Source organism: Petromyzon marinus, chromosome 49, assembly GCF_048934315.1.
Source record: "Petromyzon marinus isolate PM22_M1 ecotype Great Lakes invasive population chromosome 49, UKy_Petmar_22M1.pri1.0, whole genome shotgun sequence".
Lineage (NCBI taxonomy): Eukaryota > Metazoa > Chordata > Hyperoartia > Petromyzontiformes > Petromyzontidae > Petromyzon > Petromyzon marinus.
In genome coordinates this window covers 10,022,669-10,571,351 of record NC_133715.1, presented here as the reverse complement: position 1 = coordinate 10,571,351, position 548,683 = coordinate 10,022,669, and the positions used below count along the sequence as shown (strand labels likewise).

At 49.0% G+C, this 548,683-nt stretch overlaps 9 protein-coding genes and 2 long non-coding RNA genes across 32 annotated transcripts; 9 read left to right on the top strand and 2 right to left on the bottom strand.

The window, feature by feature from the left end:
* Positions 1-7,451: 7,451 nt before the first annotated feature.
* On the top strand, positions 7,452-32,270 carry SON (SON DNA and RNA binding protein). 5 transcript variants are annotated; one of them, XM_076074684.1, is made up of 12 exons: positions 7,452-7,613; positions 8,066-8,175; positions 10,105-13,794; positions 14,927-15,297; positions 16,198-16,362; positions 18,482-18,673; positions 19,313-19,426; positions 19,733-19,849; positions 26,856-27,003; positions 27,483-27,551; positions 27,930-28,045; positions 29,308-32,270. In XM_076074684.1, the coding sequence occupies exons 1-12, from the start codon at positions 7,540-7,542 to the stop codon at positions 29,434-29,436; spliced, it is 5,295 nt and encodes a 1,764-aa protein (XP_075930799.1). In that variant the 5' UTR covers positions 7,452-7,539; the 3' UTR covers positions 29,437-32,270. The 5 variants fall into 5 exon arrangements, with proteins under 5 accessions (XP_075930799.1, XP_032828727.2, XP_032828726.2 ...); XM_032972836.2 differs by having other exon boundaries at positions 8,066-8,187; XM_032972835.2 differs by lacking the exons at positions 27,483-27,551; positions 27,930-28,045; positions 29,308-32,270 and adding an exon at positions 24,847-25,016 and having other exon boundaries at positions 8,066-8,187; positions 26,856-27,000.
* Positions 32,271-33,998: 1,728 nt separating this feature from the next.
* DONSON (DNA replication fork stabilization factor DONSON) lies at positions 33,999-43,715 on the bottom strand. 2 transcript variants are annotated; one of them, XM_032972822.2, is made up of 10 exons: positions 42,409-43,715; positions 42,075-42,143; positions 41,491-41,679; positions 39,982-40,160; positions 38,843-39,021; positions 38,150-38,222; positions 37,642-37,749; positions 36,920-37,118; positions 36,247-36,468; positions 33,999-35,546 (listed from the first exon to the last, which is right to left on the bottom strand). In XM_032972822.2, the coding sequence occupies exons 1-10, from the start codon at positions 42,871-42,873 to the stop codon at positions 35,409-35,411; spliced, it is 1,821 nt and encodes a 606-aa protein (XP_032828713.1). In that variant the 5' UTR covers positions 42,874-43,715; the 3' UTR covers positions 33,999-35,408. The 2 variants fall into 2 exon arrangements, with proteins under 2 accessions (XP_032828713.1, XP_032828715.1); XM_032972824.2 differs by having other exon boundaries at positions 41,491-41,676; positions 42,409-43,713.
* Positions 43,716-43,780: 65 nt separating this feature from the next.
* Positions 43,781-66,134, top strand: CDC5L (cell division cycle 5 like). The gene is made up of 16 exons (XM_032972821.2): positions 43,781-43,970; positions 45,192-45,295; positions 45,838-45,999; positions 46,580-46,707; positions 47,840-47,939; positions 49,146-49,364; positions 49,764-49,908; positions 50,357-50,545; positions 51,240-51,388; positions 51,851-52,049; positions 53,570-53,734; positions 55,069-55,149; positions 56,514-56,753; positions 57,529-57,726; positions 60,576-60,788; positions 63,565-66,134. Exons 1-16 carry the CDS (start codon positions 43,926-43,928, stop codon positions 63,688-63,690), a joined length of 2,463 nt encoding a protein of 820 aa, XP_032828712.1. The 5' UTR covers positions 43,781-43,925; the 3' UTR covers positions 63,691-66,134.
* Positions 66,135-78,600: 12,466 nt separating this feature from the next.
* Positions 78,601-89,557, top strand: LOC142931107 (uncharacterized). The gene is made up of 2 exons (XR_012947122.1): positions 78,601-78,959; positions 89,244-89,557. It is a non-coding gene; the product is annotated as an uncharacterized LOC142931107 (long non-coding RNA).
* A 66,369-nt stretch (positions 89,558-155,926) lies between these two features.
* On the bottom strand, positions 155,927-249,686 carry LOC116952998 (uncharacterized). Of its 6 annotated transcripts, none has more exons than XR_012947150.1 (6): positions 249,343-249,686; positions 245,011-245,104; positions 188,932-189,050; positions 187,391-187,500; positions 163,501-163,631; positions 155,927-156,684 (listed from the first exon to the last, which is right to left on the bottom strand). It is a non-coding gene; the product is annotated as an uncharacterized LOC116952998 (long non-coding RNA). The 6 variants fall into 6 exon arrangements; XR_012947151.1 differs by lacking the exons at positions 155,927-156,684; positions 163,501-163,631 and adding exons at positions 178,335-184,109; positions 248,555-248,689; XR_012947153.1 differs by lacking the exons at positions 155,927-156,684; positions 163,501-163,631 and adding an exon at positions 170,322-170,568 and having other exon boundaries at positions 249,343-249,682.
* Positions 217,021-372,199, top strand: LOC116952997 (runt-related transcription factor 1-like). Of its 4 annotated transcripts, none has more exons than XM_032972790.2 (8): positions 217,021-217,796; positions 230,829-230,926; positions 295,186-295,544; positions 324,895-325,051; positions 334,921-335,025; positions 351,155-351,328; positions 363,116-363,238; positions 363,976-372,199. In XM_032972790.2, the coding sequence occupies exons 1-8, from the start codon at positions 217,687-217,689 to the stop codon at positions 364,692-364,694; spliced, it is 1,845 nt and encodes a 614-aa protein (XP_032828681.1). In that variant the 5' UTR covers positions 217,021-217,686; the 3' UTR covers positions 364,695-372,199. The 4 variants fall into 4 exon arrangements, with proteins under 4 accessions (XP_032828681.1, XP_032828682.1, XP_075930798.1 ...); XM_032972791.2 differs by having other exon boundaries at positions 217,023-217,796; positions 351,155-351,211; XM_076074683.1 differs by lacking the exon at positions 363,116-363,238 and having other exon boundaries at positions 217,023-217,796.
* Positions 372,200-384,057: 11,858 nt separating this feature from the next.
* On the top strand, positions 384,058-410,588 carry PEX7 (peroxisomal biogenesis factor 7). 4 transcript variants are annotated; one of them, XM_032972594.2, is made up of 11 exons: positions 384,058-384,179; positions 388,780-388,946; positions 391,239-391,296; positions 392,928-393,078; positions 395,442-395,519; positions 395,804-395,912; positions 396,773-396,882; positions 397,724-397,837; positions 399,503-399,558; positions 405,269-405,368; positions 410,093-410,586. In XM_032972594.2, exons 2-11 carry the CDS (start codon positions 388,826-388,828, stop codon positions 410,162-410,164), a joined length of 969 nt encoding a protein of 322 aa, XP_032828485.1. In that variant the 5' UTR covers positions 384,058-384,179; positions 388,780-388,825; the 3' UTR covers positions 410,165-410,586. The 4 variants fall into 4 exon arrangements, with proteins under 4 accessions (XP_032828485.1, XP_032828486.1, XP_075930797.1 ...); XM_032972595.2 differs by having other exon boundaries at positions 384,085-384,166; positions 410,093-410,587; XM_076074682.1 differs by lacking the exon at positions 384,058-384,179 and adding an exon at positions 384,221-384,457 and having other exon boundaries at positions 410,093-410,587.
* Positions 410,589-416,249: 5,661 nt separating this feature from the next.
* SLC35D3 (solute carrier family 35 member D3) lies at positions 416,250-435,789 on the top strand. Its single transcript, XM_032972752.2, has 3 exons — positions 416,250-419,242; positions 427,345-427,819; positions 432,052-435,789. Exons 2-3 carry the CDS (start codon positions 427,375-427,377, stop codon positions 432,900-432,902), a joined length of 1,296 nt encoding a protein of 431 aa, XP_032828643.2. The 5' UTR covers positions 416,250-419,242; positions 427,345-427,374; the 3' UTR covers positions 432,903-435,789.
* A 10,267-nt stretch (positions 435,790-446,056) lies between these two features.
* On the top strand, positions 446,057-478,094 carry LOC116953035 (glycerol kinase-like). Of its 4 annotated transcripts, XM_032972861.2 has the most exons (21): positions 446,057-446,297; positions 453,237-453,310; positions 454,623-454,729; positions 456,250-456,327; positions 457,160-457,239; positions 457,360-457,497; positions 458,620-458,729; positions 461,464-461,530; positions 462,269-462,286; positions 462,429-462,464; positions 463,551-463,618; positions 464,656-464,698; positions 465,150-465,230; positions 466,243-466,321; positions 466,954-467,050; positions 467,908-467,992; positions 468,350-468,470; positions 469,183-469,326; positions 470,043-470,129; positions 471,835-471,921; positions 474,643-478,094. In XM_032972861.2, the coding sequence occupies exons 1-21, from the start codon at positions 446,220-446,222 to the stop codon at positions 474,654-474,656; spliced, it is 1,692 nt and encodes a 563-aa protein (XP_032828752.1). In that variant the 5' UTR covers positions 446,057-446,219; the 3' UTR covers positions 474,657-478,094. The 4 variants fall into 4 exon arrangements, with proteins under 4 accessions (XP_032828752.1, XP_032828754.1, XP_032828755.1 ...); XM_032972863.2 differs by lacking the exon at positions 471,835-471,921; XM_032972862.2 differs by lacking the exon at positions 462,269-462,286 and having other exon boundaries at positions 446,058-446,297.
* A 3,668-nt stretch (positions 478,095-481,762) lies between these two features.
* On the top strand, positions 481,763-486,046 carry SOD2 (superoxide dismutase 2). Its single transcript, XM_032972717.2, has 6 exons — positions 481,763-481,931; positions 483,022-483,248; positions 483,540-483,656; positions 483,939-484,024; positions 484,176-484,269; positions 484,805-486,046. Exons 1-6 carry the CDS (start codon positions 481,903-481,905, stop codon positions 484,948-484,950), a joined length of 699 nt encoding a protein of 232 aa, XP_032828608.1. The 5' UTR covers positions 481,763-481,902; the 3' UTR covers positions 484,951-486,046.
* A 6,069-nt stretch (positions 486,047-492,115) lies between these two features.
* On the top strand, positions 492,116-547,711 carry LOC116952963 (uncharacterized). Of its 3 annotated transcripts, XM_032972725.2 has the most exons (15): positions 492,116-492,849; positions 498,980-501,888; positions 503,684-503,935; positions 505,794-505,940; positions 517,968-518,009; positions 520,258-520,342; positions 529,468-529,545; positions 530,920-530,986; positions 534,152-534,382; positions 534,961-535,148; positions 536,578-536,739; positions 539,846-539,955; positions 541,743-541,941; positions 542,240-542,363; positions 543,605-547,587. In XM_032972725.2, exons 2-15 carry the CDS (start codon positions 501,884-501,886, stop codon positions 545,224-545,226), a joined length of 3,312 nt encoding a protein of 1,103 aa, XP_032828616.2. In that variant the 5' UTR covers positions 492,116-492,849; positions 498,980-501,883; the 3' UTR covers positions 545,227-547,587. The 3 variants fall into 3 exon arrangements, with proteins under 3 accessions (XP_032828616.2, XP_075930820.1, XP_075930821.1); XM_076074705.1 differs by lacking the exon at positions 498,980-501,888; XM_076074706.1 differs by lacking the exons at positions 492,116-492,849; positions 498,980-501,888; positions 503,684-503,935; positions 505,794-505,940 and adding an exon at positions 515,744-517,466 and having other exon boundaries at positions 543,605-547,711.
* The last annotated feature ends 972 nt before the right edge of the window (positions 547,712-548,683 follow it).

The following is a 548,683-nucleotide window of genomic DNA, read 5'->3' as shown; positions in this document are numbered from 1 at the left end:
AAGAGGGGGGAGGAGCCAGGGAGGAGAGATAGAGAGGGTGGGGGATGAAGTGTGGGGGAGTGGCGATCTGCCTAATGTGGGGGAGTGGCGAACTGCCTTTTGTGATGCAAAACCGCTACAGATTGCACCGCTAGTACGACACAATGCCAGGGCAGGGCAGTGAGCGGGCCTGGGGGGTAGAAGGCTGAATAAACTGGAGATGCGGATATGAATGCAAAATGTAAAACAATTAAGGTTTTTTTATTTAAAGCTTTCGTGACTGCAGTAATTCATATTCTTAGTTCTTTCGGTAAAGGCACGTTGAAGGGAAACAATAAAATAATAATAAAATATATATAACATATATTTTATTTTGATTTAAAGCTTTCGTGACTGCAGTATTTCATATTCTTAGTTTTTTCGGTAAAGTCACGTTGAAGAGAAACAACTAAATAATAAAATATATATAAAACAATAAAAAAAATCTCACGACGTTTCGACCATAACTCAAACGGTCATCTTCAGGTGTGTTGGTTTGCATAAATTTATTTTTAAACGGCGCATTTATTTATTTATAAAAAAAAACGTTAGCGCCACGCGCAGCGATTTAGCAGTTTACCCAGGACTGGTCCATCTATATTCTGAAAAGAGGAGGGGGGAGACGAAATTTTTTATAATGTATGCTGTCTGAAAGCCACTGTAAGCGTGAACAATCAATTAAGAACTGAAATGGTTTATCAAATCTTTCCAATGATTGCTAAGATAGAATCCATCTTCTCGGTTGAAATTGTCTCTGTACTTGTATATGTGGATAGCCTCATGAACGAATCTCTCATGGAAGCCAGATGGCTTACAAAGAACATCTGTCTTGGAAAAGTCAATGGCATGTGAGCCTACTGAATTAGAATAATGATCTGCTACGGCCGAGGTCTTGGTCCTACCGTGTTTAAGGTCTGCTTTGTGTTCACGAATGCGGTCCGAGACATGGCGTTTGGTTTCTCCAATGTAACTACTACCACAGAGGCAACTTAGTTTGTAGACACCAGGGTATTGTATGTCCGGAATCACATCTTTTACAGACGGAACCAGATCACGGATTTTATGTAATGTGTTGAAACGGACCTGGATCTTGTGTTTATTCAAGATTTTGGAGATCTTTTTTGTGATCCCAGCAATGTAGGGTAAAGTGATGGTTTTGAAAGGCTCCTCAAGAGGGTTCTTCTTCATGGTTTGAGTGATAGCTTTGCGGATTGTATAGTCGGAGTAACCATTAGCCCTAAGAGCTTGGTGTACGTGCTTGAGTTCACTGCTTATGTGTTCCTGGTCGGATATGCATTGGGCTCTATGATACAGAGTCTTGATGAGAGAATTCTTCTGTGATGGATGGTGGTGGGAATCCGGTTTCAGATAAGCATCCGTATGGGTAGCTTTCCTGTAGACAGAGTGGCTCATTGAACCATCAGGTCTCTTTTTAATTAGGACATCCAAAAAAGGTATCTTGCCATCTATTTCGACTTCCATGGTAAATCTGGCCACATGGCCGGCCTGCTCTAGACCAATTCTTCGACCACATCAATTCCATACACCCAGCCATCAGATTTACCATGGAAAGCGAAATAGATGGCAAGATACCTTTTTTGGATGTCCTAATTAAAAAGAGACCTGATGGTTCAATGAGCCACTCTGTCTACAGGAAAGCTACCCATACGGATGCTTATCTGAAACCGGATTCCCACCACCATCCATCACAGAAGAATTCTCTCATCAAGACTCTGTATCATAGAGCCCAATGCATATCCGACCAGGAACACATAAGCAGTGAACTCAAGCACGTACACCAAGCTCTTAGGGCTAATGGTTACTCCGACTATACAATCCGCAAAGCTATCACTCAAACCATGAAGAAGAACCCTCTTGAGGAGCCTTTCAAAACCATCACTTTACCCTACATTGCTGGGATCACAAAAAAGATCTCCAAAATCTTGAATAAACACAAGATCCAGGTCCGTTTCAACACATTACATAAAATCCGTGATCTGGTTCCGTCTGTAAAAGATGTGATTCCGGACATACAATACCCTGGTGTCTACAAACTAAGTTGCCTCTGTGGTAGTAGTTACATTGAAGAAACCAAACGCCATGTCTCGGACCGCATTCGTGAACACAAAGCAGACCTTAAACACGGTAGGACCAACACCTCGGCCGTAGCAGATCATTGTTCTAATTCAGTAGGCTCACATGCCATTGACTTTTCCAAGACAGAGGTTCTTTGTAAGCCATCTGGCTTCCATGAGAGATTCGTTCATGAGGCTATCCACATATACAAGCACAGAGACAATTTCAACTGAGAAGATGGATTCTATCTTAGCAATCATTGGAAAGATTTGATAAACCATTTCAGTTCTTAATTGATTGTTCACGCTTACAGTGGCTTTCAGACAGCATACATTATAAAAAATTTCGTCTCCCCCCTCCTCTTTTCAGAATATAGATGGACCAGTCCTGGGTAAACTGCCAAATCGCTGCGCATGGCGCTAACGTTTTTTTTATTATAAATAAATAAGTGCGCCGTTTAAAAATAAATTTATGCAAACCAACACACCTGAAGATGACCGTTTGAGTTATGGTCGAAACGTCGTGAGATTTTTTATTGTTTTATATATATTTTATTATTTAGTTGTTTCTCTTCACGTGACTTTACCGAAAAAACTAAGAATATATATTTTATTATTTTATTGTTTCCCTTCTATGTGACTATACCGAAAGAACCAAGAATATAATTAAGGTTTTACCTGGTTAATTACATCCTTCCAATGATTGCTCAATTTGTATCCATCTTCTCCGTTGAAGTTATGTCTGTGTTTATATATCTGGATGGCTTCATGAACAAACCTTTGATATCAGCCTGACGGTTTGCAGAGCACCTTGTTCTCGGAAGGAAGATAACAATGCCACAGTGGCGCCCCTTAAAAAAAAACAGTATATAAGTTCAAATTTCACAATTCCCAAGCTTCGGAAAGGCAGTTAAACAACAGCAATAACAGTCCCCGACCACACCAAGACAACACATAGTCCCTCAATAAAATTGTACATTAAAATGTAACTATTGTGATGCCACAGCAGCGAATCCGCTCTGTCGACGCCGCGTCTGCGATGCCACCACAACAAGGTAGCCTGGCCGACGCTGCTTTTCCCTCACCACCCCCACTTGAGCACACACACACACACCCCCACGTAGGACCTCGTGGAGAGGTCACCTGGCCTCCAGGTTTGCGCGTGAATTCCGTCGCCAGTTAATGCGTCCTAATTCTGCCCACTACGCCCGAATCTCGCCGACGTTCCTCTGTCGCTGTACTCGGGTTTAGCATGCGAACCCGGCCGACGTTGCTCCGTTGTTGTGCCGACTTTGCGCGCGAATCCGGTCGCCAGTATTCATCATTGCGCAGAGCAGCCGGGGATCGATTAGAGCATTTCTTTAACCCCCCAGTGTACCACAATACTCGTCCTAAAACCCATCCCGAATAACCACCCCGCAGCCTTTAAATCCTCTCCATTACGCACCTGCGGCTACAACACACGCGTGAGTGATGTCACTGCCCTTTAACCCCTGACCCCCCGTTCTACGCGTACGATTGGTGCGCGGTGCCGTGAGAGCAGCGACGTCGGATTTTGGTGGCTGCGTGTACGTGAGTGTGCACAATTCCGTACGGGGAGCCTCCTACTAACGTTTGTAGGAGTGAACACGGGGAGACGAGGAATTACTTCTAGGTGGACGAGCGTCAGCCCCGAGCTAGGCCTCACAGGGACGACACGGAGGGGGTGGGGTCGCGGACTCAAGGAGCCACGGCACGAGAGGGGGAGTCAGGGAGCAGTAGCCCTCACCCGGACCAGCAGGTGGGGAGCAGCGACTCTCAAGGGACGGAGGGGTCGGGAGGCAGCAGCTCCCCCGGGATCAACCCTCCACCGAGGGAAGAGCCGGAGGCCAGCAGCCTTCACACTATCGATATATGGGTAAGGATCAAAGTTACAAATCACATTTTTAAATGTATCCAGCACTAATACATTGGAGCATAGAACTACAGTACAACAGTTGTTTTTGCTGAACTACCCTTTGCCAAGGGATTCATTTCTCACTGAATGTTTTTGGTAATAGCATGTGGCTACCAATAGCCACAGCCATAGCGAGATGTATACTGGATGTGGTGTACCGGGTGCGGCAATATCTAAAGATATTGCCAGGTCGCTGACCCGGACAAACCCGGCCTGCATAACGCCCTGCCTTTATAGACAGCGTAGCCTCACAGCAGCTACTAACTTCTTATGGGGAAAGGTGGTAAGCTAATCAAAACAATAACCCAGGTTCAAAATTCTACTTAGCTTTTGACATCTGTATGTTGAACTTCTTTCGCACCGTACGTAGCCAACCGTGCTAATCGGAGGTGCGGAGAAGTTAGCAGCTACTAACTTCTTATGGGGAAAGGTGGTAAGCTAATCAAAACAATAACCCAGGTTCAAAATTCTACTTAGCTTTCGAGATCTGTATGTTGAACTTCTTTCGCACCGTACGTAGCCAACCGTGCTAATCGGAGGTGCGGAGAAAGAACAAACTAAACACAAAAAAGCAGTTCTAAAGAAATTAGTTTTCAAACGAGATTTAAAAGTGCATAGCTCCAGTGGCTTTCTAAAATCGGAAGGAAGAGCGTTCCAGACGGCCGCAAAAGTGCATCTGAAAGCGCGTAACGATGATGCGGTGACCACCGCCTTTGTTCAGTGGCTGAGATAAAAGCCGCTGCTGCTGTGAGCATGAGGGGAGTTCGCGTGATGATGGTTCATGATGCTCTGTGACAAGGTCAACGAGGCATTGTGGTTCAGTTGTGGCAAGTACGTTGTGTGTAACGAGTGCGATCTTGCAATGTTCGGCAACCGGAAGGCAATGAAGTTCAGCGAGCAAATTAATGGACACGGTCGGCTCTTGCAGTACCCGTCACGACACGTGTCAGAGTATTTAGTACACGATGCAGCTTGCTGTTTTTTTTTTTTACCAGACGTTCCGTAGAGTATTGAGTTGTAATGATCACACAGATTAGGATGCTCACGATGTCAGTGCAGAGAGCACGCGGCGACTTCAATGCGTCGAGAGCTTGGCTGTGATGTCAGAGCTCACGAGGTGTGAGCTCGAGAAAAGAGTCAGCTACGTCACAGAGCAGGCTGTGACGTCACGATAGGGAATCTATTATTCAACGTTGAAAGTTGATTTGAAGCTTTCGTGACTACAGGAATTACTCTTTGGTTCTTTCGGTAAAGTCACGTAGAAAGAAAATAAATTAAATAATAGAATACGACGTTTCGATTGCAACACAAGCAACCGTCATCAGGTAGAACTAAATTTGAGAGAGAGAAAAAACACAGACACGAAGACACACAGACAGACACACAAGCAGAGAGAGACAACACATAGGCATTGGGTCTCTGTGTGTCTATGTTGTGTCTCTCTCCGTGTCTCTGTGCTGTTTCTCTCTGCTTGTGTGTCTGTCTGTGTGTCTATGTTGTGTGTCTATGTTGTGTGTCTGTCTGTGTGTCTATGTTGTGTGTCTCTCTCTGTGTGTCTGTGTTGTCTCTCTCTGTGTGTCTCTGTCTGTCTATGTTGTGTGTCTCTCTCTGTATGTCTCTGTTGTGTGTCTGTCTGTGTGTCTATGTTGTGTCTCTCTCTGTGTCGCTGTGTTGTTTCTCTTTGCTTGTGTGTCTGTCTGTGTGTCTATGTTGTGTCTCTCTCTGTGTGTCTATGTTGTGTGTCTGTCTGTGTGTCTATGTTGTGTCTCTCTCTCTCTGTGTGTCTATGTTGTGTGTCTATGTTGTGTCTCTCTCTTTGTGTCTATGTTGTCTGTCTGTGTGTCTATGTTGTGTCTCTCTCTCTGTGTCTATGTTGTGTGTCTGTCTGTGTGTCTATGTTGTGTGTCTCTGTGTCTCTGTGTTGTCTCTCTCTGTGTGTCTGTGTGTCTATGTTGTGTGTCTCTCTCTGTGTGTCTCTGTTGTGTGTCTGTCTGTGTGTCTATGTTGTGTGTCTCTGTGTCTGTTGTGTGTCTCTCTGTGTGTCTATGTTGTGTGTCTCTCTCTGTTTGTCTCTGTGTGTCTATGTTGTGTGTCTCTCTCTGTGTCTATGTTGTGTGTCTGTCTGTGTCTATGTTGTGTGTCTCTCTCTGTGTGTCTGTGTTGTCTTTCTCTGTGGGTCTCTGTGTGTCTATGTTGTGTGTCTCTCTCTGTGTCTCTGTGTTGTCTCTCTCTGCTTGTGTGTCTATGTTGTGTGTCTCTCTCTGTGTCTGTGTTGTCTATCTCTCTCTGTGGGTCTCTGTGTGTCTATGTTGTGTCTCTCTCTGTGTCTCTGTGTTGTCTCTCTCTGCTTGTGTCTGTATGTGTCTCTGTGTTGTCTCTCTCTCCTTGTGTGTCTGCCTGTGTGTCTGTGTTGTGTCTCTCTCTCTGTGTGTCTATGTTGTGTGTCTCTCTCTGTGTCTGTGTTGTTTCTCTCTGCTTGTGTGTCTGTGTGTCTCTCTCTGTGTGTCTGTTGTGTGTCTCTGTGTCTCTGTGTTGTCTCTCTCTGCTTGTGTGTGTCCGTGTTGTGTCTCTCTCTGTGTCTGTGTTGTTTCTCTCTGCTTGTGTGTCTGTGTGTGTCTCTCTCTGTGTGTCTGTTGTGTGTCTCTGTGTTGTCTCTCTGCTTGTGTGTGTGTCTGTGTTGTGTCTCTCTCTGTGTGTCTGTGTTGTCTCTGCTTGTGTGTCTGTGTGTGTCTCTCTCTGTGTGTCTGTTGTGTGTCTCTGTGTTGTCTCTCTGCTTGTGTGTGTGTCTGTGTTGTGTCTCTCTCTGTGTGTCTGTTGTGTGTCTCTGTGTTGTCTCTCTGCTTGTGTGTGTCTGTGTTGTGTCTCTCTCTGTGTGTCTGTGTTGTCTCTGCTTGTGTGTCTGTCTGTGTTGTGTCTCTCTCTGTGTGTCTGTGTTGTCTCTGCTTGTGTGTCTGTTGTGTGTCTCTGTGTCTCTGTGTTGTCTCTCTCTGCTTGTGTGTGTCTGTGTGTTGTCTCTCTCTCTGTGTCTGTGTTGTCTCTGCTTGTGTGTCTGTCTGTGTGTGTCTCCGTGTCTGTGCTTTCTCTCTCTCTCAAATTTAGTTCTACCTGATGACGGTTGCTTGTGTTGCAATCGAAACGTCGTACTCTATTATTTAATTTATTCAACGTTGATTTGTGTTTGTGCAATATTCTCGATTTATCATGCTACGCAGCACTTGCTTTTGCTGAGTTTTTCTGCTGTCGTTTTGGGTGAATCGGGTCACTCCTGCAAACGAGGCTCTAATCCTGGTCTCTTGCGGGGTTTTTTTTCACCCGAGTAAACACCAATACACTTTGTTTGATTTGTTAACTTCGGAGACCACAAAGAGACGCGAACAAAAACTCGCGGACTTCCAAAGCCGCTCAACAAAACATCCGGTTCCTCTTGAATCCTTTGGGGACCCGGTCCTGGGAACCGGATCCAAGCAGCACCGCGGTCGACTCGTGGAGTTGATTGATCGGCGCGCAGCGATGGATGTGGACGGAATCTTCCGCTCGTTCGCCGCGCAGAAGATGAAGGACATTCGGGAAGAGAAGTCCCAAAGGTGCTCCGCGCTGTTTGCCCGCACGAATCTCCCGCGCTAACCGCGAAAGTTGTATCGTTGTCGAAGCCGACTTCGGTTAGGCCGCTGCTAAGCGTCCGTCTCGCCTAGGCTACCCTGCCGGAAGAGGCGAGCCATGACCGGCGGAGCCTGCAGGGTGACCATGGGGGTGGCGGAGTCGGTCTATAATGTTTTGCTGCAGTAGACTTTCAGCATCAGGCATGATCATTCCACTGCTGGATGGAAGCCTCCCCAAGCCGTTGTGCCATCTCGCACGATCCTGCGATCTAACAAACCACATAGCACCCTCACCCGAGCGTATTTCTTTGCTCCGTCTCCTCGTTGAATGTGTTGACTAAATTATGTCATCCTGCTTATGGTTGCAGACTTTACAAATGTAATATATTTCATGGCTTGAAATGTAATTTTGATAGGTAATTGTGTTCTCTTTGCAGTTCTCATTTGGCTGCTGATGAAGGTGCGCAGGACGTTGCCGTGTCACGTGTGGACGACAACGCGGTTGCTCAGTGTTGCGTGAATCGCCCGTCTCCGACGACTGTGACAGGCGAGTTGAGCGGTGTGTTACACATCCATGTCACCCCCTCCTCAATCGGCAGCGTCATGTACATGTAGAGCCAGTTTGCTCCATCTCACGTTTCATATATCACGTTTACACGTTGGGGCGCCACGGTGGGGAGATGTTAACTTCCTCACTTGGTATAAAGGAGGTCGTGCTTTCGAGCCCAACCCTGACCTCCTGTGTATTTGGAATTTGTATGGTCTCTCTTGCCGTGGTCGCGTTGATTCTATTCCGGTTTTCCCCTCCACATTTAGAAACATGCCTTGAGAGTATTTGGCTGCTTTAAATTTCCACGGAATAAACTACTGAGCTGAGCTATCATTTGTGGCTGGGTCGCTTCTGATAAAGAGCTATATATCTCAGTGGGCCTTACCTGGTAAAATAAAAATAAGTTAATAGATTAAGTTTAGTTTACACATTTCCACAACCTAATAATTCGCATCAGCCATTGTCTATCCACTGATGAAGTTCTCCCAACACGATAAACATTCCTCCACTAATCTGCATTCGGTATCCCTTATAGCCATGTGTTCTACCAAAGACCAATTACATACGATGTGTAACAGTAAATAGTTTTCGGATTTAATTTGGCTCCTTGATCCATATTTTCTTTCTTTCTCTTAGTGTAGTTCCAATAATGTATCTCACCTTGCCTCTTTTCACATGTTTTTCTTGTTATATGCTGCCTGCGCATGAGTCGATTGAGCATTTCAACAATGCACACGCATGTTACATTTACAGTGAAGTAAACGTTATATAACACTGTTGATGATTCATGTTGATCAAATTCTAGTTCCTCTTTCAGGTGTGTACCGGTTCTGATTTATCCACTACAGGTGTATTTAACCAATAGTATGACCTACATGCAGTCCAATGCATTGCTTTGTATGATATTGCATTGAGTAAAGGACACATACTCGTTCATTTATCTATCTGTTGTGCACCCTCTAAAATTTTTGATTTAAAGCTTTCGTGACTGCAGTAATTCATATTCTTAGCTTTTTCGGTAAAGTCACGTTGAAGGGAAACAATAAAATAATAAAATATATAAAACAATAAAAATTCTCACGACGTTTCGACCATAACACAAACGGTCGTCATCAGGTGTGTCAGTTCGCATTAATTTATTTATTTTTAAACGGTGTTTGTATTTATTTATAATAAATGTCAGCGCCATGCGCAGCGATTTGGCAGTTTATTTAGAAGGACGAGTCCATCTATGTTCTGAAAAGAGGAGGGGGGAGACGAAAAATTAATGTATGCTGTCTGAAAGCCACTATAAGTGTGAACAAGACAGAGGTTCTTTGTAAGCCATCTGGCTACCATTTGAGATTCGTTCATGAGGCTATCCACATATACAAGCACAGAGACAACTTCAACCGAGAAGATGGATTCTGGCTTAGCAATCATTGGAAAGATTTGATAAACCATTTCAGGTCTTAATTGATTGTTCACGCTTATAGCGGCTTTCAGACAGCATACATTAATTTTTCGTCTCCCCCCTCCTCTTTTCAGAACATAGATGGACTAGTCCTTCTAAATAAACTGCCAAATCGCTGTGCGTGGCGCTGACGTTTTTTAATAAAAAAGTACACCGTTTTAAAATAAATAAATTAATGCGAACCGACACACCTGATGACGACCGTTTGTGTTATGGTCGAAACGTCGTGAGAATTTTTATTGTTTTATTAATATTTTATTATTTTTTGTTTCCCTTCAACGTGACTTTACCGAAAGAGCTAAGAATATACCCTCTAAAAGTTTATGAAAAACGTTGAATTTTCTTATTTTCTGAGACATTTGTAAATTACATGAAGCAACGGTTTAAGGTGCATGGCACTAATTCACAGAGCATCATTGCATGCTTTGGAGATGAGTTGGAAAAGATTTGTCTTTTTTTATTGTGTGTTTCAGGCAAAGAAGAAAGTGACATGTCCCAGAGAGAAGGTGATGGACAGCAGTTGTCATCAGACAATGAAGGCAACAATACACCAAAAAAACATAAAAAGAGCAAGTCCAAAAAGCACAAACAGAAACATCGTCATAAAAGTAAAAAAAATAGAAAGAAGTCGAATGGAAAGTCATCCTCAGAGGATGAAGAGAAATTGGATAAAAGGCGTAGTCAATCTCGATCGTCTTCCAAAATAAGTTTGGGTGAAGAAGTTGCATCTCATGCGAAGGAGAGAGGGGTTCTGCCCAGCTTATCAGTAGATGAGCCCATTGTGATTGTAACAGAGGAGTCTAAAATTAACAACATTCCATTGAAGAGTGTAACAATAGTGAATGATATTACAAAGGAAGATTCGTCTAGTTCTGTTCAAAATACTTCTGCAGAACTGGAGCCTTCCACAAGCAAGGCTGATAATGAGTGCAGTAAAATAGTATCTCTGGATGTTTCTTTGCAGTTACAATCAGACACAGAACCTGACAAATCACTGCAAAGCAGAAGCGTTTTTTCTCCGATCAGTGTGAAGCAAGCACAGTGCTTTGATAAGCATGCCGAGTCAGCATTATTCGGTGCAGGTGCAACTCAGGATATCCTTTCAACATTACCAGAGACAAAAATAGCAAAAGACAGTGTTCATTTAGAGAAAAGTAATTCTGTTGAACATACCTCAAATAGTAAAAGTGTGACAGCAAAATCTTCAGATGTAAAAACGAAAGAAGCAATTGCTGAACAAACAAAAATTGGGTTTCTTAAGACCGTTTTAACTGATGAACTTGAAACGCCCAAAGTGAAGGAAGCAATTGGTGCAAAGGAGAAGTTCTTAGGATCTCACATCTGTCCAGAACGTGAACGAATTCCAAATACAGACGTGACTGCTGAGACAAATACGGATGCTTCTGAACTTCAAGAAAACGAAATTGTTTCAGAAGAGCAAGTGAAAGATGTACTTTCTACATTGAAGATGGATGTGGAAAAAAAACGGTCTCGTTCTCCTGAGCACCGAAAAAGTTCTCCACGGCAAGCTGAGAGAGATGTAAGTTCATCACCAAGCACGTCAAACCATAAACAAAAATCTTGCTCTCCCTCTCACAGTGACAGGAGAAGGACCCGTTCTCGTTCACGTAGCAATAGGAAACTATTACGTGCGGAGTGTGGGGTTAAAAGGAAACACCATTCACGAGCAAACGATGAGAGAGAGGCTTCTCCAAATAGAATGGAAGTAAAAAAAACAAGAAGCACTGTGTGTGTTTCAGGCAAAGAAGAAAGTGATATGTCCCAGAGAGAAGGTGATGGACAGCAGTTGTCATCAGACAATGAAGGCAACAATGAACCCAGAAAACATAAAGATACCAAGTCCAAAAAGCACAAACAGAAACATCGTCACAAAAGTAAAAAAAATAGAAAGAAGTCGAAAGGAAAGTCATCTTCAGAGGATGAAGAGAAATTGGATAAAAGGCATAGTCAATCTCGATCGTCTTCCAAAAAAAGGTTGGGTGAAGAAGTTGCATCTCATGTGAAGGAGAGAGGAGTTCTGCCCAGCTTAACAGTAGATGAGCCCATTGTGATGGTAGCAGAGGAGTCTAAAATTAACAACATTCCTTTGAGTAGTGTAGCAATAGTGAATGATATTACAAAGGAAGATTCGTCTAGTTCTGTTCAAAATACTTCTGCAGAACTGGAGCCTTCCACAAACAAGGCTGATAATGAGTGCAGTAAAATAGTATCTCTGGATGTTTCTTTGCAGTTACAATCAGACACAGAACCTGACAAATCACTGCAAAGCAGAAGCGTTTTTTCTCCGATCAGCGTGAAGCAAGCACAGTGCTTTGATGAGCATGCCGAGTCAGCATTATGCGGTGCAGGTGCAACTCAGGATATCCTTGCAACATTGCCAGAGGCAAAAATAGCAAAAGACAGTGTTCATTTAGAGAAAAGTAATTCTGTTGAACATTCCTCAAATAGTAAAAGTGTGACATCTACATCTCCAGATGTCAAAACAAAAGAAGCAATTGCTGAACACACAAAAAATGCGTTTCTTAAGACCGTTTTAACTGATGAACTTGAAACGCCCAAAGTGAAGGAAGCAATTGGCGCAAAGGAGAAGCTCTTAGGATCTGACATCTGTCCAGAACGTGAACGAATTCCAAATACAGACGTGACTGCTGAGACAAATACGGATGCTTCTGAACTTAAAGAAAACGAAATTGTTTCAGAAGAGCAAGTGAAAGATGTACTTTCTACATTGAAGATGGATGTGGAAAAAAAACGGTCTCGTTCTCCTGAGCACCAAAAAAGTTATCCACGGCAAGCTGAGAGAGATGTAAGTTCATCACCAAGCACGTCAAACCAAAAACAAAAATCTTGCTCTCCCTCTCACAGTGACAGGAGAAGGACCCGTTCTCGTTCACGTAGCAATAGGAAACTATTACGTGCGGAGTGTGGGGTTAAAAGGAAACCCCATTCACGAGCAAATAATGAGAAAAAGGTTTCTCCAAATAGAATGACAAAATCTCGTGAAGATGCTAGAAAGCAGTCTCGTTCGAATTCACGCGATGAAAGTAGGAGGAGATCCCGCTCACATTCCCATGATGACAGAAATAATAAGTCTCGCTCACAATCTCGTAATCGGAAGAGGAAATCACGCTCACATTCAGATGATAGAAGTAAAAGATCTCGCTCGCGGTCTCGTGGTGATAGGAAGAGAAAGTCTCGCTCACGGTCTCACGATGATAGAAAGAAGAGGAGATCTTGCTCACTTTCCCGTGACAGGAGGCGGAGGAGGTCCCGCTCACAATCCCGTGATGATAAAAGAAAGAGGAGATATCGTTCACGATCTTGTGATGATAGACTAAAGAGGTCTCGTTCACGGTCCCGTGATAATAGGAGGAAGAAATCTCGCTCACGTTCTTTTGGTGATAGAAAAAAGAGGTCTCGGTCACGTTCCCGGGATGATCGAAGGAAGAGGTCTCGTTCACGTTCTCAAGACAACAGACGGAAGAGGTCTTTGTCTGATGGAAGAAGATCTCGTTCCCATGACAAGAGAAGGAGATCACGGTCTCATTCATCTGATGACCAAAGGAAGACATCATCCTCCTATGTTCGTAATGAGACTTGTCGCTCGCGTCATGAAGAAAGAAGGAAAAAATCTTCCTCCCGCGAAGACCGGAGGATTAAGTCATCTTCACGTGATAACAGACAGAAAAAATCTTGCTCCAGAACTCGTGATGGTAGAGGAAAAAAGGTAGCCTCTCCTCATGACAACAGAAGCAAAAGGTCCTCATCCCATTCTCATGACGAAAGCAAGAAGCGATCACGATCGCGCTCTCGTGAGAGGAAAAAGAGGTCTCGTTCCCGCTCTCGCGATGCCCAGTCGAAGCCATCGTCACCGCCACGCTCGCGAGACGGGGAAAAGAAGGCTTCGCGTGCAGATTTCAAGAAGTCGAGATCCCGCTCTGCCGATAGAAAGAAACCTGCCGGGAATGTATCCGAAGACAGATCCAAGTTGAGCCCTTTCTCACACAAAGACAAAAACAAGTGCCGCTCCAGGTCGCCAAATGTCGCTGGTCGAGGCGGCTCCCGCGAGAGGCGGCGGAGGTCCCGTTCAACTTCCCGGAAACGAAGAAATAACAAATCTCCACTGAAGCTGACCGAGTTAGGTAAGGTGCAGGTTTGTGGTGTGCGTTACATTAGTCTCCTGTAGCACATCGCCTTATACCATAATTGCACTGGGACGTTTATTTTAACATTTCCCAATTCATGTTGAAATTGTTAAAGCATTAACTCTGTCTATCTTTTCATCTGTTTGAGGCAAGGAGTTATGATAACTCCAGAAAGGTGGCCTTATGTAATAAGGGGTTATTATTAAGTTGTGTTGCTTTTAGAGAACAATTCTCAAGATGACTGGGAAAATGTATCACAAGGTTGGACAAAATTCATTAAAATAGCTCATCGTTAATTACATTTACTTCCTCAACCATGGTGTGACGTCATGCGGCATGGCTGATGACGTCGCATGCTGATGAGGCATGGGGAGCAAGGTAGAGAAACGGGACTAGGCAGGTGAGATTCCACTCAAGAACCTCCGGGAATGAATCTCCCTCAAAAATAATGATCTACCCTAAATCGAATCCGCAAGTATCACGGCAGATCCACTCACTACCTCCGCAAGTGGAAATTCAAAGAAGGCCCATCATGCAATTATGGGAACACAGACCAGGCCATTGACCTGCTAGGAGCGAAACGCCAAAAATGTGATCTAAACAGTCCACAGTAAATAATTGTACATATGTTGTACGTAGCCAACCAGTGCTAATCAGAGGTGCAGGGGAAGGACAACAAACGAAACACAAAAAGCAGTTATAAAGAAATGGGTTTTCAATCTAGATTTAATTTAGAATTAAAAGTGCATAGCTCCAGTGGCATCCTGATATTTGAAGGAAGAGCATTCCAGATGGCCGCAGAAGCGCACCTGAAAGTGCACGATGCAGTAACCGTCTTTGTTTGATGGTTAGCCAAAAGCTGCTGCAAGGATGACCGGAGTTTGCTTGGTGATTTATGCTCCTTGACGAGTTAAGCAGGGTATTGTGATTCATTTGTGGCAAGCACTTTGTGTGTAATGAGTCGCACTCATTACACACAAAGCCAATTTCTGGCTTACTAATCTGGACATAGACTTACAAGTTGCTATTTAGTCACCCAGTATAGTCACATATGTGTCTACTCCAGTCTACTACCAGTTATGCCGAAAAACATTGAGAAATTAACCCCTGTTTGTCCCCCACCATGTAGACAAGGCTCAGCTGCTGGAGATCGCCAAGGCGAATGCGTCGGTGGTGAACCCCAAGGTGAGCGTGAACGTGATGAACTCCATTGGCCCGGCTGCCGCACTCTTCCCGCTCATCCTGCAGCGGCAGCAGGCGGCCGCGGCGGCGGTGGCGGCAACGACCGCGGCGAGCGCCGTCGCCGGGACAACAGCTTCCGTTGCGCAGTTTCCAGTCACCACGACAACCTCGGTAACGGTGCCAGGGGCAGCTGGAATGACGACGACGCCGGCAGTGACAGCGCGGCAGCCGGACGTTGCCGGGGTGGACAAAATCAAGGCGGATGTGGCGGCTTCCACCAAGGGCTTCAAGATGACCGCCATCAACAATTTCACACAGGTGCTTGAGCGTGTAGTTAACACGCTGGACTTGCGATCCGGAGGTCACCGGATCCATCTCCCGACGCAGTGCTTCAAACAATGGGAACATTCAATCCGTTTCAAAGACATTGCGTATATTAACAGAGCATGTTGGTTTGCATGTTTACCACAAGCACGTGTGGTTAATGCGAACTTGATTCCTTACAAAAGGTTTCTATTTGGTGTTTGAACATCTTAACACCTGTTTTATTGCCAGAAAGGGTAAAACCTCTTCTTATTGTTTCATAATTGGAAAATTTCCGATATTCCTCCCACCTCTGTCCACTCAGCAGGATAAATAGGAACACCACAGATAATTGAAGGGCAGGTTGCGTTCAGTGGGGTAAAGTGTAGTTCAGTTTTCCTAACTCATTTTCAGAAGGGGGCCACTTTTGCCCATAAGACAAAAGTGTGAGGGCCGCCAAACATTTCAAACCGTTGGGTTTAATAGCACGATGATGGGGGGGTTGTTTTACATTTGTGGCCACCAGTGGCCCGCGGGCCTTGCAGTGAAGAACACTGCTGTAAGCTACTCCCACCCCTTCAAAGACCTTTGGCCACATGGGCCAAATACCTGCTGTAGGGGTGCTCTAGTAGAGCCCCTCTTACCAGCAGTGGCATAAGCAAGTAATTGCCGGGCTGCACCTTTAACTGTTTTTCAGTTGCGTCGACTATTCTATTGTTCAAGTTACAAAATAAAATGTGTATAAATGATTGAAAATATCGCTTTATCTTAGAGCCCAGACTCATTTTGCAACCAAATTTGATGGCCAGCATTGGCACCACGCAGTTTAAGAGTTCCACGTTTCTCTTTGCGTGTCTGGTTTGTGAACATGTTCCTCTGCAAGAACGTTTTGTTTATGCTCCTTGGTCCCGTCAGTTCTGCAAGCAGATAACTGAGAGCAAGGATGACGATGGGCCTGTGAACAAACCCGTGCGTTCGCATGACGAGAATGCAGGAGTAGAGGAGGCATTGAAGAAGGCTCCGTTCATACACCATCCCTTTAAACTGAACGAGCCCAAGCCCATCGCTTTCAGCTTAAATGTGAGTGGCGCTCAGCTGACCGAGCCTGCAAATGATGTTTTTTTAATTGTTTCATTGATTTATGTCATTGATGGTTATTGGTTTGCCGTTAATTACGGCTTTGGTAGTTGCAACCATTTCTCACAGTTTCTGAAAACTATGGAAAACTCACCAGATAGAAAGGCGCTTGCAAGCTGAAAATAATGATAATAACAACTCTACACAGAAAACATTTACCATTGTTTCTGAGCGTTTTGCAGAACGAACGTGTGAATCCTGGTTTTTATTGTTAATTTGGGTGGTCAGATCAAAAATATATATTTTTTTTAATCTCATCATGGTTTATTATGATCCTGAGTTGCCAGTGGTGCACAGGCACCAATAACAAAAAATCAACACATTAGGCTATAACACTGCCCTCAACAGGAAAAATTATATAACACGCAACGGTTTCACACAATGGCCCTTCTTCCTAGCAGAGAGATGGTTCGAGGTTTGCTGTTAAGAACTTGTTTGGCAATGTAATGGGTCATTTTAATGTATGCCTGGCACATGCATGGCATTGCAGACTTGCTGCGGTGCTGCCCAGGACTTTCAGAGACTGCTTAATGAAAGGTCTCACTTACACGACACAATTTGTCCACCATGTTGAGTAATGCCCGCAGGCAGAGGCAACGTGCGTGCGTGTGTGTGTGCGTGCGTGTGTGCAGTTCCTAACTGCACGCGTGTACAGAAAAAATAGAGGGAGGGAGTAAATAAATAAGTGCACGTTCAGTCACGTACAACTGTTAAAAAGGACAGCTGGCCGAAATTCATGCTTCATTAATGTCAGTGTATTGTAGTGTAGCATGGCTATGTTTCATGGTGATGAACAGCTGTACCAGAGTGAAATTTGACCCCACAATGAGAACAAAGTGCACGTTATCCTGCCTCGGCGATTACTCGTCATTTTGCCGCTGCAGCTGTCCTTTTACTAGAAAGCTGCTTTCAGTTTATTTTTTTAATGCAACATGTGGTCCTGGTGGCTCGGGAGACTAAGAATGGCAGTCCTGGACGAAAACTAACACCACTCAGATTCAACACATTATTTAACAACGCTGCCTTAAAGAGGTACTCATCTCTATTCTATGAAGGAGGGCCATTGCCCTGAAATGTTACCTGTTCTATAATTGTTCCTCTTTAAAGCAGCGTTTTTGACGGATGTGTTCACTTTTTTTTAATGTTTTCAGCTTACGTACTACACCAGTATCACAATTGTTTAACCACAGGTTCTTGGATCCAAAGGCGCATTCACATCTTAGCTTAACTTCAGTAGCACAATCGGACTTCATTTTATGGTAACAAATTTAGAAATGCATTTAAAAATGTTTTATCCCGACTAAGGCAGTGGTTCTCAACCTGTGGGATGGGCTCCTCCCCCCCAACCCCGATAGGCACGGATTCCTGTGAGAGGGGGCACAGGCTGCAACATGGATCCCGTGCAGAAGACATTTTGAATGTGCACGGAGAATGTTGGCACCACATTGTTACGACAAAACAGTTATCGCACGAGAAAATAATACACAGCATGAAGTTACACGAAACACACTAAAGCACAACGTGAAACAAATGCCTTTCTAACACTGTGTTAACTTGTGGTGTGGACTGGTGACCTCGTTGTGTACTGCATCCTTATTAATCTTGGCAGAGGGGAGGGTGTATGCGGGGACCAGTGGACTTGGGGTTGGGGGGGGGGGCATTCCATTGGGGTACCACGGTGGCGAGATGTTAACTACCTCGCCTGGTATACAGGAGCTCGTGGATTCGATCCCAACTCTGACACCTATTTATTTCGAGTTTGCGTGTTCTCCCCTTGGTTATGTGTTTTTTTCTCCGGCTCCTCCAGTTTTTTTATCCGCATTTAGAAACATGTTTTTAGAGTATTTGTCTTCTATACATTTCCATATGATAAGCCACTTCGTTGAGCTATCAATTGTGGCCAGGTCGCTTCTGAAAAAGAGCTGTACAGCTCTGGGCCTTACCTGGTAAAATAAAACTAAAAGTAGTTTTTTTATTTCAAAAAAGGTTGAGAACGAATGTACTAAGAGCACGGTCTAACCTATCGCACGTGGATATCCTATGCCGTCTCATTCCACGGCAGAACCTAATGGTGAAGCCGCTGCAGCTGAAGCCGCCACAGGCGACACTCTCCAAGGAGTTCCCCGTGTCGTCCGGCAACCAGCACCGGCAAAAGGAGCAAGAGAGCGTGTACGGGCAGTGGGTGCCCGTGGAGAAGTCCGGCACCGAAGAGATGGACGACAAAAACCAGGTCTTCCCGAAGCCCGTGGTGGGGGTAAGCCAGTCCGGTTCGGGGAAACCCGCAGTGTGTTCATCCTCCCCTGTGCCATGTGGCCGAGTCCGATGAAGGTGGTAAAGGTGCAGCCTTGTAACTGCTATACATGCTCACCCGTCATTCTTGGCAGTCGGTCCTCTTCGAGAGGAAGCTTTAGAGAGGCCATTTAGTGGGATTTATTGGTGTCTCGTGAGATTGTAATTTCCACCTAATCTGACAACACGATTGGAGCGATAGTGGCAGTGGTTATTGTACCCCGCTGTGAACCCGGCAATCTGAGTTCGATTTATGACCACGGATTACAACTCCTCTGGCTAGCGTGATGAAGTATGGTCAAACAACCCCCATGACTCGTACAACGTGGGGAGGCCCTCATGCAGCAGTGGATTGACAAAAGGGCTGTAAATTAACTATACAAAGTTTATGCAACATCCACCTTTTGCAGACTGCTGCTGGTTAATTATTGTCATCTCAATTGCACTTACATTTCCCAGTCTATTTAAGACCATCACTCTGAACCTCAATATTTTCTGGAGAAGGCCTAGTCGGTCAAAAGGCGTCCAGACATTACTTGGATGTGGGTCGTGACAATGTGACCGGTTTGTGCGTGCGTGCATGCTCTCAACACTCGTCCCGCAGAACATAGTGGACCTGGGTGCTGTCATCACGAAACGTGCCGTCGCCGTGCAGAGGCTGGCACAGAACCCCACTGACATGGAGGCAATGCTGCTCATAGCCCGCTCACAGAGACAGGTGAGCACATTTACAGCGCTCCATCGCCACGCGCGCACTGTACAATGCCAACGCAATACAGATCGAGTGTATAAAACGGTGACATGCGACCGTTCAACATGCATATATTTTTATTATTTTATTGTTTCCCTTCTACGTGACTTTACCGAAAGAACCAAGAATATGAATCCCTGCAGTCACGAAAACTTTAAATAGAAAAAATACATATGTGCATTGAGAAATAAAATCGAACAAAAATGTAAAGGTGTTTTTATATATATGTGTGTGGATGTAAACCCACCGTTGCATGTTTTGCTGTCTTTGCAGATTGAGTCTTGGGCTCAGGCCAGCACAGAGCCTGGCACCTTCACGGGGTCCACGGGGGTTCAGATTCTGTCTCCCCAGGAGCTCGCCAACACGGGGCAACAGGCCTGGCTCAAGAAGGTATTGGACCCAGGCGAGAGTCGCTCCGTTTTGCTGCTTTCACTGTAACGCGTTTCCTGCCCTTGCACAGGTGGAGAGCCAGGGTCAGGTACAAGGCGTGGGTGCCCCTTGGGCTTAATGGTCGGAGCAGAGTAAATGGAAGGTAATGATCTAGAAGCAGTGGGCGGAGATGAGTAGTAAGTGTCGTTTTTTAGGGCATTAGTGTTCCACCCGCTCCCATTAAACCGTCTTTTTCCGCAAATGGTCTAATAACAATACTCCTGGCATGTTTATGGCACCTTTAACGAAATTAAACGCTCTCATAGGCTGGTTTATTTTAGTCTAGGGGACCCCCCTATTGCAGCTGTCCCTGTGTGAACAGAGCACCGCCCTGCAATTGGGCATTAGTCTGCCAGTAGCAGGTGACGTTGATATTAGTCATTCCACTGATGTAGTTTGTGTGCGAAATTGTTTTAATTATAAAGCACACTGTTTCCTACTGATTGAAACATTACCTTCTGATCAGCTTCATTGCCACTTGACTGGTTATTGTATATTACAGTACATGAGTGATCGAATACGTTTATGAAAATTTCATTGAATTCACAACACCATATTATGCCCCGAAAATCATAATGCTTGAATTTGAATTTTTTTTTTTGCCATGTGGTGTTTGGCTTGCAGCTTTTGCAGTTGGCCTTGATTCCAAAACGTGCGGCCTATTAAATAATTTGTCAGCCAGAGCAGAAATTGGTGCCAAAATGCCACTGTACCTGAAAATTCTTCAGTAGTTACAATTAATTTATTTGTCCGATAAAAGTGAATAATTTTGTAGGGCGGCAGCCATGGTGCAGTGGTTAGCACGCTGCGCCCTGATCCCATTGACAGGTGCTCTATTCCTGGCCACTCCTAGCACCAGTGCCTGGCTCCACCAACCTGCACTGACCAGCGTGGTTCGGTACGGTCTAACAAACCCCCGTAAATAGACGTCATGCCTTTGTCCAGCAGTTGATTGTAAAAAAAGGCTTTAATATTATTATTATACGCTTTGTACACATCAGTATACATATAAACGCAGTTTGTGCTTATATGGATATTTAGGAATACATAGCAAAACAGATTTCCATTGAATATAACAGTTGTAAATTTATATTGCAAACTGTACGCGTGGATCATAAACCTGTAAGTCTGCGGACTTAGAGGGTTCTTTTCCTGTTAATATGCGCTCACTATTTCAATGGTTTGCACGGCAAAATAACGGCGATGGTTATCGACGTTTTAAATAAACACAGCATGATTTCGCCCTCCTCAGTTGATTCTGGCGAGTGTAATGTCTGGTCTAGCCCATTGACTAAGAGCACATGTTCAAGTTGATTTTGTTTAACCAGGTGAGAACTCCAGAGACCGGGATACATGCAGTCTCATCTTAATGTAGTTTTAAGGAGCGGTACATTTGTTAGGTGTCAAGATCTGAGGAAGTCTCCAAAGTGAAATATCAGTTGCTTTCATGGGAAAGTTTGGGCACTTATCAGAGAACACAATAATGTGTGATTGTGTTCAGAGGGGTAGAACTATCTATAGACAGCTTATACAGTATGTATATACGTACATCTATATATAAAACTATCCCGCAGTAGTATGAAAGTAAGATTTTCGATAAGTGAGCAATGAGCGAATATGACGAATGGTACTAATGAATTAATGTTTGGATAATGATCTCGTAACATAGACCCATGTAAATTGCTTAATTAGTTTTAACATTTAGATTGTATCATTCTATTTGTTATTTTTAGAAGGCTTCTTTAAAAAAACACATAAAAACAAGTGCTACTTTGAAACGTTTAAATAACAAGAAAATTCACAGAGATGTTATGCTATAATGAGCACGATTAAATCAAGTGTATTTGTTTAACCAGGTGGGAACTCAAGAGACATTGGGTTGAAACAATTAAAACTAAATACAGTACAGTTATGGATACGAGCACTTGCAAGCACTGCAAGTACACATTTGTTTATACTTCTCAAGGATGTTTGGGGCAAATTCTTTTGGGCAGGAGTTGCTCGTGAACAGCATGACAATTGGATGGATTGGGTGCAGTTTTCACATCAATGTAGATATTAAATTCTTGTGGGAGGACCTTTATCACTGAGGTGTCTGTTAGAGTTGTTAACGGCACCGCCTGTTGTATAACAGGATAATTTTGAAATATAAACCTGTATCTCAATTTACATGGGCCTATGACGCTGAGTTAATTATAAATGACTCGGCCATCCCGTGATCTGTGACGCAGACGTATAGGTGTATGGATGTGTGAGCAAGGGGTGAATTAATCCAAAGATAATATTAATAAACAACGAGCCATACCGGATGAATTTGAACATGTTATATTAGCCAGACGCAGACTGTCGGTGTTTTTGAGTGGCTCACTTTAATGGCAATGACTAGCTCTGCACAGCAGTAGGGCTTGCGCAAAGTCCAGCATGGCTGATTTATAATTGGTTTTTGGGTGAGGTCGTGTGGTCGTAATGTCGGAGCTGTGCACCCTACACCACCCAACTCAGCCAGATAAATCAAGTTGTCACCAGGACACAAATCTGCCAATTGATGGTTTTCTTTCAGCAAACCGTTTACGTTGAAAAGCAAGCACAATTTGACAGCACGGCCGTTTTTGTACTCGCGAGAGTTGAGTTTTAATTCATCGCCTGCTCTGTATGGATTTACGTGAACCAAAGATGACAGACAACCAGGAAGGCCTGTCAAACACCCACACAAACCTCTACTGTGGATCCAGGGACTTATGAGAACTCATTACGATTGCCGTAAGGAAAACCCAATCTATATTATGAAATGGTAAATGTAAAAATGTGTATTATGCTCTAGCGTTTGCCTTACATTGATTTAAATATGATTATTCACTATATGTATATTTCAATCACCAGAACATTTAAGAAGTAGACACGCAAGTACAGTAATGCCGTTCTACCTACAGGTCACATAGATGATATTAGTTCCGTCTTGATTAATTCCGCGCTATTCTGCTAAAATAAAGCAAGAGTTCTCATAAGGGCGATTTACATGACACACAAAAAGTTGATCATTGTGTAGTTGCTTTGTAAAACAGGAATGGAATGCACCGGATTGGGCAGTGCTCTACAGCCTGGTTAATCTACTCCAGTCCAGTGAATTCCACCTGTGATTTTACACTGCAGCCCAGTGCAGCTATGGGGATCTAGGTGTTGTGTAACTTGCCCTGATGTCTCCTGGTCAATTCTTGCAGTCAACCTTTCCCAGCAATGTTCATTCATGCTGGCAGTCGCCCACTACTCGACCCACTGTCATTTGGAGCTCCGGTGATGGGAACATTCAGCCAAGTAGGCAAAACGAAGTACCTTCATAGTCATCGTAGTCCATGGTCCAGATTATAATTCGGTACTGCAGGTTATGGAAAATTTGTATGGATACGAGTTTCTGTATATGGCTAATCAAATTTTGGTTACGAGATATCTTCAATCATCAGGTAGTATTATGCATTTCTGCATGTTTTGTCAAATCACAAGTACATTTGGTATTCGCACCATTCTTAAAGCACAGGGTTATCACAATGGCACTGTTTCACAGACGGAGTCTCGCAGTAGTTTTACGGTATGGGCAACGTTACAAATTTTGGCAAATTTGGACCACTTACGACAGCACACCTGGCCAGCTCTTTTTAACATAACGTCATGGAATTTTGTAATGTCCACTGCGAAATAGACGGGGCACGTATTTACGGTTAATGCACCTGTGGTATTAACCATGGCGGCTGTGGGCCTTGAACCACGAACCTCTGCAACAAGCGGCAGATGCTGTATCACCACTTCCGACCTGGGTTCTCTCCACCTCCCACAATGATTTGCTGCCTCTTCTTAGATACCAGTGTGCCAAGCGTCGAATACATCTTCCCGTCTTGTTCTGAGTCTTCCTGTTTTCTCTCTTCCGTGTGTCCATGTTCATTGCATAAGTGGGATATTGGCTATCCAAGAACAAAGACGGCCATTGTATCGCGCTTTCAGATGCGATTCTGCGGCTGCCTGGAACGCTCTTCCTTCCGATGTTCGGAAGCCACTGGAGCTATGCACTATTAAATCTAGATTGAAAACTAATTTCTTTACAACTTATTTTTGTCTTTAGTTCATTGTCCTTCCCCCACACCTCCGATTAGCACGGTTGGCTCCGTACAGTGCGAAATAACTTCTATATACATACATTCATAGGTGATAATTTACCAATATACTTTACCTACGTTTATTGCAGAATTCATATTTAATGGTGATTTAGAGATGTTTCGTACAACTCAAGTTTTCCATCATCTGAGGTGGTACCTTAAAAGGACAATATTTGCATCTGGGCCCATGGACTACGAGTAATTTGCAGCGGGTATTACATTCTACACATCATGGTCAAGCCGTACATTCTTGACGTAGAATCTAGTCGCGTGATTGGTTTTGTGGAGTGGAAATAGAAGCCCAAAATATCTTGCCGTGGAGTTTTTGTCCGTGGGTCCTGCTGGCTGTGTGAAGCTGCTGGGTTTGGATGAGTTCAAGTGTGGCAGAGCGGGCCAGGGAGCCGCACCACTCGGCAGCGTGTTGATGAGAGAACGAGGCAGGGGTGGCGTTTAACGAGCCTCGTTAACTCCACCCTACACTTGTTTGGACTCATCAGGAGTCCATTGTCATTAAAAAAAAACAGCCAATGGGTATGTTCGAAGACGTTACAGGAAAGATGCCGCACCGCGGTTCTTGTTTCAGCGTAAGTGTGGCGATCTGGATCAGCGTAACACTGTGTATTGTTAATGCAGTATTCATCCACAGTTGAAGAGTGACACGATAACTGTTAATTGCTAATTTAATTGCGGGCTGCTGCCGCCCCGACCTCGTTCTCTTGGGAGTCAAACAGCGAGAGCGGTGCTGCTCCGTGGGCCGCGGGTGTCGTGGGCCTCCTTGGCTGTCCGTGATCTTTGCCGTTGATGCGCAAACAGACGCACCGTAGTGAGACAGACAGCCTGCCTCACACGCACCAGCCAGTCGGAGGAGCCCAGAGGGAAGGAGCCCGGCCCAGCGGGAGGTGGCGGTTTGTATCGAGACTCCTGATTGGCCACCTTTGCCTATATGTCATTGGCGGAGGCAGAGGAGCAGCCAATCGGCACAGGTGTTTTTTACGTAGGGTGTTATAATTCCTTCCTGAGCGTTTGACATGTCCACAATTTGAGAATTTGTCGCATTCATTGTTAATTTTAATCGCCTTCACAACACTTAACTGAAGTGCCACAGTTGTGCTTTAATATCCCATGATTGCTACTTGTATATAAACAGTTGCAAGGCACCTATTGAAAGTTCTGCCAGTGCTGTGAACTTAAGAGGATAAAACACTGCAGCATTTTGGAGTGGAGTTGTATTATCGAGGACCACATGATTTATTTGGGGGTGAAAATATTAAACCATATAAAAGTAATAATCGGGGTGCCTTGTCATGCCATTTAAAGTCATCCTTGCACCACTGCCACAATTACAAATGTTTATTTAGCAGAGTACATTTAAATAGACCTTTTTTTTCCCAACACCTTCTTTCCTCTCAATTTGGTTAAAAAGGTGCATCCAACCTCTAACCCCTTCATCCTCCATTCTCAACGACTGTGCACAGATATGTATGTGTACGTGTATTTATTGCATTCAAGTTGCCTGCAATGTGCAATTTACACTAAAATTACTCGTCAGTTGCATGCACATGTGCTAAATGTGGCTGTTAATGTGAAAACGTGACTAGTCACAGGAAGCTAACCTGCTACATTGAGAGAATTCACTCGCTTGGCTGCACACCTTTACAAGCAGATTATCACTAAATTTTGATTTAAAGCTTTCGTGACTGCAGTAATTCATATTCTTAGCTCTTTCGGTAAAGTCACGTTGAAGGGAAACAATAAAATAATAAAATATGTATAAAACAATAAAAATTCTTACGACGTTTCGACCATAACACAAACGGTCGTCATCAGGTGTTTTATATATATTTTATTATTTTATTGTCTCCCTTCAACGTGACTTTACCAAAAGAGCTAAGAATACAGATTATCACTGTTTTTAATCGCCGTAGAATCCAATTTGTGGGTCACATCGATTTGGGAAACATTCCCGAGCGTATAGCGCTTGATACACATCGCAGTTCCATCAAAACTTTTTTGTTAATGTGGCACACAAACACACTTGGGCATTAACCTTATATCCTCACTAAAACACACCTAATGGAAATGGCACAGCAAAATTAAGAAAGTGATCTCGTGCCCTATTAGTATTTCTCTGTAATACCTGGACCGCTCGGACGTCGGGAATTATAGCACCCTGCACACCAGTGGGGTCTTGTGGCATTCATCATTCAATCCCGAGCATGTGTGTGTCACGGGGGAAGTGTCGATGCCGTTCGCGCTGTGACGATACCTCCAAAACGTTAGTCGCGTATCGCGCAACGCACAACGCCCCACACGTGCTTCCCTTTTAAGCGAGCGGTGTCGGTGGCCGATTTGATTCGACAGCTGCACCCAGAGCGGCTGCGTCCAGACGCAGCGCGGCAATCCACCGCCTCCCCCGGCGCACGACTCGCGAGCGGCACATTGCGGCCCCCGGCGAGGGGGCATGGCCACGGGAGGACACGACGCGGCGCTCGTAGTAACCGAAGAGTGGCCGCTACCAATTTGCGGGTGGCCGGTCGACGGCGAAACAAATGTAAGCGTGGGCCGCGCTCGCATACGAGGGCGGCGCTGTTGACGCGTCGCCGCAGAGCGGCGGCGTTTTAAAACGTCGAGCGATTGCGTCTCCGAGGGCAACATAGTCCCAGGCCCGTGGCCGTAGTGCGCTCACGAGCAGGCCCGGTCGTTATTGATCCCTGGACGGATTGACCCCTGCTCCCACCTTGCCCCGTTTCCCAGCCGCGCCTTCACGGACCCTGGCGTTTGACACGTCGTCGTGCGCGCGCTCCACCTCCCCGACCTTGCAGGATCAGTTCCTGAGGGCGGCGCCGGTGAACGGTGGCATCGGAGCTCAGCTGATGAGGAAGATGGGCTGGAGCGAGGGCAAGGGCCTGGGCAAGAACAGCAGCGGCCCCGTGGAGCCCATCATTATGGACTTCAAGACTGACCGCCGAGGCAAGGACAATAGCGCGTCCGGTGCCAAAGAGGAGGGCCCTTGGAGGTTGGGAAAGGGGAGGGGGTTATCAAGCAGGCAGGCAGAGCAAGTGGTGACGTATACCTGTGACCCAGTGTCTTGGAGGCAACGGTTGGTGGATCACCTAGACTCGTGAAACTCCAAAATGAGTGTTGAGCTGCAGGTCCCGTCGGGAGATAGCAGTATAGGTCGAGTGAGTTCATGAAGCCATCGGTGTAGACTTTTGAATCTGCTGTTGGCAGAGCAGCTTGGGCTAGATGCCTCTGTAAGAAGAGCTTCTTAGCACTTTGGGTTTTTGCAGCTTAAATCGCCCGCTACATGCACAACACTTTATAAAAATAATAATTGGACAAACAATACATATGCGGAGGTAGAGCGGTGTAAAATGAGAGTAAATGAATCACGAAAAGTCACTGTGCAATCAGTGGTTGGGTTGGTGATTTAGTTGTTTGTGTTTCAGGCTTGCTGGCGGATGGAGAGAAAGCTCAGAAGAAGTCTGGGCCCCTGACCATCATGAAAGACTTGTCTGGTCTGCACCTACCATTACACTTCACACAAAGACACAAGAAGCAAAGAGAATGAATACCACGTGCAGACTGCGAGATTGAACAAGCAAATGTTTTTTTTCTGCAAAAATGCCTAATTAGGGCTGTGAGTTTTTAGACAGTACTAATAATAACTGAAAATTACTTATTTGAATATTGTTTCATTACATTTGGATTTTCAAGCGTGTCACGTATGCATGATTGTGAGGATGTGGCTACCACCAGGCACGGGTGCTGCATCCTGTTGAGATAATCATGTTTTTTTACCCTAATATCAATTGTCTATACATAATGTTATTGTCTTTAATATTATATTATTATCAATGTCAATCCATCGTCGTCACTGCTGCGTGTGTGTGTAGGCAAGCACCCAGTGTCGGCCCTCATGGAGATCTGCACGAAGCGCAAGTGGATGGCACCTGACTTTATCGTCGTAAACGACAGTGGTCCCGACCACCGCAAAAACTTCCTTTTCAAGGTGCGCCTTGCATCTTGGTTCGGTGTTGATTTTCAAGGGCCTTCTATCTTTCTCTTTCGTATGGCTGATGCAGATGCAGAGCAACAACTCCAATTTCACATTTAGGTGGTCAAGCCAGATACGGAGTGCATCGCCGTGATGTATTTGTGGATCGGGCATTGCGTCGTTGTTCGGTCTGTTCTGGATGACCACAGTCGCGCACTGGAGAGTTTATTTTCAATTTTTGCATCAGGCATCTGCATCTGAGGGGGTTGTATAACTGAGCCACACTGGGGCCATGCTGAACCAGACTGGCGCAGCTCACGGAGAGCTAAGTCGTTTTTCCACTGCAGAGGCTGAGCCGTGCCGCATGTATGACGACAGTTATTCGCCCTGGCCCTTGCCCAAGCCAGGCCTGTGTGTTTCATGGTTTGATTCTGGCTCCGGTAGAAATCCACCCATACCATGCGTGACCCACGCTGGCACGGTCTCGGATTTACCGGTGGCAAAGGGTGATCGGGTTGTAATTTTATGTTTGTGAGTTTAAATTCAAGTCGTGGGTTGACTCTGCTCATGATCTCAAAGTGCTAGATTAAACGGGCACCACTGTGTGGGATGTGAATAGCTGGTTGTGCTCTGGCTCAACTGGCTACTCCCCAATAGAGATGTAGAATGTTTTACCACCGGCTCAGGGCCACTGGCAGAAATGAGTGCTGTCAGATGCTCAGTTAAAACTATAAAATTAAATAGTTTTTACTTTACCAGGTAAGGCTCAGAAGCGACCTGGTTGCAAATGATAGCTCAGCGAAGTGGCTTATGTGGAAATTTATAGCAGTCAAATGCTCCAGTTGACCACAGCGACACTTGGACTTTGTGACTGCTCAAAGGTAAAAGATTAGAAATGCCGCACTATGAAGGCATGAGAATCAGAGGCCAGGCGATCCACTGCCCCGCCATCGGTGGCTGCTCTCTTAGCCGCGAGGCTCCCTCACTAAGGAACTCCCTCACCAAGCAACTCCGCTCGGTCTTCTCTCTGCAGCCATTTCTCTCCTCAAATCCTCCCTCTTCGGCCGTGCTTTCGGGCTCGCTCAATTGCTTCCTTTTGTATGTATGTTGAACTTCTTTCGCACCCTACGTAGCCAAACCGCCACATACGTCTTGATCCCTCCAATCCTTCACACGTTATGCAATTCTGCGCCCTGAGACGCTTTGTTACGTTGCGTGCACGTTTGTTGGTTCTTGTTGCGTCAACAATAGTGCGTTCGTGCGGGTATCCCCGACAGGTGATCGTGAACGGCTGCGAGTACCAGCCCACCACGGCGAGCCCCAACAAAAAGCACGCCAAAGCGATGGCGGCCACCGTGGTGCTGCAATCCATGGGGCTCGTCCCGCGAAACAAGCCTGGGAGCTAGACGCTTCACGGCCACGCACACCACGACGCGCACACCACCACCCGCACACCGCCACCCGCACACCACCAGCACACCGCCACCTGCACACCACCACCCGCACACCACCACCCGCACACCACCACCCGCACAACACCACCCGCACACCGCCACCAGCACACCACCACCCGCACACCACCACCCGCACAACACCACCCGCACACCACCACCAGCACACCGCCACCCGCACACCACCACCCGCACACCGCCACCCGCACACCGCCACCCGCACACCGCCACCCGCACACCGCCACCCGCACACCACCACCCGCACACCGCCACCCGCACACCGCCACCCGCACCCCACCCGCACACCGCCACCCGCACTCGCACGGGGAGGGCGGCCCGCGACGCCTCCTGCATTCACGCCGTCGATGCCATTTTACTTCAGCCCTCGTTTCGGTTTTGTTATTCTAGCGCAGGGGTCGGCTATTTCAAGAGCCGCAGTGCACGTGAATGCGAGGCGGTGGTGGTCCTTAATGACGTCACGAAGCAGTCCTTGAAGAGCCGTCGCATGCGGAGCCGCAGGTTGCCGACCCCCGTTCTAGCAGCAGGGAATGATGACGGTGAAAACTGTGAACGTGAACCTCGTTTTTTGGGGGGTGGGGAAAGAAAAACAACGCCATGGTGTTAATATTGTTGTGTTCAGTGTTTTTGTATTTACTAAAATCATTACCACATTGTGGGTGATTCATCGAAGCCTTCGTAAAGGGGAGCGTGGCAGTCGGCTCAAGTCTGCCGATTTTTTTTAGTGGGTTTGAGGTAATGGGTAACCACGTTGTGGGAAGTTTACAATGCAATGGTTAGTCTACGGAGAAAATGGCTTCCACCTTAAAAATGTGGAATTTTCACCACTGGCTCAGTTCCAGCAATGGACCCGAGCACCACACGGCACTCTTGTTGAGTAAGTAGATTGCTTGGACTCGGTTTGTTAATTCGCAGAGCGACAATGTTTCGTCAAGTTGTAACACGCGTTGTTTCACTCCGTGGTATGCATTGGATGCCCAGTATTCGTGCCTGCACTTGCTCACACTCAGCCTTGCGTCTCCCTGCCTTGATACTGGCAGCAAATGAGCCAGGGGGGAGGGGGAGGTTGTACTTCACTTGATCTGTACTGCAAGTAATAACGGTGGCTGCCTGTAGCACAGGAAACAAGACGTTGTAATCGCGTGTCTTTCGGTGGGTCCACACCGAAGCGATGAGTTGAGCAACTTGTTTGCATGCAAGTGCATTGTTTTATACACAGATGTCTGAAACCACTTGCAAACAGTTGTGCAACGGCTTGCTCGCAGCAAAGACGGGACTCGTGAAATCGGTTTGCTCAGCGACTTGGTAGCGGCGTGTTTCATAACTTGCACAATTGCAAACCACCACTGTCTGTCACAATCCTGACCTGTGCGGGCGGCGAAGCGATACTGGAAAGGACATTGCCGGGCACTTTAGCCACCACGCGCCCAAGATGTATAAATCTAGATTAGATGTAGAGTTGTTTGGCAACTACTCTGCTCGGATGTGGACACGAATTCAAGAGCGGATTTGGTTGTGTAACTGATCGATCGCTCGGGTGTGAACCCGCTTTGATGTTGACGTCATGTTTATGATTACGCTTTTTGAGAGTGAGCGGATCGCAGAAGCGGCGTAATCGCTTGAACCACTCGTCGCTCACCGGTTCTGACTGTAGCCCCATGTGGCTGTCGAGTCGCGTGTGACCGCGTAGTCTCATTCTCGATTTTGCGGGATCCAGAATGGGACTACACAGTCACATGAAGAACCCACGTAATAAGTCCAGAAACAAGCCACAAATAATGGCGTATGACTCCTGAACACGTAAGAATGTGTGTAGAACTGTGTTCGCACCGTACGTAGCCAACCGTGCTAATTGGAGGAACTCGTGAATGGGGCTGTCAGCAACTCCGACAGACAACCATCTTTGGTCTTTCGGTAAAGCCACGAAGGAAAAATATTTTTGTTTACTACAAAAAAGTCTCGCCGAGTTTCATGACTTTTTGTAGGGGGGGGGGGATTTGGGGAATTGCCCCGTAAATTAAAATCGAGTCGTTTGTGGGAAATATTTAAAATGTGGATCGTGGCGCCGGCACGCAATGGCCGATTCGTGCAAATCACGTCACGTGATCTCTTTTTGTGACGTCCACTGTTAAGGAGACGGCGCGCTTGTTGTGCTGAACACGCTGGCAGTATGAATGAGGGCCGCCGGCTGGACTCGAACCGTGAAACCTCTGCAACAAGGCCAGACCGTGTCACCACATTCGATTCGCTTGAGTGCATGCTCCTCGTGCCTTAGCACGACGGCGTGGGTAACTATTGTCGCGATTACATCGATTTTTGTTTTGTTTTAAAGATCCAGCTTTGGAGACGTAAGATGTGCCAGGCTAACCACAGACTGTAAAAGGATCAGATTGTAAAAAAAAATCAACATTTCCTTTTGATAATTTACGTTCACTGTGGCTGGTGTCTAACAGATGCTCAATGCAAGGACATCATGTGACCATTTACCATTATTGCGTTGGATGTTCAGTGTTTGGTTCCTTCTGATGGCCCGTCAGGTCTGAACCCAAATAAAATGTTATTTTTAAATATCCCTGAACAACATTTTTAAACGGGCACAATTTATCGTGACGGGTTATAGAGGAAACCTTTTCATGTTTATAAGCTTATTAGACTGATCAGTTTGTGACGTAAGTAAAAAATATAACTTATGCTTCAGAAAGTGTATTTATTTGTATTGCTTTTTACTGATGGAACACAACTGTAAATATTAAAAACAATCAAACTTATAACTCTGTTATACAAACATGCACTCATTGTATTAAATATACAGTACTATCTGTACTACCCGGCTTCGCCCGGAACTTGGATTCACCACACCTGGCCGCCTTTGTCTCCCCAGTGGCGATGTTCACACACCACAGCAGTTACTCGTTTGAGGCTGAGTCGACCTAGGGGAGGCCCAGGGCCGGTTAAAATAATCGTCACCGGTGGTGGCCATGAGCGGGAATCGAACTCGGGTGGCCGGGTTCGTAGCGCAGCGTAGCGCTAACCACTACACTACAATGCGTTACCCCTCCACATGTGCGGGTCACGTGACAGATATAACGTCACAGCTCACTTGCCGTGCAAAAAATATATGCATTATTGACTGGTGTATAGTCTGGAAAGTAGCCACATGGCAAATTTTTAAGTTTGTTGCATGTCGGGAAGTACGCTAAACATTTTGAACAGACACATTCACAACTTTGCCTTTTATATATATGGAGATGTAGGGTACATGAGAGTATATTCTATCCTTGCATATGGCAATCTGTTCAGGAGCTAAATGCCAACGTTGAGGTCTGCCAGCAGTGAAAGGGCTTCAGGAGAGAGTTTGTGTAGTTTTGCTGCTCCTCCTCCTCCGCTGGAAGAGCGCAGACTCCAGTGGGTTTACGGCTTGGTCCACAGTTTGGGTTGCGTGGCCACAGCCGCACTGCTGTGGCTTGTCTTCAATCTTCCATTCATGAAGGAGTTGTGTGCATCGGCCTGTTGATGTTGTGATGCGGTTGATGGTTCCGCCAGTGTCTTCGAGGAATGCCAGACCAGGCGGTGCGCGATGTTTGGGTCTCGAATGAGGTGTTTATCCTGGACGCGTCCGCCTTGCTGTTCCACTCTGTTCGTGAGCGTTCTTCCGGATCTGGGTGAGATCCTAGAATGGTGGCAGCAGCAGCACGATCCCAGAAGGGGGGGGGGGGAACTTGAGATGGCGGCGAGGTTCATTGTTGGAGGTGTTGATTGATGGGTAGTTGAGATGATAAGCACTTATGTTGATCTTCTTTCTCACAGTAGTAGCCAACCGTGCTAATTGGAAGCGCGGAAGGCCATAAAACTACATACAAAAAGCAGTTCTAAATCCATAATATAGGTTTTTGGGGTTATATCGTGTAAATGTGTTGTTAAGCCCGGCACAGCTAATTAGTAACCGTAGCTCAGTCAGCCACCCCGCAAGGCCTAGCGCTGGGTAACAAGAGACGTGCGCTGCTGGCCGCAGCTCAATCCCTCCACTCGCCACGGTCGATGCGCCCCAGTTGGCGAGGATAAGTGTGTACGCCCGTGCACCCTTCAAATGGCCCATTGGCGGCTGTACAAGGGCACGTGGCATGCATGGCGTGGGCCTGACCATTCAATTTTTTTTCAACATTTTACCAGGTAAGGCCCACTGAGCTATATCACTCTTTGTCAGAAGCCACCCGGCCACATATTAAAGCTCAACCAAGTGGTGCATCACGTGGGTATATATTACAGCTAAATACTCTGAAGCTTGTTTCGCACCGTACGTCACCAACCTTGCTCATCGGAGGTGCTAAAGTGGATTGTCTCAAGTGTCCCTCTGGATAATTCTCAGCATTAATACTCTCCATGATTCTTTACATACTTTTCAACTTTTGTTCAATGTTCTTTGTCAGAATTCTCCTTTTCAATCCATTTAATGTGGAAAAAAAAAACATATTTTGACAAATCTTACAAACATTTCTCAGTAAAAAAGTATAATCAAAGTTTAATACTTCCAATAGTTTAAAACTTTAAAATAGGTTTGGCCGACAAATATTACACTGTAAAAAAACGCACATATTTCACTTGGATAACAGCAAGAACATGTTTGTACAAGATGATGTTATATAACTGGCGCTGTTTACGAGGCATGTAATTTCACATCCATTGAACGATGAAAACGTTCTTACACTCACGATACGCATCGCGCATGAAATCGTGCGTTTAAGAATCAATAAAATTTGTATACTTTTTATGTCATTGGTTTATGAGAGATCCTATAAGGACCATAATGGCAAAAGAATTGATACCAAATTGTAATAAGTCATCAAATCATGAAGGGGGAGAATGGCACGTGGTTACTGCGCAGTTGCCACGTTTCCATGACCGCTGGGAAAAGAGCCAGACTGGTTCACAGACCGGGAAAGTGGGATCGACCCATATGTAGCCAGCACATCGCATGTTTCCTAACTGGGCTGGACAGTTCCAACTCATAACAGGGTTGCACAATTTGATCCGGGCCACCCTTGGAAACAATAGTGATGGGGTAATAGGATGAGTGTCCAATGGCGTACCTGAGTTAAAAATGGCAGAAAATGACATAATGGTTTTCAGCTTGGGATAGTAAAACCTAACCAAGCTTACAGTAATTTAAGTGAAAACAAAATTTTAATCTGTCCTCTCTTGCTTCGGGCAGGAGGGGGACGAGTGCATGAAGCCACTCGGCTCTTGAGTCACCGGGAACAAGACCCATGCTGTGCTGGAATGGCCCAGAAGCGTCACTATGGCGACAAGCCAATTTTACAGTGGTCGTGGAAATGCGGCATGTGTGTACCGCAATGTATAATGTGTTAGCCCTGCAGGTCGTTTTAAACTCTGTGCATTTCTCTCAAAGCAATGCTCGAGTGTTAGAACTTCTATACTATTATGTGTTGTCTGTGCGAGACGGTTACCTGTTAACTCAGTTTACCAATAACTCCTGGGTCTTTCCTGTAAACTGCCAGCGAGCCTTCGACACTTCACGTGGCCTCAAATTGCATGTAGCCAGCACAAGAGATGTGGTGACATCATCGTCACTCGTGGCTAAAGGCAGCTGTTGTCATTTTATTGTGCTCGTGAGGTGATCAATTACACCAATCTACTAACGTCAGCGGCTGTGCCGTAACATCTTTTCATTGAGCCTTTGCCACAGCACGTAGCCTTAAACTGCGCTTAACCTGGCAAAGCACCGACGCGATGTCACTGCCACCCAGTGCTACGTGGCAGCAAATGTCGGTGCAATCTGCTACCTGTAGTCGGGCTATTCAGCCTGTACAACAGCCTGCATTGCAGCCATGAGGAAGGGAACCATCCCACATGGTATATATATATCTGTAACGCCTTTGCCAGCGGGGCGCTCAGAGCTTCCAAGTGTAGGTGTGATGTTCTGCACTGAATTCCCGGACAGCTCGCTTGCCCAGGCAGGGCGGAATCTGCAGCTGGGAGCAGGTGGCGGGCAGCAGATTGAAGCCCGACAAGTCGCACTCTGCTCCAGCCTGCAAGGCAAGGCGCACCGGGTTAGAATGCATCCGTAAAGTAGGATATCTATTATTAAAAAAAACTCAATTATGGATCTGTAAAGTAGTCCACCACAGCCAACAATACATCCACCATGCATAGGGAGCTTGCTAACGGACCCCAAAGCTCTCCTCCTGTGCCTTTTATCTTCCACTGCCCCTCATTCTGGCAACTTCCGCGGGCCGTTGAACTTTCAAACTTTTCCCACACATTCCCTTCGATCCCACAAGACAATCCTATGCTCTCTGGCCGATCGGACCATCGAAGTAATTTGCCGCTTCGCGCACCCAATCATAGGCAACCCCGCTAAGTGGCCAACCAATTGGAAACTCCCACGACTAATTAAAATGGCTTCGTGTGTACGCTGGCTGTGAGTGACTTGTCATTTAATTATTCATTAGGAGCGCCTTTCGGTGTCCTCTGCACATCTATATGCTGTATACGCAGTGTCGGACAAGGCCATGGTGTAAGGGTTCGCACACTGGACAAACAATCCAACGGTCGTCGCTTTGAACTCCCGGCGCGGCAGCCAAAACGACGGTGCACGTTTCCAGCACGTGTCGCGGCACATCGGACATCACGCCGATCAACGTGCGGCACAACCCAACCACACATCGGAGAGCTACACGGACGGGGATTTGCGATCGCTCTGGCGGTCGGGCCGGGTGGGGCGGTCACCTGGCTGGGAGCCGACGACGGCGACGGCTGCGCAAGGGCGGAGTTAAAGGCGGCGCTGGGCTCGTGCGTCGATATGGTGGCGCAGAAGTCACCGCCCTGAGCGGCCCCCAGCAGCGTGGACACCTCGTGCAGGCAGTGCGGGAGGATGGGCCCCGCCAGCTCCAGGCTGTAGCGCTCGCGCAGGCCCGTGCCGTGCTGCGTGCGCACCACACCGCTCCGGCTCTGTGGGCGGAACGGCGGCGTGAATCGCTTTGACGCACTCGCCCAAACCAACGCGGACACTCCTGTTGTGGCTAGATGGCCGCAGCTATCTGTGTGTGCAGTAAAACGGTTGAATTTGTAGTGTGTGTGTGTGTGTGTTCCAATGGAAAAGACAGGGCTATAGGTAACCGAAATGGAGGGTTGGTAGGGAACCTATGGGAGAGAATGTGGGGGATGGAGCACGTGGGTGGGACCACAGATGCGGAATTGGCGTTATTAAGAGAAGGACATTGAGGGAGAACTGTGAAATGACGCTCACACAAAGCCACAAGCTGTTCCTCATTATGAAATGAAAATGTGTAGTCAAGAAAGGAGGGGTCACCCAGATAAAACAAAAACACAGATGATGTGAAACGAATGTAAATTAGGCTCTGTGTGTTTTTAGTGTATAGTCGTGTTTGGATGTACCAACCCTGAGCGTGTGCAGTGCTGCCCCGCGGAATGGCAGAGGTGCAAGCAGCGTTGGGGGCAGCCCGGTCTGGACACCCGAGCCGTTCACGACCGCCCGGCTGCCCAGCAGGAAGTTGAAGAGGCCAAAAGCATCGGGGCCGCGTGCGAGCACAAGAGACTCGGCCTTGTGGTCCAGGCGGGCGATGCCCTCACTGCGCTGCCTGTGACGCCTCTTGTAAAGGGTTCTCAGAGAGCAGTGGAACTGAGGACGAGCTGCTTGGTGGTGACACACGACACAGCTGTGTTCAGAGATCGGGCCCAATGGCATAAACCATAGTGTTGTTTAATGATATCATACCGTAAACTATCGCAGCATTGCCTCAACCTCGATCACGAGCTCCCATTCCACCGCCCTCTCAATTCCTCTACTTGTAAAATTGTGGCACCAATTAATTGTCCAAAGTGCAGCACTGCATTTGTTTGCTTACACCACTGCTAGAGGAAGACTACCTTACAAGCTCTCGAGCCCTTCCAGAGGGTATTTTTGGCCTCTTAACTTCCACACTGACCAGATATTTTGGAAGGAGTCAAAGTATTTGCCCTTTATCCCACTGCGTATGACCTGTCGATTGACTGAGGTGTACCCATTTATACTGAGACTGAATCAGCGATCTCTGGATTTCAAAGTCCAGTGTGCTAACCATTACACCACCGCGGCATGCGATGCCTACAGCTCAAGGATACAGCTTTATTTGTGCCGGGTCGAGCTTGGGGAATTTTTCGTTGATGCCGATCTCCTTCAGCCACTCGGCACCTCCCATCAGCTGCTCGTCCTCTTCGCTCTGCTCCTCCCTGCACACGTGACGGTCACACATCATGAGCATCAACATCACTTGGCCCTCTTATATGTCCTGCAAAGGGTGTTCATTGGAACCAATATATTCAATTCTCAGAGCTGGAACATAGCCAAATCAAGTGACATTTTTTAAATCATTGGTGACCAGGCTGAGACCATCAACTTACTATGCTCCAGAACCCCATTTAATGACAGATAGGCAAGACCCAGATTTGACAACCAGGATCTCAGCAATGCTGGCTCGGTGCTCCGACACAGAAATAACTCCCTGTGCTGCCAGTTTTCGGTCATTTTTTATTTACATTTCAAAAAGGAAACCAGAATGACATGTTCGCTCATGTTGGTCCACACATGCAAATGCAATTCACCAGCTACCAAAAATTAGTTCAAGCTCACTTGCAAGTTTCCTCGCCATCATCTCCCCGTCTCTCTGGCATCTCCTCCACCAGTGGCATGCAGAACTCAATCCCTGCACCCACCGCAAGGCAGGGAACGCAGATACATGGATGAACATTCAAGGAAGCATTGTCATAATCATCGCAACTTTGTGGAAAGCCGATATTGCCCTTTCAGTTAACATATTTATTCACTAAATTGCCATCTACAGTTTTTTGTTCTATTTAAAGTGATGTTTACTTTATGGAATATGACCCTAAACCAGGGCTAGAGATAGTCAACCGGGTAGTGTATAAATAAGCAGTTACGTATTTTGTTCAACTGCACATAGAGAACAATGTGCCTGGACAGAAATAAAACATCTGAAATGCTCCCGTTTTCAACTTTTTGGCTGGCAGCTAAAGCATGACATGACAATGATCAAGATGTCATCATGACCAAAGCCATCAATGTCCCCACACCTCGCCACCGCTTTCTACACAGCAGCAACTCGACCTCCGCGATGTGGCCCAACAGTATCCCACCATCTGATCTCAGGTCTCCTGATTGGTTACCGGACTCTCATCACCGACCTACAAGTGTAAATTCTGCCAGTAGGGGGGTGACGATTACTACGTGTTTGGACGAAGACCCCGGCACGCAACGGCCTACGACCCTTTTGGAATGAGGACGCCGATGGAACGGTGACCGCACCTTCTCTCTTCATGGCCTCGCGGAGGCCCCGGGTGGTGGGGGCCATGGCGGCGGTGACCACGTCGCTCCCCGCCAGCCCGGCGGCGCGGAACAGCACCGAGAATTGTGCGGCGCAAACGTAGAAGAACGGGCAGAGGCCGGAGCGCAGCTGCGTGTACAGGGAGCTGAGGCTGCGGGACCTGCAACAACACAAACAACAACAATGACGCTGCGGTGCAAGCCACCACAACTTATCTTTACAATCTCTCATGTGTTTTTGAGTTGCACCGCGGGTTGTCCAGCACGTCGAGCAATACACGGCACAACCCGAAATCCGGAGCGATACGACGCAACATTGAAGACCATCAAGGGTAGTACAGATCCCATTTGTTTCGATGTAGATGCAGACCCAATGGCTCAATGGGCCACAGAAAAAATGTAAAAGTACACTTCGTACAAACCATTGATGTATGCAGGCCGCATGCCCTGCAGATAGTGGGGGTTATTTGACTATACTTCACCATGCTGGTCAGTGTGCAGGTTTGACTGGTTCAGATATCACTTACCACTCAAATATGTCCGTGATAGAAATTATTTTGTACTATGGTGGGGACACTATGGGACTCATATTTTATTGAGCGCTGAAAGAGGATAGCCCTGACCTGCTCCACGATACAATCTGTGAATTGTGCGTTTGAGCCAAGGAACAATCCATTTGAGTTCCAAAGAAAAAGATGCTCCGTGTAGCCTGAACAGACTGTAGGGCCAAGTGCTGTCAACGAGCACCAATGAAGGCCAGCACGGTAGTACCGTGGCCAGCCACCTTTGTCTCCCCAGTGACGATGTTTACATACCGCACCAGGTACTCAATTGAGGCGGAGTAAACCTAGGGGAGGCCTAAGACCGGTTCAGATAATCGAAACTGGTGTTGGCTGTGAGCGGTAATCAAACTTAGGTGGCTGAATTCGTAGTGCTGCGCGCTAATCACTACACTACCGCTCCCCACACACACACTTCAGCATGTCTGTCCGCACCATGACTAATCCATCAGGGCTACGGACACTGATATCGGCACAAGGATGCGGCTGGACACACATGGAGGGGGGGCAGTGCGGAGTTGGGAGATCAAAAGAGGACAAAGTAACTGAGGGCGCACGCACCACTCGGACAGCAGCACGGACTGCAATCCCGTATCGCTGGCCCAAGGCGCGCTCTTCCCGGCCATGTAACGATCGCCGCCCATCCTGGGGAACGTGGGCAGCCAAGGGAAGGACGGCCACACCCAGTGCGTGGTGCTGCGCAGGAAAGCGCTGCGTAGTGCGCTGTTCCTTGCTGGATCCTGCGTTGTGGTAGACAAGAGAGATGAGGCATTTCAACTCCCCCGCGTAACTTCAGGTTGATGTCCGAGGTTTTGTTTTACGTGCTGCAAGTTTTTACACAATTTAATTCTTGATTTCAGTTCCTGAAGAAGCGGCCAGCATGGCGAACTATACTGTGGAATTGTGAAGAGCTACAGAGTAGTAAGGCATCTCAACACCTAAGGAGTTCCTACATCCATCTGCGCAACATCTTCCATGACCGCCATTTCATGACCCCCACTGCCAATGAGACACTAATCCATGCCTTCACCACATCTCAGCTCATATAATGAAACTCCGCTCTCTATAGCCTCGTAAACCACTCATCACCCCACTGCATTTGATCCAAAATTCCACTTCCAGACCTCTCCCCAACACCTGTAAACGTGAACACGTACCCAATATTCTGATCACTCCACTGCTTTCCAATCCAATCCAGGATCACATTCAAAGATTGCAGTCTCAAGAACCTCCATTAACTTGCCTCTGCCTACCTCATCAATTTCTCTTGTTGTTAATGCGGTCTCTCATATACTTGATATTACGTCTCAAGGCACATAAGCATATGCGTTTCATAACATTAGCATAACACGTAAGTAATAAATTCGTACAAATATGGTTTAATGCAATTTATCAGGAGCACCAGCACTACCTGTGCATTTTACTGGGCATGTCCTCTGAAAGAGAAAATTATTTGGTTTGAGGCACTTTTTCCTCAAACTTACCCTTTGGGATATCTAGAGCATCACAGATGGATGGACACATCCCAATTATATAGACAGGAGTTTGAAATGTCTGGTTACATTTTGGCAACATATTCCTTTTATTGTTAACTTTGTTAAAACCAAAAAGCGTGAGTTATCTTCAACACAACATACCATTAGCATTTAAAAAAACCTGAGACTCTCTCAAACCTCGATACAATGCCACTTTCCAACACTCAGGCAGACACGTGGAGGTTTAGAGGGATGAAACTTGAGATAAAATATGAATTATACCAAGTGCGTGTGCAGATTTATCGGCCCTCCTCAAACGTCTCAAACTGTAATAATGGATGGTTATTTAAAATGTTTCCACTCTTTGTCAATCCACTGCTGGACAGATGCCTCCACAAGTCGTGTCGGTCATGGGGTTGTTTGAGCATACTTCACCTAGCCGGGCGGGTGGAGCACTCGGGACTGGTTCAGATATCACTCGCCGTGGCTGAATATTGAACTCAGGTCACCGGGTTCATAGCACCACGCTAACCACCGCAGCGCCACCCTGATCGATGATACCTTTACATACAAGCTGTGCGCAATTACCAGTCACCTGTATGTGTTGTGGGAGTTGGGCGGCCGGGCTGGGCTGGTGAAAAGCCAAGCCTTGGGCCTCCTCAACGGCCTTGAAGTGCTCCACCCAGGAGAAAGGCAGGCTCGAGGTGAACAGAATCCTCGTCTTGACGCTCCAGTCCGGTGGCAAACGCTCTCCCGACTCGCACCCACGGGTCTGCTCTGCCTGCTCGAACAAAGGACACGTCGTCAACTTACAATTAACGAAGGAAAAAAAGAGCCATGTATATGGATGGATTCTGTAACGTTTAACACACGACAACGTTGCGCCAAGCCTAATTACAGCACGCCATCAGGAAGCGTGGTCCTTGGCTGCCAGGGAGAATACTTTTACCACTTTTTTTACATCCCAAGGTTTGGGAAATCGTTCAATCAATTTGGCAATTAAATTCCTGCATTTCGGACAGACGGACGGCGTTAATTCATCAACTTTTTCAACCTTATTTGGAGAGAATAAAGATTGGCGTTTGCGTAATCTATAGTTATGTATGTTAACGCAGACCCATTGCCCAACTACGTCGGTTTTGAAAAGACCATTTCTACTTCATTAATGATTTTCTGTACCTCGTCCTGTTCAACTTGTGATGTTGCATCCCCTTGCTCCAGCGGGGATCCATCTCCAGGCTTAGCCTTCTGAAATAAAACAGCACAAGGATTGATTCAGAAATATGCTCTCATTTGTACACGGAAGCAGTCATACAAAGACACAAAATACGTATCACCTTCACAGAAAACCTAAAACGGTATTTACTTACTGAATACTCCCATATACATGTTATTCTAGAAAGCGCAGTCATAAAACAGCAGGACGATCGTCAGAACATCTACAACAACAACGATAAGATATTATTGTGCCCAACACATCACCCACTTCTCCGCAAACAATGCCACGTCAAACCTGCTGCTGTTGCTGTCCAGCGCCGAGCCCTTTCAGAACGTCCAAGAGCCTTTCTCCTCCAGCCGGCCTCGACGACGCGGGGGTTCCACGCGGTGCTGCACACTGCACGTCCCCACCACGAGTCGCCCCCGTGTCGTCGTCCCCCCTACTCGGTTCCTTACAAAGGTCCTCACAAAGATCCTCGTCCCCAGTGACCCCACCGCCAGCACCGGCCAGGCTAGCCCGCTTGTTTGCCGGCTCCAAGCCCCGGCCGAGCGCGTTGTTGTTGAGGCTGGCGAAGGGATTCCGTCTCTTCGCGGACGGAGCGGCCGGGCTGCGCGACGAAGCGGGGACCGACGAGGAGGCGTCTGGAGAGCCACTGGACGAGAGACTTTGTCTGAAGCCCGCTCCACTCAGTCTCCGCTTTAACTTCAGGGTGCCGGGGGGTCTCTTAAAGCTGGGGGAGTAGGCGACGTTTTCTTCCATAACTCTGCGCGAAGCGGCGATCAAATGAATCGATGAGACTAAGGTTGATTATCAAATCTTTATTTAGACTGTGGGAATCCGATGAGCTATGAAGCGCTTTTTTTTCTACAGATGCCCCGTATAGGCGGGTCAGTAATCAGACGAAGGTCAAGTCCATGACACATGCAGGGGGATTCGCGTGGCGTGGGACCACAGCAGATTAGTTCTGTTTGACGAGAATTGCAATTAGGGAACGAATGTTTACGTTGTGGTGCCAGTGGGCAGCACGAGACTAGCAGCACAGAAAACACAGTCGGAAGGAGACAGCGAATAGGAAAGGGCAGTACAAACGAGACGGTTACACAAGAAAAGCACAGGACAAAGTAGCGTCGTTTTATAGACCCAGTTACAAACGAGGCAGCCAATGCCAAGGGGTGACCGTACAGATGTCACCAACAGTACAAACGAGACCGACAATTAAAACGAGGCAGTACACGCGATACCAACAATGCAGACAATGAGGCAGTACAGACAGGCGGGAGCTATGGACAAGGCGACAGTACAGACGGGACAATATTTAATAGACGGTGCAGGTGAGGCAACAAGAGACAGTTCAGAGTGGGCAGTACAGATACGACAGACGGCGCCGAGGAGACGGTAGAGAGGAGGGTGCCCCGGGTCGAGGCCAGGCGAGCGGAGGCACAAGATGAGCACCCAAACGTTGAACCCCGAGGGCCGCTTTCCCGCGTAATTTCCGTGACCTCTGACTCCGTGACGTAGCGACGAGGTCATTTAAATTTGTAACAAAACGACTCTAAATGTTATTTTTTTTAATTACTCGTTTTAGTAGTACGATTTTAATGGCGATCGACTTCGCGTTGTAATGTGTTTACTAATTTTTTTTAACACTATTTGTTTAACTTTATTTTTTTTCCCCCCACGCCCCCTGCCGAGTGTTCCAGTGCGTGTGGCGGTCGTGTGGTCGCCTAGTCGAGTTGCATATCGCGATTATTCACCCATTTACTCATAAACTTATAGATTCCCGACGGGTGCAGAGTTAAACAACAGCAGCCATGCCTCGCATTATGATTAAAGGTGGCGTTTGGAGAAACACCGAGGTAAAACTTTTATGTTTTTATTCGCCTTCTTTACCCCGCGGCCTAGCAAGCAGCAACTAGTCCCAACGCGCAGCCAGTAGCATTAACACGTTTACAAATAAAACAGTTTTAAATTATAGTTTAAACTCATTCTCGTTATATCATTCACACTTATTAACAGTCGTCATGTGGCCGCCACTATGGATGGTCTTAATGTTGAATATGGATAAGGCCTTCATCTAGCAGTGGATTGATCGGGGCTAATAATGATGATGGATAGGATGCGTTGTGTGTATTGTGCTCGGAATAGGAATGTGGAATTTCTGCCACTGGATCAGGGCTGTCAACAGAGATAAGCGTGGCCCCACGTTTAACTTGTGTCTCCTGCTGTATAATTATGTAGTTAATTGCACACTTACAATGCTACGTACAGCATATATGAAAAGCACTGAATAAAATTTTACTAAATTTATGTAATAATCTGTTCTGACAATGTCAGTTCGTGGATCGGAGATCGCCATGCATATAACGAGTTGTTTTAGGCAATGGTGTTACGTGGTGGGCAGTAGAGCACAATAACATTGTTGTACTGTGCTGTTCTACGCTTCCATGCCTATGCTCTCCACGTCGACCAACCCGCAATAACCAGTGTGGTGAAGTGCGGTCACATAAGCCTCACGGCGCAAACGGCGTGGATAGGCCCTCATCCAACATTGGTTTGATGAAAGGGCTTTACATGTGTGCAGATATTATTGACATTGCAGCTCCTTTGGTGAAGATGCAGTGCTTAAACACAGCTGTGAGTTAATATCCAGCCCGATTGTCATGAATTGTATCATCAAGACAGAATCAGAATCTTTATTTAGACTGGGGGAATCCGACGTATGGTTATCAATTGTTCTCTCTCGCAAGAACATGACAGCCAGACTACCGTTGAAGTACCCACACGAGCCTAGGTAATTTCTTTAGTTCACATTGGGTATCAACGTTTTTGAGAACTGAGGATGTAATTATGGGGCACACATTCTATAAAGTTGTGTGGGAGCCAGAAAGGTAACGTTTTTGCCCTTTACTCGTGCTGTTATGACTTGGAACAATGCGCATAGTTTTCCTCTGTGATTATTGTTGACAGATTATGGCTTTCCGTATCGAAACTACATACTGCTGCTGATTTTCTTAACTTATGTTAACATAAACACTGCTGTCCATGATCAACAAAATTGCTGTGTTATTCCGTTGCAGGATGAAATCCTCAAAGCGGCTGTTATGAAATATGGGAAAAACCAATGGTCACGAATTGCATCCCTGCTGCATCGAAAATCAGCCAAGCAGTGCAAGGCACGATGGTGAGCTGCCTTCTTTCATTCCGTTTGTGGACTGAGAAGGCTTTTTTTTACTTTCAGTGGTTGCAGTCCAGGGATAATCCTTGTTTATCCCTTCCTTCTGTTACCTTTACACCTCGTTTTCTGCATGTTTAACATTACTGAACTTGTGTTGAGCTGTTAAAATTAGGCTTGTGATAAAAAAAAAAATTCGCACCCTTTTGCCAGTCTACTCCCCAAGGCCTCTCCACACCAGGTTTTTTCCTACTCACATTTAAATAACTTTAATCATTTGAACCACAAATCGATTATGTATGTGTCACTGGTGAACATATATTGATTGCAGGGTTTTAATGAACCAATTGCATACAACAAATATGATTCAAAATGTATTCGTTGATACACACAATGAATTGATGCATATATCGTGAGCATACACATTTGAGTTGAATCCATTAATCGATACATCCCAACAATAATACACATCATAATCTGACTTGAGCACGTAGACCGGTTTGACCTTTCTCACATGCTGATCTTTGTGTGTCTCTTTGCTCCTCGTGCAGGTTCGAGTGGCTGGACCCCAGCATCAAGAAGACAGAGTGGTCGAGAGAGGAGGAAGAGAAGCTCCTGCATTTGGCAAAGCTCATGCCGACACAGTGGCGAACCATCGCACCCATCGTGGGCCGGACTGCTGCACAGTGCTTGGAGCACTACGAGTACCTCCTGTAAGCATTGCAGTATGAGCCAGCCCTCGAAGGCACTGCCCCAACCTCTGTGTGACCATAACAATCACCTTGTCTGCATGATTGTGTATGCGTGTGTACTTGCGGCCTAGTGGTAGTGGCACCGCTGCGTCGCCACTGTAGCACAGTGTGGATCACAAATCGTGCATCTACCAGTCATCAGTTAACCCTTCACACTTGAGTCTTTCCCGTGACTTATCAGTGAGCCTTCGACAGAGCATTTGGACCCGAAGTGCACCTAGCCTGGCATAAGTGTTTAGTGATGTCACTTCGTGGCAAATCTCGGCTTTTGTTAGTGTAGTGATAAGGTATATAAACTCGGAAACCTGAGATTTTCACCTTAGCAATCATCAGTGACGAGTAATATAAGAACTGGTCCTGGGCCTCCTCTAGGTCGACTCAGCCTTGAATGAGTACCTAGCGAAGTCTAAATATCACCACTGGCCACACCACCCTCTCCTGCGCCATGCCGGACTTAATAGGTGCTCACTAACAGCACTACTCAATTTGTAGGCTCATGGAAAAATCTCTGTCTTTGTGCATGTGTGTGTGAACTGCACAGGGACAAGGCAGCACAGAAAGACAATGAGGAGGAGCAAGGAGATGACCCTCGTAAGCTGAAGCCTGGAGAGATTGACCCAAATCCAGAGACCAAACCTGCACGACCTGACCCAGTGGACATGGATGAAGGTGAGGACCACAACTCATTGTCCACCCATAGCTTAATGCAAAACTATATGCCTCACTGACATGTGGTGAAGTCTTAATATACGACCTTTCATGACAGGTCCGGTAAAGTCATGGATGTTGAAAAGAATGATAGTTATATAGGTGTGGGACTTGAGTTTAGTGAGTTTAGTTGACTGCCAAAATTGTTCAGGTACTTTGATGGGTGTAAGGCTTATTCGTTCATTTATTTCGGAATCCGCTTGTCCTGGTGAGAGTCACGGCGGCAGCATTTTGAGTAGGGCTGTCCAGGCCTCCCTTTTCCTGGCGACAGACTCTAGCGCTTCCTGGGGAATTCCCAGGCGTTCCCAGGCCAGCTGAGCGACATAGTCCCGCCAGAGTGTCCTGGCCCGGCCCTGGGGTCTTCTCCTAGTTCATTAAAACCTATTAATTTCATTATCTTATTCAATTTTGTGGACATGGAAGTTTTTATGAAAGAGACTCCTGGTCTCAATGGGCCATTCCCTGTTCTTCAATAAAAGTAATCTTCTATATTTTTTAACAATAATGAAAGTAATTGTTTGCAAAAGCTATTTTATGCAAAAGCAGTAATAAACTAAATGTGGAGCTTTCGTGACTGCATATCTAACTTTTTGGTTCTTTCGGTAAAGTCACGTAAAAATGAAGTAATTATTTAATTTATTTTCTTTCTACGGGACTTTACTGAAAGAACCAAAAAGTAAAAGCAGTAATGTTTTTTTTCTTAGAATTACAGGAGCTCTATGCTTAGCTTTTACAATTTTAAAATGAAGTGTTCATTGAGTTATTCGAGCAGTTATTCAAATATATAAGAAGTCCACTTGGGCAGGACACGATGCTAGAAGGGATGATTGTCAAAGTCGAGACTAATAACAAGAGTCACACCCAAGAGGGCATCTATTGTCAAGATGGAGAAATTAAATCGGCTCTTGTGCAGGTGCTTGGTGGATTGTTACATCACAGGACCGTGAGAAATGGCGATGCCTTGGGGGAGGCTCATGACAATGATGACCTTAAATTAACCAGCCTTGACAAAAAGTACTGTTGGTAGCCTGCTACATTTTGTGCAATAAAAGTTGAAGAATTTGCTAATGCTGTTTTTCTTGTGCATCACCAGATGAGCTGGAGATGCTGTCAGAGGCGCGTGCCCGTCTTGCCAACACTCAGGGCAAGAAGGCAAAGCGTAAGGCCCGAGAGAAACAGCTTGAGGAGGCCAGGTTTGTGCGAGACGGGTCTTACATGGCAGTAGTTGGCACAGTAGGGGGCACAGGTGGTGCATCTGTTAGTCATCTTAGTCAGTCAACCCATGGCACCTGGGTCTCTCCCGTAACCTCCAGCCAGCGGGCGTTCGACACGTCATGTGACCTTAAAGTGCACATAGCCTGGCACAAGCGCCGTGGTGACGTCACAGCCACTAGTGTCAAATGGCGGTTTTTGTTGTTACATGGCATGATCTGAGGCACACACCCTAGAGGTGGCTTAACTTTCCTTACACTTAACATGCAGCACTTTAATTGAGCATATAGCAGAGGTTAATGAACTAGCCCTAGTCACTATCAAAAGTCACTCAGTTAAAATTTGTTTGGTGGTCCAGTAGTATAATGTTACACATTTTTATTGTGGTGACAACTGTCTTCATAGGATAGCCACTCTGAATTTGACATCATTGAGTAGTACTATAAACAATAAAATGGATAAAATTACAAAACTTGGCATGCTCATGTACCCTTGGTGGGGCTATGATTAATGGGCCGGTGATGGGCTAGTGCTAGAGGCTGATTAGCTGGTTGCTTCGTGTTGGTTAAGTTGTGCTACGCCACCTTACAGTTTTCCTCTCCCCCCCCATGCTTGACGTTTACTGCATTACCACTTGTGTGTTATTAAATTTGGGTCATATGCAAACATCCATAGAATATTACTAATGGATGTATATTTAGAAGGCACAGTTCAATTCAAACGATTTGTATGGATATTCTTTGTTCTTTCCCTTCTACGTGACTTTACCGAAAGAACCAATAATATGAATCCCTGCAGTCACGAAAGCTTTAAATCAAGATTTGTATGGATGTTTAATTTCTTTCGCACCATACATAGCCAACCGTGCAAAGTGGATGTGCGATTTTATGAGTTGCCAAGATTGGCAGTCGCGATTTGATTCAAATTTTTTTTTACTTTTAGTTTTGTCTTTATCTTTACAGTTTTGTTCGCTCGGTGAGCCTAACGTTATCCAGCATATAACTTGTTTAAATTTAAACTAATGGCTTATTTACACACACGGTTTGATGCATGTATTGTGAATGTAGTCATCGATTTGTATTCATAAAGTGCATCGTTATATAAACCTAGTCTTTTGCACATTGCCTGTGAAGTTTCTTACTTATGCGATGAGTTTTGCTTTGCCCCGCCCTGCGCGTGGCCCACAGGCGCCTCGCCGCGCTGCAGAAGAGGCGGGAGCTGCGTGCTGCCGGGATCGATATTCAGAAGAAGCGCAAGAAGAAGCGCGGGGTTGACTACAATGCTGAGATTCCATTCGAGAAGAAGCCGGCGCCAGGTTTCTTCGACACGTCCGAGGAAAACTACCAGATGCTCGAGCCAGACTTCAAGCGTTTGCGGCAGCAGCACCTTGACGGAGAGCTGCGCAAGTGGGTTGCTGCATATACATGTAAACGTTTAAGCCCAAGTGTTCTATGAGTCTACCGATAAGACAATGAGGTTGTGCAAGTAAAATAATAATAAATGGTAAGGGTGCAACCCTATAATAGGTTGCTCATGCTACTGCTGGCAAAAGGGCCTCAACTAGATGGAGCTCTAGATGGCCCTTCTTAAGCGTGTTTTGAAAGTGATGATTTAGAAATTGTGATTAAATATTGTATAATTTTGTTTATTACATAAGGCTGGCTTGAATTGAATATTCTAGGTTAAAGGTTTTTGTGCATTAAATGCTTTTGGACATGAGGGGGCAGCCTTGACCACCAATAAACAATATGTTACATTACGCTCGTATACTCGTACCGAATTCCGATGCACATCCCTTTAACCAGTGATAAGGAGGAGCGCGAGAGACGCAAAGACAAGCAGCGTCTGAAAAAGAAGAAGGAGTCTGACCTACCGTCGGCGATCCTGCAGACCTGCCGCGTGTCTGACTTCACCAAGAAGCGCAGCAAGCTCGTCCTTCCAGCCCCCCAGGTGCGTGGCCACAGAGCTTGTGTGCAGTGGCGAGATGTTAGCTACCCCACCTGGTATACGGGAGGTCGTGGATCCGACCCCGACGCCTGTATATTTGGAATTTGCATGTCTTTCTCCCTGTGGTCGTGTGTATTTTTCTCCTGGTCCTCCCGGTTTTTCCCTCCGCATTTAGAATCGTGCGTTTACAGTATTTGGCTGCTATAAATGTCCACATGATAAGCCACTAAGTTAAACTATTATTTGTAGCCAGGCCACTTCTGAAAATGAGCTATATAGCTCAGTGGGCCTTACCTGGAAAAATAAAAAAAAATAGTTTTAGTTTATTTGGTCAGTCTTTCCCCACCATGTCTTCTTTAACCATTGCTTTGTTGCCTATGCAATTGTCACTGTCTGATATCATAACATTATTGTCTTTTGATCTGGCTATTGCTATTGCAATGCTGTTCAGATCTCAGACTCGGAGCTGGAAGAGGTGGTGAAGATCGGACAGGCGAGTGAGCTCGCGCGCCAGGCTGCCGAGGAGTCCGGCACCAACAACGCAGCGTCCAGCGCTCTTTTGTCCGACTACAGCGTCACGCCGAGCCCTGGCGGCCTACGCACGCCCCGCACGCCCGCCGCACAAGACCGCATCCTGCAGGTGCCCAATCGCACCTAAAACAATAACAAACACAGCGCCACCTGCATACATACTCCCCAAGTGGTAATTTATTAATGTGATTTATTTTTCTACGTGGTTTTGAAAATAATAACTTTAATCTACTGGTATGTCTGATTATTTGTAAGCACCACTGTCACCACATTCGTGGGGTCACAAAAACATGAAAACACTTCTATTATAATACACGTGAAAACACTTCCATCCAGTTGGCTTTTTGTTTCATCATCATAATCAACTGTCCCTAACGTCAGCTCATTTGTGATGATGGGTTCAAACGAATTTCCACATGGCTGTCTTCATTTCGCCAGTGTTGCTGCTTCACTCTCTCTCAGTCCTTTAGCTTCTAGATCATTTCCCGTTGCATCCATCCACACCTGGTTTTCTATCTTCCCTGTCCCCTGTCTACTTCCACTTTCGTTTTTGTTAAACTAATGTTAAATATAACTTTACTTTCCATTACTTTTTATAGAGTAATGTTTTTGTGCTTTGTTCTATGCTGTGCTATCTCAATGTGTAATAATATTATAGTTACCCTGTACAGAACAATGTTTGCCACGTGGAAGCATCTATGGCAATTATCCTCTTAAAATAAACCATCCTCACGCTATGTTAAACATAAATGCTTCCATGAACTTTTTTTTCGAATTCCCCTTCCCCCATTTATTGTGCGCAGGAGGCACAAAACATCATGGCGCTATCGAATGTAGAGACCCCGCTCAAGGGCGGCCTGAACACACCCCTGCACGAGAGCGACTTCAGCAGCGTCACCCCGCAGCGGCAGATCGTCCAGACACCAAACACTGTGCTTGGAACGCCCTTCAGGTGCTCCATCTCCACCCGGGGTTCAGAAACCTAGTTTCCCTTGACAGTCCTGTATGCAATTGCTTAATTGTTAAAGCCAAATAACAACATCACTGACTACTGCCAGGCTGATGTCCCCTTTGCAGGCTGATTGTGTGTTCACCTCGTGCTGTAAAACGACAACTTCCCTTGGCTAGACTGCTGCAGATTATCTCAAGTTGCATTGCATGAGAGGAGCGGTATACATATTACTTGATAATTTCATAGCAAGTGTCTCATCAGTATAGTGAAGTATTTCTGTATTAAGTGGGACCCAAGGGAGGTTATTTGTGTAGAGCTTTCTAGGCATGGCTGTTATAATTTGGTTAATATTGATAATTTGACAAAATACATTCGAATCTCTGGTGTCATATTGGTCAAGTAATGTTTTCTTCCCTTTGACAGTATTTTATATGTTGAGGTTGAGTACTTTGTTATGTTCAGGACTCCATCTCAAAGCGGAGAGGGGCTGACTCCCAGGGGTGGGTTGACCCCCAAGATGGTGACAGCGGGGCCGGTGGGGGCGACGGGGCCAGTGGGCACCGGCCTAACCCCGGGTCGCACTCCTGTGAGGGACAAACTAAGCATCAACCCTGAGACAGCTGGCCTGGAAGTCGACGACCCGCGCTATGCCAAGCAGATGGTATGCTGTGCACGCTAGGGTTGCCGCCATGTAATTTTTGATTACATCAGGGGTTGGCAACCTACGGCTTCAAAGCCGCATTTGGTGGGTCTTTAAGAACTGCTTCATGACGTGTTATGTATTAAGGACCATCGTCTCATATTTACATGCATTGTGGCTCTTGAAATATAGATATTTTTTACCAGATTACAAAAAATGGCTCTTATTATTTTAGTTACCGATCCCTGGACTACACGATGTGGTACGATGTCGCACCTTTGATGTCCCGCACCTCTGATTAGCACGGTTGGCTACGTACGGTGCGAAAAAAGTTCGACATGCAAATATACAATATAAAGTTTCACAATATGACAATTTAGCTTCAGTGTCCCATATATTTGTAATTGTATTTCGAATTTTGAAAGCACTGTTTTTGGGCTTTGTTGTATTTAAATGTTCTTCAACTGTAGTTCACTCAAAATACACCTATAAATTTAATTATTACAATCTATAAAGCGTATAATGCACAATCGGCCAGTTACACAATAAAATATTAAATAATTTTCGATTTAAAGCTTTCGTGACTGCAAGGATTCATCTTCTTTGGTTCTTTCGGTAAAGTCACGTAGAATGAGAATAAAATAATATATTAATAAAATAAAATAACAATAAAATTCACCTGATGATGTGTTGTGGCTGAAACGTCGTGAGAATTTTATTGTGTTATTTTATTTTATCAATTTATTATTTTATTCTCATTCTACGTGACTTTACCGAAAGAACCAAAGAAGATATTAAATTATTTTAACTGCGAAAATAATTGAGGCATGTAATTGCCATGCCGTGAACTACTCCGGAATTTTTTTTCCAAACGCTTATTTTAACGAATACTAGCTATTTATTTACAACTTTAAATGTTGCATTTATTTGTTTCAAGAATAAATGTTTCAAGAATATTTATTTACAACTTTAAATGTTGCATTTATTTGTTTCAAGAATAAATGTTTCAAGAATAATAAAATGACCAATGATAATGATATTTTGCAAACTCAACGGGAGGATTACCTTGGATCTTATATCATGTGGCGTGTTGAAAAATAATAGATCGCAACACAAGCAATCGTTATCAGGTGGGACAACCACAGCGGTTGTCCCACCTGATGACGATTGCTTGTGTTGCCATCGAAACGTCGTCATCTATTTTTATTTTTCTACCTACGTGACTTTACCGAAATAACTAAAGAGTATGGATTCCTGCAGTCACAAAAGCTTCAAATCAAGAATGTGATGTGTTGTCGTATCATCATATCGCAACAGCCATACTAAATTATTCTGACCTGTCGCTACTGCACATCTGTGAAAAAAGCTTTATAGCTCGTAGGATTCCTCCAATAAAATAAAATATTGTGATTCTGAAACACCTATGCCGTCAGCTGCCACTCCCCCAAGCTCTGCAACACTTTTGCCATCCCTACCGTGTAGCACAGCTGCGTCTGGGGGCCCTCGCGAGAGCACGCTTTGTACCCCCGCGCCGAATGCAGGAGCGAGAGATGCAGCTGCAGCTGCGTAAGGGCCTGCAGAGCCTGCCCACGCCGCGCAATGATTTTGAGATCGTGCTGCCCGAGAACGTGGACGGTGACCAGGAGCCCGATGAGGCGCCCGAGAGCTTCGTGGAGGATGCCTCGGATGTGGACTCGCGCAAGCAGGTGCGGACGACCAGTTTGAATTCAGTCAGCATTTTTTATATTTTAGTCAACGGTCTTAGTCTAGACGACGCCGACGATAACTTATGGAATTGTAGTCGAGTGTTTGTGTATCTCAGTCATTCTCTTAGTCTCGTCTTCTAAAGCAGTATACATTTTAGTCCACTCTTCGTGATTAAATGTTGGTGTGAGGGGTGCGACATTCCCCCCTTCATTATTATTATTCAGTCAGTCAATCGATCAGTGAAACTGTAAATCTTTGTATACATGTATATATTCAATTACCATTTGGTCATCTTAAGTGGACTTTTGTTTCTAATAGCATTACCAAATTTTCTTAATTCAGACTAGTTTTGTCTTGTCATAGTCAGGCTTTGATCTTTGGGTAGTCATCGCCATTGTCACGCTTGATGTTATTTGTGCACGTATGGTCATCATTGAAGGAAAAAAAAATGCGTTGTTGCTGAATATTCTCATCACCAGTTTAATAAAAACATATTTTGACACTGGGAGACAGGCCAGCGTGTTCCTGTCACGAGTCCGTTGAAAGGTTCTGTTTAGTGCTGTTATGTCGACCCATTGAAGGCAAGTAGTACTTGTTACTGCCTTGAAGGATGATGCAAAAGAAGAAGGTTTTTGTCGACATACCTAGAGGCCATTGAACAATGCACCTCCCTCGCAGTTTGATAAATCGCCATCACGTGAGGTTTGCAATTTAATTCGAGAATCCGCATGCAACAAATTGAATGAGTAAAAAATAGTGCAAACATACATTCATGATTCGATTGTGAGGATTAAGAATGGATATTGATTAAGCAACGCATCGTTGCATGGTTCAGTTTGCTGGATTTTTTACATGCACTTGACACCTTGTTAATGGGAGCAAAAGAAAAACCGACTTTGAGAATTGCTCTCTTACCATCACTGTGGTGAAATATCAAAAGACACTGCAATGACCACTGTGATGCCAACAGTGTACCTGAAATTCACCTTAAATTGTTAATATTCTCAACACCAAAGCTAAAACGCATTCAGAAAGTCTGGAATATGCAGCCTAGATATGTAGCTCCAAGGTAAGAGTTGTGTTATAGTTGCTTCTTTTGTAAGGAGCAATATTTCAATGTGATTTGTTTTTTGAGTAATGTGATAAAGACCAGTGTTTTTTCTCAGGTTAAAACATTTCAGGTGCACAGTTTCTTTTAAAGGTTATCGCTGTCAGTATGTACATGTTTTCTTCTCTGAACTTGCTCGATGTCTCACCCGTGTGCATGAGTCTACTGGCGGTGTGATCACGCCTCGGTTGACGGTGGAGTTGTTGCTTGCTGTCGTGTGTGCAGGCGGTACGGCATGCCGAGCGGGAGCGGGAGCTGAAGCGGCGGCACCAGGCAGTGCAGCGCGACCTGCCACGTCCCACCGAGGTCAGAATGTTGGTTATGTTCAGTCAATTATAGTTTAAGCAGAAACAATAATATAAATGGAGAAAAAAAGTGGTCATGTGCAGACATTATGATCAGGCATGGTCAAACCACTTTTGAATGATCTTTCTTTGCTTTCGCTTCATGCTCTTGAGATGACATGATCCATCTCTTTCTGCCGACAAGCTGATCTGATCATTCCTTCTCTGTGGTGGTCAATCTCTCGGGCATGTTCTCTGCTTTTGCTGCCATTTCATTACCAGCCTTGTCCAGTGGCCATTATCCTTTTATTTTAGTGTGTTGCCCAAGCCCACTTTCCTTAATATTCAAAATGATTTTGATTTAATCTTTCGTGACTGCAGGGATTCATATTCTTGGTTCTTTCGGTAAAGTCACATAGAAGGGAAACAATAAAATAAAAAAATATATATATAAAACAATAAAATTCTCACAATGTTTTGACTGCAACACAAGCAATCATCATCAGGTGTGAAAGTGGCGTTTTTTTAATGTTAGCACCACGGAGAGCGATTTGGCAGTTGTTCAGATGGACAAGTCCATCTATGTTCGGGAAAGAGGAGGGGGGAGACGCAAATAATGGATGCGGTCTGAAAGCCACCGTAAGCGTGAACAATCAATTAAAACCTGAAATGGTTTATCAAATCCTTCCAATGATTGCTAAGCCAGTATCCATCTTCTTGGTTGAAATTGTCTCTGTGTGGTTTCTTGCTGTGGTTTTCAGACCTGATGATGATTGCTTGTGTTGCAGTCGAAACGTCGTGAGAATTTTATTGTTTTATATATATTTGTTATTTTTATTTTATTGTTTCCCTTCTACGTGACCTTACCGAAAGAACCAGGAATATTGAAAATAATGTTTTTGAATTTTCTTTTTTTCCATGATGCACTTGTTTCACTTTTTATCATTTAGTGTAATTCCCGGGATGCATTGCTGCATGTAGCATAGCAAACATTCAACTTTGGTTAAATGTTATTTGTCATTGCCCATGCTTCTTATCAATATGTCATAGCGGTAATAATAACTGGTTGAAAACTTATTCAGGCACATTGGTAGGTTAAACCTAAGATTCAAATACCAAATGTAATGATGCTTTGAGTCAATAGCTTGACAGGTGTTAAAGGAGTTAGCATGTTTTTTTAACCCAAATGATTGTTATAGGTGTCTTGGGAGGTAGAAGAGGCCTCATTGAATGTTGTTTTGTCTTAGGCCCCAAATTTCACTCCCTTGCATGCTTTCTGAGTTTTTTCCTTGATAAGACTTTTTATTTCTCTCAATGCACTATCATCTGGTTACAAATAAATTCCATGTATGCGTGTTTTTTTTGTGTGTTTGTGCGACGGAGCAGATCAACGAGACGATCCTGCGGCCTGTGGGCGTGGACCCGCCGCTGACCGAGCTGCAGCTGGCGGAGGAGATGGTGAAGCAAGAAATGATCCTCATGATGCACTACGATGGACTCTACCACCCTCCTACCGACGATGGCGGCGTAGCACGCAAGGGCAAGGGTGGCGCCAGCAACGCGGCGCACGTCAGCTTCCTGGAGCAGAATCAGTACGAGCCCATCGATGAAGCGGACCTGCATAAGGTAGCTGTCACTGATAATCTCAGCTTAAAATGTTATTACATGGCGTTGACCAGAATAGCTCGCCGGTCAGAAGAACTTAGTACCGCTGAGATCCTAGGTATGGATATGGGCAGCTGGGGTCATGAAATCTGGTTCTTAAGTGTAGCGAGTCGATGATTTCAGCCCAGTCCCCCATGACTGCACAGAAAAAAAAGCACATTTTGTATTTTGCATTTGATTTGGATACATTCCACTTCCGAGAATTAATAAATATCTCACAATCTCTTTTGACAAAGTGATAAAAAAAGCACCTTGAAGGATTGTTCACTAGTCCGTGCAATATCTCTTTCACGGGCCATTTCTGACACGGTGCAAACTGGATTCTTATTCTCATGTCATGATGCAATACCACAATTGTATAATTCAGGAAAAAAGATCCGGAGTTATTCATAGTTATGTTGTGTCACTTACATCTGTCTGGGTGAAGCTGCAGTTAGAACGCAGGTTCAGATTATGGTCAGAGGCCAGCTCCATAGTCGATCAAATTTATTTCACTTTGTGAGAGGTCCCTGGTTGTCCTGTGGAGAAAATGGCCACTTACCAAACATCTTTAAATGTAACATATGATGTAATTTGCCCCACAGTACTTACTAGTTTTATTAGGTGGTCTGCCGGAAAAACTAGTTGAAGGACCCTGCACGAGCGGATCATGATCATTGTCATCTTCATCATCACATGCATTGAAATGAACACCCAGCGCAGGGAGTCCTTTTCACTCGCTCACCTCTCTGCACAGGCACGTGAGCTGCTGGCACAGGAAATGGAGGTGGTGAAGCAGGGCATGGGTCACGGGGACCTTTCTCTGGAGGCCTACAACCAGGTGTGGGAGGAGTGCTACAGCCAGGTGCTCTACCTGCCATCCCAGGGCCGCTACACACGTGCCAACCTCGCCAGCAAGAAGGACCGCATCGAGTCCCTGGAAAAGAAGTTGGAGGTAAGAGCAGCACGGCTAAAACGCCACAGTTCTCACAGCCCCCCCCCCCCCTTTCTTTCTGGTGTCCCCACAGCACAACAGCCGTGCGTCGCTGCTCACCTAAACTTAGAGATGGAACGATTAGTCAATCAAATTTAGCAATTGACGAAATATAATCGACTGCTTTTTTTTAGTCGAACACTCGCTGTTAAAAATGGAGGCTACCTCATCCTGGCTCCTGAAGGCAGGAAGCCGCCCCCTACAAGCCACGCCTAGTTTGACGCAGCTGCTGGAAAAAACTGAGCATGTTTGTAATTTGCACGCAATGTGTTTTTCAATTTGATGTTTATTCAAGGCTGCCACAAAATGTTAACATCGCCACTGGGGGGCAGTGCAGTCACTGATATGTTTATTTTCCATCAGAAGTCGCTTTTATGGAACTTGAACTCGTGAATTTATGCCCAGAGGCCAACAATGAGTTCAGCTTTTAAATGTTTTGTGTTTTAAGTTGAAAGTAATAATGCAGATAATTTATGTTATTGAAATGTAGATAACAATGAAAAGCAGCATACTGATGTTGATAAAGAGAAGTAAGTTAGTTAATGCAAACTAACAGCTATGATTGTCAGATGCATGGACACTGACAAAGGAATATAACAAAATCTGAAAAATTCCCGAAGAATCAAGTTCGAAATTATGCTGAGAGACAGAAAGTGAAACACGTGGATCACAGAACACATGAACCTTATGACGGTACCCCGGGGTACCACAGTACCCCAGCTCTCGCATAATGTCCGTGATGCAGTCATTTTTAGTCTGTTGATGGTCGGCGATGCGGCAATCGACTCATCTCGACGAGCTGTCCACGATACACCACTACGGTGCGTACGAGCGTTCAGGGTTTCAGCGCAGTCGTGCTCGCGTTTGGACATCGTGGAGTAGAACCGATTTCGGATTGATTGGTACCCCAGTCGTGGAGTTAAGTACACGCCTGGAAAAAAATAGTGTCCCAGAAATAAAATATTTAATTGCCTCGGCCATTTTGTATTATTTGGTACCCCGGGGTACCACCATAAGGATACAAAATGTATATCAGTGACTATCTGCTGTGAAGAAAAGGCAGTGCTGGATATATGACCAGGGAAGATGGCCGATAGAAAAGACTACATGATGAAGTTGATGAAAATTAATTACATTTGTTTCTGTGATATCGTGCAATTAATATTAATGTTTTTGATAATTTGTTTTTAATGTGCTTAAAATGTAAAGAAGTAATAATCTTGGTTAAATGCTTTTAATGTTTTCGTTATTCAAATTAATAAACTAATGCTGCCAAGGTGAGTGTGGGAAAGTCACAAAATGTTTTGAATTCTACTTTTTTCAAAAGGATAATGGTAAAGTGTAAGGCCGTGGTTGGAATTTTCCAATTCTTGGTTATCCATTGCTTGTGAGATTTATCGTTTAGAATGCATATGTTTTCTCAGAGTGTGCATTTTATGTCTTTTAAAATTAGCAGTTTGGCCATGGACTGAACGTCTGCTCAGGAAATTGTGGCCGTATGTTTATTAAATGTTTGGGTTTTATCAAGAAATTATATTTGCTATGTCCAGCACTCCCACAGATGAACTTGACATATTTCAGATATTTTTCATCTTAGAAATTTCTACAAGCAACGTTCAAAGAGAACTATCCCTTAGTTCACAGGGTAAAACGCGCAAAGAATTTTGATTGTGGTCGGGAAGATGCTTCTTTGTACAATCAAAACCTTCCGAGGGGAAATATTTTACCCTATTTTGTCATGGGCATTTCGGAAAACTATTCCATTGTGTAACCAGAATATGATTGGAATGTTCATGTTTATTTATCCTGATGCCTTTGCATATTTCAGTAATGATATGACCATACTAATTCCAATTGTATTTTCCACAGTGGATTATACTTACACAGTGTTGTATAAATTTGTCGACTCTCGTAACAGCATGGAAATGCACCAGTTGTGTTTTTTTGGGGCATGTTCATGTAGATTTCAGCACACTGTGCCAATAAGTTACAACTAACATTTAGTATGAAGTCCTATCTGAACTTCAGTCATAATCAGAATATATATATTTATACTGGAGGAATTCGATTAACTATAGCACTCTTTTTCTTCATTTTACTTGACCTCAAACGAGTACCTCTTGTGATGTGTAAATTTCAGCATTGGGGAGACAAAAGGCACCCAGTCATTCTACATCACCTGCTTGTGTGATGTGCGGACCCTAATATGTGTGCATATTCATCTAAGGGCGGTGCATATTTTCAGTGTAATTGTGTTTAATGGCAACGGTGCCATATGCCGGAGTTGGTCATCACGCATAAACAAATTAACGATTGTGGGTCGAAGTACATGCTTAAGATCGCTATTGTGACAATTGTGACATGTGGTTACGCATAGCACAACCCCAGTATCCATAGCCTCACTCGCTTCAGCACCCCATTTGACAGTGGCTTCGTCTGTATCTCAAACATGCTGCGTTTCAAAATTGCTGACTTGATCAGATGTTGTAAAGCACCGACTATAGCATGGTAGTGTGCCAGCTGGCATACTTGTTATATCGGTTGACTAAAAAATTGGAAAGGTTTAGAGTTCAAATCTCGGTTGGCAGTCAACGCTGCTTTTCATACCTGTGGTGCGAGAGGGTGATGTCAACAGCAACATGTTAGATGGACTGGCTCGTGTCTTATTTGTTTAGCTTAAGATCATCAATGGAGGATTAGTGCTGCCATTACATTAATTTGAGCAGTAAGTAAGGATGCACTTGAAGTGTTGATTGTGCAGAGATAGTAAGGCGTGTTTTTTTTTTCTCTCTATTGCGTGCACACTGTAGATAAACCGCGCACAGATGACGGCAGAGGCAAAGAAAGCTGCAAAGTTGGAAAAGAAGCTGAAGATCCTGACGGGTGGCTACCAGTCGCGCACGATGGCGCTCACAAAGCAGCTGGGAGAGCTGTGGGACCAGGTGGAGCAGGCGCACCTGGAGCTGCACACCTTCCAGGAGCTGAAGAAGCATGAGGACATTGCCATTCCCCGGCGCCTCGAGGTGATGGTCGCAGGCTATACCGAGCAAGCAAACGGCGCTGCCTCATTCACGTACAGATACTGTCGCTTGCGCCTGCCACCTGGCGAAACAGATGGGCTTTCCGGCCATCTCGGTTTCTCAGAATTGTCCTCCTTTTGAGGTAGCTATACTGGGAACCTGTAATTTTTCATGTGACGTAACAATGCTGTTTTTTGTCAGACAAATACATTTACCCTCAAGTGCCCCCTCTTCTGGTGTTGTTTTTCTTATCTTTATCTTTTTCCCAAATTTGCTGCCTTCTTTGTTAAGTTATGTTCCATTCGTGTTTTCTAAACCGCAGTTTGGTAAATAACTTGCCTTGTTGATGTGAATAGCCTTACTGAGCATTTATCTCCTTGCCTGAATCTTGTTTTGATTTGTGTTTTTTTAAGTTGCTGCATTCTTATTGTAGTTACATTTTTATAGATGGCTTTGATCAAAACAAATGTATGGCTTTGGTTTGTAAGAGGTCCAATTTCTGCATCCATGTTTTAAATAATCTACAAAATCCCGTTAACAATGTTATATTATATTAATTTAACATTTTTTTAAATTTGATGTTACGTATGTAGTTGACGTTAGAGCAATGCTATTTTATAAATCCAGCTATCTCACGTGGTTGGTTGGTTGGTCTCTATAGTGTAAATATTTGGTTCTCTGATCTCTGGGAGCAATGTAAATATGTGTATTTTATATATGTAATGCAAATCAACAAACGAGTGTGCCCGAAGGGAAATTTGTTTTAATCGGCATATTGTCTGCTACCAAATATGGATCGGGATAATGGACACAGACAATACAAATGGCACATGCTGAAAGTAGACAAATTTTCATGGAGCGATGCATGTTCGGGCTTACACTAAGGGACAGAAAGAGGAACACATGGATCAGAGAACAAGCCTAAATTATTAGAGACACAATGTTGACAAATTATGAGAAGTGGGATTGGGCAGGATATACTCCAAGAGGGTTCACGTGAGTAATAGATTGACAAGACTAAGTGATAGAATTGCAGCCAAAGGAGGGAAGTTGTCCCAGACGACAACCACCACAGAGATGGAGCAATGAAACCAGCCCCTGTGCAGGAGCAACATGCATTGTAGCATCGCAGGATAGTACGGGGATGGCAACAACGTGGCGAGGAGCCTTTTACCCAGCAATGGGAAGGTTGATGATGACAATAAGATTATTACATAGTCCAAATGAATTGATACCATTGTCGTATTGCCATCTCTGTGGAACCATATTTTACACTAGTTTAGGTACTGTGGAAATTACGAATTCATGTTTGTGATTCAATATTACCACGTGGTTGTTCTTAAAAAAAAAGAAGAGTGCTGAACATGTGACCATATGGTCACACACGGGGGGTGAAAGGGGTTAAATATGTTAACTAACTGATATAGTTGCCTGCACTATTAGTTTCTGAAACACTGCCAATAAATGACTCGATCTGCGATATGAAATTTGATGAAGATGGTAGATAGATTAATGAAGTACTTATTCCAGATATTTACTTTTGCAACTTGACAGCTATTGAGTCGTGTCTCAGATTGCAAGCTCTTACCTGCGGACAGTGTTTGTAAACTGGAAAGGCAGGATTTTGGTTAGCCAAAGGTTGCTTCGATCAGGTGGCTGAACCTTTTATTTTTTTATTTTTAGACAAGAACATGCAACCTTACACACTTAATCCAGTGAAATGCATTGCTGTACAATGCAAGCTTGAAAGAATAATGTTTCTTTATATATTCAGCTGGTAAAGCACACCAGTCTGACATGTGCGTAAAACACTTGCGTGTGTATTACGTAAAGTCAAGCACGCGCCGCACTTCTTTCACCAAGTCTCCTGGTTAGTGTAGTGACTGACTGACTGTTTTCCACAGCAGTGATGTCAGTCATTGATTTATGTGGAAGGTTACGTGACATCACGTTTATTGACAGGTCCGTTAAGAAAACATGTTCAACCCGCATTAGTGCAGCACTTCGGGTCACTTGATGTGGTATTGTTCCAGCAACACAGGGGCAGCAATTCACACTTCACTTACGAACAAAGAGAAACACGCGACTTGGCTCTCGTTAAATCTGTATTGCTTTCAAGTTAACTGAAGCAACAAACCTAAAAATAAACGGTATTATGTAAATACTGTAGTCTTACTGCAAAAACATTACAAAGGCGAATGACATTTGTTGGACTGAATGCCATATTGTGGTTGCTGGGAATATCCGCTTATTACGTAATTAGGACTATATTTGTTAGTGGGCACGTGCGCATATTTAGCGTGATGTAATGGAACATGTAGCATGATTGTGTGTTGGCTGCAGTAGCTTGCGTATATTTTGTGTATTTTCATTCACTGCGTATTTGTAACTGGCCAGGTGGCGCTGGGGTTAGAGTTGGCGATACATGATTGGAAGGTTGTGAGTTTAGCCTTGCAACCCCTCAGGGTTGATAAAACTGCCATCACTCTGGGAAATCAGCAGTGGCCCTACAGATTGTTATTCCGTTGGCTATAGGAATGTGGAATTACCACCAACTGGCTCAAATCTACAAAGAAGTTCTAAGCACCGCCTTATTTTAGAGTTGGTAAGCAGCTTGATTCGGTTTATTTTTTTTTACTTAAACTGGTCATTTGTGCACAGATTAGCATAGTTTATTAACAGGAGGCATGTTAACTTGAAAAAACCGTTTACACGAAGCAGGTTGTTTGCTTGTATAAACTCAGTTTATGTTGTTTGGGGTGGTTGTGTGGTGGTGCAGGCGCTGCGTGAAGATGTCGGCAGACAGGTGGAGCGAGAGAAGGAGCTGCAGAATCGTTTTGCAGAGCTCATGCTGGAGAAAGAGACATTGGTGTCCAAAGAGACTACAAACGAAAATGATGATTAATCTCACAACCCTCTGCCCCCAATCCCACACACTGTGTTACTTTCCCACTCCCCGTGCATCCGTGTTTAACAACAGCTCGGCTATTTTCCTGCCTTTAAAACACAACCACAAAAAAACCCCTCTGGTAACATTAAAACAACATTAACGCTTCCGTAATTATATTCATACAATCTAAACATGTTCAAATATTGAATTAAGTTTCCCTGTGAAGCTTTGCATGTTGTGTAAACAAGTCCTGTATAGACTGTGCATTTTTTATAGTTTATAATTTTTGCAGAGCAGTTTTTTTCCCCCTTCTTCCTGTAGCTTATATGTAAGAGTTTTGACGTGGACTTCATAGTTTGTGTGGTTATGAGCAGAGCCAATAGAAATTGTTGGGGAAAATAAAAGTTTGTTATTGTTAATTTTGACTTTTTTTTACTATAAAGTAGCAAATTGGCATTTAGCAATGAAGAGTGGCATGACATTCATATGACTGTACAATAAAATAGCCTCGCTTGTGCCAATATGGATATATTCACAGATTTCCACTGGTCCAATTTATACATGCATTGGAGGCAGTTTTTATTTGGCTTGTGGTCATGTAAGAATTTCTATGAAGGTGAACACATTTCTCGTAACATGTATACCAGTAATCATTGCAACGGTAGTGCGAGAAGCGATTGCAGTCACAGATGTTAGGTCCACATTTGTCAAAGTACACCGGTCCACACTAAGTGTGTGTGTGTCCATGGGTTAACAAGTATTTGAAAAGTATCTTTATCGGGTGTTATCCAGTGTTGGAGATTCAACGTGGCTATGGTGGGGGACAGTTTATAGCAAAAGCACAACCCTCCCCCCCCCCCCCCAAAATTGTATCTTAATTGTGGCCCGTCTAACATCGGTTTTAAATAAAATGGCAACAGTAGGCTTATATTTTTGTAAGTATTGGAAAATCCATTAAAAACGATGTTTAAAACTCACTTCAATGTGTATTCAGAATAAATACTGAAATATGATTTCAGCAAAGATAACCTTTAACTTTGGGAGAGTAGCTAAGGATGTTTTTAATGTCATGGTACAGTATGTTATTTTCAATTATGGTGAATTATTTAGTTTTTTTATTTTAAACAACTTCGTTGACGTAGCTTCAGAAATGTACATTTTGATAGTTGTATTGCTTTGTTTAAATAGAACAGCATGCCTACCAGTGTGCATCTATCCCAACTGAGCGTTTAGGGAGTATGCCAGTGATGCATCAAAGAAGGCGGCACAGTGCATACTGCCGCATCACCCAAGCAACATATCCCTGATCCACTCGCAAAATTTCATCAGGATTTATAGAAGTAGCAATGGCTATCTGTCAAACGTTATGAGAACAGCACACATTAAATTTGCTTGTGGAAGCATTTTCTTAAAACCGCTAAGCTGTATTTTGGATCCAGAAACCGGAGATGTTTTAATTACGAGCGTCAAATATGGCCAAATCATCGTGAATGCACCCACCGTCGTCAGATCTCGAGAGCTAAGAGCTCGTATTGAGCTTGGACGGATGGCCGTGTGTAACGCGCCTGGGCTGCTGCGGGGCGAAACGGTGTCTAGCAGAGGGCAGTGCAGCAATATCGGGTGTACTGTACTCCAATGTCTATGCTCACCTCGACCAGGGTCGTAGAGGATGGCAAAATAGCGCCTGCACCGCGTGGGGAAGCCCTCAGCCTGCACTGGATTGGCAATCAGGCTGTACATACAGAGGTTATATTTGGGCCAGTTAGTATATTTTTTACAATGGGGTTCATGGGGATGTAATGCTTTTTGTTAGTGAAATAATTACATTTGTTGATTGGATTTGAATAATCGTGCTCCCACCTTAACCACGCTGCTGACTGCTGCGTTTGCATTGCGTCGGCTGGTAATGTGCATGCATCTCACTGATTGTGCTCCTGTGCGAAAAAGAAGCATGAATCTTCATGCAAATTCTAAAAAAAAATTCCAAGAAAGTTCTGCGGCGTTTATAAAAGCTGTTCATGCAATCATGTTCACCCTGCGAATTAAAGACGCGCGCTCCGTCTCCCATACGGACATTCACACACTGCTCGATAATCTGCATTTTCACGCATCCCGTTACACGCGACGCTTTGTACAAACGTGGCATGTGACGTGGTCTCGCCGCTGAATTTTACGCATTGCTTTCTACCGTGCATAACAAAGTGTAACTTTTAATATGAAATCGGGATAAAGTACAGTATATGACATTGCCCTTGTGACGCTCTGTGTGTGGTCAGCGCGCTTGGCAATTTGTTTTGGCGCTGCTTTCACTGAACGTGTGATTTGTGTTTGCCGGTGCCGTTATTAAATTGCTATTAAAATCAAGCTTGGCGCATTTGTGGACACTCGTACGTAATGTAATGTTCTTGGCGGTGCTCGCTACAAGTCCAATAAAGTTGTAAGGCCGTTATTTGACGTAACGTGCCTTGTCCGGTGTTGGTATTTACGAGCCCGTACGCGCGTGTTGCTAAATGTTCGTGCAACGCGTATCAATATTTAATTCGAAGAATCCATTTTAAAGTGCGTTGTTACATCATTAAACGGATGGTTTTCTGTATTAAGACAACATTTAATTGGTAATGAATTGACAAATTGGGTGGTGTTCTGCATCTATACCGAATATGTTTTTTTTAAGGATCGTGTATAATGTGTACTACGTGTACTTAAGTGCACATGATAAGTCCACTGCAATTATTTGCCAAATAATGCCACGTCTTTCCAATATTCCATACAACAAATCCGCCTTAGTACATTTATAAGAATAACAGGTATTGTAGGCTGCTGCGATGCTGCCTTGTGAGCAGAGGTCACTGCAGAAAAATCCATTGCTGCACGGTCCTATGCGCCATCGTCAATGCCCTCCGCCTTCAACCAGCACTGACCAGCGTGGTGAAGTAGAGTCGACTAACTCGCATCACACGTGCATGGCGTGCGGAGGCACCCATGGATTGACGTGACGATGGATATGGGCGACCACCGCACAATGCAACAGTGGTGTGGTACGCGTGTGCAGGGCTAAGCTAATATCAGCAAAGGGCAGTGCAGACAAATCCATTGGTTTACCGTCTACAATGCTACAACATCTATGCTTTCCAACCCGCACGAGAATGACCTCCGAGGCGCGGGGAAGCCCTCATCCAGCAGTGGATTGAAGTTCATGCGGTACATGTGCACGTGAATAGGGTTATTAAACCATATCGGTGCTTGAATTTTAATTTAAAGCTTTCGTCACTGCAGGGATTCATATTCTTGGTTCTTTCGGTAAAGTCACTTTACCGAAAGAACCAAGAATACATATCGGTGCTCTTGGTCAGTTCATTCTGAATGCGCTGTCACCTAAAATGATGAAGTTATAAAATTAGGTATTGCATGTATCCTATTAACGATCGATCATTGAAAAGCATAAACGTAGTGCATGTATTAACGATCGATCATTGAAAAGCACAGTGTCTTTATGAGTCGCTCATCGTCATATTCATCATCATAAGCATCATCATCAATCAGGACCGGTCTGCCTGTAGTCAGCAGCATTCCCCCCAGCTCAGCAACACAGCACAGCAATATCCTGCCTGTAATTGTGGCGTGTAACCATGAAGTCTGTATCAAGTCTTAGGTACGCTTTCGTTTGGCGCCAGATGGATACAAAACACACAATGGACAAGTCGTGCCCTGTGCTTGTAGCAGCTCGGCAATTACCCCGCATTCGTCTAAATTAAAGCTAAGGGGGTTCATATTTCGCGTTCACTGGGGTATTAAGTTAGGGATGAGCTCGCCTGCATGCCTGCCTGACTGTCTCCGTCTGTCTGTCTGGACGGGAGGAGTGCTGTACCCCGTTTAGCCCTGCCCTGTCTACCCTCCCCTACTCCCACACAACACCTAATCGATAATCGATTATTAATTGTGGGGGCCCCGTGGCCGGATCGGGCTTTTGTGGTCTTCGGGTAAAAAAAAAAACCTCCCAAAAACCCACCCAGCTCAGACAGGTCTCCATTGCGTCTGCGTGCATTGCATGCCGGCGCGGTCACGTCAGCCTGCCCGAAGTGTCACGGCTTTCCATTAGGGCCACCCATTAGCCGGCAGCTTGTGACAAATATTGATGAACGGCACCGGCTATAAATAGCTTTTTGTAATTCGCAGCCCCCCTTTGTCGAAGCACTGCTGGATGATGAAGGTCTGCGCCCGTTGCACCTCGTCGCCCGTGGAGTGGGTGGGGGGGGGTATGGTCGTTTGACCATACTTCACCACGCTCTTGCGTGAGATATATCAATGAACGGCCCCGGGAATAATTCGCAATTTAACTTTTGGAGTAATTTTCTCATCCACTGTTGGAGGAAGAAGGCTGCCTACCCACGGACTGTTCTGTGGTGTAGAGTGGTGGCGTAGTGGTTAGCGGCACTGCACTCAGATCCCATTCCCGAGAGCGGCTAACGGCAGTGTCGAAAGAAATCTGAATATGTCGTGGTCCCTTGCCCCCCTTCACCAACCCGTATTGACCAGCGTGGTGAAGTATGGTGAAAACAACAACAAACCAGAGACTGACAGTAGTATGCTCCTTCATCCAGCAGTGGTTTAGGGTGTGCTGTACAGAGTGGTCCAGATGTCTTGTGACTCCAACTTCTCTAAAACGTTATATTTTTCAAGTAAGATTTTATTTAAAACAGAAATTAATAAGCAAGTGCCAAAAATGTTCATATGATTGCGGGTCACAAGACATCTTGACCACCCTGCATTGTATTTTATTGTTTAGTCGTAATAGCAACTTACACGTACGTGAGCGTATAGATATCGAGACAATCAACTTAATTACATTAACAATCGAATTAATTGATCGTCATTGGAGTATTAATTAATGCGCCCGTGCCTGGAGCGTGGCGCGTGATGGTCGCGAGATGAGACGCTGTAATTGATCACGGGTCCAAGTGCCAATTACAATCAACACTCAAAGCTTCGCGACACGAGATGCAATGAGACGATGAATGGGCAGCGACCTCGGATGTGGCGCCTTGGAAGGATAACGATGCCAACAATTATGTCACGTTGGTTATGAATTAACACATATAGGGCGGCATTTATGCATTTGAGCATTCAGCTCAGTGCCGCATTATCCTAGTAGCACAAGTAGCTACATATGTAGGAGCTACATAAGTAGTAGCTACGGGCCCCGCACTTTCAAGGGCCCAGCGCTAAATACTTTCAAGCTATCAATTCCGATTCAGTGATTCTGCACTTGCTCTATTACTATAGTACTATACCGCCTTTAACTTTTATGAACGACTGGCTGTTTAAGGTTAGCGATTTGTCGTATTATCTGGCTGTAAAACAAATGAATAAATACAGTTACTTTACTATGCAATGAAATAAATTTTTTTTTTATATTTCTGTGTTTTTATTTTATTTTAGGGCCCTTTATAAAATATGCTGCAGGGCCCGCACTAGCTTAGTCCGGCACTGATTCAACTTCTAAACTAAGTGCTGAAATTAACCGTTTCGAAGCTTTCACCGTCGTACATAGAACACGACGATTACATTCTGAACTTAAACAAAACATGAATTATTTTAATTGAGGCGACCTTTCAGGCTGTGGCGACCTTGCAGGTGTGAAATAAGTGTCCCGCGTGACGTTGCTGTAATTATGTTGACGCGTTCCGTCTGAACCGATTCACGTTGACAATAGGTCCCGGACACACGAAAAAAATTCATTGGTGTCCAATTAACACAGTCACAATGATTACTTAAGTGACTTGACTTCAGCTGAAATTATTCAATTGAGGACAGCGGCGGGCAGGCCCTGGTGATGTTGAAACCCTGAACTTGATCATTAAAAAAAAACAATTTCACAACATTCCTAAAGGTTACCCTTCTCGATGGGTGCGTGGCTACCAACCATGGCACGCGCACGGATTGGACCCGTTGCTGGTCACCGACAGAGACAATGGAGCAAAACCCTCGTGACGCGATGTAGGCACGTCCAGGGTGGTCCAGATGTTTTGTGACCCCCCCCCCCCAATTAATGGACCCTTAAAAATATATATTTACATGTTAATTTCTGTTTTAAATAAGCCTTGCTTTAAAAATAATATTACGTTTTAGAGAATTAAATGGGGTCACAAGACATCTGGACCACAATGTATGCTGAATTTCTTTCGCACCGTACGTAGCCAACCGTGCTAATCGGAGGACGTGCCGCACAGAGATGGAGCGATGACATCGGCTCGCGTGCAGACGCGAGATGGATCGTGGAATCGCGAGCGAGCGACGCCGTGAAGGATGGCGAACAACGACACGGGGAGGCCTTCATCCAGCAGCGGGTAGAGCGTGGTCGATGGTCGAGGGGAGAAAATGGCTCATGGTGTCAGAAACGGGTAAGTTCATTTTATCTATTTTTGTATGATAGTGATGCTGTAAATACTTTGCAGAACTGTGAGAGGTGGTCATGGCTCGGGGAGGCATTCATCCAGCAGTTGATTGAACACGACTTATAATGGTGACATTGACGAGTAGTTATGTATTTGCGTAAAACATAATAAATAATCCATTCGCTGAAAATCGGGCGAATCCGTTTTAAATGAGTGATCGTTAAAAGCCATATTTTTTTCCTTGCGCTTGTTTATAAACATCTATATATATCAGCGAGGCCTCCACTCTGCAGTAGTGCTCTCTGATTAAAGTCTAAACCAGAGTGACCCTGGTCCATTGTTCTTGATTGAGTCATTAAGCCGCACACTGGTAGCCCACACGGCCACTGACATGCTGATTATCCACCGCACGCCATCAATCAGCGTGTCGTCTGTCACCCCTTGAGATTCGCGTGTGGCCAGGCTAACCTCACTGGGGTATTCAGACGTGTATATATATATTTCATTATTACCACGCTGTGCAAGAGATTGTGTGCGACACACAGACCCCAAGCCATGACTTCCATAAACCACCAAGCCACTGAGCCATGACCACCACGGAAGCCAAACCACTATCCCAAACCATAGCCCTCTGCCCATGACCACTAATGCCCACCGCCAGTGCAAAACCCCCTACAGCTGCGATAGCATTTCCGCTTCGCCTTGTCCGTTATATATTTTGTTGAAATAGCAAATGGATTGAACTTGGACCTGCGTTGCGTCGGATAGCGCGTGACCTTGCACTGACCAAGTGACCCGTGTCATGTGGGCAGAACTTGGTTTGGGAAACACAATGGGCCCTTGAAACGTTTATACATTGTACGCAATAGCGATGCTACTTCTACAGAGTTTCCAATTGCTGATTGATTTATACGTAAAACTGATATTTCAGTGCCTGAATTCCTCGATGTAATTGTTATTCTTAGGCGTTGTCAATTATTGTGACTTGCTTTTGGTGAGTTTATAGCATAGATTACGTTGTGGGGTTTATCAAGAAGAAAAAGCCGTGGTGTAACGGTTAGTACACCAGACTTGCAATCCAGAGATCGCTGGTTCCATCTCCTAGCCGCAGCAGCAGCAGCAGAAACAATGGTGCAGGTTTCTTAAATGCTCCTGCAGGCTCTGTCCATCCAGCAGCCAAGTCAGTAACTTGCTGACCCGCCCATACTGGACAAAGAGCTTCACATGTCTCTGTAGAAATGGCCACACCATAAGCGAGTCCGTATCGACAGGTCGCGTGTGGCGAGGTGGAGTGTGTCGGTATTCCAAACCTCTTGCAATACATTTGGCAATTGTGAAATAGAGAACAAATACCATCTCGAGCCGTCTCTAGTGGAGGTCCTTCTACCAACAGAGGCATGAGCAAGCATTTGCAGGGCTGCACCTCTGCCAATTATGAAGAGTGTTTTGCATACCCAATGAAGTGTCAGGACTGCACCGCATTTGGGAGATGGGATATCTGTCATGGTGGGATTGCAAAGATAAGATTGTATTTGGCAAGTCAAGTTCTTTTTAAATTGTATTTGGGAAGGTGAATTGAGTGGCACATTTCAGCTTGCACGGAGTAGCTTAATGCCACCTGATTAATATTTACAAATATTTTATGAGGTAAAATTAGGTTTACTCAAGGACATGACGATGAATGAAAGTACTCGACGCGTTGTTTTTACGATATATATTTTGCGAGTGTCACAATTTCTAGGATATCCGCTCAGTGCAGGCGCTGGATTGATTGTTACATCGCAGGAGCGTGAGATCTGGTGATGGCTTAAGGAAGCCCTTCAGGCAGTTGTTGGTTGATCATGGGTGATGATGAATATCATAATGATGATGACGAAATGTAACTTTTGGGGAGATGCAACCAAGCAAAAAAACCCCTCGAGTGTTCATTCTCGTGGACCACGGCACATGTATATCTCTTCCTGACGATCTCCTGTCCTCCTCGTCTTTGTGTGCCTGATGTCGATGTAGAGCGACCAAGTCCATCCATAGGGGGGTAGGGGGGGTGCAGGGCCCGGAGCACCTCACACCGCGTGGGCCCCCCTGACACCTTCAAGCTAACACCGCGCGGGGCCCCGGGTGCCGTGGCCCTGATTCGCCGCCACCTCTCTGGACGGCTCTGCAAGCAAACAACTCCGACTTGACGCCGGCGTGCGCCAGATAATTGCGTCAGGAGGAGCGCGGATGAAGTCGCCCACCACGCTCGTGCCAGCTCGGCGGCCTTCCTCCCTTCCTTGCCAACCACAGCCAGTCACCCCGCCATGCCAACCGCACCAGCCAGCCCGGCTAGCCCGGCGTTGCTCCGCCGCCGCCGCTGCCGCCGCCGCCGTAGTCGAGCGAGCAAGATGGATTGCCCAGTGACGGGCGCACCGGACACGTGGAGACAACGCCTATTACGAGCGGGCGCGCATGATGGATGGGGTGCGTTAGGCAAGCCGTCAGCCCTTTGGATGCACGCCCCCCACTGATGGCTTTCCAGCCCACGCTGCAGCCAGCCCCGAGGCACGAGGAAGGTTGGGGGGGGGGGGGCGCTAGCAGGACCCCGCAGATTTATAAAGCCTGGCAGCAGCATCGATCGGGTACATAAAGGCCCGGTGGCTCACCCGATCCGCTGTCCCAAAACCGAGAGGGGCAGCCCCAACTCAATCTCGGCTGCATTACGGTGACTTGAAATTTAGTAATTATTATGATTAAAAATATTTTTTTTACCCCCCACCCCCCCCCCCCCGGACGTAGGATAAAACCTAATCAAAGATGACACTGATTTGCCGCAAAAATACGCGTCGCTCCTGTGACACGCGACATTACGGAGAATTCGCTCTTGGCAGTGAATTCTTAGGTTCGGAGATGAATGCTCCGAAAAAATTGCCAATTTCTAACAAAGGAAGTGAGCGGCAATAAGTAATACCACGCGTGCAACATTAATGAGAACTGCGCGGAGTTTAACATAAACATACACGGTGTGCGGCATCGATTTGATGTTTCTCGGTCTCCCCCACCCTCATCTTCTGCAGAATCGCAGTGATGGACACGGACGCGTACGATTCTTATCTGTAAAATTGGCATAGCTGCGGAGACTTGAGCGAAAGTGCGCGACTCTGTTTTAAAAAAAAAATACTTTTCAGCTTGCCCCGTGGGTGAGACACGATCAGCAGCAGACAGCGGTGCGCTGCTGCTGCTGCTGATCGTGTCTCGTTGTGGAATCGGCCAATGTCCAACTTCGGTTTCATGCCTCTTGTCCATTTTTTGTTGTTAAAACTCTCCATTACACTCGGGCATCAAGGCACCGGCACACTGGGTAGACGAGGCTCTCCTCAAGAGATTGATCAAAATAAACGCGGAACGCAAAGCAAACCGGAGTACCCTGGGAGAGGCTGTGGCATGATCTTTGTGTAATCCCTCTAGGCCTGTTTTTTTGTCAAAAATCAAACATGTGGAAGCAATATGTCGATAATGAAACCTATATCATGCGTCCTTATGTAATATGTTCTAGATAGTTCTTCTTTAATGTACAGCATTGACAAAAGTTATACGCACACGTTAATTACGTAACCGTTATGCAATACGTTGGTAAAAATGTAAGCGTGCGTGTTAAATGGATACGGTAATATATTGGTGGCAAGGCAAGCAAACATTCAAGGTGTCAAACATAGCAACACAAACATCGTGCCGGAGGGGAGCCGGATTCTCCGAGTAGCACAAGTCGCTACATTTGTAGTAGCTACATTTGTAGCAGCTACATTTGTAGCAGCTACATTTGTAGCCGCTACATTTGTAGCAGCTACATTTGTAGCCGCTACATGTGTAGCCGCTACATTTGTAGTCGCTACATTTGTAGTCGCTACATGTGTAGTCGCTACATTTGTAGTAGCTACATTTGTAGTCGCTACATGTGTAGTCGCTACATTTGTAGTAGCTACATTTGTAGTAGCTACATTTGTCGTCGCTACATTTGCTACGGACCCCGCACTTTCAAGGGCCCCGCGCTAAATGCTTTCAATCTATCAATTCCGGTTCAATGATTCTGCACTTGCTCTATTACTATAGTACTATACTGCCGTCAACGTTTACGAACGACTGGGTGTTTAAGGTTATCGATTTTCGTATTATCTGGCCGTATAGCAAATGAAAAATACATTACTTTACTACGCAAGTAAAAAACGTGTCTTAATATTTTTTTAAAAAATTTAAGGCCCCATTATAACATCACGCTACAGGCCCCCGCACTAGCTGAATGGGCACTGGTGGGGAAGTTGCTCTGTTGCCAGTGACAATGGGGATGAGTGGACCGCGCCGCGCCTATTCGCGCGTGGAAGCGCCTTGGCTCAGTGCAGCCCCGGTGGGCACGGCCCCCTGCGGCCTCGCCCCTGCTAATGGGGCAGCTGCCCTCCCAGGCGGCACGCCGCTCTGCCATGACGCAACCACGAACTTGCACGCTTTGCTTGTCACGTGGTGGCTCTGTCATGACGCAACCACGAACTTGCACGCTCTGCTTGTCACGTGGTGGCTCTGTCATGACGCAACCACGAACCTGCACGCTCTGCTTGTCACGTGGTGGCTCTGTCATGACGCAACCACGAACCTGCACGCTCTGCTTGTCACGTGGTGGCTCTGTCATGACGCAACCACGAACCTGCACGCTCTGCTTGTCACGTGGTGGCTCTGTCATGACGCAACAACGAACCTGCACGCTCTGCTTGTCACGTGGTGGCTCTGCCATGACGCAACAACGAAAAAGCACCCTCTGCTTGTCACGTGGTGGTTCTGCCATGACGCAACCACGAACTTGCACGCTCTGCTTGTCACGTGGTGGCTGTCATGACGCAACAACGAACCTGCACGCTCTGCTTGTCACGTGGTGGCTCTGTCATGACGCAACCACGAACCTGCACGCTCTGCTTGTCACGTGGTGGCTCTGCCATGACGCAACCACGAACCTGTACGCTTTGCTTGTCACGTGGTGGCTCTGTCATGGCACAACCACGAACCTGCACCCTCTGCTTGTCACGTGGTGGCTCTGCCATGACGCAACCACGAACTTGCACGCTCTGCTTGTCACGTGGTGGCTCTGTCATGACGCAACCACGAACCTGCACGCTCTGCTTGTCACGTGGTGGCTCTGCCATGACGCAACCACGAACCTGCACGCTCTGCTTGTCACGTGGTGGCTCTGCCATGACGCAACCACGAACCTGCACGCTCTGCTTGTCACGTGGTGGCTCTGCCATGACGCAACCACGAACTTGCACGCTCTGCTTGTCACGTGATGGCTCTGCCATGACGCAACCACGAACCTGCACGCTTTGCTTGTCACGTGGTGGCTCTGTCATGACGCAACCACGAACCTGCACGCTTTGCTTGTCACGTGGTGGCTCTGTCATGACGCAACCACGAACCTGCACGCTCTGCTTGTCACGTGGTGGCTCTGCCATGGCGCAACCACGAACCTGCACGCTTTGCTTGTCACGTGGTGGCTCTGTCATGACGCAACCACGAACCTGCACGCTCTGCTTGTCACGTGGTGGCTCTGCCATGGCGCAACCACGAACCTGCACGCTTTGCTTGTCACGTGGTGGCTCTGCCATGACGCAACCACGAACTTGCACGCTCTGCTTGTCACGTGGTGGCTCTGCCATGACGCAACCCCGAACTTGCACGCTCTGCTTGTCACGTGGTGGCTCTGCCATGACGCAACCACGAACCTGCACGCTCTGCTTGTCACGTGGTGGCTCTGCCATGACGCAACCACGAACTTGCACGCTCTGCTTGTCACGTGGTGGCTCTGTGGTCGAAGGAGCGGCTCGCGATCGGAAGGTTGCGAGTTCAGATCCTGCGTGGGGGGGCATCATCAATCAGGGGTCGATAAAATTAGTACCACTTTGTGGTGGAGTCAACCCTGGTGGTCCTATGGAGAGGAGACTCGCGCCCACCACGATAGGAATGTACGAACTGGAGCAACTGACTCTGCAGGGCTGTAAACGGGGGATGAGCGCTCCCACAATGCTCATTTGAGCAGGAAACCCGTTCACGAGGACTTCTTCAGTGGCGCAGTCGCAACCTTGAGTGCAAAGGTGGGAGAATTGCCCCCATACATTCACCAATGGGTAAGGGCGTAACACCAACGTTAAAGCTCGGGCTGACGTCCTTACAAACGTTGGGAGGAGCGGTTGCGCACCGGTTCACGCACTGCGCTACGAAGCCAGCGACTCGGGTTAAATTTCAGGCCACGGCAACAACACAAGCGGCGAGTGATATCTTCACGGACGCTAGGACCCCCGCCTCGCCAACCTTTGCTGACCAGCGTGGCGAAGTATGGTCAAGAAAACCCCCATGACTGACACGGCGTGGGGAGGCCTTCATCTAGCAGTGGATTAGCAAAGGGCCGTACATTTTCAACTTTTTCAAAGACGCACATTTTATTTTAGCAAATTATATTTTGCGTGTTCGCGTGCAAATCCAGTCAGTCGTCGTGTCTGTTGTAAATGTGATTTGAATCCCAGCGCAGAAAGTCGTCGGCAAAACGAAGGCCGTTCCACGCGTACGACGGATGCGTGCAACTTTACATTGAACATTGTGGACATCAAAAGATGTCGTAAGCCCTCCTCCACCCAACACAGGAAATTAGTGAAAGTGTCACGCGAGTTAAACGTGCCAAATGTATTTCTTCTTCAGCCACACATGTGTGTTGGAGAGTAACCTGACAACATTTTAAATGGTTAACGACATTTAGTCCGGAGAGCACATCCAGCATAATCATGTGGACTCCTTTTAACTGAAACCCGTAAGGAAGCTGCCACCGTGGAGTGATGGTTAACGCACTGGACTTGCCACTCGACTTGCCACTCGACTTGCCACTTAACTTGCCACTGAACTTGTCCCTGGACTTGCCACTCGACTTGCCACTCGACTTGCCACTCGACTTGTCCCTGGACTTGCCAATCGACTTGCCACTGAACTTGCCACTGGATTTGTCCCTGGACTTGTCCCTGGACTTGTCACTCAACTTGCCACTGGGCTTGCCACTGAACTTGCCACTCGACTTGTCCCTGGATTTGTCACTGAACTTGCCACTTGACTTGCCACTCGACTTGCCACCGAGAGGTCGCTGGTTCGATTCCATCTCCCAGCGCGGTCTTGAGCAACGGGGTGCGTATTTCATTCGGTACATTAATCACTGGACTTCCACGGGAATCGTTGAACGGTTCCTGACTTTCGGAACCTGGGAATTGATTCTGAAAATGGTTACCGGTTTACTGGGAACTGTTTAACAGCTCAATGAGTCATTGATTGTGAACCCCATAAACTGTTGATACAAACGCATTTGTAATGTTAGCTCTGCTGCATAACTGCCCGCGTTGCACTGTTTATTCAATCGTACGTTCATGATGAATCACTCTCCACGATGTGTTTGGGTATTCCCCCCCCCCACCACGTGCATCTCGGACTGTTCGCGTGCTATCGTGTCTGAGTGTCGATCACATCACCACGTGTTTTACACCAGTGTACTTCACCCAAGAGGTGCCATTAATTTGTGACGTGCCGGTCTAACTGCGCCGATTGTATTGCGGCAGTCGCTATACTACTCGAGTAATGTATTTCATAAATTGAGAATTAATAACAACAATGTCAACTTGCTTCAAGCCATAGCCCTACCTCCGGAATGCAATACAATAAGTGGACGCTGACGACTGAAAATGCTTTAATTCATTCCACAAAAGCATTTTTTTATTATCATCGACCGTGTTCAATCCACTGCTGGATGAAGGCCTCTACAAATCGCCGCCACCTCACAACCCCGCGATGTCATAGTTCCACCCAGCGCCTGCGACATGGAGCGCTTTCATTGCTCCGTGTGCACTGCGATCGTTCTCGAGGATGCTCCATTCCTTTGCGGCCACTTTACTCTCGTTCTGCTTGCCCAGTCGGTCGTCATCCCGTCTAGCGAAGTGTTCTGATTCACATCTCGAACGAACCTCTCCGTGTGTTCTCCTAATCCTGTGCTTCCCAACCTGTGGTCCGCATAACGGGAAATGGTCCGCGGAACTTTTGCAGATTCTGCTGTGATTTAGAGTCGTTATAATTTTGAACAAACAAACATTTTTGTTTTGTTTATCAGTGGCATGCTGGCCGGCGGGCATTTGTTGAGTGGTGCCCGGGTCCAGGGAGGTTGGGGAGCACTGCCCTCCTCATCCGCGTGCTCCTCCTCTGCCTGTCTCGCAGCGGTATTCCAATCGTGCGTCTCTCCACGCTTCTTTGCACACTTTTCACTTTTGGTTCTGTATCTATCTTCTCTCTTTCTCTCATCTCTCTCGTCAGAGTTCCGGCACCAACCGTAGCGGGTAGTGGGCACGGGTTATAGAACTCGGTGAGATCTTAGGACGCCGATTTGAAAACAAAATTGCGTTTGTGCCCACAGCTGCGTGTGTGCGTGTCCCCGTACACACACACACAGACACACACACACACACGTGTGTGTGTGTGTGTATGTGTGTGTGTCTGTGTGTGTGTGTCTCTGTCGGTCGACCCGTGGCACCTGGGTCTGCCCCGTGACCTCCTGCCAGCGGGCGTTCGACACTTCACGTGGCCTCGGGGTGCACATGGCCTGGCACAAGCGTCGTGGTGACGTCACCGCCACTTAGTGGCGAATGGCGGTTGTTGTTGTTGTTGTGTCTCTGTGTGTGTCTGTATGTGTGTCTCTGTGTGTGTGTGTCTGTGTGTGTCTGTGTGTAAGAGAGATGCCGCCCCCCCCCCCCCCCTTCAAATTGCTGAATGGGACATTTACCAAGTTGACAAAGCCTCATCCTCCGCCGGCGCTGAATCAGCACAAATCGCCCGATACGGGCTGCACATGTAAGTCCGCGTAAAACATCACTACCGCGCTCATCTGTAATGGGGAGGGGGGGGGCGTTCGCCACGGAGAGAAGTCGGGGGGGGGGGGGTGCGTGGGGGGGGGGCATCTGTCGCCGCGTATGTAAATCGGAGAGAGCCTTCGGTGGAACGCCATCGATCCGCGGGGGGCTTAATTCAATTAGCCCCGGTGACCCGGGCAGCCTGGCCTAATAGGCAAGCCGCTTGGCTCCCCTTTGCTCTCGCAACCCTCGCAACCAAATATTGATCCGGCGAAAGATGATATTAGCCCGCCACGCTAATGAAACGGATGGCTCCAGGCCCCAGTAGTCCGGCTCCTTGCCCCCGTGTGTCCGCCTGCCCGCTTGCTTGACTCCCCGGCTGGAGGCGGCGCCGCGGTGCCGTAAATGTTAACTACCTCGCCTGGTATGCAGGAGGTCCTGACCTTGGCGCCTGTCTATTTGGAGTTTGCATGTCGCTCTCCTCGTGGTCGTGTGGATTTTTATCCGGATCCTCCGGGTTTTCCTTCCACATTTAGAAAGAAGCGTGCAGAGTATTTGGCTGCTAGACAATCTGACGTGATAAGCCACTGCCTTGAGCGACCATTTGGTACCAGGACGCTTCTGAAAAAGAGCTACATAGCTCAATGGGCCTTATCTGGAAAAAAATAGTAAAATAAGTCTTCATTGCCCATTAACTCACCAGTCTACCTGCGCGACTTCCCACCTGTGCCCACCTGTCACCCATCTGTCACCCACCTGCCCAGCAATTTGAACCTCCAGATAAGAGCGCTTTTTGAAACTGGAAAACACTTCTGAGATTCTGCTGTGGCACCGACAATGGGAGGTTGGTCGCGAAAGGAGAAGTGAATGAAAACAAAACAAAGCCTTCCTGGGACGTTTCAGTGTGTTTATAGTGAAAACTTGGCCCTGCCATGGGACCGTGGAATTGCCACCACTAGCTTAGGGCCACCGGCATAGTGTTGTGCTAAGCTTGTTTGAGTGGGGAGTATTTTTTTGACAGTCGAATGTGTCGCAATGTAAGAACGTCGACTTGTATGATTTTCTGTCAGTGAATGTAATTTGCTAATGGAAACATTTGTCAGTATTTTAGAAGAAATCAAATGATTTACATGTGAATATTTTATTCCTGATGCGGCTTGTGTGCCGCTTAAAAAAGGGCAGTTCGCTGAAACTTCAAACTCATCCTCTGAGATAAATTATTAAATGAAATCCTGCCGTATTTCCAATGAATCGCACTGATCCCCGATACAAAAACAATAGAAAAAAAAAACATCTCACCAAAACTGTGCATTTTGCATTGGCCCTGATGGCCAGCGCGAATTGGAAACGATTCTGTGTAACGGTCCATAGCTCTCTGATGTGTGCTCGTGTTGTAACGCACATCAGAGAGACGGTGCGCGATTTGGTGCGAGGGCACGAACGTGAAGTAGCGAGTATTCTGTATCGTTGGGAGCGATGGTGTAGCAGTTAGCACGTTGGACTACAAAGCCGGCGACTCGAGTTCGAGACCCACTCACGGCCACCAACACCAGTGACGATTATCTGAACCGGTCCTGCCCTTGCTCCCCTAGGTCGACTCGGCCTCAAATGAGTACCGAGTGTGGTGTGTAAACGTTACCACTGGGGAGACAAAGGCGGAGTGGTGCTGTCCACCCACTCCCTCTCGTACGCCGTGCCACGCTTCATCTGTGCTACTCGCTAACAGCACTTGCCCTCAGTCTGCATGTTAAAGGCTATATGAGGGATCTTTGTATTTTTGTCTGTATAGATACTCAGATACTGATATTGCACACTCTTAACATTTAAACACTCAGAGAGCCTGGTGACACAATGGTGACACAATGGTGACACAATGGTCATGTTAATTGGTGGTTCCGAGCCAGTTGCGGAAATTCCACGTTCCTGTGGCGGGGGGTGATTACAATATTAAATACTTTTCAACAGTAGTAGTAGGCTCGCTCGCTTCAGGCAGACATCCTCGTGCTTATGGAGGGTATGACTGGGGCGCCACGCTGGCTAAGAGATGTTAACTACCTCGCCTCGTATGCAGGAGGCCGTGGGTTCGATCCCGACGCCTGTATATTTGGAGTTTGCGTGTCTCTCTCCCCGTGGTCGCATGGATGTTTCTCCGGGTCCTACGATTTTTCCCTCCACATTTAGAATCAACATCACGCGTTCGTAATAATTTGGCTTTGGCTGATATAAATTTCTACATGATAAGCCACTTCGTTGAGCTATCATTTGCGGCCAGGTCACTTCTGAACAACCGTCCATCTCGCTCAGTGGTAAAATAAAAAGAGGTTATAGTTGTGTGGCTGTCTCACACGCGCATTGTGATTTTGTGAAAGATGTCACGGGGGGGGGGGGGGGCGGGGGCTGATACGCGAGTGCTCTGTGTGATTGTTAAACAAACCCCGAATGACCCCCGACTAAATGCTTTTAAAAAGTCGAGTCGCGAGTCAAGGGTTAGAACTGATCTGGGCGTCCTCGTGAAAGCAGAGTGATGTGTTGGCCTCCATGTGAAATGTCGCACGCGGCGCGCGCGCGCACACACACAGCACTTGCCCCGCCCTTTGCGGGATGAGGGCCTTGCCCCGCTCCCCTGCCTGACACCCCGCGGGGTAGAGAGGGTTATTTATGCGACCCTACTTCACCTTGCTCGTCAGCACAGGTTAGTGAAAGCAGGAAGAACATACGCTGGAGCATAGTACCGTACAACAATATATAGCTGCGCCGCCCTCTGCTGATTAACCTAGCGCTGCCACACTTGCCCTATGTACGGGGGTCGCTCATCCAAGCACTATCCAGGCTCAACGCCTGCTTAGCTTACACGTTCTCAGGATGATTTGGTGCATCGGTGAATGCGCTCTGTCATCCCGTAGTAATGTGTACTTTATAATCACACGCTGATGTTTCTTTTGATTACTCTGGAATTGACATTATTTTGTTCATGTTTTATTGTTCATGTGTTTATTTTGTAATAAAATAAGAAACTAAACACCGTAAAGTACTGTGCAGGTGAATCTGCTGTAGGTCTACACAGCACACAACTATAATTTATATAAATGAATGGCTACTTATCCCATGAACCTCGCTCATTGATTCCTGCTCAGTTATTGAGGACTTGTTCTACCAGACACTGACGTTTTATTTCATGCACACTGCCTTCAATCACCGCCACCACACTGCAGCCCATAACCACATACTCACCAACTCCCTCACCCACTCACCCACTCCCTCACCCACTCACCCACTCCCTCAACCACTCACCCACCCACTTACCTACTCACTCACCACACTGCAGGTCCATACTAACCACTCCCTCACCCACTCACTCACCACACTGCAAGTCACAACAACACACTCACCCACTCACCCACCCGCTCACCCACCCGCTCACCCACCCGCTCAACCACTCGCTCACCCATCCGCTCACCCACCCACTCACCCACCCACTCACCCATTCACTCACCCACCCACTGACCACGCTGTACGCAGGTCAAAAACTGTCTCCGACTTCTTCCCCCTTCGCTTGCTCCACTTTGGAACTCCCTCCCATCGTTTATTTTCCCAAGTTCTACGACCTTGCTCAATGCAATAAACTCGCGTCTATCTAGTGCCCAACTCGCGTCTATCTAGTGCCTAACTCGTGTCTATTTAGTGCCTAACTCGTGTCTAACTCATGTCTAACTAGTGCCTAATTAGTGTCTAACTAGTGCCTAACTAGTGCTTAACTCGTGTCTAACTCGTGTCTAACTAGTGCCTAACTCGTGTCTAACTCGCGTCTATCTAGTGCCTAACTCGTGTCTAACTAGTGCCTAATTAGTGTCTAACTAGTGCCTAACTCGTGTCTAACTCGTGTCTAACTAGTGCCTAACTCGTGCCTAACTCGTGCCTAACTCGTGTCTAACTCGTCTCTAACTCGTGCCTAAATTGTGTGTACACACTCATTATTGATTGTGTGTACACTCATCATTGATTGTGTGTACACACTCATTATTGATTGTGTACACACACTCATCATTGATTGTGTACACACTCAGTATTGATTGTGTGTACACACTCATTATTGATTGTGTGTATACACTCAGTATTGATTGTGTGTACACTCATCATTGATTGTGTGTACACTCATCATTGATTGTGTGTACACACTCATTATTGATTGTGTACAAACACTCATCATTGATTGTGTACACACTCAGTATTGATTGTGTGTACACTCATCATTGATCGTGTGTACACACTCATTATTGATTGTGTACACACACTCATCATTGATTGTGTACACACTCAGTATTGATTGTGTGTATACACTCATCATTGATTGTGTACACAGTATTGATTGTGTGTACACACTCATTATTGTGTATACACACTCATCATTGATTTTGTGAAGAAAAAAAAAGATCCAATGCAGGACCCTCTTTAAAAATAGTCTTACGACTTAGCGTGGCTTTCTTTGATAAAAAAGTACATTTCAGAGTGCTGTTTGTTTCTGGCCGCTTATGTGTTTTTTCTGGGGGGGCCCGGGATGGGCGGGGGGGAGTTTTTGGCCCTGTTCCCAGCAACTGTGATAAAAAAAAAACATTCCGTGACAAAGGTGGGTATTATAAATCTTGACTGAACTAATCCATACTTGGGGTGACTGAGAAGCGGAAGCACCCCTACTAAAAATGGGACGATCCGTTGCTAATCGCGGCCACGTGCGGTTCCCCGCTTTGCTGCAGGGCGTGCAGGTGCGGGGCGTCCAGCGTGGGGCATTCCAAGTGGGGATTTTTCTTCCACCGGCCCGCCACCCTCTTGATTTGGAAAATAAATAATCCCAGAGTGTCTCTCGATAAAATGTATTCGTCAGTTTAAAGTGCCGCCGATGCGAAGTGGTGGGGAGGCAGCCTCCTGCACTGACAGCACTGAGCCGGTGGTGGAAATTCCACGTTCCTATGGTGGGGACAAGTCTAGCCATAATCCCACATGAGTTATGATGGTTTGTCATCCTATAAATAGGGATTAAGTTGCAACCTTTCAATTATCCGTGGAATGTTGAGGTTATATTATATTTGTACATAAATAATTATATATAATATTAAAACATGTTATTTGTCCAGGAAAGTCTCACCGTGTATCAATATATTTTTCAGGAGAGTATTGTACTGGAATTTTTTTGGCAACAATTTTTTAAAAATGTGTTAATAATAAACTATTACGCCTGGTTATTAAAAGTGCCAGATGGGTCAGTTTGGAAAACGAGACTAATTTGTCCAAATGTCTTCTTACCTCGCATTGAGCTTGTGCTCCAGTTTCATTGGCCATGTCATATTTCATGCGTAATACTAAAACATTACAGAAAGGAGGCATTTAATTTAAAGATTAAACGACTAAGTGCACTTACTGTGCCAGTGAGCGTGTGTGCAAGTGGATGTGTGGGGCATTAACCCCACAGCTGACATCGGTGACAAGGGGTTTTGAAACTTGTTCTGGGCTTCCCCTAGGTCGAATCGGCCTTGAATGACACTTCAGCGCTAGAGAGACAAAGGTGGCCCCACGCCACTCGTGGGCGGTCACGTGACCCAGCCGGAACGCGCTCGAGATTTGTTGCAGAGGTTAACGTTTCGAATCCAATGGCTACTCTGACTGTGGTGGTTAGGAGATGTTAACTACCTCGCCTGGTATACAGGAGGTAGTGGTGTTCTAGCCCGATCCTGACGCCTGTTTATTTGGAGTTTGCGTGTTCTCCACGTGGTCGCGTGGATTTTTCTCCTGGTCCTCCGGTTTGGAGTATTTGCCTACTATAAATGTCCACATGATGGTAAGCCACTTCGTTGAGCTATCATTTTTTTGCAAGGCCGCTTCTGAAAAAGAGCTACATAACTCAATGGGCCTTACCTGGTAACATTAAAACAAGTTTAATTTTAGTTTATTACTGCGGTCTGTGTATGAACCGTAAGTCTGCTTTCACAGTGGTTGTTAAATAAGTCATTTGCAAGAGCAGGCCATTGTGTGCCAATGCCAAGGTCTATATGTCCCATGTTAGAAACTTTGCCACAAATGACTCAATTGTGATTGTACAGAGCGATCATCGTCCCGCCCCCCTCCCTGCCCTCAGTTTCGACAAAAAGTCTCAGAGGTAGTTCTGGGGTATCCACTTCAATGGCCCATCCTATAACACTGCTCGGTTGAGAGTTCAGAATTGATTCTTAACGACTCGGAAAGCACAATTAGGGTAACATTTGGTGGGGGGGGGGGGAAGACGCAAATATTTGTACAGGTCAAATGAAAATGGTAACATTCTCTTTTTACTGCCGCTGCTGTGCCAGCCCTTTCCCGTTCAGCTCGGGCCCAGGGCACAGTGTGTGAGATGCGTCTCGGGGTACGAGGATACAATCGGTGTCTCTCAATCACTCGCACAACCCAGCTGAGGAATGGAATCCCGCTTGTGAAGGAGACACCGTGGCATTCGTTCTGGTGTCTGGCCAGAGCGCTCGCCACTCGCACAGTTCGCACACTCAAAGCTTTAATTCTCCTTACAATCCCCTCATTTCCCCCAGGGCATTTTATTCTCTACAAAGTAATACTTTACCTGCGTAATCCATTTCCTTTGGGATGGAGCTTCCCATTTGCAAGGGTGGTCGAGAGTGCCAAGTGGCACAGTATCGAGCAGTGATCTGTGATTTACAAAGATACAGAACAGCGGTCTTCACTCATCTTCAGAGGGGGCCACTTTCGCCGATGAGACATCATCAGCGTGAGGACCGCCACACCATCTGAAACCATTGGGGGTTTGACAGCAGCACGAGGTGGTTCACATTTGTGTTTTATCAGGGGGCCGCACGCCAGGGGCCACACCAAAGGCCACCAGGGGCCGCCAGTGACCCGCGGGGCCTTGCAATGAAGAGCGCCGATAGCCTGTAACAGACTGTTGGGGCAAGTGCTGCGAGCGAGCACTTATGAAGGCCGGCACGGCGCATGAGGAGGTGGGTGGCCAGCACCACCCCCGGCCGCCTTTGTCGCTCCAATGCACACAGCACCAGGTACTCGTTTAAGGCCGAGTCTACCTACGGGAGGCCCAGTTCATATATTTGCCACTGCACGGAGTGGCATGCAATGGTAAATGTGACGCCGACTTCACAGTGGAGGTTAAGACGCCGTGAAGGACAGGAAAAATAAAAGCAAAGACTGGTGATGGATGTTCATTGCCGAGAGGAAAAGAAGATCCTAAACATTCATGTTTAATGTCTTCATTTTATAAATATATAACCTGAATAGAGTCCACATCTCGATAAGTAAAATATATTAATTCAAGGAAGTCATATTGCCGTCTCGTACTGTGTCATGTAGGCTATGTAACCATACTTCCCCGTTCTCATCAGGGCTGGCGAGTGAAGCGGAGAAGACTGGTTTAGATTTCACTCGCCACTGATGCTCGCCGCGACCAGGAGTTTAATCCAACCACCGTGCCACCACTCCCGAGACATTACGTGTGTGCTTGTGGGGGCTTTTTTCTCTGTTTAGTGGGGAACGGTGGCGCAGTTTCACAAATATTCGAACCGGTCCTGGGTTGGGCCTCTCGGTTGGGATAGCCTCAACAGAGTACGTGATGGGCTGTCTAAACATCAGCACTGGGAGACAAAGGCGGCCGGGCGTGGTGCTGGCCACACACACACTCGTGTGCCGTGCCGGCCTTCATAGGTGCTCACTAACAGCACTTGCCCTGACAGTCTGTTGAGGTGCTCACTAACAACACTTGCCCTGATAGTCTGTTGAGGTGCTCACTAACAGCACTTGCCCTGACAGTCTGTTGAGATGCTCACTAACAACACTTGCCCCAGTAGTCTGTTGAGGTGCTCACTAACAACACTTGCCCTGACAGTCTGTTGAGGTGCTCACTAACAACACTTGCCCTGACAGTCTGTTGAGGTGCTCACTAACAGCACTTGCCCTGATAGTCTGTTGAGGTGCTCACTAACAACACTTGCCCTGACAGTCTGTTGAGGTGCTCACTAACAGCACTTGCCCTGATAGTCTGTTGAGGTGCTCACTAACAACACTTGCCCGACAGTCTGTTGAGGTGCTCACTAACAGCACTTGCCCCAGTAGTCTGTTGAGGTGCTCACTAACAACACTTGCCCTGACAGTCTGTTGAGGTGCTCACTAACAACACTTGCCCTGACAGTCTGTTGAGGTGCTCACTAACAACACTTGCCCTGACAGTCTGTTGAGGTGCTCACTAACAACACTTGCCCGACAGTCTGTTGAGGTGCTCACTAACAACACTTGCCCTGACAGTCTGTTGAGGTGCTCACTAACAGCACTTGCCCTGAGAGTCTGTTGAGGTGCTCACTAACAGCACTTGCCCTGACAGTCTGTTGAGGTGCTCACTAAGAACACTTGCCCTGACAGTCTGTTGAGGTGCTCACTAACAACACTTGCCCTGACAGTCTGTTGAGGTGCTCACTAACAGCACTTGCCCTGAGAGTCTGTTGAGGTGCTCACTAACAGCACTTGCCCTGACAGTCTGTTGAGGTGCTCACTAAGAACACTTGCCCTGACAGTCTGTTGAGGTGCTCACTAAGAACACTTGCCCTGACAGTCTGTTGAGGTGCTCACTAAGAACACTTGCCCTGACAGTCTGTTGAGGTGCTCACTAACAGCACTTGCCCGACAGTCTGTTGAGGTGCTCACTAACAACACTTGCCCTGACAGTCTGTTGAGGCTACACGGCGGGGCGGGCGGGCGGGGGAATCTTAGGATCCTCTTGTCTTTAAACTATGCGCTTAGCTGTTTACATTTCTGCCCCACAGACACACACATATATACACGCCGAGTAGATTGCGTAGTTCGACAATCATCTCTTGTCCCGGTTAAACAGGGGTGGGGAGGGGGGGGGCATTGATGGCTCCAGTGGCGTAGCGGTGGCGATTTAAACGAAAGCGTCTCGAGTCCCCGGTGAGCGCTCGCGACAGCTGCCGCCAGGGAGCGGCTCAGGGCGCCCGCGAGGTTCCTCGCTGGCTCGACGCCTCTGTCGCTGGCTCCCAGCAGCAGGGGGAGCCGCTCAGCTCCCCCTTCACAGCTCTCTACCCCCACCCACCGTGTCGCCTTAACAGACTACTGGGGCAAGGGCTTTTAGCGGTGCACGAGGGGGTGGGTGGTCAGCACCACGTCCGGCCGCCTTTGTCTCCCCAGTTGCAATGTTCTTACACACCGCACCAAGTACTCGTTTGAGGCTGAGTCGACCTAGGGGGGAGGCCCAGGACTGGTTCAGATAATCGCCACTTGTGTTGGTGGCTGTGAGCGGGCATCGAAGGCGGGTCACCTGGTTCTTAGCGCAGCGCGCACACCGCTACACTACCGCCCCCCCAGCCACCACCACCAATCACCACCACCACCTCCACAACCTCGCTCCTCCACACAGCCCCTTTGGCGCTAAGAGGCGGTGGGGAGGGCAGGGTATTTCTGGCTCGGAGTGTTTGTGCAAGTGCTGCTTTCCGATGGCCCGGCCAAGAGGTAAATGAGGCATAACATCCGCTAGCTAACACGGCGTTATTATACGAGCACGCGTTTTAAAATCCCCGGGCCAAAATTAACCTACTTAGGAAAGTGGCTCTGTGCGCGAGCGACCAGGCAGGCCGACTGATGCGGAACGCGGAGTAGAAGTGGCCACGGCTTCTTGCTACTGGCCGCACGCCCCTCCAGCGCCTGCCTCGACCAGGAGGACAAAAGCGAAAATTTCGTGCGGGACCACCGGAGGCATGGACGGAGCGGCTGGGAGGGGTTGGGCCATCAATCGCGTGGCGGCACTGCTGGCACGTGTTCAGCACGTGTTGTTTCCGTCGGCTGTTTGCAGCTGCGTTGCAATGCCTTCCTCTATTGCGAAACACAATTGCACGGTTGGATTTTTTTTTCGTGTTTGAATTAAATCCCCGCCTTCGCTATAACCCGCGTGCTGACCAGCGCGGTGAAGTATGGTCAAACCCCTTGGCGTGAGGGGGGGGGGTGGGGGCAGTCGGCTCTGATCACAGCAGCGCATTTTTAATTTTCTGTCACGGGATGATGATTAGTACAGGCTCAGAGATCCCACCCTCCCGCTCCACAAACGTCGAGTGGCCAGCAACAATTTGCACCGTCGAAGGTGCTCCCGATCTGAGTTAATGCAGCGCGTATTTATTCACTCGTTCAGAAAGGTGGGAACAGAAAGAGACGATGAGAGGGAAATTCAATTTTGCTCTTTTTTATTTTTGTTGTTATCACGGTTTCTGAGCCACAGGTCCAGGGAGGAGGTTGGCAAGCAGCGGCGCGACTCCTGGCGGCGCGATAGACAACAGCGTGGAGTTACTGCACGAAAGCTTCGAACCAAGAAGCGTGGAGTGTCGCAGGCGGTGGCAAGTTGCCCGCATTGAGCGAGGCGGCGGTGAGGACGTTGCAAATCGAGACGGTGGGAAGCTGGAAGCTCTTCCAGCGCGGGACAGCGTCAGGACACGGGAAGCGTTGCCATCTCGCCGTGTGGTGGCTGGGTGGCAGTCGTCATCATGGCTGGATGAATCGATTCGTTAAATAAAATAATTGATTCATACGATGATACATGTTCATTGTTATTATCTTTCTTTCCATTATTTTAAACATGCTCACGTACGGATCGTAGGGCTACGTTGGTTCAGGGCTAACTAAATTTGGAAACTTTAAGAAATAATGAAGTACATTTTTGGAACGCTTTGCAAATTGGCAGAGGGCTTTGTGATGTGTTTGCTCAGCTGGGCGAACGCTCAGGGCTGAGTGCGTGCGCGTGTGCACAGTGCAACCACAGCGGTGATGGTAGTGCTAGTGAACGTGATAATGATTGCGGTAATGGTGATGATAATGATGGTGATAATTGTAGTGGTGGTGACGAGTGGTAGTGAAGTGGTGAGCACGCTGCGCTTGGAACCTGGCGATCCGAGTTCCATTCCCGCTTCCTGTCAACCACCAGTGACAATTATCTGAATTAGTCCTGAGCCTCCCCTAGGTAGACTCGACCACAAATGAGAACATAGTGCGAAGTGTAAACATTGCCACTCGGGAATGGTGTAATATATTACTGTAATTGTCACTTGCTGTTCATTTGGAAGTGCGTTTTATCATGACAAACTAAGTAACCATTTTAAAATCGATTGCCAAAAGATGAAACTGACAATAATTGCAACACCCCTTTGCCAATCTACGACGCGTAAAAGAGCTCTCCAGGGTGTTTGTCCTGCGGGTGGTTCAGATAGTACTCAACATTGATGTTAGCCATGGCCTGGAATGGAATTCTAGGTTTGCCAAGTCCAAAAAGCAAATTACTGCAACTCAAGCAATTAAAATTTCTGACGTGTATATCAAACAGTAGCTGAAGTTGCGCACTACAAGCTAGGAATGTCAAGGATAGCCATATTTACGTTGCTATATTTGCCTAATTTCTACAGGACCTGCTATTCCCCCCTCCCTCCCTCTTCGTGGCCTCTAGGGGTTTATCGTAGCCAGGCCCCATTATTCAACAGCATCGCGAATGATTTTGTGACTTCACCCGTGTAAAATACGATGCACGCTGTAGCGTGAGGCCACCTGAAGAATTGGTGACAATCTTTGATTCCCGTGTAGCTGTGCAACAATCAATTAAATATGCGAGAAGCCCTTCATAGTCTGGTGAGACAATATTTCCTCCTGCAAAGGGGGAGACCCGGAGGTGACTGGATGCAAGTGCAACGACATAGTTGGTGAGAGATGACAGTCACTTGGGGTGGCCTTCATCGAGCAGTGGATTCCCCATGGCTGATGATAATAACAATGGGGTCCTGTATTTTATTAGGAGTGCTCTTGCCAATAACTTCTGATAATCCAGCAGTATTTGTTTAACACGCCTGGCTATTCATGAGACCCAGACGGTCGAAACCGGTCCAGAGTTTGCTTGCTTAAACAAATGCCGCTTGATGACATCGGTCTGGGAAGCGCAGAGAGCTGATGTAATCAACACGAATATAGATTTACTTTATTTGCATGTTGAAGCGACAAAATGGAGAACCGCTTCATATTTTTTTTCGCCAAAGTAAAAGCAGTGAGGCTCATGAGCCAATGCAAGGTAGGGATTGGCAAGCTGTGAACAGCCGGGCTAAATTGGGCAGCTATGCCCTGCATACTGTTATGACTGCTTTTATTGCCTCGCCTTGCATTCCGCGCCTGATAGCTGTGGCGGGGGTCCGGTGTCTGAGGGCCCATTGTGTGAGGTCCTTGCCATTGTGTGAGGTCCTTGCCATGTGCTCCGTTGGACTCGGTGGCACCGTGCAAGATATGATGTACGCGTCTATCACCAAATGCTGCATTTGAGGTCTGACAGCCAGCGAGAGACATTTGCGTTGCTGCTTCTGGGTATTGGAATGCTTGAGATGTTTGGCGCTTTGAGAGATTCCTCAATTGGGATTACGCACAGCAGCAGTTATCGCCCACCGACCGAGAGACTCATGCCCCAGGTCACTCTGTTGAGTTCTCTCATGGTTAAACAAACTTAACTTGATAAGAAGATGCTTTGGCATTTAAGTGCCCAAGAAATGTAAATGCTTTCGCCTTACCTATGACCAAATCACTCTGAATGTGCCCTATCTCGTTACATCTCGAGAGCTTAGCAGAGTTCGAGTCTGGTTGGTGCTTAGATGAGAGAGTGCTTTGGAACTCCACGTGCTTAGGCTGTGAGGTGGCAGGAGATATCAGCACGGCAATGGATTATTGAATCTATCTGTGTGGAGCTTTTTGTGTTAACTCCCTCGTATATATGGATACTCTCATTTTGTGCCACGTTCCAAACAAAGATAATTTAATTGAAAGTTATGCTCGGTAAGGCTATGATCGACATTAATGTGATTCTACGATGTGTGATTGAGAACGAGGGCGGCATTCATCATGAAACAAAGAGGAATGCTACCAGTGGTGTGAGGGTCAGCGCGGTTCGATTCGATCTCCCGGCGCGGCAGTAGAGACAACGTTGCGAGTTCCTTAAACCCCTCCCCTGGTCCACGCAGCGGTATAAATGGGTTACACCACAGATCGTCGGTCGGCAGGCCGCGTGTGGGGGAATTGTGTGTCGGTACTCCCGCCCCTTCAGAGACGTCTGGGCAGCGTGGAAGAGAAGGCCAAGCTACTCTCCATGGAAGGGGCTGTTCAGAGCTCCCCTCTAAGTGGAGGCTCCTCCGCCAGCAGTGGGCTGATCAAGCACTTGCAGGGCTGCGCATTTGTCTTTACGGGGCTTGATGGAGGTGGTCGGTATGTGTTGGTGTGAAGCAGCGTGGCTTTCGAACAAAACGGGTTTCCAGATGCTCGATTGTTTTTATGCCTTAGTAACAGCAGCAGCGGGACAGAGTGAGATGTCTGCTCGTTACTCGTGGCAGATGAATGTAATCAATTGCCTTTGGTGAAAGAAGCAGTGGAGTTCAATTGAGTCCGTGATGTACTGGGTGTGAGCCTGAACACGCGAATGCTCTAAGCGGCCACTAGATGGTGCATAGACTACAATTATCAGTGCGAGATTTGTGTGACCGCGTGTTGTGGAGCTCTACCACGTGTTGTGGAGCTCTACCGCGTGTTGTGGAGCTCTACCGCGTGTTGTGGAGCTCCACCGTGTGTCGTGGAGCACTACCGTGTGTTGTGGAGCACTACCGCGTGTTGTGGAGCTCTTACCGCGTGTTGCGGAGCTCTACCGCGTGTTGTGGAGCTCTACCGCGTGTTGTGGAGCTCTACCGCGTGTTGTGGAGCTCTACCGCTTGTTGTGGAGCTCTACCGCGTGTTGTGGAGCTCTACCGCGTGTTGTAGAGCTCTACCGCGTGTTGTGGAGCTCTACCGGAGGTTGCGGAGCTCTACCGGGGGTTGTGGAGCTCTACCGCGTGTTGTGGAGCTCTACCGGGGGTTGTGGAGCTCTACCGCGTGTTGTGGAGCTCTACCGCGTGTTGTGGAGCTCTACCGCGTGTTGTGGAGCTCTACCGCGTGTTGTGGAGCTCTACCGTGTGTTGTGGAGCACTACCGCGTGTTGTGGAGCTCTACCGCGTGTTGTGGAGCACTGCCGCGTGTTGTGGAGCTCTACCGCGTGTTGTGGAGCTCTACCGCGTGTTGTGGAGCTCTACCGGGGGTTGTGGAGCTCTACCGCGTGTTGTGGAGCTCTACCGCGTGTTGTGGAGCTCTACCGCGTGTTGTGGAGCTCTACCGGGGGTTGTGGAGCTCTACCGGGGGTTGTGGAGCTCTACCGCGTGTTGTGGAGCTCTACCGCGTGTTGTGGAGCTCTACCGCGTGTTGCGGAGCTCTACCGCGTGTTGTGGAGCTCTACCGCGTGTTGTGGAGCTCTACCGCGTGTTGTGGAGCTCTACCGCTTGTTGTGGAGCTCTACCGCGTGTTGTGGAGCTCTACCGCGTGTTGTGGAGCTCTACCGCGTGTTGTGGAGCTCTACCGGAGGTTGCGGAGCTCTACCGGGGGTTGTGGAGCTCTACCGCGTGTTGTGGAGCTCTACCGGGGGTTGTGGAGCTCTACCGCGTGTTGTGGAGCTCTACCGCGTGTTGTGGAGCTCTACCGCGTGTTGTGGAGCTCTACCGCGTGTTGTGGAGCTCTACCGCGTGTTGTGGAGCTCTACCGTGTGTTGTGGAGCACTACCGCGTGTTGTGGAGCTCTACCGCGTGTTGTGGAGCACTGCCGCGTGTTGTGGAGCTCTACCGCGTGTTGTGGAGCTCTACCGCGTGTTGTGGAGCTCTACCGGGGGTTGTGGAGCTCTACCGCGTGTTGTGGAGCTCTACCGCGTATTGTGGAGCTCTACCGCGTGTTGTGGAGCTCTACCGGGGGTTGTGGAGCTCTACCGGGGGTTGTGGAGCTCTACCGCGTGCTGTGGAGCTCTACCGCGTGTTGTGGAGCTCTACTGGGGGTTGTGGAGCTCTACCGCGTGTTCTGGAGCTCTACCGCGTGTTGTGGAGCTCTACCGCGTGTTGTGGAGCTCTACTGGGGGTTGTGGAGCTCTACCGCGTGTTCTGGAGCTCTACCGCGTGTTGTGGAGCTCTACCGCGTGTTGTGGAGCTCTACCGGGGGTTGTGGAGCTCTACCGGGGGTTGTGGTGCACTACCGTGTGTTGTGGAGCTCTACCGCGTGTTGTGGAGCTCTACCGCGTGTTGTGGAGCTCTACCGCGTGTTGTGGAGCTCTACCGCGTGTTGTGGAGCTCTACCGCGTGTTGTGGAGCTCTACCGCGTGTTGTGGAGCTCTGCCGCGTGTTGTGGAGCTCTACCGGGGGTTGTGGAGCTCTACCGCGTGTTGTGGAGCTCTGCCGCGTGTTGTGGAGCTCTACCGCGGGTTGTGGAGCACTACCGAGGGTTGTGGAGCTCTACCGCGTGTTGTGGAGCTCTACCGCGTGTTGTGGAGCTCTACCGCGTGTTGTGGAGTACTACCGCGTGTTGTGGAGCACTACCGGGGGTTGTGGAGCTCTACCGCGTGTTGTGGAGCTCTACCGCGTGTTTTGGGGCTTGTACCGAGTGCTCGTTCGCTGCGACGCCCGACGTTTCGCGCCGCGTGCTGAATTTAATTTGTCAATAATCTCCCAGCCGGTACGTGGCGTGAAACGTCGGACAAGTGTATGTGGTAGCAACCCGAAAACACATCGAAGCATCGAATTAGAGAACACGTGTCACAGTGTACCATGTTATAAACCACAATGATATATTTTTAGTTTGGGGTTTTATACAAACCTTAATTACAAATTATATTTTTTATTAATACTTCGTTTACCAAATACGAATAATGCCCGATCTTTGTATACACCTTGAACTTCTTTTGCACCATACGTAGGCAACCGTGCTTATCGAAGGTGCGATCATCACGGTTGTAGACATTAGATGAGACTCAAGAGACTTCCTGCTACAATTGGGATGTTTGGCCAATTCGCAGTAAACGAGAGGTGGGCTTCGTGTGGGAGTGAAACCGCAGGACCCAGAGAAATCCCACCGCGTGTTTGGGACTAAATAAACAGACATTACGCCTACTTTCCGTATGTCTCTACTCACGACCAAAAAAACCAAGCATTTTTCTTTTAAAATACACATCCCATTAGCCAATCGGCCTTCTGGGAATGATTAAAAAAATGTCAGCAGCATTGGTGTCAAACACATTCCGAGCAAACGGATCGGTTCTGAATTAAAATTAATGTTGTCCATTTCACCGAGGTGATGGTTTTAGTTGGGGGTTTAAGGTGACACGAAAATACGCAGCGGTTGGGGCTACCAGGAGAAGAGGTTACACCCGAGGCATGCGACCCAGGACCCGTTTTATATCTTGCCGCCACAGATGGTAGGTTGCCATGGCTGGGAATGAAACTTGCCTAGACGAGTTCGAAATAGCGTGGCGTGTGCTATCCAATGTGCCACCGCTGCCCCCCTCAATTTAAACTTTTTAATCAACGTTTATTCGTATACACAAATGCACGTTACAACACTTGTACCTTTCATGTTCTGAGAGAAGCCAGAGTTATTCCACATCTAGATAACATTTATTTCAGAACATCTGTTACTGTGCTGAAACGGTATTTTAAAAAAACACAGAAAACCCCCTCCAGACTCGAGAGAAAAAGAAAATACAAAAGTATAGTTTTAAACTTTGCCAAGCTTAAAAAATTAATGACTTCATTTATGGAAATATTGCTTCACCAATCTCAGTGCAATCTTCTCAAGGGAGACATTTGTAATGCTCTGTGCTGTCTTCAGCTATTACTCGGCACATTCGTCAAAAAGTAACACACCTACACCAGGTGACGGTCTCCAGCGTTGGCCCTGCTTCATAACGGAGAGCAATGAAGGATGCCCCCTTCCCAAAACGTCTCCGTCTCTATTTTATACCCGTCATCTGCTTGCCCACTTACGCTCTCGGCTCTCAAGGGCAGAGCCGTTGCCCGAAATTCTGGCTCATCGTTTTCTTTTTTTCTTTCCGGTTGACGTGAGGGGTCAGCCCACTCCACTGTAAAATCAGGATCCTGAGTTCGATTCCTGTCCACGGCTAACATCAGTGGCAATTGATATCTGAACGGTTCCTGCCACCTCCCTCCCGCTGCCTTTACCAGCCTGCGTTAACCAGTGCGGTAGCGGTGAAGTATGGCCGAAAACCCCGATATGGCTGACACAGCATGCTGGACAGGGTGATCTTCATTCAGCAGTGGATTGACAAAGGGCTGTACATTATTATTTTCTCATTGATAATACCGTCTTGAAAACTCATCCTTCGAATGGCCTTTACCCCGGCTAGTTCCGGTTTTCCATACACGGCGTTGGCGCATTGCTGGGACCTACGGATGAAATGCGCCACTTTACAAATGTTAATACTTATTATTGTGTGTACTGTGACTCTTCAGCATTAATTATTTTTTTATGTTTGGCAATGCCCAGGGATCGGCAGCCTGCGGCTCCGGAGCCGCGTGCTGTGGCTCTGCCAGGACTGCTGCTTCGTGACAGTCATTTATTAAGGAGCACCGTCGTCTCGTATTCACCAGAAAGCATTCCCGAATTCGAAATAAAAAATCTCCTTGTTATGTTGGTTCCTGTCCCGTGGCAATGGCTGTTTTTTTTTAAATATACACAATTATATATATAAATGTTATGGACGATGGTATTGGTAAATCCCACAATTTTCAAACGGCGCTGCTCTACGTTACACTCAGCTGTACTTTATTATGAATGGATGTTTTTTTTCCCTTTTGAAACACATGTTTGGGCCACTCACTTCCTCCCCTAACAGCCGAGAGGGCTCGGTTTAGGGCCACTGCAACTGCACGGGCAATTGACCGCGATAACCGTGGCCAGAGTTAAATTAAACGCTACGTGGGATTGCAATTATCGTCCTCATTATATATAGCAGTGAACATGGGAAAATAAACACGGATGGGCGGTGGAGGCGGGGAGGTTAGGATTGGCGATTGAGATAGTTGACTATGGTTCCACCGCCTCGCCCCCCCTCCGGCATCCAGACAACGTTCGCAGTACAGACAGAAGCTCGATTGCAGGGTAAGTAACACGGGATAATCCCTGTTATCCGTGGTGGAGTTGGGGACCGATGTCGCTGGTCCTGTTACCCGCATGATTTTTTTTACTCTACTTTCCCCATGGGGGAAAAATTGGTGATGATAGGAACAGTCGTGCCACGGATAAGAGAGATTACTCACGACCCCTACATCCCGCGCAGATAATAGGAGTCCGTTGGGTGAGAGGGGCTCTGCGGTATAACCTTGTGTTGTGCCCTTGCACAACCGTCTCGTTAATATACTGCTGGATGAGGGCCTCCCCCCAGACCAGTCTGGTTATGGGGGATTATTTGATCACACTTCCCCCCACGCTGTCTGACGAGGTTTGGTGAAGTCGAGGGTCATAGACGTTGGAGTAGAGTACAACACAATTATTTTGCTTGCTCTGGCCTCCACATTAAACTAAAATTAACTCTTTTTAATTACCAGGTAAGGCCCACTGAGCTCTGTAGCTCTTTTTCATAAGCGACTCGGCTATCACAAACGATAGCTCAGTGAAGTGGCTTATGTGGAAATTAATCGCAGCCAAATACTGTAAACGCGTGTTGATTATAATGTGAAGCGAACAAACGAAGGACCCAGAGAAAAATCCACACGACCATGGAGGCGTTAGGGTCTGGAGCAAACCCACGACCTCGTGCATACCAGGCGAGGTAGTTCACATCTCCTCGCCGCTGTGGCGCCCATCACGTAAAGCAGCGGTCCCCAACCCCCGGGCCGCGGACCGGTAGCGGTCCGTGGCCTGTTAGGAACCGGGCGCACAACAGCAGCAGGAGGTGAGAGCGGTGAGTCCGCACGTGGCCCGCCTCCATTAATTTATTCTTTACCACTTCCGTCCGCGCCTCTTTCCCGCACAGCGCACTTGTCTCAGTCACGTGGTGTTGGTAAGTCCACAAGCTCTTAACCCCTAGTAGCCACAATGAGTAAGCCCACAAGCTCTAACCCCTAGTAGCCACAGTGAGTAAGCCCAAACCCTAGTAGCCACAATGAGTAAAAAACAAACGTCGCTGGAGAGCTTTTTTGAAAAGGGGGAAAGACCCAATGATGACCCCCCCCCTGGTCCGTGAAAAAAATTGTCTTCCACGAAACCGGTCCCTGGTGCCAAAAAGGTTGGGGCCGCTGACGTAAAGTATCCGAAAGTCCACCGGCCTGCTGGCCTCGCAGACTTGAATGAAACGTGCAAACCCTGAACAAGTTTCACCCTTATGGGGCTCGTTCAGCAGTGCTGTATCCCGTAGAGCATGGTGTACTCACTCTCGCCCCTGCACGGGCACGGTTTGAGTGTAAGGCTGCCGGTAGGGTCGGTGGGGCCTGCATCGCCGGTGGGGCCTGCATCGCCGGTGGGGCCTGCATCGCCGGTGGGGCCTGCATCGCCGCACAGCAACCTCGCATTCGCTCCTTGATCGGTGACTGGTCACCCACGTACAGGTCAAGATGAAACCTGCTGAGCTTCTGAGGAGGAGGAGGAGGCGGTCATAGCGGTGGAACGGTCAGCGCGCTGGACTTTTGCAGTCCAGCGGCCACCGGTTCGATTCGATCTCCCGGCCACGGCGTTTGAAACAAGGACGCGGGTTTCTTAAATCCGTCCCCGTCCACCGCCCACGCCGCCTCTGCCCGCTCAGCGGCATGAATGGGTCACACCGCAGTCATTCGATCGGCAGGTCGTGTGTGGTGGTGGGGGAAGCGTTGGGAATTCCGCCTCTTCCAAGACGTACGGACCCAAGCGTACAAGAGTGGGGGGGGGGGGGGGGGAGAATCTCCCCCTCAGGGGCTTTCTTCTCGCACAAACTCCTTGACAGTGCCCACGGGCAAGAAGTTGCAGGGGCTGCGCCTTCACCTTTGTGGCTGTCGAGCGTGTGCGAGGTGTGAGCGCAGTCTGCCAGGGTGAAGGGGCAGCAGTGAACCTCGTCGGGAGTGAACTACAGGCGGCCACCTCTTCAGGGACCTTGTTAATGACGGCCCTTCACGTACCACGTCGATTCATGGTCCCTCGGAGTATTGGCAAAGTGGATTATTGAAATTGGATTATTTAAATTGGGTTATTTAAATTGGTTTACGAGGACTCATTTTCAGGGCATAAACTATCGCATCATTTACATGAAAATAAAAAAAGAGTCACGTGTTCTTACCGTGAATGCGGCGGCGGCGACAACACGGGGAGGAGGCGATTCAACTCTTGACGAGGCCCTTGGACGATAACGGACCTCTGGCAAAACGTTTCGACGACGATTACTGCAGTAACAACAACAACAGTTCCAATAACATCAACAACAGCAGCAGCGGTCGCAATTTACAAATCTATTGTGTGTGAACGCAATCGCCTCTCGCGATGCTTTACTTTAAAAAAAACCTCGTGTTGGGTAGAAGGTCTCCACGGTGGCTAGGAGATGTTTAACTACCTCGCCTGGTGCGCAGGAGGACGAGCCCCCTGACGTATCCGAGTCCTCCGGTTTGGCCTCCACATTAAGAATGAGCATCACGCCGCTATCAAATGTCAACTTGATGATGATGATGATGATCCACTGCGTTGAGCTATCATTTGTGAGGGCCAGGTCGCTTTACGAAAAAGAGCTATTTCGCTCAGTGGGCCTTTAACCTGGTAAAGTAAAACTTCGTTAAGTTGAATAGTTTTAGTTGAGAGGCTCAGGCGTGAGAGGTTCAGGCGAGGGAAACGCGAGAGAAGGGAGAGAGATGACGCACGAGAGGCACTGATGTCACATCACGGGTCGCCTCAGGCCTTGGTTTGACCCGGGCGGTCCAGAAATGTGCATCTGTGACCAGGTGGTAGAAATTGATGTGCACCAAGATCTGGTGGTCATGTGTTTAAACTTTACTGCAGGATACCGCACGGTTTTGATCGTAGTCCTCTTGCTGACTGAGAAACATGTTGGGGGATTTGGTTTGCAGTGGAAAAGGTGCCAACCAGATCCCACCCACGCACTCCCGCACGCACTCACCCACCCACGCACTCACCCACCCACGCACTCACCCACCCACGCACTCACCCACCCACGCACTCACCCACCCACGCACTCACCCACCCACGCACTCACCCACCCACGCACTCACCCACCCACGCACTCACCCACCCACGCACTCACCCACCCACGCACTCACCCACCCACGCACCCACCCACCCACGCACTCACCCACCCACGCACTAACCCACCCACGCACGTACCCACCAAACTCACTCACCAAACAATGTATTCATTTACTCATTCATTTGCCAAGTCACTCAGCAACTCGCCCAGTCGCCACTCATCTACTCGTCCAACCACTCGGGCTGCCACGAGTGCAGGAGTCGGCATCAGCATCATGCGGGTGGCAGGAATGTGTTCGTAGCGAGACCTGACACCGGTGTCACTGCACAGCTTGTGGCCGGCTTCGGTTCGGGGGCGAAGCAACCGTGGCCCAATACCAACAACAATGGCGGGCAGCCGGGACAGCAGGGACAGCAGGGGCAGCAGGGACAGCAGGAACAGCCGGGACAGCAGGGGCAGCAGGGGCAGCAGGGGCAGCTGAGACAGCAGGGACAGCAGGGGCAGCAGGGGCAGCTGAGACAGCAGGGACAGCAGGAACAGCAGGGACAGAAGGGACAGCAGGGGCAGCAGGGACAGCAGGGGCAGTAGGGATAGCAGGGGCAGCAGGGACAGCCGGGAGAGCAGGGACAGCAGGGGCAGCAGGGACAGCAGGGACAGCAGGAACAGCAGGGACAGCAGGGGCAGCAGGGACAGAAGGGACAGAAGGGACAGCAGGAACAGCAGGGACAGCAGGGACGGCCGGGACAGCAGGGACAGCAGGGACAGCAGGAACAGCCGGGACAGCAGGGACAGCCGGGACAGCAGGGACAGCAGGAACAGCAGGGGCAGCAGGGGCAGCAGTGACAGCAGGGGCAGCAGGGGCAGCAGGGGCAGCAGGAACAGCAGGAACAGCAGGGGCAGCAGGGACAGAAGGGACAGCAGGAACAGCAGGGACAGCAGGGACAGCAGGGACAGCCGGGACAGCAGGGACAGCAGGGACAGCAGGAACAGCAGGGGCAGCAGGGACAGCAGGGGCAGCAGGGGCAGCACGACCGAGCTCAGGGGCAGCCTCCACGGTGAAGGCTGGGATCCATTCACCAACGAGTGGGCTTGGCGGAAGCTGAGATGTCGTAGCCAGCAGGTGTGAAACACACACACACGTGTACAGACGTGTGTGTGTGTGTGTACACGTGCGTGTGCGTACGTACACACATATGTGTGTACGCACACACACGCGAACACACGATCCGTGCACACATGTTCAGGAGCGTTTAAGTCAAACCGTATGGTGATTTTTTCTTGTAGAAAGTTAAATGCAATTTTAAAGGATGCTTACAGCGTTGTGACTCGCGCCGCTGCTGGAAGCCAATGGCTAACGATATCGATTCAATGTCTGTGCTGTGGGCAATTGTCCCAAGTGCTGGGTCGTGTTTGTCGGACACCTGACGACCAAATACCGGGCAAGAGGAATAGCTCCGATTGTTAAAATCAAAACGTATCCGTATGTATGTGGTATGTGTGAACTTATTTCGCATCGGACGTAGCTGACCGTGCTAATTGGGTCCTGTAGCCACGAGCCTTTGGCTGAGTCACTTTACGCAGCGTCTTGAACCTTTGGCTGAGTCACTTTACGCAGCGTCTCGATGCGTGTCTCTGCCAAGCTGGTGACTAACTCGGTTAACTTCAACGACCTCGTTTAAGAGGTCCGTTGTTTTTCCACGCACGTGCGAATTGTGGCCACTTGAGGTGCGGTTTAAGAAAGCGGGTAACACAATTTGTAGTGTTGCACACTTATTCTTGGTTCTTTCGGTAAAGTCACGTAGAAGGGAAACACATCAAAGGTGGCACGCCGCGAAAGACGGCGTCAAGTAGCAGTGAGCGGGGGGCTTGAGTGGGACACGCCGCTCGAAGAGTTCATGGCTGGTGGGTCAAGCCCACGGGCACGGCAACCAAAATAACAAGAAGAGGCATTTTTTATTTGTCTTATTCTGTAAAAGTGAATATTACAGGAGTCACAATGCACTGTGGTGAATGACGTCACGAAGCAGCAGTCCTGACAGAGCCACAGCCTGCGGCTCCGGAACCGCAGGCTGCCGATCCCTGCCCACGGTGAATTGGACTCCCATGGTGAACTGGACTCCCATGGTGAACTGGACTCCCATGGTGAACTGGACTCCCATGGTGAACTGGACTCCCATGGTGAACTGGACTCCCACGGTGAACTGGACTCCCATGGTGAACTGGACTCCCATGGTGAACTGGACTCCCACGGTAAACTGGACTCCCATGGTGAACTGGACTCCCATGGTGAACTGGACTCCCATGGTGAACTGGACTCCCATGGTGAACTGGACTCCCACGGTAAACTGGACTCCCATGGTGAACTGGACTCCCACGGTAAACTGGACTCCCATGGTGAACTGGACTCCCATGGTGAACTGGACTCCCACGGTAAACTGGACTCCCATGGTGAACTGGACTCCCATGGTGAACTGCACTCCCATGGTGAACTGGACTCCCATGGTGAACTGGACTCCCACGGTAAACTGGACTCCCATGGTGAACTGGACTCACGTGGTGAACTGGACTCCCACGGTAAACTGGACTCCCATGGTGAACTGGACTCCCATGGTGAACTGGACTCCCATGGTGAACTGGACTCCCATGGTGAACTGGACTCCCACGGTAAACTGGACTCCCATGGTGAACTGGACTCCCATGGTGAACTGGACTCCCATGGTGAACTGGACTCCCACGGTAAACTGGATTCCTATGGTGAACTGGACTCCCATGGTGAACTGGACTCCCATGGTGAACTGGACTCCCATGGTAAACTGGACTCCCATGGTGAAGTGGACTCCCACGGTAAACTGGACTCCCATGTTGAAGTGGACTCCCATGGTGAACTGGACTCCCATGGTGAAGTGGACTCCCATGGTGAACTGGACTCCCATGGTGAACTGGACTCCCACGGTAAACTGGACTCCCATGGTGAACTGGACTCCCATGGTGAACTGGACTCCCATGGTGAACTGGACTCCCATGGTGAAGTGGACTCCCATGGTGAACTGGACTTCTATGGTGAACTGGACTCCCATGGTGAAGTGGACTCCCATGGTGAAGTGGACTCCCATGGTGAACTGGACTCCCATGGTGAAGTGGACTCCCATGGTGAACTGGACTCCCATGGTGAACTGGACTCCCATGGTGAAGTGGACTCCCATGGTGAACTGGACTCCCATGGTGAACTGGACTCCCACGGTAAACTGGATTCCTATGGTGAACTGGACTCCCATGGTGAACTGGACTCCCATGGTGAACTGGACTCCCATGGTGAAGTGGACTCCCATGGTGAACTGCACTCCCATGGTGAACTGGATTCCCATGGTGAACTGGACTCTCATGGTAAACTGGACTCTCATGGTGAACTGGACTCTCATGGTGAACTGGACTCCCATGGTGAACTGGACTCTCATGGTGAACTGGACTCCCACGGTGAACTGGACTCCCATGGTGAACTGGACTCCCATGGTGAACTGGACTCCCATGGTCAGGGGTTGTGCAGTTGCAGGATAGATTGGCTCTCATCAGTAGTGGATTGACACAAAGACAAACACCCCCGCCCCCCCCCTCCCTTATAGCCTGTAACAGACTGTTGGTGCAAGTGCTGTTAGCGAGCAGCACCAATGAAGGCCGGCACGGCACACGAGGGGGTGGGTGACCAGAAACCACGCCCAAGCCGTCTTTGTCTCCCCAGTGGTGATGTTTTCACACCAGACCAGGTACTCATTTGAGGCCGAGTTGACTTAGGGGAGGCTCATGAACCAGTTCAGAATAATCGTCACGTGGTGTTGGCCCTGAGCGGGAATCGAACCCGGGTCTCCGGGTTCGTAGCGCAGCGTAGCGCTAACCGCTGCGCCACCGCTCATCGTGATTGACACACGGGCTGTATTGACACGCACACGTGAGTCGCGTCGGCGTCTTTCGTTGTCGCTCTTGTTGTTGTCGTTGTTTGTAAGCACGCGCACATTTGTGAACCCATTCTCTCGATTCTTTTGCTCGGTAACTTTATTTTCAAATTGTTGGCAGCATTCGCTTGAAACGTGTTCGCGTGCTGCTGGTCACACGCAGTCCGATTTGTTGAGAATTCGAGTTTCTGGATGGAGGATTCGAATGTTCCACTCGATCGTTTGGTAATGGAAAGAAGATGATCTGTGCTGGGCCATGAGCGTGATGGGACGTGATTCATTCCAAACCTGGATGACAGAAGTGAAGATACACGCAAGACGCAGTCTCGCTCTTAGCCAAGCCGCTTTCACAGTTCTGCGGTGAGCCAAAGCATACTCAACCACAACAGAGACAAAGATCCTCCGCATAGCCTTTAACAGACTGCTAGGACAAGTGGTGCTCGCGAGCACCTATGAAGGCCGGCACGGCACACGAGGGATGCGGTGTGGGCCATCATCACTCCCGGCCGCCTTTGTCTCCTCAATGCTAATGTTTACACACCACACCAGTTACGCTACTCGTTTATTAAGGCTGAGTGGGCCGAGGGGAGGCCCAGAATCGGTTCACATTTTCGTTCCTGCCGTTGTTGGCTCTGAGACGTATTCGAATTCGGGTCTTCGGCTCCGTAGCGGAGGGCGCTAACCACCACTACGCCACCGCTCGCCACACCAACCACGCACACACGTGCACCGGCACTCACACTTGCGGTTGTCAGTGAATTGAAACTGCCACACTGTGTGTGCTCCCGGGCGTCCATCCCTAAGGTGTACAACCGATTCCTGTGCACCGCGCATTTAAAACCAAACTGTCCAGAATGCGTCCGAGCTCGCCACACCTGAGATGCTAAGCGGCGTTGTGCCTGCGCCGTCATCGGATGGGCCACCACCACCACCACCACAACCACCACCACAACCACCACCACCACCACCACCACACAAGAGGTTGCCCCAGGCCCTCAGGGCTCCTCGAAGGGGCATGCGGGGGCACTGCGGCAGAGTCCACAGTTGGACTCAACTGCTCTGCCTTCACGAATCTACACTCACCAGTGTGGTGAAGTATGGTCGAATGACCCAAATGGGCCAAGGAAGCTCTCAACCAGCAGTGGATCGACAGGCTGGTTGCACGTGTACCACAGTGCATCACAGCACGACAGGAATTAATGCCCTTCTGGAATTTCCACATTCAGTAGATCGCGTCCTTGGGATTGTCTCCATTTAGGATTTTTACGGACAACTTAGAATCTTTTTTCATATTTTAGGACGATTAACGTAATAATAAAGTATTAAAGCTTTCGTGACTGCATAAAATTACTCATTGTTTTTTTTTCGGTAAAGTCACGTATGTAGAAATACAATAAAATTATATTAAAACAAAAACAATCACGACGTTTCGATCACAACGCAAGCGATCTTCATCAGGTGTCAAGAACAAAAAGATGAGAGACGAGAATTCAACAAACCTGAAAAAAACATTATGTGAAGCACATCCAGTCAGGCCAACAACACAGTTAGACACTTCCTGGCGGACCACGAATTTCAGAAGAGTGTTAAATTTCGTGTTCGTGGTCCGCCAGGAAGTGTCTAACTGTGTTGTTGGCTTGACTGGATGTGCTTCACATAATGTTTTTTCAGGTTTGTTGAAATCTCGTCTCTCATCTTTTTGTTGTATTTACCTCCGTGATTTGTTCTTGACACCTGATGAAGATCGCTTGCGTTGTGATCGAAACGTCGTGATTGATTTACTTTAATATAATTTTATTGTATTTCTACATACGTGACTTTACCGAAAAAAACAATGAGTGATTAACGTAGTGCACTCGTGCAACGAGTCTTCGTGATGACAAAAGCGACGTCACCCGACGCCACGGGACACCACCCTCGGTGCGGAAAGCACAGAGGTGGCATCACGTGATGTAATTTCCTGTCACTTCATACTTTTGGATAAACGCAAATCAACATTTTTTTTCCTAGATCGGCTTAAATAGCACACATAGGCCCAATTATTTTCTTTCCCAATTGATTACAAAATCGGGAGGTACATTCCTCCCCTCCTGATACTCTTTGTACCGGTATGAGTGAGTGAGAACCACTACAGTTTGACTATCGGCAGACCACGTGTGGTGGGGTGAAGTGTGGAGACCCCGAGAGTCGTGGTTCTCAGAGATTCGTGGTTCTCAGAGACTAGTGGTTCTCAGAGAGTAGTGGTTCTCACAGAGTCGTGGTTCTCAGAGAGTTGTGGTTCTCAGAGAGTCATGGTTCTCAGAGAGTCGTGGTTCTCAGAGAGTCGTGGTTCTCAGAGACTAGTGGTTCTCAGAGAGTTGTGGTTCTCAGAGACTAGTGGTTCTCAGAGAGTTGTGGTTCTCAGAGAGTCATGGTTCTCAGAGAGTCGTGGTTCTCAGAGAGTCGTGGTTCTCAGAGAGTCGTGGTTCTCAGAGAGTTGTGGTTCTCAGAGAGTCGTGGTTCTCAGAGAGTCGTGGTTCTCAGAGAGTCGTGGTTCTCATAGAGTAGTGGTTCTCAGAGACTAGTGGTTCTCAGAGAGTAGTGGTTCTCAGAGAGTCGTGGTTCTCAGAGAGTCGTGGTTCTCAGAGAGTCCTGGTTCTCAGAGAGTCGTGGTTCTCAGAGAGTAGTGGTTCTCAGAGAGTCGTGGTTCTCAGAGAGTCGTGGTTCTCAGAGAGTAGTGGTTCTCAGAGAGTGGTGGTTCTCAGAGACTAGTGGTTCTCAGAGAGTAGTGGTTCTCAGAGAGTCGTGGTTCTCAGAGAGTAGTGGTTCTCAGAGACTAGTGGTTCTCAGAGAGTCGTGGTTCTCAGAGAGTCGTGGTTCTCAGAGACTAGTGGTTCTCAGAGACTAGTGGTTCTCAGAGAGTCGTGGTTCTCAGAGAGTCGTGGTTCTCAGAGAGTCGTGTTTCTCAGAGAGTCGTGGTTCTCAGAGACTAGTGGTTCTCAGAGAGTAGTGGTTCTCAGAGACTAGTGGTTCTCAGAGAGTAGTGGTTCTCAGAGAGTCGTGGTTCTCAGAGAGTCGTGGTTCTCAGAAAGTCGTGGTTCTCAGAGAGTCGTGGTTCTCAGAGAGTCGTGGTTCTCAGAGAGTAGTGGTTCTCAGAGAGTCGTGGTTCTCAGAGACTAGTGGTTCTCAGAGAGTCGTGGTTCTCAGAGAGTCGTGCTTCTCAGAGAGTAGTGGTTATCAGAGAGTCGTGGTTCTGAGAGAATAGTGGTTCTCAGAGAGTCCTGGTTCTCAGAGACTAGTGGTTCTCAGAGAGTAATGGTTCTCAGAGACTAGTGGTTCTCAGAGAGTAGTGGTTCTCAGAGAGTCCTGGTTCTGAGAGCTTGATCCCGACAATAGTGACAACGTTCCTACCGTTTGTTTTGGACATTAATTAACATTTAAGCGATGATATTTATTTAAAAAATGAAGTTATGTAAACTACACTCATTTAAACTACCCTAACCCTAAGATGTAAATGCCCCCCCCCCCCCCCCTAAAAAAATCCTTATAGCTGCGTTAAAAATATAAATGAATGATGTTCCGGTCTTATGAATAACTTTGTATGACTGTGATTTAAAAAGAGAATTGAACCACCAGGCGTGGGCGCCCGAGACTAGCGGCGTCCTCTCTCGTCTCTCGTGGGGGCCCCTTCCGCTAGCGGTGGCGCGAGCGGTAGATGAGCAGGGCTGCGCCTTTACCGCGGCGTGCTTTCTGGGGAGACGGAACAACCCTGGCACAACTGCACGGAGCCAGCCAGCGAGCCTGAGTCACCCCGCGATGGGAGAGCGCGCACACGAGTCGCGTCCTGGAGCACCGCGAGCCCTTGGCTGAGTCACTTTACGCAGAGGCTCGATGGATGTCTCTGCCGACGTGGTGACTCAACTCGGTCAACGTCTACAACGTCGTTTAAAGAGGACCGGTGTTGTTATTTTGCTCGCACGTGTTAATCGTGGCCATTTGATGTGCACTTGAAGAAGAAAGCGGGTGAACAAAACCACGTGCGTACTCGTAAACAGCCGAAACGGCACGCTGCGTATTTCACACCCAAACAGCACGTGCGTGTTTAAATTGCCTGCGATGTGAAATCGGCACGTTCTCACTCTCCTCGCTTGTTTTGCTTTCGAAAGCTTGTCTGGGGCAGATCGCAGCCGAACATTCGGCGGTGATGTAAGGGGGGGGGGGGAGGACTTTATCGCGAGAAGATAAAGCGGCTCCCCCCCCTCTTGAAAACAAGACAGCCTCTGTAATCTTCGACGACACGTTGCCCTTATCAGCACTTGACAGCAGCGGCAGAGACATCGGCTACCGCGCATTGGCACGTGGACCGACAGGGCTCTGAGGAAGAAAGTCCGTGCCTGGACCGCCGATTCTCCTCCTCCTCTGTTGCTGTGGAGCAGGCAGTCTGTGTTGGGCTTTCATGTTTGCTCTGGGAAGAGCTTTATAGCTCATCGGATACCTCGAGTTTTACATAATCTGATGAAGATAGCTTTCTGACTCGCACCTTCGATTAGCACGGTTGGCTACGTACAGTGCGAAAGAAGTTCAACATCCTATATACACACATCTATGAAAAATAGCTTTATAGCTCATCAGGTTCCCCCAGTATAAATAAAGATTCTGATTCTGTCTTGACATGTTGAGAACCACTGGTGTCAAAGGGTTCGCACCCTGGACTTGCAATCCAGAGGTCGCAAAGTTTAGTCGATTGGGCCGAGTTTCTTGTGTGTCGGGGTTAAAGTGTGGGTACTTTCGCCTCCTCCACGATGTGTGGCCACAGTGGAAGAGTAGGCCAAATACACCACCCACTCGAGGGGCTCTATCCCTGCAGGAGGTCCCACCAAGTGGCGTGAGCAGCGGTGTCAATTGCAGGGCTGCGCCTTTATAAGAGATTGGGTGCGCGCGAATGCCTTGCTTACAAGAAGCAGTCTTGTGACACGCGTCTCGTTTGGCGGCGGAGTTGGCAAATCGGGTGCCAAAGCATAGGAGGAGGAGGCGGCGAGGTCTTTTGCAAACCTCATGGCGAGCTGTTGAGAATTCTGCCGCGATTTAAAAGCGAGGCCTGATTGATTGATGCGCGCCGTCATGCGCGTCCGTCGTTCTCACTCTCACCACGGCAGCGATGGAGGAGCGTGAGTGAATCTCAACTCTGATTTTGCATGAAAGCAAACAAAGGACGCTGATGTTTTGTTCCATCTCCATCCCTCCGTTGTGGCCCACGGGGTTTGACCGCTCCTTCCTGCCCTATGAACCCGGCCAACCGAGGTCGATTTGTTTACATTTCCTATACTTTGCACTCCCATTGTGTGTTTGTATTGTTTTGTTGTTGTAAAGTTCAGACTCGCACCTACTGGACATCTGTGGAAAAGAGCTTTATAGCTCATCGGATTCCACCAGTATGATGCGATATTCTGATTCCGATTCACGTCCAGCGTGGTGAAGTATGCCCACGATGGCGCGAGTTAGCGCGCCTTCATAGCCCATTATTAAATTATCTTATTTAAACACCGCCAGCAGCGTAGCGAGCGTGGGGCAGGGGGGGCAGGGGGGGGCAGGGGGGGCAGGGGGGGCAGGGGGGTGCCTTTCCCCCTCCCCCCCTGGTGGCCAAAGCCACGAGTTGGGACCCCCTTGGCAACCACGATGAGATCTGTCATCGACAACGGTGTCAAAGGACATCAACACTTATTTAAAACGCGGTTTAAATTTACGTATTTTATTTTAATGTCACTATAACGGTAACGTAACATCGCAAAGAGATACCACGGAGCTGGAGCGGCTGCATTCTGCGACGACGGAGCGCGCCTACAGCGATGAATGTCCGAGACCGTGAGCGCAGCGATGTGGCGAGGCAAGAGGAGCCGCGGTGTAGAACAGCAGCCTGGGTACGAGCGTGCGAGACGAATCAAACATTGAGGCCCCACCTGACCGAGTGCCGCACCGCCTGAGCTGATAACGTCGTTACCACGCCCAACGGACGCCGCCTAATCGATGCCTCCACCAGCAACTTAGCTCACCAACTTAGCTCACCAACTTAGCTCACCAACTCTGCAGTAAGCCACATGGCCGACCTTGCCCGTCCCTTCAACCCCGGCCATCTGAGTCCATGCGCCATGGGGTGGGTTGGGGGGGGGGCACATCTCTCAAAACCTCCTGAACACAATCTGGTGGGGCGAGAATACAACAAACGCCTGTTTGTTTGCCCTCCTTTCCGGTATGAGCAGACTGCAGCACAACACATGGCCAGAGAGAGAGAGACGTGGGTCACAACACATGACCAGAGAGAGAGAGAGACGTGGGTCACAACACATGACCAGAGAGAGAGAGACGTGGGTCGCAGCACAACACATGGCCAGAGAGAGAGAGAGAGACGTGGGTCGCAGCACAACACATGGCCAGAGAGAGAGACGTGGGTCACAACACATGACCAGAGAGAGAGAGAGAGACGTGGGTCACAGCACAACACATGGCCAGAGAGAGAGACGTGGGTCACAGCACAACACATGGTCAGAGAGAGAGAGACGTGGGTCACAGCACAACACATGGCCAGAGAGAGAGAGACGTAGGTCACAGCACAACACCAGAGAGAGAGACGTGGGTCACAGCACAACACCAGAGAGAGAGAGAGACGTGGGTCACAACACAACACATGGCCAGAGACAGAGAGAGACGTGGGTCACAGCACAACACCAGAGAGAGAGAGAGAGACGTGGGTCACAGCACAACACATGGCCAGAGAGAGAGACGTGGGTCACAGCACAACACAACACCAGAGAGAGAGAGACGTGGGTCACAGCACAACACCAGAGAGAGGCGAGGGCCACAACACAACACCAGAGAGAGAGACGTGGGTCACAGCACAACACATGGCCAGAGAGAGTGACGTGGGTCACAACACAACACCAGAGAGAGAGACGTGGGTCACAGCACAACACCAGAGATAGAGACGTGGGTCACAGCACAACACATGGCCAGAGAGAGAGAGAGGTAGGTCACAGCACAACACCAGAGAGAGAGAGACGTGGGTCACAGCACAACACCAGAGAGAGAGAGAGGCGAGGGTCACAACACAACACCAGAGAGAGAGACGTGGGTCACAGCACAACACATGGCCAGAGAGAGTGACGTGGGTCACAACACAACACCAGAGAGAGAGACGTGGGTCACAGCACAACACCAGAGAGAGAGACGTGGGTCACAGCACAACACCAGAGAGAGACGTGGGTCACAGCACAACACCAGAGAGAGAGACGTGGGTCACAACACAACACATGGCCAGAGAGAGAGACGTGGGTCACAACACAACACATGGCCAGAGAGAGAGACGTGGGTCACAGCACAACACATGGCCAGAGAGAGAGAGAGAGAGACGTGGGTCACAACACAACACCAGAGAGAGAGACGTGGGTCACAGCACAACACCAGAGAGAGAGACGTGGGTCACAGCACAACACATGGCCAGAGAGAGAGAGACGTAGGTCACAGCACAACACCAGAGAGAGAGACGTGGGTCACAACACAACACCAGAGAGAGACGTGGGTCACAACACAACACATGGCCAGAGAGAGAGACGTGGGTCACAACACAACACCAGAGAGAGAGACGTGGGTCACAGCACAACACCAGAGAGAGAGACGTGGGTCACAGCACAACACATGGCCAGAGAGAGAGAGAGATGTGGGTCACAGCACAACACAACACCAGAGAGAGACGTGGGTCACAGCACAACACATGGCCAGAGAGAGACGTGGGTCACAGCACAACACATGGCCAGAGAGAGACGTGGGTCACAGCACAACACATGGCCAGAGAGAGAGAGGTAGGTCACAGCACAACACCAGAGAGAGAGACGTGGGTCACAGCACAACACATGGCCAGAGAGAGAGAGAGAGACGTGGGTCACAACACAACACCAGAGAGAGAGACGTGGGTCACAGCACAACACCAGAGAGAGACGTGGGTCACAGCACAACACATGGCCAGAGAGAGAGAGGTAGGTCACAGCACAACACCAGAGAGAGAGAGACGTGGGTCACAGCAAAACACCAGAGAGAGAGACGTGGGTCACAGCACAACACATGGCCAGAGAGAGAGAGACGTGGGTCACAGCACAACACATGGCCAGAGAGAGAGAGATGTAGGTCACAGCACAACACAACACCAGAGAGAGAGATGTGGGTCACAACACAACACCAGAGAGAGAGAGACGTGGGTCACAGCACAACACCAGAGAGAGAGACGTGGGTCACAGCACAACACATGGCCAGAGAGAGAGAGAGACGTGGGTCACAACACAACACCAGAGAGAGAGACGTGGGTCACAGCACAACACCAGAGAGAGACGTGGGTCACAGCACAACACATGGCCAGAGAGAGAGAGAGAGGTAGGTCACAGCACAACACCAGAGAGAGAGAGACGTGGGTCACAGCAAAACACCAGAGAGAGAGACGTGGGTCACAGCACAACACATGGCCAGAGAGAGAGAGACGTGGGTCACAGCACAACACATGGCCAGAGAGAGAGAGATGTAGGTCACAGCACAACACAACACCAGAGAGAGAGATGTGGGTCACAACACAACACCAGAGAGAGAGACGTGGGTCACAGCACAACACCAGAGAGAGAGACGTGGGTCACAGCACAACACATGGCCAGAGAGAGAGAGACGTGGGTCACAACACAACACCAGAGAGAGAGACGTGGGTCACAGCACAACACCAGAGAGAGAGACGTGGGTCGCAGCACAACACATGGCCAGAGAGAGAGAGAGAGGTAGGTCACAGCACAACACCAGAGAGAGAGAGAGAGATGTGGGTCACAGCACAACACATGGCCAGAGAGAGAGAGAGATGTGGGTCACAGCACAACACAACACCAGAGAGAGAGACGTGGGTCACAGCACAACACATGGCCAGAGAGAGACGTGGGTCACAGCACAACACATGGCCAGAGAGAGACGTGGGTCACAGCACAACACATGGCCAGAGAGAGAGAGGTAGGTCACAGCACAACACCAGAGAGAGAGACGTGGGTCACAGCACAACACATGGCCAGAGAGAGAGAGAGAGACGTGGGTCACAACACAACACCAGAGAGAGAGACGTGGGTCACAGCACAACACCAGAGAGAGACGTGGGTCACAGCACAACACATGGCCAGAGAGAGAGAGGTAGGTCACAGCACAACACCAGAGAGAGAGAGACGTGGGTCACAGCAAAACACCAGAGAGAGAGACGTGGGTCACAGCACAACACATGGCCAGAGAGAGAGAGACGTGGGTCACAGCACAACACATGGCCAGAGAGAGAGAGATGTAGGTCACAGCACAACACAACACCAGAGAGAGAGATGTGGGTCACAACACAACACCAGAGAGAGAGAGACGTGGGTCACAGCACAACACCAGAGAGAGAGACGTGGGTCACAGCACAACACATGGCCAGAGAGAGAGAGAGACGTGGGTCATAACACAACACCAGAGAGAGAGACGTGGGTCACAGCACAACACCAGAGAGAGACGTGGGTCACAGCACAACACATGGCCAGAGAGAGAGAGAGAGGTAGGTCACAGCACAACACCAGAGAGAGAGAGACGTGGGTCACAGCAAAACACCAGAGAGAGAGACGTGGGTCACAGCACAACACATGGCCAGAGAGAGAGAGACGTGGGTCACAGCACAACACATGGCCAGAGAGAGAGAGATGTAGGTCACAGCACAACACAACACCAGAGAGAGAGATGTGGGTCACAACACAACACCAGAGAGAGAGACGTGGGTCACAGCACAACACCAGAGAGAGAGACGTGGGTCACAGCACAACACATGGCCAGAGAGAGAGAGACGTGGGTCACAACACAACACCAGAGAGAGAGACGTGGGTCACAGCACAACACCAGAGAGAGAGACGTGGGTCGCAGCACAACACATGGCCAGAGAGAGAGAGAGAGGTAGGTCACAGCACAACACCAGAGAGAGAGAGAGATGTGGGTCACAGCACAACACATGGCCAGAGAGAGAGAGAGAGGCGAGGGTCGCGCGGGCCATTGGCACGGGGAGCCGAGAAGCCCTCCGCGTAGAAACTTCCCGAGGCTCGCTGAGACGGCGGGGGGGAGGGCCAGGACAGGAGCTGCTGCGCTTCTCCCAGCTGCCGATTGTCTTTGATGTCCCCGTTTGATCTCGGCCGGAAGTCGACCTAATGCCACGATCACTACTCCTGGGTGAGGAGTGGCGCGTGTTTGGGAAGACAAAGGCGGTCGGGCGTGGTGCCAACCACCCACCCTCTCCTGTACCGTTACCTGCCTTCATAGGTGCTAACAGCACCTGTCCCAACAGTCTGTTAAGGCTATACGGGTTTTTAAAAAATATCTGTAGTTTGTATATGCGGGGAACGGCAGCGTAGCGGTTAGTGCGCTGCACTACGAACCCGGCGGCCCGAGTTCTATTCTGGCTCCCGGCCAACACCGGTTACGATTAACTGAACTGGTGTTGGGCCTCCCCTAGGTCGACTCGGCCTCAAACGAGTACCTGGTGCGGTGTGTAGTAAACATCGCCACTGGGGAGACAAAAGCGGCCGGGCGTGGTGCTGACCACCCATCACCTCGTGTGCCATTACCGGCCGTCATAGGTGCTGCTCGCTAGCAGCAGGCTACACGGGGGATCTTTGCCTTTGCAGTAGTGTGTGTGTGTGCGCGTTCGTATCGCCCGGCCTATAGCCGCTCCGTTGCCACTCGAGCTGTTAATCAGCCACAGTCCGCGACACGGAGATGAAACGCGCCAGACTTCCGTCCGTACGTTTCAATCTCGTCAGCGCGGGGATTCTTCTCCAGTGCTGTGTGACCTGAACCAAGGTTGCGAGGGTCTTCTCCTCCCTCTCGCACCCTTTTTGCAAGGCTGCGTTAAACGCTCCGGTGTGGGAGGGTGGGGGGGGGCGAGAGAGAGAGAGAGCGAAATGAGTGCTTGGCTGTGTGGCTGAGGACACTCGCTGTGTGGCTCGCAACACCCCGCTGTTCATTGAAACTCCGGGAAAGAGAGAACACGTTTCACGGGCAGCTTCTGGTTCAGGCCCTCCACGTCACTGTCGGCTCTGCAGTCACACTCGGTGTGAATGAAGTCCCTATATTATCTTCAGCCATGATCAATCCACCGCTAGATGAAGATCCGCCCCCGGCTGGGATGAAGACCTCTCCTTTCACCGTGTATGTTAGGCGGGTTGCTTGACCATCCTTCACCACACCGATCCTTGCGGGTTTATTTAAGAATCGTCATCATTATCATCAACATCATCGGTGACCAGGTGAAGGCTTCGCCAGGCCGTGGCCCACATCTCACGAGGTTGTGATGCAGCAATTCACGCAGAACCTGCACACGAGCTGATTCCATCGCTCCGTACCCACAGCGGACGTGCCCCCAGGACTCGTTCCATTCCTTGGCTGCCGTTCCATCACCAGTCTTGGACATCGGACGATCTCCCTTATCTGGCGATGTAATCAACGTTGTGTACAAACCTCGTGTTAAGTCTACTTCTCTTATATTTGTTTTTTGTCGTATATGGTGTTTGGGAAGTCACGATGCCGTGGTCATGCATTATTGTACTTGAGTTGTTTCGCGTCCTTCATTATCTGTATTTAAACTCGTGGTTTGACCACACCATTGAAGAGTTATAGAACGATCAAATTTGGCACACATTTCACACATCGTGCTTACTACTGGACAACGAAAACAACTCTATTTAGTTTCTTATTTTCTTTTTCAATTATGGGCCATGGAATTTTGAGGTCATCAGTCGGTTCAGCCAGTGATTGCAGACCGCATAGACGATGTTCGAAAATGCAACATGGTGCGGATCAACTCAAATTGAAAAGCTAAATTGTGCTCAAGACTCTTTTATTTTATTTAACCCATATCATTTGAATCGATATGTCGCAGAGTAATTCACAAGCTATCAAAATCCTTTTCCTCAACTCACCATCCCCAATTTACTATTCTGCCAACCTATACATCTATAACTAACATCCACGGTATAATTATTGCAGAATATATAATTGATGGAAATGCTCAACAAAAATCTATAGCCCTGATGGTATAAAGGGCTCTTCTTGTGTCTTCACACAGCTAACACTTCTCCAACAATTATAACTTAATTGCATCATCAATTATGAATTCTGCAGTGTATCGGGTGGTGCTGGGGATGAGGGTGTCGGATTCTCGAGAGCGCGCACACTCTTCCGTACGCGACCTTCACAGTGCGTGCGGTGGTCTCGAATGTTTCATTTATTAATTATAATTAACTCACAATTGTTATTCGTGTTAGTCGTCGCAAATAAGCAACAACAACAAAAAAACACATACGTGGTCCCAATAAATGTAAGCATCGGCCACTTTATTGCACATGCGGCAACATTCACGAGGCTTGGAATTTAGCCCCACAAATGTACGTATGTGTGTTGAACTTCTTTTGCACCGTACGTAGCCAACCGTGCTAATCGGCTGTGCGGGGCAGGACAACAAACTAAGCACGGAAATCAGTTCTAAAGAATTTTTTTTTTAAATCTAGATTATTTGAAAGTGCATAGCTGCAGTGGCTTCCTACAACCGGAAGGAAGAGCGTTCCAGACGTCCGTGGAAGCGCACCTGAAAGCGCGCGATGCGGTGACCACCGCCTTCCAGAGGGACATACGCGGGTTCGATACACAGTTAAAACCGTGAATAAAACGAGGAGGACGTGGCCAGGACACGGCTCGAAGGGTTTGGTGGCCGATGGTCGAGGAGAAGGCGTCCTAAAGCACGCTCATCGGGGAGATGGCACGATGAATCGGCTCGCTTTGCTGGGTAGATTATTACGTTGCAGGATCACGAGAGGCGACAACGGTTTTGGAGAGGCCTTCATCCAGCAGTGGATTTATCATCTATCATTATGATTATTTCATCAACCCGCATTGACCACTCTAGTGAAGTATGCTCATACAACCCACGTAGCCAAAACGCTGTGGGGAGATCTTCATCCAGCAGTGGATTGAGAAAGCTGTTTTGTTGTGAGCACGATCCATACGTTTGCTTCGTCTGATGCCTATGAACCAGTAAAGCAGTAGAGTCTAAGCTAAAGGCGCAGCCCTGCAAATTGCTTGCTGACACCACTGCCGTTGGAAGGGCCTAAAGCAGAGGGGACTCTGGAGGCCGTCTCGAGGGTATTTGGCCTACTCTTCCATGGTGGGAGTATCCAAACTTTACTCAATCACACGCCACCTACCGATCGACGAGCTGTGGTGGTACCCATTAATAATACCCTGGCTGGACACAGGCGATAGGTGGAGGGGAATTTAAGAAACTTGGCACATTGTTTCAGCTGCCGCGCCTGGAGATCGATCCCAACCGGTGGCTACCGCTGGGACTGCCAGCCCAACGTGATGTGTGTCACACCACGTGGCAGTCTCCCTAATAGGGCAGCATGTGTTCATGGCGGTAAATAGTTTTGCATTGATGGGCTGCTGTTATACATTTCCACGTGATAAGTCGCTTCGTTGAGCTATCATTTGTGGCCAGATCGCCTCTGTGAAAGAAGCTAAGAGCTCCGTGAGCTTTACCAGGTAAGATAATGAAGACACAGTTTAGTTTTTATTTTATTGATTTGTCTTGCTTTTTCCTATACTTTGCACTCCCATCGTGTGTTTGTTGTTGCAACTTTCTGACCTGCCCCGACTGCACATCTGTGAAAAGAGCTTTATAGCTCATCGGATTACTCCAGTGTGAATAAATATTCTGATTCTGTTTTCCATGTATTGTTAAGAAATCTTCGCCGAGCGGGACAAAACAAAACTGTTTATAGCGAAGACGTTCCGTTGAACCCGGTCAGCGTGACTCGAGGCAATATGTGTTCCTCCTCCGATCATCGACTATGATTTATGTTAAACATGCTGTTGGGCATAACAGCTTGAAGCTCGGAACATTGCAAACATATTATGCAACCGCTAAAATGGTAACATCACGTGCCATTTTGTGTATATTCGTTTTAATGTGCTTATTTAAATTCCAAATGTAGATTTTTTCAGACCAGCATTTAAGAATATTAAGTAAACGGGGCTTAGGTCGGGTACCACTTAACAGGATGGTGGCCCATAGGCAAGATTGTTAACGGAGAATGTCAACCCAAAGGACGGAAGGCATCCAAGAGGAGGAGATGGAGCGACGGGATCTGTGCGCAGGGTGCGAGGTGGTGGATTACGGCCTCGTCGCAGGATTGTGAAATATGACCACGGTTTTGGGAGGCCTCCATCCAACAGTGGATTGATCATGACCGCTGCTACTGATGATGATGATGAGATCAGTTCACGTACAGTCGGAGTGAGGTGATTGGTAGCAGCACTGGACTGTCAGGGATGGTGACGGCATGGGGAAGGCGTTCATCCAGCAGTGGATAGACAACGGCTGATGGAAATTATGTTAATATACAATACAGCAATACAATTATTTAATTATTCCACGCTTCATTTCATAAGCGATTGAAATTACTTCTTCAATAAAATGAATGTTGGACAGCACTATACAGTACATTTAAAAAAACAATATCAAACAACGTATACGTGCATTTTATTCTTTAAATTTTAAAGTTATTCGGCACTGATTACGTTGCTCACAAAGTGATTCATCACGTGATGGAGATAACAAGGCCATGACTGAGATGTGACACGATGACCCACACCTTGCAACCACATTTTCAGTGTCCACACACACTCGGGCACGTGTGTGTGTCTGCGTGCACGTGTGTGTGCGCGCGCGCGTGTGCGCGTGTCTGTGTGTGCGCGTGTCTGTGTGTCGTCATTCTGACGAATGGGCTCCACTTTCGTGGGGGGTGTCAAAAACAAATCGTTTCTTTGTAATTTAAACAATTTAATTTGAATTTCTGGAATAAAAAAATCTCTCACGGGCGTGCTGGTTTAAAGTCTATTTTCCTTTTTTTACGCGTATTCCACGAATGTTTAAACGGCCAAAATATAAAAAAAGAAATTGTGTGTTCCATAAACACCGGATTGCGTAGTGCAATAAAGCTAAGAGCAGGACGTATTATGGCTCGTATTTATAAAAAAAAAAAAACAGAATATCCACCTCTCTTGCATTTGGCTAATGTCCTCCAGCCTCTGCAATAGTTGTAAAAGAGATGATCAAAATGCGATGACCATCCATCACTCTCCCCTTTGATTTGATTTCAACCGAGGGCCGCGGGTTATTTAATTGAAATAATGGCCAATGCAAACCACACAATGCGGTTCCTTAATGCAACACTGCAGACGTGACTACATTGAAAAATATGTAACGCCGACCCCTTTTAACTAGGGGTGGGGGGGGGGGGGTGGGTGGGGGAACCCCCATTTAATTTTACTAACTTGTCTGCGTTTAAAAGCCTTTTGGACCCAACGTGTTTGGAAATGTCAGTTTGCTCGGATGCATTTGTGTCATGCTGTCATTTCGTTTTCTGATTGCGCCGATGCAAGGTGAAGAACAGGCGGAGTGCCTCTCATTCGTTTTAGGTGCGTGAGTGGCTCGATTAGATCTTCTTCTCCATTTCGTGAGGCGCCCGAAAACATGGGCACGTAACAAAACACACAGTATGAAAAGAAAATATATACCAGGGTACTGTTTAAATAACGGCGTAGCAAGCTTCTGCACATCCACCACCCCTCACCGCCACTGTTCACCCAGTGTATAAACGTGCACAACACTCAGAGTCGATTGTCAGGATCGTGTCTGGTGGGGGTAAAGTGTGGGTACACGTACACCCCTTCCAAAACGTCTGTCCAGCGTGGAAGAGTAGGCCAAAACACCCCGCTCGAGGAGCTCTCCAGAGCTCACTATCGTGGAGTGCCTTATACCAGCAGTGGCTTGTGCAAGAAATTGCAGGGCTGCGCCTTTGCCTGTTTTTAATAGAAATGCTTTACAGCTCAGACAGTTTGTCTTACGCTTGAACATCTGTAAGCATTTACTAATGTTTGCCAATCAATAACTCAATTTGACTCGCAGGATATCACTTAAGCCCCTTTTGACTTATTGTTTGTAGGCCATAAATGCTCTGTAAATGCCCTGCTCTATTACATTATTCACCACGCAACACGAATAAACATTTCTCAATGTAATGTTTCGGGTCATTAAAAAGTAAACAAACACAACAACATCCTATGGACGTCCCACTAGAACCGATGCATGCTCAATGTACGTGTAAAGTGTTTGTAAGTGTATGTAAGTGTATATAAGTGTATGTAAGTGTATGTGCGTGTATGTGAAATCCTCGCTATGGCTTTGGACACGTTTCTCTTTTCCAATAGCCACAAATAACAGGTCAAGGCGCAGCCCTGTAATTGCTTGCTCACGCCACTGCTGGCAGAAGGAACTCCACTCGAGAGCTCTAGAGGGTATTTGGTCTACTCTTCCACGTTGGCCGGACTTGTCGATAGAGGTGGGTGGCTGTATTCACACTCGACCCCTCAACCACCAGGGGCCTAAGGCTTTTCGGAGGGAAGATCCTCACTATGAATGACAGATTGCAACAATACAACGGAGTCATGAAACATATTTATATATTGCACCGATGTTCAATTGACACGTTTATTCGACTCAAGGTAAGTTCTGATGCCTGATCGAGCTACCGTGGTGAAGGCATTCGTGACGTCATCGTCATTCGGAGACAGAAAAATGACGTCACACGCTCGCGCGACCCTCGCCTCGACTCGAGATTGTTCACACGACGTGGTCACGTGGCTCTACTCATTGCTTCTTTCGGTAAAGTCACGTAGGTAGAAAACATAAATATCACGACGTTTCGATCTCAACACCACAAGCGGTCGTCCTCAGGCGCCTGAGGGCGACCGCTTGTGGTGTTGAGATCGAAACGTCGTGATTTATTACGAGACTTTACCGAAAGAACCGAGTATGGATTCTCCTAAGTTACGAAAGCGTCATATCATAGACTACGTGGCTGCTGTAAAGTTCCACACGATAAGCCACTTTGTTGAGACATCATTCGTGGCCAGGTCGCTTCTGAAAAACAATATCACAGCTCACTGAGTTTTACGGGTTAAGATTAAAAAAGAGTTGTCTAGTTTTATTTGTACACTTTTCTAAGTTATTTGCTTTCCGTGCTTTGCACTCCCGTCGTGTTTGTGTCGTGTTGTTTGTTGCTGAAACGTTCTGACCCCATGACCCTACCGGATACATCTGTGCAAAAAGAGCTTTATAGCTCATCGGATTCTTCCAGTATATATATGAATATTCTGTTTCTGACTTGAGCATGTGGAGTGGAGGGCCGCCTACAGGGAGGGCCCTGTGGGTTAAGCCATTCACACCGCTCGGTCGACACGACCGGTGCAGTTTGGGAAACTTGACCCCGTTTCTGTTATTTTTCTTGACCCCGCCGTTTCAACCTTCGTGCCGGAAGATGGGTTCGAACCCGGCCGCTCCTGGGTTGCAAGTCCAGTCTGTGAACCATGCCAGCCCCCGGCAGCCCTGTTGGCTACGAGAGAGGGTCTGCAATCCGCACGGAGTGCCGAAGGTTGGTGATTTCGAGGGTGGCGCGGGAGAATTATGCTGAGCTGTGTTGCTTCTAGGATCCCAGGGGCTTCCTGAACAGGACGCGGCCGCGTTGTAGCCCAACTCGTATGGGCAGTAGCATCATCACCATCCACAACGTTGCTTGTACCGCGAGCTACTTGCATGATGTCCGACGTTTTACTCCACGTGTCGGACGGAATATTCAGGAATTAAATTTAATTTGCTCCACGGGGAGGGGGGTGAGTAATGTTTCAATCAATGACCGTTCTTTACAACCAATCGAGAGTCCCGTTTTTATCCGGGCCTCTTAGGTCAAGCGCTAGCTGGGACACAGGTCAGCTCGCTGCTCGGAGCTGTCCTGCTCAAATGGACGTGGGGGCGGTCCCTCTCCGCTTGCCAGCCCTGTGCAAGAAGGGTGGGGGAGGGTCAACTCGGCATTCCTATGGCAGAGGTTATTCTCTCCGTAGGACAGCCACTGCGCTGATACTGAGTTGCACAGGTGTCTGTGAGTTGCAAGAAATGGGCTCGAGTCCCGTTAAGTTATTGTTGTGGATATGTTGGCAAAACGACACGCGGCATAGCCCCAAGGCGCCGCGCCGGAGAGCCGGAGCCACCGTTGTGCTCGCATGGCGGGGCACAACTTCATTGATCCGGGACAGATGCTGGGGCGAAGTGACCCCGAGTGGGAATTAAACTTGAGACCATCAGATTGTGTGTCGTCTGGGCAAACCGCAGTGCCGCCCGGCTAACTACTTGTTCTTGACGATTAAAGCTAAAACGAGAAACTGCAAAGTTTAAAACATAAATACGTTTCTATTTGAAGCAGCGGCTGGTGCTGGATGGGTTGTGTCGCAGGATCGTGAGAGGTTGGCGACTGTTTGGGTAGGTCATTCATCCAGCAGTGGATTGACCATGGCTGACGATGAAACTAAAACAATTAATTTTGAGCACAGCTAATAATAAAATATAGATTAAAAATCAGATGTACAAAGTGTCAAATGAATTGCACGCAAGTATTGCTTGACTGAATATTTGCTTAAATCAGTGCTCTTCACTAATTATCAGAGGGAGGGGGGGGGGCGCTTTCGCCGATGAGACATCATCAGTGTGAGGACCGCCACAACATTTGAAATCATTGTGGGTTTGACAGCAGCACGACGATGACGACGACGGGCGGCGTCCTCACTCGTTGAGAGGGCCGCGCGTCAGGGGCCGCACTAAAGGCCAACAGGGGCCGCCAGTGGTCCAAGGGCCTTGCAATGAAGAACGCCGCCATGAATTGTCAGGATCAATACGGCCATCATGGCCACCACACAACGCCAACACTCCATACCCTCTGCCTTAAGAGTCCCACTATCCCACCCGAGGCCTTTCCAACCTTCTTCACTGGGACTTGTGGTGACCACTCCCAACGATTTTGAATATAAATTGCAATTATACCAAGGTGCATCCATTCCAGTATGTCCCAAATAAATGAAAATAAGAAAGCGATGTGCATCGGCTGCAATTAATTTCTTGGCTGCGTTTATCATCGTCCAACACGTTTGCAATGAGCGTGGTCATACGCAGGAAGGATAACATGACATTCTTCAACCTTCTGATATTAGACGCAGAAACAAGGCCGAGGGATGGATTTTATTTATTACTATTACGCTGGGAATTAAAAACAGCCCCTGCCAGGGTTGTAGGAAGGATAGGTGAAAAATTAAACACTTTATTTCTTAAGAACTTCCGAAAGCAGTGGTTAATATTTAATTACAGCATTGATATTTTCGGCGGGTGTAATATATGGTTACATTAGCAGTAGTTCTTCCAGTGATGGTATTCCAGTTGAACTGGTGTTACCTTTGCTTGTATCGAGTCATTCTGCCACAGTCGTTCTCCAGCAGGTACATTAAAACGTTTTTGTTCTGGATAGTGCTCATCTATGTACTGCACGTTTTCCAGTTGGAGTTTGATTGCTAACATGCTGATGTAATCATATTTTTCAAGACATTGCGTCTATAATCAGAGCATGTTTGTTTCCATGTTTTGCCACAAGTACTGTGTGTGGTTAATGCAGTAACTTTATGCCTCGCAATAGCCATCTGTTTGGTGTTGGGACATCTTAACACCTCCTGTTGTATTGCTAGGAAGGGTAAAACCTATTTTATTTATCGTCTTGATACTGCCAAATGGTCCCGCAGACATGCTGCTGTAGTTGTGGAGGCAGCGTTAGTGGGGTCGCTGAGCGGTTGCATAGTGATCAGCACGCCGCACCTTGAACCTGGCAAACTTGAGTTCGAATCCCAACCACAGCCAACATAAGTGGCAAGTGAAATCTGAAGCAGTCCGAGCCACCCCCCCACTTCCACCAATTCCCTTTCATCAGCCCGCACTAACCAGTTGGGTGAAGTATGGTCAAACATCTCCTTGTGACTTGTGTGGAGAGATCCTAATCTCGCAGCGCATTGACAAACGAGCTGTACACGTACATGGGCTCATCATGACTGACTGACTGGCTGGCGTAGCTTCCAGTGGTGTTTCTGTTCAGTGCTCGAACGGGCGACTTATGCCGTTTGGCACGCATTGCGTCTCTCGTCCCGTTCACCACGATGTGGCCTGGCCAAGCCAACTCATCTCTGCGGCGCAGTGCTTTACAGTCAGAATGGTTTAGTTCACCTGCTCAAGTTCTCTAACGCACCACTTCCTCTTTGTCTCTCAGCGGACTTCCAGGTGGTGCATCTCCCCACGCTTCCTTGCGCACTTTTCAGTTGTTCCGTATTCGTTCTACAGACGTTTGTTTATATTACCGTGTTCTCTGGATTGTTAGACCCCCTACCAACCACCACCACCACCCGACCCGGTATTTTAAATCAAAAGTTGAGGTAGGTTTTGTAAACCTAGATTTGTAAAGTATGACTGTATTGACACCAAGCGCATGTTTGGCGCGCATCATATTTTCCGGAGCGTCTTATAATCCACAGAATATGGCATGGGACTAACGTACAGAGGTGACTGTCATTTATAAGCTAACAAAATTTACACTATTTCGCGATACGTTCCGCATTTCCCCATTGAGATGCAGTGTATTAAAATATTTCACACGGAAAATCCAATGAGATTGAAAATCTTCAATATGTAGCTGTTGTTGTTGTTTATAGCGATGAGTGAAATGAATCTCTCGGTCCCCGTCTCTCCGGTAGCCTGGGTGCCACGTGGCCTCTGGCCGTGATCTAATCGTGGCAGCCTTGCGCGCAGAAGTTCATCACTGAAACGATTTACTCCAAGGCTGTCGACCTATGAACAGGGATTATAGTTTTAGAATTTTGTTGAAGATAAAACCAAGTGCAAAGCCATTTTAGTTTACCCGGCTAGCGGGTTTTATACTTGCGTTATCCCCGCATCATGCGCATGTTCACTTATACAAAGATCCCCCATATAGCCTTAGCGGACTGTTGGGGCAAGTGCCCTGAGCGAGAAGCACCTATGCAGACCGGCGCGGCACACGAGGGGGTGAGTGGCCAGCACCGCGCCCGACCACACACACACACAACAACTCGCATAACGCTAACGGCAACAACATCAAATAGCCGTGTGACAACGTCAACATTTGAATTAATTTAATTCCCAAATTAAATAAATTCAAATGGAGGAAGAGAAGGTAGAGAAGAAGAGGTTCTAGATTTAAAGCTTTCGTGACTGCAAGGATCTATACTCTTTGGTTCTATTCGGTAAAGTCACGTAGGTAGAAATAAAACAACAAAAAATCACGACGTTTCGGCCACAACACCCGATGAAGGCCGCTTGTGTCGTGGCCGAAACGTCGTGATTTTTTGTTGTTTTATTTTTACCTACGTGACTTTACCGAATAGAACCAAAGAGTAGAAGAAGAGGTGTCCCGTCGTTGTTTTTCCTCCCCGACGAGGTTCGTGTTGCGGCACGGGGTGGTGGTGGTGGTGGTGGGGGGAGACAGCAGCGGTGATTGATGGAGGAGGCCGCGCTGGGGGCCTCTGCCCGCACCACCGCCACGGACGCACGCGGGGTGGGGGTGGAGGTCACGCAGTGGTTCAGCCGCACGCGGGCGACCTCTCCCCAAAAAATGTCATCGCAAACGTTTATCGATCCGTCGCACGGTCGCCCGCAAGAACGAGTTTACATCCTGCCGGCGACTGCTTATCTTTATTTGTTATTTTAAAAAAAAATCCCTTTCTAGAAAAAAAAGAGTGCACAGCGCATGTATGAAGTAGGTCGGCACTTTGTTGTTGTTGTTGTATTTGGTGATGCTGTTGCTACTGTGTTGGCAGTGGCGGCACGAGTACAATCAACAACAACAACTCAACAATATTCGTCAATAACGCGGTCGTCAATATTTCCCGCACCTCCCGATGTAGCGCCGGTGCGAATTAACTCCAACATGCATACATACAATAACACTGCTGCCTTACAAGGAAACGGATCATAGGGGACGTTTCGGGCAATGGCCCTTCTTCATACCACTCAGAAACATGTATAATTTAAGAAGAGGCATTGCCCCGAAATGTCGCCTAGCGATATGTTTTACTTTGAAGGTTTCTGCTGTCTCGACAAACGTGTTTAGTTTATTGTTCACTTTGCTTATGCATCACTGCCAATGCAGCAGCAGCAGTAGCACCAGATGCTTTGTTCAATTTACAAGGATCTGGTTGATGCCATGCATGTTTGCCGATGGTGGAGAAACCTTTCCTAAATATTTGATTACGACAAATTAATTAGCCTCTTGTCGCACATATATAGGTGGTTTACTTGTGATGTTTGCGAACAGAACATTGGAGACACATCTACATTGAGGAAACTGCGCAGGCAATTTATGTCGAATGTGCGGCGGCATTTTGAGTAACTCTACAGGTCTGCAATTTGTTTCCCGTAATCTGCAAGACATCGTGCTAGATTACAGTAACTCAAACGTAATTATAAACGTGCATAAATGTGTGCCATCGCTCTCATTGCAGGCGCGGAAGGGAACATTTTGCACAATTCTAAAGTTGGAAAGTTGCTCAGACAATTCCTGTAAAATGTGTCGAAACATCCTGTGTAACGCTACAGGTCTGGAAGGGGTTTTTTTTTTCTTTCTCTCACGCAATATTCAGTTCATTCCGCAAAAGCAGAGCGACCCCAAACAATAAAACAAACGATTAGACGTGATAGGTCTCAACTCATGCGCCTCCACCTCCGCCGTGTCATCTAGAAAAATAGAAGTGTGTTCGTCTTCTCACGGTTGGCGTGGTGGGTGGACGGGATAGGGAACCCATCAACCTTCAAATCCAGACAGGGGGAACTCCCAGGGAATGATCTCAGAGCCGGGAGGCAGAAAACGGTGGCATGGAACTCAGTGGCCTCACGGGTCGGGCGGTGGGGTCGCCACGTTCTCACGCGGCGCTCGCTCGGTTCGCACGCAACCACTGCGAGGTGAAGAGGATGTGGTCTCGCCCACGGGAAATCTCGACCTGCTTCTGGCCCAGGTGGCGCCACATCCTCATCTCGCGCCGCTCGCGCGATGCTTCGGCGCGCTTTCTCTCGCAGATGGAAAGCGCCGTGCAGCTCTTCGGATTTCTCCAGGATAAATCAAGATTCTGATTCTTCGTCTTCTTCCTACTCCTCCTCCTCCTCGTCCCACCGCGGGAAAGATACGGCCACATCGTTTAGACAGTGTTCTTGCCAATAATGTCTGCTGAAGCCGGCAGCATGTTTCAAAATCGTGACTCTGTTCACGAGACCCTGAAGGTCAACGCTGGTGTAGAGTTTGCGAGCTTAAACAAATGCTCACTGGGTAATATTGGTCTGAAAAGCTACACTAAAAAAGCCATCACATTAGCCTTAGTTCCGCACGTAACTTGGCCAAACTCCAACTCTTGAGAAGTAAAGAAAGAAGGTTTATAATAATATAATTACAGTCTTTATTTTATAAAGTGCCTTTCATTTCGAAATATCCTCAAATAACTGAACGTAAAGAGTAAAACTACAGTCGAGATACAATCCAATTGAACCACAGTAAATGCCAACGATTACAATAATGAAACTCCACTTGCACTGAAGATATATGCAGAAAAGCTACCATAAAAGCCAGGATTAACAAATTACACTCATTATAGGTAACATCGAATCAGACTACAGGAAAAGCCAATGAATAAAAAGCGACTTTCACGTTGTATTTATAAGTGCTAACACAATCGCTGATATAGGTAGGGAGAGTAGTGTGGCCTGGGCCGTGTGGACCAGCGGCCACTTGAAGAGGTTTCCGTGGTACCTCTGTGGCATCCACTTCTGTGGGCCGTTCTCTAACAACAGAGGGTGGCACTTCCTCCGCGGGGAATCGGGATGATTCTCCGTCTCGTGACACGACGCCATAACACAATCTCAATATAATTCGGGAAAGAGACGAAGGCAAATGTAAATGGAATACAAGTTTGTGGCTGGGGTGGTCGAGTGTTGAGCAATCATGCCATTCTTCTCGCATACTTTCACAAGTTGATTGGTTCCGCTTAAATTTGGACGGGTAATTTCCTAAGAAGGCCGGGTTTTGACTCGACACGAGCATGTTTGCACTTACAGGCGTTCAAATATGTTGTGTATAAATATATGAATGGAGAGCGATCGTGTTGTAGTTAGCGCACTGCTCTACGAACCCGGCGATCCGACTTCTATTCCCGCTCACGGCCAACAACAGTCACAAATATTTGAACCAGTCTTGGGCCTCCCTTTGGCCTACTCAGCCGTCGATGAGAACCTGGCGGGGTGGTTCCAGTCAGCACCGGGCAGGCAAAGGAGGCCGTGCGCGGTGCTCGCCACCAGCACCCTCGTGTGCCGTGTTGCCTTTAATGAGGAGCTCGCCACCAGCACCCTCGTGTGCCGTGTTGCCTTTAATGAGGAGCTCGCCACCAGCACCCTCGTGTGCCGTGTTGCCTTTAATGAGGAGCTCGCTAACAGCACTTGCCCCGACAAACCTGTTGAGGCTATTCGGGCAATCTTTTGTCTTTGAATATACAAATTAATACCAAACGCTGGAGCAGTTCATAGTGAAAATATTTCATTGACTCCAACTCTGACGGCTCTGGATTCGTACACCACAAACGCCGACGCACCACCCGTTTGTAAAAAGAAAAAAACAATTCAGACACGAGACACCATCAAAGCGTAATTCTGTGAGCTGCAACCATTGATCTTTAAGAATGTTCACCATCGTCTGTCTACCCACTCGCCTGTCTCGCACGAACCTATCCACTCAACTCGCCCACCCTCCTCCCCGGCCGCACCTGGCACACTCCAAATCTGACCGGTGGGCCCATTCCGTCCGTCGGTTGCAGCGGTGGGAGGAGCGCCCTTTGCCGACCGGGGATGGGGTTTTTTTTTGTGTCGCGTTCTCCGCAGACGCCGCTTCGTGGCGATGCGGAGCGCGACTGGCGAGCGGATCTAATGGATCGGGACGTTGCATCCCAAACTAAAAATTCGCATTTCGTAAGCCGTTGTTGGAGCCCCCTCGAAGAGCATCTGGAAAACACATGAGGGCGAGTTGTGGAAAATCCTGGGTCAGTGACTTGGAATAACTTTTTCTCTGTATCACGATATAGCGTTACAAGTAACGGGGGGTAGGGGGGGCAAATCGCACGTGTGGCCGAGAAAGTGTCCCTGCCAAATTGCGGCAGCGTTGCCGATCCTGGTGGCGGGTTGAGCGCGCGGGGGGACTTCTGTTGTCGGAGGAATTTTCATCTGGGGGCACTTTTTGGACCCACAGGAATGAAATATGGCCCCGGCAGATTGTACGAGATCGCTGCTTAAAGAATAACAACAACAATAATAACAACAACAAGAATAACAACAATACCAACTCCTTACGAAACCCACTCCAACATTTCTGTCTAAACGTTCTACTGTAATTGTGTTGCGCGTAGGAATGACAATTGCCGGATGATTAAGTCGCCCAACATAAAATATGCCCTGTATTTTTGGAATGGCACACAGCAAGTAGATTTGCAATCTGCTCGCCAAGAATTGCCCCCCCCCCGTGCCCCTCCCCCGCCCCCACCCCCTGCCCCAGCGTGGCAGTAAAGGCTCACTAAGTGTCACTGGATCCTTCCTCTCTCTCCAGCGCAAATCAATTGAATAGAGACTCGATTAAAACAAGACACTTAATTGTGAAAGACTTCATTCAATGTACACTAATGAAGCGCGTTCGCGATGTCGGTGGCCTATTAGCGTCATCGTGGGCAGCTTGTGTGAATCTAACACGCCGATGATGCTGTGGGCCAGTTCATTTTCTCAGAACGTTCCGCGATTGTTGCAGGAGCATTGAAGAAAAAAACCCCTCTTCATTTAAAGTAAAGGGACAGCAGTGAGTCTCGTCGTGCTTTGGCTGCGTGAGCTACAGTCGGCCACATCTTCCCACTCTTTCAAGGCGTCTGCCCGGCGTGGAAGAGTAGGCCAAATACTCCCCGGAGCTCTTGTCTTTAAGAGGGGCGCGCGGTGGCGGAGGGACGCGTCCGGGCGTCACGTGGCACTCGCCGATCTCGTGAACTCCTGGCGACTTCTCTTTAGGAGAGCGAGGGGGAGAGGAGAGAGAGGAGAGGAGAGAGAGATGGAGGGAGAGATGGAGAGAGGAGAGAGAGGAGAGGAGAGAGAGATGGAGGGAGAGATGGAGAGAGATGGAGAGAGGAGAGAGAGATGGAGGGAGAGATGGAGGGAGAGATGGAGAGAGATAGAGAGAGGAGAGAGAGATGGAGGGAGAGATGGAGAGAGATGGAGAGAGGAGAGAGAGATGGAGAGAGATGGAGAGAGAGAGAGAGGAGAGAGAGATTGAGAGAGATGGAGAGAGATGAGAGAGATGCGAGAGAGATGAGAGATGGAGAGAGATTGAGAGAGATGAGAGAGATGGAGTGAGGAGAGAGAGAGATGAGAGAGAGATGGAGAGAGGAGAGAGAGATGGAGAGTGAGAGAGATGGAGAGAGAGATGAGAGAGATGAGAGAGATGGAGAGATGAGAGAGAGAGATGGAGAGAGAGATGGCGAGAGATGAGAGAGATGAGAGAGATGGAGAGATGAGAGAGATGGAGAGAGATGAGAGAGATGGAGAGAGGAGAGAGAGAGATGAGAGAGAGATGAGAGAGAGAGATGGAGAGAGATGGAGAGAGAGAGATGGAGAGAGATGAGAGAGATGGAGATAGATGAGAGAGATATGGAGAGAGAAATGAGAGAGATGAGAGAGATGAGAGAGATGGAGAGATGAGAGAGATGAGAGGGATGAGAGGGATGAGAGAGATGAGAGAGAGATGGAGAGAGATGAGAGAGAGGAGAGAGGGTTTATGAGAGAGAGATGATAGAGATGAGAGAGATAAGAGAGATGAGAGAGAGATGAGAGAGATGAGAGAGATGAGAGAGATGGAGAGAGATGAGAGAGATGAGAGAGATGAGAGAGAGATGAGAGAGATGAGAGAGATGAGAGAGATGAAAGAGATGAGAGAGAGATGAGAGAGAGGAGAGAGGGTTGATGAGAGAGAGATGATAGAGATAAGAGATGAGAGAGAGATGAGAGAGAGATGAGAGAGGAGAGAGATGAGAGAGAGATGAGAGAGGAGAGAGATGAGAGAGAGATAGAGATGAGAGAGAGGAGAGAGAGATGAGAGAGATAAGAGAGATGGAGAGAGAGAGAGATGAGAGAGATGTGAGAGAGATGAGAGAGAGATGAGAGAGATGAGAGAGAGAGAGAGAGATGAGAGGAAACTCGTCGTGGAATGGCTCCTGCCGCCCACGCGCGTCCCAAATTACACCCCTCGGCTCCTCTGCCGGGCCACGCGGCGAATCGCGTTGGCACCCGGCAGCTGCTCAGTTCAAGTGAGAATTTCCGAGCAGATTAATGGCTCTTTTTTACATTTTATTTTTAATGCATGTGCGTGTGTGCGTAAAAAAACCCGATACTGAAAACAATACTTTCCCAAGGACTAAGCGGGTCGCATTATGCATTTGTATCGGAATAGATAGCCACCGGAATGTTGCTACAGCGGGTGTCACCGTTGGCACGCTGGACTTGCAGTCCGGAGGTCGCTGGTTCGATTCGATCTCCTGTCGCGGCAGCTGAAACGAGGGTGCGGGTTTCTGGCCTCTGCCCGCCCAGCAGTTGTGTCGATGAGTCGATCGGCAGGTCGCGCGTGGGAGGGGCAAACTGTGGCCATTGCCGCCTCTTCCGAGATGCCCGGCCAGGATGGAAGAGTAGGCCAAACTACCCTCCCTGGAGGGGGCTGTCCAGAGCTCCCCTCTCAGTGGCGTGAAGAAGAAATTGCTGGGCTGCACCTTTGCCTTTTTACGCTGTCAACAAAAGTCAAGCTCCCTACTTGGTTTGAAATTCCACATTCACATTGCAGAGGCCGGCCGGACAGGATCGCCACTGAGAAAATATCGACCTGAGAACCGAGAAGCGGAGTTGTCTCCCATTGAGGGGTTTGAGCTGTCTGCGTGGTCATGGTGAACCACTCTAAACGCAAGGTCACGCGACTGACTGACACTCATTGGAATCTCATCATCATTCGTCATCAGCCGTGATCGATCCACTGCTGGATAGGGCTGCCACCTTTTCTGGGGTTTACCCCGACAGTTCTGCTGGACGGGAATTAATTTGTAACGAGATCTGGTGGAATTCCGGTCTCAGATGCACACGCTATAGAAATAATGAAATATCAACTCAAAGTATAGATCAGGTGGAGAAAAACTCTAAGTATAATTTCAACCATCCATCTCGAAAACAAAAACTGGGTTCTCAAGTGGTAGTTAGTTGATGCGACTCAGCCTGGTGACAAATGACTGCAGGTTGAAGAATAAAACATATATATTTTTTTAATGTAATGCGATAAATTGTGTTGTCAGTGGTAGAGGGATAGGAACAAGTTCCTCACCCAAGTAACATGGATCAGAGGTCACTTGAAGAGGACTTTCAAAGGTAGCTCTGTGATATCCACTTCCGTGGGCTCTTGTCGAGCACGAAGGCTCGTGCTGCTCTGCGAGAGATCTGAACGGATTGTTCGACTCGTGACGACGTGATGGCGAGAGAGCAATTGGGAATAAATTGTAATTTTTTTTTTAAATGAGGGTTGGAAAGAAATATAAAAAGTAATGCAATGAAAAGAAACGAAAATGATAGAACGAAATACGAAAAGTGTGCAAATAAGCATGGCGAGATGCATGCCTTGAATTACATTGAGAGGCAGAAAGGGAAATGCATGGATTAGACAACAGACGCAGGTCAATGGCACAATTCGCATGGTCCAGAATAGTTGGTGGCATTGGGCAGGACACGAAGCTTGAAGGGACGATGGCCAGCGGTTACGAATAATTACGGAGTGGCAGCCAAGGATTAGAAGGCATCTAAGAGAACGTTCACTGAGGAGATGGAGCAATGTAATCCGCTCGTGTGCCGTTGCTCGGTGGATTATCACATTGCGGAATTGTGAGAGGTGGCAGCGGCTTGTGGAAGAAGCTTGACCATGGCTGCTGCTGCCCACGATGATGAATATCAAACAACCGGAACGCTTGTTTTGTTATGGTGTCAAGTTACGTTCGCTGGTACCGCTTGAAACTTTCCCGCTATGGTCGTGGCGCAAATGGGACTCGAGTTAAGTTTACGTTAATTATAAAGAGAGAGAGAGAAAGAGAGACGGGGAGAAAAAAGATGGTCGTGACAAATGAGCGAAGTGTGTCTCTCGCCACGTGCAACACCCCCCCCCCCCAGCGCACATAAGTCACCCCACAGTCACGCGTCTGGCATGCTGTTGTTGTTGTTCGCCAAGTCTCAGACTGCTTCGTCTGCCCGGCGAGACGATGGAGGAGGTGTTGGGACGCCCACGCCAGACTCCACGCCTCCGGTGTGCGGACTTTGGGGCCGCGGAACCTAACGTGGCCGCTGGGAACGAGGGGAGAATCCCACCTCCCCCTCCCCCCTTCGGTTGCAAATGTGTTTTGGGTTATGCCACGTGGTAGTTTAATAACAACATTTTTTTGTCATTAACCCTTCGCCACCCGACACAATTGTCACGTTCACAGAGATATTATTCCACAGCACGTTGGTCGCGGTACTGATTCTGAACTCTTCCACCTCGCCGGCGCCTTAAGACGTGTCCAGCCTCTTCACGGCTCGATTCGACATCAACGACCGACGACATTCCCCTCAACTGCCCTGAGCTTCGTCAGGTTGTGAACCCCTCGAGTGGTCGCTCGCGCCACCCCCGGCGGAAGGGTGTCCACCAGAGGGAGCCCTAGAGGGCCCCTTCTTGAAGATATTGTGGCCTAACCTTTCACACGCTGGTCAGACGTCTTGGAAGATGCTGGGAGCACCCAACACTTTACCTCGTCACACGGAGCCTGCTGATCTATAACAATTTCAATGAAACAACTGTTATTTCACCACAAATGATAGCTCAACAAAGTGGCGTATCACGTGGAAATTTATAGCAACCAAAAACACTGAATGCGTGTTTGTAAATGTGGAGGGAAAACCCAAAGGACCCGCAGAAAAAATCCACTCGACCACAAGGAGAACATGCAAACTCCAAATATACAGGCATCAGGGTTGGGATCGAACCCACGACCTCCTGTATACCAGGAGAGAGAGTTAACATTTTGCCACCGTGTACTGCTTGGTGAATAGAGGTGTGCGGAGATTTCTAAAACTGATCCATTGCTTCAACTGCCGCGCGCGGAGTTGGAAGCGGTGACCTCAGGACTGCAAGCCCTTTGTGCTGACCATTACACCACGCCACGATTCCAAATCTATTCAGTATTGACAGTATTATTTTTAGAAATGTATTTGCCAAATATAGTATGAAGTTTGTCAGCTTATTTATACAATCGTATATCTCTCAGACGATATAGGAAACACGTGAAAGTGAGATCGATTTCGTGTGAGAATATGAAGGCACAATTTGCGTAGTATTTTGAACATGTTACCGTATTCTCCGGATTATAAGAGGCACTTCTCCCCTGGGTTTAACAAAATGTGGTGCGTTTGAGTGCGCGTGCGTGTGACCTCGCCTGGCACAAGCGCGGCTGTTGGGCCCTGTGTAACCCTCGCCCGTGTGCCGTTCCGGCCTCCACAGGTGCTGCTCGCTTAACAGCGCTTGCCCCAACACTCTGGCTAAGGCTATACGGGGTGTCTTTGTCTGGATTTGCGCAACTTTTTTGACACCGGGCACGAGTTTGGACTGCCGCTTACTTTTCCGGAGCGCCTTCTCATCCGGAGAATACGGTGTATTATTCAACGTTAGATCTTAAGACAATAAAATAACGACAAACGACAAAAACACATCAATGTCCCGATCGAGATGTGTCTTCCCTGCTGCCACCTCGCCACCAGAGAAAGATGAGCCCCGTCATGCTTGACAAGGCATTGCGCCGTATGTGATGACTCCTTACGGGACAGCTGCAACATTTGGCTGCTAAGAAACACAGTCGCCGGAGCCTGAGACGGCGGCCTGTCATGCTCGCAAGTTTAATCGGCGTGGGTTTGTGGTCCGGGTCCCGGGAAAAAAAAGGGGCAATCGGGAATAATTTTTTTCTCCCACATTTTTTGGAAACGTGGAAAGGCAATTACTTGATTGTTTCAGCATGAATCAGCGGCCGGATTAATGCCTAAGGAGCAAAATATGCAGTGAGATGGGGAGGAGAGGGGCGATTATGGTTTTACATGCTTGCTAATTGAGAGCTCTCGACAGCGTAACGTTTTGGTACTAAAGTTTCAGATACAAACTTTAGTACGGTCACGTGTCCTCCATTGTGATTCAATAAAAAAAACGGCTGTAGATTATACAACGTGCACAAGTATAATTAATAATAATGATGATTACGATGATGATGTGCAGTCCTTTGTCGATATACTGCTGGATGAGGGCCTCCCCATGCCAAGTCGGTTGTTTGAACATAATTCATAATTCACCACTCTGGTCAGTACGGGTGAGTGCAGGTCGGGTTTGGGGGAGTGCGCCGCACAGGACATGTGCTTATAGACGATGTGAGTTTATTACACCAGTGGGAGGAATCAGGAGCACGCCAAGAAAATCCACACGCGCGATGGAGCAACGCTCTATCCCCGTACAGGTGGAAACAGATGTAGGCGTGCACGTTGGACTTCTTTCGCGCACCGTACGTTAGCCAACAGCGCTACTCGGGTGGCGATGAGTCCACCTGCTGTGCCACCTTCTCCTGACGAGCCAGGGCACGGGCACCTCGTCGAGACCCCCACAGGGGAGGGGAGCTTTTCACGGCAACATCAGCGCAGTGATCCACCAATCCTCGCTGCTGCCTCACGCGGCGCTGGCTCCGATGCCGCGGGCGTGCAGCGGAGCCACCACCGCCCGGCATGGCGCACGCGCGAACCGTTGTGCCACCGTTCCACTTGAGTGCAGCTGGCAGACGGACGGCTCTTCCCAGTGCGATTGCTTCTCTTAATAAGGAACAAGACATCCTGGACAAGGGGCCGTGTTCCTGCGTTAAGCGGAAGGGAAAGATGATTGCTCAATGGACAGCGATGGCAGCAGGGGAGAGGGGGCGATGATGACTTGATGAGGATCAGGATGAAGAGAAGGATGAGGACGAGGAGGAGTGCCTCCATGCACGTGCCACTCTTACTCGGTGAGCTGCGGCTTGCCACGTCAACGGACGACCGCCAAACAAACAAAATAAATACACCATCCTTGGTAGATTATGACGAATTTATAAAATTTTGCGATTTGGCTTTTGTGTTCGACCTCGTTGTGTAAGTCACAATTCTCTTCCGCTCATTGAAACTGCGCTCTTCCGGTAGCTGCGGCAAAGCGTCGCGGGGTCTGGGCGGTGGAGCTCTGCCGATCCCTTACGCCTCTCACGGGGAGCTTCTTCGGGAATATTCAGAATTCAGTTCCTCGGCGAGGCAACCAAGCACGTAGAGCGAAACGTCAGACACCATTCTGAACAACGCGCGAAAACAACCCATGAACCGACCTGTTCAATCCGACTGGATCCAGCAATGCCTGGATGAGCCTCATGGCTCTTTTCAGGAGGATCCTGCGTTGGGATGTGCCGCTGATCACTTGTCTTAGACCTGTTTTGCCACATTGCTCACTTCGCATTTGTTGCAGTAAAATTAAACTAATGCCGTTAATATTCTTCTTTGGTTCTTTCGGTAAAGTCACGTAGAATGAGAATAAAATAATAAAACAACACAATAAAATTCTCACGACGTTTCGGCCACAACGCAAGCGGCCGTCTGCAATTCTGTACCTTTCACCTGAAGACGGCCGCTTGCGTTGTGGCCGAAACGTCGTGAGAATTTTATTGTGTTATTTTATTATTTTATTATCATTCTACGTGGTGACTTTACCGAAAGAACCAAAGAAGATGAATCGTTGCAGTCACGAAAGCTTCAAATCGAAATAAGGGAAACAATTTATAGTCGCAGACAACTAATATATAAACGTGTGAATATTCTACACGCGGAGGGAAAAATCTACGCGACCACTACGGGCAGAGAGAGAGAGAGCGAGCACGCAAAGAGGAGTTCGTCACTGCTGCTGGACAGCAGTGACGAATGAAAGGAAGGTTTGAAAGTCAACGGAGGATGCCTTTGCCCAGCACATTAGAGGCTGAAAACAACAACAACAGCTAATATCCATATCTTTGTTTACGACTAGCGTTTTGCAAGGAGCTGAGCGTCGGAATTACGAGCGAGCCGGGAGAAGAGTCGGACAGAATCCCTCGCCGCTCAGCGCTGCGGTCGGCCGGGCTGAACGCTCGACCGACGCCGGCACATAGCGACTGACTCCGGACCGAGGGCGCCGTGGGAACTTCATCGCCCGCAGACAGAAGCAAGCCGTGATGGAGGCCCCCTAAGGCGTCCATCACGGTGGGGAAAGAGGGGGGGGGGGGTGTGCCGGATGAGAGCGGCAGGCCGAAGCGAGGGGCCGAGAAGTCGCGTAATGTTTTCCGGTAATGAAGATGACCGTGGTGGCGCGCGTGCCTAACGCGTGCGGCAGCGCATGTGTGCGTGTGTGTGCGCGTGTGTATATATACCCCCCCCCCCCCCAACCTCTGCATGGAAACATAGCAGACATTCCACGTTAAATGCTTTTATTGTGTGGGTCACTTCTCAAGAACGCGCGCGCGTGCGTGCGAATGTTGGTGTTTGTGAATGTTGGTGTTTGTGAATGTTGGTGTTTGTGAATGTTGGTGTTTGTGAATGTTGGTGTTTGTGAATGTTGGTGTTTGTGAATGTTGGTGTTTGTGAATGTTGGTGTTTGTGAATGTTGGTGTTTGTGAATGTTGGTGTTTGTGAATGTTGGTGTTTGTGAATGTTGGTGTTTGTGAATGTTGGTGTTTGTGAATGTTGGTGTTTGTGAATGTTGGTGTTTGTGAATGTTGGGGTTTGTGAATGTTGGTGTTTGGGAATGTTGGTGTTTGTGAATGTTGGTGTTTGTGAATGTTGGTGTTTGTGAATGTTGGTGTTGGTGAATGTTGGTGTTTGTGAATGTTGGTGTTTGTGAATGTTGGTGTTTGTGAATGTTGGGGTTTGTGAATGTTGGTGTTTGGGAATGTTGGTGTTTGTGAATGTTGGTGTTTGTGAATGTTGGGGTTTGTGAATGTTGGCGTTTGTGAATGTTGGCGTTTGTGAATGTTGGTGTTTGTGAATGTTGGTGTTTGTGAATGTTGGTGTTTGTGAATGTTGGTGTTTGTGAATGTTGGTGTTTGTGAATGTTGGTGTTTGTGAAGGTTGGTGTTTGTGAATGTTGGTGTTTGTGAATGTTGGTGTTTGTGAATGTTGGTGTTTGTGAATGTTGGTGTTTGTGAATGTTGTTGTTTGTGAATGTTGGTGTTTGTGAAGGTTGGTGTTTGTGAATGTTGGTGTTTGTGAATGTTGGTGTTTGTGAATGTTGGTGTTTGTGAATGTTGGTGTTTGTGAATGTTGGTGTTTGTGAATGTTGGTGTTTGTGAATGTTGGTGTTTGTGAATGTTGGTGTTTGTGAATGTTGGTGTTTGTGAATGTTGGTGTTTGTGAATGTTGGTGTTTGTGAATGTTGGTGTTTGTGAAAGTTGGTGTTTGTGAATGTTGGTGTTTGTGAATGTTGTTGTTTGTGAATGTTGGTGTTTGTGAATGTTGGTGCGTGCGAATGTTGGTGTTTGTGAATGTTGGTGTTTGTGAATGTTGGTGTTTGTGAATGTTGGTGTTTGTGAATGTTGGTGTTTGTGAATGTTGGCGTTTGTGAATGTTGGCGTTTGTGAATGTTGGCGTTTGTGAATGTTGGTGTTTGTGAATGTTGGTGTTTGTGAATGTTGGTGTTTGTGAATGTTGGTGTTTGTGAATGTTGGTGTTTGTGAATGTTGGTGTTTGTGAATGTTGGTGTTTGTGAATGTTGGTGTTTGTGAATGTTGGTGTTTGTGAATGTTGGTGTTTGTGAATGTTGGTGTTTGTGAATGTTGGGGTTTGTGAATGTTGGTGTTTGGGAATGTTGGTGTTTGTGAATGTTGGTGTTTGTGAATGTTGGTGTTTGTGAATGTTGGTGTTTGTGAATGTTGGTGTTTGTGAATGTTGGTGTTTGTGAATGTTGGTGTTTGTGAATGTTGGTGTTTGTGAATGTTGGTGTTTGTGAATGTTGGTGTTTGTGAATGTTGGTGTTTGTGAATGTTGGTGTTTGTGAATGTTGGGGTTTGTGAATGTTGGTGTTTGGGAATGTTGGTGTTTGTGAATGTTGGTGTTTGTGAATGTTGGGGTTTGTGAATGTTGGCGTTTGTGAATGTTGGCGTTTGTGAATGTTGGGGTTTGTGAATGTTGGTGTTTGTGAATGTTGGTGTTTGTGAATGTTGGTGTTTGTGAATGTTGGTGTTTGTGAATGTTGGTGTTTGTGAATGTTGGTGTTTGTGAATGTTGGTGTTTGTGAATGTTGGTGTTTGTGAATGTTGGTGTTTGTGAATGTTGGTGTTTGTGAATGTTGGTGTTTGTGAAAGTTGGTGTTTGTGAATGTTGGTGTTTGTGAATGTTGTTGTTTGTGAATGTTGGTGTTTGTGAATGTTGGTGCGTGCGAATGTTGGTGTTTGTGAATGTTGGTGTTTGTGAATGTTGGTGTTTGTGAATGTTGGTGTTTGTGAATGTTGGTGTTTGTGAATGTTGGTGTTTGTGAATGTTGGCGTTTGTGAATGTTGGTGTTTGTGAATGTTGGTGTTTGTGAATGTTGGTGTTTGTGAATGTTGGTGTTTGTGAATGTTGGTGTTTGTGAATGTTGGTATTTGTGAATGTTGGTGTTTGTGAATGTTGGTGTTTGTGAATGTTGGTGTTTGTGAATGTTGGTGTTTGTGAATGTTGGTGTTTGTGAATGTTGGTGTTTGTGAATGTTGGTGTTTGTGAATGGTGGTGCAGCGGTTGGCGCACTGTGCGAGGAAACCCGGCACACCGCCGCGCTCGATTCTCGCTCACGGCCCACATCAGTGGTGACGATCTGAATCGGTCCCCCGGCGCCTCCCGCGAGGTGAATATCGGCACCGCCGGGCGCCAGGCTCGCCTGTTAGGCCTTCTGTTAGGTTTGTAATGTTACAATATGTTGTGGAGTTATCCTCGATTTTATGTGAAGAGCTATTTGGCAAATTTAAAATATTTATATTCAAAAAAATATTGGGAATGCATTTAAAAAAAATGTCTCTGCTAAATTCCGTTAAAAGAAACGTCAAGATTGGCGATGATGGCTGTTATTTTTTACTTTGTTTCGAGCATCGTATCATGTCTAGAAAGACATTCATTCCCCCAGGCTCATATTAGCATTTGGAAATGATCAACCCTGCTCCATGAACCACTGACGAGGATTGAACCAGGTCCTCCAGGGAATAAACAGACCGTGGACTTACCACAAAGCGCTACTCATCTTGTTGACCCTATCTCAAGGTGATCGGCTGGGTCGACAAATGGGATTTTTAATTTACAGCCGTCCGAGTGGGAGGCAAAGTACTGGGTTAAACAAACCAACCACTAAGGTTTGTCACGTAAACACAACGTGCCAATTATCTAATACCAGCGAAACGTCACAGTACTAACATTGTAAATGTTGTGGATTTACTCTTCAACACAATGGTGGGCTGAAGTAGTGACGAATAGGCAGGTTTAGTTTAAGTGACAAACCTTACTGGTTGGCTGTGTCGGGTGGTGGTGGGTTACGACACATTCATTGATGCTTGCGCGATCTAACCCAAAAACCTTTGTGAATAATGTTGGTCACGAAATCCGACTACGCGTCAAGCAAACCAATCCCGTCGTACTTATGCGGTGATGAGGAGTGGTGGTGCAGCGGTTCGTATACAAGAGCCGTGGCGAGGTGATATAAGAACCAGCCCTGGGCCACCCCCTTTAACAAGCGCACTGACCAGCCTGGTGAAGTATGGTCAAACAACCCCCCATCGTTAAAACACGTGCAGAGGCCTCCATCCAGCAGTGGATGAAGGCCTCCGAATAACTGATTTAAGACAAAATGTCGGCTTTGACTCTCAACCAACCGACGGACTTAATCGAATCAAGCTTTCAAAATAATTGATATTATAATACTGCAATGCTCTTTTAACAGAGAAATAAACCGATCATGCGGTTGTTTGACCATCCGGTAGTGAACCTCCAACAATCTGAATATTATAATTATTATAAATGTATATTTACACATGTGCTCACATACATGCCTTTAAAGCGAAGGATAGCATCGCAACGGAATGCATGGAATCATTTACAAATGTGCTTTTGGGAATTCGGGTCGTTAGTTTTGGTTCCTGTCGATGCAAAACGGACGGCATCCCACACACGACACAGACACACACGCACGCATGGCACGCCGGGAATCCTGCTGAATCACTCACTCGTTCTGAGCAAAAGGGGGGGGGGGGGCACTTGCCCGAAATAATCCCGAGGCAAATTATCCCGAATCCAGCCAGCGACATTCCCTCCCTCGCGGCCTCGGCGAGGAGTACACGGCGAGAAGCGAGTGGTGGTGGCGGGGGGGGGGGTCTACACACCCACCGTGAGCTGGAGCCTGCCAGCCTCCTCCTAGTAGGGGCGCCCCGGGGTTAGGAGATGTTAACAACCTCGCCTGGTGCACAGGAGGCCGTGGGTTCGATCCCGACCCTGACGCCTGCTGTGTATTTGGAGTTTGCGTGTCTCTCTCCCCGTGGTCGCGTGGATTTTTTCTCCGGGTCCTCCGGGTTTTCCCTCCACATTTAGAATCAACATCACGCGTTTTAAGAGTCGTTGGCTAGAGTCGTCATTTGTGGACAGGTCGCTGCTGAGAAAGAGCTGAAAATCTCAGTGGGCCTTACCTGGTAAAAAATAAATAAATGTAGTTTATAGTTTCAACATCTGAACGTAGCGAACGTTAATTCACCTTCAGGCAGCACCTCTCGACATATGTCATCGTGGGCAGTCCCTCGGGGTTTGCGGATGACGTCCGATGAGGTTTGGTGGTGGAGGTGGCTGAGCAGTCCAATTCGGGATCCGCAGATGTGTAATGTAATGGGGGAGAATAACAAATAAATAATCGAAATGTGATGGGATTGCATTGCCAGTTATGCACAATCACAGCAATAACAATAATCTACAAACGCAATTCTGGCCATTCCACCAATTGGTGAAGGTCTTCCCTCACACGCTGTCGGCCATGGGGGGTGCTTTGACCATACTTCACCACGCCGAATAGGGGGTAGAGGCAGGACGGGTACTTCTGAAAACACACGAATTGAAATGGGGCCTCGACCAAGTTCACTGCCAATACGGGAGTCAATAAAAACGACTTGCGCTTGGTTGACCCCAAACAATTGTGAGAGGTCATTAAGCGCACGGACCGATGCCAGCCATGGGAATGTGTAAAGTTCAACTCCCGGGAAGGGAGCCGCTCTCCCTTCGCACGCGGGCAGCCGCCGCTGGCCTCCTCCACCCCGCCGGTGGCGATCGCGCGGATTTCTCCACCGCGTGCAAGAGCCGTGACTGGATCGGAGCCATGCGTGGTGGGGGTGGGGGGATGGTGGGGGGGGGTTCGTGGGTGGGTGGGGGGTTCGTGGGTGGGTGGGGTTCGTGGGTGGGTGGGGGGTTCGTGGGTGGGTGGGGTTCGTGGGTGGGTGGGGGGTTCGTGGGTGGGTGGGGGGATGGTTGGGGTTCGTGGGTGGGTGGGGTTCGTGTGTGGGTGGGTGGGGTTCGTGGGTGGGTGGGGTTCGTGGGTGGGGGGGGGGTTCGTGGGTGGGTGGGGTTCGTGGGTGGGGTTCGTGGGATGGTGGGGGGATGGTGGGGGGGTGGGGTTCGTGGGTGGGTGGGTGGGGGGATGGTGGGGGGGGGTGGCAGCGTGCGCGTGAGTCAGGGGTCACACTCACACGAGGGCGGCCGCGCGATTTCACGGCCGGCGCGGCCGTGCCCAGCCAGGCCACGCCGTCGTTTGTCGTGAGGCCCGGAAAATAAACCCAGAGCGCAGCCGGCTCCGTGTGCTCCTGTCAATGTCGCGCTAAGATGTTTAGGAATGTAAAGATAGCAAATTGATGTACAGCACGATCCATTTAAAGATATCTCACTGTTTTTCTTTATGACTCCGATACTACAGAAGAGAGAGCGTTGAAAAGTTTGATCAGTTGCATTGAGATTGAGCGGGAGATGCGCAGAAGCTTTGAACTAAAGTGTAGTTTTTCTCTGTAAAATTTCCCAATAATTGTTAGTGGGGTATCTATAAATTCATCGCCCCTGTAATTGGCAAACCGACTCGGAATATTGCCAATTGTGTAGATACCTCCACTTGCCATATTAATGTGGAGAGATGCTTTGATTTAGATTTTAACCAATTCTGCAGGATATCAGAGGATATTACTTCATAACAGTATGGGGCCAAACATTGCACTGTTGCAAAACAAATAATTTCATAATATTTTAGCGAGGCTTTCCTGAGGTAAAAAAAAAAATACCGTTTTATTCTTATTACAACAAACAGAGTTTGGCAATGACATCTTGTTAAATACATAAAATAATGTGGCATTAATGTTGGCAGCCCCAGTGTGGAGTAAGTATTGCTCTAAATCATACACGAGAGAGAGAGAGTGGCTTCAGACGGATCGCCAACGTTGTCACCTCTGAGATACACGAAACCTGGACACATCGTGAGTCGAAGACGGAGAATATATCACAAGACGGGACGAGGGGAGAACTAAATGTGGATGCATTGTCTTGAGGGAATTTGTATGTATGTATGTATGTGTGTATGTATGCTGAACTTCTTTCGCACCGTACGTAGCCAACCGTGCTAATCGGAGGTGCGGCGAAGGACAACAACACTAAACACACGACATCAGCTGCCTCGACGAGAATAAAATAACAGAAAGTGTTTCTGTGCAGGCCGTGGTGCACAACCACACACGACACGAACGCAATGCATTCATCAACGACAGCTGCCAGGAAGAATGAAACTTATTTTGAAGGTGACGTTTCGGGCAATAGTTATATCTTCATATCAGAGATCTCTTGATTCAAAGCTTTCGTGACTGCAGTAATTCATATTCTTAGCTCTTTCGGTAAAGTCACGTTAAAGGGAAACACTAAAATAATAAAATATATATAAAACAATTTAAAATATATATAAAACAATAAAAACACAATAAAAACAATAAAATTATTTTATTGTTTCCCTTTAACGTGACTTTACCGAAAGAGCTAAGAATATCAGAGATCTCCTTCGAACGGGAGTGGACAGGTCAAAGGTCAACGCGTGGACGTGGGGCTCCTCCAGCGACCCCGACGGGTCACGTGGCTGCCGTGAAACTCGGGCCATGGGACATCGACTGGTCCGGGCCCAGCACCGTAGGAGGTCCTCACCAGGGCTACAGACGAGGCCACATCACGAGCCGTGGTCTTATCCGCTGCTGACCAGGTCATGGCGCCGCAGTGGTGAGACATGGACTACCTCGCTTGGTGTACGTGTCCGTGTGTACGTGTGTGGGTTCAATGCCGACCCTGACGCCTGTACATGTGGTCACGTGGATTTTTCCAAGGGGTCCTCCGATTCTTTCCTCCACGTTCAGAGGCATGCGTTTAGAGTATTTGGCTGCTGCGATCAATGTCCGACGTGATAAGCCACTTCCCTAAGCCATCATTTGTGGCCGGGTCACTTATGAAAAAGAGCTATAGAGCTCAATGAGCCTCACCTGGTAGAATAACAGGTCCTTGCAGGGTGGGCTGGTAGAAGTTCGCAAATGAGATAATGTGACTTCCAAATGTTGGGTGCAATAAGACATATCAAGTCTCTGCGCTGTCTATTGCTGATTTTACACCCAACAGCACGAGATTTCACTTCGTTAAAGTATTGAAAGGGGACGGACGGACGGACACATTAATCTATTGCAGGCTGGTACACTCAGTTTACAACTTCGTTCCTACCAGTATAATAGTTTGTACTTTATAGTATATGCCCCATACCGGAAACGACTTTGGGCGCAGGACATGACTAAAGAATAAGAAAAACAGCAGAGAGATAGAGAGGTCAGAGGCTTGTATAATTGCACTGGCAGCGTGTGTGCGTGCGTGTGTACGTGCGCGTGTGTACGTGCGTGTGTGTGTGCGTGCGTGTGTGTGTACGTGCGTGTGTACGTGCGTGTGTGTATACGTGCGTGTGTACGTGCGTGCGTGTGTACGTTTGCGCGTCTCGCCGTTTGTGTGTCCCTGGCTCGCTGCGTCTCTCGTGTTCGGTCATGAGACTGGCGGCCGTGAAATCGGTGCTTTATCGAGGGCTGTGCGACGGAGCGCGCGATATCAGAGACTCTCACCCTGCTCACCCCCCCTCCCCACCCCTAGCCGCTCTGCGCGTTCCCACAGCGAGCACGCTCGCGGGCCTTCACGTGATCGCAGCGCCGCTCTTCGAACCGCCGGGCTGGCCAAGCGACGCGGCCGAACAGAGGCTGTCCCCTTTTCTCCGCACGCTCACGGCACAGACATTCGCCGGCGCGTTTGATATTTTTTTTTAGGAAACAAATAAATAAGGACGCAAATAACAAGAGCCAAAGCAAACCAGCCCAGTGTATCCGTTGCCGGAATATAACGACGTAATTGTAGAGGCGATGAAGGAGCGCAGTGTGTAAAGGGGGAACGTTTAACTTTTTTTCAAATATTACAGGCCGAAAGTTACACTATGTACATTGTGCGCGTGTGTGTATACGCGTGTGTGCGGAACGGTGGTGCAGTGGTTAGCGTACTGCACTACGAACTCGAGTTTGATTACTGCTCAAAGTCAACATCAATGGCTACGTACGGTACGAAAGAAGTTCTACATACATACACACAACATATACGTACATTTCGATTGAAAGCTTTCGCGACTGCAGTGATTCATATTCTTGGTTCTTTATTTGTATTATTTTATCATATCCCTTGTACGTGACTTTACCGAAAGAACCAAGAATATATACGTACATGTGAACCGTTCCTTTCCTAACCCCTTGATAAACTTAAATGAGCACCGGGTGCGGTGTATAAACTTGGGGAAACAAAGGTGGCTGGGTGGGTGCTGACCACACCACCTCCACTTGTTGACCGAGGGGAGGGTCCAGCACTTGCCTCAACAGTCTACGAGGCTATATGGGGAACTTTGCCTTTGTGTGAATGTGTGTGTAGCCGTGGGAACAGCTGCTCAGTCACATGCACTATCATCCAGGTCGCCTGGGTTTGATTCCAACCTGTGGCTAACAACAACACAGCGACAAGTGTGAATTACATTTGCCTTAGGCCTCCCCTAGGTCAGCTCAGCCTAAAATTTATGTGATTAATGTATGTCCATCTGTCATGTGTGGCCAGGTCGCCTCTGAAAATAATATTAATTAGTAGTTAGTTTAGTTATTTAATGTCATCTACGCATGCGGCTGTGGAGAGCGGGGACACCACAGCCAACGTCAGTACCGGTACCGAGCCACCCTTAGATTGACTCAGCCTTAAATGAGCACCGAGTGCTGTGTCTGAATATAAACGCTGGTGACACAAAAGCGACCAGGCATGGTGCTGGTCTTTTATCAGCCGTTGTGCGCCGTGGTAGCCTTAATCGGTGCTCGCAAAGAGCGTTTGCCACTCCAGGTGTATGGGGGATCGTACATGCGGTTCGTGCACTGCGCCACAAACGTGGTGACCCGAGTTCGATTCCCACTCTCGGCCAACACCGGTGACGATGATCTGAACCGGTCATGGGCCCTCCCCTCGGTCAACTCAGCCTTAAACGAGTACCTGGTGCGGTGTGTAAACATCGCCACTGGGTAGACAAAGGTGTGCGACTCGCTAACGGCACTTGCCCCAACAAATTGTGAAGGCTATACGGGAGATCTTTGTCTTTGTGGATTTTTAAACAATGGGTCCGGGGTTCCCCCTAGCACGAGTCCAGTTTCTGCAACGGCTTCTGTCAGCGGTCGCCCGCGCCTTCAGCCGAGGAACCAAACGCGAGTCGACTGAAACAGCACAGCGATGCGATTTGCCATTCCTCGTGAGTCTCCTCTCAGCCTCTGCCTTCACAGAGGCCGCTGTCCCGCAGACCACAGGCAACGATCAGAGTTCTCCGTTATATTTATGTCATAGGACAGGGCAGTCGGTAATTGTGTTCACGCCACTCGTCTTACTCCGACACGGTCGGTCCACTCTGCGAATGTCGTCCGTCTCCCCTCGCCTTCTCCCGCCATCGTTGCAATGGGTTGCCGCACAAGCCGGTTGAATAGTCGCTGTGGGAAAGCAATCACACCACCAACCGCTGGCTATTGTGTGGCTGTAGGAGTTCCCATGACATCGCTTGTGATACCAGACAGTGTTCTGCTATTGTGATAGAATTGGAATAATTGGCAAAAAAAATTGGTGGTATCGTTCGTTCTCAACGCTTTGCCGGATTAAAGGCGCCGAGATGCCAAATTCTGTCCTAGAACAATAGTTGTCAGATGGCGATGGTGACTCATTTTTTATATTTTAGATTTGCGAGCAATACGGTCAAGTCAATGCTTGTTCACACTATCCACGCGTGTTTGCTAGAACGCCGTTCTTCCGTTCGGGAACAATTTTCACTCAGGGCGGGACGCGCGCCGTTATAGCGCGCTCAACGACAAACTACTTTATTGGGCTGCATGGCTGAGCGGAACGGTGATACAGGACGTGGGATGATGCAGCAACACGGCCGCGTACCCTGATTGTAGTGCCATCTCACTGTGGGTGGGTACACCGTAGCTCGCCAAATTTTATCGATATATTGTTTACGCGGGAATTGTTGTCACTTGACGCGGCACTTTTCAGGAATGCATGTGCCGTGTTAAAGAGGACTTACTGTAATTAATTAAAAGTTACCGAATTATTCCACTGGCATTGATAATAACAAATAATAGGTTACAATTATGATTTATTACAAAAAAACATTCTTCAAGGTTTAAATCACTCCGGTGAAATAGATTGTATGAGCCAAATCTGTAAATCTCACAACACTTGACAATACAACAACAACAACCGCCATTCGCCACTAAGTGGCGGTGACGTCACCACGACGCTTGTGCCAGGCTATGTGCACCTTGAGGCCACGTGAAGTGTCGAACGCCCGCTGGCAGGAGGTCACGGGGCAGACCCAGGTGCCACGGGTCGACTGACTGAGATGACTGGCTGATGCACCACCTGTGCCCCCTACTGTGCCAACCTGCTGTGCTTTAGCCACCCGGCGCTCCGCTCGTTGTTCTGAGCGTCGCTCCTCCGCCCTCTGTTGTTGTTGGAGGGCGACTACCTCCAACTGCCCAGTAGCGTCCTTCACGAGCCTCCTCCACAGAGGCCGATCTTGACACCGCTGGTACCAGTCATCGGCCAGTCCACTCAGCTCCACGTCCTCCTGTACCACATCACTCCATCTCTTCTCTAGCCCGTGCCGCGCCCGTTTAGCCCCCTCAATCCGGCCGAACAAAAGCTGTTTCGGCATGCGGTGGCTGGGCATGCGGGCTACATGACCCAGCCATCGCAGCCTTCCCCGCCGGAGGAGCTCACCAATGGGACCTTGCCCAGATCTTTCAAGGATTTGTGAGCTCCTCACACAATCCAGTCTGGTTAAACCCAGGATGGATTGTAGGCAGGCCAGCCTAAATGTTTCTAACCGGCGAAGATGTTCCATTAGGGGGGTCCACGTTTCGCAAGCGTAGAGAAGGGAGGGAATGACCGTGGCCGAGAAGACCTGAAGCTTAGTGCGGAGCGACAGACCAGGTAGCTTCCACACAGCGTTACGCAACCGATGAAAAGATAATGCCGCTCGACTGATTCGGAGTGAGACCTCTGCTGTTAAACTGGAGCCAGTCATAAGCACACTGCCCAGGTATGGGAAACTCTCCACTCTCTCCACAACTGCTCCATCACCGATTGGGAGTTGTGGGGGTGGAGTGTCCGATGGTAGTTTTGGTGGGGCTGATGGTAAGGCCCCACCTCTTAGTGGCACGCTCCAGCCTCAGCAGCAGCGTCTCCAACTCCTCCTCTGAATGAGCAGCTATTACCAAATCATCAGCATACATAACGTGGTTGAGCAATAGGGAGCCATCCCTTGACCGCACCCGGGCATCGATCAGCCTCCCATTATATCTGTACCAAATGGAGATTCCCCCGGTACAGCTATTGAAGGCTTCACGAACTACGTGGTCAAAATAGATGTTAAATAATGTGGGAGCCAGAGGACATCCCTGTCGCACCCCAAGGTGTACAGGGAATGGCTCTGACTCCCCGGCCACGTAGTTTTACCCGGGCCCGCTCACCATCATGAAGGTCCTTAATGATCGTGAGCAGAGGGTCAGGTACTCCAAAAGCACGAAGAACAACCCAGAGCCCAGGCCTACTGATGGTATCATAGGCCTTGACCAGGTCAATAAAGCAGACAATAACACACATGTACACAAGCACGTGACACAAAACTAAGACGGGATCCCAACAGCGAGACACGCGAGACACTGCGGCATGTCGGGTAGTACGTGTCTTCTAACCCGACGAGGTGACTCGGAGGCGCAGCAAGTGGCTCGTAATCAGAAGGTTAAAGTTCAACTCCGAGTTGGGAGTCGAATCAGCCCATCACCCCCCCCCCACTCCCCGGGGGTCAAAGTCAACAGCGGCTGCCAAATGGACAGCCTCGTCCCCCGGCCGCGACCATGGGGAAGTTCCACCGGCCCAGGCCCTTCAACGGCAGATGAGCTTCGCCTCCAATGCTCATTCGAGCAGGAAATCACTTTGACGTTGTTGTGTTCCCTCGGCGAACAGCCAGTCGTTGGAGGCGCTGTGCGCACTTGCGGCTTCGGAATCTCGGGTCTGGGAGGGCTGTGTGTGCGGTGCGCGGTATAAAACCGCACAAAGCCGCTATTATCACGGCACGCATTGCCTCGCTCGCCGATAAAAGAAAAAAACCCAATCAGCGTACCACTCTCGCCTGCGTATATATATTCTCTGGTCTGCCAAACGAACCACATTAACACCCAGAGATAAACTGTAACTCGAGAAATGAACCACAAGCGTGTAAACACGACTGTCACTCACGTCATACTCCGCGACGAATGCGTGAACAAAACCCACCGTGGCCATTTACAACCGAGCCCCAATTAACCCCCCCGCTAATTGACGCACGGATCGTTGCCGCGAAGCGGGCATGACATCGAAATTCTCGTAGCAGCGCTGGCGTGAATGAACGGAAAAAAAAGCACACACCCGCACGTTATCGATTTGGCGACTGCGTCAATTGACCCGTCCCCTTGCCCGTAGGCAGCCGGCAGCGAACGGGGCGAGTTTCCTGAATCCGGAGTCAGGACCGAGCCCTGTGCGTGCGTACATATGGTGAACTTCTTTCGCACCGTACATAGCCAGCTGTGCTAATTGGAGCAGTGGGGGTTTGATGATGGGGGTGGTGGGGAGGGGGAGAGACTGGGATCTCCTGTACGACTGCGGGAGTTACGTCACCCGCTCACCATCGACAGTGAGTCACCCAACACTCGAGAAGAAAAAGCAATATAATAATTGGTTATTTCCAAGAGCATTGCTAATTATTGTCATAAGGAGGCCCTAGGGTCAGCTAAATGAAATAAATTAAGTGCCAAATTGATATTCGTTTTAAATCGGCATCAATTAAGGGAGAATTAACTTGTAATTAATTTGTTTTATGCAAGGGCCACCGACGCCAGATTCGTTTTAGGGCATTTGCCACCAGCGATCGCCACTGGTAAGAGCTGTCGCAGACTATCCTTAAAAAATGTTTTTACATTTAAGATGTGGATTTATTTCCTTATTTCAGCACTCCACTCATTTCAGCAGCACACTATGCCGTGTCTGCAGAAGTTGTCGTAGTTCAGAATAAATGCAATTCTGGTTAAAATTTCCATTCACAATTGCACTTAAAGTTGTCCTGGTGTATATCGTGGGTGGCCTTTTGAGTTACGGACCCCGGCAACCTGCGTTTGAATCCATGCCACGGCTAACACCGGTGGCGAGTGATATCTGTGCCAGTCATTAGCGCCCCCCTTATCAACCAGCACTTAACCGGCATGGTGAGGTATGGCCAAAAAAATCACGATGACCGAGATTCGCATGGGGAGACCTTCATCGATTGATGGACTGACAAAGGACTATAAATAATTATTATGATATACTTGTGTTGTAATATACAGCCTTTTAATGTAATCACCATGACCTTCAGCCTTATTCTGTGACGTCCGGCCTGGGGCATTTCATGGCCCACAGGGGACATTTCGGAGGTGTCGTGGAAAAACTTGTTGACCCATGACCCCTACCCCTCACCGCAAAAAAAGCAAATAGTTTATAAAGTGGGTTTTCGTGGAATGGAAGTGGATTAAGTGTATGGAGTGAGGGCATTAGTAACGTCATTGTGTGGCCATCTGTGGGCAGATGCTACAATGCAAACTTTTCAAACGTGGATTGTCACCTGTTGTAATGAAACCATCGTGGATTAAATAAATATATATTCACATATGTGGTTGCAATTCCAAAAGGTTTCGTTCTTCAGATATTTGCGAGAGATTGGGGTGGCTTGATGGGGGGGGGGGGGGGGGGGGCATCATCCGGCAGTGTATTTACAACGTCTGATGATCATGTGGATTACAAATTATTGTTTCGCACGGCATCCCTCGTTCGTTTATATTTTTCATGCATTATTTGTTTTTCACTCTAAGCGGCCGTCTTGCAGGAAGAGTTGGGTAAAGCGAGAGGTTGCGCTTGGCCGCTTTTAGTCGCGGCGAAGTTATATTTGGGGTTTATTGCCGTCGCGAATGTCGGTGACAATCGATGCGGGACGCCTCTACAGCGGAACCCCATTCACATGTGGCTCCCAGAGCCACGGAGCCGACACGTTCCCTCCATCCGTCCCTCCGTCCGTCCGGGGGACACAATGAACAAGGCGCTTGCGAGCATTCCCTGTCTCAGCCCGGCATAGCACGCCGTTGTTTCGTCGACCGCAGACGACCTTCCGCCCAGAGACATCTGGGAGTTTCTGTCCGGCACCTGTAGCCGGCTGACTCGCTGCGCAGAGTGCCGCGTCTGGCCGAACGTTATCGCTTGCAGCGCTCCCACGTGTGCGGACGTGTTTTTTCGGGTTGCACCGCACATTGTTGGGCACGTTGGCCGACGTTTTGCTCTGAGTTCCAGCAGCGTCATTTTTTAGGGAACTGAGCTGCAGAAGCTTGGGAAAAATGAAAAAAGCTCCCCCCACCCCCACCCCCCCCCCCCCCCCCCAGCACCTGGAGTGAAACATTGGGCAGTGTGTAGAGCAGCAGCAGCAGTAGCTGCTGGGGTTATCGCGGTTGTGCTGCTGAACAGCTCTCCTCTGAGATGACGAGTCGCCCCGCGTGTTGTTGTTGTTCGGCATGACGTCCGTCGTTTCACTCCACGTGGTAGACTGTAGTAGGCATGCGACTCATAGCCACAGCCGTAGCGAGAGGTACGCTCGATGCGAGATGCGGCGTGCTGGGCGCAGAAATATATTTCTGGTCACTGAGCAGGACAGATCCGGCTGAAATTAAGCTCCAGTTAGAGATTTTGATTGAGAAACATCTGTGTGTGTGTGTGTGGTGCGGATGTAGCGGCAGAGTGGTTAGCGTGCTTCGCTATGAACCTGGCAACCTGAGTTAAGCTTCCGGTCGTGGATAATATCAGTGGCGAGTGACATCAGGACAGGTCCTGGGCACCCCATTTAAGTTTGGTCAAACACGTGCCACGATTGACTGTGGGGAGGACTTCATTCAGCAGTGGATTGATAAAAAAAAATCTAAATTATATTTTATTATTATCATCATTTATATGGCAAGTCAAAATAAAAAGGAGCATGGGTAGGTGTTTGTCTCCGTTTTCAGTCTCAAGATCATCGCAAACAATCCATATTACTATGGCAGGAGCCAGTCTGTGTAAAACAGCCATATGTGTATATGGCTGACATTTAACTATAGGACCAGCAGATAACAAACATAAATTCCCACCTTTTAATATTTCAGTTTCCTTAACTTGCAACGACGTTGATTCTTCAAACGTGAATATATTCACAAATCTGGTCGCTGTAACTTTATGGATGTGCTATTCAATATTCATACACCCTCTCATTCACACACCCACACACACACACACACCCACACACACACCCACACACACCCACACACACACCCACACACACACCCACACACACCCACACACATACACCCTCTCATTCAACAACAACAACAACCGCCATTCGCCACTAAGTGGCGGTGACGTCACCACGACGCTTGTGCCAGGCTATGTGCACCCTGAGGCCACGTGAAGTGTCGAACGCCCGCTGGCAGGAGGTCACGGGGCAGACCCAGGTGCCACGGGTCGACTGACTGAGATGACTGGCTGATGCACCACCTGTGCCCCCTACTGTGCCAACCTGCTGTGCTTTAGCCACCCGGCGCTCCGCTCGCTGTTGTGAGCGTCGCTCCTCCGCCCTCCGTTGTTGTTGGAGGGCGACTGCCTCCAACTGCCCAGTAGCATCCTTCACGAGCCTCCTCCACAGAGGCCGATCTTGACACCGCTGGTACCAGTCATCGGCAAGTCCACTCAGCTCCACGTCCTCCTGTACCACATCACTCCATCTCTTCTCTAGCCCGTGCCGCGCCCGCTTAGCCCCCTCAATCCGGCCAAACAAAAGCTGTTTCGGCATGCGGTGGCTGGGCATGCGGGCTACATGACCCAGCCATCGCAGCCTTGCCTGCCGGAGGAGCTCACCGATGGGACCCTGCCCTCTCATTCACACACCCATACACACACACACGCACGTGAGCGAGTGGCAAGTGTGAGGAGCGGTAGTGTAGCATTTCGCACACTGCGATTCCCACTCGGGGCTTACAACAGTGGGGAATATTTGAGCATCCGCACTGGGGGAGACAAAGGCGGCCGGGCGTGGTTCTGGCCAACCCACCCCCTCGTGTGCCGTGCCGGCCTTCATCGGTGCGACTCGCTAACAGCACTTGCCCCAACAATCTGTTAAAGGCTATACGGGGGGGGGGGGGGGGCGGGGGTGGTGATCTTTGTAAAACATTGAATAGCACGTGTATGCATGTGTGCCAATAAATAAAGAAGTGAGTACAGAGAGAGAATGTCGATGAAAGAGGCAGGAATTAAACGCACGAGGTGCAAATGTTTTCTTAAAACGATCACAGGTTTTTTTTTTGCGCAAAATGACTTCTGCTAATGGCTGGTGTGTGAAACCGTGCGGTTCCCGACTCGCTGCAGGCACCCCGGCAGAAGTTTCCTCTTGATAACGGGCACGCGCACGCATGCGCACGCGCGCGCACGCGCACGCACGCGCACGCACGCCCGCTGATACACAGTAACTCGTGTGTGCAATGGGGTGCACATGCACAGATGAAAGCCCGGGTCATAGTGCCTCTCTCTCTCTCTCTGTTGCCAAATGAGCCACACAAAGTTATTCTGGAACTCATTTCCATAGACGCAAAGACAGTAACTGCGATGCAGTTGTGAGGTTACGTGCGTGTACATCAGCTTTGGCCACCACTCTGTGTGGACGAGGGCCTTCCCGGCAGGGGTCACACACTTTCTCGACACGGCGAGGGAGGCGAGGACTGAGATGGTTTGGGCATGGCTTGAGAGGAGACGAAGGAGATGCAATTAGAAAGGGCGGTGGCGATTAGAGACTCATTGATTCACACATGGACGCGCAGACTCGCACAGAGGCCCATAGACCTGCACTGAGAACCGAAGACTCGCATAGAGACCAAACAGACTCCTCGCACAGAGACCCAGAAACTCGCATGGAGACCCATAGATTAGACGGGCTACTGAGATGCCACCGATGCAGGGCAGAAGGAGACCGATGGTGAGGCGGGAGATTGCGGTGGAATGAAATATGAGGACAGTGGATTTGACCAGAGAAGAGGCACAAAATAGCAGCTGACGGAGACAAAAAAATCCGAGCAGTCAGCCCCATGGAATTATGGGGCCTGTGGCTTAGAAGGGGCCTGCTGGATGAGGACCTCCCCATGCCGTGCAGGTTGTGAGGGTTAATTGACTGCATTTAGCCACGATGGTCGGTGCGGGTTGGCGAAGCTGGGCATCATGGACATGGGAGATGAGAAGTCTAGTTAAACGATTGATTTTGCTGTACCACTCTTTGCTACCCTCCACGTAGCGTGACGGCCTCCGCACATGTTTACATGTTTACATGACTGTTTTAGATTGGTGGTCGTCCATGCAAGCTCTATCCAGGCCAAGACCCTGCTTAGCTTTCAGGATCTGATTAAATCAGATGCATTGTGGGTACGGGTCATACTCGATTTAATGATCAAGTAACTAAAACATTTAAGAATGTTAATATTAATTGTTATCCTAACATTAACATTTTCTGTCTAAGTCCGTGGCATTAACGGAGCCTTTGGTGTGAATACATAATTATCAATCTTGATTTTAAGCTTTCGTGACTGCAGGAATCCATACTCTTTGGTTCTTTCGGTAAAGTCACGTAGGTAGAAAATAAATGTAAAAAAATCACGTCGTGATTTATTTTATTTTATACCTACGTGATTTTACCGAAAGAACCAAAGCGTATACATAATTATCGGTGTCTTGTTCGCACTCTCCACTACGTGAACAATTGGTCATCTTGGCCGAGGAGTTCAGAGGTCAGAGTGCCGAGCTGGTACCCCTGAGATGTTGAGTTTGAATTTAGCAGTGAGTGGTGTTTAACAGCGGGACCCTCTGGTGTAGTGGGAGCCGGTGGTCTCAAGCCTGGTCACCAATCACTGCACACCCAAAAAAAAGGTCCATAATTCACAACTGATCTTCATCTGGCCTTATTTGTGTCGTGAAAATCCGATTCCACCCGACACAGCCAAACACGAAGTTGTCACGTGTTGTACACGAGTTTAATTTGCCATTTATTCGCGTTTCAGATCACAAATGCAGGCATATTCTGAGGTTACACTGGCAATAGCACGGCTAGATACGTACGGTTCAAAAGAAGTTCAACATACATACTGTGCAGAAGCGTGGCCTAAACTACTTTTCCGTATTTATGAACTTCTTTCGCATTGTACGTAGCCAATCGTGCCAATTGGAGGTGCGATTCTACGGTGCAAAAATATACATAAAGTGACTACTTTGGACACCTACTTCAGAGCAGATACTTATTTGAATGCAACCAATTGCCTGCAATGCAACGCCACGCTACAATTATGCGTGCGCAGTGGTCAAGCGCATTGCGCTGTGAACCCGTGAACCCGAGTTCGCTTGCCGCTCACATCTGACATGAGTGGAAAGTGAGATATATTTGTTCTGGTCCTGGATCTCCACCCTTACCAACCCACACTGACCGGCATGCTGATGTTTGGTCAAACGGCTCCCGCGTGACCGCCATCATCCAGCAGGGGATTGGCAAGGGGATGATTAATATTTATATATATATTTTATTATGGCTATGTTTTTGTGTACATGTGCCAAATGCTTTGGGTTGACATGGTCCCAGCAACATCATCATTGTCATCGTCCTTCTGGGGTCAGTAAAAAATAATAACATCTGGTGAAGGATGCGTGAACACCGCATTGCAGAAGTCGCCCGCGCTTGTCCTGTGGATGTCCTGGTTCATGCCGTAGGAATGTGGAATTCCTCCTTCTGGCTCAGGACACATGTGGATAACGACACACAAATGTTTATGGGAAGTGCGGGCACACTTTGACTCTTCTCTTAATAACTAAATCATCTCTTTGTTTACAAATGCCCCCAATCCCAGAGTGCACGTTGCTCTCGTTAAGGAAATATGGCACGGCGGATAGGTTTAATCCACACCGTGCACATGCATGTGATTTCAACACGGTTTGTTTTTTTACAAAAAACTATCAAACGTGGGCTGGACTTAAAGAGGTTTACACACGCGCACGTGTATGCGCGCGTGTGTGTGCCTGTGTGTGTGTGCCTGTGTGTGCCTGTGTGCGTGTGTGTGCCTGTGTGTGTGTCTGTGTGTGTGTGTGCGTGTGTGTGCCTGTGTGTGTGTGTCTGTGTGTGTGTGCGTGTGTGTGCCTGTGTGTGCGTGTGTGTGCCTGTGTGTGTGTGCCTGTGTGTATGCCTGTGTGTGTGCCTGTGTGTGTGTGCGTGTGTGTGTGTCTGTGTGTGTGCCTGTGTGTGTGCGTGCGCGTGTGTGTGCCTGTGTGTGTGCGTGTGTGTGCCTGTGTGTGTGCCTGTGTGCGTGGGTGTGTGTCTGTGTGTGTGCTTGCGTGCGTGTGTGTTTAGGTTGCTTCCTCTTATGATAATTAGTTACAGTGCACTCAGTGAATGCCTTTTGCTCTGTGGATGGGTAGGTAGCGAGTGGGCTCCTTTCCGTTGATGGGAGGGCCCACACACGGCATTCATTAGGCACTTGAAACAAATCATTAATTCCAGCTGCGTCGCCCAGCCAGCCGTACTCTGCAGCAGCAGCAGCAGCTGTGGGGGAGAGAGCAGCAATGCAGTAGCACCTGCCTACAGAGCTTTCTTGTCCCGGTTCGAGCCATAGGAACGTTGATTTTGGTGGGGTTTTAAAAACACTTTTTTTGCCACTGGCTGAGCACCAACGTAGATGAATGACACGAGCGGCATTTGTTCAAGCGAGTGTGAACGCCGGTCTGGTTTCGGCATTCCCGGGTCTCATCAGCAGTCAGGCTTCTTTAACGAATGCTGTCATTGGCAAGGGCGTTCCTTGTAAAGTATGGCCCTCTACTTAACGCGTAAAAATGTTGTGTACGTTCAATGTAACAGGCCGTCTGTTTATATAATATAGGTTGTGTTGGGTTATATCGCGATCGAACCCAAAACAAGATACATCGTGGATGATATTGGTCGCGAAAGCCTCCGTGTTTAAACAGGCAGTCTCTTTTATGTGCACAGTGGTACTTTGAACATTTTCAAGCTGCTACGATCAGTTACTGATATGAATTCTGGATCTGAGTACTGCTCGCATTAATTGAACAGAACATGTTTGGATAAAATTTGCACGTCATTGGTATGAACGAACACGCGGACAGAGGTCTGCAATCGATAAAGTTCACGGAGAGATTGTTTTAATGGCGTAATGTAAACACTCTAACAATTGCCAGAAAGGCATTCAGATGTCAATTGTTGTGAATCCACCTTAGAAATAAGCGGTGGCAACTTCCACGGGACCCACAGTGATGTAGACAGATGTAGAGATGGCGACATGCATGGTACCTACAGTGATGTAGAGAGAGGTAGAGATGGTGACATGCATGGTACTCACAGTGATGTAGATGTAGAGATGGTGACATGCATGGTACCCACAGTGATGTAGATGTAGAAATGGTGACATGCATGGTACCCACAGTGATGTAGATGTAGAGATGGTGACATGCATGGTACCCACAGTGATGTAGATGTAGAGATGGTGACATGCATGGTACCTACAGTGATGTAGATGTAGAGATGGCGACATGCATAGTACCTACAGTGATGTAGATGTAGAGATGGTGACATGCATGGTACCCACAGTGATGTAGATGTAGAGATGGCGACATGCATGGTACCTACAGTGATGTAGATGTAGAGATGGTGACATGCATGGCACCTACTGTGATGTAGAGATGGCGACATGCATGGTACCTACAGTGATGTAGATGTAGAGATGGTGACATGCATGGTACCCACAGTGATGTAGACAGATGTAGAGATGGTGACATGCATGGTACCTACAGTGATGTAGAGATGGTGACATGCATGGTACCCACAGTGATGTAGATGTAGAGATGGTGACATGCATGGTACCCACAGTGATGTAGAGATGGTGACATGTATGGTACCTACAGTGATGTAGATATGGCGACATGCATGGTACCTACAGTGATGTAGATGTAGAGATGGCAACATGCATGGTACCCACAGTGATGTAGATGTAGAGATGGTGACATGCATGGTACCCACAGTGATGTAGACAGATGTAGAGATGGCGACATGCATGGTACCCACAGTGATGTAGATGTAGAGATGGTGACATGCATGGTACCCACAGTGATGTAGATGTAGAGATGGCGACGTGCATGGTACCCACAGTGGTGTAGACAGATGTAGAGATGGTGACATGCATGGTACCCACAGTGATGTAGATGTAGAGATGGTGACATGCATGGTACCCACAGTGATGTAGACAGATGTAGAGATGGCGACATGCATGGTACCCACAGTGATGTAGATGTAGAGATGGTGACATGCATGGTACCCACAGTGATGTAGATGTAGAGATGGCGACGTGCATGGTACCCACAGTGGTGTAGACAGATGTAGAGATGGTGACATGCATGGTACCCACAGTGATGTAGATGTAGAGATGGTGACATGCATGGTACCTACAGTGATGTAGATGTAGAGATGGCGACGTGCATGGTACCCACAGTGATGTAGAAAGAGGTAGAGATGATGACATGCATGGTACCTACAGTGATGTAGACAGAGGTAGAGATGGTGACATGCATGGTGCTCACAGTGATGTAGAGATGGTGACATGCATGGTACCCACAGTGATGTAGAGATGGTGATATGCATGGTACCCACAGTGATGTAGATGTAGAGATGGCAACATGCATGGTACCCACAGTGATGTAGATGTAGAGATGGTGACATGCATGGTACCCACAGTGATGTAGACAGATGTAGAGATGGCGACATGCATGGTACCCACAGTGATGTAGATGTAGAGATGGTGACATGCATGGTACCCACAGTGATGTAGATGTAGAGATGGCGACGTGCATGGTACCCACAGTGGTGTAGACAGATGTAGAGATGGTGACATGCATGGTACCCACAGTGATGTAGATGTAGAGATGGCGACATGCATGGTACCTACAGTGATGTAGATGTAGAGATGGTGACATGCATGGCACCTACAGTGATGTAGATGTAGAGATGGTGACATGCATGGCACCTACAGTGATGTAGATGTAGAGATGGTGACATGTATGGTACGGATGTTTGAGGGTTCATCTCCAGCTCACTTTGGCACGACCCGTGGACGTTTAACCATTCGCCGTGCTGCCAAGTTTACGAGTTGCCAAATTCCATCCACAAATCCCAATTCAGTACTATCATTGTTGTTGTTTACACACCTCTTTGTTGTTGTTTACACACCTCTTTGTTGTTCTTGTTGTTTACAAACCTCTTTGTTGTTGTTGCCGTTGTTGTGTAAACCCCTCTTTGTTGTTGTTGTGTAAACCCCTCTTTGTTGTTGTTGTTTAAACCCCTCTTTGTTGTTGTTGTTGTTGCTGTTTAAACCCCTGTTTGTTGTTGTTGTTGTGTAAACCCCTCTTTGTTGTTGTTATTGTTGTGTAAACCCCTCTTTGTTGTTGTTGTGTAAACCCCTCTTTGTTGTTGTTGTGTAACCCCTATTTGTTGTTGTTGTTGTGTAAACCCCTATTTGTTGTTGTTGTTGTGTAAACTCCTCTTTGTTGTTGTTTAAACCCCTCTGTGTTGTTGTTGTTGTGGTTTAAACCCCTCTTTGTTGTTGTTGTTGTGTAAACCCCTATTGTTGTTGTTGTTGTGTAAACCCCTATTTGTTGTTGTGTAAACTCCTCTTTGTTGTTGTTTAAACCCCTCTGTGTTGTTGTTGTTTAAACCCCTCTTTGTTGTTGTTGTTGTTGTGTAAACCCCTCTTTGTTGTTGTTGTTTTGTAAAACCCTCTTTGTTGTTGTTGTTGTTGTTGTGTAAACCCCTCTGTGTTGTTGTTGTTTAAACCCCTATTTGTTGTTGTTGTTGTTGTGTAAACCCCTCTTTGATGGTGTTGTTGTTGTGTAAACCCCTCTTTGTTGTTGTTGTTGTGTAAACCCCTCTTTGTTGTTGTTGTGTAAACCCCTCTTTGTTGTTGTTGTTGTTGTTGTGTAAACCCTCTTTGTTGTTGTTGTTGTTGTGTAAACCCCTCTTTGTTGTTGTTGTTGTTGTGTAAACCCCTCTTTGTTGTTGTTGTTGTGTAAACCCCTCTTTGTTGTTGTTGTTGTTGTGTAAACCCCTCTTTGTTGTTGTTGTTGTTGTGTAAACCCCTCTTTGTTGTTGTTGTTGTGTAAACCCCTCTGTTGTTGTTGTTGTGTAAACCCCTCTTTGTTGTTGTTGTGTAAACCCCTCTTTGTTGTTGTTGTTTAAACCCCAATTTGTTGTTGTTGTTGTTGTGTAAACCCCTCTTTGTTGATGTTGTTGTTGTGTAAACCCCTCTTTGTTGTTGTTGTTGTTGTTGTGTAAACCCCTCTTTGTTGTTGTTGTGTAAACCCCTCTTTGTTGTTGTTGTGTAAACCCCTCTTTGTTGTTGTTGTTGTTGTGTAAACCCCTCTTTGTTGTTGTTGTTGTGTAAACCCCTCTTTGTTGTTGTGTAAACCCCTCTTTGTTGTTGTTGTTGTGTAAACCCCTCTTTGTTGTTGTTGTGTAAACCCCTCTTTGTTGTTGTTGTTGTGTAAAGCCCTCTTTGTTGTTGTTGTTGTTGTGTAAACCCCTCTTTGTTGTTGTTGTTGTGTAAACCCCTCTTTGTTGTTGTTGTGTAACCCCTATTTGTTGTTGTTGTGTAAACCCCTATTTGTTGTTGTTGTTTAAACCCCTCTTTGTTGTTGTTGTTGTGTAAACCCCTCTTTGTTGTTGTTGTTGTTGTGTAAACCCCTCTTTGTTGTTGTTGTTGTGTAAACCCCTCTTTGTTGTTGTTGTTGTTGTGTAAACCCCTCTTTGTTGTTGTTGTGTAAACTCCTCTTTGTTGTTGTTGTTGTTTAAACCCCAATTTGTTGTTGTTGTGTAAACCCCTATTTGTTGCTGTTGTTGTTGTGTAAACCACTCTTTGTTGTTGTTGTGTAAACCCCTCTTTGTTGTTGTTGTTGTTGTGTAAACCCCTCTTTGTTGTTGTTGTGTAAACCCCTCTTTGTTGTTGTTGTTGTGTAAACCCCTCTTTGTTGTTGTTGTTGTTGTGTAAACCCCTCTTTGTTGTTGTTGTGTAAACTCCTCTTTGTTGTTGTTGTTTAAACCCCTCTTTGTTGTTGTTGTGTAAACCCCTATTTGTTGTTGTTGTTGTGTAAACCACTCTTTGTTGTTGTTGTGTAAACCCCTCTTTGTTGTTGTTGTTGTGTAAACCCCTCTTTGTTGTTGTTGTTGTTGTGTAAACCCCTCTTTGTTGTTGTTGTTGTTGTGTAAACCCCTCTTTGTTGGTGTTGTTGTTGTGTAAACCCCTCTTTGTTGTTGTTGTTGTTGTGTAAACCCCTCTTTGTTGTTGTTGTTGTGTAAACCCCTCTTTGTTGTTGTTGTTGTGTAAACCCCTCTTTGTTGTTGTTGTTGTGTAAACCCCTCTTTGTTGTTGTTGTTGTTGTGTAAACCCCTCTTTGTTGTTGTTGTTGTGTAAACCCCTCTTTGTTGTTGTTGTTGTGTAAACCCCTCTTTGTTGTTGTGTAAACCCCTCTTTGTTGTTGTTGTTGTGTAAACCCCTCTTTGTTGTTGTGTAAACCCCTCTTTGTTGTTGTGTAAAGCCCTATTTGTTGTTGTTGTTGTGTAAACCCCTCTTTGTTGTTGTTGTGTAAACCCCTCTTTGTTGTTGTTGTTGTGTAAACCCCTCTTTGTTGTTGTTGTGTAAACCCCTCTTTGTTGTTGTTGTTGTGTAAACCCCTCTTTGTTGTTGTTGTGTAAACCCCTCTTTGTTGTTGTTGTGTAAACTCCTCTTTGTTGTTGTTGTTTAAACCCCTCTTTGTTGTTGTTGTGTAAACCCCTATTTGTTGTTGTTGTTGTGTAAACCACTCTTTGTTGTTGTTGTGTAAACCCCTCTTTGTTGTTGTTGTTGTGTAAACCCCTCTTTGTTGTTGTTGTTGTGTAAACCCCTCTTTGTTGTTGTTGTTGTGTAAACCCCTCTTTGTGGGTGTTGTTGTTGTGTAAACCCCTCTTTGTTGTTGTTGTTGTTGTGTAAACCCCTCTTTGTTGTTGTTGTTGTGTAAACCCCTCTTTGTTGTTGTTGTTGTGTAAACCCCTCTTTGTTGTTGTTGTTGTGTAAACCCCTCTTTGTTGTTGTTGTTGTTGTGTAAACCCCTCTTTGTTGTTGTTGTTGTTGTGTAAACCCCTCTTTGTTGTTGTTGTTGTGTAAACCCCTCTTTGTTGTTGTGTAAACCCCTCTTTGTTGTTGTTGTTGTGTAAACCCCTCTTTGTTGTTGTGTAAACCCCTCTTTGTTGTTGTGTAAAGCCCTATTTGTTGTTGTTGTTGTGTAAACCCCTCTTTGTTGTTGTTGTGTAAACCCCACTTTGTTGTTGTTGTTGTGTAAACCCCTCTTTGTTGTTGTTGTTGTTGTGTAAACCCCTCTTTGTTGTTGTGTAAACCCCTCTTTGTTGTTGTTGTTGTGTAAACCCCTCTTTGTTGTTGTGTAAACCCCTCTTTGTTGTTGTGTAAAGCCCTATTTGTTGTTGTTGTTGTGTAAACCCCTCTTTGTTGTTGTTGTTTACGAGATGATCAGCAGTGCCGTGAGCATCGTCGCCGTTCTCGGCGCCTGCCCGGAGGCCACGTGACCACGGCTTTGTGGCTCGCGACGTCTCTGGTCTCCGCCTCTCCGCCATCCGCGTTCCGTACTGGGCTCCTGTTGAACAGATAAATAAAATGCCTCTTGACGAACGTTAGCGGCGGCTATCGTCTGCAGGAGTGACGTCGGAACCCGTTAGGTGCAACGTGTAGGGATGGGGAAAACACGGATCCTTGCAGATGCGACCTTGACACGTGCGCACCGTGAGCTCAGGAATCGCTATTCATCGATGAATCCATGCATCGTCACGCAATTGTTGATCAATAAACTAAAACAGCTCATCAGGATTATCAACAACACTGCCTTACGAGGACAGTACTCCGCTAAGAAGAAGTCTCATTGCCCGAAACGTCGCCTATTTTATATTTCTTTCAAGGCTACAAGTTTACTTGACAAATGTTGTTCACTTTTTATGTTTCTTTTTGCTCGTACACCACTGCCACCGCAGCCTCACCTTGCAATGTGCTCAATACTCAATTTAAAACAAAATGTTGCCGAACAATCCGAGCACTTACGTGAACATCACGTCACATTTCTAGCGGTACGCTTGTGCGTCGGGTCTCAGAGATGGGGCCATACAACACAACGTGGCATACCCGTGGCACGTGTGTGCGTCGGGTCTCAGAGATGGGGCCATACAACACAACGTGGCATACCCGACTCTCGGAGGACTGTGGTTTAGGCGGTGTTGTGGAGGTCTGATACGTGGACATCTCGAGAAGACGACAGTCCCACCACGCAGCGCAAATACTCCTTGGCGCGTGGTGCGGTGACATTGGTCACGGCGCGTGTATGTGACGGTCGGGATAGGCGACGTCTGACTATACTTATCATGACAAATAAGGAACAAAAAATAATTGCACGTTTGATTAAAAGTTAATCTTCCAAGAAGCGAATCAATTGGGAGTTGGAGCTGCCATCACGGAGCTGTGAAAAAGCCTTGCTGTGCGGACGCGAAATGTTCCATACATACACATACATATACAGTGAGGGAAATAAGTATTTGATCCCCTGCTGATTTTGTACGTTTGCCCACTGACAAAGAAATGATCAGTCTATAATTTTAATGGCAGGTTTATTTGAACAGTGAGAGAGAATAACAACAATAAAAATCCAGAAAAACGCATGTCAAAAATGTTATGAATTGATTTGCATTTTAATGAGGGAAATAAGTATTTGACCCCTCTGCAAAACATGACTTAGTACTTGGTGGCAAAACCCTTGTTGGCAATCACAGAGGTCAGATGTTTCTTGTAGTTGGCCACCAGGTTTGCACACATCTCAGGAGGGATTTTGTCCCACTCTTCTTTGCAGATCTTCTCCAAGTCATTAAGGTTTCGAGGCTGACGTTTAGCAACTCGAACCTTCAGCTCCCTCCACAGATTTTCTATGGGATTAAGGTCTGGAGACTGGCTAGACCACTTCAGGACCTTAATGTGCTTCTTCTTGAGCCACTCCTTTGTTGCCTTGGCCATGTGTTTTGGGTCATTGTCATGCTGGAATACCCATCCACGACCCATTTTCAATGCCCTGGCTGAGGGAAGGAGGTTCTCACCCAAGATTTGACGGGACATGGCCCCGTCCATCGTCCCTTTGATGCGGTGAAGTTGTCCTGTCCCCTTAGCAGAAAAACACCCCCAAAGCATAATGTTTCCACCTCCATGTTTGACGGTGGGGATGGTGTTCTTGGGGTCATAGGCAGCATTCCTCCTCCTCCAAACACGGCGAGTTGAGTTGTGGCCAAAGAGCTCCATTTTGGTCTCATCTGACCACAACACTTTCACCCAGTTATCCTCTGAATCATTCAGATGTTCATTGGCAAACTTCAGACGGGCATGTATATGTGCTTTCTTGAGCAGGGGGACCTTGCAGGCACTGCAGGGTTTCAGTCCTTCACGGCGTAGTGTGTTACCAATTGTTTTCTTGGTGACTATGGTCCCAGCTGCCTTGAGATCATTGACAAGATCTTCCCGTGTAGTTCTGGGCTGATTCCTCACCATTCTCATGATCATTGCAACTCCACGAGGTGAGATCTTGCATGGAGCCCCAGGCCGAGGGAGATTGACAGTTATTTTGTGTTTCTTCCATTTGCGAATAATCGCACCAACTGTTGTCACCTTCTCACCAAGCTGCTTGGCAATGGTCTTGTAGCCCATTCCAGCCTTGTGTAGGTCTACAATCTTGTCCCTGACATCCTTGGAGAGCTCTTTGGTCTTGGCCATGGTGGAGAGTTTGGAATCTGATTGATTGATTGCTTCCATGGACAGGTGTCTTTTATACAGGTAACAAGCTGAGATTAGGAGCACTCCCTTTAAGAGTGTGCTCCTAATCTCAGCTCGTTACCTGTATAAAAGACACCTGGGAGCCAGAAATATTTCTGATTGAGAGGGGGTCAAATACTTATTTCCCTAATAGAAATGCAGATCAATTTATAGCATTTTGACATGCGTTTTTCTGGATTTTCTTGTTGTTATTCTGTCTCTCACTGTTCAAATAAACCTACCATTAAAATTATAGACTGATCATTTCTTTGTCAGTGGGCAAACGTACAAAATCAGCAGGGGATCAAATACTTTTTTCCCTCACTGTATACAATAACACCCATCAAACGCTAAGTAGGAACACATGCTCTGCACAGATATGGAAACATGCCATGCTGTTATTGGAACCAAGCAGAATGGGGCAGATAGAAGATAAACATATTTGTTACTTGTATCCTTACCCCCCCCCCCCCCCCCCCCCACTGAAACAAACAAGAGGAGGAGGAGGGAACAGACTTTGCAGTCTCCCTCCGATGCCCACCGACGTTCCGGCATCGATCGCGTCGCTGGGAGAATGGTCAAGTGGACGGGAATGATCAACTGGACGGGAATGGTCAACTGGACGGGATTGGTCAACTAGACGGGAATGGTCAACTGGACGGGATTGGTCAACTGGAGGGGATTGGTCAACTGGACGGGATTGGTCAAATGGACGGGAATGGTCAACTGGACGGGATTGGTCAACTGGAGTAGAATGATCAACTGGACGGGATTGGTCAACTGGAGTAGAATGATCAACTGGACGGGATTGGTCAACTGGACGGGATTGGCCAACTGGACGACGTGGAAGTGAGCGCCTCAAAGCGCTCCCCCGATCGCCCTTGCCGCGCTTACAACAAAACCGTGAATGCGCAGCGTGCGCCCAGTTTCCATGTCCACGCATGCGGTGTAGAAGGGAAGGCACCCCCCGATTCGCACGGTTGGCTACGCACGGTGCGAAAGAAGCTCCGCATGAAAATGTTGAGATTGTTTCGCACCGTACGTAGCGGGCCGTGCTCAGGGGAGGAGCGGAGGAAGGACAATAAAGTAAGCACAAAACAAAGTTATTAAGACATTATGATCAATCTAGATTCAAACAAATATCTCCTGAAGAGCGAGAGAGAGAAACAGAGACGGAGAGAGAGGGAGATGGAGAGAGGAAGCGTGGGAGAGGGGTGGGGGGTCTAACGATCGTAAACCGATAGAGAAGGAGTTTGACCGGTCTTCGTGGCTTATTTATTAATTTTTAAATTATGCATGTCTGCAAACGTGTATCTTTAAAAATTCAGTTCCCATCCTGAGCACTCTAAGCTCTCTGCCGCTTGTCAATAGCCGATCGCTGCTCCTCAAGCAGCGCAGATTTACGACGCTTGAGAAGCCATGGACGCGCACGAGCACGCCCGCAACGAGGACTCTTCACGCCGTGCCGTCTCCACTCGCTGCGTTCGGCGCAAAGGAGATGGAGAGTTGCTCGTTCTTTACCTCGGAGCAATCGCTGTGCTTAGGCTCCCGTTGCCAGCTGTGCCAGCTGTGACTGCTGTTCCAGCTGTGCCAGCTGTGTCTGCTGTACCAGCTGTGACTGCTGTTCCAGCTGTGCCAGCTGTACCAGCTGTGTCAGCTGTGACTGCTGTTCCAGCTGTGCCAGCTGTGCCAGCTGTACCAGCTGTGTCAGCTGTGACTGCTGTTCCAGCTGTGCCAGCTGTGTCTGCTGTACCAGCTGTGACTGCTGTTCCAGCTGTGCCAGCTGTACCAGCTGTGTCAGCTGTGACTGCTGTTCCAGCTGTGCCAGCTGTGTCTGCTGTACCAGCTGTGACTGCTGTTCCAGCTGTGCCAGCTGTACCAGCTGTGTCAGCTGTGACTGCTGTTCCAGTTGTGCCAGCTGTGCCAGCTGTACCAGCTGCGACTGCTGTTTCAGCTGTGCCAGCTGTGTCTGCGGTCAGCTGTACCAGCTGTGACTGCTGTTCCAGCTGTGTCTGCTGTGCCAGCTGTGTCTGCGGTCAGCTGTACCAGCTGTGACTGCTGTTCCAGCTGTGTCTGCTGTGCCAGCTGTGTCTGCTGTACCAGCTGTGTCAGCTGTTCCAGCTGTGACTGCTGTGCCAGCTGTGTCAGCTGTACCAGCTGTGACTGCTGTGCCAGCTGTGACTGCTGTGCCAGCTGTGTCAGCTGCACCAGCTGTGACTGCTGTTCCAGCTGTGCCAGCTGTGACTGCTGTACCAGCTGTGTCAGCTGTTCCAGCTGTGACTGTTGTGCCAGCTGTGACTGCTGTACCAGCTGTGTCTGCTGTTCCAGCTGTGACTGCTGTGCCAGCTGTGACTGCTGTTCCAGCTGTGACTGCTGTGCCAGCTGTGACTGCTGTACCAGCTGTGTCTGCTGTACCAGCTGTGTCAGCTGCACCAGCTGTGACTGCTGTGCCAGCTGTGACTGCTGTTCCAGCTGTGACTGCTGTGCCAGCTGTGTCAGCTGTACCAGCTGTGTCAGCTGTACCAGCTGTTCCAGCTGTGTCTGCTGTGTCTGCTGTGCCAGCTGTGACTGCTGTTCCAGCTGTGACTGCTGTGCCAGCTGTGACTGCTGTGTCTCCTGTGCCAGCTGTGTCTCCTGTGCCAGCTGTACCAGCTGTCTGCTGTGCCAGCTCTGTTTGCTGTGCCAGCTGTGCCAGCCATGTCTGCTGTGTCAGCTGTGCCAGTTGTCAACTGTGCCAGCCGTGTCTGCTGTGTCAGCTGTTCGTGCTAACCGCGCTCGTTGGCTTCAGGTTGCGGTGTCCAGACTGACGTCGAAGGTTAAAAGGGGGCAGCCCGGACATCGCCCTGCTCGGTGACACCGCCGGCGTACCGGAGGCATTGGCCCGAGGGCCGTTCCCGTGGGGTGTGTTTGGCCGACTCCTTCCACGCTCAAGCAGAACACCTCGGAAGAAGAGGCGGCAGCGCCCGCGCTTCAGGCCACGACACGCGTCCTGTCAATCGACGAACTGCGTGGGACGCCGCCCCACGATGAATGGCGACCTCTGGGTTGCAAGTCCAGCGTCTTTAACATCCACCGCAGTCGCGGACCGTGCGAATTGGCCGGTACATCAGCCTCGCCGCACCACGGCAGACGTTCGGCTGAGAACAACCACCACCACCGAGAGCTGAGTGCCGCAGCCCCACGCTCTCCGGAACCGGGAGACGCTTTGACTTGAAAACGACTTCGAAAATCACTTAAGTGTCAGCGTCCACAATCTTCCCGCAAGTCGGCGGGACTTTATGATGTTTCCCGGCTACGGTTCAAGGTTAAGCGCTCTCTCTCCTCCCCTGCCCCCCCCCACACTCGGGGGTGCGGGGGGGGGGTCCCCACAGACCCAGAGAGCCCAGCTGTGTGAGCTGTCTCCTCCACAGACCCCGCCTTCCCCGGGCCAGCCATTATCTCAGCGCAGGAGCCCCAATGGCTCACAGAGCGTCCCTCCCAGGCCGCCCCCCGTATATACCGGATGCATTGAACAGGCCCTGCAATGATAATAAATCATCGTCACTATCGGTTTGTAATTCGGCGGGGCGTGTGTGGTGTGTTAAAGTGGGGTGCGCTCCCACCTCTTGGTAAGACGTGTGGCCAGCGTGGAAGAGTAGGCCAAGTACCCGTGTGAAGGTGCTCTATAGAGCTCCCAATAGTGGGGGCCCTTCTGCCAGCAGTGGCATGAGCGAGAAATTTCAGGGCTGCACTTTCACCTTAAAAGAAACACATCAACCATAATGTATCCACTGCTGAATGAAGGCCTCCTCAAGCTGCCACTACCACATGGGTTAATGATCCACCCAGCGAGGTAAAAAATCCACCCAGCAAGCGCACATGAGCCGATCTCATCGCTCCGTCTCCGCAGCTAACGTACAAATCGTTATTGACAATTGTTGTATCTTCACGGATCACGTCCGTGAAGATACAACTTCCGACTGAAGTGTGATGAGTGATCGCGCGCGGTGGCTGCTTCTGTGTGCACGGCAGCATCAGGGTGCTCCCGAGTCATAGTTCTATGGCCCGGGGTCAGTCTCTCCGTACGTAGGTGTGGGTTCAGGGTTGAGTCACAGGGTGGTTACCTCTTTTACTGACCCAGGTGTGGGATGGTTGGTTGAGTTGACGCTGGGTGCTTGTGAAGGAAGTACAATTATTTGGTGATGCTGCTGCTGCGATGGCAGTGGTTGAAAGAAACAATGAACACAAACACTCAGCACATTTGTGTGGCCTGAATAGAAAACATAACATAGGTAATGACTCGTGCAATGATCCTTTCATGATTGTTATGATCATCATCATGCACCATCGCCATCCGCTATCATCATCATTATTATTTACATCATCATCGCCACTGCCATCACCACCAACATCGTAAAAGTGCAAATCACAACCCAAGCCTGAATGTAACCTCCAAACATCAAATGAACACGCTGTACAAATATAAACATGATGAATGCATGCTATTAATGAGATTTGAGGACATTTTTACAATTATTGAAACTGCCTGATGATGCTGGTGGTAACCACCAGTTAAACATCCTTGCTCAATTGTTAAATGTAGGGTGCTACGGTGACGAGATGTTAACTATCTCGCCTGGTCTCCAGGAGGTCGTGGGTTCGATCCCGACCCTGACGCCTGCTGCTGTATATTTGGAGTTTGCGTGTTCTCCCCGTGGTCGCGTGGATTTTTCTCCAGGTCCTCCAGTTTTTCCCTATAAGTTTAGAAACATGCGTTTAGAGTAACTCGCCACTAAAATGTCCACATAATAAGCCACTTCATTTAGCTATTATTTGTGATGGCCTGGTCGCTTTTGAAAAAAGAGTTTCATAGCTCAGTGGGCCGGCCTTACCTGGTAAAATAAAAAAAATATATACGTGAAATACATTGCGTGTTGATCACTCTCAAGCAGTAACACATTGGAACGTTTTGTAACCTCTAGACATTAATTGGCGGTTATATATTGGCTGTCGGGTGGATAAGGGTGTAACGACACAAATTATACGCGATCTGACCCAATAAATCAGTTATGAATATTAAGCGCTGAGTAGTGGATCCAGGATTGGTGGCTAGACTTTTTTAAATTATTTTGGCGATAGGTCTGTAAGCTTCTTTAAAGTTTTAATTTCATACTTTTTAAAAAGTGTTTGTTTCTTTTATTTTAAATTTGCAAACTTCACGTATCTAAAAAAAAATGCATTGGAATTGATTTCACAATGTTATTCCAACTTGTAAATCTGTTAAAACAATTTCAATGACGCATATGTGGAATGTCACAGATTACGAGCTACAGTCATGATTTTATAAACGTCTATTTTAAGTTCTAAATAAACCCCCCCCTAATATTTGAAACATAACATTTAAAAAAATTAAACAGATACATTTCAAATCAGTCAATCAATGAAACTAAAAACGAATTAAAGGCACCTTTCTGAAAACCAAAGCCGCTGTACATAACCGGTTATCCTTCCATTCAAACCTTAAAACCGTGCAACTTCAAAAGGTAACGAGGTTTGATCCGGAACGTCACATTTTGTAACATTAATCTGATGAGATGGGCACACCAACGGGATTATAACACAGACCTCTTCGTGTCGTCTCATAATTCGGGGTTGGGACACGTGTGTCTAACAGACGACAGCGGTGTGCAATGCCTCCGCAGTGCATTCCAGGGAAATTACTAACAATGCAGAGTCATTAACAGCGTCTGAAAATAAACCGCTATTTTCAATTTGTATTTACATTCGGCCCACAATTTACCCTCGCGATCAAGCACTCCGTTATCCTGGATCTTGCCTGGAAGTTTCCATTAAATCTTCGTCTGTCTCGTATTTTCTCTACGTATGGGAGTTCACCGAAATCCTTCAGAAATCCACGAGGATCTTGGCTGCGATTTCAAATGGATATTTGGAGGACATGTTCATCTGCCCGATACAATTAGCTGGCTGGGTGTGGAAAGTCAGCAGTGGTTGTTGTTTACATAAACATGCTCCTGTCATAGGAATGTGGAATGTCCACTACTGGCTTGAGGCTGCGAGCGAATTTGAGCAGCGCCCAGAATTTGATTTAGTGGCGACGACGTCACGTGGAGGAGCGGCGACCTTCACGACGTGACGTAAGACTCGTGTGTGTGTGACGTGGAGGCTCGTGTGTGTGTGACGTAAGACTCGTGTGTGTGTGTGTGTGACGTGGCGGCTCGTGTGTGTGAGACGTTGAGACTCGTGTGTGTGTAGGATCTCTGGAGTGACTCCTATCGATCGTCACCATCTCCACGTTCATGCCGCGTGCGACTGCTGAACGTGAAGCCGCGTTCACTGACCTTGTAGGGCGAGATCCCCCCGACCCCCCTCTGCCTGAAAATATTCGTCAACGTCGTGTGTATTTTTGATTTAAAGCTTTCGTGACTGCAGGGATTCATATTCTTGGTTCTTTCGGTAAAGTCACGTAGAAGGGAAACAATAAAATATATATTTTATTTATTATTTTATTGTTTCCCTTCTACGTGACTTTAAATAAAAAAGATATGTAGCGTGTATTTATTTAGTTTCCTAGCAATCCACAGATTCACTTTTGAGTAAACGACGATGGCCAAGCGGCGCGAAGACGACATCGACTTGTGGCCCTGGCTGCCAAGTGGGGACGAGGAGGATGAGCCCGGGACTCGCTGTCACGGCCAAGGGTGACCACCAGTGCCTCCAGGAGGTGCTTGACCCCGTATCAGTGCCCTAACCGATTACAGACCGACTCAGAACCTTATTGATCACCCCGTGCCTCTTATAAATCTCAACGTCCATCCTACAAAGTCCCATCACAAGGCAGAAACACACACAGACTAAACACATGTCTTGTGCCCCTATTGAGACGACCGTGCGCCACATGGACCTGCAAACTCACTTTCCCTGTACAAGACTACGGGGTAGAACCCGTGTGGGATTCACACGGGTTCTACCCCGTACGAGACTACGGGGTAGAACCCGTGTGGGATTCACACGGGTTCTACCCTGTACGAGACTACGGGGTAGAACCCGTGTGTGGGATTCACACGGGTTCTACCCCGTACGAGACTACGGGGTAGAACCCGTGTGGGATTCACACGGGTTCTACCCTGTACAAGACTACGGGGTAGAACCCGTGTGGGATTCCCACGGGTTCTACCCTGTACAAGACTACGGGGTAGAACCCGTGTGTGGGATTCCCACGGGTTCTACCCCGTACAAGACTACGGGGTAGAACCCGTGTGTGGGATTCACACGGGTTCTACCCTGTACGAGACTACGGGGTAGAACCCGTGTGGGATTCACACGGGTTCTACCCTGTACAAGACTACGGGGTAGAACCCGTGTGGGATTCCCACGGGTTCTACCCCGTACAAGACTACGGGGTAGAACCCGTGTGTGGGATTCACACGGGTTCTACCCCGTACAAGACTACGGGGTAGAACCCGTGTGTGGGATTCACACGGGTTCTACCCTGTACGAGACTACGGGGTAGAACCCGTGTGGGATTCACACGGGTTCTACCCTGTACAAGACTACGGGGTAGAACCCGTGTGGGATTCCCACGGGTTCTACCCCGTACAAGACTACGGGGTAGAACCCGTGTGTGGGATTCACACGGGTTCTACCCCGTACAAGACTACGGGGTAGAACCCGTGTGTGGGATTCACACGGGTTCTACCCTGTACGAGACTACGGGGTAGAACCCGTGTGGGATTCACACGGGTTCTACCCCGTACGAGACTACGGGCTAGAACCCGTGCGGGATTCACACGGGTTCTACCCTGTACAAGACTACGGGGTAGAACCCGTGCGGGATTCACACGGGTTCTACCCCGTACAAGACTACGGGGTAGAACCCGTGTGGGATTCACACAGCATGCCGTGTGAATCCCACCGGAGGTATTTGAAAACCTCCGACCTGGCCCTAAGTCCCAGGCACTCCCCTCGACCTCCCCACCCCACGCCACTCCCCCCGTGCCACAAGCGAGATGGCTCGGGCAGGAGGGGGGAGGGGCTCACGTCCAAGGCTGCCTGGGACGCGACTCGGAGCCACAGCAGCGCGGCCAGACACGAGCGTCAGGGACGCAGCAGCTGCACCTCGCCGACCTCCCCGTCACTTCGCCAGACAGATTGTGCGTTGATGTGTGCGCGTGTGTAATTAGTTTAACACGCAGGCTTTCGCGACCAATATTAGTCATAATAAGGGTGCTTGGGTTAGATCGCGTAAGTATAAATGCGACAAAACCCTCCACCACCCGACACAGCCAATTAGTAAGGGAATTGTCATCTAAACAAAGCGCCTACTAGTTACTACTTCAGCCCACCGGGGTGTTGGAGAGTAAATCCACAACATTTACAATCTGAGTAATTACATTACGGGTAGGTGCTCGCAAACAGCACTTGCCCCCCAAATATGTTAACGCTATACGGGGGATCTTTGTCTTTACATTACGGTGGCGCGGTGGTTAGCACGATGCAAGCCCCCACGACCAGAGTTAGATACCCATCGGTACTGGGCCTCACCTAGGTAGACTCGGCCTCAAATGAGCCACATGTCTAAAGGTCGCACCTTCCTTCATGTGGCGGCCTTCGTAGGTGCTCGCTAACAGCGCTTGCCCCTACAGTCTTGTTAAGATGTCACAGTATTGAGGATCTTTGCCTATACATGTCCAGTAATGAAATACAGTATATAAAATAAAAAGCTACAGGGCTCTCCATGCTGTGTTGGTTGTGGGGAAGGGGGCTTCTTTGGCCATACTTCACCACGCTGGTCAGTGCGGGTTGGTGAAGGGTGGATGGGGTCGGAGGGACGGGGGGAGCGGTGGCGCAGCGGTTAGCGCTACGTTGTGCTGCGGACCCGACGGCCCGAGTTCGATTCCCGCTCACGCCCAAGACCAGTGACGATTATCTGAACCGGTCCTGGGCCTCCCCTAGGTCGATTCAGCCTCAAATGAGTACCTGCTGCGGTGTGTAAACATTGCCGCTAGGGAGACAAAGGCGGCTGGGCGTGGTGCTGGCCACCCACCCCTCGTTTGCCGTTACCGGCCTTCATAGGTGCTCGCTAACAGCACTTGCCCCAACAGTCTGTTGAGACTATACGGGGGAGCTTTGTCTTTGGGGAAGAGGAGGGGGTGAGATACCCCTCGCCACTGACGTTAGCCGTGGCTGGGGTGAGAACTCGGTGGGGGTGGGGGTCGTCGTTAGCCACAGGGTGTTAACCGCGCTGTGTTTTTCGGAGTTTGATTAACTCTTCGATCAACCTGATCATTGTAGATAACACAAATACATTGCTCAGCATAATAATACATATATAACAGCACAAAGTGATTAGTTTATTATTATGATAAACAATACATGCATCACGTAACATGTTTTGAAACGTTGATTTTGGCCGAAGACTGAATTCATCGTCGTCAATCATCAGCAGCCATTGTCATTCCACTGCTGGATGAAGGCCTCCGCAAGCTGCCGCTATCACCACGTTCTCGCGACCTAACGATGTGCCCGGCAGCCCGGACGCCGGCTGATTCCATCGCTCCGTCTCGTCAGCGGCGTCCTCACGGGCGCGTTCCCTTCCTGGCCTGATGTTTCCTTGCGCACCAACGGCCTCCCCCCCCCCATCATCCCTTCATTCACGTAATTAACCATCTATAATTGTCTATAATTATCTATAATTGATTGTCTATAATTGATTGTCTATAATTAACCATCTATAATTGATTATCTATAATTGACCATCTATAATTGATTACCTATAATTGACCATCTATAATTGATTATCTATAATTGATTGTCTATAATTGCCTATCTGCAATTGATTATCTATAATTGTCTATAATTGACTATCTATAATTGATTATCTATAATTGATTGTCTATAATTAACTATCTACAATTGATTATCTATCATTGTCTATAATTGACTATAATTGACCATCTATAATTGACCAGCTATAATTGACCATCTATCATTGATTATCTATTATTATCTATAATTGACCATCTATAATTGACCATCTATAATTGACCATCTATAATTGCCCATCTATAATTGACCGTCTATAATTGACCGTCTATAATTGACCGTCTATAATTGACCGTCTATAATTGACCATCTATAATTGACCATCTATAATTGATTATCTATAATTGACCATCTATAATTGACCATCTATAATTGATTATCTATAATTGACCATCTATAATTGACCATCTATAATTGACCGTCTATAATTGACCGTCTATAATTGACCGTCTATAATTGACCACCTATAATTGACTATCTATAATTGACCATCTATAATTGACCATCTATAATTGACCATCTATAATTGACCATCTATAATTGACCATCTATAATTGACCATCTATAATTGACCACCTATAATTGACCATCTATAATTGACCATCTATAATTGACCGTCTATAATTGACCGTCTATAATTGACCGTCTATAATTGACCGTCTATAATTGACCGTCTATAATTGACCATCTATAATTGACCATCTATAATTGACCATCTATAATTGACCATGATCAAGCTACGGTCGATTTGAATTCCTCTGCTAGTCAAGTGGCTCGGCCGACAGACCACAGCGGCGGTAGCTGCTGCTGCTGCTGCCCGCGCAGCCTCACAGCGTGGAAGCAGGCGACTGTCGTCAGTCTGGAGGTGGCTTTAGAAGCCACAAACCCCACGCCGCCACTTGCCCCTGCTCCCTCAACTGTGCGAGATTTGTATTTACCCCCCCCCCCCCACACACAGCCCGCTCGGGGTCCACACTCGGCCGGGCAGCAGCGAGCCCACTGCCCCTTCCCTCCCCTTCTTTAAACCCAGGTAGACACGATGTGGACACTCGTGTAGGATGGACAACAGGGACGTTAAACGTGTTGTCGTCGTCGTTGTTGTTGTAGTTGTTGTTGTAGTTGTTGTTGTTGTAGTTGTGGGTAGAAATGTAAGGAACCGGAAAGAGAGGAAGAGCTCACAGAGAATGTCTTCACGACGACACCATCAGAGATTGGTGCCATGAGAGATGTGGCCACTACTGGCAACCAGAAGACAGCGGAACGTGAAAACAAATGACGACATGTCCAGTGGACACCTCCTAGGGGCGATCTGCCCACGGATCGTGATGACGGTGATGAGGACACTGTTTGGGCACGCGGTCCGCCGAGTTGCTGTGCCCCATCCTGTGCATCGCGCTTTGTTGCTCTGTACCGGGATCATCTTTAAATATAGAAAATGTATAATCTTGATTTGAAGCTTTCGTGAATGCAGGAATCCATACTCTTTGGTTCTTTCGGTAAAGTCACGAAGGTAGAAAAATAACATAAAACAAAAAATAATACATCACGACGTTTCGATCGGAAAAAAATATCCAGCAGAGGAACTGCTGAACCAGCGATACAGCGATCTCGCTGGTTCAGCAGAGGAACTGCTGGATTATTGTTTTCCGCCTGAGGGCGACCGCTTGTGTTGCGATCGAAATGTCGTGATATATTATTTTTAGTTTTATGTTATTTTTCTACCTACGTGACTTTACCGAAAAAAAATATATATACTTAAAAATATAATACGTAACAAAATATAACAAAAATGTACGTAAATAAACCCAGCAATCCCGCAACAATGACGGCAGTGAAGCCCTCCGCCAGGTGAACGCCACCTCCCCACACACGCTGAGGAGCAGGAGTGGTCACAACAGTGGTAACGATGAGGATCGTCTGATGCTGCAAGTGTCAAGTCTACACTATAGACTCCACATCATTATAAATGCGTATTTATAGAACTAGCACAGTTCTGGCGGTCACCTGAGTTCAATTCCTGACTGTAGCTCTCCTAGTGACGAGAAGAGTGAACCAGTTCTGCCCCTGAGAATGCGCGAGGAGTGAACAGCGCTCCGCAAATCTGCCGAACAGAAACTCAGACGGAAACAGGAGGATCTCTAAACACATCTGGCTCTCCGTCCGATGATGCTAGTTGTAATTACTTGCGAAACGTCGTGCTCGGATTGTACCTGTACTAGTGACGAATTGGCACGTTTTGTTTACGTGACAAACCTCGCTAATTGGCCGTGTCAGGTGGTGGCGGGTTTAAAGGTATTTCTATTTTACGCGATCTAAAGCCAAAAAGAAACCTGTATTATGGATAATATTCGTCTCCTACGTGCTTAACAGAAGATAAGCATAAATCGGAAAAAATAATCTTAACCAATGGCACTCATCGGGACCCATGACGATATAAAGTGAAGTCTTTAATTCCTATTATCCACTCGATCGCTCTGGCCTCTAAATTCGCCCCCCACCCCGCCCCGTGCCTATATAAAGCCACAACAGCAGATCGTTATTTCTCACCTGATGACGGCCGCTTGTGTTGCGACCGAAACGTCGTGTTCTTTTATTCATTTTTCTATCTACGTGACTTTACCGAAAGAACCAGAGAGTATTCGTGCACTCTTAAGAAAGGGGCTTTTTGACAAAAACGTTGCCTGTTATATTTATTTCTCCTTTTAAGGCCACACACGCACAGTGGTAGTATTGACAAATGTGTTGTTGTTATTGTTGTTGTTTGTGCTTGTGCAACACTGTTAAAGCAGCAGCAGCAGCAAATAAATTCGCTCGACAGAAGGGCGGATGATTAATGCATGCTTACGCACACCTGTGTAAACGGCACTCCACTTATTAAGATATAAGCATTCGATGCCGCGTTCAATAGTGCTCCGGGGCAGGATCGATAATGTAACAATGCGGGGATTGATGTACGGCTGCTGTTAATCCCTATAAAGCTGCCTTTACATGCACGCTAATTGATAATGAGTTTCCTAAGTGGGACATCTTAAGTCGTCTAACCGGGTCAATACTAATTGCCCAATCCTCTCGGTCACATACGCGCGCACACACTCGCTACACAAGGATAGGCACGCATGATTACACACACAAAGGTCCCATTATAAACACTTTTGGGGCTAACAACTGCCTTGTCAGGCTGTTGGCGAGCACCTATTACATCCGTTATGGCACATGAGGGGGGTCCGGTGGCCAGCAACACGCCCGGCCGCCTTTGTCTCCCCAGTGACGATGTTTACACAACACACCAGGTACTCGTTTGAGGCTGAGTCGACATAGGGGAGGCCCAGGACAGTTCAGATAGTTGTCACTGGTGTGGGCCGTGAGCGGGAATTGAACTGGGGTTGCCGGGTTTCACAGCGCAGCGTAGCGCTAACCACTGCGCCACCGCTCATATCACATCAGCGCCCACGTGTCACTCCGGTGACGACACACACACTCGAGAGAGAGAGTTATGGCAGCCGCATTCGCCACTAAGTGACGGTAACTTCACCACAGCGTTCGTGCCAGGTTCGGTGCGCATAAGTGCATTTATGCACATACTGTATACAACAATAATCGCTGCAATTCGGCAATAAGTGACGGTAACACCACCACGGCGCTTGTACCAGACTAGGTGCACTTTGAGGCCACGTGAGGTGTAAAAGGCACGCTGGCAGGAGGTTATGGGACAGACCCACAATATAATTGTTTTAGTTTATGCTGAGTCAACCCAAGGGAGACCCAGACCACGATATTAGGGGAACTGCATCGCCCACTCCTCACACGCGCGCACGCGCACACACGCACACACACGCACGTCTGAATTTCATCAACCCCATGACTAAGCTGTCTAGTCTGTGTGTGACCGACACATAATCACCATCCCCAGGCTTGCAGCTCTGTTAAAATGATGCCTCTCAATGGAATGGACTCTCCCGGATCATGAACTCGACGCTCACATCCCTGGCGTCTCAATAAGCCTCAAGTGTCATCTCAATCAGTGGACTCGTACATCATGCAAGCGTGTCCACACACGAAGGGCAGTAATGCCCCCCAACAAAGCTGACCATGTTGCCTTTATGAGTCCTTTAACTTAACATGCTATCGATTACGTTTTAAAATGCCATTATTTTATTTTACAAGGGCCGCTTAAACGGCGACTGATTGTGCTTTGATTGACTGAGAAGTGCCCATTGTAACTGACGCTCGCTGCTACACTCGTCCACACGCGTACCAAGCAAGTGTTGCGTGTGGCCAGGATGGGTAACCATGGTCAGATTAGTCTCCCATTGCCTGCTCGGCGTGGGAAGGCCCTCATCCAGCAGTAGATATTGACAATCGGGCTGTACACGTAACAATTTAGCGAAATTACCATTTTATACTGTTGCATATATTTTGCATAACATACAATAAAAAAAATAAACCTTTGAAAGATCAAATTTGTAAGTTAATCTGCAATCGTGTTAAAAATAAATTTGTCGAGTCAAATTCTATGTACTTAAAAAAATATATATTCCCCATAATTTTCCACCAAGCGTTGGATTTCGCAGAAATCTCACCGTTTGTGGCGCTGCCAGTCCTATCTGAAACAACACGCGACCGATCCGTCCCATGCAGGCGTACACGCCAGGCGTGCATGCGATCGATCCGTCACCACCAGGCTTACCACCGGCAGTATAAAATGCCACCTCGCTCGCAGCTCGAGATCGTCCAGGCGCGAGCGCTGCGTTACTCGCAGCCCCTTCTTGGTATTGCTGCCCGATTGCAAGAATCGCTAAAAAAAAAATGCGTTCAACACGGAGCAGGGCGCTGGGAGGGATTGCTGCCACATCAGAGGTCGCCGCTTTCCATTGGATATCTGTGAAAAAGAGCTTTACAGCTCATCAGATTCCTCCAGAATGAATATATTATGGTTCTGCATTCCATGAAGCCACGGTGCAAGTTCGTTAAATTACCCTCCCTGCCTTCGCTTCTCTCCACCCAGCAGTATCAGTGGCGTGTACCACGGTGAGTCTATCGGCAGGGTGCGCGTGGTGGGGTAAAATGTGGGTACTCCCACCTTTTACAGGACACATGGCCAGCGTAGAATTAGTGAGTATTTTTTTCCCTCTAGAGGGGCCGTCAGGTGGAAGTCCTTGTGTCAGCAGTGGCGTGAGCAGGAAATTGCAGGGTTGCAGATTTTATTATTTTACCAGGAGAGGCCCACTGAGCTCTGTAGCTTTTTTTCAGAATCGACCTGGCCACAAGTGATAGGTCAACAAAGTGGTTTATCGCGTGGAAATTTATAGCAGCCAGATACTCGAAACGCATGTTTGTAAATGTGGAGGGAAAAACCGGAGGACCCGGAGAAAAATCCACGCGACCTCGGGGAGAGAGACACGCAAACTCCAGATATAAAGGCGTCAGGGTCAGGATCGAACCCACGATCTCCTGTACACTAGGCAAAGTAGTTAACATCTCGCCACCACGACACCGCCAAGCTTCACGCTGTGAAGCACCGCGGTGAGTTTCATCATCAACTAATGCAACGAGCATCCGGCGAGGGCTTTAATCGAGGTCAGCCTGGCCGTTAGTTAAACCAGCGCTTCAGCCTCGCGGATCCCGTCGCAGGACTTCACGGCGCTAGATGCAAGTCAAGCCACCGGTGTTCATATCCCGCTCGGAGCTTGCTCGGCTAATCATCCCTCCCAGGGTCAACAAATTGAGGTGCGCGTCTCTGCGGGACGTCAACAGCGATCATCCGTCGGACGGTCCCATTCACCCGGCATAGGAATGTGGAATGTCGAGCGCACGCCCACGGTGCACCCACAGACGCAGAAAATCAGCAGGTTTTTTTTTGTCTTTATATATAAAAAAAATCCACATTCCTATGCCGGTGAACGTCCGCTCGGACTGCTGTTTACGTTGGGCTATTACGCCTTTTTACAAAAGTCTCCGTAATGCGCGCTAAAAAAATCGGGGCATTTATCTGGGCGTTGCGGTGAGCAGGCTCGAGCACAAAGCCACTTCCCGGAGCATAAACTTCAAGTCTAGACACGAGAATTCTCTCTGCGGGCAACGTGGGGCACGCAAGGCCCCCTCCGTCAGCGCTCTGTGGTTATCGAGCTCTGGGGCCGCGCTGATTGTAAACAGGAATAACCCCCCACTCCTCCACCACGCCAATCCTCCCCCCTTGTCCGGATCTCGCCCCCTCCTCCTCCTCTCACCCCCAACCTGCATCCTCTTGCAACACCAAACAAATTTGATTGATTTATTCTGCTCAAATGAGCACCGAGGCATTGTTGCACACCTCCTCTTCACGGACGTGAGGAGTGGAGCAGTGGTGGACAGGTCACATTCCTACGGTGGTGGCGAGTACCTCGATAGGACAACCGCTGTGAGGATTTCTCCACAAGGCGGTACTCAATTTAGCGACAACGGAGGGATGATGAGCTGAACAAACCGCCATCACCATCAGGATTTGAACTCACAACCCTCTGATTACGAGCCGCTCGCTCTGCCGTTGAGCCACTAAACTAAACAATAAACTAAATTACGTTTTATTTTACCAGGTAAGGCCCACTGATCTATTAGCTATCTTTCAGAAGCGACCTGGCCACAAATGATAGCTCAACGAAGTGGGCATTCACATGGGAATCTAGAGCAGCAGCCAAATACTCTAAACGCATGCCGATTCTAAATGCAGAGGGGAAAACTGGAGGACCCAGAGAAAAATCCACGCAGGGGGGGAGAGATCATGCAAACTCTAAATATACAGCAGGCATCAGGGTCGGAATCGACCCCACGACGTCCTGTATACCAGGCGAGGTAGTTAACATCTCACCACCGTGGCACCCTCTTTGCGGGCTGTACCCCCAACTGCAAGCGAGATCTCCCTAGAGTAAAAAAAAAACGCAGCCCAGCTCTGCCCTACAACACCTTTGTGTGCCAGTGCTTCAACCGATGCACTGCACTTCTGATTCGCACGCTTGTAGCGTCTAAATGCATTGCATCTCAAAACATTGGATGTCCCACTTTTGCATGTGTATATATGTATATGTAGAGTGCGGAGCGGTGGCGCAGTGGTTAACACACTCCGCTACGGACCCAGTTACCCAGGTTCGATTCCCACTCACGACCAACACCAACTGCCAATTGTTGGAACCGGTCCTGGGCATCCCCTTGGGCGACTCAGCCTTAAATGAGCACCTGGTGTGGTGTTTAAAATATTGCCACTGGGAAGACAAAGGCGGCCGGGCGTAGTCCTGACTACCCACCCCCTCGTGTGCCGTGCCAGCCTGCATAGGTGCTCGCTAACAGCACTTGGCCCAACACCTTGTTAAGGCTATACCGGGGATCTTTGTCTTTGTATATCGATATGCAGCGGTGGAAATGGTCACGTATGACAGTATTCCATATCACCAGGCACCGTGGTATATGAATAGTAGTGTATATGATAGTGTATTTTCATATACACTACTGCGTATATGAAAGTATTCTTCAGTAATGTTCATATACAATGAACTTTATCTGACACAGTGCATTTCATTACACATAGCATATGCACAATACTTTGCAGTATACATGTCTGTAGACTAATTTTAGTTATATTATTCCTGTATGCTAAAGGTGGAACAGATATTTGTTGGCTATTCGGAACTTGCGATGCAACGATCGGCACACGAGTCGATTCCGTCGCTCCATCTCCACTGCGAACGTCCCTGCCCATTGGTGACCACACCATCGCTACTCTCGCCCCCAGGGCATCCGCCTTTCCAGCGACTGTCCTGGACCCGTTCATTCTTAAACATATAACAAAGCATGTTTTAAAACCTTGGTCACTTGTTTAACATTGGGCGCCAGGGTGCAGGAGGTCGTGGGTTCGATCCCTACCCTGATGCCTGCTGTGTATTTGAAGTTTGCGTGTCTCCCTCCCCGTGGCCGCGCGAATTTTCTCCGGGTCCTCCGGTTTTCCCTTCGCATTTAGAATCAACGTCACGTGTTTAGAGTATTTGGCTGCTGTAAATTTCCACGTGATAAGCCACTTCGTTGAGCTATCATTTGTGGCCAGGTCGCTTCTGAAAAAGAGCTGTGAAGCTCAATGGGCCTTAGCTGGTATTTTTTATTTTTTATATATTTTTTGTCCACTAAAATGAAATGTGTGCTGGTATCTAAAAAAAACCCAATTTTTTTGTCATTTTACAAGTGGTGTCGTACTATACCGAGTCTCACAATAGACACCGACACAATCCCCCCCCCACCTAGGCCGAGGTGGACGCGGCTACACGTGGCGGGCAGCCGTAGACGTCACTGTGAGACGCGATGCCCTCTTGGCCGACGGCTCCGGTGCCACAGGGCAGGGGGTGCGCGTCACCGCCAGCCGCGCCTCCGACAGCTCCGCGAGACACCGCGCGCGGCCCCGCATCACGGCTAGGTGTGGGGCGGGGCCTGGCTGTGTGAGGGGGGGAGGGGGCGACGGGTGGGGGGTGGAAATGAAAAGTATCTCAAATGTCTTGCGTGGACTGCCGGGATTGAAATCGTGCGGCAGCGAGTGGGGGGCCCTTGCTTCCCCGCGCCCAGATTCTGTGATGCTGCGGCGATTTCTGACCGATGTGCTGGGCAGCGCGCTCGCCTGCCGCGGCGTTCCATTCGTCTTTTAGAATGAGAATCTTTGAGACTGGAGGGATCAGGTGAGGCGTGTCAAGTCTGCCCGGGTGGAGGCATCAGCGGAGAGGTTTGAGTCGCACTTGGGTGGCCGCGAGTTAAATTCCCGGTCGAGAAGGGCATCATCTTCTCTGGGGTCGGTTAAATGAGCTCCACTTTCTGAGGAAAATCTCGCCAGAAATGCGCTTTTGTCTTTGGAAGTTTGTAATAAGCAGCGGCATGAAAGATGCGTTGGGAATGTCCTGCTGGCTTTGAATATTTGTCTCTGCGTTTTGGGCAACACGTTTCCATCAAGCAGGCAGAGGTGTTGAATGGGATTCAGTCCAAAGAGTAACTTGACGCTCCAGGTTGGTTTGTGGGACCGCTTTCACGAGAGTTGTCGTGCCCTCTTGATACGGACGGACGGACGGAGTTAACGAATAAACGCTTTCAATCTTGGGTGCAAAGCGTAAAAACAAATATATATTGTACTCCAGTAGAGGCACTTTACAAGCGCCGAGTTACAGCCCAAGAATCCAGGTCCAGTGGATGTTGCATCCAGGTTGTGGTATGGCCCCCTTTACAATGGGATCAGACACAACGTAAATGTACTTTGTTGGCAGTGGTGTACAAACACAGGATGAAAATACTTTACATCCTTCACCATAAGCACTGCCTTAGAACTGGAAAAAAACCCAACCCTATAATAAGCTGACTTTTTGGGCAGCTGCCATTCTTGCTCCGAGAAGGGAGAAAGGGGAGAGAGATGCACGGTACAAGGTGGACTTGGACACCACATTATCGTTTGCTGCTTGGAAAATTTCTCATCCTTCAGCTGAATTCCTGCAAAATATCGGATCACAATCGTGTCCTGCCGTATCTCTCCCTACGCTTCAAGAGGGCCATTGCCCAGAACGTCAGTTCGTGATGAACTCGTTCAGTGTCCGAGATGCATTGAGAAAAGTATCAAAGAGACTCAGAATATGACGATCTTAAGAAAATTACGTGAACAAGTCCCCTTCCTTCCGATCACTTTCAAACCTCTTCTCCACTGCCCATTCTCTTCGCTCCCCCCACCCCCCTAACCCCGACGCAGCATCCTCGATCATGGTCACCCGCTCCTCGTCATTTGCACGCCCCTGCTATCTAAAAAATGTAATTGTTTATACCGACTTTTATATAGTATGTTAAGCACCTTCATCAAAGGCCGTCTGGAACGCTCTTCTTTCCGATATTCAGAAGCCACTGGAGCTATGAACTTTCAAAACTAGATTGAAAACAAATATTTGACTTGCTTTTTCTGTTTAGTTTGTCCCCCCACCCCCCACCACCTCCGATTATCACGGCTGGCTACGTACGGTGCGAAAGAAGTTCAACATGTACATACATACATACACAGTCTGCAAATATAAAACAAGCCGGGCAGGATCATCCCGCAACTTGGCGATGCGACGCACACACGTGGGACGCCAGCGGCAGGAGGGGAGTGTGCAGACAGAGAACCACGTGGTCAGACGCAGCGGTGCAGCGGTGCAGCGGTGCAGCGGTGCAGCGGTGCAGCGGTGCAGCGGTGCAGCGGTGCAGCGGTGCAGCGGTGCAGCGGTGCAGCGCCGAGACGACAACGGATTGAGAGCGAGCGAAGCAGCAACGCTGGCTCACGACAGAGAATCGTGTTGGAAATTTGCTCGTTTCCATTTTTGCTTCATCTTCTTCTTCTTCGTAAGGCTGCTGCTGATGTAGACGCGGAGCAACAACTACAATTTCACATTCAGGTGGTCAAGCCAGATAACCACAGCGTCAGGAGCAGCAGCAGCAGCAGCGGAGTGTATCGTCACCGCCGTGATGTCTCCATCGTAGTTGTGGATTGGGGCAGTGCGTCGTTATACGTTGTCTGTTCTGGATGACCACGTTCGCACACTGCTGCTGGAGAGTTTCTAACACTGCTGGGTGGACAGGTATCGCTTAATGAGCTGATGGAATGGACAGACGACATCGATACCTCGTTCAGATTAACCAGGTGTTAGACAGCGGTCACGTGGTAGTTAGCGCACTACGCTAAGAACCTGGCGAACCGAGTTCGATTCGTGCTGATGGCCGTCAGTGACGAATATCAAAATCGGTACTGGGCATCGCCAAGGGAAAACTCAGCCTTGAATGAGCACCCAGTGCAGTGTGTTAAATATCAGCACTGGGGAGACAACGGTGGCAGGCGGCGTGGTGCTGGCCACCCACCCCTTCGTGTGCTGTGCCAGCCTTTATAGGTGCTACTCGTGAAGAACACTTGCCCCAAACGTCTGTTAAAGGCCATACTGGGGATCTTTGCCTTTGTTGGCTTATGGCATAGGCAGTGACATTGTCCTCGCGGGAGTTCGTACGCCGCTTGTTGCAGGAGTTCGCGGTTCGAATTCAGCAGCCGTCCAGGTTATAACTGTGGGTGGATTCACCAAACAAACACGTGCCATGGACGTTAACGGTCAGGTGATGCAATTCGTTGTGTGCTAGCGTCAGGGTCCAACTTACCATAATTTGAAAAATGACTCTGCGAATTACTCAATTGGGATTATACACAGCAGCAGCATCAGCGATCACCACCCCCCCCCCCTCCTCCACGACTGCAAAACCTTGGTAGGACCCTGCCGTAAAGAGCGCAACAACAAGCCCTCGTCTTAGCTTGGCGAGAAGCCAAAGCGTGTTTGTGTTCAAGCGATGCCAGTCCTGAACCAGTGGTCAGAGGGCGTCCACCGCGGAGACGGTGCGATGTGATCGGCTCGTGTGCACGTGCTGGGTGCATTATGTCCATCGCGAGGCCCACGAGTGATGCCTGCGGCTTGGGGAGGCCTTCATCCAGCAGTGGGTAGATCATGGCTGATGACGGTGCCGACGATTAAAGGCAACAAAAAAAAATGTAAAGGTGCAGCCCTGAAACGTCTTGCTCACGTCACTGCTCGCAGAAGGACCCCAACTAGAGGGGGCTTCAGAGATCTCCTCCACACGGTGTTCGGCCTACTCCTCAACGCGGATCGGACCTCTGGGAAGGAGGTGGTTGTACCCGCACTTCACCCCACCACGCACGATCTACCCACCGATTACCTGCGGTGAAGCCCGACGACACTGCTGGGTGGACAGAGGCCGGTGGTCGTAGTGTGGTAACTGGGATGGGGTGGGGGGATTCCAGAAGCCGTCGCCCATCGTTTCGACTCCTGCACCGGGAGATGAAACCGAAACCCGGTGACCCTCTGGTTTGCAGGATGCACGGCGCGAATGAGACCAAGCAGAGCGTGGGGTCGGAAGGATTAGTCAAACAACTGGCCATTATAAAATGCTCGGCGGTTACGTGCAAGCGAATACAAGTTGCGATCGCAGTGTTAACATTCCCCCCCCCCCCCCCCCTGTCATTACCGCCGGTGTAAAGGGGTCACCGGTTCCCGGTGCGGTGGCCAGTTCTTGCACGTTGCGATAAAAAACATAAATACCTTTAAAATGCTGCAGCAAAGCTCCCATTTGTACAAACACCGACATCGCAAAAGTACCAAAAAAAAGTGCAGCTTTCATAATTACTTAATTGGAATACGATGGGCGGCTGTAATTAGCATACTTGGCTTCATTGAGATGCAGTGGAAACAAATCCTCGTCCCATTCCCTGGAGGGACGGAAAAACTAAAAGTCAGAAAAAATGTGAAATTAAAAGAAAACTACCACCGCAGCCAATGCATGGTATTCTCCTCCTCCTCGCGTAAGAGTCTAGGCAGAGGCGCAGCACTGCTGTTGCTGCTTAGCGTCACTGTTGGCCTAAGGGCCTCCACCTGGGAGCTCCTCTGCAACGTCGGTACGTATGTTGAACGTCTTTCGCACCCGTATGGCCGCGTGCGGAAGTTGGGTTTCTGTATTGACAGCCCTCCAGAGGTCAAGCCTCTTCATCCGTCCACCATGCCTGACCACCCAGTGGCTGCAGAGTGCGACTGCGGTGCAAGGATGGCCATTCACTGGCGGTGCGTGCATGCGCGGTTTTCCAATCACTCTCTCCCCATTTTCATCGGCAAGAGTGGAAAGGGCTCGGATGTTTTTTTTTCCTTCAAATTGTGGGGACTTCAGTCTGCTTAAGTTACCAACTTTTTATTGTGGTTAAGTCAACTTAATGTTAAATCATAGCTCCGCGCATGTCTTCGCAGTTGTGCCGTACGGCTCTCTGATGGTATTGTCGGGTCGTTACCATGTCTTGTTGTTGTTCGGCACGGTGTCCGACGTTTCGCTCCACGTGCTCCTTCGTTTGTCTCCCGTGGTGCACATTCAGTTCCCGAAGAAGCACGGGGAGCGAAACGTAAGACGTCATGCCGAACGACACGTGATGACAGAATCTCTGTGCTAACTGGGGGTAAATCCTCCTGAGTCACAGCAGGAGATGTATTGCATTGGAACGTTGTTTGAGCAGTCACTTCAATGAGTGTTAGTCACTCGCTGACAAGAAGTGGAGGACCCGGAGGGAAGCCACGTACCTTGGGGGGGGGGGGATACCAGTTAAAATATAAACACACACATATACACACACACATATACACACACACAACAACAACCGCCATTTGCCACTAAGTGGCGGTGACGTCACCACGACGCTTGTGCCAGGACATGTGCACCTTGAGGCCACGTGGAGTGTCGAACGCCCGCTGGCAGGAGGTCACGGGGCAGACCCAGGTGCCACGGTTTGACTGAGATGACTGGCTGATGCACCACCTGTGCCCCCTACTGTGCCAACCTACACACACACATATACATACATGCACACACACATATACATACACACATATACACACATACACATACGCACACATACACACAGGATTCAGCAACCCCCTTGCTGTACTGCCACGTTGCGGTTTTTGAGCCACGATTGCGTATGGGGGTGGTACCCCTTACCCCATGGGCTGCTGAGTCCACCCATGCGTCCGCTCTGGGTTCGGGGGGTCGACTGCCAACGCGCGTCATCACTTTCTCTCTGTTCACCGGTGACGATGATTTGAACCCGTCCTGGGCCTCCCTTAGCTCGGCTCAGCCTCAAATAAGTATTTTGTGCGGTTTGTAAACATTGCCACTGGGGAGATGCAGGCGGCCTTCATCGGCGCTCCTCGCCAACAGCGCTTGCTCTGACAGTCTGCTAAGGCATTACTGGGGATCTGTGTTTTTGTTCACCAGCTCTCAGGACAATCCCCACGCTGAGCTGGGTGCATTCCTCTATCTCAGCTGCCCCCCCCCCCCTACACGTCCACCTTTGTCTTCCTCTTGCCCTTCTGCGTGAGATTTTTTCCCGAGGAGGAGAAGGCGTGGGCAGGCAGTAGGCAAGGCCTTAATCTCCCACTGAATATTTTTGTCCAGGTGGTCGGCTACTGAGACTGGAGGAGGCGCCTGACGAGTTTTCCACGGCCAGAGTGAGAGGTGTACTCGACGTGGTGTGCCGGGTGTGGGAGGATCTTTCTGGACGGCACCGGATGAAGTTGAGCCACTGACGGCGGGACACCTCCGAGGCTTTCTGTGCACAGCTGTCAGCACGCACGCGCCTTCTTCCGCTCTCCGCCTCGCTACATCCATCAAGTCGTCACGTCATCCCTGAGCAACCCATTATTTTTAACACTTCATAGTCCCGTCGTTTCTATTGCCCAATTCTTTCCTCAACAGCTTCCTTAAACGCGCCATGTTCGTGAGCATGTTGAGTTTGTGTGTGTGTGTTGCATCACTGCCAATGCAGTATCAAGCGATAACATTTATTTTCATCGGATGAAGCGAGCGAAGGAACGACTGGGCCTGGTTGTTCAGCGCTAGGTCGAGTGGCTCGCCAATGAAACGTCGCAAGTTCAAATCCTGGTTTAGCGGGAGGGCGGTTGACTCGGCCCATCATCCTTCTGGGGGGTCGATAAAATATGTACCACTTTTCGTAAGGAGAAGAATGTTGAATTTCCACCACCGGCTCGCGGCTGTGAACGGGAGGTGAGCACCAATGCCTTAAGGCTCCATTTAAGCAAATAAATCACTTTGACGTTTCTGAATGAATGAAGGCCTTGCAGTAGAAGGTGGGAGGGGTGTGGGGGTTTGTCGGAAGTGCGTTACGTGAGTCACCGGCGTGTGATGGTGACTCTCTGCGGGGTGGGGCCGTGCGCCGCCACTGTAGACGCCGCCACATCAAACGGCGCCCGAGCGAGATCCATGCGTCTCTCTCCGCGCGTCTCTCTCTCCGCGTCTCTCTCTGTACGTCTCTCTCCACGCGTCTCTCTCTCCACGCGTCTCTCTCTCCACGCGTCTCTCTCCGCGCGTCTCTCTCTCCACGAGTCTCTCTCTGTACATCTCTCTCTCTCCACGCGTCTCTCTCTGTACGGCTCTCTCTCCACGCATCTCTCTCTCCGCGTGTCTCTCTCCGCGCGTCTCTCTCTCCACGCGTCTCTCTCTCCACGTGTCTCTCTCTGTACGTCTCTCTCTCCGCGTGTCTCTCTCTGTGCGTCTCTCTCTGTGCGTCTCTCTCTCAGCGCGTCTCTCTCTCAGCGCGTCTCTCTCTTTGCGTCTCTCTCTCCGCGCGTCTCTCTCCACGCGTCTCTCTCCACGCGTCTCGCGCTGCGCTGCAGGTGCCGCGGTTGGCACCGCCGCCGGCGTCCTCCCAGGGCAGCTTTCAGCGCCTTGAGACGTCGCGCACAGCCGGACGATTGACGAAGCCGTCAATAAACGCAAAAGCCTCCTCGCCGAAGAATGTAAAAAGAAAAACAAATAAAAACAAAAGCCCCCTTTTACTTTTGCCTTTGCAAAGCAGAAAGAAGGAAAAACGATTCGACGAAGGATAAAAAAAAAAGATCAATCAGACGGCGCCGCTTTAAAGAGTTTCCTGCGACCGAATCTGTTTGCGCTCGAGTGCAGCGTCACACGGTCGTCGCGATCTGCGTCTCGGGCCGGTGGGTTTTGTTTCCCGTCTCTCGTTGTTGCTTCTTGCTTGGCTTTGCAGCGCTCGACGGCGACCGGCGGAGCGGCCCTTGAGAGAGCCGGCGCAGTCCGAGGTGTCCGCCACTCATGCTGACCGCCCACGCTGGCTGGGAAACCCGACGCATTCTGCGGATTCAAGAGACGATTATTCACCCATCCCTCGTCGTCTTCTCTGGCTGCCTGTCGGGCCGGACGGATTTACGGAAGGAGTGAGCGCGCGACTGTCAAAAATACAAAAAAAATACGCGACGCAGCCCGTCATCACCCTGGGGTTGATATTATTACAAAAAAAACCATATAATTCGCATTGCTACGTGGGAAGTCGACGGAAATATTGGTTGTCCCGCATGGGAGCCTCGCCCCGGCCGTGGTAATGTGGAATGCACACCTGCGGCTCACAGCCCGCAGTTGGATTTAAGCATCGGCCAACACTCGAGCTCGAAAGCGGCTCGTCGCGCTGTGAACTATTCTCGATTGCCCATCGGTGATGAATAACCACCACCGAGTGCAGTGGGGGTGGGGGGCAGGGGAGTGGGGGGGGGCACAGGGGAGTGGGGGGGACACAGGGGAGTGGGGGGGGGGTCTTGGTGATGGGGGAATAACGCAACTTGCGAGCGAGGCACAAGTGGGACATCCGATACCTGCCGCTCATGCCAGCTAGCATCTGCGGACAGTTTGCGGTTGTAGTATTTTCAGCCGAAATGTCCGATTTATATATAAAATGTACAATTAGTCAAAATGCCAGGAAATATAAGTGGTTTTTTTTTAGCCGAGTCGAATTTGCAGGAATTTTTAAATAAATAAAAGTTAATAAGCTGCTGCCACAGTGGTGCACCGGTTGGCACACTCAGAATATTTTTTTTTATTTAGACTGTTTGAATCCGATGAGCAACAAAGCTCTATTTCACAGATGTCCAGTAGGGGTGGTTCACAGCGTTACAACAAAACAATACAAAAACTCGATCGGAGTGCAAAGGAAAGGAAAGGAAATCACAAATTAATTTGACCGGTCAAGTCCACTGAGCTATGAGCTCCTCTTTCAGAAGCAACCTGCCCACAAATGACAGCTCAACACCGCACCTGCAATCCAGAGATCACCGGTTCCATTCAATCTCCGGGACACGGAAGTTTAACCAACTGTGAAAGTTTCTTAATTTCCCCTCCGCCACACCACCACTCACTGCCTCTGTCCACCAAACAGTCTGCAGCAGATGGGTGCCAGCAGTGAGTCGCTCGCCAGGTCGCGTGTGGTGGGGTCAAGTGTGGGTACTCCAAATCTTTCCACAATCTCTGGCCAGAGTGGAAGGTCTCCTCTGGAGGGGTTCTCTCCAACTCCCTCTAGTGGCAGGCACTTGCTTCAGCAGTGGAGTGAGCAAGACGTTGCAGGGCTGCGCCTTTATCTTCAGGAATAAGTATATATTCATTAATATTTTCGACTTAAATTTTTTTTTTTAGTTTCAACACATTTTGTTGCCGTTTGCCTCAAATCCAAAATGTGTTAAATTGTTTTAATCGATTTTAATGTGCAGACAAACGTGACAACGCCGTTGACCAAACGTGGCATTCCAGTTCTCTCTGTCCATGATATGACTCAATAACCTTGCATCACATACTCCCAGCAGCCTCCATGCGTTCACATTGCTTATCCACTTAATTTTCTGTCCTTCCCCGCTTTTTGTCCCTAGAATTTTCCCCGTCAAAATATAACATTCCGTCTCTTGTTTTTGTCATTGTCCAAGAAATCTAACCCTGCCTTTCTAATAATTGTTATTGTGAACTCTCTCTCAACTGCTGCTAGCCGTAATTCATGTCACTCATCACCACTTATATCATACAGAAGTACAGAGACCTGCATGGATAACACCGCCATTCAAATTCTTGTTGTCATACATCATTTCTTAATTTTCAATGCATATGCCATTATCTGAAATAAATATTTTTTGATAGTGCTTTCCTTTCCGTTTAACTCTATATAATGACTGAATAGACCGCATACCATTCGACAATGACACACGTATGTATGTTGAACTTCTCTCGCACCGTACGTAGCCAATCGGAGGTTCGGGGGATAATACAAACGACACGCGCACTACCAAGATTATTGTGCAACCCTCTGTCGATCCACTGCTGGATGGAGGCCTACCTCACGCCGTGTGAGTGCAGAACAATATCTGAACTCGCTGGGTTTCCCCCTCCCCCACCCTCCTCTCTCCAACTTTACTAACTCGCCTTGCCCAACGTCAAGCATGGTCTACAATCGTCTCGGCACTTATCAGCACTCTGCCACCAACGCAAACGCGCATCCAGCCGTCGGCAACATCACTCGAGGGATGACTTCATCCAGCGGTGGACTGACCACTGGCTGTTGGTTATTTTTGTCGTAAATTATTATTACTTTACACATCGAGTTTATCGATACATTCTGGTGAACGGGGCCTCTAATCACAGTCACAAGATTAAATCCCGGCCAAGGTAAATTCCCAGCCGATCATCGGTTATCCGGGGGCTCAGTCAAATGAGCATTGCCTAATGAGGCCGGAACGCTCTGTGGGACGCCTCACGGAAAAGCTGTCACAGGAATGTGGAGTTCCTGACCGACATCCTCCTCTCAACTCTATTTGCCACGCTTAAACGTGCACGCCGCAAGGGTTGGCGGTTCACATAGCTGCCTCGTAACTCCCAAACCTGAGCCACAATGTTTCCATGAGGTGGTGGTACAGCAAGTGGACTTACGAACTGATCTGTGCAGGTCCTTGCGTGTATCATCTCTTTCAGTTTTGAGGGTTTTCTCCAGGCATTCAAAATGCCTCACCCATGCAGAAGCTTCATCGCCAAAATGTAATTGTACAAATTTCTTAACGTCTGACTGCTGTGTGTCTTTCTCCAATGACTGAAGACATTCAGTGACATTCTTGAATCTGTGGCTCCTGCCACGGTGTAATGGTTAGCAGAGATCCTGGCAGGGCAGCAGTTTAAACAATGGTGGCGAGTGTCTTAAACCCCCTCAACCACCACGCTCCTGTCCAGCCAGCAGGCGAAATGGGTACACCGCAGTTAGTCGCTCGGCAGATTGCACGCGGTGGGGTGAAGTGTGGGTACGTCCCGATCATCGAAGGCATCTGTCCACCGTGGAAGAGTAGACCAAAATAACCCTCCAGAGGGGCTCTCAAGGGCCCCCTCTCGCGGTGGCCCCTCCGCCAGCAGTGGCATGAACCAAGCAATTGCAGGGGGTGCCGCCTTTACCTGCGCGTACTTGAGATTTCCTCTTGTCAAAGCGTTTTGACCGGGAGGGCGGGCGAGCGAGCTGGAGGGATCGTATGTGAAGCGATCTTCGGCCAAACGCTTTGAACGAGCTTCCGAGGCATCGCTTCAAAACTCCCTTTTGATTTCGGGGCTGCGTTTAAAATATTACAGAGCAATAGCTCGAACCGGATGGCTGGGCGCGCGTTTATGTTCCTGCCAAGTGCTAAGTGGCCGGGCGATTGTTGTGTGGGCACGCTACCCCATCGCATTGGATCCCATCTGGAGAGCAGCCCCTCTGGACTAACACGCAAGCTCCAACTTTATTCGAGTGCCAATTCCAGAAAGAGTCGTCCAGATGAAACAAACACATTAATATTTGTGCTCCCTTCGCACACCGTTAACCCCTTTGGTGCCCCCCCCCCCCCCCGGCGCTCGTGACCGGTTGGAGCGAGTTGAACGCAGGTTGAGAGGTCGATGGGTCAATGTGTCACGCACGAGTGTTTACACTCCCGTCGTCGGTGACTGCGGCTGTCGACAAAGAACGGAGACGATGAACGGGGGGGGGGGGGAGGACTTCAAAAACAATACCGTGCGGAGGGGAGAAAAAAAGAATAAATAAAAATCTTTAGCGTCTTATACGTAATTTAAACAAATCCTATGTAAACCCCGTGAAAACCCCGTGAAAATCCCGGAGGATTTTGTACCGGTTTAAAACCATATTAGAGGGCTGCAGGCCACGTTTGAAGTCTCATGGGGGATTGTTTTGCGCGGGATTTTCGGGCATCGAAGTGCTGATACGAGCATCAGCGGCTCTTCTACGCCGGGTACCAGCGGAACCGACAGTGAAGTCGAGCGGGATGGGTGGTCTAGACGTCTCGCTTGAGGTTTTCATTTCTCCTGAAAAGCCCGGTCGGTGGGTGCTGCTCGTTATAGCTCTTGCATGATGCAGACGTACAGTACACCGATGGCGACGCATTACAGTTGACATTTGGTCTGTCGAGGAAATGTCTCGCGCGCTTTCTTTGTGGATAAGATGCGAGACCAGCTAAGCGGGCCGTGATGTGACTCCTCCGAGTAAAGCTCCAACAGGAATTGCTTTGTCTATGAATGCGGTTTAATCCCGACTGCGCTGTCCGTTGTCACGTCGCGAGATTTAGAATCCAGAGCAGTGCACGACCGTTTGGATGTTTGAGAACGGCCCACGGAAGAGGACACCACAGAGATACCTCTGAGATCACCTTCAAGTGCCCTGTGGTCCACACAATAGGGGGCACGTCTTTCCCTCCTGCTCGGCCTCAGGGGGCTGCAATTTGGACACATCAAGTGTAGGACCAACTTTAATATACACAGTCATGGGTTTTGAACAGCCATCGGTGACTGCGCTGAGACCATCAACTCACTACACTTCACATGCGGCTGCCTGGATTCGAACTCAGGATGTCACTGGTAGCTGTTCAGCGCTTTGACCTCTCTGATCGACCCCCCCCCTGCTGCACGTCTCCTCGTAGAAATGTAAAATGAATATAACTTGGTCAGTCCACTGCTGGATGACGGCCCACCCACCCACCCACGTCTTGTCGGCCGTTGGGGTTGTTTGACCGTGTTCCGCCACGTTGGTCAGAGTGAGTCGGCGAAGATATAACTGGACACTGACGTTAGCCGTGGCCGGAAATTGAACTTAGGTTGCCGGGTTCAAAGTTCAGCCCGCTAACCACTGTGCCACCGCTCTAACCCTGCATCTCACGGAAGTTGTCGTTTATCCAAATATGGCTCTGTACCGCCATGTGACCCTACAGGCTAAAACTTGATTGCAGTTATTACAATTTCATTTTATTCTTTGATGATTGCATTTGCTTCCAGTCAATTAAGAACACATTTAAGCAACACAATGGCGGTGCAGTGGTTATCACCACCGCGCTGTGAACCCAGTGACCTGAGTTCAATTCTTGGCTGTGGCTAACATGAGCGATGAGTGATATCGGTACCGGGCCCCCTTTTCACCAACCTGGACTGGCCAGCAAGGTGAAGTATGGTCATAACAACCCCTTTGACCGACAAGGCAGGCTGAGGCCTTATTTCAGCAGCACATCGTAAAAGTTGCATGTAAACTATTATTAATTATTAGAATTCTCCGCATGTATTGACTCTTTTCACACAAACATGAGCAATGTATCAAATGTAAAAATTGGCAGAAAAATAATATACGGTTGCTGCAAGCTGTACAATTGAGTTCGCTAATCAAACCATTAATTTTTGTTCAAGGATTATCTTTACTTGAGAATAGGTTTTTACCCTTTTTTATATTAACTTTACTTGTTTAGTGCACTAACCAGCCATGGCAGTAGTCCACTGCTGGATGTTGTGATTTCACATTCTCATCGCTCATTGATTCCAGATTGAGAGTCGATTGTCCCCCCCCCCCCCCCACATCCTTGCCACATGCACAGAGGGAGATAACTTTCTTCTCCAGACGCGTCCCCTCACACGCGGGGACCCACTGCGGCCGTTACCCACAACAATAATAATAACGTCCAATCTACCGAATGAAATACTTAGTTTGGAGTGCCCACGTACGCACTCCTTCACCACGTGACACTCCGCTCATCAGCGGCAGCGGCGGCTTCTGGCTCAGCCATCGAACAAAGACGCTGGTCACCGCATCATCGTCGTCGCCGTCGTGTGCCTTCAGGTGCGCGACGATGCGGCCGTCTGGAATGCTCTTCCTTCCGACATTCGGAAGCCACTGAAGCTACGCAATTTTAAATCGTCTAAATTAACAAACTCATTTCTTTAGAACTGCTTGCTGTGTTTAGTTTGCCCGTGCCCCCGCACCTCAGATGAGCACGGTTGGCTACGTACGGAGTGAAAGAAGATCAACACGCGCACGCACATTGCATGGGGTGGTGTAGGAGGTGGCGGGGAGAAGGATGGGGGGGGGGGAGGGGCTGCGGAGAGGGGGGTGGTTATGAAGTGTGCAGGCGGTGCAACTGCACCAGGCCCTGGGCGCTGGACTATGAAGGTGGGGGAGGTGGGGGGGAGGAATTTGACGTGAGGGTGGGGGGGGCATTTTATGAAAAATAGCTTCATAGCTCATCGGATTTCTCCAGGATAAATAAAAACGTTGATTCCGATTCAGGACCTACGCTTTTTTTTAACGTAAATTTCCAAACCGATGAATGGGACAGTGTGCCTCGTCTAGTGACGCTTAGTCATGTGGTGGAAGAGGTTTTGGATTAAAGTTTCCCAAAGCCGCCGACTCCGCGACGATCCACCTAGCAGCCGCACACGCACTCATTCCCCCGCTCTGTCTCCTCGATAGAGGAGTTCTATTCCATGGCTGCCACTCTGTTGTTATCACTGACCACCACCGGCCAACAGTGGACCGAGCGACGTGCGCTGGCCAACTTACTCTTCTTAACAGTTTTAAACGGTGTCATTGACTTGCGTGTGTTCCATAAAACCACACGTCCCTCCCTCCTCCTCCTCCTCATTATTTTCTCTACAAAGGACGACGTCTTCTTTGTTTTGTGCGGTACGTTGGGCCGCTTTCGCTCCGTCCGTGGCCAACCGTGCTAATCGGAGGTGTTTAAAAAGTTGTTGCAAACAAAGTTGTTCCAACTTCATGGGGGCTTCGACACAAAGGCCACGCGTGCGGGGTTTGCGTCAGAACTCCGGTGCGACTGCCGCTGGAAGGCCACACAGGAGCAAGCGTGTGAACTTTACTTGTGTCCCGCACAACCATGGACCTTGCGCAATCAACAATCTCGGCCCACGCTATAATCTCTCGTGGCTGCTAATTTCAGCCGTTGGCCCAGGTCTGCAAATGTTATTTCCATGCATAATTACCAGAGGCTGCATGATACTGCACCCTAAACGGTTGGAGATTTTCTTGAGCAATTGTGACCAAAATTAGGGCAATTTTAGTCGACTTGGCTTGCACGTGGTATGTTGAACTTCTTTCGCACCGTACGTAGCCAACCGTGCTACAGTAACCCACAGCCGCTAAGCCTCTTGAATAACCGAGGAAAAAAAATTTGGGATGAAAACATTAACCATTCTTGTCCTACTTTAAAGTACGTTTGTACCTCAGAATGTCTTTTAAGTGTTTCTGCAATTGATCAGTTCGCTTTGCAGACTTTAAGTTACAAAGGGTTTTTGTTGTTGTTGTTGTTGCATTGGATGTGTTTCCTCGTATTTTGTGATCATTGTGCCATGTTAATGTTGTGACCTTACCATCCCCAACATGACAGGCTACAGTTGGTTTTGGATTGTTTCATGTTTCTTTTGCTGTTGTTGTAACCACCCCATTGAAAGCGAACTTTTATTGCCCAAAGGGTTTTACCTGCGCCAAAGAAAAACGTAAACACCCCCCCCCCCCCAAACCTGACCAGCGTGGTGAAGTGCAGCCAGACAGCACCCACGGTCAACACGACGTGTGGAGAATCTTTCATCCATTGGGGACTGACAGAGCTGTAAATTACAAAACAAATCGTGAGTGCTTCTAAGTATTATAATGATTACAATAAAAAGGCCTCTCCATGCCACGTCAGTTCATGGGGCGGGGGGGGGGGGGCGTTTGACCATACTTCACCACGCTGGTCAGTGCGGGCTGGCGTGTGCGAGTGGGTGGTGCTGGTTCAGATCTGCTCGCCACTGACGCTAATTAGCCCCCGCCCGTCACCCCGGGGGAATCGAACTCAGGTCAGTGGGTCCACAGTTGCAGGGCCCAATTTTCATAATATGCATGCGTAAATTATATATATGTCATTTGTGTGTGTGTTTCGATTTAAAGCTTTCGTGACTGCAGGGATTCATATTCTTGGTTCTTTCGGCAAAGTCACGTGGAATGGAAATCCATCCACTGCCGGATGAATGGCTTCCCCGCACCAACTCAGTTGTGGTCTTGTTTGACCATACTTCACCACGCTTGACAGTGTGGCTTTGTAAAAGGAAGGGCCAGGCACAGGGAATCGAACTCGGGTCGCCGGTTTGATAGTGAGGTTTGTGTGTGTTACGTATTTTTTTTTCAATAAAACTGCGCAAATGTCCTTCACATATTTAAGAAGCAGCCTAATGAAAGTGGGACACGTGCCTCCCACATTTCTTTCCGCTGTTTACTAAACATGAAAGGGTGGAGGGGGGGGGCGGTAATAAAAGGCAGTGTCGCCATGCCCCCACGCACGTCAGGATTATCAAACGATAACAGCATACAGATGAAGACCGAAATAAAAAAACAAGTAAATCATTTTTTCCCCTCCGCGCAAAGGCACACAAAACGAAAGGGCCTTTCGCTTCCCTTCCCGCCGCGCGCTCTCCTTGCGTTACGCGAGGACCGCAGAAGGCCGGCCCCGTCGCTTCGCCTCAATTTTCCACAAGGCAGAGGTGACGGCCGGCGACGGCGAGACGTGCACAATCACGCGACGATCGTAAACTCGCGTGACGCTTCATTTCGAGAAAAAACACGAGCGCGATCATGGCAATATTTTCAGAAGCTCGATGCCAATTTGGAGGGTCTGCGAGGCACGCTGGGCCTGAGACGGCAGCCTCTCTCCTCGTGGTGACCTGACCTGTCACGCCCCTCCGTGTCACGTTAAACACACACAAACTCACGCCGCCATCTCGGCCAAACGAATGCGGAGTAGATCAGCAGAACAAGCACTCTATACCCAGCATACAAACACTTATACCGGAGGCTTATTTTTTAACGAAAATGTTCAGCCCTTTGTCAATCCATCCACTGCCGGATGAATGGCTTCCCCGCACCACCTTAGACGTGGTCTTGTTTGACCATACTTCACCACGCTTGACAATGTGGCTTTGTAAAAGGAAGGGCCAGGCACAGGGAATCCAACTCGTGTCGCCGGTTTGATAGTGAGGTTTGTTATCCTTAATGCGACCCCTCCCCCCTAATTGGTTGATGTTGACAATTTAAATAATAATTCCAGAATAAATTTTGATTTAAAGCTTTCGTGACTGCAGGGATTTTTTTATTATTTTATTGCTTCCCTTCTACGTGACTTTACCGAAAGAACCAAGAATATAAGTCCAGAATAGTTATAGGAAATACAAAAGACAAAGATACCCCGTATGGCCTCCACAGACTGTTGGGCCTAGTGCCGTTAGCGAGCACCTATTAGGGCCGAGACGGCACACGACGGGGTGGGAGGCCAACACCACATCTGGCCGCCTTAGCTTCCCCAAGTGCCGATGATCATACACCGCACCGGGTAGCAACTTTAGGGCTGAGTCGACCTAGCGATGGCCCAGAACCGGTTCACATATTCGTCACTGATGTTGGTGGCCATGAGCGTAAATCAAATTCGGGTCACCGAGTTTGTAGCGAGGCGTGCAAACCGCCGTCCGCAAAATACACGCGCACACGCGCACACACGCACGCACACACGCGCACGCGCACACGCGCGCACACACACGCACAAACACACACGCACGCACATGCACACACGCAGAGACCAGACTTATCAATGGGCGGCATTTAATGGTCTCGAATGACTGGTGTCACAAGAGACGAAGTGATGGAGGCCAGGCCTCACTCTTGGCGGGTGCGGAGCCAAACCCGGACCGCTCCGTGCGGTGCCGAGCGGATCAGCCGAGACCATCGCTCCTGCTTCTGGCAGCAAGAGACTCGCGGACAAATTATACGAAAATTGGAACCTTCCCCCACTCTTGTTCGTAACTCACGTAGAGGTGTTCACCGCCGTGCAAACAAAAACAAGAACTACGGTGAGCGATCAACTGTCTAACAGAAGATTTGCAACGCGAGTTTAACGTGCAAGGGATAATAATTGTTACAATACAGCTTCATGCGGGTTTGGTTTGTGCAATTTTGCGTATATGAGGCTAACCAATTTTTTTCAAAATTTGCTCTATGCGGTTTGAATTCAATATTATGTGGCTATAAGGTCAGACGTGGGACAATGTTGTGTGTACTTTGTGTACTACTCGGCAGGGAGCTGTCTCACAGACAAACACACTTGCGATACACACACAGAGACAAATACAGAGATGCATACACAGCGACACGTACAGGGATACACATAGATACAGCATTGTGTGTGTACTTTGTGTACTACTCGGCAGCCATCCGTCTCACAGACAAACACACTTGCGATACACACACAGAGACAAATACAGAGATACATACACAACGACACGTATTAGGGATACACATAGATACAGCATTGTGTGTGTACTTTGTGTACCACTCGGCAGGGAGCTGTCTCGTGCGGTGCATTGTGGGTTGGGTGACTGAGGTCGACGCTCCGTGATTTTACTTTGTGGGCCCTTCTTTTGGAAAGCATCTACTGCAAAGCAGGGGAATTATGCACACAGAGTGATCCGTTTGTGGATACCGCACTGATTTGTAATGACTACTCTTCACTTTGTGTTCTCAGCAGGGGATTGAATGTGGTCATAAAAGCAATGGCTTCATACCTTACAGAGGAGGAGACTGATAGTGGATTGAATGAGCTGAGGGGAGATTGGCGGGAGACAACACAGAAGCTCTGCAAGAGGAATGTATTTTGTCCATGGGGTATATCGATAAACACATTCTTTGTAGTACTGCATTGGCAGTGGGTGCACAAGCACAAATAACGAAAGGTCAACACATTTGTCAACAACACTGCGCTCAGTATTATTTTATCATTTTGGGGCAGCGTTATTGACACGTGTGTTGATTTTTGTGTTTACTTTACAGTCCTCTCCGTCGCGGGGCTGCTGATGCTGATGTGGAGCAACACCACCACGATTTGACATCTAGGTGGTTGAGCCGCACGATTGTGTCAGAAGTATAGCAGAGTGGCGGTGCATCGCCAAGGCGATGCCTCCCTCCTCCGTATTTGTGAAGGAGGCGTTGAGTCGGTGAACATTCCATAGTTCTGATCCAGGTGACCAGTCTCCATACATTGCCAGAGGTTTCTTAATTTTCCATGTCGTGCGTCAAGCATCCCCGTCTTTGCCACGGTGTGTGAGACCGACTGCGTAACCTTAGATTTGTTTTTAAACTTTCATCGGGAATGTTATCTTGAAATTCGGACGCGTTTCTCTCGTGGCCACAAGCACCTGGATTAATCGTGAGATTGACAACCGATTTCAAATAATGAGGCCACAGCGATTAATTGTCTGTGACGGTTATTACCCCTGGTCAATGTCGGAAAAGTCTCAGCACCATGAAGCCCTTCGGTAAGGGGTGAGTGCCAGTTACACATGGAAATAGTTTGATTGTTGTGCTATCATTACAAGACAGGAAACCTTTCCATGGTAATCCTGTGCATCGTAGCAACGACTTGCTATAAACTGAAACGAGGGACTTGATCTAAAATGTTTATTGTATGTGTGAGAATAATTGAAAAAAATATAATTTACAGCCCTCTGGATGATGAAGGCCTCCTCCGCACAACGTGTCAGCTGTGGGAGTCGTTTGGCTATACCTCACCACGCTGGCCAGCCACTGCGGGTTGGTGAAGGCGGGGAGGAGAAGCGTGAGAGCATGGGACGGCACAGCAAAGGGTTGCGTTCCCCACGACTGCGTATGATATGTACACGGTATAAAATACATGCACTGTTCTTAATCTAGTGGAAGTATAAACACGCACAACAATGAGTGGTAAAATAGGCAGTGTGGGTTAGCGATGGAGCTGACCCAAGACCGGTTCAGATATTCCTCATCACTGATGTTAGCCATGCCCCGGGAATTGAACTCGTTTCACCAGGCCTTTGGCGCAGTGTGCTAACCACTGCACCACCGCTCCCAAATTCCACATGTTTAAGACACTACATGCGGATAAAGAGACAGGCAGCGGTAGCCCCATCGTTGAAACACGCCGCTGGACTGGTGATGTTTGCGAGCACCTATTAAGGCCGACAGTGACACACCTGACCGCGTTTGTCTCCCCACTGTCGATGTTTACACACCTGTACCAAGTACTGCGCAAGTTTAAGGCTGAGCCAACCTAGGGGGAGCATGATGGCAGATTAGGCGACCACTTGCTGTTCATATTGAGCATCGTGGTCAGCGACCAAACCTGGCTCCCCAGGATGATATCGATAGATTATAGAGCCGTGTGCTAACCCACTGCTCCACATCGCTCCCATGAAAGTATGTACATCCATAACCATACAGTGAGGGAAAAAAGTATTTGATCCCCTGCTGATTGTGTACGTTTGCCCACTGACAAAGAAATGGTCAGTCTATAATTTTAATGGTAGGTTTATTTGAACAGTGAGAGACAGAATAACAACAACAAAATACAGAAAAACGCATGTCAAAAATGGTATAAATTGATTTGCATTTTAATGAGGGAAATAAGTATTTGACCCCCTCTCAATCAGAAAGATTTCTGGCTCCCAGGTGTCTTTTATACAGGTAACGAACTGAGATTAGGAGCACACTCTTAAAGGGAGAGCAATCAATCAATCAGATTCCAAACTCTCCACCATGGCCAAGACCAAAGAGCTCTCCAAGGATGTCAGGGACAAGATTGCAGACCTACACAAGGCTGGAATGGGCTACAAAACCATTGCCAAGCAGCTTGGTGAGAAGGTGACAACAGTTGGTTTTGATTATTTGCAAATGGAAGAAACACAAAAGAACTGTCAATCTCCCTCGACCTGGGGCTCCATGCAAGATCTCACCTCGTGGAGTTGCAATGATCATGAGAACGGTGAGGAATCAGCCCAGAACTACACGGGAGGATCTTGTAAATGATCTCAAGGCAGCTGGGACCATAGTCACCAAGAAAACAATTGGTAACACACTACGCCATGAAGGACTGAAATCCTGCAGTGCCCACAAGGTCCCCCTGCTCAAGAAAGCACATACATGCCCGTCTGAAGTTTACCAATGAACATCTGAATGATTCAGAGGACAACTGGGTGAAAGTGTTGTGGTCAGATGAGACCAAAATGGAGCTCTTTGGCATCAACTCAACTCGCCGTGTTTGGAGGAGGAGGAATGCTGCCTATGACCCCAAGAACACCATCCCCACCATCAAACATGGAGATGGAAACATTATGCTTTGGGGGTATTTTTCTGCTAAGGGGACAGGACAACTTCACCTCATCAAAGGGACGATGGACGGGGCCATGTACCGTCAAATCTTGGGTGAGAACCTCCTTCCCTCAGCCAGGGCATTGAAAATGGGTCGTGGATGCGTATTCCAGCATGACAATGACCCAAAACACACGGTCAAGGCAACAAAGGAGTGGCTCAAGAAGAAGCACATTAAGGTCCTGGAGTGGCCTAGCTAGTCTCCAGACCTTAATCCCATAGAAAATCTGTGGAGGGAGCTGAAGGTTCGAGTTGCCAAACGTCAGCCTCGAAACCTTAATGACTTGGAGAAGATCTGCAAAGAGGAGTGGGACAAAATCCCTCCTGAGATGTGTGGAAACCTGGTGGCCAACTAGAAGAAACGTCTGACCTCTGTGACTGCCAACAAGGGTTTTACCACCAAGTACTAAGTCATGTTTTGCAGAGGGGTCAAATACTTATTTCCCTCATTAAAATGCAAATCAATTTATAACATTTTTGACATGCGTTTTTCTGGATTTTGTTGTTGTTATTCTGTCTCTCACTGTTCAAATAAACCTACCATTAAAATCATAGACTGAGTTTTCTTTGTCAGTGGGAAAACGTACAAAATCAGCAGGGGATCAAATACTTGTTTCCCTCACTGTATCCATAACCAACCACGCAAACATTTAGCTTGCTTTCAATTATTTACCCAATTTCCATTATAACAGCAATTTATACAATTGGCCTACATCAAGTTGGATAGTTTTTTCTTCTTTTTACACTCATCTCATAATATTAATAATATATTATATAAATATTTGGAGAAATTATTATAATTCTTCAAAATAATATTGATATATTATTTTCTTTAAAATAAAATATGATAAAATGATAAATATAATAAATGATCATATAATTATTATTTTAAGGAATAAAACATTTCCTTTAAAGACCTGATTAATGGCATTGGGTTCCGAGAAAGATATAGAGCGATGAAGTAAAGCACGCCATGATGGAACTGGGGTCCTCGCATAAGCCCCAGGGAGCCGTGCCAGTCGGGTCTGTCCTTAATTTCCTCCTGAACCGCTGCCACGGCCGACGCGATTGCAAGACCCCGTCGCTCGCTCCCTCTCGCTCTCTCTCGCTCCCTCTCGCTCCCTCTCGCTCCCTCTCGCTCCCTCTCGCTCTCTCTCGCTCTCTCTCGCTCCCTCTCGCTCTCTCTCGCTCTCCTCCCACCCTGACTCTGCCGCTCGCTCCGCCAAAAAAAATCCAAAAGCCCCTCCGCGTCTCCTCGGTCGCGCCGGGCCCTTCGCCATGCCTTGCGGCGGCGAGGAGGAGCGGCTTAGCCGTGCTCGTGGCGACAGAGAGAGGGGGCCGGCCGCTGTCGGAGGGACCCCGCCGAGCGTTCTGCGGCGTGTAAAAGGAAAACCTCAAGCGAGGTGGGGGGGGGGGCGACGATGTGAAAGTGTGGTGATCCGCCACCCACATCGTTCAGTAAATATGATAAACTATTTAAACTATTTTATTATTATTTTATTTTACCCAAGTAAGGCCCACTGAGATATGCTATAGCTCTTCTTCAGAAGCAACCTGGCCACAACGGAGAGCCCAACGGTGTGGCTTATCATTGTGGAAATTTCTCGCGGGAGAACATACACACGGAACAGTGCAGCCCTCACATTGTTCGCTCACGCCACTACTGGCGAAATTTCTTCCACTAGAGGCAGCTCTAGAAAGCCTCTTTGGAGGGGAAATTTGGCCTACTCTTCCATGCTGACCAGATTTCCTGGAAAACAAAACTATACTATTTTTTACTTTACCAGGTAAGGCCCCTTGAGCTATAGAGCTCAGTGCGCCTTACCTGGTATAGAGGTCAACGAAGTGGCTTATCACGTGGAAATTCATCGCAGTCAAATACTCTAAAACGCGCGACGCTGATTCTAAATGTGGAGGGATAAACCGGAGGGCCCTGAAAAAAATCTACGCGACCATGGAAAGAGAGAGGGACACACAAACTCCAAAAGTAGAGTCGGGATCGAACCCACAACCTCCTGTATACCAGGCGAGGTAGTTAACATCTCACCACCATGGCACCCCAGTCGGGTGGGGGGGGCAGCAGTGAGGAGTTGGGGCCCTGCATCCATGACGATGCAGGGCCTGGAGAATGCGGCAAGCACAAGGGGAAGACCCCATTGCACACAGAGAGCATGGAAGAGACCAACTTGCTATACAGCCACCAGCCCCCAGTCCCCAGACACGTTCACTCACTGACTGTGTCAATTCAATAACCCCTTCTCTGAGTCATTCTATTGCAGGTGTGAGAATCCAACATCTGGTAAAATATATTTTTTTATAATTGGTCGCGATAGTGTAGTGTAAACATTATCCACGGTAACGAGCCCGTATCTTATCGTAGGGTTGGGTGAGACACTCCAGTTTCCTTCCACACCGGCGTGAAAAAAATGAATCCTCAGAATGTCAACTCGTCAAAGATCCCAAATCAAGATCCTCTTTAAAATTAGTCTTGAGCCAAAGTAGTGGTGGAAATTCAACATTGCTATGTCAAGAGGCCAACGTGGATATACATAGTACAAAACTAAACGTAGCCGATGACCAAATCACCCAGAATGCACCCGATCTTCCGTAAATTGAGCAGCGTTCAGCCTGGATAGCGCTTGGATGGGCGACCACCAAGCATCCGCCGGTTGTTATTGGAGACTGCGGGGCGACGTTACGAGCAACAGAGGAGGGCAGTGAGGCAAAATCCATCGTTGCACTGCGCTATGCTCCCACGTCTCAGCTCCCCACGTTGACCGACCCGCACCGACCGGCGTGGTTACTGGACGCCTCGTGACCCCCGCACGACCCCGGCACGACCCCTGCACGACCCCCGCACGGCCCCCACATGGCCTGTGGGGAGACCGTCTCATCCAGCAGCGGATTGGCCAAAGGGGCTGTGAGCGCATAGAAACAAAGGGCACGGTATTTATAAACCGTCTGTCCTGTGTGGTGAGGTGTCGTCCAAGGTGTGTCCCGTGCGGTGAGGTGTCCAAGGTGTGTTTATCCGACGGCCGACCGCAGCGTAAACAGACGTGCGGGGTGAATAACGGCAGGATGTGCGCGTGGCCGCGTGGCCGCGTGGCCGCGTGGCTTCGTGTCTTTGTTTTGCTCGGTGCCAATCTCGCTGGAAGCGTCCGTGCGCTGAACGCGATCGCAGCTCCAATGCCCAGGACCGGTGCTCATTTGGAAAACAACAAGACCATTATTTACGCTCGGCGGCCGTGCGTGCGTTTGCTCCTTTAGTCGACGGCGACTCCCAGAGTGAAAGCGAGTCTTCGAGAGACGGCGACCGGCTCCAACGGAACGAGGCCAATGAGCCTGCACGGACGTTGGACTTCTTCCACAACGCAGGGTGCAGGGCTGACAACGAGGTTCCCGTGCTATGAACCCTGTGACTTGATTTCTCGGCCACGGTTGACATCGCTAAAATGGTATTTTTGTGAACAACCCCGGTTTATAATGCTCTCGGTGAGTTTGTGGCTTGGGTTAACGTGTTGATGGAGATTCGCGACCGGGCATCATCGGTGTAGGTATGTAATGTACGTATGCATGTTGAACTCCTTTCGCACCGTGCGTATCCAACCGTGCTAATCGGAAGTGCGGGGAAGGACAACAAGCTGAACACAAACGTAGACACAAGGCAGATATGTCTGCCACTTTATGAGAGACACCAGTGCACGGAGGAAGACCAACCGTGTACATTGGCTGTGTATTTAGCCAATTGGTGGTTGGGTAATTGCACACCCCTCACATCAACCTTCAATAATAACTTAGGAGCGTTCGACAAAACTTTCCGACTGCCTTCGTCGGCGAGACCAAGCGAGTCACGAAATTAAATCCGCAGGCCAGGGCGTCCGTCGACCGCGGACAACACAGCAACAAAAAACACAGCAACAAAAACACAGCGACAAAAACACAGCGACAAAAACACAGTGACCAAAAACACAGCAACAAAAAACACAGCGACAAAAACACAGCGACAAAAACACAGCGACCAAAAACACAGCAACAAAAAACACAGCAACAAAAAACACAGCAACAAAAAACACAGCAACAAAAAACACAGCAACAAAAAACACAGCAACAAAAACACAGCACCAAAAACACAGCGACAAAAACACAGCGACAAAAACGCAGCGACCAAAAACACAGCGACAAAAACACATCTCTCGGAATCGCGCAACGTCGCCGCCCAGGGACCGCTCCGTCCGCAGTCAGAGCCACGCAGTCGCACGACGGGGGCATCCGACGGCGCGCCGAGGACCGCCGACGACCGGCCGCAGTCCGCGAACGCGCGTCGCCGCGCGTTCAATTGGAGTGCGTCGCTACAAACCGCCCAGCGGCTCGCGCAGACGCAGAGCGCGCGGGAGCGGCCCGTCGCAGGGGCTTGCACGTCGAGTTATTGCAACAGTTGCACGCAACCAATGTTGTGCACGCCGATTGGTCAGGTGTGGCCACGGCTTAAAATAGAACTGCGTCCCCCCCCACCCACCCCCCCGCAGCAAAGATTGCATGTCCGTACAAGCTGGGGGGGGGGTAGAGGGGGGGTGGAGGCACTTTAAACTGTGTGCGTGTGTGTGATAGTGTGTGTGTGTGATAGTGTGTGTGTGTGATAGTGTGTGTGTGTGATAGTGTGTGCGTGTGTGTGTGATAGTGTGTGCGTGTGTGTGATAGTGTGTGCGTGTGTGTGTGATAGTGTGTGCGTGTGTGTGTGATAGTGTGTGCGTGTGTGTGTGATAGTGTGTGCGTGTGTGTGTGATAGTGTGTGCGTGTGTGTGATAGTGTGTGTGTGTGATAGTGTGTGCGTGTGTGTGTGATAGTGTGTGTGTGTGTGATAGTGTGTGCGTGTGTGTGATAGTGTGTGCGTGTGTGTGTGATAGTGTGTGCGTGTGTGTGTGATAGTGTGTGTGTGTGATAGTGTGTGCGTGTGTGTGTGATAGTGTGTGCGTGTGTGTGTGATAGTGTGTGTGTGTGATAGTGTGTGCGTGTGTGTGTGATAGTGTGTGTGTGTGTGATAGTGTGTGTGATAGTGTGTGCGTGTGTGTGATAGTGTGCGTGTGTGTGTGATAGTGTGTGCGTGTGTGTGTGATAGTGTGTGCGTGTGTGTGTGATAGTGTGTGTGTGTGTGATAGTGTGTGTGTGTGTGATAGTGTGTGTGTGTGTGTGTGATAGTGTGTGTGTGTGATAGTGTGTGCGTGTGTGTGATAGTGTGTGCGTGTGTGTGTGATAGTGTGTGCGTGTGTGTGATAGTGTGTGCGTGTGTGTGATAGTGTGTGTGTGTGTGATAGTGTGTGCGTGTGTGTGTGATAGTGTGTGCGTGTGTGTGATAGTGTGTGTGTGTGTGATAGTGTGTGCGTGTGTGTGTGATAGTGTGTGCGTGTGTGTGTGATAGTGTGTGCGTGTGTGTGATAGTGTGTGTGATAGTGTGTGTGTGTGTGATAGTGTGTGCGTGTGTGTGTGATAGTGTGCGTCCCAGCGCACGTGAGAGCGATAGTCCCTGTGCACACTGCTCGCTTTGTTCGATAACTTCATGGGGGGGTCAGGCGAGGTGGGGGGGGGGAGGCGAGGTGGGGGGGTTGTCGAGGTCACCGCTGGTTACATGGTCGTGCTGCGTCACCCCCCCCCCGCTCTCCGATAAGACTGGCCGGCAGCGGGAGAACCTGACCAAATGGGCCAGCGGTATCACCGTCGCGACAATAAAACTTAACAAACAGTGCCTCGCGGCCTGCCGGCGAGAGTCGTCGAGAAATCGACGACGCGGCAACGCGTTGGAATTCCGCGTTGTTTGCACCATCGGCGTCATTATTGCTGCCCCTGTTTCTTTGGCTGCGAATATTTTCCGTTTGAAAATTAAGCCGCTCCATGATTAGTGAGTTGCGTGACGAGGTTTTCTCGATAAGTGTAATTTAAATGTTGGGTTACCCGATGAACCGTCAAGTTTGCATTGTGTTGTCCAGGCGCTGTGCGTTAGCAGGAAGTCAGCATTTCATCGTCCTAATGGTTCCCGCCACAGGAATGTGTAGTTTCCGTCACTGGGTTATGACCGCCAGCATGAGCGTAGGATGAGTGCTACGTCTTCACGTTAATGTGACCATGGGGAGTGATGAAATTGCATCAGTAGCGGCGTGTAATCAACTTGTGTGCAGGTGGCTTGTGGAGGCCTTCATCCAGCAGTAGATTGATCGTGATGATGATGGGGGCCTGGAGCTAGCAGTGCTGAGTGTAACCCCCTTATATGCGAAGGGTCTCCGCCTGCTACTCCGCGTTCCTCTCACAAGCCAAACACTCAAGAAAGACCCCTGGCCAAACATCCCAATGCAGGACCCGCCTGCAAAATAATCTTGAGAGTCAGTAGCACTATCCCGGGTAAATAATTGTCATCGATTTAAAGTGCATTCTGTCATGGCAGATTGGTTAGCATGCTAGGATTGCAATCCAAACGCTAATGCTGCTTTGATCTCTCAGCATGCCAGTTCAGGCAACGGTGCAAGTTTCTTAAAATTCCCCCGTACTTCTGTCAAGCCAGCTGTACAAATTGGACGCACCCCGATTTGTCAATCGGCAGGTCACGTGTGGAGTCGTTAAGGTATGAGAGGTTCCACGATGGTAAGATGTTAACTGGCTGCAATAAATTTCCACGTGGTAAGCCACTTCGTTGACCTATCATTTGTGGCCAGGTCGCTTCTGAAAAAAGAGATCTTGCAGCTCAGTGGGCCTTACCTGGTAAAGTATAAAATAGTTTCGTTTTATTTTCCAGGAAATCTGGTCAGCCGTGGAAGATGAGGCCAAATTTCCCCTCCAAAGAGGCTTTCTAGAGCTGCCTCTAGTGGAAGAAATTTCGCCAGCTGTGGTGTGAGCGAGCAATGTGAGGGCTGCACTGTTGTGTGTGCACGTTGAACTTCTTTCGCACCGTACGTCGCCAACCATGCTAATCGGAGGTGCGGTGGAAGGACAACAAACTAAACACAAAAAGGAGTTCTAAAGAGATGTGAGGGAGGCGGTGGAAAGGGATCGCTCCCTCACACACACCTTCACCTCTATCAATAAAAAAAGATTATCTCGGGCTATTTTCTTTGGCTTTATAAAACCGTAAAGCACAAACTGCTTGAGATAAGCGTGCTACTGAAATCGTAAAAAATAACACCCCCGAGTGGCTGGGCAATCGTAGGTGAACTGCCCTCTTACACACACTCGCGCGAGGGCCGGCTGGGCGATCAACAAATCCAACGAAAGCTGTAAAAAAAAAAAACACCCGCCCGTAATTTGTGACATCGCAATAAATTACACGCGGGTCCAAACGCGAGTGGCGATAGCGACCCGGCAAAGAAGGACTCACGAACACGCGCGCACACACAACGCACGGCTAATCGGTAAATACACCAAGGTGCTCGCTCGGCCTGCAACGCGGATTAATAATTGATGGGAGATATGATGAATAGAGCTGGGCGCAGCCGTGCTGATGGCAGTAGTGGTGGTGGTGCTGGTGGTGCTGCTGCTGCTGCTGCTGGCCCTGCTAATGTTTGCTGAAAAAGGCTTCTGTGTATTCCTGGGGAGTTCAATCAATGAAAGTCCAAATGGATACGCGATTGTGTTTGGCGAAAGTGAGCGCATGTAAATGTTGCGGAGGTGGGGGCGGGGGCATGCGGGGGGGGGGGGGCACGGAAAAGAGCACAACCGATAGTTTGTGCTGCTTGTACTCAATTGACAAGGAGCATGTCAAATGGCACCGGGTTAAACTCACCTCCGAAAGGAACAGGTAAAAAGGATATGTAAGCATGCACGTTGAAATTATTTATCAACGTACGTAGCCAACCGTGCTAATCGGAGGTGCGGGGGAAGGACAACAAACTAAACACGCAAAAAAAACAGCTCTAAAGAAAGGTGTTTCCCATCGAGATCATTTAAAAGTGCATAGCTCCAGTGAACACCGGAAGGAAGAGCGTTCCAGACGGCCGCAGAAGCGCATCTGAAAGCGCCGCGCGATGCGGTGACCACCGTCTTTGTTCGATGGCTGAGCCAAAAGTCGCTGCTGCTGCTGCGAGGATGACCAGAAATGTCTGCGAATCGAAAAAGTTTGGAGCGACGACAGCGTCGTGGTGTTGCGACGCGTCCAGCGGCACCGGGGGAGGAGACGGAGCGGTGACATCGGCTCGTGTGCCGGTGCCACTGGGTGGATTGTTACGTCGCCGGATCGCGAGAGATGACGGTGGCTTGCGGAGGACTTCATCCAGCAGTGGATTGATGTTGGCTAATGATGAATTTAAAAGTTATAATATTATTGACAGACTTTGTCAATCCGCTGCCGCACGATGGGCTTCCCATACCATGTCAGCGATGGGGGTTGTTTGACCGTACTTCACTACACTGGTCAGTGTGTGTTGGTAAGGTTGGGTAAGCACTGATACAGCTATGGCCAGGAATTGAACTCTGGTCAACGCCAGGTTCAGAGTGCACTGCATGAACCACTATACCAGAACTGTAGTCATTATACAAATATACATTGCTAATGATGTAGACTACACACTGCAGAATCATGAACCTCATCGTCACCATTATTCTTATTTCTACTTCTAGGAAAGCATCACCGAGTGAGAGGTGGCGGTGACCTTGTGGCGGTGACCTTGTGGAGGTCTTCATCCAGCAGTGGATTGACCATGGCCAATGATGACTATGACAATGATGACAATGACAATGATGACGATGACGACGATGACAATGACGACGACGATGACAATGATGACGATGACAATGAGAATGACGATGACAATGACGACGATGACAATGACGACGATGACAATGATGACGATGACAATGATGACGATGATGACGATGACAATGATAACGATGACAACGACAATGACGACGATGACAATGATGACGATGACAATGATGACGATGACAATGATGATGATGACGATGATAACAATGACTATGATGACAATGACAACGATGACAATATAGACGATGACAATGATGACGATAAAGTGAGGGAAAAAGTATTTGATCCCCTGCTGATTTTGTACGTTTGCCCACTGACAAAGAAATAATCAGTCTATAATTTTAATGGTAGGTTTATTTGAACAGTGAGAGAGAATAACAACGAAAAAATCCAGAAAAGCGCATGTCAAAAATGTTATAAATTGATTTGCATTTTAATGAAGAAAATAAGTATTTGACCCCCTCTCAATCAGAAAGATTTCTGGCTCCCAGGTGTCTTTTATACAGGTAACGAGCTGAGATTAGGAGCACACTCTTAAAGGGAGTGCTCCTAATCTCAGCTTGTTACCTGTATAAAAGACACCTGTCCACAGAAGCAATCAATCAATCAGATTCCAAACTATTCACCATGGTCAAGACCAAAGAGCACTCCAAGGATGTCAGGGACAAGATTGTAGACCTACACAAGGCTGTAATGGGCTACAAGACCATTGCCAAGCAGCTTGGTGAGAAGGTGACAACAGTTGGTGCGATTATTCGCAAATGGAAGAAACACAAAAGAACTGTCAATCTCCCTCGGCCTGGGGCTCCATGCAAGATCTCACCTCGTGGAGTTGCAATGATCATGAGAACGGTGAGGAATCAGCCCAGAACTACACGGGAAGATCTTGTCAAGGCAGCTGGGACCATAGTCACCAAGAAGACAATTGGTAACATGCTATACCGTGAAGGACTGAAATCCTGCAGCACCTGCAAGGTCCCCCTGCTCAAGAAAGCACATATACATGCCCGTCTGAAGTTTGCAATGAACATCTGAATGATTCAGAGGACAACTGAGCGAAAGTGTTGTGGTCAGATGAGACCAAAATGGAGCTCTTTGGCATCAACTCAACTCGCCGTGTTTGGAGGAGGTATGCTGCCTATGACCCCAAGAACACCATCCCCCACCGTCAAACATGGAGGTGGAAACATTATGCTTTGGGGGTGTTTTTCTGCTAAGGGGACAGGACAACTTCACCGCATCAAAGGGACGATGGACGGCGCCATGTACCGTCAAATATTGGGTGAGAACCTCCTTCCCTCAGCCAGGGCATTGAAAATGGGTCGTGGGTGGGTATTCCAGCATGACAATGACCCAAAACACAAGGCCAAGCCAACAAAGAAGTGGCTCAAGAAGAAGCACATTAAAGTCCTGGAGTGACCTAGCCAGTCTCCAGACCTTAATCCCATAGAAAATCTGTGGAGGGAGCTGAAGGTTCGAGTTGCCAAACGTCAGCCTCGAAACCTTAATGACTTGGAGAAGATCTGCAAAGAGGAGTGGGACAAAATCCCTCCTGAGATGTGTGCAAACCTGGTGGCCAACTACAAGAAACGTCTGACCTATGTGATTGCCAACAAGGGTTTTGCCACCAGGTACTAAGTCATGTTTTGCAGAGGGGTCAAATACTTATTTCCCTCGTTAAAATGCAAATCAATTTATAACATTTTTGACATGCGTTTTTCGGGATTTTGTTGTTGTTATTCTGTCTCTCACTGTTCAAATAAACCTACCATTAAAATTATAGACTGATCATTTCTTTGTCAGTGGGCAAACGTACAAAATCAGCAGGGGATCAAATACTTTTTTCCCTCACTGTATACTGCATGTGGATTAAATGCTGCAGAGACGTAAAGGGACATTTGCGCGCTGAAAATCACGAATCCGCAAGCAGTTTAGAGAGTCGTTCTTTGAACAACAGATTGCGTGTCACACGGTACCTTCGCTGGATCTTGCGTCAACTTTTTAAACACGCATCTCGGTGCACGGCCGGTCCAGTTCTTTCAATTGAACCGCTGCATTTTCCATGGGGTACGGTAATTTGCCCAGGGCCCAAAAACGTAAATTCATTTTATTACATTTTTAGTTTAAAATTTAGCACACACGTATAAAATAACGTGGGAAGCGGTGGCATCACACTACAAAACCCGGCGGCCTGAGTTTGATTCCCAGCCATGGCTTAACAGTGAGCGTTGAGTGCAATCCGAAGCAGTCCTGGACGCCCAAGCACAACGCGCGTCACCAGCCGGCGTTGAACCAGGGCGCTGAACGGCAGTCAAATAAACCTCCATGGCTATCGTGGCGTGGAGGGAGGCCTTCATCCAGCAGTCGATTCATAAAGTGCCGCAGTAAAGTATCGTGAAATAAACTTTTAATAAACGCGAATGGGCTTGGGCAGGGCCGATGGGCAAGGATGAGTAATGGAGTGGCAAACAAGGAATGGGACGCGCCAAATAGGGTGTCGTCCACTGGGGAGACGGAGCGATGAAATTAGCTCTTCTGTGTAGGCGATCGGTGAATTATTACACTGTCGGATTGTGAGTGGGAACATTACAGGCACAACAAGAAGCCGGGGGAGACAGCAAATTAAAAGCACAAAAGCCATTTGAGCGACTGGCCGCAACAGTGAGGAGTAGCGAATGCCAAGTTGTTGAGTAAAAACCGTGGCTGGAGCGAGATGGAAGGAAGACCACGATCGCTGACGTCTTTGAGAAAGGAGATGGCTCCCAAAGAGAGAGAGGAGGAGGAGGAGGGGGGGATTGTGAGAGATGGCGATGTCTTGGGGAGAGACTCCATCTAGCAGCAGATGCGACAGATGCCTGTAAATCATTATCACATAACATAATACCGCCTTATGTGCGTTCGTATGTAGTATGTATTCGGTATACGATTACACATACAACAATCATGTGACTTTTCTTACAGTAAAATGCGGCGGATGTAAACATAAAGCAAACCTCGTGCGCACGTGAAATCAATGACGTATAGGAATTTAAATGCGCTTTGATCAAAGTCCAGTATAAGCCAGATCACATTCACACTCCTTCACTTATTGCAACCAGAGTGGGATCGTCGGGCATATGGTTTGTGCCTTGCTGGAGCGGACGGGTTGGCCTTTACGAACATGGGAAGCACACGCCTCTGTCATGCCAGAAGAAGGAAAAAAAATTGGTAGCAACTTTAAAATATTTGTTGCAACTCTCCGGAGCGTGACAATTCAACCTCGAGCAAGCACGGCGCTACGTTTGCTCAGAAAATTAATTTATTTGATCGCGCGGATGATTCAGGCGCAGTACAACAGCCTTTCAAAGTTACGCTGAAATAATCCTGAGCCCCCCCACGTCCATTCGTCAAACACCCGAAATCTCGATTGCGGATTTCAAATTGTCGAATCGTCCGCCGAGCACGCTCACGTGCACGGCCGAGCGACGCGACCCGGCTGATCCTCGCTCAACTCGCGTCCTGAAAAATCTCCTCCCGGTTTTCTTTTTTCGGGGGGGGGGGGGGATCACGTATTTTGGGTCACGAGAGTGCGTTGTGGCAGGAGTATGGTGGTGGGGGAGGCTGTGAGAGGGGGGGGGGAGGTGAGTGGGTGTGGCCTCACAGCTCACAGTGCGGGTGGGAGTGGATTGCGGCCACGATGTCACGGAGGTCACGTGGCCACGAACCGTCCAATGGCTCGGAGGCGGTGGCTTTTTGGGGTTAGGTTGGCAGCGCGTGCAAACGCAAAACCGCCAGTGAACCACAAAGCGGGAGCAGCTAGCCACGGTCTCCTCCATCAGGATCCACTCTCAACCACACGCCCCTCTCTCCCTTGCCTGCGAGCAAGGCAATTTTAGATTATAGCGGTGGGCGAGACGGAGAGAGCGAGCGAGCGAGTGAGCGAGCAATAGACACAGGAGAGGGGGAGAGCGCGTCGAGACCGAGAAAAGCCAAACGAGACCCGCGCGAAGAGCCACCGTGGTGTCCCCAAACCACTAAACATTTCTTCAATTGGGACAAATCCACCTTGTGTTCCTGCCACACCAAGCCGCAACGCACGGGTTTAGCCAGGTCTGCTGCCAGCGCAGAAAAACAACACAAATCAGTGTCTTGACGACATCTCGTTCGCTGCCCTTTCGAGGTAACCGAGAACTTTTTCGAGACATCAGAAGTTTTTTTTGTTTTTTTGGGAACTCTTTTGAAGTCGTCGAGCTCCTTCAAAAGCCTCGAAAACCACCCGTCCGCTTTTTTGGTTGTTGCTATTTTGGATCAGTTTGGAAGGGCGGAGGTCGTTTGACTTTCCGTGGGTCGGTCTGGGCGGGTGGTGACCGTCACAGCTCATCGCGGGCGGTTCGGTCGATGCTTTGCGGTTGCTGGGGCGGCACGAGACCGGCGCTTGCACTGGGGACCGGGGCCACCCCGCTGGGCAACCACGAGATAAGCGGAGCGACCACAGACGCGGCCGTACGGTGAGTGCACGCAAACCACCGAGCGCGCGGCCAATGCGACGCTTCTCTGACCGCTTTTCACGTGGTGCTTGCGTGCGGCGGTTTTTGTTTTTGGACATATATAAAGCGTTGTCTTACGGCGATTTCGCCAAAGAAGGGCGAGCGAGCGAGCGTGCGTTGGGTGTACTACGTGCAGTTGTTTTGGCCGTTTCGTTCCAGCTTTAAAGGAAGCTACATTTTTAGAGGAGTTGTAGAGGCGGGTTGTAAAAAGTGCGCAGCAGTAACTAGTTAACGTGAAACCCAAAGGTGGAGAATGAGGGAGTTGCGTTGCGTTGTTTTGCATGAGTCGGATTTTTTTCGTTTATTTTTTTTGTCTAAATTTAAGGAAGCAACATTTTGAGAGGCTTTGAAATTAAAATTGTTTTTATATATATTTTTTTTACCAGGTAAGGCCCACTGAGCTGTATAGCTCTTTTTTTTTCAGAAGCGACCTGGCCACAAATGATAGCTTATCACGTGAAAATGTATAGCAGCCAAATGCTCTAATCGCGTTATGTTGATTCTAAGTGTAGAGGGAAAACCCGGAGGACCCGGAGAAAAATCCCCGCAACCAGGGCGAGAACATGCAAATTAAAAATATACAGCAGGCGTCAGGGTCGGGATAAAAAAACACGACCTAGTGCATACCAGACGAGGCAGTTAACATCTCGTCACCGCAGTGGCCCTTTGTAGAAGGGTGTTCGAATGATGGTAACAAGACTGCGATAAAAAATGGCACGAAATCCGACGGTTGAGAAGAGAGATCGTGCGTTATCTTGTTGGTGTGCGGGGGTTTGTTTTGTTACAATTTTAAGGAAGCGACACAGTACGGGCATTTCAGAACGTGACTGTTTACAAAAAAGTGTGAGATACTAGCGCATGAGACGTAAAATTCAAGAGTGGAGTAGAGTGAGCGACTGGGTGTGGTGTGGATGTGGATTTGCGCGGGCATTTTTTTTTCTCCTTTACAATTTTAAGGAAGCGACATTTTTAGCGACGTTATAAAAGCCTCCCTTTATATATTTATTTATTTATACGGTTACACAAGTGGGGCACGACTGAGACACGGATGAGACGTGCCGGGGGACTGAGAAAACTCGGTACAACGCAAATTAATTAAACGTACAAACGTTACCGACAAACGACGCTTTCACGAAAATTGCATTCAAGCGTAAATTCAGATGGAACAAATTAATGCAACGTTTGTACACGTGCATTTTCCAGTGGCCACGTGGGTTTATTTAGGAAGTTAGGCCAGGCTGCTACCAACCCTTCAGAGCTGGCCGTGGCATATTTTTTCATTTTCCCCGTTCTCCGATTGAAACCTTCTCAAGGGGCTTAATCGATGATCGCGTCGTGGGCTTTGCACGGCAGGGGAAGGCTGTGGGTATCCTGAGTTACATTCACACGGCAGGAGAAGGCGGTGGGTATCCTGAGTTACATTCACACGGCAGGAGAAGGCTGTGGGTATCCTGAGTTACATTCACACGGCAGGAGAAGGCTGTGAGTATCATGAGTTACATTCACACGGCAGGAGAAGGCTGTGAGTATCCTGAGTTACGTTCACACGGCAGGAGAAGGCTGTGAGTATCATGAGTTACATTCACACGGCAGGGGAAGGCTGTGAGTATCCTGAGTTACATTCACACGGCAGGAGAAGGCTGTGAGTATCCTGAGTTACATTCACATGGCAGAAGAAGGCTGTGAGTATCATGAGTTACATTCACACGGCAGGAGAAGGCGGTGGGTATCCTGAGTTACGTTCACACGGCAGGAGAAGGCTGTGGGTATCCTGAGTTACATTCACACGGCAGGAGAAGGCTGTGAGTATCCTGAGTTACATTCACACGGCAGGGGAAGGCTGTGAGTATCCTGAGTTACATTCACACGGCAGGGGAAGGCTGTGAGTATCATGAGTTACATTCACACGGCAGGGGAAGGCTGTGAGTATCCTGAGTTACATTCACACGGCAGGGGAAGGCTGTGAGTATCCTGAGTTACGTTCACACGGCAGGGGAAGGCTGTGGGTATCCTGAGTTACATTCACACGGCAGGGGAAGGCGGTGGGTATCCTGAGTTACATTCACACGGCAGGAGAAGGCTGTGGGTATCCTGAGTTACATTCACACGGCAGGAGAAGGCTGTGAGTATCATGAGTTACATTCACACGGCAGGAGAAGGCTGTGAGTATCCTGAGTTACGTTCACACGGCAGGAGAAGGCTGTGAGTATCATGAGTTACATTCACACGGCAGGGGAAGGCTGTGAGTATCCTGAGTTACATTCACACGGCAGGAGAAGGCTGTGAGTATCCTGAGTTACATTCACATGGCAGAAGAAGGCTGTGAGTATCATGAGTTACATTCACACGGCAGGAGAAGGCGGTGGGTATCCTGAGTTACGTTCACACGGCAGGAGAAGGCTGTGGGTATCCTGAGTTACATTCACACGGCAGGAGAAGGCTGTGAGTATCCTGAGTTACGTTCACACGGCAGGAGAAGGCTGTGAGTATCATGAGTTACATTCACACGGCAGGAGAAGGCTGTGAGTATCCTGAGTTACGTTCACACGGCAGGAGAAGGCTGTGAGTATCATGAGTTACATTCACACGGCAGGGGAAGGCTGTGAGTATCCTGAGTTACATTCACACGGCAGGAGAAGGCTGTGAGTATCCTGAGTTACATTCACATGGCAGAAGAAGGCTGTGAGTATCATGAGTTACATTCACACGGCAGGAGAAGGCGGTGGGTATCCTGAGTTACGTTCACACGGCAGGAGAAGGCTGTGGGTATCCTGAGTTACATTCACACGGCAGGAGAAGGCTGTGAGTATCCTGAGTTACATTCACACGGCAGGGGAAGGCTGTGAGTATCATGAGTTACATTCACACGGCAGGGGAAGGCTGTGAGTATCCTGAGTTACATTCACACGGCAGGGGAAGGCTGTGAGTATCCTGAGTTACGTTCACACGGCAGGGGAAGGCTGTGGGTATCCTGAGTTACATTCACACGGCAGGGGAAGGCGGTGGGTATCCTGAGTTACATTCACACGGCAGGAGAAGGCGGTGGGTATCCTGAGTTACGTTCACACGGCAGGAGAAGGCTGTGGGTATCCTGAGTTACATTCACACGGCAGGAGAAGGCTGTGAGTATCCTGAGTTACATTCACACGGCAGGGGAAGGCTGTGAGTATCATGAGTTACATTCACACGGCAGGAGAAGGCGGTGAGTATCCTGAGTTACATTCACACGGCAGGAGAAGGCTGTGAGTATCCTGAGTTACGTTCACATGGCAGGGGAAGGCGGTGGGTATCCTGAGTTACATTCACACGGCAGGAGAAGGCTGTGAGTATCCTGAGTTACGTTCACACGGCAGGAGAAGGCTGTGAGTATCCTGAGTTACGTTCACACGGCAGGGGAAGGCTGTGGGTATCCTGAGTTAAAATGCATGGGAGAAAGGGTGCGTTACGATCTGGGGAATATGGTAAACTGAGCAGATTTAATGTTGCTATTGCCGAATCCGCTGCCCTTTAAAAAAAAAGTATTGTTTATAATTACAGTGGATTGTTTTAGTTTATTATTTGCAAACACACGTTAGTTAAGAGCTGCGTGATTGTTTTCTTTGTGGTTCAGGTTGGCGGAGTCAAATAAAATGTAACTTGCACGCCTTGCATAATTCGGTAAATATGCCAAAATATGTCCCATCATAAAGACGTGAGCAAATTTCAATAAGTGCAAATTATAAACCGTCATGGTCTGCCATTATCAATTCACTGCCAAGCCATGCACCATCTCGCGCTTTATGCGACGTAACAATTAAATCTTAAATATTAAACATAATTTCCCCCCCCAATTCAATTATAAATTGTGCATGTTTTTGTCCGCGCTGTCACAATAGTTAACTTTAAGTGAGCGCCAAATCGCGCACGTACAGTATCCGCAAAATTCGTAAATTGCAGTCCACGTTGCAGATTTCATTTCTCGCGATTGACGAGCGTGAAGGTGTTCGTTTGAGAAGGATCGGCCCTTCGAGAGGGAACATTACGCCGAGCTAAACTGTGAAATTTACTCAACGCAATCGTGGAGAGATGCATGCCTGGGATTGCACCGAGAGCAAGAAAGAGGAGCCACATAGATGAGAGAGCGTGGGCAAGTTAAGAGACGTAACTCAAAGAAAAGTAATTTGGCTTGGGTGGGACTATGACGGCCGACGGTCGAGACTAAATAACGGAGCGGCAGCCAAGAGACGGAACGCACCCGAGAGGACCTTCCCCTGGGGAGACAGAGCGACGAATCCCGACTCTGACGCCCGTATATGTTTGGAGTTGGCACGTTCTCCCCGTGGTCACGTCGAGTTTCCTCTGGGTCCCCCGGTTTTTTCCCCTCCACGTTGAGAATCAATGTGCGTGTAAGAGTACTCGGCTTGCAATACATTTCCACACGGTGGGCCACTTCGTTGAGCTAGCATTTGTGATAGCCAGGTCACTTCTAGAAGAGGGCCATATAGCTCAGAGTGGGGCCTTACCTGGTAAAATAAAATAAAAAAGTTTCGCGATTAGTTTTTCGTTTATTGCACTGCGCTGTGAATCGGGTGACCTGAGCTGGAATTCCCGGCTCAGGCTAACATCAGTGGTGAGGGATATCTGGACCGGTTGTGACCCCCTTGCCCAACCTACCGCCTTCTCCAATACGCACTGACCATTGTGGTGAAGTATGGTCTAAAGAAGCCCCCATTGCCAACACGGTGTGGGGAGGCATTCATCCAGCAGTGGACTGACAAGGAATGTACGCGTTTAAGCCACTGAAAATGTTAACTGTAAATATACATTGTATATACATAGAAACAACAGTCAGATTCTGTGTATATTGCAAGGTAAAATACAATATTCTCTATCATCGATAGAATAACGTTTGAACGTTACACTGTGATATTAAAACACATTTAATGTACCAAAGTACCTCTTAGATTCATGCAAAAAACAATAAAACAATGATAACTATCTGCCATGTAGCCTTCGTAGGCTGTTGGGGTAAGTGCTGTTAGCGAGCACCTATGAAGGCTGGCATAACACACGAACATACAACCATGCTGGACCGCCTTTGTCTCCCCAGTGCTGATGCTTACACAATGCACTGGGTACTCATTCTGTGCGCATTACGAGCTTAAATTATTAATGTCATAAAAATATATATTCTGCTTCGGTCTCCAGCTTACTCAGGACTAGATGAGATATTTAAAACTGATGTTAGCCGTGGCATTATTAAATTCAGCTCGCTGGGTTTGTAGCGCAGTCCACTAACCACTGCACTGCTTATACGTACAAAGACAAAGATCCCCCGTATAGCCATAACAGACTGTTGGGGCAAGCGCTGCGAGAGAGCACCCACGAAGGCCGGCACACGAGAGGGTGGGTGGCCAGCACCACCCTGGCCGCCGTGGCGATATTGACACACCGCGCCAGGTCCTCATTTGAGGCTGAGTCGACCTAGTGGAGGCCAAGGACCGGTTCAGATAATCGTCAACGGTGTTGGTCGTGAGCGGGAATCGAACTCGGGTTGCCGGGTTCGGAGCGCAAGCGCACGAATCGCCGCCCTACGTACACACGTGCACACACAATGCACACGGCACCTACAATATATTCAAACATGCACGAATAATATAAATGCGTTGCATATCTTTATGGTAACATTAAAGCTGTTTCATAATGGTTTTTGAGATGTAAAAAAAAAAATCAATTTGGGACACATCTGGCTGATGTTTTTCCCTGTATTTCACATCTGCAAACTTAAACCACGCTTTCAAAATTAGATGGACTCAATGGGTGCGTGCAGTGAAGTCATCACCAGCCACAAACACCGTTGGCAAGCACATGGGAGACGCGCACACACAATGTGCACGCACGCTACGGCCACGGCACGAACCCCGGTAGCAAGCTTTGCTCGCTTTCTAGCGGCTTTACGGGCACACTCCGTAGGAGGCGAATTCGTCTGTCCGCTGTTGGTAACGACCGCACGTTACGGGTTTCAAGTATTTGGCCTCAGACATCAAGCGACTTTGAACTTCAAGGCTGTCGCTACTCTGCGAGTGTAAGCGGTGAAACCTCCGGGTCGTAGTTTTCTTGGGGTGGGGTGCAAATATGAACGTTGTGGCTTTCAGATTATTTTGTCTATTTATAGCAAACAGATTTGGTGATACTACTACTGCTGCCGCATTTGCGTGGTGCATATGTGCACGGTTGGCTACGTACGGTGCGAAAGAAGTTCGACATACGTACGGACCTACTTGTGCAAATAACACGCAAATAAACTCGGCGCAATGCTGTGGCCCTGAAAGTGAAGAACCAGAGACGTTTCGAGCAAATGTCCTTCTTCAGTACACCACAGAGATACCACCAAAGTAATTTTTTCATTCATTTTAGTTTTATTTATGATCACAGTTGAACCATTATTTTAGATTTGCAGCCATTCTAGATCATCGCTGTCTGTGTTTGCAAATTCGCATGTTTTGCGTAGATTATTTTTTTATATATACATTTTATGGAAATGTTAAACACTCCTGGGATACATGATGTATCATATAATTGTGTCCGTAAACAAAGTTAAATTACAATAATGATGAATATATCAATTAGACAGGCACGCGGAGAGGTGTTTTTTTACATCACATGAAATCCCATAATTATTTGTACAGAGATAATTTGTAAATGTTGGTAATCGCTGCAGAACAATAATGCTTACGCCAATGCATGTTTAGTTATGCAGGAAAAAAAAAAGCTCCCAAATGCGTCTCAAGACAATTTTCCAGGAGCGTCCTGCTGGGCACGTCGGCCCAGATGTGATCGTATTCGCTGCCAGTGGACGGTTTTGGCTGCGGCGTGGTGAGAAAAATAAATAAATAAACATCCTCGATTTCGGCTATCATCCTAAATGTAATTTCCCAAGCGCGGTAATCGACCATTGCTTTACATAACGGCGTCTAAAAAACAAAACGAGCCAGCGTCGAATGCAAATCGGCGATTAAAGACTTTCATGTTGCACAAAAGGCGCCAGAAAATCGTTCCAAAAAAACCTAAACGAAAGTAGCCAAATTTACAGTTATGTCATTGGCACAGGATTAAATGTCAAATATTTTCTGCTCCGGCATCTGCCGCTCGGTGTCGGATTCAGTCGCTGCCTTCGTGGTTCGGTCAACGGCCGCGGCAGCGCCGGTGATGGGCGTTGTGCTTACGCGATCGCATACGAGATCACCTCTCCCGGACGGAGTGAAGAAAAGTCAAAGTGATTTGCCACTCAAATGAGGCATCGGCGCTCGTCTCTTTGTTTACGGCCCTGCAGAGTCAGTGGCGGAGGGCATTCCGCACTTCCATGGTGGCGGCGAGTTTATCCATAGGGCAACCACCGTTGGCATCTCCAGAAAGCAGCACTTAAATTATTATTGACGGTGGAGGGATGATGGGCCGAGTAAACCGCCACCCCAACCAGGGTTTGAACTCGAAATCTTCTAGTTGTGAGCCGTTCGCTCTCCCGTTGAGCCACCAGGCCAGATAGAGCAAGAGAAGGGTGCATATAGTCAGTTCTTTGTTTTGACTAAAACTCAACTCTTTCCCAGCTTTCATAAATTTGGAAATGTACTTCTGCACAAAGAGTGTCATGCCATTACTAAAATTAAACACTCGGCTTCGCAGACTGTTATAAAATAAAAGATTTAATACATATAAATCTTGTTCCTCTAAAATAAATACTTCTTTATTTGCAAATTTCACTGTGAGTTGACAGTCGTACTTTGTGGCACTCAGCGTTCTAATTAAAACACGAAGTATAGCTTTTATTCAAGCAAATTTGAGTCTTTGCCCATTGGTGGGGGGGGGGGGGGTACCTTGCAAGGCAACGTTTCTAATCGTGGTCGTTTTAAACTAATACTTTAACATCTACAGTCGTGAGCGTGCCCCGAGCGTTGATATTTACGAGGCAGAAGTTCTCGCGACTCGGTTTCGGATGCACGTGTGCGGCTCAGATAGCGTCACTTCTGCCAGCGCCGGCTCGGAGGAAATGAGAGCTTCTCAAACTGGCCGTTTGGCGTTGCAGAAAAATATCTCTCTGCCTGCCACTCACTCGCCGCTTGTTTCGTAAGGTGCCTCTTGTTGTTGTGGCATGCACCGATCATTGCCCCTGCCCCTGCTGCTGCTGCTGCTGCTGCCACTGCTGCCACTGCTAATGCTGCTGCCACTGCTGCTGCCGGCACTGCTGCTACCGCTGCTGCCACTGCTGCTGCTGCTGCCACTGCTGCTGCTGCTGTCACTGCTGCTGCCACTGCTGCCGCTGCTGCCACGCCTGCTGCTGGCACTGCTGCTGCTGCCATTACCACTGCTGCTGCTGCCACTCCTGCTGTTGGCACTGCTGCTGTCACTGCTGCTGCCACTGCTGCAGCTCCTGCCACTCCTGCTGTTGGCCCTGCTGCTACCGCTGCTGCCGGCACTGCTGCAGCTGCTGTCACTGCTGCAGCTGCTGCCACTCCTGCAGCTGCTGCCACTCCTGCAGCTGCTGCCACTCCTGCTGCTGCTACTGCTGCTGCTGGCACTGCTGCTACCGCTGCTGCTGGCACTGCTGCTACCGCTGCTGTCGCTGCTGCTGCTGCCGCTGCTGATGCCATTACCACTGCTGCTGCTACCACTCCTGCTGCTGGCACTGCTGCTACCACTGTTACCACTGCCACCGCTGCCACTGCTCATGCGGCCACTGCTGCTGCCACCGCTACTCCTGCTGCTGACAAAGCTGCTGACCTGCACGGCCATAGCAAGTTTAAGTTTATTTTGTTTAACCCGGATGATGACAACAATTTACATTTGCAAGAGCGATACGGGTCACAACAATGAGAAAAGAAAAAAAATCGGAACAATGAGCACGGTTGGCTACGTATGGTGCAAAAGAAGTTCAACAAAAACACACAATGAGGAATTGAAAATATTGCCCAAAATATTAATTGGCCTGCAGCACAAATGGACCGGGGCAGATAACCTCCAGGTTGAACAGGGTGCACATTACAAAAGTAAGCCGGATAAACATTTAACATAATTAAACAAATACAGGGTACCAATATGTAAACAAGGATATATGCCAAAAGCAAATGAAGATACGAATCGACTGTTTTAGCATTGTGATTGCAGTCACCAGGTGCTGATAGGCACGAACGCACTTGGAAATCACACCCACTGGCATTCACACTAATCTCATACTGCCAAGGTGACCATAAGAAAGCTGCTATGGTTATGTTTGGTAAGCATTCAGGAACATTTGCGCAATTGAATTGACTCCTGTGGAACTGCCCGAGACTTTGTGACATATCCCAGAGTGAGTTTCACGTAGATGGGTGAGTGAGTAAATGAGTGGGTGAATGGTTGAGTGGGTGGGTGGCTGAGTGAATTAGTGGATGGGAGAGTGAGTGTGAGAGTGGGTGGGTGAGCGAGTGAGAGTCATTGAGTGAGTTAGTGGGGGAGCAGGCGATTGATTGGGTGGGTGGGTGAGTGAGTGAGAGGGTGCGTGAGCATGTGAGTAGGTGAGTGACCGAGTTGGAGAGTGGGTAGGTGAGTGATTGAGTGAGTGAACAAGTGAGTAGATCAGTGAGGGTAAGTGAGTGGGTGGGTGAATGAATGATTGAGTGAGTGGGTCAGCGCGTGACAGGGTAGGTGAGTCGATGGGCAGGACCTCACAAATCTCCGGGGGCTGTATATCGGTGTTTTTGTGGTGGTTGTGGTGGTGTGTGTGACGATGTGGTCAACGTCTGCTGCCAACCAGAGTTGACGATGATCGGTGTTGGTGATGGACAATGGCACGAATGTATGTATATATGTGAGTTGAACTTCTTTTGCACCGTACGTAGCCAACCGTGCTAATCGGAGGTGCAGGAAAACAAACTAAACACACAAATCAGTTCTAAAGAAATTGGTTTTCCATCTAGATTATTTAAAAGTGCATCGCTCCAGTGGCTTCCTAATATCGGAAGGGACCACACACACACATACACGCACGCACGCTTCCACCTGATAGGACGACGGAGTTTATACGAAGGTGCGTGGTGAGGAGTGGTGAGGAGTGGGGGGGCTAGAGGGAGAGGGGGGGGGGGGCTAGAGGCTGGCATCATGATCACCGAGTCAATCTTGTTTGGAGTTGACGGGTCAGTCACTTTCCACCGACGCCGGCTAATCCTCGCGGTGTGTCATTACCGGAGCTTGGTGTCAGCTGTTAACACTTTGGCGACTTAAATTGCGAGTGCAAGCTAGTCGTGCGGTGGTTTCATTCTCTGGCGCGCAGTTGTGTTCGTGGGCTATTTGCACATGATTACGATGTCAACGATGATATATTACTCACCGCTGTGGTTTTATATTAAATTGTAATCTGCGTTTAGCTGGTAAATGTGCGACACGATCCAAAAGGCAGTGAGTGTCCTTTGTCCTCGAGTGAGCACTGGGGAGGCACTCTCCAGCACGTGGTGGAAATTCCACATTGCTACGGTTGTTGACCTGCCACGAAAAATGGTGCTCACTTTATTTTCATCTCGTGAATGCGTCCGATGCCGAGCGGGCGTGGTGGGTTATCCACCGGGCCATGGGCACGGCCGATATCGCCGTCGGTGACTGCGGCGAACGGTGAACATTCTGGCTCAGGCTGCGCAAAACGGCGCGATCCAAATTTTCAACGATGTCCAGAAACCCCCCCCCCCCCCACCATCGCAATAGCCCAATAGCCACTCGAGATCGGCGACCGAAAAAACCTGCGAGTTGAGTTGGCTGGCATGTTCCGATTCGGACTCGGTCTTAGTCTGGTCGACAAAAATCCATGGAAATCCAGTCAAGTCTTCAGTCTCTTAAGTCGAGCCGACTAAGCGGTCGAAAACTGACAGCACTCCATTGTTAGATATGAATGTGAGGCAATTCCCCTCCTACACCCCCCCCCCCCCCCCCACCACAATATTATCAACTCACACACAAAACATTTAACCCAGTAAATCTCGTTCTACACGTGGTGATGAAGCCAATCACGACTGTTTGCTCGGCCCCTGTTGCACCGCAGCGTCTTAACGTGTGACGAGATATTATCGTGGCATGCGTCGACACTGAGACTCGTTCCCTTCATCTGGTCTCGGCCGGTGGCGCAACGCTCTCTGGTGAGCAGCGGTCGCGGTCGGCGTCGAGCACGGCGACACTCGTCCGCTCGTTGGCATCGGTGTCCCGTGTGCCACCATTGGCCAATCGTTTTGGTCGGTTAACCCGTGACCTCCCGCCCGCTCGCTCGCCCGCTCGCCTTCCACACTTCACGCGACGGTTCATAAAGTGCAGGTAGCCAACGCAAACATAAAATTGTAAACGCGTTCACGTTCTAAGATTTTCGTCGCAAATTTTCTTTACAAAATGAACACTGTTCACAGTGGGGGCACCATTGGTGATAATCTCATCCCTGCATGTGCGAGTGAGTGGTGTGCGAGTGAGTGGTAAGCGAGTGAGTGGTAAGCGAGTGAGTGGTAAGCGAGTGGTAAGCGAGTGAGTGGTAAGCGAGTGAGTGGAGAGTGAGTGGTAAGCGAGCGAGTGGTAAGCGAGTGAGTGGTAAGCGAGTGAGTGGTAAGTGAGTGAGTGGTAAGCGAGTGAGTGGAGAGTGAGTGGTAAGCGAGCGAGTGGTAAGCGAGTGAGTGGCAAGCGAGTGGTAAGCGAGTGAGTGGTGAGTGAGTGGCAAGCGAGTGAGTGGCAAGCGAGTGAGTGGTAAGTGAGTGGTAAGCGAGAGAGTGGTAAGCGAGTGAGTGGTAAGTGAGTGGTAAGCGAGTGAGTGGTAAGTGAGTGGTAAGCGAGTGAGTGGTAAGCGAGTGAGTGGTAAGCGAGTGGTAAGCGAGTGAGTGGTAAGTGAGAGTGGTAAGCGAGTGAGTGGTAAGCGAGTGAGTGGTAAGCGAGAGAATGTTGAGTGAGCGAGCGAGCGAACAAGCGTGCGAGCATGCCAGCGGGGGTGGGGCTAAAGTGACCGTGGACGGTCCGCGATGTTGGCAGAGGTGTCTCGCTGTCACGAGCTTGTGCTGTCACGCTTCTATCCTTGCGGGTAAATGTTTGCGATAATGGGTACCCCCAAACCCTCCCCCCCCCTTCCCAAGCCTTGTGGGCTTGAATGTGACCTATGTCTCGGGTGCAACGTAGCCCTTGCGCCCGAGAAGAAAATAAAACAAACGAAACGACGCGAACAAGGAATCCTGCGCGCCCGAACGTAGGTCAAAGGTCGACGAAGCAGTCGCAGTGTGGCAGGGGCCGGTGAATGAAATCAGTTTTGGTGCTTGGGAACGACGAACGTGGGGAGTTCGACAGCGACAGCGACGTGATGAGGGGGATAAAGAAAAGTCGCCGGGCGGAAAACAAAGCCGGACGCATCGCCCCTCGACGCGTTTTCGGGCCGTGCCTCGTACTGTCCGGGTGCAAATACAGATTCAGATTCTGACCAGAACGACACCACCACCACCACTCTGAATAAACCCTACTCTTTCTTTCAAACACTATCAAATTACGTAAAAATGTATAATCGCTGTAAAGTGCCTTGGATTAAGATAAGACGAGCCCTCGCAGTGTGACAACCTGCGACACCCATCGCTTTATCAGACTCAACTTTGTCCTGCCACCTTCAACCAACATTTTTCGACTTGACGATAAGAACTTATAAGAGGTGTGGGGGCGGGGAGAGGCTGGGGGGCTCAGCCCCCCGCCCCCGCGATGCTACGGGTCTGGTTCGGGGGTTAACTAAGTGGAACCTTTAGCAGTGGGTTGTCTTGTGGAGAAACCGTCCGTGGCCCCCACGACAAGGAATGTGGAATTTTAAGCAGTGGCTCGGAGTGCTGCTCAATTCTCGTTTGAGCGCGGGGAGGTGTTTTGACTTCACTCGGCCCCGTGTGGGTGGCGAATGGGTCGAGAGCCTAAATTTGCGAGGGCTGCATTTAAAATGCATTGGAAATGTTTTTTAAAATGTCATTATTTCCTTCCACCTTTCTGCAGGGCAAGACGACTTTCCCCGAGTTCCCGGTGTCACCCCGCCATGGCGTCCAACAGCATCTTCGAGAGTTTCTCGTCGTACCAGCAGCCGTTTCTACGCGGTAAGCTCACCAAGCGAGGCACCACCTCCGCTCACGAGCTTCATCAAATTGAATACGCAATTGAATAAACGAATGGGCATACAAACGTGACAAATGCCGCCGCTCCGCACTGTTGGAGACGTTCTGCCGCCTGTTTAAATGCGTACTGACGATCTTTTTAACGCTGCCCATGACTCGCTGCCTCTTTCGTATGTTGTTGGAACTTCTTTCGCACCGTACGTAGCCGACCGTGATATGCGGTCACATGTTAGACGCTGTGTAAAATCCACATTGTATTGTGTAGACTCGCAGAGACCCACAGACTCACATAGGCCCAAAGACTCGCATATAGACGACAAAGACGTCCGCTGTCTTTGCCCATTTGCATAAACCGTTTTTAATTGTAATCATATTTCTCTTGCAAATCACTGAGCAATATTGTTTCGCTGTCTCCCACACATCCTATACAATTCTATTAATGATGAAACTACACAGCGTGCACGCATTTCTCAATCGACTTGTCTATGTAGGTTCTCCCTACACCGTGGCGGTGATCAGTGCCGGATTCTCAGAGTAGCACAAGTAGCTACATATGTAGCAGCTACATAGATACTACATATGTAGAAGTAGCTACATATGTAGTAGCTACTACATATGTAGCAGCTACATATGTAGTAGCTACTACATATGCTACTACATATGTAGCTGCGCGCTTTCAAGGACCCTGCGCTAAATGCTTTAAAGCTATCAATTCCGGTTCAGTGATTCTGCACTTGCTCTATTACTATAGTACTATACCGCCTTCAACTTTTATGAACGACTGGGTGTTGAAGGTTAGCGATTTGTGCTATTATCTGGCTGTATAGCAAATGCAAAAATACAATTACTTTATTATGCAAGTTAAAAATTTGTGTTTTAATATTTACGTGTTGTTTTTTTTATTTAGGGCCCCTTTATAACGCTAGAGGCCCCGCACTCGCTTAATCCTACACTGGTGGTGATGGGGGTAATTTGACCATACTTCACCTCGCTGGTCAGTGCGTATTGACCGTGAGCGGGAATCGAACTCGGGTCACCAGGTTCGTAGTGCAGCGTAGCGCTAACCGCTACACTACCGCTCCCGACTCAGAAGCATACTCCGTCTGATAGGCAATGATTTACCGTATTCTCTGGATTGCAACACAGAGCGGATAGTAAGACGCACCCAAAACTTGTGCCGTGTCAATACATTTCAACAAATCTGGTCTCATGCACGCAGCCGCACACATACACACACACCTACCGGACTACAAGAAGCCCTCCCAACTTTTGCTTTACAAAGGACGGGGATAAGTGTGTTGTCGAATCTGGAGAATACGAAATCTCTATCCTTTAAAGGAACAAATGAGTAATTTTTGCCACATTATGTCAGCCTTACTCCTTGGGAAACCAGACGGAACAGATGAATCAGACTTGGTCTCAAGGTCCATCTGTCCAACACAATCCTCAAAATGATAACCCCTAACGCTTTGTCTCAATACCTTTCCGGAACAAATGTATTTTCATGTCATATGTTATACGCCCGCACGCACATACAGACACACACACTACAGTTATTGAATGCGTTTTTCATAAACTTTAGAACGTCTAGAATAAATTCTAGACTAAAAAAGTAATTCATATATTCATGTCCCATGAAGAATAATATATATTTTAAGATATAAAGTTTGTGGAGATGCCATCTGTGGCTGAGCAGGAGGAGTAGAGAATGGCCGAGGGTGAGGTGGGAGGTTGTGGTGGCGAGACGTTACCTACCTCGCCTGGTATGCAGGAGGTCGTGGGATTGATCACTACCCTGACGCCTACTGCTGCTGTATATTTGGCGTTTGCGTGTCACTCTCCCCGTGGTCGCGTGGATTTTTCTCCGGATCCTCCGGGATTTCCCCTCCACACTTAGAATCAAAATGCGTTTTTAGTATTGGTTTGCTATAAATTTCCACGTGATAAGCAACTTCGTTGAGCTGTCATTTGTGGCCAGGTCCCTTCCGAAAAAGAGTTATGTAGCTCAGTGGGCCTTACCTGGTAAAGTAAAGAAATCGTTGAAACAGTGAATGGTAGATACGGAGACAGTGGCGGTGACTTAGAGAAGAGGCACAGAACGTGCGGTCGTGGAGACACAGAGAGGATATCTGAGCGGCCGATCTCGTGCAACAATGAGGACTTCTGGCTTTGAAAGAGGAAGAAGCGAAGCGACCGTTCCTACTTCACATGTGGAACAAATATATTCACACAAGAGGTGGGTTTTGTTGTGATTTTTTTTACATTTTTTTTTTTAGATGCAAGAGGGAAATGCCTGCGGCTCAGGGAGTCAAACCATGGCATCCTGATGTGATAAACAAACTGAATGATAAATTATAAATAAGTGGAATGCACTGCCTAGAACCAGATGGTTACGGGTGGTATGGAATTAAGTGAAAGATGACGTGTAAAGGGAGAGTGTCTCCATGGCACCGCTCACGTTCATTGGTGGCCCTGAGCCAGGGGTGGAAATTCCACATTACTATGGTGGGCGCCAGAATGCCCATAGCACGACCATTGCGCACCGTCCTGAAAAAGTACAATTTTAGTTTTGGTGTGTGTATACATTATATATGTCGTGGGGAGCAGCAGAGTAGTGGTAATGCGGCGGTTAGCACGCTACGCTATGAACCCCGCGGCCCGGGTTTGATTCCCGCTCACGGCCAACAGCAGTGACAATTTTCTGAACCAGTCCTGGGCCTCCCCTAGGTCGACTCAGCCTAAAATGAGTATCTGGTGCGATACGTAAACATCGCCATGAGGGAGGCGATGGTGGTAGGGCGTGGTGTTAACCACCCACACCCTCGTGTGCCGTGCCGGCCTTCATTCGGTGCTCGCTAACAGCACTTGCCCCAACAGTCTGTTAAGGCTACACGGGGGGGGGGGGGGAGGGGGGAGATCTTGGTCTTTGTGCGTATATATCTCATAAGAACATAGAACTAACAAAGATCAAATTTTGATTTAAAGCTTTCGTGACTGCAGTAATTCATATTCTTAGTTTTTTCGGTAAAGTCACGTTGAAGAGAAACAACAAAATAACAAAATATATATAAAACAATAAAAAATTCTCACGACGTTTCGACCATAACTCAAACGGTCATCATCACCTGATGATGACCGTTATGGTCGAAACGTCGTGAGAATTTTTTATTGTTTTATATATATATTTTGTTATTTTGTTGTTTCTCTTCAACGTGACTTTACCGGAAAAAACTAAGAATATAAACAAAGATCAGTTGAGCAGTAAACACACGACGGCTGCGACTCATGTGGAGAGGAATGACGAACGGCGAGACAGCATGGGTTGGTCGTGGCGTAAACAATTGGTGCGCGTGCTACCGCGCGCCGCTCTCCCGAAGCACGGCGCGATTGCCGAAACGCAGCGGTCCCCCCCCCCCCACGTGTTCTTCTTGCAATGTCCAACGATGCAGAATATCTTCAGGCCAGCAGCAGCTGGAGTTCAGTTTTGTTTTTTTTTTGTTCTGGCTTGGCAGCAGTGGTCAGAGTGGTCACAATCAGATGGTCAAGGGTTCGCATCCTGGGGTTGGTTGCATCCATGAATGTGGAATGTTTACTCTCAGCACTGCGGACACAAGCGTTGCCTCGTGCTCCGTTGAGGCTGTGTGAAAAAAAGAGCTGTATAGCTCATCGGATTCTTCCAGTATAAAGAAATATTCGGAATCTGACTTTTTAATGTGTTCAAACTACGGTGAATGCATTAGCTCTGTCCGTCCCTCCGTCTGTCCGTCTGTCTCTATCTCGGCGGGGGGCGGCAGTCACCATAAGTCGCTTAAAGAATGTCCAATGAGTGAAAATATTATAGTAAAGTAGTGTTGCTTTCAGGCATCCTATTGAAAAGCTGGCAAGATTGTTCAAAATGGGTTTCCCAGCACTCAGCGATGTTCATACAAAAAAACCAATAATCATCTTTTGAGGGCAAACGAAATGTCGGAGAGCATTACAGAATCCGTGCAAGTGTCGGATGTTTCGTCCTCGTTTAACTTTGATGTAGATTTTTTTCATGACAGTGGCATATATAGAGAATTTGCTGACTGTTGTCCTCATTATACATTTCTCCTTATAAGGAATTGCAAAAGTTGTTCTGGATGGACAAAGAGGAGAAGAATAATGAATCAACTCCAGCTGCTGGCATCAAGAGACTTTGCATTGTTAGACATTAAAGGCAGTGGCATGATAAATTGATTAGCAAATGGGCCACCGAGCCACCTCAGCACTTGTGTAGCGTTGTGTCGTCTATCGATTGTTTATTCATCAAGCTGCGAACGAGAGAGGGCTTTGTCCTCTTGTCTGCCCACGTGCACCAACTAGAATCCTGCCCCCCCCCCCCCCCCTTACTCTGGAAATTCTGAGAAACGGACGGCCACCGTCGTGAGCGTTGACGCGGCCGTTGAGAGAGCGGCGCCCGCCTGCCTGCCCGCCTGCCCGCCCGCCCGTGCCCGCCCGCCCGTGCCCGCCCGCCCGTGCCCGCCCGCCCGCCCGCACTATTTCGGCGACCCCCGTTTGCAGTGGCACGTCGGGTCCCAGTCGACAGCGGCGTCTTGTGTCACAGTGCACGCGGCGAGACTTTTAAAAAAGGAACGGTCTAAATTCGCCGTCCGTTATCTCACGAATGTGCGGACCGTCTTCAAGAGGCACGGAGGGTCCGAGCGACCACGCCGTGACCGGGGGACGTGGAACCGGTGGGGGCTTTGGTTTTCACACCGAATATTTTCAACGGCGAGGTCGACTCGGCTCATCATCTCATCCGGGGGGAGGTGGGGGGATGGGTGTGTGGGTGTAAAACGTGTGCCACTTTTTGAAAGTCGACGACGGCCGTGACATGTTAGCCTGTGGCAGGGGGTCAGCAACCAAACTAACAAGAGCCATGTTTTTCGAATTCAGTAAAAAAACAACCTTCAACATTTCAAGATCCGCAATGCACGCGAATACGAGACGGTGGTTCTCAATAGATAACGTCAAGAAGCGGCAGTCCTTGGAAGAGGCGCAGGTTGCTGATCCCTGGGCTAGGGGGAAAGTAGCCCGCCCCCTACCAACCTGCACCGTATAACAAATGGCATTTCGATCACTGGCAAATGGTGATGAGCATCACCACCACCATCAATGATTATTGTGATTCACAATTAACTTATTTTTGGTGGAGAGTTATCGTGAGATATCAGAATTATACCTACGTGGTGATCTAACGCAAAAAAAAAACTAATTATGAATGATATTGGTCGTGAAGGCCGACGTACTCTCAGCCACAATCGATCCACTGCTGGATGAACGCTGCCCGCCCAACAACCAATGTGAGCGTGGGGAGACGTCCACTTGACTCCCTCTCGTCTGCTGACGAGTAAGTAAGTTTCAACCGTTAGTTTCAATCCTTCCAATGCGTTTTTAGGCTCCAAGCGAATTGTGGGTTCTGCCCTTGGATGATTTCATGCGGTGAGAAATACTACAAAACGTTTGTGGGTTTACAATGTCCCAGCTGACTTTGGCTAGTGGACTTGAACAAAACGATGGAAGTGTAGGCAAATAGCCCGAATCAAGTTGGTCTGTGATCTTTCCTCAAAATATGCCAATGGTTCGTGTAAAACGCAAATAGTTTTTTTAAAGCTCTTAGTCAATCCACTGCTGGATGACGGCTTCCCCATGCTGCGTCGGTCGTTTGAGCATACTTCACCACACCGGTAGCGGCGTGGCTTCGTGACGGCGGGTGCTCGGCACCAGTTGAGAGGATTTCTCGTCATCGATGAGAGTTGTGGCTAGGAATTGTGAACTCGGGCTCCGAGATTTTGTAGCGCGACGTGCTACACCCCCGCACAGCCGCACCACGCAAATGGTTCTACAGTGTAAAATGAGATCACGAACACAATCATGAATGCAATCATACCGACAATCGTAAAGCCGTGAAAAATCTGACCGTGTGGGGTTCGGACAGCGCGAGCATGCGTGCGGCGATCGACAACACAAAGATGAGGAGCCCGGAATCGGCTGGCAAACGAGGTCAGCGGAATATGCGAGTTGACGACATTTCTCCCCGATGAACGTTCACGACTTCGGCTCATAACTCGGTGCCGAGCAGACCTCTTTGTTTCACGGTCTTGTGACAGTTAAGCACGCTCCCGATACCTCTTGCCTGGCCCATCTGAACTCGCATCACGCTCACTGACTCACCCTTCTGCCCGTCCACGGGGACGATGGGAAATGTGATTCATCGCCGCCCAGTTGCACGCGTCGCCTCTGCCCCAGCGTCAACGGCACGGCGCTCGGAAAAGAAAACTCCTCGCACTATTTTAGTGCTGCCACCTCCACATTAGAGACTCGCAGCGCGTGGGGAAGCTCTCCCACGCTTGCTCCCGTAGGCGAAGGCGGTTACGCCAATATCGACCCCGACACGGCCGTTAACGTCATTCTGTTGCTATTTACCGTTTGTATTTTACTAGGGAAGGCCCACTGAGCTGCGTAGCTCTTTTGCAGAAGCCGACCTCGCAAATGGTAGCTCAACTTGGCCTGGAGAAAAATTCACGCAACTATGGGAAGAGAAACATGCAAAGGCCAAATATGCAGCAGGGGTCAGGGTCGGGATGGAACCCACGACCTCCTGCATACCAGGCGAGGTAGTTAACATCTCGCCACTATGGCGAGATTTCAAAAAGCGCGCAGTATTTACACTTCCACGCGTTGTTGAAACAGAGCAATGGCCAGATCCACCATATATAATATATGATGTATATATATATCCATAATACAGGTTTTTTGGGTTAGATCGTGTAAATATATGTGTCGTTAATTCTGCCACCAGCCAACACAGCCACCTAGTAAGGGTTGTCACGTAAACAGAACGTGCCAATTCGTTGGTGTGTTGGAGAGCAAAGCCACAACATTTACAATCTGAGTACGACGTTTTGCCAGTAATTACACCTAGCATCATCAGGCAACAGCCAGATTTGTGGAGAATCCTCCTGTTTCGTTCCTTCGAGGGCAGATGTGATGGCAGCACTTGTGTGCTCTTCTTGCGAGAAATGGGGAGGGGGGGGGGTGGTGGGATGTACGAGTGTGTGTAGTGTAACGACTCAAGTATACAATCGCAGCAGGTTCTTTCCGAGCCTCACCGGGCCACTGTGACCGACGTTGAGCGCCACCGCGAGAGTCGGCCCCCATCGGCACAGTGAGGTAGAGGCATTTTGCTATGTCGCATTGTAGCTCCTGGAGACCCACTGCTAGTGGGTGGATGGTGGGCGAGTGCTGCTTGGGGGGTAGGGTCGAGGACGATGGGGGTGAAGAGGTTACGAGGGGGGTAATGGGGGCCTTGCCATCGCTGTTTAGAGAAATCTGAAAGAGGCGCAGTGACGGGGGGTGCGGGGGGCATGGGAAAGAACTCACCTTTGCGCCGAAACAATCGTGACCTTCTCAAGTAGTTTGCTTCCAAAAAAGCCACAAACGTCAGAAGCTCTCCGCGTTTTTTTATTTATTTGGCATACGGCTCCTGCCGAGGCCTCCCCCTTCTGGCACGTTCCGATGGGGACCCCCGGCAAATTTACGGCATTTCTCCGCTCTAAACAACACATCGATCAATTCGGGAACAAAAACAAGCCGCCCAATTTTTTTTTGTTTTTGCGGCCCCCAGAAGGAAATTCGTCGCTCCTCTCGGAGCTCGCGGGCCTCTTCGCGCGGCTTCTCGCGTGCGATTGTTCCGCGCGGAGGGGGCCCCTCCGGCAGAACGCTGACACTTGGATTTACACGGCGCGCCGCCGCTCGGAGGATGTGCCTCCGATGCCGCCGTCCGTCTCCCCGCCGCCTGACGGCACGAGTCGCACCGACAAGGAAGCTGCCGTTGGTCGGCCTTTCCGACCACCAACATTGTCCCCTCGCGAGGTTATCCGCCGATGTTTCCGAGACCTTATCCGTAAACACAGGGGGCCGAGTTCACGACCCATCTGTGCTGCGGTCGCAGGCGCGATCAGAATTGTGGACGTGCTGGTGGCGGTTGTGGAGGGGGGGGGGGACGCAGGGCCAGGGGACGTGTGAAACGGAGCGTAAATTACACCTGACAGACCTTCAACAGTGAAGGCCCACAAATCTTCTTGCAGGTGCCATCCCATTGGTCGAGGCATCTGCAGACTCTAACCATATGGGGGCAGTCTCGAGCCTGATAGCCACGCCTGGCCATGTACGTGTTTGTGTGGTGAACTTCTTTCGCGCCACAGGTCGTCAACCGTGCTAATCGGAGGTGCGGGAGAAGGACAACAAAACAAACACAAAAAGCAGTTCTAAAGAATTGAGGTTTCGATATATATTTTCAAAAGTATGTAGCTCCAGTGGCGTCCTAATATCAGAAGGAAGGGCGTTCCAGCTGGCCGCAGAAGCGCATCTGAAAGCGCGCGATGCGGTGACTGTTTTTGTTCGATGGTTAGCCAAAAGCCGCTGGCTGCGAGGATGACCGGAGTTTGCGTGACGATGGTTCATGCTCCTCGTCAATGCTGTGAAACCGCAGTGCGAGTCTATTCTCTCATTTGTAGATGCTAATCCTGGCGTGTTTATATTCGCGTCGCTCAAATAATTGCAACGATTTTGTCTCATTGTCGATGCATCTGCGAATGTGGTTTGCGGATTGTGAATTCAGGTCCGTTCTCTCAGTTTACTTTACAATCCAATTAAAATATAAAGAGTTAGGGCCGGAAAAAATGTTTTACTCGGCAGATCAGGACCCATTGAGGATACAAAAACAACTAACGCAGCAAAGTGCTACATTAATTGCAAAGCAAAATAACAAAATAAAACTTAAATATAAATACAGTTCGTAACGATACGATTTAGATTTGCGAATTGTTTAAGTAAGAATGCTTGTATCAGAATGTTGTAGTATGTATGTTGAACTTCTTTCGCACTGTAAGTAGCCAACCGTGCTAATCGGAGGTGCGGGGGGAAGGACAACAAACTAAACACGAAATGCAGTTCTCAAGAAAAGAGTTTGGAGAAATAATAATGACGACGGCTTTGGAAGGGACTGTTGTCAGGGGAGAAGAGCACTGGACTAGAAAAAAAATTACGACATTGCTTGCTCTTTTACGTCTTAAACATTCAGACTTAATTATTTAATGTTTGAGCGATTTTAACAGCCGCGTTGCAGATTGCACCATGCTACATTTTTGTTATTTAAAAAAAATTCAGCCCATGCAACAAAAAAATTTCCCTTTGTGGGTTTTTTTTATTAACGCAGCAATTAAAATTCGCCTGCTATTGAGTGCGCTAAACCTGCATGACTCAAGTGGGCGATAAGTCGAGACTCTGAAAGACTGCCACCGTTGACGCTCGTCAATACAGGGCATTAATCTGCCCGACATGCCAGGTGGTGCGAGTTGCTTTTATGCAACGCGTGATTATGCCAGAAGGAATGTTGGCACACACTTCTCTCTTTTGGAGGGGGGGGCGGTGGGGGGGGGATGTCGCACGCCTAGAGTGACACGCATCACAAACTGTCGGGATTGGCTGTCTCTAAACAGTACACATAGAAGACGCCGTGCTCCTTCCGTTGGGTGCATTCTTCATTAAACCACAACCCCATTTTAGACAATCTCACTTCTTTCTCCTTGCATTCGGGCTCTGAAAGCTCCTCGGCCGCCGCAACTGCCCTACAGTGGTGGCTCTCAGGCTTCTCTGGACCCGCCGACGAATCGCAGTCAACCCTCAGACTATTCTCGCAGACCACCGCGGCACCAACGCTCACGTGATTTTCGAAATGAAAACAATACTCAATCGTAGTTCCTGCAACAGTTCCACGGAGCACTTCCTGCGCGGCCTTGCGGACCACAGGTGCGGTCTTGCAGACCACGGGATGGTCACCGCACTGCCTGACATCACAGCTCGCCTCAACCCCTCCTGGTGTCCTGGCGCAGTCTAGCCAAGGGGGGCGCCCCCAGTGGCAGCTGTCCCCGTATGGCACCGGCCTGCATATGGCCAATAGTGTCGCGTTGTTTGATCTGCATGTTGAACTTCTTTCACGCCGTACACTGCCAACCGTGCTAATCGGAGGTGCGGGGGGGGGAGAAGGACAACAAGCTGAACACACAAAAGACGGTTCACTGTTGTTGTCCTTCCCCGCACCTCCGATTAGCACGGTTGGCTACGCACGGCGTGAAAGAAGTTCAACACACATACACAGGCGCCGATTTTAAAACACCGGCACACCTCCCCCAACTCCCAACGGACACAGATTGCCCCCGCGCTACTGCCGAGTGAGACCTGTTCACACTCTGCCGCCCTGTGTTAGTTACACTTCGTTATTGTTTGACTTTTGGTCCTGCCGTCCACCCCCCCCCCACCCACCCTCTCCCGAGCTTGAAGCAAGCCCAGCCCCTCTCCTCTAAAAAAAAATTGCCAAAAAAAAACTGATCAACCACAAGGCCCCATTTGGCAGTCATGATAAGAAATCAGCTGTCAGTAACCCACGACCGTTACACCACAGACAGCAGTAAGCACTACAGCTATTCCAAAACAACATGTTTGTCTGTGCGAGTCTGACCGATGTAGATGGAGTTACCGGCCTCAAGCTTTCTGCCACGTAACACAACGCTGGTGGTAGCTGCAGAGGGAAAGAGTGGGGGGAGGGGGGGGGGAGCGGTTTGCAGATTTCAATTTCTCGTTGAATTTCGTTGGTTTAGAATTGGACTACGTTATTTGTGATACTGCTGCATTGGAAAGTGCCACATAATCATGAATTACACAACCCTACGCGTTTGCCAATAACGCTAACAGGGAATATATATATATACGTGTGTAAATTACGCGGCGTTGTTGGGCATATGAAGAAGGGCCGTTATCTGAAACATTGCCTATGATACGTGTTTCCTTTAAGGGCAGTGATATTGCTGAATGTCGTGAGTTTGTTGTTATTGTAAATGTTGTTATTTGATGTAAGACGATCGCAGGGCATGTTTTGCATTGCCGGAGTGCGCAGAGCGAGTGTTTATCGTTCACACTCTGAATTCGTTTGTGAAAAATAATGTGCCCATTTTCCCCAAAACAGACAATCTGTTTCTATATTGTCTGTATATTTCAGGTTGATTAATAAACGTTCCATATATATAAAAGATAATGCATGCACTACATACACACATTAAATCATAGTCATTATTATACACAGTAATATACAGAGTACAATTTGCTGAAGACAAAGTATACGCATCAAAGTATACACATGGATATACACACATCCACTTATATGGATATACACACATCCACTTATATGGATATACACACGCATACATATGGAGACACACATCCACTTATATGGGAATTCTCTGGATTATAAGATGCTGCGCCCAATAAGATGCACCCGAAATGTGTGACCCGTGTCAACAGTTATACAATTCTTCTCAAACACACGAAGACAAAGATCCCCCGTAAAGCCTTAACATACTGTTAGGTAAAGTGCTGTTAGCGAGCACCTATGAAGGCCGGCATGGCACACAAGGAGGTGGATGGCCGTCACCACGCCTGGCCGCCTTTGCCTCCCGAGTGCCTATGAAGATAATCGTTTAAGGCTGAGGCTACCTAGAAGAGGCCCATGATTGGTTAAGGTGATCATCACTGGCTGTGAGCGGGAATCATACTCGGATCGTCGGGATGGTAGTACAGTGCGTCAACCGCTGCACCGCCACTCGCCACGGTCACACACGCACACACGCTCAATTACACGATGCACCCCCCCGACTTTTTCTTTATCAGCGAGGGTGGAGAGAGTGCGTCTCACTATCGGGGGAATACAGCGCCGTGCACGTAACGTAGGCAGAGCGAGTATATTCGGCAAAAACACGATCATAAATAAATCAATAACGCACCTCGCGCGCACACTCACACACACGCAAGCAAAAATAAAAAACGGCAAACAACCACAGCCGCGTCGCCAGAGTCGACGCGCTGAACGTGGCAGGATTCCGTCGTGGCTGCCGGAAACCGCCCCTGCGGCTCCAGATAAGGGCAGCCGCGGCAGCAGCAGCCTCAGCAGCGGCCGCAGCAGCCGCAGCAGCAGCGGCAGCCGCCGCCACGCTCTGCCTGCTGAGTGGCCGCGTGGGTTCCCACACCGGCCAAGGCGATCAGCACCTGGCCCAGTGGACAGCTCCACGCGTGCCGAGTGGACACCGCGGGGCACACTGCCGGACTCAGGGGGTGGAGGAGGGAGGGAGGGGAGGGGAGGGAGGGGAGGGAGGTGCCCAACCCCTCCCCCCGGCCCCCCCCCCTACGGCGGCAGTGACATTTCGCGCACGTGGCCGATATGACGACGACTCTACGCACAGACGCTCGTGTCGATTGTTCAGGTGCCAAGTCCACCTTGCTCGTGGGTTTTGGCCGTCCGCTCCGCGCCGCCGCGCGCCTCTCGCGTCGGGAGCTTCTCGGACGCGCCGCGGAGTTGAACGGCGCGGCGGCCGAGCGCTCGCTTCCTGCCGTAGTTTGGCTGCGAGCGATATAATAAGGTAAGCCTTGGCACGCTCCTATCCCCGGGCGTTTACTCGCGAGTTCGTCATGACCGAGCCGTGCTTGAAATTAATGAATGAATTAAAGCCCCTCCCCGAGGGTCTTTAACCGGAGGTTGGCAGGCAGTGAAGGGATAAGACCTCGAGCCAAACGGTTGGGATATTGTAAGAGCAGACCTTGGCGAATGAGCTTTGCACTTTGCAACGGCTGTGGTGCCCGGTAATACGAAAAGGGTGATGGAGTGGAGATGGCATCAGCAGCAATGCCTCTTAATTCCACGTTAACCTCTCGAATTAGGCCTCAATGCGTTTCTGTGTTGGTGTCACTTGAGCCTTTATACTGGTGACCTCGTGCACTACTTCCAATGTTGCGCAATCGGATCGTACTATTTTCCATGTGAAAATAGTGCAATGTACGTAGTACGTATGTGGGGGAGCATGAGTACGGTGTGAGCGCTCTGCACTACGAACTCGGTGGCCCGAGTTCGATTCCCGCTCACGGCCAACACCAGTGACGATTATCTGAACCGGTCCTGGGCCTCCTCCAGGGTGGACTCGGCCTCAAATGAGTAGCTGGTGCGGTGTGTAAACATCACCACTGGGAAGACAAAGGTGGCCGGGCATGGTACTGGACACCCACCCCCTTGTGTGCCGTACTAGCCTTCATGCGTGCTACTCGCTAACAACACTTGCTCCTACAGTCTGTTATGACTATGTGGGGGATCTTTGTCTATGTACACTTACAGCTCTTTTGTCAGTCCATCCACTGCTGGATGAGGGCCTCTCCAAGTTTGTGCGACCTGGGGGGGTTATTTGACCATACATCACCACACTAGTCGGTGCGGGTTGGTTAAGGCGGGGAGCATATACGTGGGTGGCATGGAAGTACAGTGCAACAGTGGAGTTTTCTGTACTGCCCACAACATAGCCACCACACGGACCTGTGGCAACCTCGTTTGTACATGGTGGTGACCTGTCCAGCTGCTGTCCAGGCTGTCAACCGCTTGGCTTTTGAGATGTCACGACATTGCGTGCCTTCCAATGATTTGGTCATAGGCGTACAAGGCTATCCACACACGTTCACACTTGAGGGGCTGTCAAACGCACAGCGAGAAGGGAATATCTAAGCTAGGTAATGACTCACAATGGACACGTACATAACAACTGGCGAAAGTATGAACCCGATGCACGTGGTAGTTTGGTATTGACATGCGAGGGGTGAGCCAGATAATGGCTCGCACACAGATAATTGCCATATATATTATACCCACTTCAGTCAAAGCTATAATTTCTGTTCGCCCAAATGTTGCTTAAGAGTGATGAGAAATACACCGTGACTTTACAGCCAGCACACCTGAGAAGGTAGACAATCATATGAGTCATTTCCCGTCTTTTGGATGAAGCCTCCATTAATAATCCACACATTTGATATCACACCCACGGCATGTGTCCCGTGTACAAAAAACCAAAGGTTGCAAGTTCGAATCTTGGTTCGCTATTGATTCAGCCCATCATCATAAACCAGGTACCACTTTGCGGGGCTGTGGTGCGAGACAGACGATGGCGTACATTGTTGAAGACTTTGCGTGTCCGCCCACGAAGCCCAGCGCCGGGGGACGATGAGACCCGACACGCTCTGCAGGCGACGAAGCCGCTGCCCGGCCTGTGGCACAACACACGCCCCGAGTTAAATAACTACCCCGTGGGCAAGCCAATGGATTCACTCGCCCCCGACATAATAATGTCGAATTTCCACCACTGGCTCAGGGCTGTGAATAGGAGATCAGAATCAGAATATTTATTTGTACTGGAGGAATCCGATGAGCTATAAAGCTCTTTTTTTCCACAGATGTACAGTTGGGGCAAGGGAATGACTTTGAACTTTTTTTGTTTTGACTTTTTGACGACACCAAAATCAATCCTCGACAGGAGCCAAGTGCCCACATGTTAGCATGAGAGAGAGAAGGGGGGGGGGGGGGGGGCAAATAATTAAATAAATCGCGCACACAAACACAACTACATTATTGACGTCGCATTAGCAAGTAATTTAAAACGAGTGTCGATCGTCATATTTAACAGAGTAAGCTTCGGCGTTTGCTCTTGAATAATTGAACCGCTCGTAATAGGCAGTGCGTAAACTGAAGCGCGTGGCGGGGCTGTTTGTTAAAACGCTCCCGTGGAGTACAGACCCCGGTGTAAGAGTGCCGAGGTGTCACCTGTAGCGGGAATGGCTCAGCAATCCCTGACGCTCAGGTGTGGCTGGGTAGGGGGGGGGAGGGGTTGAAATTCCTTTTCCTCAGAACAAAAACAAAACTTGGCAAAGAGAAAGATCGTGTGCCATTCGTTAGCCGCGTCCTGTTTGTCCATCCGCGTCCTGTTTGTCCATCCGCCCATCTGTCTGTGTGTGTGTGTGTAGTCAACGTGGGGTCAGGATGACTCTTGTAACGATGATCGGATGCGAACAAAACCTTTTGCGTGTAAGTTGTGTTGCCATTCAACAAATAATTTGGTGATGTTGCCGCGTTGGCCGTGGTGCACGAGCGCAGCAGAAAGTCAACGTCCATCGTTTTCCTTTCAGGCCCCCGGTGTTGACGCGTCGCGTTTTTATTTTTTGCGCGTTGCTATTAGGGAGTGTTTAAGTGATACACCAATGTAAGTTTGTACCTCCGATTAGTACGGTTGGCTGCGTATGGTGGGAAAGATGTTCGGCGTACATGCGTGGATACATGATCGACACAAATCACTTTGGAGATGAAGGCACCACTGCTAACAACATTAGTTTGTTCAGCTTTCACGTATCGATGAAGAAGTGCACGCTTACACCAATTTTTTTTCATTTTACCAGGTAAGGCTCACTGAGCTACATAGCTATTTTTCTTAAGCGACTTGGCCTCAAATGATAGTCCAACGAAGTGGCTTATTACGTGGAAATGTATAGCAGACAAATACTCGAAACTCACGTTTCTGTTCTCCTTCCTTTTCTCTCCCTCTCATCATCATCATCACCCTCATCATCATCATCATCGCGCTCTCATCATCACCATCACTCTCTCACCCTCAACATTTTGGCCTGGCCGTCACTTCTCTCTCTCCTCCTCCTCGCCTTCCCCAACCGACACTCCTCCTCCTCTCTTCTTCCTGCTGCTGCTCATCTTGAGCCGTGCCCTCCTCGCTGTCCGTCTCGGGGACTGTGGTGCCGGCATCCCTCCCCTAAACTGCTATTTCGTTTGTTTTCCCAAACAGTGCAAATGTACACGCATGTTTAACTTCTTTCGCACCCTACGTAGGCCAACCGTGCTAATCGGAGTACTGTGTATGTCCTTAACTCTGCTCCCCTTCCCGTGATGGTGTGCCACGTGCTAACAAGTTTTATCAGGACAAATCGCTTTAACAGCATTAACTGAGCAAAATAAAGAGTTGGTTCAGCTCTCAATTTTAGACACACGACCGTGTAAGTTTAAGATAAACAATTCACATCAATTGGCTTTCCCTCGAGGTTGCATGTTATCGAGGCATTTTCGTTCGTACGTATCGACGTAATCCCTACAGCACCTCTGCTGCTGTCTCAACCCCCCGTTTCCCACACCTCCGATGAGCACTGTTGGCTACGTACGGTGCCAAAGAAGTTCAACATACACACACGCCACTTGGACACCTCAAGTCGATACAATGAGCCACCGCTCGCTCTTATGGAAAGTCAAATAACGTAGACTCCCGATTACCCGCGCTAATGACGGGGAGGACGGAAGCGGATAATAAAAAAATCGCGGATAACTAATCCAAAAACATTACCATTTTTCGCAGATCTCTATGCCAAAAACCACGAATATACGAGCGGCCGATCGACGAGCGTGCTCAGTGACAACACTTTCCTGCTCCCGCGCAGAACACTCGGCCCACAAGTGGACAGCAGCAGCGCCACGCCAATCAACATCAATCAAATTCCGCCTACTGCTGGAAAGTTGTGCAACTACTGTACTGTAGAGGCATCACGTGGATTGCGGATTATCCGGAGCAACATATTTGTTCGGTTTCAGCACGTGACAAGTCATACACATTTTCAAAGAATAACAATGTATCACTGTTTTTGCATTATTAATTTGGGCTTAAGGGAAAAATCCACGAGTTATTAACTCATGTCAAAATCTCAGGTGCCCGGTTAATCCGTAAATGAGATAAACCGCACGCGGACAATCGAGAGTCTACTTTAGTTGTAGTCCTTGCGGGGGTGACTGGCTCCACCCTAACAACATAGATCATCTCCCACCACTGGCTCAGGGTTTCCAGCAGAAATGACGACACAACCCCATCGGTCCCTCGCTCCGAGTCCGCTGACAAAACATCTGCTCGCCTTGCGTTGTTTTTACACAGCAGTGAAGAGCGGTGAAATACGGGTCAATTTGCGTGGTTGTGAGCGACGTTTGTCGGACTAGCAGTGCGCCTAAACTCTGCCCTTAAGCAAAACAATATTTCTTAAAAATAAATACCCTTCGCCTGCCCTCGTGTCGGCCTGCCAGAGGACAGCTGACGAACAGCAACCGAGGGCGATGGGGGGAGGGGGCGTTACTGAAGCCCTCCGAGTTCGCTTTCGTCCCTCGACATCGCAAGAACATTGGAGGGGACGCAGGCGCTCAATTACAGGATGACCGCCGGTGCTGCCGCTATTCCGCCGGAGTAACTTAATCGAGAAGAGTTTATGGCTCGGATTGCCGGCACAGACGTCCACTCAATCATTTTAAATTCCTTGTCCCTTGTTATATTACTTATATATATATTTTGATCAACTTTGCATTTTAGATTCAGCATTCATCGACTCGTTGATGTTGACTACCTCGCCTGGTATACAGGACGTCGTGGGTTCGACTCCGAAGCACGACGCCTGCTGCTGTGTATTTGGAGTTTGCGCGTCTCTCTCTCTCCCCGTGGTCGTGTGGATTTTCTTCTCGGGGTTTCCCCCTCCACATTAAATAAACAACGCGAGTTCACAGTCTTCGGCTGCTACTCTAAATGTCCACACGACGATAGGCCACTTCGTTGAGCTATCATGTGTTATTGCCAGGTCGCTTCTAACAACAACAAAAATAAGCTATTTCGCTCAGCGGGCCTTTCATACCTGGTTAAAACATTGAATGATTTGTAGAAGAAGATCGACGAGTAAGGCAAAGGTCACGTAGGTTCAGCGTGCGCGTCCGCGTGGTGTCACGGACAGGCTCCTGCCTGCCGTACCTCTGCCACATTACCATCGCAGCTGGCGTCGGGGGGAATACAAAAAAAAACTGAAACGCCGATTCTGGGAAACGGGATTCATTTCCCGTACGGCGAACAGAGCGCCTACGAAGCACGCTCCCCGACGCATTGCCTCGCGAGTTCGACAACTGCTCTCGAGGAATGATGTCGGTTCGCTCAGGCGATCCCGGTGAGTTCCGGTTCTAATGCGCAGTTCACGTTTCGTTTACCTTGGCCAGGGCTGTCTCGGATAAAATGCGAAACGTATTCAAAGCGATCAAAAGGGGCAATACAGGAGGTTTTAAGATGTCCAATTAGCAAACAGACATTCGTTATAACGAGGCATCCAAGTCTACATTGACCTTGTGGTACAGCATGCACACACGTGTTTTTGATGTGTGCAGTCCTCGAAACAGATCGGCGATCACCAGAGACGTGGCCTTGTCTCACCAGCGGTGGGTGCTGAATCGCGCACAGCGCCGAAAGGCGAACAGTACAAGCGCAATGCAACGGCCAAAGCATTCGCAGCTCGGCTCAAGCCGATACAGAGGATCTACGGACACCCTTGTTGGGGCTTGTCCACCCCGACACCTCCCGTGTCACTGTTACCGCCTTGACGCTCGCTAGGTGAGAGGGCGACGCAGCCGAGCTGGGGCCACTCCACGCGGCTCTCACCACGTGGCCGCTGCGCGGACGAAGGCCGCAGCAGCGCCGCCGCCTCCGCCTCCTCCGCGTGGTCACTTCCGGGTTGGCGACCACGTGGCCACGGCCTCCCAGGGCCCCCCCGCGATAAGTGGGGAGCAGCGCTTTGGCACGCGCGCAGATCGTTAACTTCTTATTGTTATTGATGATGATGATGATTATTATTGTTAAGAGTGCACTATGAGCTGGGTGGCGAAGTGAGTAAAACGAGGCACTGCTTTGGCGGCGAGTCGACAGTGGTCGTTTAAGTGGCTCAGCTGCCTCTGCCGTGCTAATGTGGAATTTCCACTTTGGGGGCTGCACGCAAACTAGAGATGTACCCATTCGTTTAGGCCAACGTTTGTCGCAGATTATTTTATTTTCTTGAGTGCAAAATTGCTCGTAAATACTGTAACAATTTTTTTAATGCGAATTTTATTTAAGTTATATTTAATTCTCATTTGAATACGAGCACATGCAAACTTAAGGTGAATGTAATCGATTGTCTGTTTCTCGAAATGAGTGACTTCTTTTTTTATCTACCTCCCCCCCCCCCCCCATAAGTTTATCTGAGAGCGCCAATGCATCGCAGTGGACGACTCGCCGTGCTGCTGCTGCTGCACGGCGAGTCGCCCTTTCGGGCTCTGACCTCATTCGCCGGCTACTCACCATGCTGGCACCAAAACAAATCTCTAGACACGTGCGTGTGTGCGTGTGTGGGGAGCGGTGGCGCAGCGGTTAGCGCGTCGCGCGACGAACCCGGCCCACCCGAGTTCGATTTCCGCTCCGATAACAAGTGGCGAATATCTGAACTGGTTCTGGACCTCCCCTGGGTCGATTCGGCCTCAAATGAGTACCTGGTGCGATGTGTTTTCCACCCACCCATCGGTAGCATTCCAGCCTTCAAAGGTGCTCGCCTAACAGCACTTGCCCCAACAGTCTGTTAAGGTTACAGGGGGGGTTTATGTGTGTGCGCGTATATGTGTGTGTGTTTTTCTGCTCGGATCATGCATTGGGTGTTGCTCATCTTCACTGAAGGCTCTCCTCCAGCATCGGAAATTCCACATTCCTCTGCTTGGGAGGGGTAGGGGTGATATTTTTTCCGCTGTCGACATCTGCTGACCTACCACAAAGCGGTAGTCATTTTACAAATCTGTTAGCACTGCGACCCAGATTTGAACTGGGTCTAGTGCTAAGTTCATTATCATCAGCAGTGATGAACTATTCACGACTAGAAGCAGGACTCTTGATCAATTAAACAATCCATGTACTGTAGTTACTGCGCACAAGCTGATATCTGGTATGCTACCTCCTTTGGCTGCAACTCCACCATTAGTCTCGACCACTAGCCATCGTGCCTTTTCAGTTGAGGGTGTTCTTGCCCACGACGTCTCGGTGCGAAAGAAGTGCAATATACGTATACACACACGGATTTCTTGGGATCATTTTGCGAACTCGCGAAGCGCGACTTTTGAATTGGGAGACGCAAACGCGTGAACATAGACGGAGATAATATAACCGACTCAGATTTGCTGACAACGTTGTGGTTATGAATGTCAAAGGAAAACAACCACCGGTGATTATTTAAGGACTCGATAAAGAGGCCCTGACGAGTTGGGCTCAAGAGCAATACATGCAAAAACAAAAGTGTTCACTCATTTGACTTTAAAAAGACTTAATTGATAGTAAAAAAAACAAGGCCAGCACTGTGCGCTACCAATTGCTCTGAATCACGGGTTTGGAATGGGTGACTCAGAGGTGCGATGCTTGGCCGTGCCTGTCTGCTGCTGCTGCAGAAGTGATTCCGAGTGTGGAGGTCACGTATCAGCTGTTGCGCGCTTGTCACTGCGCTGTTGCCCAAGAAATTTGATACCGTCTTTTTTTTAATAACTCTGCGCACGCCGACTTAACGCTTTGCTATTTTTTAAAACTCTGGCTGATGCCGGTTATACTCTTGGAATGCCGGGACACGGTTCATCTTCTGTGACAGGACTGGGCATGTCTGAACATATGCACACACGGGTTTCCGATGCGTTTTCGGGTCGTACCGCGTCTCTCGCGATGGCATATTCAGTTCCTGAAGAAGCTCCGAGAATGTGGAGCGAAAACGTCGGACGTCGTGCCGAACTGATCCAAAAACGCATCGGAGAGCCGTATACAGCCACACAACCACGAACATCTACGTGGCGGGAGATTCAAGTGCGCGCATCACAAGAATGTAACGTCAATAATTGTTGCTACCCGCACTGACCACTGTGGTCAAGTATGGTCAAGCACCCCCCCCCCCACCTCCAATACTTACCCGACGTGAGAAGGCCTTCATCCAGCAGTAAGATTGATGAAGGGCTGTAAATGATTATTATTGTTATTATTACACAGATTTCAATTGCAGCAGCAAGGTGTTTGATTCTTGCTGGAGGGTTTTGTAAATAAAAATAGCAGTTGGTGGCCATCCAAGTCCATCATCTCCTTGGGAGTTGATAAATCCCATACCACCTCCGATTAGCATAGTTGGCTACGTATGTTGCGAATGAAGTTCGACATACATACAACAAAGGTTTTCCTGAGGGAGAGACTGTCCTTTCCAATAGTAATGTGGAATTTCCACCGCTAGCTCAAGGCATTACCCAATTACCATTTGACCTAGACCTGTTGATGATTGTTTTGTTTATGTTTACAAATACAAGACCAAATGCTATCATGGGCAAATCTCAGTTTTTCGGTACCATGCCATATTTATATTTGATTTATTTAGACAATTAATTAATTAAAACATCTCTGGTTTTTTTTTGCTAAGAAACATGGATCAATAATAATATATTTTCCATCAAAACAAAGACTTTTTTTTCAACAAACGTATTTTTTTCCCCGCATGTTCCCCTGGGTAATTTTCCACCAGATTACAATACTTTCCACAACCTGCGAGGGCCCATGTGTGGTTTCCTCCCCCCCTCCCTCCAAACCCTCGACCAACTCCCTCCCCCCATCCCCCCAAACGCTGTTGTTCAAATAACATTTGAAGTAAACGTCACCTGCGCCTGCCCCGCAAACACTGCGGGCCACCCATAGCTAAGGAGACGTCGGAGGCGTCGTCGCTGTTTTTCTCTCGAAAGTTTGACTCGTTTTGCTGTTGTACGCCTTGCGATTGGCCAGCGCTGAGCATAGAACCAAGGTCGTGCAGCCAATTGCGGATCCGGGTCCAGCCACCTGACAGCGCTGGGACTTGGTTTAGGGTTTGGAAAACGGAATGGGGTCCGATGGAGGGGTGGGGGGGGGGGTAAACGCTGCGGTTTTACTTTCTAGTGGGTGTGCGGCGGGGCGGGGGGCTTATTTGTGCAATTAAATAATAAGGGCAATATGATTACAATTTTTTTTTTTTACATAAAATCTGGCCAGCAACAGGATGTTTACGTTCGCCACTAACCGGACCCACCTGGGTAGACACGATCCTATTGGGCCGACAAATTCCGTCCGGATAGAAAGATCCGTGGCAATTCGATAAGATTACGGGCACCGCACTGGCAGAGCAGACGGCTGTCGGGTCAGGTGGCGAGACACACACACACACATATATACATATATACACATAGATTGTTTTAATATCACATTTGTTGAACAAAGGCCCAGCAATGCCAAGCAGCCAGCAACAAACAGCACTACTGATGTTGTGCTAGGCAGGGATTAATTCGTTTCTTGAATTGACCAAGTTTGTAACGTACTTGGGGGCAAGAGATGATGGGTGGCAGAAATCCAGAGTCGCATTTGGTTCAGCCTGAATAATTTGTTTGTCCTCGTGACCAAACATGCTGCAAATCTGTGCCAGAAGAATAGAATGTGTTTCCCTCTGGCTGTTTAAAGCGAGAGAGAGAAAAATATCACGTTTCAAAAGCCTGGCTCTTTAGCTCTTGAGCTTACACTCGCCACAAACCGAGCTATCAAACAACAATGGGCCAGGGTCCAGGGTTCGCTGCTGCTTAAATCAGTGACAGTGTTAGAAGAAAATAGACCCGGGCCAGTGTTAGAAACCACCATTCCTATGTATATGAGGAAATACCATGACAAGCATCGCTTAATTGTGTAACAGTACCTTGGGAATTGTACAGGGCCACCGCGGCACCGCGATGGCTATGAGATGTTAGCTACCTCGCCTGATATACAGGAGGTCGTGGGTTCGATCCCGACCCTGACGCCTGCTGCTGTGTATTTGGAGTTTTCACGTCTCTCCCCGTGGTGGTCGCGTGGATTTCTCTCCGTGTGCCCAGGTTTTCCCCTCCACATTTAGAATCAACATGCGTTTAGATTATTTCCACATGGTAAGCCACTTCGTTGAGCTATAATTTGTGGCCATGTCGCTTCTGAAAAAGAGCTACATAGCTTAGTGGGCTTTACCTGGTAAATAAAAAAATATATTTTCATTGTACCGTGGAAACGTAGAAGGGGGCTGCCCCCCCCCCCCCCCCCATGCACTCCCACGTAGGCATCGTGGATTTTGTGGGCCACTGATTTGCGTCTTGAAACGGCCGCTCTGCCAAGGCCATACGAAGGGCTCCGTGGCGAGTCGTGTGATGTGCGCCGCGTTAACAGCGCGTTGAGAGCAACGCGCTTTTGACTGGCAGACACAAAGACAACGATCTCCGTACAGACTGCTGGCGAGCACCTATGAAGGCTAGCACGGCACACGAAGGGTTGGGTTGGCCAGAACCACGCCCGGCCACCTTTGTCTCCCCAGTGGCAATGTTTTACACACCGCCCCAGGTACTCACTTGTGGCTGAATCAATCTAGGGAAGGCCCAGGACCGGTTCAGATAATCGTCACCGGTGTTGGCCGCGAGCGGGAATTGAACTCGGATCGCCCGGTTCGCAGCTCCCCCACGACCCGCAGCTGCGCGCACACACGCGGCGTGTACGCGTGTATCTGATATGAAAGATTAACAGTTAAAAAAAAATAATGTTCTGAAATGCCGCTTAAGTTACGTGCGTGGCGAAACGCCGGCTTGCGCCGCTGTTATTGATGTTCTGTATAATTGTGGATTAGGCAGCTGGGAGGTCGCCGATTCGTCTCACAGATGTTGGCAGCGCCAGGGCGAAGCTGTCCAGCGCCTCCTGACGGAGGAGGCACCTGTTGGGCGAGGGGCTCGACTTTACATCATCATCATCGTCGTCGTCGTCGTCGGCGAATTTCTCCAGGATAAATACATATTCTGATCATCATCATCATCATCGCTGCTCCGGCATCATTATCGCTGATCATCGCTGATTGCCACCATCATAGCTGCTCGTCATCTTCTTCTTCATCATCATCATCATCGCTGCTCGTCATCAGACGTCAGCGCGCTGCGCTACGAACATGGAGGGTCGAGTTCAGTGTCCAAGTACCCGGTGCCGTTTCCGAGTAACTGGTGCGTCGTGGACACATCAGCACTGGGGAGACAAATGCGGTCGGGGCAGGCGTGGTGCCGTCCGCGTCAAGCTCCTAGGTGGCGACGTGGTGCCACCCAAGAGGGTGTGTTTATGTTGGTTGTCCTTCCCCCGCACCTGCGATTAGCACGGTTGGCCACGTACGGTGCCATCGAAGTTCAACATACACACGTGCCGTCCTTGAACGGGTCCCTCGCTTACATTACTCGCTCTACAACAATCGGTATGGCTTCGGGGGGGGGGTCGTGGGTGGGTGTGGGGGAGCCCCATTGTCTCACAGGGTTGCTTTCTCACAACAACCTTCGCTCGATAGCCCTCCGCAAAGATCTCTCACGGCAATCGCTGTGCCGCATGCCGCGCATTCCTGCGGCTATTGACACTCTGAGACTACCGCACGCGCGGCGCGTTCAAGCGGCCGTACTTCCCTGGCGGTCGGGCGGTCGGGCGAGCTGATGGGTGGGTGTATGGATGGGTGGGTGGTTGATTGGGTGGGTGGGTGGTTGGGTGGGTGAGTGGGTGGTTGGGTGGTTGGGTGGGTGGGTGGTTGGGTGGATGGGTGGGTGGTTGGGTGGTTGGGTGGTTAGGTGGGTGGGTGGTTGGGTGAGTGGATGGTTGGGTAAGTGGGTGGTTGGGTGGGTGGGTGGTTGGGTGAGTGGGTGGTTGGGTGAGTGGGTGGTTGGGTGGGTGGTTGGGTGAGTGGGTGGTTGGGTGGATGGGTGGGTGGGTGGTTGGGTGGATGGGTGGGTGGTTGGGTGGTTGGGTGCTTGGGTGGGTGGGTGAGTGGGTGAGTGGGTGGGTGGGTGGGTGGCCGAGCCTCTCTCTGTCGCGGAAGCCACCGCGCCTCGCTCAGTGTCCCACCCAAGGGGAGAAGGAGCGCACGCGCCTCTCCCTTCCCACAGGGAGACCAATACCCACTTTCGAATTCACTCGAAGCGAGTTTTTGTGATACTGTATATATAGACTCTCTGCTGCTCGTGTTCGTGTTTGCAAGCAGCGTGGGCTGGCAATAAGTGGACCGCGGGTGTCGTCATCCCCGCGGTCGAGTTCGCCTCTCCTCATGACTCGAGTGATCGTCTCACTTGACCCGATTATCGGTACGGTTGTTACTTGACTCATCGGATAACACGAATATAGTTTGAGTCTCGCATCTGTGCCCACGCGTGCCGTCATTCGTATGGGAATATCTCAAAGGGCCGGATATATATATCAATTAGGACCATATTCACAATTATAGATACAATCCAATAGAAATCAAGTAAATTCCGATGACAACTACATTGACACTGTAGGTAAATGCAGGCAAAGTAGATAAAAGTCATACTCTTTGGTTCTTTGGTAAAGTCACGTAGGTATAAAATACAATTTTATTTAAAATTAAAATACATTTTTATTTAAAAAAAATGATTTAAAATTTTATTTTCTACCTGCGTGACTTTACCAAAAGAACCAAAGAGTATGGATTCCTGCAGTCACGAAAGCTTCAAATCAAGATCGATAAAAGTCAGTAAGAATAATTACACACACAGTGTATAGGATACATCCAATCAGACTACATGAAAGGGCAATGAATAAAAAAATAGGTGTATAATATTTAAATTGCGAATAGCGTCACGACATCATCACCAACATGATTCGCCATGCCACGGGGGTTTCCCTGTGATGGTGGCCACCGGTTTTAAAGGGACTCCCGAGTATTCGACTATTAAAAACAAAGCTCTCATGAGTTTCCAGATAGATACTCAGTTTCTGAAGAAGCTCCCGGCACGTGGGGCAAAACGTCGAACATCATGCCGAGCAGTACACTGCACATCAGCACGAAAAAGGTAGTCGATTAGAATTCATGGTCAACTACGTTTATCGATGAATCGTCGGCTCTTGTAACTATGATTATTCCTGACCACGGAGGGCAGTGGTGGTTGGTGGCGGCCGTGATGGCCAGGGCAAGGCAGGCTGAGAGGTAGCGACAGGTGGGGTTCGCGCTTGATCTGGAGCAGATGTGTTGTTTTTTTTTTAAATTCCCGGTGCTGGCAATGCCCGCCCACGCATACCCAGCCAGCCAGCCAGCCACGTGCCACAAAACACTGAACGCTTTTTCAGATGTAGCAGTTTAATGCACGCTTGCTAAATTCAATAGTCGTGAGTTTTTTTCTGTGTGTGTTGCTGCTGCTGCGGCTCGCACGATTTATGGCAGTGCATCTTTGGATGAGAGATGGAAAGTAGCGGCAGAACTATACCGGGCGGAAAAACTTCAGGGACCGATTTGGCAGGAGCGCAGAAGCTCAAGGCTTAAAATTCTTCACGACGGCCGTCATTGACGTTGCGCTGCTTTATGGACGAAAAATATTTGACGGGTTGGTGTTTCAAGCGAGGGCTGATATTTGTGTTCCCTCGTGTGTGTCTCGAGCAGAGAAATTACTGATCAAAAGACAGCAGGCATTGTGGTGTCTGAAATGTTAGAGGGTTATGGAGGGGAGGAGTTGTCTGTAAAGTTCTGGGGATTGTCTAAAATATCAGCAGAACCCGGTGACCTGAGTTTGATTCCTGGCTAACATCAGTGGCGAGTCATGTTTAAACTGATCCTACCAATGCCCCCCCCCCGTCTCCCCCCGAATCCCTCCTGACCACCCACGTCACCTAACCTCTGGTGGATTGAGAATGACTGGAAGTTATTTATTGGTGTTGTTTCATAATTTCCTAGTTTGTATGAATAAATGGCTCGAAGTCATATTTGCAATATGCGGTATATTAGCTGGCTTGATAAACATGCACACGCACATTTATATACGTGTATGTACATTACACAGCGTTTTAATCAAACGATGCAATGTTACATGGCAACTTTAATAACATTCTAAAATATCTATCGAAAGAAAAAAAACTGGCAACATTAATTTTACGCGACTACGGTTCCTTATTGAACAGACCTGCCGTTGTTACCTGTCGTCGGAGTCGCAGCGAACCTTTCAGACATTCTAAGTCTCCCAGCGCGGCGTATGACACAAACACGGACATCGAGTCGGCTTTAGTCTGCGATTACAGTGGGCACGCAGCCACCGTTTGGTTACCGTGGTTATTCACCATATTACTGATGCACGGTGACCATTTATTTGCCAATGCTATCATTACGTAGGACCGACAAAGCCGATGTAATGTGCGTTTGACTGCACTCAACACCGCTACTAAAAACGATGTTAAATCTACGTGACTACTGACCAACTGAGTCAGTGGTGTGACTGTGGGGTGCTACGGTGGCGAGATGTCAATTACCTCGCCTGGTATACAGGAGGTCGTGGGTTCGATCTCGATCCTGACGCTTGCTGTATATTTGCAGTTGGATGTTCTTTCCCGTAGTCGCGTGGATTTTCTACGGGTCCTCCGGCTAACGTCAGTCGCGAGTGATGACCGAGTGAGAGAAACGTGCGTTTGGGTTATTTGGCTGCTGGACATCTCCACGTGATGAGCCACTTTGCTGAGCTATCACTTGTGACCATTGCACTTCTGAACAAGAGCTGTACATCTCAGTGGGGGTTACCTGGTGAAATAAAACAAAAAGTTTAGTTTTGTGTATTTGTTAGAAAGACGCAGACTTTTAATAAAGATACCATGATTGTTCTGCCCAAATTGTGTGTGTGTGTGGGCGGGGGGGGGGGTGCCCCCCCTTAACCATATCTCGGGGGTTCGGGGTTTGGGCGGCTGGGGGTGGGTCGAGACAACAACAGAGGCATTCGCTTTGGTTTTTTATTTAAGTGCTGGCTCAAGTAAAGCACCAAAGAACGACAACAACAACAACAAGAAGACATAACACGGTATTCATTGTCGTTTAAGTCAATCAACCCAGAGGGGTACCTCGAAGGCGATAAATCAGGGCTCAAACACACGCGGCGCAGCCGGGAGCAACACGAACGAGCGGCGTCGGCGGTCCAAGCGGCTTTGTGGCGACTGATCGCCCCGCGCTCACCTCGCTCGCTCGCTCGGGCCGGACCAGAAGTCGTTAAGAGGTTTCTTTGAAATGGGCCGAGCTGGCGGTGTGAGAGCGAGAGGGGGCGGGTGGCTCTCGCCCAGCACCCAGGGGCTGACTCACTCGGCCGAGACACAATGAGGCTTCTTGTAAGGGCGGACGCTGAGTCTGCGATGGTCCCGCGGTAGTCATAACAGCCCATCGAGAAAAGAGAAAAAGATCCAAGCTTCATCACCACCACCACCACCCCACCCGGCTTTCTAATTCACCTTAAGACCACTGGCCCGGACAAACGCAGCTGTTGTGTAAAAAGGAGCACAAAGGTCGAAGCAATTTTTAAAAAAATGTTTTTATGTTTGAGACTATTAATCTGTGAGAGCGTACGATAGAAGTGATTACCGTAGATTTCTCTTGTGTTTGTTTTACTTATTGTGATGTGAAGAACAGTTATTTAGACTGCTACTATAATTGTTCTGTGTGTGTGTGCATGCCTTTCTTGTTTTCTATTTAAGTAACAACCGTATCAAGTAAGGTCATTTTATATAAAATAAAAAAGTCAATGTTACCATCGTCCTCAAACATTGCCCTGATATTCATCGCCACGGGAAACCCCTGAACTCGTGGTGGAAATTCCACATTGCTAAGGCGAGGACGAGTCCCTTCTGTCGCACAGCCGCCTTTGACTGCCCACACAGTAAACGCTCGTTTTGTTGGCTCCTGGAGGGTGAGAATGGCTGAGTCAACAATTGCTCAGCATTGCCACAAGATTACAGTCACTGCGTGATGCCGAGTAAATCCCCCCACCACCACCCACCCACCCACTCGGGAGTTTAGCAAAGTGGAGTGAGCAACGCTCCGAGTTGAATCACTCGAGGTATCGCCACTGATGTTGATCGTGGTTGAGAATCGAACTCGGGTCACAGGGTTCACGATGCTGTGCACGAGTCAAGATAGCCATCGCTCGGCACATGGATAGCGTGACGCGTGCTCCGCACACAAAGACGACACCAAGTCATGGTTACATCTCAGCAGTGCATGCGCCAGGCTAGGTGCACTTTGAGGCTACGTACAGAGTTGAAAACTTGCTGGGAGGAGGTCACGGACTAATATATGTGCCTTCACCTGTGTTCACCATTGTGTAGCCTCACTGCATTGTGCCCGCCTGACACGCCACTCGTTGTTGTGAGCGTCGCTCCTCTGCCCTCCGTTGTTGCTGGAGGGCGACTCCCTCCAACTGCCCAGCAGCAGCAGCAGCGTCCTTCACGAGCCTCCCCCACAGACGCAGACAAAGAGTCCCCATGATGTCTGAAAAGAATGTCGGGGCAAGTGCTGTTAGCGAGCACCTTTGAAGGTCGGCACGGCACACGAGGGGGTGGGTGGCCAGTACCACGCCCGGCCGCCTTTGTCTCCCTATTTGCGATGTTTACACACCAGTGACGATGTTTATGCACCGCACCAGGTACTCATTTGAGGCCCAGGACCGGTTTAGATAATCGTCACTGGTGTTGGCCGCGCGTGAGAATCGAACTCGGGTGGCCGGGTTTGTAGTGCGGCGCGCACACACACGAGTACATACACACACGAGTACACAGACACATACACGAGTACACACACACGAGCACACACACACGTGTACACACACAACAACCGCCATTCGCCATTAAGTGGCGGTGACGTCACCACTACGCTTGTGCCAGGCCATGTGCACGTTGAGGCCGCGTGAAGTGTCGAACGCCCGCTGGCAGGAGGTCACGGGGCAGACCCAAGTGCCACAGGTAGACTGACTAAGATGACTGAGATGACTGCCTGGTGCATCACCTGTGCCCCTACTGTGCCAACCGGCTGTGCTTAAGCCACCCGGCGCTCCGCTCGTTGTTGTGAGCGTCGCTCCTCCGCCCTCCGTTGTTGTTGGAGGGCGACTGCCTCCAACTGCCCAGTAGCGTCCTTCACGAGCCTCCTCCACAGAGGCCGATCTTGACACTGCTGGTAACACTCATTGGCAAGTCCACTCAGCTCACTCCATCTCTTCTCTAGCCCGTGCCGCGCCCGTTTAGCCCTCTCGATCCGGCCGAACAAAATCTGTTTCGGCATGCGGTGGCTGGGCATGCGGGCTACATGACCCAGCCAACGCAGCCTTGCCTGCCGGAGGAGCTCACCGATGGGACCTTGCCCAGATTTTTCAAAGATTTGTGAGCTCCTCACACAATCCAGCCTGGTTAAACCCAGGATGGATCGTAGGCAGGCTAGCCTAAATGTTTCTAACCGGCGAAGATGTTCCATTAGGGGGGTCCACGTTTCGCAAGCGTAGAGAATGGAGGGAAGGACCGTGGCTGAGAAGACCTGCAGCTTAGTGCAGAGCGACAGACCAGGTAGCTTCCACACAGCGTTACGCAACCGATGAAAAGATATTGCCGCTCGACTGATTCGGAGTGAGACCTCTGCTGTTAAACTGGAGCCGGTCATAAGCACACTTCCCAGGTATGGGAAACTCTCCACTCTCTCCACAACTGCCCCATCACCGATTGGGGGTTGTGGGAGTGGAGTGTCCGATGGTACAAAATACCCAGGCAGGTGCTTAGTTTTGGTGGGGCTGATGGTAAGGCTCCATCTCTTAGTAGCACGCTCCAGTCTCAGCAGCAGCGTCTCCAACTCCTCCTCTGAATGAGCAGCTATTACCAAATCATCGGCATATATAACGAGGTTGAGCAATAGGGAGCCATCCCTTGACCGCACCCGGGCACCGATCAGCCTCCCATTATATCTGTACCAAATGGAGATTCTCCCGGTACAGCTATTGAAGGCTTCACGAACTACGTGGTCAAAATAGATGTTAAATAATGTGGGAGCCAGAGGACATCCCTGTCGCACCCCAAGGTTTACAGGGAATGGCTCTGACTCCCGGCCACGTAGTTTTACCCGGGCCCGCTCACCATCATGAAGGTCCTTAATGATCGTGAGCAGAGGGTCAGGGACTCCAAAAGCACGAAGAACAACCCAGAGCCCAGGCCTACTGATGGTATCATAGGCCTTGACCAGGTCAATAAAGCAGAGATGTAGGTCTTGTTGGAATTCCCTATACCTCTGCTGTAGCAGACCGACAGAAAATATGGCATCTGTGCAGGACCGCCCTTTCCTGAAACCGCATTGGGGCTCCGCAAGCCCCTCCTCAGCGTGCCTGGCAAGGCGATGTTGAATAATCATTGCCAGGACCTTTCCCGGCACACTGAGGAGTGAGATGCCCCTGTAGTTGTTACAGTCTGTGCGGTCCCCCTTCTTAAAGAGGGGGACCACCAGGGCATCCTTCCAATCCTGCAGAACCCGTCCAGTGGTCCAGACTGTTGTTATGATGTCATATAGGCTAGTCTGTGCACAAACGCCACCCTCCCTCAGCATTTCGCTCTGGAGATCATCTCTACCCAGTGCCTTTCCTGGTCTCAGACTCCGGATCGCCCTCAGTACTTCCTCAACAGATGGCATCTCAGCCAGCCACTCACAGGGGGTGACTTCTTCCAATATTTGAGGCCCTGCAGCCTCTGCAGGGTCATCCCCACTTTGTGCCACGATGTTTCCTGGCTGAGGGATTTCCCCTCCCCCAGGACCTCAGAAATGCTCAGCAAATCTGCAAACCTGTTCCTGGGGGGTCGGAGATTGGATCACCGTTATTTCCCCTAATGATGGTAATAGGTGTGGCGCTGCAGATTACTTTTTTTGATGGAGTTAAATAGAGATTTGTGATCACCCACATACACGAGTACACACACACACGAGTACACACACGTGTACACACGGCGTGCCCTCGAGGCAAGGAGCTCACGGACTCTCCACCAGCGGCCTTTGTCCCCGTGGGGCTATGTGGGTGGGTGGGCTGAGAGTCGCGTGGCCAGAACGCGCAGGGCAGCGACAGTCATCGACGTGTTCACATTGAGGCGCACGTTGACGCAAATCGGGCGCACAGCGAAGGCTCACAACTGTAGTTTGAGAGCGAACTCCACCCCGGGGTTCCCAGTCGCTGGCTCTGTGTGTGCCCCGCGAAGTGTCAGCGCCCCACCACGATGGCCCGAGCTCTCTGCTCACTCCCAAGCCAATCCCGGATCGGGATCGAATTCGCAATCACTGTCTTCAAGATGCTCCACGGACTCCGCTCTTCCCCCCTCTCATCTCACTCCACTCCCCTCCACACACTCTCCTACCTCCCATCTCACTCCACTCCCCTCCACACACTCCCCTACCTCTGCCCCCTCATCTCACTCTACTCTCCTCCACGCACTCCCCTTCCTATCCCCTCTCATCTCACTCCACTCCCCTCCACGCACTCCCCTACCCCTCCATGCTGCTGCCATCTCTCGCAGTCCTGCCATGTAAGCGTTCCCTTGAGCACCTACACACGCGAGCTGATTCCATCGCTCCATATCCTCGGTGGGCGTCCTCCCAGTTGCGTTAATTCCTTGGCTGCCACTTCGACATTCAGCACGGTCGGTCAGGAACACATGTTCTGTTCTGGCGCCCCTTAGCCACCTCTTATCCCAACACATTCGGAGTCTCGCACCGCACTATGATCTCTACGTTATCCGTCAACCCAACCTCGAAAAGCACTTCGTAACAAAAATGTACCACGGTAACCCTACGCAGTGGAGCAATCAAAAATTGATAATTGAGCACTCACTCGTTCGCTCCCATCACTCGCTCGCCGTGCGTCTCTTTGTGGTTACTATTCCCACGAACTTGACTCCGTGAATCCATCACCTATGTCGAGGGAATTGTCCACCGGAACTGTTGAATCCCATCCACGCTGTGTTCAACCACCACAGTGCAGGTCACAACACACTCACCCGCCACCCCCCCTCCACTCACCCACTCACTCACCCACACAACCACTCATTCACTCACTCACTCACCCATTCAATCAGTCGACCACCCACTCACTCACTCACCCACCCGCGCACTCACCCACTCAATCATGAACCACTCACTCACCACAATCACTCACTCACCGATCCACCCACCCACTCACCCACCACAGTCTACGTCATGACACCTGTTTTCCTACTTTATTCCTCATACTGCTCCATCTAGGAATTCACTCCCAACTTGTATTTTTCCCAAATAGAGAACAAAATGTATAATCATCATCATCATCATCTTTGCACGTATGTGGCACTGTAATGGCCCTGGCAACCTGCAGCACCTGACGCCATATCTGTCATCTCAAACAAGGGGACCCCCAGTGGCAGCTGCCCCCGTGCAGCACGCGGCGACTCAGCACCTTGTCCGCAAGTAAGTGGAATTAGTCCGCCAGTAGCGGGGAACGAGCATCGCCCCGTGTCGTCTGAAACGAGTTCACGTTCTGATCACCGAATATTTCTGACCGAATTCGCGAGCACAAATCAGATTTGAAACACGGCAGAACGAATTCGTCGGCCGTGGCTGATCATTGTCTCAACACAGCGGGTTCGCATGACATTGTTTTCTCCGATACCAAAGTACTATGCAAACCCCTCCCGGTTATTACCAAAGATTTGTCCATGAAGCCATCCAGATATACAAACATAGACACACATTCAACCGAGAGGATGGTTTCAAATTGAGCAACTTTTGGAACGATGTCATCAACCAAGTCAAACGTTAGCTGGCTGATAATTATACAGCCGTTTCCGTTTCTACCAGGATGGTGCTCGCTCTCGTGCAGCACGCCATCGCTCCCCCCGAACCCCCTGCAGCATAACAAAAGGCGACTTAACTTAGCCCTCCCCTCCCCACCCACATCCCTTCTTGGCTCCTCCCCCCCACCTTAACTTAGCCCCTCCCCACCCACGTCCCTTCCTGGCTCCTCCCCCCCCTTAACCTGTATATAAGCTCGGGTGTCCCAGAGCTGTTCACTTGACACAGCGATCTTTGCTGTGTCTGTTCCACCTGAAGACGGAAGCTTGTGTTGCCTCCGAATCGTCGTGATTTAATTTGGTTTTCTTTTATTTTTATTTTACCTACGTGACTTTACCGAAAAAACCAAAGAGTATAAACCCCTATATTGTTTAAATCAACCCCACTTGAAAGAGCCTCGTGCCAGCGAAGAGAACAGCGATGGGAAACCTGTCTCCGAACTTGATTCGTCATTATTTGTTGGGGTGCGGTCACCTCATGATCTGACCAGATCTGCGTCGCTAAAACCTTCCACCACCAGACATCGCCAACAAACTTATTATTGTTGTTTCAGCTCACTGATACGGTGAAAGAAATGGCAGCACAAACGTCCGCGTCAAATACATTCCTCCTCACACGTTCATCATACACATTTAGGATCATCAGCATGGTGTTGCCATTTTACCTTCATGCCAAGAGATCATGTCCAGGCTTGTTAAACCGGGAAGCCTTCCAAACAACCTGTGGGGTTGCTCATTATAGAGCCTGAGATTTGGCAGGGCCATACAGTGTTTTGAATAAACTGACGTGACGTTTGTGAATTAATAAATTTTTAGCCCCGCATCTTATATTGATAGATAGCAAAAGGTGTGCCCGCATCAGCCCACACATTAATTGGAAAGTGATGGCGAAGAGATTTCGTCATCTCAAATTTCTCCACCATAAGCGGTCTGGGCTACAGCCAACCCAAAAAGTTGCATTATCACACTCCAGCCTCCACGTTCCAATTATCAATAAATCAACTGGCAGCATGATTCACCTGGCAGTGGTATTGGTGAGGAGGGGTGTGGTTCGTCTCGCATTTAAACTGCAACCAATCACCGCAGTCGCCACGGCCGCGACCGCCGCCACCATAGCCATGGCCACCACCACGGCCACCACAACTACCACCACCACGGCCACGGCCACCACAACTACCACCACCACAACTACCACCACCACTACCACCACCACTACCACCACCACGGCCACGGCCACCACAACTACCACCACCACCACCACTACCACCACTACCACCACCACGGCCACAGCCACCACAACTACCACCACCACCACCACCACCACGGCCACGGCCACCACAACTACCACCACCACTACCACCACCACTACCACCACCACGGCCACCACAACTACCACCACCACCACTACCACCACTACCACCACCACCACCACGGCCACCACAACTACCACTACTCTACCACCACCGCCACCACTACCACCACCACCACTACCACCACTACCACCACCCACGGCCACGGCCACCACAACTACCACCACCACCACTACCACCACCACGGCCACGGCCACCACAACTACCACTACTCTACCACCACCGCCACTACCACCACCACCACTACGGCCACGGCCACCACCACCACGGTCACCACAGCCATCAGGGCCCAGTTTAAAGAGACAATGCCATCGTAATTCTATTCCAAATCCAACCGCAACTTGCCACCTGTGCAACTGATAGAGTTGCCAAACTGGTCGTGGTTATAACAACAATGCTAATGTTTGCTTTTAGAGCGGCACTTGCTTAAATGCCTCGTCATCGCACAGCGGCTTGCATCCCATCACCCCATCTCAACAATTCTAAGGGCACCCTCAGCGGCAGCGGTCATTGTGCGGCACAAGGTCACGCTGCCCAATCGGGCAATTGGCAGATATTTTTGTTGAATTGTATCGCGGATTCGGACCGTGGTGCCGTCTGTTATTTTCGAGTGACACGACAGCATCTCGAAACGGCCACTGTGAAGCAGACAGCACGTAATATGTTGTGGTTAATGCACTACCACCGCAGTATTACCCGGGGCGGCCTGCCGGAGTTGAACCGTGAACCCCGTGCGACACATGGGCGAATGCGCTACCGGGAATCGTCCACTGTGGAGGAAGCCTACCTGGAATATCTCTAAGTCTCCTCGGGACATTACAAGTGCCGGCTTCAGTCAGCCGCGTGAACAACACACCGCATCGAGGCGGCGTTGTTGTGATGATGACATTATTCTTGCCGTGGCGCGTCCCGGTTTTCTTGAACCCCCTCCCCTCCCCTCGGAGGTGGCAACCCTTGTGAGCTACCCCCACGCTTGAGTCGGCGACGTTCGACGCGGGGGTGCGAGCGGTCGGCGTTGGCGGCCGCTGCGCGTGACATTTGCGTCCGTTCGCGGCCACGTGCCCCGTTGCGCATGGAGCGCTTCCCCGTCCGCCGGGCGGTGGTGGCCACGCTGCTCGTGGTGGCGCGGTTGGTTCCGTACGGCGTCGACAGAAGCCCGACGCACGCACGGCGGTGCAAGCTGCGGAGGCTGCGGTGACGGTCGGTGGACCACCGCGCGGATGTCGTGATGATGATGATGATGATGAAACTCCCTTCACCGTGGGCGTCGAGGAGGAGGTGCCGTGTCCCGGCTCGCCAGGAGAAGGCGGCGCAGCGTGTGGACTCATCGCCACTCGTTTCCGTCTGTACGTGGGGGATAGAGCGTTGCCCCCCCCCCCGCCGCCCCTCGCGCAAGGCGTGGGTGTTCTCCGTGTGCTCCCGTTTCGTTTCCTCCCCACGAGTATAACAAACACAACTCGTCATTAATTGGCGGAAGACATCTTAATAATAAAAACCCAAATGTAGCAGCAGCAGCAGACTGCTCCTGGAAAAAAAACCCCGGAGACCTCCGACTCAAGTGTGGCTCTCTGGACAAGTAAGTAAATGATTCTTTCTCGCGTTCAGTGAAATCCCCTCCGAGGCTATTTGTTCGCAATTCTGACGGCGACCAGTTGAAAGTGTCCTGATGGCGCACGATGAGGCGCGTGAGATGTCAGAGCGGTAATTGCTGCGGCATTGGGGGCATGGGGGGCATGGGGGGGCATGTGGGGCGGGCAGGGGGGGCATGGGGGGCATGGGGGGCATGGGGGGCATGGGGGGCATGGGGGGCATGGGGGGCATGGGGGGCATGGGGGGGCATGTGGGGGCATGGGGGGGCATGGGGGGCAGGGGGATGGTTTTGGGGACGCGGAGCGAACAGCAGCGGAGAAGGGGAGTGGGGGGAGAGTGGAGGGGAGAGTGGGGGGGGGGATAGTGGGGGGGGGGAGAGTGGGGGGAGAAGAGTGGGGGGGGGAGAGTGGGGGGGAGAGTGGGGGGGAGAGTGGGGGAGAATGGGAAGGGGAGATTGGGGGGGAGAGTGGGGGGGGAGAGAGTGGGGGGGGAGAGTGGGGGGGAGAGTGGGGGGGAGAGTGGGGGGGAGAGTGGGGGGGAGAGTGGGGGGAGAGAGACTGGGGGGGGGAGGTGGGGGGAGGAGAGTGGGGGGGAGAGTGGGGGGGGGGGAGGGGTGGGGGGGGAGAGTGGGGGGAGGCAGAAATTTCCGGGAGCGAGCCAAGATCCACATCCTGTAGGAATCAACGAGCAGCCATGTGTCGCTTTGATGTGCGGGATCAATTGGACTTTTGAGAATAGGAAATGTCCCTCCATGCCAAGGCTCCCTCTTACTAATTATTAACAATAATCCGCCACTCGTTGTATGGCTGCATGCAAATGTATGCGTGCTATATTTAGTCAGCTCTGCGTAGCTAATTTAAACGCGTGTCAAAAATAAAGGTTAATGGCATACTTGAAATAAATTGTGTGTGTGATGTGTGAATATTTGAATAACGCATTCAATTTTTGTTTGGTAAGTCTAAACATTGGTTACCGTGCACTCTTATCAGTCGAGTCAATCAATACAATGCATCATCATGTTTTAATTTCACAGTTGTATATTATCTCATGTGCCACGCATCTGTAAGCATTACTATACTGTGTAGTAGTTTACCTTTGGGATGTGTTCACGATTTTCAGATTAATCCGAAATTGAAGGTGATTTTTGTTATTTTAGATTCATCCTAAAATATTACATCAGTCAGTGATGTCACTTCTACTCACTCCCTATTCACCGATTATTAATGTTTAACATAATTTTAAAATGATTAAATTTAAAATGTAGTGTATAAACAAGAGAAGTCACTCAAATGTAATCAGTTTAAATCCCAAAATATTAAAAGACAAGATACAATTTTGAAATTTGGCCTTAAAAATCGGAAAATACAAAATAAAATAAAAAAAAATCACATTCAAACTCATCCCTCGTGTGTGTATACGTGTGTGTGGGTGATGTTAGATTTGCTTGCACAGCATGTATGGCTCTTACACATTTTTCAAGGCAATATTAAATTACATTTTATTATAAAAATGATCGTTTCCAATCGGGCGCAAATGCACTTTGTATAGAAAATGATGATCGCAATGCTCACGAAACCATTTGCTTCGGGACACTCCATTCCATTTGTCCGGTTTGTTTTCTTCACGTTGGATGTGTTTCCCCTCTTCCTTCTGCGTCCACCCCCCTCCCCCGGTCATCGACAGATGTCAGATGCCACTTCTAATTCTTAAACCATTAATAAAACAAAAGCCGTTTGCCATTTGCCCCATAACCGCACCTGACCGCGATCATTGGTGTGCACGCATCAAGAGAGCCGTCACGGTTGTGGTTTACATAAAACGTAGAGAGAGAGAGAGAAAAAAATAAATTGAGCAAGAGAAGAAAATTACGTGTTTATTCATTCAAGTGCGATAGATTTTAAACGCCATCCCCCCTCCCCACTTAAAGGAGGCAGGGACTCGTCCCGTCGTTCTGCCTCATGCCTAAAAGCACCGGGTTAAGGGGGTCAGAGGTCGCGTGACTCCGTGTGGTCAGCATTCGGTCCAGTTAAAAGGCAAAACCTGCTTAATATGACAGGCATTATTTATTGCGCGCACACTTGACTTTGACATCTCGGTGACTTGGTCGTGACCTTGGCTGCACAATAATATTAATGACAGTAATTATTATTTTTGTTACTTTTGAAAAGCTGTATATCGATACCCGGTTAGCGGAGGGGGGCGCTCACCCTCTGCCCCCGTCTCCTCGAGCCGTTCGGAATCCCGGCGCTGCGCGGTACCAACGGTGGGGCGAACGGGATCAGATCGGGGAGAAGCCGAGATTCTCCCCCCGTGTGAGGCTCACGGGGTCACTCTGCTCCGCTGGTTTAGACCGGCAGTGGCTCTGTGGGTTGTGATGACGCACATCAGACGGTCGTGGGGGCGCGACGGGTGGGGGGGGGGGGCCCTCTGTGTACTCCTGCCAGCTTGGGTGGCTACAATAATCGCTTAGCCGCGAAACCCGTACAGATGGGTCCCGGGTCTCCCCGGTAATCAGATCGACGAAACCATAAGCATCACCGTGCATTACCACCAGTCACGCGCCGTTTAACGTCGGCGTCACTTTACAACTCGCTTATCATATCGGTTGATCGTATTTCAAGATAGGAACTGAAAAAACCGAGAGGTCAACAACAGTGGAGTATTTGGCATCGGCCATGGGTGGTGTAAAGGGAGCGAACTGAATTTACAAAGATCTTCCCCCTGCCACCCCCCCTATCAAACTTAGTCCGACGATGCTCATCAAAGCCACTCCCCTCTTCTGTTTGTATTTCTCGTCAGATCGCCCATTCCCCTTCCCTCGCCCCTCCACTCCGTCCCGTCCCTCCCCTGTAGCCCCGTCCGTGACCCCCCCCCCCGTGACCTCTGTCACGGTCGTTCATCTAGATCGCTCGCTTGGTGTTACCGCTTGTTAAACTACGTAAAGGGCCAAGACGCTCTATATGAATATTAAATAAGATGTCACAGTAGGTGAGAGTGGTGTGGGTATTGAGAGTATGTAAATGTAAGTTCGTTGACATGCTAACACACACACAGGAGGCTGTGATCACAGAAAATCGGTCAAGTGACCCTGGGCACACACACACATTATTTATTTATCAATCACAGTTGCTAAGCACAAGCCAACAGACCCAAAGACGCCTAGCAGCCAGTAACAAACAGCGCTGTTGAAGGTGTTACATTGCACTCTCATGCCTTTGGATTGCACTCTCATGCTCTAATTTCTCACATTAACATCATGCTAATCTCTCACATTAACACAGCCACTTCCGTGCCCTCTAATTTCTCACATTAACATCATGCTAATCTCTCACATTAACATAGCCACTTCCATGCCCTCTAATGTCTCACATTAACATCATGCTAATCTCTCACATTAACATAGCTACTTCCGTGCCCTCTAATCTCTCACATTAACATCATGCTAATCCCCCACATTAACATAGCCACTTCCGTGCCCTCGTTTAGGAGGCCGCTCTCCTATCTTACAGTTACACGCTAATTTCTCACATTAACATTACTAGCCCCGGCCACTTCTTTATAACCCTTGAGCTACACTCATTTCAAACCTTTTAAAACAAGTCTGCCTCAGCAGTAGGCCATGCTTTCCCAATTGATGATGGACGCTTGTGTTGCGCCCGAAACGTCGTGATTTCTTTTATTTTCTACCTACGTGACTTTACCGAAAGAACCCAAGAGTATGGATTCCTGCAGTCACGAAGGCTTCAAATCAAGATTCAAATCAAGATATAACGTTTTACTCGTTTCTGGAATTTTATCAAAGTGTAACTTGTCAGGAGAGGCGGATTTAGAAGCTTGTCAGTCTCGAAATTCAAGCTTTTTAAAATAGGGTCCCCTAACATTAATAAACAACGAAACCATTCAAGGCATTCTCTCGGGTAAATATCTATTAAATACAAATAATGTGACAAATGGGTGACTGTACTCATGAACTGCACCACTGCTCTCTAGCTCGACCTTGGAGTCGTGATGGCAAAAGGAACCCACGCTGATTTTGGGATTTTATTTTCTTCAAAGGCTACTCGTGATTATTTGGCAAAAAAATTTCGCAAAAAAATCCCCGTTTGGTGTAATCGGCGCCTTTACAGGAAGCAACGTGTTCCATAAATAAAATTGTAACAAGAAAAAAAGACGGAAATAAAAGATGGAATCTTTAAACATATTACAACGTGACCTATTTTGCCAGTATCAAAGTATGAAAAAATAAGAATAGGTTTTACCCTTTCTGGCAATAAAACAGCAGGTGTTAAGATGTTCAAACACCAATCAGAAATGCAGACATGATTCCTTGCGAAAAAAGGTTTCTATTTGGTGTTTGAACATCTTATTTTGCAGATGCGTTCTGACAGCAACTACTCCGTTACAGAATTGTTTGTAATACTCAGCCGTTTGTAAATCCACTGCTGGCTGTAAAGTCTCTCCGCACACTCGCCGGGATTGTTTATCCTTTGACCATACTTCACCGTTCTGGTCAGTGCGGGTTGGTGATCTGGGGGGGGGGGGGGGCCTGGAGCAAGCCCAAAAACAGCACCAGGGCGGGAATCAAACTCAAATTGAGGTTGGTTCACAGCACACGGTGCGTTAACCACTGCGCCACCCATCCCCTGTGCCAGTATTACGGGAACGCGTTATTTGCGCAGTGCCAACACGGGCGACAGTCCTGTGACTCGATGATACCGACTGCAGCGCTGCGAGTCAAGTGTCCAGGGGGAGACCCGAGCGCACTGCTAGGGTCTCCCAACGTGGCGCCTCGCCCATCGTGCTTAGCGCCGCGAACCATGTGACAACGGATCGACACTGCCCCTTTCCGTCTTCACCGCACGTTGAACTTCTTTCGCACCGTGAGTAGTCAACCGTGCTCATCGGAGGTGCGGTGGAAGGACAACTAAACACAAAAAGCAGTTCTCAAGAGATGATCTTTCAATCTCGATGATGCAAAAGTGCGTAGCCCCAGTGGCTCTCTAATATAGGAAGGCAGCGCGTTCCAGACGGTCGCAGAAGCGCATCTGAAAGCGCGCGATGATGATGCGGTGACCGCCGCCTTTGTTCGATGGCTGAGCCACAAGCCGCGTGAATGATGTGAAGACGGAATACACTCCACACGATCGACGTGTGGTGTGCATGGGGGTAGGCCATCAAAGCATCCAGTGGCGGAAAACGAACGATCGATGCGATGAAATCCAAGCGACGCTCACTCCTGCGATGCAGTGCCCGTGCTCAGTGGAGACTGGACCTGTGGTCTTCGCCGAATCAGCGTGAGGGCCGCCACGCTGCCTGCAAGGGGGTGTTCTCACTCCTTGTGAACTGTCGGGGGGGGGGCGCACTAAAGGCCACCAGGGGCCGTCAGTGGCCCACGGGGCCTTGCGATGCAGAACGCCGCTCTCAACCATCGCCAGTGCATCACTGACCGTAATCTGATTTCAAAGCAAGGTGGAAAAAAAAAACCCCGTGAAAGCTACTGGCAACAATTACCTTGTGCATCCGTGTCGACAAAACATAACATGGACGGCTGATTGGAATAACATTTTTTCCACGGTATAATTTTCTATCACTTAGAACGTGGAGGGATGCCTGCTTGGAATTACATTTGAAGGAGATGGAGGGAGGGAGATGGAGGGAGGGAGATGGAGGGAGATGGATGGAGGGAAGGAGATGGAGGGAGGGAGATGGATGGAGGGAGATGGAGTGAAGGAGATGGATGGAGGGAGGGAGATGGATGGAGGGAGACGGATGGAAGGAGATGGATGGAGGGAGATGGATGGAAGGAGATGGAGGGAGATGGAGGGAGGGAGATGGAGGGAGAGAGACGGAGGGAGATGGATAGAGGGAGATGGAGGGAGGGAGGCGGAGGGAGGGAGATGGAGGGAGGGAGATGGAGGGAGGGAGGGAGATGGAGGGAGAGAGACGGAGGGAGATGGATAGAGGGAGATGGATAGAGGGAGATGGAGGGAGGGAGACGGAGGGAGGGAGATGGAGGGAGATGGAGGGAGGGAGATGGAGGGAGGGAGACGGAGGGAGGGAGATGAAGGGAGGGAGACGGAGGGAGATGGATGGAGGGAGATGGATGGAGGGAGACGGAGGGAGGGAAAGAAACGAGGAACAACCCGGGGGAGGGGGGGTGATTGGGGAACATGCACAGGCTCATGGCCCGTGGAGCCGTGGCTACGAGGGACGATGGCCCATGGTCTAGGACGAGTGGCCGAGTGGCAGGCACGGGATGGAATGCGCTTCCGAGAGGGCCCCCTCCCTCCCAGGAGACGGAATTACGACACCGGGTCGTGTGCCGGTGTTTGTTTGGGGATTAGAAGTATTAACATCGACTTTGGAGAGGCCGCGTTAATCCAGCAGTGGGTTGACCAAGACTGATGATAACGATGATCACTTTATATCACGGCATCACTCGTGCTGAGTGCACAACTCGTGTGATGGTTGTTTGGGGTTCGGTTGTGAGGGTTCACGACTTGCACTGCACCTGGATCCTAATACGATTTGTACCTGGTGCCAGCGAGCGATGTACCTGGCATTGGCCGCTACTATTTGACGAAAGTTCAAAGCGATGTATTTTGCTACACTTTAGCCTAACCAAAGCAGCATGGCCAAGTACAGTAAGCCGGAATAACACGTGTTTTCGGTAATAAACTCGGACATCTCTGCCAGTGATCCTTGTTTAGGACTGAAATATAAGCAGGGAAAGGTTTTTTTTCTGTTACAATCTTTCCTCTTTTGTCGAAATAAGGAAACGATTTTTAACGAAGACTAAGGGGTTCGAGTTGTTGTTTTTTAGTAACGGCAACTATCTGGGAGGCTTCAGAGTGGACGCGAATGGTGAGGGCGGTGGCGTCGTGACCGTTTTAGCTGTGAGATCCGGTTCCAAATAAAAACAACCAATAGCCCCTTATCATTAAAACGTGCCGAACACGTGTTGCCGGGACGAACAATAACGCTAGAAGTTCTCGCAATTTTAATGAACTCATTCTCTTCCCCTAAACTATAAAAAACCGTGTTTTTTATTATTTTACCAGGTAAGATTCAGTGAGGTACAGTATGTAGCTCTTCTTCTCAGAAGCACACCTGGCCATCACAGATGATAGCTCAACGAAGTGGTTCATGATCGTCTTGTGGAATGTATTGCAGCCAATTACTCACCGCGCGTGGCGTTCATTCTAAACGTGGAGAGCCCGGAGACAAAATGCACGCGACCACGGGGAGAGCGACACGCAAACTCCAAATGTACAGCAGCAGCAGCAGGCGTCAGGGTCAGGATCGAACCCACGACCTCCTGTATACAAGGCGAGGTAGTTAACATTTCCTCGTCCACCGTGGCACCCCATACACGGGGACGACAGCGGCTAGATTTGCCGTCCAGAGGTCGCAGGTTCGATTCGATTTCCCGGCGCGGCAGCCCGAAACGACGGCGCGAGCGGGACAGGATCACACCATGGGGCCAGGCGCCCTCGGAATTGGGACCGGCCACAGGTGACTGAGGCTCACTGTCCTGCTGCTCTCGTCGGGGGGCAGCGATCGGGAACAAAGCGGGGGAGAGGAGAGAAGGGATGGGGGTATTTTAAATCCCACCACCCACCCACGTCACGTCTTTCCACCCGGCGGTCATAGCGGGTCCGCCGTGATGAGTCGATGGGAAGGTGACGCGTGGCGTAAAGTGTGGGTTACTCACGCCTCGACCAAAGACGTCAGGTCATCGTGAAAGAGAAGGCCAAAAATGCCCATGCATTGGGAGTTCCGCCAGCAGTGGTGTGAGCGGGACATTTCAGGGCTGCGACTTTACCCTTTGTGCTTCTCCGTCTGGGTCCTCGGTCTTTTGGGTTGTCGGGGCCTTTACCGATGTATCAGTGCAGGGTCTCCCCGTCTCTCTGCCGACTGAGATAACTTCCATCCCGTTCGTCCAGTGATTTGATGTCCAGGCAGATCGTGGTCTTCCCCGAGTCCCAGTGGTCGGCAACCAAAATAACAAGAAGAGCCATTTCTTTTGAATTCGGTAAAAAACGAAAAACGACTCAATATTTCTAGAGCTGCAATGCACCGCGGTCAGTGCCAGACCAAGCTAGTGCGGAGCCTGTAGCATGATGTTATAAAGGGCCCTAAATAAAATGAAAACCCCACAAATATCAAAACTATATTTCTTTACTTGCATGGTAAATTGTATTTTTTCATTGGCTAAACAGCCGGATAATACGACAAATCGCTTACCTTAAACAGCCAGTCGTTCATAAAAGTTAAAGGCGGTATAGTACTATAGTAATAGAGCAAGTGCAGAATCACTGAACCGGAATTGATAGCTTGAAAGTATTTAGCGCGGGGCACTTGAAAGTGCGGGGCCCGTAGCTACTACACAGTAGCTACATGTGTAGTATGTAGCTACTACATACTACATATGTAGCTACTACATACTACATAGGTAGCAGCTACTACCTACTACTATGTAGTAGCTACTACACATGTAGCTACTACACATGCAGCTACTACACATGTAGCTACTACACATGCAGCTACTACACATGTAGCTACTTGTGCTACTAGGATAATCCGACACTGACTGCGGTGCATATGTCACGAAGCAGCAGTCCTGAAAGAGCAACCTGCAGCTCGGGATCCGCAGGTTGCTGAGCCCTGCCCGAGCCCTTCCAGCGTGGCTACATGTGTCCTGTTATTGCCCAATCATGTCGACAACACTTACACGCCACGCTCTCTTACCAAACTGCAAGTGGCTTTCCCCGCCCTCATCCCCATCGCATTCCACTCGCGTGTCCTGCCCAGCGCAATTGTCGCATTTCCGTACCGCGCCTCGCATCGCCGCGATCACGCCGCGAGTTCTTCCGGGATCCTTCCGAATCGCGTATCGCTGTGTCCTGCCCAGCGTGGAGCCCCCCCCCCCCCCGCCACCTGCGGTGGCCACCTCGGGCTACCGTCTCAGTGGTGGAGCCCCAGGCCCCTCGGCCCCTTCGCCGCGCCGTGGGCCAAGCAGGGACATCCAATGCCGGATGACATCAAAGCGCGTGGGGAGGATGCCAGATGTTCGTCCACTCACCGCCGGGATTAAAAATCTAAAACATACCACCAGTTCTAAGGTGGATGATTTAACCACACGCCCGCAGATCGACCTACACATATATAAATAAATGTTTGTCTTCCTCATCCTCCCTCCTCCTTCTTGCTAAACGTTGTTAGTCTGCGCCTTTAATGGCTGCATATGGCAGTCATTTAAGTCTTAAAAATACGACTTCAGATGAGCGTGCAGCAGCAGCAGTGTTCACGCCGAGCATGCGACGTGCCCTGCATGGGCAGTCGTGGATGCCTCCTCCTCCACCTCCTCCTCCTCTTCTTCTACACCCGCGTGCGTGTGGAGCGTGCGGGGGTTCAGACCGAGTGGCCGTGTGGTTCACGTTTGGAACGTTGTTAACGCGTCCCACCAAGTCACTGATTCACTGACTCGATGGCGTGGCCCCAGAGACGTGTCGTCGAACGCACCTGCGGTACGGCGTTTCCTTTATTTTGTCTCGCGCGGTTGCCCTGCGCAGCTGCACCCGACTTTGTTGACTCGATTGTTGGGGACAACATTTCCGCGTACGCACGACCGGGAGCTTCTTCGGGGGCGTGGAGCAAAACGTCGGACGGCATGCGGAGGACTCTAACGCGCGCGCTGTTTGGTTATGTAATTATGCCGAGTGGTGGCGCAGTGGTTAGCGCACTGTGTTCGCAAGCCGATGGGGGATGGGTTTATTCTTGGCCACGGCCATAACATGAACGGTATCTCAACCGGTCACGTGGGCCCAGCCGTGACAACCCCACGCAGACCAGACGGGTGAAGTATGGTCAGAAAAAAAACCTCCCACGACCGACACGGCGTGGGGGAGGCCTTCATCCTCCAGCAGATAAAGGGACGAGATGCGTGATCGTGAGTTCCATTGACGATTGTCACTATTCTTATTTCCCATTGTAAATTTACAAGCGTATGTCCAATGTAAACTGGCACGACGTTTTCTACGTGCAGCACTCAATGCTCGTGATTGAACGTGCCTGGCAAGGCTCTATGGTCATGCCTAATGTTAACACAAATGCAGATTCGTATTTACAAAGTATATAAATACGACCGTTATCTGAAGATGCGTTGAAGGAAGGCAAGACACGAATCACCAAGGCTTGGGTGGTCGCTGTCCAAAGGGAGGGGATGGGGAGATAACTCTCCAACTAACTGATGATGATGAAGAATGAGATACATCGTTTTTAGAGGGCAGGGATGGTCAGCAGTGAGGGCAATGGACCCGCAGTAATCGATGTGGCCGGTTCTCAAGAGGGAAAGTGCCTGAGTGCAGCACAACTTTACACTCAAGTTTCGTTCACGTCCGACCGTCGATGCCCCTGGCTACCGCGGAGCGCGTGCCACAGGGACAGGGACAGACAGATAGACAAATAGATGGACGGACAGAGCAAGTGCGTGGATAGGTGGGAATTAAATTCAGTGGAACGAGAGAGAGAGAGAGAACTGGCCCGTAAAGAGGCGGAGAAGAGGAAACCGTGAAGTCAAGACAGTGGGAGTATTAAAAGAAGTTGTGAAAATGGTAAAAACTCTGTTTGTAGCAGGGCGGCCAGACGACTTACGGTAAACGGGACTGACTTAGGGTAAATGCACCCACGTGAACAAACAGAATTAGTGGAAAAAGAAACTGACTGTGATTCCCTGGGCAGTTGTGTGATGACGGCGGCGGCGGTTACTTGGGAAGAAGTCGGCTGCGCCTGAACCCCGACTGCATAAACCTTCGCACGGGAAAATAAAACAAAACATTTCCAACGCATTAAAATCGTGCAAAAATCCAAACCGATTTTTCTCCGAATGTGGTCGTGTTAAAACTGAAGGTGTCGTGCGTTCAACACAGCCCACGTGGGGTTTTTTTTGTGTGTGGACTGGAGTAAAGAGTTGTTTTCAATGTTCTTGTTGTTGAACAAAAAATTAAGGTTTGGCGACTCGACGTTCCGCTGTTTAACATTGCCTCCAAATTGATGAAGCCACCGTGTGGCGCTTGGCGCTGCGACCTTGAAACGCCCTCGTTCCTGGCGCGTGTGCCTGGGGTGCAGTGCCACCTAAATGTGCGGGTGCGGCCTCTTTTCAATATTCATATTAAAATAAAGTAACACCTGGAGTAACTGCTGCTGGGGGTGAGAGGGAAGGAAGTGGTCTGAGCCGTTCCCGTGTGCCACTGACCGGCTAATAGGGGGGCGGGGGGGGGGTTAAAGCGCGCGCTGCTGTGTGTGGCACGCGCACAGTTTGGGTGTCTCGACTACTGCCTTGACAAGAAGGGCGCAGTTGAATCGGACCATTAGGGCTGAGTGCGATGACACACTCGCACAGTGACACGTGTGCACCAGGTGAACGCGAATCGCTTGAAGAGGCATACGCAACCGGATCAGTGCTTCTTAACGTCCCTGAATGTGAATAACTGAATGACCCTAACAAGCCCGGCACTGCTGATGAGATCCAGAATGTTGAAACGGGTCCAGGGTTTTGCTTGGCCCTAAACAACTTGCCGCTGGATGATTTTCGTCTGGAAAACCAAATAGGCCGAAGGACTAAAATATAATGAGCGTTTCGCGACGCAGGTAGGAAGTGAATGGTGTTTAAGTTGGACGGGTTTAGGAATGATCGTGCTATAGCGGGAAAGTTGCTGGGCCGCGTCATTCTTTCACATGCATCGCTTAAGTCTGCCCGCTGAGATGCTGCCTGAATGTGCCGAGGCGTGAGTGACCGGGTTTCAATTATCAGAAACCTGCTGATGCAATTCGTGATCCGAGTCGCCGTTGCCACTGAAAGTCTAAACCAGTGGGTTCTTAACCTGGGGTGCACGCATCCCCTGGGGGTGCGAGATGCCCTTTCTAAGAACAAAAGAGGTGCAGGCTGCGGGAAAAGGTTAAGAACCACTGGTAGTCAGTGCCGGATTAAGCGAGTGCGGGGCCTGTAGCACATGTTATAAAGGGGCCCTAAATTTTAAAAAAACACACACAAATTAAAACACAATTTTTTTTAATTGCGTAGTAAAGTAATTGTATGTTTTCATTTGCTATAAAGCCAGATAATACGAGCAATCGCTAACCTTAAACAGCCAGTCGTTCATAAAAGTTGAAGGCAATATAGTACTATAGTAATAGAGCAAGTGCAGAATCAGTGAACCGGAATTGATAGCTCGAAAGCATTTAGCGCGGGGCCCTTGAAAGTGCGGGGCCCGTAGCTACATGTGTAGTAGCTGCTTGTGCTACTCGGAGAATCCGGCACTGCTGGTAGTCTAAACTAAGGCGGCACGCGACCACTGCATCCCCACGTGTCCCTAATACGCGTGGCTCATTGCGACCGTTAAGGCTTTCCATGTAAAAAGTCGGTGTACGCATTTACATTTTGCCCACACTGTAAACATGACATTGGTCGCATGCAAATTTCACAGCGAGTCCAAACAAATGATGGAGAAAAAAAAACCTTTCCAGTAAACCCTTTTTGTTACTTCTTCCGAAAATGCATGACTACGTTATTTATTATTTCAACATGAAAAGTCTAGCTTTGCATTTGAAGTACGCATACATGTGTGCGTTGTATCAAGTAAGAAAAATACGATATTAGGTCCACAGTTTTGCTTAAGAATGTCGTTTGTATAAAATGTGGAATTTTAAGAATAGAGTTACATGCCACATTGATAATTAACATCCCTAGAGCACAGTATAGCAATTCTTAAACGGGTTTGTGCATCACACAGTATCGCTAAAAAGTGATAACGTTCGAGGCGCAGCTCTCCAATTACTCGCTGACGCCACTGCTGACGGAAGGCGCCTCCACTAGCGGGAGCTCGAGAGAACGCCTCTAGATGCCTTTAAAAATAAGCATTTTAAAACACATTCGAACACAGCTCCGTTTAAACCAAGCAAAAGCTGCGATTCCTGAGACGTTGCACATTACGCACACTCACACGCGCGCGTACAGATAACGCAGCTTTCACATTTCTTGAGGCCACTGCTAAAAGTTTCACGCCCCTGACATCTCTTGCGCAAAGTAAACTTTTGAGGTTTTCTGTCGGGCCGACGTCTCGCCGCTGGGAAGGACCGCCGGAGCCAAATCGCGACAGAGCCCCGCTCACAGTTCCCACGAAATTCACTCACCGGTTCACTCCTGCGCTCTCTCACCCGCAGTCAGTCGCCTCCTTGTCAATCTTCTATCGCTACCATCAACGGTTACACACTTGCCTACCCACTCACACACCCACCGGGAGACAAAGGCGGCCGGGCGTGGTGACCGCCACCCACCCCCCTCGTATGCCGTACCGGTCTTCATAGGTGCTGCTCGCGAACGGCACTTATCCCAAAAGTCTGTTTTAGGCTCTTTGACCTCCTTTGTGTAACTTTATTGGCAACGGGCACGACTTTTGGAGAGTGTCTTACTGTCCGCGGCATTTTTACAACCCGAAGCGTTCCGTGCGGATTCAACGTCACTGCGCGTTGCAGGCCGCTGGGCATTTCGGGTCTACGGGGTCGTGCTCAGCAACCGCGATGTCGACGAACTTTAACGCGCAATGAGGGTGCCGCTCAATGCGCAGTGGTGAGAGAAGTTTCAGTTCGATAGGATCACCGCCTCCGTATCAAGGACGCAACGCTCCGATCCACAAATACGAAGGAGACATCACAGCGATGATGATGATGATGCACTCCGCTACTGCGCCTGACGCTGTGGTTATCTGGGGCTTGACCACCCGAATGTGAATCACTGTAGTGGCTGCTCTGCGTCTACGACGTGAGCCGTGCGACCAGAGGAAGAAGACTGCCTCCTCTAGACGTTTGACTCTTGCTGTAAAAGTCAACAGCTGAGAATCGCATTCTCATCTCGAAGTATTTGCGGGCTGCTCAGAGTTCCCCTCTCTGCTGCGTCTGTGCCTCTCACACTGCCCCATTCCACGCGTATCGACTCTATCGCGTTATTCAACTCTATTGAGCAGTTCATGGACACTGGCAGATAGTGTTTTTATTTTTTTAAACCCGCGGTGGCTTCAGTTTAAAAGGCAAACGAATACAACCAGGAGGTTGTGACCTTAAAGGTAACAAACGTGACTTTTGAGTGGCACCTATAATGTACGTAAGGATATATATATATTTTATAAACATATGTGTAAGCGCGCGTGCGTGTGCGTGCGTGTGTGTGGGCGCGCGTGCGTGTGTGTGTGCGTGCGTGTGTGTGCGTGTGTATGGGGAGCGGTGGTGTAGCGGTTAGCGCTACGCTGCGCTATGAACCTGGCGACCCGGGTTCGATTCCCGCTCACGGCCAACACCGGTGACGATTATCTGAACCGGTCCCGGGCCTCCCCTAGGTCGACTCAGCCTCAAATGAGTACCTGGTGCAGTGTGTAAATATCGCCACTAGGGAGACAAAGGCGGTCGGGCGTGGTGCTGGCCACCCACCCCCTCGTGTACCGTTCCGGTCTTCATAGGTGCTCGCTAACAGCACTTGCCCCTACAGTCTGTTACAGGCGTGCGTGTGTGCGTGTGTGCACACCAGGGAGTCCCGCATGTTTGCTCTAAGCCGCAGTGCACTCGCGTCACGACCGCTCGCGTTGTGAGCGCAGAGATCCCCGCCGGCGAGGGTGGTGCCAGGGGCGGTGAGTGCGGAGGGGGTAGAGGGAGACCTCGAGCGCGTGGTGAACGCGGCCTCGTGAACCCCGTCCACAAGTTGGGGGGAGGGCGGCGCATGGAGCGGCACGGATACCGTGCAGGGGACATTGCGACTTCGCGCCGGGGGGCGGGGGGGCTGGGGGGACTCCCAGTACTTTATGTATGTAGCCAACCTTGCTCATCGGAGGCGCGGTGGAAGGAAAGCAAACTAAACACAAAAAAGCAGTGGAGACACGGGCACGTGATCTCTCTTGCGTGTCACGGTCGTGGTAACCTGGAGGTGGTGCCAGGGGTAGTGTTGGTACGGGTGGTGGGAGAGGGGTGGCCTGCGGGTGATTTGGAGAGCGGGCGGGGGTGGGGGGTGGCGACCAGCGATCTTCAGACTCAAAATATTGATTGACACTGGAAGAATCCAATGAGCTATAAAGCTTTTTGTCACATATCTTCATCTTGGATTTGGGGTGGGCGTCCGACCAGTGGTGGCAGCGTGGGTAGATGCAGCCAAGCCGAGAAGTTTGCGAGCCTTGGGAGCCGTTGGTCTGACTGAGAGGTTCTCTGATTGAGAGTCTGTCTGACTGAGAGGCTCTCTGACTGAGATGCTCTGACTGAGAGGCTCTCTGACCTAGAGGCTCTCTGACTGAGAGCTCTGACTGAGAAGCTCTCTAACTGAGAGGCTCTCTGACTGAGATGCTCTGACTGAGAGGCTCTCTGACTGAGAGGCTCTCTGACTGAGAGGCTCTCTGAGAGCTCTGACTGAGAGGCTCTGACTGAGAGCTCTGACTGAGATGCTCTGACTGAGAGCTCTGACTGAGATGTTCTGAATGAGAGGCTCTCTGACTGAGAGGCTCTCTGACTGAGAGGCTCTCTGACTGAGAGGCGCTCTGACTGAGATGCTCTGACTGAGATGCACTCTGACTGAGAGGCTCTCTGACTGAAAGGCTCTCTGACTGAGAGGCTCTCTGACTGAGATGCTCTGACTGAGAGGCACTCTGACTGAAAGGCTCTCTGACTGAGAGGCTCTCTGACTGAGAGCTCTGACTGAGAGGCTCTCTGACTGAGAGGCTCTCTGACTGAGATGCTCTGACTGAGAGGCACTCTGACTGAGAGGCTCTCTGACTGAGAGGCTCTCTGACTGAGAGGTTCTCTGACTGAGAGGCTCTCTGACTGAGAGGCTTTGACTGAGATGCTCTGACTGAGAGGCTCTCTGACTGAGAGGCTCTCTGACTGAGAGGCTTTGACTGAGAGGCTCTCTGACTGAGAGGCTCTCTGACTGAGAGCTCTGACTGAGAGGCTCTTTGACTGAGAGGCTCTCTGACTGAGAGGCTCTCTCACTGAGATGCTCTGACTGAGAGGCTCTCTGACTGAGAGGCTCTCTGCGACGCCGCTCTGCTCACCGAGAGCCACCGCACGGCTCGGCTTTAAGGAGCCGGCCCCGATTCGCGTGTTTTTTTTATCGCCCAGAAAGAGCGAACAAAGTGCCGCTTGTGTGTGCACGTCCGTAAATGTTTGTTTATGAAAAGGAGGAAAGAGAGCGAGAAAAAAAATACCTGGCGGTTTATTTATTTTTTAGCCTGCCACTGCTTGTTTGCGCGTGTGCGTGTGTGCGCCCGCATTCATTCTATTTTGTTTTATTTTTCCACCGCGGTTTGTCTTTATGTATACGACTATTGATAGATGTCCGCAGTCAGATACTGCAGTGGGGTTAATTTTAGCCGAGGTTTTTTTTTTAAGTAAAGTGTCGGTTTGAACGTGAACCTCACAACCTCGGCCCAGGTGTTCAGTATCGGGCTTTTTGTTTTACACTCTCATTTGTGGAACAAGTTGAAACACTCACACGATCCAAACCGGTGCAGAGTTTGCTGCGTTATAAGCTTGGCAACGGAAGCCGATGAAACAAACATATCACGTGTCCAATTAGGTGCGGAGACACCGACTGGACTGCTCCTTCTATTCGTGTGATCTTGAAGCGGATGGTTTCTCACAGTGCGTGATATTTAGTTTTGTTTTGTGTTCTGTGCTCATGTGCGAACTTAAAATACTCTTACGCACTTGCAGACAATTCTCATGGATGGACATACTACAACAGGTCCAGTATTTGGGACAAGACGTCGCTATTCAATAACAATGCAATTGATCTCCCTGCTCAAATGAGTTATGGGTGGAGCTCTGGCTCCATTTATAGCCCTGCACCAATACTTACAATTCTACATTCCTATGTCCGAGACTAAACCTGTCCACAGAATGTGAGGACATACGTCGATGGTTAATAATAATAACAACAACAGCAACAACAACAACAAGACCATTGCTCAAACATCTGCGAGTCCTTCCCATCGAGAAAGCGCCGTGCCTCTTCCAGAAAGTGTCCCAAGCGACAGCAGGAGGATGCGAGGCTGGGGCGATTTCGAAACGGGCAACAAGAAAGATCTTTGACAATCGACGAGGGCCCGTAATCTCCTGACGCCCGGCGGGGCCTTGCGACACTTCGCCTTCCTCCTACCCACTGCGACAGAGTTCCTCTGGCGCGGCTCGGTTATCCTCCCGCCCCACCTCGCGCCTCCCCCCCCCACGCGGAACGACAGCCGCCCGTGGTGCACGAGGGGAGGAGGTGTCGAGATCACGAATCGCGCGTGCTCGCCTCGAGGCTGCGACGGCAACCGGCGCAACAGCGCGAATAGCAAAATAAATTAAAAAAAATCCGTAACGGCATCATCATCAGCAGCAGCAGCTTCTTCTTTTTCGTAAAAGTCTTTATATGAAGAAGGGCTATTGCCTGAAACGTCAGCTGTTGTACACTGACTCCAATTCAGGGCGGTGTCACCGACGGAGGTGTCACGACTGTGACCCCGGTGATGGCCCAAATCACGTGAAGTTATTGCCGCGGAATCAACGCCGCTTGTGACGACGCTGGGAGAATTGATTTTACACTTGTTGACTAATCTCGCTTTTGTATTAAAACAAAAATAGATTCACACAAATTGTTATTACAAATTGTTATTACAAGTACAAATTGTAATAACATACAAATTGTTATTACAATAACATACAAATTGTTATTACAATTTGTATGTTATTACAATTTGTACTTCTCCATTATTGTATGTTATTACAATTTGTACTTCTCCATTATTGTATGTTATTACAATTTGTACTTCTCCATTATACGGAAATAATTTACGTGGAGTTGTTTGCGATCTGCATCGTGTTACTGGTGCCTCGACGTAACACGATGACGGCATCTCGGCGGCAGCGAGGAGTGCACCACTGTGTGTCACGTGAGAGCCAGTGACGACCGCTGGGCACCCGTCAAGTCCACCCCGTGTGTTGTGTTTGTTGTGTGTGTTGTGTTTGTCGTGTGTGTTGTGTGTGTTGTGTGTGTTGTGTTTGTTGTGTGTGTTGTGTGTTTGTTGTGTGTGTTGTGTGTGTTGTGTCTGTTGTGTGTGTTGTGTTTGTTGTGTGTGTTGTGTGTGTTGTGTTTGTTGTGTGTTTGTTGTGTATGTTGTGTCTGATGTGTGTGTTGTGTGTGTTGTGTGTGTTGTGTTTGTTGTGTGTGTTGTGTTTGTTGTGTGTGTTGTGTGTGTTGTGTGTTTGTTGTGTGTGTTGTGTGTGTTGTGTCTGTTGTGTGTGTTGTGTCTGGTGTGTATGTTGTGTGTGTTGTGTTTGTTGTGTATGTTGTGTGTGTTGTGTTTGTTGTGTGTGTTGTGTGTGTTGTGTGTGTTGTGTTTGATGTAACCTTGTCAGAGGTTCGCTCTCCCAGTGGCTCTTTTTAAACCTAGGCTTATCGCTGTAACTTTGCCTTCTGATTTTACACCAGAATCTTCAGATTATTTTACCATTCAAAGTTGCCTCCTTTTTGTATTGTTCATAATTTACCAGTGTTTGTACAATAGTTATAAATGTTTTGTTTTTATCTCGTCTTCAACCTTGTGGTAATGAGAGGCGCTCTATAAATAACTTTGCCTTCTGATTTTATTCTGGAATCTTATGATTATTTTACCATTCAAAGTTGTCTCATTTTTGTATTGTTTATAATTTACCAGTGTTTATACAATAGTTCTAAACGTTTTGTTATTATCTCGTCTTCAACCTTGTGGTAATGAGAGGCGCTCTATAATTAACTGTGTCTTCTGATTTTATTCTGGAATCTTCTGATTATTTTACCATTCAAAGTTGTCTACTTTTTGTATTGTTTATAATTTACCAGTGTTTATACAATAGTTCTAAATGTTTTGTTTTTATCTGGTCTTCAACCTTGTGGTAACGAGAGGCGCTCTATAATTCTTATAATTAATGCAGGTGCAAGTAAAAACTGAAAATGTCATCAGTAAGCAGCTGGGTTAACTGAAAAGCCAAATGCAGAGCGATGGTGGTTGGTTGTCTTTTTGTGGTGACCGGGCTGAGATGATCACCGCTCTCGTCATAGGCGGTTAAAACGCGGATTCGAACGCAGAGGAGTCCATCAGTAAACCGGTTCAGTGGCCGTGATCGCCTGAGCCCAAAACCAGCCACCTTGAATACACAGTTTACTTGGACGTAGTTTGAGAATGTACGCACAAAATGTTGAACTTCTTTCGCAACGTACGTAGCTTATCGAAGGTACGGGTAAGGACGACACACTGCTGTATTGTGTAATGTTGTACACTAACAAACAAACCTTGTTGTCAGCCACTGCTGGATGAGGGCTTGGTTGTTGGCCATACTTCACCATTCCTGTCACTCGGTGTGCTGAATATGCTTCGCATTATAAGACGCTGCGGAAATGTAATGCCGTCTCAATATGAATTGCCCGTTGCCAATAAAGTTACAAAAACCTGGCCAAAGACAAAAAAACCCGTGTAGCCTTCAACAGGATGTGGGGCAAGTGCTGTTCTCGAGTAGCACCTCCGATTAGCACGAGTGGCTGCATAGGGTGCGAACGAAGCGACATGCGTTCAACACACAGACATACAAGGCCGGTAAGACTCATGAAGGAGTGGGTGGCTTGCACCACGCCCTGCCACCTTTGTCTCCCAAGTGACGATTTTTACATATCGCACCAGGTACTCATTTGAGACTGAGTCAACCTACACACACACACACGTACGTACACACACACACACGTACACACGCACGCACGTACACACGCACGCACGTACACACGCACGCGCGCGCGCTTATGGGAAACACGCAAGAGCAAAATTGACGAACGCGATGGAACAGTGATAATTGATACGTCAATAGGCAGAGATAATAACCACCCACGTGGGTTCTTACCAACGGTACATATCCATAGGCACATGGGGCAATGCTGTTGTAGTGCGTGCGCGTGCGTGTGTGTGCCTGCTCAAGTAATGCCAGTAGTGAGCGGTGGTGCAGCGGTTAGCGCGCTGCGCTACGAGCCCGCGAGTTCGATTCCTGCTCACGGGACAATACCGGTGACGAATATCAGAACCGGTCCTGGACCTCCCCTAGGTCGACTCGGCCTCGATTGAGTCCCTGGTGCGATGTGGAAACATCGCCACCCGGGAGACAAAGGCGGCCTGGCGTAGTGCGGGTCATCCCACACCCATCGTGTGGCCTACCCGGCCGTCACAGGTGCTCGCTACCGGCACTTGCCCCAATAGTCTGTTAAGGGGCCATCCATTGAGTAGGTACGCAAAAATCTGTCAAAACTTGACCCCTCCCCCCCTACCTGTATGCACGCGTACTTCATACACCTCCCCCCCCTACCTGCGTACGTACGCCTGACGCACCCCCCACTCCCCCGTTTCCTATGCGTACATTGGCAGTAGACCCCCCATACGCAAGCGAACGCATTTGGGGTAACCCCCCCCTCCCCCCTCCATGCGTACGTGCTAAATGGATGGCCCCTAAGGCTATACGGGGGATCTTTGTCTTTGTAGTGCAATCCACGGATTCACGCACGCTGCTTTTGACTCGTGTCGCCACCTAGCGGCGAAGAGGACCGATCGGGCCGGGATGAAACCCAAAGTTTGTCTCTTTGTCTCGTCCCCTCTCGGCTCATTAAAATTATTTCAGTGGCTGGGCGACGTCGTTATTGATAATGAAATAAATGCGATGCCCTTCGTTTATTCATTCGAAGGGGGTTATATTCGGGAAGTAGTTTATTCTGTGACTCAATGGCCGGACAAAACTGCTTCTTGTGTTGTAAGTTTCGGTACGAACGTCGACACTTATTTACTGGAAATTGAGAAAATTGTCCGCAGTCCAAGCGAACTCAAATGAATAATATCGCACAACTGCCTTGTGTGTGGACTATTCACCGAGGCTGAAAGAGGCGCATTGATGATGATTACGTCCCACTATTCATTGCTATATTTTAAAACGTTGACAAACGTAATGGGTGTGCATATGCACTTTAGTGATTATTTGTACGGTTGGCTACGTACGGTGCGAAAGAAGTTCAACATACAGGACGTAACAATGCCGTGTAACGCGGTTGCGTGCGGAGGCGCCAATTGGGGTGGGTGGTCAGTGCACTGCGCTTATCAACCCGGACCGCCCAAGTTCGATTCCCGATCACGACGAGCATCAGTGGCGCGTAATGTCTCACCCCAACTCCCACGTCCCTCGCCTGCTTGGTCACGCTGGTCCAGTGTGGGTTGGTGAAGTATTTTATTGTCAAACGACGGACTCCGACTGCCTCGGAGGCGTGGGGAGCCCTTCCATGCATGAGTGGATCGTCCAAAGGCTGTGATTTGTTTTTTTTGTTGTTGTTGTTTAAGAGTTGCGCATGTATTAGGCGCGTGAAGTATTGATGCTTCCCCATGGCGGCGATGGTGACGAGTAATGCCTTAAACCCCGCAGCCTTCACCCCACGTGGCACGCGCGCGAGTGCGTAGTATCGGTTTGTTTTGGTAAAATGTGTACGAAGCGTAGCGCGTCGCGACGCGACTTCTTGTGCAATTGTGTACGGATAGATGACTTCATACCAATAAGAAGCCTCTCCGTGGGTTGATCGTGGGCGTTGTTTCAGCATTACTTTACCACTCGGGTCGGTGGGGGTTGACGTGAAAGGAGGTTGGATGGTAGTGGGGGGACAGGACTCGCCACTGATGTTGGCCATGACTGAGGATTCACTCAGGTTGCACAGTGCGCTAACCACTGCGCCACCGCTCCAACGACGCCTGCTTAAACATGTCATGAATGAAAAATAAACGCTAAATATTACAGTGATCGATAAACGAACACAGCTCAACGCATCCAAAAGCTCAAACGCGCGGTTGCAATTCCACGTTCTTATGACACGGCACAGAATATCCGACAGTCTACTACCACCAAACGAGCCGCCGTTACCGGACGGCACAGTAGTGTACCTATTTTAGCGACCCCGTATCGATGATAGGCTGAGACAACGACCGATATCCATAATGGACCGTCAGTTCAATGACGAAGCAACTGTCGGGCGCAAGGTGACGTGTTGGAGCCGCTTGCAAGCCCACTGTGTCGAGAGCATGCACTGGCCAATAACATCCGGTAGACCAGTCGTTCTTGCTTTGCCCTCCGGACTGCTGATGAGCAACTGAACAAAAAGGGGCGAAGCCGGGATAGTGTTGGAATCTGTCAACAAATGCTGCTGGTTAACAGTAGGCCGGTTGGACGACGTTATTGTGTCTTTGAATCGTGGGGTATGCCTAATGGAAGGTGACTAATGTAAATTCCAACAGACATTGTTCAGTCCTCTGTAGTCACCGACCTCCTTCTCCGGGCTACGAGACGCTCCGCAAGGTAAGACGCGTCCCAATACCTGTGCGTGGCGTCAAATCAGTTATACAAACATAGACAAAGGTCCCCCGTGTAGACCTAAAAGACTGTTGGGGCAAGGGCTGTTAGCGAGCACATATGAAGGCCGGCACCGTGGCAACACAACGCCCGACCGCCTTTGTCTCCCCAGTGATGATGTCTTTACACACCGCACCAGGTACTCGTTTGAGGCTGAGTCGACCTAGGGGAGGCCCAGGACCGGTTCAGATCATCGTCACTTGGTGTTGGCCGTGAGCGGGAAGCGAACTCGGTGTCGCCGGGTTCGTAGCGCAGCGTAGCGCTAACCGCTCCACCACCGCTCCCCATTTAAAACCACCGGGAGCTGAGAGTGGCGTCTAACAATCGGAGGACTGCGGTCTGTGCGATTACAACGCCAACCCCAGACAGAGAGACACTGGCTGTGTTGTCCGTGTCACTGAGTCGACTACGGTGATGATTCGCCACTCAGGAATGGAGAGAGAGAGAGCGAGAGCCGCGTGAGCGCGCAATGCATTACAGCGAACAGTCACGGATTTTAAAGCCACCCTCAACTCGGGTATCCCATTACCGTCATGGCGATGGCCGTGGTTAATAATACACGCTCGGCCATGCCCATCCACTGCTGGATGTTATGAGACCTCGCCGCGATGGTTAGTGCGGGGCGGGGGGTGGGGGGCTTGGTCAATGTGTGGTGGCGGTTTGAGGGAGGGGATCCCCGGGACTCATTCAGACGTCTCTCGTCGCCGACGGGAGCTGCGGTTGCCAATTTGGGTCAGCGGTTTCAGAGCGCGCTGCGCTAACCGCCGCGCCACCGCTCCACTCTTGCGGGCTCGTACTGCAGCCTGCCAGAGTGTTGTTTGGGAAGCCGCACGTTCGTTACGCAATCGAGCCCGGCTTGTTGATAGTCGGCGATTGAGTGGTGGCGCAGTGGTTAGCGCTGCAAAACCCGGCTCAGCTGAGTTACCCGCCACGGCTAACGGCAGCGGCGAGTGATATCTGTACCGGGTCCTGCACGGCGATCGCCCTTGACCCTGCCTCATCGCACTGACCAGGCTGGTGAAGTATGGTGAAACAACCCCGATGTTCGCCACGGAGAACGTGCAAGCATTCACCCAGCAGTATGTTGCGCTTGCACGTGGGGATAGTCCAACGCCTCCGTAAAAGCAACAATGTAGGTGGGTGATGCTCGAGTTGGTCGATCGGCAGGGCGCATGCGGTGGGGTGAAGTGTGGGTACAGCCACTTCCTCCGAGGCGTCTGAAAGCGCGGGCCAACATCCCTTCAACAGCGGGGCTCTCTCGAGCTGCCCGCGAGTGGTGGCAATGCCCTTCCGCCCGCAGTGGCGTGAGCAAGCAATTGCGGGGCCGCGCTTCGAGGGACTACTGCTACTTCTATGACCCCCCCCCTCCCCCCCCTCTGCGAGTGCATATCGAGTCGAACGCAAGACGGTTTACCAGGGCGGTGGATGCCAGACTGTTATGAATTTCTCTCTCTCACTCACTCATATATTTATTTTTTTAGTTTTCCGAGAATCAAGCGCGCTGGTATTTATTGAAAACCACGTGACTTGCCCCCTCCGAAGTGCTGACGACTCCGCGATTTGAGAGGCCCAAAGCTTCCTTGCTCGGTGTAGTGGCGCGGTAACGACGTTATCAGCTCAGGTGGGGCCCCAATGTTTGATTCGTCTCGCACGGTCGAACCCAGGCTGCTGTTCTACACAGCGGCTCCTCTTGCCTCGCCACATCGCTGCGCTCACGGTCTCTGATATTTAACGCTGTATGGGGCGCTCCGTCGTTGTTGTTGTTCTTTGACACCGTTGTTGATGACAGATCTCGCGGTGATTGACAAGGGGGCCCGGACTCGTAGCTTTGGCCATTGGGGAGGGGGCAAGGCACCCCCTCTGCCCCCCCTGCCCCCCCCTCCTCTAAGCAGCGTGGCAATTCCGTCGGCTCGAGAGCACGGGACAACGGCATGTCGAGACGAGTGTGACGGACATGCCAGAAGAGGGATGGAGCCCGTCCAGAGATGTGAACCTCATGCGGCTCGGCTCGAGTGCAGCCATTCTCGGTGGGGTTCTTGTTGTTGTCGCCGCCGCATCGCACGAGATCAAGGCATCGTAGCAGCGACGGCGACTTGAGGACGTCTTCATCCAGCAGTGGATTAACCACGGATGACGACGATGACGTTCACACTGCGGGGAGGGGTAGTGTAGCTGTTAGCGCTACGCTGCGCTACGAACCCGGCGACCCGAGTTCGATTCCCGCTCAGGGCAAACACCGGTGACGATTATCTGAACCGGTCCAGGGCCTCCCCTAGGTCGACTCAGCCTCAAATGAGTACCTGGTGCGGTGTGTAGTAAACATCGCCACTGTGGAGACAAAGGCGGCCGGGCGTGGTTTTGGCCACCCACCCTTCGTGTGCAGTGCCGGCCTTCATAGGTGCTCGCGAGCGGCACTTGCCCCAACAGTCTGTTCAGGCTACACGGGGGATCTTTGTCTTTGTGTGGTGACTGTGAGGAGCGGTGGCGCAGTGGTGAGCGCATTGCGCTGCGATATTCGGCAGCGTGAGAAAGCTTGTCTTGCCTCCGAAACGTCGTGATTTAATTTAGTTGTTTTCATTTATTTTATTTTACCTACGTGACTTTACCGAAAAAAAACAAAGAGTAGCGTGAGAAAGTTCCATGTCCGGCAAGGGCGAACTCCATCGGTCGCGAGTAAATATCTCAACGGGTCAGCCTTCACATCGGTCTACTCAGCCCCTTGACACAAAACAGTGCGGTGTGTGTGAGAGTGTGTGCGAGTCTGTGTGAAAGTGTGTGTGTGTGTGCGCGTGTGTGTGTGTGCGTGTGTGTGTGAGTGTGTGTGCGCGTGTGTGTGCGTAAGTGTGTGTGCGTGTGTGTGCGCGTGTGTGTGCGCGTGTGTGTGCGTGAGTGCGCGTGTGTGTGCGTAAGTATGTGCGCACGTGTGTGTGTGTGTGTGTGCGTGAGTGCGCGTGTGTGTGCGTAAGTATGTGCGCACGTGTGTGTGTGTGTGTGTGTGCGCACGTGTGTGTGTGTGTGTGTGCGTGAGTGCGCGTGTGTGTGCGTAAGTATGTGCGCACGTGTGTGTGTGTGTGTGTGTGCGCACGTGTGTGTGTGTGTGCGCACGTGTGTGCGCGTGTGTGTGCGTGAGTGTGTGCGCGTGTGTGCGTAAGTGTGTGTGCGTGAGTGTGTGCGCACGTGTGTGTGTGTGAACATCAGCGGCGTCGTTCTCAATGTAAACGGCGCTCCCGAACTTGTGAGACTGCATGCCGGGCGACAGGGAGGGGAGCGATGGGGGTGATGCTTTGCTCTTGAGTGATTTTTCACGATAAGCGCCTGGTGGTGGTGATGATGACGATGCCTGGGTAAGAGTGGCCAGCGAGCAGTGAGCCCCCAAACTCCGCCAGTCCCTGGTGACTCACTCGCCACGCGCGCCCTGAGTCGATGCGAGTTGTGTCACCGGCCTCGTCTCGCTATCGCTGTGCACAAGGATGGGGGTGGGGGGAGAGGAGGTTGTGGGGGGGGGCGGTCAGGAAGGGGAGGAGACGGATGGGTGGGGGTGAGTGGGTTGGAGAACGCACGAGCGAGCGGGTGGGGGTGCAGGCGAGGCGCGGCTGAGAAGTCCCCAACTCGTACAGCCGCCGTCCCCTCCCCCTTCCCTCCCTCCCTCTCTCCAAGACGCCTCCTTACACAGCCAGTCACGCATCCACCCGTCCCACCCCATCCCTCCCCCTCCCTCCCCTCCCTCCCCAATACATCCTCCACACGCTGCCTGCTCGGCCAGACTCGCCGGTAGCCGAGAAGCGTGGCTCGAATAGAATCGCCGGGCAGCGTCAAAATCGCGTCCACACCACCGCTCTCGGCCTTCAGCTCAGTGATCAGCCCCCCCCCCGAACCCCCCCAACCGCGTGCGCCCTCACGGCCCCCCCCCCCTCCGCAAACCACAGCGACAGGGCGAACCGCAACCCCGAGTGCGGTTCTGGTGTCGAGGAGGGACACTCTCGGTGTGGCAGCTCGCGAGCAAGCGAGAGTGAGATCATTATTAATGTTACGCGCGCACGTAGGGCGCAAATTGAGTTACCCTACTTGTCGTCGTTCTTGTTATTAGTGTTTGCGCAGAGTATTTTTTTTTTGTATTACGAAGACCGCGCACCGCGTAGCAAGCAGGATATTTTCTTGGTATTCGAAGAGTTATCTTGAACACGCGTTTGTCGCTAACGACTGCGAAGAAGGCAGCGACTCAACTTGTCAACAGTTGCGGCACAGCCAGCTTATAAAAACGTGGACTATACTGCTTCCGCTGCTGCTACTACTGCTACCATTCGTATTTGCTCTAAGTTTGTTTACTTTGAACATTTCTATTTCATCCAAGTCGCAAGCGCCAAAGCTTTCGCCGTCACCGCCATGCATCATCACATTCATTAATTCACTCGTTCTCATTCCTTCATTGACTCATTCATTTCTTCGATGACGCCATAGTGAACATTGAATTGGGCTTCACCCGGAACGTCTCATCATTCACACGCCTGTACACTGTAGCATCACGACAGTATACAACATATACTGTAAGTAGTATAGTGTAATATACTGTAATTACGCATGTGTCTCATAGCGTCAGTCTTACACGGCAGCTCATATTGTTAACACGCCTACGCACCGCAGAATCACGACAGTCTATATAAATACTGTCATCGTAGATGTGTCTGACGGCGTAAGTCTTGCATAGAAGACGGCACCAGCGGTAGCAGCGTTTAAAGCGACCTGTCAATCTCGACTCGAGTCCCCACAGCATCCATGGACAGATAGTATTATTAATTCACAGCAGCTACTTGCTATTATTTTAAACCGCTTTACGGGAAGCGGCTCTTAGCTCGGCCTGACATTTCTCTCCCCGCTGTTTGGTTCTCACGTCTGTGGTGGCGGAGGCGTGGGTGCCGGCCTCTGTGTACGGTGCAAGTTTTGGCTTTTCAATCAGGAAGGGCAGCAGCTATGCGTAAGTAGTAGCAGACTGCTCGTACGCGCGCACTGCACGCACAGACTGCAACGTGAGCGCAGCTGAGTCTGTAGCAGGTGCATGCCTCTCACAAGTAAGGGAGATACGTTGAGATAGGTGCTGTGGATTAGGCGGGCAGGACAGGCAGGGTGATATCCAGACAGGCAGCCCTCCAGGCACGCCAATATCTGGACAGGAAGTCAGCCAGACAGAGAGATATCCAGACAGCCAGACAGGCACATATCGAGACAGCCTGCCTCTGAGCCGTCCAGGCAGACAGACAGCCCTCCGGGCATACGGGGAACCATCCAGACATCTCTCACCCCACACCGCTCGGCGCAGCACGGACACGCGAGGCGGACGCGCAGACGACTGAGACGATGCGCACTCTCGTAGAGACGGGCGGCGGTGCCGGGCGGCGCTTCGCGGCTCCACCCGTGGCCAAACTGGCGGCCGAGGGACTCGGCGGCTCCAGCGACGGGGCGCTGCTGCACCACCACCACCAGCAGCACCAGCAGCACCAGCAGCACCAGCTGGGCACGGGGGCTGCCGGGGCCATGGGGGTGCCTGCGGCCAACTGCCAAGACGCGGCCGCCGCGGGGGCCGCCGGCTCCCTGCTGCACTCGAAGCGCGCGACGGCGGACGTGCTGGCTGACCACCCCGGGGAGCTGGTGCGCACAGACAGCCCCAACTTCCTGTGCTCCGTGCTGCCCTCACACTGGCGCTGCAATAAAACTCTGCCCGTGGCGTTCAAGGTGAGTGAACGATGATGGGGAGGTGGTGGTGGTGGTGTTCACGGTGGCGGTGATTGTGACGCTGTCTGCGGTGGTGATCGGGGGGTGGTGATGGTAGCGAGGAAGGTGGAGGTGGTGATGGTGTGCGTACTATTGTAAAACTAATGTATGAAGTCATTGCTGAATTGGCGGATTGCAGAGTGGATGTGTCGAGTACTGATTTGTGTGTGTATATGTATTTTGAGGTCGGGCAATGTCTCAGCTTGGGTTTGTAAAAGTGCAGCAGGAGGCCGCAGTCGTGATGTTATGAGTTGCAATTCAGGTCATTGTTTATGTTCGCATCATCAGCAGCAGCATTTCCATTAGCACCACAACCATCATGATTTAGTGGTGGGTAATATGACAGTCGTCGCACCACTTTTGAATCCAATAACAGTTCTTTTTAAAAATGCATGTACTGGTCCCCGCCATAGGAATGTGCAATTTTTAACCACTAACGGTGTGATTTAACCCGTTAGAGGACGCGACCTCCAGGCTTGCAGTTCGATTGTGACACTTGACACTGCGTCCATTGTGACCACAGCTAACTGGGTTCAAATAATTCATGAATGAATGGGATGAGTGCGTGAATGGAGTCGCGTGCGTGACGCTGTGATGTGACTGCGATGGCACAGGTCGCGTTTGTGCTGTCAGCTCGCAGCGCGAAAGCTTCCCACACCTGCGTAGTGACATCGCCCAATCACCTCCAGGGTCTGCTCACCGTGTGCCACGGTGTCTCTGCAGAACCCACGCACACACCGCTTCATACACACGTACGCCTTTACTCCATACACATATACGTACACCCGCATTAACACACGCACCCTTATATCCAGATAAATTAGACATTCATCCACGCCCGCATACACACACACACCTTCATTGGCACCCACCTCCTCGCCTTCATATCCACATACAAACGCACTGCCCCTTTGTATACACACGTACGCACACACATCCCAATGTACACATAAATACACCTTTACGTGCACACCCCTTCAAACGGATACTAATGTTTGCATACACTCGCTTGCAAGCGTAAATGTACTTAGATTTGTTCATTATAATGTAATTATGTAAATGTCGGTGGTTATATGCAACTGCGTGTATATGTGCAAAGCTATACTACTGCAATACAAAGGTGTATGAGCTAATGTCTGTATGTATAGAAACAGGTCCTTGCAGGGTGGGCTGGTAGGAACATTGGAATTTTTTTACACCCAACAGCACGAGATTTCACTTCGTTAAAGTATTGAAAGGGGACGGACGGACGGACACATTAATCTATTGCAGGCTGGTACACCCAGTTTACAACTTCGTTCCTACCAGTATAATGTCCAACATACGCATATACAAAGACAAAGATCCCCCGTTAGGCAATTACAGAGGGTTTGACGGGGTAAGTGCTGTTGATGACACGTGCTCACACACCGATGGCACGTGTTCACACGCCGATGACACGTGTTCACACGCCGATGACACGTGTTTATACACCGATGACACGTGTTCACACACCGATGACACGTGTTTACACACCGATTGCACGTGTTCACACACCGATTGCACGTGTTCACACACCGATGGCACGTGTCCACACACCGATGGCACGTGTCCACACACCGATGGAACTCGGGTTGCCGGTTGTCGTGGGCGCAGCGCGCTAACCGCTTCGTGCACCGCTCCTCACGAGATCTTGACCCACGCGAGACACGTGCGTGCGGGTATGTGCACTTTAGAGCAGTGGACACAAAGCCAAGGGAGCCCGCTGCCAACATCTCACAACCACTGAGGAAGGCTACACAACTACGCGGGTTGTGGGCGCAGCGGTCGTCAAGAGGGGTTCCTCCTGTCACTTCCACAGGGTTCTGAGGTTCCTTCTAAGAACCCTCCGAGGGACGATGGCCGAGAGACAAAGGCTGAACGGGACATCTTTGTGTGACGAAGGCCTCATTGTTTGCGCGTCACTATCTTCATCGGGGATGCTAAGGCTCACACGTTAGGATTCCTCCATTCGGAGCCATCGCTTAGACTGAGAGCCCCCTGATGAAGGCTGCTTGGCTTGTGTGCACTGCACTCACAGCAATGTCAATATCTGACGTCTCTGCTTCTGCTGTTTCCACTCAGTTGTAAACAGCAAATGGTAAACAATGCCTATCGCCCACTTCCTGGACGCATCGACACGACGCAGTGAACGCATCAGCACAATAGAGAGTTTTGACTCCACGATTTTAAAGCAGCAGCAGCAGCAGCCATGACCAATCCATTGCGGGATGAAGAGTCTCCTCCACAAGCCCGTCACCATCCCGCACGATCAAGCGATGTAGAGCAATCCGAGATCATTTGGCCGCTCCGTCTCCGCTAGGGACCACCCTCTCGGGCGCACTTTCTCTCTCTGGGTGCAAACCCCGAAGCAAATTGAACGCTCGCTTCAAAGCACGTCACACGTACACACCGTAGATTAACTTTTTCTTTTTAGATTGCTTCAACCGTCGCTGTGATCCCACGTGTTCGATTGTGCAATTGATCAGTCAGGAACACGACTCCCTTTTCTCGCCAGTCGTAGTTGATGCCTCCTCCTCCTCCTCTCCCTTGTGAGTCAACAGGACGCGGGTTAGAGGCCACGTGCAAAGCGGCCCCAGTGTGCGATGCTCACGCCGCGTCTCTTTGCCTGAATGGATCTGCGTCTGGGCGAACGGGGTCATTACCGCGACATGATGACGCGTTGTCCCTAACATCACCAAAATATATAACAAACACACTATATATTCACACACACACACACTATGTATACACAAGTGCTGTTATCGTGCACCTATTAACGCCAGGCCTCCGGGTTCGAAGTGCAGCAGTGCGCTAACCACAATGCCACCGCCTCCCCAAGGTATATATATGTGTGTGTAAATGTATTACATACACAACCCCCATTCATCACGACCAGTCGCCTGTATCTATAATTGATGATCCATACTAGGTTATTTTTGGGGTTAGATCGCGTAAATATCAATGCGTCGTTAAACTCGCCACCACCCGACACAGCCAATTAGTACATTAGTATTGGCTGGGTCAAAACAATATTACGGATAATATTGGTCGCGAAAGCTTACGTGTTAAATAATTGACACTGATGTTAACGCACCGAATCGCAGGTGCTTTTTAAGGCCCAGTCGACCTAGAGGAAACACAGAAGCGGTTAAACTATTCCACGCCACTGATGTTAACGGGGAGTCGAACCCAGGTCACAGGGTGCGTGCAAATGCACACAAAAGACAAAGATAAAGGTCCCCCATATAGCCTTAACAGACTGTAGGGGAAAGTGCTGTTAGCGAGCACCTATGAAGGCCGGAACAGTACACGAGGGGGTGGGTGGCCAGCACCACGCCCGACCGCCTTTGTCTCCTTAGTGGCGATGTTTACACACCGCACCAGGTACTCATTTTAGGCTGAGTCGACCTAGGGGAGGCCCGGGACCGGTTCAGATAATCGTCACTGGTGTTGGCCGTTAGCGGGAATGGAACCCGTGTCGCCGGGTTCATAGCGCAGCGTAGCGCTAACCGCTACACTATCGCTCCCCACATTAAGCCCACACACAGATACACACACACAGATACACACACACAGATACACACACAGATACACACAGACACAACAACAACAACCGCCATTCGCCACTAAGTGGCGGTGACGTCACCACGACGCTTGTGCCAGGCTATGTGCACCCCGAGGCCACGTGAAGTGTCGAACGCCCGCTGGCAGGAGGTCACGGGGCAGACCCAGGTGCCACGGGTCGACTGACTGAGATGACTGGCTGATGCACCACCTGTGCCCCCTACTGTGCCAACCTGCTGTGCTTTAGCCACCCGGCGCTCCGCTCGTTGTTCTGAGCGTCGCTCCTCCGCCTCCGTTGTTGTTGGAGGGAGACTACCTCCAACTGCCCAGTAGCGTCCTTCACGAGCCTCCTCCACAGAGGCCGATCTTGACACCGCTGGTACCAGTCATCGGCAAGTCCACCCAGCTCCACGTCCTCCTGTACCACATCACTCCATCTCTTCTCTAGCCCGTGCCGCGCCCGCTTAGCCCCCTCAATCCGGCCAAACAAAAGCTGTTTCGGCATGCGGTGGCTGGGCATGCGGGCTACATGACCCAGCCATCGCAGCCTTGCCCGCCGGAGGAGCTCACCGATGGGACCTTGCCCAGATCTTTAAAGGATTTGTGAGCTCCTCACACAATCCAGTCTGGTTAAACCCAGGATGGATCGTAGGCAGGCCAGCCTAAATGTTTCTAACCGGCGAAGATGTTCCATTAGGGGGGTCCACAGACACAACACACACAGACACACACACAGATACACACCAGCAGACACACAGAGATACACACACACAGATCCACACACACAGATACACACACACACAGATACACACACACACAGATAGACACACAGATACACAGATACACACACAGACACACACACACAGATACACACACAGACACACACACAGATACACACACAACAACAACAACAACAACAACCGCCATTCGCCACTAAGTGGCGGTGACGTCACCACGACGCTTGTGCCAGGCTATGTGCACCCTGAGGCCACGTGAAGTGTCGAACGCCCGCTGGCAGGAGGTCACGGGGCAGACCCAGGTGCCACGGGTCGACTGACTGAGATGACTGGCTGATGCACCACCTGTGCCCCCTACTGTGCCAACCTGCTGTGCTTTAGCCACCCGGCGCTCCGCTCGCTGTTGTGAGCGTCGCTCCTCCGCCCTCCGTTGTTGTTGGAGGGCGACTGCCTCCAACTGCCCAGTAGCATCCTTCACGAGCCTCCTCCACAGAGGCCGATCTTGACACCGCTGGTACCAGTCATCGGCAAGTCCACTCAGCTCCACGTCCTCCTGTACCACATCACTCCATCTCTTCTCTAGCCCGTGCCGCGCCCGCTTAGCCCCCTCAATCCGGCCAAACAAAAGCTGTTTCGGCATGCGGTGGCTGGGCATGCGGGCTACATGACCCAGCCATCCCAGCCTTGCCTGCCGGAGGAGCTCACCGATGGGACCCTGCCCAGATCTTTCAAGGATTTGTGAGCTCCTCACACAATCCAGTCTGGTTAAACCCAGGATGGATCGTAGGCAGGTCAGCCTAAATGTTTCTAACCGGCGAAGATGTTCCATTAGGGGGGTCCACGTTTCGCAAGCGTAGAGAAGGGAGGGAATGACCGTGGCCGAGAAGACCTGAAGCTTAGTGCGGAGCGACAGACCAGGTAGCTTCCACACAGCGTTACGCAACCGATGAAAAGATATTGCCGCTCGACTGATTCGGAGTGAGACCTCTGCTGTTAAACTGGAGCCAGTCATAAGCACACTGCCCAGGTATGGGAAACTCTCCACTCTCTCCACAACTGCCCCATCACCGATTGGGAGTTGTGGGGGTGGAGTGTCCGATGGTACAAAATACCCAGGCAGGTGCTTAGTTTTGGTGGGGCTGATGGTAAGGCCCCACCTCTTAGTGGCACGCTCCAGTCTCAGCAGCAGCGTCTGCAACTCCTCCTCTGACTGAGCAGCTATTACCAAGTCATCAGCATACATAACGTGGTTGAGCAATAGGGAGCCATCCCTTGACCGCACCCGGGCATCGATTAGCCTCCCATTATATCTGTACCATATGGAGATTCCCCCGGTACAGCTATTGAAGGCTTCACGAACTACGTGGTCAAAATAGATGTTAAATAATGTGGGAGCCAGAGGACATCCCTGTCGCACCCCAAGGTGTACAGGGAATGGCTCTGACTCCCGGCCACGTAGTTTTACCCGGGCCCGCTCACCATCATGAAGGTCCTTAATGATCGTGAGCAGAGGGTCAGGTACTCCAAAAGCACGAAGAACGACCCAGAGCCCAGGCCTACTGATGGTATCATAGGCCTTGACCAGGTCAATAAAGCAGAGATGTAGGTCTTGTTGGAATTCCCTACACCTCTGCTGTAGCAGACGGACAGAAAATATGGCATCTGTGCAGGACCGCCCTTTCCTGAAACCGCATTGGGGCTCCGCAAGCCTCTCCTCAGCGTGCCTGGCAAGGCGATGCTGAATAATCCTTGCCAGGACCTTTCCCGGCACACTGAGGAGTGAGATGCCCCTGTAGTTGTTACAGTCTGTGCGGTCCCCCTTCTTAAAAAGGGGGACCACCAGGGCATCCTTCCAATCCTGCGGAACCCGTCCAGTGGTCCAGACTGTTGTTATGATGTCATATAGGGCAGTCTGTGCACAAACGCCACCCTCCCTCAGCATTTCGCTTGGGAGATCATCTCTGCCCGCTGCCTTTCCTGGTCTCAGACTCCGGATCGCCTTCAATACTTCCTCAGCAGATGGCACCTCAGCCAGCCACTCACAGGGGGTGACTTCATCCAATATTTGAGGCACCGCAGCCTCAGCAGGGTCATCCTCACTTTGTGCCACGATGTTTTCCTGGCTGTGGGATTTTCCCTCCCCCAGGACCTCACAGAAATGCTCAGCAAATCTGCGAACCTGTTCCTGGGGGTCGGAAATTGGATCACCGTTTTTTCCCCTAATGATGGTAATAGGTGTGGCGCTGCAGGTTACTTTTTTGATGGAGTTAAATAGCGATTTGTGATCACGGGCCACTGAGGCAGACTCCATCTCCTCAGCAACCCGCGACCACCACCCATCCTTGCAGCGCCTCACGGCTCTCCGAACCTCCGAGCGAAGGCTGCGGTAAGCCTCCTCATTCTCTGACGTGGGATTCTGTAGCCGATGACAGTGGGCCTGTCGCTTTTTCTCAACCATCCTGAACAACTCCTCTGTCATCCAGGGTGTCTGGGGAGGTCTGGACCGTGTACCCAAAGCAGCCATTGCAGCTGCATGAGTCACAGTCCTAAACCTCGCCCATTTACCCTCGACATCAGGAGGAGTCGGGGACGATGCCAATCCCAGCCGCAAGCGATGATGAAATTCTCGCTTGCAACTTTCATCAGATAACTGAGACCAGGCCACTTTAGGTTGGAATGGGGTCCTGGGTGTACACCCACCACCGGAGTGGAAGAATGGCAGGCGCATCTTACAGATGACTAGTCGATGGTCAGAGGGCAGATCAGCTCCACGGTAGGTCCTGGTGTCAAGGACATGGGCTCGCATTCGCTGGTCCGTCACTATGTAGTCCAGCAGATGTTCTTGCTTGGACCCGGCATGCATCCATGATGTTGTGTGGATGCGCCGATGCCGGAACAGCGTGTTGGTAATTACAAGCCCATGGGCTGCACAAAAATCTAGCAGCCTCCTACCATTGTTATTGAGCTGATCTGGCCCATGCCCTCCAATCACTCCAGACCAGGTGCCAGTATCATGACCAACTCGGGCATTGAAGTCACCCAACATGATGACTCTATCCCGAGGGGCCACTTTAGCCAGCACCTGTGACAGGAGGTCATAGAAGGCATCTGACTCATCGGCTTTGCCTGCATCCCTCCACGGATGTTCATCTTCGGTGGGGGCATAAGTAACCACGACCACCATTCCTCGCCTCCGGTTGATGGGAAGGCGAGCCCAAAGTAGCCTGGGGCTTACAGCTTCCCACACCTCACCGCCACGCTCCCACGCCCCCTTCATTCTTTTGTTCAAAAGAAGACCCACACCCTGTTGTTTGGCAGTCTGCTGTCCCGAGTAGAGGACTGTCCACCCCTCATGGTGGCAGGAGCCAGAGCCGGTCCACCGGACCTCCTGAATGCCGCATAGATCCAGGCGGTACCGGTCCAGCTCCCGACAGAGGAGTGGCAGCCTCTCCTCTGCAGTGAGCGTTCGAACATTCCACGTGGCCACCCGTAGTGGCTTTTCGTTGTTTCTGGAGTAGCCCCGAGGGTAGGTATTCAATCTCCTGGCTCCGCCAATTGGGGTTTGGCCAGGAGACGTCATAGACGCCTGGCCCCCCGGGGCCTCCGGCACAAGCTTAGTTGTTACATATTTCACTTTAATTCGTGGTTTTGTGGTAATTAATTGAAGGTGGAGGGGTTACCAGCCCCTCGCACCCGTCCAGAGCCCCCGTTTAGCCCCTGTGGTGGACACATATGCCATGAGGGGAGGAGCCAATCAAAATTGGAACTCCCCCCACAGCACTGTCCACGACAGAGTTGCCCGTCCGGCACCGCGAGGAGGTAGGGGGTTGTTTTGCCGGATACACACACACACACAGATACACACACACAGATACACACACACAGACACACACACAGATACACACACAGACACACACACAGATACACACACAGATACACACACACAGATACACACACAGACACACACACAGATACACACACACAGATACACACACAGACACACACACAGATACACACACACACATATACACACACAGACACACACACAGATACACACATACACACAGATACACACACACAGATACACAGACACACACAGATACACACATACAGATACACACACACACAGATACACACACACACAGACACACACACAGACACACACACACACAGACACACACACACACACAGGTACACACACACAGATACACACACACACAGATACACACACACAGATACACACACAAAGATACATACACACACAGATGCACACACACAGATACACACACACAGATACACACACACACAGATACAGATACACACACAGATACACACACACAGATACACACACAGATACTCACACACAGACACACACACAGATACACACACAGATACACACACACAGATACACACACAGACACACACACAGACACACACACAGATACACACACACAGATACACACACAGATACATACACACACACACAGACACACACACACAGACACACACACAGACACACACAGACACACACAGATACACACACAGATACACACACACACATACACACACAGAGATACACACATACACACACAGATACACACACACAGATACACACACACACAGACACACAATCGTGTAGCCGTCGTGTGTTTATGTGCGCGCTGTGCCAGCCATCAGAGGTGGTCGCTAACAGCACTTGCCTCGATAGCCTTGGCGGGGTATATAGGGTAACATAGCCGATTGGGGCAAGTGCTGTTAGCGAGTCTTTACTGTAAGTAACTGAATGAGTATAGGATGATCATATCGAATTAACATATGACTTCATGCTTGCAGAAATCTAGGTTACGGATTATCTTGTTATGGAGCATAAGTGTTACTGATTATGAGTGCTATCCACCTGGTAAATTGGTGTAAATTGACGGATAACACAACTATAATAACAACCATCAACATCGCATACCCAGGTCAGCAAACGAGGAGTCTCAAGATTAATTTAAAACCGGCTTCTGCTGTGGGATAAAGTATTTGCTCACTTCCGATATTAATGATCATTATTACTGGGTAATCGGCGTCATCGCCATTTCATCCGTTTGTGCAGACAACAAAAACAAAGATCCCCAGTATAGCCTTAACAGACTGTTGGGGCAAGTGCTGTTGGGGCAAGTGCTGTTAGCGAGCAGCCCATGCAGGCCGGCACGGCACACGAGGGGGTGGGTGGTCAGCACCACGCCCGGCCGCCTTTGTCTCCCCAGTGGCGATGTTTACACACCGCACCAGGTACTCATTTAAGGCTGAGATGACCTAGGGGAGGCCCAGGATCGGTTCAAATATTCTTTACCGATGTTGGCTGTGACAGGAAATCGAATTCGGGTGGCCAGGTTCGTAGTGCAGCGCGCTAACCACTACACTACCGCTCCCCACCCATATATATATACACACACACTCACAAACACACCGTATATAGTTCAACTGGATGCGTTCAAGTTACATATATTAATGTAAATATCTCGTCATGTTGCGTGTCTTTTCAAAAAAGGTTACATGAATAGGTATATATATTTTTTTTTTAAATAAGTAATACATAAATACACATTATAAAGTATTTCAATATTTCATATGAAACTATATGCATAGTAAGCAAAGCTGAAATTACTCCGCATTCACCAAAGCAATGCGAAAATAACTCCAGACGTGAAATCATCGTGCGATGATTGTATTAATGTGAGACATTGAAACATCTTGAATGCTTGTTTATGTGAATATGAACGTGCGTGCAGAGACAGAGGCGCTGTATCGAGAGTGTGTGATCGTGACAGATGTTAAGGTACGGGCTTGGCTGACGTTACCACCGTACGGAAGATCAAACAGTCTGATTTAATTGGTGCTCGAATCAAAGGCAATTCCTAAAGCTCTTATCACTGGAAACACTTTGAATTTAATATTCGGGTGAGGTGGCGTGTTACTAAATTGCTTGCCATTAAACTAACTCGCAAATGTTCGTTATATATTATCATCTAAATAAAGCTCTGTACACGTGTATGCATGCATTCATCCAGCCAGCAACCCGACACAGCGACACATTAACGACACATTTATATATTTACGCGGTTTAACACACAACAAGCCTGTATCATTGATGATATTGGTGGTGAATGCCTGCGTGTCTAGCATCACATTGCATACGTGTGTGTCCCGTGTACGCATGTGTCTGTGTGTACATGTTGGTACCTTCGTCTTGTTAGTCTGTGTGATAGTGGTAACCATGACGGTGGTGAGTGAGTGAGTGTCTGCATATCGCAACGGAGAGCAATAATTGTTCTTAATTTTCTGTAACAGACATTGTACTGTGTATCGAGACAGTATTCATGCAGCAAAATGTTGGTGTTTGTAAATGCAAACAATAAAATGTAATATTGTGCACCCACACATATGTGCTATTGTGTAGATGTGTTGTTATGTATATGTTTCGTTATGTATATGCGACATTGTGTGTTAGTGCCATTGTGTATATGTGTTATTATATGCATGTGTCATCGTGTGTAAGTTCCATTGTGTGTTATTATGTATATGTGTCATTGTGTGCTAGTGTCATTGTGTATATGTGGTGTTATGTGTATGTGACATTGCGTGTAAGTGGCATTGTGTATATGTATTATTATGTATTATGTATATGTGACATTGTGTGTAAGTGTCATTATGTATATGTGGTGTTATGTGTATGTGACATTGTGTGTAAGTGGCATTGCGTATATGTGGTGTTATGTGTATGTGACATTGTGTGTAAGTGTCATTGTGTATATGTGTTATTATGTTTATGGGACATTGTGTGTGTCATTGAGTATATGTGTTATTATGTATATGTGACATTGTGTGTAAGTGTCATTGTGTATATGTGGTGTTATGTGTATGTGACATTGCGTGTAAGTGGCATTTTGTATATGTGGTGTTATGTGTATGTGACATTGTGTGTATAATTGTGTATTTGTTATTATGTGTATGTGACATTGTGTGTAAGTGACATTGTGTATGTGTTATTATGTTTACGTGACATTGTGTGTAAGTGCCATTGTGTATGTGTTATTATGTCTGTGTCATTGTGTGTGTCATTGTGTATATGTGTAAGTGAACATCGTGGTGTGTGTATTGTGTAAGTGAACATTGTGCTGTGTATGTTGTGTAAGTGAACATTGTGCTGTGTATGTTGTGTGAGTGAACATTGTGGTATGTATGTTGTGTGAGTGAACATTGTGGTGTGTATGTTGTGTGAGTGAACATTGTGGTGTGTATGTTGTGTAAGTGAACATTGTGGTGTGTATGTTGTGTGAGTGAACATTGTGGTGTGTATGTTGTGTGAGTGAACATTGTGGTGTGTGTGTTGTGTAAGTGAACATTGTGGTGTGTATGTTGTGTGAGTGAACATTGTGCTGTGTATGTTGTGTGAGTGAACATTGTGGTATGTGTGTTGTGTGAGTGAACATTGTGGTGTGTGTTGTGTAAGTGAACATTGTGGTGTGTATGTTGTGTGAGTGAACATTGTGCTGTGTATGTTGTGTGAGTGAACATTGTGGTGTGTGTGTGTTGTGTAAGTGAACATTGTGGTGTGTGTGTTGTGTGAGTGAACATTGTGGTGTATGTTGTGTAAGTGAACATTGTGCTGTGTATGTTGTGTGAGTGAACATTGTTGTATGTGTATGTTGTGTAAGTGAACCGTGCTGTGTATGTTGTGTAAGTGAACATTGTGGTATGTTGTGTAAGTGAACCGTGTTGTGTATGTTGTGTGAGTGAACATTGTGGTATGTATGTTGTGTGAGTGAACATTGTGCTGTGTATGTTGTGTAAGTGAACATTGTGGTATCTATGTTGTGTGAGTGAACATTGTGGTGTGTGTTGTGTAAGTGAACATTGTGGTGTATGTGGTGTAAGTGAACATTGTATTGTGTGTGTTGTGTAAGTGAACATTGTGGTGTATGTGGTGTAAGTGAACATTGTGGTGTGTGTGGTGTAAGTGAACATTGTGTTGTGTGTGTTGTGTAAGTGAACCGTGCTGTGTATGTTGTGTAAGTGAACCGTGATGTGTATGTGGTGTAAGTGAACATTGCGGTGTGTATGTTGTGTAAGTGAACATTGTGGTGTGTGTGTTGTGTAAGTGAACATTGTGCTGTGTGTGTTGTGTAAGTGAACATTGTGGTGTGTATGTGGTGTAAGTGAACATTGTGGTGTGTGTGTTGTGTAAGTGAACATTGTGGTGTGTATGTTGTGTGAGTGAACATTGTGGTATGTATGTTGTGTGAGTGAACATTGTGGTGTGTGTATGTTGTGTAAGTGAACATTGTGCTGTGTATGTTGTGTAAGTGAACATTGTGGTGTGTATGTTGTGTGAGTGAACATTGTGGTGTGTGTATGTTGTGTAAGTGAACATTGTGGTGTGTGTGTTGTGTGAGTGAACATTATGCTGTGTGTATGTTATGTAAGTGAACATTGTGGTGTGTGTGTTGTGTAAGTGAACCGTGCTGTGTTTGTTGTGTGAGTGAACATTGTGGTGTGTGTGTTGTGTAAGTGAACATTGTGGTGTGTGTGTTGTGTAAGTGAACATTGTGGTGTGTATGTTGTGTAAGTGAACATTGTGGTGTGTGTGTTGTGTGAGTGAACATTGTGGTATGTATGTTGTGTAAGTGAGCATTGTGGTATGTATGTTGTGTAAGTGAACATTGTGGTGTGTGTGTTGTGTGAGTGAACATTGTGGTATGTATGTTGTGTAAGTGAACATTGTGGTGTGTGTGTGTTGTGTGAGTGAACATTGTGGTGTGTGTGTGTTGTGTAAGTGAACCGTGCTGTGTATGTTGTGTAAGTGAACATTGTGCTGTGCATGTTGTGTAAGTGAACATTGTGTTGTGTATGTTGTGTAAGTGAACATTGTGGTGTGTGTTGTGTAAGTGAACATTGTGGTGTGTATGTTGTGTAAGTGAACATTGTGGTGTGTGTTGTGTAAGTGAACATTGTGGTGTGTATGTTGTGTAAGTGAACATTGTGCTGTGTGTTGTGTAAGTGAATATTGTGGTGTGTATGTTGTGTAAGTGAACATTGTGGTGTGTGTATTGTGTGAGTGAACATTGTGGTGTGTGTGTTGTGTAAGTGAACATTATGATGTGTATGTTGTGTAAGTGAACATTGTGGTGTGTGTTGTGTAAGTGAACATTGTGGTGTGTATGTTGTGTAAGTGAACATTGTGGTGTGTGTATTGTGTGAGTGAACATTGTGGTGTGTGTATGTTGTGTAAGTGAACATTGTGGTATGTATGTTGTGTAAGTGAACATTGTGCTGTGTTTACTGTTTTCACGTTGTGACGTGTTGGGTTAACGCAAGCAAGTCAGAACACATCCATATCCACACGTGCCCTGGGTGTGTATGCGTACTCTGTGCTTTCACTACATATATACATCACACGTATACGCCAGGTAATTAAACTCGCCTGTAGCCACTATTTGCTTGTTACAACACTGATTTATAGAAGATATGCACAGATTGGTGGTTGTCTTCAAGCCGAAGCTTCATCGGATGTCTCTTTGATAAAAGGTACGGGTTTTAAAAACACAAGATCCCAAATGACAATTAATCGCATGAACAATAGAATATCGTTTTATTTGGAGAGAATGTGGCATGAAATCATTGTGTGATACATATTTGTGCCAGGATGTGTTACAAACTGAAACCTACACGTATGTTGCACAATACTCGTGGATGATCATGATTAATTATGATTTAGGGTGCATGTAATTTTACCCTTTCCATGTATCATTGTCCGTACCCATAACCTTCTCGATAATAATAAAATCGGGTGCTTAATACGGAAACTAAAATATTTAAATATAATAGAGGGTTTTTTGGGGTTAGATCGCGTAAAATCTATAAATGTGTCGTTTAACCCGCCACCACCCGACAGCCAACTAGTAAGGGTTGTTACGTGAACAGAACGTGGCCAACTCGTTACGAGTACAAACCTCTATTGTAGGTAAGATTTTTGGTCGACGAATGCCTGCTACGTTTTAAAGAATATTAAATATGTAACATAATCATTTAATATTAATAGTATGTAGTAATTAACACATACGCAATTATAGTTTAGTGTGGTCGTCGTATATATATTTAAACATGAACAATGAGTACAATAATAAAGACTGTAACTGAATATAATTATTGTATTTTAAAAGAATATTATTAATGAACTAATGCGTTAAGCACAGGACCCACGTGGCTTGTTGAGGCCTTCATCCAGCAGTGGATTGACAAAGCGCTGAACGTATTGATGTTATTATTGTTGTTGTTGTTTACTTGGCCCCGAAATACTAAATCAGAATTGTCGTTAGTACAATGTAGAATTCACGTAAGTGTCAGAATTGTCATTGGTACTACGTAGAAGTCGCGTAAGTATCAGAATTGTCGTTGGTACTACGTAGAAGTCGCGTAAGTATCAGAATTGTCGTTGGTACTACGTAGAAGACGCGTAGGTATCAGAATTGTCGTTGGTACTAGGTAGAAGTCGCGTAGGTATCAGAATTGTCGTTGGTACTACGTAGAAGTCGCGTAGGTATCAGAATTGTCGTTGGTACTATGTAGAAGTCGCGTAGGTATCAGAATTGTCGTTGGTACTACGTAGAAGTCGCGTAGGTATCAGAATTGTCGTTGGTACTACATAGAAGACGCGTAGGTATCAGAATTGTCGTTGGTACTACGTAGAAGTCGCGTAGGTATCAGAATTGTCGTTGGTACTACGTAGAAGTCGCGTAAGTATCAGAATTGTCGTTGGTACTACGTAGAAGTCGCGTAGGTATCAGAATTGTCGTTGGTACTACGTAGAAGTCGCGTAGGTATCAGAATTGTCGTTGGTACTACATAGAAGACGCGTAGGTATCAGAATTGTCGTTGGTACTACGTAGAAGTCGCGTAGGTATCAGAATTGTCGTTGGTACTACGTAGAAGTCGCGTAAGTATCAGAATTGTCGTTGGTACCACGTAGAAGTCGCGTAAGTATCAGAATTGTCGTTGGTACTACGTAGAAGTCGCGTAAGTATCAGAATTGTCGTTGGTACTACATAGAAGTCGCGTAGGTATCAGAATTGTCGTTGGTACTACGTAGAAGTCGCGTAGGTATCAGAATTGTCGTTGGTACTACATAGAAGTCGCGTAGGTATCAGAATTGTCGTTGGTACTACGTAGAAGTCGCGTAGGTATCAGAATTGTCGTTGGTACTACATAGAAGTCGCGTAGGTATCAGAATTGTCGTTGGTACTACGTAGAAGTCGCGTAAGTATCAGAATTGTCGTTGGTACTACGTAGAAGTCGCGTAAGTATCAGAATTGTCGTTGGTACCACGTAGAAGACGCGTAGGTATCAGAATTGTCGTTGGTACTACGTAGAAGTCGCGTAGGTATCAGAATTGTCGTTGGTACTACGTAGAAGTCGCGTAGGTATCAGAATTGTCGTTGGTACTACGTAGAAGTCGCGTAAGTACAACGATGACGACACGCGAAGGGATATTTAAAAAAAATGTTTAATCTCAGTACGGGGAAAAGTAAGGAAATGGCGTCAAACCAAACGTTTTCGGGTTCACCGCTTGAGCTCACAGACACACGAATACAGCCCGCAAAGCCGTTAGCGAGCACCTATTAAGGCCCGTTCGTGGGTGGTAAGCCCCACGCAGAGCCCGACTCCGTATCGCCAGTGGCGATGTTGACCACTCACAGCACCAGATACTCGCTTGAGGCTAAGTCACACACTTTCACACATATACATATACATACACAGACAAAGATCCCCCGTATAGCCTTAGCAGACTGTAGGGGCAAGTGCTGTTAGCGAGTACCTATGAAGGCCGGATCGGTACACGAGGGGGTGGGTGGCCAGCACCACGCCCGACCGCCTTTGTCTCCCTAGTGGCAATGTTTACACACCGCACCAGGTACTCATTTGAGGCTGAGTCGACCTAGGGGAGGCCCGGAACCGGTTCAGATAATCGCCACCGGTGTTGGCCGTGAGCGGGAATCGAACCCGAGTCGCCAGGTTCATAGCGCAGCGCGCATACACACACATATACATACACACACATATACACATATACATACCCACACATATACACACATATACACACATATACATACACACACATACACACACATATACATACACACATACATATACATACACACATACACACACATACACACACATATACATATACACACATATACATACACATACACACATATACACACACACATACACACCCATATACATACACACACACACATATACACACATACACACACATATACATACACACATATACATACACACATGCGCGCATGCCACACGCATACACATGAATACGCACGACACGTTCACACCAACATCCACATACCACATGATACACACATACACAACAATACATCCACAAGTATGTGTACACCTACGTAATACTGCAGGGTTGTTCAAACCAAACAACCTGTAAACCGGTTACCGTTTTCCACCTACATACGTTTAACGCAACGTCCAGTTATTTAAAACGTGTTTTTTGTCGAAGGCCGTGGGTATGGTGGTTTTTATTTTAACAATTTATTCCACCCTGCCCTAACCCGTCTTTTCACATCTCACTGTTTCATCGCCGACCGCCTTTGTCTCCCTAGTGGCGATATTTTACACACCGCACCCGGGTACTGTAATAAATTTAAGGCTGAGTCGACCTAGGGGAGGCCCAGAGCCGGTTCAGATAATCGTCACCGGCGTTGTTGACCGTGAGCTCGGATCGTCGGGGATTGTAGCACAGCGCGTTAACCACAAAAGACAAAGATCTTCCCGTGTAGCCTTGAACAGACTGCTGGGTCAAGCGAAGCCCCTAACACACACGCGCGCGAATGCACGCACACCGACAAACACAAACGCATACAAACTGCAAAATACAAACTATGAACTCTTTATCTGTTACATCTTCAGCTAAAAGTACTCAACACATTGCTCAGCATCAGGCAGGATTGTTTGTTTGCTGGGCGCTTTGCGTTGGTGGCCACTTTGGGTCTGTGCTTAGCAAACCACGATTTTTTTTGTATACACATCTCAAACACTCTGTCGAAGGCGCTGTAAAAACCAGCAAGAAGAGCATCAATACACCAAAGGCGTTAGGCATTAACGTGTAATAGTAAAAATAAGAACAGTAATGATTTTAACTATAGAAAAACTAAGATAGCCCCAACAACGTTGTGAACACGAAGAGAAAAATGAGTTTGAGAAAACCAGGGCTTAATTTTCTCATGGAATATTTTCTTCCGAAGCTCAGCCCTGGAGAGTGGGAGGGTGGACAGCTCCGGCTGAAATGAAGGAAGGCCTTGTGGAGAACCATCCCCCTCTTCATGAACCATCCCCCTCTTCATGATCCATCCCTCCCTTCATGATCCATCCCTCCCTTCATGAACCACCCCCCTCTTCATGAATCATCCCTCCCTTCATGAACCATCCCTCCCTTCATAATCTATCCCTCCCTTCATAATCCATCCCTCCCTTCATGAACCATCCCCCTCTTCATGAATCATCCCCTCCCTTCATGAACCATCCCTCCCTTCATAATCCATCCCTCCCTTCATGAACCATCACTCCCTTCATGAACCATCCCTCCCTTCATGAACCATCCCTCCCTTCATGAACCATCACTGCCTTCATGATCCATCCCTCCCTTCATGACCCATCCCTCCCTTCATGATCCATCCCTCCCTTCATGAACCATCCCTCCCTTCATGATCCATCCCTCCCTTCATGATCCATCCCTCCCTTCATGATCCATCTCTCCCTTCATGAACTATCACTGCCTTCATGATCCATTCCTCCCTTCATGACCCATCCCTCCCTTCATGACCCATCCCTCCCTTCATGAACCATCCCTCCCTTCATGAACCATCCCTCCCTTCATGAACCATCACTGCCTTCATGATCCATCCCCCTCTTCATGATCCATCCCCCTCTTCATGATCCATCCCTCCCTTCATGATCCATCCCTCCCTTCATGATCCATCCCTCCCTTCATGAACCATCCCTCCCTGCATGATCCATCACTGCCTTCATGTTCCATCACTGCCTTCATGATCCATCCCTCCCTTCATGAACCATCCCTCCCTTCATGAACCATCCCTCCCTTCATGAACCATCCCTCCCTTCATGAACCATCCCTCCCTTCATGTGGGCGCGCCGCTTTTCCGTGTAAGCGACGCTGCTTGGCCTGGCCCGCACTCCTGTGAGTCACTGAGACCGCAATGACTCCTCCCGGGTCTCGGCCTCCCCATAGAAGAGGAACCAGGCTCGAGTGGACGCAGACAGACTTCTGTCAATAGGGCGTGGGGGCTTCTATAAACAACGAGTGTGGCAGTGGGCACTGCGGCTGTTGCGGCGACCGTGCTGGGCCAGCGCTGATAACTCACACTAAAGAGGAAACCCAGTGGAACGCTTGTTGAAACTAAGCACGCACACACACACACGTGTATGTATGTATGTGCGTGTGTGCTCGCTAACAGCATTTGCCCCAACTGTTCAAGGCTACGGGGGGGGGGGCGGGGGAATCTTTCTGTTTGCTCTTGTAGATCACGGGGAAGCGGTAGCGTAGTGGTTACCGCGCTGCGCTTAGAACCCGGCCACCCGAGTTCGATTCCCGCTCACGGCCACGACCGGTGACGAGTATCTTCAACCGGTCCTGGGCCACCAATAGCTCCGCCTCAAATGGTGCGGTGTGTAAACATCGGCACTTGGGAGACAAAGGCGGCCGGGCGCAATGCTGGTCACCCACCCCCGCGTGTGCCATTCCCGTCTTTATAGGTGCTCGCTAACAACAGTCTGTGAAGGCTATACGGGGGATCTTTGTCTTTGTACATCACGGGTGGAGCCGAATCGGACTTTCTAATGCACCTTGGCGTGCAACCACACATCAACGCACACACCCGCGCACCTCAAGTCACCTATGTGACTGCAAGACAACCTTGCATTGAGAGACGTGACCAAGCGATATTGTTGCTGCCAGGTTGAAAGTATACACGACCCTCTAGTACCCAATTAGTGCGGCTAAGATTCTGCTCAAGTGGCTGGATAAATATTCTTGGTTCTTTCGGTAAAGTCACGTAGAAGGGAAACAATAAAATAATAAAAATATAAAACAATATATTTGTATTATTTGATTGTTCCCCTTTTTCGTGACTTTACCAAAAGAACCAAGAATATGAATCCCTGCAGTCACGAAAGCTTTAAATCAAAAGTGGCCGGATAGATATCTCGTTTGCGGGATGTTTTGAAGCGGTAGGCCACATTGCGGCTGCCGGCCGTACAGACTTAACTCGAGCGTAGTAAGTTCCCTTACCCTAGCACACACATAGATATACATATATATGTACACGCATATATACGTAGCCCAACCACGGTATACACATATAAGACAACGAGCCCCTATATAGCCTTAGCAGTCTGTTGGGGCAAGTGCTGTTAGCGAGCACCTATGAAGGTCGCCACCAGCACACGAGGGGGTGGGTGGCCAACACCACGCCCGGCCGCTTTTGTATCCCCAATGGCGATGTTTACACATCACACCAGGCACTCATTTGAGGCTAAGTCGAACTAGGGGAGGCCCAGGAGCGCTTCAGATAATCGTCAGCGGCCTTCAGTGTGAAGGGGAATCGACTCGGGTCGCCGGCTTCGTAGCGCAGCGCACCAACCGCTACACTACCGCTCCCCACATCTACACACAGACACACGCGTACACTACACGCTTTCATATGCACATACATACATACTTACACGCACTTTGATATGTGCTAAATGGCCCAAAAGGAAGGTCAGATATGGCTATTATATTTATTTTAATTAATTACATTGGGTTATTTTAATAATTTGAGGTGACCCGCCAAATGAAGTCAGAAGAAAACATAGTTTTTTAATAATATGTAATGTTAACTTAAACGATGAACACATGTTAATGCCTGTGTTAAAATGAATACAATAGCTGCATGTGTCCTGACTTTTGGACCACCCTATATACACACAGAGACACACATATATACACAGACACATGTGTATATATATACACAGACACACGTGTGTATATACACACAGACACGCGTGTGTATATACACACAGACACGCGTGTGTATATACACACAGACACGCGTGTGTATATACACACAGACACGCGTGTGTATGTATATACACACAGACACGCGTGTGTATATACACACAGACACGCGTGTGTATATACACACAGACACGCGTGTGTATGTACACACAGACACGCGTGTGTATATACACACAGACACGCGTGTGTATATACACACAGACACGCGTGTGTATATACACACAGACACGCGTGTGTATATACACACAGACACGCGTGTGTATATACACACAGACACGCGTGTGTATATACACACAGACACGCGTGTGTATATATACACACAGACACACGTATATATATGGGATTGTGAACGATACCTCGAGTGGGATGAGTGATCGATACCTCGAGTGGGATTGTGATCGATACCTCGAGTGGGATTGTGAACGATCCCTCGCTGCTGATATCGTCAAGGAGCACCATGAACCATATTCACGTGAACTCCCCCGCTCATCCTCGCAGCAGCAGCGGCTTCTGGCTCAGCCATCGAACAAAGGCGGTGGTCACCGCATCATCACGCGTTTTCAGACGCGCTTCTGCGGCCGTCTGGACAGTTCTTCGTTCCGATATTAAGAAGCCACTGGAGCTACGCATAATCTCGATTGAAAACGAATTCCTGTATAGAACTACTTTTTGTGCTTAGCTTCTTGCCCTCTGATTAGCGCAGGTTGGCTACGTACGGTGCGAAATAAGTTCAACATACATACAATGAAGTGATAATTTCATAAATAAGTGAATGAGCTCGCGTCTCTCTCTCTCTCTCTGCATAATGTTTAAATCAGTCGTGCCGTGCAGTTTGGCTGTCCTGGACAAGCAAATTCTAATTGTTGTTGTAGTCACCAAGGGAAGTAAAATTTCGACTCTCTAGCAACTCCCTTGTTTATCCGTCTTTACTCGCCTCGCTAATGATGCCACCTCTTAATAAATGCTCTACATTGTGTTGGTGATTCTGCTGCTGTTGCGATAGCAGTGGTACACACACACAGCCAACAACACAAACTCGATACACGTCAATAACACTCTTTATTGGCCTTGAATTTTTTTAAAGAAACATTTAATGAGCGACGTTTCGGGCAACAGTCCTTCTCCACAGCACATAGAGGGACCAGAGAGATAGAGTTAAATATATAAAAGGCAGTTCGTCAGCTAGACGTGGCTCGCTGATAATTTATAACGAGGGCGAAGTTTAACCGTGTCCCTCATGTAGCGTGATGCATTTTATATTTAGATATTAATCACGCTGCGTAGCAAAGGCTCAACAGGCCAAAAACGGCGAGCGATAAAACGGCGCTATTCGAGTTGAAATAGACACGAGTGGATGCGTCTTCTTTGAAGGCATCTGCAGGACATAAATGTTCGACGGCGAAATTACGTTCGCGAGTGAAACGGTTCATTGATTTAACGCACGCGTTCAGCTTCATCACAATCGCCAACTCGCTTACCAGCAGCAGCGGTCGCAATCATTCACAGGTAGGTGCGCATCGCGTTACGAATGGATTCACGCCAACGAAGAGCGAAACAACAGAGTTTTTTCTTTGAACCAGTACTTTGTTCAAACATCCCAAATTCAGCACGATGCACCTGAAGTGCAAACGGATAGCATCGGTTCTGAAAACGGTTACCGGTTTATCGTTTGACGCATCCGCTGTTTGGTTCACGGGATTAATGGGCTGTAGTGTGTTGCTGGCTGCTGTTGCAAACAGCCACCGCCGCCGCTGCTGCTGTTGCTGCTGCTGCGCGTGTTGTGAGCAGATGTGCGTAGCCGCCTGTATCGGCGGAAGGAAATTATGCAACACGTCCCGTGTAGCGCAATTCCACTATGAGTTCATAAAGCCTCCACACACTACACGCAAAGGTCCCCCGTATAGCCTTCAACAGAGTGTGGGGGGGGGGGGGGGCAAGTGCTGTTAGCGAGCAGCACTTATGAAAGGCCAACACGGCAAATGAAAGAGGGTGGGTAGCCACCAGCACCACGTCTGGCTCGCTGGGTTCGTAGTGCAGCGCGCTAACCACAGCGCCACCGCTCCCCATTACACACACACACATCATCAGCCTGGTACAGCCCTTAAAGGCAAGTGTTGTTAGCGAGCACCTGCCTAAACACTGCACGTACACACACACACACGACAAACAATACAATGAACAGAGGTGCAATTACCGCATTCTCCGAATTATAAGACGCTTCGGAAAGTAAGACCCGACCCCAAACTTGTGCCCGGTGTCCATATAAGGTATACAAATATGGTCAAACATACAAGCCTTAACATAATTTTCGGGCGAGTACTAGTTTAAGGCTGAGCCCAGCTAGGGGAGGCCCAGAATCGTTTCAAATATCGGCCACTGATATATTTATTGGTGAGCGGGAACCGGAACTCGGGTGCCCTGGTTCAAAGTGCGGTGCACTCACCACTGCATTGGCGCTCCCCATACCACGTTGCACACACATGCGGACACGAGGCGTAACGACACCTCGTTACATTTTAAGTGCATGAAGCACATTTCACGTGTTAATTTGTGAGTGAAGTAATAAAAAAACATGTATACAAATGTGGGCAAATGTCTGACTCGAGACCGCCTCTTACAGCTGATATTCCCCGCAAGGAGCAACATCGGTGTTTGATGATTGTGTTCGAGTGCACATCAGCCCGGCGATGTGCCCCGGAACGGTTTTTAATCAGTGCATCGTGCACGCCAGCTAGGACGTCTTGGATCAGATGTATGGAAACAGACAAAAAAATAAACCATTAAATAACTTGAAAGTTTTTAAAAATAAGCACGAAGAGAAACGCATTTCTTGGAATTAAGAGACGGGAGGAGACGCACACGGATCGGGAAACAAACGCAAACCAGCGACATCATTTCGCAAATTAGAGACATCATTGCCGACTTTAAAAAAATAAATACAATTCAGTGGGCTTCGGCTGAACGCAGCGCTCGACGGGTATGACGATGTGCGAGTCGGCTCACCACGGAGTGGCGCAGCTGTAGGAGAGAGGACGACCTGATCGCGGAGATGGAGCGAACACGAGGTCATCAGCTGGATGCGCACGAGTGAGATCGGACGTGGGATAGTGAGGGGATAGCCACGACGTACGGGGAGGGAGGGGGGGAGGACGATCTTCCTCCAGCAGCGGATAAAACATGGCCAGCGATTTTCAGCTCGTTCGCATTGAGACCGACTTGGAGCGAAGGCGACTCGACTTGGAGCGAAGGTGACTCGACTTGGAGCGAAAGTGACTCGACTTGGAGCGAGGGCGACTCGACTTGGAGTGAAGGCGACTCGATATTGGAGAGAAGGTGACTCGACTTGGAGCGAAGGCGACTCGACCTGGAGCGAAGGCGACTCGACCTGGAGCGAAGGCGACTCGACTTGGAGCGAAGGCGACTCGACCTGGAGCGAAGGTGACTCGACTTATAGCGAAGGTGACTCGACTTGGAGCGAAGGCGACTCGACTTGGAGCGAAGGCGACTCGACTTGGAGCGAAGGTGACTCGACTTGGAGTGAAGGTGACTCAACTTGGAGCGAAGGCGACTCGACCTGGAGCGAAGGCGACTCGAATTGGAGCGAAGGCGACTCGACCTGGAGCGAAGGCGACTCGACCTGGAGCGAAGGTGACTCGACTTGGAGTGAAGGTGACTCGACTTGGAGCGAAGGCGACTCGACTTGGAGCGAAGGTGACTCGACTTGGAGTGAAGGTGACTCGACTTGGAGCGAAGGCGACTCGACCTGGAGCGAAGGCGACTCGACTTGGAGCGAAGGTGACTCGACTTGGAGCGAAGGTGACTCGACTTGGAGCGAAGGCGACTTGACCTGGAGCGAAGGCGACTCGACTTGGAGCGAAGGTGACTCGACTTGGAGTGAAGCTGACTCGACTTGGAGCGAAGGCGACTCGACCTGGAGCGAAGGCGACTCGACTTGGAGCGAAGGCGACTCGACCTGGAGCGAAGGCGACTCGACTTGGAGCGAAGGTGACTCGACTTGGAGTGAAGGTGACTCGACTTGGAGCGAAGGCGACTCGACCTGGAGCGAAGGCGACTCGACTTGGAGCGAAGGTGACTCGACTTGGAGTGAAGCTGACTCGACTTGGAGCGAAGGCGACTCGACCTGGAGCGAAGGTGACTCGACTTGGAGCGAAGGCGACTCGACCTGGAGCGAAAGCGACTCGACTTGGAGCGAAGGTGACTCGACTTGGAGTGAAGGTGACTCGACAGGGAGCGAAGGCGACTCGACTTGGAGCGAAGGCGACTCGACCTGGAGCGAAGGCGACTCGACCTGGAGCGAAGGCGACTCGACCTGGAGCGAAGGTGACTCGACTTGGAGTGAAGGTGACTCGACTTGGAGCGAAGGCGACTCGACTTGGAGTGAAGGTGACTCGACTTGGAGCGAAGGCGACTCGACCTGGAGTGAAGGTGACTCGACCTGGAGCGAAGGTGACTCGACCTGGAGTGAAGGTGACTCGACCTGGAGCGAAGGTGACTCGACTTGGAGTGAAGGTGACTCGACTTGGAGCGACGGTGACTCGACTTGGAGTGAAGGCGACTCGACCTGGAGCGAAGGTGACTCGACTTGGAGTGAAGGTGACTCGACTTGGAGTGAAGGCGACTCGACTTGGAGTGAAGGCGACTCGACTTGGAGTGAAGGTGACTCGACTCAGGCTGCAGACGGAAACTGCGACGCGACAAAGCAATTGGCGCCATCTTTGTCACGAGGTGTCGTTGATTGTCACGAGGTATCGCAGCTGTAACCTGAGTATTAAGATAAAACAACAACAACAACATTTGCAACAACAACTACACAATTGACATTGGAACCAGTCTCGCTCGAACAAAGGAAACGATAGCCCTCGGTATAGCTTCAACCGACTGTTGGGGCAAGTGCTGTTCGCAAAGCCAGATCGCCAAACGAGGGGGTCGGTGGCCAGCACCACGCCCGGCCGCCTTTGTCTCCCGAGTGGCGATGTTTAACGCATCCCACCAGGTTAGTAATTTGAGGCTGAGTCGACCGAGCGGAAGCCCAGGACGGTTCATATTTTCGCGCTAACCGTTACACGACCGCTCCCCCTACCTTAGCAGGAACAATCTGGGGCGTTCGTCCGGGAATAATAATGATAAACCTGTTCATGGGATTATATAGATATAGGGCGCACAATATTTTAGGGTTTTTATGCATCGGGACACCGAACGTCTTTCGCAACGTTCGTAACCAACGGAGCTAATCGCAGGTGCGAGGGAACGACCACGAGCTCAACACAAAAATCACTTCCAAAGAAATACGTTTTCAATTTAGATTAAAACGTGCAGAGCTCCAAGCGACTTCCTAACATCGGAACGGAAGATCGTCCTCGAGTGGTAGTTCCTTACGACAATAATTCCTAATCCAAGCGCTGCTTATTACAGAAACGCAATGAAAACAAGACGTTGCATTATACCGCGATTAGAAAGATAGGGCCGTGTCTCAAGACGCCGTACAGACACAGTGGGCACATCTACCACGTGCATAGCCAAGCGTAGGTAGGCTTGAGCAGGACACGCCATGGCTACAGCAGGGATGATGATGATGATGGTAATGATGCCAGATGATCAATAATCAATTACAAAGAGGCAGCAACGGAACGGGAAAGCGTCCGAGAGAACGCACGCCTGGAGAGACGGAGCGTGGATTGTTAACATCGCAGGATCGTGAGAGATAGCGGCAAGTTTTTGCCAAAAACCGGGGGTGCGGGGTCTGGGACAAATCTCGCCGCGTGTATTACATCTGACACCACCCGTGACGTCAGAGCGCGGGGCCCCCAAAGCGCGGGGCCTGGGGCGGTTGCCCTGAATCCACCACTGAGCTCGCTCACCAACCTCCACATTCAGAAAAATGAGAGACGCTAAATCTCGAAGACGCTTTGAGTTCCAGATTAATTTGTTTCTCAATGGACGGATCGCCGTGCCGTCGTTTGTCCGACGTTCCGGCCAGGCCTGCCTTTCGAGTTTACCATGTGGCCATACGTGCTCTCACACGAAAACACCACCACACCCACTAATACCTCTCTCCCTATGGGCTACTTGCCAGGTGCCTACTACTACAAGCTAGCAGCGAAACGAAAAAACATTCAGCGAGCAATTTAGCCCTGGGTAATAATAATAACAACACAACACAGTGACAGAGTCATTTGTACGTCCGGGAAAGCCTCAACTGAGTCTCGTATTTTTTTTCACGACGGTCTTACCGAGTCTCCCCCGTCGCAGAGAATCATTGCTGTGTGTCCTGTATTGACCACTACGGTGTGTGTCCTGTATTGACCACTACGGTGTGTGTGTACTGTATTGACCACTACGGTGTGTGTATGTGTGTGTACTGTATTGACCACTAAGGTGTGTGTGTGTACTGTATTGACCACTACGGTGTGTGTGTGTGTCCTGTATTGACCACTACGGTGTGTGTATGTGTGTGTACTGTATTGACCACTAAGGTGTGTGTGTACTGTATTGATCACTACGGTGTGTGTGTGTGTCCTGTATTGACCACTACGGTGTGTGTGTGTGTCCTGTATTGACCACTGCGGTGTGTGTGTGTACTGTATTGACCACTGCGGTGTGTGTACTGTATTGACCACTGCGGTGTGTGTACTGTATTGCTAATTGACGACTGTATTCTATCGGCACACAATGGCCCCACTCTTGCGAATGAAGCCACGGGATCTTTAAATTGTTTCCACTGAAGCACATGGCGCGCGTAGAAATGCTTACGGCCAATACAGGACACACACACACACACCGTAGTGGTCAATACAGGACACACACACACACCGTAGTGGTCAACACAGGACACACACACACACACCGTAGTGGTCAATACAGGACACACACACACACACCGTAGTGGTCAATACAGGACACACACTCACACCGTAGTGGTCAATACAGGACACACACACACACACCGTAGTGGTCAATAAAGGACACACACACACCGTAGTGGTCAATACAGGACACACACACACACCGTAGTGGTCAATACAGGACACACACACACCGTAGTGGTCAATACAGGACACACACTCACACCGTAGTGGTCAATACAGGACACACACTCACACCGTAGTGGTCAATACAGGACACACACACACACCGTAGTGGTCAATACAGGACACACACTCACACCGTAGTGGTCAATACAGGACACACACTCACACCGTAGTGGTCAATACAGGACACACACTCACACCGTAGTGGTCAATACAGGACACACACACACACCGTAGTGGTCAATACAGTACACACACACCACAGTGGTCACCACAGGACACACACCGTAGTGGTCAATACAGTACACACACCGTAGTGGTCAATACAGTACACACACCGTAGTGGTCAATACAGTACACACACACCGTAGTGGTCAATACAGTACACGCACCGTAGTGGTCAATACAGGACACACACCGTAGTGGTCAATACAGGAGACACACACACCGTAGTGGTCAACAACAGGACACAGACCCCGCAGTCGTATTGAGCGGGGCGGCCGTTGGAATTCGAACCGTGACCCTGTGTAACAAAGCGGACGTGTCATCCGCCAGAGATGAAAGATGTTTGCCGTGGGCATCACCGATGGTTACATCACAACAGTGAACCGCGCTCCAAATGGGATAGCCCGTTCCCGCGGGTCGTTGTGGGGATGGATCGGGGGGCCTAGCGGGTGGTGGTGGTGGTGGTGGTTGGGGGGGCTAGACAAGGCGATGGGGAAGGGGAGGGGGTGAACAGCTGTCACAGTCCGTACACAGCAGGTCCGCAGGGAGACCCGCTACACCATATGCCGCGTTGTGTAACGCAAGGCTGGGCGGATGGATCTGGGTGATCATCGATTGATCTGGGAGTTTGTTTCGCAAAAACAAGAGCCATTAACGAGGTATTCTCTTGTTCTCGCTCCGTGACACACGATGATGAATTACAGAGCTCTAATGTATAATATAGTTGACGTGCGCGCGTGTGTGGTATAGAACTCTCTGCGGCGGCGAGGAGGAGGAGGCACGTGGTTGATGTCGAGTTCGGGAAGACTCTTGAGAGATGCGTTAAAATTAAACGAAATACAAAGCCCTTTTCTCAGCCCACCGATCCTGATCGCTCACGTATACAGAGTGCGTCCGTGTACACACACGGGCGGAGGGAGAGGAGTGCGCGTGGTGTATACGCCGCACGACACTACAGCCCTTTATCAATCCGCCAATTGATGAATGTATCTCCCCGTGCGGTGTTGGTCGAGGGTGGTGGTGCTTTGTGTGACCATACTTCTCCACGCGGGCACGAACTGTACTCGCTAAGCGCGCGTCTGTCGAGTACATCTGGAATCCACTTGGATTCTCTCCACACTGTGGTAGTCGTCCTTCGGTAATGATACATTGACGCGTATAAGCGCTTTGCGATCTATTGGTGAAAGGCGCTGTATAGAAACGTAAATGTTTGTTTTATTTTTTAGATGATTGCCGGATGTGTTGAGTTTGTCATTTTTATTTTCTTGTGCGCCACTGGCTAACGTAGTCGTAGCAACAACAACAACAACAGCAGCAGCAGGGTGTCACGCATCGTACGAGATACCAGCGAAGTGAAAACATCATCATCGTCATCGCACGTTACATCGACGCGACCTTTTTTCTGCCAGTATGAAAATAATGCCTCGCAAAATGTCTCTGTCTGTCGTGTGGACGTCTGAACGCCTGTTTCATTGTCAGAAAGGGTAAACCCCCATCGACGTATTTGTCATCATCATGGCAACGTCCTCTCTCTCTCTATCTCTCCCCGCATGCACACGCAGGTGGTGTCACTGGGCGGCGTCCCGGACGGAACAGTGGTCACGGTGCTTGCCGGCAACGATGAGAACTGCGCGGCCGAGCTGCGCAACGCCACGGCCGTGATGAAGCAGCAGGTGGCTCGCTTCAACGACCTGCGCTTCGTGGGCCGCAGTGGTAGAGGTCAGCGCTTCACCTTTCGCCGTGCGCGTCCATCCGTGCCGGTGTCGACATCGGCTCCGAGCCGGGTGACTCGTCGTGTACCCCGCTCCCTCGTGTGTGTGTGACATCGGATGATGCTCCGGGCAGCTCACGTCCTCTCTCTCCGTATCTCCCCTCGCATCACCCTGTCACCCGCGACATCTTCACCTGCTCATTCCTTCTCCTCTCCTTCCTGCCCGGCGCTCCGTCTTATCTCTCTCTCTCTCTCCCTCTCTCTCTCGCTGCTCATCTCGAGCCGTGCTCTCATCTCTGTCCCAGCATGCCTTCCTTGTGCCGCTTCACCTTACCATCTCTGCTGCCCCATTTGCAAAACTGACTCCACTCTTCGTGGTGTACCACGGGTACACAGTTGTACGTACTCTACATTTACGGGATTATTACTACAATCGTCGTTATGAAGCATATTTAGCAATTAAACGCTAGCAACACGTGGAAGTCTGATTTATATGGCTACGTCGGGTCTTACGACATCGCTTGTTCAAAGAACAATGCGACTTAATCCAAAAGTCAATCGTGAATTACTCAATTTGTATTTTACAAGACGGATAAATAATTGGTATACGGGGGAAAACAAATCTCTGTTCCACACAACAGCAGGGTGCCTGTGTGTGTTGGAACTTCTTTCGCACCGTACGTAGCAAACTGCGCCAATCGGAGGTGCGAGTGCATACTGCACGCGCGCGTGTACACACACACACACGTGGGTGCGTGTGTGTGTGTACACGCGCGTGTACACACACACACGTGTGTGTGTACACACGCGTGTACGCACACGCACGTGTGTCTCCGGACACACGTGTGTGTGTGTCCTGAGACACACGTGTGTGTATACGCATGTCTACACACACACACGTGGGTGCGCGTGTGTGTGTGTACACGCGCACCCACGCACGTCTTCGCACACACACACAGACACACGCGCGTGTACGCACACACACGTGTGTCTCCGGACACACGTACACGCGGACACACCACCACGGCACCTCGCCGGCGTTCCTCGAGCCATACCCCTCGCTTTTGTAAACCCCTGCTCAGCTGCGCGATTCATGGCCACGATCCCTATTGACGATGACAGTATGCAGTATATTCGACAGTCCATTGTTGTTGTTGATCCCACCGCGTTTGTTCCTGTCGTTCTGTCGCCCCGATAGCGACGCACGTTCACATGACACAGCCACAGCACGTGCAGTCGTCGATTCTCGCAGTCGTCGATTCTCGCACGCGCGATTCGAGGAGCGCAAAACGATCTTCAGGATCGACAACGATAACAATACGCGTCGATTGATTATTCATTTCCCCGTACTGTCTTCTCAATCGCAATGAATAGAATGAAGATCGATTGTCACATTTCGATAAGGACCCCTTGCACGCCGTGTCGCAGGAACGTGCCAAAAAGCGTGCATCGCAAACGCCGTGTTTGCATGCGAACTCAGGGCTGTCTCCGGTGTGGGCCAATCGGTTTCAAAGACAATGCATCAAATATCATTATTATCGCAGCATGTTGGTTTGCATGTTCACCACAAGTACCCGCGTGTGGTTAATGAGAACTTTATTCCTTGCAAAAGGTTACTTATTTGGTGTGTTTGAACATCTTAACGTCTCCCGTTTTATTGCCGGAAAGGGTAAAACCTCTTCTTATTTTTTTCATACTTTGATATCGGCAGACGGGTCCCATGATGAACTCTTGATTCGTTCACCGCTCAAGTGAAAAGGTGATTGATCCTCCGTTCGCCGACACCCCAGCCATCGGAATCGCCATTTGTGTTTTGATGACGCGGTCGGTTGCGTGAGTCGGCGGGCGAGACATTCCCCTGGGGAGGTTGCGAGCCACAGTGACTCAGCGCTGAGAATTTGCGAGTCAGCGGGCGAGTGGGATGGGGCGAGGGTCGATGGGGGGAGGGGGAGAAGTTTGAGACTGTCTGGGATGGAGGAGTGCTTACAGGGGGAGCGCCCATGTAGTGGTTAGCGCAAAGCGCTCACGGCCACCAACATCAATGACGATCATCTGAAACGGTCCTGGGCCTCCCCTAGGTCGACACGGCCTCAAATGAGTAGCTGGTGCCGTGTGTGAACATCGCCGCTGGGGAGTCAACGGCGGCCGGGCGTGGTGTTGGTCACCCACCACCCACCCGCTCGTGTGCCGTGCGGGTCTTTAGAGGTTTTCGGCAGCAGCACTTGCCCCGACAGTGTTTCAAAGGCCATGCAGGGGACCGTTGTCTTTGTGATTGTTCATGCGGGCAGTTGGCATTGAAGTGTGACTTCCATGTGTCAAGCGACACGGTGATAAAACCCTTTGGTGACGAATGTCGTGGTTTATGCATTTTGTGTGATGTGTACTATATATTATATCCACAGTCAGGCTACATACTCTATATAGTATAGTTAACTTCCTCGCCTGGTATACAGGAGGTCATGGGTTCGATCCCGACCCTGACGCCTGCTGTGTATTTGGAGTTTGCGTGTCTCTCTCTCTGTGGTGGCGTGGATTTTTCTCCGGGTCCTCCGGTTTTACCTCCACATTTAGTAACACGCATTTAGAGTATTTGGCTGCTATACATTTCCACATGGTAAACCACTTCGTTGGGCTATCATTTGTATCCAGGTCGTTCTTCAAAAGACTTTCATTGCTCAGTGGGCCTTGCCTGGTAAAATAAAATAAAATAGTTTATAGTTTTACAGCTTATCCTGTGTATGGTGGGTTTTGCGGTAACGGAATCCCGGCACGGGACGCAGCCTATTAAGTCGCAAAGTCAAACGTTGTAATTTATCCTGATAAGCGCAATATGTAAGACGAGTATCGCTTGAACTTTTATAGTTTATAAATTGTGCTTACACAGCAGGTCGGTGTGATAGACAATAAAAGATAACCAGTCTCACCAATATGCCTAAACAAAGGTTCTGTAACGCCGTTACTGTGGTATAGACAAAGATGCCCTCTCTCGCCTCCAGCAGGCTGTTGGGGCAAGTGCTGTTAGCGAGCACCTGCCAAGGCCGACACGGCACCACGAACGGCCGCCTTTGTCTTCCCAGTGCTGATGTTTACACACCGCACCAATTAAGGCTGAGCCGACCTAGGGGAGGCCCAGGACGGGTTCAGATATTAGTCAATATTGGCTGTGAGCGGGAATCAAACTCGTACGCGGAAGTGCGTGAACCACTCCGCCTTTTAATACAAAATGACACACTATCGGTGTGAAAACGTCAGTCAGGGCTTTAATTTAGCCCGGGGCTGAGCTTCAGAAAACATCGCCTACTTGCTGCACCGCACAAAAACAAACGAATTGTCAATGTGCGGATGAGGAGCATGGACCTGTTCATTGGTTGAGGGGTAGGGGATCGTGGAAAATATTGAAAGAGAGTTTAAACCCTGGTAAAAAAAAAACAACTACGAAAACAATGCGGTTTATTGATGCAGGAAAAAGCCTCGCTTTGTCTGAGGACCCACGTGGACATCACAGTGACCACTTATTGAGTGACCACTTATTCTTCACATTTGGGTGGAATTATATATATTGCAGTACTGTCTATGCGTACATTTTAATTCTCAAACACGGAATATGTTTCAGAATAAGTCAAATCGCACCTCCTATTTGAGCACGGCTGGCCTACGTATGGTGCGAAGGAAGTTCAGCGTACATACAGGCCGTGCGGCGTGGATGGCATGTCGTGCTGCGCCTGTGTGGTAAACATGCCGCTACTGTGCGAGGGAGTGGGGGGGGGGGTAATTTGCGCAGTAATTAAACACAAACACAAAACAAGGACGGTCCCTATTGCCCAGCCAGCCGTGATGAATGGAGGTCGTGGCCGGGCACCGTGTTCGTTGCGAGCTAATGGGACGGGGTTCTTAGGACTCGTTGGGCACGTCTCTGAGCCTCTGATGGGGTCAAAGGATTGAACCCGGGACATCGTTAACCCTTTCCCATCCCGAGACACACTGCAAGTTGCAGGGTGGGCGTCCCGTTCACCGCTGAATCTCGGAACGCGCAAGCGGTGCTGCATTAATTTTATTTAGAGAGGCGTAGCGCCTTTGTTTTTAAAGACATTGTTACTCCCCGCAGAAAATCGTTGCGACATGACCGCCGCACTCTATGACAGCTGGCGGCCAAACTGTGCCACACGCCCTCCCGCATGGCCTTGTGGGAGCCTCAGTACCAAGAAAGCTGTTTCAATTTAGTCTTTATTCAGATTCCGTTCCGATGACGTACACGTCATCGAAACGGAACCGGAAGAAAAACTGACGACTTATACGTACGTTCGGATGACGTACACGTAAATCATTGGAATGGGAAAGGGATTCACGCGACGCATGGAGCGGGGACGGCTGGCGAGTGGAAAGCGGGATGCGAGGGACGAGAGGCAAAGTGCCGCTGTGCGAACACGCACACGAGGTGACTTCTCAACGTCAAGTTTCGTTTTGTCTCACCAGGTGAGACCCCCCGTCCCCCCCTCGAAGAGGCCAGGATCGAGTGGCATTTGGCATTTGGCTCAGAGGGTTGACCTGGGTCACCAAAGTGACACAAGCAGGAATATACAAAAACAATAGTAAAAATAACAACAACAACCACAATACAACAATGAAGCAAATTTAAATCATAGCACAGAAGTCAACCAAAAAGCAATTGAGAGCAGAAACAACAACTGTGTTACAGTGCACAAACAATCAATATTAAATGCAATTATTTTGCCGTAGCAAAAGTTGGCTTTGACGAATTACTATTACGAATGATTTGGAGTAACTTTTAGCAAGGGGAGAAAAAAACATACTTCTGGTGGTTATTACATTAGCGTGTAAACATTGATGACAGGCGTTAAGAAGTTAAAACACCAAATATATACATATTGCAAGTCAGACTTGATGCCTTGCCGGGTATATATACACACACACGGCTTGCGGTGCGCTACACCGGGGAAAGCGAGTGATTTATCGCAACGTTTGTATGTGTGTGTGTCAGTGTTATATAAATAGCACGCGTGTACACAACTCACGGTTATCTGGGCCGTTGTGGTATTTTATAACATCGGCGGCCCCGAGCCACCGAAGATAATTACCCAGCTCGGCGTGGCGTGAGTGACCTGTGGGCTGAGCTTTACTCGCAGCCGATTGTCGCGGTTATCGCGAGCGAGCTTGAAGATTTCACGCCAAAGCCACACCGTGCAACGTGGCCCCGAGATAGTATTTAGTCTTGGGTGTAACTCGGTCTTTAACAGAATGAACACGAAGGGAAGCCATGGCTATTTATGGCGTCTGTGAGAAATGATAGTCGGGTTATTATTGTAGGTGACGAAAACAACAACGACGATAGTATAATTCGTAGGCGGTTTAACGAACCGTGAGGCCAAGCAAGTGGGTGGAGGAGTGGTTGTGTGGTGGGTAGCACGCGGTGCTGTGAACATCAGCTGGCGAGTGTTATCAGAACTGAGCGATATCTGAAACGGTCTTGGACCCTGTCCACCCCTCCTTCACCCAACCCGGTGGGGAAGTATGGTCAAATGACCGCCCATGACCGACACGGTAGGCCTTCATCAAGCAGTGGACCGACAAAGTGAGATGTAAGTTATATCGTAGACAAATTAATTCACATTCTTGGTTCTTTTGGTAAAGTCACGTAGAAGGGAAATAATAAAATAATTAAAATAAAACAATAAAATTCTCAGGACGTTTCGATTGCAACACAAGCAATCATCAAGCATTACATCGAAAAATAAAAATTTATTCATATTATCATCATCATAATACATTATACATTTCTTCAGCGGTTTTTTTTTGTCTTCACCAAAACCACCCGGGGACTATAGAATACAAAGTTAATCTAATTCCATCACCTGCATGATAAGGGCGAGTATAACAAGGGGGGCTTCGCATCAGCTGGCCCTGGTTCCACACTCGTGGCGTTGCGAGCGCGGTGGAAAACGGCCCACGCAGTGAAGCGAACCGGCGCAGCACGTGCACGTCTTGCAACGGATGCGTTGAGAGACGAAGGCGCGCTCACCGTGGGCAGGATTGAGAGGTTGCGAGCCTGGACTTGACCGAGGGACGGGACGCTGTCGCCATCACCGGGGGGACTGTGCCGGTGGGAGTGGTCAGAGTTTTGGGCCTCCCGTCCCCGCTGAGTCGATGTCGACTGAGGGCTTCCACAGACGGCCTTGGAGGCTGCAACTTCAGATTTGTTTAAATGGAAACTGCGATGGAGTGATAAGCCATGGCATTCACAGCCAGCTTGCTTGTTAAACCCGTTCGCATGCAAAATTAAACTAGCTGCTTCGGTGATGCCATGCAGTACTTTGTCGCGTTTTCAAAATTAACATTGTTACACGACTTTAAATGACCAGTTTTTACTTAGTAACACACAGTTGCATACAAACGTTCTTGATGCAAACAGCACACATAACGTACGTGTGTGTATATATATATTATGTTGTTATTTTGATTGAAATGTGGTAGCGGAAATACCACAAATGTGCACTGGAATCTATTTTTCACAAATCTGCCTTATCTGTAAAACGTCCCCCCCCACCTCGCCATTAAAACTAAACGCTGGTTCCACGAAGCAATGTGGCATGCGGTTTAACGGACTCGTGCGATTAGCACGGTTGGCTACGTACGGTGCGAAAGAAGGGAAACATACACACATAAAGAAGTTCATAGTACAGGGTTTTTTTTAGGAGGGTTAGAACGCGTAAATGTGTCGTTAAACCCGCCATCACCCGACACAGCCAATTAGTAAGGTTTGTTACGTAAACAGAAGGTGCCAATTCGTTACTAGTACAGCACGCTGGCAAATCCACACACCGCTGTGCTGTACTAGTCACGAATTGGCATGTTCTGTGTACGTGACAATACTTGCATACTTACATTATTACTTCGCCTGTTTATACAGGAAAGTCCTGCCAGTGTTTTTGCAGGCGGAGAGGGAGGTGACGATCGCAATGTATAATCCCAATCGAGTGTATACGCACGTATGTTGAACTCAATTCACACAATCCATGTAGCCAACCGTGCTAATCGGAGGTGCAGTGGACGGACAACAAACTTAACACAGAGGGAAAAAAACAATTGCGGGTATTTTTTCAAGTTGCAACGGCACCGCTCCACACAGCACACACGCACGCCGCCTTTGCTTAAGCACACAGCCACATAAACCACGCACGCACATCGCGGGCGCGCACGGCGTGAACACGATCCTGAGGCGCGATGAAGATTAATGTTGTGATGATTCGAAGAGGTGGCCGGATGGCTCCGGAGTTGAGAGCGTTGAGCCAGCGCTGCTGAGATACTCCTGGGTTTGAACACAGCTTTCAGCCACTGCCTGCGATTAAAACCGAGTTCTCAAGTGTAGTGAGTTGATGGTCTCAGCCCGGTCACCAATGACCACGTTAAATAAAAACACCATGACATTAAATCTGCGGTTGCATTTGATCAGAGTCTCAGAGCAGTGCTTGTGCAGACGTGCGCCCTCTATTGTGTAAATTATGAAAAAATACCACTTCAATGATTGATTTTCTACAACGGAAAAAGTCAATAAAAATTCCATATTACTATGGCAGGGGGCGAGAATATCCATAGGAGAGATCGAGTGAAAATTTGCTTACTGTGCGGGCCATTACTGGACATCTGTGAAAAATAACTTTATAGCTCATAGGATTCCTTCAGTATAAATAAACATTCAGAGTCTGACATTCTCTGACAGACGGCGTTCACAGCTCTATGTGAACTTACGAATGGATTCTTCATCTTGTGCCGTAACGCCAATTAGCACCGATTGAGATAAATTGGGAAGACACGAAAACAAAAATCCCTGCAGTCACGAAAGCTTTAAATCGAAAGGTAAATAGAATGAAAGGAAAGAGGAGTTGTCTCATCGTCGGTGAGGAGAAGCCCATTGGTCCACTGCACCGTTGTGTCAGAGCTGTTGTAAAAATCAATGACAGCGCAGCCGATGCGAGGCATGTCTCATCATTTTTATTCCACATTAACTAGGATATTCGTTTCCAACAATAACGCTCAGCAAACTGGTTGATCATACTTTGACAGTTTAATGTATGAATTCGATATTGCATATGTGTGTGTGTGCGCGCACTGGAAGTGTATTACTTAAGTTTCTGATTAATAATAATAATTTACTTACCCTTTTGTCAATCCACTGCTACTATAGATGAAGGCCCTCTCCGCACGCTGTGTCCGTCATGGGCGTTGATTGACCATACTTCACCACGCTGGTCAGTGCGGATTGTGAACGGGTGTGCCCAGGTTTTAGCTTTCACTCGCACACCGACGATGCTACCTGTAGCCGGGAATCAAACTCATGCTGCTGGGCTTGTAACTTAGTGTGCTCACCATTGCGCCACTGGCGGTCGGTGTGATCAAAACCGTGTAAAAATGCGTCAAATCCTGTATTTCATAAACGAAACAGTCAAATATGGATTACTAAACTATTTTTTATTTCACCAGGTAAGGCCCACCGAGCTATTTTTCAGAAGCGACCTGGCCATCACAAATGATAGCTCAACGAAGTGGCTTCTCGTCACGTGGATATTTATAGCAGCAGCCAAATACTCTGAACACGTGACGTTGATTCTAATTGTGGTGGCAAAACCCGAAGGACCCCGAGAAAAATACACACAACCACGGGGAGAACATGCAAGCTCCAAATATACAGCAGGCGTTAGGGTCGGGATCGAACCCACGACCTCCTGTATACCGGGCGTGGGAGTTAACATCTCGACACCGCGGCACCCTAATAACAGTGGCGATTTGTACGTAGAGTTTATAGCTATGAAAGTAACTTCCTCGTGCAGGTTTTGAGCTTTAAAAGTGTATTTTATTGAGTTGACCAAGCTGAGACCTGGGGAGCCACGGATGAGTCTTGCTTGTGAGAGTGACCCCTTGGCGCCAGCCCAGGGGTCGGCAACCGGAATAACAAGAAGAGTCATCGCTTGAGAATTCGGGAGAAAAAAAACCGACTCAATATTTCAAGAGCCGCATTGCCAAGTAGATACGAGATGGTGGTCCTTAGTAAATGACGTTAGGAAGCAGTCAATAAAGATTCCGCATGCGGCTCCGCAAGCCACAGGTTGTCAACGCCTGTGCTAGGAGAACATCTTTACACTGCACGGTCGTGAGAAGGGTGGCAGCAGCTCTGGGGAGGAGGCCTGTTCATCCAGCAGTGGATTGACCATGGCTGCTGACGATGCTGCTGCTGACAACGGAATGCGAGTGCATTGAGAACGCAAGCCTCTTAGAAGGGGAGACCCGGTGGGGATCTGGGGGCGACACTCTAGACAGCACGCAAAGTCGATGCGGCCAAGTCGACACTCATTCCTCTTTGCCCAGGTTAATGACCGACGTGGATTTGCATCCAGAACGGGTTCCGAGGCTGCGTGTTGTGACGTGCACGTCTCGCGTTGCTGGCAATGAGATGCCTGGCTCACACGGGCACGTTCATCATCATCATATGCATGCAAGTGGAGGAGCGGTGTGGTGTGGTGGTTAATAAACTGCACTATGAATTCAGAGACATGAGTTTGATTCCCGCTCATGGCCAACATCAGTGCCGTTTAACTGAACTGGTCCTGGGCCTCCCCTTGATCGACCCAAATGAGTACCTGGTGCGGTGTGTGAACATCGCCACTGGGGATACAAAGGCGGCCGGGCGTGGTGCTGGCCACCCAGCCCCTCGTGTGCCGTGCCGGCCTTCATAGGTGCTCGATAACAGCACTTGCGCCGACGGTCTGTGTAAACTACACGGGCGATCGTTGTCACCCGTGCGTGCGTGCACCTGTATTCACATGGGCGTGTGTGTGCACGTGCGTTTGCTTGTGTGCCTGTGCAGGGAAAAGCTTCACGCTCACCATCACGGTGTTCACCAGCCCGCCACAGGTGGCCACCTACCACCGTGCCATCAAGGTGACGGTGGACGGACCTCGCGAGCCCCGAAGTGAGTGTCCCGTCTCTCTGCACTCCTCCTCCTCCTCCTCCACAACAAAACACAGAGACACCCTCCCGCCTCTCGGTCCCCCGCCGCTCCCCCACCGCTCTCCACTTAAGCATCAGTGGCTGCCGTGGCGGGTGCCGCTGAAGAGCTGCCGCGAGGCAGGTTGGCACAGCGGGCACGAGGGGGTGGCGTGTGGTGGCGTGTGGTGGTGGCGGCGGTGGTGGCGGTGGTGGCGGTGGTGGCGGAGGGCATCGTGCACACCTGGCCGCTCTCGGTCCCTTGTCGGCCTCCTCCTTGCATTAATGGGTGAGTTGACCTCGGGGGTAGGGGTCCGGGTGGGGGGGGGGGGAGCCCAAGTCGAGGTTGTATCGTGCACCAATTGCGGCCGGCTTAGCGCTGGGCGTGCACGTCGCGCCGATTAGGACGTTGCAAAGCACCGCGATGAACTCCGTTCACGCCTGCGGGTGCACGACGAAATGTGGAAGGAAAAAATAAGCGCGAGGGAGAGACAGAACGGCCGCGTGGGGACATGCGCAGGGCTGGCAACGTCGAGGAGGTAAAGGGTTGAGAATGAGCGATGCAGCGATTGCCGGCGAGAGAAAGGGGACCACGGCGGAATGTTGCTCGGCCCCCCTCGTCGCCAACGAGCGGTACGGAAGGGACTGACGATGGCTGTGGATGGTGCTCAGAGCACACGCGCGACGCACGTGCCTGCCTGGGTGTTTTGTACCATCGGACACTCCACCGCCACTACTCCAAATCGGTGATAGGGCAGTTGTGGAGAGAGTGGAGAGTTTCCCATACCTGGGAAGTGTGCTCATGACCGGCTCCGGTTTGACAGCAGAGGTCTCACTCCGAATCAGTCGAGCAGCATTATCTTTTCATCGGTTGTTTAACGCTGTGTGGAAGCTACTTGGTCTGTCGCTCCGCACGAAGCTTCAGGTCTTCTCGGCCACAGTAATTCTCTCCCTTCTCTACGCTTGCGAAACGTGGACCCCCCTAATGGAACATCTTCGCCGGTTAGAAACATTTAAGCTGGCCTGCCTATGATCCATCCTGGGTTTAACCAGGCTGGATTGTGTGAGGAGCTCGCATATTCTTGTAAGATCTGGAAAAGTCCCATCGGTGAGCTCCTCCGGCAGGCAAGGCTGCGTTGGCTGGGTCATGTAGCCCGCATGCCCAGCTACCGCATGCCTAAACAGCTTTTGTTTGGCCGGATCGAGGGGTCTAAACAGGCGTGGCCCGGGCTAGAGAACAGATGGAGTGATGTGGTACAGGAGGATGTGGAGCTGAGTGGACTTGTCGATGACTGGTACCAGCGGTGTCAAGATCGGGTTCTGTGGAGGAGGCTCGTGAAGGACGCTACTGGGCAGTTGGAGGCAGTCACCCTCCAACAACAACGGAGGGGGGAGGAGCGACGCTCACAACAATGAGCGGAGCGCCGGGTGGCTAAAGCACAGCAAATTGGCACAGTAGGGGGCACAGGTGGTGCATCAGCCAGTCATCTCAGTCAGTCGACCCGTGGCACCTGCTGGGTCTGCCCCATAACCTCCTGCCAGTGGGCGTTCGACACTTCACGTGACCTCAAGGTGCACATAGCCTGGCACAAGCGTCGTGGTGACGTCACCGTCACTTAGAGGCGAACGGCGGTTGTTGATGTATGTGTGTGGACTGCATGTGTGTGTGTCTGTGTGTGCGTGTGTGTGTGTACTCGTGTGTGTACTCGTGTGTGTGTGTACTCATGTGTGTGTGTACTCGTGTGTGTGTGTACACGTGTGTGTGTGTGTGTGGGGAGCGGTCGTGTAGCTGTTAGCGCTACGCTGCGCTAAGAACCCAGCGACCCGAGTTCGATTCCCACTCACGGCCAACACCGGTGACGATTATCTGATCCGGTCCTGGGCCTCTACTCGGTCAATTTGGCCTCAAATGAGTACCTGGTGCGGTGTGTAGTAAACATCTCCACTCGGGAGACAAAGGCGGCCGGCCGTGGTGCTGGCCACCCACCCCCTCGTGTGCCGTGTCGGCCTTCATAGGTGCTCGCTAACAGCACTTGCCCCGACAGTTTGTTAAAGGCTACACGGGTTGATGTTTGTGGGCCGCGTGAGTACGCGCATCCTCAGATGTGTGCTGCTTGCACAAGGAAATCATTGGGACAGTTTTTTTTTCTGCAAGTAAAGGAGAGAGACGAAAAGAGACCCCCCCCCCCCCCACTCCTCCACCACCCCTCCCGAAAAATCATTAAAGCATCGCATTTACGAAATTTATTGTTCAGGACAAGACATCAAACGCTTTTCAAAGGGGATGCACGCATAGACCCCCCCCCCCGCTCCACCCCACCACCACCCCTTAAGAGTCTTCAAAGTCCTGCCTTGAAAACTTGTTAACAAAATGTGTCCTGCGGCCCTACTGGGTGGTGTTAAAGGGTTTTTGGGTGGCCCCGCTGGGTGGTGTTAAAGGGTTTTTGGGTGGCCCCGCTGGGTGGTGTTAAAGGGGTTTTTGGGTGGCCCCGCTGGGAGGTGTTAAAGGGGTTTTGGGTGGCCCTACTGGGTGGTGTTAAAGGGGTTTTGGGTGGCCCTACTGGGAGGTGTTAAAGGGGTTTTTGGGTGGCCCCGCTGGGTGGTGTTAAAGGGGTTTTGGGTGGCCCTACTGGGAGGTGTTAAAGGGGTTTTTGGGTGGCCCCGCTGGGAGGTGTTAAAGGGGTTTTTGGGTGGCCCCACTGGGTGATGTTAAAGGGGTTTTTGGGTGGCCCCGCTGGGTGGTGTTAAAGGGGTTTTGGGTGGCCCCGCTGGGTGGTGTTAAAGGGGTTTTGGGTGGCCCCACTGGGAGGTGTTAAAGGGGTTTTTGGGTGGCAGTGTGGGAGGGGGGACGCTGCGTATTTTTTGGGGGGCATAAAACAAACGCGGAGCGGCGGTGGTGGTGATGGTGGTGGTGGTGATGGTGGTGGTGATGGTCGTGGTGGTGATGGTGGTGGTGATGGTCGTGGTGGTGATGGTGGTGGTGATGGTCGTGGTGGTGATGGTGGTGGTGATGATGGTGGTGGTGATGGTGGTGATGATGATGGTGGTGGTGATGGTGGTGGTGATGGTGGTGGTGATGGTCGTGGTGGTGGTGATGGTCGTGGTGGTGATGGTGGTGGTGATGGTGGTGTTGGTCGTGGTGGTGATGGTGGTGGTGGTGATGATGGTGGTGGTGGTGATGGTGGTGATGATGATGGTGGTGGTGATGGTGGTGGTGATGGTGGTGGTGATGGTCGTGGTGGTGATGATGGTGGTGGTGATGGTCGTGGTGGTGATGATGGTGGTGGTGATGGTCGTGGTGGTGATGGTGGTGATGGTGGTCGTGGTGGTGATGGTGGTGGTGCCGTCCGTCCGGTGAGGGGACGGTGGCAAAGCGCTTTTGTCTCCTCGCTACCGCCGCGTGAGTCACGCACTTCCGCGGGCTCTCGCACAATTAGCGCATTCCTCGCTCGCAGACCCAGACGTGAGTCAGCCGCCCCAGCCCATTCACTCGCAAAAAAAATATAATCTTCTCTCCCCCGTTCCGTCCCATCGGTCCCGTCCGCCCACCCACCCACTCGCTCGCTCACTCACTCGCTCGCTCGCTCACTCACTCGCCCACCCACCCACTCACTCGCTCGCTCACTCACTCACTCACCCACTCACTCACTCACTCGCCCACCCACCCACTCACTCACTCGCCCACCCACCCACCCACTCACTCACTCACCCACCCACTCACTCACTCACTCGCCCACCCACCCACTCACTCACTCGCCCACCCACCCACTCACTCACTCACCCACCCACTCACTCATTCACTCACCCACCCACCCACTCACCCACTCACTCACTCACCCACTCACTCACTCACTCGCCCACTCACTCGCTTGCCCACCCACTCACTCACTCACTCGCCCACCCACCCACTCACCCACCCACTCACTCACTCACTCACCCACTCACTCACTCACTCGCCCACCCACCCACTCACTCACTCGCCTACCCACCCACTCACTCACTCGCTCACCCACCCACTCACTCACTCACTCGCCCACCCACTCACTCACTCACTCGCCCCCATCACCACCGTCAACCCACCCACCGCCCGCCTCATTTTACGCCCGTCGTAAAGCCGTCGTTCCATAACAACAAAACTGACTTATTATTGTACGGGAATGGTTGTAAGATAGAGGAGAAGGAAGGGCGCGTGCGAGAGAAGGTGGAACCTGGACGGTACATCCGCCTAAGGCGACGTCTGCGGCGCAGACACCCGAAATGTTTGAAGCGTCCGAGAATGTTCTCGGCGAGCTGCGAAGCCCTGAATTAAAACGATATATAAATAGGCGACGTTTCGGGAGTAGGCCCTTTTTGATGGCACGTGACGAAGGGTCATCTTGTACTGTCAAGAAAGGTCACTTCCCAAGCCGTCACATATATTTATTTAAATTAAGGCCAAGGTGTGTTGACATTATTGAGTGTTAATTGTGCCCGTGCACCGCGAGCAAACTCAGCAGCAGCATCGCCAAGTCGTGAGCGAGGCCCAGGGGGCTCGGCTGCCCTGCTGCCTTCTCTTCACTCTTTAGTTTGACGGCTGCCGGGGACTCGGCATCACCTCCGAGAGCGACGGTGACGCAGGAGCGAACTCGCGAGAGAGCCTCATTCATTTAATTTGGACGAGGACGGATTCCGCTGGTAATGCCTCGAGTGGAAAATTGCGAATGATTTAATTACGATTGTCAAAGATATCAAGCGCCTGCTCCTTTGTTTACGAACGACGGCGTCATCGGCGAGACGACCCGGTCTGTCCTCCGCCGCGTTCGGAGTCGTCATTCATCCCAGGGTGACTTCCCGGCTGGAGGGGGAAAAAAATAACAGCTCCCCAATCAATTCCTCCGATGCGATTCCACCCGATTGTAACACCGATGGCGACAGTTTCCAAAGACAAAAAAAACATTTTAAAAAAGACAACCAAATGGGCCCCATCGATTTTAATTGTCAGAAGTTTTTTGTTTTGTTTTTGTTTTCGCGTGGGAATCGATGGCGATGATCCAGAGCACGTTTGCAATTAATTCACACAGAAATTGTGAACATTGTCAACTTTTGCGATCGCATTAGTTCCAATTGGATTTGTCGGGACGTCCGATAATATGTAATGAATGTTTATTGTCAATCCTGGCACCGCTGATGTATGTGGCAGCATAGCCCCCGAATGTAACTTTCCCTAAACCATACATCAGTTAGTTTAATCCAAATAAAAATGACACTTGCATGCAATTTCTTTGAATGTCAAAGAGGTCAACGTTTCTCCGGTGTTTCAAACCGCGATTGGCGTTGTCGGTGCTCGGCTCCGTCGGCAGTTCCGACCGAGTGGTGGAAATTCCACATTCCGAAGACGTCCTCCAGAGCATTCAAAGAACCATACTGAAAACATACGGCATGAACTTCAAAGCAAGCGGTGACCACTTGCCCGAGGGCTACCACTGGCCACGTCAGAAGTTCAAATCTCGCTCCACGTACATGCAATGTGATTAAACCAACCGCAGCATTAATGTTTTTTTTTTAATTAACGTGGCACATTACAACCCCGACGACGAATATCGGTGTCGCCGCCGCGTGACAAGAGTTCGCTACGGGCGGGGTGGTGGTTGCGTCAGAGGCCCCGTCGAAGCGGCCGCAGAGAGAGAGAGAGGCGCTTCTCGCGATGCCACAGTCCACGAACCTCTCCCCCTGCGGCACCGGTGCGCCGCTGGCTCCGAGAGTCGCCACCGGACGTCTCGAGATGCCTCCGTCTCGAGGCGGCACCACCACGACGACAACGCCGATTTAAGAACGGCGAAGCCCCGCCAGAAAGACCCCGCGTTCCACTTTGCGGTGGAACGCGGCAGACTCTTTTTGGATCGGCCCCACGCCGGGACTCGCGTCAGGCCTTGGCCCATTCGCAAACCGGCGGGGGCGGGGTTGTGTCACCCGCACCGGCCGCGTTGTTTCGTGCGCCGCAGCCATCGCCTGGCACGAACCAACGAAACCTTCGGCCCGCGTTTGACTCCGCAACTCCCCCGTTGAAATCGCGGATGATGAATTGAATAATGGACGGACGAAAATGCGCGCTATGCGGCGAAGGCGTTAGTCCTCAGGTATTTGTGTGTTAAGTTGCGTTTATCATCTCTCCCTCCCTGTCTGTGTGCCTGACACCTACACTGCTCCATTGGTGCCAATAAATGAGTGTCAGGGAGGTGGGTGGAAAGCTGACACACATTTTTCATTGAATGTCTGCCAATTGCCCGGATTAACACTGCAGTAGAGCACGGCTGACGCCACTGCCGGCTCTGTGCGTCTCTCACCCTGGGTTGCATTCTGTCCGGGTATCCGGGAAAGCCTCTTTAAGACTCGTTCTCAAGAGGGCCCCTGCGTTTGGGATTTGTGGCCAACGCAACTCGCACCGACCAGTGTGGTGAAGTATGGTCAAACGAACCCCCGATAACTATGAGTCTATGATGGAATGGGAAGGGCTTCATCCGGCAATGGATTGACGAAGGCATGTAAATTATGATCGTAATTATTCGTATTGATCGTGGATGCTGTCGTCGACGGAGAAAACCCGTAGCACATTAGAGGGAGATACACACCCAGTGGCCCACGCAGACAACTTCATTAGCCCACTTGCTGTGCTCCCGCATCCCAGCCTATGGCAGCTGAGTGGTTTTGGGAGTTACACAAATCTCTCCGTGATCCACCAACCCCCGCGTCCAGAGCGCTGGATCGCCCCTGTCCACCCAGCGGTCTAAGTGGGTTACACCGCAGTTAGTCGATGGGCAAGTCGCGTGTGGTGGGATAAAGTTGTGGGACTACTCCCACCTCTGGACATCTGTGGAAAAGAGCTTCATAGCTCATCGGATTCCTCCAGTATAAATACATATTCTGATTCTTTCGAGACGTCTGGCCTGCATGGAAGTGTAGGCCAACGCACCCCCCCCCCCCCCCCCCGAGAGAGGCTCTCTTGAGCTCCCTCGAAGCGGGGGGCCTTCCGCTGGCGGGGGCGCAAGCGAGAAATTGCGGTGCTGCGCCTTCACCTTTTACATAGAACGGAGACCTTCACGCGCCTATCACACGTGACGTGCGTCTTCCCGCCGCGCAAATGCGAAGGGGGCGCTGGGCATGCTGACAGCACCGTCGCACTGCAGAGAATGGCACGCACCCTGCGGAGCACGGCGGTGGCTTTGTACACCTGACGAGTAAGACGCCAACCGCAGGAGAAGGAGCCACCCAATGTTTATGTGCGGAGGGCGTGCGAGCATTCTAATCCCCCCACCCCCCTGCCCCCCGTCTGGTTTGTCAGGAGGGGAGGCTGTGCCAAGCCCCGGCTGCCCAAAGCAAAGCAAAGCCAGTCAGTCTGTCGAGCCTCCGGTGTCTAAACGCCCTGGCACGGGGCCAGCAAGAGTGCCTCTCGCGTAAACCCTTTAAAGTTTTAACCCTTCGAGCGCTGGGTGGTAGCGATGTCCTTGAATCTGTACTGAACGTTCGGTTGGATGTGTGGTGGTGGCGGTGATGGCGGTGGTGCTGGCCAACCACCTCTTTATGTGCAGTTGCCGGCCTTCGTAGGTGCTACTCGCTAACAGCACTTGCCCCAACAGTCTGTCAAGGCTATACGGAGGGGGGGTCTTTGTCTTTTTGATGGTAGCGGCGAGCGGTGGTGTGGTGGTTCAGCGCATTTCGCTTAAAATTCCGGCGATCCGAGTTCGAATCCCGCTTACAACCGACGCAGGTGACGAATATCTTATCTGGTGCCGGGCCTTCCCCTAGGTCGATTCAGCCTCAGAATGAATCACTGGTGTGGTGTGCAAGCTTCGAGAAATTGGTGATACATGGACGGCTGGACGTAATGCTGGCCACCCACTCCCTCGTGTGCTGTGCCGGCCTTAACAGTTACTCACTAACAGCACTTGCCCCAACAGTCTGGTAAATGCTATATAGGAGATTTTGGTCTTGATGGTGGACGCCTGTGATCCAGCACTTTGGAGGTATGTACGCCGAACTTCTTTCGCACCGTCCGTATCCAACCGTGCTAATCAGAGGTGCGGGAGAAGGACAACAAACTAATCACAAAAATAAGTTCTAATGAAATTAGTGTTCAATCTAGTTTAATTAAAAGTGCATAGCTCCAGTGGCTTCCTAATATCGGAAGGAAGAGCGTTCCAGACGGCCGCAGCAGCGCATCTGAAAGCACGCGACGATGATGCGGGGACCACCACCTTTGTTCGATGGCTGAGCCAGAAGCCGCTGCTGCTGCTGTGAGGATGAGCGGAGTTCGCGTGATGATGGTTCATGGTGCTCCTTGAGAGAGGAGACGATTCTGAACGTCTGGCGGTGTCTTCTCTGCTCTGGGTGGCCGTGTATTGCAACGGAGAAACCGTTTCCATAAAATTCTAAACAACCACATCAGTCAAACCACGCTTTCCCAGGAGGCAAAAGCGTTCTCCGGATGATGTGCACTCCGCAACTCTTGATTTAAAATACAGCGGGAGGGCAAATGCGCTACATGATCTCTTAGAAGTACAGTGCGATCGCCTTCGTGCGCCTGATGGTTCTGTAGGCTACAATTTTAATGTACAACAGCCACGAGTCTACGTCGAAGTGGTTGAGCCAGATACTTGCGGCGGGGGCAGCGGAGTTCATCGCTCTGATGGTGCCCCCTTTTGCATTCGTGAATCGGGACGTTGAGTCGTTGTATGTTCCGCGGCTCTGTTCTGGGTGATGACCACAGTCATCGTACGTTGAAGAGTTTTTTTTTTTAATTCGTTTTTCCACTTGTGCAACGGCGCGTGTCCCCACCTGCTGATACCGCCGTGGTTTGTGCAGCGGATGCCGCAGTGCAGGGCTCGTGTTCGTGTGTCCCCCAGAAACCCAGGGCCGGAGATCGACGCCTGGGTATCTCTCCTGCGTCGCCGCGTCTTCTTTCACGAGCGGCAATTTCTTCCGTGATCTTTTATGAACTCCGCTCGGCTTACGGCGACAACTGTGGATTGAATGGGAAGAAATGACGGATATTAAGAAAGGTTTTCCTTTTTTTTGATGATGATGATGATACAGACATTCCCCCGAATTACGAACGCTCCCACCGAGGAACGAACCTCTGTGAGATATTTATATTTGTTTCAACCCTCCGACTTGCGACCCACACCACGGGAATATTCTGTTCGGCGGAGCGATCCTAATTCTTGGGGATTCCTGTAACAGCAGCCCCCCCCCCAGCAGAAAGACGATAAATTGGGGGGGGGGGGAGATTGGGGGGGGGGAGATTGGGGGGAGGGGCGAGGGTGGAGGCTGTTAATGGAGCGAGCTCTCTCGGCGTGTTCCTCGAATGCGGTGGAGACGGAGGAGCCCGGCCGAGTTCTGACGGCCGCGACAGACGGCGAGAAGCTGCGGACGGTCACGGCTCGTCCATGGACGCCGTCGGCCTCCCCACCCCCTCCAGGCCCCCCCCGCCCACCCCCTCCAGCCCCCCCCCACCCACCCCCTCCAGGCCCCCCCCCCCGCCCACAGCCGTTGCGAGATGACTCCGCGTGGAGCGAGGCGAGATGTTGCGAGTCAGCTGGGCCGCGCCGCGTTTCCGTGTGCGGTGTTTCCAAAACACCCGGCAGCAGCAGCAGTGGCAGCAGCAGTGGCAGCAGCAGCAGCAGTGGCATCAGCAGTGGCAACAGCAGTGGCATCAGCAGCAGTAGCAGCAGCAGTGGCATCAGCAGCAGCAGCAGTGGCAGCAGTGGCATCAGCAGCATCAGCAATTGCAGTGGCAGCAGCAGCAGCAGTGGCATCATCATCAGCAGCAGTGGCATCAGCAGCAGTGGCATCAGCAGCAGCAGTGGCATCATCAGCAGCAGTGGCATCAGCAGCAGTGGCATCATCAGCAGCAGTGGCATCAGCAGCAGCAGTGGCATCAGCAGCGTCGTCAGGCGGGTGTGGCCGTGCGTGTGAACTCAGCCAAGGCGGTCCATTCCAGCGCAGGTTCCTTTGCGAGCAAACGAAAACCCGGCCTTTGAATGTCGCTGTCATCGGGAGACATCAAAGCGCGGCCCTGCTTGCACGGCGCGCCGCCAGTCGGAAAGCGCCGACAGAGGACCGAGGCTCTCCCGCTGCTCTGTCCACCCGCGTGGGGAGGAGTCTCGCAAATCGATTCGCGCGTGCACCGTTTGTGGCTTGTAAGTTTAAAACCTGCACGAGCAAGTTGGCTTCGTAGCTTTAAACTCTACGGACAAATGGCCGCCGTTATTAGGGCGCCGCGATGTTGAATCCTTCGCCCGGTATGCAGGAGGTCGTGGGTTCGATCCCGACCTTGACACCTGCATATTTAGAGTTTGGGTGTTTTCTCTCCCCGTGGTCGCGTGGATTTTTCTTCGGACCCTCTGGGTTTTCCCCACCGCATTTAGAATAAATGTGCCTCTGGAGTATTTTGCTGCTACAAATGTCTACGTGATAAGCCACTTCGTTGGGCTATATTTTGTGGCCGGGTCGCTTCTGAAAAAAACAGCTACGTAGCTCAGTGAGCCTTACCGGATAAAATAGAGTCACGCAAACTCCAAATAGACAGGCGTCAGGGTCGGGATAGAAACCAGGACCTCCTGCATACCAGGCGGATAGAAACCAGGACCTCCTGCATACCAGGCGAGGTAGTTAACATCTCGCCCCCGCGGCGACTCGAGCGGAGTATTCCAACCGCGCTACGTCCGACGGTACAACAGCACTGCACTGCACGTCCGTGCGTTTACGCAAAGTAAAAATAATAAATAAACGTACCGTAATGGGTAGCAATAACCAAAAAAATATGTCAAGCAGAAATAATTCTTCTTGCGGGTTGTTGTTGTTGTTTTATTCCTCCTCCTCCTCCTCCCCATCTCCCACCGCTCGCCGCACGAGGGAAGGGGATTGAGCGGCGAGAGGAGCGGCTTTGTGACCGCGGGCATGCGTCTCGTGTGGCTGGCAGGCGTCGGCCGGTCTGTGCGCTGTTTGCCCTCGCTGTGCGCTCCGCTCGGGTGCTCACGCAGAGTAGCACACGCACACACGTGCGGGCACACACACGCGCGCGTGTGTGTGTGTACGTGTGTGTGTGTGTACGTGCGTGTGTGTGTGTGTACGTGTGTGTGTGTACGTGTGTGTGTGTACGTGTGTGTGTACGTGCGTGTGTGTGTACGTGTGTGTACGTGTGTGTGTACGTGTGTGTACGTGTGTGTGTGTGTACGTGTGTGTGTGTACGTGTGTGTGTGTACGTGTGTGTGTGTACGTGTGTGTGTGTGTACGTGTGTGTGTGTGTACGTGTGTGTGTGTACGTGTGTGTGTGTGTGTACGTGTGTGTGTGTACGTGTGTGTGTGTACGTGTGTGTGTACGTGTGTGTGTGTACGTGTGTGTGTGTACGTGTGTGTGTGTGTACGTGTGTGTGTGTGTACGTGTGTGTGTACGTGTGTACGTGTGTGTGTACGTGTGTGTGTGTACGTGCGAGTGGTGGCGCAGCGGTTAGAGCGCTGTGCTGCGCGCTGGGCGACCCAAGTTCGATTTCCCGTTCCCACGGCCAATTCCGGTGGACCGCTCCTCGGCCGATCCTGGGCCTCCCTGGGGGCCATCCATTGAGTCCGTACGCATGGAGGGGGCAGGGGGGGGGTTCACCCAAATGCGTAGCCTGCGTATGGGGGGGCTACTGACAATGTACGAATAGGAAACGGGGGGGGGGTGAAGCCTCGGTAATAATTTGTCTACATTGGCCTTCAAATGAGTTGATAGTCCGGCGGTGGACTATCTGTTTGCTTAAACACGTTAATGTTATTAATCCTTGATCGTTTCTGCGTGGATTAAATATCGGCCGTTCTATAGGATTCGGGGGGGGGGGGGGGGTGCGTCAAGCGAACGTACCCAGGTGGGGGGGGGGGGGTAAGAAGTACGCATGCGTACAGGGAGGGGGGGAGGGGTCAAGTTTTGACAGATTTGTGCGTACCTACTCAATGTATGCCCCCCTAAGGTCGACTCAGTCTCAAATGAGTAGCTGGTGCGGTGTGTAAAAAACATCGCCACGAGGGAAGAAGAGGCGGCCGGGTCGTGGTGCTGGCTACACAAGCCCTCGTGTGCCGTGGCAGCCTTCATAGGTGCTTTCTTAACAGCACTTGCCCCAAAAATTGGTTAAGACTATATGGAGGACCTTTGTCGGTGTATATATTAACTCATTTGTGCGTGGATTTTTTTTCAGTTATATTAGTTATATTTTACAAGGATGGCGTTTCATTCTCTTAAACCTTACAAGGGGTCCTCCTGAGCCAATGAAAGCGATGGAAACTCATGGGGAGCGTTTAAGGGTTTTGTTTTTGCTCACGCACGCCAGTGTGGCTCAGAAATTCCCCCAGAGTTCTGGCGTTCCGTGTTCAACGCCCACCACATGTTGTTGTTGATGCTGTTGATGTGCAACATAAAGAACCATTGTGGATATAACCGGCCTTGTTCTGCAACTGGCAAATGACGGCGGATATACGCTCAGGAGCTAAATACTCAATATCCAGGTCTGCTGGCCACGACGAGAGTGCTTCAGTACGTACCTATGATGAACTTCTTTCGCACCGTACGTAGCCAACCACGCTGATCAAAGTTGCGGGGAGAGGAGAACAAACAAAACACAAAAAGCAGTGCTAAGAAAATGAGTTTGTCAATCTGCATGATTTAAACGTGCAAAGCTCCAGTGGTTTCCTGATATCGGAAGGAAGAGCGTTCCAGACGGCTTCAGAAGTGCATCTGAAAGCGCGCGATGCAGTGGCCGTATTTGTTCGATGGCCAGCCGAAATCCGCTGCTGCGAGGATGACTGGAGTTCGCACGACGAGATCAGCGAAGTATTGTGGCTCATTTGTGGCAAGAACTTCGCGTGCAATGAGTGCGACCTCACAATGCATTCGTCCGGCATCCAGAAGCGAATGCAGCTCGGTGTTGAGAGTTCGCGTCGCTTTGCTGTTCCTCCTCCGTTGAAGGAGATGCGGTGAAGTCACGGCGTCGTGGTTTCTGCGTCCATGACGCCGCCCTCCGGTGACTTGGTGAAGCTTAGCGATGGTTGTGCGGTCTTCGTGGCAGGAGAACACACCTAGAGGCTTCGTGGTGGAGTGAGTGGCTCTAGCAGTCGGAAGGCTGAGTTGTGTGGACTCAGCCCATCATCCTTCCTTTCGCGGATAGACTCGCCCCCCCCCCCCCCATAGTAATCATTACTATGGTTGAAATCCACTTTACAACTAATTACGAACTAATGTGGATTTTATACCATTGGCTCTGCAGGGCTGTAAACTGGGAGATTGGTATTTCCAATTCACAGCAAATGTTTTGCATCGTTTCCATGCTCACGGTTAAAAAAGATCGACGGTCGGCGATCCCCTCGGCTCATCGTTGTTTCAGCCTCGATGCAATGACTACTGCTTTGTGGGGGAATCAACAGCGGTGGTGTGAGAGGCCGCCACACACCGAACAGTGAATGTGGAATCCGACCAGCGCAGGGCCACCGACCTTCACGGTAGCGCTGGTGCACACTTTGTTTGAGCATGGAGACACGTTGGCTTTGCGACTTGCGTGTAAGATGGACTGTGTGTGTGTGTGTATATCCATGCATGTGTGTTAACCAATATTTACATGTTAAAAACGCATTTTATATTTTTTAATTTGTGCTACTGATGAGCCCTCACAAGATGAAGATATTTCAACTTGGACCTCTTTACTTCGTGCGTGTGCCAGAATAACTCCAAAAATATAATATAAAACTATTTGTCTGAAATCACTGCGAAGGACGCATTTACCCAAAGTTTCACACAGCAGTGGCACCAAGTGTGTCGGAGATTCACCGGTGGCGAGAGATTTGTGTTTTGTTTGTTACAGAACTTCTGAACGGGTTCCTCGAGCGGACAAATTTTTGCTTTCTCGTTAACAAAGCAGGAGGTGTGCTTTGTCGCACGCGACGGTAAAACTTGATCAAATATTCGTAACTCTCAGAGGACTGAAGTTTAGCCGGAAAAAAAGAAATCGATTGTGAAATCCAAATTTAATGTTATTTTTGTGTGTGCAGTCATCGGTGACTGGGCTGAGACCATCCACTCGCTGCATTTGACAACCCGGTTTAATCGCGGGAAGCTGCCCGGGTTGAGACCAGGAGCTCAGCGGTGCCAACTCGGCGCTCTGACCTCTGAGCTGCCCGGCCACCCCCTAGGTGACCGCGTTCGTCTCGATCGCCCTCGCGAACAACTCGGCGCCGCGTGCACGTGCACACTCCGTGCGGCGTGCACGTGCACAGTCTGTGCGCTGTGCACGTGCACACTCCGTGCGGCGTGCACAGTCTGTGCGCTGTGCACGTGCACACTCCGTGCGGCGTGCACGTGCACAGTCTGTGTGCTGTGCACGTGCACACTCCGTGCGCTGTGCACGTGCACACTCCATGCACGTGCACACTCTGTGCGCTGTGCACGCGCACACTCCGTGCGGCGTGCACAGTCTGTGCGCTGTGCACGTGCACAGTCTGTGCGCTGTGCACGTGCACAGTCTGTGCGCTGTGCACGTGCACACTCCGTGCGGCGTGCACGTGCACACTCTGTGCGCTGTGCACGTGCACACTCCATGCACGTGCACACTCTGTGCGCTGTGCACGCGCACACTCCGTGCGGCGTGCGGTCAGGCACAGACGCGGCGCGCACATCGATCGCGCAGACTGTGGCGCAACGCGCCTCGTGCGTGTTGTCCAAGTGTGTGTGACGTGCACAACTTGAAACCGTGGGGATTTTACAGCACGATGGGGGGTGTCGTCACGTGTTGCGTCTTGTCGCGGGCCGCACTCAGAGCCACCAGGGCCCGCCAGTGGCCCGTAGGCCTTGCAGTGAAGAACACCGCTCTCAGGCCTCCCGCACGGGCCACCTCGTGGCTACCCGGCCACCTACCCCGCTCTGCTCTTCAACGCGCAGTTTAATCGCGGGCACTCGGATACCCAGATGTGAACTCAGGACACCATCGGTGCCGCGGCAGAGTTCCGTGAAAACCTCTCCCAGCTGGGAGCCGACTGTTGGGAGAGGCCTCGCCGGCTCTGAGCGGCGTCCTGAACACTGACGATATATTTAAACAATGGATGCGGTCATGGCAGTGAGCACGCCGTGGCCTCACGCTGTGCCGGTAGCTTCGTGAGCACGTGGGCACTCTCCGGGTCCGTGTCTTGGGGTTTGTTTGTTTGAAAGTTCGCATTGCCGTCCAGTTTACCATCGAGTTCTGGCTAACTGCGGAATCCGGCTTCGAAAAGCATCACTCACAAGGTGCTGTCCTCGCCCGCCTGCCCTCTACCCACTCTCCCCCCCCCCCCCCCCCCACTTCATGTCATGCGCGTCCGTGAATACAATAATTTATTCAAGGACAAGTGATTCCATTACAACAACAATCGCCGTTTGCCACTAAGTGGCGGTGACGTCACCACGTCGCTTGTGCCAGGCTATGTGCACTTTAAGGCCACGCGAAGTGTTGTACACCCGCTGGCAGGGGTCACGGGATAGACCCAGGTGCCATGGGTTGACTGACTGAGATGACCGGCAGATGCACCGCCTGTGCCCCTGACTCTTCCAACTTGTTGTGTTTTATCCGCCCGTCGCACCGCTCGTTGTTGTGAGCGTCGCTCCCCTGCCGTCCGTTGTTGCTGGTGGTTGACGGTCTCCAACTGCCCAGTAGCGTCTCTCCCAAACGCACACAATGGCACACGCGCACACACACGCGCGTATCGAAATTACACCGTTATTGCCTCTGGGCTGAAAGGCCAAAGCGCTTCTGGTATTTTTTCCCGTGCGTTTTAAAATCTGCTTTCATGTGCAAGCAAATGCTGTTGCATCGCCAAAAAAACACAACCACGCCACCAAAGTTCTGAGCCACCACCAACCGCCACCGCTCGCTTCCAAGAATCCGGCCGTAGCCCCCCCCCCCCCCCCCCCCCACAGGAGTGGCGCCCGGGGGCGCTCGCCCCACCCTCGCCGTGCCACCGGTTCCACCGCTCTCACCCCTCCGTGCGCTCTCATCCAAGATGTGGCTCGCCACTAAAGAACCGCTCCGCCGCCCCCCTCCCTCTCTCTCTCTCTGCCGCCCCCCCCCCCCCCCCCCACGCAGGGCACAGGCAGCGCCTGGAGGACGCTGGCAAGGCGCTCTCCTTCTCCGAGAGGCTGAGTGAGTTGGAGCACCTGCGGCGCACCGCGCTGCGCGTGGGGGCGCACCACGTGCCGCCCCCAACGCCGACCCTCCGCCCGCCTCTTAACCCTCCCCCCCACTACAATGCACAGACAGGTACACGACGGGCCCCCAACCCCACCCACCCCCCCCCCCCACCCCCCCTTTACCTACCTATCAAAATCAGAATATTTATCCGTACCGGAGGAATCCGATGAGCTTTAAAGCTCTTTCTCACAGACGTCCGGTAGGGGCACGGGGTGGCAACGTCAACAAAGCGACACAAGAACGCGAGAGGAGTGAAAAGTACAAGCAGGGCAAACGAATCGCCCAAACGCAGACAAATTCATCTCAGCCGTCCCCACCCTACCAGGCAGAGCCCCGCCGACGTACTGCTGCACACCCACACGACCTCACTCGCACCCGGCCTCCCTCTTGCACGCTCCTCCCTCGCTCAGCGATCCCTCAACACAGACCCCGGGGTAGGCACGCGGCTCGGCAAGGTCACGAACGGGGGGGGGGGAGGTCGGGGCTTGATTTCAGGAGAGCGACTGAGAGGTCGCGCACCGAGAGAGCGGAGAGACGCACGCTCGCTTGCGGTGACGTCGAGAGACGGGCGGTGACGCGGCCCGGAGAGCGCGCGGGTCGATGACGATACTCGTCCTGTTGGGGTTGGGAAGGATCCGTCGCTGGAAGGGATCGTGGCCGATAGTCAAGAACAATAGCGGAGGGACGGCTGATGAACGGAATCCCTCGGAGATGAGGGGGGGGGGGGGGGCGTCTGACCGGGGAGATGGAGTGATAACACCGGTTCGTGGACAGGTGCCAGGCGGATTATTAATTTAGCAGGATTACGAGAGCTTGACGAACGGCTATACATTAAATATTTTTATTTTAGTGAGGGTGGACGTCACTGCTCCAAGATATAACCAATTTCACGTGCGAGGGAATGTGAACATCCAACACTCCCCGACGAACAGGTCATGAACCCACTTGCTGTACTGCCACCTGGACAAATCACAGGTGGGGGGGGGGGGATGAAGATGATCCCCAACACATGAGAACCTGAACATCACCAGAGAAAATACAGAGACTATATATCGTTATATATATTGTTAAATAGGCTCCTCAATTAAAAGTAGTGAGCTCCGGGAAGAGCCCACCCGAGGGACGTTGCCTCTTGGCAGCCGCGTGGCATCGCTAGAGGAGTGCAGATCGCCGGGACCCCAGTCCCAGTTGGCAGCATGGCGGCTGACTTTCCACACGAGTACGGATTTTATCGACCCTGAAAGGATGATGGGTCAAGCTGAGCACCGACACCGACTGGAACCTGGCGGCGGCGAGCGAACGAGGTCACGTCTGGCAGTCCGCCCGGTGCGGAGTGCCATTGGTGCACGTTCACGCGGCCAGTGCAGGCCGAATGTTCAAGTGCCGTGAGCGAGCAGCTAGGAAGGCCGACACGACGCACCCGGCATCGTGTGACCGACACCGCTAAGAAGGCCGACACGACGCACCCGGCATCGTGTGGCCGACACCGCACCCGGACCACTTTGGCTGAACCAACCGAGGGGAGGCTCACAACCGGTGCAGATAAATGCCGTGAGTGGGAATTGGACCCGGGTCACCCCAAATTATTTGGTGCGTCAGAGAACGCTCATCGCTACACTAGCGCTCGACTTATGTGAGACGCACAAAGACAAAGATTCCCCGTATAGCCATAACAGACTGTTGGGGAAAGTGCTGTGAGCGAGCGCCTATGAAGGCCAGGGATGGGTGGCCAGCACCACGCCCAACCACCTTTTTTTATTCCCAGAGGCAATATTTTACATACACTCGCGTACACACTCACGCTTACACACTCACGCTTACACACTCACGCACACACTCACGCACACACTCACGCACATACTCACGCACACACTCACGCACACACTCACGCACGCACTCACTCACGCACACACTCACACTCACGCACACACTCACGCACACACTCACTCACGCACACACTCACTCACGCTTACACACTTACGTACACACTCACGCACACACTCACGCACACACTCACTCACGCTTACACACTTACGTACACACTCACGCACACACTCACGCTTACACACTCACGTACACACTCACGTACACACTCACGTACACACTCACGCTTACACACTCACGCTTACACGTGCGCGCATGCACACACGCACGAGCACGCTCGCACACACACGCCGTGCCCCGTGTTCCCTGCATGCAGAGGCACACAAACGCCCAGGATGTGGTGAGCCGCATAACCCTTTAATGTCATAACCGCACAACCCCTGCCGCTTGCGTACGCGCGGTGCGCCACGCGCCCAATCGCGTCCTCGTGTCTGAATCGCCATCCCCGAAGCTCTCCGCGCAAGCCTGACCGACCCTTAACGCCGAAGGCGTTCATCGAGGTATCGCCCTCGGTAAAACATTTTCGCTCTTGCTCCCCTTTGTGTTTCTGACGCTGTCTTAAAAAAAAAAAAAGAGAAACCGCTCGAAGCTTTGAAACGTTCACTTCCAGTGGGAGCTCAACCAAGAGGGTAACCAGCTGACGATTTACAAGGCTGAAGGAACGGGCACTTTTAAGTGAGCATGGACGGACAGACCTGCGCTTCGATTTACCGGTCACGGATAACATCGGTGGCGAGTGATATCTGAACCGGTCCTGGGCGTCCCACGCACCCCCCCCCCCCCCACCTTCTGCAACCCGCGCTACTGACCTGCTCAAATAATCTCCATAATCGACATGGCGTGGATAGGCCATTCATCCAGCAAGGGCTTCACAAAGGGCTGAACATTATGATTGTTGTTGCCATTAATATGAGGATGCATGTCAATCCACTGCTGGATGACAGCCACTTCACGACGCCATCTTTGCTTACTGCTTGAACTTTTCCCAGCGGTTAAAAAAATCACGCACACAACGCTCTCTGTCTTCGAGTCGAAGCAACCGGTTCAAAAATCCCACACAATCTACAGCATTCAACTGTGGCGGGGGGCGCGTATTGAGATCACCGCTCGCGCGTAAGTTTTGAGCTTTCATTATTTAATGGAATAACAACCTGGGTGGGTTTTTATGAAAAAACATTCTTTATGGAGTTAGGGGTAGGTCGTATCGTCAGTCACATTTTTTTTCTTCTTCTCTGGAGAAATGCAGACAGCCCTGTCGTGGTACCATAATCGAGAATGACTTAAATCCCATAATATGTGGTTGTTGTCGGGACAACTCAGACAGCACCAGACTTCACGCCCGTCGTCGGTATCGGCCTCGCCACAGCGCCTGCCAAAAAAACGTCTGCGCCATCAACGAACACAATCTCTGGGAACCCGGGGCCTCGGCGTGCCAGCCAGACCCCTCGGAGGAAACGATGAGCACGGTTCGCGCTCGTATTTCAAATGCCCTTTTGTTTTGTTTAAAGAAACTCATTTCTTTAAGCAAAACAAATATGTGGTCTCGAAATGAGATGTGCAAGAAGAACGCACGGGAAAGAAGTCTCCGACGAGCAGCGCTCATTATCCGTTTTTTTTTGTGGCACCACGCCAGCGATGGAAATTCCACATTACTACATCGGAGGGGAGTGTCACCCATAGGATAACCACTTTTCACTTGCCGCAAACAGGATTTTGCTTTCTCCCCCCCCCGCCCGCCCGCCCCGCCCCGCCCGCCGGCATGAATAATGCGGTGATGGAATGATGATTCGACTCCTGGCCGCGATTTGACTTTCGTGACCTTACAATTCCCGAGCACGTTTAAGAGGAATGAGTCGCTGTCGCCGGCGCGCGAGTTGTCGCGGACAATCGCGGTTACGCCAGTCGTGCCGGCTGCGTGTTGCCGGACCGTGGCGAGGGGGCGCAACCCGAGAACGCATCGGGAGAGGGGCCGCTGCAGCGGCACTCCGGCACGACGTTCCGCTGCACCAACCGACTCGAGCTCGGTCGACGGCGCTCCCCGTGGGGTCCGCAGCGAGCGCCGCGGTCGCCGCTCTTTGACTTTGCGCCGACGATCCACGAGCTACGGCGACGGAAATGGCCCGAATCTTCGTCCGCCCGCCGAGTTTTTCTCACAGCTTTATCTAACAAGTGTTGGAAGCCGGCCAGACTTTTTTTTTTGTGACAGCCGAGCATCAGACTCGCCCTTTTAGGCTTTAGTGTGCGGTCCGACAGCTGTTTGACTAATGCACCCCCGGCTCCGTCTCTTGTGTGCCGTACCGGCGATGCGCGGAGCGTAACTGCAGCCTGGCGCTCAAACAAACATCTTCAGCTGGCCCGCGATAAAATGGCCAGCTAAGCCGGTTATTTCTTTACGAGCTGCGTAAAGTGGGGGTAACAACCGCTCGTTGTTTTACTTCACGTCTTTTCCCCACACCGGTCGCTCGAAATCCTTTTGGGATATTTATTTTTCATCGACATTAACTCAGGCGCCTCTGTGCGCGTCAAGTGTCCGCACGTTACATCCGCCGTTGGAGTGCAGAGGAACTGCACTCTCCTACAAGTGCAGAGGAACTGCACTTGTAGGAGAGTTCCTCTGCACTTGTAGGAGAGTTCCTCTGCACTTGTAGGAGAGAGAGTTCCTCTGCATTTGTAGGAGAGTTCCTCTGCACTTGTAGGAGAGTTCCTCTGCACTTGTAGGAGAGTTCCTCTGCACTTGTAGGAGAGTTCCTCTGCACTTGTAGGAGAGAGAGTTTCTCTGCACTTGTAGGAGAAAGAGTTTCTCTGCACTTGTAGGAGAGAGAGTTCCTCTGCACTTGTAGGAGAGTTCCTCTGCACTTGTAGGAGAGTGGAGTTCCTCTGCACTTGTAGGAGAGAGAGTTCCTCTGCACTTGTAGGAGAGAGAGTTCCTCTGCACTTGTAGGAGAGTGCAGTTCCTCTGCACTTGTAGGAGAGTTCCTCTGCACTTGTAGGAGAGTGCAGTGCCTCTGCACTTGTAGGAGAGAGAGTTCCTCTGCACTTGTAGGAGAGTGCAGTTCCTCTGCACTTGTAGGAGAGAGAGTTCCTCTGCACTTGTAGGAGAGTGGAGTTCCTCTGCACTTGTAGGAGAGAGAGTTCCTCTGCACTTGTAGGAGAGTGCAGTTCCTCTGCACTTGTAGGAGAGAGAGTTCCTCTGCACTTGTAGGAGAGTGCAGTTCCTCTGCACTTGTAGGAGAGAGAGTTCCTCTGCACTTGTAGGAGAGTGGAGTTCCTCTGCACTTGTAGGAGAGAGAGTTCCTCTGCACTTGTAGGAGAGTGCAGTTCCTCTGCACTTGTAGGAGAGTGGAGTTCCTCTGCACTTATAGGAGAGAGAGTTCCTCTGCACTTGTAGGAGAGTGCAGTTCCTCTGCACTTGTAGGAGAGTGCAGTTCCTCTGCACTTGTAGGAGAGAGAGTTCCTCTGCACTTGTAGGAGAGTGGAGTTCCTCTGCACTTGTAGGAGAGTGCAGTTCCTCTGCACTTGTAGGAGAGTGGAGTTCCTCTGCACTTGTAGGAGAGAGAGTTCCTCTGCACTTGTAGGAGAGTGGAGTTCCTCTGCACTTGTAGGAGAGAGAGTTCCTCTGCACTTGTAGGAGAGTGCAGTTCCTCTGCACTTGTAGGAGAGTGGAGTTCCTCTGCACTTATAGGAGAGAGAGTTCCTCTGCACTTGTAGGAGAGTGCAGTTCCTCTGCACTTGTAGGAGAGTGCAGTTCCTCTGCACTTGTAGGAGAGTGGAGTTCCTCTGCACTTGTAGGAGAGAGAGTTCCTCTGCACTTGTAGGAGAGTGGAGTTCCTCTGCACTTGTAGGAGAGTGGAGTTCCTCTGCACTTGTAGGAGAGTGGAGTTCCTCTGCACTTGTAGGAGAGAGAGTTCCTCTGCACTTGTAGGAGAGTGGAGTTCCTCTGCACTTGTAGGAGAGAGAGTTCCTCTGCACTTGTAGGAGAGTGCAGTTCCTCTGCACTTGTAGGAGAGTGGAGTTCCTCTGCACTTATAGGAGAGAGAGTTCCTCTGCACTTGTAGGAGAGTGCAGTTCCTCTGCACTTGTAGGAGAGTGCAGTTCCTCTGCACTTGTAGGAGAGAGAGTTCCTCTGCACTTGTAGGAGAGTGGAGTTCCTCTGCACTTGTAGGAGAGTGCAGTTCCTCTGCACTTGTAGGAGAGTGGAGTTCCTCTGCACTTGTAGGAGAGAGAGTTCCTCTGCACTTGTAGGAGAGTGGAGTTCCTCTGCACTTGTAGGAGAGTGCAGTTCCTCTGCACTCCAACGCTTGGATTGCTTGAGGAGGAATGCAGCAGCCCTGCAGCGTGACCTTGGTTAAAAAATTGGGTGGGGGGCCAGACAAAAACGTTGTGGGGGGGGGGGCGGTGAGGAGGCGGGGGGGGAGGGGGCGTGACACAGTCAACGTTGAACGCTGAACAGGACGAGTAATGATACAATCTGCTCTTGTCCATCGTGCATTCCGCTGCAGCTCTCGCCACCCCTAAGTATGCGAGGAACGGTTGTGATGCCCGCTGCTTAATTATTAAATGTTGCACCAAATGTTTTACTCAACGGTGATCATTTAGAAAGGGCGGCGCCACGGTGGCTGGGAGATGTTAACTCCCTCGCCTGGTATGCAGGAGGTTGTGGGTTCGAGCCCTGCCCTGACACCTGCTGTATGTTTGGAGTTTGCGTGTCTCTCTCCCCGTGGTCGTAACGGATTTTTCTCAGGGCCCTCCGGGTTTTGTCTCCACATTTAGAATCAGCGTCAGGCGTTTAGAGTATTTGGCTGTGATACATTTCCACGCGATAAGCCACTTGGGTTGAGCTACGATTTGTGGCCAGGTCGCTTATAATAAAAGAGCTACAGATCTCAGTGGCCCTTACCTGGTAAAATAAAACATTGTTTGAGTCACAGTTTTAGTTCGTCTTCAGCGGGGTATGGGGGGGGGGGGCTCAGCCGCCTGCAGCCCCCACGACACTGCAGTTCTCAGTGACTGTGCGAGGGTGACCTTCCAAATGCCGAGTGGGTCACGGGCAGCCGATTTTGAGAAACACAGAAAAGGAGATGGTATAGCTCACGCGAAGTTTCCATCGATATCTTCCCACGCACAACAGGAGAGTCATGTCCCAAGCATGACCCACCTGAAAATAGGGATATTCCTGCAGTGGCTTTGCTATACGGTTGATAGTCTGGGTTGCATGCTCACAATCGAACTGTGGATTACCTTTAATGTATCTCTCTGTGTATCTATGGGTCACTATCTCTATGGATCTCTATGTGTCTCTATGGGTCACTCTGTGTATCTCTAAGAATAACTGTGGGTTTACTATGTGGCGTATAAGTTTGGGTTGCATGCTCACAATCGCACTGGGGATTACCTTTAATGTATCTCTATGTGTCTCTGTTGGTCACTATATATCTATACGAGCCTCTATGTATCTCTATGTGTCTCTGTTGGTCATTATCTCTATGTATCTCTATGTGTCTCTATGGGTCACTCTGTGTACCTCCATGAATATCGATGGGTTTACTATGAGGTGCATAGTTTGGACTGCACGGCCACAATCGCACTGCTTTGGCTTGTGTTTCATTAACGAGGCTCACCGGTAACATCAGCAGCGCGTAGGCGTCTCGCGTGAACACTTCTAATCACTAATCAGCCACGTGACACAACATTTCCTCGAAGAGCAAACTCGTTCATTACGCACAGCGTTTCGTTTCTGGCGGAACGGTCCGGAAACGCCGTCCCGGAAAATTTTTGGGCACCCACCAATCTTATATTGTCCTAAATCTGTGCAGAGGATTATGGGAATTAAGGTCACACAATGATGCGGGATAATCCATGACAACTGAGCGAGAAACTGGGCCCCGATCGCGCATCACGGACTTAAGCAGCGGTGCGAAAATCAAAACGACAGCGCCGTGCCCCGTTCACGCTCTCAATCTTGATACTTTTTAATAAATATAATTTATATTTGTATTGCTAAACACGAGCCCGGTACAGAGCACGAGAGACGGGGAGAGAGGAGGGGGCGTTACAGATGTTCCGCGGACGACAAGCCGAGGCCAGGTGCCCACAGGCCAGGGGCGAGGGGAGGGGTAGATAAAGGAAAGGGGTGGGAGGTTGGGCACTGTCTGATATTTACTAAGTGTACGCTCTTTAATTCGTAATCAATAGCTGTTTCATTCGTGTTGGGGGCAGTGGCTGCCCCGGTTAGGCTGACTGCAAGGGCCCATGTTTTGGCTTTTAGGCCACATTAAATATTAAAGCCGAGGCAGTAAATCCAGCGCAGACCGCCACCGGCCAGACGTGTCGTCCCGTCTGCCTCCACGTGCCAGCGGAACAGTTTGGGCCCCGTATTAAAAGCTTTCCAAATAACCCGCACAACTTCATTAATGTGAAATGTTAAGCAAAGCTTTTATGGAACTTCCCCATAAAGTTTACGGCGGAGCCATCAAAACCGGCATGAAACATTTAACGCGCGTCGGTTATTTAAGCAATAAAAAGCCACCGCATGGAATGGCCTCGTCCGCGCGCGCGAACGCCAAGCAGCATCGGCGGTTGGCGATCAACCCTCCGGGTAGCCGGGACGTGGAGCCAGGGGCGGGTTATGAGATTTCGAGTCACCTTAACCGTCTGCTCAGGGAGCCAAGTCACCTTAACCCTTTCCCGTTCCGAGATGTGCTGCAAGTTGCGCGGTGGGTGGTGTCCCGTTCACCGCGGAATCTCGGAACGCGTAAAGCGGTTCAGCGTTCATTTTATTTAGAGAGGCGTAGCGCCGTTGTTTTTTAAAGACATTGTTACTCACCGCAGAGAACCGTAGCGACACGACCGCACTCTTCGATAGTTGGCGCCAAACTGTGCCACACGCCCTCCCGCATGGCCTTGTGGGAGCCTCAGTACCGAGAAAGCTGTTTTTTTTTATTTTAGTTTTTATCACAATCCAAAGGGTTAACCTGTCTGTTCAGAGAGCCGAGTCACCTTAGCCTATTTACTCAGAGAGCCGCGCTCTCCACATCCTTCATCGCCTACCCTACGTCTGCGTGCGCTGTACACGCGTGCACTCAGCCGTGATTGTCACTCGGCTGCTGGATGAGTGCCTCCCCACTCCGTGCGGGTTGCAGGGGGTCGTTTGACCGCAGTTCAAACGACGTTGATCGGTGCGAGTAGCTGAAGGCAGGGGGGAGCATAGACGCGTACGCATAGTACGTTACAGCGATGGAGATTGCTGGCCTGCCGCCTCCTGCCCAGAACAGTAGCCGCCCTACAACAGCCTACAGCACCTGGTTTATGCCCGGTGGTGGCGGTCGCCCATCCGAGCACTGCCCAGGCTGAAACCCGCTTGGCTTGCGAGTTCTGATGAGATCGGTCGCGCTCCGGGTGCTTATGATTACTCCTATGATTACTCGAACACAAAACGCAGCTGGAGTAATTGGTCAGACAATAGCCAATGCAGGACCCTCCCGAAAAATAATCTTGAGACTCGGAGAGTCTTTCCTCGAAAAAAAGACTAAAGGACCAACATATTCTCACTGCGACAAGTGGAGCTTGGCAGTGGTCATAAATCAAACCACCTGAAATGCCTTTTCAGGGACGCAGAGCAGGGCACGGCTCGCACGTGGCGAACACCAAGCGCAGCAGGTGCTGCTTGTGCTGCAGGTGCTGCAGGTGCTGCAGGTGCTGCAGGTGCTGCTTGTGCTGCAGGCGCTGCAGGCGCTGCTTGTGCTGCTTGTGCTGCAGGCGCTGCAGGTGCTGCTTGTGCTGCAGGCGCTGCAGGCGCTGCAGGTGCTGCTTGTGCTGCTTGTGCTGCAGGTGCTGCAGGTGCTGCAGGTGCTGCAGGTGCTGCTTGTGCTGCAGGCGCTGCAGGCGCTGCTTGTGCTGCTTGTGCTGCAGGCGCTGCAGGTGCTGCTTGTGCTGCAGGCGCTGCAGGCGCTGCAGGTGCTGCTTGTGCTGCAGGCGCTGCAGGCGCTGCAGGTGCTGCAGGTGCTGCAGGTGCTGCTTGTGCTGCAGGTGCTGCAGGCCTGGTCGTGGGCAGCAGTGGACGGCGCAGGAAAGAAACCCCGTTGCTGTGCATCCACATCCACGCTCGCTCCCTTCCTTCGCCGACGCCTGTCGACTCGCGTCGTGAAGTTTGGCCACGTGGTGCTAGAGGCCCGCATGGCGTGGCGGTGGGCGGGGGGGGGGGCCTTAATCCTGCAGCGAGTTGACAAAAGGGGGGCTTCGCATGCATGTTTGGTGAACTTCTTCCGCGCCGTACGTAGCCATCAGCGTGCGTGAACACACACGCGTCCGTTCCGTCGATGTAGCAGTGGAGGCATCCCCGGCGTGATTCTGCTGACTTTGTGTTTTGTAGTCATTAAAAAATGGGGGGGGGGGAGGGGGGGGGCCGAGCATCCTTTGACCTGCGCCGTAGGAAATAGCGCAGAGCCACAAAGCGGGAGAATGTCGTCACGTGGACCTCATCTCGGGACAATCGCTATTTCATGGGGACTGATTAACAGTGACGGACAGGAGGACAAGGAGAGTGTACGGGGCTGTGTCCAGCATATTGTCTCCGGGCCCGGGGCGGCCAGGCAGGGGCACCGGCGTAATTTGCGAGCGGCGCTTTCAACTGCGTCGGGGTTGTTTTTTTTTTTGTTTGCCCCGGCGACGCCGCTGCCTTCCGGGGGCTCGCAACAATGCCCCTCTGTGGCCGCAGCACCACGGCGTCACGTCAGGGGCTGGGTTCACAGAAGCGGGTTTCTTTCGTTGTTTCCCACCCCGCCACCCCGTGCACAAAGAATTGGCATCGTCGTCGTTGTTGTTGATGTTGTTGTTGTTCGACTTTGTACTGGCGCGTGTGGGTTTTCTCCGGAGGCCTTTAGTTTGCTCCTGGGAAGGGGATTAGTCAAACAAGTCCTTGCGTAGGATCCTGCTGTGCAAAAAAGAATATCTTAATTCTGCAGGTGGAGTGGATTATCCTTATTGCTGTGCTTAAATAATTATGCTTGGGCGCGCGTACGTCTGTGTGTGTGTGTGTTAGTCTGTGTGTGTGTGGTTGGTAAGTGGGGAGCGGTAGTGTAGCGATTAGCGCGCTGCGGTATGAACCCGGCAACCGGTGACGATTATCTGAATCGGTGCTGGGTCGACTCAGCCTCAAAATGAGTACCTGGTGCGGTCGGGCGTGGTGCTGGCCACCCACCCCCTCGTGTGCCGTTACCGGCCTTCATAGGTGCCCGCTAGCAGCACTTGCCCCAACATGCTGTTAAAGTCACACGGGGGATCTTTGTCCTTGGTATTTGTAGAGAGATGAGCGTTTGCTGCGTAGTTGATCTGGCGGTCGTCTGACTAACGTTTGCGTTCGCTTTGCTTGTGTGCAATGTGGCCTAAATGCTAATGTGTGTTGCTTTTGTGTCTACCCCACCCCTGTTTGTGTGTGTGTCTCTCTCTCTCTGTCCATCTGTCTGTTTTACCCCCCTTCCTCTATATATTTATTTATAAACCACCATTAATGTATCTCTATTCCAACCCCCTCCACCCGTGCCATTCGTTGTGCACCCTCTCTGCTTGTCAATTGAAATTATTCTCGAAACATTTCCGTAAAAAAATCAACACCGATGTATTTGAATGCTTCTTTGACCTGGGATGCTCCTTGGAATATTTGCGCGGAACCTAAAAACACTTTTCCGATTTTCCCATTTACGCACGCCGGTATTTCTCATCCACATCTATTTACGTATATATATGTACACACATACATATGTATACACACATGCATCTAACTTCTTCCATCTCCATCCTATACTTGTGCACGCCACCCCTGGCTCCACGCACGCGCATGCGTGGCTCTACGCTCACGCATGACTCCGTCGGTCCGCTACACCACCACCACCTCCTCCTCCCCCCCCCCCTCCTCCTCCTCTTCATCTCTCTCCGCGTGCCCCTCGCCATCGCCGCGCACGCACGCGCGCGTCGCAGATGGCCAGCCGTCCCCTCCGTGGTCGTTTGACCAGCCCTACGGGCCCTACCTCAGCCAGATCGCGGCACCGGCGCTTCACACAAACGCGGGGCTCTCGCCGAGCCGCGCCGTGGGCATCGCAGGTACGCGACGCCGCCGGCCACAACAACAACGACAAAACGCGCACGGCCCAGCGATGAGATTGACCCGTCCGTCCGTTCGTTCGTTCGTCACCGGTCGTCACCGGTTCATTCGTTGGTTCATTCACTCGCCGCCAGGCGAAATCCCATTCCTGCCGCCACCACCACCATCGCTCTCGCTTGATATGTGTCGATCGGAAGGTCGCGTGCGGTGGGATATAGTGTGGGTACCTCTACCTCTTGGAAGCCGTCTGGTCAGCGTAGAAGAGTAGACCAAAACATAGCCTCTCGAAGGGCTCTCTAGAGCTCCCTCTCGCCAAGGAGCTTCCACCAGTGGTGGCGTGAGCAAGCAATTGCAGGGGCTATGCCTGTACCTGTTTGACTGCTCCTCACACGTCCTACCAGAGGCCCTCATAGACTCAAACTGTGTGCCGCAGCCCACGAATGACATTGACCCAGATGGGGAGCAGGACGTCCATTGAGTCAGATCCCACAAGTCTCGCGGCAGTGGATGCGCAATGGCTGACGACGACGACAACGAAATAAATAAATGGACTTGCGTTTAGAGTTTTTGGCCACTGCTATAAATATCCACGCGATAAGCCACTTCGTTGAGCTGTCAATTTGTGATGGGCAGGTCGCTTCTGCAAAAGAGCTAAACGGCTCAGCGGGCCTTACCTGGTAAAAAAACATAATAATCGTTTTACAACATGTCTTCGCCGTTCTCTGTCGTGGCGTAGGTGGCTCGGAGCTGGGGCCCTTTGGCGACCCGCGCCAGTTCGCCAGCCTCTCCTACCTGCCGGACCCTAGCCGCAACACGGACCCACGCATGCACTACTCGGGGCCGCTGTCCGTCTACTCGACCCAGCAGGTGGGGCCGGGCTCGCTGGGGCTGCCCGTGCCGGCGCGCTACGCCTACCTGCCACCGCCGTACCCGGCGCACACCCCTCCGCACAGCCACCAAAGCTCCCCCTTCACCGGCTCCTCTCCCTTCACCACCGCCGGATCTTCACCCTTCAACGCCGGCTCCGCCCCATTCACGTCGGGCTCCTCCCATTTCTCCGCCGGCCCGGCCCCCTTTCAAACGAGCTCCGCCTCCTTCCAGCCGGGCCCCGCCCACTTCCAGGCTAGCACCGCACCATTCCAGTCGAGCTCCGCCTCCTTCCAGTCGGGCTTCAACCAGCTGTACTACGGCCACTCGGGCGGCCCCACGTACTCGCTGTCCGTGATGGCCGGCGACGAGCGCCAGTCCGCCGGCGGGCGGATGGTCGCGATGGGCGTGGGCATGGGCGTGGGTGCCGGAGACTCGGTGCTGCTCACGCCGGGACTGTCGAGTCCCGACGGGGACACGGCCGACGGAGGCGACGGCAGCTCCAGCAGCTCGCCCAGCAACGCCAACAGCTTGGCGGACGCCGTGCCCTCGCGGCTGGAGCCCGAGTCCGTGTGGAGGCCATATTGATTGGCGTCACGGGGCCCCCGCGGAGCGGAGATGCGGGAGACTCGGGTTTGCCAGAGCAGGAGGCCCCCGACAGAGGACAGCCGGCGCTCTCCACCAGCTGATGGAGAAAACCAAACGTTTGCGCAGGGCTGGTTGCTTTGTCAACGTGGCAAATCTAATTCCGTTGTGGGGAAAGAAAAAAAAACACACGCAGAACAATGAATCTTTCCCGAAGTTTTTATTTTTACTGCACCACGCTACCAATTACAGATTTAACGATGATGCCACGAAGCATTATTACTCGGATTGCTCGGCTTAAAAGGTGGAAATGAGCAGGCCTCGGAGCTTCCAACGCAGTTACCGCATTAGCGCTACGAACGCGTTTCCCGGTGTCACTGCAATTCCGATGCAGCTTCTCTGGATGGGCGAGTGCAACTTGTATGGTGAACATCGTGGCGAGAAGATTGAAGATCTGAAATGACAGCTGCAGAGATAAGAAAACAAATATTTTCTGGACAAGTTGCTTTCATTTTCTGTTGCTGCAATTCTAAATATTTGTTTTTCACGAACCGGACTTGAGTTGCTTCACAGCGCATACCAGTTGCCGACACTGCTTTCATCTTCTGCTGCTGCTTCTTCTTGCGGAAGCTTTGCAGGTGTACGGGCAATACGCTGCTGGATGAGGGCTTCCCCACGCATTAATTTTGGCGAATGCAGAAACGCCTAACAGGGACGGTCAAAGCGTTGAGATCCGTGACCTCCTCACTCGTGACAATGTGGCCCCCTATTTTAAATTTTCAGTTGCCGTGGTTCATCTGACTTGCAGCTGATGGCATGCATTGACGCTGAGCCATTAATACTATCGTCGTCATTGTGAGGTGCTTTTATGTGTGTGTTTTTATTAATTGAGTTTAGAAAGTTGCTTTTCAGTCACGTGATGTAAATACAGTGAATACCTGCCGGGTATCTTGTTAACGTCTTTTTTTTTTAAACAGAGTAATAATCTTTGTGTACATGCATACATTAGTGTTACATCGTTACTGTTAGTGGATGTAAATGGTTAAGACGTTGCAGCAATTGTAAATGGATCCATTAGAAAGCAAAATATATTATTAAATATATCCCACTTGCAATTGGTATAGTAAAAGCTTAATTGTTATTGAATGCAGAACCATTAATATCCATTGGGCGAGGGCACAAGTCAAACGGAATGCATTCAATTGTGAGTTTCATTGACGGGGCAATGCAATTATTTATCTCTATTGTAATCAGTTTTAATTTGGCATTGTCACGCAAGTATTTTCGCTTCAACATCTTCTCACCCAAGCCACACTTCCATATTATAGCGCACTTGTTCGGGAAAACTAAAACGCGTCAAATGAAGCAAATCGGAGGCAAAACTTAACTCCAAAACTATATAATTGGTAAAAAAAACACAAATCAGAAAATTATGATCATCCAAAGATTGTTTTGGACATCATTTATGTTTAGCCCTCTCGTGAAAATTAGATAGCTCCTGAAAAATGCATCGTTAAAAAAAAACACCACAGCTTTGACTGGTTTCTTTGTAACTGATTGTATTACCCATTGGAGTGCAGTCTGGCTGACCAAATAATGAAATTAGATTTATTGGCAAAAATACATCAATCTTATAATACATCTTGATAAAATACCACGCAATTCATAGCCTTGTCTTTAATCCCTGCTTATATCGAAATGCAACCGCATGTTTTAAAACGAGTCTCCGTCTCGCAAGTTTAGACAACGTAACCTGGATTGTTTGTAGATATTAACTTTTTTTTACATTTTAAATTAATTTTCTCACAATTGAAATAGAGTCAGTGAAATGATGGACCTGTTTTCTTTGTGGCCATCTCATTTAACATTCTTGTGTAAACGTGTTTTCAATGCCAGTTAATATGATTTGTTTCCTGCAGTCTTCCGTGAGCGTTGTACATTTTCTAGCTTCCACTTTCGAGGTATATACATTGCTAATGTTTTGAAATTTTTAGTTTGTTGTGTGGTCACGTAATAGGATTACAGAAAATGAATGAAAAAAGTAAAAACATACAGTTGAAATTTTAGCATTCAAATATCACTTCCTGTAATATTAACTGTACGTGCTTTTACATGTATTAACCGATGATTAATAATGAAAAGGTTTATTTCGAAGCAAAATAAAGAAAAAACGCATTCTTGCTTTTGCACTAAGCCATATTTATGTAAACGATATTAGAATGGTCAAAAAAGTTTACTTTATCATTAATGCCATTAATATTATTACGTGGCGTATGGCCCCGTTTCAACGACCGAAAACGATGAGTTCAAGTTTAAAAAAATAAGTGCCTTTTGTTTGCAAAAAAGCCATCTTTTTAAGGGGCCGTGTTCGCGATGTCTCCGTGACTCCTATCCAGTGGGCGGCCATTTCACAGCGGCATCCTCCCCGCCCGCCTCTCTCTTGCGTTGGCCATGAACTCAGCGGATTAATAATCGGGGTCATCCAACTTCCCTGCAATTTCCACGTCATTTAATTGGGTTAACCGTTCTTACGTTTGCAGCGTGGATTTTCCCGGCTGTTACATCACGTTTATTTTGAGTTGTTGTCGTTACCATGTTCACAATTTCCTTTTCGTACACCTGGTCTTAGAACATTTTAATTTCCATGATTAAATATTGTTTTAGAGTGGCATTTGTCACCATTACGGTCAACCGTCGACTTATAAAATAATACCCTGCGTTGTAAAAAAAAAATAAACTAGTTAAGACTGCTTCCTCTCTTATTTCATTTAAAGTAATTACAGTTCACTGAGCGGGGCTGTGCCCGAGTTTTAACTCCGGCTGGTACAGTCATTTAATTGATGAACTCACCCGCAATTACCCCCATGTGTGGAATCACCTCGCACTACTCATTCTGCCACATAATTCGAAAGTGATTATGGTGCATAACAAGTCACAGCATTGGCTCAGATAGCCGCTCATTTGTAGGGAATAATGGCGCTTATTTTCGTCTCATGTAGAGCCCGCTCGTTTTACTCAACGCCTGCTGTGAGTCACGTGTTGCTCCCTATTAGCGAGAAGTCCAGCACCTGCGGCGTCTCAAGCCAACCACCACCGTTTTGTCAATGACCACCGAGTGCTTTCTTTCAGCGAAGTAACCATCGCGTATATTTATAAAAAAAAACGTTTGGCCAGCGTGTGAGAGAAAGGCCAAGAGCCCTCCAGACGGGCTCCACAGAGCACTGAGCTCCCTTTCGTGGAGGTCCTGTGACTAGAATTGGCGTGAGCAAAGCAATCGCAGGGGCTGCAGCTTTAACCTTTGATATTATTATTATTATTCACAAACTGGAATGTGGAAAAATGTGCTTAAAAAGTCAGATATGAGTACCTTTTTTTTGGGTCACGTTATTCCGAGGGTGGAAGCCACTTTTTTATGAAAATCAGCCAGGACGTGTTCTTCGTTTGTTTCACAAAGTGAGCGATTCAATTATGCTTTTTGCAACAGCACCCTGGAAATTTAAACACAGAAGTGTGCTTTATAATAATAAAAAATGTTTTACGTAATTTTGCTGAGGGTGGTTTCCAATTTTGGAATTTAGGCTGTGGCACTCACCCAATTGGTTTGCTCCTTGAAATAATACTAATAAAGATTAATAGTGTGCAGCCCTTTGCCAATCTACTGCTGGATGAAGGCCTCCCTGAACCATCGCCGTATCTCACAATCCTCTGACGTGACGAAGTATAGAGGGTGCTTTGGTAATGAACGATCAACTTCATGAGAACCGACTTGTTATAAAGCAGGCCTCGATTACGTTTGGTGGGGGGCTAGAGTTCTTTACATTTTTGGGGGGCTCTGCATTGTTTGGTCGGTTCCTACCCTTCACTCTTTTTCTACCATCCATGGCCAATATCAAATGCACCATCACTTTGGTTATTGCAGTTCTAGTTTCACAAATATGATTTGTGAGTTGTAAAGCTGAATCAAAGTTAAAATGAACAAAACTAAAAAAATTGGCACGTGACTGATAGTGATACACGTAACTATTATTTGGCTTTAATGACCAAATTACCTGTAGGATTTAGTGCTACAGTATTGGTATTCTACTATTTCAAAGCTAAATATACATACAGACTTATTTTGTTGGCCTCTCAATATCCACAGCCCTGAACGGCAACCCCTACAGCCCCTGTAGGGGTTGCACTCTTAACCACTAGCGCAGCAAAGTTAATTAAAACTATATACTGAATATATATTCCATCAACAAGAGGTCATGCATTACAGTTTGTACATCAACTGCATTTGGAGTCGGTCGATACCTGTAGCACATAGAGACTTTGCTACTTGTTGACCCGCCCCTACTGGACGTCTGTGAAAAAGAGCTTCATAGCTCATCGGATTCTTCCAGTCGAAATGAAGATTATCATTCTGACCATGTTCCGTAGAAGCTTTTTTTAAATGGTGCTGCATTGTATAATAAAAAGTGCTTGTCACAAATGAACCACAAAACCTTGCTGGTCTCGTCAAGGACCATAAACCATCATCACGCGAACTCCGCTCACCCTCGCAGCGGCTTTTGGCTCGCCGCCGAACAAAGACGGTCACCTGCATTGTGCGCTTTCACATGTGCTTCTGCGGCCGTCTGGAACGCTCTTCCTTTCGATATTAGTTTGTGACTGGAGCTATGCACTTTTAAATAATCTAAATTGAAAACGTATTCCTTTAGTGTTACGTTTGTTGTCCTTCTCCCGCGCCTCCGATTAGCACGGCTGGCTACATACGGTGCGAAAGAAGCTCCACATGCATACATACAGAGCTCTCGCTAAACCGGTCAGAGCACATCATGCTGTATTGAGTCTCCCATTATTAAATAAAAAAACGGGGTACCCATAAAAAACAAAACTATATTTAATTCAAGGGACATGCAAATTGGCAACAGTTCATGTGACAGAGATGCTTCTTTGGATTCACGGACATGTTTGTGTGGAACATTTCAACGGCAGAACTTCAAACAGCTTCTGACGGGTAAACACGCCCTGAGGATAACCCACAAAGGGAAGACATTTTTACGATAAACCCTTCTACGTATAAAGAAGGGAATTATTATTGTGCTTGCACCTGTTTATATTGCAGAGTTTATTTTCTTAAGCAGGCCTGCATGTGTCATTGAAATGTTTATTTTTATTTAGTCAAATAATGTTTGATTTCATTTCACGTTTTTTTTTACATTAAGTAGAACTATGTTTTGAATGACACTGCCACACCATGAAGCCAGTATGAAAGATATTGTTTTGGTTTTAAAGACAATATTACTTTGCAGATGTATAATTTTGCTTTGCGACTACGGTTGCCACCTATCCCGGATCGTGATCTCTTTGAGGGATCTCTCCAGGGAATATCTCCAAAGTCTTGCCAGGAAATTCAAGCTCCTGGTGTTTTGTCAATTGTGTAAAGATACACGGCTCAAGGCAGCGTATGTTTTCATGTAGTTCTCCCCTCTGCTGGCATTGTGAGTAATTATTCTTTCCATGATAAGCCCCAAGGATTCTTTATACCTCAGAGGTGGCAACCCTTCTTGCAGCTATGAAGCAGAGGTGAGGAAATAAATGATTTAAGAATGAGAGTAAGCACTGCTATTATTGAGATGCATTGGTCAGTCATTATTATTTTTGTTTCATTACTAAGATGCATTATACCACAGGAATATACAAATTTAAACAAGCTACTGTGGAAATTGATGTTTTAAAGTTTACAGAATTTTCTTTTAATATGCCTTCGATATGTACTGTATATTTTTTTAAATATATAAAAATCACGTCTGTTGATGGTTACCTTATGTTGGTCTTAGTAAAAGTTAGCTTTTTTTTCTTCTTTCACCTGGCATTGTATCTGTTTTTATATATTTTTTAAACGTTGGCACTAACTTGTTCATCCCATGTGCTCTGTGTATATTTGTACTCAAGATTTTACTTGCAATGTCTTCGACAAAACTATTTACGAACCGTTCTAACAATGCGCCATCAATGTGATCAAATTGCAGTCGTACATCGTCAGGGCCGTCCATGGGGGGTGGGGGTGGTGGGCCCCCTTAAAACTAAACCGAAAGAATGACATCTGACACCGTGACGTCGAAGCGCGTCCCCCCCCCCCAAAGTCCGGGGCCCGGGGCGGTCGCCCCAATTTGCCGTACCCTCGGGAAGGCTCCGTACATCGTCGTCATCATCGCGTCATCGTCATCATCACCGCCAGCAGCCACGGCCAATACAATGGCGGATTGAAGACCTTCCTAAGCCGTCTCTCGTGATCCTTTCCCAATTTGGTGACCACAGATTTGGCGACAACAAAATTGTGTTTGACGTCCGATCGAAAAACAAACCGGCAGGAAATAGTTCGGACAAGTTAATGGAGGCTCACAAGTTCGGCTCAGGATAAATACGAGCAACAAACTAATTTAGAACAATGTAAGTTCAAAATATTGGTTCGCACCTGAATCTATCATTGGTTTGCGAATCGATTTCCCCAACATCCCCGCCCCCAATCAACTTGGTTAAAGTTAGATGACTTGAGGACTTGAGATGAGACATTGGTTGCAGAGTTGCCTTGGCCACGTGGGGAATAAAAGTATTCTGTTGTGGACTGGAGTGGGCCGAGCCATCCCCTTTGTGTCTTTGTCTGACAAATTATGGAGACATTTGGTAGGCAAATTGGTTGACAAAGTCCCACGAAGCCCTCCGTTGCAAAACGTACTTGAAATAAAATAATACAGCTTTCCCCCAAGCGTAACTCAAAAACAGCGGCTTTACAATGAATCAAACGAGCTGTCAATAAATGTAACGTTATAAATACGTAAAGTAGTTGAACGAGTTCATATCCACCTGGAAATGTGAACGGCAGCTGCTCTTCCACCATCCAAAGCATATGCCCCATCCGTGATACCTGTTGTGTGAGCATATACAGTGGCAAAGGCGCTTGGCAAAGAGTTTATCCTAAAGATATGCGGTACACTGATGGCTTCGCGCACAGCATAAAAACATCGCATTGAAAATACTCATAAGTTACAACTTTGTATAAAACCACTGCAGGATTAAGGCCCTCATCATGCCGTCTTCATCATGGCAGCGTTGTTAGGCCATACTTCGTGAATATCTTGATGAGTAGTGAACATTTTGGTTATTCAACAGTTTGCATATGCAGGCGCATTAACTCACAGAAGACCATGAGACACGGATCTCGAGCATGACTCCCAAAGCCAGTTTCATGCAATGTGTTTTTGTTATTACCCATCTACCAATGACATTGTATTTAATGCTAACGTGCAAACATATATACAGTATAGTATAAATGGGAAGTTTTTCTTGTTTACCAGTGAGTGATGTACAAAGGTAAGCTTTTGTGTACATATAATGTTTTGTTAGCTCAGTAAATGTGTATAATAGAACTCGGTGGTGTGTTCTTACGTGCGTACATAACAAGAATGGCTAAGATTGATGACTTCTGTACTCTCCATGCTAATAAAGCTCACTGCATTAAAGCTCGATAGTCCCATGCCATTGATGTCAACAGAAGGTATTGCACTTCCTGCGACACTGCCAATTATTTGCGTAAAAATACATCGTCCGCACGTTCGTCTACGATACTGCCCTATCTTACGGGACATTTTTTGTCAGTATCAAAATTATGAGAGAAAATATATAAGAATAGGCTTTGCTCTTGCGGCCAATACAACAGGAGGTGTTAAGATTTCAAACACCAAATCGATGCCTATTGCAAGGCATCAAGTCTGCATTAACCACACATACTTGTGGCAAAAAATGCAAACAATCATGCTCTGATAACGTAAGCATTGTCTTTGAAACTGATTGCCCTACATCCTAAAAGAAAATAGATAACACTACCCTGAAATAAAATATATAATAGGCGACATGGAAAGGGCCTTTCTTCATATATTGTTCTCAGTAGAAGGGCCGTTGTCCGAAACGTCACCTGTTGTAGGTAGTTCCTTCCAAGGCCACAGCGTTGTTGATAGAACATGTTGAGATTGTTGTTGTTGTTTGTGCACCACTGCCAACGCAGTGCCACCAAATAACGAGTTCAATTATTTACCCAGATCGCTGGTAGACTGCGACGTGGCACGTGACTTGAAGCTCCAACCATCGTGGAAGGCATCCTGGATGTGGTGTGCCGGGGTGCAGAACTATTCCTGGGTCACTGACCCAGACAGATCCAGCTGAAATTACGCACTGACAAGACAAACAAAATAATTTGTTGCTCCAGGGAGGCTTAAACTGCGTCTCAAGAGGGTCTTAGCTGCATTTGGATATTACGCTAATTCCATTTGTGAGTGTTTGGAATTCTGGAGGAAATGGGAACTTCCGGAGAGAGCCACCACGCATACAAGGGAGTGACACGTGGCACTGTCACGCCTACAAGACCTGGCAAGCCCTGGTGCTGGTTAAACCATCCAAGTACTAACTAGTATCGATCCTGCTTAGTGTCCGAATTCCGGTGAGATCAGGCATATTTATAGCACAGTAGTATGCAATGACCTATATGATATGCGATATTTTGTTTGGTGAATCAATATGCGTTTTACACACGAGGAGTGCGCTCACATTTTTCAAATGTATCTGAAAAATGTGAACATCAGGCCTGGATAAGACATTTCGGACGATCACAACAAGAAGATTTGTTGCAGATGTATCCACACACCGCAGGGGACGTTGTATCGGTGATATCATTTCTGTGTTTTCCCACCAAAGAGCGTGCCACGTGATATCAGGTGACGCCACTTTCCTGATGACGGCGACTCGTTAATATGCGACAATGTAAATGATTCTAACACCTGGAACAAGATCCCAAATTTACGAATATAATGAACAAAAAATTATAATTACAAAACTGGGCACCGACGCAGATGTGTGGGCCATATTCTTTTGTTAAAATAGAAATTGTCCGACTACTGCTGCTGCTGCTGCTGGTCGCGTCTGAACTTGCCGCCTGGCGGTCTGCAACGAGCGGCTGGCAGAGCAGGTGTTGACCACGAGATTTTAACTCACCCACAGTGCTTGAAGGGGCAACCCCAACATTCCCTGATTTTTTTTTATCAACCACATTTTATGAGCATGCATTTTAAGCCGAAGGCTGCGGCGAATACAAACAGCTGATCCATCGGACGTGCGTAAAAACTTTACCGCGGTTCACGCGTGCGTCTGTCCGTGTTGGATGTTGGGCTGCGTCGTGATAGCTCTCATCCACAGATGCCGGTAATGGGTCTCGTATGCAATTTAAAACTCAGTGGAGGTGTCTGATACAACATATGTCTCGGAAATAACCTCGAAAGGCCACTGCAAAGCAACACATTTGATCCTCAATCGATGCTCATTTCTCATAAACGGACAAGTCCAAGCCTGCATTTCCCCACGTACCCCTTGTGAACTCATTGCCTTTCGTACAAGCTACACAATGCAGCTGTTGCAGTGTTTTTTTGAAGAGCGGTAAATTAAGAGGAAAACCACATTTTCCCCCAGCGACGCGGCCCCGGTACACATGTGCCCTTTCATTACCTGTCGATTTGCCCTTCGGCAACAGGAAACCACTACGCATGAGGGAGTTCATGGGGGTAGTACTCCAGTTGACCTGCCGATACTTTCTCATGCAAACAGGCCTTGCTATTGGTGGCCGAGTAGGAGAACTGCACGTTAATACAAGCACCACATCTCAAACGCTGTCATTGTAAATGTTTGGGATTAAACTATAAACTACAAAAAAATGTATTTACCAGGTAAGGCCCACTGAGCTGTATAGCTCCTTTTCAGAAGCGACCTGGCCACAAATTATAGCTCAACGAAGTGGCTTATCGTGTGGACAGTCACAACAGCCAGCGTTCTCTAAACGCGTGTTGGTAAATGTGGAGGGAAAACCCGGAGGGACACGGAGAAAAATCCACGCCACCACGGGGAAAGAGAGAAATAGACGCAGACTCCAAATACACAGCAGCAGGCATCAGTGGTCGGGATCGAACCCCCGACCACCTGCATACCGGGCGAGGTAGTTAACATCTCGCCACCGTGGCGCGCAGAGGACAAATACAGAGGCGCATTTGTGTACAGTGCTGTATATGCCAATCAAGGTATTGATAGCGTTAGCAAATATCCACATCGAGCCCGCAGTTCCACAATGTTTTGACACAAACTGTAAACGTTTGGTGCCGTGTTGCAACAGGGGGCGTGCCTCGCTTATGCAACCCAAAAGTTGGCATTTTAGAGGCACCGCATTAATCCTCTCGCACACGAATTGTTTAAACGCAAAAAAAATAACCACCGCTCGTGTTGAGTGGCGGAAAAGTGACTTTAGTCGAAGGAACTCCCCCCCCCCCGCTAACTGGTGTCACGAACACGATGAACATGTCCATTGGAGCGGACAAGCTGTGCTCTTTGCCAGATGTCATCTTGTCCCCCACTGTTACTGCCGCTACGACGGAACAGTTTTCGTCCTAGCCCCGCGGAGTCAGAAAGCAAAACAACAGGAGGAGCCACTTCTTCTTCTTCAAAATTCGGTACGAAAAAAACCTCCCCCTCAATACGTCAAGAGCCGCCATGCATTGTGGTGAAGACGAAGACGGTGGTGGTCCTTGATACATAAGACCGTCACGAAGCGGTCACTGTTGGAGCCGCAGGTGGCCCACTCGAAGCTGCATGCCGCGAACGTTCCGGGTCGTGTGTGCACCGCGCCTGCGATGCCACGAAGTCCACCGCCACACGTGGGCACCGTGCGTGACAAGGGGCTCAGACAGAGACACCCGCTTCATCCGCTCCGATGGTGGCTGGTTTAGTGTGTGCGCGTGGAGGGCACACATGCCTTTTTAAACAAACGTATCAGCGCATCCGTGACAGTTTCCGCCTGAGAATATCGCAAAGAATTTGGAATGCGAATTATAATACTTCTTTTTTTTTTAAAAGACAGAGTTGTTCGGATGATTTCCTAGCCGCTGCTGGTAATCCAAACACGTGGTTCACTATTATGTGAGCTCTGTTTTCCTGGCAGATGCAGTACGGGCTATGAGTTTTATAGCAACCAAATTGCTTGGGCAATCACAACCACATGAAGCGCTCTGCGTTTTTTTTTATGCGCACACCAATAATGTAATAAGCTTATACAATGCGGTATGACCGGTTGGGCTGTCAATCAGCACAAAGAGGCATAAAAGGCAAGTCTCAGACAATGCCATCTGAACTGCCTCTCCACTGTGCTGACTCTGTTGGGGCTTTTACAGTTGGCTCGGTTGCAAGTCTGGACCCCCCCCCCCCCGCTCAGCCCCAGACTTCTGGGAGGGGAGAATGGGCTTGGAAGGTAACTTCACACTTTTGCGATGGTCCCTTGCACCTGTGCTGTTTGTGGCACGTCGCAGGTGTGGGGATTGAATTTGAGGGCGCTGTCGCCACACACGCATACACAGTGGGGCTTTTGTCAATCACGGATTCTTAAACCCGGCGATATCAGCCCGAGCTCTCTCCCCAACGCACACGTCTCACGTATTCACATCCGCAATCATCATAATTATTGCCTCGACAGATTCACAATCCATCATCGTCGTCGTCATCATCATCCATCATAATTCTTGCAATGAACGTCATCATCATCATGATTCTTGCCTCTATATAGATGCACAATCATCACCATCACTATGTACTACTCTACACGCCTACAGTCATCACCATTCTCTCATATCATGATCCACACTAATCATCTTAATCATCATCTCCTCTTCAGATCTACAGTCATCATCAACCTTAATCTCGATCCACAATCATCACCCATTATCATCGTAGTGTTCTTCTCTACCGATCCAAAATCATCATCATCATCAAAGTTGTTGATCAACCGACTGATGAACTGAGACCCGTCAACATTGTCTCCGTTGCCCATAGAACCATACGATAAAGGCGCAGCCTTGCAATTGCTTGCTCACGCCACTGTTGGTATGACTCTGGTAGGTACTTTGGCCTTCTCTACCACGTTGACCAGACGTCCTTGAAGCGGTGGGAGTACCCACACTTGACGCCATCACACGCATCCTTCCGAATGACTGACCGCTTGGTGGAGAGGCGCGGGGAGAAACGCTCTTTTTGTTTCACCTGTCACGCCCGGAGATCGAATTGATTCGCTGACCTCTGCATTGCAGTTCCAGTGTGTTCACCATTACACTTGTGGCAGCGTCCTGGTTATTGTATCCGTGGCCACAGTACAGGGTGGTCCACATGTCGTGACCCCTAATTAATGGACCCCTAACATTTTTTTCCTTTGCATGTTAATATCTGTTTTAAATTAACCTTGCTTATTTATCTCAGATAGCTGATAAGAGTTTATATACTATTGAAGAACGGCTTGTAGTGAGCATATGGGCTCATGAAAGATCACAAACAACGAAATCTATGAAAGATGTTGTAAAGGACTTTTGTAAATCTGGAAAGCTGGCCTTTGAGTTCCAGTAAATTTCAAAAATGCAAAGATTTTAGTGTTGCTTTCACAGCGTTAGTCGTTGTTTGCTTAAACAAATGCTGCTTGATAATATTGTTCCGTAAAGTAAATAAATAGGCTGATGGACTTTAACACGTTTCATTTATATGCATATTAATCTCCATGTCAGCGCATTGTGTCTTTGCGTACGATGTTGCTTTTGTCCTGAAATGGAGATCTCATATTGTATGGGGTCTCGTGTGTTCTATGAAGTGCCCTTATTAATAACATGGTCACCCAGAAGAACCTCTTTCACAATTCTGAATCTTCTGATGAGAGCCACTCAGGCAGACTCATCGACTCGCACCTCACTTCAGCTGGAGATGTCCCGTTGAGCTGTAACAGCTCTTTTGCACGGACGCCCAGATCCCAAGACCGTCGGCAGTGGACACCGCCCCAGAGTTTCGTTGCTTAGACAAACGCCGCTGGACAATATTGGGCCTGGAAAGCCAAGGTGTCCGATGGACGAAATCGTGTTTTATTTATCGAGCTATCTATCTAACCGTAGCGAGACTAAAAATAATTATCCCCAGCTGCAACATTGTGGGGTCGTTTGATCAAATCCAAAAACACTGTCAGGCAGAAGTAATACGAATACACTCGGTGTGAATGCAGAATTGAGGATCGCAATAAAAGACTGAGATCAGACGGCCTCCACTTAAACGTCACCCTTGGCATTTCTAAAGAGACAAGCCGGGGTCATCCACGGACGCTTTATGAGCGTGCATTGGTGCTTTAATGGCGTTTTAATGGTTTTCTGTTATTCACAGTGGAGTTGTAAACTATCAGGATCGAAAAATAAGCCGATGCTCGCTCGCCTCTCCCCCACCGCGTTTATTAACCTGTTACAGGTGTTTGAGATGGATCCCATTGGCTGACGCTGGATCTATGAACCTCCATTGAATCCATAGACTACCAGAGGACCTATACACTCAATAGACGGACATAAAACCCAGACTAACATAGCATCTATAGAATAACACATAGATGTAACAGTAAAGTAAACCCAAACAGAATAAACCCAGAGTCTAATTTGCCGATGCATACCACGGTGGACCATTGTTCATCTTTGTCGGTGTGACAGAAGAGGCACTATATTGTTTCACAGCGCGTTATTCTTTTTGCGTCACGTATCCTCGCCACGCAATCCTTGCGTTTGGATCAATACCCCGAATGTGCATTTGCATGGACCTCCGATGAGCACGGTTGGCAACGTAACGGTGCGAAAGATGTTTCAGCGTACTGAGTCGACCTTCATCCAATTTCAACATACCTGCATACATGCATGACGGTCGAGACGAATAACGGAGTGGCAGCCAAACGAGGGAGCAGCGCCGATGGGTAAGACTGCCGATGAGATGGAGCGATTAGGGGCACGTGCTCATCAGCTCGTGGGCACGAGTCAGATTGGTGTTGTTTTTGTTGTTGCAAAGATGACAAGAGTTTGGGCAAGCCTTCATCCGACAGTGACGAAGGCTTCAGAAGCGTGCGTTCAGAGGATTTGGTTGCTGTGCATTTCCACATGATAAGCCACTTCGTTGAGCTATCATTTGTGGCCAGATTGTTTATGAAAAAGAGCGCAGTAGGGCTTTACTTGCTAAAATAAATAAAATTAAACGTTTAAACTAGATTCGAAGCTTTCGTGACTGCAGGAATGACTCTTTGGTTCTTTCGGTAAAGTCACGTAGAAAATAAAATCAAACAATAATACAATACGACGTTTCGGTTGCAACACAAGCAGCCATCATCAGGTAAGAATGCATGTATAAAACACAGACACGAAAACAACATAGGCAGACACACATGCAGAGACACACCGAGCGAGACACAAACCAAGTGTCTGTGTTTTAGCATTCATTCTTACCTAATGATGGCTGCTTGTGTTGCAACCGAAACGTCGTATTCTATTATTATTTTATTTTCTACGTGACTTTGCCGAAAGAAACAAATAATAACACGTTTAATTTAAATTTTGATTTAAAGCTTTCGTGACTGCAGGGATTCATATTCTTGGTTCTTTCGGTAAGATCCAGGTCCGATTCAACACATTACATAAAATCCGTGATCTGGTTCCGTCTGTAAAAGATGTGATTCCGGACATACAGTACCCTGGCGTCTACAAATAAATTGCCTCTGTGGTAGTAGTTACATTGGAGAAACCAAACGACATGTCTCGGATCGCATTCGTGAACACAAAGCAGGCCTAAAACACGGTAGAAACCAACACCTCGGCCGTGGCAGATCACTGTTATTATTCAGTAGGCTCACATGACATTGACTTCTCCAAGACAGAGGTTCTTTGCAAGCCTTCTGGCTACCATGAGAGATTCGTTCATGAGGCTATCCACATATACAAACACAGAGACAATTTCAACCGAGAAGATGGATTCTGGCTTAGCAATCGTTGAAAGGATTTTATAAACCATTTCGGGTCTTAATTGATTGTTCATGCTTACGGTGGCTTTCAGACCGCATCAATTATTTTCGTCTCTCCCCTCCTCTTTTCCGAACATAGATGGACTCGCCATCTGAACAACTGCCAAATCGCTCTCCGTGGTGCTAACGTTAATGAAAAAAAACGCCACTTTTTTCAAATTTTCTTGCTGTGGTTTTCACACCTGCTGATGATTGCTTGTGTTGCAGTCGTGAGAATTTTATTGTTTTATATATATTTTATTGTTTCCCTTCTACGTGACTTTAACCAAGAATACGTTAAGTTTAGTTGAATAGATGATCCCGCACCTCCGATTAGCACGGTTGGCTTACGAATGGTGCCAAACAAGTTCAACGTATGGCGTGTATACATCATGGCTGATGATAACGATGAAGCAAGGCCACCCTTCAATTAACCTACGCGGCCTGAGAGATGTGAGGAGGAGGAGGAGGAGAATAAGGTGGTTAGGATTCGACGCGAGCTTTCGGCTTATCGGCGAAGTAAACAGCTGCTTCCGAATCACCCAAGCGGAAAACACGTGGGCCCACTTGCAGCAAGGTGTGAAGGTGGTTTGCAATGCAGACGCGCCGAGTGGAACGCGCGCACACTCACACGGGAGGGAGAGCATCGCCCGCGATTTGCCTGCGGCTCCGGTTCGAGCAGGGTGCAGGCGCAGACTCGGTGGATTCCACGTGTCACGTCACGGAGTGTGATCACTAATTGCAATCATTCAAAGTGCCGGGCCAACGACGAGAGCAGTTCTCCTCGGGAGACTGCATGGACTGCGCTTCGCTCTGCAGGAAGCACGCGTGAAGGCAATGCAGGGCATCTGCCGAATGTCAGTGAGGGTGACAGCCCCGTCACGTGACGCTGTTTCAAGCTGATGCTGCTGCTTACAAACTCAAGAGTCGATGTCGCACGAACATTGGACGTCTAACAGCGGATGAGACCTGCCTGCGTCCATGGTGCACTCTGCTCACGTTCTCACCAACCATTGTCGAGGTGTCCCTCGATTCACGAACGTCGCTTTCACGCAACTGACGTTGTGGACACACACGCACACGCGCGTCTTCGACAACACTGGGTAGTAAGTGTTATTTCATAATTGCTTATGCCTCAAAAGTACAGAAAATGGCTATTATTCCCCACAAGCTTTGCTTTTGTGACTAGGACAGTGATATTTAGAAATTTGCCTATTTTCTATGAGAAAACGTGGTGTGCGTTTGTGTCATTCCTTCACATAAAGTCCTGGTCACAGAAGCAAAGCTTGTGGGGAATAATAGACATTTTCTCTACTTTTGAGGCATAAGCAATTCGAAAGTAACACTTACTACCCAGGAACAAAACGCGTGTTACATCGTGGTGCGATTAGCGAAATCGAATTTCCGCGCAAACGAAATTTCTCCCGGCGCGCGTCACGGCGATGACGTCACTTCTCGATGACGTGTCGACGTTTCGCGCCGCTGTCAGCAGGCTTCGTCAACTTGATACTCGCTGAGCTGCCAGGCAAGCGCCAACTCCCGCAACAACAACAATCCTTGAAAGTCCACGGCCAAAGTCGTAGCTCTTGCGCGGTTCGCGGTGTGGGTGGTCACTGCCATCTGCAGGCTGCAGCTCGAACTGCAGCGATGTCCCATGGATCGTTCCGCGTGACACTGCGCAAGTTAAACAACAAGACAACACGTTTAGCGAAATGTTCACGTGATCTCCCAACCACCACCCCCCCATGTAACTCTTTTCAACAAATTGTGGCTGCAATGGACTTCTCAACGGCTTAATGGACCCATTGGGTCGACATTTACAGCTGTTGCTGCTGCGTTCGCAGTGCTGCACATGCACAAATAACAACATACAGATAACATCACAAATAATAACATACAGATAATAACACATACAGATAACAACACATACAAATAACAACACATACAAATAACAACACGTATAAAAGGCGACGTTTCGGGCAATGACCCTTCTTCATGTGCAATATAGAAGGGCCATTGCTGCAGCGTTATTTGACGTGTGAAGGAATTTGTATATATTCTATACTTACGTGACTTTACCGAAAGAACCAAAGTGTATTGATTCCTTCAGTCACGAAAGCTTCAAATCAAGATTGAATTTGTGTTCACGCTTACTGACGTGGGACAAGGACCGCACAAGGAGTCATGGGCAGGACTCAAGAACATCCGCAGAAGCAAGCAAATCAGCAGCAAGACCAAACTAAACATGTTAAGAGCACGCGTGTTCAGGACAGCTGTGTATGCATGCGGGACTTGGACATTGAAAGAGGCCGACAGGGATACGATGTTCGTACTCGAACTGTGCTGCTCGGGAAGGAGACTGCGTCTGAGCTGGACCCAAAGCGTGACCAACGTAGAAGTACGATAAATGTTGCACATAGAAGAAGACGACCTGGTGATGATGATGATGCAGACAGTGATGAGAAGGAAACTGGCACGATGTGGACACTCGTGTAGGATGGACAACAACAGGGACATTAAACGTGTTGTCGTCGTTGTAGTTGTAGTTGTTGTAGTTGTTGTTGTAGTTGTTGTTGTAGTTGTTGTCGTTGTTGTTGTAGTTGTTGTAGTTGTTGTTGCTGTTGTTGTAGTTGTGGGTAGAAATGTAAGGAACCGGAGAGGAAGAGCTCACAGAGAATGTCTTCACGACGACACCATCAGAGATTGGTGCCAAGAGAGATGTGGCCATGAGAGATGTGGCCATGAGAGATGTGGCCATGAGAGATGTGGCCATGAGAGATGTGGCCATGAGAGATTGGTGCCATGAGAGATTGGTGCCATGAGAGATGTGGCCATGAGAGATGTGGCCATGAGAGATTGGTGCCATGAGAGATGTGGCCATGAGAGATTGGTGCCATGAGAGATTGGTGCCATGAGAGATGTGGCCATGAGAGATGTGGCCATGAGATATGTGGCCATGAGAGATGTGGCCATGAGAGATTGGTGCCATGAGAGATTGGTGCCATGAGAGATTGGTGCCATGAGAGATGTGGCCATGAGAGATTGGTGCCATGAGAGATGTGGCCATGAGAGATTGGTGCCATGAGAGATGTGGCCATGAGAGATGTGGCCATGAGAGATTGGTGCCATGAGAGATTGGTGCCATGAGAGATGTGGCCATGAGAGATGTGGCCATGAGAGATGTGGCCATGAGAGATGTGGCCATGAGAGATTGGTGCCATGAGAGATTGGTGCCATGAGAGATTGGTGCCATGAGAGATTGGTGCCATGAGAGATGTGGCCATGAGAGATGTGGCCATGAGATATGTGGCCATGAGAGATGTGGCCATGAGAGATTGGTGCCATGAGAGATTGGTGCCATGAGAGATTGGTGCCATGAGAGATTGGTGCCATGAGAGATGTGGCCATGAGAGATTGGTGCCATGAGAGATGTGGCCATGAGAGATGTGGCCATGAGAGATGTGGCCATGAGAGATGTGGCCATGAGAGATTGGTGCCATGAGAGATGTGGCCATGAGAGATGTGGCCATGCGAGATTGGTGCCATGAGAGATGTGGCCATGAGAGATTGGTGCCATGAGAGATGTGGCCATGAGAGATGTGGCCATGAGAGATTGGTGCCATGAGAGATTGGTGCCATGAGAGATGTGGCCATGAGAGATTGGTGCCATGAGAGATTGGTGCCATGAGAGATGTGGCCATGAGAGATTGGTGCCATGAGAGATTGGTGCCATGAGAGATGTGGCCATGAGAGATGTGGCCATGAGAGATGTGGCCATGAGAGATGTGGCCATGAGAGATTGGTGCCATGAGAGATTGGTGCCATGAGAGATGTGGCCATGAGAGATGTGGCCATGAGAGATTGGTGCGATGAGAGATGTGGCCATGAGAAATGTGGCCACTACTGAAGCATATTGGCAACCAGTAGACAGCGGAACGTGAAAACAAATGACGACATGTCCAGTGGACACCTCCTATGGGCGATCTGCCCACGGATCGTGATGACGGTGATGACTAAAAGCGACGTTTCGGGCAATGTTCTGTCTCTCGTGTGCAATTGAGACGGCCAGAACGCGAGGCGTGACCGACGAACGCGTTGGCGTCATTCATTGGTTATCGAATGAAGCGAAGGTCGTGTTGACGCGTGACGTCACAGTCGGTGCGCGACTACGTCACGCGTTGTGACGTCGCGCGTTACGCAACAGACGTCACGACGCGATGGCGTCACGCGTTACGCGATGACGTCACAACGCGCCGGCGTCGCGCGTTGCGCGATGACGTCACAACGCGCCGGCGTCACGCGATGACGTCACAACGCGACGACGCCACGCGTTACGTGATGACGTCATAACGCGCCGGCGTCACGCGTTACGTGATGACGTCACAACGCGGCGGCGTCACGCGTTACGCGATGACGCCACAACGCGACGGCGTTACGCGACGTCACAACGCGATGACGTTACAACACGACGGCGTTACGCGATGACGTCACAACGCGATGGCGTCACGCGTTACGCGATGACGTGTACTCGCCGGGGTCTCCGTGGGCCGAGTGGTCGCAGTCCTAGGCAAGTCGCGAGTGTAAGTGCGACACGTTTTAGTTTTGCTCAGTTGAAAACACATATACACACACACATATTCACACACACATATATACACATAGATATACATAGATACACACATAGATGCACATATATACACAACAACTGCCATTCGCCACTAAGTGGCGGTGACGTCACTACGACGCTTGTGCCAGGCCATGTGCACCTTGAGGCCACGTGAAGTGTCGAACGCCCGCGGGCAGGTCACGGGGCAGACCCAGGTGCCACGGGTCGACTGACTGAGATGACAGATGACTGGTTGGTGCACCACCTGTGCCCCTACTAAGCCAACACACACATATACACACACATAGATTCACACTTATATACACACACACATAGATACACACTTATATACACACGCACATAGATACACACTTACGTGCATGATGTATTAACGCGTTAAAAATGTATCGCGAGTTGAAGCGATGCCACGTGGTTCACAGTGCAGTCTGTACAGTAACACCCGCACTGTACTCGTCCTGGCGTCGCCTGATGTTGGGTCTCCAGGCGCGGCGAGTGCAGCGTGGAAGAGTAGGCCAAACACGCTATGGAGGGGCCCTCTAGATCTCGCGCGATTAGTACCTGAACTTGCAAGAACTTTCAGGGCTGCACCTTTACCTTTGTAGTTAACTGAACTGCAGTGTTAAATCTCGTCCGCAGTGTCATTTACACCATTGCTAGGACTTTGGTCTCTTCCACAAGATAAGGATGCAGTGTTGAATGTCCATTGCATCGCTAAGATTATTGGCGTCCGAGACAACGTCCACCGAGGAGATGGAGCGGTGGAATTGGCTCGAGTGAAGGAGTTGCTTCCTTGGTTTCTTATCGCTTCATCGCATGATCGTGAGAGATAGCGACCTTCATCCAGCAGCGGAGTGATCCTGGCCGACGATGCTGATGATTCCTGTGTTATATGCATGCGACTGTGATTGTGCTCGTACCGCACGTCACAGCAGGTTGGCACAGTAGGGGGCACAGGTGGTGCATCAGCCAGTCATCTCAGTCATCTCAGTCAGTCGACCCGTGGCACCACCTGAGGCTGCCCCGTGACCTCCTGCCAGCGGGCGTTCGACACTTCACGTGGCCTCAAGGTGCACATGGCCTGGCACAAGCGTCGTGGTGACGTCACCGCCACTTAGTGGCGAATGGCGGTTGTTGTACCGCACGTGTGCCCATCGCAGCGTGGCCCTGCAACCCCCTTCTTCACTCAGCCGCGCGTCCACCAGGTGGCGTGGTCGCCTCGCGAGTCGCTCGCGCAAATGATGCTCCCTCCGTCTCACGTGTGCGGGTCTGGGGAACGGTGGTGCAGTGGTTAGCGCGCTTCTGAGATGCCCCCCCCCGTCTCACGTGTGCGGGTCTGGGGAACGGTGGTGCAGTGGTTAGCGCGCTGCTGAGATGCCCCCCCCCGTCTCACGTGTGCGGGTCTGGGGAACGGTGGTGCAGTGGTTAGCGCGCTGCTGAGATGCCCCCCCCCCGTCTCACGTGTGCGGGTCTGGGGAACGGTGGTGCAGTGGTTAGCGCGCTGCTGAGATGCCCCCCCCCCCGTCTCACGTGTGCGGGTCTGGGGAACGGTGGTGCAGTGGTTAGCGCGCTGCTGAGATGCCCCCCCCCCCCGTCTCACGTGTGCGGGTCTGGGGAACGGTGGTGCAGTGGTTAGCGCGCTGCTGAGATGCCCCCCCCCCCCCCCCGTCTCACGTGTGCGGGTCTGGGGAACGGTGGTGCAGTGGTTAGCGCGCTGCGATACGAACCCCGTCGACCCGAGTTCGATTCGCGCTCAACGACCAATATAACTCGTGACGGATTGTTTGAACAGGTCCCGGTGGGCCCTCCCCTAGGTCGACTCGGCCTCAGATGAGTGCACGGTGCTGATGTCTAAACATGCTGATGTGCACTGTGTAAAATTACTGTGCACTGGGGATGCGGAAGGCGTCCGAGCGTGGTGCTGGCCACCCACCTCTTGGTGTGCCGTGCCGGCCTTCATAGATGCTCAATCGCAGCACTTGCCCCAACAGTCTGTTCGTGCTATACGGTGGGGGTGGGATCCTTTCGTGACAGTAACATCCACACTCTAATGCAGGACCTTGTGCCTTTTTTTGTACTCAAGCATACACTTTAAACCATTCTTTTATTTTACCAGGAAAGGCCCATTTAGCTATATCGCTCTTCTTTCAGACGCGGACTGGCCGCAAATGATCGCCCAAGCATCACGTGGCTTATCACGTGGCAATGTATTGCAGTCAAATGCTCTCATAAAGCATGCTTCTAAATGTGGAGGGAAAAACTTGAGGACCTCGAGAAAAATCCACGCGTCCACGGGGAGAGAGAGACACACACACAAACTACAAATATACAGGCGGCTGCTGCAATGCCGAGGTCTGTTTCAGCTCAGATGTGAAGAGTGCACTGTTATCATCGTCACCACCAAAACCAGGAGCACTCGCTGCAGGATGAGGAATGATATCTTTTGGACATAATCAGCATCGTCATCATTGTATCAACACGAGTGTGTGTGTGTGATCCATGCATTTTGTTTTGGGTTAGGCCACGTGGTAAATTTATTGATCGTGGTGTGGTTGATCCATATTATAGCTTTTTTGGGTTAGATGGCGTAAATATTAAAAACCTATATTATGGATGATATTGGTCGTGGATTTTGGACAATCCCACACAGTATAAAACATATTGTAGTTTACAAAACATTGCTGTGATTGATGACAAATAAAATGCAAGCATTGTCGATTATTACATGCAGTTATATGTAATGGTTATTATTTAAACATTCCCACATCAGTAATGTTATTTATGTCATCCAGGAAACAATAATAATGCACTTTTCCAATTAAATCCTCAGAATTTCAATATTTTTTTGGCAGAGGATCGTGAATTGATATATTTGGCCAATTGAATTAATCAGTGCTTAGCTTAGGAGAGGAAACCCAGCTTCCTAGTGAAAGCACGTCCATTCCAGGGGCTAACATTCAGAGCTCTGCACAGATCAATTCAAAATGTATTTTCTGTACTGCTATCTCCTGCTCACCTTAACAACACAGCGTATATGGGAGTTTTGCAAATCTCTGCGTGATCCAACAACCCTCATCTCCCAAGCGCTGGATCACAGGCATGTGCTGTACCCATGTGAGGCCCATGTGTTCATAACACTTCGTTTCTCGATTGGGTTGTGTGCTTTATAGGCTGCCGTATGAGTTAATAAAAGGGCCAGACATGGTACACATCCACCATACTTTTCAATTATCCTGTAAATTACATCTCAAGCATCTGTGCATTGGTCAAAGCATGAGAGTACGAATTGTGCCTGGCTCACGCCACCAGACGTCGTCCCCTCCATCCTGTACACGTCCATGTCCATGCTATTGATACAAAACCTGACGCCACGGGCAGACATGAGGCCAGACGCGCACAGCAGACATACATTGCCAATATAAGATGCAGTCAGTGTCAGCTACTCAAGTTATATATGTCAAATATAATCAATCAATTAAAGGTTATCTTAAAATAGAGGTGTTTTCTATTTGTTATCGTCCCATTAATCTTCTGATAGGATATTAGTACAAAGTTTAGAATGTGTCCGGTGTAAATATAGCTGGTTCGTTGGCAGTAACAACAGCACTTCTTAATCTCTGATTCACATTCACCCTTTCCCGTTCCGAGATGCACTGCAAGTTGCAGGGTGGGGGGGTGTCCCGTTCACTGCTGAATCTCGGAACGCGCAAGCGGTTCATCGTTCATTGTATTTTGAGAGGCGTAACGACATTGTACTCGCCGCAGAGAACTGTAGCGACACGACCACACTACTGTAGCTTGCGCCAAACTGTGCCACACGCCCTCCTGCATGGCCTTTTCTTCTGGTTCCCTTCACATGACTTACACTCGCGATGACGTACATATACGTCATCGGCATGGGAAAAGGTTAATAAATGACTCGCAATCATATTGGTAACATACATTTCATAGTAATAATAGATATGTTTTACTCGATAACATAATATGAGTAGGGTATAGCTGTTAGTGAATGCTAGAAGACCAAAATATATTTTAAAGTAAATACATTATTATTTTTCAAACCAAAATATAAATTCAATGCTTGCAACTAAATACTAATGGCTCAAAACAAACTACAGACATTGTCGATTGTCATACACGATCACATGTCAAGGTTATGATTATTAATTGTGCTCATTGTGCATTGTTAATGTAATGTTGAATATATTTGTTTTAACACGTTTGGGATCTCGCCCAAACGCATTGAGAAGGAATTTGAATCGCCGTCGTCGACAACATACACGGTGGCAGAGTTTTACAAGGCCACCGCTGCGTGCTCGTATAAGATGCGGTCAAAGCTGTTCTACGATCGCCTTGCCTGAACACGTGCTCCTGGACCACGTCAGTCCGGACTAAAGCTCGGTAGCCGTCGGATTCAACGATATTTCCTTTCGGTTTAACTGCGCGACTTCTCCGCGCCGCGTCACGTGTCTCCGTGCGCGCGCCGCGTGGCTCCGCCGAGAGGCCGCCTGACCGAAGGTGGATATAAATAATCGTGCGCATGTGACGGGTTGCAGGTCCGCGATGTGAGCGCCTTGCGCTGTCGCCGAACACGAGGGCCCCATGGCAGAGTCTGGCGTGCGGACATTCCGTGTCCCGGCGCGTCACGGCTACTCCGTCAAGTTCTCTCCGTTCTTTCCCGCTCAGCTGGCGTGCGCCGCATCACAGTACTTTGGCATCGCCGGTAAACGACGCGGCACGCCGGTTTGGTTTTTTTTCCCCTCCCCGCCCCCCCCCCTGCCAGCGAGACAAAATTGCGTTTTTGTCGCCTGAATTCGGTGCCTCTCCGCCACTATGATTGTTATTATTATTATTCACGCGCTCAGGGAAATCGCGTAAACTCCGTGACCCCTTTGGCAGGGTCGCACGGTATAGGGGTGCATCCTGAAATAGTAACAGGTGCCAAAAATACACCGGGCAGCACACGGGTGTGTGCGATCATGTGATGTAAACCGTCAACGGCAGCTTCAGGAAATATAAAGTCTGCGCTATGCGAGAGAGTTAAATGATAGCTTTACCCTTGCACAATGACATTTAAATATAATTTGTTTCTAGAGGCGGTATTTCATAGGTATATTTCAACACTCATTTTCATTGCTTTCAACTGAGGTTGGCAACGTCGATAGCTGTTAGCGCTGTGGGTCTATAACATGGGGTCATGATACATCTCAAAGATGATCCAATATTTATGAAACTGAAGTTCAATGTTGCATTCCTGTTGGGGACTTACCCTATAGAAACTGGCCAAATTGTTTAAAGGGTTGCCCAAAAGCTGCACGCACAATCCAGCACGAAAATGGCTATTTGAGCGAGGCAGTGTTTTCCCTTTGACAGCAGCTTACATTAAATGTTGTCCAGATACAGGGACACACGCATGTTGTGAAGCCTTACACACTCCATACACGTGGGTGATTTTATTGTTGTCTAATTGTTTGGCATGTGGGAGGAAACTGAAGGACCTTCAGAAAAACAAACATTCATTAGGCGTGTGGGGGATAACACTCAACAGGTCCGCACAGACAGGTTCACGAGCACATTGTGTTCTATTGCCACCACTGGCCTTGGTTTGGAATATTCATAAATGTCCGTGATCCCCTAGGCCTTGCCTCGAAAGTGCTTGATTTCATGCATGTGCCACCATGCCCGGCGTTTGTGTTTTTTGCCCGCTGGAGACTAAATTGCAGTCTTCTCCATGTTAGAAGACTCACCCCTTTTTTTTTTTACCCCCCTGTCTTTTAAAGCAAAAGCTAGGGAAGCGTCCGCTTATCCGGACGGTGCGTTTGGTTGTGCGACCAGTTTTGTTGAGAGTTATTGTTCGCAGGGGACACATTTGGGCATGCGCCTTACTTTCCGGAGCGACTTAGAACGCGGCGACTACAATTTTCTGATTTGAAAGGACGTGAAGGCTGAACTTAACCTCAACAGATGATATCGCCAACATTCAATGGGTGTGACTTACCAGCAACTGGTAATCCTTTTGGAATGATTTACATTAGCACTGCTTGTTCTCTAAAACTGATGTCCCATTCCTCCATGGGGTGATTGAGGGGCAGATTGTATTTATAATGTGGCTGCATCCCCTGCCCCGTGGACGTATATGTCCTGTGACAATATCCAAGGCCAAACCTACCTGGGGATATTGCCCATCTCATATAAAAGATGCAAGGTCTTCTTACAAAGAACTTGTTGTTATCCCATTAGAGCTATTCATAGAAGACATGACTGTCATATGCGCCTGTCGGGGAACACATACAAATAAAGAGACATCATGCTGGACGCGCGTCCCTTTACAGTGTGATGGCTCGTGGATGAAACGGGTGACGGAATGGTAGCCAAAGTGAGGAAGGAATCCAAGAAGACCACCACTGCGGAGATGGAGCGACGAGATCAGTTGACATGCGGGAGTGAGATGGATGGCACCAACACTGGACCGTAAGGGACAGGCTGACAGCATGGGGAGGTCTTCATCCAGCGGTGTATAGACCATGGCTGATGACAAGCAAAGTAGTGGATGCCACGGTGGCTAGATGTTATCTCCCTCGCCTAGTCTGCAGGTGGCCGTAGGTTCGATCCCGACCCTAGATTAACTTTTATCGATAATATTGAGTAGGTTTTTGACGATGTGCTTTATACCGCGTGTTGTTCAGTACGATGTCCGACGTTTCGCTCCGCCTGCCGGGACCTTAAACAGGTGCGTGTTGAAGCTTCCAGCACTGGACTGGGTTGAAGCTCCCAGCATGTGGAACGAATTGTCAGACATCAACATGCAGTGCAACACAAACACATCGGAGAGCTGTGCTTTTATCAAACTTAATGCACCGTCCCCATTGGATTATAATCAGACGTCACATCTCGTTAGAATTTCCACCACAGCCTGAATGACAACCACTTACAAAAATGGCTGTGCAAATGCAGAAAACCCATGTGAACTCTTGTGCCTGAGCTCATGCGTGTGTGGTGTGTGCTTTGCACGCAGGGTCTGGGAGCCTCTTGATTTTGCACCAGACCCCAGAGGGAATTACCGAACTGCGGAGGTACGCCCACCTGCGTCTGTACAAGCACCGCTCGCCCACATACACCACATGTTGATTAAGAATCCTTCCACTTGTAATAAGGTCCTTCGCGGTCTTGGGTCTCTATTTATGGGAAAGGGTTAATGTCATCTGGCCCTTCTGTATGGGATAGAGTGTTTCCCCCTCGCATGCGCGGGATTTCTCCAGGTGCTCTGGTTTTCCTCCCTACACTCGTTGGGTGGCTGAAAACACGTGAATAAAAATGCAGCTCCGTGGGTTGTGGATTGTGCACAGTTGTTTTGCGTGAGTGACGCAACTCTGTGAGCACAGTCATTATGAAGCCATGGAGTAATGCCTGAGCGTACCTTACCAGAGGGCAGGTGTTAAACATAACAGCTGCGTGATCTATCAAGCGGAAGCAAGCGATAGTGCGTTTGAGTACAGTCCAAATGGCATTCACGTAACAACTAAATACAACTACATATTTTGATGCTGTAGAAAAAATGGGGCATGCACATCACGGGGACAAAAGGAAACTTAATATAATGTTCGTATAATGTTTTAAAGTGAGGTGCGATTGCAATAATGCTGCGTGTACGGCTCGTAAGGTGACGAAGGTTGCAACGAAAAGGTTTCAATTATCTAGTCTTGCGCATTGGGATCCTACGATGGAATGCGAATTATAAATGTGAATTATTATGAGTAATGATAAAGCACCGTACGTCATGCTCTGACCGATTTGTCTTTGTTTAAATGTACTGTTTAATTATCACAGTGAGCGCTCAGTTCCCACATATTTTATGAACATCAATGGCCACTTTTATTAATATCATTGGCCATCATAACCTCTTGATGTTCCACTATATGTGCACGTGTGAATCTCAACTTTGGTTGTGTTTTGGATAGATTAGTCTCCACTGGCCATGGCAATGTGGAATTTCCCACATGGGCTCAGGACTGCCAAATTGAGATGAGCATGATCCACTAATTAGGAACATGGATTTGAGAACACACGTTGGGTCAAGGCATAATTCAAACTGTCAAGAAAAGTGAGTGGGCCTGGGCAGGATGTGTCCGCTGGCAGGGATGTACACCGATGGTCAATGTTAACAATGGGAGTAGCTGCCAGGGAGTGGAAGACGTTTTAGAGGACCTCCACGGAGGAATCTCAGTGATTGAAATCAGCTCCTGTGCAGGTGTTGGGTGGATTATCATATCGCAGGATCGTGCGAGATGACGGTGGCTTGGGTAGGCCTTCATCTCGCCGTGGGTTTATCGTGGCCGAAGATGTTCATCATCAGCCACACCTCCGATGAGCACGGTTGGCTACGTACGGTGCGAAAGAAGTTCATACGCACATCCAGCAGTCTTCTGAGTGTGCAGACTTGCGTGGCCTTGAACGTGTTGTACGTTGAGCCTCTTTCGCACCGTAGGTAGCCAACCATGCTAATCGGAGGTGCAGGCGGAAGGACAACTAACTCAACACGAAAAGCAGTTCTAAAGAAATGAGCTTTCAATCGATATTTAAAAGTGCGTAGCTCCAGTAGTTTCCTAAAATCGGTCGGAAGAGCGTTCCAGACGGCCGCAGAGAGGAATCGGTTTTCAACCTACGCGGAACGCTCGTACGACGACGGCGCGTGCCGCTCGCGCAGGTTCGAGTGGAACGACAGCCTCTTCGACGTGGCGTGGAGCGAGGACAATGAGCACGTGCTGGTGACGGGCTCCGGCGACGGCTCCCTGCAGCTGTGGGACGCGTCGCAGCCTGAGGGGCCCCTGCGTGTCTACCAGGGCCACACCAAAGAGGTGCGGCTGGGGGGAAACGTGCAGGCATGTGTCGTGTTGCTGCTGTGAGAGAATGTGCTTACGTGGAATGTGCGAATATTCGTAGCGGGTTCAACTGAGGCGCACACTTGATCTTGGAGGCAACACATTTATTAACTATCACCACAGGGTAACGATTAACATTACGGGATAACGACTTAGGGTGGTGACCGCCACGGCTAACTACACGCACCATCGCTGGGATAACTCTTCAGTCGGACCAGGACAGCAAACGAGCTGCCTGGTCCACGTGCGTGACGACCGGAGACCGAGGAGCGAGGAACGAAGACAGCGGATTTCTTCCCAGAGATGAACATACTCGATCGGGCTCGGGACTCGGCTCCTTCTCGAAGAGTCTGGCCCCTACATCACGTGTCCCTCTCACCCCCTTCTGGGCCCCCTTGCCTCCTCGTCCTGTCACGTGCCCTCTCGGGTTCACTCAGAGTACCACGTCCTCGCCCGACCTCTCTCCCACCGTCACCAGAACTATGCCCCCTAGAGAGCCTTTCTATGCCATACTCGCTCTGGCGTTAGAGAGAGACCTATACACGCATCTCCACTCTTCTCTCGATACTGGCGCTACACTACCGTGACTCCATTTACATCGCTACATATTCACTACTACGCCTGCTGTTTTGTTTTACCAGGTAAAGCCCACTGGGCTATATCGCTCCTTTTCAGGAGCCACCTGGCCACAATTGATGGCTCAATGTGGAAATGTATAGCAGCCAAATACTCTAAATGCACGTGCATAAGTGTGGAGGGAAAAACCAGAGGACCCAGATAAAAAATCCACGTGACCACAGAGAAAGAGGCACGCAAACTCCAAATATGCAGCAGTCGTCAGGGGGGGATCGAACCCACAACCTCCTGTAGACCAGGCAAGGCAGTTAATATCCAGCTTCTGTGCTGTATTAGCCTGTTGAGCCTCGAGAGTTCAAAGTGAATTGGGCGAGAGAAGTACGAGTTAATATCTCAGCGACTGTCAAACGCTACACGGCTCTGAGTTAAACGATATAAGGAGTTCAGACTTAGTTTGGCATGAGATGGCCAAACAAAAGTTACCGTTCTGGCAAAGGTCCAGGATAGTATGCGGAAAGTGGTGAAAAATGTGTTGAAGGAAGTTTTACGACTGTGCTTGAAGGCACAGCTTTGTCAGCATGTGCTTTCCCTACTGCTTCGTGGGTGGTAGACACCTGTCTTAGGAATGTTCATTCATCGTCACGTCACTGCATCGCGTGCTTTCAGATGCGCTTCTGCACAGGGGCGGAGCCAGGATTTCAGGCCGGGGTGACATTCAACAAATTTTAACGAGACGCCATCGGTTGGCGACACACTCTGACAATGCAGTTGGACGGAGTCCGCCAGACCGAGTGTCGTACACTTATACGCAGAATGTCACCCCTGTCACCCCCCCCCCTGGCTCCGCCCCTGCTTCTGCAGCCGTCTGGAATGCTCTTCCGATATTAGGAAGCCACTGGCGCTGTGCTTTTTAAAATCTTGATAAAAAAAACTAATTTTTGACAACTGATTTTTTTGTTTTAGTTTGTTGTCCTACCCCTGCACCTCCTATTATCACGGTTGGCTACGTACGTACATGCAGTGGCATTCTCCATACCACTGCATGGGTGGGAGGAACCTGTATTGGGAATATTAATTAATCACGAGAGCATCGTAGTTTCCGTGACCCACAGTGGCAGAGCTGGGATGAGACATTCATTCTGTGCGATGGGTTTATAGTCCTTCGTTACAGATAAGCAGGATTGTAAAACGTAAAAATGCATTAACGGACGGGTCAAATCCTGACGCATTCTTAGCCGTTGGTGTAAGGGCCGAAGCGGAAAATGCCTTTTTCTGAATTCCAAACAGATTGTGCAGATGTGTGGTATTTATGCATCTATTTCCCCTTTCAACCCATTAAAAACAACACTACGATCAATAAGCTCCATTAGGGACCCAATTGCGTTGGCGTGAGCGTTCACGTTTTATTTTTGAATGTTATTGGATGGCGCACCATTTAAGTTAATTGGATTACAAAAAAGTCAATAATATGGTTGATTTACATTGCTTGAGTTTTGACCTCTGTTTGATGCACTGTTTTGTTTTGGGGTGATTATTGTTTTGTGGTCGCGTTCCATGAATGCTTTAAACATTTGTCATTTCCCTTAATTCTTTGATTTGCCGATAATATTAAATGTGAAATATTTATCGACTCGGGACATAATCTAAAATACAACGCAAGCAACCGTTCAATACGCTCACCTTGTATTGCAGCGGGTTTCCGTTTGTGTTTGCGTGAATGTGTGACCGCTCGTTGATGATTATGATGATGATGATGGGCGCAGGTTTACAGCGTGGACTGGAGCCAGACCCGAGGAGAGAACCTCGTGGTGTCGGGATCATGGGACCATACGGCCAGAGTGGTGAGTGAGCATATCTCGTGTACAATTAGTGTTGTTCCGTTTCGGTTCATAGCGTTGTCGATAATCGCAAGGAAGAACAAGAGACACGATCGATTTTTCCTTTTGCCAACCTTCGCCAACCAGCACTGACCATTTTGTACAATTTTACAATTGTTGTAAAGCGCCTTGGTGTATGGTACTGTATAAAACTACGAGCGTTGGATCGTTCGTGGCGATGACGACGATGATGACGACGGCATCATCGTCGTGACTCTGCCGAACGTGGGCGTTGTTTACCACCGCAGTGGGACCCCGCGGTCTTGTCGTCTCTGGCCGAGTATCGCGGGCACGAGGGCGTCGTGTACAGCACCGTGTGGTCTCCGCACATCCCATCGTGCTTCGCCTCCGCGTCCGGTAGGCATTGTTTGTCTCGAGGAGGAAGGTGCCGCGATGAGTTAACGCAAGGCCGCAAGGAGAGATCCGCTACATTTGTACTCGTTGATGAGTTGCGGAAGTCTTAAATGTTTGTTTACTCAATCAATCTTTCTTTTACTTACCAATATCGTCCTCAATAAAGTAGTGCATCGGTGCACATTACAGCAGAATGGGAACGGTACAGGGGGAACAGCAACAGGAATGAAACAACAGTATTTGGCTGCTATAAATAAGCCACTGAGTTGAGCTATCATTTGTGGCCGGGTGGCTTCTGAAAAATAGCTCAATAGCTCAGTGGGCCTTACCTGGTTAAATAAAAAAAAACGTTTAATATTTATCAGAGGCAAGCCTTTCCATAAGGCAACAGCTGTTGACATCCCAGAACGTGGTACTTTTCTTTTTTAATCTATCCCGGGATGCCTCGATGCTTTCTTTCCAAGTGCAATCTGCTTGCTGTGATCGCTGCGCTGCTCCGGCCGACCAGCCGGCCAGCAGGGGGGGAGGGCGGGTGGCTTCCTTCCTGCGCGGACATTACTCGCCGTCAGTTTAACACGCAGGCTGTCGCCTGATGAGGCTGGTTGTAATTACCGGCGAAACGTCACGGTGCTGGAATTGTAAATGTTGTGGTGGGTTTGATCTCCAACACACCGCTGTGCTGAACCAGTAACTAATTGGCGCGTTTTGTTTACGTGACAAACCTTACCAATTGGCTGTGTCGGGTGCTGGCGGGTTTAACGACACATTTATACTTACGCGATCTAACCCAAAAAAAACGTATGGGTTACTCGTTGTGCTGAATGTTCTCTCGCGCCGTGCGCGTGCGCGCGCCGCTTAACCAGGCGACCAGACGTTGCGAGTGTGGGACGTGAAGAGCCCGCACGCGGCACGCATCGTCATCCCCGCCCACCAGGAGGAGGTCCTCAGCTGCGATTGGTGCAAGTACGACCAGGTGACCGCAGCGCTAAAGCCACGAGCTAAACGGAGGTGGCGCCGTTGAGATCTTGGGCTGGAATCCCGCGCACCCGCCTGTATTTAATCTGGGTTGTTAAGTAGAGAGAGTTGATAGTCTCAGCCTGGTTACCGATGACCGCACAGCTGAATAACTCCTTCAAAAAAGTGTTCTTTAAAAACAACGGTTAAATTCACGGTCGCCTGAGACACGTGGCGCCTGCTTCTTGGGCGAGGCGATTCGAGAGTTTAGTGACCGCGGCGTTTTTGACCTACACAAATATATATAAATAATAAGGCGTCCATACAAAATGTAAATTGCTTTAAAGTAGCGAATTAATTGATGCCGAGTTTGATTACGGGCATGCATTGTCACTGGATCTGAGTACGTGTGCAAAATTTGGAATTGATTGGACAACAAGAAGTAGACTACATTTTGATTACAAGATTTGACCACGACACAGGAGTCAAGTTAAGTAAAACCTTTGAAAAAAAAACCCTCACACCAGAGGTCACTTGGAGGGCTTTCAGAGGTAGCTCTGTGTTGTCCGCTTCCATAGACCGTTCTCTTCACATGAAGGATTACATTGTTCTGCGAGAGATCCAAATGGATGCTCCTTCTCATAACACGACGCCGATATCATAATCTGCATCTTAAATTTGAATGGAAAAAAACCGGGGTAATCACTCCAGCCAGACTGCTCTTGCGATGTCACTTCGTTGCATCTTGTCGAACAACCTGGGGTAATGCCGCAGACGTCTCTGCATCGGGAACCGTTGGGTTTTTAATTTACTTGCATCTTTAATTGATAAAAAAAATGTTTTTCCGTGAACGTTTACAGAATCTGCTGGTCTCTGCCGCCGTGGATTGTGGCATCCGTGGCTGGGACCTGCGAAACATCCGGCAGCCGGTGTTTAGCCTGCTCGGACACTCGTACGCGATACGGAGAGTGAGGGTAAGGGTTTAGGATTCGATGTTTTTAGGGCCTTTGTTTAAATGGCTCGTTTGTATGTGCGTTTACACTTTTTTCACACCGTACGTAGCCAACCGCACTAATCGGAGGTGTGGGGGAAGGACAGCAAACTAAACACAAAAAGCAGTTGGAAAGAAACGAGCTTTCAATCTGTGTTATTTAAAAGTGCATAGCACCAGTGGCTTCCTCATATCGAAAGGAAGAGCGGTCCAGACGGCCGCAGAAGTGCATCTTAGAGCACACGATGCAGTGACCACCGTCTTTGTTCCACGGTTAGACAAAATCCGCTGCGAGGATGACCAGAGTCTGCATGATGGTTTATGCTCCCCGACGAGATCGCCAAGGCATTGTGGTTCATTTGTGGTAAGCGCTTTGTGTGTGATGAGTGTGACCTCATAAACTCGGTTGCCTTCCATCGCAACTCATGTCAACTGCTCCGGTGTCCTAGTGCAGTCGAGCCAAGGAGATCCTTTCCTGTTTGGCACACAAGGTACACACTGCACCGACCGGCCTGCAAATCGTTATGGCCTGCCAGTAGGGGGTGATGCAGTACACACACAACGTTGTCGCACTTCCGACTGCATAGCCGCATGCGAGTGAATTGAACCCGCATATAGCGAAATTTGGTTGTAAAGCGAGAGAAACCTGTAATTGATTGGCTAGGCTATATTCACTGTTGCATAAAAAAAACTATTCCTGAAATGGATCGCAAACCTGAACAAATCCAATTCAATCGCCAATGGGACACATGTTTACAACTCTCACAGCCATGGGTGGGTTAGGCCACGTGGTCGCGGTTTTGTTCCACATTTATTTCCATTAGCCCCTCCCCCACCCAACAAGATTATCACATATTCTTAGCTCTTTCAGTAAAGTCACGTTGAAGGGAAACAATAAAATAATAAAATAGATATAAAACAATAAAAAAAATTCTCACGACGTTTCGACCATAACACAAACGGTCATCATCAGGTGTGAAAACCAACGGCAAGAAACATTTGAAAGAAGTGGCGGTTCGCATTTATTTATTTATTTTTAAACGGAGTTTGTATTTATTTAAAAACGTTAGCGCCACGGGCAGCGATTTGGCAGTTTATTTAGAAGGACGAGTCCATCTATGTTCTGAAAAGAGGAGGGGGGAGACGAAAAATTAATGTATGCTGTCTGAAAGCCACCGTAAGCGTGAACAATCAATAAAATAATATATATTTTATTGTTTCCCTTCAACATGACTTTACCGAAAGAGCTAAGAATATGAATTACTGCAGTCACGAAAGCTTTAAATCAAGATTATCACATTCACAAAGATATTTTCTATCCGTGCCGACAAATCAAATCGTGACCGATGAACCTCCTCATTGGTGGCTAAAGACTCTTCATGACAAAATTCAACATCAACGCAAGATGGCGTTTCACTATAACTTGCTCTGAACTTAGTCAGGGAGTGAACTCCACTCAAGATCCGAGTTCATTACCTAGTGAAGCTCAACTGGGTTTTAGCTAATGGTTTGTCGTCCACTGAGTCGACCCCCCTGGCCAGGATTTGGGGCCTGCGTTCACCGGTTATGAGCGGAGCTCTCTGCCCCAGCACCACCGTAAAAGTGAGGCCACCAGCTCGTTTAACGGAACGTGTTTTTCATTTTGCAGTGTTCTCCATTTCAGCCGACCGTCTTGGCTTCCTGCTCTTACGACTTCTCAGTGAGGTGAGCAGAAGCCTTGTCTCTCTCTTTCTCTCTCCACGTCGTCTTTGTGTGGCCGCTGGTGTTGATGGAGGCCAACAGCTGTAATTGTGCGGTGAGGTGGTTGAAACCCCGAGATGATTGCGTCAGCATTAGCGGAGTTGTGAATCGCCGTGACGATGCCTCCTTCGTATTTGTGAATCGGATATTGCGTTGTTCCACATTCCGTGCTCTGTTCTTATGTCTCTCATGACAGCAGTGGGGAGTCGATATTTAGAGGGGATGGAGGTGGTTACATTGTTAACCTTTTAATACAGGTTTTTTGACTCTTAATATTTGAATAATATTTCAAACAAACACATGAAACAATTCGACTATAGCCTAATTCATAAGAAGCTATTATTATAAGAATACAATTTAAACTTCAAGTCACATTTAAGTCAGATTGCAACCAGAATTAAATATAATAACGAGATGGGTGGTGTCGTCACAACCATCACCACTCGGCTGGTTAAACGTCCGCTTATTTTGATTAAAGTAACACAATGAATAACATGAAACATGTATATTTACACATCCCATTCTTCCCACAACTGTGGGAAGGAGAATATACGGCAGCATTTGTATTTTGTTACTAACGCTGTATTGATTATTGCGAGTTATATTTGTCCATGAAATGTCCTCTTCAAAACATCGTGGATAAGATCACATTTTGAACGTGTAAGATCTTTAAATGCAACGTGGTTGAAAATGTTGCAAAAAATGTTAACACAGGTGTGCAACGTTGAATATTTACTCAATTAGCACACGCGATGGGCTTAGCATTGGCTTAATGTTTTTACTCGTAAAATGGAAAATAGCAACCTCAGATTACGGACGTGCGTTTAACGTTTAAAATGGGTTTTTTTTTTTGGTAAGCGATACGGCCCCTTCTTTTATTTCGTGTCCGTTGTTGCGTGCGTCGCCTTCGGTGCAGATTGTTTTTCCGTCGCACTTCCACGCGACACGGGCGGCCGCGCTCTTCATTCACGGAGGCTCTTTACCTCCGCGTGACATTTGGAACGTTGAATGCACTGCCGGTATCGCCGCTACGTACGAGTGCCTTTTTATCTGCGGCGCTGACAAATGCGCCCGCCCGGATCTTATTTCACATGCGGGGGGAGGAGAGAGCTCGCCTCTGCGCTTGGTTTTGATTTTTTTTTTGTCACAATGCAAGCGCGGGACTCTCCGTTCTGGCTATGGGGGCTCTCTCGCAACTCAAGCGCCCTCCGCGCTCATCATTTTGTCTTGGCCACATCGACCGTCGGACGGGGGACTCGCTGCTCGCGCGTGCGTGCGTGCGGCACGGACGCGCAATGTCGCCATAGTAACGCCGAGCAGCAGCAGCAGCAGCAGCGGATCCCGAGTGCTCGTTCGTGGCTTTTATTGTTGAGCTTCCGTTTTATCGGAAGGAGAGAGACGCGTGCTCGTAGGTCGTGACTTTGAAGCGAATTGTTACATTTGCCATCGTCGGTGGCGGAAGCGGCGGGTGCAGTGGTTCGCGAGCGGCGCTTTGAAGCTGCACATCCCCGAGTTCGATTCCTGGTCAAAGATAACGGAACCCGAGTGGCTCGCTCCTGGCACACACGGCGCTTTAAAGCTGCAGACCCGAGTTCGATTCCCGGTCACGGCGGTGGCGAGTGATGTCTGAACCGGTCCAGGGTGTGTCCCCTTCTCTAACCGACACTGACTGAATCAGCATGAAGTACGGTCAAACAGCCTCCTTGATTGACATGGCGTTATTATTACTACACAGTGCATGTAGAGGATTGTGACTGTGGTGACTGAAATTCAGATTGTCTACCCAGGGAGCCGGAGCTGAAATGTGGCATCAGTATAAGCTCGCCTATGCTTAGAACTTGCGAGAACAAGTAAAAATGTAGGCCATTCAACGCAATGGCCTTGTCGTTGATTGGTTTTACTCATAGGGCGGGGACAGCCAAAACTTCCATTTTGCTTTACAATCTCCTGCTAAACACTTAGAAGTCTACGGTTATGTTCATCAGTTGAGCAAGTAATTTGCCTCCCGTGGATTGTGAAGCTACAGCTAGTGTGCATGTTTCCCGCACCTCCAATTAGCATGGTTGGCTACGTACGATGCAAAAGAAGTTCAAAATACACGTAGCCAATATATATACACTCTCAACTATAGAACATATCTGGGCTTCTGCCGTGGTGTGATTGCAGAGAAAGCTAAAACCCTCCAGGGACTGTCTGGAGATACCTCGAGTGGAGGTTCTTCAGCCAGCCTTGGCGTGAGTTGAACATTTCAGGCCTGCACCTTTACTCGTAGAATGTATCTGCATATTCCACACGTAAAGCGCAGCTCGAATGTTTTCTTCCAACTATGGGAACTCGTATTCAGCCGCGACCGACTATTTTAATTAGCCGTGCTATTTAATATAAATATTCGGTTTTGTGTTGTCTTTTTTTTCTCTTCGCCACCTTGGCACCTTGAGAATGATTTCGTCTGAGGTCTCGTACCGATAAAAAAGGTCTTGATTAAGCAATCAGGCAAACAGCCTTTCAGCAACAGCAACTTGTGTCTCAACTGGCACCAGCACGTGTGACTAAACTCCACTCCCTGTTGACATCATGTGCAACCCTTTTACAGGACTAAAAATACATATAAAAATTATAGAAACACATTCCTGCGGAGGGAGCTGGTAGGAACGTTGGGTTGCTCGGTCAATGGCCAGGGTCAACGGCGGCACCACGTGGTGTATTCCGCAAATATGCTCGACTGTGAGGGCGGGCACAAGCCGGCGTGAGTAGGTTAGACGTTGAGTTTTATAAGGGCACCACGGGGTGACCAGCCCCACCCCACCCAGCCCCACCCAGCCCCACCCCTCCCAACCCCACCCCTCCCACCCCCCACCCAGCCCCACCCTCCCCACCCAGCCCCACCCCTCCCACCCCCCACCCAGCCCCACCCTCCCCACCCAGCCCCCCCCACCCTCCCCTCCCCACCCAGCCCCTCCCCACCCAGCCCCTCCCTACCCTCCCCTCTCCATCAAGCCCCACCCCTCCAACGTGGACAGACATCCACAGACATACACAATTAATCCCCTGCCTCCTGTGAATTAATCCCGGTTGGGCTTCCAGTCCACTACGTTTCCTACCAATAAAAAAAACGTCAGTTCATACATGTAATGCTCAATGCACACTTACTTGCTATTTTATATTTTCATATCAACAAGAGTGGCTATTCATGATATTTTTTTGGCTTTCATCTTCCCCCCCCCCCTCCGCCCACTTCGTAAAACATGCATCTCTTCGGTTCAAGTCTTTTCTCACGGGTTCCGTTCTGAATGACTCCATTGTACTTTTCACATCTGCAGCCTTTTGCCGGGAGCTGTTTTAATTTCACGGCCTACGAATATAATAATAATAAAAGCCCTTTGCTACGCGATACAAAGCCGTGAACAAATCCCGAGCGCACCATCGTTGTATCCCGAAGTGGTGGCAGCAGCAGCGGCGGCGGCGGCGTTGTTGCCCCGAGCCCTCTCATTGCGTTGCTTCGCCCCGCCGGTCACCGCCGCGCAGAACCACGGCGCCGTTTGTGCCGTTTGCTTGAGCGCCGATCCGATGCCGGCACCTCGCGTAATTTTTCTCTCTCTCGCTCACGGCAACGGGGGAAGCTGCTTATCTCTCGGAGCAGCAAGCCGCCCCTTTTCGTGTCGCGAGACGCTTTATTGAGCGGCCGGTGCGGCCGCATAAAAGGATAATAAACGAGCGTTCTCGCCTTCGCTGTGAATGGGCTCCATTTGTCACTGCCGGCGTCGATTTTTTAGTTTTTTGCGGTCGCAGCGTTCGGCAAGCGAGAGAGCGCTGTTGGGGCAAACTGCACCACACCGGCGCGTTTTGCATTCCGTACGATTCGATGGACCAGACCGCTGACGGAGCGGCCGCTTGTCGGCCCATACTCAACTAAGCCTATTAAACTAAACCGTTTTTATTTCACCGGGTAAGGCCCACTGAGCTATTAAGCTTTTTTTTCAGAAGCGACCTGGCTATCGCCAATGATTGCACAATGAAGTGGCTGATTTGTGGAAATTTACAGCAGCCAAATACTCTTAAGTGCGTGATGTCGATTCTCAATGTGGGGGAGGAAAACCGGAGGACCCGGAGAAAAATCCACGCGACCACAGGGAGAACACATGAACTCCAAATACTCCATCATCATGAGGGTAAAAAATATAAACGTTTCACGCGAGACAGATTTCGCAGATTCATGTTCCCACCGAGTCAGAATTATGACAGCGATGAATTCTGGGAAGCGAGCGACTTCCACTTAACACAGTGTGCAATAAAACCCACTTAGCCATATCCAGGCCTTATGTATTATATCCCCATTCTCACAAGACCATAGCGCAGAAATGCACGCACCATGAATCGTGAATGTCATCAGCCAATGTCTATCCACATCTGGATGAAGGCCTCCCCACGCCGTCACCACCCCAAATGCTCTAGCGGTGCGAGCAACTATCTCGCTCTGCACAACGACTGATGGTCTCATTGCTCTAGCTCTGCGGTGGCCGTACTCTTTGTGGCGAGATCTTAACTTCCTCGCCTGGTATGCAGGAGGTGGGGAGTTCGATTCAGACCCTGACGCCTGTCAGTTTGGAGTTTGGCTACGGTACATTTCCACGTGATAAGCCACTTCATTGAGCTATCATTTGTGGCCAGGTTGCTTCTGAAAAACGAGCTATATAGCTCATTGGGCCTTACCTGGTAAAATACAAACTAGTTTAGTTTTTTGACAGTTTAAGTGACAGCATCAAGTTGTTGTTTTTTCTTCTTCAAAAGCCGTAGAATATTCTTATCGTTTGTAGTTCTTGCGTACACCATTGTTCATTTACTTACACAAAATCGTGATTTTAGCTCACAACTCAGGATTTGGTGTGCAACCTTCTGAACACATTAAATCATTAATGCCCACAGCTGGACTCGATAACCCCAGGAAAAAGGCCTTGATATCGTATTGTATCCATCTCAAACAATACACACAGATCTTTTTTCTCCTTTATGTTAGCCACTTAACCCCCACTTTTTCCCAGCCCTCTTGAGTTTATTAAAATAAAGAACTGCCATAACGTGAAATGTTTACAGCCTGTAAAGTCGAGCAGTATGTTCTGTTATAGCGTGCCATGCGTCGTAAATGTTGTGTAAATACTTTTTTTTACTTAAATCCCTGATGTCAGTTCAACTAAAATGCATTTGTGTAATTGACATTTTTAAATAACAAGGAAGAAAAATCACGCGCACGCATGGATTGGATTATCTTAACCCTCTCCATCGTGCAACGGTCCTCCGATGTATTCGGTTGCCACTGTAGACGGATACGTCCCAGCTTTCATGACGAGGTGACGTCTCGTGGCGCCGCACCACGTGTGACGTCGCGGCGTGAGGTCACGTGTGATGACGTCATCGAGAGAGGGGGGGCGAGCACATGTCGCGTGATGTCATCATCTTGGCCGCCAAGGATAATCCCGATAGTTCTACTTTTCACTGCCAAGTTTTGGAGAACTTTTTCTTTCATAGGGCCTCAGTGCCAACATAATTTTACTCCAAAATTTGATTTTGGAGTGTGGACCAAGCTTAAATCTACGAACTAATATAAATACCAAAAACGTGCTGACTTCATGAACACTGCTGGCGTGGTCACGTGGTCTGACTTTCTCTCCTTTCACAGGTTCTGGGATTTCCAGGCGCCCGTTCCCCTGCTCCAAACGGTGGAACACCACACGGAGTTTGTTTGTGGCCTCGACTTCAGCATTCACACACCTGGGCAGGTAACATTGTGCATCAGGTGCTCAGCCATAAACGATAAGAGGCCGTGGGAGCATGCGCTGCCAAACCCAGATGGCATGTTACATACGCGTGGGATGCTAATTAGAATTAAAATATTTAGACTGTAGGAATCCGATAAGTTATGCAGCTCTTCTTCACAGATGTCCAGTATGGGCTGGTCAGCGATGTTTCGTGATTGTCCATTCGTGGTTTTTCTATTTGGTCCCTGTCATGTGATTATGGAAGTTCCACTTCTGTCTTATGGCATCTCGTGGAGGTGATTTCCACCCAATTGCTCACTCGAGCATCGGGCAATTTTTTAGTCGGTACTTGCCCTTCAGACAATGTTTTTAGGTTCCGTGTTTTAACAAATGTCGATGAATTTTCAGGCCTTTGTTAATCCACTGCTAGATGAAGGCCTCCAAACATCTTGTGTGTCATGGGAGTTGCCTGACCATACTTCACTGGACTGGTCACTGAGTTGACAAAGCGGATGCCCACGACAGGTCCAAATATCACGCGCCAATGATGTTTACAGTGACCGGGTATTGAACTTAGATACATCGGGTTCATGGCACAGAGCGATAACCACTGCACCACCGTGTAACTAAATTCTTAATACAGCCTTCTTTCAATCTACGACTAGATGAAGGCCTTCCCCACACCTTGTGGTCATTCACGGTGTTTGACCATACTTCACCACGCTGGTCATTGTACCATGGCGGGCGGTGATGTCAGCTGATTATTGCAATCAAACGCAGGCCACGGGGTTCGTCGTTCATAACAGTGTGCTAACCGCGGCACCACCGATCCACCCTGTATGTACGTACATGTATGGACATTTGTCAATCCACTGCTGGATTAGCCCCCCCCCTACGCCGTGCAGGTTGTGGGGGTTGTTTGACCGTACTTCACCACGCTGGTCGGTGTGGGTCGATGAAGGTCGGGGCCACAGGCCCCGACCTTCATCAAAGTATTCTATTTCTCTGTAGCAACATCTTTTCACCTCGATGTCCCTTGAGATTGAACATCTCCTTTGTAAGCGTGTCCAGGGTATCAGTTAATAATAATTATTTGTTTTTGTAAGGCGCATTTCATCCGTAGATCCCAATGTGCCCCGTGCATGGAAAGCAGGAAGCAGACAGAACCTGCAGGTTAAACGGCCAGAACTAGCCAGGGGGAAAGGCCAGTCGAAAGAGGTCGGTTTTCAAGGCCAAATTAAACATATCTAATGGTTCTGATTGGCTTATTCACAAAGGCAAAGAATTCCAAAGCTTGGCAGCTGCACTCCAAAAAGCCCAATCACCCCAGGGAAATGAGGTTTGACCTTTGCTCGATCAGCAATCATGCATGGGTGTTTGTTGTTGTTTGGTATCACCATTATAGCTAAAGGAAAGAGCCGATGACGCATTCGTTCATTCATTTTAACCATCTTTAGCTTGGAACAATGCTCGTGCTGATGCGTCGAGAGTGATAGGATACGTGGCGGAGTGTCGTTTCTTTTCTCTTCTTGTGGCGTCGCTGCGCGCTGCGCCCGGCTGACTGGCACCTGCGCCAGGTGCGTGGCACCGGGAGGACAAAAACAAACGTGAATACAAAAGGGAATAAGTGAACGTCACCGCAGGAACAACATCGGGGTGATGTTGAAACAAGGATGAATCACAGCATCCGGGCAAATTGTCGCATTTGAAAAGGCCCTCGCCATTATGCTCCGTACTCTGTTTCTATATGGTAATAATTGTTTTGCATTCAGTGGAAGAGGTTTATAGCAGTGCGATCATGGCCATGTGCCACTGACTGTGGAGCGCATTGTAAACGACTGTAGCCTGCGCTGCTTCGACGGAGGAGGAATAGCAAAACTACACAGACTCTCTCGTGATGCCCGCTCGTCGTGCCCAGCAGACCTTCACGTTGTCATTTAGCTCCTAAATATATTGCCATACCAAATAATAGAATAGTTTCTAATGTGCATATAGACTCAACAAAATGTTTGTCCAATTATTTACTTGTTAAGCTATGATCAGCTGAGCAATTTTAATTTTACCAGGTAAGGCCCACTGAGCTATAAAGCTATTTTTTCTTTCATAAGCAACCTGGCCACAAACTGATAGCTCAACGAAGTGGCTTATCACGTGGAAATTTTATAGCAGCCAAATACTCTAAACACGTGATGTTCATTCTAAATGTGGAGGGAAAAAACCGGACGACCCGGAGAAAAATCCGCCGTGACCCCGGGGAGAGAGACACGCTTTGTCTTCCGGCATACCAGGCGAGGTAGTTAACATCTCGCATCGGCGAATTTAGCGGTGATACCGTGATAGTTTCCGCTGCCCTTGGTTAGTCGTTTCCGGTGGGTTGTGTCTACACGGCACTCGCGAGCGGCCACGCATAGGCGGTTGGCGCTGGTCGCTCGCAGGGGAGGGCATGTGTTAAAATATTTGCCAAGCGGCCGGGGAGCGCCGCCTCGCCGAAACGGAACCGTCAGCCAGCGATGGCGCGTCACCGCCCTTCCCGTTTCGCACGGCTGGTAATTTAATTGGAAAACCGAGGCGATGAGCCGTGGCGCTAAGAAAGACGCCTTTGAGGATTTTTGACAGGCGGTGACACATTGGAATCATCCGTGCCACGAAAGGGGGGGCTGGGGCGGAGGGGGTGGGGGTTGCTGTTCAAACACCGCTCGCGCGCTGCCTCGGTAGGCCAACACCGCCGGTCGCGCCGACAGAATGGCGTGCGCAAAGTGCCATTTGTTGTGACGTTACTAAGGGTTGTCTTTTCTCTCTGCACCGGCAACAAGGTTTTGAGCAGTGATAACACGCACGGCGATTCATCGATCTGCTCTGAGAGTGCAGGTGCCGTGCTGTGTGTGTGTAGTGGTCTAGGATATGAATTTGGCGTGGTACTTTTGGAGTAACATTCACAGCCAAGGTGGGGGAGCGGGGGGGACACTGTTGATGGAAAGGTCATGTGGTGGTCAGGTGGGGGCGGTGCCCGCCAAAACATTTCCCTTAATTTTTTTATGAAAAATATGTTGTTATCTTTTTTTATTCATAACCATAACAACTGGTGAATCTAAATAATTTTCAAGTGTTTTGACATTTCGAATCAATTTGGAGCGAAGTGGTCAAAGGGTCCCCCTCGCAAAAAAGGTTTTCAACCTCAAGGGTTTTTTTTTTACCTGGTTAAATAAAAGTGAAGCGATCTAAATATTGGGCGACCGGTTCGCATAGGGGGACAGCCCAGTGGCACTTCTGCCCTCCACCCACCCACTGCACACCTCTGGGATTGCCCCACGTAGTGCATTGAAATACAGAGGTGTGTTTGTAATGCAACGTTGTGTTTTTTATATAGAGTTGTATTTTCACCACTTGACCTATGCTACTTTGGAAAGCAAATCAAGGAAGTTGCCCAATCTCGTGTGTTTCTTCAGCCACTTCCACGATTTCACGGACTTCATTCAAATTCACGATTCCCTGAGCTCTCTGTTGTGCCCCAACTCGCAGCCTTGGCGGTCGTGCCTGGCCCGATGATGCCCCACTGACGCTGTCCTCTCTCCCTGTCTCCCTCTCTCCCTGTCTCCCTCTCTCCCTCTCTCCCTGTCTCTCTCTCTCCCTGTCTCCCTATCTCCCTCTCTCCCTGTCTCCCTGTCTCTCTCTCTCCCTGTCTCCTTATCTCCCTGTCTTCCTCTCTCCCTGTCTCCCTCTCTCACTGTCTCCCTCTCTCCCTGTCTCCCTCTCTCCCTCTCTCCCTGTCTCCCTATCTCCCTGTCTCCCTCTCTCCCTGTCCTTCTCTCTCCCTGTCTCCCTATCTCCCTCTCTCCCTGTCTCCCTGTCTCTCTCCCTGTCTCCCTATCTCCCTGTCTCCCTCTCTCCCTGTCTCCTTCTCTCCCTCTCTCCCTGTCTCCCTGCCTCCCTCTCTCACTGTCTCCCTCTCTCCCTGTCTCCCTGTCTCCCTCTCTCACTGTCTCCCTGTCTCCCTCTCTCACTGTCTCCCTCTCTCCCTCTCTCCCTGTCTCCCTATCTCCCTCTCTCCCTGTCTCCCTGTCTCTCTCCCTGTCTCCCTATCTCCCTGTCTCCCTCTCTCCCTGTCTCCCTCTCTCCCTCTCTCCCTGTCTCCCTGCCTCCCTCTCTCACTGTCTCCCTCTCTCCCTCTCTCCCTGTCTCCCTGTCTCCCTCTCTCACTGTCTCCCTGTCTCCCTCTCTCACTGTCTCCCTCTCTCCCTCTCTCACTGTCTCCCTGTCTCCCACTCTCACTGTCTCCCTCTCTCACTGTCTCCCTGTCTCCCTCTCTCACTGTCTCCCTCTCTCACTGTCTCCCTGTCTCCCTCTCTCCCTGCCTCCCTCTCTCACTGTCTCTCTCCCTCTCTCCCTGTCTCCCTCTCTCCCTGTCTCCCTCTCTCCCTTTCTCCCTCTCTCCCTGTCTCCCTCTCTCACTGTCTCCCTGTCTCTCTCCCTCTCTCCCTGTCTCCCTCTCTCCCTGTCTCCCTCTCTCCCTGTCTCCCTGTCTCTCTCCCTCTCTCCCTCTCTCCCTGTCTCCCTCTCTCACTGTCTCTCTCCCTCTCTCCCTCTCTCCCTGTCTCCCTCTCTCCCTATCTCCCTCTCTCCCTATCTCCCTCTCTCCCTGTCTCCCTCTCTCCCGCTCTCCCTGTCTCTCTCCCTCTCTCCCTGTCTCCGTCTCCCTCCCTCTCTCCCTGTCTCCGTCTCCCTCTCTCCCTCTCGGGCGGTTGCAGGTGGCGGACTGCGCCTGGGATGAGACGGTGCGTGTGTACGTTCCTGGGTGTCTGAATGCCGCTCCAAGCTGACCTATGGAACCAATGATATATGACCGTCCTCCCTCCAACTCCCCCCACCCCGTCTACATCGCAGTTGGCATTACCGCTAAAATTGCTGTCACAGTCACTGCCATCAGCATTAAACTCGTTTCGCCTTTTTTATTTCGGGTGCTTAAAAAAAAAGTCAACACTTACATGGGACTATCGTTTTTAATGGAAAGAGAACGGATAATACTACACTGTGACATGTTAATAGCTTCAAAAAGTCTCCACTTGTTCACCATTGTTGTCAACGCGTGCCTGGAATCTTCTCCAGGTGGTCTCCAGAGCCCAGAGGCATATTTCTTGTGGTGTTGTTGCAAATTCCCAGAAGTGTTAACACTTTTTTTTTAAGCACCCTGTATTTATAATCAAAGGAAAGATTATTGTCAGTTTACTCAGCCGTCGTTGTGAATGCCATTACGGAGTTCTGCGAAGTTTTCTCCAAACATTGTGAGCGTGGAGACACGGGACTTGAGCGTGGAGACACGGGACTCGAGCACCGTGGAGACACGGGACTTGAGCACCGTGGAGACACGAGACTTGAGCGTGGAGACACGGGACTTGAGCACCGTGGAGACACGGGACTTGAGCACCGTGGAGACATGGGACTCGAGCGTGGAGACACGGGACTTGAGCACCGTGGAGACACGGGACTTGAGCGTGGAGACACGGGACTTGAGCACCGTGGAGACACGGGACTTGAGCACCGTGGAGACACGGGACTTGAGCACCGTGGAGACACGGGACTTGAGCACCGTGGAGACACGGGACTTGAGCGTGGAGACACGGGACTTGAGCACCGTGGAGACACGAGACTTGAGCACCGTGGAGACACGGGACTTGAGCACCGTGGAGACACGGGACTTGAGCACCGTGGAGACACGAGACTTGAGCACCGTGGAGACACGGGACTTGAGCACCGTGGAGACACGGGACTTGAGCGTGGAGACACGGGACTTGAGCACCGTCGAGACACGTGACTCGAGCGTGGAGACACGGGACTTGAGCGTGGAGACACGAGACTTGAGCACCGTGGAGACACGAGACTTGAGCACCGTGGAGACACGGGACTCGAGCGTGGAGACACGGGACTTGAGCACCGTCGAGACACGGGACTTGAGCGTGGAGACACGGGACTTGAGCGTGGAGACACGGGACTTGAGCACCGTGGAGACACGGGACTTGAGCACCGTGGAGACACGGGACTTGAGCACCGTGGAGACACGGGACTTGAGCACCGTGGAGACACGGGACTTGAGCACCGTGGAGACACGGGACTTGAGTGTGGAGACACGGGACTTGAGCACCGTGGAGACACGAGACTTGAGCACCGTGGAGACACGGGAGATAAGCGTGGAGACACGGGACTTGAGCACCGTGGCGGTGGAGCGATGAGGATCTCGTCGCGCCTAGGTCAACTACGAAATGGAACGCGGTGACATTGCAGGACTCTGGTGACGACGTGGGGGGGGGGGGTAGGGGCGGGAGGCCTTCATCCAACAGTGGAAAGAACGTCTGATGATGATGATGGTGATGATGAAACATCAAAAGGAGTTGACCACGTGTGTGTGTGTGTGCGCGCGGTGGTGACGTCACCGCGCACACAGATGCCACCCGCGTCCCACAGCGTCGAGCCCGGGTTCGTGCGACGCGCTGGCGTCACGCCTCTCCACCCACCCTCCACCCGGGCTGTGGATCACAGTCGGTGCTGGATGAAATTAAACATAATCCACTGCTGGATGAAGACATGTTGGCGCAGTGGTAACACCCGTGCCTCGGAGAGATTAGCACGGTTGGCTACGTACGGTGTGAATTGAAGTTCAACGAGCATACAGAGAAGGGTTCAGGGTTCGTCCCATAGCTAAAAAAAAAAATTACCCAATGGAACTGGTGTTGGAAAATGATTCCAGTGCTGGAAATGTTTACCTGACAATTGAATCATTTGGGATTACACAGCAGCGCCATCGCCCCCTCCTGCAAAAAAAACTTGGCAGAGATGTAATGGGCCGCCACGGTGGCGAGATGTTATCCGCCCCGCCTGGTGTTGCAGGAGTTTTCGTGTTCTCCCCGTGGCGGCATGGATTTGTCTCTCCTTAAGAGTATTTGACTGCTGTGAATTTCCCCATGATAAGCCACTTCGTTGAGCTATCAGTTTGTGGCCAGGTTGCTTATGGAAAAGAGCGACGTATCTAGCTGGACGTTACCTGGTAATATAAAAAATAGGGTAATAGGTCAGGCTTTCCTGGATAAGCACGCATAGTAATACATAATACCTCACCATGCCATACGGGGGTGGTTTGACCATACTTCACCATACTGGTCAGTGCAGGTTGGGGAAGTGGGGGCCCAGGACCAGTTCAGATATCGCTCGCTAATGATGGTGTCAGTAGCTGGGAATCCAACTCAGGTCGTTGGGTTCAAAGCATATTGTGCTAATTACTGTTGCATCGATTCATCCCTTGGAAATATTTCACAAATATGAATGTGGTCGAGAATCAGACTCTTGATTGCTGGATATGTTCAACTGATGAATGTTAATGAGACGCAGATAATACAACATCATTGTGTAAAAAACATTTTTGAAAATGAAGTATTGGAAATAGAGATTACTGTAATTGTTTTTGCCGAATTTTGTTTTGCATATGGTGACATTTAATGTCAGTAAAATTCTTAATGTGATCGACACACAAAGAAGATGCTTAAATGTACCTTGTGATGCACTTGAAATGAGTATCAACTGTACCCTTTTGTCGAATTTTATTTTGCATATGGTGACATTTAATGTCAGTAAAATTCTTAATGTGATCGACACACAAAGAAGATGCTTAAATGTACCTTGTGATGCACTTGAAATGAGTATAACTGTACCCTTTTAACATACTACCCCCTTATCAAACTGCTGCAGTAAGAGAGTCTCTGTATACCGTGTCTGTCGTCAGGGTTGGAGGGCCGTATTTCACCATTCCTGGTTGATGTGTTTTGAAGCGAGCCCTGGACCAGTTCAGATAACAAGACAAAGCTCGCCACTGATGTTAATCGTGGCTGGAAATTGAACTGACTTCATATGCCAGTGCGCTGACCACTCTGCCACCTTTTAATATATGCACATGGCATAGTCAGTCATTTTTCAATCGACTGCTAGACGGGGCCTTCCCACTACATCCTCACACAGGTTGGTGTAGTTTGGTGGAAGCATGGAGCATAGAAGTATGTTACAATTAAATTCGTTTCACTGCCCTCTGCTGTCCATTAGGCAGTCCTACAACCTCTTTAACCTGTTGTACATGGCGGTCGCTTATCCAAGAACTACCCAGGCTTCACTCTGCTTCGCTTTCCAAGATCGGATTAGATCAGGTGCATGATTTACATGCAGTACATAAACAAGTCTCTTGGAATGTACAGCAGCAGAAATCGGCCTAGATGTCAATGTGTGCCTTTCCCATTTGCATTGTCAAAGAATCCATCCGTGATATATCCCGTAATCTTCAGCTGGGCCCAGACCATGGCTACCATAGTTAAGCAGACAAAATAATTCCATGGGCTTTGGAGTCTGGCTGGCTGGCTTTCCACTTCGACCATGAGGCCGACACTGGTGAGAAAATCTCCCAGTTATTAGGTGTAGCCCCTCCGAGCGTATACTCACGCTAGCGCTGGTAGTAGGGCCTCTGTTATCAGGAGCTCCAGAGAGCCTCTCTGTAGGGTATTGAGCCTACTCTGTCCATGCTGGACACACATCTTGGACATGTGGGAGTATTCCAACCTGACCTGACCACACATTTTTGTATCGACTAACTCGTGTACCCATTCATACTTCTGGGTGGACAGGCGGAGTTTTTTTTTTAATAAACTTGCACCACTGTTTCATCTGCCGCACTCCAGGAGATAAAATCGGACATGTCATATTTGGTCAGTGTGGAAGGGTCGGCCAAGTTACCCTTTGTGCCACCAGTGGAATTGAGCCAGTGCCGGATTAAGCTGGTGCGGGGCCTGTAGCATATGTTATAAAGGGGCCCTAAAAACATATTAAAACATACTCTTTTTTATATGCGTAGTAAAGTAATTGTATTTTTTTTATTTTCTATACAGCCAGATAATACGACATATCGCTAACCTTAATTTACCCAGTCGTTCATAAAAGTTGAAGGCAATATAGTACTATAGTTATAGAACAAGTGCAGAATCACTGAACCGGAATTGATAGCTTGAAAGCATTTAGCGCGGGGCCCTTGAACGTGCGGGGCCCGTAGCTACTACATAGAAGCTACTTTTGCTGCTAGGATAATCCAGCAGTGGCATGAGCAGGTAGGCAGTCGCTGGTCCGCAATACTAAATGCGGCTTCAGTCTTGGCATTCGGTGCGTTAAATGTACTGGAAATCTCATAGTGTTCGTGGGTGCGTGACGAGGTTCATTCTCTGAACAGCAAACGTTGCGCTTCCTGCCCGATAATTTAAATTGGCATTTGGGTTGAGGCGCGGCTACGCGTTCCCATCGCGACGGGGGCCGAGTGGCGGTCGGATCTCCCGGAGGGGAGGAAGAGAGCGTTAAATTGTGCGCCGTCTCGTTCAGATTCCGCAATAATGATTCGTGGTGGCTTCTCGAATTTTTCGCGATGACACTTTCAGAATTGCCCTCTCCTCCCCCCACCTCAAAAATAAATTGCAGATTCCTTAATTAATTTTGGTGGCACGTAACAGTCAAATCGACGGCAGCTGAATATTTATCAAACTGGTTTAGACAGATATTCTTGGTTCTTTAGGTAAAGTCACGTAGAAGGGAAACAATAAAAAAATATATATAAAAAATAAAATTCTCACGACGTTTCGACTGCAACACAAGCAATCATCATCAGGTGTGAAAACCACAGCAAGCGAATTTTGAAAAAAAAGTGGCGCTTTTTTTTGGTTTAGACAGCACAACTAGTCTTATTCCTCCGAGCTTTATATGTAAATGTTATATTTAAAATTCTTGAGGACACGCGGTGTACTTGCGAATGCCCCGGCATGCCAAGAGATGGACAATGATTTGGACATGAATAACAAAGCAAAGTATTGAACTGTTGTTTACGCTACCACAAGATAGCCCTACAACTCTACAGCCCTTTGTCCATCCGCTGGTGGATCAATGTCTCCCCGCGCCGTTGTGGGTCTTAGGGGTTGTTGGACCACACTTCTCACCGTGGCTGTCGGCGCGTAGTGAGCCAACTCACTGCGCGCCACCGCTTCTGCCACGTGTGCCGGGAACCCAGCACCGGTTTAGATGTCAATCGCCCACTGGTCAAGGAATTGAACTCGTGTCGCCGGGCTCATTGCACGGCACTGTACACTAAACCACTGCGCCACCGCTCCGCCACTTCCCTTTGTTTTGGCCACTGCACAGCTGTCGAAGCAACTCCGTTGACTCGGGGAGTGTCGGAGCTTCTGGCCAACACGCCGTGACACACAGCGCTTGAACCTGTGAGAGATTAAGAGCGTTTATCAGAGCGGCTTAAACATTTCATTTCGGAGCTAATCGTGCGACAGGCGCATCCTCGGCTCGTGCTCGCGTCACAGTGAATGTCAATGGGAAATTGAACGTTCGTGTTTGCCGGCGCAAAGCTTGCTGCTACAGTGAGCCCGCCTCCACGTCGCTCCCCACTGGTGGAGTGCTTTGCGCTTTGGGCACACTGACGGTTCTAGATTTAAAGCTTTCGTGACTGCAAGGATCCATACTCTTTGGTTCTATTGGGTAAAGTCACGTAGGTAAATTTACCTACGTGACTTTACCCAATAGAACCAAAGAGTACACACTGACGGTCTCAAATCTAAAATGTGTGTTTTTTTTTAATGACCATCCTCGGCACACTGGAAACACCCGGCGTTGTGAAGGGGTTCCACCCCAGTCGGTGACGGGTTTGGGGTAAAGCGTCGGTGCCACAAAGCTCTGCCCCCCCCCCAAAACCATATTTCCATTTTGAAAATAAAACATGCTTCGAATCGCTTTAAACTATTGTCATTGTAGTGCGTATTTAATGTGGCGCTGCACTCTGATGTTGTAGGAGTGTTATAACAATTAGTGTTGTTGTTATAACAATTCTATATTTGTTTAAAGTTGCGCATTTTTGTGTGACGTCACATGTCTCAAACCCCCCTCGTCACACATCGTCACAAATGTCTGACCCCCCCCCCCCCAGGTGCGTGACGTCATTTATGGACGGCCCCATTTCACCTGAATGTCCATGATAGGAGCTGGATTGAACTGGGTCGTGTAGGTTGCGGAGAGAATTATGATTTTGGAGAGAGCAGAGAAAAAAATACTCTTTCCAGGAATTTTGCGAGGAGTGTGAAATGTAGAGTGACATCCTTTTGGATGTCACTCTACGATGATGATCCTTATCTGCGAGCGATGCAAAACAAATGGCACATCTTGGAACTCAAGTCGACCAAATCGTGACTCGTATTGAAGTTTAGAAATAACAGCGAACAAAGGCGGGAAGGCACGACGCCCATAATGCCTTGCGATGCATGTCGTGTAACTGCTCCATTGCATGTGCCATGCTCTCAGCCTTGTCTAGACCACCAACTCAAAATAACTACCTTTACCCCATTAGAGACTTGCTCCACTCACATGTCCCCTCAAGGCATCTAAGATATGGTGGGGGATGCAGATCCTCTCTGCCTTCCCAGGTCATAGAAGCTTCGATCGAAGGCAGCCTCCCACACTCACCTGCGGGATCTCAAGATCTCTGAGTCTGTGGCCATTTTTTTCTTAAACACACTCGCCTTAAACCGTATCTGTACACTTCAGTTTATTCAACTTTTTAGCCAATTCAGCAAATGGCTGTTTAGCTTTTTTTATTTGACCGTTTTCCACTTTTCAGTTTCACGTGCCCAGTGTCTGCTGCTACTGTCTTGTACAGTGCGTCGAGACTCACGATGAGAGGCGCGTTTGGCTACGTACGGCGCGAAAGAAGTTCGACACGCGCACACACACAGAGAGGCGCTTTGACAAACGGGGTGATTCTTCTGATCAAAAAGCCGAGTTGGGAAGTTGTGGACGTCCGTCACGTCACGTCGACGGGCACCGTGGGCGGGTGGGTGGCTCACGTGGACGCGCATGCAAGGGGCGTGAGGCTGCTGGAGTCGCGCATCATCCAATTGCCCCGCGTTGCCAGCATCACGGCAATGTCGCTCCTTTGTTTGGATCGGGGGTGTCTCTTCCTTCGCGCACAGAGGGCATCGCGTTAGAAATTGGGATATTTACAGCACAATGCAACGGGCTGTCGACAACGCCGGTGGCGCGTTTAATCGATTAACGCAGCCGCCGTGCCGAGGCTGAAATTACAGGCGCGATAAACGCATGACAAATGTAACGAATCTCCCCCCCCCAATCAGGGAAGTGATTGCCATCGGCCGGGTGAAACTACTGGCTTACAGTGCTGGCCGCGCGGGGCAATGACATTCTCCGTGAGATGGCCGTAAGGTTGTGCATTGTTCTGCACCTCCTCGGGAATGGAAGCGAATCGTTCCTCTCTCTGCCTCCCTCTCGGCTCCCAGGTTGACAGACATTCGCGCAGAAGTTAATGCCCCGCAGGTAACAAAATTGTATGTCTTGATGGGGCAGCGCAGCAAGTGGGTTTCAGGGGCACGGATTTTCTCCAGCGACTCCGGGGAGTACACAACCAATGGAAAAAAATAATACCGCAAAAATTACGATTGGCCGAACATCTGAAGCAGGAAGTTCATGGAACGCAATCACAAGAATCTCATGAAGTCTTCCTGCGAGAGTTGAATTATTGTGCAAAATCACTACGCTTTGTGACAAATGTTTTGTTTTTCTAAATCTCGTCTCGTCATCTCAGACATGCCTTCCGTAGACCTGAGCAAAGCTAAATAAAGATATAACAGTCTGCCTCAGCAGCAGACCATGCTTTCCCACCTGATGATGGACGCTTGTGTTGCGCCCGAAACGTCGTGATTTATGTTATTTTATACCTACGTGACTTTACCGAAAGAACCAAAGAGTATGGATTCCTGCAGTCACGAAAGCTTCAGATTCAGAAAGATATACTCGTTGACCCCGAAGTATCCCTCACCTCGTGGACTGTGGTGCATTGGCCCGGTGGGTACAAACTCAGAGAGCGAGTGGCACGACAGCACCCCATTCCTCTTTTTACAAGCCATCCGCACCAATTCCCCACGTGGCTGACATCTCATCGACTGCGACACGCCACTGAGCGGTTGTGGGAGTCCTCCTGCCCCAACGCTCGTTGCCGACGCACAGAACGCGGGTCGGGGTGGTCCCCCGCACGTGTGCCAGAGAAGAGCTCCTCCACCGTGCCGTGACAACGGCAACAATGAGCGAGATAGAGACGGATTAGGCGAGCGGGCCGCGAAGCGCTCTGCAAGCTTTAGGGGTAATTAGTTTGGCAAGCATCTTTGAGTAGGGGGGGGGGGGCGTCTATAGGCCACACCCCGAGTTTGGTTTTCTTTCCTCTATAAATGCGGCATTCATTAACTCGATGACCACTCATTCATTGAGAAATACACGTCCCACATCCATGGCAGCTGCATGTTCGTGCTACAGACATCGGGTTCGACCAATTTGTTTGAAATACGTTAAGTAATTGCATCATAAAATGCCAGGGGGGGAATATATAAAATTTTCTTAGATATTTATTTTTTGCACCGATAATCTCGTGGCGCCCAGGAGGTGTAGCGTTCAGTGGGTACGTTCAGGAATACGTTCAGGAGTACGTTCGCTGGATACGTTCAGTAGTACGCTCGTCGCGAGAATGGTTAAAGCTTTGGAAGAGAAGAGTATCTCACGGGTTCACCACCACCTCCTACTCCTCCTCCCAGGGCATTAACGCAGAGCGTGTGGCATGCAGCAGCGGACGGCACCAGGCTACAGCACTCACAAGATGAGTTGGAATGGATCGTACGGCCATTGAGACGATGAAATCAAATTGGCTTCCGTAAAAAAAAGAAATACGAACCGCACATCAGAGCGAGAAGTCCGAGAGGGCAGAGGAAGAGCGAAGCAGTGGAATCATCGCAGTGCACATTTCGCTGCAGTCTCCACTCGAGGTAAAGTCATCTCTCTCTCGCTCTCTCGCTCTTGAAACGGCGTGGTATTTGTTAAAGCGTGCGATATTATATTCGGTACTGCATATCTTGCCACTGTCTATCTTCTGCTCTATTCAGGACTCCGCGTTCACCACCAGTGAATGGTACCTCACTGTATTAATTTGAATTACCGATATGATACCTAATTTTTTGATAACGCCGCAGATTTGAATGACTGCGGCATTAATCCACACGTCTAGCCTTGAGCGGTGATGTTTCCGCTGTTGATAAGGAGAAGTCTCTTATTCATAATTTTTCAAGATACGTGCACAGTTTTAGGGCAAAAGCCCTGAATGAAATTGGTTTAGATTTGGTACTTTTGATTTTGTTTCAATGAAATATCTGTATGTTTCACCTTTATGTGTTTTTGACCTACAGTATTGAAAAAATATAAATACAGGTTATTTTTAAAGTTGCTTGGAATATAACTGTATGGTTCCATGCAAGGCTGTAGCCGTGGAGTCAACATTGGGGGGGACCAAATCTTCCAGGGGGTCTAGGCCCCCCACCCCCCCCCCCCCAGAAAAAAATATCTAAATTTTCTGCCTAAAATATTAAAAAATTCACTAACACATGGGATGGACTTATATTTTATTTTTTACAACAATGTCTAAGAGTGTATTGTATTACATTGCACTGTTTTTCCTTTTTTTATCTTTTCTTGTTTCATTGTATGTAATGGCAGAGATTAGGGATTAATAAAGTACAACCATGACCACAATAAAAAAACAGAAATCTATGCATTGTTATATGAAGTCCAGATATTGTGGCCAAGGTTTAGCAAATTGTTGTTTTTATTTACATAGCATAGCAATTATTATTTTACAATATTGTTTATAGCAATATATTGGGGGGGGGGGGGGATTTTGAGTATATTTGAATATTGGTGGGGATGTGTCCCCCCCAAAATATATTATTACGGCCTTGGTTCCATGAATCGTGGTGCGTTTTGTATACTGTATTTTCATAATGTCGCGCGTAATTATTGTGACGTTGAATTCAGTGATGAAAAGTCACCGGTGAGGATCTTTATTCGCCAACCTTGGCGCGTGTAAACAACATCGCGATGTCAACGTGACAATCTGGTCATACTTCACCATCCTGATGGTCAAGGGGTGGTCCAGCACCGATGCACACGTAAATCAACACTGATCACGTATGTTCCCTCTGGGCAGGAACTCAAACGATGTGGTTAAACCATCTCATCACACGCACTTTTTTTTGCCAATCTTGCACATACAGGGCATTCCACACTCTTCATTCCTGCAACTCTGTCTCTCTACACTGTGTTCAAATATGAAGAGACTTTGCAAGAATGATAACACACCCACCCATCGTCAAAGTACTATAAATACATCTGAACATTATTGCGACTTTAATTGAGTTCATTGCTTTCGTGATATTTCAATGTCCATTGTCCATCCACTGTTGGATGAAGACTTTCCCCATGCCGTCACGACCCCTCGTGGTCCAGTGCTGTCACGATCGCATCTCGCAACAGTACACGGACTGATTGACGATCTACTCGCTCCGTCTCCGCAGTGGCGCTCCCCTCGGATGCACTCCCTCCATTGGCTGCCATTCCGTGACCAGTCTCCACCCTCGTCCCGTCTAGCCAGTGGCGTGACGAGCATGGGGGCAGAGGGGGGCAGGCAGGGGGAGGGCAGGGGGTGCCTTTCCCCCTCCCCCACTGGTGGCCAAAGCCACGAGTTGGGGCCCCCTTGGCAACCACGATGAGATCTGTCATCGACAACGGTGTCAAAGGACATCAACACTTATTTAAAACGCGGTTTAAATTTACGTCTTTTATTTTAATGTCACTATAACGGTAACGTAACATCGCAAAGAGATACCACGGAGCTGGAGCGGCTGCATTCTGCGAAGACGGAGCGCACCCTACAGCGATGAATGTCCGAGACCGTGAGCGCAGCGATGTGGCGAGGCAAGAGGAGCCGCGGTGTAGAACAGCAGCCTGGGTACGAGCGTGCGAGACGAATCAAACATTGAGGCCCCACCTGACCGAGTGCCGCACCGCCTGAGCTGATAACGTCGTTACCACGCCACGACGTCTAGCCTTGCCATCATGACGATGTCTAAAATGTGTCTTTGTCCCCTGATCCATTCATTACATTTTCGGTCTCGGTGAAACTCCCAGCATGCATCTCACTCGGCAGGCGTTCGTATTTCTGATCCATCTAGCCGATTGAAAGAGATTGTACACGGTGGTCCAGATGTCTTGTAACCCCCCCCCCCCCCCCAAATGTAATCCTCTTAAACGTACTTTTTTTTTTAAGTGGTCAATTCATTGGTGGTCACAAGACATCAGGAACACCCAGTACAATGTACCTACATCCAATTTATTTAATTAAGTTTCATCGATGAAAGTTAGCCGAGGCAGATTGCTTAATGAGCAAATATTTTACGACGGACAACTATTTTGTACGCCGAGTAGCCGAGCGCTTGGACGTCTATACAGGGCTAGACCCGTAACGCATCGCCTAACAAGCGCTGCGAATGAATATCCCCTCGTGCACACAGCCCTGGCGAGAGCAGGGGAGTAATCAGAGCTTTGCCGCAGTCGAATTCAACTTGTGTGGTGGCCACTACGTTTGGAAGACTGTGAAGCGGGGACGTTGTATAACAATGCGGCCCGTCAGAAATGTCAACGTAAAAAAATAATAATATCCCGGTGCGAAATCCATCGCTCCTGCGGATACATCGTGGCGCATAGCGATTGGAAGCATTTGTTTGGTGGTCTGAGAAATGTCCGTGTATCCACTGCGTGATGCGACTGGTGGAATAAGAGGTAAAGCAGACTAGTCCCGCCTTCTTTTAACTTCAGCGTCATACTCCGACGCTGATGCTTCGTGTGAGATCTCCACCAATGTGAAACCTTAGGTTGACCCTGCCCCCTGAGTCTAATAAATCAGCCTCCGGACAATATATTTCTAGGGGGCTCAAATTATAAACGGTTGATTTCCGTTTTTTTTCTTCTTCCTTTTTACCAGTTAAAAGTGTGGACTCGACTATATCTGTGACAAGTTTCAGCTATTCGGTCGCTTTAAAACGCAACACACTTTACACTCCTGCAGAATATTCACTGCCGTTTCATCCTCTGCGGAAACCCAGCGATCGCGCCAACGTTGGGCCCAACGTTAGGCCACCGTTGGCTAACGTCCTAACGTTGCACTACTGGGAACAATTAGCCACCATAATCCAGAATGTACTGTATAACTTAAGTGAAACGTATTAGATTACTCAGTGAAAATGGCATACGATGGAACCAATGCGCTGTATGCGTGAACAAAAAAAAAACCCCAAGGAAAATCTATTAAACATTTAAAAAATGTAAATCATGCTTTTGCAGCGTGTGCCCCTTCTGGCATCATCTTGGATGGCATCGCCACCCACAACGGCGCATGCAGAGAGACGCTGGTCCTGGCCACCTCCAGCCCAGCTTGAGAGCAGTAGCAGAGGGCGTGGATGACTCCACCACCGTGCCTCCTCGCATTGCCCCTGTGCGCCTACCCTCTGTGCGCCTACCATTCTGTTGCGATGGGTCGGCGGGTCTTTCCGTACTTTACAGATTTTCATCGGCGAAACCGCTTTCCTGCTATGCTAATAATCTACACGCTCGTCTCCTCTTTTTCAATTTTCTACGTTTGATTACCCCCTTATTATTATTCTATATATTCATTAATCTTGGGATACCCTTCGTCTTTCCAGATACCCTAAGCTCAGTTTGCCCATGCCGAGCGCCGCCCTTTGGCTACGCTCTCTTTACCCCCCTCTCTACTTTTGTACACGCCTATATCTACGAACAAAGAGAGAAGGGTTAAACAAATTATAGTTACAAAAATAAATACATTTATATCCGCTTCATCTTGGACGAGGCGGCGAAAGGGGCCCGGTGAGCACCGCCACCGGGGAACGGTGGTGCAGCAGTTAGCGCACTGCACTACTGACCCGGTTACCCGAGTTCGATTCCTGCTCACGGCAAACACCAGTGACGATTATCTGAACCGGTCATGGGCCTCCCATAGGTCGACTCAAAAGAGCCGAGATGTGCGATATCAGGCAGGAAAAGAGATGCAGAGAAAGGAAGGAGAGAGAGTGTGAGAGGAAGAGCCATAGAGAAAGAGAAGAAGGCTACGTAGGGGTCAGTGCCGGATGAAGCTAGTGCGTGGCCTGTAGCATATGTTATAAAGGGGCCCTAAATAAAAAAAAACGTAAATATTAAACACACACATTTGTTTACTTGCATACTAAAGTAACTGTATTTTTTCATTTTTATATACAGCCAGATAATACGACAAATCTCTAACCTTAAACACCCAGTCGTTCATAAAAGTTGAAGGCGGTTTAGTACTATAGTAATAGAGCAAGTGCAGAATCACTGAACCGGAATTGATCGCTTAAAAGCATTTAGCGCAGGGCCCTTGAAAGTGCGGGGCCCGTAGCCACATTTGTAGCTGCTTTTGCCACGAGGATAATCCGGCACTGGTAGGGGGCTCTTTTAGAGTTCACTTGCGGGACGCTAAATGGCCAAGCTGGCAAAGGGATCAACACACGGGCGTCATCGCCCTCTAACCACCCTGGCAGCATTTCTTTTGTAAGCCTGATTTCTGCTGATGAGAACCAGAAGGTCGAAACCGGTGACAACGTCTGTTCGCTTGCTAATATGCTGCTAATATTGATTCAGTAAGCCGATACGCCCAAGGACAAAAACCTTTCATCATTTACCTGTGGCGAGTTAGAATGGAGTTCTGCTCGTATATTTACTCTTCAGTTATAGCTCATGTTCTGGGAAATCTGTAAATCCTTCCCCCGGGGAATATCAACAGAGACATTATTAGTCAGTTACGTAATAACACGCCACTCACGGCGATGTATTCACACGTCGTTCTCCCCTCTCCCGGTGTCGTGAGATGATGCCCTTCTTCGCGTGATGTGTCCCCCCGGTTTGTGTACCGAGGATGCGGTAACCAACCATGTGCGGCATCCAAACGTGGGATTCGCGGGCAAATGCTATCGCGATGCAGACAAGCGACGTATGTTTAACACGTCGGCTTTGGCGACCGATATCATCCATAATATATACAGCCGGATGAAGCTGTTGCCTGATGAAGCTAGTTGCAATTAATGGCGAAACGTCGTACTCAGATTGTAAATGTTGTGGCTTGGCTCTCCAACACACAACCGGTGTGCTGTACTAGTGACGAATTGGCCACGTTCTGTTTACGTGACGAAACTTACTAAAGCGACGTCTGTTCCACGGCAGCTTAAATCAAAACCATCCCTGACTGCCTGTCGGCTCAATATTGATCGACTTCGATACAAGTGTGATTGTTCGTGTTGTTCACGTTCATTCCACCGCTGAATGAGGGCCTCCCTACGGGCGTAGGGGAGTATTTTGACCATACTTCACCACTCTGGTCGGGTTGGTGAAGGTGAAGCAGTTGAAGATGTGGCTCCTGCCCTCTCCACCACCGCTCACGGCGCCTTTGACTGCACCGGTGATGACCCATCCAAGAACAATCCAGGGTCAACCTTACTTCGCCTTCTAAATCTTGATAAGATTTGGCACATTCAGGGTAATTGGGATTCACAATTGGCTTCAAAAACTGGTCCCTGCAGGGTGGGCTGGTAGGAACATTGGAATTTTGCGCAATTTTATGACATTGTTACTTCCAAATGTTGGGTGCAATAAGACATATCAAGTCTCTGCGCTGTCTATTGCTGATTTTACACCCAACAGCACGAGATTTCACTTCGTTAAAGTATTGAAAGGGGACGGACGGACGGACACATTCATCTATTGCAGGCTGGTACACTCAGTTTACAACTTCGTTCCTACCAGTATTATCTTGCTATGTTGAAGTAAGACATTTCTGAGCTGTATTTTTTTTCTCTCCAAATAAACCCGTGGATTTAAACAGTTTTATTATAAATAGCTTGCAGAAAATTCGATTCCTGTTCACACCGTTGTGTTTATTTGTGGCAAGGAGCTACACCGTTGCTAAGAAATTGCACGTGAATGTCCTTACGTAGGTTAATGTAATTACGAGTATGCCACTATTGATAAATACGGCCCGTGCCATTTGCCCGCTGTGTGCTTAAAAGGAAGCCTTGCAATTAGCTGATGGGTTGGTGATTTATTCGGAAATAAAACACTTCGGCTCGTCAGCCTGCATGCAAGACGAAACGTGGACGCTCCAGGCAACTCACGGTGTGACTCATATGTATCTCCGTTCAAAAGAAAACAAAAATCTCTATACATCAGGCAATTTTCAACATGCCAAAGTACGTTGAAAGTTTGTTCAGCGTGAATGTGCATTTCAGGGGCCACCGGAAAGCCTCATTAAGTCAGAATTAAAAAATAAATAAATTTACACGGTTAGTCTGAAGCGGCTTAACGTAGCTGCAAATGCATATTAATGATGCCGCAGAGAGTTTACACCACCGCAAATAAAACGACAAAGGTCCCCCGTATAGCCTTGAGCAGACTGTTGGGGCAAGTGCTGTTAGCGAGCGCCTACGAAGGCCGGCACGGCACACAAGGGGGTGGGTGGCCAACACCACGCCCGGCCGCCTTTGTCTCTCCATTGGCGGGCGGGGGGAGGCATTACCGGTTCAGATAATCGTCACTGGTGTTGTCTGTGAGCGTGAATTCAACTCGGGTCGCCGGGTTCGTAGCGCAGCTCGCTGACCGCTGCTCCACCGCTCCCCATTTATTATCCCCATTTTACCAATGCACACGCACACACACTGGCTCACCGCAACGTGATTGTCATTATTCACATTCGTCGACCTTTATTCATGTGAACCCAATTGCACTCGAGCCATTGATCATTCAACGGCAGCCCCCCTCCCCCTGCACCCCCCCTGCCACCACCCGACGCATGCGTCCCGACATCATTCTTCACGGCACTAATAACGGATCATGATCTCATCTTGATACCTTCACATTCAAATATTTACATTCTCCATTCAAGGGGGATAGATGAACACCGCCCATTCATTTTTGACACCTCGGACAGAGGCTCGGTGATGTTCCAAATGTTTACGTCATCAGGTGAATGTCTCCTCCAGCGCCATGCACGAGCTCACTGATGGCAACCTTGCTCATAGCAAAACACAACTATCCATGGTTGTTGCTGATATTTGTTTGTGAAGCCTCATTTAAATTATTCTTTTTTTGTAATGGATTGAAATAGGACATGGATTTAAATAGGACATGGCTTTTTTCCCAATTTCTAAATGAAAAAAAACTAAATCGATTCATTGACAGCTGAGTCTCTGAGATGAACGTTTATTGTTTCGAAGTAATTTCAGAGTGCATCCGAGTCCCAATGATTTGCTGAGTAGTGATCAAGTCAATATGTGAACCAGTGGCGCAAATTCCTCAATCCCATGGCATGAGCCAATCTCTCCAGAGGATGGAAACTGTTGAGTTCCCATAAAAAGTTAAACTCGTGAAGAAAAAGAAATTCCCCCAATTCTACCCCGGTTGTGCTTTCCGTGTTGCGCCATGAGACAACGTTTATATTGAGATCTCTCGCAGAGCGGTGCAAACCTTCGTGTTGGAGAATATGGCCCACGGAGATGGATATGACCAAACTACATCTGAGATTGCTCCAAGTGACCTCTGGTCCTCGCAGTAGGGGGCAGCACTTTCCAACCCACTCTGCCACTGAGAGTACGTTGTCACGCGATGGCCAAACTGATTCTTAGAGTTGAAAGGTTGCCAAATTAAGTGCAGAACCAAATTTAACGTGATAGTTTTGTGTGTGTGTGTAAACGAATTGGCGGCCAGGCTCAGATTATAAACACTTGAGAAGGTGTTTTAATCACAGGTGGCTGCCCGGATTCGAAGCCAGGTTGTCAGCGGTGCCAGCGTGCTGGATGGCACTGCTGCGACAATCTAAGTAAGAATTCCCTGACGTATTATAGAACGTAACTGCTATTGGCCAACGTGCGTAACGATTACAACACCAACATATTTTCTCTACGCGTAGCGGCACCTCTTTCGAACTGCCCCGCCCCCACTGCGCCCACCCCAGGCTCCGACCTCCGGCGACCTCCGTGCCGGCATGGCCTTCGAGTGCGTCCGCGGGCGGCGCGCTCGAGGGGTGCTCACGGCCGTGGCCCACGGCCTCACCTCGGCGTCGCTCAACCTCCTGCTCAAGGTGCTGCTGTCGACCCTGCGCTTCCCGTACCTCACCCTCCTGCAGCTCTCCAGCTCCCTCCTCTCCGCCCTGACGCTCGAGTCGTTGCGCCGCTGCGGCCTCGTCACGCTGCCGCCGTTCGGCGCGTCGCCGGCGCGCGCCTTCGCGCCGGCGACGCTGCTCTCGGTGCTGCACTCCACGCTGACGCTGCTCTCGCTGCGCGGCCTCTCGCTGCCCACGTACGTCGTCTTCAAGCGCTGCCTGCCGCTCGTCACGCTGGCGCTGGGCGCGGCGCTGCTGCGCGGCGGGCGACCCACGCTGGGAGTCGTCGCGTCGGTCGTCGTCACGACGGCCGGCGCCGTGCTCGCAGGTACGCGGTGGGTCCACGCCGAGCCGGGGGCTGGCGGCGCGTGCGGGCGGGCGGGCGGGGGATGGATGGCCGTGTCCGTCGACGGGCACTGAGAGATGCCGTGACGTCACGTTTTCGGATGAATCCTCAACTACGTTTTTGTTGGCTCGTTACATTGTGACCAAATGTAAATGATCCCAAAATCCTCCAAAAAGATCTGAAATTGTCCTTGAAAATCTGGATTGAAAGCTAAAAATTTGGAACTCATCCTAACTGCATTGTTCATTACATATATAGGCCCAATTTTTATGAACTTTTGGATTCAACTGAAATTCTGGAACACATCCCTACAAAACAGCAACATTGGTGGAGGAGATGGAGGTGCTGCACACCACCTATCGACCCTTGGGGAAGAAGACAGCAGATGGACGATGATCCGCAATATGGTGAAACCAAAATAATGTCAAACACTGCGTGATCCTCCCTTATAGGCGGCCAAAGATGGAGCTGGAATGACTGCAAGGATGGCTGGGCACTCCGTGGCAGTGATTGCTTTCGATGAAGCAAGGCCCACTGGAATATGGCTTGGCTCTGGGGCTGTCTCTCTTCACAGTTCATTACTCTTACAGCCTGCTCACAATTGCTCTGACTTTTACCATTATGGATTTTCATGGGTTTTTTTACTGAAGCACAAATCCATTCAAAGAAGATTAGTTGCCCATTCAGATGCTTAAAGGTGCTCCCGTTATTAATCTCACACATTAAACATGCTAAACACTTGAAATTTAATTATGTGGTGAGGCAAAACAAAAACACACTCGGAATGAAAATAATGATGCATCTAAAAACACAACGGCAACAATGACGCTATTTTTAGCGTGTTGCATCAATTCGCATTTTTTAAGATAATGGACATATCTGGGGAAAATAAATGGCTAGCCGGTGCGTTGAGTGTAATGTTTGTTTGCATAAATATTTGTCTCACAATGCATGCTACGGAACCCAAAATGAATCTTGACTACAGTGGTTTACTGCACGCTGCATAGTTATTTGGAAGTGGCCCATTCATCAGAGCGCTGAGCAAGCACCGGCTGACATTCTGAGTTCGAATCTGGGAAGCCACCCTGGAAGAAGCCAGATCCACAAGGAGAAGCGGGTTGACGGTCCCTGCCTGCTCACTGATGGATGCACATGTTGAATTTGGTATTTGGCAATATCTCTTTCACTGTCATGTGGCAAATAATCTCATATCAAAGTGAATGGATAAGTGTGTAAAAGTATCGGGGGCCATGCAATTTAATTTTGGGATAATCCTTTCACCAACCCGCACTGACCAGCCAGTGCTGAAGCACTGTCTAACAATCACCATGGCCAATACACAACGGGGAACCCTTCCTTTGTCCGATGAAAATACTTGTCCCTGTCGTAGAAGTGTGGAATTTCCACCAAGTAGCAGAAGCAGATCAGTGCCATCAGATATTAGTATTTATATTTAACATCACACAAGTGATGTTCACAAACAGCAGGAAGACACACACTCCAATCATGCCTAGTAGCACGCATGTCATGCGACCACCACATTGCATGCACAATGCTCCCAGCCTTGCCTAAGCCACCAACGTGGAAGAACTCAACATGTGGCCAGATTATTATTTAGGCTACCAAAGGAAACAGTTTGAAATTCGACCCAATAGACAGCGGTACAATAAAGATACACTATAGTACAGTAACAGCACGGTCATCAACGAGTTTAGAGCATTGGACGTGAATTTGCACATGCATGCAATGCGGTATTCACATTACACGGGCGCAAGGTATGATGGGAGTCGTGCGCCTTCGTGCCGTTTGTGAGCGGCACTCCTGAACGCATTGATCACATCGCGACGGGCTCTCTCGTCTTTGCAGAAAGCGTTGGCTGTTAAAGAAACGGGAGCAATGCCAAAAGGTGGCTTATCTGCGCAGCCAAAGGGACACTTCTGTTCATTTAATAAGAGTTCAGTGAAAAGCGCCCGCGTTACACCACGTTTGGATATCGCTGAAGGGAAGGCCGGCGCCGAATAAACAAAAGGTGACAGGCGGATGAATGACTCTGCACCGTGAGCACCAAGGAATGAATACTGGGAGATGGGAAACAGAGCACGGGCTGCCAGTGCCTTCATGGGTAATTGGGTTTTTCAATTTCGCCGCTGTTGGCTGTGCCTTTCACACTCGATTCTTCACCACACTCCTTTGCATTTTATTACATTATATAATACCGGCCCGTGAGAGGCGTTTTTATGATGCGATGATTACGGTGAATATGATGATTACGATGATGATGAATCAATTTTGGCATCTCCCCCCCCCTCCCTTCTCCCCGAATGTATATGGATGCTACCACAGTGGTGTAATTGTTAGCAGCACGCTGCACTTTTCATGCAGAGGTCACCGGTTCAGTTTGACCTCCGGGCATAGCGGCTGAAACAATGGGAAAGTTTCTGAGATGCCCCACCCCCTTACCACCATCTGGGGTACCGCGGTGGCTATGAGATGTTAACTCCCTCGCCTGGTATACAAGAGGTAGTGGGTTAGATTCCGACCCTGGAGTTTGCATGTTCTCCCCATGATCGTATGGATTTTTCTCCGGGTCCTCCGGTTTTCCGCTCCACATTTCGAAACAACGTCACGCGTTTAGAGTATTTGGCTGCTAAACATTTCCACGTGATAAGCCACTTTGGTGAGCTATCATTGTGGCTATATAGCTCAGTGGACCTTACCTGGTAAACACAAAAGTTAAATAGTTAGTGCCTCTGTCCACCCATTATGGTATAAATGGGTATGCCACAGTGAGTCGATCTGCAGATCGCACGTGGTGGGGCAAAGTGTGGGTGCTCCCACCTCTTCCAAGACCTCAGGCCAGGACGCAAGGGTCGGCCAAATATTCTCTTAGAGGGGCTTCTCAAGCGCTCCCTCCAGCGGTGTGGGTGAGCAATTTCAGGGCTGCACCCTTAACCCCATATTCATTTTGCTTCTGTTGGCACTCTTAAAGAGCACATCGGTGTTTAACACTGGCACCAGCAAAACAAACACTTTTTTGCATGCACGTGCAACAACCTGAATCACCTGCCCAACTCATCGCTCCTTCCCCGGTTTCATAAGACCGTCGCACGGTGCCGCCGTTTCACCACCCGTGGTCGCCGAAGGGTCGATGAGGTGGGGTGGAGAAATCGTCGACGCGGCCAGGAGTGAAAAGGGTGTCCCCTGATTCACCGTCTCATTTGCACGCCCTCCGTGCGAGGAATTGTGGGTAATAGGAGGTTAATTTAAAGTGTCAGGCATGGACGAGTCGAGTCACGATCTCTTCACGCTCCGCTCGTCATTCATTCGCCAGCAGCTGCCAATTGTGGTCCCACAATGGCTCCGTCAATATTGAAGGCGCCTTTTAATGCCGTTTCATTTCCTGTCGCTTCGGTGAAATGCGGCCGAATGATTAAGGACAGCTGTGCCGATAGCGCGCTCCGTGCTCGATGGAGACTGCAAATGGACTCAATTATGTGGCTCACGAGCCAATTGATAAGAGTCCTGGGCACGTGAATGCACGGTGGTGGTGGTGGTGGTCGGTGGCAAAAGCCCCCGGAATGCCACGCTCGGATATCGACGGCGTGAATTTACGGCGAAGGGCTACCCCGTCTGAATGTTTCCACGCATGTACCGCCCTTAGTAATTGCATTACCAAACATTGTATTCACGGTCTCAGCAAAATGGTTCAAAAGTTGCCCGCTGGCTTCGGGGCGACTGTCGGGAATTGGGCACCCGCAAAGCTTCCACGCTTAATCATGGGCACGATGATCACCGTAACCATACCACGGTTGCCAACCCTCCTGGATCGGCCGGGAATCTCTACCGGAATTGGCATCGATCGACCGGTGGCGACTCTTGAAAGCAATGCGGGAGGTTTTAATAACAGGATATTTCAAGAAAATTTATTATAATGACAGTAAAAATTTCCCTGAATTGTTTCAGTTAGAGTTGGCAACCCTCATGACGATCAATGGGCAGATAGCCCCCTAGTACGTGCCCACTGCACATTTCATCATTTGTTTCCATTTTCCCCTGTCTGGTGCCAATATGCTCAAGTAGTGCCACATCTCTCTCGGTGTCGTGGTCAAGCCCATCCTCTGTTAGGTCTTCCGCACGTTGTTGTCCATCCTACATATGCTGGCAACCCGACACAACGCAACACTAACACTCTGCTGCCCCCGCGGCTATCGCAGGCATCGGGGACGTGACGAGCGACCCCGTGGCCTACGCGACGGGCGTGCTCGCGGTGCTCGTCCACGGCGTCTTCCTGGTGCTCATCCAGCGCACGTGCACCGACAACTTGGGCGGCCCGCTCGCCGCCCAGTACGCGATATCCATCAGCGCCTCGCCCCTCCTGCTGGCCTACTCGCTGGCCAGCCAGGAAGCCATCCACGTGTGGGCCTTCCCCGGGTGGCACGACGGCGCCGTCGTGGCGGCCTTCCTCGGCAGCGCGGCGCTGGCCGCCCTCCTCGGCCTCACCACCGTGGCCTGCACGGCGTTTAACTCGGCCGTCACCACGAGCTTCGTCGGGGTTGTCAAGAGCGTGCTCACCATCTCGGTGGGGATGCTGGTGCTGCGCGACCCGGCCGCCGAGCCGCCGTCGGTGCTCTTCCTCTCGGGGCTGGCGCTCAACACGGTCGGCTCGATCTTCTACTGCGTCGCCAAGTATTGGGAGACGCGCGAGCGCAGGGACTACGACGAGCTGGAGGAGGCGCCGCTGTCGATGGCGCTGTCGCCGCAGGGAGCAGGAGGAGGAGGGGGGCAAGAGGAGGACGGGAGCGGCGGCAGTGGCGGCGGTGGCAAACACGTTACCGAGGGACAGGCCGGGGTGGCCATGGAGTGGCCGAGTGGTGACAAAGTGGACGACGGCGGCGGCGGTGGTGGCGGTGAAAGCGCCGGAGCTGGCGTTGCTGATGACAGCGGCGGTGGTGGTGGTGGTGCCGCCGCTAGAGATGATGGCGCCGAGCAGAACATGAGCAGATTCCTCGCCGTGTGGAGGTTGCTGAAAGTAAAACGATTTCAAAATCACGAAACTCTAAAATGAGCCCCGCAATATTAGTTGAGCCCTTTCCCCGTGGATATTTAAAACATCGCAAGGGAGGTGGGAGGTGGGGGGGGGGTCGTTTTGACCATCGTGGGGTTGTGACCATCGCTGACCTTGTGGCGTTATAAAGATACCTTGATGACTTTGATGCCTTTTAAAAAAAAGCAATTGAGCTCAGGTTGTGATATTGTGCCAACGAGTGGTGGTGGTGGTGGTTGTTGTTGTAGCTCAAAAACGAATGGCGACACGTGTTCAGGGCTCACCGAGCTAGCAGTTTGAGCATGTGCACAGTGCCCACCGACCCTCCAGAAGGTGACGCCTTTTTATTGGGACGTTGTCTGCGTTTCTTGTCCTTCCCTCGCACCACCGATTGGCTACGTGCAGCGGTGCGAAATAGGTTCAACATACACACAGTTTGTACAAAATAGTCGTGGGTCAAGGGCTTTATTTCTCGTGGAATGTTTTCCAGGGATTCCCATCCTTCAAGCGCTCACCCCCACCGGCAGAAGGGAAGGAGGTGACCTGCTGAACTTCAGCCCTGACCGTTGTGCTTGTTTTATTTTATTATCAGCCTGCCTCTGACTGACCAAGCATGGACGATCACCGTACGGCCCTTTTGCACGATTTTTTGTTGTCGTCTTTTCCCCAGCGCCTCCTCTCGTTCGAAGCGAAACCACCGTTAGCTCCGTTGTGCGGCACACGATCGCGGTGCGTCGCGAGCGGCTTGCCGCGAACCTCCGCCCGCGACGAATGAATTCGAGAACAGACACCTCCAGCCGTCAGCGTGGCGGCGTGGTGAGGCCCCACCGGGAAGCTGATGCTACGCACGCCAGTGACTTTCGCCCGTTAATAAATCAAATGTCACGGAAGATCAAACTTAACCGGCTTCTACTTATTCTTAAGTGCGTGCCTTCCTTTGGTTGCTCGCTAAGTCTTGCCTACGCTGTTGCCTCTGTGCGTCTGCCGCCGAATGAATTGACTCTGCGGGGTCACTCAGATGGCCAGCGGCTGCCCTTTGCTGTCGGTGGTCTTTTTAAGAATTCCGAATGCTCGCTGACACGCGGCATTTCACTTGTGACAGTGGTGCTGGGTCTATGCATGTCACAGATATGATATCCTGCCTGCGGAGGATTTTAAAGCTGCCTTTTTGACCTTGAACTCTTTTGAATGATCTCAATGCATGTTAATGCGATACATTTGAGTGCTTTGGTATTCTGGAAACAGATTTGTTGTATTGTAACTTTGAATGCGTTCGATTATTCCCAGGACAATTATATGGGCGTACAAAATCAGATTGGTTAAAGCAATTATGTTGGATAATTCGGTACACACGTTCATCTGACATTCCACCGCAATTTACGCATTATCCTTGCATGGGGTCCTTTTCTGGGTGGGGTTTTTGGCTTGTTCTTGCCAATTAGAATCCCATTTTAGAATGGGTGTCTTGCCCAGAGAGGAGGCATTTTCCACTTGAAACTCTCACTGGAAGCAGCGTCACAACATCGCCCCTGGGTCAGCCAACGCTCCATGCAATCAGAATCAGAATATTGATTTTAACGGCAAAATCCGGTGAGCTATAAAGCTCTTTTTCACAGATGTCCAGTAGAGGATGACTTTACAGGAAAAAAAATCTCTTCGGTCCCTTCAATTGCCATTGATCCGCATGAGGCCATGCTGCATCTTCTCGAATGCCCTCTTATCGAGGATTGTTCATTTGGCTGGCAATTGCACTGTATATCTTACAGTCCTCAATAACTGAGATGTGCCGAATGAGATTAAAAGCCAAATTGAATGAGAACGGTTTTATTTTTCCGCATCATTGGTGACCAAGCGGAGACCATCTACTCTCATCACTAAACTGAGAATCCAGTTCAGTAATGATAATAATAATCATGATGATAAGAATACGAATTTCAAATGTGCACAGCATTCACTTACTCTCGTAGAGAGAGACCGACTCAGGGGCGCGAGGATTAGCCACGGGCAAACAGGAAGGCAGCCATGCAATGAGCCGGTGCCAAGGATTGCCCATGCTCTGCGGTCCTCTACATACAAAGGTGTTATCGGCCAATTAATGAGTATTCTTGGTTCTTTCGTTAAAGTCACGTAGAAGGGAAATAATAAAAGAATGCAAATAAAACAAAAATGGTATTATTTATTATTTTATTTTTCTTCTTGGTTCTTTAGCGCTGTCTTCCCGACAGTTCTGTTTCTGCACCTGAGGAAGGCTACTTGTGTTGTGGCCGAAACGTCGTGATAATTTTATTTTATTATGTTTTATTTGTATTATTTTATTTCCACGAAGATGAATCCCTGCAGTCACGAAAGCTTAAAATAGATATTTATTATTTTATTATTTAATTCGTATTATTTTATTATTTCCCTTCTACGTGACTTAACCGAAAGAACCAAGAATATGAATCTCTGCAGTCACGAAAGCTTTAAATCGAAATTCAATTAATGAGTGTTTACATGTGGGGGGGAAACCGGAGCACCTGGAGAAAACCGAAGGGTACGAGGGGGGCACACTGTATCCCATAGAGACGTTCCGTCCACATTTCGACCGTACTACCGTCCCCTGGCAAGCCAGGGGACGGTACCCCCTCGATGGCCACGGGAAGGGAGTTTCGCAGCATTTGTGTGATCCACCAATCCTCGCCTCGACAGTGCTGGCTTACAGGCCACGTGCATAGCCACCACCGTCTGGATAATCACTGGTGGATGCATGGATTTTAACCGAGAATCTCAGCATTGCTGCTTCAGTACTCTGACCTCTGACCCACCGGGCCATCTCATCTCATTTTCAAAGAACTCTTCTCCACCGCAAATAAATGTCTGCGTTGGATTGCTTTCGTTTTCTAAATAAACGTGTTGCCTGGATTCTAAACATGTTGCCTGGATTGCCTGGATTTGAATGCAGATTCTCAATGTCTTTGACTCAGTGTTCTGACATGGACCACTTGGCGGGTTCTGCAGGATTGGAAGGGATGCCCAGGTGGTACCCCCCTCTTGAAGAAGGGGGATCGCACAGACTGTAACAACTACAGGGGCATCTCCCTTCTCGGTATTTCGGGAAACGTCCTTGCAAGGATCATTCGCCTTGCCAAGCACGCTGAAGAGAAGCCTGCCCTGTTCAAGAATTGTTTTAGCTGTTGAACAAGACAGTTGAAGAATCAATGAATATTGCAATGCACGTTTAGTTTGGAGTTTGGCTTTGAACATAAAATAATGTACACCTTTCAACTTCTCTGGAACAATGTGATTTTGTACTCAAGACAGCAGTTTAGCAAGCGAGTTAATGCATTATTGCTGTTGGCTACATCACTTACAGATTACAACATTTCGGATTTCGATTTTCAGTTGTCTTACGATAATGTCGGCAATACCACGTGTCTTTGTTATTGCATGCATCTCTTTGCTGGAGCGGAGACACGGTGATTTGCATATTACACTTGACCCCAGAGACCTGAGTTTGAGTCCTGGAAACCCTAACATCAGTTGTGAGTGATATCTGAACCATTCATGGGTACCCTAACCCCCCTAGCCCCCCCCCCTTCACCAAGCCACATTGAGCAGCGTGGTGAAGTATGATCAAACGACTGCCATCATGCGTTACATTAAGTGGCGAAGCCTGAATCCAGCAGTGGATGGACGTAGGGCTGAACAATAAAATAAATAATGTATATCTTAAGAAAAAAAGCAGCGACTCGCAGATACAAATCACAATGGGAATTATTACAAAATAATGCCATCGCAGCCTGTAAGAAAATAAGATTGAATAATAATTCCCCTATGCTGTATTACACTTGTATATTGAAAGAGCTTCACCCCACATTACTTGCAGGAACTATTAATGTGTATATTCCATTAAGGTCCTTAAGATCTTCTGATCTCCAACTGCTCAGCACTCCCAGGTCTACAGGTTGCGCTCTTTTTGGTGATCGGTACTTTTGTTAGCGTGGCGCCAAAGCTATGGAACGCCTTGCCACACTTACAATCAGGCAATCGGAGTCGGTAGATAGATTTAAGTCTGCTTTGAAAACCCATCTCTTTAAAGTGGCCTTGCCTCTTTCGTTCGCTCGGTTGCCCCTGGCTCTGTTTTTGTTTCCTGCTGTTCATGCATTGCACATTGGAATCCTAGGATGGAATGCACATTATAGATTTTACTTATTATTTTGAAATATGCATATAGATGCAATCTTGATTTTAAGAACCTATCATGGATTAACATAATAAATACAAATACCATGTGAAACTATGCATTGACAATTTCTATGTATAATTGCAGTTCGTTTTTACACTAAAACGTTGTGCCCAGTGTCACTAAAGTTACACAAATATAATCAGACGCAAACAAAACAAAGATAAAGATCCCATCGCCTGAACAGACTTTTGGAGCAAGTGCTGTTAACGAGCACCTATGAAGGCTATCGCGGCACACGAGGCAGGGATTTTGCCAGCACTACGCCGGGCCGCCTTTGTCTCCCTAGTGGCGACGTTGATCAAACACACAAAGACACACCTACTGAATACAAGACACACTCTTAACCGAGGCTTCAAAATGACGTGAAAAAAAATGTTATTTGTAACCCGGAGAATTTGGTCATTTATTGAGGGTAAGGGCCTCTGTGGTGTCGCTGGCATCAGACACAACATGTCCACGAATCGATGCGCTCATCATTTTAATTGGGCGCCATGAGGACTCCACGTCTAAATTTTGATTTAAAGCTTTCGTGACTGCAGGGATTCATATTCTTGGTTCTTTCGGTAAAGTAACGTAGAAGGGAAGCAATAAAATAATAAAAATATAAAACAATATTTTTTAATAATAAAAATGTAAAACAATATTTGCATTATTTTATTGTTTCCCTTCTACGTGACTTTACCGAAAGAACCAAGAATATGACTCCACGTCTGTTTGAGGCCCGAAATAAATCTAACTCGATAGCACCGTCCACGGTCATTTGGATATCCTGTGTTCATTTCCTTCTATTGTGGTAGTTGTGTAACCGGAACGGGGCTATCTTAGTAAATGTGTGCTTTGACATAACAGCGAGTTGGCTTGGGCTGTCACGCAAAAACATAGAGGCACCTGAACGGATGATGCAATCACTCTGTGGACAACTCGCGATTTGAACTACACAGGCAGATAGGTTCTAGCCTTTAACCATTATCATCATCTTCAGCCATGATCTATCCAATGCTGGATGAAATTAAGGCCTCCCTACACCATCGCCATCTCTCCCGATCTTGCGAAGCTACAACCCATTTCAGCGGCTTTTGGCCGGCCGTCGAACAAGGGCAGTCACCGCATCGCGCGGCGCTTTCATATGCGCTTCTGCGGCCGTCTGGAACGCTCTTCCTTCCGATATTAGGAAGCCACTGTAGCTACGCACTTTTAAATCATCTGTATTGACAAACTCGTTGCTTTATAACTGCTTTTTGTGTTTAGTTTGCTGTCCTTCCCCACGGTTGGCTACATACGGAGTGAAAGAAGTGCAACATACGCACACATACAACCACGCAGCCGAGCTTATTGCCACTGGGCCATCTGAACGGCGAGTGTCCTCCGAGGCGTATTCCCCTCCGCTGGCTCCCATTCCGTCACCAGTCTCGCCCATAGACCTTCATCTCTTCTAGTGATGGACCCTGCAAGGCCCACTCACTTCTCTTAAGCCAATACATTGTCTCTAATTTTTATTTGTTCTGTGATTCAGGTGTTGCTCTTTGTGTCTCTCAGTATAATTAAAGTAAAAAAAAACTATTATATTTTACCAGGTAAGGCCCACTGAGCTATGTAGCTCTTTTCCAGACCTGGCCACAAATGACAGCTCAACGAAGTGGGCTTATCATGTGGACATTTATAGCAGCAGCCAAATATGCACCCTAAACGCGTGATGTTCATTCTAAATGTGGAGGGAAAAGCCTGGAGAACCCGGAGAAAAATCCACACGACCACGGGGAGAGAGACAAGCAAGCTTCAAATATACAGCAGCAGGCGTCGGTGTCGGGATGGAACCCACGACCTCCTGTATACCAGGCGAAGTAGTTAACATGTCGCCACCAGCATGCATCTCTCCCTGCTTGTGTAATATTTCGCCTTCTTTCATGTTATGTCTCCATGCGTCTGACCCTTGTCATAGCAGGCATATACACTGATTCGACACTGTTTTTTCCAGCCATTTAACCACCAAAAAGAACGTTCTGGGTCTGTTTACGAGTGATTGCTTCAGCCCGAGCGGCAGTCTCAAGTGCAAGCGCCCTCGTTGTGGCGTGTGGCCAGGACGTCAGGCTTCACATTTAACGGGCGCAGGCATGGGAGGGAGGGATGCCTTTAGACACGCGTGGCAGCATGCGGTCAAAGTCAGCAGACACGGGCTGGCTCGAATTAGCAACGGTGGCTGCCTTCAGCCGGACACGACACCGAGCCACGTGGGTCTTCCCGACTCCCCGGCATCACCGCAAGGCGACGCGCGGATGGTGCCGCGGTGCGTGATCATCACACCGAGGTTCAACAAACCCACGTGCAACGACCCGCAGATTTCTTAAAAACGTCCGCCTCTGTCCACCCCCGCGGTACGCCGTCCTGTAAATGGTCACCGCCGCAGTTAAGTCGACGAATCGGTATGCAGGCAGCGTGTGGTGGGGTAGATAGTGCGGAGAGTGTCTGCCCTGCGTGGAAGAGTAGGCCAAATACCCTCCAAGCGGGGTGCTCTAGAGCCCCCTCGAGTGGAGGCGTGACCACTCACCTTTACACGTTTAACTCTTTGAATACACTGTGTAAAGAAATGTGTTCCTGGGTAGTAAGTGTTATTTCCTAATTGCTTATGCCTGAAAAGTACAGCGAATGTCTATTATTCCCAACAAACTTTGCTTTTGTGACCAGGACATTGATATTTTGAAATGTACCTATTTTCAATGTGAAAAAGTGTGCTGTATTATTTTTTCCGCCTGAGGACTGCCGCTTGTGTTGCGATCGAAACGTCGTGATATATTATTTATTTTGTTTTATTTTTCTACCTACGTGACTTTACCGAAAGAACCAAAGAGTATCCATTTGAGGCAATTAGAAAATAACACTTACTACCCAGGGATAAATATCGTGTTCTATAGTGTTACCAGCCCGGTACATCTCGATGGAGATGGAAGGGTGTGTGTACTACTGTCGGGAGGCTGAGTGGACAGTCAAAAGGTTTTGAGAACGATTGGCACACGTTTGGATGTATTGGCGTCATGTAGAGGGCCTGTCTTCAGAACGATAGCGAATTATATTTAGACGGCACTTTTTAAAGATGTTGTGAACCACAGCATAAATAAACAATAATATTTCAACACAGTCATGCATCGGCCAAATGGGGAGAAGGGAAAAAACGCGTAAATCACTCCGCCGCAGATCATGCTGATATTAGCCATTCTAATGGGGGCTTTTCACATGCCGCTATACTAACCAATGGTAATTACTCGATCAGTGGCTTGATTGGCAATGACTGGACACAGGGATTACAGCTATGATAACAATAATTACAGCTGTGATAACAATAACAATTGCATGGCTACTGCTGTGTGGTGTTATCACTAGCTGCAGCTGCAGCAAGGCCCCTTCACCACCACCAGCAGCACCTTCAGCAGCGGCACCACCCAGGCGTGCGGATGAGCCGCGTTCAGGGAGACGCGCTGGGCTGGACACCTCCGATGAGCACGGGTGGCCACGTCCGGTGCGAAGGACGTTGAACGTCCTTCGCTAAGCATGTCGACGTGACATGCTTAGCGATCACGACTCTCACCTCTGGACCATAACTCATCAGATTCCTCCTCCTGCAGATTCTAAAGTGGGCTTGAGCAGGAGGCATCAGTCGAAGGGATGCATGATGGCTGCTGCTGCTGCTACTGAGACTAACGATGGCGTTACAAGCCAGAGGAGCTTACGCCAACCACACAGAGATGGATCAAAGAAACCCGTTCTTGTGCAGCAGCGAGGCCCTGAGAGACGGCAAAGCCTCTAATCCAGCAGTGGATAGATCATGTCTGTTCATCTTTATGTACCAGGCATACGACACAATTGGTGTAGACCAGATACGTAGGAGCACAGCAGTGAGAGTCAGGTGGTGTCTTACGTTATGTAAGCCTGACTGGGTATAATGCGGCATTTTAGTGGCATGCACTGGTGTACAAAAAATCATGATATTGTTTTAAAGTGGCGGTGTCCTGGTTGTAGAATTGCGCCACCTTGTGGCGGCGAGGGGAAGCTCGCCTTCAGAGACGTAAAAATACAGAATACAGATCTTGTTTTGGGGTTTATAGGGGCCGTCCATAAATGACGTCACGCGATTTTGGACGATATTGACCCCCCCCCCCCGTCGTCACACAGCGTCGAGAAAAGTCAACCCCCCCCCTCAAATATGACGTCACAAAAAGTCAGACCACCCCCCCCAAAAAAAACACATGCTTCAAATCGCTTTAAACTATTGTCATTGTAGTGCGTATTTAACGCGGCGCTGCACTCTGATGTTGTAGGAGAAAACATTTATAAAATATATATAATTAGGTAGAACGTGTTGTCTATATTTATTTAAAGTTGCGAATTTTGATGTGACGTCACACTTCCCACCTCCCCCCGCTCGTCACACATCGTCACAAATGTCTGACTCCCCCCCCCCGCCCCCCAGGTGCGTGACGTCATTTATGGAGGCCCCTTAGAGCGTGTAAATATATAAATGTGTCGTTAAACCCGCCACCACCCGACACAGCCAACTAGTAAGGTTTGTCACGTTAACAGAACATTGCCATTCGCTACCAGTACAGCACACCGGTGCATTAGAGTAATTAAGAGTAAAACAATACTCAATACGTATTAAAGCTTTCGTGACTGCATAAAATTACTCATTGGTTTTTTCGGCAAAGTCACATTTGTAGGAATACTTTACCGAAAAAACCAATGAGTAATACTCAATACGCTCTCTCTATGGCCCTTCACCAATCGGCATTGGTGACCAGCCAGATGAATTATGATCAATCAACCCCCCACGGCCGATACAGCGTGGGGGAGGCCTGCATTGAGGAGTGAATTGATGAAGGGTAGTAGCAATGTGTTTTATTGTTATCGTACCATTATGGACCTTAAACCATCGATGTCTTCAGATTAAAACAATTATTGTGTTGTACTACCATCTGCTGGCCACCTCACATCCGTGCCAGTTAGAGAGTCTCGCAATACATCATAACCACTGTACGATCCGCCAATCCCCATCTCTAAACACTGGCTAACAGACGCTCTTTATTCATCATCATAATAACAACAAAGAACATCTTTGTCACAGCCAGAATAGCTTACACCGTTCGATACAGTACGGAGTTCTGCTTATGCTCTATGCGTTATTCCTTCACAAGCAAACAGTATGTGTAATGCAACATGGCAACTCATCATTGGATATTGTGTACTGCGTTGATTTGTTTTCCCGTTTAACGGGAGCCCGTAGTTTATTTTCAGTGATCTCAGGAATATCAGATGGTAATCCAGCAGTGTTTGTTGAACAACTTCTCGACTCAATGTGCCGACCCATCGGACCCAAACCAAAGTTCGCTCCCTTTACACACATGCTGCTGATGGAGAATAAACAGATTTTGTTTGTTGATACACAACAAAGTGTGGCTGATATTTACATTTTATACATCATGCCCCACAACAACGAATGAGTATGTGAATATCTAATGCATACTACAGGGAATTGTTACTGGCTAGTGTAGATTATAATGATCTAAAAGGGTTAGGAACAAAGCGAATGTTTAGAAATACGTAAATATTTGTTTGTGGGTCCCTCAATTTGGGGTTAGCAAAACATATTTGAACGATTTTATATTTTTTAACCGAGGCCTGCCACAATTTTAGCATCTGTAGAGTCTGAAGGCTGTCGAATCCAAATATACTTGTTTTTAAAAAACTATGAAATCGGGCCTCCAACAATCAGGACCTGCAGATAGATTGGTCTTACTCGTTTGATAAGGTCAGCCTAGTTGCTCTAAATTGCTTTAAGTCTCGTGCCAAAACACATACAAGTAAGTTCATAATAATTCATAATAAAGGTTTTTGGGTTAGATCGCACTAAAGATGCATTACCTAAACTATCAACAGAAGGTGTATATCGGATTAATTGTTCATGTGGAAGCTGCTACATTGAGCAGACGGGACGTAACATCAGCGTAAGACTAAAAGAACATCAGAGAAATATTAAATTATCTCAAACACAACTGTCGGCAGTGGCAGAACATGCTTGTCAACAAGGACACTCAATTGATTTTGACAATGTTGCAGTGGTGTGTAAAACTAATTATTACTGGCAAAGACTAATTAGAGAATCCATTGAAATTGAGAGGAACAAGAATAACTTTAATCGCTCTGACAGCTACCGGCTTAGTGCGGCCTGGAAGCGTATTATTAAATAATACACATTACATTTAAAGAATTACTAATCTCCAACTCATTACTAATCATAACCAATGACTGATTACTAATCGATTATATAATTACAATACCCCCCTCCGCCTCTAATCTCTGCACCTGATATGAGTTAAGTGATGACGTCACCCTGCTGCTCTATATAAAACCGGGAGCAAGCGAGGGCTTTACCATTCTGGCGAATTGCTTGATGATGCTGGATGTATTTACCAGCGAAACGTCGTACTCAAACTGTAAATATGGATTAACTCTAAAACACACCGGTGGGCTGAAGTAGTGAATTATTTGTCTTTTGTCAACGTGACACTTTTTTTGCTGATTGGCCGTGTCGGGTGGTGGAGGGTTACGACACATTTATAAATAAACGCGATCTAACCCAAAAACCTTTATTATGAATAATATTGGTCGCGAAAGCCTACGTGTTAAACTGACATACAAGTAAGGTTTACACAACCCCCTTCATCAGTGTAAAAAGTAATCCGCCTCGCGTAGTACAGTGTGACGCGAAAGGCAAATACGTGGGAATGACTCCCTTCCACTGTGGTTTCCAGTCGACTGCACAGATGCACGGTGACTGGAGCCTTCCATTTTCACTCAGAAATGTCCCGGTCGCATGTAGACTGGAGTCGGCCCGTTACCAGTAGCCACAGCCATTGCAAAAGGTATACCGGATGGAGTGTACCGGGGGAGGGGGGGGTGCATATTGCCCGCATGGTGTAATTGTTAGCACGCTGGGCTTTGCCTTGTACAAGTGTCGCCGGTTTGACCTCTCGGAGCGGCAGTTGAAACCCGAGGGGGTCAAATGTGGGTAACTGCCACCTCTTCCTAGACGCCTGGCCTACGTGGGTGAGTGGGCCACAATGCCATCGAGTGAGGGCTGTCTACGGCAGTGCTGCGAGCAACTGCCAGTCATCTCAGTAAGTCAACCCCATGGCACCTGGATCTGTTTCGTGACCGCTTAAGCTTTTATAGTACATCACTTACTGTGCTGTATTTTATCTATTCATTTCTGCCAGGACAACAATTTACGGATAAATAAAGATTCTGATTCTGTACGTCATCTGCAACGAGCGTAACATCCCTTAAACAAAGACGGCGCCGCAATTCAATTCTTAAGATGTATGTTGGGCTTGCTTCCACACCGTACGTTGCCAACCGCCAGTCCACTCTGCATGCCAACGTCGGGCATCCTGACACCACCGGGTGGCACAACGCCACGTGACCGATCGCTTAAGCTGCCAGTGAATGCCCTCGTGCGCGCCAGTTCCCCCGTGGCTTTGCGTGGCACGTGGAAAGTTCAGCACACGTGTGCTGCTGAGAACGGCACAATTAAAAGAGCGGTGAACCGAACACTGCCGTTGCGATCAATCAATTTTACGGGCCCGCATCCGAATATGGGCGACCTTCAGACGGCAATGAGATAGATAGCACGTGGTGGCAGAGTCGCTGGTGATGTGGAAATTGAGGTGATGAGGACGCATGGGCCAGGTCATGTTTCCCATGAGATCACATCCCATGGTCTGGTACCACGAGATCGGTGAGAGCACAAGGAGCACGCCTAGTGAACGTCGCTTATTATATATGTTTCCTCTAGGGCAGGGGTCGGCAACCTTTCAAAGAAGAAGAGCCATTCTGTCTTTGACCAAAATAGTTCGAGAGCCGCATCACACGCGCAGCTACACAAACACAGCAGCAGGTACGCAGCAGATGACAAACATTCTGAATTTAGTTCACCCCCTCCCCCTTAGTTATTCTTTAACAATGCAGTTTGACTGTTGTACATTTTTCTGTCACCAAGCCGATTTCATAGTGACCCATTCCCTGACATATTTAATCAATTACCTTTACGTTAAATATATTTCAGACTGAATAAAACAAAACAAAAACGTCTGCTGCCCGCAAGTGGGGGTGGGGGGGTAGCCAAAGTGGTGCAGGTTACTGACCGACCCCTGCTCTAGGGCAATGTTATTTACGAATGCGTTGAGTTTTTTTGGAACTTATACACCACTGTCAAAGCAGGGCTAAAACAAACATTAGCATCGTACTTCCACGTTCTTTGGCGAAATAAAAAAAAATCAGTGCCTAGATATGTCTTTATTGCAGCGCTGTTTATTACGGCTGTGATAATTCACTGGTCGCCCCATCGCGATTCAGTTCATCAGCAGCAGCAGCAGCCAGTATCAATCCACTGCTGGATACGTGCATCCTCTGGCGTCGCGTCGGTCAATGCGGTTCTTTGACATAAAGTGCACCAGGCATGGCAACAAGCGCCGTGGGGACGCCGGCGCCACTTCGCGGCGAACGGTGTTTGCCGTTGACCATACTTCACCACGCTGGTCATTACGAGTTGAAGGAGGTGGGTGAGTGCGGGGGCACAGGATCTGACATTAACCGTGGCCTGCGATCGGACCCAACGGGTCATCGGGTTCACATCGCAACCATTGCACCACCGCTCCCCGCTCCAACGTCGTCACGAATATTCACAACACGGACAAGTTCCGCCCTGGTGCCTTTCAAACACGTGGTGAAGTCTTTCCCGCGAGTTTTTCACCAATCACATCGCTACGTTTTGGGCGACGCCCCCAAGCGAGCCAATCACCGCTCGCCGCTCTCCACCCCCCCCCACCTTCAACTCTAACCACGCCCGCCGAGGGGGTGCACGCGCTCGGTGACGTCACGCCCCATTGCCCCCCTCCCTCTCCTCCACGTGGCCACGTCCAGTGGTGATGTCACCCCGCGCCCTGCACTATTAAGCCGCTGCCTTAGCGCCGGCCTGCCTCCACTTTGCTCGCTCGTCGTCGCCGGTGTCGAGCGGGCAGCTTGCGGGTGGGCGTGGGGCTAAATCTCCGCAGGGTTTGATTACAATGGCAGCGACGGACAGACTGCAGCTGGGTCCGCTGGTGGGAGCCGTGGATCAAGGAACGAGTTCAACTCGATTTCTGGTAATTGTGACTTGTTTTGTTGCGGGGGAAGGCCACGCTGGCCTGCTGATGAGACGGCAGAAGTGACTGAAAGCCGCCACTACAAAGCCGCAAGCTCCCCCAGCTACCGGTTGTCATCGTGAATTATTGCTCTCTGAAAGCGTTGCACCAGGTGGTTTGCTGATATGACGGAAGGGGGGGCGGGGATGGAGCCCTCTGGTCACCACGTGTTGTGTGCGCGATGTGCGCACGCATTTATTTGTAGGCCTCCATTCCAGCAGTGGATTGATCCTGCCCGGGTGCCGAGGCGGTGAGACTCGCAGTGGCCGTCGGGGCGTGCGGCGAGGGTCTCGCCCCCCCGTTGTGTACAGTGCTAAGGCCTTGTGACCTTAGCACTGTACACGCGGCGGCAAGCCGCACGTCGGCTCGACGTTACGCGCGTCGTGGGGGATCGGGCGTGGGGCAATGAATTGACGGCGAAACCGGTTCCTCTGTCCTGCTAATGCGTGGGGGGAGCGGTGGCGCAGTGGTTGGGCGCGCTGCGTGAGCAAGCCCGGCGGGCTCGATACAGTACCCGCTCACGGCCAACGTCTGAATCGGTGCCGAGGCTGAGTGCCTTTGTGGCGGCGCCGTGTGTAGAACATCCGCACTGGGGAGACAAAGGCGGCCGGGCATCGTGTTGGCTCCGCGTGCGCCGTTGCCGGCCGTCGTAGCACTTCCCCCAACGGTCTGTTAGAGGCTACACGGGGGGATCTTTGTGTGCGAATGCATGGGGTATATCTCGGTTCGTGTATACGCCAATGCGTTATTACGTTGGCACCGCGTCGACTGGACAGCGACGGATGATGGTTGTCCACACGTGGGCTAGAGAGGGCATTTGATTGACACAACCCCAGAGAGAGAGGGAGGGTAGATGGTGGTGGTGGAGCGGTGGCGCAGCGGTTAGGGCGCTGTGCTATAATAAACCCACGCCGCTTGCTCCCGCATTGTTATCCCGGACACATCCTGACTTGAGTGGCCGAGTTGACGATCTGTACCGGGTCCAGAGCAACGCATTCCTTGCCAGAGCAACGCATTCCTTCCTGCGGTAAAGTATGGTCTGATCTCTAACCCCCCTCCTTCCCCGTTACCAAGACGGCGTGGTGAACTCTTCATCCAGCAGTGGATTGACAAAGATTCGTTAAAGACGGCAAGCAAAAGGGGGCATGGTAGTCGCGAGTAGCGAGGAGCAATCACGCGCACGACGTAAGTTGCTGTGAGCAGGAATTGAGCTCGCTTATTAACGTGCATTCAGAATCTGATCAGAATGTCTTTATCCTGGAGAAATCCGATGAGCTATGAAGCTCTTTCACGGATGTCCAGGTAGGGGTGGGTAAACACCGTTACAACAACAAAGCAATACAAACGAGCGCAAAGCATAAGAAATGTAATACAATCACTAAAAAATAAATTTCCCCGATCGAGACTCTATCGTGTGCATGCCAGTTGAATTGAAGACGCGTGATTTTCTTTTTTTAAACAGAACCATCAATCTGATCGGCAAATATATTGTGCCCAGTCACTAACGTGGGAAAATAAATGTAAAAGCCAGGCAAGGCTCGCGTCTGACTAACAACGTGCCACGCGTGTCTGTCCAACACGATTCGTTTGCGCATCCACGCATGTCAACCCACACGGGTTCTACCCCATAGTCTTGTACGGGGAAAGTGAGTTTGCAGGTCCATACGGCGTACGGCCGTTTCAATAGGGGCACAAGACATGTGTTTAGTCTGTGTGTTTCTGCCTTGTGATGGGACTTTGTAGGATGAACGTTGCGCTTTATAAGGGCACTGATAAGGGCACTGATAAGAGGCTGAGAGGTATGCACACTTATTAATCTCCCTCCCCCGTGTCAATGTTTCTGATCATTAACCACTGCAGCACAAACACAAATGTATGTTGCGTGAATTTGCGTGGCAATCGTTAACTCATTGGGACTTTGATGAGCCAACGACTCATTGCTACGATTTGTTTGTTGAAAGATTCAGCCAGCCAGTTACCTACAGTGAGGGGAAAAAAAGTATTGATCCCCTGCTGATTTTGTACGTTTTCCCACTGACAAAGAAATAATCAGTCTATAATTTTAATGGCAGGTTTATTTGAGCAGTGAGAGACAGAATAACAACAACAAAATCTAGAAAAATGCATCTCAAAAATTTTATAAATTGATTTGCATTTTAATGAGGGGAAAAAAGTATTTGACCCCTCTGCAAAACATGACTTAGTACTTGGTGGCAAAACCCTTGTTGGCAATCACAGAGGTCAGACGTTTCTTGTAGTTGGCCACCAGGTTTGCACACATCTCAGGAGGGATTTTGGCCCACTGCTCTTTGCAGATCTTCTCCAAGTCATTAAGGTTTCGAGGCTGACGTTTGGCAACTACAACCTTCAGCTCCCTCCACAGATTTTCTATGGGATTAAGGTCTGGAGACTGGCTAGGCCACTCCAAGACCTTAATGTGCTTCTTCTTGAGCCACTCCTTTGTTGCCTTGGCCGTGTGTTTTGGGTCATTGTCATGCTGGAATACCCATCCACGACCCATTTTCAATGCCCTGGCTGAGGGAAGGAGGTTCTCACCCAAGATTTGACGATACATGGCCCCGTCCATCGTCCCTTTTATGCGGTGAAGTTTTCCTGTTCCCTGAGCAGAAAAACACCCCCAAAGCATAATGTTTCCACCACCATGTTTGACGGTGGGGATGGTGTTCTTGGGGTCATAGGCAGCATTCCTCCTCCTCCAAACACGGCGAGTTGAGTTGATGCCAAAGAGATCCATTTTGGTCTCATCTGACCACAACACTTTCACCCAGTTGTCCTCTGAATCATTCAGATGTTCATTGGCAAACTTTAGACGGGCATGTATATTTGCTTTCTTGAGCAGGGAGACCTTGCGGGCATTGCAGGATTTCAGTCCTTCACGGCGTAGTGTGTTACTAATTGTTTTCTTGGTGACTATGATCCCAGCTGCCTTGAGATCATTGACAAGATCCTCCCGTGTAGTTCTGGGCTGATTCCTCACCGTTCTCATGATCATTGCAACTCCACGAGGTGAGATCTTGCATGGAGCCCCAGGCCGACGGAGATTGACACTTCTTTTGTGTTTCTTCCATTTGCGAATAATCGCACCAACTGTTGTTACCTTCTCACCAAGCTGCTTGGCAATGGTTTTGTAGCTCATTCCAGCCTTGTGTAGGTCTACAATCTTGTCCCTGACATCCTTGGAGAGCTCTTTGGTCTTGGCCATGGTGGAGAGTTTGGAATCTAATTGATTGATTGCTTGTGGACCGGTGTCTTTTATACAGGTAACAAGCTGAGATTAGGAGCACTCCCTTTAAGAGTGTGCTCTTAATCTCAGCTCGTTACCTGTATAAAAGACACCTGGGAGCCAAACATCTTTCTGATTGAGAGGGGGTCAAATACTTATTTCCCTAATAAAAATGTAGATCAATTTATAGCATTTTTGACATGCGTTTTCCGGATTTTTTTGTTGTTATTCTGTCTCTCACTGTTCAAGTAAACCTACCATTGAAATGATAGACTGATCATTTCTTTGTCAGTGGGCAAACGTACAAAGTCAGCAGGGGATCAAATACTTTTTTCTCTCACTGTACCACACTCGCAGCTGTGTATGCAACAACGAGTGTATTGCACATACTTTGTATTGTACATGCAAGTACTGTGTTGTACAATTTATATTGTGCATGCAAATACTGCATTGCTCACTTTTTATTGCGCATGCAAATACTGCATTGCATGCTTTTCATTGCGTGTGAAAGTATTGCATTGCCCGTGCAGGTATTGCATTGCGCGAACTTTGTGCGACTGTATTAATCCCAATAGGTTGAGAAGTTTGCCAAGTGCAGCCTGCACAGTGGAATTGTCGCGTGGGGTTTTATTTTTTGCTTCTATGTCGTGCACAATGAAGTCTGTGCACCACCTCTGACGTGCAATTAGCAGCAGCAAACACACATAAAACAACCCTGGGGGTGGCACAATTGTGTAACGGGAATGGATTGGCAAGAGTTATTTTCCTCTTTCTACAGTCCAGACTGATCCCATTTATGAGCCATCATCCCACTGTTCTATAATGAGCTCATCCCATGCACTGACTGATTGGTGATAGAGACGGACACGAGGCATTGATTCAGGCCGAGGTGAAGTCACTGGACTCCCATGGCAGTAGATTTGAGAGAGACCCACCCATCATGCAGCAGTGGATTGCCCATGGCTGATGATGATGACGTGAACAGCCTGGACTGTAGTCTATTCTGCATTATTTTTTGTGTTGTTTCGACCGCGTTTATGGACTCCGCACACCAATAATTCTAAAGGGCTTTAAAAAAAAAGCTATTGTGCAATACTCTGCTAAAAAAAAAGAGACGACTCTCCCATCTCAAACTTGTTGAACGAGGCTTTGAAAAGTGCTCATTCGATTAGGCAACTGCAGACTTTGCCACATCAATCTATGCTGTGTCAGCTTACCCATTACATGTTAAAGATGTGTGTAATGTTTTACCCACCCTGTGGCAACAGTGTTTTTTGTTCGAACTTTCCCCTTAATCTTGACGTTAATGTGTCATCCCAAAAGCACGTGTGCTTGTGTAACATTAATGACTCATTCCTGACTGTGTGGAGTTTTTTTTTGTGAGCATTCACAATACGTACATTCAGTTAATAACGCCGAGCTAAATAGGACAATATATAATAGATGACGTTTTAGGCAATACCCCTTAATATCAGAGACAGAGAGAGGCCAGGTAGGTGGAATTATTCCTAGTTGGAGACTGTACAATACAGTGGGGCCCTGATAACATTGTGATTTTAATATATTTTTTGTTAGGAAAAAAAATATTTAATCGTTGCCCGCCCCCCCCCCCATGGTATATTGTAGTGCAGTCCTCCCGCTATCATTCACTCGTCTCTCCAGCCTCTATCTCGCTGCTAGGAAGAAAGGGCACCCTATACTTGTGCCTTATAGGCAGTGTTCTCAACAAATGCGTGGAGAAATGTTGCTATTTGTGCCGGTGCGCACGGATGCCAACGGATCATTGGCACATTTTCACGAATTCTACCGCTCGCACCGTTCGTGTTTGCAAGAAGTACTTAATAGAGAAAAAACACACGAGCCTCAGTAGATTATTGCGAAATCTCTTTGCAGGTTCTACAGGCCATGTTTACAGTAGCACAAAGGGACCTTGATGAAGGCAGTTTTCACTTGCAGAAAAATGCTGCCATGGGTATAATGATTAGCAACACTGCAGTTGCAACGGAGATTTCCACCGGTTCGATCTCCTGGTGCGGCAGTTGAAGCAATGGTAAAAAAAAATGTTTTAATGCCCCAGCCTCTGTCGTCCACCCAGCTGCACAAGTCGGGTGTGGTGGGGTAAAGTGTGGGTACTACCACTGCTTCCAACACGTCTGGCTTGCGCGGACGAGTAGGCAGAAACTGGCTATTTAGAGGGGGCTCGCGAGATCCGCTCGGTGTTAGAGGCCCTTCCTTCACCGGAGGTGCGAGCGAGCAGTCTCGGGGCTTCGACGTGACCGTGACTTGCAAAGCCAAGGTGTAACAATAAGGAAAGTGCCGTGGCAAAACAAAAGCAATTCCCGTCGTGTTTTTGTGTTGGTTGTTGTTGTTACTTTCTGACCCGCCCCGATCTGTGGACAACTTTTGAAAAAAAGAGCTTCATAGCTCCTCGGATTCCTCCCAGTATAAATAAAGATTCCGATTGTGGATATGAGGTAGAGCTTCATCGTTCGGCGCGCGCGTCTGCGCGTCCGCCAAGTCCATAGCCGAGGTCACATTTAGAACTGGAGCATCTACACCAAATGGGCAGGCTCTGTGGAAAACGAAGGTCGTGTGAATGTCGCGGGGTCGTTGCGAACTTCGACATCGTCCATCCTTTTGATAGCTCGCTTCTTTAGAACTACTTTTTGTGTTTAGTTTGTCTTTCCCCCGCACCTCCGATTTAGCACGGTTGGCTACGTACTGTGGTGCGAAAGAAGTTGAACGTACGTACGCATTTACCAGCCCGTCCCATTTATTATTGTGAACTGACTTTGGCCTGATTGTTGTTTGACCCCTGCGAGGGTTCCACCCTGTTTGGACTTTGTCCTCGCCGTTTGGGTTCATGCCAGATGTGTCAAATGCTGTGTGTAAACGTAGTGTTGTTAAAAGCAGCAGTCTGTTGTTTGTAATGCTGTGCAGGGCAGGCGACTGTTGTGAAATTGGCTCGCGTATTCACTTGCACGCGCGCACACTGATATAGATGAAGGTGGATTTATTTGCATAGTTATTCCCCAGAGGCAGAAGCATTCCTGGAAATAATTAGGTCGCGGATTGATAATTCACGTTTACATTTGCCTTTTATATTGGGGAAAAAGTTGTTTCTCAGATTGAAAGCATAAAGCACTCCCAAACATTTAATGTGCCCTACCTCTACTGACCCGCACTGGCCATGTGGTCAATTAACCCCTCCCGCCCCCGAACGGCGTAGGCAGGCCCTCATCCCGCAGTGCGTTTGTTATAGCTCGAGTGGAAAACATAGATGATTTCGTCTGGTTTGTTGGGTTTTACGTTTCAATGCCAATATATATCCAATTTCCCTTCATGAAGAATACTTGCAACATCCTCTGTCAAAAGACGCTTTGTCTATATACACACACACACTATCTTGGTTATTGGAGGCGGTAATGGATGGATTAACATTTGGAATTTCATCCAGAGGCTGCATTAGTGAGACCGTGCAACTTGCAGCCGGAAGGGCTTTAACATATCAATCCATGCTGGGAGAGTCTACTTGACCCATCAACTCCATCGACTACCGTTTTGGTACCATTTAGTCAGTCCGTCGCCGAGGTCACAATTTGAACTGGAGGATCCACTTTGACTGACGATGCGCTCGTATCCTCCCGTCTCTGCAGGTTTTCAATGCGAAGACTGCTGAGCTTTTGAGCCACCATCAAGTGGAGATAACGCAGATCTTCCCGAAAGAGGGGTGAGTCAGCAACGCATAGATCTGTGCACGTGAGCTGTTGGTCTCCCTTCCCCTCTTATACCCCTTGCCGTATATACGTAGTGTAACGTTGGTGGTAATCGTCGGCTTACCAAGGATAATGTCGGCCTTAAATAGGATCGTGCATGGTTTGTTTGCCTAAATCCCTTTTTTGAATGTGTATCTTTGCAAGTATGAAACCGGAGCTCCCCGCAGAGGATACAAACAATTGCCCGCGGGATGATGACGCTGTTACTTTTTATACGTGGACCACAACGCCAGAAACGCGTTTACAACTTGCGTGGAGTTTTTGTTTTTTGCGATGCCCTCTTTACAACTCCCGTGTGCTTTCGGGTTTCGCACTGTACGTAGCCAACCATTCCAGCGTTGGGCCAACGTTGAAATGTGGTTCGAACCGTTGGTCCAACTTTCCATGTTTTCTGGGTTAATGATTAATCGTTTTTGGTAAAATTAGTTTTTATGCATAAAACACGCTATTTGGTATCTGAAGAAGCTTCTGGCACACAGTGAAACGTCGGACATCACTCCGAGCAACGCACGGTACAACTCGAACACACAGGAGCTCAGAATCGTGTTTGCTGTACTGCCTCATGCAGTCTACCAAGTACACCAATCCCTCCACCACACATTCAGTTCCCTGGATCGGACAAACTTCACCAAAGGCCGTCACAAACGTGGCTCGGTGTCCCTTGGTTCACCGCTTGCTATCGACCTGGATAAGGATTTGTATTTACAGTTGGTGTAACTCCAATGCACCATACGGTCACATGTCATCTCAAGTCTTCCGACATCCTACTGCAGTCTAGCACCCCCCGCCTCCCCCAGTGGCAGCTTTCCCTGCGTGGCCCTGTGTGTCTACAGCACCGGCCTGCAACATGGTACCATGAGACTGAAATGAGACAAGGGACCCCGTGCAGATTTTTCTTGCTCGTCACTTAAGCTGGTGGAGTCCGAGTGTTGAGCTAACGAGTGTTGGGTATGTGAATGTCGGTGTGTCCGTGTGTGGGAGCGGTAGCGTTTAGCGCACTGCGCTACGAACCCAGCGACCCGAGTTCAATTCTCGCTCACGAACAACACCAGTGACGATTATCTGAAATCAGTCCTGGGCCTCGCCTAGGTTGACTCCGCTTCAAACGAGTGCCTGGTGCGGTGTGTAAACATCGCCACTGGGGACACAAAAGCAGCCGGGCGTGGTGCTGGCCACCCACTGGCTTTCATCGGTGCTGCTCGCTAACAGCACTTGCCCCAACAGTCTGTGTAAGGCTACACGGGGGGGGGGATCTTTGTGTGACAGGTGGGTGGAGCAGGACCCTCACCAGCTCCTCTCCTCGGTCCACGAGTGCATCGAGCAGACGTGCAGAAAGCTGGGACAGCTCGACATCGACATCTCCCTGCTCAAAGGTTCGCCTCCATGACGCGGCGGGGGACCCATTCGTGATGAGCCCGGTTTGAATGTCGCCCGTCACACGTTAGAGATCCCCCCCCCCCTCCCCGCCAGGCCTGGTGTCGCCAGGGAGCTCACCTTGACATTCGCGTGAGGTCAACCCAGCCCCAGCCGGAATCAGAACCCCAGGGTATTTATTTGGACTGGAGGAGGAATCCGATGACCTGCTGTGAAGCTCTTTTTCACAGATGTCTCCAATTGGGGCACGGGGTCAGAACGTTAGAACAAACATTGCAAAAACACAATAGAAGTGGCAAGTGTAGGAAAGGTAAACAAATCACTTAAAAATATATATATACAAATAAAACTAAGCAATATTTTTTTATCTTAACAGGCAAAGCCCACTCGGGTATTAACTTATTTTTTCGAAGCCACCTGGACACAAATGATAGCTCATCACGTGAAAATGTATCATAGCCAAATCATCTAAAAGGCCTCCCCACCCTGCCTTCTATTTTCCCACCTCGTGCGGGCAAGCTCAGCCAACGCTGTCACATGCCAACAATGAGCTCTGTAAATAAGGACGCGTGTGTCCTGTAATGTGGGGCCCGTGTGTGTGTGTTGTACAACGTGTCAGAAATGTGAATGAATAAAAGTTTCGGCTTTGGTGTCCACTCGTCCTATCCATGTCATCGCTGTTTCAATAACCGTAAATCCCAATTGTGATCGTTCCCCCCATTTTCTGCTCGGACAGCTGTTCACGATCTGGGCCGGTTGACGTTGCGGTTAGATTACAAGATCCGCGATTAGAAAGTTACGAGTTCATTTTTCGCCCGTCGCCCATCGGGGATTGATACAAATGAGGAACAGTTCTGTGGTACTGTGTTATAGAGTGACTGACTGGCACCTTTAGTATAAAAGTTTGAAAGTCCACTGCTGTCTTGGAGGCACCAATGGAGATATTAGTGCCGTCAATGCTCGTTTGTGCACAGCACATGCAAACAACTTGCTTGGTGCTTTAGGGCAATTCTACAGCAATGCAAATCTGAAATTGATTAAAAGCCATTCGTTAAAATTCTGGCCCCCTTTTTTACAGTTCTGGCCCCCTTACTGTGCGTGCACCAGAGGTCATTTGAAGGGATTTCAAAGTGGGTGCCGTATTATACGCTTTTGTGGGCCGTTCTTCAACACGAAAGGTGAACAGGTACTCTGCGGGAGATCCCCGACCGGCTTCCCCGTCTGCTGACAAACGTTCGCCGATAGCACGACTGGCTTGACGTTTTGGGTGGAAAAAAAAAACCCGGGCGCAATCGCTCGACCCAAAGAATGTGCCGTTGTCATGTTGCGGCACGCGTTTGTCGCCGATACCACAACGATGATAGAATCAGCAGGCGGTGAGGAGGGTGGAAATCCAGGAATGAAATCGGTTACACAAGCACAGTTGAGTCTGGAAGAAGAATAAAGAAAAACGTCGCTTGGGAGAGGTGTTGCCAACGCTTTCGGGTTTGTGAAATTTCCGTGTTTGTGAATGGCGCAGCGATCGGGATCTGCAACCAGCGGGAGACGACCATCGTGTGGGACCGCCTCTCGGGAGAGCCGCTGCACAATGCCATCGGTACGGCCGCTGCCCCCCCCCCCCGCACGCGTCCCCCACCACCCACCGCTCCTCCGGCATCGTATTTTGAACAAGTTAAAATAATATATTTTTATAATACACTCTATTCGGTGTCTGAACAAGTTAACATACGACTCTTAACCGGAGTTTATTTCGTGCCTCCGCGGCGGACGTGCTCTCTCGGGCTCGTTTCCATCCTATCGCTGCCAATCGACGGTTGGTCTCGGGCCACCGGCCATCATCCCCGCTAGCGATGGCCCCGCTTACTTTCCCCCCTTGTGTCAATTTGGCTCAAGCTCGTGTCTGTCACGGGGGGGGGGGGGGGCTGTTTGACCGTACATCGCCAGACTATTCGCTGTGGCGTAGTGAACGACAGGCCAAAGGACCAGGTTCGGATATCACTCGCCCACTGATGTTACCCTCGGCCCGCACGTGAACTCGGGTCATTGGATTTTGTAGAACGTTGTGCGAACCGGTGCGCCACCACCGAAGTTGTTACAGACTCCGATGTCGGCACTTTTTTTTTAACCAATCTGTATGCCGGTCAGTCTGGCAGAACAACTCGTATGGGCTATCGGGAGGGTATCGTGAATTCCTCACATTCCCGTTTTGCATTTACCTGCATTTGTCTTGCAAATGGAAGCATTAAGCCTCGGTGAAACCTGGACAAAAAACATTAATGCCCACACCATGCCTGCTAGATTTCGGAGAAATCTGTTTATCTGTGCCCCAGGTTATAGAGAGTTTGGCCTTGTTTATTTGGTGTTGCGGCTGCCTAATCTGCCAGCGGCGTTGTGTTTAATTGTCCATTCACGATCCGTCGCATGCACAGTATGGCTGGACCTTCGCACTCAGACCACAGTGGAGAGGCTCATCAAATGCACGCCCGGCCAAAACAAAAACTATTACAAGGTGAGGGCGCATGCCCGCACGCACTCGCGTACGTACACACACGTGTGCTGCACTTCTTTGCGCGCACCGTACGTGCTAATCGAGAGGTTCGCACGTGCCCCCACGCCCCGTGTCGTGCAGAAAAAAACAGGACTCCCGATCAGCACCTACTTCAGCGCGGTGAAGATGCGCTGGCTGCTCGACAACTCGGATGCCGTGAAGCTGGCCGTGGCGGAGGGGCGAGCCCTTTTCGGCACCGTTGATTCGTGGCTCATTTGGGTACGGTGTGACGCGGCCGGTGTGACGCGGCCGGTGTGACGCGGCCGGTGTGACGCGGCCGGTGTGACGCGGCCGGTGTGACGCGGCCGGTGTGACGCGGCCGGTGTGACGCGGCCGGTGTGACGCGGCCGGTGTGACGCGGCCGGTGTGACGCGGCCGGTGTGACGCGGCCGGTGTGACGCGGCCGGTGTGACGCGGCCGCCGTGCGGAGGTTTGCGGTTCGAGCCCGGTGCAAATCATCCATCGTTATATACTGCACACACACATACATATGTATGGTGAACTTCTTTCGTACAGTACGTAGCTAGCTGTGCTCACCAGAGGTGCGGGGAAGGACAACAAACTAAATACAAAAAGCACTTATAAATAAATTAAGTTTTTAATTTAGATTTAAGAGTGCATAGCTCGTATAGGAAAGAAGAGCGTTCCATATGGCCGCAGAAGGTGCATCTGAAAGTGCGCGATGCAGCGACAGTCTTTATTCAATGGCTAATCCATAAGCTGCTGCTGCGAGGATGCCTGGCGTTCGCGATATGCATTGCATGTTTATTCCCCACGAGATGTCACCGTGTATGCAAGTCTGATGGTTGGATACCTGGGCACGGTGGTGACGAGATGTTAACTACCTCGTCTGGTATGCAGGAGGTCGTGGGTTCGATACCGACCCTGAAGCCTGTAAATTTGGAGTTTGCATGTCTCTCTCCCCCATGGTCGCGTGACATTTTCTCCGGTTTTTCCCTCCACGTTTAGAATCAACATTGCGCGTTTTAAGTGTATTTGACTGCTATTTCCACGTGATGACAAGCCACTTCGTTGAGCTATCATTGGTGGCCAGGTCACTTCTGATGAAGAACTATACAGCTCAGTGGGACCTTACCTGTTAAAATAAAAAATTGTTTAGAGTACGGATGCGGTCCATCACCAGCAGATTGGGGATCCGCGTCGCAAGCGAGAGTGCGGCAAGCGAGTGCGCGACGCGACTAGCCGCCGAGTACGTAGCCCACACGGCGCGGTGGGCGACGAGGGGGGCCTCGTGTCCCCCGCGGCGCCTCGTGGCCGTTTGTTTGTCGACGGCGAACGACGCCCCGACCTGCCGCCGGCCTCTGCCTTCCGCTTGGGCAGAATCTGACAGGAGGCAAGCACGGCGGGGTGCACTGCACCGACGTGACCAACGCCAGCCGCACGATGCTCTTCAACATCCACACGCAGGAGTGGGACCCCGAGCTGTGCCGGTGAGCTGCTGCTCGTGGAGCCGCTTTCTGCTTGTGCCCGTGGCGCTGCCGGTGCTAGTGCTGCCGCTAGGCCTAGTGCAGCGACTTGTGCTGCCGGTGCTAGTGCTGCCGCTAGGCCTAGTGCAGCGACTTGTGCTGCTGGTGCTAGTGCTGCCGCTAGGCCTAGTGGTGCTGCTTGTGCTGCTGGTGCTTGTGCTGCCGCTAGGCCTAGTGCTACTACTTGTGCTGCTGGTGCTAGTGCTGCCGCTAGGCATAGTGGTGCTACTTGTGCTGCTGGTGCTAGTGCTGCTACTTGTGCTGCTGGTGCTAGTGCTGCCGCTAGGCCTAGTGGTGCTACTTGTGCTGCCACTAGGCCTAGTGCTGATACTTGTGATAGTCGTGCTACTGGTGCTGCTGATAGTGCTGCTGCTTGTACTAGTGCTGCTTGTGCTCGTGTTGCTGCTGCTCGTCCTGCTGCTAATGCTGGTGCTGCTGCTAGTGTTCGTGCTCGTGCTGATGCTGTTTGTGATACTGCAAGTGCTGGTGCTGTCCGTGCTGCTCCGCCTAGTGCTGCCGACATCAGTCTTGAGAGTCTCTTAATAAACTGTAAATTTGTACCTCAGTCAGCAAAGCGTAGGTCTCTTCTTCCCTTCCAGCCTCTTTGCGAAGGCCGCTGGGTCCACAAACATCTGTCAACAGCAACAGCTGCCAATTGTCGCTTCTCATTTGTTGCAGATGTTTAATCATAATAATCATCGTAATAAATAAATGTTATATCGCGTCATTCGTGCAAAACTTTATCCAGCAACCCTGTACAAGACAATAGAAAAAACTAATGTATTGTCCCTCACAATGAAACAAACATAGCACAACCAAAGCAAGGTCAATTTAATTAAAGGCCGTAGTAGACAACACGGTTTGTAAATGGGACTTGACTGGAGGAAGGGACTTAATTTGACGAATACGGAGGAGGAGTGTGGTCCCACACCATCGTTCCCACGTCATTGCTCTCCGTCAGTGCCTCCTACGTCTCAGCCTCGTCAGTCCACTCAATCCTCTGCTTCACAGTGCCTCCTATCTCAGCTCCGTCAGTCCACTTCTTTCTCGTCGTCCATGGCCTCTCGCCTTCCACTCGTGTTGCTATTTGCTTTTGCTGCATTGCTGTTTGGTGGTGTTTCTCTGATGGTGCCTCCTTTCCTGTACTTGACATCGGTAAAAAAGGAGCTTTACAGTTAATCGGATTCCTCCAGTATAAATACATACTCTAGCGGTCCATTTTTCTAAGTTTTTTTTTTCCTCTTCGTGTTCATTCTTCCAACTTCTTTATAATGTCTAGCTCGGTATGTGTAGGTAACCGTCTCCAAAATAAAAAAAAAACAAATGTGGGTATGTGTCCTCCTTCAAATGACGTGGCGGGTTGTTTTGTACGTTGAGCGCGCATCATGAATGTGACTCGCCGTTAGTTTTGACGTGAAGGGATGGGCGAGGGAGCCGCCGGGCAGTTTGCCAGGGGCAGGATGAGAATCGTCTCGTCAGCCCCGTGCACCCCCAGTGCCCTGCTCCCCACACACTCACCTTTGTTCACCCTTCACCCACGCACTTGTGTGCAGTTGAAGGGATGTAGGTCATAGGCTGAATGGATGATGATGATGATGATTCTGTTAATGCTTTAACTTTTAATTGCAGATTTCCATTTCGCAGCGGTATTAATAAAAATGCACGTTTCCGGGACAAAGTCCATTTTCTTTATGTCCCACTGTTGGCTTCCCACAAAGTGGCGGTGAGCTCGTTGTACAGATCACGATTCATAGGCCATGACAAGGGCCATTACCCGAAACGTCGCCTCTTTTATTTTCACTTTAAGGCCAGAGCGTAATCAGTGGGTATTGAAATTAACGGGTGTTGAAATTTTGTTCGATGGTCCTTCCAAGCCCATCATCCCTCTGGGTGCAGAAATGCCATGCCACTTGGTGAGTAGTCCACAGCAGTTGTTCCGTGAGGAGAGATTTGGCGGAAGTAGAATTTCCACCCCTGGCTCAGATTTGTCGGACGTGTGTGTGTGGGTGAGGGGAGCGGTAGTGTAACGGTTAGCTCGCTGTGCTACAAACCTGGCGACCCGAGTTCGATTCCCGCTCACGGCCGCACACCAGTGATGATTATCTGAACCGTTTCTGGGCCTCCCCTAGGTCGACTCGGCCTAAAATAAGTACCTGGTGCGGTGTGTAAACATCGCCACTGGAGAGACAAACGCGGTCGCGCGTGGTGCTGGCCACCCACTCCCTCGTGTACCGTTCCAGCCTTCGTAGGTGGTCGCTAACAGCACTTGGCCCAACAATCTGTTAAGGCTATACGGGGCATCCCCGTCTTTTTTGTGTCACGGCACACTCATCTCGGCAAGTAAGATGTTTTCACTCGGGTCATGTACAACTGCAACCTGTTTACAAATCCACTGCCGGATGAGGGTTCCCCCCCCCCCACGCCTTATGGGCCATGAGGGATATTTGATCATACTTCACTACGCTGGTCAGTGCGGGTCTGTGAAGGTGAAGGGCCGGGAGAGGGGAGGTGGGGCGGGGAGGTGGCGGACTGCAGAACAGTGATGGAGGTTGCCGCTCTCTTCGCTATTGAGTTGCGTATACACGATGGTGTGTTGGACATCACCGGCCGCTATCGATCTGGCCAGTGTGCGTGTGTGTGTGTGTGTCGCTTCACTGGCTGGGTGTCGTTCCCCTCCGCCCCTCCGTCCGTGTCACAGGTTCTTTGAAATTCCCAGCGACATCCTGCCCAGGGTTCGCAGCTCCTCCGAAATCTACGGCCTCCTGGTACGAACGCCGCCACCGGTCTCGTCTTCTCGGTCTCCGTCTCCCTTTCCTCTCCTTGCGCTCCTCCGAGCCCTCTGGTGTGGCTTTGCCCTCTCGCGTAGAACTCGCCGATAACAACGGAGCGCTTTTGTTTTGAGACCCTTTAGTGGCTTTTGAGGGCGATAAGCGCAGATATTTTTTTACGTTTACAACTTTTGGTTACGGCGCTGTTGTGAAGTCTTAAAAGATCGGTCGGGTTCACTGGTTCTGAAGCCCCCTTTTTATAGGCCCATTTAATATTGCTGGCACCGTGTCAAAACATTCGCTGTGTGTGTGTGTGCGCGCGCCAGCAAATGGGAAAACGCTATAAAATTTTCATGGATATATACACAAACACATTAATGAAAATTACTATGTTTTGTGCGTCAGCGTTATGTGGTGTGGCCCAGTTCTTTTTCAAACGTGCCTTGCACTGTGAACAAACTCGGCCATGAGTGGCGACGTTTCACCAACCCAGTACAGCGGTTGCTTGCTCAGTACAACCGTCGCGACCAACTGCGATTTGAGTTATTGGCTGAAGTTAACAAAACACACGTAGCTTTTCGGATACAAAACACACGGATAGTTTTGAAGATGAGTGTTGATGCCGGTTTGTGATGATGATGATGATGCCAATGATGATGATGATCTCTTGGATGAGCATGCTTTTTTTGTCCATTCATTTCCCTCTGCGGCACGCATGCGCAAATTTGGCTCTAGAAACTCGATCCGACCACAGTAAGTTTGCATTTGTGAAAGTGCTGTTGCTCCGTGATTTGTGTTTCACAATCAAATTTGTGCACCGCATCCGTTTGCTTTTGTTTGATGGCAAATTGATTGTTAAATCGTTCCCTAATGCGGCGGTTAATTTGTGTTCCAGAAATCTGGCCCTCTCAGCGGACTGCCCATATCTGGGGTGAGTATCCTGCACTGGGAACGCCGTTGTGTAAGCCTCGTGTTCTCGTCCAATGTCCTTCGGCGCGACAAAAATTGCGTGGCGATGTCGCGTCGGCAGTGGGTGCCGATGCGGCATCGTTCGTAGCACGGTTGGTGACGTACGGCGCGGAAGAAGTTCGACTTGCGTATGTAGAAATAGCAAAAAAAAACTCCACACGCTCATCGGGAACACTGCCTTAATATATCCACGTGCATGCAATCGGCAACGTTTCAGGCAATGGTCCTTAGATGATTTTTTTTTAAGGCAGTGTTGTTGACGAGCGTGAGACCTCTTAAGCTTAAATCCGAACACTGAGCGAAGAGGCGGCTGGCTGGGTGGCTCAGAGTTGAAGAGCACTGAGCTGGCAATGCTGAGATCCTTGGTTTTAAGCAGTCACCACATGTATTTACATAACATTCCCTGTACTTTGCAATCCTGTCGTGTTTTTGTATTTTTGTTGTTGTAACGTTTTGACCCCGTGCCCCTACTGGACATCGGTTAAATAAGAGCTTCACAGTTCACGATAAATAAATAAAAAATATATTCTTAAAATTGATGCGATTCTGATTAAACGGAGTTCTCAAGTGCAAACAGTTGGTGGTCTCAGCCTGGTCACCAATGGCTGCATTTTTCAGAGGTGGCCAACAGTCCAGCTCTGAGAATGAAACATTTAAATTTAACGAAGATTACTCTGAGAGAGCGGGCTGAGCGAGAAAGCGCTGCAGCCTGAGCAAGTGAATCTGAGATCACTTGAAAGGAACTCGAAGTAGTTCTGCGATTTCTGCTTCCGCCGGCTGTTTTCTGACGAGTGCGGTTGGTGGATTTGCGCTGCTTCGCGAGCGTTCCGATTGGACTCTCCGTCTTGTCACAGCCAGACAAAGATTCCCCATGTGGCCCTTGACCAGACTGTTGGGGCAAGTTCTGTAAGCAAGCACCTATTGAAGGCCGGCACGGCACACGAGGGGGGGTGGGTGGGTGGCCACCACCACGCCCGGTGTCCTTCGTTTTAAATTGGGCGATTTAATATTTTTCTGCGTTTGGTTTTTTTTGTTGTTGCGTGGGCAGTGCCTGGGTGACCAATCCGCAGCGCTGGTTGGACAGATGTGCCTGAGCGACGGACAAGCCAAAAACACGTGAGCGCGTGCGTGCGCTCCTCCGTCGCGGACGACGCGCAAGCGGCGAGCGCTCGTCCGTCGGAGGACTCCGCGGTCGCCTCCTGAAGCGCCCCCTCCATTGGGGCACGGGGGGCGGGGGGGACTGAAGGGGATGAGCCGTGATCGTCAGCGATTGTGGAAAACTACTCTCACTTAGACGGCTGCCCTATTAGATCGTATTGTTGCGAAGAAATATTTTGAAAACCAAAGTTATATACTGATTAAACAGAAGCAGAAATTGACTTCTGTATAGTGCGGTTAGCCACGGTTGGCTACGTACGGTGTAAAATAATTTCTACCTATGTACAATATGCAGGAGCGATGGTGCAGCGGTTCATGCCCTGCGCTACGAACCCAGGTGACACGAGTTCGAATCCCGCTCACAGCCACCAACACCAGTGACGATTATCTGAACTGGTCCTGAGCCTCTCCCCTAGGTCGACTCGGCCTCAAATGAGTACCTGGTGCGGTGTGTAGTAAACATCGCCACTGTGGAGACAAAGGCTGCCGAGCGTGGTGCTGGCCACCCACCCCCTCGTGTGCCGTGTTGGCCTTCAATAGGTGCTCGCTTGCAGAACTTGCCCCAACAGTCTGTTAAATGCCAGATGGGGAATCTTTGTCTAAATATATATTAAACGGGCTATTAATGTTTAAAAATTTGCATTCTCTTGGTCTAATACCGTTGAGTCAAGGCCATTAAGAAGGCTGTCTCTGGTGTAGGCCAATCACACCAATCAATTTGGTGTTTGAATACCTTAACACCTCCTGTATAATTGCTGGAAGGGGTTAAGCCTATTCTCTTTGAACACGTTCAAATACGATTCTTGCAGCCAAACTCAAGAATTAAACTCGGTACAAATTCAAAGGCGTGTTTCAAAGTGCCTGAAGATCATCACGAGCCCACTCGTGTTTATCTCGATGCATCTTCAGTGTCGCTGTGATAAAAGGCAGAATGCTATGCATGATGAGGGCATTCTACTAATGTGCGTAATGGATGATTGTTGTTTTGCCTTTAGGTACGGAACGGGCTGTTTCCTTTTGCATAACACGGGGACAAAGGTGAGATGCGCGCACTCTGCCTTTGGCTTTTATTTTTGTTTTAAAATTCCGCCTGCAGCGACGTCGCCTAAAGCGTGCCGTGAATGAGAGAGAATGGAGGGAGGGAGATGTATAGAGAAGAGCGAAGAGAGATGTCCAGTAAAGTGATAAAGCACGTGCCTGAGACTCTCCGCTTGATTGTTTCGTACACCTTAAACTAAAATAAATGAACCTTTATTAAAATCTGTGATGGGCCACGTTTAAATGTAAGTTTGCTCGTTGCTGCGAGCCAAATTAAACCTCACTCCGCTTTAAAACCTATGCAGTCCTTACGATTGAGGCAAGGAAACACAACTGCAAAGGACTGAAAAAGAAACGTATGTATCAGACTCGCGTTATTGCGAAAATGTCACGGGTCCCGACGATTCGCTGAGGAAAGCTCGCCGCGTTGTCTGCGATTCCCCTTGGTCAGCCGGTGCTCTCGGAACATGGCCTGTTGACGACCGTGGCCTACAAGCTGGGGCGGGACAAGCCCACGTACTACGCTCTGGAGGTAGCGCGCACGCTGTCCCCCACCCCTCGCTCGGCTCGCTCTCATCACAGATTTTTGTCCCCCCCCCCCCATCCGCGTGTGGAATCGACGTGCGCGTGAGAGCGGTGTTGTTTGTTGCATGGCCCGCGGGAACCACTGGCGGCCCTTGCTGGATTCAAAATGTGTGGCGGGCCTCGCACAGATGATGTCTTGTCGTAGATAGTGCCCCCCCCCCCTCTCTGAAATAAGTGAAGAACACTGCTTTAGAGCATTTAGCTGCTATCAATTTTCCACGTGATAAGCCACTTGAATGGGCTGTCATCTTTGGTGGCCAGGTCGCTTCTAAAAAAGAGCTACATATATAGCTTGGTAGCCCTTACCTGGTAATGAAAAAATACGCACTTTCTCCCTCTGCAACCTCAGTTTTTCCATGTCCTCAGAAATAGAAAAATAAACAGGAAACTTATCAGGCGGAAGAAGGATAGCTCGCAGTTACAGAGAGGGTAGAACTGCCTGTAAAGGCATCGTCTTCTGAGCCGATGTAAAAACTACAAATGCACCAAGGCAACGGGCGTCAGAGCCGTCAGAACATTTTTGTTTTTATGAAATAGAGATTTTAAAGGAAAGTGTATTTGTGCAAAACGCCGACATTCGCGACGATTTAGCGGCCGAGACGGATTACCGCCGCAGCCCGGTCGAGAAGCAGGGAGCTCTCCGCGATTTCCACGAGCGGTGTGTTTTGTTATTACGCAACTGACAAACTAAATCGATGCCTTTTTTAATATATTTCCGGAAGATTCCCCAGGAACAGCTCGCCAGGATAAGGTGGTTGCAACCCTGTGTGAGACTGATGCACAGTGATTTCCACGAGTGGTGTATTTTGTTATTACGCAACTGACAAACTAAATCGATGCCTTGTTTAATATATTTCCGGAAGATTCCCCAGGAACAGCTCGCCAGGATAAGGTGGTGGCAACCCTGTGTGAGACTGATGCACAGTGCCTTCACGCGCGCGTGCGTTATTTCCGCCCAGGGATCGGTGGCGATCGCCGGAGCGATGGTCTCGTGGCTGCGAGACAACCTGGGCATCATACAGACCGCCGCAGACATCGGTAAGGGACGGAAACCCTGAATCTTTGACCCTCTGAACTGCCGTAACTGTAAAACGAAAGGATTTAGTGGCAGGTGGTGGGGGGGGGGGGTTAAAAATAGAAATAATATAATCTCGTCAAGGTGGTGGTTGGTGTCCCAAGCACACGGCTTGGCCATTGGGAAGGTCGCGAGGTCAAATGTTTATTGGCGGATTGGCTCGGCCAATCCAACCCTCTGAGGCCAATAAAATGAAACCCAATACATTTAAATGATGAAAGTGATGAGCAGTTGTCCCATGAAATGAACACCAATAAAAAAAAAGATATATAACGGTTGCCGATCGTAGTGCTAATTTTTATGTATGCATATAAAATTAGTAGTGTCTCTGTAATGCCTGTCCCTGTCATAGGAATGTGGAATTTCCACTGTCTCATAGCCACCTTTGGATATGAGTGTCGCCCCGCGTGCTCGTAATGAGGCAGTTTGACTTGATTTCAACTTTTGATCGACTGATGAACGAGCACAGTTTGTACACCACAACAATAACAATAAAACCATTGGTGCGTAACCAAGGCGATGGTGCGCTGTGTGCGTGATTTGGCGACGGCTCTCACCGCGCCCTGCCGCTCCTCTTGTCTCTCGCCCCAAACAGAGAAGATGGCGCAGCTAGCCGGGACGTCGTACGGATGCTATTTTGTTCCGGCGTTTTCCGGGCTGTACGCGCCCTACTGGGAACCCAGCGCTCGCGGGTTAGCGCTGCTCACGTCACTCTGCACCCCCCACTCCCTCCCTGCCTCGCCCCCACTCACCCCCCCCCCTCGCCCCCCACTCCACGCCCCACCGATTCGATGAAAGTACCACGATTTAGCGCGCTAATTTATTCGAGCTGTAGCTTTTTGTACGATTGTTTTTAACTAGCCCGTTCGGTTTCGTTTGTCCCATTTTGGTCGCTCCGTTGGCCATATAAAATTCAACATTAGTAATGAATCATTTTGCGTCCATTAACCATAGTTATACGCCCACCTCTGGCTCGGTACCTCTAACAGATAGGAGTACCAACAGGAGAGTCGTCACGATCCATGGGCAGATGGCCCCTAGTAGGTGTCTACTGCACATTTTGTCATTTGTTTCCACTTTCCTCTGTTGTGCCAATATGGCTCAAGTAGTGGCCACATCTCTCTGGCACCAATCTCTTATGATGTCGTCATCAAGCCATTCTCTTTTAGGTCTCTTTTCGGTTCCTTCCTTGTTTCCCCCGAACAACAAGACACTTTAAATTCCCCTGTTGTTGTCCATCCTACTTCACATGCGTCCAAATGGTGCCAGTTTCCTTCTCATCACTGCCTGCATCATCATTATCGTCGTGTTGTCTTCTTGTATGTGCAACATATTTCTTACTTCTATAATTGGTCACTCGTCATAATTTACAGTCCTTTGTCAATCCACTGCCAGATGAAGGCCTCCCTATGCCACGTAGATCACGGGGTTTTGTTGACCATGCTTCTGCGATGCTGATCGCCGCGTGACCCCGTCGTGACCCCGTCGTGACCCCGTCGTGACCCCGTCGCTTTCATCGTGGATCCCTTGCTGCCGTTGTCTTTCGCAGAATCATCTGCGGCCTCACGCAGTTCACGAACAAGTCCCACATCGCCTTCGCCGCGCTCGAGGCCATCTGCTTCCAGACGCGAGAGGTGAGGGCGCGCAGCGACGGCCGATGAAACGTAGCCGAGTGTTAATGTATGCCGTGAGGAATAGTCGTACCCACGGATCGTCTCTCCAGCGAGGCCTGTGCCGTTTGACGACGAGGACTGCGTATGTAGTTGTGCGCGTATGTTGAACTTGTTTTGCACTCTGCTCATCTGAGGTGCGGGGGAAGGACGACAAACTAATCCCAAACGGCAGCGAGCTCCTAAAGAAATGAGTTCTCAATCTAGATGTAAGAAAAAGTTCAACGTACGTACAGACAACATGGCCGCTCACGCCGTACTGTCGCGTCGCCGTTTCACCACCACCCTCCGCCCGCTTGCCCCCTACCCCCCCCCCCGCAGCTCATAGACGCCATGAACCAGGACAGCGGCTACGTGCTGACGGCGCTGCAGGTGGACGGCGGGATGACGGTGAACCGCGTGCTCATGCAACTGCAGGCCGACATCCTGAGCATCCCTGTCGGTGCGGTTACGCAACTCCCCCCTCCCCCCCCGCTCCCTTCGACCCCACAAGCCCTCAACTCGACATGCATAGAGAGCCACTTTCCCGAGCCCCATCGTCTCGCGGCGGCGTGCGGACATCCCGCTCGCTGCACGGCCCGCGCAAGCGCCGCCGGTGTCGTCGCTAATTTAGGACTTCCGAGGAGAAACGCCTGTTAGAAGGGCGCTTCACGGAACGCAGACGTGCGCGTGATTTTTGTTTGTTATTGTTGTTATTTTTCCCATCATTATCGTCATGTATTTATGCACGTTGAACTTCTTTCGCACCGCACGTAGCCAACTGCGATAATCGGACGTGCGGGGGAAGGACAACAAACTAAACACGATGAGCAGTTATTTTCTTAGCTCTTTCGGTAAAGTCACGTTGAAGGGAAACAATAAAATAAGAAAATACATATAAAACAGGAAAAATTCTCGCGACGTTTCGACCACAACACAAACGGTCGTCATCAGGTGTGTCGGTTTGCATTAAATTTATTTATTTTTAAACGGTGTATCTATTTATTTATAAAAAAAACGTCAGCGCCACGCGCAGCGATTTGGCAGTTTATTTAGAAGGACGAGTCCATCTATGTTCTGAAAAGATGAACAGTTGTAAAGAAATTAGTTTTTCCAATCTGGATTTAAAAGTGCACAGCTCCAGTGGCTTCCTACTATTCTCATCGCCGGCGCAGTTCGCCCGACGATGCCGGAGACGACGGCGCTGGGCGCGGCGATGGCGGCCGGCTCGGCGGAGGGCGTCGGGGTGTGGAGCCTGGAGGCCGACGACCTCACGGCCGTCACCGTGGAGCGCTTCGAGCCGCAGATCAACACCGAGGGTGAGTGTGTGAGCGAGCGTGTCTAGGGGGAGCGGTGGTGTAGTTGGTCAGGCGTGTGGTGCTGGCCACCCACACCCTCGTCAGCCGTGCGGGCATTAAAAGGCTCTTGCAAAACAGTACTTGCCCCAACGGTCTGTTAAAGGCTATGTTGGAGATCTTTGGCTCTGTGCGGGCGGAGTGGTAGTGTAGTGGTTAGTGGGCTGCGCTAGTAATTCGGCAACCCGAGTTTAATTCCTGTTATTGGCCAACGTCATTGATAATGACTGAACTGGTCCTGGACCTCCCCTAGTTTGACTGGGCCTTAAATGAGTACCTGGTGTGGTGTGCAAACATCAGCACTGGGGAGACAAAGAAACCCCATGTCACTTTATTGATTCATGTCTGTTATTTAAAAGTAGGTGAGGGCACATTGAGCTGCCAGGTTTTTTTTTGCAAGGGTGCTTAAGTCAAAGTGTGTTCCCATAAAAGTACAAATATTTTTTACACAACCCATTGGTCCCGCGGCCTTCTGGGCCGCGGGGTTTCGGTGCAGGAAAATTCTGGACCCAGGACCGATTTCTACATTAATTGTCTCATCAGCGGAGTCATGTTCGCTGGAATTAATGCTTTGCCGAACTGTCGGATGTTAAAGGCCAAGGACGCTGTCTTCACAACATGGGTCCACTGGCGTGAATGTGTTTGCGATGCGTAGTCATGAGCTTTTGCGCCTCTCGCAGAGAGCCAAGTGCGATACATGCGCTGGAAGAAAGCGGTGCAGTGCTCCATGGGCTGGGAGATCGGGGATCCTCCGATGAACAGCAACGGTGAGGCTGACATCCCTGCCCTTCTCATCTCTCCGCCCGTGTGTGTGTGTAACGCCTACGCACTCAACAATCGAGTGTTTCTGGGGTGGGGGGAACGGTGTGTGGAGGGTTACAGCACAACACATGGGCGTGCGGACGTGTAGAATGCGTCGTCCATTTTCATCGTTGGTTAAAGGAATTGGTCGCAAGTGAGGAGCGGCTCGTGCCAAGAGCGGCACGCCGCGCACAGAGCGCCGATGATCGTGGAACAACAACACCACGTTTTTTATTCCTTAATATTCATACGTACGGTTAATCTGCCGACGATAGCAGAGACAGAGTTGACTCTACAAGTTTACACGTTTGTGAATGCAGATATATGTGCAGTGTATAGGCGTGTGCCCGAATGCGATATCAGTCTTGGGTTAAATTGATTGCCTAAAATTGGAGGTGGCCGGGTCATTTGAAGTCGCAGTGCTGAGCTACTGCCACTAAGGCCCTGGATTCGAATCTATGTGATGGGCATTTTTATTTAAGCCGGGTTTCCAAGTATGAAGAGTTGGTGGTCTTGCCCTGGTCACTAATGCCTGAACAAAACAACAGACTTGGTGGTTCACTTACATTTGCAAAAATTACAGCTCTGAGCTTTGAACAAAATTTTAATTTCATTTTGGCTGCCATGTGATGTACATCTATCCAAAGGGAAAATATAATTTTTTGTGTTTGTATAAGAGGTCACACTTAGAAGTGCTGTCGGAACTAGTTCTACGTTATCACCTTCCCAGGCGACGCACCGTTTTTCTGTGAGCACGTCTCCTCGTCTCATCACATGGCGCCATTAACACATTGGAGGCAACGTTAATTTTATTGAAAGAGTGGCGTAGCACTGTTGTTTTTAAAGACATTGTACTCGCCGCAGAGAACCGTAGCGACACGACCGCACTCTATGATAGGCTGGCGCCAAACTGTGCCACGCCCTCTGGCGTAGCCTCGTGGGAGGCTCGGTACCGATAAAGTTACGTACACGTACGTCATCGGAACAGAATCGGAATCGGGTTAAGCAGGCGGTTTAGTGCTGTTAACCAATGAGCATCAGAATGGCTACTAACCTCGCGTAAAGGCGCATTGCGCCTGTGGGTGGCAGGCGATGGCCAACTACTCCGCATGTGCTTTCCCGCTCTGATTGAACGCGATTGGCTGAAGCACCGCGGCCAGCCGAGTCCCCTCCCCCAAGGCCTTGGCGAGGTCAAGGTTGGCGACCTTCGCCGGCGTTGGCGACCGTGCTTGTGGCGGCTCTCTCCGATGCGTTGCCCGGTTCTAACCGCGCGTGTAGTTCGGCACGGCGCGTTTCGCTGCGCGTGCAGGGAAGCCGGGAGGCTACTTGAATAAAAGCAAACGGGAGCGACGAGCGGGCACTTTGCGCCCAACGACATCCGGGCGTGACCCGAGAGCACGTTGGAGAGCTACGGCGCTGACCCTGCAAATACGACCGGGGGGGTGGGAACCTGGAATCTCAATCTGCCGGATTTCACCGAATCCCACGCGGGCGTGCGAAGGTGCCACCTCCCGTGCGGCGCACGACGGGACCGCGCTGTGGCGTGACGTCGAAGAGCTTGATTTTGTTAACACGTCGATTTCCTGACGTTGATCCGCGCAATTTCCCCCCCCCCCCTCCCCTCTCTGTCGTACCAACCCCTGCTCCCAATACGCCGGCTCGGCCACACAGAAGAGCTTAACATGTTTACGAGCATCCCCTTCGGGTCTTATATTCTGGCCAGTATGATAATGCTTATTGGAGCACGCTACATCTCAGGTTAGTTTTACCCCGGGCTTGCCGCAGCGCGTTGCTTCGAACGGGGGGGGGGTGGGGGGAGGGTGTCTTCATTAACCCAATCCCCTTTGCATGAGCCACCCCTAACCTTGCTCGCCGAGGTCTGCGTTCTCTTGCACCCAGAAGGAAGGATGTGTGCATTGACCCTCACCTGGGAAGTGTGAAGATGCACGGGGCCACCTGATAAATAAACATGACCAAACAAAGACTCGACGCCCGTACAGCGGGAAAAGTGTTATAATCTAGAGAATATGGTTATTAGTTTTCTAAGGTATTAGTAGTAAAAATAATATACATTATTCTGCAGTGAGGTAGTGCATTGCAATAGATCGCTGAACGGATGCAGTGGCAGGTCCCTGCGTCGACGCGAGGAGTCCTATATTGTGCTCTAGTGGTAGATATTTTAGTTACATTTTGAAATTGTTAATTCCTCTACCCAATAAAGCCTCTTGGGAGCATCCTGCGTTGGGTCGATTGGCCGGCCCCTTCGTATTTTCCCGATTGGAATGATTTGCGGGAGATATTTACTTTTCAATTCATGCCGTGCATTGTGGGTGTGCTTTGGGCACAGTACAACTCGTGCCTTGTCCGCGACGGCACGGCGGGCTTTTTGTCTTCGTTCCCGCGGGGTGGAACAGACTGCAGCGGCGAGCGGGCAGCAGCCCGTGTAATAAATAGAGCAGGCCAGTGGTGGATTTAACACAATAAGCACTTCCTATAAAACATATCCTTCGCTCAATATATGTGCACGTACCTTTACATGTCTGTGTGATATGAGCATTGTATGCGGACACGCACGCACGTGTACAATATGCACACGCGCAAATTAACATACAGGACGTCCGTACGGTTATCATCCGCTGTTAAAGATTTACGTATGGGCTGCAGTTTGAACTGCATATTTGATTGGTAGGGTGTGCCAAAAAACTGAATTAAAAAAATCTTCAGCGATTTATTTTAGTTTAATTTCAACAGCACGGAAACAGAAGCGTTTGAATTAATTTTTGCCAGAGATGTCGGGAGACACGTAGGACTCTCGCATCTCGATGCGTGTCGCTAACCCCCTGGAGGGCACGTGGAGGTTTAGAGGGGGTAACGTCATCACACGACCAAGCATGTGTAGTGTAATAGTGGGCAGCTGCGCTAAGAAGCCCAGCGACAACCCAAGTTTGATTCCTGACCACGGCAACCATACGTGGTGAGTCATGTGAGAACCTGGCCTGGGCCTCTCCTATGTCATCTCGGCCATAAATGAGCAGTGCTGACGGCAGTGTGTCAACATCGCTACTGGGGATGACGAAGGCGGGCTGGCCGTGGTGCTGGCCACGCACCACCCAATCGAGCACCGTGCCGACCTCCATAGGCGCTCGCTAACTGCACTTGTCCAAACAGTCTACAGAGCAGCTATGAGGGCGGTATTGACCAATCCGACAGTGATTAAAACCGGCGTAAATATGCGGCACAACATCGATTGTTCCCGAAACAAATACAGGCCGCAAATTGCAGTGAATTGCCAGCTCGGTTCCTCATTGAAGATGTCGCTCATGAAAACCGTCCCACAGTGGTGTCGCATTATAATTCTTTAATTGTGGATGATACATGTATGGATGATGACCCTGTGTGCGATGTTTGTATAAATACAAATAAGGAAACGGTCGCCCGCTGGCTTGGCCTTCGGCTGCTATTGCTTGCTGCGAATGTGCGTTCTCTCCCGCTCTTGCCTAACCCCTACGCCCCTTACCACTGTTGTGTCCGCTTGGCCAGCAAGCTTGCAACGTTGACTCAACGTTGCACGTTTGCTGGGTAACATGCCTTGTACTGGGTACAAAGTGTTGCCCTCTCTCCAGAGCCTTGTATGGGTATGTGTCATGCACGAGGGAAATGATTTACACACACACGCAACACACAACACCCCCTTACGACTGTCATCTTCGCTCCTCTGTGTCGGCTGTGTTTTTCTCCTCTGTTACTCACTTTAGGCAGACACATTTCCTTGTAACCATTGACTGTCCCGGGGCACGGCAAAGAGGAACTTGGGTTTTTGAGTTGCTTAAAGTTTTGCGACAACGTGTGTCATGAGCTGCACACTGGCGTCTTGAATCGACGGTGCTACACTAAGGGTTACATGTTGAATAATTGCCCACGATTGTGCCGGTGTTCCAATACTTTGTTAAGTAATATATTTAAACCCATATACATCTCGGAGCTTTTACTGCCGTTACGAACGAAATACAGTTCTAAAACACGAGTTCCTCTTGTGCAATTGGTACGCACTTGTATGTTGAAATAATCATTTCCTACACGTGTGATGATGTCTCTCCGAGCCTTGTGAGAAAATGTAACTTCCTAAAACACAAAGTGCCTTCTTCTTTGGTTCTTTCGGTAAAGTCACGTAGAATGAGAATAAAATAATAAATTGATAAAATAAAATAACACAATAATATTCTCACGACGTTTCGGCCACAACACAAGCGGCCTTGTTGTGGCCGAAACGTCGTGAGAATATTATTGTGTTATTTTATTTTATCAATTTATTATTTTATTCTCATTCTACGTGACTTTACCGAAAGAACCAAAGAAGATGAATCCTTGCAGTCACGAAAGCTTTAAATCGAAACAAAGTGCCTTGACACAAGATGGCTCCGCCGTGATGGCGACAGCTGAATCCCGTGCGTTTGTGTGTGTTTGTGTGTGTTTGTACAGGCGTACGCAACTGAGGGAAGAAGATTGTGAAGTCTAATGGCTAGTAACGGCAAGGAAATTGGAATTAATAAGGATATAACCAATTATATTGATCATGTTAGCAATCCTGGAGTCTTGAAAATGCTACTTTAAGTAGAGTACTGTACTGTACACCTTACTTTCTGAGGTGGCAGTGTTGCAGTCACACAGTATCGATCACATTTCACAAACTGTCAAATACTACCGATGCACTCCTATCATGTGGAACTGAACTGCATTGCTTAAATTAAAAATTCAGTCTCTGTAGAGACGTATGCATGTTGAACTTCTTTCTCACCGTACGTAGCCAACCGTGCTAATCGGAAGTGCGGGGAAAGGACAACAAACTAAACACAACAATGTGTAAACGTGCATTGTGGGCCTAGGAATGAAATTGGAATTGGACGTGAAAGTGTCAAATGTTTTCACAGAAAATTCAGTATTCGAGTCTTCCTTTTTTGACACGTCATTTAAAAACTAGCTCATCGACACGGTTTGTCTTACTTAAAAAAAATGTTATTTTATTTTAGCTCTTGTTATTTAAACGTTTTGTAAAGTCTACTATTACTTCGGCAGCCCTTTAATTTATGCCGAAGTTGTGACCCTCGATCATCACTGTCGATCTGAGGCGAGGACTGCTTGTGGACATGAAGCATCACTGAAAAAATACGAAATTTCTCTCATTCCACAGAGTTGCCCGAGAATCGGTTTTGTGCCAAAGTTTCATAATTGCCACGGTTTAGGCATATCGCAAATGGAGTCCGCTTTGAACTTTTAAATCGGCACGCTTGCTTTTCACTGTGACTCCAACATTTCGTTGCTGCGAGCGTTAATTTTTTTTCACAGACCTTTGCACACCCGTTACACACGGGTGTGATTAAATGGATGGACGTCTGTTCTGGAATGGAAGGTAGATGAGACTATTGTGCGATTTGAAATGTGTTTGCCTAGGTCAGGGGTCGGCAACTTGCAGCCCCATAGCCGCATGCGGTGGCTCTTGAAGGACTGCTGCTTTGTGACGTTATTCACTCGTATTGCGGCTCTTTAAATATTTGCGGTTTTTTTTTTACCCAATTCTTAAGAAATAAAATGGCCCCTGTTATTTCGATTGCCAACCCTCGAGCCTAGGTAATTGATGTAAATATAGACGGGCGTGGTTTCGACGCTGGGTGTTCCAGCCATCGTTGCCTCTTTTGCGCCATCCAGATAATCACGTTCCGAACACGTGTCTCTAGAATAAATATGGAAAGGGGGTTAAAGTGTGATGCTGTTTTCCGTGACGGCGAAATAAGCACATCTCTTGAAAGCGGACTGAAATATTCCTTAAGAGGGGTACCATCGAAATGTATGGATATAAATAATTACTTGTTGCCATTCGTTGTACCACCTTGGTCTGCATCAAGTGTACCACAACGTACATGCACGACCGCAAACCACGGTTTGCGGTCGTGCATGTACGTTGAACTTCTTTCGCACCGTGCGTGCGAGCTAATCGCAGTCCTGTTTTTGTCATAGCACAGTGATCTGGCAATGTCTCTAATCCAGTGTTTTTGCACTCTGCACATTGCGTCTTCCTGCCAGTAACCGTGTGTTGCTCTTGCTTAAGCAGTCTCGATTCGCCACGATGCGAGGGTATGTTACGTATGTTGGAAGGGTGCGTGTTTGACTTGCATTCACAGGACTCCAGATCAGGGCTTCTATTCTCATGGAATATTTTCCATGCCCCCTCCCAAACCCCGTGACATTTTGGGGAGGGAAGTGATGGTGGTGGGGGGGGGGCAAGCCCTGGTTCAGATGCAAGGTGCCGTGTACCGGTTGCTTGTGTTTCTTTCCACTCCTAATATGCGCCCCGATGGCTAAACTGGGTTTTCTCGTGATTCCATATCCGGTGTGGCCGAAGCAACCCAGTGCAATTCACGCTCGAGGTATATTTCCATATTTCAATAAAAACAGGTCCCTGCAGGGTGGGCTGGTAGGACAAGTCTCTGCGCTGTCTATTGCTGATTTTACACCCAACAGCACGAGATTTCACTTCGTTAAAGTATTGAAAGGGGGGGGGGGGACGGACGGACGGACGGACACATTAATCTATTGCAGGCTGGTACACTCAGTTTACCACTTCGTTCCTACCAGTATTATTCATCGTATTGACAACACCTGACAACGGCAAGCTACAACACCTGGAAGTGGAGTGTGCGCTCGGACGTCGTTTAGGAAAAGGTACAGCCCTGCAATTATTTATCACGCCACTGCTGGCATAAGTGCCTCCACTCGAGTTTACTGGGGCCTTTGAACAGGTGGAATTACCCACACTTTACCCCACTGCTTGCAGCTTGCCGATCGACTGTGGTATAACCATCGATCGACTTCTGGATGGACAGAGGCGGTGGGGGTGGAATTGAATACACTCGTGTGTCGCTTCCAGTGCCGTGCTGGTACATCAAACCGATGGAGTCTGGATTTGCAAGTCCATTGTACTAACCATCGCAACAACGGCAGCATCCCTATTGGGTCATGGTCCACGCCTGCCGGTGGCTGAAAGGGGATACCATTGTAATGTTTCGGTCTGAAATCCATTTAAATGTGAATAGATTCTGTTGTGCCGTCTCGTGAGTTATTATGAAGCAGGTGATATGATATTCCCGCGATTGATCCCTGTCCCATGTCACTCAACAGTGCACAACCAGTCATGTAAACTTTGGGGGCTCCAAGTGCTGTGTATGTGTATCCCATAAGCAAACAATGTGCCGATTCGTAGATTTTATTCGATTCTTGTGCTCTTGATACATGCAATCTACATACCGATATTGCATGTATTGTAATCTATACAATATAATCGTACACTTTGGCCAATTAAAACAAGGAAATACGTGCGACATGGTAACAATTGGATAAAAAAAGTTTTCTTTCGTCACGACCACATCACGACTTGAATCGCCGGGTATTGTGGTGGATGTTACTGTATAAAAGCGGTGGCATGTATTGCGTATGGCATTGAGTCCACAGATGTCGGAGTACTCTTCCAGAATTAAAGTCATATTGTATGGTTGTGACAACATTATTTCCAATTAAGCATCAAGGCAGCAACGCTTCAGAGCAGTGCCAAATTTTATGATTTCACAAACGTATCTCTCTATGAAAACGCACGTCCGATATTGATATTAGTATTGAAAATTATTTAAAATTAACTAGATTGCTGTAATGGTAAATACACACGTTTTTTAGAAGTGCTCTTGATTCAATGAGATATTGATGTGTGTGTGCCATAATATGTACATATAAAACAAATAGCACTGAAGAATCACTTGAATTGCATCAGCGTGCTATGTAAATGATGCCGAAGGATTAATGAATGCTGTATTTGTAGGGTGTTTTGTAGGGAAACTTAGAAATATGTGATGCTAATGTAAGTGTTAATAAATGATGCAATGAAATGATTTGTCTTTGTGGTACATTTATACACTGATTTTCTTACCGTTCCTCCCAATTGAAGTCTGTTCGTTCTGAATGGATATCAGTTCACAGAACTACGATTTCCCTACACAACCATCACGTGACGGTCAAACCAATGTGTTTAATTATAATGATCAGAGGCGGAATTGCACCAAATTGCAAAAATAATTGGTATGCTTATTTGTATGCAATCCTCATCGCTGACCAGAATGACCCGGCAAAAACTCGGTACACTTGAGAAACCCAGCGTCGTGGGCAGCTGTCCTCGGTCTCAAAACACCCAAGAAAGCCTCCGGGTCTCAAGACTTTTTTACAGGATCCGTGTTCTTCATTGCAAGGTCCCGCAGGCCGCTGGTGGACCACTGGTGGCCTTTAGTGCGGCCCCTGACGTGCGGGCCCCCGACAATCCATAAATGTGGAGACCCTCCCCTCCCCCCCCCCCATCATCGTGCTGCTGCTGTCAACCCAGATGGTTTCAAATGTGTAGCGGCCCTCTCAATGATGATGTCTTCTCGGCGAAAGTGGCACCCCTCTGAAAATGTGTGAGAGAGAACCACTTCAGAAGGCTCCTGCTATGAAAGGTGTGGCCATTACTGTGACTATCGGTGACTAATTTTGCTACGTGGGTGAAAACAGGCGTGCCCAAAGAAAACACCAGATATATCCAGTAATCATAATGTGTGGTTTTCAGTAAGGCGCAGCAGTGGTTTGCACGCTTCAACTTTAAACTTGGGCCACCTGAGGTTCGAGTCTGGGCAAGGTTCGCGTCGGTGGCGAGCGAAGTGTGAAGTTGTCCTGGGCCCTCGTCACCAACCTTTTCTCGGCAGCCTGGGGAGGTTTGGACAAACAACGTTGCGTGGAGAGAGGCCTTCATCCAGCAATGCGTTTACATGGGCTGTGTAAACTATTCATGTTATTTCGCGTCATATGACGGGTTCATACAATTGAATAAGACCATTTTTTAAATGCATTGAATTTATTTAATTAAAAAAAACTATCACATTTGGTGTAAATTGGCGATCATCTCCCAAAAGTTTTCCTTGTACGTGTGATTTTTGGAGAAAATGTATTACTCTTGTAACACACGAATTAGTCAATTACAATAAGCCGTTTGTGAAAGACACAAACATGTAAAATCCACGTAGCCTACCCAGCGTTACACAGCCTACGGTGTCAGGCGTTAGGTAAAGATCCACAAACTATATGTATAATGACACATGAACACTCCATGTCAAAAAGTGACTTGCTGCACTGCCTTCTGTGATTCTAGGCCAGGGGTGGTGGGCAAATTTTTTGACTCGCGGGCCACAATGGGTTCTAAAATTTGACGGAGGGGCCGGGCCAGGAACAGATGGATGGAGTGTTTGCGTGAACTAATATAAATGACATGTAAAAATCATTACATTAAAAGAGTTGGCCTTTAGCAGGTAGCAAAGCATTTATTTGCAAGGCAATTTAACAAATTGCACGAACATAAACAATACAAAAACATTTCGTAACTCCCGGTCAAAGTGCGCCATCTAATGGGGAAATGGGGGCATTACAAGAGAAAGGTAAAATTTAATTTAATAATAATAATATTTGGACAAGTTCGGCGGGCCGGATTAAAAAGCCCAACGGGCCGTACTTTGCCCACGTCTGTTCTAGGCAGCCAGTGTGGCCGTTTGAGTTGCCAACCCAGCTAAGAAATTGGGGTTTTAAGTGGCGGCGTTACGGAGATCGCGTGACGTAGTAAGGGTTGTGAGTTGACGCCGAGGAGTGACGTCACCCGCTAATTAATATTAATGAAAGGGGGTTCAAACTTGATTTGACGTTTTCGTGACTGCAGGAATTAATTACTTTGTTTTTTTTTTCGGTAAAGTCGCGTAGAAAGAGTAATTCCTGCTGTCACGAAAGCGTCAAATCAAGAATTTGAACCACCTCTACGGGGAGGTATGAAGTCTGTGTCTTTGTGTTGTCTTTGGCTGGTGTGTCGACCTTTGTGTCTTGGCTTGGGTTTGTGTCCTCCGCAGCTCCCTATGTGCTTGACAACTAGTGTCATCCACCCGCGCCGTCCTTTGACGAGTATGTGCTAATGTTGCATGCTAATTTGTGTCCCAGTGTCTCTCAGTCTCTGTCAATTTAAGGCCTCGACACAGAGATGCTGCTTCACTGTGTGCGTGTCCCTTCTCGTGTGCCCATGTGCTAACTCGTTCTGCTTGGATGTCTTCTATATATGTGCATGCGGTCTGTATTCTATCGCTCTCTTAAATTTCACACTTAACTTGCAATTTAACAATCTTTGAAATAGCGTAATCAACCAGACCATGCGTTAATTGTGTTTTGACCGACCGTCTGTGTTGCTTTATATGGTTTCCAAATTTTGCTAAACCCTGATTGATTTAGTGTGCTCCTCCGTCTATATATCTGCGGTTATGTGTGTCCTCTCTCTCTTAAATTTAGCTCTTCTGTACCCGATGATGATTGCTTGTGTTGCAATCGAAACGTCGTACGCCATTATGTAATTTTATTATTTCTTATTTCTACGTGACTTTACCGAAAAAAACAGTGGTGGTGGTGGGGGTGTTCATTTAGAAGACGTCACCTTATCATGATTATTAATGAGGGGGCTGTTCGATGTGGGGTGACGTCACTCGCTAATGATTATTCATGAGGGGGGGGGGTCTATGTGGAGGACGTCACCTGTTCATGAATATTAATGAGGAGGGCTGGCCGACGTGGAGTGACGTCACGCGCGGGACACAGACAGGGCTCACCATCGTAGTCAATGAGGAGGTCTTTAAACCAGAACACGTGACTCCAGCACAAACGTGAGAGATGCAAATCGCCACTCCCACCCTCATTGGTTTTTTTTCGGTAAAGTCACGTATGTAGAAATACCATAAAATTATATTAAAGTAAATCAATCACGACGTTTCGACCGCAACACAAGCGATATTATTGTTTTACCTACGTGACTTTACCCAATAGAACCAAAGAGTATGGATCCTAGCAGTCACGAAAGCTTTAAATCTAGAATTGATCTTCATCAGGTGTAAAAAAAAAATAGCACATAGGGTGACATCAACGCAACACATAGAGAGCGTTAAACTGCACGGGGGTAAATACAACAAGAAGATGAGAGACGAGAATTAAAAAAAAATTAAGAAAAATGTATACGTGATGCAAAACCAGTCAGGCCAACAACACAGACACTTGCCTGGCGGACCACGAATTTCAGAAGTGTTAAAGTTTAACGCCCTCTGTGTTGCGTTGATGTCACCCTATGTGCTATTTGTTTTGTTTTTTTACACCTGATGAAGATCGCTTGTGTTGCGGTCGAAACGTCGTGATTGATTTATTTTAATATAATTTTATGGTATTTCTACATACGTGACTTTACTGAAAAAAACCAATGAGTAATGTATGCGGTCACGAAAACTTTAATTCTTTATTAACCACTCCACCCCCCCAGACGAGTGTCAACATGGAACATTCCAAAACGTGCCGAACGCAACCAGAGCCAATTATTCAACTTATTTACTCGTCAAACGTTAGGCAAGGTACAACTTGTTGGCAAATTTTCACAAATAGCGATTAGAAAAAATTGCGCGCTTTCAATTGTCGTGTTACACTTTATAAAATCGCCTCAAGAATATAAATAAATTACCCCCCCCCATCCAGCGTGCAGCGTTGGACTCGTCTAACTCAAGGGCGTTTGACCCTCCGTATTTGTGTTTGCGTAGCAGCGTAAATTTTCGCTTAAAACTTAAACATTTGTACAGGTTGCGCGTCGTAAATCCCGAGGACATGTTTGTGAGGGTCCTGTCCGTGTGCAGGTTTGTCTTTTTGCTTGGCAAAGTCGCTCGGTTTTGGCGTCGTTACAGGAGAAAGTTGTTTTCTTGCTGCGCGCGGTGGTGGTGATAGTTATAGGCCGCTATTGGGACTAATGGTACACACTTTATAGAGTACATTGCGCGCGATTAAGTTTTTAATTTATCGTCGTTAGGAAATACAGTGCCTTCTTTGCGTGCATTTTTAAAGTGCTTTGATGGCGTTTAGACCTATAAATCAGAATGACATTGTAATCTCGGCGATGCCTAAGAGATCGAATCGCGTGGGATATACCAGCGCTCGGGTGCTGAGCAGGTTTTGCGCCTGTATAGCTGTTATCAGGTGGTACTATAGGCAAGTGCATCAACATCGGTTGTTGTATTGTGCGTTCTGTGCTCCCACGTCAATGATTGCCTTCATTGGACCAGCGAGGTGAAGTATGGTTGACTGCCACGACTCGCCCCAACGTAGTCCAGCAGTGGATTGACGACGGCATTGTACGTGGGCAGTGGCGCTACTGACCCAGTGCCGTGTGTGTGTCCGTGTCACGTGTTTGTGAAGGGTATGTGTTGGTGCACTGGTTATTATTTATATTATTCGCCTGTCCTAGCCGCTTGCGCGGGCTCTCCGCAATGCGCTGCCAGAAATGGGAATGATTTGCCTCATGACAGGCCACCTGGTGTCTTCGGCACTTCACATGGCCTCAAAGCTGCACCTGGCCTGGTACAAATGCCATGGGGATGTCACCTGAACTCTTCATGAAATGGCGGCTCTTGTTTGCGTGCGATCGGCGAGGAGTGGATAGCCGGCGCAATGCTTGGATTGGTATTGCAAGTTGAAGTGGGATTGCAGAGGGGTGGTGGTGGTGGCCTTTAGCCACCGTTGTTGCCAGCAACCTGCCCATGCCAAGCAGGGTTACCCATTGGAGAGACCTTTTAATTAGATTAAAGCTATTCATTTAATTAGTCATAATTCGGTTATTTTCTCGTATTATGAAAACCATAGTGAGTGATAGCAGTGGTGTAAAGTACTTTGAGCTGTGGCGTTGCACCACCACCAGCGCATTCCCTGAAATATCACTCATTGCGAATGCAGGTCAGAGGGCCTTAGGGTTGCCCTCAGGCCTGCGCTTCTGGCCCCGGTGGCCACCCACAAGAGCCGGGCTGCCCTGCACACGCTGCCAGACCTCCCCTATGACTACGGGGCGCTGGAGCCCCACATCAGCGCCAACATAATGCAGCTGCATCACAGCAAGCATCACGCCACGTACGTCAACAACCTCAACGTGGCCGAACAGAAGCTAGCAGAGGCCGTGGCTAAAGGTATACGCAGCTTGTTGCACGTTCGGTTGTAGCAAACCGTATTGCCTCTAAAAGATTGACTACAGTAAATTGCTTGCTCACTCCACTGCTGGTGGAAGGTTCTCCACTCGAGGTAATTTTGACCCACTCTTCTACACTGGCCATATGTCTAAGAAGTGTTAGGACTTCCCACACCATACCTCGCCCCATGTTACCTGCCGATTGTCTAATTGTGGCATACGGGGATGCTTGATTGGTTGGTTGTGTTGGGTTGCTCTGAAAACAAGACATTTTGTGGGTCTCTGGCTCCAGGTGATGTCACTGCAGAGATTGCACTCCAGCCTGCCATCAAGTTCAATGGTGGTGGCCACATTAACCACTCCATCTTCTGGACCAACCTCTCGCCCAATGGTGGTGGAGCACCCACTGGTATGGTACTTGTTTCAGTTAATTCATATAATCTTCGTCGAAAATAATCACCTTTATCCACATCACAACTAGCTGGTGCTTTAGTCATACATTTAGCAGACAAGTAGTCTTGTCTGCTATATTGCAGCATTGTTGATCTCCACAAAGCATTTTGAAAGTAATGTTCTGTGCAGATGGTCCATGCTGTATTTAGGGTCAGTCATTTACAGGGTAATTTTGAAATTATGATGAGACACTGACACCTGCTAGCCTACTCTTGTAATAACCTGTTTTTTTTTTCAGGTGATTTGCAGAAGGCAATTGAGACGGATTTTGGGTCATTCACGAAACTTCAGGAAAAGATGAGCGCGGTGTCTGTCGCAGTGCAGGTGGGCCAGGGAGTCGCTGCATGAGCATCTACGCAAAACCATAAACTAAAACCCTCAAACATCTTTGCATCATAACATAAAGTGAGCATAGTAGGTGGCTCTCAACGTGTAGGTATTTAGGGAGCAGCTTGATTTCCTTTGTTTCGTGCAGGGCTCTGGATGGGGCTGGCTGGGCTACGATAAGGAAACCGGGAGGCTTCGAATCGCTGCGTGTGCCAACCAAGACCCTCTGCAGGCCACAACAGGTATTGCTGTGCATGTGCACGCTGAAGCTTGGCAGGAAGCGCATTGTCAACTGTGAATTGATTAGTGCCTCCCCATTCCGTCTCCATCTCTTGGACTTACAATCCAATAAATCATCTGTCTCCAGCCCACAAACTGAACTCATCACTCCGTCTTGGCATTTAACTTTTAATCATAAGTTGCAAATTGGTATTCAAGCAAAATGAATATCTTCATAAATTTAGTTTTTCCACTAGATTTTGATTATTCTACCTCCAGGGATAACACATTCAGGTTGAACACATGGGACGAACACTCAATGCAGGTAATATAAAAGGTGCACTTCGCGTGTGGACTAATAGACCGACTCAAGCGACCAATATATTAGCTCTCTGACGATATCTTCCAAGGGAGCCCTTTGATACGGTGCTGCACTGCTTGCTCGAAGGATTCCAAATGTCAGTTTCTTTGTTTCATGACATTGCACTGGGCAGAAGAAGAATATAATCAGGGCAAACCTTTTTGAAAACTATTCTCCCTATCATATTTCTTTTGCAGGTTTAATTCCACTGCTGGGCATTGATGTGTGGGAGCATGCCTACTACCTGCAGTATAAGAACGTGCGGCCCGACTACCTCAAGGCCATCTGGAACGTGGTCAACTGGACAAATGTGGCCGAGAGACTGGCCGCAGCTAAAAAATGAGCACAGCACCACTCTGGCTGCACCCTTTCCTTACCCCTCGACTACAAATTAGGTTGGTAGCAAGGCCAGAATTAATCTCAAAATCTGTGGTGCATTCGGGTTGCCCACACATTGAGATATGGACTTTCCAAATGGTGTCGTTTTGGCATTCGATAATTAATCAGTCCGTTCTTTGGCTTACAACCAAATATTATTAGCTCATGTTTAGAACATCTTAGCTTGTTTCACTGAAAGTTCTCTTTAAGTACAGAAAATCTGGGTTTTGACTGCTGATTTCATTGAACATCAATTACACGTATCCTTATGTGTTATGCTCATTGTGATTTGGAATTTTGATGTATAATGAGATTCTTGCTTTGCTACTCTGACAAGATCTATTGAGCCACATGCAAACACATGTCATAGCCAGATAGAGTGGCATGCATATTAATTATTTATCTGACAACTTTGTTGCGCGGATATTCTGAAATATCCTCGCATAAGCTTGCTGTGTACTTGTCACTAATTGATTTTCGGGTTGGGCCACAATGCTGGCCACATTTGTCATTAATACCCTCCACCACCCGTCACATCCAAACAAAGGAGGATCCCCTAATGACACATTTGGTTTGGCCAGATCATTGTGCCATCATCCAAATTATCAATTGTGATTCATACTAAAATATATAATAGTGTGCATAGTTTGCGCACTCTAAAACTTGTTGGACATTGAAATAAAGTATCTGAACATGCTAATGTAAACGAATGTAGCACTTGGCTGAACTGAAAAAGCATTTGTATTTAGCACGTAAAAGAGGTTGTTGCATAATGCGCTGAAATATATATTCCTTCTCATCTGTAGTTGATAAAATCGCCATTGGCAAACCACCAATGTTGGCATTTAAAACTTAATTTGTGAAGGGTAGGGTGTCAATTCTTGACTTGTGATGAAAATGCCAGTGTTGGATGTTGGTAGGGAACTAAAGCATTTCCTCTCTAGCCCTGCATTGTGCCATTCGGGGTTGGTCTGCTGTTTTGTTTTGTACAGGAGTGTTTTATTTTCACAAAGAGGTTTTGTTGGGTTGATTTACAATAAAATAAAATCCGTTGCAAATTATTTTGCTTTCACACGGTGTACTTTTGATATAAATGTATCAAAACAAACAATTCCTTGTTTAAATGTAAGTTCGTTCTGAGAACAGAAACACTGTTGTGAGATGGGAAACGGCAAGAAAATCCTTGGCAGAGGTCTTCAACCAACGTAGTAAGGCGGCTGGAAATGTCGACGTTTTATGCAGTATCAGGGAAACCCCATTGTTAAATGCTTACGGTAAGTGCATTGAATGGAATAACTAATTTCAACATCATTAGGAGGAAGTCATAACTGGCTTCACATCACTCGTGTTTGGTGCGAGTGGTTTTTATACAGCATATGCTCTGAAAGTCAACCTTCTGTATCGACACAAAAAAATATTTAGTCTTAATACTTTTGGCCTTTCGCACGTGTTAATCAGCTTTTATTTAATTGTGTAAACGATGGATCAGTTTTTTTTGCTCTAGTGCTCAGAGCCCGACATGCAAAGTACACACTGATGGTTTATCCGATGTTAATTGTCCTCTACACCACATGGTCCATCTGCATGAAAATATAATGTGTAAAACCACCAGAGCACTGCAGTTTATTGTTCTGGGTAATAACCTTCACTTCCATGTGCACATCAAAAATAATCAATCATATACTGCAGTCAATCAGCCTGTCAGCCTTCCAGACTGGTCTAAATAAATGGTGCTGGTTGACAAATCGGAATGCCCATGAGGACACTCGACCAGAGGGGTCTGTATTATCAAGTTACAGATGCTGCGCAGAAGAAGACTTTAGATCTGCTTCACTGCAGTGCTCGGGGGTAAGCTCTTAACACATGCTACTACACTTAATTGAAATACGATTGCAGTGTTATCGAGAGTGCTATAATTTTAAATGTGAATGCATTTTTTTAAGTTGCCCAACTATCAACCCACGCACGCACACCGACTTGTGGAATGCAAGATTGATAAAGGTTTGCACAACGCCCTGACTGCTCATCATCGCTGTGTCACTCGGTTCACCGCAGAAGGTTTGCACAACACGTACCCTCCAGACGGACATGAACACACTGCTGCTGTTGTCAATCATCAACGTTGATGCCAAAGACAACGCTCAGTACTCTTGATAAACCATTGATGGTGCGTGTTGGCATTAAGATCGGAATGGTAAAAGTGGTAATGTGGGTGTCGTGTATAAAGTGAGCAACCGGGTCAGGAGAAATTCAATCTTGGCTCAATCGCATCGCGCTAAACCTATGGACACTTTGTGAAACATTTGGCCGGAGACGAATTTTCGGAGTGGTCAAACGTGGCACGCTCGTGTCTGGTGGCGAGGTATAACCTGCAGTCTTAAACTTTTCAATGCATGCGGAATGGTTTGACATTAGCTTCCTTGTGTAATGCCAATAGAGCCTGCATGCGGTGTGAGTGGACTAGTGGCCACGGGAGGTAATGACGGGAGTCGGCTTGCAGTGCAAATGCACCTTGCGGTAATGAGAGGAATCAGCTGTGAGTGCGAAGGGACTGGTGGTTACGGCAATGATCGAGAAGGGAGCGTGGTCAGGCGACGGAAGGGGACGGAGTCTGCCGATGGAGTGAGCGTCTAGAGTCAGCGAGAAGGTTCGAGAAGGGGGGTGTGGCCTCGTGTTGGTATATAAAAGGGAGGTGCGCGGGAGACTCGGGGCTGTTGCAGTGGAGGTCTCCGCCTGATGTCAAGTGGACGTGTCTTCAACAAAGTGCCATCTCAAGAGAAGTGTGTCAAGTCATTACACTTGTATACAGTGTCCATATCAGTAAGCATTTTTATTTGAGTATTTTTTTGTTTAGCCAAGACATACGTCTCTGGATTTAATTTTGGCATTCTTAGTCTACCCGACTAAAGCAGTCAAAACACCTCGACCACGCTGAGTTATTGTTGGCGTGGGGGGCACGCAATCCTGCACCCCTCAAAGTATAAGTGAACAGTAATTATTTAATACGTAAATAGCTCATTCCTATCGTATTCCTCGGTGCACTTCCGTATCACAGCAAATACTGTAAATAAATTAACACATTCATCAATAACACGTCCGCCCCAAAAAAAAAACACGAGATTTCAGACAACGGTAAATGTCCATGTCCTCGCCTATTATATATTATTCCTTTTAGTAGTTCAGTGTTAGTGTGGTGCTGAGTTGCTTTGTTATTTATCCTTGTGCACCACTGTATGTATTATGTATGTTGAACTTCTTTCGCACCGTACGCAGCCAACCTTGCCAACGCGGCGTCACCAAATGAATGTTGTGTTCCAAGTTAGGGCATTACCTATTGCCACACTGAGCTGTAGATGGCAGCATTGTTAAACTCGGTTATTTAAAACGATGGTTGAGTCGTCTTTCGTTTTATGGCCACTGCGTTCAAGCGTGTGCCGAGTCCTAAACTCGATGCATGATATTCCAGTTTTTAAGGATTCATCTTTCATTGATCCTTCTATCAAAGCCTTAAGGCTGAACACACGCTATGAAGTCGATGAGTTTGCTTAGCCCAATGCTGGATAAATAAAGGGCTTAATTTCGATGCATTTTGTGAAATAAGCGATCAGAGCCAGGGAAATGTGGCGTTCAATTGGAAGCTAACTTCATGGCTTGATTAATGAATTTCTGATGACCAAATCAGCAGAAATGTACCCCGTCTTGTCAAATCTCGAGAGCTAAGAAGGACTGAGTCTGGTTAGAGTTTGGATGGGGTCAGTCGCAGATGGCCGTGCGACAAAATCCATGATTGTACCCTACTTCTTTACTTACATGTCTGTGATCTCCGCCTTCACCGACTTACACTGACCAGGGTAGTGAAGTATGGACAAACAACCCTTATCATCCATCATTTGATTAACAAAAGAGGTTTGTACACCAGTCGCCTGTTTATATTTTTACCTGGGAGACCTAAGCTCCAGTAGTTACATTCTATGCCTTGGTTTCTTTTGAGGTTGCATCACCGGTTGAAAACCCAGGTTCTCAGTCGTGCTGACCTGAGGCTCTGACATGGCCATTGGGAGTCCTCTTAACCATCTTGCCACTGTGGTACACCGCTAGATATTGACTACATCGCCTGGTGTACAGGAGGTCGTGGTTTTGATCCCAGCCCTGATGCCTGCTGTGTATTTGGAGTTTGCGCGTCTCTCTCCCCGTGATTAGCGTGGATTTTTCTCCGGGTTTTTCGGTTTTTCCCTCCACATTTAGAATCAACCAAAGCCGTAATTATAATATATTGGGGGGGACACATCCCCAAATATGCTCCAAATGTCCCCCCCCCCCCCAATATATTGCTATAAAAAATGTTTGCTATGCTATGTAAATAAAAACAACAATTTTCTTAACCTTGGCCACAAGATCTGGACTTGTCTTCATATAAATCAATATGATTGTGGTTATTGTTGCACTTTATTAATCCATAATCTCTGCCATTACATACAATGAGACAAGAAATGGTAAAAAAAAGTAAAAACAGAGCAATATAATACAATACACTATTAGACATTATTGTAAAAAAGTCCATCCCATGTGTTAGTTCATTTTTTAATATTTTAGGCAGGAAATTAGTTTGCAAATTTTGATATTTTTCTGGGTTGGGACCCCCAGACACCCTGGAAGATTTGGTCCCCCCAATGTTGACTCCATGGCTACGGCCTTGGAATCAACATCACACGGTTAGATTATTCGGCTGATATTGGTCGTGAAAGCCTACGTGGTGTTAAACTAAGCTGAAACCTCTCCACATCGCACTAACCGTCAGCCCCCGGCCCTCACAACTTATTCGGTCGGGCAAGCGGCGATTGGGCAAACAAACGGAGAGACGTGCAGAGGCACAGAGAGAGACACAGACAACAAAAAGACAAAGATCCACCCTATAGTCTTAACAGACTGTTGGGGCAAGTGCTGTTGGCGAGCAACTCTGAAGGCCGGCACGGCGCACGAGGGGGTGGGTGGGCCAGCACCACGCCCGGTCGCCTTTGTCTCCCCAGTGGCGATGTTTAAACACCGCACAAAGCACTGATTTGAGGTTGAGTCGACCTAGGGGATGCCCCGAACCGGTTCAGATAATCGTCAGCGGTGTTGACGGGAATCGAACTCGGGTCGCCGGGTTCGTATCACAATACGCTAACAGCTCCACTATCACTCCCCACACACAGAGGCATGCAAAGACACACACGCAGACAAACACAGAGACACACATACACAGTGACATAGAGAGACAGACACGAATACACACAGACGTACTCACGGACACGGAGACACACACGGAGACGAATACACTTACACGCAGACACAGGGGTACAGAGACACATGGAGACACTCAGACACGAACACGGTTACACAGTTGGACAAATTATCGTCACGGATGTTTGGCAGCGCGCCAATTTATTTCCCTGTTGTCCATAAGATGAGCATCAGCAAGGGGTCCGTGAATTCTCTCTCGCAACGCAATCCCACCCGCTCACTCACCCACAGCGAGGTATCGGTTCGGTGTGGCCACGCAGATAAAGGTTGACAGCGATCCGTGGAATGAAAGAGGTTGAGGAAGCGCTTGCCCTCTGATACACTCCTTCAAGTGGAAAGTCAGCAAAAGAAACATCAAACGGGTGGCTGGATATTGAGTAGACGGACTTTTGTAAAGTCGTAAGCAAATGTCCCAATGCAAAGTCAGCTTGTAAATGCGCATATTACACAAAGACATGCGGGGAGTGGTCGTGTAGTGGTTTAGCGCGGCGCGCGACAAACCCGGGCCACCCACTTACGGTTCTGAAAATCTGAACCGGTCCTGGCCCTCCCCTCGGTAGACTCAGCCTCAAATAAATAGTGCTGTGTTTAAACCTGAGCGCTGGGGAGTCAAAGTCGGCTGGTTGTGTGCCGTCTCGGCCTTCACAGGGGCTCACAAACAGCACTTGACTCAGCAGTCGTGTTAAGGCTATCGAGGGGGTGTACCAGCACATGCTCCTCAATGCACATACAAACGCTCTCCCAAATCTGCATCATTTTTTTCCTGCAGTGAAGTTCGCCAGAATTAATCGAAAATATCGTGTTTTATACGTTGGAAACACTGATTTGCGAGGGTCACCACGATATCGTTTTTGACGATACGATATCAGATGTCACGATATGACGATTATCGCAAAACTGCATCACTTTCCCACGACTTTAGAATTGTTTTTCTCAGTTTCATTGCGCCCTTTTGTGCTTTTGTTATTGTACTTGAAAGGCCAAGTATGGATTGCTTTAAACGTTATTCAACTGCATTTCACTCAACATAAACCTCCCGTAAGCATTGTTAATCATTAACATCAATAACTCTTATCACGCTCGGCATCCTGTCAGTTGCACGAATGCAATTATAATCAAATACATTGACGTACTAAACTGATGAAAGCCATACAATGCCCTTGCTTATTACTCCAGAACAATATTTTACAAGGCATTCATTTAACGGATCTATCGGAGGTATGTATGTGCAACTTTATTTTCAGTGCTGAGTTGTTGCATTAACGTTAAATGTTTTTTTCAGGAAACTAAACATTAAAATAGAGGAACGAGCAACGATGACCATAGTAACAGTATTACGCGAAACAGATGATTCGATTAATTATTGGTGGCCCTCATATCGTCGGATAATACATCATTTGTACGGGCATACATTACGTATTTCTGCGACAATTCGAGTGCAATTCGGCGAGCAGTGTTCTTAAGTCGGAAGCAATAAACCGCCCCTGCCATCTCTGGCCACATCGTCTTCATGAATGTAAAAAATAAAGATACCAGCCACAGCAGTGCGATTGTGGTCATGCAACCCAAACTGTGGACCATTTAGTAAACCCACTGTAGTCTGTGCTCCTTCAAGATTACACAAACTCCCTTCTTAAGCCATCTCGTGGCTAGCAGACCACACCATTTGTATCTAGCTCCTAAACATGTTGTCATACGCAAAAATAAGAATACTTTCTGGGCAATATTATTCTATGTGCAATGTAGGTCTATGGGCCACATAGAGGAGAATTAGCAAAACTACAGGAAGCCCTCTCGTCGTGGCGAGCAGACCCCCCCCCCCCTCCCGGACTTACTACGCCTGCCAATTCGCAAGTGTAGAAACCTCTGGGCGTGGATAACGTTCATAACAGCCAGCTGGTAGCATGAGCAGCTGGTGGCTGGGTAGGTAGTAGGTAGGCGGGAAGATGATGTTGTTGTTGTTGTTTCACTCGTCCAGTCGTTTCTCTTCCATTGGGGGAGGGGTGGGGGTTGCGACTCCGCCTGTGGTTGGGGACTTTATGGTCGTGAGGGTCTGCGAGCGAGAGGAGGCGAAGCAGAGTGGCGATATCTGCAGTGGGCAGCAGGGTTGGACCGCACAATGTGCGGGGCGAGATAAAAAAAAAGCCGCCGGGGCTTCCACCCGGCCTGGCGGGGTGCCGCTCGGCTGGAGGCGTTCAAGAGTCGCCAACGCAGAGGTCGTGCGTTGTGCGCGCGACGTTTCCCGGATTCGTTGTGCTTGGTTGAAGTGTGTCACAGTGCCTCCGGGGATGTGATTGTGCGTCGTTAGTCATCGTTTTTTTTGTGTGTGCGCGTGTCCCAAGCGATTTGGTGCGGTGTGGTCAACACTGTACCCGTGTGTGCGTTTCCACCACAGTTTTGTCATCCGTGTGGATATTTCAGCATAGTACAGTACAGGAGTAATACTCGTACAGAGATGCCCCAGAGTTTACGTGTGGATACTTTGTAAACAAAAGACGTTGATGTCCATATGGAGGTGCTGGTGCCTCTGGATATGCATACGTTAAGCAGATCTACACATGGACACAAGATTACAAGCAAGGTGAGTGTTCATCACTATTATTGTTGTTATTATGCATCGCTTATACAACGTTCTTGGGTTTTTCGGTAAAGTCACGGAGAAAGGTTCAAGGAAAATAACTAAAAATAACAAAACTACGACGCTTACGATCGAAACGTCGTAGTTTTTATTTATTTTGTTATTTTTTTCGAACCTATCTACGTGACTTTACCGAAAGACCCAAGAATATGAATTCCTGCAGTCACGAAAGCTTTAAGTCAACACTTATACAATGTCCACAACTTATCATAATTAACGCTTATTCAAAATTCCAGAAAGGCATGTTGTACAAATGCAGAATTACCAACTACCACTTCATAGTGGATGTACCACGGCTGGTGATAATGATGATGGGTAATCATTGCTGCCAAATGGCATCTTGGTTACTGTATTATGACTTTAAATCGGGTCAGATGTTGTGAGTTTCTTTACAGCGTCCATTGCCAATCCACGGCTGGATTGTTACTTGGAACCTGATGCTGTATAAGTATAACGCCAGCCTCGACTCTAGCGCCATGTGGCGTAACAATGCCACCACGCCTCGCATTATAGTTGCCTATATTATTATCCACGTTAAATCGCTAGGAAAAAAAATGTTTGGAGTGGGACCGTAGCCAACGAGCCAAACAAATTTGTGCTTTATAGGCAAAAAAGTTTGCACGGTGGTAACTTCACGTACACACAAGTGTCACGCGAAGCATGTTTATATAATCGTCGCGTGAATATTCATTCACTCCCGAATGCGGCTGAATAAATTCTGTTTTGTGTGTTCCTCTGCCAAGTTCTCGCGCGTACAAAGCCTAACTGTGATGCACGTTCTAGGAAGAGAAGCGTAGTAACGATGCTACCTAGCCATCACGACAAGCGTGTTCTTGCCGTGTGAGCTCTTAGCCACGGGATGCCTTTTCCAGATAACGACAACAAACACCTCGCTGGCAAGAGCCGTGACAAATACAAAAAATATTTTCCGTTTGTGGGAAAGTAGAAAAAAAACGATGGTTAATGGGCTTCGAGAAGATACATAATGATAGAGCACATATCAACACAAGTAGCGTAGTTATCATCTGCATCATCGAATTTCAGATGAGATCGGGTTACCCAGATTGACAACTTGAGTGGTTTCCAATTAAGTGGGCGAGCTTGGAGAGCTGTCACAAGCTAACAACGCCACTTAACCCGGTACAACTTGTAGGCGACACGGGAGGATACGTTCTTTGTGAGTGTCTGCGAGTATGAGCCTCAAATGAGTACCTGGTGCGGTACGTAAAAAAAAAAAATCGCCACTGGGGAGACAAAGGCGGCCGGGCGTGGTGCTGGCCACTCACCTCCTCGTGTGTGCCATTCTGGCCTGCGTAGGTGCTCGCTAACAGCACTTGCCCCAACAGTGTGTTAAGGCTATACGGGGGATCCTTGTATGAGTGTCTATGCGTGTGCATTAGTGTGTTCATTGTAAGGTTGGGCAGTGGTTAGCGCACTGCGCTACAAACCCGGCGGCCCGTTGTACTTATCAACAAGTGTGCACCAAACATTAAATTATAATTATACAAACAGCTCGGTTGGTAGAGTGAGTGGCTGTTACCCCCCCCCCCCCCCATTGGCAGAGTTGACCTGGCTCCATCATCACCATCCCTTAAGGGTTGCTACATTGAGTAACCGCACGGTGAGACACTGAGAAGGCGCCTGCAGTGAAGGATGCAGAGCGACGTCTCACGACGTGGAACCACAGGCACAAGTGGAATAAACAGTAAACACGTTGACTGTGTATACTGCACTGCGTGTATATATACCGTATAGACACACCTGTCAACACCTTATCAGTGCCCCGACCTTATTACAGACCAAGTCAGACATTATTGCTCACCCCGTGCCCCTTATAAATCTCAAAGTTCATCCTACAAAGTCCCATCACAAACAAATAGACCTGAAAACCACGGGCTATGTGTGTGTGTATATATTATCCGTGGGCTTTCGCGTGTTCGGCCTCCATGCGTATTCGGCACGAGCACACGCGCGCCTGGAGAGAGGACCCAACCATCGCGGAGATGAAGCGATGGGATCGGCTGCGGGAACGAGACGCACGATCGCGTCCCGAGATCGCGAAACGCGTCCGAGAGGCAGGGGGGTCACCAGCCGGGAGATGGAGCGGTGAAATCGGGATCATGTGCGCGGAGTTTAGTTTTTGTGGTCCTGTGCCGAGTGTGTTGGTCCTCCGGTCAGCACGGTTGGCTACGTGCGGTGAAGTTCGACGTCCATCGTGCGCACGTGTTGGGTGGGTGGATCGTTACATTGCAGAAATGTATTTAAAGATGTGTCGATCGCATGGGGGAGGCCTTTATCCAGCAGTGGATTGATCATGGTTGCTGGTGGCGATGGCGGATGGGCACCGCTGTATTTATAAACACGCTGTATACGATGAACTGTAATGTTAACTCGCTGATAATTATATAATCTGGCTGTCCGCCTGTTGGTGCGAGTTCTAAATACTGGCGAAACGTCGTACTCGGATGGTAAATGTGGATTTGATCTCCAACACACCGGTGTGCTGTACTAATAACGAATTGGCACGTTCTGTGAACGTGACAACCCTTACCAATTGGCTGTGTCGGGTGGTGGCGGGTTTAACGACACATTTATTTTGCATTGATGTCATTAAGTGTTGCACGAAGTAAGCTGTCGTATGGAAAATCATCTGCGTGGATACAATTTGTCTAACTGCAGTTTCTGTTATTTTATTATTTGCCCATTCCACATATGATCAGGTGATTGGGAATGCATCCGACCTCGTCAGATCTCCGAAGGCTAAAGCCTGGATAGCTCTTGGATGGGTGATGACCATGTACAACCGGGCATCATCGCTTTTGAGACTATATTGTGAGCAGCATTAATTAGTGCGGCAAAATGCCATTGTTGTCATGTACGGTACATTTATGCTGTCATGTCTACAGTGAGGGAAAAAAAGTATTTGATCCCCTGCTGATTTTGTACGTTTGCCCACTGACAAAGAAATGATCAGTCTATAATTATAATGGTAGGTTTATTTGAAGAGTGAGAGACAGAATAACAACAAAAAAATCCGGAAAAACGCATGTCAAAAATGTTATAAATTGATTTGCATTTTAATGAGGGAAATAAGTATTTGACCCCTCTGCAAAACATGACTTAGTACTTGGTGGCAAAACCCTTGTTGGCAATCACAGAGGTCAGATGTTTCTTGGAGTTGGCCACCAGGTTTGCACACATCTCAGGAGGGATTGTGTCCTATTCCTCTTTGCAGATCTTCTCCAAGTCATTAAGGTTTCGAGGCTGACGTTTGGCAACTCAAACCTTTAGCTCCCTCCACAGATTTTCTATGGGATTAAGGTCTAGAGACTGGCTAGGCCACTCCAGGACCTTAATGTGCTTCTTCTTGAGCCACTCCTTTGTTGCCTTGGCCGTGTGTTTTGGGTCATTGTCATGTTGGAATACCCATCCACGACCAATTTTCAATGCCCTGGCTGAGGGAAGGAGGTTCTCACCCAAGATTTGACGGTACATGGCCCCGTCCATCGTCCCTTTGATGCGGTGAAGTTTTCCTGTCCCCTTAGCAGAAAAACACCCCCAAAGCATAATGTTTCCATCTCCATGTTTGACGGTGGGGATGGTGTTCTTGGGGTCATAGGCAGCATTCCTCCTCCAAACACGGCGAGTTGAGTTGATGCCAAAGAGCTCCATTTTGGTCTCATCTGACCACAACACTTTCACCTTCTCACCAAGCTGCCTGGCAATGGTCTTGTAGCCCATTCCAGCCTTGTGTAGGTCTACAATCTTGTCCCTGACATCCTTGGAGAGCTCTTTGGTCTTGGCCATGGTGGAGAGTTTGGAATCTGATTGATTGCTTCTGTGGACAGGTGTCTTTTATATAGGTAACAAGCTGAGATTAGGAGCACTCCCTTTAAGAGTGTGCTCCTAATCTCAGCTCGTAACCTGCATAAAAGATACCTGGGAGCCATAAATCTTTCTGATTGAGAGGGAGTCAAATACGTATTTCCCTCATTAAAATGCAAATCAATTTATAACATTTTTGACATGCGTTTTTCTGGATTTTTGTTGTTATTCTGTCTCTCACTGTTCTAATAAACCTACCATTAAAATTATAGACTGATCGTTTCTTTGTCAGTGGGCAAACGTACAAAATCAGCAGGGGATCAAATACATTTTCCCCTCACTGTATGCTGCCCGGTTTCACCAACCCGCAAGTAACCAGTGGGGTGAAGTATAGTCACAACATCATGGCGTGGGGGAGGCCTTCATCCGGCAGTAGATTAACAACAAGACTGTGCATGTAGAGTACTGTTAATTCAAGTGTTCTCTTAGTATTGTGTCACGATACATTAATTTTGGCTGAAAGCAATCCGTCACCCCATGTCGGAGTTACGGGCCTGAGAATGTGATGTCACAGAACTGCTTCAAAGGCACTTTTTAATCCACAACCTTTAACACTCGCCTTCTGCCCGTCCAAGGACGGGTGTGTTTCAGTAAATCTGAAACTTGCAAGCGAAAAGCAGACCGCGACGTGATATTCATTGCATCTATTCGTGTGCGACTTGTAAGGCCGCGGTGACACAGACCTATTTCATTTGAAGTTTATAATCCCTTGTTCATCATGACGTCCTTTTTACTTTGATGTCTCAACAACAGCGTCACGGAGATCACGTGACGTGAGGGTTCTGTAGTGAGGGTTGTCAGTTGACGCCGAGGGGGGGGAGGAGGCGCCTCGCCCCCCATGTGGAGTGACGTCAGCCGCTAATTATTATTAATGGGGGGGGAGGGTGTATCCATTTGGAAGACGTCACCTGCTCATGATTATTAATGAGGGGGGTGCTACATGTGGAGTGACGTCACCTGGTCACCTGCTCATGATTATTAATGAGGGGGGGGGGTCCATGTGGAGTGACGTCACGCGCGGGACAGACATTCTTGGCTCATAGTAAATATTCATTGTCCCGTGAAGTTGAGTGCGAACAATCCCGTCAGTTGTTTTCTGTTGGTCACTTTCTACACCAGAAGCTTACCCATAATAAATTCCCAGTGATATGCCATACAGAACCACTTGCTTCACGTGTGCCTGTACGTGTATTATACTACTATGCACGTGTGCCAGTACGTGTATTATATTACTATGCACGTGTGCCTATACGTGTATTATATTACTATGCACGTGTGCCTGCACGTGTATTATACTACTATGCACGTGTGCCTGTAAGTGTATTATACTACTACGCACGTGTGCCTGTACGTGTATTATACTACTATGCACGTGTGCCTGTACGTGTATTATACTATGCACGTGTGCCTGTACGTGTATTATACTACTATACACGTGTGCCTGTACGTGTATTATACTACTATACACGTGTGCCTGTACGTGTATTATACTACTATGCACGTGTGCCTGTACGTGTATTATACTATGCACGTGTGCCTGTACGTGTATTATACTACTATACACGTGTGCCTGTACGTGTATTATACTACTATGCACGTGTGCCTGTACGTGTATTATACTACTATGTACGTGTGCCTGTGCGTGTATTATAGCAGCAAGATAAAGGTGCAGTCCTTCAACTGCTTTCTCGCGCCTCTGCTGCTGGAAGGGTCTCCATTAGAGGCAGCTCTAGAGTCCCTGTAGACTCTCTAGGGTACATTGGTCTTCTCTTCCATGCTGGCCAGACAGATATCGGAGTAACCGCACTTTACCCGACCAAACTTAACCTGCCGTTGGACTGTGGTGGTACCCATTTATTCTGCTGGGTCGACAGAGGCGAATCGAACCGGCGAACTGACGATTCCAAGTCCAGTGCACCGACCACTGCACCGCAGCAGCATCCCAAGAATAATCAGAGAGAGTCCTACAATACAGGACATGCTCCTCAAGCCTCGTCTCTGAAAATGTTTACTTGTCATAATACTACCGGTGGCTTGTACGTACGTACATTGAGCTTCTTTCGCCGTATACGTAGCCAACCGTGCTAATCGGAGGTGCGGGTGAGAAGGATGACGGACTGCGTTGGCTCCTGTGGTGTTGGTGGTGATGCGCTGCCGTGCCTGGTGTTTTCTGCGCTTGTTTGACAAGACGAGGAAGATGATGCTGCAGCGACGGAAGTCGGCACCCGCGCACGACGACAAGCGCTGCGCCGGCTTCAGGCAAGCTTCTCCACGCCGTCACGCACACAGCGACCCGGCTGGCCACCCCCCAATTTCATTTCGATAATTTGCCAATTCTCTTATTGAGCAGATCGATTGGGCGGAAAGGTTGAATAATGTATTACTTTTTTATTCAAGAAAAAAAATGCGTGGCCACTAGCTTGGCAGATGTGCAAACACTCAACACTGTCGTCACTAACCCTGCCCTAAAAGAGGAAAATATATTTAATAAAAAATGTATAATTGGTGCCGTTTTGTTTATTTAAATGTCACGTGTTATGGTTGATTACTCGGGGGCCCCTTTAAAAATGGCCGCTTCCCTTGGAAGCCACGCTCGGCGTGACGTGTGTCCGATGATGCCAGTGACGTGAACAAACCCCCACCCATCACCTCCCGTCCAGCGGCACACATGGGAACGGACGGACGTGAGAATTTTTGTTTCCAAATACTTTCGTGTTATCCGAATCAATAATCAGTAGAGTAATTGATTACGTAAAACATCTGGAGTACCCAATTCTGCTTTCCGTTGACAGCCAACTTGGGTTCAGTTCAGTGCACTTGAGTTGACTTGACTCGAGTGGCCTTTTCGTGGTGGTTACTTGAGTTCGTACTCGGGTTCGTAGGCTCGCGAAGATATACGGTATTAGAACGCGCAAAATTAGCGCAATAACATTTTTAATTGTAACCATCTTTCCGTTCGTTATCTCCACGTAACGGTGAAATAACTTAATGGCTTGTCGGCCTATCGGCCTTCCGGACTTCGGTTAAACAGCAGCATCTGTTTGAGTAAGAACATTCCGGAGTGGCCTCTTCCTGCTGGGTCTCCCGATGATAAAGCGCCCTTAAACTGCGTCATTTGTATGGGTTGGCATTGTCGAAGAGTGCTGGTAAAAACGGAAGCTTATGAGTTTAAGTCCCGGTCAAGGTCAACTCAGCCCACTACCTCATCCCTCGGGTCAGTAAATGGGTCATATGAATAGACTGGCCACTGCCATAGGCACGTGGAGTTCACACAATCATGGCCGCAAATCAAATCCGTCGGCATTCTTTCATACAAATCGCTCATGTAGATCATTTGGAACAGAATAATGAACAAGGCCAACCGACCAGCTCAACAAGCCAGATCCATACTATTAATCAAATGCAGGAATATACCAAATCAATGGAAATAAAATAAAATATTTAATAGCCACTGCAGACTTTAACATGGCATTTTACTCTGTAGCAAATGATGCAATCGTCCAAGCTCTCAAAAGCAAGGCTTAAATAAGTAAATAAAGTGTTTGGAAATTATGAAACAAAAAACATTTTGTCTTAAGCAAATTGCATATCAGAGGGGAAGTCAGGCAAGGAGATACGCTGCTGCCCCAAAGTTATTCACGGCAACATTATAAGGCGCTTTGTGAAGAATACATTTAGAGATACGAGGGCAAAAACAAACGTGGAGCATTATTAACCATCTCATTTGCTGATAACAAAACAATAGTCAATCTGGCAACCTTTTGGGAAAACATTTCTGGGGATTTATCGAAGAACTCGGTTATGAACACCCAGTGCATTAATACCTCGGGGCTGGGTCTTGAAGCCATTCCCGGATCAAACTGGCGAAGTAAAGGGGCGGATGAGAACAAAACACTCGGTTTTTTTTTATTTCACCATGGAAGGGCCACTGAGCTATAGAGCTCTTTTTCAGGAGCGACCCATTCACAGATTATAGCTCAACAAAGTGGCTTATCACGTGGAAATGTATAGCTGCCAAATACTCTTAAACGCCTGTTTCTAAATGTGGAGGGAAAACCCGGAGGACTCGGATATAAATCCACCCGATGGGGGGGGGGGGGGGAGAGCGACGCAAACTCCAAATACACAGCTGGCGTCTGGGTTGGGATGGAACCCATGACCTCCCGTATACCAGGCGAGGTAGTTAACTTCCCACCACCGTGGCGACATGTTAACAGGTTGGGCAGTTTCTTAAAAAAAACACTGGAATGGTAGCCATGAATGTGCATGGCTGAAGGAGAGTTACTTTTAAACTGGCTTCTTAATTTACCAACAATGAACGTTACCTTCTTCCTCAAAGAACAGCCTCGACCAGGTTTTGGGTAAGAGGGAGGGATAGGGTTGCAATTAATCATGTTATTGTCAGAGCAGCAGCAGCGCAGGTTCAAATATGAGGCCATTTCAGCTTAATTAGGATTGTGGCAGCGGTTAAGTTGAAACACGTAGAGAAATAATTAGAATTGTTTCGCTTGATTGGCGGATTGGATGAACAAAAAACTCTTATTGCAGCCTAATTATCCGCTTGCCTAGAATTAATAAAGTACCACAGCCAGAGCCATTAGTCAAGTTAATGCTATATTTAAACCACGACAAGCATTTTCATCACTAGTATCGAGACGGCTAAATCGCCCTGTGCATTTTTACACAGGGTTATTAAAGGGTGATTTAAAGGCAGGCGAGTGGCCTATAATTCTCCAAATGTGTCTTTTGTTGCACAGTTTGCACGTTGATGTGTGGTGCGCGCTCGTTTTCCCTTTTTTTTTAGTTTTTATAAATCCTGTGGCTCTTGGGGGCGGTTAGAAGGCGGTTTTACAGAGAGGCGTTGTACCCTGCCGATAACCAGCCGCGCACAAGGAAGTCACGTTCCTGCAGGCCCCGACAGAAAAGCAATCGTGGAACGTTTGTCCGACGCTTCCACATCTGCGCGTGCCCGCCGTCGCTTTGAGACGTTCTGGGAGCCGTTTGCCGACATGTGTCGCTCCTCGCGTTGACCGCTGTTTTTGCCTCACTGGATTTCTTCTCGATCGATCGAACGAGAGTTGCCTCCGTTACTATGAGGTACGTCTTAAAGATTGTGGGGGGGGGGGGGGTTGTCCCTCGCTCATTATCGTGCTTTTTTCTTTTTAAGGCACAGGGCTGTTTGTTAAATGGATTTGATCAAAACATGATGTTAAAGGCAAAGGTGCAGCCCTGCAATTGCTCGTCACTGCTGGCGGAATGGTCTCCACTACAGTGTGAGTTGAGGGCCCCTCAGCAGGGTTTTCTGGCCTAATCCACACTACCCAGATGTGGGAGTTACCCACACTATCCCATCTAACTTGTCCTGCCAAAGCACAATGGGCTGAAGTGGCCAACACAAATGAGTGGTGTGCCGTTTTCATTAATCCCGAGGAAGCCTTGCTATTTAGCACTGCAGTCAGCCAATACAAATCTTGCATATTGGAAACACAGGTGTCCGTGTCAGGGGGGCTTTCTTGCATTACCCACATACACAGAGTTTTTGCTAACCTGGCGCCTTTCCCAACCAAACCTTGTTACTCAACGCGATCAGAAAAAAATAAAATGATGCAATATTCTAAAGGAAATATTGACACTTGTTTAAACAAATGTCAACATTTTTTGAATGCCAAATTAAATTAACATTGCCACAAAGCAGATATATGTATTAATGTCATAGTTTTAAAATAAAGCGAAACTCTGCAGTTGCGCAGTCGTTTAAAAATATTGTTGTGCAATACTTTAATATACCTTGTCTGAATGTATACATGTATATATAATGTGTTAGTTTGCCAGTGGATTTGCACAATAGATTGTGGGAAATGAGAATGAAATCCCACGCTTTTCCGTCTGTTGCTGAGTAAAATAAGATGTTGATGTTTTGACTGATTCCTTGCTGAGAAAAAAAAAGAGATCTTCCTTTCTGCTTTGTGACAAAACCCTGTTTTCATTTAACTTCACCTCTTACTTATTCCATACGCGTTATATGTATACATGAAATATGCATGCAATTCTCATTTCTTTAGCATAATACTTCTGGGCTTAAATTATCACTGAATATTTTGCGGGTTCCAGTAGACTAGAAGAGGCTGCATAGTACGAGCAGCCTCAGCCGCCTCTGAGTAGTATACTGGATGTGGTGTGCAGGATGCTGAACGTTTCTTTCTCTCTCAGGCAACAAACCCAGGCAGACCCAGCTGAAATTAAACCCCGATCACACTTGCAAAGCATTTTGCGTAAATCTGTACATTTGAAACGGCTGCAGTAAAATGAAAGAAACTACATTCGTTTGCGACGCACCCTGAACGCTACAAACGTCTCAGGATTTAGAATTACACCCGAAGCGTGGCAGGGAATGGGAGCGGGAGAGCAAGGTAGCAATGAGCGGAGTCCAAGGGCACCGTTGACGTAGGTAGGTTCTGTGGAGAGACTTGAAAGCAGAGAGAGAGAGGAGTTAACTGAGGAGGGTACTGCTGTGATGAGAAGTTAACTACCTCGCTTGGTATACAGGAGGTCATGGGTTCGATCCCAACCCAGACGTCTGTGCATTTGGAGTTTGCGTGTCTCTGTCCCCCCGGTCGCTTGGATTTTTCTCCGGGTCCTCTGGTTTTTTCCTCCACATTTAGAACCAACATCACGCGTTTAGAGTATTCGGCTGCTACACAATTCCATGTAATAATACACTTAATTCAACTATCATTTGTGGTCAGACCGCTTCTACAAAGTAGTTGTACAGCTCCGTGGGCCTTACGTGGTGAATAAAAAGGTAATTCCAGAGGGTGAGAGGCCACAATGGCTAGGAGAGAGTGGCCACGGTCATCATGATCAGCTAATCTTCTGATTAATTCACCTGCAGCGACGGCGTCCTGTCGCCGAGCTCGCCGCTCCAGCTGGGCCCATGGAGGCTTGGGGAGGCCGAGACCACGGCCTCGCCTAGCAGCCCTCTTCCCAACAGCGTGAAGCCGCGCTGGACGGACCTCCTGGCGCCGGTGCAGCCAGGGGTGGACGGAGTGCAGCTCGTCAGTCACGTGACGCTGCACGTGGGCCTGCAGTCCCAGGAGCGGTGCCTCATCCTCCTCCCCAGCACCTTGATCGTCGCAAAATACAAGTAAGCCAATTTGGTCATTTCGGATTATGGTGAATATGTTTGTTGTTGTAGCCTCTAGAAGCATCCAGCAGCATCCCACCTCGTGTGATGTTACACCGAGGCAGCCCCACAACCGCTTGCTTATTCCTACTCGCGCGACGTAGTTCTCTTCATTCTGTCGCGTTATATCTAATTCGCATCCGTGTTATAAAAAAATGTGTTCTCCATTACATTAATCGTATTGTGTTAAATTTGCATAATGAAAACGTGGCGTTATAGGGGAACTGAGTGTGTGTGCGCATGTTGAACTTCTTTCGCACCGTACGTAGCCAACCATGCTATTCCGAGGTGCGAGGGAAGGACAACAAACTAATTACAAAAAATCACTTTTAAGGAAACGAGTTGTCAATGCTACATTATTTAAAAGTGCACAGCTTCCTTGGCTTCCTTTATATCGGAAGAAAGAGCGTTCCAGACGGCCGCAGAAGTGCACATCAAAGCGCCGCGCGACGCGGTGCCCGCCGACTTTGAATTGCTCGCTCGCTGCGGTGGACCTCCTCCCCCAACGCGTTCCAATCCTTGGCTGCTGCTCCTCCATTGTTAGTCTTGACCAATAATCCGTCCCTCATAGCTATGACGTGTCCCACCTAAGCTCGCTTACATTTGAACGATAACGTGTTCGTTCCTATGCTGTCTCTCAATGTAATTTGAAGCTTACAATCTCGCCATTGAACTTGGCTTCTGAGCACTGGCCTTTTCAAGTGGGACAGTAAAGTGGCAAGATCAGTTAATTAGCAAATATTACATTATTCTCAATAATTAATGCTCTGATGATGTCCATCAGGAAGTCAGTGAAGCCCTTTGCGAAATGCTGATCATGCGGTAGAGAAGATTAGGCTGCACGAAAAAACGGGCTGTGTCAGGAGCGCACGTCACTGCATTGACCTTTTGTAACGATGATGATGATTAAATAAAATTGGGGCATTAATTATTGGTTCATGTTAAGATCAGTGTTGCAGGCTAAGATGTTCAGGAATTGTGCTCAGCACTGTACCACCGGGTAGACAAAAAAAATGATAGTGTGACCGTGAAATCTCTGCCAACTCTGCCAATTTAAATCCTTTTATTACGGCGTACCAATTTTTCAAAGCTAAAATTGGAACAAAAAGTACATTTTTTAAAATATATACTGCGTATATAAAGCACTCTGATTATCTTTGAAAATCAGTGTGCACGAAAAGGGTTTAAAAATCGGCAGCCTGCTGCTTCAATTGTTTTGGTTCGCAAGCAAAAGGTTAAAGCCGCAGCCATGCAACTGCTTGCTCGGTCCACTGCCGGCAGAAGGGCATCCACCAGGGGGAGCTCTTGAGAGCCCCTGCCAGAACCGTGCTAATCGCACCTCCGATTAGCACGGTTGGCTCCATACGGTGCGAAAGAAGTTTTACATACATACATACATACTGATGGAGGGTATTTTTCCCTAGTCATCCACACTGGTCCAATATCTTTCACCCCACCACACGACTCACTCTGGTGATCGACTCACTCCGGTGTACACATTTATACTGTTCGGTGGACAGAGGCGGGGGAGTTAAACCAAAAACAACTCGTGCTGGGGGATCCAACCGGCCAACCTCTGGATTGCGATTCCATTGCGGGAGAACCATTATACCTCCACAGCTGTCGTAACTCGCTGGTCCACCCATACTGGACGTCTGTGAAAAAAAGAGCGTCTTAGCTCATCGGATTCCTCCGGCCTAAATAATAATCTCTGATTCTGAGGTCACAGTAATGGCGCAAACAAGGCTTTCCAAAAACAAACAACAACAACAACGACGACAACAACGACATGACCAACTGGGGGGAACGTTCTCTGCAGGTCGGGCGGCGTGAAGCCCAAGACGGCCGTGCGTCTCTGCGAGATGTGGACGGCCTCCTGCCTGGGCGACGTGTGCGAGGCCCCGGTGCCACTGCTCTCCTCCTTCGTCGTGGGGTGGCCCACGACCAACCACGTCGTCACCTTCAGGTTTGGCGACGCTCGCGGAGAAACCCGCCGCATCCCCTGGGGATCTCGACCGGGACGCTCGCTGAGCTGCCAGCTCCCTCACATCGTCCTGGTGGTGTTTTTTTTTTTGCCGTTTTTTTTTATTTCTGGTTTTTACGGCCTTTTCTTTTGGCTTCAAAGAAATATAATGTGAACGCCCATTGTGTACTACTACTGATGCGTTCACATACACAACAACAAAAACACCCTCAAATACCCATGCCCTGCGTCAGCCCCATCACGCACGAGGGCACCCTCTGTGGCCCAACGCGTCAAAAAGAATGGAACGCCCTCCCCCACCGTCCCCCCCCCCCCACCATCCCCCCCACCACCTCCCCACCATCCCCCCCGCACCATCCCCCCCACCTTCTTCCCACCTCCCATCAACTGAGCGTGGCGAAATTCCAGCCAAATTATAGCAGAAACCAGGGCCCCTTCCCTCCCCGTCCTTCCATCTCCCCGCCCACATTTACATAGCCACGCCCACTCAATCACGAGCACCGCACACACAGTGAGCGGCGGCCTCACTCTCTCTGATGTTGGCTACTCCAACAGCCCCCCCCCGCCTACCTACGCCTCTGCCATCCCCGCCCCCTACTCGGGCAGTGCCTCCCTTGGCCCGGAGCACGAGTCGAGCACTAGGCCAGAATTATCAAACCGGGGCAAATTTCCGCTCGTGAAACTGGGACTGCCTTCTCCAACCTTGGACGTTTTGGTCAGTTCACGCACTGACCGAAGCCGGGACTACCTTGCGACGCTTTAGCTCACACCGCGTCTAGTTGACGGATGACTGTGGGTTTCTTAGCGGCTACAGTGGGTTGTCCTATTGACTTACCCCTGTCCATAGGAATGTGGAGTTTTCACTGCCCGGCTCGGGGTTGTAAACAGGAGATGAGATACCCTGCCTGCGTTCACTTGATTAGGATATCACTTCGTCTTTTCACTTTCGAATACAGTGAGTGAAAAAAGTATTTGATCCCCTGCTGATTTTGTACGTTTGCCCACTGATAAAGAAATGATCAGTCTATAATTTTAATGGTAGGTTTATTTGAACAGTGAGAGACAGAATAACAACAACAAATCCAGAAAAACGCATGCCAAAAATGTTATAAATTGATTTGCATTTTAATGGGGAAATAAATATTTGACCCCCTCTTAATCAGAAAGATTTCTGGCTCCCAGGTGTCTTTTATACAGGTAACGAGTTGAGATTAGGAGCACACTCTTAAAGGGAGTGCTCCTAATCTCAGCTTGTTACCTGTATAAAAGGCACCTGTCCATAGAAGCAATCAATCAATCAGATTCCAAACTCTCCACCATGGCCAAGACCAAAGAGCTCTCCAAGGATGTCAGGAACAAGATTGTAGACCTACACAAGGCTGGAATGGGCTACAAGACCATTGCCAAGCAGCTTGGTGAGAAGGTGACAACAGTTGGTGCGATTATTCGCAAATGGAAGAAACACAAAAGAACTGTCAATCTCCCTCGGCCTGGGGCTCCATGCAAGATCTCACCTCGTGGAGTTGCAATGATCATGAGAACGGTGAGGAATCAGCCCAGAACTACACGGGAGGATCTTGTCAATGATCTCAAGGCAGCTGGGACCATATTCACCAAGAAAACAATTGGTAACACACTACGCCGTAAAGGACTGAAATCCTGCAGCGCCCGCAAGGTCCCCCTGCTCAAGAAAGCACATATACATGCCCGTCTGAAGTTTGCCAATGAACATCTGAATGATTCAGAAGACAACTGGGTGAAAGTGTTGTGGTCAGATGAGACCAAAATGGAACTCTTTGGCATCAACTCAACTCGCCGTGTTTGGAGGAGGAGGAATGCTGCCTATGACCCCAAGAACACCATCCCCACCGTCAAACATGGAGGTGGAAACATGCTTTGGGGGTGTTTTTCTGCTCAGGGACCAGGACAACTTCACCGCATCAAAGGGACTATGGACGGGGCCATGTACCGTCAAATCTTGGGTGAGAACCTCCTTCCCTCAGCCAGGGCATTGAAAATGGGTCGTGGATGGGTATTCCAGCATGACAATGACCCAAAACACACGGCCAAGGCAACAAAAGAGTGGCTCAAGAAGAAGCACATTAAGGTCCCGGAGTGGCCTAGCCAGTCTCCAGACCTTAATCCCATAGAAAATCTGTGGAGGGAGCTGAAGGTTGGAGTTGCCAAAACGTCAGCCTCGAAACCTTAATGAATTGGAGAAGATCTGCAAAGAGGAGTGGGTCAAAATCCCTCCTGGGATGTGTGCAAATCTGGTGGCCAACTACAAGAAACGTCTGACCTCTGTGATTGCCAACAAGGGTTTTGCCGCCAAGTATGAAGTCATGTTTTGCAGAGGGGTCAAATACTTATTTCCCTCATTAAAATGCAAATCCATTTATAACATTTTTGACATGCGTTTTTCTGGATTTTCTTTGTTGTTATTCTGTCTCTCACTGTTCAAATAAACCTACCATTAAAATTAGAGACTGATCATTTCTTTGTCAGTGGGCAAACGTACAAAATCAGCAGGGGATCAAATACTTTTTTCCCTCACTGTACATAGTTCCAGTTTTCAGCGTTTGATTGTGAATAGCTACGGAGAAGTTTGGTTAACCGCAATCACCACTCGCAGTGAGGTGACGCACTGAGAGAGCCAAATTACGGAGAACCGCGTGTGAATAACCACGTCTGTAGTAATAAAAAAACACACAAAGTGGTGGGAAAAAAAAAAACTGTCAGCGGCCGTCAACTTTTGCCGGACACTTCGTGGCTCTTTGTTCACCAAGTTTACCGAGCGCAGGCCCCATAAGCCAAGCGACCAGCAACATCAAACAGCACTCTCGAAGGTGATTTATTGAATAACGGATTATAATTTGCTTACGTTTAAGCCGGGTTTTTTAAAAATAATTTGAGGAAAAAGAAGCGATGGCATGGGAATTTCGGAGTGGATCGGCGTGCGGGAAGCAGGAGAGTTGTTGCGGCCGACAGTGGGCGTGGTGGTTCGAGTAGTCAGTCTGGTAGGCCGCGCTCTCAACTTGGCTGGAGGAATCGATGAGCGAAGTTCATGGGAACAGGAACCATGATCGTAGCGATAGAAGAGTGATGAGGAGGCGAGTGGGTGACCGCAGGGAATTGGAGTGAACGGTCTCGTTTCTGTATATGCATCGCATGTGACCAAATCATCACTTCCGATTAGCACGGTTGGCTATGTACTCTGTGAAAGAAGTTCAACATACATACATACATACTCCAGGACGCGTTCTATCTTGGTAACACGTTAAATGAGATTGGAGTGGAACAACGCGGACGTCCAGACAAACACATCATTCAAGACCCAAACATCTCACCTCCTGGCTTTGACATTGTTCCTCAGAGTCACCGGTGGTGGAACCATCAAGGGCATCAGAACACCAACAGCCCGCTGCATGTCTCCTTCACAAATAGCAAATTAAAGATACAAGCCACAGTAATTTAATTGTGGCCATGCAATCCAAACTATGGACCGCAGAGTAAACCACTGTAGTCTGCGCTCATTTACAATCAGAATATTTATTTAAACTGGAGGAATCCAATGAGCTATAAAGCTCTTTTTCACAGATGTCCAGTAGGGGCATGGGGTAGGAACGTTACAACAACAAACAACACAAACACACTATGTTAGTTTAAAGTACAAGCGCGGTAAACAAAGCATCCAAACACATTCAACGGAGGAGGAAGAGCAAAACTGCACATTCTCTTGTGGCTGGCAGATCTTGACATAGGCATTGAGCTCCTGAACATATTGCCATCATACGCAGGAAGATAATCGTAATATCTAATTCAATCTAAAAGCAAGTCTCCTTCTCCACAAGCTGTCCTTTAGCACTCGGGATATTCCCTACCCCACTGCGCCGCTCAGTGCAGATCCGCTGTTAAACCATGGAAATACTTAGCCTTGGGTCAGTTTGTGGTTAATTAAATTGTGTTCTCGCCATCTGTGACGAATCGCATCCTGCAGTCGGCACGCCGTGGTATGGCGAACGTTGATATCATCGTTACGGATCAAAAAGTTGTTTTGACAAACTCACACGCTATTTTTCGCTGCAGCTAAACCATATTTTTCTTTATTTATTGGTAAGGAACGAAACAAAAAAAGCAAGACCAAAAACAAGCTTTAGTCTTCGATGGATAAGTTAGCCCGACCTTTTTACGTGTAATATTTTAGTCTGCGGTAAATATTTTTGTTATACGTTCTCACTTGTATGGCACACGCCCTCCGGCGTAAAACGCACGTGCAAAGTGTACGCAGTCTGCTCGTGACGTATCACTTATCACGGTTTACTTTCACGTTTCTCTCTCGGGGGAGCGCCGATCCACCGGGAATCCATGGCATGCCACTTAATTACACAGCCGCCTTTCTCTCAACCGTAAAGGGGACGGCGTTGGCACGTCTCTCTGCCCTTGTAGTAAACGTGTCCGTCTGTCACAGCGGGCGGTTGCTCTCTGCCCGGGAGGGTGTCGGGATTGGCAACGCGGTCATGGAGAAGATAAATGGTGGAAATAAGCAGTGAGAGAGACGCACGCTTGAAATGACATTGAGAAAGAGAGAGACGGAGGGGAACGCGGAGATGATGGAACATACGCAGGTTGCCTTTGTTTATTCAAAATCAGGATCTTTATTTAGACTCCAGGAGGAAATCCGATGAGCCATGAATCTCTTTTTCACAGATGTCCAGTATGGGGCAGGTCAGCGAGTTACAACAACAAACAATACAACATAAATGATAGAAGTTTATAGAGAGAAAGGTGAGCAGGTCACTATATATAAATACGTAATAAATAAATTGATGTTTGCCACGCTTGGGCAAGGCAGCAAAAACAACAACAACAACAAAACAGTCGCAGACCACGCCAAGATACCGCCACACAGCAGTAGCAGTCCCTCAATCAAATGGCACATTCGCATTGCACTATCGATATTACACAGGTAGGGATCAAAGTTAGAAATCACTTGCGCAAATGTGACGCCGTTCAAAACTCGCGCAGGGCACACATCGCGAGAAGGGATTGATGGCGGGCGGTGTACGGAAGAGAACGCGCCCGAAAGGATGCGGCGCTGCGGAGATGGAGCGATGGAACGAGGTTTTTGTGCAGGCGTTGCATCGCAGGATTCGTGAGAGATGGTGGCAGCCTTGGGGGGCGAGCCTTCATCCAGCAGTGGATTGACCATGGCCGACGAGAATAATGTGTGCGCAACTACGGCACCAAGTGGCTGTTGTCTTGTTTTTGCCGTCAACATTTGTCCACCTGCGTTGGAACTGCTGGCTTTTAGCGTCCGTCCGTGTATGTATGTTGAACGTCTTGCGCACCGTACGTATCCAACCGTGCTCATCGTTCAGAGGCCGCAATATACCAATGAAAGTAGCCGCGGTATATCAGCGATGTAGCGGTGACAATTTTGAAGAGATTTTGGAAAGGCTCTCAGTTTGGTAAACTTTTTGTCCGATTTTTTTTTGGCGATAGCTGGTGCAAAGTATACAGTGTCACGTGGCCCATATTTCGTTTTCATGGCCCTGAGTTGAGTAAACAGTCTTCTTGGTTCTTTCGGTAAAGTCACGTAGAAGGCAAATAATAAAATAATAACAATAAAACATATAATAAAATTATCACGTTTCGGCCACAACACAAGCAGCCGTCTTCAGGTGAAGAAACAGAACTGTCGGGAAGACAGCGTTCCAATGAACACTGCTAAGCTTGGCAGCGTCTTTTAAGCTGGGTGGGAGGAGCAGAGCGCCTTGACAAAGGAGTTTACATATCAACAGAATAATTTTGCAATGAAGTAGCTAAGTTAATGTGATAGATTAGCAGGATGTTAAAGTCATAAATTAGCATGTAATTGGGAAATTATAATAAACATTACACTGAAAGGTACTAAGAGATTAGCAGGATGTTAAAGTGAGAAATTAGCATGTAACTGGGAGATTAGCATGATGTTAATGTGAGGATTTAGCATGTAACTGGTCACGGAAGTGGCTATGTTAAAGTCAGAGTTTACATATGTAGTGGAGTAGGAAGGTGTGCTGGGGAAACTGCGCGAGTGTATTGATCACACGGACAGTGTGGGGTTTATCTGGGGTCAGCCTGAGGAGACAGCGGAAACAGTGGGGTCGTGTTAAGACAGCCAGGTGAAGAGGCTGGGGTGATGAGGTAACGGTCGGGCCAATTAAGCCAGAAGGGCTGTGATTGGTTGGTGCTGTTGCTGGGGCCGAGGAGGCGTCGAGGTGTCTGGAAAAAGGCAGGTGGTTGAAGACGCGAGGCGTGCGGAGGCACGCGGACCAATTAATTAGCGATAATGAGAATGGGGATAAATTGGGGGGAGACAGAGAGAGAGGGAGAGATTGGAGTTGGGAGCTGTGCAGAGAAGACGTGGAGTTCGGAAACAGAGTTTAGAAGAGAGTTGGAGCATGGTGATAGCGAAGCCGAAGCAAGACGAAGCAGTTAGCAGTGGAGTGAGCATAGTGATAGCGAAGCCGAAGCAAGACGAAGCAGTAAGCAGTGGAGAGAGCGTAGTAATAGAGGAGCTGGAGATGGATCAGTTAGCAGTGGAGAGAGCGTAGTAATAGAGGAGCTGGAGACGAGGTGTGCGGAGACAGAAAAGTGAGATTGGGTTTTGCTGTGTGCGACGACGCTGTATAGCGGAGGAGCTGAGGAGGACAGCCAGCAGTGGAGAGAGCGTAGGGATAGAGGAGTTGAAGACGTGTGTGCGGAGCAGAGCGACGTGACACTGGGAACCAAGGTGGGGAGCGAGAGGGGCGAAGCACGGCGAGCGAGCCGTGGTGTCCAGGATACGGTGGAGTGTGGAGGACGTGTTAACGATGAATATAAAGAAGTGGTTGAAGAAGTACAAAAGTTGTTCGTGTAAAGTTCAACCACTACACATATCAACAGAGGCGTTTAGTATATTAATGCTAAAGAACTGCAACTACCCACCTATCATACAATACACCGATGTGAAATAACTAAATATAAACTACATCAATATAATCAATGTACTCAATATATTCTACAATAAGTTGAGCTATTAACATTAAGTAACTGGGTATACACTACACTATATAATGAATACCATATAGTAAACTGATAAAAAACTAAAATATAAACTACATCAATATTAAATTTTGATTTAAAGCTTTCGTGACTGCAGTAATTCATATTCTTAGTTTTTTCGGTAAAGTCACGTTGAAGAGAAACAACAAAATAACAAAATATATATAAAACAATAAAAAATTCTCACGACGTTTCGACCATAACTCAAACCTGATGATGACCGTTTGAGTTATGGTCGAAACGTCGTGAGAATTTTTTATTGTTTTATATATATTTTGTTATTTTGTTGTTTCTCTTCAACGTGACTTTACCGAAAAAACTAAGAATATACATCAATATTATCAATTAACTCAATATACTATCCAATCAGCTGACCTACTAGCAATAAGTCACTATACATTACAATTCTATGTCGAAAAAAGTAGCGGTTTCTTTTCAACGATAGCACCACGGAAAGCGGCGAGCGTCGTTCAGACGGACGAGTCCATCTATGCTCGGGACGGAGGAGGGGGGAGAGAGAGAAACAGCCACGGTGCGCTACTCTGCCCTGTGCTGCATTACAACTATGCTATAAACTGGACTACTATACATTACAATATTATACCTTCCAATCTAAACTACACTGTATAATATCGTATACACAGCCTAATATAAGCTCTAACATTATGCATTATATTGATATGCCTCCAACTAAACTTTTTTCTACATTACACGACTATACACCGTACTATATACTGCCATAGACAAACCCACCATTGAATTATACCATGCGTTACTATACACTACCCTATACTTTAGACTATAATAATATTAGACTTGTAAAATTACATTATGTATTATTCTACCAACTGTACTGTATACCACACTGCTGTATATTCACTATACAATTACGATACTATATATTGCCTTATAAATTATATTAAACATTACACTGTTATACTATTTATTATTATACAATATGCTATAAACCATATCATTGACCGTCGCGTGAAAGGTACTAAGAGGCAGTGCCAGCGAATGGACTGCGGTCTGAAAGTCACCGTAAAACACAATCAATGAAGAACCGAAATGGTTTATCACGTCCTTCCAATGATTACTAAGCCATAATCCATATTCTCGGTTGAAATTGTCTCTGTGTTTGTATATGTGGATGGCCTCAGCTTGTGTTGTGGCCGAAACGTCGTGATAATTGTATTTTATTATGTTTTATCTTTATTATTTTATTATTTCCCTTCTACGTGACTTTACCGAAAAGAATCAAGTAGATGAATCCATGCAGTCACGAATTTTTTTAATCCAAATTTGAGTAAACAGTGTTGCTTTCTAGGTCACAATCAGAATGTCTGCGGAAGATTATCGGCCGTGTGGGTTTTTAATTTATTTATTTCTCAGGACCTTCTCAGGGTCCGAGAGTCTGCGGCTTGTGACGTCAAAACTTTACCGAAATCTGATCCAAATGAAGCGAGGCGGGGTGGATTGGGCTGTCGCAAAAAACAAACGCACGTCAAAGAGAAATAGAGAAATATCCGGCGGGCCTGTAAACAGAGCCCCCGGGGGAATTGAAGTGTTCACCTGTAAAGAAGATGAAGTTGCGGAGATGGGCAGCGCTGGGGGTGAGGGAGCGAGAGAAGTGTGGCGGCAGTGGCGGCGCTGACCGAGTTAAAGCAGCTCGAGAGGCTGCGGGCTCACGAAAATATATCGTGGGTGAATTAAATGGCAGGGTCGTATTCAAACATTCGAATCAACGTCCTCAACGCATGCATCGATAGTGCTGCTTTTAAAGGGAATACTAAACATATAATAGATGGCACTTCTGGCATTGACCCCCCCCCCACCCCAGCAGAAAAATGTTATTGGCCATTTTGCCCAATTTATATATGTGTGGTATATGTACTTTTGTCACTTTCAGTTGTTAGCGCATGTGCTGAGTTGTGATTTTTTTTTTGGTGTTATGCGCCACTGCCAATGCATTGTCACAAATACGTTTGTCCCATACCAGGCAATCAACTTGAAAAGAAAACGAATCTCCCTCATCTCTAATCTTGCCCGCGTCTATTTTCCTCTCACCTCGCCTCATCTCCGCTTTTGCCTACATTTCTCTCACCGCACGTCATCTCAACCTCTTGCCGAGAGCGCTTCTGTCTTCTCACTAAGATTTTATGATTTTTAAGGGGAGTGGGGCTGGGCGGGGGGGGGGGGGGGGGCTAGCCCCCCCCAAAATAATCTCTGCCTTAGGGCCCCCGATGGGCAACGCGCAAACACCGCGTGTGTCAGCTGCTGCTGCCCACCCCAAACGATGTTTTTGCGAAATCCTCCTCCTCCTGTATCGCTTTTTTTCTCTTCCCCTCCAAAAGCGGCGCTACTTTAGCAACGTGGATGTGAAATGGGGCTTCCTAAGTAAACAGCAGCAGCTGACTTTTTTTTTGTTATTTTTGATGAGAGCTCATGGAACAAATTGTGCCCCCCCCCCCCCACCTCCATCGCCACCGCCGTCTCCATAATAGGAAGAGAAAGTGAACCGACTCCAAGAGCAACATCGCCGGGCTCCGGCATTCCGCAGCGTCCACGGATCCAGCGGCGTTGCGACTGTCTGGTTTCCTGCGATAAAGGCGGGACTAAAAAAAAGTCCCCCTGGGAAGGGGGGGGAGGGGGGGGTGCGAGGCAAGAGGTGGGGCGGGGGGGGGGGTAGCAGCAGAAAAAGGGCTTCAGGGTTCAACAGGACAGGTTTCTGCAGCTGCCTGAATTTCCCTTGAGAACGAGATTGCAAGTTGGGGCCATGGCACACTCTCTCTCTCACCCTCTCTCGCATTCGCTCTCTCTTTCTCTCTTTCTCTCTCTCTCCTTTTCTCTCTCACGCTCTCATCATGACGGTGCTGTCGGTCTGAATTGCAATTCCAATGGGCGGAAGGATTCCGTGGCCCGTGGGAACAGTTTGTGGAATGAAGCGAACCAGGCTCGGAGTGAGGCACGCAATGTGCCGCGTCAGCGCCAAACACACATCCTGGCCACCCTGGCAACCAATTCAGTCATCGTTAATAATAATAATAAATCGTTATTAACAATAATACAGGCACTGGGAAATTTGAACGCGAGCGTTATGCAATCGCAGGCGATGTGTTTTTTGTTGTTGTTGGTGATGATGAAGCAATGTTCATAAATTAAATCAATCGAAGCGAATCAATCTCTGCATAAGGTTGAATTCCATTCCCCGGGGCCAGTCCAAAAGAAGCATAGCGGTTATTTATGTTTTAGAGGTTTCATTAATTACTCCTGTTGTGCATGCTGACGTGGTGCGGTGGTTAGTGCTCTGGACTTGCACTCGAGATGTTGTTTGTTCGATTTTCTGTCGCGGCAGTTGAAAGAGCAGTAGGGTGTCACGGTGGATAGGAGATGTTAACTCCCTCGGCTGGTATGCAGGAGGTCGTGGGTTCGATCCCGATCCAGACCCTGACGCCTGCTGTACATTTGGAGATTGCGATGTCTCTCTCACCGCGGTCGCGTGGATTTTTTCCGGGTCCTCCGGTTTTATGATCACGCGTTTAGATAATTTGGCTGCTAAGAATGTCCACGTGATAAGCCACTTTGTTGAGCTATCATTTGTGATGGCCATGTCACTTTAGTTTAGTCTTTTAATAGTAATAAACGCATTCGCCACAGCGAGTCGGATCGGTAGGTCGCGCATGTGGTGGGGTAAAGCGTGGGGACTGTCCACCACCTTCATGATGTGTGACCCTGCGTGGAAGAGTAGGCCACAAATACCCTCCAGAGCGGTTCTCGAGAGCTGCCTCCCTCTCTCGAGTAGATCACTTTTTGTCAGCAGCGACATGAGACAGACATTGCTGCATCGCTCCACCTTTCATATTACAGTGATTCCGTAACATTTTAACAAACAGGGAATCCAGGATATGTCCCTAAACAAAGGTTTCTCATGATTTGCCTAAGCAGAGGTTTCTTATATGTTTCAGTGTGTGTATGTCTTCTTGTTCATGTTTTTGTTTTTTTTGTTTGTTGCGGTTGCACCCGATTCAAGAGCCAAATGGCTCACAGGGCTATACCAAATAAATGAAACTATGAAAACTATGAAACTATGCGTGTATGTATATACGTATGTGCGCGGGCATGTTTACCTTCTGGCACATGTTTATTGCTGATGCATGCGAATGGTCTTGTTTCACCTATCACCTATTTATGAATACTCCAGTAAGTTTGTACGTTCCTGTGCATATTTGCATCAGTGCTCGTGGCTGCATGTGTAAATTCACCAAGGATTTTTGTTCACAAGAACATTCGCAGACAAATGTCATCTCCACTCAGTATCACGAACACGTGTTTTTTTTTTTTTCCGGCGGAAGTGATGATGTGGGAGCTTTCAACGCTTCGGCTGAGACACAGAAACCGGACATTAATCAGCTGTTTTCACAGGTATTGAAGCATTTTGGCGTAGGAAATTGTGGTTCATACCATTGCACAGCGCTTTTGCCCTTGGGAAAAGATATGTTGCCAATGCTGATTCAGTCAACATTTTATTTGTATTCTAGTTTTAGCCTGAGTCTAGTGGAGGACAACCTATTGATTTTTAGCCAAGTCTGCGCTTTAAATTTAGTCATTCTCTTCGTCCGTGTACTAAGCGCATGACTTAACTGACTCTGAGCCAGGCAAACTGAGTTTGATTCCCTGCCACGGCGAACATCAGTGGTGAGTGTTATCTGAACCGGTTCTGGGGCCCGCACCCTAACCAACCCGCACTGATTAACATGATGACGTATCGTCACATGACCCCCGTGACTGAACACAGTACGGGGAGGTTTTCTTGCAACAGCAGCAGCAGCAGCAGATTGATAAAGGGCTGTAATTTATGACGACGATGATGATGAGGATGACGACGGTGATGATGCATGCTCCTCTGTGTCCCCTACCCGATAGGTCTGAAGAGGACAGAGACATATGGTTCGCCGAGCTCAACAGGTACGGCAGCTCTCACCGTTCGTGCCCCATACCCCCCCGCCCCCCCCCCCATCGACAAGGGGAGCAACCCAGAACTTCGTCCGCACGCTTCCTTGCGTGAAGCTCTTGCAAGACTCGCTCGTCCGCCAGAAGCCCAAGGCTGCGCACGTGATAGCCACCGCACGCGCGCGATAGATTGTCGTCTGGCCGACCGCACCACTAAGCCGTGTCACCTTTACCTCTGACCCGTGCACCACCCCCCCCCCCTCTTCACGCTGCCAGCTGTGTACTCGGCTGCCCCGTTTCTCCGAACTCGCGAACGCGTTGCCACTGCCGCGATCGCGGACCCAAAGAAGCACAACGCCCGCCGCGACGGTGCGTTCGCCGCCTCTCTTCTCCGCGCCGTAGCTGCGCGGTGAGGTAGCCGTGACCCCGCTGATTGGGGAGCTCGTTAGCTCGCCGGCGTGAGTTATGGCCGCGAGAATTTGAGCCGACTCGCGTGCGTCGCGTGGCTTATCGCCGTCTGGTGTTAGTTTCAAACCAAGCGTGCGTTTGCTCCGATTTGGCCAACTTAAATTTTTATCCGCTGAAACACTTTAGATGCGTACAATTTATAACGATCGTTAGGTTTGTTTTTATTTTTTATTTTACAACTTGCTTGTTGGGTATTTGGAGTTTTTATTTTTGTAAATGTGGGTTAAAAAAAAAATCTCACGTTGGCCTTTTGCCGTCGGTATCCTGTTTGCCCAGACTAACGTTATCTAATATCCCCCTATACATTTACTGTATATGAAAAAACAATGACCCTCCCATATATCCGTATGAGACTGGAGGGGCTGAGTGGTGTTCGGGAAGCCCGCTGTTAGGACCACACCACCCACCCCTGGAGGTGGTGGTACTCGCACCGCCGATTAGCACGGTTTCGCTATAGACAGTGCGAAAGACGTTAAACAAACACGATGGGATGGCCCGGTCAGCACTGATATCCAATTCACCACAGTACTCATTTAAGTCTGAATTGACATCGAGAGAGGTCCAGGATGTTAATCGATGGTGGTCGCTGATGCGTGTGGCTAGAGATGGAACTCTTGATCGCCGGGACCATAGCGCAGCATGCCAATCATCATAACGACTTGCGCCAGCTCTGTGAGAAGAAGACCAAAGTTTCCCCCTCTACCTCTCCAGACTGTTGGGGCAAGTGTTGTTATCGATTATATCTACGAGGTACTCATTTAAGGCTGAGTTGACCTTGAGAAGGCCCCTGACCGGTTCAGGTAGCCGCCGCTGACTTTAGCTGTGGCCTGGAATCGAACTCGGGCTGTTAGCAACCGTGCACTAATCGCTACGCCACCACTCCCCACAACAACAACAACCGCCATTCGCCACTAAGTGGCGGTGACGTCACCACAACGCTTGTGCCAGGCTATGTGCACCCTGAGGCCACGTGAAGTGTCGAACGCCCGCTGGCAGGAGGTCACGGGGCAGACCCAGGTGCCACGGGTCGACTGACTGAGATGACTGGCTGATGCACCACCTGTGCCCCCTACTGTGCCAACCTGCTGTGCTTTAGCCACCCGGCGCTCCGCTCGTTGTTCTGAGCGTCGCTCCTCCGCCCTCCGTTGTTGTTGGAGGGCGACTGCCTCCAACTGCCCAGTAGCATCCTTCACGAGCCTCCTCCACAGAGGCCGATCTTGACACCGCTGGTACCAGTCATCGGAAAGTCCACTCAGCTCCACGTCCTCCTGTACCACATCACTCCATCTCTTCTCTAGCCCGTGCCGCGCCCGCTTAGCCCCCTCAATCCGGCCAAACAAAAGCTGTTTCGGCATGCGGTGGCTGGGCATGCGGGCTACATGACCCAGCCATCGCAGCCTTGCCTGCCGGAGGAGCTCACCGATGGGACCCTGCCCACCACTCCCCACAACACATATATGCACACGCGCACACACACACTTATCAACTGCTCTTACAAGACGTCCGGCTAGCGTTTCGGAGTCGGCCATATACCCTTCAGAGGAGCTCTCTGAATCTCTGTCGAGGGGAAGTGCTTCCGCCAGCATTGGCGGAGGCGAGCAAGCGCACACCTGCACCCTCTACATTTCTATCCACTACTATTTTTCTTTTACCAGGTAAGGCTGACCGAGCTATAGAGCCCCTTTTTCAGAAGCGACCTGACCACCAGTGATAGCTGAATGAAAGTGGCCCAGGTATTTTACACATCCAACCCACGTGTGCTCGCATGCAAAACGTGCTCATTTGTTGCCCGCAGGAGAATTGAAGTGGAGAAAGCCAAAGAGGAGCCGAAATCCATCCCGCTGAAGATACTGGTGCAGGACATCCCGACGCCGGCTTTTGTGAGTCGCCCAGCGTCTCTGTCCGCGATCGCGTGGCACAACGTGTGATGGCTGCTGCTGCTGCCTTTGCTTCGCTGGACACGCGCTGCCCGGGTACCTGGGGACTCCATCGAGCTCGAAGACTTCCTGGTTTCGCATAGCAGGTTGCGACCTGCATATACGGAAAGATTACAGATAGCTTGTGCACATATAAACTAAACTTACACTAAAAGATTTTGTATTTTACCAGCGAAGGCCCCGTTGAGCTGTTATAGCTCTTTTTCAGAAGCGACCTGGCCACAAATGATGGGTTACCATCATGTGGAAATTGACAGAAGCCAAACGCTCTAAACGCATGTTGATTCTAAACGTGGAGGGAACAAAAACGGAGGACCCGGATATTAATCCACGCGACCACAAGCAGAATATGCAAACTCCAAATATAAAGGCGTCAGGGTTGGGAATCAAACCCACGACCTCCTGCATACCAGGCGAGATAGTTAACATCTCGCCACTGCGGTGCCCCTGGAGGCTCAAGGGCACTCCACGGTAGTTGCGGTTGATGCGGCGAACAACTTCGCACAGTGGAACATCGAGTGAGCAACTCCGCACTGTCGCTCATTCCCCAGAAACGTCGGTGACGTTCGCTCACTCTGCACAGTGAGGGAAAAAAGCATTTGATCCCCTGCTGATGTTGTACGTTTGCCCACGGACAAAGAAATGATCAGTCTATAATTTTAATGGTAAATCCAGAAAAACGCATGTCAAAAATGTTATAAATTGATTTAAATTTTAATGAGGGAAATAAGTATTTGACCCCCTCTCAATCAGAAAGATTTCTGGCTCCTAGGTGTCTTTTATACAGGTAACGAGCTGAGATTAGGAGCACACTCTTAAAGGGAGTGCTCCTAATCTCAGCTTGTTACCTGCATAAAAGACACCTGTCCACAGAAGCAATCAATCAATCAGATTCCAAACTCTCCACCATGGCCAAGACCAAAGAGCTCTCCAAGGATGTCAGGGACAAGATTGTAGACCTACACAAGGCTGGAATGGGCTACAAGACCATTGCCAAGCAGCTTGGTGAGAAGGTGACAACAGTTGGTGCGATTATTCGCAAATGGAAGAAACACAAAAGAACTGTCAATCTCCCTCGGCCTGGGGCTCCATGCAAGCTCTCACCTCATGGAGTTGCAATGATCATGAAAACGGTGAGGAATCAGCCCAGAACTACACGGGAGGATATTGTCAATGATCCCAAGGCAGCTGAGACCACAGTCACCAAGAAAACAATTGGTAACACACTACGCTGTAAAGGACTGAAATCCTGCAGCGCCCGCAAGGTCCCCTGCTCAAGAAAGCACATATACATGCCCGTCTGAAGTTTGCCAGTGAACATCTGAATGATTCAGAGGACAACTGGGTGAAAGTGTTGCGGTCAGATGAGACCAAAATGGAGCTCTTTGGCATCAACTCAACTCGCCGTGTTTGGAGGAGGAGGAATGCTGCCTATGACCCCAAGAACACTATCCCCACCGTCAAACATGGAGGTGGAAACATGCGTTGGGGGTGATTTTCTGCTAAGGGGACAGGACAACTTCACCGCATCAAAGGGACGATGGACAGGGCCATGTACCGTCAAATCTTGGGTGAGAACCTCCTTCCCTCAGCCAGGGCATTGAAAATGGGTCGTGGATGGGTATTCCAGCATGACAATGACCCAAAACACACGGCCAAGGCAACAAAGGAGTGACTCAAGAAGAAGCACATTAAGGTCCTGGAGTGGCCTAGCCAGTCTCCAGACCTTAATCTCGTAGAAAATCTGTGGAGGGAGCTGAAGGTTCGAGTTGCCAAACGTCAGCCTCGAAGCCTTAATGACTTGGAGAAGATCTGCAAAGAGGAGTGGGACACAATCCCTCCTGAGATGTGTGCAAACCTGGTGACCAACTACAAGAAACGTCTGACCTCTGTGATTGCCAACAAGGGTTTTGCCACCAAGTACTCAGTCATGTTTTGCAGAGGGGTCAAATACTTATTTCTCTCATTAAAATGCAAATCAATTTATAACATTTTTGACATGCGTTTTTCTGGATTTTGTTGTTGTTATTCTCTCTCACTGTTCAAATAAACCTACCATTAAAATTATAGACTGATCATTTCTTTGTCAGTGGGCAAACGTACAAAATCAGCAGGGGATCAAATACTTGTTTCCCTCACTGTACCTCCTGAAGCTCTTGCTTGGTTGGATGTCAACACGTGTTGCGTAAAATGTTGTTATTCCTCCAAACGATGTCATCGCCTACGTACAAATATGATGGCACAGGCTTGCAATCCAGTCTTAGTGCTTTGAATAGTTGTTTTTGTCTTTTACCACATTTACAAAGTTGTTTGGGGAGTGGTGGTGCAGTGGTAATTGCACTGCGCTATGAACCCGACGACCCGAGTTCAATTCCCGTCCGTGGCTAACACAAGTGGCGAGTGATGTCTGAACCAGTCCTGGGTGCCCCCCCCCCGCCCAACATTTAACCAACCTGTACTGACCAGAGTGGTGAAGTATGTTCAAACAACCCCCATGACCAACAGTGCATGGGGAGACCTTTTATCCAGCGGTGGCATAACAATGGCTGTGGAGAAATATTAAAAGGGAAAAAAATAATCCACATCAGCTCTGTTGGCACCTTGTCATTTGGAACTCTGGCAGAAAGCAGCGCATCTGCCAACCCACGTGGGAAGTACGGTCTCTGAAAGGTGATGTCACAGAAATACTTCCGAATTTTTCACAATTGCTTCTACTATTGGGACATCCGTCGCACGGGGATGAAACTTGAAACATTTTTCGTCGAGTGAAGTCAAAGACTACGGTTTTGGCTTGAACCGTTTTTTGTGCCGTTCTTGGTGACCGGGCTGAGACCATCATCAGCTCGTCGTCTTTACCGATCATCATGATCATAATGGCATCATCCTCCTCCATCTACGAATCATCAGGGTCATCTTTGTGTCCATGTGACCATCCCTCCATTGTGGTGTTTAGCGTATAAACGTTAAAAAGTGATTTCCTGCCCTAATGAGAATTCAGGCGTTGCTCATCTCCTGTTTACAGCCCTGAGCCCAGTGGTGGAAATCCCACATTCCTATGGCAGGGGCGGAGGGGGGGGGGAGTCGAGTCTACGGGGAAAGTTTATAGAACCAAGAACCTCATGGAAAAGATTCCGACTCAATAACCTGGCTTGTTCATGGGGAGTAGAAATCCGGATTCCACTCCGAATGCCAATCCAGGTTTTCCAGCTTTGCTGGCGCGGTGTTCTCACGCAGCAGATTAGCCATCTGAGGCACGTGGCTGCCACTTCCATTGCAGATGTTACATTTTTAACGACTGCTGGCCGGCGTTCAGGAGTCTCCAGGCGCCTCACGGCATTCATGCCAGCTCGATGAGAGCCACAGGGCAAGCTTAGCCAGCCAGAGGTACAGTCGGTGTTGACAATCGCAATGTCTCTTGACAAACACGAAAATATTTTCCATTCTGGCTTGAAGATATGAGAAAGGTAAGCTGTAAATATAGCACCCATTTTCTTTGGGCTGGATTGTACATTTACAGTGAGGGAAAAAAGTATTTGATCCCCTGCTGATTTTGAACTTTTGCCCACTGACAAAGAAATGATCAGTCTATCATTTTAATGGTAGGTTTATTTGAACAGTGAGAGACAGAATAACAACAACAAAATCCAGAAAAACGCATGTCAAAAATGTTATAAATTGATTTGCATTTTAATGAGGGAAATAAGTATTTGACCCCCTCTGCAAAACATGACCTAGTACTTGGTGGCAAAACCCTTGTTGGCAATCACAGAGGTCAGACGTTTATTGTAGTTGGCCACCAGGTTTGCACACATCTCAGGAGGGATTTTGTCCCACTCCTCTTTGCAGATCTTCTCCAAGTCATTAAGGTTTCGAGGCTGACGTTTGGCAACTCGAACCTTCAGCTCCCTCCACAGATTTTCTATGGGATTAAGGTCTGGAGACTGGCTAGGCCACTACAGGACCTTAATGTGCTTCTTCTTGAGCCACTCCTTTGTTGCCTTGGCCGTGTGTTTTGGGTCATTGTCATGCTGGAATACCCACCCACGACCCATTTTCAATGCCCTGGCTGAGGGAAGGAGGTTCTCACCCAAGATTTGACAGTACATGGCCCCGTCCATCGTCCCTTTGATGCGGTGAAGTTGTCCTGTCCCCTTAGCAGAAAAACACCTCCAAAGTATAATGTTTCCACCTCCATGTTTGATGGTGGGGATGGTGCTCTTGGGGTCATAGGCAGCATTCCTCCTCCTCCAAACACGGCGAGTTGATGCCAAAGAGCTCCATTTTGGTCTCATCTGACCACAATACTTTCACCCAGTTGTCCTCTGAATCATTCAGATGTTCATTGGCAAACTTCAGACGGGCATGTATATGTGCTTTCTTGAGCAGGGGACCTTGCGGGCGCTGCAGGATTTCAGTCCTTCACGGCGTAGTGTGTTACCAATTGTTTTCTTGGTGACTGTGGTCTCAGCTGCCTTGAGATCATTGACAATATTCTCCCGTGTAGTTCTGGGCTGATTCCTCACCGTTCTCATGATCATTGCAACTCCACGAGGTGAGATCTTGCATGGAGCCCCAGGCCGAGGAAGATTGACAGTTCTTTTGTGTTTCTTCCATTTGCGAATAATCGCACCAACTGTTGTCACCTTCTCACCAAGCTGCTTGGCAATGGTCTTGTAGCCCATTCCAGCCTTGTGGAGGTCTACAATATTGTCCCTGACATCCTTGGAGAGCTCTTTGGTCTTGGCCATGGTGGAGAGTTTGGAATCTGATTGATTGATTGCTTCTATGGACAGGTGTCTTTTATACAGGTAACAAGCTGAGATTAGGAGCACTCCCTTTAAGAGTGTGCTCCTAATCTCAGCTCGTTACCTGTATAAAAGACACCTGGGAGCCAAAAAAATTTCTGATTGAGAGGGGGTCAAATACTTATTTCCCTCATTAAAATGCAAATCAATTTATAACACTTTTTGACATGCGTTTTTCTGGATTTTGTTGTTATTCTGTCTCTCACTGTTCAAATAAACCTGCCATTAAAACTATAGACTGATCATTTCTTTGTCAGTGGGCAAACGTTCAAAATCAGTAGGGGATCAAATACTTGTTTCCCTCACTGTAAGAATTAACTTTAGCATTTCCCTTGCCAATGTTAAATTACAGTTGTCGGTAGATCGCCAGGTTTATTTCAGTCGTTTCTTTATCCCCACCCCCCACGTCCCCTACCAATGACTTTTACGGTGCGTTAGTACTCGAAGGCTGCCATTGCCCCACGGTCTGCGTAAACACCCTCGCGCGATAACACCGCGCCGGCTCGGCGTGGGCTGGCAGTGGCGGCAGGGGGCGGCTCGTCCTAAATCTCGTTTCCCTGCCACCGCTCCCCCCCTTGCCCTATTGTGGCCGTGGGCATGGCCGCGAGGGCGAGTCGTTCAAGTCCGCCGTTAAAAACACCGCGGAGCCGGAACCCACTTCCTGCCGGCCACAAAGGGGGGAATGAGCCGCGGGCGAATGCACGCATGACTCGCGTCAAAATTCGCCTTCCCTCCGTTTCCCTCTTTGTTGGCGTTCGTCGCGTTCGTTTGCAAAACCTTCGGCCCCATGGCTGCCGGCGCGGGTCGCGTGGAGTCGCCCACGAGACACGCCGACCCGCAAGTAGGCGGCGAGATGCCTGCAGGAGGCGGTGCAAAGCCGTCGGTGGCCGACCTGTCATCGTAACGGGGAGCTTTTGATTCCCCGTCATGAGAATGGAATGTTACCTTACTTACGCACTTACGCACGTGTGGGTGTTTTTCTGGAACTCGAGTTTCGCACTATTCTCAAAATATACTCGAGGTGGCACAGTTGCATTTTTGATGCTTGGTCAATCCAAATTGTAGTGTTACTGTGATGAGGCATTGGACGGACATCTCGTGAAGAAGAGACTTGTAGTGTTACTGTGATGAAGCATTGGACAGATATCTCGTGAAGAAGAGACTTGTGGTGTTACTGTGATGAGGCATTGGACAGATATCTCGTGAAGAAGAGACTTGTGGTGTTACTGTGATGAGGCATTGGACAGATATCTCGTGAAGAAGAGACTTGTGGTGTTACTGTGATGAGGCATTGGACGGACATCTCGTGAAGAAGAGACTTGTGGTGTTACTGTGATGAGGCATTGGACAGATATCTCGTGAAGAAGAGACTTGTGGTGTTACTGTGATGAGGCATTGGACGGACATCTCGTGAAGAAGAGACTTGTGGTGTTACTGTGATGAGGCATTGGACGGACATCTCGTGAAGAAGAGACTTGTGGTGTTACTGTGATGAAGCATTGGACAGATATCTCGTGAAGAAGAGACTTGTGGTGTTACTGTGATGAGGCATTGGACGGACATCTCGTGAAGAAGAGACTTGTAGTGTTACTGTGATGAAGCATTGGACAGATATCTCGTGAAGAAGAGACTTGTGGTGTTACTGTGATGAGGCATTGGACGGACATCTCGTGAAGAAGAGACTTGTGGTGTTACTGTGATGAAGCATTGGACGGACATCTCGTGAAGAAGAGACTTGTGGTGTTACTGTGATGAGGCATTGGACGGACATCTCGTGAAGAAGAGACTTGTGGTGTTACTGTAATGAGGCATTGGACGGACATCTCGTGACGAAGAGACTTGTGGTGTTACTGTGATGAGGCATTGGACGGACATCTCGTGAAGAAGAGACTTGTGGTGTTACTGTGATGAGGCATTGGACGGACATCTCGTGAAGAAGAGACTTGTGGTGTTACTGTGATGAGGCATTGGACGGACATCTCGTGAAGAAGAGACTTGTGGTGTTACTGTGATGAGGCATTGGACGGACATCTCGTGAAGAAGAGACTTGTGGTGTTACTGTGATGAGGCATTGGACGGACATCTCGTGAAGAAGAGACTTGTGGTGTTACTGTGATGAAGCATTGGACAGATATCTCGTGAAGAAGAGACTTGTGGTGTTACTGTGATGAGGCATTGGACGGACATCTCGTGAAGAAGAGACTTGGCAGCCTTTGAGGCCTTCCTGGATGAAGAACAATTTCATATTGGGGGGGGGAGAGGCGCAGCGGGGGAGAGTAGAGGCACAGCGGTTCGCACACTGCTCTATGAACCCCGGCAGTCTTGAGTTGCGTGCATGGCTGACAATGATCCTGGGGTTCCCCCTTTATCAACCTGCGCTGACCAGCATGGTGAAGTATGGTCAAACAAACCTCGAAAGCATGGCCTAACAAGATGCGATTACCGATACGACATTGGGAGGTCTTCATACAGCAGCGGATTGACGAAGGGGCAGTAAATTATAATCTTTGGTTCTTTCGGTAAAGTCACGTAGGTAAAAAATAATAAAATGTAATTAAACAAAAATGAAAACAACTAAATTAAATCACGACGTTTCGGAGGCAACACAAGCTTCCTTCATCAGGTGTAAAAAGCTTGTGTTGCCTCCGAAACGTCGTGATTTAATGTAGTTGTTTTTGTTTTCATTTTTATTTAATTTTTAGCTACGTGACTTTACCAAAAGAACCAAAGAGTATGGATCCTTGCAGTCACGAAAACTTCAAATCTAGACTTAAATTATAATCGCTAATACAGAATGCGCCAAACATCCAATAGCAGAAACTCCCTGAAAAAGTCTTCAGACCCAGTTTTTTTCTGGTTAAAGTACTATTTGTATTTATGTACTGTTAACCGACAGACCCATGCAGCATACAGATTGCCATCCTCATCATCGACAGCCATTCTCTACCCGCTGATAGATGGAGGCCACACTAGGTTGCTGCAGCGGCGAGATGTTAACTCCCTTGCCTGGTATGCAGGAGGTTGTAGGTTCAATCCCGACCACGATGCTTGTATATTTGGAGTTTGCATGTTCTCCCTATGGTCACGTGGATTGTTCTCCAGGTCCTCCGGTTTTTCCTTCCACATTTAGAAACAAGCGTTTAGAGCATTTGGCTGATATAAATGTCCACGTGATAAGCCACTTAGTTGAGCTGTCATTTGTGGCCAGGTCGCTTCTAAAAAAGAGCTGTATCGCTCATTGGGCTTTACCTGGTAAATAACATTAACATGATTTAGTTTAAAGCAGTGTTTAGCGCTGAGCGCGTGCCAACCCTCACACTCCCTGCCCATATGCGCTCTGCTTGTTTTCATTCCTGCTCGAAGGTTGTCCCCTTGACCCTAATTCGGCTGCCGCTTTATCATTGGATTTTGTCCGTGGTGTTTGGCTGTTGACGGTCCTCCATCTGGACAAAACGGGAAACTCCTCGCTCCCGCCCCGCATGGTCCATTTACGCCGTCATTAAAGAGGGTGTGAATGTGAGGCACGGCATGATGACCACGTGTTAAGTAGGGGCCGATGCCTCTTGAAATAATACTAAACTATTTGTTATTTTACCAGGTGAGGCCCACTTAGCTACATAGCTCTTTGTCAGAAGAGACCTGGTCAGAAGTGATAGCTCAACGAAGTGGCTCAGCATCACCTGGAAATGTAAAGCAGCAGCCAAATACTCTGAACGCGCGTTTATAAATGTGGATAAAAATCTACACAACCACGGGGAGAGAGGCTTGCAAACTCCAAATATACAGCAGCAGGCGTCAGGGTCGGGATCGAACCCACGACCTCCTGCATACCAGGCGAGGTAGTTAACCTCTCACCACCATGGCGCCCCCATACAAGTGTATAGGCCTTTAGATATACCCTGAAGCTGGACGGACAGACAAACATGCAAACAGCTGTACGATAAAATCTTGATTTGAAGCTTTCGTGACTGCAGAAATCCATACTCTTTGGTTCTTTCGGTAAAGTCATTGTAGGTAGAAAAAAAAAGCTGTACGAGAACAGGATTTCTGAATGTGCATTTTTAAACCGTACATTTACTTGGTTTCTGTATTTCTTTTCACTTCGTTGTTGCGCAGGACTTGTGTTTATGTTGTTGCTTTTGTCCTATTTGTAACCCAGGTCACTCTTGTGAGACTCATCCTGGTCTCTCGAGTTCTTACCTGGTTGAACGAAATCAACTTGAAACCTGAAACCTTGTGATCATCGTCCTCCGTTGTCCGCAGGCTAAGACCCTGTGCGTTGGCAACACGGATACAGCACAGGAGGTGATCGCCATGGCCCTCAAGCAGTTCTCGATCACGGTGAGCGACACGCACGCTGTACGCACTTGGAATGGGCAGACGAACGCCATGGTACGATGGGCTATATTTAAGTCCCGTCTTGAAAACTCACCCCTTTCAACTGGCCTTTACCCCCTAGTTCTGACCGTGAACCCTGCAGGTTCTGTTTATTTTCTGCTTTCCATGCACAGCGCATTGGGATCTGTGAATGAAATGCGCCACTTTTCAAACGTAAATTATTATAATAATTGTTACGATTTGGCCAAATCGCTTGGAATGCACCCACAATTTCGTTAGATTTAGGAAGCTAAGCCGGTTTGAGCCTGGATAGCGCTTTAAAAGGGCGACCACTTTGTATATAGGGTTGTTGTAGGCTGCTGTGGGATTATGCGGTGCGCAGGAGAGGGTAGTGCAGAAACATCCGTTGTTGCACCATACTTCTGTGCTCCCCGCCTTCGCCAACTCGCACTGACCCCGAGTGGTGAAGTATAGTCGAATAACCGCTCCGATCCGCACATCGTCTGGGATGCACTTATCCGGCAGTGGATTGACAGAAGGGCTGTACAGGGGCGTGATGTTGAGTCACAGTGCCCGATGTGCCAGAGCCTGCAGACACTGATTGTCAGTTGCATAAAACACCCAAGTTGATTGCTTTCTCCTCGGTCTTTGTATTTCACTAAAACGTCACGTGCCTGACTATCACATGTCCTCCCCGACCAATTAACTACCCACGCCCAGTGCAGGATCTGCGCACGGTTGTCAATGTAAATTTTCCAGAGATGTTCACATTTCTAACAATGTCACATAACCGACTATAATTCGGTCCCCAGCCAGTGAGATCCGTACCTTGAAGTGGCACTCGATAGGACACCTTCCTTGTGGTGGTTTACGCAAATGTGTGCCAGTAGCTATGTATGTGTGTACGTTGAACTTCTTTCGCACCGTACCTAGCCAACCGTGCTAATCGGAGGTGCGGGGGAAGGACAACAAACTTAGCACAACAAGCACTTCTAAATAAATTAGTTTTCAATCTAGATTTAAAAGTGCATAGCTCCAGTGGCTTCCTCACGTAATGTTGGCATGTGTAACTGTGGCCAGGTCCATGAAGTTCCTTAAATGCAATTTCTCCTTACCTCACATGACTTGCATTGCGAACTGAGGGCCTATGTCACTTCAGATATTTAATGCAACTGGCCACTGTTCTAGTTAAACCAGGTCTGCCGACCTGGAGTCAACTATACTTTCTATTACAGCCGCTGGATTATCTAATATTGCCCTCATGTCGTAATTGCAATTTCATTACGAATGGCACAATTAGGATGGTAATTGAGCTCTCGCGTCTGCTGGGGCCTGGGTGTGATGGAACATGCTGACGTGTGTGGATATTTTTTTCAGGGCCAATCCAGTGACTTCAAGCTGTGGGTTTACTCTGGCAAAGAGGGGACGCCTTATCCACTCATAGGTAACGGTTGTTCTTTTCTATTTATAGCACCTGTTTAAAATATCGGACAGTATGACATAATTGCGTTGTTTTACTCTATTTGCAGTTTGTCTACAAGGATCATTCAAGGTTAAACTCTACTTATTTGTCCTAGATAATCGTAGGAGGGTGACGTCTTGATAATGTCGGCTGAGCGCTAGTGGCAATATTTATTAGCAACCTCTGTGTGAAATTATGCCACAGCTGCTGTGCAAAGCAGTTGGGTATTTCCAAGATGACATTGTAGTCAAATTGTGTTTCTGTTAAAAAGACAATTTGGAAGAAAAAAAATCTAAAAATTTAGTTTTTCTATTTTTTATCATGTTTGTGAAACACTTTAGTACGTAAATTCATATAAATCTAACTTGTTGACAATGTTGTTATCAGCGTTTTTGAGTGTTTACCCCTGGTGCCGTGGCTCGCCCTGCAAGGCAGCAGGTGGGGACGCCACCGCCACTTGTTGCAGGGACGGTGGGGGGGGGTTCTTGGTTCGAGCCCATGGGCTGCCCCGGTAAATACTGCCGGGTGCACGAACCAAAAAACACTCGTTCTGCTTCACAGTGAATGTGAGGGAATCCCGTGACGTTATTCGGAAAAGACGAGGCCGCTGCGTGCCAGCTTCACCCTCCATATTTGCCAAATTTGCAAATTACCCACTAATCACCTAATTGGGTAAAAGCCACGTGACAACCTATAAACTAAACTATTTTAATACGATTTTTATTTTACCAGGTAAGGCCAACTGAGCTATACAGCTCTTTTTCAGAAGCGACCTGGCCACAAATAAAAGCTCAACAAAGTGGCTCATCACGTGGAGATGCCTTGCAGCCAAATACTCAAAACGCATTGTTATAAATGTGGAGGGAAAATCCGGAGGATTCGGAGAAAATCCACGTGACAACGGGGAGAACATGGAAAAGCCAAATATACAGGCGTCAGGGTCGGGATTGAACCCACCACCTCCTGTATACCGGGCAAGGTAGTAACAATCTCATCACTGCGGCGCCCCTACTGGCAGACTATGTCCATCTGTCAAACATTGTGCCTTCGTGATAGCCTCTGTGCCACTGGACTGTTATACAAACTAATGAAAAAGTGGCTTTCACTCTCTGGCATGCGCTGAATTCTCATTCAGAGTTCAGCCCAACATCCCAACGCAGTGTCCCTCAGAAAGAGAGCCTTGAATCCCATTATAAGATGTGCTGGATACATTAGAACCCCGTGGAGTGTTTCTGAATAAATGATGCGTTTGTGTATTCTCTCTTTCCCAACACTGCACTATAACTGCACTCCCGCTCTCAGGCACGGAGAGGATGTGTTTTGTGTTGTTGATCTTGCAGTAATTTTTCAATTCCGTATTCATTCTCTCTTCCCTGTAGACACTGAACCACCTCTCTTGCAACGGTTTATATTTAGAATTAATCTAACGTTTTATCGCTTCGAAAAAAAAGAAGACAGAAACATTCCAAGCTGCTGCAACAGAGTGGCAGGAGCGATGCGCGTGTAAAATTTAGTCGATGTAACTAAAGTTGGGCAGCATGGGCGATGGTGTAACGTGCTGCGCGCAAGCCACCAAGAGCCACCGCAACCTCCGTCCGCATTCGATCGCACATTTGTACGTTGGACTTCTTTCGCGCCGTACGTAGCCAACTGTGCTAAATTACTGGATAATATATTTTTTTTTTAACCAGCTAAGGCCCACTGAGCCACACACATATATATATGTCCAGAAGCGACCTGGCCACGGATGATGATAGCGCGGCGATGACTGCGACGACGACGACACCCTGGTGGGGGCCGTGGAGAGACCCGGCCGGCCCGGGGCGGTGGGGGTGGGATGTGTGCTCTCGCTTATTGTTCCTCTTTTTTCTCTGCTTTGCTTTTCAAAAACAACGCACGCTTGCTAGTCGTATCGGAGTATGTTATATATATTTTTAAACGACCAATAAATTGTGGAGGCGGGGGGGGGGGCAGTGGGGGGAAGGGATGGGGAAGATAAAAGCCAAAGGGGGCACGTGACAAGTAGACGCACAGACGGAAAATAAATAAAGGGCAAGTGTGATATGATTAAGGATACATCATCTGTTACAACACAAAACTCAGAGGCTCCAAGACCCTCTAAACTTACCAATTTTCAATCTTAATTTGAAGCTTTTTGTGACTGCAGGAATTCATACAAATTTTATTTTTTTATTCAGTAAGGCCCACTAAGCTACATAGCTCTTTTTACAGAAACAACCTGGCCACAAGTGATGGCTCTACCAAGTGGCCTATCACGTGGCAATTTATAGCGGCCAAATACTTGATTCTAAAGGTGGGGGCAAAAAAAACGGAGGACCAGGAGAGAACAATCCATGCAGCCACGGGGAGAACGTCCAAACTCAAAATATACAGCAGGCGTCAGGGTCGGGATCGAACACATGACCTCCTGTATAGCAGGCGAGGTAGTTAACATCTTCGCTACCGCAGTGCCTCCAACTATTATATCTGGGTGTTTTTTCAGGTTGTGCCGTTTTTGCACGTCATTGTTCGCCATTGACGTCTGACCATTTCGCTCCCAAGTGCTGGCGGCTTCTTTCGGAACCGAATTGAAAAGCCTTGCAGGGTGGGGTGGAAGCGAAACGTCGGGACGGCGCACCGAGCGACGCAGGGGCCCGATCGGTAAAATGCCATTGGGAAAACCGTGCCGTAGCGAAAACCTCGATGCCAGTGGCTGCCAAACTGTGGTTCCACGGAGCCCTAGTGGACCCCTAGTGGGCCTCTGGTGGGCCCCTGGTGGACCCCTAGTGGGCCCCTGGTGGTCCCCTGGTGGTCCCCTGGTGGGCCCCTAGTGGGCCCCTAGTTGGCCCCTGATGGTCCGCGGGGCTACTACCGGGGCAGGGGGGTGCCCACGGAAAAGAAGACAAACACTGTCCTATCATCCTCACCAAGGAAATGTACAACTTCGAACAACCAGTTGGACGCGGTGGTCCGCAATATTTTTGGAGGTTGAAGAGGCGGTCTGCGCACGAGGCTGGGAACTGCTGCTCCGCGCGGTCGCGTTTGTTGAGTAGACACAACGCCCGCAGACCTCCAGTTCCCCTAAACGCGTTTCCGCGTGCACCTTCCCCCCCCCCCCCACCCCCACCCCTTGCTGTGCCCCGCCAGGGCACGAGCAGCCGTACAGCGTGCGCATGCGGCACGTCCGCGACGCCGTCCAGTGCCTGGGTTCGGACGTCCGCGTGGGCGGCAGCTCCTTCCCCGTGGACGCTCGCTTCCCGGACGAGAGCCTGCCCCCCGACCTCCGCTGCCACTTCGTGCTCCGGGCCACGCAGCGGCGGCCGTCGCAGCCGCCGCCGCCGCCGCCAGCCGCGACCTCCGTTCGAGACGAGGCCGTCGGTGAGGGGAACGTGCGACCGGTCGCGTGCGTGCGTGCGTGCGTGCGTGTCGACTCGGCGTTGGTCGACTCGGCCTCGATTGAGTACCTGTGGACATCGCCACCGGTGAGGCAAGGGCGGCCGGGCGTGATGTTGGCCACCCACTCCCTCGTGTGCCGTGCCAGCCTTCGTAGGTGCTCGCTAACAGCACTTGCCTCACCGGTGAGGGCGGCCTCAGCAGGTGGTTAAGGCTATACGGGGCGATCTTTGTATTTGCGGTGGCGCAGAGATTAGCGCGTTGCACTACGAACCCTGCAACCCGAGTTCTATTCCCGCTCACGGCCAACACCAGCGACGATTACCATGGGCACTGACACCCGTTCCGACATGCCAGAGGAGGCCAAAATTCCCTCGACAGACGGGGGAGAGGGCTCTCTGGAGCTTCGTCTCGTCTAGGCCTTTCCGCCAGCAGTGCAGGGCTGCCCCTATGGGCCTCGTACGTACTTGTAACCCCTTGCACGCCCTACGTAGCCCAACCGCGCTAAACGGAGGTGCGGTGGCGGCCTGCGTGTGTGCGGCGTGGCTCCTGGGTGCGCGCAGACTCGAGTGGCGGCAAGCTGAGGAGGAAGCGGTCGCTGATGTCGTGGACGCTGCGACGGAGCTCCTCGCGCTCCGACTCGGACGCCCCCCTCTCGCCCCTCTCCCCCGCCACCCCCTCCGCCGGCGGCGTCTTCGGGGTTCCCTTGTCCCTGCTGTGCCCGGATGGGGCGCCCCCCAGATCCATCATGGTACAGTCTACGTTTCAGTTTAACCAATGCCATGAACGCACGCGCTTGTTTAATAGAGTTGGGAAAAATTGTCAAAAAAGATGAAATTAAGATTTTGTTTGCAATTAAAAAAAAATGACACTGAAGGCATCCCACTGGCCAGCTATCGCTATTTTCGGGAATGTTTTGTCTATCCAATCCACTTGTCCGTCCTCCCGAGGACACCTCACATAGGTTCACGAACAATCCCAAGACGAAACGCTCTCCACTTTACTGCAAAGCTCACCAATAATAATAATAATGCCCTCGTCCGTTTGTTTATATTTTTTTACGGACAAGATTCGCAATTAACTGCCGTTAAAAAAAATAGCATCTTTTAAAAAAAGAAATGCGAAGCTGCCGTAGCAACAGGGATACAACTCGGGTACATTCATCACTGCCGTGGAAAGGACGTGGCCTTGTCCACGGGAGTGATAAACTTCTCTCTCGGATTCGATTTTAAAATAAAGAGATGGGAATGTAACCCGGACAGATTTCATCTGTTGTAAGCAAATGAACCAAAGTGGGGACTCAAGATAAATACGAGTAAAGCAAAAGCCGAGTACAAACATTTTTTTGCGAAACATTTGGGAGGTACCTCTCCGAGATACACGACAACAACGAGAAAACACACCAGACTATACATGAAATACACGTTACATTTCAGGTGGAAACATGATGGGGTTATTTGTTAAGACTGGTGGCCCTTTGCCCATAACCCTGACCCTCGTACTGTTTCGCCAAGCATTGAAGGAAAAAAGTGGTTTAATTTGACCGTGTGACGTTCTACAACAAAGCGATGACACGTAGAAACGTGTACAGAATAGCACTTGTCCTTTGTGCATTCTGCAAAGAGCATCGGAAGTTTATAAAGAACTGCATTGTGGTTCTTCTTTGTCTGAGGTCACCCTCGAAGAACACTGAGCAAATGTGACCGACTTACAGGTGGTTTCGTCATTATTAGGACTCATCAGTTCCGTCACCAGCGCTCGCTGATGCAAAGTCTGCCTCTGGGAACCATATATGTTGCAGTCCCCACTTCTACAGACTTGGGTCCATAGCTTGGCTAATGCCAACCAAAACTACATGTGTGCATGACAAAAAACCCCATCATAATTGCGTTGCGATGGGTTTTCTTGTCATCTACGGACACGGTCAATCGCAACGACACCGGTCTGTGTGCCGCAGCTAGATGGAGAGTGGCATTGAAGTACTGTGAGAGACGGCTACTGCATGGGGAGGCCTACAACCAGCAGTTGATAGAGCATGGCTGATGATAATATGAATGAAGATGGAAATTAAATTGATCGAACGTTTAGTTTTTTCTTATCCTACGTAGCGCTGCCACGTCATGAGACCCTTTTAACGATGGCTTTAATAATCCCTCCCCCCCCCCCCACCCGAAACTTAGGCCTTGCTGTCGACAATATTCCGGGAGGGCCCCTTCACCCGGGGGATTTTCCGGAAGTCGGCGAACATGCGGCACTGCCGGACGCTGAGGGAGAGGCTGGCCTCGGGGGAGCACGTGGATTGGACGCAAGAGACGCCGCACGTCGCTGCGGCTGTCTTCACGGTAACTGGGAGAGAGCCAAGCAAATACTGGCCTGGAAGGAGGCCGATAGGACGATGAACTTAAATTTGCAATTACGGGCAGTCGTCCCCCCCCCCCCTCCGACTTAGGAACGGGTTCCGTTCCCCCGAGAGCCATTCGTAAGTCGGAACGGTTCGTTAGTCGCAGCAAAATCACGTGCCGTATTTAAATGCACGTACGGTCGGTGTCATAAAATGTGTTATGGTTGAACAGACAAAAGGGAAGGATCGTTCAACTCATAAATGAGGAGAAATATTGAACAATTGCCGCGTTTTTCTGAACCAAATAGTTCCGCCGGTCGGTTCGCAAGTCGGATGGTTAAAAATAAATGTCTCATGGTAGCTCGTTCGCAAGTGTGGATATTTGTAAGTTAGGCGTTTGAAATGCGGGGACTGCTTGTAATACCTCGGTATACAAAGTAGATGCGTTCCCAGAGCTTCGTTCGTATTATGAAACGTCGTAAATAGAATCAATTATAGCATTAGTACTATGAGGATGCGTTCCCAGCCTTCGAGACTTACCATGTAATACTGTAACACTTCGTAACTTATCATTCATATCGTAAACAAAGACAATTTACATGGAAAATAATATAATATACCGTACAAGATTTTATATTTTGAGGTTTTTGACAAAGAGTGCAGATTTGATGGTAGTTCCTTTATAGTTGCTTCCAGGTAACGGGGGTTAGTTTAGAAATGAATATTTTTGCATGTCGTATTTTTTAAAATTAAATATTATTGAGGCATTGCGTTCATTATCTACACTTGAGCCCTGCAGCCTTATTCATAGCAGGTGCTTTTGGCTTCACTACACAGGAGGCATAGTTAACCTAGGCACCTGGCAATAATTAGCTCTGTGATTAATAATTGCACAGCTGCGTAAACAGACGTTGATTCATGAGGGAATGTCGGAATTTTTATGCCTCGTCACCTGTAAACACCTCCGCTGATTCAATTTGGTCACCGCATCTAGAGGTAGGCTGCTTATTGCGGTGATATTGTGGAAATCATTTTGGATAAATATCAGCCATATGAAGTGTGGGAGACAGAAAGAGGGACACGTGGATTGGAGAAGATACACCGGTGACATCTTGCTGAGCGTTCAGAAAATATTCATCGGCTTGGGCAGGGCACGTTGTGGGCTGGGACGATGGCAGGTGATGGTGATGACTGGACATGTTGTGGGCTGTGACGATGTCAGGTGATGGTGATGACTGGACATGTTGTGGGCTGGGACGATGGTAGGTGATGGTTATGACAGGGCACGTTGTGGGCTGGGACGATGGTAGGTGATGGTGATGACAGGGCACGTTGTGGGCTGGGACGATGGCAGGTGATGGTGATGACTGGGCACGTTGTGGGCTGTGACGATGGCAGGTGATGGTCAAGACTGGGCACGTTGTGGGCTGTGACGATGGCAGGTGATGGTGATGACAGGACATGTTGTGGGCTGTGACGATGGCAGGTGATGGTGATGACTGGGCACGTTGTGGGCTGTGACGATGGCAGGTGATGGTGATGACAGGACATGTTGTGGGCTGTGACGATGGCAGGTGATGGTGATGACAGGGCACGTTGTGGGCTGTGACGATGGCAGGTGATGGTGATGACTGGGCACGTTGTGGGCTGTGACGATGTCAGGTGATGGTGATGACAGGACATGTTGTGGGCTGTGACGATGTCAGGTGATGGTGATGACAGGACATGTTGTGGGCTGTGACGATGTCAGGTGATGGTGATGACAGGACATGTTGTGGGCTGTGACGATGGCAGGTGATGGTCAAGACTGGGCACGTTGTGGGCTGTGACGATGGCAGGTGATGGTGATGACAGGACATGTTGTGGGCTGTGACGATGGCAGGTGATGGTGATGACTGGGCACGTTGTGGGCTGTGACGATGGCAGGTGATGGTGATGACAGGACATGTTGTGGGCTGTGACGATGGCAGGTGATGGTGATGACAGGGCACGTTGTGGGCTGTGACGATGGCAGGTGATGGTGATGACTGGGCACGTTGTGGGCTGTGACGATGTCAGGTGATGGTGATGACAGGACATGTTGTGGGCTGTGACGATGTCAGGTGATGGTGATGACAGGACATGTTGTGGGCTGTGACGATGTCAGGTGATGGTGATGACAGGACATGTTGTGGGCTGTGACGATGGCAGGTGATGGTGATGACTGGGCACGTTGTGGGCTGTGACGATGGCAGGTGATGGTGATGACAGGGCACGTTGTTGGCTGTGACGATGTCAGGTGATGGTGATGACTGGGCACGTTGTGGGCTGGAACGATGGCAAGTGATGGTGATGACTGACGACAGTTGCATCCAAATGAGGGAACATCGCAGAGATGGAGCAATGAGATCAGCTCGTGCGTGCAGGAGCTCGGAAGATTTTTGCATCCTGGCATCGTGAGAGATGGCAGTGGCTTGGGGAGGGCTTCCACCTGCAGTGGCGAGATGTTAACTCCCTCGCCTGGTATGAGCCAGGGAGGGGTTAAGTAGGGGGGCGTGGGTTCGATCCCGACCCTGATGCCTGTATATTTGAAGTTGCATTTTCTCCCCGTAGTCGTGTGGATTTTTCTCTCGGTTTTCCGGTTTTTCCCTCCACATTTTGAAACGTGTGTTCAGAGTATTTTGGCTGAAATAAATTTCCACATGATAAACAACTACGTTCAGCTTGTATTTGTGGCCAGGTCCCTTCTGAAAAAAAGTAATATAGCTCAAGTGGGCCTTACCTGGTAAAATAAACATAGATGGTGGCCGACAATGATGATGAAAGGCCACAAATTGCAAACAATTAATAACACTCAGGGTCAATATAATGTTTCAGGAGGGTTATGCTTTGGATGTTTGAACCAGGTTTTTATTCATTCATTTTTGCTTGTGCGAGTGCCTGGAGAAATGCCACGCATAGGAGGCGATGACGCCACTCCAAACCTGCGCATTGATCGCGAGGTACTTGCTCTACTGCCTCCTACAGGAAGATGCTGTCCGTGGCGGAACGTCCACCCTGTGTTGACTCGACGTTGGTTCCCCGTGTCGTGTGTCTTGTGTCGTGTGTCGTGTGCGCGAACGCCGCAGGACTTCCTGCGAAATCTGCCCGGGAGTCTCCTCTGCTCGGAGCTGTACCACGGGTGGCTCGAGGGCATTTCAGAGGAGCACCCTCAGGAGAGACTGAACAGCGTACAAAGGTAAATAATTACAACGCTGGTCAAGTGGCTAAGGGGTTCAGAGCACTGAGGATGGCACTGCTGAAACCCGGGTTCGAATCCGGGTAGCTACCTGTCGTTTAACCGGGTTTTTAGTGTATCGGGTTGATGGACTTTGCCTGGTGACAATTTACTACGGATGATGGCAATATGTTTAGGAGCTAAATGGCAATGTCAAGGTTTTCTGGCCTCGACGAGGGGGCTTCAGGAGAGAGTTCCTGTAGTTTTGCTATTCTTCCGTTGAAGGAGCGCAGACTGCAGTGGGTTTACAACATGGTTCGTAGTTTGGGTTGCATGGCCACATTCCCACTGCCATTGTTTGACTTTCATTTTCCATTCATGAAGATGCGCGCATAGTCCTCTTGATGTTCTGATGGGGGTTGATGGTTACACCACCAGTGTCTTCGAGGAGCAATGTCAAAGCCAGGAGGTGCGATGTTTGGGTCTCGAATGAGGTGTTTATTCTGGTCAATGACTGTACATCAGGTAATGTACAATGTTTGGTTTAACTGCCATGTGACATATCTCCATAACGGGCCATATTGTCCGCAGTTGTTCCAAATGGATGTGTTGCATCTCATGACGTAATGCTGATGAGCGTAATTGCAATGTAATTCGAATAAAGTGGAATTTTAAAAATTGGTATACCCCTAACTCCATTATTCCAAGTGTCAATGTCAAAGCATTTCCACACGTAAATGAGAAATGGACAGAGTATATCTCCAACATCTGTTCTGAGGCAGTAATGCAAATTCCACATAACTATGGCAAGGGCCAGTCTCTCTCCGTATGGCATACCCACTGCCGTATACCCACGAAGCGGTAGTCGTTTTATTGACCAAGCATTGTCTAATCGTGCCGAGACCTACTAAATGATTTCCTAGCAACATCTAAAGGCGTGTTTACGGAAATGGCAGTTTGCTATCGCTGCGATCTGCTGGCTCGCAATACATTTTATAAACAAAACATGAACAGATTAAATACCTTTATTTTTTTTTCTACTCCAGATAATTTGCCACCCACTACCCGTTTGATACGTTTTGCAGACCCATTATTCGGCTTGCCCTGCCAGGGTTGCCGTGAGCAGGCAATGCAGGGCTGAAATGGGGTGCCTCTGTGGCCAGATGTTAACTTCCTCGCCTGGTATGCAGGAGGTCGTGGGTTCGATCCCGACCCTGACGCCTGTATAACTGGAGTTTGCACGTTCTCCCTGTGATCACGTGGTTTTTTCTCCGGGACCTCTGGTTTCCCCCTCCACATTTAGGATCAACCACATGCGTTCAGAGTATTTCGCTGCGATAAATATCCACGCGACAAGCCACTTCGTTTGTTGCCAGGGTGCTTCTGAAAAAGAGCTATATAGCTCATTGGGCCTTACCTGGTAAAATGAAAATTAGTTTTTAGTTTAGTTTCGAGGGTTTTGGAGCCCCTCACAGTTTTGTGACAGACGTAGTACCCTTAATCGTTGACCTTTTATTCCTCCAATTAGCAGGGTTAGCTACGTTTAGTTTTATTTTAGTTCACGTTGAACTGAAATGTGGCCTGTACACTGACCGAATCGGGGTTGGTGGCGGTGGAGGAAGGGGGGGGGGGGTGGAGGGGTGGGGATGTGTTCACGTGGGACCGTAGTACGACGATCGATTCGTTGAGATTAACCTATTCATCCATCGCTGTCTTCGGCCAAGTATTCGCCACCGTTGTCGTGCAAACCAACCCGGGGTGCGTTCGACCCCCCCCCCCCCCCTCCCTCTTCACCGCCCCCGGCGCAGGCTGCTGCGCCGCGTGCCGCCGTGCCACCGCCTCCTGCTGCGAGCGCTGCTCTGCGTGCTGCACCACGTCGCGGCGCTGTCACGGCACAATCACATGACGGCGGCGAACCTGGCGCGGTGCGTCGCGCCCAGCCTGCTGTGGCCGAGCCGCGGGGGGGAGCAGCAGCAGCAGCAGCAGCAGCGCAGCGACACGCTGCAGGTAACGACGACGACGACGGCGACTTGGAACGACATCGACGACAACTTCGACAGCTCTCTCCGCGTGCTCGCATCGTCCCCCGTGTTCCCTCCAGACGAGTGGAATCCACGACCGCGCTGCTTGTCTTCGTAGGCCTTACGAAGGCTGTGGCTCCACGTTGTATCGAGGAGCCCCTTGTCAAGTGGCTTCACACAAAAACGAGTGACTACTTTTCAGTTTCGTGCCTTCGGTTTTTACTCGCCGCTGCCGCCGCCGCCACCACCACAACCCGGGCGTGTTCCGTGTGCCGTGTGGCCAGGTGGTGGAGCTGGTGGAGTTCCTGATCTGCCACTGCCAGGAGTTGCTCGGAGAGGACGTGACGACAATCTTCGGTCCTTTGCCCGAGCCGAGCCAAACGGACGCCGACAATTCCGACTCGTCAGGTTTGGGAGAGCGCGAGTAATTAGACATTTTCAACTATAAAACAGAGTCGGCCATATACCTTTCAGATGGGCTCTCTGGAGCTCCATGTGTAGTGGAGGTGCTTGCGTCAGCAGTGGCGTAGGTGAGCAAGCGAACGCTTGCTCTCTCGACACTTTTATCTAGCACTATCAGGGAAGGCCACGCTGAACTACACAGCTCTTTCCCAGAAGCGAACTGGCACAAATGATAGCTCAACGAAGTGGCTTATCATCATGTGGAAATTTCGATTTAAAGCTTTCGTGACTGCAGGGATTCATCTTCTTGGTTCTTTCGGTAAAGTCACGTAGAAGGAAAATAATAAAAGAATAAAAAAATAAAACATAATAAAATAAAAATATTATTTTATTATTTCCCTTCTACGTGACTTTACCGAAAGAACCAAGATCATGTGGAAATTTATTGCAGTCAAATTCCACGCCACCACGGGGAGAGAGAGAGATGTGCAAATTCCAAATAGACAACAGGCGTCAGGGTTGGGATCGAACCCACGACCTCCTGTATACCAGGTGAGGTAGTTAACATCTCCTAGCCACCATGACACCAACTAAAGGGACAGTTTCACATCTTGATGAATGCAAACACACGGCCTTGGCTATTTGCCCCGCCATTGGTAAGGGACTTAAAATGAGACGAAATAAAACATTCGCCTTACGCCTGAATCGAGCCTTGGTTGATTCTGCAGGGTTTGTAGTCTGGGCGTTGACGGTGTATGTATTGTAATGCAAGCTGTAGACATTGCATTTGAATGAGTGTTAATTGTATACGTGTGTGTGTGTGTCATTCAGTGGGGAGCGGTAGTACAGCGGTTAGTGTGCCACACTACGAACCCGGCGAACCGAGTTCGATTCCCACTCAAGGTCAACACCTGTAACGATTACTTGAACTGGTCCTGGGCCTCCCCTAGGTCGACTCGGCCTCAAATGGGTACCTGGTGCAGTTTGTAGTTTAAAATTACCTCCGAGGAAACAAAGGCGGCCGGGCGTGGTGCTGGCCACCCACCCCCACGTGTGCCGTGCCGGCCTTCATGGGTGCTGCTCGCTATACGGGGGTGGACCTTTGCGACATTCAGTAAGCCCGCCGCTCGTCAGATGTTCCCAACGACGTGAATTAATTGTAAGCGGGCCGGACGCGCCGACACCGACACGCTCTCGCTGACGCCACCGGCACGCCGTCTTCTCCGTGTCCCCCGGTGCCGCGCTAGACGCCTCCTCGCCGATGCGCCGGCGCGGCTCGTCGTGCGACGGAACGCCCGCGGGCCTTCACGACGACGACGGCCGCGGCGACGACGACTCCCAGCTGCTGTCCGAGTGCCTGCGGGCGCTCAGCTTCAGTCGCACGGCGCAGGCCCTCTTCCCCGACATGCTCTGCCACCTCGGCGTCAACCGGCGGCCGAACGCCGGCGGCTCGCGGCTCGACGCCTCCCCGGTCGGCGGCGGCGACGACGGCAACGACGGCGGCGACGATGGCGACGACGGCGGCGTTTGTGGCCGGAGCCTCGAAAACCCTGAGGGCGGCGACAGCCCCGAGAAGAGGGGGCGCCGGCGCGTCGTCGGCAACGACCGCAACGGCAACGTGGAGTACGGCGACGACGACGACGACGACGACGTGTTTCGCGCCAACGGCTTCGGGAAACGTCCCCCGGCGAGAGCGGACAGCCCCACCCCCGCGAGCCAGGAGGCGAGGAGCCGCGTGCCGTTGTCCAGGCCGGCGTCGCTGAGGCTGAGCTTCCCCTCCTACGGGCCGGGCTCGTCCTCCAACCTGTCGACGGGCGGAATGTCGACGTCCTCGCAGAGCTCGGCGGAGAGCCTCCGCTCCCTCTCGACGTCTCCCGACTCGCTGTCCGCGCCGAAGCTCGCCGAGCCGGCGCTCGGCGGTCGGACGCGGGGTCGCGGCGCCGCCGCCGCCGCCGAGCCGCTGAAGCGCTCGCTGTCCGCCAGCGGCCCCGGGCTCAACCTGTCCTTCGACTCCGCGTCGACGTTCTACCGAACGGAGAAGGCGGCCGCGTGGCCCGTGACGAGCGAAATGCGGAGGCGGCTGTTGAAGTCGTCGCAGAGCCTGAGCCCGGGGCCACACGAGCCCACGCGGTCGGCGATCTTTTACCGGAACCGCTGCACCCCGCCCCCCTCCTGCTCCTCCTCCCGCTCCGTCGATTCGCTGCACTCCAACGACCTCGCCGCCGATCGCCCCCGCTCAGGAGCGAGCGTCGCCGGAGGGACCTTCTCGGCGGCGGCCGCCGCCGCGGAGAGACGGCACGCGTGGTCCGCGGGGACCCTGAACTCTCCCGAGCGGCGGAGGGCTCCCCGGCAGGGTGGCTCGATGCAGGGCACGGTGGAGTCGCTGCTCAGCCCGCTGGTGAACCGCTCCTGGTTCCGCACGGGCTCTTACACGCTCAAGAGGATGCCGAGCGGAGACGGGCGGCGGGGCACGGCGGTGCCGCGACGGGGGGAGGAGTCGCCGCTCTTCAGGCGCGGCTGCGGGATCCTGGAGGCCGGAGCGGCCGGTCGCGACCGCGGTGGCAGCGCCGGGACGCCCCCCCTCCCCTCGCCCTCGGACTCCCCCCGCAGGGGGGCCGCCCGTGGATTTGCCCCAGAAGGGTTGTTCTTTAGTGGACAGCGCTCGCCTGACGAGCAGCTGGACGCTCGTCTCCCGGCGGGCGGCGGCGGTGGCGGCGGTGGCAGCGGCCGTGGCTGCTGTGCTCGCTGTCAGGACGGCGGATTGGCGGCCTGCCGCGGGTCGCCCGCGTGCGCCGGTTGTGGCGAAACGTGGACGGACGGCCCGGGCGGCGGTGCAGTGGAGCGCCACGATTTGGAACGCAGAGCTTAACCCCCCCCCACCGCCGCAGGTGCATTGAGCATGTGGCGCATACCTGGGCGTGTATACACACACACGTGTGTTCTCACACGTGTGTGTGTATACACGTGTGAGAACACACGTCCAGTGAAAGGTGAATGTGCAGCCCTGCAGTGTCTTGCTCAGGCCACTGCTGGCTCAAAGGCCTCCACTTGAGGCAGCTCTGAAGAGCCGTCTAGAAGGTATTTGGGGCTGATCTATCGCTCTGGCCAGACTTCTCAGTCGAGGCGGGAGTACCCACAGTTCTCGCCACCTGCGGATCGACTGCGGCGTACCTGTTTCATGCCGCAGAACTACACACGGTGACGCGTATGCTTGTGTGGTTTTTCAAGAGTGACACGGCACAAGGCGCAGCTTGTTTGCGAGTAAGAGAGGACCCGTGCCCTCGCTTGTGCCTCCCAAGCCAAAGCAGATCGTTGGCGCGCTCGGCATCGGCGCCTTCCTTGGAGCGCAGCGCTAAACTGAGCGCAGTCTCGATTTAAAGCTTCCGTGACTGCAGGGATTCATCTCCTTGGTTCTTTCGGTAAAGTCACGCAGAAGGGAAATAATAAAAAGAAAGCATAAATGAATTTATTATTGTGCTTTGTTTGCATTAATTTATTAATAATAAAATAACAAAAATAAAACGTGATAAAATAAATTTATTACGTTTTATTTATATCACTTTATTATTTCCCGTCTACGTGACTTTACCGAAAGAACCAAGCAGATGAGCGCGGTCTATTCCGCAGACGTGTGTCGTTTCAAAGAGACGGAGCGATGTTGCTCAGTGACTTTACCAAATGCGGTAATTTGTGAGGGTTTTTTTTCTCTCCCAAATCTGGCAAATTTGGGCTGTGACAGCAGCGTACATGGTCTACGCGCACGTACCTCTGAGTGAAAATTACTCGCTGGGGGCCGATGTGCCGCTGTCTTTGCAAGATCCTAGCCGTTTGAATTTAACAATTTGGCGGCATTGTACATTTTTGTTCGGATTTATGAACCATTGTATTTTCATTGCAAGCTTAGCCTGAATCCAGTATCGCTGTTCTAAGTGTTTGTAATTATTTTTTTCTTTATTTAAAAAAAATAGCGCAAGTATCTTCAAAACGTCGTGCGAGACCCAAGCATCGCACCTCCTGGCTTTGACATTTCTCCTCGAAGACACTGGCGGAACCATCAACCGCATCACAACGTCAACAGGCTGATGCACACAACTCCTTCATGAATGGAAGATTGAAGACAAGCCACAGCAGTGCGGCTGTGGCCACGCAACCCAAACTGTGGACCAAGTCGTAAGCCCACTGGAGTCTGCGCTCCTCCAGCGGAGGAGGAGGAGCAGCAAAACTACACAAACTCTCTCCTGAAGCCCTCTCACTGCTGGCAGACCTCAACATTGGCATTTAGCTCCTGAACAGATTGCCAAATGCAAGAAGAAAATAACAATTTATCGGAGGCACGTAACAACAGTCTTAAAAACTTAAGGCGAATGTCATGTCAAGTTAATTAATGTCTTGGAATAAAAAAAATGGAAATGACCATATTTCAGTTATTTTGTAATTGCTACAGCTGCGCTTGACGATTTAAATGTAAAATTTTGATTTAAAGCTTTCGTGACTGCAGTAAATTCATATTCTTAGCTCTTTCGGTAAAGTCACGTTGAAGGGAAACAATAAAATAATAAAATATATTATTTTATTGTTTTATATATATTTTATTATTTTATTGTTTCCCTTCAAAGTGACTTTACCGAAAGAGCTAAGAATATGATTTAAATGTAACACACTTCGGATGTTATTAAAAAGAAAATAACTTAAGTAACTATAAAATAACGTTAACTGGCTGTCAATCCACTGCTGGATGAAGGCCGTCCCCTGCTGGATGGATGAAGGAGATTGTTTGAAGGGGGAATGCCTGGGACGAGTTGTTAGGATATCACTCGCCGCTCACTTTAGCCACGGCCAGAAATCCAAATTTCTGGTCAGCAGGTTTTGAGCGCCGTGCACAAAACCACTGCACCGCAAAATTGCAACTGCAAGATTTGTATAACTTTTTTAATCATGATTTGCTTTGAATAGTTTTAAATATGGTACTGTACATTTGCATGTTTTACATAAATTACCAATTGTAATCTATGCGGTTTTGAAAAATGCACTCTTGGCTTGAATGTTTAAGTATCTTTTTTTACTTAATCATGGTTGGCTGGTCCAAGAACATTTATTTTCACAATATTGACATTTAAAAGCTTGTGTTAATGTTCATATTTCGAGAAAATGTAATTTGCATAAATATATTTTCTTATGTAACTGTAAGTCATATTTGTTCTACTTTAAAGCCAATAAATCCTTGTTTGAACCTTTGAAATTAGAATATATTTTAAATGTAAATTTGCATTGCGCGCCATTCCACCACTACGTAGATCCGGATCGGCCTTTGCAGCACGCTCGAGTATTCGGTAAATCCTGGAATGGATACTGTTCTTTAGAGTGGAGTTGTGCTTGTCAGACACGTGTGCGTCTTTCCTCGGGTTTGAAATTGCTGCGTAGTGTTCTGCGTTGTCAGAGGAGGGAGCCATAGCATTGTCAACTTGTGTACGTCCACCTCGCAACACAGTTCACACCAACGCCCGGCCGTAACCAGTCAAGTTGAAGGCATGAAGACTGAAAGTAGTCTCTCGCTTAAAAAAAACACGTGTTTTAAGATACGGTTGCACTCAGATAAAATCGCCATCATCAGTCATGGATGAAGGCCTGCTGCTTTTCCCTTGCCCATCAAGAGGAACTACAGTGCTGTTTTTTTTTCCCTGCTGCTGTTACAACTCTGTGCAGCCATGTTGCTTATTGTTCACCCGGGGTTTCTTGAAGCATCTCCGTTGCTCTGTTGGACATTCCGAGTGCCGTTTCTTCCTCTCATCTCTTTCAGTGCCCTCTTTACCTTGGCGACGGTAATAACCTCTGCCGTTTTACCATCTTCGTGCATGCGATGATCTGTTCCTTGTAAATGTTGCAAACTTGTGTCCGTTTTCCATGGTTCCACCTGGGCTTGAACTCGGGTGACTGCAGGTTTTAAATATTTGAGTTTGAAATGGGTTTGTATTTTTTTCATATTGAAGTTTAAATCCCGGGTAGCTTTTCAAACTCAGGATCTCAACAGTACTCGCTCTGCACTGAACTTGCCAAGCCACACGGCCGACTCTGACATGGATTTTTTTTTTAAAACAAGGGCGTGTTCTGACTGACGTTGTCGATGACCGTCAACACACGCGATTTAAATGCGCGCTTTTTAAAGTCACCGGTTTGTCGTCGATGGCACGTGTCGCCACGTCTCGGGGACACTTTGTGAACCACACCGCCCTCGTTAACAGGGTGGAACCGCCACGTAAAGTTTACTGTGTTGGGCAGAGTTGCTTAACAAGCGTTTACAAAAAAAACCCAATAATGAATGTAGGTGT

What these genes read in the sequence shown, in the direction of transcription:
- SON (XM_032972836.2), top strand. Translation starts at nt 7,540, where the DNA reads ATGGATGTGGACGGAATCTTCCGCTCGTTCGCCGCGCAGAAGATGAAG. An exon ending in TGTGACAGGCGAGTTGAGCG is followed by an intron (nt 8,188 to 10,104) that starts GTGTGTTACACA and finishes TGTGTGTTTCAG; the next exon opens with GCAAAGAAGAAAGTGACATG. An exon ending in CTTCAAGACTGACCGCCGAG is followed by an intron (nt 27,004 to 27,482) that starts GCAAGGACAATA and finishes TTTGTGTTTCAG; the next exon opens with GCTTGCTGGCGGATGGAGAG.
- DONSON (XM_032972822.2), bottom strand. Translation starts at nt 42,873, where the DNA reads ATGGAAGAAAACGTCGCCTACTCCCCCAGCTTTAAGAGACCCCCCGGC. An exon ending in TCCGTGCTGCTGTCCGAGTG is followed by an intron (nt 39,022 to 39,981) that starts GTGCGTGCGCCC and finishes GTGTTGTTGCAG; the next exon opens with GTCCCGCAGCCTCAGCTCCC. An exon ending in GACCCGGCACAAATAAAGCT is followed by an intron (nt 37,119 to 37,641) that starts GTATCCTTGAGC and finishes GAGGCGTCACAG; the next exon opens with GCAGCGCAGTGAGGGCATCG.
- CDC5L (XM_032972821.2), top strand. Translation starts at nt 43,926, where the DNA reads ATGCCTCGCATTATGATTAAAGGTGGCGTTTGGAGAAACACCGAG. An exon ending in AAGCAGTGCAAGGCACGATG is followed by an intron (nt 45,296 to 45,837) that starts GTGAGCTGCCTT and finishes CTCCTCGTGCAG; the next exon opens with GTTCGAGTGGCTGGACCCCA. An exon ending in CCCTGGAAAAGAAGTTGGAG is followed by an intron (nt 57,727 to 60,575) that starts GTAAGAGCAGCA and finishes TGCACACTGTAG; the next exon opens with ATAAACCGCGCACAGATGAC.
- LOC116952997 (XM_032972790.2), top strand. Translation starts at nt 217,687, where the DNA reads ATGCTTTGCGGTTGCTGGGGCGGCACGAGACCGGCGCTTGCACTGGGG. An exon ending in CGGACCTCGCGAGCCCCGAA is followed by an intron (nt 335,026 to 351,154) that starts GTGAGTGTCCCG and finishes CCCCCCACGCAG; the next exon opens with GGCACAGGCAGCGCCTGGAG. An exon ending in CCGCGCCGTGGGCATCGCAG is followed by an intron (nt 363,239 to 363,975) that starts GTACGCGACGCC and finishes GTCGTGGCGTAG; the next exon opens with GTGGCTCGGAGCTGGGGCCC.
- PEX7 (XM_032972595.2), top strand. Translation starts at nt 388,826, where the DNA reads ATGGCAGAGTCTGGCGTGCGGACATTCCGTGTCCCGGCGCGTCACGGC. An exon ending in ACGCGATACGGAGAGTGAGG is followed by an intron (nt 397,838 to 399,502) that starts GTAAGGGTTTAG and finishes TTCATTTTGCAG; the next exon opens with TGTTCTCCATTTCAGCCGAC. An exon ending in GCATTCACACACCTGGGCAG is followed by an intron (nt 405,369 to 410,092) that starts GTAACATTGTGC and finishes GGGCGGTTGCAG; the next exon opens with GTGGCGGACTGCGCCTGGGA.
- SLC35D3 (XM_032972752.2), top strand. Translation starts at nt 427,375, where the DNA reads ATGGCCTTCGAGTGCGTCCGCGGGCGGCGCGCTCGAGGGGTGCTCACG. An exon ending in GGCCGGCGCCGTGCTCGCAG is followed by an intron (nt 427,820 to 432,051) that starts GTACGCGGTGGG and finishes CGGCTATCGCAG; the next exon opens with GCATCGGGGACGTGACGAGC.
- LOC116953035 (XM_032972861.2), top strand. Translation starts at nt 446,220, where the DNA reads ATGGCAGCGACGGACAGACTGCAGCTGGGTCCGCTGGTGGGAGCCGTG. An exon ending in GCGGACTGCCCATATCTGGG is followed by an intron (nt 462,465 to 463,550) that starts GTGAGTATCCTG and finishes TTGCGTGGGCAG; the next exon opens with TGCCTGGGTGACCAATCCGC. An exon ending in CATCCTGAGCATCCCTGTCG is followed by an intron (nt 468,471 to 469,182) that starts GTGCGGTTACGC and finishes TCGCCGGCGCAG; the next exon opens with TTCGCCCGACGATGCCGGAG.
- SOD2 (XM_032972717.2), top strand. Translation starts at nt 481,903, where the DNA reads ATGTTTGTGAGGGTCCTGTCCGTGTGCAG. An exon ending in CGGTGTCTGTCGCAGTGCAG is followed by an intron (nt 484,025 to 484,175) that starts GTGGGCCAGGGA and finishes TGTTTCGTGCAG; the next exon opens with GGCTCTGGATGGGGCTGGCT. An exon ending in CCCTCTGCAGGCCACAACAG is followed by an intron (nt 484,270 to 484,804) that starts GTATTGCTGTGC and finishes TTTCTTTTGCAG; the next exon opens with GTTTAATTCCACTGCTGGGC.
- LOC116952963 (XM_076074705.1), top strand. Translation starts at nt 492,827, where the DNA reads ATGGACACAAGATTACAAGCAAG. An exon ending in GACACAAGATTACAAGCAAG is followed by an intron (nt 492,850 to 503,683) that starts GTGAGTGTTCAT and finishes ATTCACCTGCAG; the next exon opens with CGACGGCGTCCTGTCGCCGA. An exon ending in AGCGCAGCGACACGCTGCAG is followed by an intron (nt 541,942 to 542,239) that starts GTAACGACGACG and finishes CCGTGTGGCCAG; the next exon opens with GTGGTGGAGCTGGTGGAGTT.